Below are 404,265 nucleotides of genomic sequence, written 5' to 3'. Positions count from 1 at the left end.
AACATAGTAATTTTGCAATGTATTGTTGCTACAAAGCAAATTTCAACAACATATATCAGTGCCAATAAACCTGATTGTGAACCAGGCTTCAATTGTACTCTCGGTAGTCAAAAATAAATCCACAGAAATTCTTTAAAATGTAAGGTATTATTTTTGATATTTAACCTTCAATCAAAGCCACTAAAATAGGCTAAACAGTCATTATCACATTGTGATTATGGGAGCTTGCATAATGTAAGTTAGCTACACCATCTCTAAACTTGCATTTCATGTACTGCAAGATGCTTTGAGATGTGCAGAGCAGAGGAAACCGGTGACCTCTGTAATTCTTCCATTTTATACCTCTTCACCTCTTTGCCCATTACAGCAAAACCCTGCTGTCCCACCAACTCTGAAATGCTTCCATGTGCATGATGATTTGCTTTGACTTCAAACAAAATGTGGTCATAGCTATTCTGTTGTTGTTCAGTCATTTAGGCGAATCCGACTCTTCGAGACCTCATGGACCATAGGGTCAGTAGGGTTTCCGTGGCAAGATACAGAAGTAGATTGCCAGGCCTTTCTTCCGCACAGATACTGCTGCTGCCCAGGATGGGACAAGGCTGTGTTTGAATCTTGGACCATCCAGTGCTGATGCCACTATCCCACCAGCCGGCTCTCATTGTCATTACCACGATTCAGATTCATTTATCACATGTACATCAAATCATATAGGGAAATGTGTTGCTTGTGTTAACAATCAACACAACCAAATGACGTGCTGGGGGCAGCCCGTAAATGTCATCACACATAACGCGCCAACAATGCTTAGCAGGTCGACACAGAACACAATCAGCAACAAAACAGCAGCAAAACAACCCCCTTAAACTCCCACTCACTCACCCACGCAGACAGGCCGGTGTGGTTAGCGTTAGGGTTAGGGGGACTCAGTGACTAGGTACCAGAGTGACATCATCTCATACAATATCCAATAACCATTGAATATAGGAGCAGAATTAGTCTATTTGGCCCATCGAGTCTGTCCCACTATTTCATCATGGCTGATCCAATTTTCCTTTTGGCCCCAATCTCCTACCATCTCCCCATATCCCTTCATACTTGGATCAATCTATCAACCTCGGCCTTACCTATACATAAAGACTTGATCTCCAAAGATTCACCACACTCCAGCAAAATAAATTCCTCATCAGCTCCATTTAAAAGAATGCCCCCCTATTCTGAGGCTATGTCCACTAGTCTCAGACTCTCCCACCATAGGAAACATCCTTTCCTTATCAAAGCCTCTCACCATTTGATAGATTTCAATGAGGTCACTCCTGTTCTGAATTCTAGTGAATACAGGCCCAGAGCCATCAAATGCTCTTCCTATGACAAGGTATTCAATCCTGGAATGATTTTTGTGAGCCTCCTTTGAGCCCTCTCCAGTTTCAGCACATCCTTTCTTAGATAAGGGCCCCAAAACTGCTCTCAATACTCCAAATGAGGCCTTTCCAATGTTTTATAAAGTCTTAACATTACATCTTTGCTTTTATATTCTAGTCTTCTTGAAAAGCATGCCAGCATTCCATTTACCTTTTTCACCACAGACTCAACCTGCAAATTAACCTTTAGGGAATCCTGCACAAGAACTCCCGAGTCCTTTTGTGCCTCAGTTTTTTGTATTTTTTCACCACTTAGAAAATAGTCAACCCTTTCATTTCTTCTACCAAAGAATATGACCGTACGTTTTCTGACACTGTATTCCATCTGCCATTTCTTTGCCCAGTCTCCTAATCTAAGTCCTTATGTAGCCTCTCTACTTCCGCAAAACTATTTGTCCCTCTTCATATTGTCTGCAAACTTTGCGACAAAGCCATCAATTCCATCATCCAAATCATTAAAAGAATCGGTCCCAACACAGATTCTTGTGGAACACCACTAGTCACCGGCAGCTAACCAGAAAAGTCTCCCTTTATTCCCACTCTTTGCCCCTTGCCAATCAACCACTGCTTTATTCATGCTAGAATCTTTAATACCATGGGCTCATAGCTTGTGAAGCAGCCTAATGTGTGGCACCTTGTCAAAGGCCTTCTGAAAATCCAAATACACAACACCAACAGATTTTCCTTTGTCTATCCTGCCTGTTATTTCTTCAAAGAAGTCCAACAGATTTTTCAGGCACGGCTTTCCCTTGAGGGAATTATACTGACTACTTCCCATTTTATCATGTGTCTCCAAACACCCTGAGACCTCATCATTAATAATCAACTTCAACATCTTCCCAACCACTGAGATCAGACTAACTGGCCTATAGTTTCCCTTCTTCTGCTTCTCTTGAAGAGTGGTGTGATATTTGCAATTTTCCGGTCTTCTGGAACTATTCCTTGTCACCAACCTTTACCTCTCCAGCATCATTTTCCAGCAGCCTGATATCCACTCTTGACTCTCTTTTACACTTTATGTATCTGATAAAACCTTTGGTATCTCATTTAATGTTACTGGCTAGCTTACTTTTGTATTCCATTTTTATCTTTGTAATGATTTTTTTAGTTGCATTCTGTTGGTTTTTAAAAGTTTCCCAGTCCTCAAACTTCCCACTAATATTTGCTCTATTATATGCTCTCTCTTTGACATTTTTGTTGGCTTTGACTTCTCTTGTTAACCATGGTTGTATCATCTTGCCCTTAGAATACTTCCTCTTTGGGATGTATATATCCTGTGCCTTCTAAACTGCTTCCAGAAATTCCAGCCATTGCTGCTCTGCCATCATCCCTGCCGGTGTTCTTTTCCAATCAGTTCTGGCCAACTCCTTTCTCATGCATCTGTAATTCCCTTTACTCTACCTCAGTAGTGACACGTCTGACTTTAGCTTCTCTTTCTCAAATTTCAGGGTGAATTCATGTGAAAACAAGCAAGTTTGAAGAAAACATTTTCCCTGATGAAGGGTCTCGGCCCAAAATGTCAACTGTTTATTAATTTCCATAGATGCTGACTGACCTTCTGAGTTCCTCCAGCACTGTGTCCATTTTGCCTTGACAAACATTCATGTCCCTTCATCATTGCTGTATCCAAATCCTGAACTTCTTTATCAACAGCTCCGTGGGAGCAGCAGTCCTTCAAATGAAAGACTGAAGCACATCAAGAAGGTGAGATGTTGGGGTGTTATGCTGAGGTTTTATAAGGAGTCAGTGAGGCCTAATTTGGAATATTGTATGCAGTTCTGGTCACCTAACTAACTATAGGAAAGATATATCAATAAGGATGTTGCCAGAACTTGAGGACCTGAGTTATAGGGAAAGGTTGAATAGGTTAGAATTTTTCCCCTGCAATGTAGGAAAACGTGAGGAGATTTAATAGATGAATACAAAATTATGAGGGGTATAGACTGGATAAATGCAAGCAAGCTTTTTCCACTGAGGTTGGGTGAGACTAGAATGGGAGGTCATAGGCTAAGGGCGAAAGGTGAAATATTTAAGGGGAACTTCTTCACTCAGAGACTGGTGTGACTGTGGAAAAAGCTGCCAGCAGAAGTGGGAAATGCTGGTCTGATTACTACATTTAAGAGAATTTTGGATAAGTACATGACGGGAGGGTTTTGGAGGGCTTTGGCCCAGGTATGGATCAATGGAAGCAGGCAGATTAACAGTTCAACAGGCTGAAGGGCCTGTTTCTATGCTATAGTGTTCTATGATTCTAAAATGTCTTAAAGGTAATAAGGGATGGCAGTGAAAGCTGACCTTGCCAGTAATGTCCAGATTACTCAAAAATGAATAAATAAATGTTGGCTTTGACTGGTTGGACAGAATCAGCATATTCTCATGTTGTAACAACAAAGTCATGGGTATTAGGTGAAGTAGAGAAGGCAAATTTCACCAACAATAGAAGTGTGACTACTTTATTACTCAACAAGTGGTTAAGAATGGGATGCCTGAGGTACTCATTAAGTGGGTGACTTAATGAAATTAGTTATTATCTAAAGGAAGAAAAGGGAGTTGATGTTGGGAAACAGCATACATGTTGAACTAACTTTGTTATGGTTTGACTCGGAGATTGCAATGACCTCCCTTGCTGTACAGCTCCATGAGTAATTCAATGATAAGAAGTACTCCAGCACAAAGCTGCACTTTGCCCCCAACCTGCCAGCAGCACTGCCCTCGGGATCCTTAGAGACAGTCATAATCCAGGAAGAATGACAACATCATGCTGAAAGTATACAGGGTTCATTTCAGAATTTGATCTCACTGTCAGATGAAGCAACCCTATCTGTTACTTACAATGACAAGCGCAGAAGATGGTGTTGGAAGATGGCTTCTGTTTGTTCACAATCCCAGCCCCTATCAAGGACTCCTTATCTAATGGACTAGGTTTTAATATAGAGTTGTAACTCCTTGGATAGGTCTTTGAGGTCCCTACTTGTGCTTTCAAGGCTAAATCTTAGCTTTAAAAGATAAAATGATTTTTTCCTCATTAACCTAGCTCCCAATTCACTCTGTCCAGTTTTTACAACACATCATAAACCACACAGATATTATCTTAATATATATTCACTGGCCGCTCTATTAGGCAGCCTATCCACTTTAAGGTTTGATGAGTTGTGCATTCAGAAATGCTCTTCTGCACACCACCGTTGTAACACGAGGTTATTTGAGTTACAGCCGCCTTGTCAGCTTGAACCGGTATGGCTATTCTCCGCTGAACTATCTCATTAACAAAGAGCTTTTGTCCACAGAACTGAATTTTTTTTTCTGGTTTTTGCACCATTCTCTGTAAACTTTAGAGACTGTTGTTTTGAAAATCCCAGGAGATCAGCAGCTTCTGAGATAATAAAAATACCCCATCCGGCACCAACAATCATTCAACGGTGAAAATCATTTAGATCACATTTTTTCCCCTTTCTGGTGTTTGGTCTGAACAACTGAACCTCTTGACCATGTCTGCATGCTTTTATGCACTGAGTTGCTGCCACATGATTGGCTGATTAGATATTTGCATTAATAAGTAGATGTACAGGTGTACCTAATAAAATGGCCATCAAGTGTAGTACTTAACTGATGACTTGCACATACTCAGTGGTTCTATCCAGTTGCTCTGTGTGTAAAAGCTATAGCACAAACTGTTGAATACATTAACAAAGAGTGCTAACAGAGGAAAGCCAGTAATCAAAAACCCCCAACATCCAGGCCATACCCCCTTCTTGCTACCACATGGGCAGGAGGTACAGAAGCTTTAGGTCCCAGCCACCAGGTGCAGGAACATTTATTACACTACACTTCAATCACTGCTAACACCAGAAACTGCAGATGTTGGAAATACTAAGAAATGCACACAAAATGCTGGAGGAACTCAGTAAGTCTGGAGGCATCTATGGAAATGAATAAAACTGTCAATGTTTTGGGCCAAGACTCTTCTTCAGGACTGAAATGGAAGGGGGAAGATGACAGAGTTAAAAAGTGGGGGGGAGGGGAAGGATATTAGCTAGAAGATAACAGGTGAAGCCAAGTGGGCAGGAAAGGTAAAGGGCTGGAGGGGAAGGAATCTGATAGGAGAGGAGAGTGAACCTTGGGAGAAAGGGGAGGATGAGGGAACCGAGGGGAAAGTGATAGGCAGGTGAGGAGAGGTAAAAGACCAGAGTGGGGAATAGAAGAGGGGAGGGGTAAGGGGAGGGAAAAACTTCTAACAGAAGGAGAAATCTATATTCATGCCATCAGGTTGGAGGCTGCATAGGCAGAATACAAAATGCTTCTCCTCCACCCTGAGGGAGCCTCATCACCACTATTCTGAACTCATTCTACAACCCACAGACAGACATTCAATGACTCTTTACAACTCATGTTCCCAACATTATTTTTATTTGCCCAATATGTAAGTTTTTTCATAAATTCTTACATATTTCTTTTTTCCCTATGAATGTCTGCAAGAAAATGAATCTCAAGGTAATACATGGTAATATATATGGTAATATTTTGACATTAAATTTACTTTGAATTCTGTTTCTTTGTTGGCTCATTGGCCACAAAAGTTTGTGCACAGCTCATTAACTTCTCAGTTTCTCTGGCCCCAGTATTGGGAAGGATACAGACTCCAATTACAAAGTAACAGCACCCATTTGCACAATAGTGTTAATAAGTGAAGAGAGCTTGTGTTTAAGGGTGCCCACTGGTCAAGGTAAGCAATTTGGGCCAAATGACCTGTTTCTATACTACATTATTCAAGTAGAGTTTATTGGCATATGCACAAGTACAGTGAGACAGGGTTACATTGAAAAACCTTGCTGCAGCATCACAGGCATGTACAACACACAGAACACAAGCTATAGATAAATTATAACAGTGAAACAAAAGAAAAAAGTTCTATGCACAGTTGTCGATTATGAGTAACACCACACCTTTCGAGCAGGACCTGACATAAGTCACTGCACAGAAAATGTTGTCTTCTTCCAAGTTTCTGAAGTTTTGTCTTCACCCCTTCCCGGAAAAGTTGCTGAACCCTGCATTCCCTTATAATAAACCTACTTTGCTGAAACCATTCCAGACAAGGTAACAGGGATGAAACCTGGCTCTGAAGTGACATTCGATTCCATTGAACTCAATGCATTTTCCACTCTTGTATTCTGAAGCATGGGCTTATACTATATAACTAATTTTTTACATAACTGTACATGGAGGTTCGAGCTAGCACTCAGGGGACACACACAAAATGCTGAAGGAACTCAGCAGATCAGGCAGTATCCATGGAAATGAATAAGCAGTTGACATTTTTGGCTGAGACCCTTCATCAGGACCAGAGTCCGGGCTGTTGACCCAGAGACATGACAACTGGGGAACTGAAATTCAACTACTTAAATAAATCCAGAAGAAAAAACTGTCATCAGTATTAGTGCCCATAAAACAGCAAGATTATTGAGAAAGCACATCTGCTACCTTAATGCCTTTAAAGAAAAAGATTCTGCTACTTTTACTTGTAACTCTCTGATACACTAATGTAGTTAGGTCTTTGCTGTCTCCTCAATTCAGAAACAATAGGTAAATACAATAAATATTACCATCCTATTTTTCTGTAAATAATAAAATATAGTTCCAAAGCTTCTGTTTCATGCAAAAAAGGAAGAACAAAAAAAAAACATTGATCTAAAACACAATAATTTCCCTACCTACCACTTACTTGGAGCCTGGTGAGAAACCTCCTGCATCCCACATGTTCTGGTCCTCAGTGACTGATGGCCAATGGACCGCCTGTAAAACCAGCGTCAGCACTAGTCACTGCCCTGAATCTATTTATTTGAGCCTTTTAGCATGTAAGACAAATAAAGTTACTCGGATCTCAGAAGCAGAGTTGACCCAATAATTCCCAGAGCTTTGGTAATGTCCATAAACTACTGGATGTCTAAAGTCCAATTTCTCACAGTTGGTGATGAGACCATCCCTTTACCATGTAACTCCCTGCTCACGTCCAAGACTTCTTTTCTTCAGCTTTATAGTGTATGAGCTCTCTGTAAAAGCATAGTTTAGTTCAAAGAAAATCTCCAGAATGCAGTCTCCAGTGAGTGTTTTAAAGGTCTGATTGGATGTCAAAACTTTCTGTATTGTCAGGACAGACTGTGGGCTCACCGGGTATCAGTATCTGTGTGAGGTACATTGGTACCTCACAGTGCACTCAGGATGATTTTGTGTATAATTCATATTCAAGTTATGTTTTTTGTCTGACTGTTGTGCATCTTGATGATAAACATTTGTGACGCTGCTGGAATTAAGTTTTTCATTCCGTGCATGTACAAACGTTTGTACACTTGTGACCATAATATGATAAGTTTTTATCTGCAATTTGAGAAGGAGAAGGGCAGATCGAAGGTGTCAGTGTTGCAGTTGAACAAAGGAGACTATGGAGCCATGAGGGAGGAGCTGGCCAAAGTTAACTGGATGGATATCCTAGCAGAAAAGACAGTGGAACAGCAATGGCAGGTATTCTTGGAAATAATGCACAAAGTGCAAAATCAGTTCATCCCCTGGAGAAGGAAGGATTCAAAGGGGGGAAAGGGGCCACAGTGGATGACAAGGAAGTCAGAGGATGCATAGCATTAAAAAAAAGGAAGTATGACAGAGCTAAGATCAGTGGGAGGACAGATGATTGGGAAATTTTTAAGGAACAACAGAACTTAACTAAAAAGGCAATACGGGGAGAAAAAATGAGGTACGAACGCAAGCTAGCCAGGAATATAAAGGAGGATAGCAAAAGCTTTTTTAGGTATGTGAAGAGAAAAAAGATAGTTAAGAATAATGTTGGGCCCTTGAAGAATGAATTGGGTGAAATTGTTATGGGAAACAAAGAAATGGCAGAAGAATTTAATAAGTACTTTAGATCTGTCTTCACTAGGGAAGACACAAGCAATCTCCCAGATGTATGGATAGGCCAAGGACATAGGGTAACAGAGGAAATGAAGCAGATTGACATTAGGAAGGAAACAGTGATGAGTAGACTGATGGGACTAAAGGCTGACAAATCCCCAGGTCCAGATGGTCTGCATCCTAGGGTACTAAAGGAGGTGGCTCTGGAAATTGTGGATGCATTGGTAATCATTTTCCAATGTTCCTTAGATTCAGGATCAGTTCCTGAGGATTGGAGAATGGCTAATGTTATCCCACTTTTTAAGAAAGGAGGGAGGGAGAAAACAGAGAACTATCGTCCTGTTAGCCTAACATCAGTAGTGGGGAAGATGCAGAGTCCATTACTAAAGATAAAAGAGTGGCATATCTAGATAACAGTGATAGGATTGGGCCGAGCCAGCATGGATTTACCAAGGGTAAATCATGCTTGACTAATCTATTGGAGTTTTTCAAGGATGTAACCAGGAAGTTAGACAAGGGAGATCCAGTGGATGTAGTGTACCTCGATTTTTGGAAGGCATTTGATAAGGTCCCACATAGGAGCTTGACGGGTAAAATCAGAGCTCATGGCATTGGGGGGAAGATATTGACATGGATAGAAAACTGGTTGGCAGATAAAAAGCAAAGGGTAACAGTGAATGGATGTTTCTCGGAATGGCAGGTGGTGACTAGTGGGGTGCCACAGGGCTTGGTAATGGGACCACAGCTGTTTACAATTTACATCAATGATTTAGATGAAGACATTGAGAATAACATCAGCAAGTTTGCTGATGATACTAAGCTGGGTGGTAGTGTGACGTGATGAGGATGTTAGGAGAATTCAGGGTGACTTGGATAGGCTGAGTGAGTGGGCAGATACTTGGCAGATGGCGTTTAATGTGAATAAGTGTGAGGTTGTCCACTTTGGGAGTAAGAATAGGAAGGCAGATTATTATCTGAACGGTGTAGAGTTAGGTAAGGGAGAAATACAAAGAGATCTAGGAGTCCTTGTTCATCAGTCACTGAAGGTGAATGAGCAAGTGCAGCAGGCAGTGAAGAAGGCTAATGGAATGTTGGCCTTTATTACAAAGGGAATTGAGTACAAGAGCAAGGAAATCCTTTTGCATTTGTACAGGGCCCTGGTGAGACCACACCTGGAGTATTGTGTACAGTTTTGGTCTCCAGGGTTAAGGAAGGACATCCTGGCTCTAGAGGAAGCACAGCGTAGATGCACAAGGTTAATTTCTGGGATGTCCGGACTGTCTTATGCAGGGAGGTTAGAGAGACTGGGCTTGTACACGCTGGAATTAAGGAGATTGAGAGGGGATCTGATTGCAACATATAAGGTTATTAAGGGATTGGACAAGATAGAGGCAGGAAATATGTTCCAGATGCTGGGAGAGTCCAGTCCCAGAGGGCATGGTTTGAGAATGGGTAGGTCATTTAGGACAGAGTTGAGAAAAAACTTCTTCTCCCAGAGAGTTGTGGGGGTCTGGAATGCACTGCCACAGAAGGCAGTGGAGGCCAATTCTCTGGATGCATTCAAGAAGGAGCTAGATAGGTAAATTATGGATAGGGGAATCAAGGGATAGTAGATGATTAGCCATGATCTCAGAATGGCAGTGCAGGCTCGAAGGGCTGAATGGTCTACTTCTGCACCTATTGTCTATTGTTTGTACTTTCGCATATGGCAGTAAATGTGACCTTGACTTTGAAATGAAAACTCTGGTAGAATCAGTGCTAAAAGGAATCATTATAGCATTGTGTATATAGGGAAATGTGTTTCTGACAGCACTGCTGGGCAACACATAAAATGCTGGAGGGACTCTGTAAGTCAAGCAGCATCTACGGAGGAGAATAAACAGTCAGTTTTTTGGGTCAAGGCTCATCATCATAAGACCGTAAGATATAGGAGCAGAAGTAGACCATTCGGCCCATCGAGTCTGCTCCACCATTCAATCATGGGCTGATTCAATTCTTCCAGTCATCCTCAGTCCCCTGCCTTCTCCCCATACCCGGTGAGGCCCTGGCTAATCAAGAACCTATCTATCGCTGCCTTAAATTCAGGACCAGAAAGAAAGAAGGCAGAAACCAGAATCTGAGGATGTAGGTGAATGTATTGCCAGAGGTTTATCCATGGTTTCAAGCACCAGAGCCAATGGCCAGCATCATGTTTCTTACAATACAGAAACCTCCAGGTAGTGGTGAAGCTGAGAATGCAGCTTCCACCACACCCAAGAAGAGGTGACAGTAGAGAGCATAGGATTCGGGTTCTCTCTCAATACATGCAGCAAGTGCTGCCAGTCTCCAACGATGCCTACACTCACTGTGCCAGCCCAGAGCCCACATACAGTCATAGAGATCTGCAGCACAGAAACAGGCTTTTCAGTCCATCTACTCCATGCTTTCTCCCTAGTCCTATCATCTGCACTTGGGCCATAGGCCTCCAAACCTGTCACATCCATGTGCCTATCCAAACTTCGCTTAAGTGGTACAATTGATCCCGCAAATACCACTTCCACTGGCAGCTCGTCTGGCTGCTCCCCTAACCCTGTTCCACTCTTCACCAGTCCACACAAGCAGCCTTTGGACAGTGCCTCAGTGGTTCACTCCACTCCATGCCATTTGAGAATGGGATCATGTTTCATTGCTGTAGGAGTCCAATGGAGGGAGAATTTTCTCACCAGATGCCTGGATGAGCAGTGCGCAGCCTGTGTGTACAAGTGTAGGTACCTCGGCAGCAAGGAGCACCCGCTCCCGGGCTGTCCTCAGCCTCCAGGGTACCAAGATGTTTCTAAAAGAGTAACATCTTGATCACATCTCTCCTGTGGAGAGATATGACACTGGGCAAGCATTTATAAACATCACCATTTGCCAAGCCTTCTTGGATGACACTGACAGCAGGATCTCCTCCACCACTCTGAAGGGCAAGAGGAAGCATGGTACAAGGAAAAACCAAAATCCCAAAAGCACCTACCACCAGGCTCTAGGACAGCCTCTATCTTGCTGTTATCAGACTCTTCAATGGACCTTTTGTATGATAAGACAGACTCTTAACCTTATAGTCCACCTTGTTATGATATTGTACTTCATTGTTTACTTGGACTGCACTTTTTTGATAGTTTTAAACAATTCTGCATTGTTAATGTTTTACCCTATTCTAGCTCAGCTCACTGTGTAATGATTTGATCTGTATAAACAGAATACGAGCTTCTCACTGTATAAGTGACAATAATCAACCAATACCAATATGTTGGGACATTGATGCTGCTGGACTAACAGGGGGTCACTCCGGAGGGGGGAGTCAACGTTCACAGCAGAAAGGTCATGCCAGAGGGAAGAGGGTCAGACACCACTCAGTGAGCTATCAACGGGAATGGTTGAGTGGGGCTGTTGATCCTTGAGTTGTCGTAAAGCTTGCCCTTGCACCAATTTTCAGAATTGTTCGTCGCAACCCCAGTGATGCATTGATCTTTAAGTTTTACAGAGAAATTGGCTCATGAAAAAGCAGCCTCAAGGCACTATGTAATGATTTGATCTGATGAACTTTGTGCAAGACAAGCTTTTCATCATATGACAATAATAGACAATACCAATTGCAACTCACATGCTGTTCTGATTTGGACAAGTATTAGCTAGTCTTTCGATATCACTGAGTTAAAATTGTGGAAAAAATATGAAATGACTTGGTTATAAAGGGGTTAATGATTAAACTTCACATCCTAGCTAGAGAGCCACCAACTCTATCAAACACCTATAACCACTTGACTGTATTGAGTCTTGTGTGGTTAGGGTTGAGAATGTTTTTTTTTGTCATAGTCTTTGCCTGTCTCTAACTGACCTCTGTGACCTAGCACATAGGTCATGGAAAATTGCTGAACAAGACGAAACAGCGTAAGAAAGACCTTTAAGAAAGAGGGTTGAGTGAGGTCTGGTTAAGAGCATGGCACCTTTTCTTAAATGTCTCCCTTGCTAGCAAGATAATAAAAGGCGTTTGCTGTTAACAGTCAATATGCTCAAGTTAAATTACAGCAAAATCCTGGCACGTCCTCCCAGCAGCATTGTGGGAGCACTTGCACCAGATGGCTACAGTGGCTCAGTGTCACATTCACAAGGACAATTTAATCAGAATCTGATTTAACATCTCTGACATGTGTCGTGAAATTTGTTGTTCTGTGGCAGCAAAACATAAAAATTATTACAAGTTACAATAATGCCTTGCATCATTATTGTAAAAAATTACTATCAGTTACAATAAATTTGAAGAACTGCTGTAGGTTTTTTTTTACAGCTGACATCTGAAGATATAGTTGAAGCCTGGCTCAGAATCAGAGTCAGAAACAGGTTTATTATCCCTGACATATGTTGTGAAATTTGTTCTTTTCATGGCAACTGTTCAAAATCTCTAAGTTATGATAAATAAAGTCCAAAAAAGGTATAGAGAAATAGTGTTCATGGGATCATGGACTTTTCAGGAATCTGATGCCAGAGGGGAAGAAGCTGCTCCTAAAACACCAAGTGTGGCTCTTCGGGCTTCTGTATGTTTTCCCCGATGGCAATAATGGTGAAAGAGAATATAAAACCACCTTAATTGCTCTGGCCATATGCTAAGAACAAATTATTAATTGTAATTTATTGCTAATTGGTACCTTTGCACAGTAGGATGCAATTCTTCAAATGCTATAGAGACATAGAATCACGTAGAAGAGAAAGAAGACCTTCAGCCTTGATTTACACCAGGGGTCCATGGACCCCTTGCTTAATGGTATTGGCCCCTGGCATAGAAAAGTTTTGAATCTCCTGATCTACATTAATCCCATTTTATTTCCCCGCATTCCTATGAACTCCCCCCCCCACACCCCTCCTTCTCTAGATGATATCCACCCACCTAGAAACTCAGGACAATTTGCCTACCAACCTGGTAGTATCTGGGATATGACAGGAAACTGGTGCACCCAAAGGAAACTTATGCAGTCTCAGGGAGATCAAGAAAATGTTATCCAGACATCACCAAAGGTGAGGATTGAACTGGATACTGGAGATGCAAGTCAGTAACTAGCTGTGCAAATTGAGCAAATGAGTACCCTTTATACACACATCCAATATATAGACACTTTACTTATGAGCACCCATAATATTCTTAAATTCAAAAGACCATACATACATCTGTTCCTACAAATGGCTCTACTAGTTTTCTGTCCCTCACTCCATTTTCAGTCATTGTTCTTTATATTCGGTCTCATGTCATTGAAGTCATTCATTGCAACACTTTGAAGATATGATTACCACATAGAGTGAGTTTTGTATACTTTCTGATTTATCAACAAAGACTTATTAGGGACACCAGTAAAAATGAAATCTTTTCATTGTCCTGAAACAAGCTGTTATCTTTATGCAGCTCCTTATTTGAGAATCAGCACTCAGCCAAACTGGGAAAATATCATTACATTCTCCAGAGATGGAAACCAATGGTCACAATCAAAATCTGCAGCAACACAGGAGGAGCTGGAGGAACTCAGCAAGTCAGGCAGCATCTGTGGAGAATGAACAGTCAATATTTTGGGTCGAGACCCTTCATCAGGACTGGAACAGAAGAGGACAGAAGTTGGAATATAAAAGGTAGGGAAAGGTTTCCCCACCTTCTTCCCTTTATTCCATACTCCACTGACCCCTCCCATCAGATTCCTCCTTCTTTAGCCCTTTGCCTCTTCTATCTATCACCTCCTAGCTTCTCACATCATTCCCTATCTCCACCCACCTATCTTCACTCCTCACCTACTTGTTCTCCTCCCCCTTCTCCTAATTTTTTATTCTGGTTCTGCCACCTTCCTTTTTAGTTCTGATGAAGGGTCTTGGCCCAAAATGTCAACTGTTCATATCCCTTCTGAGTTCCTCCAGTGTTTCATGTAAATTGTGGGAGGTTTTGTACCTATCATTCAATAAATGATTCGGGTGAGAGATTGATAGACATATGAGGAGTGGGAATAATGTAAGGATCTGGGAAACTAATATTACTTCAGCATTGGAATAAGAGAGAGCTACAGCTTGCTGTGGGAAAGAGAGAAAGATTCAAGATTGAAAGTTATTGATTGTCATTTAGTGTAAAGGAGAACAAAATGATTATTAACCAGCTCCACTGCAGCAATAAAAAGAGACAATAAGCATAAAGAACTCAATAAAAAAGTAAAAAAATCCTATAATTAATAGATGAAAAGTCTTGGCTCAAAATGTCAACTGTTCATTTCCCTATTGAGTTCCTTCAGCAAAAGCAATCCTATGAAACACAATGTACTTCTATCTACATAGACTGGTGGTCTGTACAGAAAGTGATGCTAGGTGATGTGTATGTAATGGTGATGGGGGTGGAGGGTCAATGGGTGGAGATGCTGATCAGCCTTGGGGGAAGAAACTGCTTTTGAGTCTGGCAGTTCTGGCATTGATGTTGCTTAGCCTCTTCACTGATGGGAGTGGACAACACAGTCCATGAGCAGCACGGGTGGGACCCTTTATGATATGGCTGGCCTTTTTCAGGCACCTTTCTTGATGGCAGGTAGGCCATTGCTAGTGATGCGTTGGGCAGTTTTAACCACTGTTGTAGAGAAATCCTGTCCACAGCAGCGCAGTTACTGTACCACACAGTGATGCAGTGTGTTAGGGTGCCTGAAAATGAAACACATCTCTTCAAAGTCTGACTGCAGTTTGATCAAGTAGTTTCAATTGAGATACGTGTGAGAACGGAAACCACTGAAGGAACCGAGTTGCGGGGATTTTCATTTTGGAGCAGCGAGCGAAATCCGTGCGACGGAGGAGCGAGTCTCGTTGCGCGTGGACTTCACCTGGGCCAATTAACAGGAGAAAGGTGTGGGCGTTGTGACCGTGGACAGGGTTAGATTGGGGAACTCAGTCTTTGCCTCGAGTGGCTTCAACAAGAAAAGGCGGAGGCAAAGGTGAGTTTCGAATAGCTTACTCTTTATTATTTCACGGGTAGAGCATCGAAAATGGAACGCAGGACAGCGGGGTGCTCCTCTTGCGTGATGTAGGAAGTTAGGGAGACCGGAACAGGACCTGGGGCCGAATGACCCACGGGTCATTCAGGGGGAATGAGCTGTTGATACACAGGAGCTACAGGGAGACAGTCACACCTAAGTTGCAGGAGGAAGGTAGCTGGGTGACTCTCAGGAGAGGGAAAGGTATCACACCGACAGCGGGGGTCGTCCGCCTCAATAGCAAGTAGACCGCTTTGGGTACTGTTGGATGGGACAGAGGAAAGCTACAGCGACTGGGTCTCTGACGCTGACTCCAAAGGGAAGGGGATCTAACTGGAGATTCTGTGGATGTGACTCCCCGGTGGCATGTTGCCTTCCAGGTGCCAGGGTCAGGGCTGTCTCAGACTGACTGCATGGCATCCTTAAGGGGGAGGGCGTGCACCCAGAAGCCGTGGTCATATTGGTACCAACGACATAGCTAGGAAAAGTGATGAGGTCTGGAAGAGAAAATATAGAGAGCTAGGAAAGCAGGACCTCAATGATAGTAATTAGCCAATGAACCTGGTGAGGTGACAGATCTCTCAGTGGGTGAACATTTCAAAGACAGTGACCACAACTCCTTCACCTATAGCATAGCCTTGAACAAGGATAGGAATGGAATGGAAACATATTTAATTGGGGGAAAGAAAATGATGCTATTAGACAGGAACTTGCGAGTGTAAATTGGGAACAGATGTTCTCAGAGAAATGCACAATGGAAATGTGGAGGTTGTTTGGGGAGCACTTGCATGGGAGTATAGAACAGAGTACAGTCCAGCACCAGAAAAGCCAATTGACCCACAATGTTGTACCAGTCTTAATGCCAAATGATACTAAATGTCCTCCTTTGTGTAGGACATATCCCTCCATTTCCTTCACATTCATGTGTCTACCTAAAAGCCTCTTAAACACCACCAAACTGCTTACTTCCACCACCACACTGGTAACCTATTCCGGACACCTACTGCTCACAGTGTAAAGTACTTGCCCCTCACAGTGTTTTTAAATGCCCCATCCCATGCTTTATACTTAAAAACATGTCTTCATGTTTGACATTTCTACAATGAGGAAAACAATTCTGACTGTCTACCCTATCTATGCCTCTGATCATTTTAAAAATACTCATCCTCCAACACTCTTAATGAGAACACCAAGTTTGTCTAAACTTCCCCTTTATCTCACACCCTCTGATCCAGCCAGCATCCTGGTCAGACCTTCTCTGCACACTTTCCACAATCTCTCCATCCATCCTATAACAGGGGTAACCAGGTAACACAATAATCCAAGTGCAGTCTGACCAAAGTTTATTTAAATATCTCCTCAACCCTACAAATCTGGATGGACCTCCAGCTACAATATGCATTGCAGCCAATAGCCAAAGTAGGTCAGGTAAGGGGATATTTAAAAAAAAACATTAAAAGTTGAGGATGAGAATTCTTTTGCACATTCCAAACATGTTTGAGATGAGTTAGGAAGCAAGGCACAAAACACACAGTAAATAGGGAGTTAAAAATTTCACTCTCAATTATGCCTGTTAGATGATTTAAAGTAAAACTGTGGTAGGTTGAACGTGTCAGAATCCCATAGATAAAGAAAATTATTGCAAATTAATCTTTTAGTGGTGAGAACAAAAGGAATGTTAAATCAGACTGGTCACCTTAAACTTGTTTGATCCTTAACATTTGTTCTAAACTTCTGAACACGTTCTAGTTTGCTCATCTAAAAGACACCTTCCAACTCAGTTTTACCTTAAGAAGCCCATAATACACTCTATAGTATTGCATATGCACAGTTTAATTTTTCATGGATATTGGCTCTGTTTAAGGAGCAGGCAAAATAATGTCAAGCGAAGGCAGTATGCATTTCTTTGTTTATGAAAATTAAGTATTTAAGATAATTTCTAGTCTATTCACTGGGGGCAACTGGGTCCTTGCAAAGACCTTATTTGAAACACAAACTTCATGAGACTACATTACTCTCCAAGTACAGAACCACACAGGAAATTGTAGATTCAAAACCTATTTCAGAATCTCTGGACCGAATATTTATGTGGTAAGAGGGGTGCAGCACTAGTGGACAGGAGAAGTCCTGAACACAAGAAAATACACAGATGCTGGAAATCTTGAGAAAAACACATAAAATGCTGGAGGAACTCAACAGGTCAAGCAGCATCTATCAAGGGGAATAAACAGTCAATATTTATTGCTCTTCATAGGTGCTGCATGACATGCTGAGTTCCTCTGGCATCTTGTGTGTATTAAATAAAGTCCCCTGTAGTTGTGTGAGTGCTAGCGATCCCACTGCATTCTTTCCAATAACCCCAGTGTCTTGCCTTATTTACTTCTGAATCAACAACACGGAAAGTAGATTATCTGGTCATTATTTCACTGTGGTTACTGAGAATTCAAGAATGTCTAAATCTGCAATCACTTTTCCTTCACTGCAATAGTGATGTGTTTCAAAAGTACTTAAAGGTTTTCGAGTGTGTTTCAAGGAGGAGAGTGGCTGCCATCCAATGTTATGAATGTAATACCTAAAAGCAAGTTTCTTCTTCTATTTCTTAAATGCATGTTAAAACAGATTCAGATTTGTCACATGTACATCAATATACACTGTGAAGTGTATCGTTTGCCTTAACAACCAACACACCCAAGGATGTGTTGCCACACATTCTGGCGCCAATATGGCATGCCCGCAATGCTTGGCAGAACACCACAGAACACAACAGTATGGAGCACAGCAAGCACCAAAACAATGGCAGCAAAGCAAGGCCCTTTCGTCTCTCCCACCCACTCACACAAACAGACAATTGTCCAACTTCAGGACCAGCTTCAGAATTGGCTACCAGTTTTCACTCCCCAGGCTATAGCTTCCGGACTTGCAAAGAGTAATGTATTTTTTTTTAAAGCCCGCAGATGCTGGAAATCTGAAATAAAAACAAAAAAAATGGGTGAGAGGGACCTTGACAAATGTGAGGTCGGTGTAGGACAGACTAACTTGCTGAAATATGGCAAGGTTAAGAAAGAGGAAGTGTTGGAACTTTTGAAAAACATTAGGATGGATGGGTCAAACAGGATCTACCACAGGTTACTATGGGAAGCAAGGGAAGAGATGGTTGCACGTTTGGTGATAATTTTTGTGACCTCTCTGGCCACAGGAGTGGTACCAGAAGATCAGAGGATGGCAAATGTTATTCTATTATTCCCTTGCTTAAAAAAGGAAACATGGATAATCCTGGGAATTATAGACTAGTGAGTCTTCCATCAGTGGTGAGCAACCTATTGGGCAGGATTAAAAGAGACATGATTTATGAGCATTTGGGGAAGCTTAGTCTGATTAGGAATAATCAGCATGGCTTTGTGAGTGGCAGGTACTGCCTTACAAGTCTGATTGACTTTTTGAGAGTGTGACAAAGCACAGTGATGAAGGTAGAGCAAATGGATTTTGGTAAGGATGACTTTCATTCAGAAAGTCAGGAGGCATGGGATCCAGAGAAACCTGGCTGCATGGACTTGGAATTGGCCTGCCCACAAAAGACAAGGTGGTAGTAGATAGAGTGTATTCATTATGTAGAGGTCCAGGCCTAGAGGTGTACTGTAGGAACGCTGCTCTTTGTGATGTTTATAAATTACTTAGATGAGGTAGTGGAAGGGTGGGTTCGTAAGTTTGCAGATGATAAGAAGTTTGGTGGTGTTGTGGATAGTATAGAGGTTGTTGAAGGCTACATCAGGATATAGAGAGGACGTAGAGCTGGGCTGAGAAGTGGAAGAAGGAGTTCAGTCCAGAAGAGTCGGAAGTGATTCACTTTGGAAGGTTGAGCTTGAAAGTCGAATATAGGGTTAATGACAGGATTCTTCACAGTGTGAAGGTATACAGGATCTTGGGATCCAAATTCTTAGATCCATCAAAGTTGCTACACAAGTTGAAAGGGTGGTTAAGAGGGCAAAAGGTGTGTTGACCAAGTTTGCAGATGATATGAAGATAGGTGGTGGGGCAGGTAGTGTTGAGGAAGCCGGGAGGCTGCAGAAGGACTTGGACAGATCTTGAGAATGGAATTCAGTGCTGGGAATTGTATGGTCAGGCACTTTGGTAGAAGGAATAAAAGCTTAGACTATTTTCTAAACTGGGAGAAAATTCAAAACTCCGAGTTGCAAAGAGACTTGGAAGTCCCTGTGTCGGATTCCCTAAAGGTTAACTTACAGATTGAGTTGGTGGTGCAGGAGGCAAGTGCAATGTTAGCATTCATTTCAAGAGGACTGGAATATAGAAACAAGGATGTAGTGCTGAGGCTTTATAAGGCACTGGTGAGAGGCCTCAATGGGGGTATTGTGAGCAGTTTTAGGTCCCTTATCTAAGAAAGGACATGCTGACGTTGGAAAGGGTTCAGAGGAGGTTCACGGGAATGATTCCAGGAATGAGAGGCTTATCGTATAAGGAGTGATTGATGCCTCTGGGCCTTTACTCGCTGGAATTTTGAAGAATGGGATTGGGGTGGGAGTGGTATCTCATTTAGATCTATTGAATGATGAAACGGCTAGATAGAATGGATGTGGAAAGGACATTCCCTATGGTGGAAGAGTCTAGGACCAGAGGGCACAGGCTCAGAATAGAGGGACATCCCTTTAGAAAAGAGTTGAAGAAGAGTTTCTTTAGCCAGAGGGTGGTGAATCTGTGGAATTTGTTGCAATAGGCAACTATGGAGGCTAAGTCATTGGGTGTATTTAAGGCAGAGGCTGACAGGTTCTTGATTAGTCAGTGGAGAAGGCAAGAGGATGGGGTTGAGAGAGAAAATGGATCAGGCATGATACAATGATAGAGCAGACTGGATGGGTCGATTGGCCTAGTTCTGCTCCCATCTCTTATGGTCAAGGTAAGTGGAACAAGATGCCAGAGGAAGTGGTTGAGGCAGGGAACATAATCATATTTGGTTAAGTGTAAGGTTAGAAAAGGTTTAGAGGAACATAGGCAAAGTGTGGGCAAATGGGACTAGCTTAGATGAGCACCTTGGTCAGCATGAATGAGTTGGACCGATTGGCCAATTTCCATGTTATATCTCTCTGTGACTCTGCTTCTGTATTTAACTTCGGCACACCTCCCATATGCAAGCCTCTTCCATGTGCATCAAGCATCTGACCCATAAGACCATAAGGAGCAGAATTAGACAACTCGGCCCATTAAGTCTGTTCTGCCATTCCATGACGGCCGATTTATTATATCTCTCAACTTCATTCCTGCCTTCTCCCTATAACCTTTGACACCCTTACTTATCAAGAACCTTTCAATCTCTGTTTTAATATACCCTGTGACTCAGCCTCCACAGCTGTGTGTGGCAATGAGTTTCACAGATTCATCACCCTCTGGCTGAAGAAATCTCTGTTCTAAGGGGGCAACTTCCTACTCTGATGCTGTACCCTCTGTTCATAGACTCCCTCACTATCAGAAACATCCTCTCCATGTCCACTCTATGCAGATCCACCAGGCTAGAGGTTCGTCAGTGGATCTATCACTGTGTCATCCCAAAATTCATTTTATTCAATGTCAGTGGAACCAGATCTCAGAAGCAGAGAGCACAGTGCAGTTGCCGGTGTACTGTGAACGAATCCAGGCATGAACTCACAAGCAACTGGTCTTGATACTTTGGAACTGTAAAGAAACTTTGTGTCACACTGCAACGTGTCAGCGTCAAAGTAATTAATATTTACTCATTTGAGGGCATTATCAGATAGGGACTTGCTTATGTTTAAAGTGCACAGATAATTCTGAACAAATCAAGGTGTCTGAATTGAGACCGAACTCCTGCCAAATTTACACTCAGTCTGACCTTTAGACCATTATAGCAGTGAGATCATTCCAGATAAAAAGATGAAGGTTAAAAGTCCATCTCAGAGAGAGATTGGAAAAGAGCAAGTGCTCTGGTGTTGAACAGAATATTACTGCTGGTGGCTTTGCATGTTTTTTACTTCAAAGGTCTCCAGTAACCATGAGAGGAGGGGTGGTAATCGTTCTGTGGCTGGCCCTCACTGTGGCACGCTCTGAGGAAGAAAATAAGACCACTACCGCGCCCCAGGACAACTCAACCACCACTTCAGACTGGGGCATTGGATCCATCCGAGATGGCTTCGAGACTGTCAACGGATACTTCGACTCATTCCTAGAGCTCCTGGGCGGCAGAAATGGAGTGTGTCAGTACAAGTGTCGATATGGTAAGTGCAGAGCTGGAGGGAAAGAGTGAGGAGGGGGTGAAAGGGGATTTCAAAGCAAATAGAACAGGAAACAAAACAGGGAATGGAAATGTACTCATATTAAACATAGTACAGATGTGAGAGGCTGCAGATGCTGGAAATCCTGAGCAAAGTGCTGTAGGAACTTAGTAAGTCAGGCAGCATCTGGAGGGGAGAGGAATAAACAATCAATGTATCGGGCCGAGACCCTTCACCGGGACTGGAAAGAAACAGGGCAGAAGCCAGATAAACAGTTGGGGGCAGGGGAGGAGTACAAGCTGACAGGTGATAAGTGAGACAGTGCAGTCCAAAAGCAAAGCTGCTATTGACCCGAGAGGGCCACAAAATCACTTGTACAGATTCGGAACCGACTCATTTGCAGAGAAGTTAGATTATAGTAAATGCCCACTCTCTCCCCCCCCCCCCCCCCCCCCCGTGTGGCCTCTACACACATGCTATGGTTTGGGATTTCTTTTTGTTTACTGTGATTGTTTGATTAATCATTTACCGTCCTCAGGTTAAAGGGTGGAGGAAATGGAGTAAAAAACTAAGTTGAAGAATGTTACAAATCATCCACAAAATATGGTTTGATAAGACCACTGGACAAGTGTCCTACTGAAGCTGACAGAGACTGCACGAAGGCCTGTGGTGCAGAGTATGGATCTATCAGTGACTTGGGTTTCTATTGCTTACTTTGCAAGTTTGAATGTGCAGGCACTTAAAGCGATGCGTGAGAAAAGGGAAGTTGATTAAGTAACACAGCCATGGTCTCTGTCCCACCTGTGGCGTAGATTGTGAATTCTGCATTCAAGTCATCAGTCACTGCAAAACTGAGTTGGAAGCAAACCATCCTCAGCCCCAAGGCTTCCTTAAAAAGAGGACTGTGTGCGTGTGTGTGTGTGTGTTCATAGCCTGTGCAGCAGGGAGATTTGTTTAACATTTAGAGACAGTTGTCTAAAATTGTGGTTAGTAGCAACTATGCCGTGTATGTGCTTCTGACATTTACAAGATGACGAAAAACAGCATGAGGTAGCCACCAGGTCCCTCAAGGCTGTCCACCTTCCCCATTCAAAATTATCATGGCCGATCTATGCTGGCCTGAACTCCTCCACAGGCCTCAATTCTTTGACCTTACCAAATTTACTTACCTCCTCTTTGAATGTCTCCTCTGATTTCAACTCCACAACCCAACAGGTCAGACAGTTCCTGAGATTCACCTCCCTCTGCGAGAAGTTCTTATGCACCTCTGATTTAAATAATCACGTGAAACTGCTCTAACTGCAGCACAAAATCATGAACAAAATAAAAGAAGGAATTCTTTTTTAAAAATCTCTCAACATTTCCCATCTTCACAACACTCAACACCCTGAAATTTCTACCTGAAGTAATCCCAAAATATTACTCATCTTACTCTCCTCCCAATGCTTTGAGCTGCCAAGGCCTTAAGCTCTGGAATCCCTTCCCAAAACTTCTCCTCTATCTCTCCTTCATAAAGAAGCCTATTGATTTGATCAGAACCACTCTCTCCAACATTCTTGGTATCAGATTCTGTCTGATATAAGGGATCTTGCACAGGGTTATTCCTAAAGATGCAGATGCCAGAAATCCAACACAATACATACAAAACACAGGAGGAACTTAGCAAGTCAGGCAGCGTCAGACTTGTCATGAAGGGTCTCAGCCTGAAACATCGACTATACCTTTTTCCAGTGTCCTCCAGCATTTTCTATACCTACAAGCTGTAGTAAATGAAGGGATGGTAAAAGGGAAAATATTCCTTGAAAGTTTCTGGGATTTTAGGATTGAGCTACAAACCTGGAAAGATTATTTTGATGTATAACCAGAATAATTCACACTGCTCTCTCTACCCAGGTAAGGCACCTCTGCCAAGACCAGACTACAAAACACCTGAGCCAAACGGTTGTAGCTCGAGTTTTCTTGGACTCAAGGTACCAGACACAGTATGTACTGAAAACACAACTTTCATTTTCTATTCATCTTCTTGAAATAACTGTTCATAACTCTGAAATGCTGCATAATTCAATGTGGCACCTCAAAGCCAATGAGTCAAAAGGCTGTGGATTCACATCTCATTCCTGAGTGTAGAAATATAAACTGACCACCTCCTGAGCAGCACCAAGGGTGTAGGCTTATCAAATTGGCTTATTTGACCTTTTGATGGGTTGTGACAAACTTTGCTCGCTCACGTGATCATATACAAGATGGCAGAATATAAACACAAGAGATTCTCCAAATGCTGAAAATCTTGAGCAAAACACAAAATGCTGGAGGAACTCTGCATCTATGGAGGGAAGTAAATAGTCGATATGTTGGACTCTTCATCAGGTCTCAGGTCGAAACGTCAACTGTTCATTCCTCCCCATAGATGCTGCCTGACTTGATAAGGTGGACTATTTTAAAGAAGGGTTTGTGTTCTGGCTGAAGCCTCATGCAAACGCTACCCCCCAGAAAACAACACTTGAACAGACTAAAGATAAGCTTCAAACAAAAGAAGATCTGCAGATGCTGGAAATCCAAAGCAACACACACAAAATGCTGGAGGAACTCAGCAGGCCAGGCAGCGTCTATGGAAAAGAGTAAACAGTGGACGCTTTAGGCCAAGACCCTTACACATCAACTGTTTACTCTTTTCCATAGATGCTGCCTGACCTGCTGAGATCCTCCAGCATTTTGTGTGCATTGTTCAAGATAATCTTCATTTGTCACATGTACATCAAGGCATTGAAGTATACAGTGAACTGTGTTGTTTGTGGCAACGACCAACACAACTTGAGGATCTGCTGGGGGCAGCCCGCCAGTGTTGTCATGCTTCTGGCACCAACGTGGTGTTCCTGTAACTGACTAACCCTAACTTGTCGGAAACCAGAGCACCCAAAGGAAACCCATGCAGTCTCGGGGAGAACGTACAAACTCCTTACAGAGAGTGACAGGAATTGAACCCCTATCATTGGCACTGTAAAGCGTTAAGCTACCTGCTACGCTACCATACTGTTCCTATTCATTCATCATTACATTATATTGGTGGAAATCTACTGCAGGAAATTGGCTCTGCGTTTCCTCGTTGCAGCCACGCTTTTAAAAATACCTTGTCAGCTTTAGATACACCCATGTCTCCTTCCTTTCCATTCCCAATAGAGGGTCTCAGCCCGAAACTTAGATGGTTCATTTCCCTCCATAGATACTGCCCAACTTGCTGAAATTTTCCAGAATAATGTGTGTGTTTTGCTCAAGATTTTCAACATCTGTGGAATCTCTTGTGTTAGCTGTATTTCTCTGTGGGGTTTCCTGTGAGGATCTGTATAAAATGAGGGAACGCTGGAACTGCTCAGGCTGTAACCACAGAGAGAGAAGCAGAGTTAAGGTTCCAAAGAAGGAAAAATGATAAGTTAAGCACGTTTTAAATTGTGGAGAAGAGTAAAGGGAGAACTGAACAAATGGGAATGCCTGTGATAGGGCGGAGACTGAGAGAGACTGACACAATATTACTGGGAGTATGAGCTGGGAGAAGATGTTGAAGGCTTGTTTGTTGCAGTTGAATGAAAGTACAAATTCTTTCTTTTCTAAGATGTGAGAGGTACTGCAGGCACATGCAAAATATTATTTTCCCAAATAAAATTCCATCTTTAAAAACAGAACAAGTGACCAACAAAGTTCTAAGTAAATTTATTATCAAAATATGTATATGTCACCATATAGTACCTTGAGATTCATTTTCTTGCAGACACTTACAGGACAACACACACAAAATGCTGGAGGAACTCAGCAGGTCAGGCAGCATGAATAGATAGTCGATGTTTCGGGCCTAGACCCTTCTTTGGGACTGAGAAGGGAGGGGGAAGTTACCAGAATAAAAATGTGGGGGGGAGAGAGTGGGGAAGGAAGCTAGTTGGATAAAAAAATATATAATTTATGAAACATTCTATATAAATAATATAAACAAAGAAAACACCAAAAAAAAGACTGCCAAATATCGAATGTGCAAAAGAAGACAAACTGTGCAAACAAAAATATTAATATTGAGAAAATGAGTTGTAAAAGCGTCCTTGAAAGTGAGTCTGTAGGTTGTAGAATCAATTCAGAGTTCTGGTGAGTGAAGTTATCTATGCTGATTCGGGAGCGTGATGGTTGTAGGGTAATAACTGTTCCTGAAATGATACAGTCTTGTGATAGTGTCCACTTGTATTTCATTACCAAGATGTAAGTGTTTTATGAATGCTACATTCTACAGAAACAGAGTAGAATTTGGTTCCAGTCTCAAAGGTTGCCCCTCTAAATGTTTTCCTTTTGCTTTCAGCTTGATTTGGGAATCCCAGCCATGACCAAGTGTTGCAATCAGCTCGATCTTTGTTACGACACTTGTGGGGCCAACAAATACCGGTGTGATGCCAAGTTCCGATGGTGCCTCTATGGAATTTGCTCTGACCTCAAGAAAAGTTTGGGTTTTGTGTCTAAGGTTGAAGGTAAATATTTTAACTATTATTATTATTATTAACTAAATATTATTAGCTGAAGACACTTTGGACACTTGAGACATAAATCTTCCCTGAGAAAATATTACAGATGGAAGCATAGAACTGGCTTGTTAACTGGAACTCTAGGAAAATACCAGAAATGCACAATGAATCCAAAAGGCATTTGGAAAATTTCATGGACTTCTCTTCCTATTGCAGAATTCCATCTTTTATGTATTTATTCTGTGAATCTGGATAATTTACTAACTTCCTAGTGAGTTGACCATGGAACCATTTCTCATCCCAGAGAACTGAGCACAAAAATCTCAAGTGAGATTTCAAGGGACTGATGCTCTACCTTTTGGATTTGATGTTTAACCCAGTAGCATCAGAAATAAACCCAGTTACACTATGCATCCAGTCACCCAGTGCATCAAAGAGTCACAGGGAGGGACAGTGCAGAAACAGGCCCTTCAGCCCATCAAGTCTATGCCAACAATCAACCATCTATTTACATTAGTCCTGCATTAATCCCTTTTATTTTATACCTCCTACATTCTCATCAGCTTTGCCCAGACTCTGCCACCCCTCCTGCACAGAGGGCAATTTACAGTGGCCAGTTAACGTACCAACATGCTCATTTTTGGGATGTGGGAGGAAATTGGGGCACCTAGAGAAAACCCATGCAGTCACGGGGAGAGCATGCAAACTCCACAGAGACAACAACCGAGGTTAGGACTGAACTCAGGTCCTTGGTACTTGTAAGACAGTTTCTCTTCCAGCTGTGCCACTGTGCCATAAACTTCTGGCCAATATATACACCTTAGCCAACATGTTTCAATAAAACCCAGTTATCTGTCACTATCAATTTCTTTTTATGGGATCTTGCGGAAAACTAGCCTGCCAGTATTCCTATCTGTAAACTGTGATTTCACTTCAAGGGTACATCTCTGGCAGTGAAAAATTTGGGATAGCTCAAAGGGATGAGAAAGATGTGGTATAAATCTAAGGTCTTTCTTTCTTTCTAGCCTGTGAAACAGTAGCAGACACGATGTTCAATGCGGTCTGGACCCTGGGATGCAGGCCTTTCATGAACAGTCAGAGGTCAGCATGTACGTGCGCTGAGGAGGAAAGAGATGAGCTTTGAAGACAATAGCTGCAATACCGGACGTGCCTGCATTTGTATGTGCAATGTAGCTCTCCCCTCTGTGACTATATGTGGCACATGACTTTCCATGTGCGTAAGCGGCAAATATCCCTATTGGCACCTGTACGTGCAACACCAGAACTACCTGGTGGCTTATTTATTTCTTGGCCTTTTCATAAAATGATACAGAACATGGTTTGTGACCCATCACGTCTTTGGTAACTGAATAATTTAGAATAATTTCATATCAACTTATGGGAGCTATTTATGCGTTTTGACAAAGTATTTTGGAACAGGTTTGGGTGCTTCTTATGATCGACAAAGGATCTTTACTACCAAAATGTTCTTCCCCTTCCAAATATTATTTTGTGTGTTTCTATGTCAAGCAACATCTTTAGGTTAGATAATGGGTGTTCCCTGGTTATTATTTCTACTGCACAGTGGGTGTTCACCCACTTCGTAAGGATACTACCAAGAAGTGGCTGTCGGTCTAATTCTCCCCAGTGATAAGGTTGAGGATGGGTCTTGGTGTATGAGGAAGTTGGGTACAAGTCAACACTCACCCACCACACAGGGCAGGGGGGTTACTAAAAAATGCTGCATAATCACCCATCCTATTCTTTATGATACTGTAGCCTCCTTATAAGAACAGCCTACACATATAGTGCCCTGTAATAAGGTAAGACACCCCAATGCAAGATCAGAATTAGACGCAGTTTGACACTAAGCATCATGAGGGGGTGGACTGAAGCTTGGCCAAAGAGTAGGGATTTTGGGTCCATCTTAAAGGAAAGTAAAGAGATGAAATGAGGCAGATCTAGATGTTGAATTAATATAATCAACCCAGAGATGTCAATACTGGACTGAAAACCATGTAGTTATTATTGAGTTGCACAGGAGAGTTAGGTATATGGATTATTCACACACAGCTCTAATCAGCCGACAGAGGACAACATCAACAATTCAACCAAGACAGAAGCTTTCAGACTTCCCTGGGTTTTTGGAACCTTCTTGGTACACATGTATCCTGGAAAGAACTTGCCCCTTTTTCTGTTTACCACCAAGAGCTGTTGTACAGCGAAGTGTTGTCCCATGGACATCTAACCTCTAAGAGTGTGGAAGAAGGCTATTCAGCCCAGTACATCCATGCTGACCAGAGGGCATCTGTCCATTTTAATCCTATCTCCTGTCCATGGCCTTAAATGTCCAGGAAAATCAAGTGCCTGACTAGACTCTACTTCAATGCCTTTAGTAACTCTCATAGTAACTGTCTTCTGCCAGTCACTTAGATAATGCATTCCAGTTGCTCACCACTCTTTGAGAAAAAAGATGCCCTTCTGATCCACTCTTATGTTCTTCAGCTGTAGCTACCTCTAACATGGGGAATAGTTTCTTGCAGTTGACCCTAACTATACCCCTTATAGTTTATATACCTCAATCATGTCTCCACTTGACCTCCTCCACTCCAGGGAAAACTGACCCCGCCTCTCCGCTCTCCAGTCTCTGTGAAGTCAGCCTGAAGTATGTCACATACCATCTGCCACATGAAGATACCGAAAGCAACTTTTCCTGCCACAGGTTCCCCGGACAGTGTCCAACACCAGACATTTTCCCTGCTGAGTGCCCAGTTGCCTGGTTACCTTCATTTGCTCTTCCATTTCAGCTGCTCTCTCCCTCGCAAGGGAAGTGTTTCATTTGGTTTTGTAGTACAGAAGTAGCTGCATTTTAATTATTGAACAGCAGGGAAAATCGTTTATGTTGAGAAGGAACAAAATTGGATCAATGTGTTTTTTTCTAAGTAAGTCTTTGAAAATGTGATTGCAGTATGGTGTGACAGGAATAAATATGAAGTGGGATGCTTATAAAATACTGAAAACATTCTGTGTCACTGCATTTTACAATTCTCTAGTCTACATCAGCTGAGTGTTGGTGTTTGGAGTGAGTTTGTGTTTGTGCATCTGTATGTATGTGTCTAAGTTTATTCATAACTGTGTAACAACACTATTTGTAACAATACTGCCCCCACCCACCTCTCTTCTGCTTTGTGTATGTCCGCTCTTACCCCCATCCTCCCATAGAAACACCAGAGAAAGGATTCTTCTTTTTCTCACCTACCACCACACAAGCCTCAGCATCCAGTACATAATTCTCCGTAATTTCCACCATCTCCAATAGGATCACACTTTCAAGTACTTCGCTCTCTCCCTACCACTTTCTGCTTTCCGCAGGGATCACTTCCTACACAACGCCCTTATCCTTTCATCCCTCCCCACTGATCTCCCTCCTGGCACTTATCCTTGCAGGCAGAAGAAATGCCGTATCTGCCCCTATACCACCTCCCTCACTACCATTCAGGGCCCCAAACAGTCCTTCCAGATGAGGCGACACTTCACTTGTGAGTCCGTTGGGGTCATATACTCTATCTGGTGTTCCCGTTTTGGCCTCCTGTATTTCAGTGAGACCTGACATAGATTGGGAGATTGCTTCCTCTAGCACCCTCTCTCTGTCCAAATGGGATCTCCCAGTGGCCACCCATTTCAATTCTACTTACTATTCCGATTCTGACATATCAGTCCATGGCCTCCTCTACTGTCGCAATGAGGCCCACTCAGGTTGGAGGAGCAACACCTTATATTCCAAACCCAAACAAAAGAAAATCTGCAGATGCTGGAAATCCGAGCAACGCACACAAAATGCCGGAGGAACTCAACAGGCCAGGCAGCATCTATGGAAAAAAGTACAGTTGACGTTTTGGGCCGAAACCTTATATTCCATCTGGGTAGCCTCCAACCTGATGGCATGAACACTGATTTCTTGAGCTTCTGGTAATTACCTCTCCCCCCACCACCCCTCCATTCTTCACCATTCCCCATTCCAATTCCCCTCTCTCACCTTACCTGCCCATCACCTCCCTCTGGTGCTCCTCCCACTTCCCTAGTCTTCTGTCCTCTCCTATCAGACTCCCCCTTCTCCAGCACTTTATCTCTTTCACCAATCAACTACCAAGCTCTTTACTTCACCCCGTCCCTCTTCCGGTTCTGCAACCTTGTACTTCCTCCTCCCCTCCCCCCCACCTCCTCCTTCTGACCCCCTTCGTCCATCCTTTCCAGTCCTGATGAAGAGTTTCAGCCTGAAACATCAACTGTTCACTTTTTTCCATAGATGCTGCCTATCACATTGAGTTCCTCCAGCATTTTGTGTGTGTTGCTTTGTAACTGTGTGACTGTATTTGTGACTGCTGATCTATAAAGATTGGCTTTATTTCTCACATCTACATTGAAACATGCAATGAAATGCATCGTTTGCATCAAATCAAATCAGTGACAATTGTGCTGGAAGCCCAAAGGTCACCATACATCGGTCACAACCATGTTAAGTGGCACAGCTCACTAACCCTAGCCCAAATGTCTTTGGGATGTGGGAGGAAACTAGAGCACCCAGAGGAAACTGATGTGGTCACAAGGAGAACATACAAACTCCTTACAGGCAGTGGTGGGAATCGAACCCTGATCTTAGACCTGGCGTGCTATGATGCATACCATGCTCCCCATCAACTACCTGTGTTTATGTAAGTGTATCTGTGCCTGCCAATCCTATTGACCACATGTCATTGGTCTAGGACAATTGTGTTGTGCATAAATCACAAGACTAACACCGAAAAAATCATGGTGTGATAGACGAATAAAAATATCCTCCAAACTAAAAGCTACATTAAAAGGTTAAAAGATGTGTGAAACCATGCTTAAGGGGTGAGTGTTGACCTTGGGGAAGGAATTCGAGCTAGGTGATGTTAATTATTGTGTGTAAAAGAAAAAAATGGTGTCGTTATGGAGAGGAATTATTATTTTAATTGTGCAGGTAATAGGATGTAATATCCTAACTAAGCTAAATAAGAGGCCCTTGTTTGAAAAGTCACCTGGAGGAAGCCCACGCAGTCACATACAAACTCCTTACAGGCAGTGACAAGAATTGAACCCCAAGTAGCAATCGCTGGCACTGTAAAGTGATGCACTAACTGCCACACTGTCCATTTGGATCTTGTTGCTGCATGGTTGCATGGAGATGTGTTATAGGAGCAGGACAGATATTCTCAAGGTGATGGTATAGAGTTATGGATCTGAACAGCACAGAAGTTGGCAAATTGAATCCTTGCTGACCATCAAGCACCCATTCACACTAATATTCATCCCATTTTATTTTTCCCCACATTTCCACCAATTCCGCATAGATTCTGTGGCAGTGTAAGGAAAACAAGCCATTATCAGAGATCTTCTGAAAACAAATAGTTAGTTAAGCCTTGCTGCTGGGGCTTATTGAACACTCTTAACAGTACATCTGTAGAACTTTGTTAGGAGTATCCTGACTGGTTGCTTCATGGTCTGGTACGGCAATTTGAATGTGCAGGAATGCAAGAAGCTGCAGGGAGTAGTGGGCTCAGCCCAATAACATCACAGGCACATTCCCCTCCACCATCAGTAGAACGTACAGGTGACACTTGCCCAAGAAAGCAACATCCATCATCTCCTTACATTCCTTCAATCCCTCCAAGATCCAATGGTGCAAGGAACAGAAGCCATTACAGGAGATCTTCTGGGTACAAATTAATAAATAAGCCTTGTTTCTGGGTGACCACTGTAAGGGGACAGGAAAGAGAGTTGGTTTAAAGGAAACAGTTTGGAAAGAGTGGCCAGTCAAAACTTTCTGCAGTAGGATGATGAGAGTTGAACCTTTGACAGTACCGCAACAACAAATTTCAGTCCAAATAGATCACGAGAGACAAATGGATTAAAGTAATGAACATCTTTATTAAAATACAAGAATTATAGAGGTCTATCATTAAGATACTGTATTCCAAATAGGTTACATTACCATGCAAGCCACTCAGTTAGTCTATTACTGTATTATTTTAGTTTGTTAATCAGAAATCAAACCAGATATAGTTCACGAGCAAAAGCACTAATCCATTTTTGCTACTTGTGTGTTAATGCACAAATTTAAAGCTGTTTGGTGGAATATTCTGGATACTGTAAGCTTCGTTACTCAGCATCAATCACTATTGGACCTCCACTGAGGAGATGGTCCCTCAGGTGACTGGAATCATCCATCTCTGCAGATCTACGCATCCGCTTGCGGCAGCCCTGGGAGCACCGTGACTTGGTATCCTGCGCCCCGCACACCAGAACCCGGCAGTGCAGGTACACCTTCTACAGAGGGAGGATAACAATCATCAGTGCATCTCAGGAGAACTTGACAGGTTAACAGAAATCATTGATCAGCGAGGCTGCTGACTGGAAAAATTAAATTGGTTCCCTAACTTCCCAGGATCATGGAGTGCAGAGGTGAGACAATGGCCAGTCAACCCATCAAGTGGACAGCCAGAGATTTTTCCAAGGGCGGATACAAAGGGGCATCATTTTAAAGTGATTGGAAGAAGGATTTTCTCCCCCCACACAATGAGTGGTGAGTGCGTGGAACGGGCGCTGGTAGAAACAAATATATTAGGCGCATTGAAGAATGGAAGGCAATGTGAGAGAAGGGTTAGGTTGATCTTAGAGTGGGTTAAAAGGCTGGCATAACATTGTACAAAACAAAAGGTAAACTGAGCAAATGCAGATCAAAACAGATGATACATTGTATAACTAAATAGATATGATAGATGGGTAAATAGAGAAAGAAAGAGAGAGATAGAAAGGAGGAGAGAGAGAATGTCAGTGAGAAGGATAGAGAGACAGAAAGAGAAAGGGAGAGAAAAAGAGAGGAAGAAAGAAAAGGAGAAAGAGAAGGAGGTTGACTTGTAGAGTCTTAAAATTGAGTTCATAGATTGTGAAAACTGTTCAGTGTTGTGGTGAGTGAAGATGTCTGCACTGGTTCAAGAGCCTGATGGTTGAAGGGTAATAATGTAATTCAGCCAAGAAATCTCTGTCCATGTGTCCACCCCCTTGAAGTAAGTGTCAGAGCTGAACCAACGAAAGGCACAAACCAGGTCATAACTCCAAACAGATTGGTAAATTGGTTTATCATTGTCACATGCATCAAGTTACAGTGAAAAGCTTTGTATTGCATGCTATACATAAAGATGATTTCATAACATCAGTGCTTTGAGGTAGGGCAAGGGAAAAAATAACAAAATGCAGAATAATGTGTCACAATTACAGAGAAAGTGCAGTTCAGGCAGATAATAAAGTGCAAAGCCATGACATGCTAGATTGAGGTCAATCATACATTCAATAGATTTATAACATCAGAATAAAAGCTGTCTTTGAGCCTGGTGATAGGAGTTTTCAGGCTTTTCCTATCCTCTGTCTGAATGACTATTATGCTTGAGCTCTTTGATAATGTTGGCTGCTTTACTAAGGCAGCAAGATGTACAGACAAGGCTGCATGAGGGGGTGGCTGGTTTCTGTGATGTGCTGAGCTGTGTTCACAACTTGGAGCAGACTCCAAATGCAATCTAGATCCCATCACAATCTAAATCACAATTCACATAACCCCAGCTGCAGTTCTGAAACGAAATATGTTAGTCAAACGACTAACATATTTCCTCTTACTTGAAGGCAGTTGACAGTCATAGTCTCTACACTTTCCAGCAATGATTGGTGAGTGTCAGAGAGTTCATGTGCTTTGACTGAATAGTCTGTGTAATAGCTATCATCTGACCACATATGCTGCATCTTGAACCTTTGCACTTCCTGAGGGGAAATTCTTACCTTATTATCTCTTCCCACAAACTTAAAGACAGGGACATAGAAATGTTTTGCAAGATGGTCTTTGGCCGTCTCCTGCTTGACAGTATCATCATTGATGCAGCTGTGAAAACAAAAATAAGGCAACTATTTGGACCCCGTTTATCAGAATAAAATGCAACTCTTTTTAAGTGTCACAGTCAGACTCACAATCCCTGCTGCTAAGCTGGTTACAGAGGTGTTATCTTAACAGATGGTGTATAGCTTATAGAGTGTCTAGTTGGGTTAGAATGGACTTTAGTGGGAAAATACACTCAATGGCCCCTTTAATAGGTACAACTATGTAATGCTCGTTAATGTACATATTTAATCAGCCAATCATATGGCAGCAATTCAATGCATAAAAGCATGCAGACTTGGTCAAGAAGTTCATTTGTTCAGACCGAATATCAGAATGGGGAAGAAATGTGATCCAAGTGATTTTGGCCATGGAATTATTGTTGGTACCAGACAGGATGGCTTGAGTATCTCAGAAACTGCTGATTTCCTGTGCTTTTCATGTCCATCAGATCCTAGAGTTTACTGAGACTGGTGTGATTAAAAAAAATCCAGTGAGCAGAGAGTTCTGCTGGTGAAAACACCTTGTTAATGAGAAATATAACCACACGTTATAACGTGTGCAGAAGTGGTGTGCAGAAGACTACCTCAGAATGCGCAACATGTCAAACCTTGAAGTGGACAGACTACAGCAGTAGAAAACCACATCGGGTTCCATTCCTGTAGCTAATAAAGTGGCCATGAGTGTACACAGAGCTGATATTTTATATGTACAAAGAATAGCTGTAGCATTCATGTTGGGGATAGTAAAATACCCGTCAAAAATAATTATTTATCAGAAATGAAGTGCATTGCTCTGTTCATCCAAGAGAACAGGGCAATGAAGAGAATGAAAGGAAATGGTCACATTTTGGGCAAACATCAAATTTTACCAAAAGAAGCATCCTTTTTAGCTGGCACACCACCCAGCTGCTGATCTAATGAAATGAATGGTTCAGACATCATAAAAGCTTGGAAAAATAATCTTCTAACTTGGTTTCTGTCATTGTTCATTAATATCCACCTGCTCCATCACAGACTCTTCTCCAGCTTTTGAGTTTTTACAGACAAGTTCTTTTTTCCTTGGTTTCCTCAATTCCAAATCCAACATTATTTGTGAAATCATTTTAAAAAACTGTTAGAAATCTGAAACAAAAACCAAAAATGCTGAAAACACTCAGCAGGTCAAACAGCATCTGTGGGAAGAGAAACAGAGTCATGAAGAATATTCATCAGAACTTCGCTGGAAGGGTATCCTGTTATGTTCTGCAACTCCAAAACATTAAATTCAATTGAAATAAGAACACGGAGCCAGGAACAATGTAGCTTAGTTTTGTTTTTACTTTAAGCGAGGCACACACATATGACATGCTGGTGTGATGCATTATGCCACACACATACTTCATACATGTAACCCGTAATGAATTATTCAAATAACAAAGAATGCTTAATCAAATAATATATTTACAACATTACTCTAATACTACCGAAATATTAAATACACAACACTCATCCCTACTTAGCTATAAACTCTAACCCACTATAGAATTTATCTCTATCTCTCTCTCTCACTCTTTCACTCTCTCACTCATATATATATATATATATATATATATATATATAGATAGATAGTAAATCTTAAATTGTCCCATTCAAATTGAGGGTATGGAGGATTTCTTACTATGTGGGATAATGTCTTTCCTGTCGAAGGGCTTTGCCTTGCAAGGCCGGTGAGACTTTTGGCTGTGAAACAATCTCAAGTTCTGGTGCCTTCTCCACGGTGGGTGTAGCAATTGACTTTGGGACTGCAGGAAATGGCTCTTTCTTCTGGATGTGTTGGCATCCTTGAACAGTGCATGTTGAGCTTCACTTGATGATGTGGATAATATTGTACAAGTACAGTGACTGAGATCATTGTTTCCTTTACCTTTTAAAAAGCCACCTCATACTGCTCTGTCCACTGCCACTTCTTCTTGATCTGTAGTAATGTGTTCAAAGGGTGGAGCATAGTAGGCAGGTTTGGCAGGAACCTGTTGTAGTAATCGACAAATCCTAAAAAGGACTGAACTGTGATGCCTTATGGCCTTGAGACATCCACCATTGGTTGACTTTTCTCAGCACAATGATGTAATCCTTGTGTTCAGTGATAAGACCACAGAAAGTAATGCGTGGTTTAAAGAATTCACACTTGTGTGTGCTCTGAATCCATAATCTTCTAATCTTTTTAACACTGCCTTGAGATTTTGGAGATGTTCCTTGTCATCCTTACTGGTGACAGTGATGTCTTCCAGGTAACACTGAGTGCCTGGACCGCCCTGCAGTATCTGGTCCATAGCTTTCTATGGACCAGGGTGCAGATGCTACACCAAAAATAAGCCTATTGTAGCAATAAAGCCATTTCTAAATGTTTATGGTCAGAAACACTTTGGACCCTTCTTCCATCTCCATCTGTAGGTAAGCTTCAACTAAGTCCACTTTGCTGAAGTGTTTCCCTCCAGAAAGGTTTGCAAAGATATCCTCTATCCTGGGCAGAGGGTATGGATCTACTTTCAGTACTAGGTTGATGGTGACCTTAAAGTCACCACAGATCCTGACAGACCCATTCTTCTTGGCTACTAGGATCACTGGCATTGCCTGTGGGCTCCACTCAACCTTGGAAAGAATTCCTTCAGCCTCCATGCAATCTAGCTCACAGGCTACTTTATCACGGGCGATAAAAGGAACCAGACGGGTTTTGTAAGACTTGGGTGTGCCATTTTCATTTAACACAATTTTACCCTTGACATGTATGAGCTTTCCAATGCCATATTTGAATACTACTGTGGCATCATCAGGTATCTTTCTTAATTCACTTTCAATTGACTCTGTTGTAGGAGATGTGACATGCAAATGGTGGATGGATCTTCAATCAAGTTGCAGTCGTCTCAGCCAATCTTTGATGCATTTTCTGAAAATTTTGCCTTTGAGTTGGCATTGGTCTGGTGTACGTGAGCCCCTGCCGCAACTGTAACATAATCGATTCGTCCCAGCTGATTTACGTTTAGATGTTGCAATTCTGTTGATGCTCACTTTCACTCCTGACCACAACTCAGCTGTGTCTCTTTCTACTAATTCCATTGACACCACTATCTCAATTGATCTTTTACATGTAAGTTGTGCTTCAGTTAGGGACCACTTTTGGACTGCTTTCGTGTAAGATTCCACAAACTAAATGATTTCTCAGAGCATCATTACGCCCATTACTGAACTAACAGTGGTTAGACAATCTCTTCAGTTCAGCCACGTACACTGAAATGGACTCCCCTTCCTTTTGATTCCATTTATGAAACCTAAAGTGTTACGCAGTCAACAATGGTTTTGGTTCTAAATGTTCCTGTATTACTTCCATCATACCAGCAAATCTTATTTACAGCTGATTTCATTGGAGCAGTCAAACTTCCAAGCAAACTAGCCTTTAAATCCAATGCAATCAGCAAAGTTGGCATTTGCTTTTCATTGGCTACTTTATTTGCTTTAAAGCACTGCTTAATTCGCTCAATATACATATTCCACTTATCTCTTGTGCAATTGAATGCATCTATCATTTGAATGTAGCCAGCCATTTCTGATTTTCTAAAATTTCTGATTATTATTATGACTCAGTACTCACTGTTTATGAACCCATGAATTCGTCCCTTTGCTGCCTTTGTTTTAACTCGACCAATTTTCTCCCCCTTTGAAGAAAATAATACGCTGTGCTGCCTTTTCACAAAAACTCAGATGGTTTTTGCAGCGTTTTTAATACCTCAGTTATCTCACAGCACTTCAACAGGTATGTAGTCATCTTGGGTGCATTTAAAACTTTCACGCCGCCATTGTAACTCCAAAACATTAAATGTAATCAAAATAAGAACAAAGGGCAGGGAATAACGTATCTTAGTATCATTTTTACTTTAAGCAAGATATGCACTTAAGATGTGGTGGAGTGATAGCATATGCCAATCATGTACTTCACACATATAAGCCATAATGAATTATGTACACAATAGCAAATGCTTATTCAAACAAGATATATATATACAGTATTACTCAAATGTCAAATACACAACATATTCAAGCTGAAATATTATCTTCCTCTTTCCACAGATGGTATCTAACCTACTAAGAGTATTTTCTGTCTCACAGCTCCACAACCCAGGTTTAATCTTGGCTTCTGATGCTATCTATGTGGAGCTTGCATGGGTTGTTGATTGGCCACTGTAAATTGCCCCTAGTGCATAGATGAGAGGTAGGATAGGATCTAGGTGGGGTAGAGGGGTAGGGTCTAGGTGGGGTGGAGAGGATGGGGATCTTGGTATAATAAATTGGGTTACGGTAGGATTAAAGTAAAATAGGTGCTTGTTGCTTGGCATGAACTCGAAGGGCTGAAAGGCCTGTTTCTCTCAATGACTCCTTCATAAATTAAATTATTTGATTTAGGAGTTGGGATATTATTATGAAGTTGTATAACACATTGATGAGGTCTAATTTGGAGTATTGTTTGCAGTTCTGGTTATCACCAACAGAAAAGATATCAGTAAGATTGAAGGAGTGCAGAGAAAATTTACAAGGATGTTGCCAGGACTTGAGAATCTGAGTTACAGCGAAAAGTTGAATAGATTAGGACTTTATTCCCTCAAGCATAGAAGAATGAAGGGAATTTTGACAGAAGTATACAAAATTATGAGGGGTTCCGATAGGGTAAATGGAAGCAGTCTTTTTTCACTGAAGTTGTGTGAGACTAGACCTAGAGGTCATGGGTTAAGCATATTTAAGGGGAAGCTGAGGGGAGAAATTCCTCATTCAGAGGATGCTGAGAGTGTGGAATGAGCTGCCAGTGGAGGTGGTAGGTATAAGTTAGATTTCAAAATTTAAGAGAAGTTTGGATAAGTATATGGATGGGAGGGGTATGGAGGGCTACGGTCCAGGTGAGGGAGAATAAGAGATTGGCATGAGCAGAAAGCCTGTTCCCATGCTGTGGTACTCTCTAAAGAAAGTTTGCCATCCTAACCTTGTCAGGATTGTATGTGACCTCACACTGAAAAGCTCTCTGAAATGGCTTTGAAGGGAAGTTTGGGGATGGACAATGAATTAAAATACTGATCTTGCCAATGTTATACACGATCCACAAAACAAAATGTAAAATCTTGCACAGCATCCAGATTGGTACTTACCCATCCTTTATGAGGTAGTACCTCATAATATCATCACTGCTGGGAGAGGGAGTGGCAAAGCAGTTCTCCACCAGAGCTTCAAGGCCATCCACATGCATGAGAGGTTCAATCCCAAAGTACAGGGAGTCTCGGAGTTTGAGAACAGGCGGGGTGTCTTTATAAATCTCATCAAAGTCCTTGGATTTAAAGATCTCCAGAGCGAAGGGGAAGAGCCCATGATTTCGGCCCGAAATCTGCAGCGGGGAGTTTGCAGGGTTGGGTACATATCCTTCAGACACCATATATTGGCGAGGGAACTCACAGGTGATGGGAATCACGAGCTTACTGGTCCGGATGATGATATCCCCATTACTGCCCGGTGTCTGCTTGGGAATACCAGTCAGTGTGTTCCTAGCAATTATGTTATCATCCGCAACCTAGAGAGAGAGAGAGAGAGAGAGACAGGGTGAGGGAGGAGAGGGGGTGGGGGAAGGGGGAGTGGGGAGGGAGAGAGTTGGGGTGGGGAAGGGGCAGGAGAGAGCGAGTGGGGGAGGGAGCAGGAGAGAAACAGAAACAGAAAGATTAGTCAGTACTTTTAGAATTATAATGGCATGTAACAAGCCCATTCAGACCATCAAGTCAGTGCCAACCATCAAGCACCCATTTACATGAATGCAATACTAATTCCATTTTATTCTTCTCACACCCTCTCTAAGGTTCTGCCATTCACCGTGTACTTACCAGAACAACTTACAAGGGCCAGCTAATCTACCAGCCTGCATGCCTTTGCGATGTGGGAGAAAACAAGAGCATAGCACATAGGACAATAGACAATAGGTGCAGAAGTAGACCATACAGCCCTTCAAGCCTGCACTGCCATTCTGAGATCATGGCTGATCATCTACTATCATATAACATAGAACATAGGACATAGAACAGTACAGCGCAAGAACAAGCCCTTTGCCCCACAATGTTGTTTGAAAGAATAAATCAAAAAAACACCCAAAAACTAATCCTTCCTACTTACACAAAGTCCATGTCCCTCCATCTTCCTCACATCCACGTGCCTGTCTAAATGTCTCTTAAAAGCTTCCAGTGTATTTGCCTCTACCACGATACCAGGCAGCACATTCCATGCATCCAGCATTCTCTGAGTAAAAAGCTTACCCCTCACATCCCCTTGGAACCTTTCACCTTCAATGCATGGTCTCTGGTACTAGACATTTTTACCTTGGGAGAAAGGATATTCCCTGTCTATCTATGCCTCTCATAAGCTTATAAACCTCTATCAGATCTCCTCTCAGCCTCCGACACTCCAAAGAAAACAACCCAAGTTTGTCCAGTCTCCCATTAAAGCACATGCCAGGCGGCATCCTGGGAAACCTCTTTTGCTCCCTCTCCAAAGCCTCAGCATCCTTCCTGGTCACTGGAGCTGTGAGACACCAATTCTACCAGCTGTGTCACTACTCCACCTTTCTCTGACTATGCACCCAGTTCAACTTACATAAAGGGAATGGTGCAATCTAAATTGATCTCCCACATCCCACATAGTGTGGGATTTGGAAGTTAATTTAGGATGGAATTGGTGGAGAAGTAAGTGGGACAAAGATTTAAATAGCAGTCAGCTTCCAGATTATTCCCAAACCATTCACATTAAAACCTATCAAATATTGGAAAGTCTTGTTAAAATGGATGTTTCCTATGGTGTGTGAGTCTAGGACCAGAGGACACAGTCTCAGGAAACAAGGACATCCCTATACAAAAGAGATTTCTTTAGCCAGAGAGTGGTAAATCTGCGAAGTTCATTGTCACAGGTGGGTGTGGAGGCCAAGTCATTGGGTATATTTAAAGTGGAGGTTGATAGGTTCTTGGTTAGTAGTGGCATCAAAGTTTACAATGAGAAGGCAGGAGAATGGGGTTGAGAGAGATAACAAATTAGCCATAATGTAACAGCAGAGAGCAGACTCAATAGGTCAAATAGCCAAATTCAGCTCCTGAAATTTATGATCTAATGGTCCTACTCCTGCAATGTCGATTTATTTTACATTGTTACCTCAACAGCTGTGCCACAGCTTTTGAGATTGAAGTTAATGTTGAAGTGCGTCCCGTTGGAAAGTGCTTTGCATGATGCATTCAAGAGGTAAAGTTCCAAACCTCCAACCAGATCCTTGGGTACAGCCACTTCGATCGACTCTGACTTGCACTGTACAGGCACTAGCACAGAAAGAGACCACAAAGTGTAAAGTCACGGGATTAGAGTATAGTGTGTGGTGTAGAACAACATTTTAAGCAGGGAGCATCTAAAACCCATTTCATTTGGTTGGCTTGATTCCAAGTAAGGCAAAGATTCTGCCTCTGAATGGATGTTTTAAATGGTTCAAACTGAAAAGAGAAGCTTGGTCCCCTCGAAGTGCAAGCATTAGAAGCACCTGCCAGGTTTGAAGCCTGGTTTCAAATTACAGAAGAGGTTAATGAGGGTTTCCTTCTTGGGATATATGGTTGGACACAATACGGCAGAGAAACAGAAAGTATTCTCTGTAGAACAGAGAGGACAAAATGGAAATTTGAAAGGGCTACTTAATTATTTAGATTTATTTTGTTTTAGGGATGATCCCAAATCCATCTATTCACCTGGATTGAATCCAGGGTTTCTGAGTCTATGCTATTGGATATTTGCAGGGGGGTCATGTTTCTCTCTCCCTCACGTTTATGATCCAAGGCAATTTAAGGTCCCTGCTTAACAATGGAGGACTGTGACTCTCATTCCATTGGATGGAATGGTCTCTTTTGTTTAATGGAAACATGACATGGTCGTGTCATGGTTAGCACAATGCTTTACAATACAAGCGACCCGGGTTCAGTTACCGCTACAGTCTATGAAGGAGGTAGTACATTCTCCCTGCAACCGCATGGGTTTCCTCCCACAGTCCAAAAACATATTGATTGGTAGGTTAACTGGTCACTGTAAATTGTCCCGTTATTAGGCTTGGGTTAAATGGGGGGTTGCTGGACAGCACAGGTTGATGAGCTGGAAGGGCCTGTTCCCTCTGCATCACAATAAATAAACACGTGATGTGTCTCACATCATTATTATCCAGTTGTATTATGGGGTTAACTCCGCCATGGATGGTTCCAGGCCCCACTGTGAAATCATGGTTAGACATGGGACTATCAACCCAACCCTTAAAAACCCAAACTACAGAAATGCCAAAGGAAGCTCCAAAATCTCTGGGAGAGGAACGATCTTCGCCTAGATGACATAGGAGATTTGCTACACCTACGTACAACTTGGGTAGCGATTAGCATGACACTATTACAGCTCAAGATATTTGGGAGTTCAGAGCTCAATTCCAGCACCATTCTGTGTGGAGTCTCTGTACATCCTCCCCGTGGAATGCATGGGTTTTCTCCAGGTGCTCCGGTTTCCTCCCTCAGTCCAAAGGGGTATCAGGCAGGTTAATTGGTCATTGTAAATGGTCCCGTGATTAGGTTAGGGTTGCTGGGGTGCCATAGATTGACGGGCCGGAAGGGCCTCTGCACACTGTATCGCTAAATAAATAAAATAAATAAACTTGAAAGACTGGCGTAGGACAGAGGACTCTGGCGGGTTGCAGATGCCACAGTAGGGCTGATGGTCTTAAGAACAAGATATTATGAGATTATAGAGCCATACAGTAGGGAAACAGGCCCTTCGGCCCAGTGAGTCCATGTTGACCAGCTCGCGATCACTAGTAATCCTAATCTCTTACACTAGGCCCACTTTAATCTCCCTACACTCCAACAAGGACACCCACCTGGTTACAGGGAGAATGTACAACCTCCTTTATAGACTGTAGCGGTAATTGAACGCGGGTCGCCTGTATCACAGTGGCCGATTAACCTACAAAGCCACACGTGTTTGAGATACGTTAGGCCAACAGAGAAACCAGGGGAAACCCACATGGTAATAGGGAGATGATGCAAACTTCACACAGGGTCAGGAGTAAAACTGTTTCTCTGGAGCATTGAGGCAGCAGATGTACTAGCTGTGCCACTATATTATAAATACTATTTATAAAACAATATTTCATAAATACTGTTGCATATCATACACTCGCAACACATGAAACAGCTCCAAGGGTGAGCTGGCTTCTCACCACATTGCTCAGGGGTGATGCATTATTGGAGGAATTACCATTCAGACAGGCCATTATAAAATTAAAAGCTCTTTTCTGGAAAGTGCTAGAGGGCTATTAAAACAAAAAAAAACATCATGAATCATGGCATCTTAAAAATGTCTTCCCCCAGGCTGTTAATCTGATGAACCATTCTAGTTAGGCTCCCCCTTCATTCCTCCATCTATTACCCCAGTCACCGCACTGTAAAAACTTTAAATCTCTTTACATAATATTACTTACAATGTTAATATATCTGGTTATTTATATATTTATGCTCCTTTTTCCATATCCATACTTCAACTTCTAACTTTACTTTTTATATAATTCTTAATTATTTCTAATTGTTTTCTGTTGCATGTCACGCCCTGAGCAACACACCTCAGCAAATTCCCAAGAGATGTAAATCTATTCGGCATATAAAGTTGTTCTTTGATATCAAAGCCCCTAACGTGATGAAAATATCCCCTCCCAGTATTTCAAAAGGAAATCTGTTTGGCTTTTGCCCAACATTATGAAGTGCTTTAGATTCCCTGACAAGAAGAAAGGTTTGGCATAACTAAAGCATAGAGCCCAAGAGAAAGTAATTTGCCAGGTTACAGGGAGGGGGAAGAGTATGGGATGAAGTAGGTTGCCCTACTGGGAATCACCATTGTCTCAACGGGTTGAATGATCTCATGTACAAGGAAACTATTCGATGATTATTTTATTTATCAGTATCAGGAATGTTATAGTCTTTGAAAGAGGGAGTAACCTCCTGAAAATGGAACATATCTCTTTCCTTTCTCCCATGGTTCACTGTCCTCTCCTATAAAATGTCATCTTCCCCAGCCCATTACCTTTACCACCCACCACGCTTCACCTATCACCTTCTAGCTCGTCTTCCTTCCCCTGCCCCCCACCTTTTTCATCTTCCATCTTCCCCCTTTCTTACTTGACCTGATGAAGCATCTCGGCCCAAAACATCCACTGTTTATTCAAGCTCATAGATGCTGCTTGACCTGCTCAGATCCTCCAGCATTTTGTGTGCGTCGCTGGGGCACAGTAGTTCTAAGAAACGTCTGAGTCTGAAAGGTTTGGGTGTAAAGGAAAATTTTGGTAAGAATCCTCATCAGCCTTTCAGGTCAAATGTCTTCAGCCCTGCCTGACAGGACAGAGATTCTGCAGCTTGAAAACTTAACCGGATGGAACAATCACAACACTCATACAGTTCTGAACACCTAAAATCCAGAGTTCATAGCAAGATTGCAGATTATCAGGCTCTTTCTGGTTAAAAACAAAATAATATGAGGTGGGGGGGGGTTTACCTTGGCAGGTGTGATTGTCTTCTGATAAGATGAGTCCACGGGGACAACCACAGCGATACCCTTCCTCCATCGGCACACAGTTGTGGCTGCAGCCTCCATTATTGCTGTGGCAGCCGTCAATGTCTGCAGATCAATAATAACATTGCACCGTAGAGAAATCAATGGAAAGAATCATCTGCTAGTTTACATTGAAGATGTACAACGCCTCTGCACATGTTTATCATCTCCAGGTCTTGTCTGTCATCTCAGTACTGCTCCCTCTCTGCAGAAAATTTCAATAAATCTCCAACCCTTTCATTACGACAAACATTTAATGCAGGAAGACAACACAGTGTGGGCACTGTTATCTCCTCTCCAGAGGGTTACAACATGTGAGTAAAGGTTCATGGACATGAAGGATGTGCAACACACTGTTTCTGAAATTAATTCTAAGGTTTGGGACAAAGTATAAAAAACTGGACAAAGTTGGGTTGTTTTCTCTGGAGCAGCAGAAGGCTGAGGGGAGATCTGATAGAGGGGTATAAGATTATGAGAGGTATAGATGGAGTAGAAGGACAGTATCATTTTCGCAGGGTTGAATTTACTGGAAGAGCTCAGCAAGTTAAGGTAGCATCTATGGAAGGGCATGAATTTAAGGTGAGAGAGGGTAATTTTGAAGGAGAAGTGAGAGGCAAGTTTTTATTTTACTAACTTGGCGACCTTTTATTCAATATTTTCATATGATCTAATTCTTTTCACTTTTTCAGTTAATCTTTTTTTACTTCTCCGCAAAGTTTTAGATTTGATCAGAAGAATTTTTCGTTTTTTTAAAAATTGTATCCTCAAAATGGACTGCCCGGTCCCCCTTTTTTTGTTTCAGGTTAGCTTAGTGTTTTTCTCAATAACAGAAATTTTTGAGTCTTTTTTTTTCTATGAATTGTTAAGAGGAGATGTGGTTCTTTTTTTTCTTTGTATTAGCTTAATACTATATATGATTTTGACAGTGTATATTCCTTTGTTTGTACTATTATTGAAATACGTATTTGAGATAACTTCTCCTCTGATTTGTATCTATCCTTATTCTTTTAAATCAATAAAAAAAGATTGAAAATGAAAAATGAGCAAAGTGCAATCACCCAGATTGTGGTGGGGGTCTATAACTCACTGCCTCTGAGGCATGTGGAGGTGGAAACCCTGGTGACATTTGACTAGTACAGAGAAGTGCATCAATAGTCTGCAGGGCTATAGATCTAGTGATAGAAGGAGCCACCCCCCCCCCCCCCCGTCTGTATCACACATTTCCAATGACTCTAAGATCTAGACTGGCAATCCAGTGCAGTATTGGCAGGGGTTCCAGCTTGCACTAAAATGGGATCATCCAACCTGTCCTGCTCTGATGCAGAGCAAAGGGGTCCTGGACAATGCAAATCCCCTCAGTTAGCATTTCTCTAAAACAAATTGCCTGGCCATTATCAAATCGTTAATTAAATTTATTAAATTAAGTACATTTATTATTTAAAAATGTACACTCAGTGGCTACTTTATTAGGTACTCCTGTTCATGGCAAATATCTGATCAGCCAATCATGTGGCAGCAGCTCAATGCATTAAAGCATGCAGATATGGTCAAGAGGTTTAGTTGTTGTTCAGACTAAACATCAGAATGGGGAGGAAATGTGATCTCAATGACTTTGACTGTGAAATGATTATTGGTGCCAAAGAAGATGGTTTGAGTATCTCAGAAACAGATGATCAAGTCGCATCTGTGAGAGGAAAGGAACTTGTGAAGTCTCGACCCAAAAAAGTCAACAATTCCTTTCCTCGCACTGTCGCTGCTTGACCCATTGAGTTGTTCCGGCAGATTGTTTGTTGCTCTGAACGAGAAGTTAATGTTTCAGGGTTGGAGGCTCTTCAGTAAGAAGCAATGTTTTCTGTTATGACTCCCAAACCCTGGAGCTGGGGAGCTTCCACGTACCTCGACAGGCCGCTGCGTTCTTGCTCAATGCTCTTCCAATCCCACACTCGCAACGGAAGGAGCCTTGCAGGTTGATGCAGTCTTCACTGCAACCTCCATTATTGACTGTACATTCATTGACATCTGCATAGGGGTGGATGTTGGTGCAGGGGAAGGAGGAGGTAGAATTGAAGGTTATATAGAGTCCTGGAGCAATACGGTGTGGATGCATGTCCACTCAGCTCAACCTGGCCATACTGAACCCATTACCCACCCAGCTGGTATAAATTTCCTGCATTTAGCCCTTATCCCACAAAGCCCCACCCCTCCACGTACCTATCTTAATGCTTCTGAAATGATATATTGTACCTACTCAGCTGATAAACTGGCAGCTTGTCCCATACACTCATCACCTTCGAAGTGAACAAGTTTCCCCTCAAGTTCCTTTTAAATCTTTCCCCTCTCACCCAAAATCTATGACCCCTGCTTTGGAACTCTCTGAACTCTCTGGGGAGAGACTGTACCATTTATCCTATCTAAGCCTCTTCTAATTTGAAAAACTCCTTTAAGGTCAGTCTTATTCTCCTGCATTCACGATTGGCCAACCTCTCCCCATAACACAGAGCCTTTAATTCTGCAACATCCTCAAAAATTTCTTCTGCGCTCTTTCCAGTTTAACCATGTCTTTCCTCTAACAGGTGACCAAATTGCTACACAGTACAGTTTGTACACATTAGAGACTATTCAATGCACATTTCATATCTCATCAACCAATCATCATAACTGTGTTTATTTATTATTGCAAAGATAGAGTTTTGGCAAGTTACAAACTAAAACAGGTACGGCTAGCCCAGGGGTTGAGACCAAAGATCAGTGGCCAAAGTCTGATGGTAAATCCAGAAGTTGAAGACTGATAGCTGAAGCCTGGAGGCTTGGAGACCTCTCCTGGAGTTAGAGGCCTGTCCTGGAGTTGGAGGCCTGTCTTAAATTTGGAGAGTTGTCCACGTTTCGTGGGTGGGTGGGAGGGAGGGATGTGGCTTGTTTTGCTGTTGGTTCGTTGCTTGTTGTGTTCTGTTTTGCTGCGCTTTGTGTTTTTCTGCTAAGTGTTGTGTGCACGCTATGTTGGTGCCACAATATGTGATGACAGTTGTAGGCCTCTAGCACATCTCTAGGTGTGTAGCTTGTTAATGAAAACAACACATTTTACTACATGTTTTGATATTACTGTTCCTCTCCGTTCCCTGTGGCATGTCAGGCTGCAACCTCGCTAGTTCTTTAGCATTCTGTCTTTTTTTTTTACAAGGCTGAGTTGCTAGCTTGATGCTCAACCCAGCATGGACGGAAAGCATGCAAGTATCTGGCCGGTTTCGGTGCAGACACCACTTGCCTCGAAGTCTGGTGCAGATCCACTATACCATCAGCCGACAATAAGATGATGAGAGGCATTATCCACTTTGGGAGTAAGAACAGGAAGGCAGATTATTATCTGAACGGTGTAAAGTTAGGTAAGGGAGAAATACAAAGAGATCTAGGAGTCCTTGTTCATCAGTCACTGAAGGTGAATGAGCAAGTGCAGCAGGCGGTGAAGAAGGCTAATGAAATGTTGGCCTTTATTACAAAGGAAATTGAGTACAAGAGCAAGGAAATCCTTTTGCATTTGTACAGGGCCCTGGTGAGACAACACCTGGAGTATTGTGTACAGTTTTGGTCTCCAGGGTTAAGGAAGGACATCCTGGTTGTAGAGGAAGTGCAGCGTAGATTCACGAGGTTAATTCCTGGGATGTCCGGACTGTCTTACGCAGAGAGGTTAGAGAGACTAGGCTTGTACACGCTGGAATTAAGGAGATTGAGAGGGGATCTGATTGCAACATATAAGATTATTAAGGGATTGGACAAGATAGAGGCAGGAAATATGTTCCAGATGCTGGGAGAGTCCAGTGCCAGAGGGCATGGTTTGAGAATAAGGGGTAGGTCATTTAGGACAGAGTTAAGGAAAAACTTCTTCTCCCAGAGAGTTGTGGGGGTCTGGAATGCACTGCCTTGGAAGTTAGTGGAGGCCAATTCTCTGGATGCTTTCAAGAAGGAGCACGATAGGTATCTTATGGATAGGGAAATCAAGAGATATGGGGACAAGGCAGGGACTGGGTATTGATAGTAGATGATCAGCCATGATCTCAGAATGGTGGTGCAGGCTCAAAGGGCCGAATGGTCTACTTCTGCACCTATTGTCTATTCATCATGTGGACAGTCATTTTCCCAGGCCTGAAATGGCTAGCACGAGAGAGCACGGTTTTAAGGTACTTGGAAGTAGGTAAAGAATAGTTATCAGGGGTAAGCTTTTTATGCAGAGTGTGGCGAATGTGTGGAATGAGCTGCCGGCGACGGTGCTAGAGGTGGTTACGATAGGGTCTTTTAAGAGACTTCTGGACATGTACATGGAACTCAGAAAAATAGAGGGCTATGGGTAACCTTGGGTAATTTCTAAGGTAGGGACATGTTCGGCACAGCTTTGTGGGCTAAAGGGCCTGTATTGTGCTGTAGGTTTTCTATGCTTCTAATGTTTGACATACATGTGATAAATAAATCTGTAACAGAACCTGACAGAGATTGATTGGAATCAATATACTTCATTCATCATGCCCCCTCTCCTTTCATCAGTCCTTTGTTAATATGCTGACATCACCAGTGTTACAGCCTCCCCAGACACTTTTTGGTTTAAAGTTACCCGTTGAGCATCTTCCTCCCAATTTTCCATATTGATTATCTCCCCACTTTCTTCCCAGTCCTTATGCAGGGTCTCAACCGGAAATATTGACTGCGCAGACGCTGCCTGACCCGCTGAATTCCTCCAGCTCCCTTTGGTGCTGCTGCCCTGCTTATTCTAGTCCTGCATAGAGCTTCAAGTCAAGTCAAGTCACTTCTTATTGTCATTTCGACCATATCTGCTGGTACAGTACACAGTAACAATCAGACTACGTTTTTTCAGGACCACGGTGTTAAATGACATAGTACAAAAACTAGACTGAACTACAGAAAAAACAACACAGAAAAAAACTACACTAGACTACATACCATTGCATGGTTTGAAAATAAGGGATAGGTCATTACGAACAGATTTAAGGAAAAACTTCTTCTGCCAGAGAGTTGTGGGGGTCGGAAGGCAGTGGAGACCAATTCTCTGGATGCTTTCAAGAAGGAGCTAGATAGGTATCTTATGGATAGGGAAATCAAGGGATATGGGGACAAGGCAGGAACCGGGTATTGATAGTAGATGATCAGCCATGATCTCAGAATGGCGGTGCAGGCTCGAAGGGCCGAATAGTCTACTTCTGCACCTATTGTCTATAGAAAGCTATCTGCTGACAGAATACAGAAACCTCAACGGCCATTTCTCTAACTCCCTCGGCTCTTCTCAGAGTTCAGATAGCTAATCGATGTATCGCCTCACCTGTCCTCACTGAACATGATCATTCTTCAGTGTGAAATACCGCATGTTCACAAAACCTACATAAATGAGCTAGATGAAGGCTGTAATGCTGACAGTGTAGTTTGAATTTGGAAAATGTTCCATGAGGAGGAAGCAAAAGGATATATATAGATGGCTAAAGTGGAAGATCAGTCATGACTTTGGATGGCAAAGTAGCCCTAGAGCCAAATGGTCTGTTGGTGCTTTACTCTTTCTTTTTCCCAGAATGAAACCAGATGAGAATAAATCCACTGTCAGAGTACACAGTATATAATAAATCCTGAAACAGAATGCTGGAGGAACTCAGCAGGCCAGGCAGCATCTATGGAAAAGAGTAAACTGTCGACATTTCGGGCTGAAACCATTCACCAGGACTGGTCTCAGCTTGAAACATTGATAATTTACTCTTTTCCACCAATGCTGCCTGGCCTGCTAAGTTCCTCCAGCACTTTGGGTGCATTGCTTTGATTTCCAGCATCTGCCAATTTTCTCACGTTTGCTGGTTAATCAGTTGAGATTCCATTGGAAATATTCTTGCCATTGAAAGTTCAATCCTGAAATCTGGAGACAAATTCTGAGCTAATGTGGGATGGAGAGAGGACTTCAGAGAAAAATGGTTCTATCTGATACTCATGCCAAAATCTAAAGCAGATTCTCAAACTATTCTGTCATGGGATCTTGCTCTTCTTTTAAGCACATACAGTACTGTGTGTGTACATATATACATACACACACACACACACACACACACACACATATGAGAGAGGGAGAGGGAGAAAGGGAGGGGGAGAGAGAGGGAGAGAGAGAGAGAGAGAGAGACCTAAGACTTTTGAACAGTACTACATTAGTCAATGTAGAGCAGAGAGTGAGTTTGTAAATGTGGTGGAAGCAAAAGATGTTGGGAATGGCGAGGGTGGAATGCCATGGGACAGGTGCAGGACAGGTGGTGGAGAAGGAGTGCCAGGGGCAGACGGCGGTGGTTGGGGGGGGGGGTGGTGGCACAGTTGCAGAAAAACCCAACCCTGAGACACCAGGCAAGATTATTTGATCCCAACCCATTGGTTTATTGACCATTACCGAATCAATAAACTGATCTGTGATGTTTCCCACGCCCTCCCCTCTCCCGTTCCCTTTACCCAACCATGATTCCTTCTCCCTGCTCCCTTTCTACTCGCAGTCCATAAAAGAGACCCGATCAGAATCAGGTTTATCATCACACATCTATCATGAAATTTATCTTTTTTTGTGGAAGCAGTACTGAACGATACATAGAATTACCACAGTGTTGCACCTCTCACTTTGACTGTTCATTGTCCTATCATTATCTCAGCACCAGAGCGTAATAACAGAATGCATTCAATCTCTAGGCACATCACAGGCCCAATATTATCATCTTCTAAACCTGTGAAACCATTCTTACTCAAACCATTCAAAACTCTAATAAAGAATATCAGTGCCTGTACAACTGAACAAGACCATTTGACTCACCTAGCTCACTCCTGGTAAAATGACTTGAAATATTCGAGGGGTAATAGGGGTAATAAATCAGCCATGATTGAGGGGTGGAGCAGACTTGATGGGCCAAACTGTTAATTCTGCACCTACGTCCTATGATCTTATAAATTTTTGTGTGCATGAATATTTGTATGACTGCAGGGAGCTCAAAAATGTTTTGCAGTTAATGAAATACCTTTAGCCTCTGTTTAATGCAGTGTCTAATATGTGCACAGGAATATCCCCACCATCAGCTCAGGTGGATTTTATGACAAAACGAGATAATCACAGGAGACAGAAAGAAATAATACCATACATAGTTTGGTTTAGATGAGGCGAGGAGGAGGAAGGCTCATGAAGAGATTTAAGGCCAGTGTGGGAAATCATGCTGCTCTCTTGTACAGACCATACAAACAAACCCCCCCATAAGACTCAAAGATTCAAAGTATACCTATCAAAATATGCGTGCAATATACAGCCCTGAGATTTGACAGCCACAAAACAAAGAAACACCATGTAACCCGTTCTATAGAAAACATTAAAGATCCAATGCACAAGAAATACCTAAATTGTGCAAATGGCAAAAAGCAAGTGGATAGCACACAGAATATTAAACATCAAACTGCAGAGTCCTTGAAACAATCTAGGATAATATTATTACGTTCAAGAGCCTGACATATTTTATACATCTTCCTTCCTATGAACAGCTGAATTAGCATTATTATGCTAATATCACAATACTGTAGAGGTACAGTTGCCATATTGAGTAACTTCTGTGCATTAGACAAAACTGACTTAAGGACCTGTGTAAAATCTGAACTATTCTTTAACTGGGATGCCCTGTTATGAATTGCCTACCCTCAACATCAGTACCTTCAGAAACTCACCAAGAATTGTTTTTATGAAGTTTTAAAACCAATAGTCAAGCAATTTTCTGAAGTTCTTTAAGAAATGACCCCACCTGTAGATAAATTCATACCAGGATCAATGAACATTTTAAGATTATTCTCCCATTTCCCTCCTTTTTAAATTCTGTTGGATCCTGGTGCTTTTGCAATTCAGAGGTTCGGATGTCAAAAATGAGGCATGAAGCAGTCAGCTTATTACGTGTTATAGCAAGTTCAAAGTAAATTTATTATCGAAGTACATACAGTATGTCCCGCTTGGGGGCGCATTAATATCAGTGCCGGACTCCGGAGTGAAGGTTCCCGGGTTCAAGTCCAAGTCTGGTTGAGCATTGAGCTAGCAACTCGGCTTCGTAAAAACAAGAATAGCTTGCTACGGAAACGCTGCCAAAAGGTGGTGCCCTGATAACTCCACTGCTGAGTTAAGGGCTATTCTTACATACAGTATTTGTCACCATATACAACCCATAGATTCATTTTCCTGAGGGCATACTCAATATATCTATAGAATAATAATCGTAACAGAATAAAGAAAGACCACACCAACTTGGGCGTTCAAACAGTGTGCAAAAGGCAGCGAACTGTGCAAATACAAGAAAGAACAATAATAATAATAACAATAATAAAGTAGCAATAATTATTGAGATTTTGCTGAGATGAAGAGTGCCTGTAAGTAAGTCCACTGGTTGTGGAAACAAAGAAAGAAGGATAAATGAAGAAAAAAGACAAAGGCTTGGGAAATTGTGGCCATCTGATCCTCTGACGAGAGGTAACAACGTCCCAGTGATAAAACAGTCAGATTCAAGTGGAGAGACATCTGCTGTAGAAAAAATGAGAAGCTTCTAGAAAATACAGAATCAGCTATACCACAATTATTAGATATATTACTGAACAATTACACATGTATAGCTGACTATATAAATTCTAAGTGTAGGAAAGTTAAACTACAAGAAAAATAAAAGGAAAAAAAAAAACAATTCTATGCCCAAATCCATCAGTCGTTACCTAGGCAAGTCTGGCCGTCTGGTCCGAGGATAGTGCCTGGGGTGCATTGACATTCACTCTCACCTACACAGTGTCCCACACAATCGACATGATCACATATGTCATAGAAATCTGCAAAAGAGAAAGGATGCGGTCAGTTTGAGATAAAGCACATAAAAGGAAGTGCTTAGTGCGGGAAGTGACTGGTTGAGCTATGGCACTGTCAGTGGGAGGTCATGAAAAGTTGGCGGGAATAGGTCCCAGAGACCAGCACGACAAAACAAAAGAGTTTGGCCCAAGTGGCTTGAGTTGTCAAACGTGTTCTGGGCAACCTTAAAGCAGGAGGAGGGTTATGAAGGGTGAGAGGGGGCTCAGCTGGAGTACAGATACAGCCCAGGCCTTTTGGGCCAAACTGCCTCTTTTTAGTATCAGGCTCTGCAAACTCATGAATATTACAGGTTTATAAGGGTATTTAAGAGTTTAGCCCCTACATTCCCCTGACTGAAAATAATCCACTGCTACATTGTCATAACTATTAGCAGTTTACCCATCTTCACAAACCTCTTTCTCTCTTCTCATTCAATGGTCCAGGGAGAGAAACTATCAGCCAAAGTTCCTGCTGGAAATGTGGGCATGGAGTTGGTTTAGCTGCGTCAATAGGAGGTCATAGCAAGTGACGTTTAACAGCAGTGCCACCTGTGTTGTCACCCACAATTATTGAGGCATTAGTATGGAATAAATGTGAGGAAACATCATAAAAGCAGGAATTTTGTGGGAAAATGAGCGGGGAAGGGTGGAATTTTCAGACCTATTGGTGTAAGAAGACAAGAACCAAAGAAAATAGGAACAGGAATCAGCGGCTCACCTTCTTAAAGCAGCTCTGTCATTCAATATGATAATGGCTGTTCTGTTCTGGGCAGTGAGACAATGGTCAGTCCTCCTCTGACCATTTTGTTCTGCTTCAGAGTCCATTGAGATGGTGACTAGAAATGGAGGCCCGATGCCTGTGAGTCTGGGACCCTGAGCCAGAGGGTGAAGGTTAGAGGCCCAGAGTTTTCAGGTTTGAGAATCTGAGGGTAAGGACTGGAGGCCTGGAAGTGGCCTATCCTGGGGCTGGAGGTCTGTGTGTGTGAGGGGGGTGGGGTGAGAGGATAGCAAAGGAGCTTGTTTTGCTGCTGTTGTCTCGTGTTGTTCTGTTGAACATTCTGCACATTATGTTGACGCCAGGATGTGTGATAAAACGTGTGTTGGTTGCTAACATGAACGGCACGTTTCACTGTATTTTTTGATGTACAGGTGATAAGTAAATATGAATCTGAATTAAGAGGAACATCGTTGATTAGTGATTGGTTTGCACCAGGGATCAAGGGTGAGGGGTGAAAGGTCCCTCTCTTCTGTCCTGCCTGAATTCCGATTGCACGTTGGCAACACAATGCAGTCAGACCCGGTGCAGCTCTGGAAATGTTACTGAGGTGGTTGTAAGGAGACGGTGTCTAGGCCATGGGTGTTTTCACTGGAACTAAAATGATGAGAGACTTCCTCAGAGAGGATCAATTTCTATCATTAGGATCTGGTTTATTACCACTGACACGTCGTTAAACTTGTTATTTTGCAGCAGCAGTACAGTGCAAGACAATAAAGTTACAATAGTAACACACACAAAATGCTGGTGCAACGCAGCAGGTCAGGCAGCATCTATAGGGAGATGTTTCGTCACGAAGGGTCTCAGCCCGAAACGTCGACAGTGCTTCTCCCTATAGGTGCTGCTTGGCCTGCTGCGTTCCACCAGCATTTTGAGTGTGTTGCTTGAATTTCCAGCACCTGCAAATTTCCTCGTGTTTGAAAGTTACAATAGATTGCAGTAAGAATATATAAAATAGAAATAGTGTACAACGGGAGCAAAATAGTGAGGTGGTGTTCATGGGTTTAGAAAGACAGTTAATTTATGGTATGAAAATTACAGGAAAGCATTATTTCACTGAGAGTTCAGGGTCTGGAGCTCTCTGAAAGCATTAGAAAATCCACAATCTGCAGGATGTCTACGTGACTGAGAGCTGGGAGATGGGTGTTATCAGCCACGGACATTTGGATTCTTTCCCTCCCGTTTATTTCTCCAACTCAGTGAAATTTATTTCTCCAACTTGTTGCGGAGGGCGGAAAGGTCAAACTGAGCCTGGAGACCAGCAATGGCTGGCGGCTGGAGGGAACGAAGCAGTAATCAAAGCATCAACCGGGAGAGCTGGCATCTGTAGCTTCATCAAATATAGAACAGTACAGTACAGGAACAAATCCTTCAGCTCAAAATTTCCATGCCAAACAATACTTAAAATTAAACTAAACTTCTCCTTATAAGATAGAACATGGAATAGTAGAGCACAGTACAGGCCCTTCGGCCCAGAATGTTGTACTGCCCTCTAAACCCATTCCAAGATCATTCTAACCCTTCACTCCCCACATAGCCCTTAACATTTCTTTCATCAAGGTGCATACTAATGTCCCTTAATGTGCCTACCTCTACCAACACCCCTGGCAGTGTGTTCTATGCTCCCACCAGTCCCTGTGTAAAGAACATTCCTCTTGACATCCTTCCCCCATACTTCCCTCCAATCACTGTAAAATTATGTATGCCCTCTTTATTAGCCATTTCTGTGTTGGGAAAATGCTGCCGGCTGTCCACTCTATCTCAGATCCAGATTCATTTATTTATCACATGTAAATTGAAGACTACAGTTTGCATTAACAACACAACCTAAACCCACAGGTGTCACTTCACTTTCTGACACCAACATAGCATGTCCACAATGTTCAGCAGAACAACACACAGCTATAACAGCAAAGCAAGCCTCTTTCCTCCCTCCCACCCACCCACCTGATCTTTTCCTCATATCATCTTATAAACCTCTAACAAGTCAAACCAAATTTATTCCTGCAATTAATCCCTATACCCCATATTTATTTGAATCGTAAACACCACCATCACATTTGCTTTCACCACCACCTCTAGCAGTCTGTCCAACATTCACCACGCACTGTGTAAAGAAACCTTCCCCCACACATCTCCTTTCAACTTCCTCCCTCTCATCTGAGGTGCTTGCCCTTTACTATTCGATCATCCTCCCTCGAGAGTGAGATTATGACTGTCTACACTAATGGAATCGTACATAATTTTGTAACCTGCTATCAAGTCTCCCCTCAGCCTCTCCAGAGAAAACAACTCAAGTGTTTCTGAACTCTCCTTAAAGCTAATCAGCCATCAACATTATTCACCAGATACCTCTGCATGAATTAGGAATTTGCTGTGGTGTGATGGTCAGGGTGTAACGTGCAACAAAAACAGTAACATTCAACACATATAAGGAGTAAGAGATTATACAAAAGTACATTTAGAGGTTAAAGTACAGATGTAATAAAATACATATAAGTTTTAAAAACCTGTATGTAAACAGGATTATAAAAACTGGTTTAATGTTTCTACAATGCAATGCACTGACGGGATAACTAGAATGGTTGATCAGATTAACTGCCGGGTTCAGAAACTTTTAAGAAAATGTAAAGTTTGTGTTTTAATTGCCCTAGAGTCTCTTTTTGGAAGGTTGCTGGGTGGGTGGAGTTACAGTCTCTAATCCAGGCAGCGTCTGGTAAATTTTCTCTATATCCCTCTAAGGCCTCCAAAATCCTTCTAGCAATGGGGGCAATCAGAACAGCTCACAATATTCTAAGTGCAGCCAGCCAAAGCTTTATGTAGCTTCGCGAGGTTTCGCAGGAGACATGAGGGAGTTCAGTACTTACGTCCACAGTATACATGGAAGCAGACGGTGGGCTTTGGCAGCCGGTAGACGTAGTATCCTCTTGGGCAAGCCTTCACGTCCACGGTGGTGCTCCACAGGCAGCAGTTGTCGTTGAAGCTGGCACAAGCCTGCACTGACACAACGCCATCGGATGGGGCAGGGTGGCTGCCGTTCAGCCAGATGGGAGCATGAGTGCCACAGAGGTTCTCCTGGATGCAGAAGTTGGGCATGGCGTCACCTGCCATGCCGGTGAAGCGGTACCATTCCCCGTCCATGTAGCTGTCGCACATGGGCGTGCCGTGGGAGACGTTGATGTGATGTTCTGTGTTTCTCCAGGGCTCGTTCAAGCTGATGTACGCTGAGCAAGGGTCCAACATGGCTGCCGGAGAATCAAAGTCAGTCCGTGCACTCAGTAGGCACAGTAGCAATTAATTGTAGCCCCAAAATGAACTACACAGGCATTCAGACTCTCTCTGTAATTTTTGTACTTTTGTACTCGAGTCAAAATTGAGCAGGGGAAGAGATACTGAGCGACAGGATAACAGGGATGGGAGGGCTATGGAGGGCTATGACCCAGTGGCCTGTCAATAGAACTCAGCAGAATAATAGTTTGGCATGGACTAGATGGGCCAAAGGGCTTGTTACTGTGCTGTAGTGTTCTATGACTCTTAAGAGAAACAGGCAGGGACAGAACAGAACATTTGTTGGTCTGATGAGCAGATGCTTGAGAAAGGGGAAGGAGAGACTAGGAGGCAGAGAGAGTGGGGAACGTCCATGAACGACAAAGAAAAGTGTGCAATAAAAAGCTGGACAGAGTCCAAAGGGTTAACTGTGTGCCATCTAGTGCAATGACTTATATAGAAAAGGTCCACATGTAATAAGGATGTGTTTCAGAGCATAGAAATATTGTTTAACTACCCTATGGAGAAGTATCGAACACAGACAATAAACATGACTCATCCTGTTGTCCACTTGTGCATTAAGGTTGAAGGTTTGAACTGGGCATTAAAGAAAGGCATGCGTCTCAGGCAGAGCTTTTAATCTCGAACGGAATTCCTAAAGAAAATTACTTCCCTTCATGTCAATTCAGTAACATATTTTCATACAACAATGCCCATCAGACAGTCACAAGTTGATGTATCTGTTATTCAGTTTTGGTTGTACAGGATGACAGCAACAATTGCCGAAGTAATCAGATATACCTGGTCTTCATGAAACATCTTTAGGAATCTTTTACAGTACATCCACCTACAAAGGTATAAATTCAAAATCTCAAGCAAAGAGCAAACTCAAGTGATTCTGCAGATGCTGGAAATCCAGAGCAATACACACAAAATACTGGAGGGATTCAGCAAGTCAGGCAGCATCTAGGGAAGGGAACAAACAGTTGATGTTTCATTCTGTGATCTTCAAGTCTTGGCCCAAATTGTTGACTGTTACTTCCCCTCCTTAAATGTTACCTAACCTGCTGAGTTCTTCCAGCATTTTGTGTGTGTTGTTCAAGCAAATGGTGTCTCTAATGATAAAGAATTCTCTCAGTATTAAACTGTAGTGTTACTGGATAATATTCTTATTGTAGGAATGGGATTTGAACTCACAGTTATCTGATTAAGAAGTGAAAGAGGGAAGCCAGAACTGCCTATCTGAGAATCAATGAGTAAGGTTTACTTTTCAACACCTGGTTAACTCTCTGCAGTTGTTCACCAACCCAAGGGAACAAGCTGTCCAATGTTGTTGCTATATCATAACAAAAAAAGTGTTTCCAAACTTCTCAACAATTTCACAGAGCAAAACATGGGGAAGTTATCACTGAACATGCTAACAGTTCATTATTAAAGCAGCATTGATTATAACACATTGGTGAGGATAAAGCAATGAGCAAGAACTATCTACAAAGCTAAGTGGAGCTCCGAGGAAAGATGTTTCTGAGAAAAGTATTTAAGACCTTGAGCTTTATACACAATGTGCTGGAGGAACTCAATCGGTCAGGCTGCGCCAATGGATGGGAACAGTCAGTCGACATTTTGGGCAGAAACTCTTCATCCAATCTATGTTGACACTTTATTCCCATCTATAGGTGCTGCATGATCTGCTGAACTCTTCCAGCACATTGTGTGTATTGCCCTAGATTACCAGTGTCTGCAGTACCTCTTGTGTCTAAGATATCCAACTTGATTGGAAGTGGATGAAGAGTGAGAGGAACTTCAATAAGATTATAAATTATTAGATCAGGATCACAAGACAACAATAAAAATTAAAACTAATGAGGAATAGATAGAGGGTAGAATTACTTATTCTAAGAAACTTAGGGAATATTGTAAAATTAACCAAGATTTGTATATCTACAGCACAATAAATATTCCAATAACGAACAAAGCCAATGTGATACCTGAAATAGAGGTTTAAACGATTTGAAATGGAAACCAATGCAGTAAATATCAATGCAGAGAACCCTATTGCCAGTTATACATCATTACAATCCCACTATTATTAATACAGCTTGTCAATAAATTATCTTTAATTGACTGAGGAGTAAATATTGACCAGAATACCAAGAAAACTCCTCGAAACATCAACAGTTTGTTTAAGATTAACTTTGCTGTTCAACAATAGAGCACTTCCCCAGCACTGGTGCATTGGAACCCAATGTTTTTGTGTTCCAGCTTCAGATAGAAGCTGCAAGCTTCCATCTCCGAAGGGAAGATTGCTAGCCAATTTATCATCGAGGTAACTCTGTCGGTGTTTTCCAATACATGTGTCCAGAGGGCCAGAAATGTCCTCCCCATTCAGTTACCTGTAGAGCAGTAGGTCAGAATGAATGGGGAGCAGTTCAGATTGATACCAATCCTTCCCTCAGAGGCACTTCACATTAACAAAAACCTATATCTATTCATGGAAAGAAAACAGGAACCCAAGAAACAGAACTTAGTACAATTTAGAGCCATTACATTCTCAGATGGAAAGATCTTTCCTGGAAGTGTTCATTCATCCTTAAGTTTTGTGGCACTATCTTAGATCCCTATTGTATTGAAGATTCTGGTTAAAATGGACACTGGCAAAATTGTTTTTCCCACTGACTTACCTAATGAAAATGAGGTTTGAAGCATAGTGGAGAGAGTTAAACCCAGCAGAAACAGGGACAACATTGTTCTTTGTTCTATCGTAGAGTTAACGCTAGTTTCTCCTTCAGCTTCCTAAGTGACTGGTTGTTCCACATTCTCTCTGGGTGGTTTTATCTCTCGGGTAGATTCTTTATCTGGCTTCAGGAAAGGGGGACTGGATGTGAGGCTTCAGCCTTGACCTGGGTTGCTGACGGAGATGAGGGGCCAATGAGCCTGTTCTGATAGGGGAGCTATTTTCACTCATCCTCCTATTGTTTTCAGGATTTTGTTGCTCTTAAATCACCAGCTATCTCAGCCCGCAGAGGACATGATAGCAGGCCTCAACCATGCCCTCATTCCTGTTTCTCAACTGACACATGGTCAACACACTTCCTGTCCTTTTCAAATAAAACGGAATGTTTTGCAAAAAACATTGTGATACCTTAATGTGTCCAGGCAGCATTTTGTTCTGTTTTCGTACAGGTTGTGACCTACCAAACATGGATAAGACCAAGTGCAATTGGAAGGGTTGTTGTTTCTGAAAATTATCTTCAATTCCCTTTCAAAGTTATTTTTCACTTTGTTTATCATACTTCACTATTACAATTAACAATGATACGCTGCAGACACAAAATAACATGAAACGTTACAGCAAAATATCACTTCCTACCAAAAGAAACTTTTGGAATAACATGAAATCAGTAAAATGCACATTTATATATTGTATTTCACATGCCTTTCAGGACTTCTCTAAGAATTTACAGCTTTAAGCAAAGCTTTAAACATGGAGGGTTCTGAAAAGATGGATGTTCATTAAATAAGGTAGTGTGACCCACAAAACTGCTGGTCACGGTGGGCCAGGTTCAATCCTAACTTCTGGTGCTGTCTGATCAGAGGTCTCCCCAAGATACAACAGCTTCCTCCCATCCCAAACACATACTGCTCAGTGCATTTAGTTAGTCACTGTATAGTCCCCCTGGGATGGATCAAGACTTGATGGTGAGAAAAGGTTGAATATAGTGAACTAAATGGGGGGAGTGGGGGAAGGGATTAATTGCTCTCAGGACAGATATAGACATGTTTGATGGACCAAATGGCCTCATTTTCTGTATATAAGAAAATGACAACATTCACAACCCTGGGAGCTAGTAACATAATTTCCATCAGACATTAGACACAGGAGTAGAATTAGGTCATTCAGCCCATCGAGTCTGCTCTGCAAATTACTTAAATTATTTTCCAAACAAATTCAAATCATCTTCAGCATCCAAGACTCAGAATTAATTTTATCTGTCCTTTTAGCAAATGTGGCCATGATTGCATTTAGATATGTGTATGATTAACTGGGTGTGCTGCGAATGCTAGTCACAGTGGAAGTTGAATTGTACGACTCACTGCTTGAGGAGGTGTTTTCTTACTTCCCTTCTGAGCAGCAGGGCTCAGACTGAAAGGAGTTGCACCATTGCCCTGGAGTATCACACAGCGGTGCTTCATCTTGCCCTGGGTGTCGGTCACTTTTATTTCACGAACAGATCCTTGGTGCATTTCTACACAACTACAGAATCTAAAGTTCAAGATAAGTTTATTATCAAAGTCTGTATATGTCACAATAGTGGGCTGGAGATACATCTCTTCGGAAGAAGATTTAAGGCACTCCTTCCCTCTGCTAGCCTGTAGGTCAACTGATCAGGGTGAAGCCAAGGGAGCAGCTGGTGCATATCACAAGTCCTAGTTATACATCTACTGATGCCAGGCAGCCAATCCCTGAAGAGTATTGATAATGACTGGGGTCACCCATCTTGTAAAAACACTGCCCAGAGGGCAGCAATGGGAAACCACTTCTGTAGAAAAATCTTTACATACCATTTGCTTATTTTTGTAATTGACAGTAATTTTATGTCTGTAGTGTACTGCTGCCCCCAAAAAAACATCACATCCTGTAAGTTGGTGATGATAAGTCGGATTCTGAAACTCTTGGTAGAACAGACACCAACAGTGCAAAGAAAAACAGAGCCAATGTTCCCAGTCAAAGACCCATCATTTCCAACTTTACTACTTTTCTGCCCAACTAGCTGAATGGTTCCAGATTTTTGGTTTTATTTCCAGTTACCAGCATCTGCCTTTTTCTCCCCCTGATTTTTCATTCTCAAGGACACGTTTAGTGAAATGTGAACCCGGAAGAATCCCATTGTGGAACAAGGAAGAAAACAGAGCTCCGGAAACAGCATTGAAGCCTTTAAAATGATGGGAATGCTGCATAAATCAGAGGCTGTTGAACTGAATGCCAATCTGGACATGCATTGAATGTTAGTTAACAACAAAAGTTCTTTCCTTAATAAGCAAAATCCAATCAATACCTAACATCTGTTGCAGAGATTCCAGACACATCACATATGCACTATGGAGATTTTCAGTCTTATAGTTTTTCATATTCTGCCTTTTCACCCACCCATTTTTTTGGGGTAGGGGGAAGGGGAATTTGGGGTTGATGTTCTTGTGACATTTTGTGTGGGGGCAGGAGGATCTAGGGGTGTCGACGTTTTTGCTGCATTTTTGTTAGCTTCTTTGTGCGGAGAGAGGGGTATTTGGGGGCTAATATTCTTGTTGCACTTCATGCGGGGGGGTGTTCGAGGGTTGATGATCATATTGCCATTCTTTATGTGCGGGGGGGGGGTGCGATAGGTGGGTTTGCTGTTTCTCTCTGAACTGACTTCCATGGTTTTATTTGTTTCGTGGCTATCTGGAGAAGAAGAATCTCAGAGTTGTATACTGCATACATACACAGATAATAAATGAACCTTTTGAACATCACCCTGTACTTTTGATTAATAAGACATCAAGATGACACCCAGTTTACCTTGTTGGAAAAGATTCCATGGCACCATTTTGAAGAGCAGGGGAGATTACTCCCATTGCATTGGCTAATATTTATCTATCAACATCACACTAGCAGATTTCCTGTCCATTGTAAATCCTGATTGTGGCTGCCACAACTCCTGCTTTACAGGAGTGACAGGACTTTAATTACTTCATCAGCAGTACTGTCTTTGCAGTATCCTAAGGTTGTGAAAAACTCTCAAAGAATGTGAAAAAGTTTTCAGTTTGTTAATAAATCATAAAGTGCACAGTAATGAGACACAGCAACTGGAGATGGGTAATGCAGGAATGTTATATGGTAGCTCAGTAAAACTCAGAGAATTCACTGCCTATTTGGAAATTCTGATGGCTAACTTGGTGACATTGCATGCATTCCTTTGAAATTCACAAGGGTCTCAATTCTCAAATTCCCTTTAAACTTTGCCAGTTAATATGTATATAATACATATTAAAAAATCATTAAAAGAATGTTGGGCTATTAATAGATTTAAGACAATAATGTCCAACATTAAAAAACATGCACTAAAAGAGGGTTGGTTTATTAATAGGATTAATATTTACAAGTCCAAAAAAATCTACCAATTCAACACTAAAGTTCTGCCCATGCTGAATTATCCTATATGTAACACACCTGTAGTGTTCAGTTTTAGAACAAATGAGAACTTATGTTTGTGAACATTGTATTCAAGATTAAGGAGGCTTAGCGTATCCAGAGTTTATAAATCACAGAAGATTGCTTCAGATATTAGAAAGCACATTCTTACAGAGGATCAAATTACAAGTGTGTAGTGAATATAGACTTCCTACCATTTGCAAAGGGAGTTGATGGACTTTAGCACCCAAGAGGAGCAGTAGGTTCCCACTCTGGAACTGCTGTGGTTTCTTCAGGCTTTGAAGGATCACACAAGGGGTTCAGGAGAATTCCCAAGGTCATCTCAGATTCAGTTGATGATTTTCCAGGACATTAAATTGGGAAAGCAGTGGAGGATAGAACAGTAGGGACTTCACCACCAATGTCTTCTGTTGGACCTTGTGAAACACAATTCTCTCCAGCAAGGCAGCTGGCTTTTAGGGTCAGGATAAATGAGTTCACTGTTTGTCAAAGAATAATTAAGGATACTATCATTGGTTCATCCTGCTCCTTAGATCTGGATCTTTCATTTCACATTCATGCCCCCTAACATGGCATCCAATTTTTTAAAAAAAGCATTGGAAAAAAATACTCCCAAAATTTCCCTTATAATTTATCATCTTGATTATCTGAATGAGATTACCCTTCAATTCCTGCCAAGTTCAAGACAATTCTGGAACTTATGCACCCCTACAGGCAGTGTGCTAACACTTCTCAGGTCTTAATTAACCCTTTGAAGCCTAAATAGCAATCCCTCAAAAAAAGTAACACTGCAAAATTAAGTGGTTTTCTTTTGACAATTTATTCAGTAAACAGTGTCAATTAAGAAATGGTCTGTGGTTTGATACATTCCTCAGATTCTGCTTCATAGTATGCAGCATTAGAAATTTACACAAGAGCATTTCTGCAAGTGTTACATGATAGAAAACATAGGAGTATTCGGAAAGCTACAAACATGTCTCAGCACTCAAGAAGTTAAACTGAACACCCCTGAAAGGGACAGGAAATTCAAGTATGGTGTTGAAAGTAGTGGGAATTCAGCCAAATTTTCCCGTGTTGCAGGAATAAATAGATTCTTGTACCACTTGTGTGAACATCCCTTGTACCTTGCCGTGCCCAGTAAGGGCAGAGATCCAATTATTTCATGTCTCACTACATATGGCAATATATAGCACAGACTTCAAAGGACATCCAAATGTATAACACACCATCTGGGCTGATACATTTCACCTATCATTCCTCTTGCATATATTATATAAAATGCATACAGCCATGTTAATTGAACATCTGTAGTACCTTCAACCTACTGTACTCTTAAAAAGAAACAGCAAGATCCCCAAAGTCTTTTAGATTCTGTAATTAAGCTCTCAAAGGGTCTTTATTTCCATGCACATTAGTATGGTTTCCCAGGGCCTGGTTCATGCACTTGATACAACAGAGCATCACGTTCTCTCTGGATTTCTCAGGCTGGGTGATGAAGCTAAGGCACTAGTCTCAGTCACTGCCCTTTACCCCGGGAGTCCCAGGTGCACATACTATTCTCAGGAAGTGGGGACAATGAAAACTGGCTGTAGGTGTTCTAGCAATGCCCTTTTAGCTCTGTCAGTGATGCAGTTTGCTGTGGTCAATGGGCAATTTCAGGATTATTAGCTCAAACACATCAGATCAACCTGATACCCTGCTAACTCCATTTCCTCCTCCACGGATTTTCCTCGACCTGAAGAACATTTATTTTCCAGATTTTCATCTAATGCAGGAGATTGCCTTTGTATTGCTATTTTTTTTCTTCTATTACCGGCGGCAAGAATGGCTGCTGCATGAAACCACCAACACACAGCTCACATCTACAATGCCTCTTAAAAACCACCTCACTTCGATATTCTTGCATGGAGCTCATCAGTACTGTCATTATGACTGCAAGAGGCATTCACCGCCAATATAATCTGCCTGAAAAATCATGCCAGTTATTTTCTACTGAGGAGATAAACTACCCAACAATGTAGGCCCACCCCACAATGAACACCCATACAAAGTTCTGTAATATTGTATATAACTTGAGTTTCTATGGTTTCCATTTTGGTAACAACCTTTTAAGTCACAGTGATTGACAGATCATCTCTGTCTGTACAAACAACATAAAGGGAACATGCAATTGTGACTTGCAGATCAGATGTCCCAATACAGGTCAGAGGTATTTGAATCCCGGTCTATCAGAAAAACCATGCAACATATTTTCCATGATGCAGCTCCCACAGTAACAGTAATGCAACATGCATTTGATACGGATCAATGTTCACTCAGTATTGGTTGACTCGTGTATCTAGATCCTAGTTATAAGATCTAGCACTTTAATGTACAATCTCCCAAAAGGGGAGCCTCTGATGCAAGGACAGTTAACAGTGACATCTTCACATATGGAAAAACAAGACAGCAGACAACAAATACCTCTTAAATGGGCTTATCATTTCTTTAATTGCTTTAAAAATAAATGCATTTCACTTTAGCAATGATTCAAGATGGGAAACGTGTACAGAGCCTAAATTGGTTTTTGCCCCATTCTGTCTGCCTTGTTTAGCGGGCCACTGCTCACCTGATTAACGTGGACAAGATTGTGCACTGAGAGCCTTTTTCCTGCTACCCACCATCCACCTACTAGGTTAAGTTCAACAGGCATGTACCTTGAGGCAGAATGTGCTGAGATGCAAAGATTTGTAAAAGGGGAGTGAACCGAGCTTTGCCAAGTTTAGTAAGAATCATTCCAGTCAGTGTAAAGCTTTGGTTCGAGGTTCACTTCCAAGATCACCTCCAAGAGATACTTACTCACTGTGCCAAAACAGCTACAAGTCATTCACCTCTTTGAGAAAGGGAGCACACAAGACTCTTTCCCCACTGATTTGAAACAGCTTGTTTAGAAAAGGCAGCAAGAGCAGCCAAACCATCTTTCTTTCCCAATCGTGTATCATACCAGAAAAAACAAACCATCTCACCCAGTGACCAAAGGCAACAGGCCAATTAGCTCCAAAAAACAACAATGATAGTTATTTATTGTCAGAATTACATTGCTCTTTCTTATAACATTTTCACACACAATGCCCTTTTCATATTTTATTTTTGAGTGCAGCAATGTCAGATGAATTGATAGTTTGTAAAATCTGCACAAAAACAGAATTAAACAGTAAAATAAATGGTGTAAATAAATTTTTTTTAAAAAAATGCAGAGGAAACGTGCATCCCGATCCGCCCACACGCCATCACTTGGAAAAGCGGCACTGTTGTTTCCACATAATCGGATTCCGCTATGCACCTGACATCTCAATGTGATCTCAAACCCCCATCCCCACAGCCAGTAGGACCCTGAGGACCCGCAGGGGTTTGGCTTTGATAAGGTATAGAGTGCCATGGTCTCAGCGTTTCCAGACATTCCACGGGTTGGTCGGTGGGAGTGGCAGGGACAGGGGGATGGTGGTGTCACCTCTGCCATTCTTCACTCTTGGTCACTGACGGGCTGAATGGGGAGATGGAGCTGGAGTGGATCCCGGAGACGTTTCAAGTCCAACTCAGCCTGAAACGCAGAATTCACCAGGAGTTACCAGATATCCCAAAATTCCTTGTGCAAAGCCATTCCTCACAAACCAATACCCTTCCTACTGCTTTGTAAATCAAATTAAAAAAAAAGAAAATACTTGTTTTTATGTACCGGTGATCCCTGCATTATGGGGAAGCAGAGAGTTGGAAATCGGTCTATAACAAGATTTTCTGTAATTCCAAGCAGTATCATCTGTGCCACTTCAAAAGAAAACATTTGTTTATTTACTTACTTTAAAAATCACAAATACTATGACAATAAATTTTATTCTGTCTCATTTTTGTGTAGTGATATGTGAATTCCGTGAAGGTGAATTTCTATTACCCAAGCGACTATAATACAGGAATCTCTTGTCATCCCTTTTACAATACCAGGTACAGCAGAACAGCACATGAGTTTCTTTCAATCCCTTCACTGCAACTCTTCACATGCTCTCAATAAAATGAACTCCTTCTAACTAAATATTGGGAAGGGCAAAGGCATCTTTGTTGATCCCCATCACAAACTCTGGTCCCCAGCCAAAGATTCTTCCCAAGGTAAGCAGTTTTAAACTTGAGGAAACTGGAATTTAAAGTGAGAAAAATAATTTACAGGACACTTGAGGGGTAACTCTTTCCCTTGAGGGGCAACTTTTTCCCCTTGAGGGGTAACTCTTTCCTTTCCCTGGTGGTGGCACAACAACAACTTCTCACTCAATGTTAGCAAGACCTGACTTCAGGGGGAGGAAACCAGAGGTCCATGAGCCAGTCCTCACCAGGGGATCAGAAGTGGAAAGGGTCAGCAACTTCAAAATCCTCCGAGTTATCATTTCAAAGGATCTGCCTTGGGCCCAGCACATAAATGCCATTACGAAGAATGCACAGCAGCACCTCTACTTCCTTAGAAGTTCACGAAGAGTCAGCCCGTCATCTAAAACTTTGACAAACTTCTACAGATGTGTGGTGGAGAGTATGTTGACTGTTTGCATCATGGGCTGATATGAAAACACCAATCCCCTTCAATGGAAAATCCTGCAGAAAGTAGCAGATGTCGCTCAGCCCATCACGGGTAAAGCCCTCCCCACCACTGAGCACATCTATACAGAGTGCTGTCGCAGGAAAGTAGCTTCCATCATCAAGGACCTCCACCACCCAGGCCATGGTCTCATTTCACTGCTGCCATCTGGTGCAGGAGCCTCAGGACTACACCGCTATGTTCAGGAATAGTTATTGCCCCTCAGCTATCTCAACCTCACCCTGATACTACAGAGAGTCACACAGGAGCCTCTCCAGCCAAGACAGTGAGATATTCCATTTGTCTGCAGCAATGAATCAGTGCACTGTGTTCCAGCACAGCCCACTACCCCATATGCTCCCTCTAGGCAGCCCTACAGACTAGGGACTACTTGATTCTACTCCAATAGGCTCTAGAGTGGCTAATAAGGTCAATGTGAGAACCACATATCCTTTCACAGATGGGACAGGAGGGCAGTTTGAGAAGTGGCTGGCTCCTTTCACTGCTCTGCACAAAGCAGACACGTGTCACATAATTGAACTGGAAATCAGTCTCTGCTATAATCTGGACTTTACCTGAGCAATCGCATCCTTGAGCCTGTTGTATTTTTCAATATCAAATTTCGTCTTTTTGGCTCCTTTGTGGAAGAAATGCAAGTATTGTCTGTCTCTGGCATCGGGATAAATGTACTCCTGTGGAGGAAAAGGGACAAGGTCAGGGCACACACAACCACTCAATAATGAGGTAGGGTTGCAAACAGAATACATCAGTCTAATTGGATAAGGAACTATAGGCGTGGAGGTATTTTATCTAAAACACAGTTGTGGTAATCTGGAAGTGTGATAGGTCAGCGGTGACATCCGTTAGTCTCACGAGACCATGGACCTGCGCCTGGAAGTCTGCTGGTGTGGCCTCTCCAGGGCGCAGGCCTGGGCAGGATTGTATGGAAGACTGGCAGTTGCCCATGCTGCAAGTCTCCCCTCTCCACAACACCGATGTTGTCCAAGGGAAGGACAAGGGCCGATACAGCTTGGCACCAGTGTCGTCACAGGAGTTGCCAGAACGAGGCTGAAGGCAACATCGGACTGCCTTAGGGACTCCAGCTCCAGATTTGTCCTCAGGGTTTACTCCCGAAGCCATGAGTGGATATGGCTGCAAGGCAGCGGAGGTTTGAAATCAGAGTTTTCCCTCTCTTAGATGGACTGCCTTCCCAGGCTGACGAGCTCCATCTACCCGAGGGTCAGTGGAAGCACATTCAATAATAACGTTCAAAAAGGAGCTGAACAAACCTACCACTATGAAAATTATAAGGAAGGCCTGGCCAGGGTTGCCTTTTGTCCCCTCAGGTATTACCTTTTCTCCTCTGGCTGTTCATTGAAGTGAGGGAGGTGGTGTGCACACAGTTATTCAGTTGTGTAAATTCACATGCTTCTGAACTGAGCCAATAAAGGTTTTGCCAGTAAATACAGATTCTTTCTGTGCCTAACTGATCATTATTACTAAGGGGCAACCCTGGTAACAAATACCTCAAGGACAGACCTGCTGAAATGTTACACCCCCTGAGGTTAGCTGCTCAAGTCCACAAATGATCCTTGTGCACTCTCCGTTTTTCTGACAGATGTTAAAAGGTGACCATGTGTCAAATTGTACCTCAACAAGCATTTCACTAGGGAAGGAAGAAAATGGTTCTGAAATTTAAAACATTAATACCCTAACTACTCAAAAATCCCAGCATTTAGAAATTATTCCATGCCCCTTTTCAACTCACTGGGCCCCAGTACCCAAGTTCCCTTTAAACTCACCACAGGTAATGGAAAATCTATGCTTGCAATTTTTAAAAAAGTATTTTGATGTATTCATTGGAATAACATTCAACAATCCCAAAAATTTTGCTTTTCTGTTACTAAAGTCATGAGTATGGTGAATTAAGAGTTTTGTGGTAACAGGAGAAATCTTTGGAAATTATGGAATTTTAAAGTTTAATAGTTACATGTGAACAATCTGAAGTAGAAACTATTCTTTAGTTTTATGTATAAGGCAATGTAGTAAAAATTTTCATTTGCAAAATGGCATCAAGTTATTTCCTGTTTGCAGTACAATAGTTTTGCCAAGAACAATCACGGTCATGGAAAGACCATGATCACCTACGTCATATGACACGGCACATAACAGAAGAATGAAGTACAGTAAGTAATCTCAATATCATATGCAAAGACATGTAAACATTTTGAAAAGGGTACTCAGGGTACATTTTTTAATGGATTGAAGAACAACTGCCCACCAAAACACTGCAAACCTCAATGCTTTGGTAGTTATGCTGCCCCTCACACCACAGCAATAATGACAGAAAGATCAGCCAAGTCCAAGCAGGAACTGACCTGGAGAATCAAGAAAGAGTAGTGAACATTTTTACCTCCATCCCCCTGAGAAATTTTTCAATCAGATCTGCAGATGAAACAAGTCAGGAGGAGTCATAGAGAAGATGGGTCATATCGTCTGTACCTTGATGTCAGATTCTTCATTAATTTCCAGAAGGATATTGAAATTATTTTTCTGTGAAACACCTGGCAATGAGGAAGATTAGTGAATACCCACAATGTTTGGGCTTACCTGCCGTGTGATGACAAAATAGGCATACATCGCCATTGCACTGCCATAGGTGATAAAATAGGTGACGGGTTCCATTATGTCCCAGGAATATTCCCACCAGGTGAGGCGAGCCAAGATCCCAAACTGTGTCGCCATGAAGGCCATCCCGCCCCACAGCACCCAGGTCGATCGCATCTCCGCCTTCCTGTCCAATTCCAACTTGACCTGCAGGAGAAGAAAGGGAAACCAAAAATAAGAGGGGCTGAGCACAGGGGTGAATCAGCCTTTCAGAAAGGACTTGCAGTATTGAATTCAATAACTATACAGAGATTTTTAAAAATCAGCACAAGGCTAGGGTACATTTTGATCCGACCATCAGGCCTGATGCCTACAGTGACCCATCATCAGGGTTGAGATCCACACTGAACCCAGAGGGCAGCTCAAAGCTCAATCTGATCCCTGCAGTCAATCCAGGATATCTTCACCCAGTCAGGTAGGGCTGGTACACCCACCCCGACTCAGCACCAGGATGGCTTGCAACATACAACATGAGGAACAATAGGGCGAGGAGGCGGAGACCATTGGCCCTTTGAGTCTGCACGTCCATTCATTAAGACTGGAGCTCACCTTTAACACAGCACTACTATTTACTGCTCCAACCCCACACTCCTCATTTTCATTAATGTCCAGAAATCAACTGAATGAACACAATGACCAGAACTCCTCAGTTCTCTGGGGTACAGAAATCTGGGAGCAAACCACAGCATGCCAATCCAACCCATGCGGTCACGTGAAGAGCGTACAAACTCCTTACAGACAGCAGCGGAATTGAACATGCATCACAGTCACTACGGTAGCATTAAAAGTTAAAATTTTGAAGTAAATTTTTATTATCAAAGTACATATTTGTCACCATATACAACCCTGAGATTCACTTTTCTAAGGACATACTCAGCAAATCTATTGAATAGTAACTGCAACAGGATCAATATTAATTAGAGTGCAGAAGACAACAAATTGTGCAAATGCAAATACAAATAAATAGCAATAAATCACAAGAACATGAGATAATGAGATAAAAAGTCCTTAAAGTGAGATCATTAGTTGTAGGAACATTCCAATGATGGGGCAAATGAGTGTAGTTATCACCTTCTATTCAAGAGTCTTTTGGTTGAGGGGTAGTAACTGCTCTTGAAGCAGAGGCTCCTGTACCTTCTATCTGATGGCAGCAGTGAGAAGAAAGCATGGCCTTGGCGGTGGGACCTCTGATGCTGGATACCACTTTCCTACGACAGTGTAATGCTACTATTTAGAATGGATATAATCCCTCCCTATTCCATCTTGCTTGGTGTTAACAACAAACTTGCAAGTATGGCGTTTGATGTCCTTGGCTTCTCACAATCTGTATCAACAATCTGGCTGTGGCCTAAGAACCGACGCCTGCAATTGTCCACGTTACAGACTTGCCACATGTTGCTTTCAGGCCAAAAGACAATTCTCTGCCCACCTCTACTTCCAGGGGCTTGAACCTTGCTGACCAACCTCCAGTGATGAATCTTCCAAAAATCCACACACCACCATAACCCATTTTTCTTTATTACTAGTCACACTCTCAAAGAGCTCCAGCAGTTTAGTCAGACCTGATTTGTCTTTCTTATTGGGCCTATCTTATTCTTTTGTTATTACATCCTTCATTATAGATACCAGCATTTCCCTACCACTGACCAAAGGCAAACAAATACAGAAGATTCTGGTTAATTGGGAGTTGTCAAGACCAAGACGAAGTTTCATGAAAATATTATAAAGGTATGAAAAAGACAAATTACCATTTTAGAGAGTAACAAATTATGATTGAAATACAGAACAAATTAGAATACTACCAATACAGTTTTATAAAACTGTGTATTAGCTCCTAATAGTTATTGATAAAGGAACTCATCTGGAGTATGTTGTTGTGTTCTTTTGATTAACTATAAATTAACAAAATCAGCACAAACACCTAGTGCAGATAATGGTCTGCCTTCAGACATTGGTACTGACAATTGCATCCTCCAAATCTTCAATTTCATTGTGAAATTCAAGATAATTGTTGATACCTTCAAATTCTTCCTAACTTTTTGAAGTAGTGAAATTGTTTCATTTTCACTCCCAGCTAGTTCTGGCACCTCCAAGCCCGAATGCTTGAAACCGCAGAGAGCAAAATAGTTCTGAATTGTCTTACTGCTTATTTCTTGACAACTAAAAAAAAATGTAGATTTTTGAACACAAACACACACAACTGATGACATTTAAAACCTGTTCACTCTAAGCTTGGCATTGTGTTTATCAGCCATCAAGTGCATACGACTGACACTAGTTAAAAACTGTTTGATAATAGTCTCCCGTCCTTATCAAGTGGCACAGTGTCTCAAATAAACAACAAGAATCCTGGCTATTTTCTTGATTGTTTTTTGTTTTTTAACAGTTGTCCCAAACAAGTGGCTGCCTGATTTAATGGATGGCTCAATTAACCGGAAGCTGGTGTACTTTGTAACACATACACACACACACAAAGTGCTGGGAGGAACTCAAAAGGTCAGGCAACATCTATGGAGAGGAATAAACAGCTGATGTTTGGGCCGAGACCCTTCATCAGGAATGGAAAGGAAGGGGAAGCCAAGATGAGAAGGTCAGTGAGGGAAAGGAGGACCATTGGCAAATGATAAGTGAAACAAAGTGAAGGGAAAGGTAGGTGGGTGGGGAGGGCTGTATGAAATGAGATGCTGACAGCTGATAGGTGGAAGGAGTCAGTTAGAGGAAGGAGAGAGAATGCATGGGAGAAAGGCAAGGAGGAAGCCTGTTTTCCCTCTCTCCTTCCTTTCTTAAATACTGCAACCATATTTGATAACATTCAATCCATTGAAGGAATTCGAGAATATAAATTTAGGATGATGATAATTAGAGTATCTGCTACCTCAAAAGCCAGCTCTTGCAGAACTCTGGACTGCAGCTCATTGGGTCCTTGGGTTTTATAAGTTTCCAAGCTCACTGGACCTTTAATACTTGGTAATATCTGGCAGGCTTTCTGTGCCTGGAGTGCAGACTGATGAGAAGTAAGCACTGAATTCCTTTGCTATTTCCGTAATCACAAATATAAATGTTATCATCTTGCTACAAGGGACCTACACCTTCCCTCACTGCCTTTTCCTTTTTACATCTATTTTTAGTCACCTCCATATTCTTTATTTTGTGGATGTCCTCAGAGTTCTGAAATGCTACCATTCCCCAGACTTCCAGCTATTTCTGGCTACTTTTCCTTGGATGTAACACCATCTTTAATTCTTTTCGTCCTCCAAGGCAAATTACTTTTTCCTGTTCAGTTTTTGCAGCTTAAAAGGCTTTTGTGCAACAATACGTTATTTCTTTAAAAGCTAATCATCGCCTGTCCACTGTCCACTGTCACTGTCACTGTCAACCTACCCTCATAAAGCATGCTCTCCAATCCAGGCAAAATCCTTGTAAATTTTATGTCAGAGAATGTATACAGTATACAACCTGAAATTCTTACTCTTCGCAGACATCCACAAAACAGAGAGGAAAAAACCCGAAGAACGAATGACAGAAAAACATGAGAACCCTAAACCCCCCTTCCACCCACAAGCAGCACTAAAGCATCAGCCTTACACTAAGACTACATTTTCCTAACGGACCCTTGTCAACAAAAGTAACCCTTTATCATTACACACAATGAAATCCAAAATAGTTTTTACCTATGCTGGTTCTTCAACATGTTCACCTGGAAAAACATCTATCTCCACAAATTCCTCTTCCACTTAATTACCCCCACAATTACTGTATTAGCTCTGCTCTACATAGCTGTAACTTTCTGATTTTGAAGTTCACCCTGACCCCATTGGCAAAGCCCTATGTCCATTTGTGGAGTCTCATGGTTGGTGGTCCGTGGGCCATGTACAAGTTTACTCACTTTCTCTAGCGGCTCGATCTGAGCATGGAGCTCCTCCACTCGCCTCTTCAGCTCCCGCTCCTTGTTCAGCTGGTGCTCCTCGATGCGCAAAGTGGTGAAGAGCTGCTGGACGAGGATTTTAACATCATTCATTGACGTTGCTTCTTCATGAGCCAATTTCTCTGTAAAATTTAAAGATCATCACATGTTTACTGATCATCTGGGGTTGCAACGAACTCTCCTGAAAATTGCTGCAAGAGCAAGCTTTACAACAGTCAAAGAAATAACAGCCCCACTCAACCATTCCCGTTGATAGTTCACTGAGTGACCCCCTTGCCTCTGGCATGACCTTTCTGCTGTGAACGTTGACTCCCCCCTCCAGAGTGACCTCCAGCTAGTCCAGCAGCATCAATGTCCCAACATATTGGTGCTGGTTTATTATTGTCACTTATACAGTGAGAAGCTTGTCGTATTCTGTTTATACAGATCAAATCATTACACAGTGACCTGAGCTAGAATAAGGTAAAACAAAAACAATGCTTAGTTTTTAAGTGTAAAAACTACCAAAAAGAGAGCAGTTCAAGTAAATAATGAAATACAACATCATAACAAGGTGGATTTTGAGGGCAAGAGTTCACCTTATTGTATAAGGGGTCCATTCAACACTATGATAACAGTGGGATAGAAGCTGTCTTTGAACCTAGTGGTACGTGCTTTAAGGTGCTCTATCTTTGCCTGATGGAATGGAGTCTTTGATTATGCTAGCTGCTTTACTGAGTCCAAAGAGGGGAGGCTGGTTCCTGTGACATCCTGAACTGTGTCCACAACGCTCTGCAGTTTCTTGCAGTCAGATGCCATACCAAGTCATAATGCATCCAGACAGAAAGCTTTCTATAGAGCTTCAATCAAAATTGCTAAGAGGGAGATGCCAAATTTCTTAAGTCCCCTGAGGATGTAGAGGTGTTGGTGAGCTTTCTTGGCACTGACATTAACATGGTTGGACCAGGACAGACCAGGACATGTTCATACTCAGGAAGCTCTCAACTTCAACACTGCTTTTATTGACAGTAACATGTGCACTGTCTCCTTCTTGAAGTCAATGATCAGCTCTTCTGTTTCGTTGACATTGAGGGAAAAGTTGTTGTTGTGACACCACGCCATTGAAACAAAGGTTGATAGATTCTTGATTGATTAGTCAGGGCATGAGGGGATACGGGGTGGGGGAGAGAGGGAAGAGGCCAGAGATTGGGGCTGACGGGAAAAAATGGATCAGCCATGATGAAATGGGAGAGTAGACTCGATGTGCCAAATGGCCCAATTATGCTCCATTACCTTAAAGATTTTATTATGCTCTCTACCTCCTTCTGTACTCCAACTCATTGTTATTTAAGAGGTGGCCCACTCCAGTGGTATCATCTGCAAATGGACTTGGCGCAGAATCTGACCATGCAATCATGAGTGCACAGGGAGTAGAGTAGGGGGCTGATGATGCAACCTTGCAGAGCACCAGTGTTTAGAATTATTGCAGAGGTGTTTTTGCCTCTCCTTTCCAATATTCTGTTGGTCAAGAAGTCAAGGATCAGTTGCCGAGGGAAGTATCAATTCGCAGGGTCTCATTGGGAGAGAATATTATATTATACAAATTGCCAGTGTGACTACATTTGGAGTATTGTGTGCAGTCTTGGTTACCCAGATACAGGAAGGACACCAATAAGCTGGGAAGGGTGATTCATTGGACAGGATGGCATGAGTTCAAAGGAAAGGGTGGATAAGCTGGGACCTTCTTTCTCCCCTTGAAGTGTAGGTGCTTTAGGGGCGACCTTATAGAAGTGGATAAAATCATGAGGGACATAGATAAGGTGAATGGTCATAGTCTTTTTTTTACAGAATAGGGCAGTCTAAAACCAGAGGAGATAGATTTAAGATGAGAGAACAAAGACTTTAAAATGGACCTGACTTTATTTTCCACAAAGGGTGGTGGATACATAGGACAAGCTGCCAGAGGAAATGGTGGAGATAGGTACAATTACAATGTTTAAAATACACTTGGACAGGTACATGGATAGAGACCATTGTCGTCATGACCTGCTTGTCACCTCCCTCTGGTTCCTCATCTCCTTCCCTTTCTTCCACTGTTCTGTCCTACTAGATTTCTTCTTTTTCAGATCTTTACCTTTTTTACCTATCATCCCCCCTCCCCCATCAATCCAACCATCACCTGTCACCAGCCAACTTGTACACCTCCCCTCCCCCACCTTCTAATTCTGGCTCCTGCCCCTCCCTTTCCAGTCTTGATGAAGGGTCAAGTCCTGAAATGTCAACTGTTCATTTCCCTCCATAGATATTGCCTGATCTGCTGTTCTTCCAGCATTTTCTGTGAGTATTGTTCAAGATTTCCCACCTCTGCAGAACGTTGTGTCTATTACAGACATGCACAAGTTAACACTACTGCCTCTCAGCAATCCAAGGTGGATCCTGACCTTGGGTACTATCTGTGTGGAGCCTGCAGGCTCTCACTGCAACGATGTGCAATTCCTCAGCATCCAAAAGACTTATGGGAGGTTAAATGGCCACTGTTAATAGTCCCTTGTGCAGGTGAGTGGCAGGGGAATTGGAGGGAGTGGATGGGCATGCAAGAGAGAAGAGCGTGTAAGGCAAGGTCAGGCATTGGTCAACATGGCCAACTACTGGGAAATCAGTGGTTTGATGGACTGAATAGCCTCTGCATGGAAGAAAACCTGAAATAGTAGAAAATGAACAGTGTCACAATGAACTACTGTGAGACTGAGAGAGACAGGAACAATTTCCTTTGTTCCAGTACTGAATGCACGCATGTTATTACTAGGTGTGAGTTATCAAGAGAACAGGAAATTATAACATTCATATATCTGTCCCAACCTAGAAAAACACATCTTATAGTGCTTTAACCGCACATTATCAGAAATACAATCCTGGAGCCAGATATTAGGGCAGATTTGAAGAACGTTGTGAAGGAGAAATGAGAAGTAGAGTTGCTAAAGGCAGAGAAGGTTAATTAAGGAACATTTCATAACTGGAGAATCATAAAAGTATCCAGGGCTGTAAACAAATCCAAAGGGGAGGGGCAAGGTCATTAGGGGATTTCATATCCACAGATAAAAATTGTAAAAACGGATACCTCGAGGGCAGGCAGGAAAAGATGAGGCAGTGGAATACATTCAGACCCTTGCCCACAGTGTGCAGTGTACACCACTAGGTGGCAGCAAAGCAACAGCTGACAGATTTCAGAGAAGCTGCAAAATATACTCTCCACTGGTGACTTTTCCACCTCTGACCTGCCTTGTGCCAAGGTCTCACCGTCACACAGCCGCTCTCCAGAAGATAACTCTCCGCCACGTCTTGGTGGAGCTCTGATGGAGAGACAGCCTCCCTAAGAGCCAGAAGGAGCACGCAGTGGGTGAAAGCTGCTGACTTGAGCTGGATAGATTATCGATGGAATTATCACACAGATCACCTACTCATTCAGTTCCTTTTCTGGCCAGTCAGGTACTTGAAAGCCCTTCATTTGGGCGGCACAGTAGTCCAGAGGCTGCCTCCCAGCAAAGACCCAGCTTCCATCCCGACCTGGGTGCTGTTTAAGTGGAGTTTGCACATTCACCCCGACTGCGTCGGGTTCTTCCACATCCCGAAGATATGCACCTAGTGAGCAGGTCGATTAGTAGAACGCGGGAGTTGATGGGAACAAGGAGAATGAGATTCATGAAGGATGAGTGCATATGGGTGTTTGGTGGTCTTGTGGATTCAGCCGGCCAACCTGTGTGCTGTCTGTCTCTGCCAATGCTTTTCCAAGGTCAACCAAATAATCTACAGGGGGAGGATCCTGCCCGAAACATCGACTGTACTCTTTTCCATAGATGCTGCCTGGCCTGCTGAGGTCCTCCAGCATTTTGTGTGTGAATCTATGGGGGAGCTCAATATATTCCTCTCAATAGCAGAATCAGAATCGGGTTTACCACTGACTTATGGTGTGAAAATTGTTATTTTGGTGCAGCAGTACAGTACAAGGCATTAAAAAAATGACAAGTTACAGTAAATTAATAAATAGTGCTAAAGAGGAATATTGACAGTCTGTTCATGGGCCTTTCAGAAATCTGACGGCGGAGGGAAAGTAGCTGTTCCGAAAATGTCGATAGTTGGTCTTCAGGCTGCTGTTCCTCTTCGATGAAGGAACAATGTGCCAGTGAGAAGAGGGCATGTTCCAGATGGTGGGAGTCCTTCATGATGAATACCATCTTTTGGAAAACGATCTCAGTGGTGGGGAGGCTCAGGCCCATGTTGCAGTTGGCTGAGTCTACAACCCTCCATCGTCTTTTTCGATCGCGCACTTTTGGAGCCTCCATACCACAAAGCAGTGTTCCCCCTGAGCTGCGCGGCCATGCAAAATCGGAAACGCTCCCATGCACACAGCCTTTTGTTGCCACACGGCAACATTTAAACATTTAAAGTGCTGTGAAGTTTGGAAGTCAGCTAAAAATTTCCTGCTCAAAGCAGTGGTTGGTCTGCACAGCTGTAAAAAAAAAACTTAAGAGGGAACATTACCAGGCAGGGATGTGATCAGTCAGAATGCTCTCCACCATACATCTGCAGAAATTTGCTAGAATCTTTGGTGACATACCAAATCTCCTCAAACTCCTAATAAAATAGAGTGTCTCTGACGTGACTGTGTCAATGTGCTTTGCCCAGGATCAATCCTCTGAGATGTTGGTGGCCAGGAATTTGAAGCTACACAAAAGTCCTCAACAAACATTCCTTGCTCACTTCTGTGCATTGATTTTCTTCCAGAGCTACCTTCCAGCAACTGAACTGGAGACTAGACTCTCTTTGGCAAAACAGAACGTGTTATTCCTCCGGTTTGTACCAGCACTCACTGTAACAGTACAGGAGACCACAGACCAGTAGATCAGAATGGGAGTGGGAGGGGGAATTAAAGTGGCAGGGAACAAGTAACATTCCCTCTTGTGTCAAGAGGACATTGCAGCCTTTTGAACTCAGTGCTGAATTCTACAACTTCATAAACATGATTTCTCTGTCTATATCAGTCATCCTGCTGTGATATTAGCTCAGCTTGTTTTTTTTTTAAACTCACTTTTTTTCTTCCATGGATATGGAGGAGGTGTCCAGCCTGACCTGCCGGGCTTGTCCTCCTGCTCCTGTCCACATTTTGCAACTTCCACCTTCTTTTGTCCGTGTTCTCCTCTCTAACTGCTCCCACTGATGGACTGTGATTGTTTACAGCCTACCCCATGGACACACCAGTTTTACCCCAATCTATCTGGGTTGGTGTTTAAATCATCCGTCAGGTCATCCCCTGGACTAGGGCCCGGTTCCTGCAGTAGCAACGGGCTCTGGGCCTAGATCTCACTGCCCAGCCTGAAGCCATTCTTGACCTCTCCAAATTGGATTGGCGCTGAGAATGATCCAACCTCACACCCGGTTTAGGTGCACTCCTCTCTGAATCGCTCACTCTAACTCCATCTCCAAAACCATCCCAAACACATTATGCTCTGACTCAGTGACACACCAGCACGGCTCATCCCTCGAGTCAGCTTCGCTTGCCTCTTCATTGTTTGCAGTGGTAGTTCACCACAATTTACCTCAGAAAAAGTGTTATTAATAATGCTTTTAGTCATATTTCTTTCTTTTTGAACTACCCAACTTCAGTAATGCCATCTTAATCTGGAAGTGGTGATAATCAAGGAATGCCCTGTCCAGCAACTCTATGATGTTGAATGGAAGTTAAATACACTCAGTGGCCTCTTTATTAGGCCACTTGCACACTTGCTCATTAACAGCCAGACTTGTTCAAGCTGGACAGGAAGGTGACAGAACTCAAATAACCACATATTATTTGAGTTACTGTGGCATGCAGAAGAACATCTCTGAACGCACTACATGTCGAACCCTGCAGTGGATGGGCTACTGCAGCAGGTGACCAATGTAGGAAGTACCTAATACAGCGGTAACTGGTGTTTTCCAGTTACATAGAACAGCTTAAGTGCTTATAATCATTTGGAGGCTTAAGATGAAGATCAAGTTCACCCTCCCTCAATATCTTCAAGATTATGAATGGGGTCAAATCAGATGTGAAGGAATGCTAAAAATAGAGAGTCAATGGTCTATTTATCGTCACAAAAAGCCCACTGGGGAATTCAAAAGAAACAATAGGCATGCTGAACTCACTTCCATGGGGATTAGCTAAAGAGAGAAGCACAGATGTATTTAAGATGGATGAAACACCATAGAACCATAAGGCATATGAGTAGAATTAGGTCACTCGATCATGGCTGACTTAATTTCCCTCTCTACCCCATTTACCATTTACTTGCATCTTTAACACCATTACTATTCAAGACCATATTAACTTCACTTTAAATATACCTCCATAGCCTCATTTAGCCTCCATAGCTGGTAATACCATATGGTATTACCATAGCTGGTAATAAGCTGGTAAGGAAGGTGGGCTCTGTCGTGGGCACAGAACTGGAGAGTATGACATCGGTGGCAGAGCGGAGGGCGCTGAGTAGGCTACGGTCAATCATGGAAAACCCTGAACATCCTCTGCACAGCACCATCCAGAGACAGAGAAGCAGCTTCAGCGGCAGTTTGCTGTCAATGCAATGCTCCTCAGACAGGATGAAGAGATCATTACTCCCCAACGCCATTTAGCTCTACAATTCAACCACCAGGGGCAAGACATGTTAAAGTGCCGGGGTTAGGACTGAGCTTAAGTTACCACTCAATGCACTTTAGTAAACTATTTAAGAACTTTTTAAAAGCTATTTATTAATGCTTTTTGGGAGGGTGATTTTAGATGCATATCATATTTATACTGAGTTAAATACTGTATGTAATTAGTTTTGCTACAATAAGTGTACGGGACACTGGAAAAATGTTGAATTTCCCCTTGGGGATGAATAAAGTATCTATCTATCTATCTATAGCAGTCTGTGGCAATGAACTCCACAGATTCTCCAACCTCTGACAAAAAGATTTCCTCCTCATCTCTGTTCCCAAGGGACACCCCTCTATTGTGAGGCTGGGTGCTCTGGTCTTAGATTCTCCCACTATTTGGAAATATCCTCTCCATGTCCACTCTATCTAGACCTCTCAAACACAAGGGAGCATGGAAGAGAAGAACACATTGATGGGGCAGATGGAGGCTTGTGCAGTGACCAACATATACAAATGTTGGAGGAACTCAGCAGATCAGATAGCAGCTATGGAGGAAAATAAATTTTTGATGCTTTTGGTTCAGTTCCTCCAACATTCTGTGCGTGCTATAACCATATAACAATTACAGCACGGAAACAGGCCATCTCGGCCCTTCTAGTCTGTGCCGACACTTACTCTCACCTCGTCCTAGTGGCCAGCACTCAGCACATAACCCTCCAATCCTTTCCTGTCCATATACCTATCCAGCATTTCCAGCATCTGCAGAATCTCTGGTGTCGTGCATTGACCAACTAAGCCAAGAGACCAAGTCCTGTGCTGTAAATACTCTGCAACAAGCTATCACCAAAACAGATCAAAATGCCATGACTGCTACAAATGTGACTTCTGTGTTTGAAAGTCAGTGTTATTCATATTAAATAGGCCTGACATACAAAAGCTGTTTGAGAATAATGGTAAATGGCAGTAAGAATTTTTTAAAAATTTAGTGAAAATAGGGAATGCTAACAGTAATCAAGTTAGTTGGGCAGCATCTGTAGACAAAAAGGTCCTCCGTACCTGTATATCTATAAGGATGGTCCTTAAAGCCCGACTCTTTAACCAGGCTATTTTTGCCGCAACAACTGCTCAAGGGCTATTGACAAATCTAGTTTGTTATCATTCCTATGAAGTAGCCCTAGAGCAGGGGTTCCCAATGTGGGGTCCACAGACCCGTTGCTTAATGGAATTTATTGGTCCATGGCATAAAAAAGGTTGGGAAACCCTGCTCCAGATATTTTTTTTTAATGTAAATTTAAGTAATAACATTCAACATTATTGTGGCTTGAACTGAAACCAGAAGTTTTGCAGGAGTTAATGTTGATGACTGCGGAGTTCAATGTCAATTAATGCCAGAGATAAGGAGAATTAAGTACCTCGCTTTGGTGGCTGCACATAGTGAGCTACGTCATTTATCACTAACTTGAAGTCATCAAGGAGCAGGATATCGATCCCTGTTGATGCAGCTATTCGATTTCCATCTGCAGGAAGGAACAGATATGGTGATTAGCACAAACAGTCTTATGGGGTAGCACAATAACCAACAGAGACAGCCCTTTCAGCTTCCCATCACAAATTCAGGCATATGGGCAGCAAAGTGGTTTCATTACTGGACCTATGATAATGCTTGCCTTCTATTCAGAGTCAGAATCATGGAATTGTGTACACCAAAATGGTCCACCAAAAACAGCATGTCAGTGAGGACCTTTTGCCCACCTGAACCAATCTCATTTGCTGGCATTAGGTCTGAATCCTTCTCTGCCTTATCTAATGTAAGTGCATCAATCATAATGATTGCATCGACTCCACCACTTTCTCCAGCAGCAAGTTCCACATATCAACCACTCTTTCTGCAAAAAAAACCCCTAATTCTCCTTTCAAAATTCCTTCCCCTCGCCTTAAACCTCTTGCTTTTGGTATAGGGGCTGGCTGGTGGTGTAGTGCCATCAGCGCCGGACTTCAGAGTGAATGCTCTAGGTTCGAATCCAGCCGGCTCCCTTGCACGCTTTCCATCCGTGCTGGGTTGAGTGTCGAGCCAGCAACTTGGCCTCGTGAAAATAAGAAAGCCTGCTTAAAAAAAAAAGGCTGTCACAATGACTCCACTCGGAATTGAGGGCTTTCTTCTTCTCAGTGGCCACTTTATTGGGGACACCTGCTCATTGACGCAAATACCTAATGAGCCAATCATGTGGCAGCAACTCAATATATTAAAATCATGCAGACATGGTCAAGAGGTTCAGTTGTTGTTCAAACCAAACATCAGAATGGGGCACAAATGTGATCTGAGTGACTTTAACCATTGAATAATTGTTGGTGTCACACAGGGCGGTTTGAGTATCTCAGAAAGTGCTGAGCTCTTTGGATTTTCACACACAACAGTCTCCAGAGTTTATAGAGAATGGTCCGAAAAACAAAAATAAAATTCCAGTGAGCAGCAGTTCTGTGGGCAAAAATGCCTTGTTAATGAGAGGTCAGAGGTCAATGGCCAGACTGGATCAAGGTGACAGGAAGGTCAACAGTAATGCAAGTAACCATGTGTTACAGTAGTGGTGTGCAGAAGGGCATCCAGAACAGGTGAACCCTGGTGGATGGGCTACAGCAGCAAAAAGCATGATCATTCACTCAGTGGCCACTCTATGAGGTACAGGAGGAATTGGACAACTTTCCTCACTGACCATACCACCAACTATCATGGCATCTACAAACTTAACCAATCATACCTTCTGCAATCACAACCAAGTCATTAACAGACATCACAAACAACAAGCGACACAGCACTGATCACAGCAAATCCATTTTTTAAAATTTAATTTTAATCTCTTTTTCCATAAGAAAGCATCCTTTCATCACTCTCTGCTGTTTCTCACCACCAGTCAATTTTGGATCAAATTAAACAGCTCACTTTCAATCCCATATGTCATAACCTTCTGAACATATCTGCCTAGTCAAATGCTTTACTGAAGTCCAAATAGACACATCTGCTGCACTGTGTACATCAACCTTCTTACTCATTTTCTTAAAAATTCAAATTAGTGAGACAGGATTTTCCCTGCATAAAACCATGCAACTATCCCTGATCAGTTGATTTTTAGCAAAAGAGAGAAAATCCTATCTCTTGGGATCTTCTTCAATAAGTTCCCTATCATGGATGCAAGGCTCACTACCCTTTAGTTACCTGGTTTTTCCCTAGTGTCCTTCTTAAATAAAATAACATAGGCTATCTTCCAGTCTCCTGACACGTCACTGTGGCTAACAAAGATGCAAAAATACCCATTAATGCTCCAGCCACCTCTTCCCATGCTTCCCAGAGCAAAGTGGGACAGATCTTACTGCCATGGGATTTAATCAACCCTTATGCATCCTATGACATCTAACACTTCCTCATTCTTATAATGATCTGACCCAGATTATCCATGTACCTCTCCCCAAATTCATCACCTTTCACATCATTCTGTTTGGTGAATACAGATGAGCAGTACTATTTAGTACCTCAGCTACACTGTTGGCTCACAGATTACCCCTTTGGTAACAAAGGTATTGATTCAAATACAAAAGATCCCCTCCCCCCACTGAAGTAACTGAATCAACTGTTGTACGCATATTCTCAGTAGCCACTTTTTTATAGTACACCTGCTTGCTAATGCAAATATCTAATCAAACAATCATGTGGCAGCAACTCAATGCATATAAAAATATACAGACATGGTCAAGAGGTTCAGCTGTTGTTTGGATCACACATCAGAATGGCGCAGAAATGTAATCTAAGTGACTTTGACTGTGGAATGATTGTTGGTGATAGACAAGCTGGTTTGACCATCTCAAAAGCAGTTGATCTCCTGGGATTTCACGCAGAATACTCTCCGCAGTTTACAGAGAATGGTGCGAGGAAACAAAAAAAATCCAGGAGCCAGCAGTTCTGGGGGTAAAAGCGCCTTGTTAATGAGAGAAGTCGGAGGAGAATAGCCAGACTGGTTTAAGCTGACAGGAAGGCAACAGTAACTCAGATAACCATGTGTTACACAGTGATGCGCAGAAGAGCATCCGCAACATGTTGAACCTTGAAGTGGATGAGCTACAGCCGCAGAAGACCATGAACATAGTCAGGGGCCACTTTATTGGGTACAGAGCACACCTAATAAAATGGCCACTAAGTGCTTATACAAATAGCAATCATAACACTACTTAATTGTCTGATAGATCCAACTGGATCAAGAATGTTCTAATGTCATTTTAGGGAACAGAATCTGCCATCCTTACCTGGTTTGGCCTATTTGTGACTACAATCCCACAGCAGTGGACTTAATTGTTTCCTGTCCTCTGACACGGCACTCAAAAAAAGACAGCTCACCACTACTTATGGACAATGAGTATCAGTCTTGCGTATACCCCAACAGCAAGTAACTGCAAATCTCACCACACACCTGCTCTAGGTCTTGTAAACATTTTGTAAACGACTTCATGGGAATGCAATTTCACCCGCAAATGCCGGCTTTTTTGTTGGGTGATAGAGTTGGTCTCCTGACTTGGTGTGTCTGGGTGGTCTTGTTTTGGCTGATGGGTTTGGAGCTCCTTTCCAGGGTACGTGCTAAGATGGTAGCGCAATATTAATATGCAGCAGCCTCTCCGGACTCTGGATTTGGTGATTGCCAAACATTATGTGGATTTTCTGGTGTAGTCTGTTTTGTCGTGTGCTTTTGTGATATCATTTTGGAGGAATGTTGTTTCATTTTTTAACTGCATTGCAGTTGTGGTTTCTAAATGACAATAAACTGAAATTCAATTCAATTAAACCCCCACAAAGCTTCAACTGACAGGATAGTCAGAGACTTTTTCCCAGGGTGTATATGGCTACTACAAGTGAGCATAATTTTAAGGCAATTAGAGGAAAGTATTGGAAGGGGATATTCTTTACACAGTGAGTGTTGGGTGCGTGGAATTCCCTGCCAAGTGTGGTGGTAGAGACAGATCCATTAGGGGCATTAAAGAAACTCTCAGGTAGGCACATGGATGATAGAAAAACTGAGGACTACATCAGTGTGAAGGGTTAAGATTAATTTTAAGATTAGGTTTAAAGTTTGGTACAACATGGCGGGCAAAAGGCCCAGTACTGTGCTGTAATGTTATATCTTCTATTAACTAAAGAAATGGGTTAACAAGAGGAAAACTCAGCAGATTGGACAGCACCTGTGGAGAGAGAAACCCAGCTTATGACCAAACACTCACTCTTAATGCAAGGTCTCAACCATGCTTTTGCCTCCAGGGATGCTGCCTGACCTGCTGCGTTCCTCCATTCTTTTTCTCTCTAGATTACAGCATTTGCACTCTCTTATGCAACTCATTAACATTCGCTCTTTCTTCCTCCTTGGACACTACCCAACGTGCGGAAGATTTCTAGCATTTTTTGGTCTCAGAATATATTTTGTATTGTGGCACAACGCTCTTGCAGGAGATTACAAAGAAACAGGAACCAGATTAATTAGTTTACTTAATTAGAGATACATCACAGTAAGAGGCCCTTCTGGCCCAGTGAGCCCACACTGCTCATTTACACCCATGGACCAATTAACCTTCTGTTCCATGTCTTTGGAACATGGGAGGAAACCCACAAGGTCACGGGAAGAATGCACAAACTCCTCACAGACAGTGACAGGAACCAGAATTACAATTGCCACTAGATTCAGTGAAGTGTCCCAATTGCTACTCCTCCACAGCATGAAAATCCTTGTTCATCATTCACAGCAGCTGACACTCTCAGGGAAATCTCTCCTATTTTGTTCTTAAACTTCATTTTAAGCTTTAACATTTCAGTAACTGATAACCCTCGCAAAATCATCTTACAAAATTTATCAGGCAAAATTCTTTCATTCCCAATTTTGAAACAATTTCCCCTAAAAGAAAACATTCCACTTATTGTGTATCTTTTACTTCTAGTCTTAAGATACAAAAATTAGAGACATGCTGGTTCAGCCACAATTCTCCCATTAGCGACTCCAGGGGATTGCTGCAAGATGAGGGAAATACAGCCTTACACACATCCACTTGAAACTTCACTTTAACTTGCAGTCCTGCTATAAAATTAACTGAGGCTATTGATTTTTTTCAACCACTAACTTTTAGTGAGATTCTTAATTCTAACTTTAGCTCAGTGTGAATGGTGCAATATTTTCTTTCTTTCGGAAATGTCCCATTCCCAAACTGGGGAGGCACAATACCTGGAGTGTAGATGGCGACTCGGTCAATGCCTTTATCCTCCGCCTGCAGCTGCTTCAAAAACACCCCGACGGAGTCCGAGATGGGTCGGAGGGTGAACTGGCAGCGCTCTCGCCGTGACGGTAGATTAAGCGAGAGGACAGGTAATCCATTCTGGTAAGCAACAGTTACATCTGTGGAGAGAAAGGAAAGGAAAGTGGTAAGAACTCCGGGAGAAGCAGGGCAGGTCAGTTGCCCTCTTAAACCTAAATCACTGTCAATGTGATCTTGTAGCTGAACATAACACACACACTGAATTCTGGAGGAACTCAGCAGGTCAGGGAGCACCTATGGAGAGAAATGAACAGTCAATGTTTCAGATTGAGTATTGTCCTGACTGCTTGACTTATTCTGGATTTCCAGCATCTCCAGAATCCTTGTGTCCTTTTAGCTCAGGGGTTCCCTACCTGGGATCCAAGAACCCCTCGGTTAAAGGTACAGCGTTCATGCATAAAAACGATTGGGAGCCCCTGCCTTAGCTCATCACTATTTTCAGACCTTCTGGTTCCTCCAATGTACAGAATCCTATCAACCTATTTTCAATGGAGTCAATGAGCAAACTTCCACAGCCATTGCTGGGTTAAGAATTCCAACCATTCATCACCCTTTAAGTGAAATGTTGCCTCATCTCACTCCTAAGTGCCTACCGTATATTGTGTGGTCATTGCCCCCTGGTCAGGTGAATCAGTCACCTCATACCCACGCTGTACAGCACTCTTACATTTCTAGGAGTCCACCTCTCACTCTGATCTCTGCAGAATGGAGGCCCAGCTGACCTCATACGACAAACCTGTCAGCACAGGAACCAGATGGGTGAATCTTCCCTGCATTCTCACTTTGCAAGTGTATCCTGTTTTTTTTTTAAGAATTGAGGAAACATTTCTTCATTCACAGGAGGAGTTAGTGGGACAAACATTGGGGGCTTAATCATTAATTGCATTCAAAATTGTTCACAATATCCTCCTTGTGGTCTCAGCAAGGCCTCAGATATGGTGATGAAACATCTTTATTTTTATACACAGATCCTCCATCAATGAAGGTCCCTATATCACCCATCTTGCTCTCATTCGGATGATCCTGTGTGCTAGCTTTCGGTATCTGGTGCACACCATTGCCTAGGTTCCTTTGAATGTCAATATTAGGTGACATGCCAGCATTGTGGTTAATGCAACACAATTATAGTGTCAGTGTCCAGGGTTCAATTCCGCTGCTGCCCGTAAGGAGTTTGCACATTCTCCGTGACTGTGCGGATTTCCTCCAAATGCCCCGGTTTCCTCCCACATTCTAAAGACGTATGGGTCAGTGGGTTAATTGGTCAGATGGCTGTAAATGGGCTTGTTAAGCTGGAAGACTCTTAACGTACTTAATCTTGAAAACAAAATTTCTAAATCTCTTGATGTTTATTTAAAAAACTCAGATTCTGCATTTTTCTACTAAACCTTGCCTTCCCCCCCGCCCCAACACTTATTCCATCTGCCAGATTGGTGTCCACTCATCCTTTCTACTTCCCACATCACCATTACTCACATTCTTACCTCGTTTCAAGCAAATGTTACGTTTGGCCTGCTCAGCCACACCGCTAAAGCAGACCGGGAATGTTTGGGTCGATTTACCGATGATTGCCCAAGGCAGATGCTGGCTGTCAGCCCTGTTAATGGAGCTGGGGTCACATACACCCAGACTGGGCGATTTACTTCACTAAAACTGCATTAAGCTACAAGGATTTTTACAGCAAGCCAATAATTTTATAATTACTAGTCTCTATGCAAACAAAGTTATTTAATTACATCTAATTTAATTTTCTGGCAGCTGTGAGGGGATCTGAACACAAGTCTCCAAGTCAATGGAGCAGACATCTGGATACCAGTCCACCAATGTAAATACTGGTCTTCTGCTCTTTAATCGCGCCACTTTTAGTACTGGCTCTCCATCTGATAAGGGCACACTGGGGTGGCAGGGTAGAGTGGTGTTCAGTATAACACATTGCAGTGCCAGCTGTAAGACTGAGGTTCAATTCCTGCCATTGTCTGCAAGGAGTTTGTATGTTCTCCCTAAGACCGCGTGGGTTTCTTCCCGTATTCTAAAAAGGCTTACAGGTTAGGGTTAGTAAGTTGTTGGCACGGCAAGCATGGTGAAATTTGCGAGCTCTCCACAGCACACCCTCAGACAGTGTTGGTCACCAATGCAAACGATGCATTTCATCGCAGGCTTTGATATTTCAATGTACTTGACAAATAAAGTTGGACTTATCACTAAAGGTAGTCTCCCTATGAACAAGCTTTTGATGACCTGCTCTAGTACTACCAGAGGTGGCTCAGTGTTGCCTGACTGGCAGTTTTTATAAACTTTATTGAACATAACTGATAACAAAAAAAGCTCTGCCGTTGAACAGGACAGCAGCATCTGGGTTTATATTTAAATTACAATAAATTGCATATTAAAACTATACAAGCTATAACCTTTCCTGTGATCTCTTAGCAAGTGTCTGTGACATAGCCAGCATCAAACCTCTTTTCATTTACAGTATACTGAGAGACAGATGGCAGCTCTGTTGTCCAAACTGGTCAAGCACACCAGTGATGCCCATTTGCTCAAAGGCATTTCCAGAAGATAGAGTTCCCATTAAGCAGCTGGCGACCGATAGACCCCAGTTACCGGTCCACTGTGCAAAGCCTCCTTTCTTCGTGACAGGAAGCTGGCCACACTCCAAACTGTGCTTTCTGACTCATCTCTCGATGATGAGCTTCAAGTGCCTCAGATAAAATAAGCAACCAACGACATCCTGGCCTCGTGTCAAGCAGCAGCCGACAGTCAAGGCCGCACTGCAATACTTTCCCTGCTCGTGATGTCACAGAATACTGTTGGCAGATTTACACTGGTGGGGGAATGGGGAGCCAGAGGATCAGAGAGAGCAAAAGGGACAAAACTGATAGACACCAAGTTGGGAAGGGGCGGGAGAGGGACAGAGGATAAAGTGAACAATAGAGTGGGGAGAGAGAGAGACAAAGCAGGCAAGAAAAGAAGAAAGAGAGAATTTTACACAAAAGAAAGTCTCCATATGCTGGAAATACAGGGTGGCAGGGCACCCTGGGCAGCCTCCAACCTGATGACATGAATACAGATTTCTCCTTCTGGTAAAAAAAATTCCCTCCCCTTCTCCTCTTCCCCAATCTGACCTCTTGCGTCTTCTCACCTGCCCTCTCCTCCTTCCTTTCTCCCCCCCCCCCCCCCCAATGGTCCACTCTCCTCTCCTATCAGATTCCTTCCTCTCCAGCCCTTTACCTTTCCTACCCGCCTGGTTTCACCTGCCAACTTCTCGCTATCGTCCTTCCCCCCCTCCCCCACCTTTTTATTCTGGCTTCTCCCCCCTTCCTTTACAGTCCTGAAGAAGGGTCTCTGCCCGAAACATTGACTGTTTATTCCTCTCTACAGATGCTGCCTGACCTGCTGAGTTCCTCCAACATTTTTTGCGTGTGTTGCTTTGAAAGAGATTATTTTATTTTATTTTGAGATATAGCACAGTACAGGACCCTCAGACACAATGAGCCCACTCCACCCAGATTACACTATGTGACCGCTTAACCTATGGATCCATATGTCTTTGGAATAGAGGACGAGACCGGAGCACCCTGAAGAAACCCACATGGTCATGGGGAGAAAATACAAATTCCTTACAGGCAGCCACAGAATTGAACCCAGTCACTGACGCCATAAAAGCATTTTGCAGACTGCCGTACTACTGTGCTGCCCAAAACGGAGAAGGAAAATAACAAAAGAAGCCACGTGTGTGATTACATCAATCTCATGACAAATATGCATGGGTGGAGCTATTGAATCAAGCAGGTAAAACTGCTTCAATCTAAGTTTCAATGATATCCTAGCATTCAAAGTTGTGTTTCATCTGGGATGCCATGACACATGGATTAATTTGGATTAAACATGGGAAAGCTGTTGTGTGTGACAACAAAACACCACTGGCTGGAGTTTCTGGGAGAAATTCAGAAGGTGCAGGAAAGATACATCCCAAAGATGAAGCAGTATTCTAAAGGTAGGATGACACAACTACTCCAGAGAAAGGAAGTCAAATACAGCATAAAAGCAAAAGAAAGGGCATATAGCAAAAATTAATGGAAAGTTAGAGAATTGGGAAGCTTTTAAAAACTAACAGAAGGCAACTAAAAAGCTACAAGGAGAGAAAAGATAAAATATGAGGTAAGCTGGTCAATAATATAAAAGGAGAAGGTGCTTGGGAAGCTGAAAGGTCTGAAGGTGGATAAGTCACCTGAGTTAGATGGATAACGCCCCAGGGTTCTGAAAGAGGTAGCTGAAAAGATTGTGGAGCCATTAGTTCTGATCTTCCAAGAATCACTGGATTATAGAATAGTTCTACAGGACCGGAAAATTGCAAATGTCACTCCACTCTTTAAGAAGAGAGGCACTTAGCCTGACTTCAGTGGTTGGGAAGATGTCGGAGATGATTCTTAAGGATAGGGTTTCAGGTACTTGGAGGCATACAATAAAATAGACCAAAGTCAGTATGGTTTCCTCAAGGGGCAATCTTGCCTGACAAATCAGTTGGAATTCTTTGAAGAAATAACAAGCAGCATAGACAAAGGAGAGTCAGTGAATGTTGTTTACTTGGATTTTCAGAAGGCTTTTGACAAGGTGTCACACAGGAGGCTGCTCAACAAGATAAGAGCCCATGGTAATACATGAAAGATACCAACATGGATAGAAAGTAGGCTGACTGGCAGGAGGCAAAGAATGGGAATAAAGGGAGACTTGAGTGATTGGCTGCTGGTGACCAGTGGTATTCCACAGGGGTTGGTGTTGGGACAACTTCTTTTCATGTTGTATGTCAATGACTTGGATGATGGAATTGATGGCTTTGTGTCAAATTTGCAAATTTATGAAGATAGGTGGAGGGGTAGGTACAGTTGAAGAATCGGGAAGGCTGTAGAAGAACTTTAGAGAGAAAGGGAATAAAGGGCAGATGGAATATAGTGTAGAGAAGTATATTGTCAAGCAATTTTATTCATTTGACCAAAGTGAAGACTATTTTCTAAGCCAGGAGAAAGTTCAAATATCAGATGTGCAAAGGGACTTGAGAGTCCGCGTGCAGGATTTCCTTGCAGTTTGAGTCAGTGATAAGGAAGGCAAATGCAATGTTAGCATTCATTTTGAGAAGACTAGAATATAAAAGCAAAGACGTAATGCATCATAAGAGATTGGTCAGACCGCAGTTGGAGTCTTGTGAATAGTTTTGGGCCCCTTATCTAAGAAAAGATATGCAGGCATTGGAGAGGATCCAGAAGAGGTCCATCAGAATGATTCTGGGAATGAAAGAGTTAACGAATGATGAGTGTTTGATGGCTCTGGACTTGTATTTGCTGGAGTTTAGAAGAATGGTGCCTCGATGAAACATTGTAATATTGAAAGGCCTAGAGAGAGTTGATGTGGAGAGGATGTTTTCTATAGTGAGGAAGTCTAGGATAAGAAGGCACAGCCTCAGAATAGAAGTATTTCTCTTTAGAACAGAGATAAGGAGGAATTTATTTAATCAGAATATGGTGAATCTGTGGAATTCATTGCCACAGATGGCTGTGGAGGACAAGTCGTATTATATTTAAATCTTAGTATATTTAAAGCAGAGGTTGATAGGTTCTTGCTTAGACTGGGCATCAAAGGTTCTGGGGAGAAGGCAGGCAAATGGGGTTGAGAGGGATAATAAATCAGCCTCGACGGAATGGTGGAGCAGACTCAATGGGCCAAATGGCTTAATCTGCTCCTTTGTCTTATGATTTTATAACACGGGAAACCTGCAAGTTCAGGCTGTCATACTGCTGCCAGGGTAGTTCTTGGAGTTATTTGGTTCAGTGAGGCTCTAGCTAACTTGCCCATCCTGCTTTGGTATTTGATGGTGGCTAATGGGTGGGGGTAAGGAGGGAGCAGTTCTCTTTTAGTTGTTGAATTTACAGCACACTCCTCATTCTGGTTAAGTCTCAGATTCACACAATATGAAATGGGCCCTCCAGTCCTTCAAATGACATACACCCATTTACACTCATCCCATTTTATTCTCCCTTCATTTCTGTCGACACTCTCCACATTCTGCACTCACCCACAAATTTGCCAACCCAATAAACCCACCCACCTGCACAGTTTTGTGTACAGAATGAAGCTGCAGCAACCAAGAGAAACTCACATGATCGTTGGGAGCTAGTGTAAACTCCACAGACAGTGCCTCCTGAGGTTAGGGGTGGTGCTGCAAGTCATCAGCTCTACCATCTGCACCCAAATCACAAGCCTCACAGGAGTTTTCCTAATGACTTTTTGCTCTATAATTTTAATACAATTTCAACATTATTATTTTATTTCCATTGCTCATGATTGAACAACCGATTGCCAAACACATCTTCATCCAGACCAATCTGTTCAGGGCTGACTTGCAGATTGTTGGAGATTTGTCCTAAATTCACTTCTTCCCTTTTTCACAGGCCAGAGAGCGAGAGGCATCGAAGTTATGGTTCAGTACACACACTGATGAGATTTCAAGCCCCAGATTATATGCTCACAAGTTCATAGAAAATACAGAGGAAATAATTCTTCTTTGTGGAATGGTCAGAGCTTCAATAACTCCAGAAATCTTTCCAATTCTCATTTCTGCCTTCAGCTCAGACATCATTTAAAAACCTATTTCCCAAGGCAGAGTCAAACACTGTTTTGTTGCCAGAATGAAAACAAACAACTCTGAATGATCATCAGACATAGGATGAGAATTAGGCCATTTGGCCCATTGAGTCTGTTCCACCATTCCATCATGGCTGATTTATCATCCCTCTCAAACCCATTCTGCTGCCTTCTCCCCATAACCTTACTAATTAAGAACCCATTAATTTCTGCTTTAAATATACCCAGTGACTTGAGTCCCCAGTAATATTCTTTACATAAGATTAAGATGAGATTTATTTGTCATGTGTATGTCAAAACATACAATGAAATGTGTCATGTTGTGTCAACAGTACATCCTTGCTATGGTATGATGACTGGAACTTCTCCCTGTACCTCAGCCTTTATACCCCAGTACTCTAGATGTGAAGAAAGCATTTGAATTACTTCTTGTGAAATTTTACAAATTATTCACACAAACCCACCAAGTCCATTTGAGCTGCTACCACCTATAATTGTAGGTCACTGAAACAAACTATCAACTGTGAACAGAACAGCTGCAATAGATGCCAGATACAACTCAAAGTAAATATCATAACTTTCTTTGATGGCAGATAACAGATGGCAACTAAATAAATACAATTTGAAAAGGATACACAGTCTCCTTTGAAGGCAACATAAAACTGACAAGTCAGAAACAAAATAAATACTTCCTCAGACCCCCAAACATGGCTTTTACAACAGCAGGAAGCTAATTATTTCCAACTCCTTCTGGCGCATTAATGTGGAAGAACTATGGAGAAAATGCTACACAGCCCTTTTCCCTACACTATTTTAATTCTGAAAGGAATTGGTATACAAGAAACACCAATGCCCATGATGGAAGAAGCCTACAAGAAGTATTGGCAGCCGTGTCCATCACAGGAAAAGCCCTCCCCAGCCATTGAGCACTTCTCCAAGGAGTGTTGCCACAAGAAAGCAGCACCCATCGTCAAAGACCGCCTCCCCCCTTCCCCCCACAACATCCAGGCCATGCTTGTTGCTGCCACCATCAGGAATCAGGTACAGGAGCCTTAGATCCCGCACCAGCAGGCTCTGGAACAGTTATTACATTTCAAACATCAGGCTTCCTGAACAACATGGATAACTACTCTCAACTGAACTCTAAACTGATTTCACTCCTATGGACTCGTTTTCAAGGCCTCCACAACTCATATTCTCAACATTTATATTTATTTTTTTTATATTTATACAGTTTGTCTTTTGTACTTTGGCTGTTTTTTTACTCTTTGTGTGTAGCTTTTCCTTGATTCTATTGTATTTCTTTGTTCTACCGTGAATGCCCGCAAGAAAATGAATCACAGGGTGGTAGATGGTAAAATGCACTTACTTTGATAATAAATTTAATTTGAACTTTGGAGTTTTATCACATCTTATCCAGAAATCCGACTGCAAATTAGAGCCAGCAGGTGTCAACTTTATATTACACCTTCAACATGAAATTATTCCAAAGCATTTCACATGATGATACTATATGCAAAATATTAGTGCAGATGGCCAAATATAATCAAAGGCAAAGGGTTTAAAAAGCATCTTATTTAAGAGGATATGGAATTCCAGTGAGAAGATACAGGCTGCTGAAAGTTGAAGGCTGATGAGTGATGGGAATGGGGAATGTTCAAGAAAGCAGAACTCTATCAGCAAGAAATATCACCAAGGGTTATTGGATTAGACAATACTTCAAGGATGGATCTAAATTATGGCCAAGACAGAAGGAAAATGTTATAGTCAAAGTTAAAATGAATCTGTCATTGAGCAAGGTCTGCAGAACAATGTTTCCACAGAGCCTCCAGGTCCTTGAAAGTCAAGAAGGCACATGTATAGAGTTAACAAGTGAGAGAGGGTTTACACTACTTATAGGTAAATGACAATAAACACAAACCAAGTGATGTTGTAGATCTCAAATAAAATGGAAAATGCTAGATATATTCAGCAAGTCAAGCAGCATCTCTGGAAAGAGAAATGATAAATGCTTCAGGTCCGAAACCCTTCATTAGGTCTTGGACCCACAACATTAACTGCTTTTCTTTCCACAGAGGTTTCCTGACCTGCTGAGTATTTTCAACACTTCTGAATCTATATAATTCATGGGCTGCAATTTGGAAACACTAGTCCAGACTCTTCAGGGTAAGTTTGCAGCAAGATGGGGCTTGAAATGGTGAGATGACAGAGCAGAGTGCAGACACTATGCAGTCTCAGGCTGAACTAAGACTGGACTCCTCTTTGCATCACCTTTGCTGAGCTTGTACATTCAGTACAGCAAGAGTAAAGATGATAAACTGACAGAGACAGTGTGCAGACGTACTGCAGTTATGCAGGATGAACATAGCCCTTGAAAGCCCAGCTCTCCTTTGGACAGCTTTTCCATTCACAGTCACCATACCAAGACAAGATGAAGATGGAAATGGAGGCTTCTAAGGCAACACTTACCAGTGGACACGAGGAAAGCTGCTGATGCTCAAAATTCAAGCAACACACACAAAATGCTAGTGGAACGCAGCAGGCCAGGCAGCATCTAAAGGAAGAAGCACTGTTTACATTTCGAACTGAGACCCTTCAACCTGACAAAGGGTCTCGGCCCAAAACGTCGACAGTGCTTCTTCCTATAGATGCTGCCTGGCCTGCTGCGTTCCACCAGCAATTTGTGTGTGTTACTTACTAGTGGACTGTTATTTTATTAACTCTTCAGCACTATTATCCTTTAATATATGATTTAATTGATTAACATCTGAAATGTGCATTTTGATTGGTACTTAAACATGCAGATGAGACTTAGAAGAGCGCAATATTTCTATTGGGTCAATATCTGTATCCAATGAACACATCCACATGCAGTGCTATCACAGGAAAGCAGTATCCATCATCAAGGCCAAGCTCTCTTCTTGCTGCTGCCATCAAGAAAGTAGTGCAAGAGCCTCAGAACCTACCCCAGAGAGGATAACATCACTCACCCCATCACTGAACTGTTCCCACCACCTTTGGACTCACTTTCAAGGATTCTTCATCTGTTTGAAATTTATTGCTTGTTTACATTTTTTTGTTTGCACTTGCAGAGTTTGATAACTTTTGCATATTGATCATTTGTTAGTCGTGTTGGGTGTAGTCCTTCATTGATTCTATCATACTTCTTATATTTACTGTGATGCCTGCAAGAAAATGAATCTCAGGGTTGTATATGGCAACATATATGTACTCTGCTAATAAATTTACTTTGGTTTTTGAACTTCTGTATAAAAAATGGGCATTTCTTTGTTCACGCTTTAGAACAGTTTGGTGACAGGCCAGGCGGTTTTCCTTGTAAACAAGTAAGCGAAGTGCAATTAAAGAACAAGTGCAAGTTGTCAGAGACCATTTAATTGGCATTGACAAAGTGTCTCTAGGCATTTAGTTTCAAATTCAGTCAATCAATGGCTCAATTTCAGGTATTAATACCTCTTGGAGATGCAGATTTTTAGGAGTAATTGCATTTTTTTTTCTTTTCCATTTACTCCCAGGTTTTCCAGTTTCAACATTTATTGTAGCAGCAGCATTTAATTTCAAAACACAATGCCCTTGTAATTAAACCCTCCCACCACTGGAAGTGCTACATTACTAATGGCAGGAGGTGGCAATAGGTCTCAAGGCTGTACAGAATAAGACTGATGGAGCTACTCTGCTGGAAGCCAGCATGCACGCAACAGGCCAAATGGCCTCTTTCCTGTGATGTAATGTTTAGTGCGGACTTCCTTATGTTAAATTCAAAGTTCAAACTAAATTTATTATCAAAGTACATATACGTCACCATATACAACCCTGAGAATCATTTTCTTGCGGGCATACTCAATAAATCCAATAACCACAAAAGAACAATGACAGACCACACCAACAGGGCAGATAACTAGCGTGCAAAAGACATCAAACGGTGCAAGTAATAATAATAAATGAACAATAAATATCAAGGTCATGAGATGAAGAGTCCTTGAAAGTGAGTCCATTGGTTGTGGAAACAGTTCAACGATGGGGTGAGTGCCGTTGAGGGACTCAACCAGAGTACGGAAAGTATACTGTCCAGTTCAAGAGCCTGACGGTTGAGGGGTATTAACTGTTCCTGAATCTGGTGGTGGGTCCTGGTATTCCTGTACTTCCTTCCTGATGGCAGCAGTGACAAGAGAGTATGCTGTGTGGTGAAGGTCCCTGATAACGGATGCTGCTTTTCTGCTACAGTGCTTCATATTGATGTGCTTAGTGGTGTGGAGGGCTTTACCTGTGATAGCCTGAGCCATATTCACTGCTTTTTGTAGGATTTTCTGTTCAAGGGCTTTGGTGGTTCCATACCAGACTGTGATGCAGCCATCAATATGCTCTGCACCACACATTTATAAAAGTTTGTCAAAGTCTTCGACGTCATGCTGATCTTCATAAACTTCTGAGGAAGTAGAGGCACTGCCGTGCTTTTCGCGTAATTGCATTTACGTGCTGGACCCAGGACTGATCCTCCGAAACGACAATGAATGAACGGAACCTAAAGTATTGATACGTTTGGGAAGTTAATCGGTTAATCTGGTATCACCCACCCAACAGCAGGTAAATATAAATGGCCTAGCAGAGCAATGAATCTGTCTTTCAGTATCCCACCTCATCTAGCAGAGCAATGAATCTGTCTTTCAGTATCCCACCTCATCTAGAATAAGCACTAGCACAAGAAAGCAGCATCTGTCATCAAGGATATCCATCATCCAGGCCATGCTCTCTTCTTGCTGCTGCCATCAGGAAGGAGGTACAGGAGCCTCAGGACCTACCACCAGGTTCAGGAACAGGCTCTTGATCCAGCATGGATAATTTCACTCACCTTCACTCTGAACTGATTCCACAACCTACATACTCACTTTCAAGGACTCGACAACTCATGTTCTCAGTATTGTTTATTTACGTGTTGCTTGTAATTGAACAGATTGCCTTGTTTTGCACATTGGCTGTTTGACAGTCTTTGTGTGTAGTTTTTCATTGATTATATTGTATTTCTTTGTTCTACAGTGAATACCTGCAAGAAAATGAATTGCAGTGTAGTTTATGGTGACATTTAGGTATTTATTTTGAATTTTATTTGGAGCTCAAATCATGCAAATCAAATTACACCTGATGCTGTAATGCTGGAATTACACTATTACTGGACAGTAAAGCAGTGACCAGACAATCATTAGTAACACTGACTGAGGGATAACTATCGGCCAAGGCAACAAGGATGGTACTCCTCCTTGTCTTTAAATTAACGCCATAGGATCTTATGCACCCACCAGAGAGAACAGATCTCACTCTAACCAGGCAGCCCCTGCACTGCAGCCTCAGCCTGGATATTGTGATTAAATTTCCCAGCTCAAAAGGTGAAACACACTGAGCCTAAGGTTAAATAATCAGGAGTGACAGTCTGCCTCTCAAGCCAACAAAGATAGCAAGTGATCTACAGAGTTGAGGGTCATTGATCAAACCCTCCACAGGCTTGCCATTCCCATTCCTGTGGCATTCTATCTGTCAAGTCAAGTTTATTGCCATTTCGCCCATAAATTGCTGGTACAGTACACAGTAAAAACAAAACAATGTTCTTCCAGGACCCTGGTGCTACATGAAACACAAAACTACACTAGACAGCACAAGAATACACTAGACTACATAAAACAACACAAAAACTGCACGAGACTGCAGACCTGCACACGACTACATACAGAGCACAACACAGAGCAGGGCAGTACAATAATTAATAAACAAGACAATAGGCACAGTAGAGGACAAATTACAATGTAATAATAAATGATGTGGATATCAGTCTAGACTTTGGGTATTGAGAAGTCTGATGGCTTGGGGGAAGAAACTGTTGCACAGTCTGGCCGTGAGAGCCCGAATGCTTCGGTACCTTTTGCCAGATGGCAGGAGGGAGAGGAGTTTGTGTGTGGGGTGTGTGGGGTGCATGGGGTCCTTCACAATGCTGTTAGCTTTGCAGGTGCAGCGCGTGGTGTAAATGTCTGTAATAGCAGGAAGAGAGACCCTGATGATCTTCTCAACTGACCTCACTATCCATTGCAGGGTCTTGTGATCCGAGACGGTGCAATTCCTGAATCAGGCAGTGATGCAGCTGCTCAGGATGCTCTTGATACATCCCCTGTAGAATGTGGTGAGGAGTTGGGGGAGTGGGAGATGGACTTTTCTCAGCCTTCGCAGAAAGTAGAGACACTGCTGGGCTTTCTTGGCTATGGAGTTCGTGTTGAGGAACCAGGTGAACACCAAGAAATTTTGTGCTCTTAACGATCTCAATGGAGGAGCCGTCAATGTTCAGTGGAGAGTGGTCACTCTGTGTTCTCCTGAAGTCAACAACCATCTCTTTTGTTTTGTTCACACTCAGAGACAGGTTGTTGGCTCTGCACCAGTCTGTTAGCCATTGCATCTCGTGTCTGTATGCTGACTTGTCATTTTTGCTGATGAGACCCGCCACTGTCATGTCATCGGCAAACTTGATGATATAATTTGCCTACTACTTTGAGACGTCACATCTTTAACTCTAGCCTTTCCCACACTTTCTTTGACCCAGGACTGAGAACAAGTCATCATACTGTAGGACTCATTACTTCTAACAGCTCCACATTGATTGTGACACAATTACTTGCCTTACTGTACTTTTATCATGCTCCTTGGGAAGTTTTATTGCATGGAAAAAGCTGTATAATGTATCGTGTGCATCGGTCTGTGCTGATCTCTGCACAAGCATTTGGCAATGTGGCTCTATCTCTACTTGCACACATCACGTGGACAATCTCACCAGACCTTTCAAGAAACAAGCCCCTGGCCCAGCGGCACCAGGAAATCGATGCTACTCACCATTAGAGGGCACAGAGGAACTGGTGCAGTACAATACCCGCTGACTATTCCACACTGGAAATCTCTGGCACACCTGCAAAGCAAGGAAAGAGGTTATAGTGTGATAGAGAGCATTCACAATGAATACACTAGGACCCTCACACTCCAATGCAGAAAAGGAACAAACACTAACTGCAATGACTTTGGACCCAGAGGGTAGACCCTTGAATGAGGGCCAAGTACTTAGTGAAAGGACCCGTCATAGACTGTGCAGTGACTGTTTTTAACCTTTGATTAAGGGTACGGCTCCCAAATCTGCAATTCTGGAATCAGCACACCAGGAGGGGTAATTCAAAATGCTTAAAAAATATAACCCACAATTTATAGTACATAACCCCAGTGCCATTACAAATGGGTTCTGGGATGAAGCAGCTTTTTTGGTTGGAAAAGTTTGCGTTACAGCTAGTTTTCATAATCAGAATCAGGTTTATTATCAACAGCTTGTGATGCAAAATTTGTTAACTTAGCAGCAACAGTTCAATGCAATACATAATATAGAAGAGAAAAATAAATAAATAAAATAAAACTAACAGTAATATTAAATAAGTACATCAATTACAGTATATGTATTCTGAAAAAAAATTAAAAATGTGCAAAAAACAAATATTGTATCTTTAAAAAAAATGAGGTAGTGTTCAAGGGTTCAATGTTCATTTCGGAAGCGGATGGCAGAGGGGAAGAAGCTGTTCCTGAATCACTGAGTATGTGTCTTCAGGCTTCTGTATCTCTTACCTGATGGTAATAGTGGGAAAAAGACATTCTCTGGGTCCTGGAGGACCTTAATAATGGATGCTGCCTTTCTGAGACACCACTCCCTAAAGATGTCCTGAGTACTTTGTAGGCTAGTGCCCAAGATAGAGCTGACTGGATTTACAATCCTCTGCAGCTTCTTTCAGTCCTGTGCAGTAGCCCCTCCATATCAGATATCATTTAACCTTTCCTGTTTTCAACCACTTCATATGGCTTCTTTTTTTAATCCTCCCTCACCCCACCTAATCTCCTTTGCATCTTAAGATTTTTCTTAAACTTCAAATTTTATTCCATCTCTTACTAAAGATTATCAGCCTGAACAATTAATGGCACAGGCTACCCAGAACGTAGCTCTCTGGTGATTAAGGTATGTGAGTGTCTCAGAGCTAAGCTGATAGCCGTAAGTAAATTAATTAAACTAAATAAATACTCAGGCAAGACAGGTGACAGGTTGTCGCTGAAGTATGTGGAAGCAAATGGGAGTCATCACAGCTGCAGTGAGCGAGCAGATGGGGGAAACATGGCTCAAGAACTGATGAGACAGAGTTTGGGATTCCAAAACTGCCATGCAGTTATGTTACTTCTTCACTTTGGTTCATGAGGTGACCATATCTTTAAATGAAGTGCTGTTGAACTAGTCAGTCGAGAAGGACGGGGAGATATGAATAAGAGTGAGGCAGGCATGAGGAAGGGTGTGGAAGACATAGAAAGGGTGCAGAGGAGATTTACAAGGATGTTGCCTGGATTGGGGAGCATGCCTAATGACAGGTTGAGTGAATTCAGCCCTTTCTCCTTGGAGCGACGAAGGATGAGAGGTCACCTGATAGAGGTGTATAAGATGATGAGAGGCATTGATCATGTGGATAGTCAGAGGCTTTTTCCCAGGGCTGAAATGGTTGTCATAAGTGGACACAGGTTGGACTTCCGGTAAGATGGTGATTTTTTAGTTGCTCTGAACTTTTGCTCCACCATTCTTCCTATCTTTGCACTATATATCTCCCTTCTCAAACCTTAGTTAGGTATTTTATTAGTTCTCTTTTACCTGCTTGTGAACACATCTATCTTATAATGGCTTCCAAAAGTACTAAAACCGGGAAAAAGGAAACTTCTACGGCTTTGCCAGCTGACATTCTCGCTGTTTTGGAACAATATCAACAAGATATTTTAATGGATTTTAGAAATGAATTTAGAACTTCTTTCAACCAGCTGGATTTCAAATTGGATCAGATCAATGCTAGAGTGGATGAACATGCTGTATCTCGCATTGACTCAACTTCTGAAGATTTAAAACGCCGTGTTCAATATCTTGAAACTCTCTGCTCCAGCCTCGAGGAGAAGAACAGTAAACTTTTTTCCAAAATGGTGGATCTTGAAAACCGGAGCAGACGTTGCAATCTACGAATTCTTGGTTTGCCAGAGGCCACCGAAAAGGGCTCTCTCGTTGAATTTTTTTCTGATTTTCTCTGTGAGATTTTTGGGAAAGAATTTCTTCCGACTCCACCTGAGCTTGAAAGGGCTCACAGGATGTATGTTCCTCGTGCAACTCTGGGTTCCCGTCCATGGCCGGTAATTTTGTGCTTTCATCAATACCAGGTGAAAAACCGTTTGATTATGGAGGCACGCTGCAGAGGTACTTTTGCTTTTCAAAATACAGTCACTCGTTTTGTGGAGGATTATGCCCCCCAGGTTCTGAAGATGCGTGCTGAGTTTAAAGGTGTAATGAAAGTGCTTTTTGATCGCAAATTCAGACCCTCTTTCCGAAATCCAGCCGATCTTCGAATTACGCTTACTACTGGAGATTATAAGTGGTTTAAATCAGTGAAGGAGGCTGAGGCATTTGTTGGAAGTCTTCCTGCCACCCTGTCTTCTTCGGAACCGGCCTGACCTTCTAAAATGGTTGATAAGTACTTCTCGAAGTAAAACTACTTTTTCCGAACTCAGACTTTACTTGAATAATTCAGACATTATCTATTGAAACTCTAAGGGCCGTAGTCAATCTCTCCCTGGACTTGGTGCGTTTTTCCTAAATAAATAATCTAAGTTTAATGTTTCCCTGTGGACTTTTAGATTGTACTTGTGTAATCTATTTTATTTTTGTATAACTTTATCTATAGGTATCTACAATTGACTTTAACTTGTTTTGGAGGTTTGGAGTTTTTATTGAAGGCCTCCCTGTTGGTTGATTCATAGTTTAAGTTTTGCTTTTTTTTTTCTGTAAATGGTTGATAAGTACTCTTTGAATTTATAATTTCCCCCTTTTCTCCCTCCTTTTTTTTCTTTTAATCTTTTATAATTTTTCGCGGGTAGGTTAGTTTTAGTTTTCTTCTGATTTTCTTTGTATTAAGTTTTATACTTCTGTTGAAGTTGTCCCTATTTGTAATTCTGTTTTCTAGTGCATAAATTTAGTTATTATTTGCTATAGTATTTATACAGAACTTTTGTTAACGACACAGAACTGGAAGTCATACTTGGGTTAATTTTTTTGGTAGAGCTAGCTGCTTTTTTAGGTAGCCATCTAGTTTTGGGTTGCGAGGATGGGGTGGATTCTCCAGTTCCAACACTACTCACTGTTTCTTTTGTTTTCCTTTGTTATTCAGGACATGTCTCTGTTTTGATTCTACGGATCTATGTTTACATTTTTGCTCCCAGACTGTTATTGTACTGCTTGATTTTTTATATGCCTGCTGCCTTCTACGCACTAACAATTGATAATGGTTAATACACTTAAACTTGTGAGCTGGAATGTAAAGGGATTGAATCATCCTGTTAAAAGAAGGAAGGTGTTCTCACATATTAAACCACTCAAAGCTGACATTGCTTTCCTTCAAGAAACTCATATTCGGAGTTTTGATAATTCTCGGCTTTTGTCAAAGCGGGTCAGCATTTTTATTCATCCTTTGCCGCCAAAGCTAGGGGGGTCTCCATCCTTATTAACTCAAATATTCCTTCTGAACTCCATAATAAGATATCTGATACAAATGGCCATTTTATTATTGTTTCTGGTAAATTATATAATACTAAAGCTGTACTAGCAAACCTGTATGCTCCCAATTTTGATGATGTTAATTTTTTTGAACGTTTTTTCCCCTCACTATCAGATTTAAACTCATACTCTCTTATACTGGGTGGCGATTTCAATTGTTGGTTAGATCCTAATTTGGATTGATCGTCCTCAGTTATTAGACTACCTACTAAATCTGCCTTAGCTATTCAATCTTTTCTCTCTAATTATGGTATCTCTGATATATGGCATTTCCTTCATCCTACTGAGAGAGATTATTCTTTTTTTTCACATGTTCACCATACCTTTACTAGAATTGACTACTTTTTACTCGATAATCAACTTATTCCATTTGTCTATTCTTGTGATTATCAGAGTATACTGATTTCTGACCATGCCCCAATTACTTTGTCTTTAAATTTTCCTGGTGTCCCTCAGAGGAATAAACACTGGCGTTTTGACTCAACTTTATTATCAGATGATGATTTTCTAAAATTTATTAAAGATCAGATAACCTTTTATTTTAACACCAATACATCATCTGAAATGTCATCCCAGATTGTCTGGGATGCCATGAAAGCATATTTGAGGGGTCAAATAATCTCCTATACAGCAAATCTTAATAGAAAGTCCTGTGCAGACCGATTAGACCTCATTAATCAGATTAAAGAATTGGATCAACTGTATGCTCAAACTAAGAATCCTGAATTATACAAGAAGCATGTAGAACTTCAAACTGAATTTAATCTTCTGTCTACTCAACCTGTCGAATGCCAATTTCTTGAAAGTAAGAGTCGCTTTTATATACATGGTGACAAATCTGGTAAATTTCTAGCCAATCAGCTGAGGCGTTCCAAAGCCAAACAACATATTACAAAGATCTGGAAGGAGAATGGAGACTTTACATCGGATCACTTAGAAATCAATGACGCATTTAAAAATTTTTATTCTCGACTTTATTCCTCTGAATCTCTGAATAAGAGTATCTCTGTTGATCATTTTTAAATAATCTGAATATTCCTTCGCTTTCATCTGATTTTAAAGCTAAACTTAATGTGCCTATATCATCAGAAGAAATATCTTTTGCAATTTCTGCATTGTCTTCAGGGAAATCTCCTGGACCTGATGGGTTCCCTGTAGAATTTTATAAATCATTCTCTTCACTTCTTTCTCCTCAGTTATTCTCAGTATTATCTGATTCGTTTAATTAAGGTAAATTGCCACCCTCTTTTAATGAGGCATCTATTATTCTTTTATTAAAAAAGGGTAAAGACCCAACAGAGTGTTCCTCGTTTAGGCCGATTTCTTTGTTTAATGTTGATGTTAAAATCTTGGCCAAAGCTTTGGTTTATAGATTAGAAACTGTTATTTCCTCTATTATTTCTGAGGATCAAACCGGTTTTATTAAAAACCGTCTTCCTTTTTTTAACATTCAGCGTTTATTTAACATTTTATATTCACCTCCAACTGGGATTCCTGAATGTGTTATTTCCCTTGATGCAGAGAAAGCATTTGATCGTATAGAGTGGAACTACCTTTTTGCAGTCTTAGAAAAATTTGACCTTGGTCAAAGTTTTATCTCTTGGATCAAATTGCTGTATCTGTGTCCCACTGCCTCTGTTTTGACTAATTTTCAGAAATCCCAGTTATTTAACCTCAAACGTGGCACCCATCAGGGATGCCCTTTAAGTCCCTTTCTCTTTGATTTGGCTATAGAACCTTTGGCGATAGCATTTCGAAATTGTCCTGAATTGACCGGGATTTGGAGAGGAGGTATTGAGCATAACGTTTCTCTTTATGCTGATGACTTATTACTTTTTCTTTCAAATCCGTCTGCATCCTTACCTCCAATGTTTTCACTTCTTGATCAGTTTAGCCAGTTCTCTGGCTATAAACTTAATTTACATAAGAGTGAACTTTTCCCAATTACGGTAATAAAGAAGCACAAGAATTAACATTCCGTGATCTCCCTTTTAAAGCAGTTCATAATCAATTTACTTATCTTGGGATTACAGTCACAAGGAAGTTTAAAGATCTTTTTCGTGAAAATTTTGCCAATCTTTCATATACTATAAAACAGAGTCTGTTACAATGGTCACCTCTATCTATGTCTTTGGTAGGTCGTATTAATGTTGTTAAAATGTATGTTCTCCCTAAACTTTTATATTTATTTCAATCAATCCCAATTTTTATTCCTAAATCTTTTTTTGATTCCTTAGACTCTATTATTTTGTCATATCTGTGGAAGAATAAGCGCTCTAGAATTAATAAAGTTTATCTCCAAAAATCTAAAAAAGAGGGTGGCATGGCTTTACCTAACTTTCGTTTATATTATTGGGCAGCCAATATACGTTGTGCTACCTTTTGGTCTTTTTTCCATGGCCAACCCGAGTGCCCTAATTGGGTGGCAATGGAGTTGAGTTCCACTAAAGATTTACCTATTTCTGCACTTCTTGGCTCTGTACTCCCTAGTAGTTTGTCCAGATTAATAGCTAATCCTTGTTAGACACACTTTGCGTATACGGGCTCAGTTTAGGAAATTTTATGGTTTCCATGGTTTTTCCTTTTCTAGCCCTATCTTACATAATCACCTTTTTTTACCTACTACGTATGATTCAGCATTCCATGATTGGTATAGGAAGGGCATTAGACATTTTGAAGATCTTTTTATTGATAATCGCTTCGCATCTTTTCAACAGCTCTCTGCTAAGTTCAATCTGCCCAATGCTCATTTTTTTAGATATCTCCAAATTAGACACTTTATTAATCCTTTACTTCCTAACTTTCCTGAAATGCCTTAGAAAAATGTTATGGATTTATTTCTTTCTATTAGTCCACTAGGTAAAGGTTTAATATAATTTATTTGTGATAAATTAGCAGCCTTACGATATGTCCCTGTGGATAAAATTAAAATGACTTGGGACCATGATTTAAATACCTCCTTATCTGATGAGACTTGGGACTCGATTCTCAAATCGGTTAATTCAACCTCTCTTTGTGCTCGCCATTGCCTTTTACAGTTTAAGATTGTTCATAGAGCCCATATGTCTAAATCTAAATTATCTCGATTTTACCCTAATATTAGTCCACTTTGTGATAAATGCAAAAGGGGCGAGGCCTCTCTCATTCAAATGTACTGGTTTCGTCCTAGCTTGGAGAAATTTTGGAAAGATGTCTTCATAACGTTATCATATAGTCTGAATCACCACCCAGAACCTAACCCTTTAATTGCTTTGTTCGGTTTCTGGGGTGAGACAGATTTACGTCTGAGTTCGACTAAGTGTCGAATATTATCTTTTGCCTCTCTCCTGGCTAGACGTTTAATCCTCCTTAGATGGAGAGATGTTGCCCCGCCCACGCATGCTCAATGGCTTAACGATATTATGTCCTGCTTAGACCTTGAAAAATTCATTTTTTGGATATAAAGTTCCATAAGGTCTGGGAACCTTTTATTGAGTACTTTCATGACCTTCCTCTTAACTAAGGTTTTTTCCCAGTCCCTTGCTTTCAGCTTCTTTTTTTTTTGGTAGTAGGCATTAATATCTTCTGTTGCTAAGTGTATTTACAGTTTTAGGGGTTTGAATGTCCTGATTTATATTCTCTATATTGTGTTGTGGTTGCTCTGGAGTTCTTTTTTTGTTGCGGGGCTTGGGGAGGATACTAATTTTACATGTCTTCAATTTGGGTGCTTTCTCAATTTTTTTTTGTATTATATTATTATTGTGTTTATTTTTGCACTGTATTAATATTCTTCATTTTGATCTGGGGTTTTTTATCTGTAGCGATGTAGAAAATGTATAAAAAAACTAATTAAAAAAAGTGAACACAGGTTTAAGGTGATGGGGAGTAGGTACAGAGGAGATGTCAGGGGTAAGTTTTTTTTACTCAATGAGTGGTGAGTGCGTGGATTGGGCTGCCAGCAACAGCGGTGGAGGCAAATTCAACAGGGTCTTTTAAGAGACTTTTGGATAGGTACATGGAGCTTAGAAAAATAGAGGACTATGGGTAAGCCTAGTAATTTCTAAGGTAGGGGCACGTTTGGCACAACTTTGTGGGCCGATGGGCCTGTATTGTGCTGTATGTTTTCTATGTTTCTAAGTTCTGGGCCTTACAGTTGTTCAACATGTACTTGATTCTGACAACTGGCATGGGTAAGAGCAGAGATCACAGGGCCGATGAGCGAACTGATCACTGCACTACAGGAGCAAAGGCAAACTGGGGGAGTGGAAAGGAACAAGTTGGTATCAGGGAGCAGTACACTTAAGGGGTAGGCTCTATTCTCTGTAACCCTGAGCACGAGACCTTAAGGCCAACCTGCCTGCACCCAGACAATTTTTGGGGGCAGCACAGCAGCATAGTGGTTGGCACACCACTTTACAGCACAGATGACCTGGGTTCAAATCCCGAAATCGCCTGTAAAGAGTTTGTACGTTCTCCTTGTGACCGCATGGGTTTCCCCCAGGTGCTCCGGTTTCCTCCCACAGTCCAAAGGCTTACCGGTTGATAGGTTAATTGTCCCACAACTAGACTAGTATTAAATCAGGGGATTGCTGGCTGGCTTGGCTCGAAGGGCTGTGAGGGCCTATTCCATGTTATACACCAATAAATAAATAAATAAGTTAGGGATATCTCCTAGGGCTGGTGAGGAAAGATCCAGTTGTTGTAGTCCAGATGGGAACAAATTACTTAAACAGAACCAAGATTTTAACAGATTCCTATCAACACTAAGGAAACAAGGCAATTATAAGGAAAGACAGCGTGGCTAGAAATAAAAAAAATGATTTGAAGAGCTTCCACAAATATGTAAATAAGAGAAGATTAACTAACCTTACTTTGGTTCTCTTACAGAGAAATTGCACTGACTGAAATGGTGGAGAAATTACATTTTTAGCATCTGACTTCATGGAGGATACAAAAAATAGGCAAGAACAAAAAATCTGGAGTAACTGAGAAGCTCAAAGAAATTAGTATTCATTAAAAAAAAACTAGCATAGGAGAAATTAACAGGATGGGAAGCTGAAAATCCCCAGGATCTGGTGTGCTGCCTCCTGGGGTACTGTCAGAGATGCCTCTGAAGATGGTTCTCATCTTGCAAAACTGCATAGGTTCTGGAACAGTGGCCACAGAGGGAACATATCAAATGTAACACACTATTTAACAAGAGAGGGAATGAGAAAACAGAATGATCAGTTAAAGTCACATCCGTGGAGAAGTGAAATGCTGGAATCTATTAAAAAGGGACTGGTCATTAGGCACATGGGAAATAATAAAGTGATTGGCTTCAATAATGAAAAGGAAAATCATGCTTGATGAAATTGTTGGAATACCTTTGAGTTTCTAGTTAGCCAAACAGAGAAGTGAAAACAGAGGATGTTGTGAACTTGGAGTTTCAAAAGTTCTTCAATAAAATGGCATGCAATAACTGATGAAATAAATTTAGACCACACCATCAAAGGTAGTTTCATAGCAGAGACTGATGAACATTTAGCAGACAGAAAGCAGCAAGAAGAAAAAGATCACTTGTTTAGGGAGCAATGATCAGTGAAGTGTTGCAGGGATCAGTACAGAGGTTCAGCTGCTCCTAACTGAATGAAAAGATCAAGTGTACTATATCCAAGTCTACTGCTGATGCCAAGTTATTTGGTGAGGCACTGAGGGAGAAAACAGCAGGGAGATGCATATCAAGGTTAAGCAAATGGGTAAGGGAATATCAGTTAGAATATTGCCATGTTGATAGGAAAATAACAGAAAGGAAATAAATTAAAGGGGTTCGTGTTCCGAGGGAGCTTGGGTCTTCTCATGCTCAGATCACTGAAAGTTAACATGCAGCACAATTTGTTGGTTTTTAATGCAAGTGATTTTCAGTGCCATAATGCATCATCTTCCAATTATGTCCAACCCTCTAGAAGTAAGGTCACTGTCTCAAAACAAAAGGGTCAGCTACTGAGGACAGAATAAATAACCTTTGAAATTCACAGAGGGTCTGAGGAGACTGAGTCATTTAGTATATTAAGATTGATAGCCTTCAGGTATTAAGAGATTCAAAGGAAATGAGTTAATTCAGGAAAGTGGTACCGAAGGTCAGCCATGATCTTGGAGAAGGCGTAAGGGGCCATATAGCTACTTCTATTTACATTTTTAATCTTCTTTCCACAGATGCTGCCCGACCTATTGAAACATTCCTGGCTACAGAGCAAATTTAGGTGAACAGCTAAGGAGCTTGGCCACGCTTCCTTCAAGCATCGTTAAGCTGCTCTTAATATCGCTGCTAATTTAGACCATAAGACACAGAGGCAGAATTAGGCTATTTGGTTCATTGAGTCTGCTCCGCCATTCAATCATGGCTGATCCTTTTTTCTTTCTCCTCCTCAACCCCATTTCCCGGCCTACTCCCCGTAACCTTTGATGCCATGTACAATTAAGAAACTATCAATCTCTGCCTTAAATACACCCAACAACCTGGCCTCCACAGCTGCATGTGGCAACAAATTCCACAAATTCACCACCCTCTGGCTGAAGAAATTTCTCCATATCTCTGTTTGAATGGACACCCCTCTATCCTGAGGCTTGCCCTCTTGTCCTAGACACTCCCATCAAAGAATTCCAACAGATTTTCCCTGAAGGAAACCATGTTGAGTTTGTCCTATCTTGCCCCGTGTCACCAAGTACTCCATCCCCTTGTCCTTAACAATTGACTCTAACATCTTCCCAACCACTGAGGTCAGGCTAACCGGTCTATAATTTCCTTTCTGCTGCCTTTCAGAGTGTTTACCAGAGTGTTGTCAGAAGTGAGACGGCTGTGCAGGTCTGTGGTTAATCAGCCCAGTTTAAAATGTGCATCAAAGTTTCACACGACGGTCTGTAGCAAAGAAGGCTCCAAAGGCTCATCAGCTATACTAGCAGGAGTCTTTGATTATAACTCAAAAGTATTTCAGAACTACTCTACTCGTTACATCATCACAATATCCACTCAGTAATCAACTATCATTTTGGCTCATCAATTGCATTCTCTGAAGCAAATGGTTACGGGTCCAAATCTTACTCCAAAGACTCGAGCTTTTAATCTCTCTTATTATTCCCTGTGCAAATGCTTTTAAATTAGTTATTAAACATCAACCATAAAGAGGTGCATGTATCTGCAGAGCTGACTGGTAAAGGTGCAGAAGGAATACCCTAACAATGACAAGCAGAGCAAGACAAAACAGCCAGAGGAACCCTTGCTTCACAGTTCAAAGATTACAAGGTGAAGACCCATTTCAAATTTCAAAGTAAATTGACTGTCAAAGTATGTATGTGTCACCATATGATTCACCGTGAGTTTCATCTGCTTGTAGGAATTCACAGTAGGACAAAGACATTCAATAGAATTAATGAGAAATGACAAAGACTGACAAACAGCCAATTTGAAAAAGACACAAATTGTGCAAATAACTAACTAACTAAATCAATAAATAACTGAGAAATTGAGTTGTAGAATACTTGAAAGCAAGTCCATAGGTTGTGGAATCAGTTCAGAGTTGAGATGAGTGAAGTTGCCCACACTGGTGTTTAAAATTATGAGGGGGATAGATAGAGTTGAGAGTTAGGGGGCAAAAGTTTAGGGGTAACACGAGGGGGAACTTCTTTACTTAGAGAGTGGTAGCTGTATGGAATGAGCTTCCAGTAGAAGTTTTAGAGGCAAGTTTGATATTGTCATTTAAAAAAAATTGTATAGGTATATGGACAGGAAAGGAATGGAGGGTTATGGGCTGAGTGCAGGTCGGTGGGACAAGGTGAGAGTAAGTGTTCGGCATGGACTAGAAGGGCCAAGATGGCCTGTTCCTGTGCTGTGCTGTAATTGTCATATGGTTATATGGTTCAGGTGCCTAATGGTTGAAGGGTAGCTGGTGTCCCAGAGCCAGGTGGTAAGGAACCCAAGGCTCCTGTACCTCCTTCCCCAATCGCGAGCAAGAGCAGAGAGCAAGTCTGGGATGGTGGAGGCCCTTGATGATGGATGCCGCTTTCTTGTAGATGTACTCAATGGTGTGGAAGGATTTTCTTGTGACGAACTGAGCTGCATTCACTACTTTTTGTAGGCTTTTCAGTTTGTAGGCATTGGTGTTCCCATACCAAGGAGTAGTGCAACCTGACAGGACACTCTCCATCTTCAGATTCACTTCAGAAATTAAGTGAAGCCGACTCAATGGAGCAGCAAAGGTGTTGTGAATTTTTGAGATGGCAAATTCTGTACACAATCGTGCACATCCTTAAATGACTTTTGCAGACCATAGTACAATATCTTTTAAACACATTAAAGGTTGTGCTTCCCTCTCAGGTGGGTGTAAAAGATCTCAAGTCACGTTTTCCTAGAGAAGGCAGAGAGCATTCGTTCAAGTCCTGTCAATAAATGTTACTAAATCAATATTTGGTTCTTTTTGTTGTTTGCGAAAACCAGCTGTTTATGAATTGATTGCCCAGTTCTCCACACCATAACAACTGCTTTACCTTGCGAATACTTTATTGGCTGCAGGGCACTTTGGAAAAAGCATGAAAAAGATGTGAAAATTACTTTTTCCTGTTAGCCGAGGCAAACATCATTGCAGAGTCAATGATAACTGAAAAACAAGGGCTTACAAAAATCTACTAAGGAAACAGCAGGCAGGATGTCTAACTTCACAGAGCCAGCAGTCGAACTCTACGTTGAGCCCCAGTCACTGGAATGCTGAGGCCGAAACTCTTCAAGCTGAACCTCATTAATCAACTTAGTTATGTATATTCACCAAATCATGTAGGTCTTTGTAATTAAGCCAATTAGAGATAATTGCACATCTTAAATAAACTAAGCATATCAGAGTGAAAGCCTGTTACACTAAAGCTACATTTAGAATTTAGGAGGCTTCAGAATGATTACCTCCTACAAACTCCGTGCCAGAATGCATCTCACGCTTAATGACATTAAAGAAAGATTTGAAAAGTGACAGAGATCGTGGGAGACTCTGAGAAGCACAGTCAAACAAAACACTGTTAATCCCTTAAAGGATGATTTAATAGACCCACATCGCAGCACTGGCTTCAATTATCTCAGATGCAAGATTTTGTCTGATAGCAGTAGCACAATACACTCAGTAGACACTTTATTAGGTACCTCCTGTACTTAATAAAGTGGTCACTGAGTTTATGTTTGTGGCCTTTGGCTGCTGTAGCCCATCCACTTCAAGGTTTGATGTGTTGTGCATTCAGAGATGCTCTTCTGTACACCACTGTTGCAACACATTTTTATTTGAGTTACTATCACGTTCCTGTCAACTTTAACTAATCTGGCCATTCTCCTCTAACTTCTCTCATTAACCAAGCTATTTTCAACCACAGAACCTCTGCCCACTGGATGTTTTTTCTTTCCCCCCACACCATTGTCTATAAACTGTTGTGCATGAAAATCCCAGGAGATCAGCAGTTTCTGAGATACTCAAACCACCCAATCTGGCACCAACAATCATTCCATGATCAAAGACACTTAGATCACATTTCTATCCCATTCTGATACTTGGTCTGAACAACAACTGAGCTTCTTGACCATGTCTGCACACTTTTACGCATTGAGTTGCTGCCACATGATTGGCTGATTAGATATATTTGCCTTATTGAGCAAGTGAATAAATGTACTTAATAAATTGGCCACTGAGCTATGAGCCCACCTGTTACAGGCTCTCAATACTCAGTTTTTCAAACACCTACTATAAAAAGCTTCCAACCTTATCACCATCTGGCAATGGTTCAGCTATTGAAAGATTGCAGTTGGAAGCATTCTTGATCTGAATAAATGTTAACCAGATATAAAAAAAGAGCACAAGACCTTTTCTTTCTCCTTACCAAAGAAGGATTGGAATCTATTAAATAATCACAACAGGCAAAATGCTAGCTTGAAAGTGATGCAAGATGCAAGATTGTCATCCGAGGATAAAATATCAGAAGAGATAACCATTTAGAAGCTTTGGGGAAGTGTCCAGAAGACATCACCATGTTGAGTCTCTGCCATTTTACAAATAGAAACTGAATTGGAGAAGCCACTTACATATTACGGCCACAACAGCAGGTCAGATATTGGATACTATGCAGCAAACGACTCAACTTCCAACACCCAAAAGTTCAAACAATATCCGAGGCAGCATACTGAACACTCTCTACTTGCCCGAATGCTCGCTACTTATCGGAAGAAGATGGCGCCAGTGAACAACACGACCAAAGGTGACGTCCTTCAGACAGTTCACAAAACTACTTCTTTTACTTCTTGTTCTTTCAAATATGATTCTGCCACTATTGGAACCCGTGATTTATGTTTTTGATGTTGTGTTTTTGGGCCAATTGCACGACCAGGTGCTTTGCCGTCTCCGATGGAGTTTGGTGGGGTTTCGAGTGGAACGTGTGGCCTGGAGGCCAAAAAGACTGGGGCACGAGCCCAGGATCAGCTTCATTTCTTGCTGATCTCATCGATTAAAGTGTCAAGCAAGACTGAAATCAACGAGGGGGAGAGTGGCAGGTGAATGGGTGTTCAGCACCCTCTGCCTGTGTGTAACTGGACTCCCTCTCATTCGATGCTGTGGGACTCTTGGGTCTCAGGCAAACTTTGTGGGTCAGACTCTGTAGTTCCTGCTATGGTCTCTTTCCAGTTACTCCTTTTGTATTGCTGTTTTGTGTGACTTTGATCAGGGTGGACTGGCTCTGCAGCCAACCAACAACACAGTGCTAAATTGAACTAAACTGAACATTCCTAGACTGTTTCAATGACTTTGTGGTTTGATGATTTATACCTTATATTTTGCCATTTGCGCAATTTGTTCTTTTTTTCCCCGATGTGTTGGGTGTTTGATGTTTTCTTTGTCTGTGGGAAGAATGAATGCATACATACTTTTGGTAATAAGTGTACTTTGAACTTTTTGAACTTTGAAAGCAGCCCGAATTCTCAAGATGCTCACATGAAGGCAGCCTACTTGATTGCCATCTCAGCCAGTCTAAATATTCACTGCCTTCGACATCCGTGAACAGTAGCTCCAGCTTATTACAAATACAAAATACTCTGCAGTTATTCATCTGTGCAGTTCCTAAACTCTCAATGTCTACTACTGAGAGTGCCAAGGGCAGTAGGGACATGGGAATGCCAACTGCTACAAGTTCCAACAATTTCCTGACTTGCAAAAATGTTTTGGTCCTCCTTCAAAAGCTGTAACCCCACCCATTATAATGTTGTAACATTTCGAGGAGGTGCCTCAACTCTCCCTTCACAGGATCACTACATCCGGGAAGTAAAAACAGGCCCAGTTAACAACAATGAGAATCCACAAAAATGAACAGACATGGTGCCAAAGGACAGATGGTGTTCAAGCGAAGTGAAAGAAAGAAAATACGCTCAGTGGCCACTTTATTAGGTGCACCTGCTTGATAAGACAGATACCTAATCAGCCTATCTTGAGGCAGCAACTCGCAGCAGAAAAGCATGCCAACATGGTCCCGAGGAGTTCAGTTGTTGTTCAGACCAAACATCAAGAATGCAAAAGAAATGTGACCTAAGTGACTTTGATCATGGGATGACCGTTGGCACCTGATAGAGGGGTTTGTACAAGTTGTACAAGGCCTTGGTGAGACCGCACCTAGAATATTGTGTGCAGTTTTGGCCCCCTAATCTGAGGAAAGACATTCTTGCCATAGAGGGAGTGCAGAGAAGGTTCACCAGACTGATTCCTGGGATGGTAGGACTTTCATATGAAGAAAGACTGGATCGACTAGGCTTATACTTACTGGACTTTAGAAGATTGGGATCTTATTGAAACGCATAAAATTCTAAAGGGATTGGACAGGCTAGATGCAGGAAGATTATTTCTGATGTTGGAGAAGTCCAGAATGAGGGGTCACAGTTTAAGGATAAAGGGGAAGCCTTTTAGGACTGAGATGAAGAAAAACTTCTTCACACAGAGTGGTGAATCTGTGGAATTCTCTGCCACAGGAAACAGTTGATGCTGGTTCATTGGCTATATTTAAGAGGAAGTCAGATATGGCCATTGTGGCTAAAGGGATCGGGGGTATGGAGAGAAAGCAGGTACAGGGTTCTGAGTTGGATGATCAGCCATGATCATACTGAATGGCAATGCAGGCTCAAAGGGCCGATTGGCCTACTCCTGCACCTATTTTCTATGTTTCTATGTTTGAGTATTTCAGAATTTGCAAACCTCCTGAGATTTTCACACAGAACAGCCTCCGGAGTTGAAAGAGTATGGCACAAATAAAAAATACAAACAAAAAAAAAAATCCAGTAAGCAGCAGTTCTGTGGGCAAAACACCCTGTCAATGAGAGAGGTTGGAGGAGAAAGGCCAGGCTGGTTCAAGCTGACAGGAAGGTGACTGTAACTCAAATAACCACACGTTACAACAGAAGAGGATCCCTAGACACACAAACCATTGAACCTTGACGTAGATGGTCTACAGTAGCAAAAGAACATGAACATACACTCAGTGGCCACTTTATTAACTTCTGAAAGCAAACATGAAAGCTAGAGCCTGTATCAATAATTTATTAGGTACTTTTATTGCTCTAAAATGCATGTTGAAATCTTAACATACCTCAGCAGAAACTTACTGTGAAAGTTAACTTGTACTCAGTGCTCTGGTACTGTGAAATGAATTCCAGAATATTGATCATACCACACCCAAGAACCTTAGCAGTCACCAAGAGAGAAATTATTCAATATCAGTATGGATACGAAATACTGTAAATATTTATTCCAAGGAACATGATCTCCAGAAACAAAAGATCAGAGGACAGCTAGATAAATACAAGAGAAATGGAATAAAATGTATCACAACGCCAATAAACGCCAATTGCACGTAAGAAGAGTCTGGTATGAACTGATTTCTTTTGGGTGAAGTTGCCCTTTTCTGTGTAATTTATGTTGTTTAACAAGGGAACAAAGCCTAATTTTTCCATCTAATCATTTCTGCTACTTTCCTGTTATACTCAAGTGACATGAACACCTGGCAAGTTTTTTTTTCTGGTTAGGAATATCTCTCTTAGTTCCAAGTCTACACTCCATTGCACCCGCCAAGACCTCAATCTCTGAAAAAGTTGTGCATCAGCCAAGGCGCAATAAATAGGTCTCTTAACCGCTTCTAGCAGGAGGGAGCCAAGACCATGAATTTTCACGGCCTTGCATGGCTCTGACACAGCTCAGGACATATTTTTCTCTCTCTGCTGACCTTGGATGAGCATGTGCAAAGTAACAAGTCAATATCAAGTCACCAGACGTCTGAAATTAGTGCAAATGTCATTTGGTACTAATGAGAAATAGAACAGAGACAAAGAAACATCCATGCAATTTTACACCACCACGTGTCAACGGACAGATAAGAAGCACATGGACTGAAGTTTGCATCTCTTTCTGAAAACAGGGCATGTCAATGGTGTGAGATTCACTACCTCGAGAGTTGTGAAGATTCATTTCTTCAGCAAAATTGAGACTGAGATCAACAGACTTAGATATTAAAGATGTGAATAGACATGCCACTGATATAAATGATTAGATCAGCCATGAAGTGATTGAAGTGGGGGGGTACTGAACAGCCTGCTCTGCCCCCTCTTTCTTGCAATCTGATGCAGGAAACAGGCAGCCAATTAGTGCACAGCAAGTTCTATAAACCAAGAAAATTACTGTGTACAATATCTTTTTGAGCTGTTCAAGAGGAATAATTGCTGAGATCATTTAATAATGATAAAAATGCAAACCTCATGGCAATTCTTTGATGTCAACACAAGGCTAATTTTGTCAATCTAATACTTACTCCTGCAGGGCAGGACTCTTCAGCATAATACTGCAAATTTATGTATATTAATTGGAATTAGATTCAAGAAGTCCTTCAGCATTGCAAAAGGCATCAAAGTAATAAAGCATTATCCTGGTAATAAAGTCCAAAGTGCTGAGAGGCTACTTGCGGTTGGCTTATCTTTCTTTTAAGTATATATATTGAGCTATTAAATTTGAGAATAGATCATTTTAGGGGGAACCTGTTAAAAGGGAATGATATTTTATTAATATCATATGCAACCAGATACATTACATGTGACAAGATCACATGATGTAACAAAGCACCTCTCAGTCAAGGTAACACTGAAATTATAGTCACCAAAGTCAACAGAAGATGTATACCCAGCTGGCAAACAGGTGCTGATTTTTTTTAAAACACGAGATCCAATCCAAATTAAACTAACAATGCAGACTCTAAAGACGCAAGGTTGCGTTCCCCGCAAATGAGAATCAGGCATGGACACCGCCCAAAATGTAATCAAGGGGAGTAGAGGCTTGGTAGAGTACACAGGAATCAACAGGAGGCCACTGTTCACGTCCCTACAAGCAGCAACTGAATCATCTTTCAAAATCTGTGCACCGTTCTCAACTACTGCTCTAAATACGTCACTGTAGGAGTCCATCATCATTAAACAATGCCACAAGAAATGCAGTTGTGAAAGACGAAGGTCAGTTGGTTAATCACTCGACTCATATAAATATATTTGGCATTATCAGTCCCAATAATCTCTTAATTACTTTCAGCTCTTAATATGCTCTTCCAGTCATCTTCTCAGAAAGTCTAAGTATTTAAATGCTGTCAGTTTTTCCAGAAACTAAAACCATGGAATCTGGTGACCAAGCCCAGGGACTAGTTTCTGTGTGGCCTTAAAGATTAAAAGTTAGCTTTATTTGTCAGGTGTACTTTGAAACAGAGGGTGAAATGCATTGTTTGAATCAAATCAAATCAGCGAGGATTGTGCTGAGCAGCCCACAAGTGTCACCGTACTTCTGGCAACAATATAGCAGGCCCACAGCTCACTAACCCTCCAGAGACTGAAAGACATTTTGGATGATTGCAACATACACAACACTAGAGGAACTGAGCAGACCAGGCAGCATCTACGGAGCGAAATGGACAGTCCACATTTTGGATTCAGACCCTTCACCAGGGCTACATCTAGAGGGCAGGCAGGCAGTATAAAAAAGTTATTTGACACAAACTCCAAAACTAGCCATCTTGTCACCTCGCTGGGCAAACAAAACAGATGAATCAGAATGTCCTCACCAAGCTTCACACAACTTGCAGATTTGAAAATAAGTCACCCTTAGTTCATCAGGGCCAGTTTAAAAACCTGGAGCTACTTCCTGAACAGTGCTGTGGCAATAATTCAGCACACAAGCAGCAGCAGATTACTAGGAAAAGTTGGAAAAAACATCCAGAGCTTTGAATCAATATCTACCCTGCCAACAAAACCTGCATCACAGCAGTGAATCTTATAAAAAATACAAAAAGGACCCATGAAAGTGTACTTAAAAAAACCCCACAAAACCAGGACAGAGTAGAAATTCTGCACACTGCTTTTACCACATTTACCAGAGCTCCATGACAACCAGAGAAAATGGAGCTTCAAAGTATGATGCTCGCAACATCCACATAGTCACAGCTTTTTGTTTTAAACAGTAGAGCCAACTCTTTTACATGGAACTGTCATGTTTCCTGTAGAATGGTGTCCCAGATGCTAAGGCTGTAATGTTCCCTCCCTCCCATCAACAACAACAGCTGTGCTCTTTCATTTCACTCCTTCAAAGGATTCAAGATGGGGAGGAGAGGGGATATCATAACCCCAGAGAGAGAGTAATTGGAGATGAATAATAATAACACCAAATATCATTTGACTCACAATATAGCTGTGCTCATAAAATGCCTCATTATTTATATTACAAAAGCAATACCTGTGAATGGATTTAAACCTCAAATGTTAAGCACTTCTAGGTTCAGATATTGCCCAACCTGTCAGTTTTTTGTTGTATTTTCTGTTAATTTCACCCTCCTGCATCTGCAGTTCTTTTTTTCTGATTTTCATGTTACTTGCGTCATTTACATTGAGATGTTATAAAAAGATCATAGAAGTTGGAATAATATGGAAAATCTCTATCATCTGCCTCATTTCTCAAAGGAAGGCGAGGACCTGAAACATTTAAAAATCAAAGTGCTGTATGATTGGTATCCAATGTGGATCAGTTTGATACCCAACAGATTGTTAATAGAGTCCTGATGAAGGGACTTGGCCTAAGATTTTGACTATTTACTCTTTTCCATAGATGCTGCCTGGCCTGCTGAGTTCCTCCAGCATTTTGTGCATGTTGCTTCGATTTCCAGCATCTGCAGATTTTCTCATGTTTGAGATTGTCAGTAGAGATAACTGGCTATTAGATTGCATGTTTTCCTAAAATACAGTCAGATATTGGATTCTAGTGCTCCAGGAGCCCAACCAATTGGTAGAAAGCCCTTGCTATTTGGTTAAAAGTTCCATATGGCTCCTTATCCCCAAAACAGGAACACATCTTGATTACTTCTATATAGCCAGTTGATCAACTCAGAACAAAATCGAACTTCTGCCAAACTTAGACCCAAACACAGTCCTATCATCAAAGTATTTCAACTGGCGACATTACATCACTTACTGAATGGCAGAATGCTTCAAGAAGTGCACCTACCCCAGCACAGCTCACTTTAAGGAATTGTTTGTTAATTGCATTGTGCTGAAAGCAAGAAGTATTGTAGAAATGGTCATTCTCTCAAGCAGCTCTGCCAACCAATAAGACCATAAGAGCTAGGAGCAGAATTAGACCATTTGGTCCATCTTGTCTGATCTGTCATTCAATTATGGCTGATTATTTTTCAAAACCATTCCCCTGCTTTCTCCTCATAACCCTCAACTCCTTTACCAATCAAGAACCTATTAATCTATGTCCCAATGACTTGGCTTCCATAGCCCTCTGTGACAACAACCACTCTCTGGCTAAAGAAATACTTTTTTATCTCAGTTTTATAAGATGTTCCCTTTATTCCAAGGCTGTGCCCTTAGATCCTAAAATCTCCCACTAATGGAAATATCCTTGCGTGTCCACTCTTTCTAGCCTTTCAGTATTTGTTTAAGTTCATGGTTAATCTTTTAATTCAAATCCACTTTTCTGCCAAATGTCCCCTTTCCAATTTGATTATTTTCCAAAAATCCTTCAATCACTTTCTTGAGTTTCTTCAAAGACTGAGCATCCACAGCTCTTTGGGATAGTTGTTCTTGATCTTCTTCGCGCCTTGTGGTGCGTGGTGCAGCATCCTTGCTGTTTCTTTAGCGTTTGTTTTTAATGAAGCTGAGTTGCTAGCTCGACGCTCAACCAAGCACGAATGGAAAGTGAGCAAGAGGCCGGCCAGATTCGAACCTGAGACTACTTGGATCGAAGTCCAATGTGGATGCCGCTACATCATCAGCTTCCTCTCAGGGATAGAGAATTCCAAAAATTCACAACCTTAGGAGCGAAGGGATTTCTCACAGCAGTAACACACTGTCAGTCCTTTATCGTAACACTATCCCCCTCCAAGCCACTCACCATTCTGACCTGGAAACATATCACTGTTCCTTCATTGTTGCTGGGTCAAAATCATAGAATTCCCTCCCTAACAATACTGTGGGGGTGGCTACACCTCAGGGACTGCAGCAGCTCAAGCAGGAAGCTCATAACCCCTTCTCAAGGGCAACTAGAGATGGGCAATAAATGCTGGTTTAGCTGGCGACGTCCACATCCAGTAAATGAATAAATAAAAAAAATTCACTCCACTCAAGGCTGGCCATATAATATAGTGTGGCTTGTGCAAGAACATAAATCATTACACGTAAAAGAACTTAAATATCCAAAGTAGGCAATATTAGTAACTGTGATTTGCAAAAACTTTATCTAATAATCTTTAGTTCATACCGATTATCCAGTGGCTTCCTGATCAAACAACACACAGCTCCCTCAGTCCTACCCATTTTACTAAAAATGCTGAGAACTTGTCATGACCTTGTCATTGAATGTGCCGATCTTCTTGTTTAGTTTCAAAAGGGAGTTCAAGAGCCCTCAGTGATATTTCCTTCAGCAAGTCTCACAAATTATGCCATTCAGAGACTTCTTAAATAGTCCTACAATGACCAAGAACAAAAGGTGAAGAAAATCAAAAGGAATCATGGGGACATCAGATAAAGGTCAGAACATATACAGGCTGATGGTTTTTACTGTTCACTCTTTTCCATAGACACTATCTGGCCTGCTGAGTTCCTCCATCATTTCTTGTGTGTTCCTTTGGATTTCCAGCACCAGCAGATTCTCTCATGTTAAGATTTTTCTTCCCCGTTCAATACAATCAAGCATACACTTCTACACCTCTCTTTCCTGCCTGTACCTCCTTATATGCTGCAAATCTGGTGGCAAATTTAATTAACTGCATGACATTATGAATTTGGTTAATTTTGTTTTATCCTGACAAATAGATATCAACAAACATTCAGAAGTAGTAGAGCTTCTAGTTATAAAAGAAACTCAAAAAAGGGTTATTCCATTTGATTTAATCAAATGGTTTTATTATAAACATTTTGCTAAAGGCAGTATCTCTGCACCAATCCTGTAAACACAAACATCTTCTTTAGATCATTGTCTTTGATTTACAGAAATTAGGCTTTATCCTGGGGAAGTTAATAAAACAAAGACTTCTCTAACATTTGAGAAAAAAGTCCATATTTATCAGCCTCAACTGTGTAGGTCAAGGGGGTGATAATAAGCAGCGTGTACACAGCAAGTAATCCTGTTAAACTACACTGAGAGATCATTTAAAGGAATTCTTGAGCTCAAACCTCATCACAGTTTTATACACAACGTATTACAGAGTTAAGTGAAGCATAATGACTTTTTGTAGCACTCAGGAGTTGCAACAGATGCTTTTGAAAGACAAAGAAGCCAACCCTGACAACATCACCGTGTGTGCTCCCTTTGAATTACCACTAAGCATTAAATCCTTCGTAATTATGGCAAAATACCCCCACTGGAATCTTTGTGGAACAAAACTTCATTTCTACCCAGCCGACACTGTTTATGCTTATAGAACCTTGGGAAATAAAACTCAGCTCAAATCTTGATCAAAGCCCAAATTTTGATTGGAAGTCCAAAAGTTGAGGCCCAACGCTGGAGCCCCAAGTCTGCGAGTCGTCTGGGGAAGTCGAAGACTAAATGTCTATGAATCTGCAAGTCTGCTGGAGACGGAAGGCCTGGGATTAGAGGGCCATGCATGTACATGGGTTAGAGGGAATGAGGAAGGGGGCTTGTTTTGCTGTTGTTGGTTGGTATGTTCTGATTGGATGCGTTCTGTGTTGTTCAGCTGAGTATTGTGGGAATGCTATGTTGGTGACACTTGTGGATATCCGTGGGTGTGTTGGTTGTTAACACAAATGACAATTTTCGCTGTATGTTTCGATGTCCATGTGATAAATAAATCTGAATACGAATTCACCTGCTGTGCCCTGATGAAGATCCGAAAAAGACTCGCTCTATGTTGAGTATTTATAGTATTTTATTTTCCATTCCAGATATCCCTTTGTTCTCTATGCAGTTTGTGGGAGCTTCTGCTACAGAAACTGACCCCGTGTGACCTGTAAAATCAGTTCCAACATCCATCCTTCTGAGAAGCTGGAGAAATACACTAGAAAGAAGAATGGGGTTGTTCTCTTTAGAGAAGACATTTCATAGATCAATACAGGATAGGTTTCTGATTAGTAAGCGTATCAAAGGTTATGGGGAGAAAGCAGGAGAATGGGGTTGAGAGGGACAACAAATCAACAGAGCAGACTCAACGGGCCAAATGACCTGTTCCTATGTCTTATGATTAGTTTAGATGAGAAGAAGAGACAGAAACTGTTGGCATCAGTGGATGGTTCAATGGGCAGGGACTACATTCCAAAGTGAACCCTTCAAGATACACGAACTATACGAGGAAAGACAAAATTCAGAATTAATTAACTGGAACAAGGCTGATCAGTCTTTCAAAGAGGAATTGGACTGACACTTGACAGAAAGTAATTGTCAGGAGCTAAAAGCAAGAAGGAATGGAAATGACTAAACTCCTTGAGGGATCACTATGATTTCTTCTGTGTTCTAATGATCCTAAGACCAGTTGCCATTTGCTTGAAGTCCAACAAGTACTCCAGAAAATCACAAACTTGCCTTCATTTTCACTTGTCATAATTTAGTTTGAAGATTGTGTTCAAGATGTTCATGATTTACTGCATGCTCCAAAATCTCCAGACCTGCTTTGAGTTTATTTCCCTTAGTCTGTCTTTATGCTGAAGACCAACTCATTGGATACAATAGGGTCTTCAATACAATAGAGACTCCTGGATAGGTACATGGAGCTTAGAAAAATAGAGGGCTATGGGTAACCTGAGTACATGTTTGGCACAGCATTGTGGGCTGAAGGGCCTGTATTGTGCTACTAGATCAAGGAGAAGGTTCCAGACAAAGAGAAATCCAACCAAGACCTCAACATGAGGAGCTGACTGAAATTGATGGCATATCTCAAAGGCATTGAAGGTGGAGGAAGGCTACAACAGTGAAAGGGTTCCCAGTCGTCTTGGATGCCATGCTACTGGACCCTGTCCTCCGATCTGTCAAGAACCGTGTGTGGTTTCCTATGCTCCATTAAGGGAATAACCCCTCGGGAGAACATCATACTCGACTCAAGTAATCCACTATTACAAACCCATCAGAAATTTCCAAAATGACTTTTAAGCAGTAGAATATAGAATTCATTGGCACTTCACCAGATGACAGAGAGGCTACTGTAACTGTCAGAGACAGTAGCTTTCAGATGAATTGTTAAAATAAGTCCATTTTTTTAAAAACTGGAATGTTAAAAAGGATGAAGAGAACCTTTTGTTTGGGGGGAGAACCACACAAGGATCCCACAATTGTGGAACCCCACAATTCTAGCTCTGCCTTTATTCCACCATCTACACATTAAACAATCTTTTCCTCTAGTGGAACCTTGACAGCAATGGCTGAGTGAAGGATATGGCAGGCAATGATGCCATGACTGCGGTGTGCTCATTCACTGCAGGGTCTTGTATAATTCTGAGCCACCAGTCAATGACATTAGTGACATTTTGTTGACGTGAACAAAATAATACTTCCAAAGTCATTAATTAGTTGCTAAGCGCTTTGAGACGTTCGAAGGCCACGAAAGCACCAAGTGCTTCTTCGTGCTATCCTGCAAATGAGAGCATTCATCATCTCTGCTCAGCCTTTATCCTTTTCACAACAAAAACTGTCTTACTTGAGTTGCTTCAATAATTACTCCCAACTATTCAGACAAATTAATCAGGAGCTGAAAATAAAGGCAATTGGAAGTCCTCTCCCTGCCGTCAGTCAAGAGAATGGAGCAAAAGAACTGAAGGAGCCAAAACCATACAGGCAAACAAGTATAACCCAAAAAAAGATCACGCCCCTTACATCTGCCAGACTCTATCACAGTAACAGTGTCTTTGTCTTTCCAGGCTTGGATTCATTCATTTATCACACATCGAAGCTTAGAAAGAAATGTGTTGTTTGCATAAAAAAAACAGCACAACTGTTTGCTGGGGACAGTCCACAAGTATTGCCACATATTCTGGAGCCAACTTAACATCCCCATAATGTTCATTAAAGAGACGCAGCCAACTCATTTAAATTTGATGGGAATTAAAAATCAGGATGCCACAGCTAGCTTCGTGTCATCCCCAATTTCAGATACATCTGGTGCTGCCCTGGGAATGCCCTCAAAGAACCTGTGTTAATACCCTTGCTTGACAGCAACGGTTGAGTGTGCGATAGGACAGGTGATAATGCTGTGACTCTGGTGGTGCTCATTCACTGCAGGGTCTCCTAGAAGTATAATTTTGAGGCATCAGTGCCATGCAGTGACCTTGGTGTGAAGACCCTCTAAGTTGCAGAACACAGAAACTTGACATTTGGCCCCACTTGTACTTTGTCTCCACTAGGCCTGTGTAATTGTTACTTTGCCAATTCAGTCATGGAGAGGTGCATGGGCAATGCCATAAGACATGATCAATAGGTTTATTTCAAGTGCTGGCTTGTGCACTGCTTAAGCCAAGCCTAGTTTTGCAGTTAGCTTTTAGGTCTTGGGGTAGTTTAGTCAGTGGTGGTACTATGAAGTCACATTTTGTGACAGACGTTGAAGTCCACACCCAATGCACATTCTAAACCCTTCTACTTTCAAGGTTTCATCCAAATTACATTCAATGAGGAGATGTAGGGCACCATGATAGCATAGCAGTTAGCACGATATTATTAAAGCTCGGGGTGTTCCAGAGTTTGGAGTTCAATTCCAGCCCTGTCTGTAAGGAGTGAGTATGTTCCTCCAGGTGACTGTGCGGGTTTCGTCCAGGTGCTCCGGTTTCTCCGCAGGTTAATAGGTTCATTGGTCATTGTAAATTATCCTGTGATAAGACTAGTATCGAATAGGTGGGTTGCTGGGCAGTGTGGCTTGTTACGTCGGAGGAGCCTGTTCAACACTGTATCAGTAAGTAAACAGTTCCTGATTTATTGCTTGAAGGAAAAGTGGGCGCGCATCATTGGAGAGGGTTTCTTGCTCACGTACTTCCTGATGGCATGAACCATCAGTGGGTTGGAGCGAAAGCTAAAGGCTGAAAGGAATACTCATTGCCAGCTGAGCAGCACAGTGCATCTGTCCAGATGCAGGAAATGTGAATGGAACAGTCCGCCACATTCACTGTAAATATGTTTCTATGAGGGCAACTGTATTGGGTGGGACAACTTTCAACATCAGACCCTAGATATATACAAAGAGGACTTTACAAATTTAATCAGGTAGGAAGGACTTTATCTGAATTCAGGTCTATACCAATAGATACTCTGTGTCTACCCTTTCTTCTTCTAAAATGGAGCAGTATGGGAGAATTGAATAGCTTTCCTGACCTATTAAGATGGCACTAAAGAGTTAACCATGTTGCTTCCTTTAACACTCGATGCTCTGGATAGATCAGAGAAGAATTTCACAATACCCTTTCAATCTTAAACACAAGAAATTTTTGTCCCTCCTAATGTGTGGGTAGAATGGAGGGTGTGGAGTAGCTTAATGAAGGAATTAATTATCACCCAGAGACCAGGGAATCTTTAGCTTATTTGTTTATGACACTGACCCCTTTCTTATTTTAGAAGAAAAGCTTTTATCTTTTCTTGGAAAGTGGACCTGATTGCTTTATAAAATTTTCATCTTTATGAAAATCTTATTTACTACATGCAATAAAAATTGCAATCATCATAAGATAAACTATTTAAATTACAGCTCTTATTGAAAACACATGGTGGAGACAGAAAATCAGGCACAACAGCAAGGTAAACAGTTCAGATCTACACAAACCACATTGCAAAACTTCAGAACGTTGCTACGATACCCCAGTCAAATACAGGCACTGTTGCTAGCACAAAGATCAGCTATCGCTAGGGAACCCCTGTGACTCATTGTGGAAAAATTATCCAATTGACAAGTAAATAGAATCTGAACCACTCCCAGTGGAGCTCAGTAGAAAATTCTTGCCATTAGGAAACCCTCGAAAAACCAAAGCACTAAGAGATCCAAACAGGAAATTGGTTCCACCACCTTCCCTTCAGCAACCACAACCCCTCTTCTTTTCTGTGAATCGTTCTATTTAAAGAGTGAATGCTAACTGTGCAGCTGTGGTTTCTATAGCAAATGCCTGAAATACCTCAACATACATTCGGTCAGACACCAGTTGCCTCCCGCTGACAATGTGCATTTCATTAGAGTCTAGAAATACATCCGACAAGTCATATATCATCTTGACTTGGAAATATGTCACCAGTCCTTCACTACACCAAGTCAGGATCTTGAAATCTACGACCCAACAGTTCGTCACTAAAAAAACTGGAATAATTCAAGAAGAGAACTCAGCACCACCTTCTTAAGAACAGATTGGACAATAAATAACCACTTTGAACAAATCTCAAAAATGAATATACAGCAACATAAGAAAATATGAATTTCTTGTATGTTGAACATAAAGGCAGCAAGGTCCTGTGCTACAAATATTATCAGTCCAGACCATCATCAGCACTCAGGAAGCTATCAAGGGTGGCATGGTAGTGTAGTGGTTAGCGTAACGCTATACGGCGTCAGCTGCAAGTTCATTCCTTTCGCTATCTTTAAGGAGTTTGTAAGTTCTGCTCGTGACCGCATGGGTTTCCTCCAGGTGCTCCGGTTTCCTCCCATATTCCAAAGGGTTAGGGTTAGTAAACCCTGGCATCGGAAGCATGGTGCCACTTGCGGCTGCCACCAGCATATTTCAGACTGTGTTGGTCTCTCACTGTATTTCACTGTCTGCTTCGATGTACACATAATCTTTATTTTTTATGAATTTATTGAGACACATTACAGAATAGGCCCTCCAGCCCTTCCAGCCACGCTGCCCAACAATCCCCCGATTTAATCCTAGCCTAATCAGGGGGCAATTCACAATGAACAATTAACCTACCAACTGGTAGGTCTTTGGACTGTGGGAAGAAAGCCAGAGGGAACCCACATGGTCATGGGAAGACATACAACCTTCTTACAGGCAGTGGTGGGAAATCTTTACCTTTAAACAGATTGCACAGCTAGCAGAGCTGCTCTTTCATAGCTCTAGCGACAAGGGCTCAGTCCTGACCCCTGATGCTAAATGGAGTAGAAATATCCCTCCCGTGGCCACACGATTTCCTCACTTCCTCCCGTATTCCAATTTCATTAGAAACTACATGCCATCAAAAAAGAAACAAGACGATGGAGCCCAGAGCGAAAAATAGACCTTTCAGAGAAACTCAGTGGGTCAAGCAGCATCTGTGGAAGGAAAGAATTGTCTACATTCCTGGTGAAGACCCTGCAGCAATCACGATTCAGCGTTTTGATCCCAGTTCCTCCATACCCGAGTATGTCGATACCAATAACATGGTAGGATGAGTGATGAGATCCTGTAAAGTGAATTCAGGAAGTTAGGTGCCAAGTTAAAGGACAGGACCCCCAAGGTTGTGTGATCTCAGGATTGCTATCTGTACCATGTGCTAGTGAGGCCAGAAATAGGAAGATCATACAGTTTAACAAGTGGCTAAGGAGTTGATGCAGGAGGGAGGGCTTCAGGTTTTTGGATCATTGAACTCTCTTCCAGCAGATTGGTTATTTATGCTTACAAGAAAATACTTCTTACAGTGACTATGAGAATAATCCCTACTCACAGGTAATAAAACTAGATGCCTCCATGACAAGGTAGATGGAAGTTTAACTGAAGTTCCCCTTAAGACAATTTCTAAGTCAGAAACAATATTCAAGACTTTCTCTACAACTACGCTTTTGTGTACTGTACACCTGTTATATGATATTCTCTTCAATTAACAACAGATTACAATGAATGCATCCCCAGCATCTTGGCACGATGGCTTCAAATAAATACAATCAGACAGATTATGTCACAATATGTTCTGGTTGCGATACTCAAGTGAAATGGAAACTGCTCCTCAGTACTCTATTGGATCCATTTCCTTTTGAATGTAATTCAATCATCCAAGGTTCTCAATTGTAAGAACACAAAAGATACCCGTCGCCTACGCTCCACAAATGACATTATGTTGTAAGCCACAAATACAGGGTGCCAAAAGTATATTAATTATATATTTTTTCATTTGTTGGCAAGTCCCATCTTTTAGATTAAGGCTTTTGATCTGAAGAAAAGCCATTACTTGAAGTACACCAGCTACCAACTGAACACAGATGTATGTGAAAGCGGCAAGGTTGATCAGTGACTAGCAAATGGTGGAAACAAGTCAACTTCAGTTGTTGAGGAAGGCAAAATGGAAACAGACTGTTGTAATGTGGACTACACCACTGGAGAGAGACTGAAGTGAATGGGTTCAGAGGTGGCTTATTCAACAAAAACAAGCAGCAAGCATCATATTATGACTGTTTTGGAGGAAGAGGCATATTGTTTGACCAGTATTATATGACATTTTAGATGCAAAAGATCAGAGGACAATTCTATACAGTATTTACAATGCTTTCTTTGAACTGCATCCAACTTTCACATCTCCTTCTTCACACCCACACTCTGGACACCCAAAATGAGCATTTTCTGGTTTTTCAATTAACTGCTGTTCACAGCTCCAGGAACCTATTGTGCAGGGTTGCATTTTAAATTTAATCTACAATCCACCTTCAGGTCTAAGGATTGGTTGCTGATGTTAATATATTGCTATGTACTTTATGACCAGAAAGTGCCCTAACACAGACTATTCCCTGAGAAACAGCAAGCATTGTTTCGCTCGCTGCACAGATGCCACCTCACCTGCTGTTATTTTCAAGCTTTTTTGATTACTCCATATTTTGCAGTGGTTTAATTTTTGATCCATTTAGATGTGACACCACCTTTCATTTCATATAGAAAGAGAGCACTGTGGTCAGGTTACTGTACTGTTGATACAGCGACATGAGTTTAAAACCCAAAGCTATTCAACAAAATGAATAGCAATCAGGAACAAACTTTGAGGATGATTACAGCGACTACGTAACTAATGATTTGGCATTAAATCCCATCTGGTGCACTACGGTCTATCAGGTGAGGCGTATGCATGACTACAGAACTACCTTTGTGGCTGGATTTTAAATGATGTCTCAATGACTCAGCAAGCCACTTAGTCAAATACAAATATCCAAGGCTGGTACTCAAGTGTTGAAGTGGTGGACATTTACAGTCAAACTAACGCACAATGTTCCAATGAGACTAATTAAACAAGACTTGCACCACACACTCCTTGGAAGCACGACAATACTGAAAGAAAATTTGCAAGAGCAATTTTTTCTGGAAAGCAAAGGGGAGTCCTGTTGTGCATTCTGTTTTCTCTTGAAGAGGTTTGGGATTTGTTTTTTTTTTCACATTAACAAGACACAAGCCCATTTGTAAACAAGTGCAAAAGACAAGGAATAATTGCAAGGTAATATCGAAGCTGGAAACACCCAGAATACATTAATTAAACATCACAACATTGCACTGCAGCTTTAGCCCTGCAAGTGACAAGTGCAGGACACATGTCCCACACAGCACGCAAGACAGAAGGTGGATGACCTCCCCAGCGCAGTTTGCCTCGTCGCATTCACCGCATGGGAACCGAAACATTGGAGGAAGCACTAAATTCCTGCTCATATTAACCACTTCATCCCACACACTGAGGCTCTCAATGTAATCAAGCACGGGGCTTATCCGCACACCTCTCAGTGCACACTTGTGACGTGAATCAGTGCACAATGCGCCTCCAATATAGCCATGAAGCTCTTAAGGGAGATTATCCAAATGATATTCAGTTGCACGTAGCTGTGGTTAAAAAGGATTAAAAAGGGTAGCCTTATTTGTCACATGTACATCAGAACACACAGTGAAATTCATCGTTTGCACCAACGACCAACACAGGCCCTGGACGTCCTGAGGGCAGCATGCAAGTGTCACCATGCTCCCGGCACCATCGCTGGGTGTCGACAACTTATTAACCGCAGCCCATACCTCTTTGGAATGTGGGAGGAAACCGGAGCACCCGGGGGAAACCCACGCAGTCACGGGAAGAATGTACAGACCCCTTACAGACAGCAGTGGGATTTGAACCTGGGTCGCTGATGCTGGAAAGCATTATGTTAACTACTACACTAGCATGCAGCCCTTTTTGTCCAATCTCCCGCTGAAAGCCTGCCGTCTAGTTTTCAAGAGCTCCACAAAAATGAATGCAGACCCAAGCACTGCCGATAGAAACATTATCATCACAGTTGAATTGATTTAGCTCTCACATTCTGTGTTAAGTATTCCACTGTATGGTGTTCACAGTGAGCAACCACTGGGTATGGTATGAGAAGGATGAGAAAGCCCTACCCTACATTACAGATGTGTTCCTCATAAACCTTGCTGAAGTGCATTTCAATTATAAAAAAGCAATTAGAATCAAAGAGTCAGAGAAAAATACAGCACAGAAACAGGCCCTTCAGCCCATCTAGTCCATGCTTAACCTTTAAAATGCCTACTCCCATCGACCGACACCAGGACCATAGCTCTCCATACCCCCAGATCCACGTACCTGTCCAAACTTTTTCAACATTGAAATCGAGCTCGCATACAACACTTGCACTAGCAACTTGTTCCACACTCTCACGACCCTCTGGGTGAAGAGGTTTCCCCTCATGTTCTCCTTAAACTTTTCACATTTCACACTTAACCCATGACCTCCAATTGTAGTCCCAGTGGAAAAAGCCTGCTTGCATTTACCCTATCTATGCCCCTCATAATTCTGTATACCTCTCTCATATCTCCTCTGCTTCTACATCATAAGGAGCACAGTTCTAGGTTTAGTGAACTCGCCCTTTTTCCTTGGAGCAACGGAAGATGAGAGGTGACCTAATGGAGATGTATAAGACGATGAGAGACATTGATCGTGTGGATAGTCAGAGGCTTTTTCCCAGGGCTGAAATGGCTAGCACGAGAGGGCATAGTTTTAGGTGCTTGGGAGTAGGTACAGAGAAGACATCAGGGGTAAACTGGAGTTTTTTTAAAAACGCAGAGAGTGGTGAGTGTGTGGAATGGGCTGCTGGCGACAGTGGTGGAGGCGGAAGCAATAGTCTTTTAAGAGACTCCTGGATAGGTACATGGAGCTTAGAAAAATAGGGAGCTATGGGTAACCCCAGGTAATTTCTAAGGTAAGGGCATGCTTGGCACAGCCTTGGGGGCTGAAGGGCCTGTATTGTGCTGTAGGTTTTCTAAGTTTCCACATTTCTATATAGTCCATACCTGCACAAGATTTCCTTCCAGCTCAGGCCTACCAGACCCAGCAACATCCTGATAAATTTTCTCTATACTTAGTCATATCATTCCATACAGATGCTGACTGACCTGATGAGGATTTCCAATAACTGGTTTATTTCAGATTTCCAACATCTGCAAAATTTGTATTTTCCCTACTCAGATATAGATTTAATTTAATTCATAGCTCTCCTCACTTGCAATGTCAGAGTCAGATTTATTTATCACGTGTCTAACATGGAGATGCAGCTTGACAACCTTCGGCTGTACAAGAGAATGAGGTGGTGATAGATAGGAGCTACAGGGACGTTGCAGGGGGCAGGTACCTGGGTGCATGTCTGGAGAGAGAAAAGTGATAGGCAGCCAGTGCAGAGTAACCTTGAGCCATTCCTCTCAATAACAAGTGTGGGTATGGGTGTGTGTTGGGGAGGTGGGGGACAACCCACTGGGGAAGCTGCAGCAAGCAGGTCTCTGGCACTAGGTCTGGATCTTGCTCAGAAGGGAAGGGGAGGAGAAGAGGTGAACTATTGTGACTAGGGATGCGCTGGTTAAGGGAAATGAAATGTGGACAAGAACGAGATTTCCAGATGGTTTGTTGCCCCCCAAATGCCAGGGTTAGAGACCTTCTGGATCATGTCCACAGCATTCTTAAATGGGAGGGTGAGCAGCCAGAGGTTGTGGTCCATATCGGTAGCAATGACAAGGTGAGTGATGAGGTTCTGCAAAGTGAATTCAGGGAGTTAGGTGCTAAATTAAAGGACAGGACCTCCAGGTTGTGTGATCTCAAGATTGCTACCTGTGCCACCTGCTAGTGAGGTCAGAAATAGGAAGATCATACCGTTTAATGCGTTGATACAGGAGGAAGGGCTTCAGATTTTAGGATCATTAAGCTCTCTTCCAGGGACAGTGATACACATGCAGAAAGGATGGTTTGCACCTGAACTGAAGAGGGACTAATATCCGAATGGGAACGTTTGCTAAAGCTGCATATGGGGTGGGGTTAAACTAGAGTTGCAGGGGGATGGGAACCAGAGTGCCAGAATAGATAGTGGAGTGGTTTTGGAGAAAAATGGTGCAAAAGTACTTACAAGGTCAGGAATCAAAAGGCTGCGCATGGTCGGACGAATGTTCTGAGCTGCACATATTTCAATGCAAGGAGTATTGTAGGAAAGGCAAATGACCTTAGCACATGGATCAGTGTGTGGAATTGTGACATTGTAGCCATTGGTGAGACTTGGTTGCAGGAGGGGCAGGACTGGCAGCTCAATGTTCCAGGTTTCCATTGTTTTAGACATGATAGAGCGGGAGGGATTAAAGGGGGAGGGGTGGCATTACTATCAGGGAAAATGTCATAGCGCTGCTCGGACAGGGCAGACTGGAGAGCTCATCTAGTATGGCTTTATGGATAGAACTGAGGAATAAGAAAGGTATGACCATATTAATAGCATTATATTATAGACCACCCAACAGTCTGCAGGATTTAGAGGAGCAAATTTATAGAGAGTTTGCAGACTGTGGTAAGAAACACAAGCAAATTTGGGTGGTTGGATCCCCAGGGCCTAACAAAGTGTTCCCTCAGACCCTGTGGGAGGACAGTGCAAAAATTGAAGGGGCACTAGCAGAGATATTGAAAACATCCCGAATCACGGGCAAGGTGGCAGAGGATTGGAGGATTGAACGATAGCTAGCGTCATTCCATTGTTTATGAAAAGCTCTAAAAATAAACCAGAAAATTATAGGCCAGAGAGTCTGACATCAGTAGTGGGAAAAATATTGAAAGGTATTCTAAAGGACCGGATATGTAAGTATTTGGATAGGCAGGGACTGATTAAGGGTAGTCAACATAGTTTTGTGCATGCTAAGTTGTGTCTAACCAATTTTGTAGATTTTTTCAAGAAAGCTACCAGGAAAGTTAATGAAGACAAGGCAGTGGATGCTGTCGACATGGATGTTAACAATGTATTAGTCAAGGTCCTATATGGGAGGTTCAGTTGCTTGGCATTCAAGATGAGGTCATAAATAGGCTTTGAGATTGGTTTTGCAGAAGAAGCCAGAGAGTGGTAGTAGATGGTTGCCTCTTTGACCAGAATTGTGCTGAGAGGGATAATAAGTCAGACGATGGAATAGTTCGTGCAGACACAATTGGCTGAATAGCCTAATTCTCCCTCCCCCTTTTTAAGTCTTATGGAAAACTTTGTGAGGATGTAATTTATAATATATACCCAAGATGCTTTTGTAGACTAATTTTATTGCAAATGTACTGACAACACCATATTATTTACAATCTATTGCCATTACATTATAGTGTGCTGTGCTCAGGGGAAGTTGATTTTAATGCTTTTTTAATTGTTTTTTCAGACAATTTGTATTTATATAGTGAGATGATAATAAAAAGGGAAGACCAGGAGGCTCTGATTTACATTAGGAGCTGCAAAAGGACTTTATTATATTGGATGAAAGTTCCATACAAACGTCATGAGTGGTTAAAGAGGAAATCCAATGGTGTTTTGCACAATACATATCACAAAGTAAAATTCAGATGAAGTGTCCATGAGATCAGTCAAGTAGCAACTTTACCACTAACTGATGTCTAGTGACTGAACTTAGAGCAGCTTAGTTGAAGACCATGTGGCTGACCATCTCAAACTACACTTAGTGGTCACTTTATTAAGTATACCCATACACCTGATCATTAATGCAATTATCAGCCAAACATGTGACGGCAACTCAGTGCATAAAAGCATGTAGACATGGTCAAGAGGTTCAGTTGTTGTTCAGACCAAACAACAGAATGGGGAAGAAATGTGATCTCAGTGATTTTAACCATGGAGTGATTGTTGGTGCCAGACGGGGTGGTTTGAGCATCTCAGAAACTGCTGCTCTCCTGGGATTTTCACACACAGTAGTCTCAAAAGTTTACTGAGAATGACATGAAAATCAAAAAACATCCAGTGACTGGCAGCTCTGTGGGTAAAAATGCTTTGTTAATGAGAGAGGTCAGAGGAGAGTGGCCAGATGGGTTCAAGCTGACAGGAAGGTGACAGTAACTCCAATAACCCAGCATTACAACAGTGGTGTGCAGAAGAGTGTCTCTGAACCCACACCATGTCGAACCTTGAAGTGGATGGGCTACAGTATCAGTAGACCGCGGACATTCATTCAGTGGCCACTTCATTAGGTACAGAAGTCACCACTGAGTGTAACTGACATTCCATAACCTTGGTGCTCTTTTCCTTCAGTTCAACTTGGTATTAAGCTCTGGGTTACTCAACTCCACAAATGAATAAGCATTCTTGGACATCTTTTAATCCACAACAAGCCCCATTTGCACAGGCTGAATCTGCCTCACAGTCTACCGTGTGATGGGAAACCACTCAAGAAAAATCGATGTTAACCCTCGACATAAAGCGCATTGCAACCATCTTTGCCATTGCTAGATCATACATTGTTACATCCCCCAAAGATTCAACAGCTCTCAGGTCAGATTTCACAGCATGTCATGTGCACCCTGCTCAGTCACACCAAACTCTCGGTGATCTGAGCTCCACAGCAATAAATTTAAAATCAATCCTCACCTTCAGGATCCTCACCCATAAGTCAATATATGTCAGCTAACCATACACTTTTCCAATCACAGGTCTCTCCATTCCTTGCATTATTGATAGACATATCATATCCGATCTTCTGCTTCCCTCGTAACCTCTCCACATGATCACAAAACCAGAAGAGCAGAATTAGGCTATTTAGCCCATTGAGTCTTCTCCACTATATATCATAATGGAGTTTGTTACTTTTAAATCCTCTTTCTTTTGCCTTCTTCCTGTAGCCCTTAAACCACATCTCCCCTGACCAATCACAACCTACTACTCCCTCTCTGCCTTAAACACAACCAATGACTGGGCCTCCACAGCCCTCTGTGGCAACAAATTCCACAGATTCACCACCCTCTTACTGAAGATATTCCTCCTCATCTCTGTTCTAAATCTATGTTGCTTGATACCATACTCTCCTACTAATGGAAACATCCTCTCCACTTCAACCAGGCCTTTCAGGATCACCTCTAATCCTGCCTTCCGACAGCTTCCCCTCTCCCATTTTCTCTTCTGAAGTAATGTCATTTCAACATGGAAAATCCAAGCTGGTCCCTCAACAGTTATTTCTCAACAACAATGCTTGGCTTCATTAGTAGATGCATAAAGTATAAAATGGAAATTATGTTAAACATGTATAAAACCAGAGTCATGCTAGACCACAGTATTACATTGAATTCTGTTCACCATAGTAGGGAGAAAGTGAAGTTCCCAGAAGGTGTACAAACTATTTACTAAAATGTACCTGATGGTGATGGACAGGAGAATCTGGAGATGCTCTCCCTGGCGTAAACAAGGTGAGAACAAACTTGATAGTTGCATACAACATCCTGGCTTACGGAAGACTGATAGAGAAGGCCAAAAGAAACATATAAAATTTGGGGCAAAAGATAGAAGAATGAAAGGACCTATCAATTTTTCAATGGTTATGATCTCAAATGCATTGCATTTAAGGACAGACAAAATAGAAGCTGGCCTTTACAAAATAACTGAAGAGGCACTAGAGTAGAAAACTTGCAGGGCCAAAGGGATGGGGTAAGTGCACAGGCACTGGGTGAATGCAGGGGGATTTAACTGATGGAACTACTCCAAGAGGAACCAGTTTTCACTCAATGGACTGTCCGACATGCTGTACCACAACAGTTCTAAAATGAACCATTAGTATGAGATTAGTGGGAGATTGTTGGGTACAAATTGTCCACATTACGACTGAAAGCATGTTATAGAAATAATTCATGAACAGCAAAGCACTTTGGTATGTTATGAAAAGCTGCATTAGAAATAAAAACTTTTATATAGAAACATTTTTTTCTGTTGGTTTTGAAGCAGTTTTTTCTTCTTCTCCCTGGAATAGTGGATGAAGGACTCAAGGAATCATCCTTGCTGTCCTGCCTCCGCCAAACAACAGTTAAGCTTATTAAATGCAATGCTGGATCACTGAGGCAGAAACTTAATCGCACTGAAATGAACAGTTTGGGCATCAATCAATCTGCTCCACTAAATGATTTTTTATAACAAATGTCAAAAATGAAAAATGGCTTTGCCTCTAATGATTCTGTTCTGCTTGATCTTAAGTACTGTTAGGAAGGGAATCACGATGGCAAGCAACAGGTGCCAACTCCAGCTATCCAATACCCACACGCTTACAAACGGGCTGTGCAAAATCACTTATTACAAAGGATGCTTTCAACAACATCGTCATTTTTATTCTGAATTGGAGCCTGGCTATTTAACCCCTATTCCAGCCTGAGAAGTTCAAAGTTCAAAGAAAATTTATTATCAATCTCAGGAATACCTCACCATATTCCTGAGATTTGTTTTCTTGCAGGCATTTGCAGTAGATACAAGGAACACAATAGAGCCAATGGAAAACTACTCACAAAGATTGACAAACAACCAAAGTGCAAAAGACAACCTTTGCAAAAACAAAAAAAATAATAAAAATTAATATGTAATAAATAGCATTAAGAACATGAGTGGTAGAGTCCTTGAAAGTGAGTCCATAGGTTATAGAATCAGTTCAGTGTTGAGGTGAGTGACGTTATCCACACTGGTTCAGGAGCTTAATAGTTGATAGTGTTCCTGAACCTGGTGGTGTGGGACGTAAGACTCCTGTACTTTCTTCCTGATGGCAGCAGCGAGAGCAGAGAATGGGTGGGTGGAGGTCCTTGATGATGAATGCTGCTTTCTTGTGTCAGTGCTCCTTGTAGATACGCTAAATGACGGGGAGGGCTTTTCTTCTGATATATTCGCCTCTTTTTGTAGTCATCCATTCATGGGCATTGGTGTTTCCATAACAGGTTGTGATAAAACCAGTCCACTGTGCAAACACAGAAGTCTGTCAAAGTTTTAGATGATGTGCCAAACTGCTCAAACTTCTAAGAAAGTAGAGGGGCTGCCATGTCTTCTTTGTAATGTCGCTTACGCTCTGGTCCCAGGACAGATTCTCTTAAAGTAAAGTTACTGAAAGGAAAAAATGTCCATTCAGAGCTGAATTGGTCCATACAGCGGCAGATCAGATCAGTCTGTTCTACAAGTCAGGAAAATTTTGCCTGTTGTTACCATGAGTCCTCCACTTCCTGATCAATAATGATGCACAGAGGGATCATGGGATCCAAGCTCATCGCTCACAGAAAGTGGTCATGCAGGTAGATAGGGAGTGCTAAAGGCACGATATGCCATGACTGCTTCATTGATCTGGACCTGGAGTAAAAAAGTCAAGAAAGCACGTAGTAGCTATATAAAACTTTGGTTAGGGCACATTTGGAGTATTGTGTGCAGTTTAAGTTGTCGCATTACATCAAGGACGTGGGGGCTTAGGAAGAGATGCAGAAGAGGTTATACAGGATGCTGACTGGATTGGAGGGCACAAATGCTGAGGGGAGATCTGATTGAAGTTTATAAGATTAGATAGACAGGGTAAGCATTCAGAATATTTTTCCAAGTATAGAAACATCAAATGTTAATGAATGTGCATTTAAGGTGAGAGGAGAAAGTTTAAAGGAGATGCATGAGACAAGTTTAGTGCTTTTTTTTAAACTCACAGGGGATAAATGAGGTGGGAAAAGCTGCTGGGGGGAGGGGGGAGTGGAGCAAGCAGATAAGACAGTGGTGTTTAAGAGGCTGCCAGAGGTTAACATTAATGTGCAGGGAACAAAAGGATTTGAACCACGGAAATAGAAATAAAATAAAAATATCTATTTTGTTGAATTAGAAAGAAATTAACCCCCCTACCGTATTTCATTGGCTTTTTCAAACTATGTTATGTCTAAATTTGGAGAAAATTAGAAGTGTTGTATTTGACCCTTCTATTAAATTTGAAAAGACATGGAGACCATTTATTCAATATTTTCATATGATATAATTTGACCCTGTTCTAAACCTATTCATTTTTCCAGTTTTGATTATACATATGTTGAGAGGATCGGAGTTGGCGACACTGATGATTTTGTATTTTTTTATATAGATACTATAAACAGCCCATTATTCATTATTATTATTTTTTTTCTTCCTTTTTTTCTCTTTATTAGTTATTAGGTTGTTAGATTAGTTTTTCTTAGGGTTAATTTTTTTTTCTTTTTCTCTTTTCTGTTTTTTACATATAATATGATATACCTAGTTTTGCTTTGTTTATATGATATTTGTATCATTCATGATTTGGGAAGACTTAATTATATTGTAACTATTGCTTGTGTATCCTTTCATGTACAATTTAAATTTGTAAGTTTGTAATCCCACTATCTATGTATTAATCTTATCATGTTGATATTAATAATAATAATAATAAAAAGGTTGAAAAAGAAAGAAAATAAAAAGTACAGGCAGAAGAGAATTAAATTTGGCATTATGTTGGTGCAGACTTGTAGGCTGAAGGACCTGTCCTATGTAATAATGTCCTTGCAGCAACACAAGCTATTTTCTCCTCTTCCTTTCCACAAGTATGTCTGGCTCAGGTCAGGTGTGGACAAATTGAGCCTGTCCTCAGGCTCCAGCTACATTCAGGCTTAAATTTTATACCAGAAATTGGCCTCTACCCGAATTTTCACACTCGTCATCCATCAGCAACAAATAGCTTCTGCACATCCCCCAACAGGGGGATCACCTATGGGTATCTCTGCATTTTAGACTCGAGGTTTAGATACATTTGATGCTGGCAGTAGTGTAGCAGTTAATGGAATTGCTTTACAACGCCAGCTTGTAAGATTGAGGTTCAATTTCCACCATTGTATGCTGGAAATTGGAGGTTGTACATTCCCCTGTCTCCAGGTGCTCCAGCTCCCTTCCATATCCCAAAGACATATGTCTATAGTTAGAAACTTGTAGGAATGCTTGTTGGTGCTGGAAACATGGTGACACTTGTGGGCTGCCAACACAATGCTCACTGATTTTATTTGACGCAAGTTTTGATGCACACGTAACAAATAAAGCTAATCTTATTTTAAGAGTGGTTTGCTGAACCACTTCAGAGGGTGATTCAGAGTCAACCATATTCCTGTGAATCTGTTGTCAAAGAGCTACTCTGGGTTAAGGTGATGTACATTAGTGAAGCAGATGAGCTTTTCCAGATAATACAAGTTTCATGGTCACACTGAGAGACCAGTTTCTTCTTGTTTTTAAGTTAACTTTGCAATTGCCTTGAGGAGATTTGAACTTGGGTTCCCCGATTGTTAGTTCAAACCACTGGAGTACTAGCCTGGCAATTTAACCACAGCATCACTATTCTGCAAGAGCAAGAGGAACAAATAGAGTAGATTGACATGTAGTTCCCCATGCCTGCTGCTCTGACACTGCTCCAGTACAAAAGTCAGCTTTCCGCATCCCTCAGCTTCCTTTTGTCAAAATATTATTAACTCATCCTTCATTGTACTCAGCAGCCAAACATCCGCAGCCCTGTAGCGTAGAGAATTCGAAAGATTTGCAATTCCTTGAGCAAAGGTATTTCATCTTACTTCAGTTCTAAACATCCAGCAAGCCTGATACACTGGATATTTAAACAGAGAAGGTGAAACAATGAGGACATATGGCTCATAGTATGCTCAAGCTGTACCGCAGAGAACTCTGTAAAGCAGTTTTCAAAATAGTGCTGACATGCTGTCGCAGCTTTTAATTGGGTTGAATTCAAATTGGAAGGAGAAATAAAGAGCAACTTATTGCTTAATAATGCACAACGGAATGCAAGCCAGTAGGCTGAAACTAAATTAGAAATATCACCTCTTTCAATATTCATAGATGCTTAATCAATAAAGTAGACTGCAGCCACGGGTCTGCAAGTAGCCTTGAGAACACTGCCATAGTAACGTGACTGGGGCGTGAATACCCACTGATGCTGGCTATTTCTTCCACTACCTTTTGTATGGTTAGTACTGCTGCTGAATGCTAAGTAGAGGGAAAAGCACCAACTCGGAATCCCTGCTCCCTGGAGAGGCAGGATTCACTGATATAGCACACGTAGAACTGACACTTCACTCGCTCTCTGCAATCGGCTGAGTGCAGCAATTTGTCCAAGGTACGTGCGAAGAATCAAGAGCACCAAACTCAGCAAAAAAGTTAGATAACCCTTCCAGTGCTGGAAGTGAAGAGATTCTACTGCAGTGAAAGACTCTGCTGCAGAGAGGTTCCAACGGGATGCAAAACAAGACCGTGAAAGGCAAACACAGAATCAGCTGCTGTGTCAGAAATATGAACAGTGCAAATTTAAACTCAATTTATGGGCAAGGATTTCTACAGGTTTGGATGGGATCCAAATGTGCACATGACTATAAGTCACTGGAGCAGAATTAGGCCTTTCATCCCATCAAGACTACTCCACTATTTCATCATGGCTGATTTATTATCCCTCTCAACCCCATTCTCCCGCATTTTCCTTATAAATCTTTGATGCCCTGACTAATCAGGGATCTAACAACCTCCACATTAAATATACCTAAGGAGCCTCTGGTCTATCACAATGAATTCCACTGGGTAAAGAAATTCCTCCTCATCTCTGTTCTAAATGGATGACCGACTATTATGAGACTGTGTCCTCTGGTCCTAGACTACCCCACTATTGGAAACATCCTTTCCACATCCCCTCTATCTAGGCCTCTCAATACACAATAGGTTTCAATGAGTTTCCCCCTCATTCTTCTAAATTCCAGCAGATACAGCATTATATAGCTACTGACTTTAAAGCCATGCAGGATGCAAAGGTACTGGAGTAGCAAGAGCTAAAAACAGCGTCAGAGGCTTTTGTGGACCTGGGCGACTTATTCCAGTTCCTCTACAAAACAGTTTAAAATCTCCTATTCTCACATTTCTGTTTTTTTTTTCTTTTCAAGGTGGCTGGGGTCCTTTCAAAGCCCACGATCTATAGCTGCACTCAAACTATGTTCTTCGTGAACGGTGGATTCAAACTCTTCGGAAATCACCGAGCAGCCTGAGTTTCAGGATCTCCGGCAGCGGCTTGGAAAAGGCGTCTTCGGGGTGCAGCCCCAAGAGTGACTTGATTCGTCACCAGTGTTGCCATCTGAGGCATCCCGGGAGATCGGAACATTAAGTCAATGGACGCGGTTGTCAGAATCCTCTCGTTTTTCTCCCTCTCCCTCTTCCCATCCCCCTCCAATTTGCTGATTCTCGAGTCGGTGGAACTTCAGTAAGCGAGGTTGCAAACTGTAACATCAAAACAGTGAGCTGTTGGCCTCCCCTCTCACTGTGGCAGGAGCAATATCTCTCTCTCTCTCTCTCTCAGTCACTAGTGAGAGAGAGAGAGTCTATGTGACATCAAAGTGTTAGGACGGACAGTAGCTTTCAATCGTGGTCTCTGGATGCTTGTTATTGCATGGTGGGTGCTGATGCTTTTGCTGGAGTAAGTGGGGGGAGGGTTGATGCTTTTGCTGTTGCTTGTGCATGGGGGGGGGGCTTTGAGGTTCTAAAGTTTTTCTGTCATTTATTCTTTGTTTTTTTTCCCCTTTCTCTGTTCCGTGGTTGTCTGCGAAGAGTAAGGATTTTAGGTTGTATATTCTATACAATCTGCGATATTAAATGGAACCATTGCAGATTAATGTGCTTCTGTAGTCAGTCTCACCTTTGCACAGAGTTGTAACAGTACTGTCCGCTTCAATGCGCTTTGGAAACATCTGTCACATTGGATATCACACTCCACATTAGTCACCAAAAACAAATCAATATCCCACCTTCTTCCTTTAAACCCGATAACTCCTGCAATAGTTTGCCCAATGAGCAGACACCAGAGTTGAGGAAACAGGGTGGTTGGTAACTTTTACTCTAGAAATAGTCCACTCCCTGACACAAAACTTATCAAGATCCCTTATCCAAAGCAAACGAAAAGATGGTGACCAAGCAGGAGTCAGTCAATCAGTCAATTGAATCAGCCAGTATCTATTTTAATTTAACAGGACAATATGGCAGCACACACAGACACAGTGGCTACTCCAGCTCCCAATAATGACCTTAGCTTTAAATGTATTTCAAAGTTGCTAGTCAGGGAGTTCAGTTGTCCAAAGCTTCATAATTACATTTAATCCACCATCAGCAGTGGCAATAGCAGTGCTCAACAGACTAGGGATTCTATAGACACCAGACCCGGTGACAGCGAACTGATCAAAGAGGCTCAGCTGAGGCACCGGTGGTGTGAGAGGAAACAGAAATGTGGCAAGAGAGCCAGGGCGCTAGCGAGGCTCAGAGTTAACCTGACTAGAAAGGCAGTACCATCACTTTTCCAGATCATAAAATAGACTCACGGAGACTGAGAATGAACACACTCAAAGAGATGAGAAACTGCTGCATTCTGGTTTTTACTAAAACATGGCTAAAAAACAACATGCCCAACTTGAGGTTTCAATTTGTAAGGATGACGGTACCATGCAGAGAGGAACTGTGTCAGGGAAGTCCTAAGGAGGTGGAATCTGTATTTACATTAACAAAGGTAGGTCCACAAAGTAATCTATAGTTAACAGTCACTGTTCTGGGCAATTGAACATTCTACAATTAAATGCCGACCACATTTCCTGCTCTGGGAGTTTACTGTTGTGTTCATCACCACAGTCTACATCCCCTGAGCATGAATGACAAGGTCATGCTGAGAGTGCTTTAGAGTATCATCAGCTCTCTCCAAAACCACCATCCTTTCATCATTGCAGGACTTGCCACTGTATGTTGACTTGCAGGACATATTATCCAGCATACTGACTGTTGCTGAAATTGGAGAAGCCAGTTGAAGAGGATCATCACTTTTGTGGCCTAATGAAGCAATCTCTATGCTTCAGGACTGTTTCAAATGGACTAACTGGTAGATGTTCAATGAGATTGCCTCAAACGGAGAAGACAGAGACCTCAAAGAATATGCTTCATCAGTTATCGGCTACATCAGTAAGAGTGTAGCTAACAGACATACAGACATACAGTAGGAACAGAATTAGGCCATTCAGCCCATCGATTCTACTTCACCCTTCAATCGTGGCTGATTTATTATTCTCTCAACCCCATTCTCCTGCCTTCTCCCCTTAACCTTTGACACTTTTACTAATCAAGAACCTATCAACATCCATTTTAAACATACACAGTCACTTGGCTTCCTCAGATGTCTGCTGTGCAATGACTTCCACCGATTCACCACATTTTGGCTAAAGAAATTCCTTTACGTCTCTGTTCCAATGGGATGGCTTTGCATTCTGAGGCTGCACCCCTGATCCTTGGAAACATCTTCTCCATATCCACTCTTTCTAGGCCTTTCCATATTTGATAGGTTTCATTGACCGATTTCCAATGATTCATTACCCTCAGATGAAATTCTTTCTCATCTGTCAAGATGGGGGAAATCAACATATTCTAAATAATCGAGTTCTGGATATCTCTATTGCGAGATGCATCCACCTTCTCAATTCCCCACACTGTCTGCCTAGCCATTTGTTCTAGTTAATTACTTGCATTTATTAAGTAGTTTGTCTTAGGTTTCAAGTTAAACCTTCAAAATTTGTCTATAGAGATATGACTCGATAGGCCAATAGCCTAATACTGCTCCTAAGGCTTATAGTCTTAAAATTGCCTTTTAATTGTGTATTTGCTCTCCTGTGACCTCACATGCATGCACTCATAGTGGGAAACAACTACAAGCGACATTTCTCCTATTTCCCTAAGCAGATTCGGCTGTATGGTTTTTAAAATATTTTTTATTCCATCTATAATTCTAAGTCTTGGGCCTCTGGGTGCTTTTAAACGCTCCAGATTCGTATTTCTTTCTGAAGAATCAGCTCTTTTTCTGTTATACGCCAATGAACAAGCCCAACATTTCGTCTTATGCCAGCAGTTTGGAAAGTTCAAAGTACTATATACCATCCCGAGACTCATTTTCTTGTGGGCATACACATTAAACAAAGAAATACACTAGAATTAATTTAAAAAAACTACACACAAAGACTGTGTATACAGCCAATGTGTAAAAGACAAACTGCGCAATGTAAATAAAAAAAGCAAATAATAATAATAAATAAATGAGTCGGTAGGTTGTGTTCACTGATTAGTTCAGTGTTGTTGTGGGTGACATAACCCATGCTGGTCTGGGAGCCTGATGGCTGAAGGGTTGTAATTGTTTCTGAACCTGTGGGAAACTAAAGCTCCTGCACCTCCTTCCTGATGGCAGCAGCAAGAAGAGTCCATGGCCTGGATGATGGATGCTGCTTTCCTGTGGCAGCAGTACTTGTAGATGTGCTCAATGATGGGCAATGCTTTTTTCTGGGACATTCATTCCAGGAAACAACTAAGCTGTTGCCCCCAATGCAATCACAATGCAGACCCAAATACTACAGAGAACCACATGTACATTTAATTCTCTTGTTTCTGTCCCACAGCCAGCCTCCCCCGCAAATCTTCACACCCCTTGCTTTCTGACATTTCATTATTCATCCTAATTGCTTCCTGTACATGCGTGCAAACTTTCTACTTTTTATGTATTGAGACAATCAGATCCCTTTGCACTGCTCAAAGTATGGTAACATAGTGATCAGTGCAATGCTACTACAGCGCCAGCAATCCAGTCCTATTCCCACCACTGCTTCCAAGCCCTCCAGAGGCTCCGGTTTTCTCCCACATTCCAAAGGTTTACGGGTTAGTAGGTTAATTGGTCACGTGGGTGCAATTGGTCAGGATGGGATCATTGGGCTGGAAGGGCCTGTGCAAAGCTGTATCGCTAAAAAAAAAATTCTGGCATATAAACAATAAATTTCCTCTTACACAAGAAACAGCATACCATGCTCCCTGTAGAAAAGGAACATAGCTAACAGCCCAGATTTAATCACAGCAGCAATTACATTCACTGCCAGACTTGGAGAAGGTTCCACGTGAAGATATAACCAATGTTACAAAGTAATTGCAGCGAACACTGGTAACCAGTGTCACAAAAATCCAGCCCAGAATTTTGCTTCACTTACCCATTGTCAGAACGAGTAAATGTCACAGATGTGTCATGCTTTAAGCAAACACCGAGGCATGGAAGGTCAGGAACATAAAGCTAAAGGGTTCAGTATTGGATCAGTCAAAGCAAAAAAAAGCTCTCCATTGCCAGAAGTTGCGGCAGTAACTGATGACTCTCAGCAGCACCAGTTAGATTTTGACAGACAAACGAGCTTGTGAATTGCCTGCTGCCACTTTCAGCATTTAGAAAACAGCTACCAACCTACATTTCAGGCAATCTGGCCCAATACAAATCACAATGAGAATACAGACATTGATAACTTTATTTTTGCTTGGTAATTAGAAAAAAGCTACATAAATGAAGTTGGCAGATTAGCAACATTTAAAAGCCACTTGGCTGAGTAGAAGTAGTACAATCAATCAATGGCCTTCCATTTGACTACAAAAGCTTGCATATGCATGAATGCGGCACGGAGTTGCTGAGAGTGAATATTCACTCTGGGTGTCTGGAGTGTCGGTGTGAAAGAGGTGGTGTTTGAAAACCATATGCAACTCAAAGGAAGCATTGTAGATACACTGTAACTATAGAACTGTCCTGCTGTTACCTTAGATCTTTAGCATATAAAAAATCTCACATAATATTGGGTCGAGCAGGCCTCTTATTCCAAGAGTGTCTCAATATGATGTCTGTTGTTTGTTTTTGCTCAATAAAACACTTATACTGTATATCCACTAGCTTCAGTGTCTCTCTGGCGACTTTGTTCACGTCACAACATGCGCATGACTTTGTTTAATGTCATGGTCCTTGTCAGGGTCCTGGGGCATAGAATGCAAGATGACTGAGGACCCTTCCCCTGCCTTCAATGCTGTTGTGATGTGTCATCATCTTCCGCCTGGTCCACTGCTGAGGTCTTGGTTGCATCATTCTTTGTATAGAACCTCCCCCTTGACCTTACCAGACAGCATCGCACTCCGGAATCTCAGAAACTCACAAGCCACTCCAACGTGACAAGATGACAGTCCTCAGAGAAGATATAGATGAGTAAATGGATGGGAGAGCTTTAGAGAACTATGGGCAGATGGGACTAGCTTGTTCGGCAACAGAGTTGGTCCAAAGGGCTTGTTTCTGTGCTGTATGACTCTAAGACTTTATGATAGTAACAACATTATTTCCAATAAGACGAGAGACAACTAGATAATTCTATCAAGCTTGGTGGCTGTGTTGAAGTAACTGAAATCAATTTTTTTTTACACACAACTCAGCCCTCACTCATTACAATTTCCAAGGAAACTTACACTTTTATTGGAAGTTGCTGTAGATTCAGTACAAATTTTATTTCCACCACTGATTAAACGTTCTCTTCAGTTCGGTTGCTTCACAGTACACTGCCAAGAGCCCAAACTGGGCCACCCTCCATCTCAATTGTCCTGGCACCACTATGAACTGACACATGTGCAATAGGCACTGCTGTTGGATGTGCGATCTCAACAACATTTTCCATCCATGTGAACTTCAAAGCTTTTGCAGGTTTTTGTCAAAATGGTTAAAAACAGAAGAACTTGACTATAACGAATCCTTAAGCACATAATTAGACCATAAGATATTGGAGCAGAAGTAGGCCATTCAGCCCATCAAGTCTGCTCCACCATTCCATCATACCTGATTTTTTGTCCTTTTCAACCCTATTCTCCTGTCTTTGTCCCATAACCTTTTACATCCTTACTAATCAAGAACCTAGCAACCTCCACTTTAAATATACCCAACAACTTGGCCTTCACAGCCCTCTGTGGCAATGAATTCTGCAGATAATAATAGTGACTAAAATTAATAGACAATACATTCAGTTGTATTATTTGCATATTGACTTCTACCAAGTACAGATGTCTCCACTGATGTTTCCAACAAGCAACGTACTTAATTAAAAATATCAATCAGTACAGTATTGACTTAGGATTTGAGACACCATGTGCTACTTTTATGGGATATCTGCCTGTGTTTGCAGATTCTAGACTCTTTACCACTTGCTCAGCAATATGAAGCAAGTTAACTAATGAGATTGACAGGAAGATGTTGTTTACTGATTGGCATTGCTAACTACCACACCTTCAACAGTGCCCCGAGGTCATCAGTTAGGGACCACCACTCACTGTTCCACTCCCTTAGCCCTGGTACCTCTCCTGGAGATGAATGGATGCACTCAGGCCTCAGAGCAACTGGAGTTATACAAGAGGCAAATTCAGATTGAGATTCAAAACCTGGATTGGCTTTAACCTCTGTGAGCTTTTTAAACAACCTGTCAGGGCCTTAAAGGTTAGGGGGAGAAGGCAGCTGAGTGGGGCTGAGGGGGAAAATAAATCAGTTTCAGCTTCATTTATTTATCACACGTACACACTAAAACATACAGGGAAAAGTGCTGTTTGAATGGTCAACCAATGGAACCCAAGGATGTGCTGGTGGCTACTGTCACCATACGTTCCAGCGCCTGCAAAGCATAACCACAATACTTGGCAGACCAACATAGCACACCCACAATTGTGGTTTCAGCCAAAGTTCCCCCAAGCCAGTACTGTCAGTCTTTAGGTGCCAGCGCTTATAAACTCAGTCTAAAGATAATGGAACTTTTATTTCTTTATCAATTTAATGGATCATAAAGTGAAAGCCTGTTCTTCTAATACTCAGGAGTGCCGACCACATTAATCAAGATGAAGGAGCAGGCATGGTGCAAACTGCCCGAATTTGTCTGGAGGTTGGGGAAGGGGTAGGAGGGGGTGGGAAGGTGTCAGTCCAGCTCACCCGCCTAACTAATCATTCATATTAGAAATCACAGATGAAGATGATGAGCGAGAAAGACGTACATTACTATGGCTCCTTTCAGATGTTCCAAAGAATTTTGTCACCAATGGAACATTTTTGGTCAGCACCGCCATTGCAATGTGTCACATGAACAGCAACTTGGTAATTTTGACTTTATTTATTGAGATATAGCACGGGATAGGCCCGGACCTTTGACACCCATCCCAATTTAACCCTAGCCTAATCATAGGACAACTTACAATGACCAACTAACCGACCACACGGTAGGTACTTGGACTGTGGGAGGAAACCAGAGCAACCGGAGGAAACCCAGGTCACGGGGAGAAGGTACAAACTTCTTACAGGCAGTGATGGGAATTGAACCTGGGTTGTTAGTACTGTAAAGTGTTGTGCTAACCTCTATGCTACCATGCCCCTGTTATTATGATATCATTACTGAGAATTCTTTTGACTTTTGAACTGACACCATATAATCATTTGTGTTCAGCTGCGCAGTCAAGGAAGACCCCAGAGTTATACAGAACAGAAGCAGGCCCTTCAGGCCATCTAGACCATGCTGAACAAAATTCTACTTGAGCTAATCCCATCTCCCCACATTTGGCCAACGCCCCTCTAAACAATTCCTACCTGTCTCAATGTCGCTTAAACATTATAATGCTACCTGGTTCCACTATTTCTTCTGGCACCTTGTTCCATGTGGCCACAACCCTGTGAGTGAAAAACTTGCCCCTTATATTCCAATTAAATCTTTCCCCTCTCATCTTAAACCTATACTTAACCTAGAAGGTGACTGCGATTATCCATCTTATCTATACCACATATGATTTTATAAACCTTTGTAAGGTCACCTCTCAGCCTCCTATGCTACTGGGAAAATAAATCACAGCTAATCCAGTCTCCATTTATAACTCAGGCCTTCCAGTCCTGGTAACAGCCTCAAGAACCATTTCTGCACCATTTCTAGCTTAATAACAACCTTCCTATAACCAGGTGACCAAAATTACACACAGCATTTGCAACACAAGAGATCCTGCAAGATGCTAGAAATCCAGAGTAACACAAACAAAATGCTGGAGGAACTCAGCAGGTCAGGCAGCATCTATGGCGAGGAATAAAGATTTGATGAAGGGTCATGGCTTGAAATGTTGGTTTTTTTTATTCCTCTCCACAGAATTCCTCCTGCACTTTGCGTGTGTTACACTGTATTCTGCGGAGTTAAGCAGCTGTAACAAAGTATACAAAGGTGGCAACTCTGAGAATTGAGCAGCCCCATCAGTGCTGCACTGAACACATTGTCACAACGAAAGAGGTGCAAGAATCACTTCATGTGGAGTAGAAACACAGAAAGGGAGCAGGTGGGCTGAATGGCCTGTTTCTGCATCACATTCTGTATAACAGTTAGTGTCCAGTTGATGCTAATGAAACTAAGTAGGCTGGGGTAGTAGGAGAAAAGGCCCAAGTTCCATTACACCCACCCCATCTCTGGCAGATTCTTACATGGGTCACAACCCCTGATCTTTGATTCAATGCTGTACACCATCAGAACATAGGAGCAAGAAGAAAACATTCTGTTTCAACGTGCACTGCAATCAGCTTCAATGGAAATTAATAGAATTGGGTGCTTTTTAGAAGACCAGCTTTTTTCACTCCACATCTCTGTGACAGGAATCATAAGAACTATAGCTTTTTAGTTAATTAATTATAGTTTCTGCTTTTTATTTACTCAGAAATACAACCCACGAACCTGTGCTGCCTATGTGAACAATCTATCTACTAGCCCGTACCTCTTTGAAATGTGGGAGGAAACTGGAGCACCGGGAGGAAACCCACACAGTCCTGGGAAGAACGTACAAACCCCTTACATAAAAAATGGCAGAACTGAACAAGGTTCACCGGGGTGGCATGGTAGCATAGTGGATAGCTTTACAGTAAAGGCGACCTGGATTCAATTCCCACTGCTGCCTGTAAAGAGTTTGCACGTTCTCCCTGTGACTGCGTGGGTTTCCCCCCACAGTCCAAAGACATGCCGATTGGAAGGTTGTAAATTGTCCTATGATTAGGCTAGGCTTAAATTGAGGGATTTGCCGGGCGGCGTAGCTCGAAGAGCAGGAACAGCTATTCTGCAGTGTATATCGATAAATAAGTAAAGGTTGCTGACACAGTAATAACGTTATGTTACTGTGCTACCAGTAAAGAGCAAAACATAAAAGGAGAACCTAATCAGAATGCTGTAAAAAGTTTGCAGAGTCCGTGCCTATTGGAAAGCATGCTATTTTATTAAACTCTTCTCAATATTAACAACTGTTATCATCTGCCACATCAGCACTGAGCAGAGACAAACAACATATTTGAGACCATCACGCCTCGGGCTACTCCAGGTAAATTAAATTTTCCGATGTGCGAATGCTTTTGAGAAAGGTTGTCACATTATTACAGCGGCAGAAACATAAAACTGAAGTAGAGAGGCATAATTAGGAAGATGCAAGGAAATTCCGACAAGATTTAATGCTGGTGCTTCATCATAAACCAGGATTAGCGAAGATAAGTTTGAAATTCCCAATGATCTCAGTTCAGGGAAAACGCAAAGTCAAGAGGTTCATTTGCCTTCTGCATGCTGCAATAGTGATTATGCCAGCAGCTGTTCCACCATTCATCACTCTGTGTTGTGGCTGCCAATATCTCCACAGGTCATTTCTTCGTGCCTGTTAAGTGAAGACCGTTGTCAACTGTAATGAGAGCCTGGCCTCTGTAGAGGACTGCAAGGCTAACCATCACACCAAACCTAATGGAATACTTCTTCAAAGAAATATTCAGCTCTGTCTTAATTACAAGTTTGCAAAGTTGACACTGCAGTGTCAGGGTCTACCCATTAAAAATAAACTTGGACTCATACAGCCACTTTGCTGAACTCTGAGCTCCCGGCTGCTTTCAAGCCAAGTTCCTCACAGCAAGGTGCCATAAACAGCAGTGTGAAACACGATCATTTGTTTAATCAAGACAGATAAACTTCAGCTGGGGCTCTGGAAGAACTCCTTCAGTCTATTTCAAAGCAATGAGATCGGGGAAGGACGCTGGCCTCATATTTCACCTGAAAGACACCCAACAGTGTTGCACTTCTCAGTATTTTGCTGGTTTATTTAAACGCTCATTGACCACTTTACATCCTATACCTAATAAAGTGTATGTCTGTTGTCTTGTGCTGTTGTAACCCATCAACTTCAAGGTTCAATGTGTCCTGCATTCAGAGATGCTCTTCAGCATACCACTGTTGTAATGCGTGGTTATTTGAGATACTGGTGCCATCCTGTCAGCTTGAACCAGTCTGGCAATTCTCCTCTGATCTCTCTCATTAACAATGCATTTCCACAACTCACTGGATTTTTTTTTGTTTTTCTCACTGTTCTCTGTAAACTCTAGAGGTCGTTGTGTGTGGAAGTCCCAGGAGATCAACAGTTTCTGAGATACTCAAACCACCCTGTCTACCACCAAGAATTATTCCACAGTCACAGTCACTTAGATCACATTTCTTCCCCATTCTGATGTTTGGTATGAAAAACGTCTGAAACTCTTGACCATGTCTGCATGCTTTTATGAGTTACTGCCACACCAGTGGCTGATTAGATATTTGCATTAATGAGTAGATGTACCTAATAAAGTGGACATTGAATGTATGTAATGCTTAAGGCCAGGGTTTTCAATTAGGATCAGGGTGCAGGATGTTAGAAGTTAGATGAAGCACCGTGGCACATATAGTTTTTGTACAATGTCTATGAATAGAGTAAAGAATGGCAGGATTGGGTGGTGAGAAAAGAGGACACAAAGTGAAGAAATCTCTCAGAAATGAGGCACAGCAATAAAACTTGAGACTCCCTGACTTAAAGAGTGCTATTCTTTCAAGATAAACTGAGATCTTACCAAAAAGCACTTGTATAAGACATTGGAGACTTGTACAAGATTATTATAACAAAGTCCTGATGAAGTACCTCAGCCCAAAACATCAACTGTTTATTCCCCTCCACAGATGCTGCCTGATCTGCTAAGTTCCTCCAGCATTTTGTGCATGTTGCTTTGGATTTCCAACATCTGCAGAATCCCTTGTGTTTACGTACTGTAGATTATTGTGTTTAGTTTTGGTCACTCTATTATAATAAATAATCTATTAAGCTGGAAAAAGTACAAAAAAGATTTACAAGGATGTTGTAAGGACTAGGGGGTCTGTGTTATAGGGAGAGGCTAGCCAGGCCTGGTCTTTATCTCTTTGCATTTTGGAGACCGAAGGCTAATCTAATAGAGGTGTATCAAATCGTGAGGGACATCGAAGAGCTAAACAGTCTTTTTCCCTCAGAGTTGGGGAATCAAGGACTAGAAGCCACAGGTTCAAGAAGAATTGAGGAAAGATTAAGTAAGAACCCCAAGAGCAACTATTTCTCCCATACAGAGTTGGTACTTATATGGAATGAGCTGCCAGAGGAATTAATTGAAGCAGGCACAATAACAACAGTTAAAAGATAGCTATCAGGTACATGGAAAGGAAATGTTTGCAGGAGTTCCCAATCTTTTCTTATGCCATGGACCAATATCATTAAGCAAGGGGTCCATGGAACCCAGGTTGGGAACCACTGCTTTAGAGGAATATAGGTCAAACACAGGCACATGGCACTATCAGACAGATATCTTGGATGAGTTGGGCCATTGTTTCTATGCTGTCAGATTCTTCAACTCAGGTGAGTCTTCATGATTCTAGAAAACAAGTTCTTCCTACTGCCCAAGACATCATTTGCTTTCTGCCAAGTAATTTACAAAATACAAATGAGATTTTAAATGTGAAGAACCCTTTGAAATAATGCTGCTTTTATTCATCATCTTGCAAATGTATTTCATGAACATCCTGGTCTGAAGCCAGCAGCTCCTGGCTATGACTTACTGCATTTTGTTTCTAAAGATGACTCTGTCTGTAATGCCAAAGAACTGCAGTCATATGTTAGTCACAAGCAAAAATAAACAGCTAGGAAACTTTCACAATATAGCAGAGAAAATAAGCCATCACCCTGGCTCCAAAGAACCTTTGGCTCTCTCATGCCGTGATTTAAGAGAAGTTTTCCTCCAACTTTCCAATCAGATGAATGAACAATAGTTAAGAATTCCAGCGGCAAGCTATTTGCCTTTGGTGTTTCTTCCATCAGATCCCACCACAAAGGCCAGATTATCCTCAACTCTCAGCACACATACAATTCCTAATACTAGATCTGTCCTTCAGAATGACTGGCAAGAAATCCACTCTCCAGCAGAACCAGAGACTCCAAACAAAATTAAAGATCTGTTTAACCCAGCAGCACGACGGTTAAGTGTGCCTGCCTCATAGCTCCAGCCACCCAGAACCCTGCTGCTGATTGCTTAGATTGTGCACATTGCCCTCTGTGGATTAAGATCATACAAAATATAAGCAGAATCAGATTGTTCGGCCCAACTAGTCTGCTCTGTAATTTCATCATGGCTGATTTTTTTTTTCTATCCCTCTCAAAGCCATTCTCCTGTCTCCTCCCCGTCATCTTTGGCAACCTGATTAATCAGTTGACTGGGTATGCTGGCTTCTCACCACATTCGAAAGACATGCAAGGTAACAGGTAACTTAAGTCACTACTGGGTGGCAGAAGAATCAGGGGAGATGTGGATTCAGAGAATGGCATGGACAGGAGTGCCCAGAACCAGCACAGACTCACACAGGGTGAATGACCAATAACATATAGGAATAAAAATAGAAAATATAGCTTCACTCCCTCTCTGCAAACTTAACTCTTCAAACTAATACATTGTGCAGGCAAGTTGGGTGTGAAGATCTTTCAACCCTCTCACCAATCATGTGTTAAACTGGAATGGAGGAACTCACAATGTTCTTTCTTCTACAACACACCAGCACTTCATCTTCGCTGTTCCCGTTTTATCGCACAGTGTTAAACTGAACACCAATGACGCAATCTGTCAAGGCCTCAGAGAGGAAGGGATCTTTATTCAGGACCTGATCTACGTTGGGCCCAGCAAGCCTGTGCCAGATGTGATGCAGCAAAAGAGACGAGGTGGAAGGCAGCAGCTGCTGTGGCAAATATAGAGACGAATATTTATAATATGTGCTAAACATGAGGATGAAGCTTGGCCAAGAATATACATACTCAAACTCTGATAATCTTGCACCTGGCTTTTGCACTTTGGTTGTCAGCCTTTTGTGTGTAGTTTTTCACTCTATTGTACTTCTCTATTCTACTGTGAATGCTTGCAAGAACATGAATCTCAAGGTAGTACCTTAAGATCTTATACCCAATTTGACAGTAAAATTTACTAAGTACTTTTAATGTGGCTGTCAGACATCTGATCATCTGATGTGGTCATTAGTCTGGAAGCAGGGTCTGCAGCCTGAGTTGGGATTGCTATCAGTGGTTAGGAATGTGAGTGGCCTTGCAAATTGAGTGCATGTATATTACCTCATTGGGTTCACTGGAATATTTATTATACTTCTGGGCAACATGCAGAATGTGTTGAGTATTATCAGGGAGTAACACCCTGTAAATCCAGAATCTCAAGGTTACTGATTTATTCAAGCATCTGCAGATTTCCTCGTGTTTGGCTTATTCAAGTTTTATTGTACTGGCCAGAACTGGAGAGTTCTCAGAGAGGTGTAGATCTGAATGAAGGGAGGACAAAACAAAGGAAGGATTAGAAAACAAAGACAAATTTACACAACAAAGAGGCGTTGTCTATATATAAAAAAGTCAGGGTGAATCAAAGAGCACAGAGTAATGAGTTAGGACACAGGCACCACAGTTCTGGAAGTTTATGGAAAATAAAATGAAGGAAATCACGGAATACAGTTTGTCTGGAAGTATCAAAGGCGGAGATGAAGTTCCAGTGATAGGAGGATCAAAGCAAACAGCAGGGTCAGGTGGCATTTCAAAAGGTGGAGATAACGATGTTATTACTAGGATCATCCCTGTAGTTCACTGGAGGATCAACATGACTAATTCTGCTTCAGGTAGTAACCAACTGAAGGAAATTAAACAGATTATGGATAGGATGGTTAGAATAAGAAGGTTCTTACAGGGACTAAAGGATAATGACTTTATTTGTTTTGGTTGTAAGACCAACACAAGTTGGACAAGTAGTCTGATAATTCACTTTGGAGAGGTTGAGATGCGATGGAACTGCGCTGCCCAGGGACACGTAGCGAAGGATGCTGCGTTTTTGCAGGATGCTACCAAGAGATGGGTTTTATAAGAGAAGAGAGAGCAGATTTAGGAGTGATACTCATTTTTGATTCAGGATAATTCAGAATAGACAGGCTAACTTTGAGCAATTTTACAGACGGATAGCCAACAAGCAACCGACCAGAGAACAGTCTGTTTAACAATGGCAAGACATGTTCCAGCCATAATACACTAAATGATTAAAGCCCGTGTCCTCAGACACTTCACCTTTCTGCATCATGTTACCTAGTCTGACCAAATTGGTAACATCAGATAGCTGACATGATGGACATTTATCGCCTCATTCACCACAAAGTCATAATCAACTCAGTTAGGGGTTCCCAACCTGGGGTCCACAGACCCCTTGGTTACTGGTAAGGCTCCATGGCATAAGAAAGGCTGGGGACCTCTGCAAAGATTCCATAATAAAACTCCATTACACTGTTGTCAGCTTCTCCGAGAGAAGGTTGTGGTTTCAAGTCTTTCTTCAGTATTTGTAGAGTAACATGCCAAAAATGCTGGAGGAACTCTGCAAGTCAGGCAGCATTTATGGGAAAAAATAAAGAGCCAAGGTCCTTTATTAGGACAGGAAAGGAAGGGGAAAGAAGCCAGGATAAGAAGGTGGGAAGGAGGGGAAGGAGTAAAAGCTGGAAGGTGGTAGGAGAAGTCAGGTGAGGGAGAAACTAGGTTGTGTAGGGGATGGGAGATGAAGTGAGAAGCTGGGAGATCATAGGTTGAAATGGTAAAGTGCTGATAGGAGAGGAGAGTGGACCATGGGAAGGCAGGTGTATGGGGTTGAGTGGGATCTGAAAACAACCATGATGGAATGGCACAGCAGACTCAATAGGCTGAATGGCCTAATTCTGTTCCTTTGTCTCATGGGAGAAAGTGAAGGAGGATTCAATATTTGTGCAGTGGTTTGAAAGAGACATTAAACAAAGATAGTGTGTGACCTCTGCAGATCAAGCAAACAATCACATAATACTATTTGATGAACAGGGGCTTGCACCCACTCATTTTCTGTTTGCAGGAGCTTACTGTGCAATGACAGCTGTACCACAGCTGACCTCACATTATCCTGAGAGTGGGATTGGGCTGTGTTTAATCCTTCCTTCTGGAGGCACAAAATCTTTCAGATATAAATGCTTAAAGTAAAGAAGAAATCAAACTTGTTGGCATCCGCCGGTCTCGAGAGACCATGTATCTGCTACATCAAGGTCTGATATTCTCACATGCTCTCAGAATGTAGACCATGAATTCAGAATATCGGAGTGGCATTGTAACATAGTGATTTGTGTAATGTTTTTACAATGCCAAAGACCTGGGTTCAATTCCTGCCGCTGCGTTATCTGTAAGGAATTTATATGTTCTCCCTGTGACTGCGTGAGTTTCCTCTGGTGCCCCAGTTTCTTCCCATGGAAGGTTAGTTGGTCACTAGGGTGTATTAGAGTGGCATGGGCACATGTTATATAATATAAAATGTTCAGTATTGTACAAAAGTCTTAGGCACCCAGTTTTTTATATATAAAATTTGCTTTAGATTTTTTCTGTCTTCAGTGTTAGTGTGTCAGTAGAAAATAGCAAATTTTATAATTACAAACATTCATTTTCCAAACAAATAGAGAAATATTTATATTTTGTTAAAGAACACAGCATATTGAGTAATAGACTACTTTTCAAATAAAAACTTGATTACTTTGTAGGTATATAGCCTAATACATGATTAAACAAAGGATAACTGACAAAATGCTAATGATCAATGGCATAATGAGTTAAATGGACTAAACTGGTGAACTGAAACAAGAACGGGTGTAGAAGGAATCAAACTGGGCAAAGGACAACCAAACTAAAAGGTGAGGGTGTGGCAGATGTGACAGTTTAACCTTCAAATCATCAATCCTTACACCATGGCAGAGTGACAGAGCAACAAGACACAAGGTGGTCATTCTGCATCATCAAGCCTCTCCCAAGCAGAAATTCTGGAGCAGACAGATGTTTCAAGATGTGCTGTCTAAACTTTTCTGAAGGAGCACAAAATAACCGGCAAGGTTGTGGACCAGAAACGCAGTGGTCGATCACAGAAACTGAGTGCAGCAGACAAGAGATATATGAAACTGACATCCCTTCTAAGTAGGAAGAGGTTCAGCACTACTATCAGCTCTGAACTCACTGAAACCACTGGGATCCAAGTACAACCCTCTACAGTCCAAAGAAGTTTTGTTAGACATGGTTTTCATGGAAGAGCTGCTGCCAAAAAAAGCCGTTCTGCTGAAGTGGAAACAAAGGCAAGAGACTTGTGTAGGCACAAGAACACAAGGATTGGGTTGCTGAACTAAGGCAGCAAGTGTTTTAGACTGATGAGACAAAATTTGAATTTTTTGGCTCAAACAGGAAGCAGTTTGTCGATAGAGGTGCTGGAGAGTGCTGCATGGATGAATGTCTGCTGCCAACAGTGAAGCACGGCGGAGGTTCCCTGCCGGTTTGGGGCTACATTTCTGCAAATGGAGTGGATGATCTGGTCAGAATTAATGGACTCTTTAATTCAGTCGAGTAGAAGCAGATTCTCATCCATCACACAATACCATTAAGGGAGGTGTCCGACTGGTCCCAATCTCATTCCACAGCAGGACAGTGACTGCAAACACACAGCCAAGGTCATAAAGAACAATCTTCAGCGAAAATAAAACATGGAGTTCTGCAACAGATGGTGTGGCCTCCAGAGAGCCCCAATCTCAACAATATCACGGCTGTCTGGAATTATCTGAAGAGACAGAGGGAAGCAAAACAGTCAAAGTCTGCCGAAGAATTGTGGCAAGTTCTCCAAGATGCTTGGAGCAACCCACCCTCTGACTTCTTTTTATAAAACTGCACGACAGTGTACCTAAGAGAAGTGATGTTTTAAAAGCAGAAGGTGGTCACACCGATTATTGGTTTGATTGAGATTTTTTTACTGTTTACTCCTCTTTACAGTATTTTTTTGATATTTGGAAACATTTTATCTCATTACTTTTGAAAGCTTCTTCGCTTCACAGAACTCTTCTCTAGAAGACTTGTGCACAGAACTCCAGGTGTTTATTTCCCTCCCTAATTGTCCTTGATGAGCATTCACTGGAATATGTTAGAGAATCTGAGGCAAGTTATAACTAGACCAGGTAAGGATGATACATTTCTATTCAAGGTAGATTTCAACAAAACCTAGTAGAAAACTTCTGATGCCCAATATAGGGGTCTGTGGTCTTCTGCTGGTGTTGACCATTCACTTCAAGGTTTGACATGTCCATTCACAGATGCTCTTCTGCACACCACTGTTGTAACACGTTTTATTTAAGTTTTTGTTGCCTTTTTGTCAACTTGAACCGATCTAGCCAATGTTCCTCTGACCTCTCTCAATAACAAGGTGCTTTTGCCCACAGAACTGCCACTCACTGGACGTTAATTTTTGTTATTCTTTTGTTCTCTTGTAAACTCTAGAGACTGTTATGCATGAAAATTCCAGAAGATCAGTAGTTTCTGAGATACTCAAATCGCCCCGTCTGGCACCAACAATCATTCCATGGTCAAAGTCACTTCGATCACATTTCTTCACCATTCTGATGTTTTATCTGAACAACAACCGAGCTTCTTGACCATATCTGAATATCTTTATGCAGTGAATTGCTGCCACATGATTGGCATGATATTTGCGTTAATGAGCAAGTTGCCACTGGGTGCATTTTCACTACTGCAGTTTAATCACTTAAATCAAGTTCCATGGTGAGAGCTGAACTCAACTCAACAGCTCATTATCTTCATCCTCTGGATACCAGCCCAGTAACTTAATGACATTTACAACTGCCACCCACCCTAATCTTAAAGTAATTTACAATCAGTGAAACACTCTCCAACAGAAGTGGGTTTGGTTCAAGATAGCATCTCTATAGGGAGTTGGTAACTGAAAAAAAAAACAAATGTGTGCTAGAAATCATGGCTTTCTGATAAAGGAATAAATTACCCGTCTTAAAACATCAGACATTGATGATGAGAATAGCATGAGATAGATATAAATAACAAGTGTGTATGATCAATTTATTAGAATGTACCTATATTTGGATAGAAAAGGCTTGATGTTTCCTAACTTCAGATTTTAACGCTGGAGCAACGTACTGTACCTCCTTTATCTTTTCTCCTCTCAAATTGCTTTCAAATATTTATCCAATTCCCTTTAAAAATATCACAAACACTAGAAAATCTGCAGCCACTGGAAATCCTCTATTCTGTCTGGGTAGCCTCCAACCTGATGGCATGAACATTGATTTCTTGAACTTCTGGTAATTGCCACTCCCCAGCCCCCCCTCCACCCATCCCCACAAACTTCACTGCTCACCATTCCCATTTCCCTCACTCACCTTATCTCCATGCCTGCTCATTCATCACCTCGCACTGGTGCTCCCCCCATTTCCCTTTCTCTCATGGTCTTCTACCCTCTCCCATCAGATTCCCCCTTCTCCAGCCCTTTATCTCTTCCATCAACTGACCAGTTCTTTACTTCATTCCCCCCCCCCACTCGCAGTTTCACCTAACATCTTGTACTTCTTCCTCCCCTCCCCCCACCTTCTTACTCTAGCTTCTCCATTTTCTTTCCAGTCCTAATGAAGGGTCTCAGTCTGAAATGTTGACTGTTTACTCTTTTCCATAGATGCTGTCTGGCCTGCTGAGCTCCTCCAGTATTTTGTGTTTGTCCCTTAAAAAAAAATATGCAGTGATTGGTGTTTCAATAGCAGTAAAGCCTGCCATGTCCTAATCTCCTCCATTTCACGGAGGAACACAATCCTTCAACCTAGATGGCAAGTGATGTCTTGGGATTGCAGCTACACTAAGTCTTGAGGAAAAGATTGTCAAACATTGTCTTGGCCCATTACTTTTCTATGCAGCCATCAGCAAAATCAGTTCAAGTGTTACTCACTCCCGTCAATGTACGAACACAAAAAGTCATGGATAATGAGGCCCTCCCCCATCCACTTCACTAAGGAACTGCAGTATGTCCATAAAGGGATTGGGAGTTAAAAAATGCCGATAGTTTGGGGAAACAACAAAAACTAAGGTCAGCAGAATAGAATGTACACCCTTGATTGAAGTCAGGTTTGTTTATTGGAGAACTATTGGAGCATGCCAGATCAGGATTACCAGCCCCTAAGTGATTATGAGTGCAGCAGCCTGAAGATCAGAGTGTTAGACTACAAGGAGACTAAGTTATACTTCAGCACACTAAATCCTGCTTTCACCCTCTTGACCACAATGCCCCCTTCGGAAAAACAGAACAACCAGTACCTATTAACCAAAAATGGGAATCTGCTAATCATACATTAATCCCCATCATTCTTCAGCCTGAATTTACAACAGGATAATTTATTTATTGAAGCACAGCCTTTCCAGCCCTACAAGCCACGTTGCCTAGGAACCCCTCAGTTTAACCCTAGCCTAATCACGGGACAATTTACAATGACCAATTAACCTACCAACCAGCACATCTTTGGACTGTGGGAGGAAACTGGAGCACCCGGAGAAAACCCACACAGTCCATGGGGGAGGATGTACAGACTTCTTAAAGATGACGTCAGAATTGAACTCTGAACTCCCACACTGAGCTTTAACAGTTCGTGGCAACCGCACTGCCGGGCAACATATGACGTATGTCATGAATTCCTGAAGCACAAAATTTGAAAGGTCTGCTAGTAACCAATGAATCATTGTTAAATATTATAAACCAGAGTCAGAATCAATGTTAAATATTATCTGTGTGGAAAGAAATCGGTAAAGAACCATTCTGCAATATCTACTGTTAGTACACTATCGAAGGCTACTCAGTACAAATTTTTACAAACAGGCAAAAATACTTCAAAATCTAAATGTCGATGTGTCTTTTACACATGCCCATAAAGGACACACCTACAAAGTTTCAATACAGCCCTGCCTTGGGAACAGATTTATGGATTAAGGTGTCACATTGTGTAGGTCATCTCATTCCAAAATTGCCCAGCTATTGCTAGTCGTACCATATGATCACAAGAGCCTAAACAAACATTCAAAATGCATCCATCATTAAATGTACATCCCACATCTTGCCAACTGTAGTATAGCTTTGCACTGACTTTAGTCTCCAAACTGTTTTGTTATAACCCTCAGCTCATTATTAACAAAGGAACTGAATTTGTGACGACATTCATGGCCAGACAACAGCTTTGGATTGAAGCTATCCTGCTCTCATGCACAAATCAAACCCACATTAGGCATACGACATATATCAGCCAAGGATCAACTCAACATTGGCTCTTCATTACAAGTGATTGAAATGGTCTTGGTCGTGCATTTTATACCATCCCTTTGCATTTAAGTTATTGCTCTCCTATAGTAACACTTGTCTTAGAGCCATAAAGACAAGCCACGCTGACAGTCGCACAGCAGCTCTCTGAGAACACTACTTTCCTACTGCAGTAAATCGTGTCCTCATTTGCCCTTCGAGTTGATACTAAAGTACTCTTGGCATTGGCTAAAGAGCAGCAAGTTTATTTTCTTTAGCAGAATGGTCAAACTTCACCTCTCCTTCTCTGACTATAGCTCTCTGATGGATTCTGCTACCCACAAACCCTTCACTACATTTCCCACATTTACCACCATCTTAATACTAGCTCCATCCCACAACAAACTCACCATAGACCCTTAGCAAATTTCTACAGATATACTGTGGAAAGCATTCTAACTGGTTGCCTTGGTATGGAGGGGCCATTGCAGAGGATCAGGAAATATCTGCAGAGGGTTGCAAACTCAGCCAGCTCCGTTGTGGGCACTAGCCTCTCCAGTATTGAGGACATCTTCAAAAGGTGATGTCTCAAAAAGGTGGCATCCATCACTAAGGATCCATCACCCAGGAAATGTTCTTTTCTTACTTACTATCCTCAGAAAGGACAGGAGTCTGAAGACACTCACTCAACAGCTGCTTCCCCTCTGTGATCAAATTTGAATGGACAATGGACCAACCCATGAAAACTATATCGACATTTTTCCACTCTACTGTATTTGCATGTGTTATTTAATTCAAATTTTCATTTTTCATTTTCAATCTTTTTTATTGATTTAAAAAAATAAGAATAAATACAAATCAGAGTTATATCAAATACATATTTCAATAAAAGTACAAAGAAAGGAATATACACTGTCAAAATCATATACAGTATAGTATTGAGCTAATAATTCAAATTTTTAATATATTTCTTATTAGAATTTGTAGTTTTTTAATGTATTGCACTGTACTACAGCCATAAAACAACAAACTTCATGACATATGTCAATGATATGAAATCAGATTCGGATTGAAGGACACTTCATAAATAAATGGTTAAAGTTCAAAAGATCAAAGTCAATTTATTAGCACAGGACACATCTGTCACCTTATACTACCCTGAGATTAATGTTCTTGCAGGCATTCACAGCAGGTAGAAAGAAATAAAATAGAATCAGTGAAAAGCTACATACAAGGATGGACACGCAACCAACATGCAAAAGAAGACAAAATGTGCAAATACAAAAAAAGTAATAAATAATATTGGGAACATGAGTTTTAAAGTCTTTGAAACTGAGTCCATAGACTGTGAAATCAGTTCATTGCTGAGGTGAGTGAAGTTATCCATGCTGATTATATTATGTGTAGCAGTTCGAGCATGAACATCTCCACACCAGTTCAGTTCCTTCATCTAAAATGCAAGAACTCTGACCAAAGATTTCCTGAACACTGAGCATCAATCACCTTTGGTGTGGTGCAGAATAAAGCTGCAATATGTTGGGAAAGTGAAGGATATATCACTGCTAATGTGAACAAAAAATAGATGGAAATGCTGAGACAAGTTCAAAAATATTTTAAAAATCAAAAAATCCCTTTGAAAAAAGGAACTCATTTCTAATCAACCATGAAAGAATTCAAAAGGGAAAGCATGAAAAAGTACCTTCATGTTCTTAGTTAAAAAAGACAACCACAAACCAATTCTGCTTTAATATACATGTGGTTAAGTCAGGATAAATCGTGCTCTGATATGAGGTATTAAAATATTAAGACAATATTATTATCAGCTTTAATGTTTTGTTAGTTTAATATGGTTAGCAAGTCTATTGCACCTGCATAAATTCAACGGATGACTGCTTTCTCTGTGGCCTCTCATCCTTCTTTAAATGTTTACCTTACTTTCTCTTAAATGTCAAAATTAACTTGGCTTCACTCCTGATTTGTGACAGTGCTTTCAGAACAAACTGAAAAGAACATTTCTCTTATTATTTTCCTCTGAAAATGCTTCTGACTCCATTGAAACTTCAATGTCTTCTCCCCCAATCGCCTTAACCTCTGCTCTAAAGAATAATAAAAAATCACTATAATGAGGTTCTCTTATCCCTGGCCAATGACTCTGTCTGTTACAACTTGGCTCCAATATCCCTTTCAATGGGCATACAAAGCAACGGTGGGCCAACAATACACATTACTTATAAATATTTTACAAAGTTATTTTTATACTTTGGTAATATGTAAAAGGTCATTTTCGCTTTTTTTCTGTGGCATTTCATTAGTTCTTTTCTGCAGAGTGCACTTGGGAGAACTCCTGCTGGAACTAGTGACCCATTAAGAAGTTTACAAGGAAGATCAAGAATAAATGAGCTTCTATTTCACTTCCTATCACCCCCACCCTCCATCTCAATAAACCTTCTGCACTGTGCTGCAAACTTGAGAACTTGGACAACCAGAAGCTCAAATCCACGTTCCCTCCTGACACTTAGCTGTACCTGACTGCAGCATCATATGAACACTGAACACTCAGCGGCCACTTTATTCAGTACACCTGTACATCTCATCAATGCAAGTATGTGATCAGTCAATCACGTGGCAGCAGCTCAGTGCACTGAAGCATGCAGATAGAGTCAAGAGGTTCATCTGTTGTTCAGACATCAGAATGGAGAAGAAATGTGATCTCAGTGGATGGGGAATGATTGTTTTGTCAGACAGTGTGGTTTGAGTATTCTCAGAAACTGATGACCTCCTGGGCGTCTCTAGAGTTTAGAAAGAGTGGTGCAACAAATGAAGAGCATCAAATGAGCGGCAGATCTGTGAGCGAAAACACCTTGTTAATGAGAGAGGTCAGAGGAGAATGGCCAGACTGGTTCAAGCTGACAGGAAGGTGACAGTAACTCAAGTAACAGCGATGCACAGACAGTAAGGACTGAATAAAGTAGCCATTAAGTGTATATGAAAAGAAGAGTGTCAATTGTTAAAGAATTTATAAATACATTTCCTGAAAGACATATCTTTTTGTTGTGTGAACATCTCATCCACAAGTACTGCAGCTTGGTACAATTGATTTCCTAATAATCCTTTTTTGAATATCTCATTTGTACAATTGACCAAAGCAAAATCTAACTAGGAAGATGTCAGCTGTACAATTGTTCGTTAATGGAAACAGACTACTTTTTTCCTCACTTGTTGGCATCTGTGGATTTGCTCCAAATTACTGAATGAAGCAGTTTTCAAACTCCTGTCTCATTATTATGGTATTGAAAAAATAATTGGCACTTAGCTGTTTGCTCCCTAAGCATAGTCAAAACACTATCTTTCTTGCCCATTGGATCATTTCAACATAGTACAGTACTGCTCACATCTATTGTTTGCATGATTGGTTGTGTTCCCCCCCCCTTTCTCTTGCAAATCGGGCGTTTTTTTAAAATTGGATGCTTTTGGGTTTCTTGCTTTGTGGCTCCCTGTAAGCAAACAAATCTCAAGGTTGTGTAATTTATAAATCCTTGATAATAAATGTACTTTGAAATTGAAAGCGATTATGAAGGACTCTGAAATTCCAGGATATAGGTATTTCCATTGGCTGCTTGGGAAGCTGGTGTTGAAATACTTTTGAACTTTGAATCAGTCCTGATAATGGTACTGCCACAGAGTTGTTAGGTAGGGATGGCCAAAATTTAAATGCAGCAATGATGGAATTAATGTCTATGTTAGGATACTGTGTGAACTGAAGGAAGCATGTGAATAATGCTCTTTTGAGAATTCAACAAGTATAACCAGATTCAGAGGAACAATGACAGTTTGGAGATTTAAATATCATTAGAAATCTGAATAGCTAGCATCAAAAAACACTGGACAACAAAGATTTTGCTTCCTGAATATTTTTGGGTGTATCATATGGATCTTGGGCTGCTGATCATGAAAACACCATGAAATTTCTCTGTCACACAACATTTTTTTGAAATTGCCTGCCTATATTTGGTATTCATAATTCAGGTGAATTAAAATACAGCCCACAATGAAAACTGGAAAGTTTTCTATTTTGTCCAGGCGTACTTCGACATGCTTAGGCAGAGTGGATGCTGCATGGCAGGGCAGGATTTAGAAAAGCTCCTAACTTTCTTGAAGGATTTCAATATTTGAGACAGATGTTTCCCAGAATAACTGATGCCAAGATTAAGGAAGGCATTTTTGTTGGTCTGCAAATCAAACAGGTCACCAATGACAGGAAATTTGAAGAACTTCAAAGTACAAAAAGGACGGGTTACACCTGAACCCAAAGGGATCCAATATCCTAGTAGGTAGTTCAATAGAGCTGTTAGGGAGGGTTTAAACTAATTTGGCAAGGGGATGGTAACCAGAGTGATAGGGTTGAGGAAGGGGAAAACAGAAATAAATGAAGGCAGTGTGCAATAGAGATGATAGAAATGACAGGCAGGAGATGAGGCATAATCATAACCAGTGGGATAAGTTACAGGGCAATAGAGGCATGGTGCATTTACAACTGAAAGCAACAAATACTGAACTGAAAGTGTTGTATTTGAATGCATGCAGCATACAAAATAAAATGGATGATCTTGAAATTCAGCTACAGATTGGCAAGTATGACGTTGTGGCCATCTCCGAAACCTGGCTAAAGGATGGCTGCCAACAGGAGTTGAATGTCTAACGATATACAGTGTATCAAAAATATAGGTCAGCAGGCAGAGCAGGGGTGTGGCCCTGTGTACAAGAAATAATATTAAATCATTAGAAAGAGATGACATAGGATTGGAAGATGTAGAGTCTCTATGGGTTGAGTTAAAAAATGGCAAGGGTAAAAGGACCCTAACAACAGTTGTATACAGGCCTCCAAACAGCAGCCAGGATGTGGATGATAAATTACAGCAGGAGATAGAAAAGGCGTGTCAGAAGGGCAATGTCATGATAATCATTGGGGATTTTAACATTAAAATGGATTGGGAGAACCAGCCCAGTACTGGACCTCAAGAAAGAGAGTCTGTAGAATGTCTAAGGGATGGCCTTTTAGAACAGCTTGTTGCTGAGCCCAGCAGGGCATCAGCAGTGCTGGATTGGGTGTTGTGCAATGATCCGGAAGTGATAAGAGACCTCAAGGTTAAGGAACCCTTAGGGAACAGTGATCATAATATGATCAAGTTCATGTTGAAATTTGAGAAGGAGAAACAAAATTCCAATGTGTCAGTATTTCAGTGGAATAAAGGAAATTACAAAGGCATGAGAGGAAACAGGCCAAGGTTGACTGGAAAGGGACACTAGTAGGAAGGACAACAGAGCAGAAACAGCTGGAGTTTCTGTGAAAAATAAGGGAAGTGCAAGACAGATATATTCCAAATAAGAAGAAATTTTCAAAAATAAAAAGGACACTACCATGGCTGACAACTGAAGTCAGATCCAAAGAAAAAACAAAAGAGAGGGCAGACAATGAAGCCAAAGTTAGTGGCAAACTTTAAAAACTTGCGGAAGGAAACTAAGAAGGTCATTAGAAAGGAAAAGATGAATTATGAAAGGAAACTGGTGACCAATATCAAAAAATATACTAATTTTTTAAGTATTTAAAGGGTAAAAGAGAGTTGAGAGTAGATATAGGAACAATAGAAAATGAAGCTGGAGATATTGTAATGAGAGACACAGAGATGGCAGAGGAACTGAATGTGTATTTTGCATCAAACTTCACAGTGGAAGACATCTGCAGTATACTGGACATTCAAGAGTGTCAAGGAAGTGAAGTTTGTTCAGTGAAACTTATGACTGAGAAGGTGCCCAGGAAGCTTAATGGTCTGAAGGTGGATAAATCTCCTGGACCTGATGGAATGCACCCTCAGGTTCTGAAGGAAGTAGCTGGAGAGATTGTGGGGGCATTAACAATAATCTTTCAAGAATCGATAGATTCTGGCATTGTAGCGGATGACTGGAAAACTACAAATGTTACTCCACTATTTAAGAAGGGTGAGAGGCAGCAGAAAGGAAACTATAGAATTGTTGGCCTGACATCGGTGGTTGGAAAATTGTTGGAATTGACAGTTAGGGATGAGATTATGGCATACCTGGAGGCACATGACAAGATAGGCCAAAGCCAGCATGGTTTCCTGAAGGGAAAATCCTGTCTGACTAATTTACTGCATTTTTTTGCAAGCAGGGGAGACAAAGGAGATGCAGAAGATGTGGTGAACTTGGATTTTCAGAAGGCCTTTGACAAGGTGCCACACAGGAGGCTGCTTATCAAGATAAGAGCCCATGGAATTACAGTGAAGATACTAGCATGGTTAAAAAATTAGTTGATCGGCAGAAAACAGAGAGTGGAAATAATGGGATCCTATTCTGGTTGGCTGCCAAGTCAACAGCAGAGTTCCACAGGGGTCGGTGTTGGAACCATTGCTGTTTACGATGTATGTCAATGATTTGGACTATGGAATTAATGGATTTGTGGCTAAATTTGCTGATGATGCAAAGATAGGTGGAGGAGCAGGTAGTGTTGAGGAAACAGAGAGCCTGTAGAGAGACTTAGATAGTTTAGGGAAATAGGCAAAGAAGTGGCCAATGAAATGCAAGGTTGGAAAGTGTATGGTCATGCATTTTGGTGAAAGAAATAAACGGGCAGACAATGATTTAGATGGAGAGAGAATTCAAAATGCAGAGATGTAAAGGGACTTGGAAGTCCTTGTGCAGGATACCCTAAAGGTTAACCTTCAGGCTGAGTCGGTGGTGAAGAAAGCGAATGCAAAGTTGGCATTCATTTCTAGAGGTATAGAATATAAGAGCAGGGATGTGATGTTGATGCTTTGTAAGGAACTCATGAGACCACACTTGGAGTACTGTGTGCAGTTTTGGGTTCCTTATTTTAGAAAGGATATACTGACATTGGAGAGGTTTCAGAGAAGATTCATGAGAATGATTCCAGGAATGAAAGGGTTACCATATGAGGAAAGTCTGGCAACTCTTGGGCTGTATTCCCTGGAGTTCAGGAGAATGAGGGGGGATTTCGTAGAAATATTCCAAATGTTAAAAGACCTGAACAGATTAGATATGGCAAAGTCATATTCTATGGTAGGGGAGTCTAGGACAAGAGGGCACAACTTCAAGATTGAAGGACGTCCATTTAAAACTGAGATACGGAGAAATTACTTTCGTCAGAGGGTGGTAAATCTGTGGTATTTGTTGCCATGAGCGGCTGTGGAGGCCAAGTCATTGGGTGCATTTAAGACAGAGATAGATAGGTTCTTGATTAGCCAGGGCATCAAAGGGTATGGGGAGAAGGCAGGGGAGCTGGGATGACTGCAAGAATTGGATCAGCCCATGATTGAAATGTGGAGCAGACTTGATGGGCCGAATGGTGTACTTCTGCTCCTATATCATATGGTCTGACTTCTAATGGGACCAGAGAAAAATCACATGGAAGCATTCAAGGATGTTGTTGAGAATTTTCTTGGCAACTACAGAGCACTAAACTACATGCTTCAAGCATACAAAATCATGGTGCGACATGTGACTAAAGATACATTTCTTGCATTCCCATTTAGATGTCTTTCCTGCAAATCTTGGCATTGTCAGTGAAAGGTTTCACTAGGACATTGCAGTCATGGAGAAATGATATCAGGACAAATGGAATCCACCAGTATTGGCTGATTACTGTTGGACACATAAGCAAGAAGCCTCAGACACTGAGTACAAATGAAAATCAACAGAACACTTCTCGCTTGGTTGTATTATTGAAAAGTGTCAACAACCGTTATGCAACTAAATGCATAATATTCAATAAAAGTTAATTTCTTGTTTCTCTAAATTCTGCGATACAAGTAGACTGAAATTGTATTTCAGTCTAGCTTCAAGCAGTCTATCATAAACAGAAAATATTTCTGAGGAAGCAACGCTTTCGAAAAAACTTGTTGTCCAGTGTAATGATACAGACCATATACTGCAAATCAAGGAATGAATCTGCTTTCATGATTTACCCCTCATAATTCCAGACATGCAAATATAGGCTACTCTTAACCTCCTTAAGAAAATGTTACAGTTACTCCCTCTAAGCAGTAATTCAGGACAGGGATTGTATGCTGGCTTTACCAACAACTCCCGTAACCAGAGTACAGAGTAGTTCCGAAATTTGAAACTGGGATCCTATAATGGGGGGGGGGGGGGGGTTTGGATGTTAGTGAAGGGGTGCAATGGAAACGTGTGGCATCAGGTGCAATGTGTGATTCGATGCTTAACTTGGGATATTATGTGGATTACAAACAACTCTCATTCTATGTGCTGTGTTAGCTCAATGTCATCTTAGTGTCCAAGCATCCGACAGGAATGGTCACAACCTGCATTAATGTTATACAACGGGTGATTGATAAGTTCGTGGCCTAAGGTAGGAGTCAATTTTAGAAAACCTAGCTCGTTTATTTTTCAACATTGTCCCCTCCTACATTTACACACTTAGTCCAGCGGTGGGGGAGCTTACGGATCTTGGACCTCCAAAAATGGACTCGACAGCATGGGTGATTGATAAGTCCGTGGCCTAGGTTAGAAGGAGATGAGTTATACAGCTCTCGTTCCATGCACGTGCAGTTCAACTCTTTGAGTAGTTATGCAGAAAGTTTGAAGTTAATAACTCATCTCCTTCTACCTTAGGCCATGAACTTATCAATCACCCCTGATGGTACAGGTTCTGTAGTTCAGCTCAGTGCCAACAACCTCGATGGGCTTCTTGCTTAAGTGTCCAACAATAACCAGCTAGCACTGTTATGGAATCCCTCTACATCTGTGTGTGATGGTATTCCTGAGTCTCTGCCTGGAACTTGCATAACTGACAGTAGTGAAAACCTCACTACTGACACGATGAAGGAAGCCCTGAACATCACCAGAGATGGAGGACCTTCACTGCTGCTCTAAACACCAGTTATGTAACAGGCAGTAATCAATTAAGGCTTTAAGAAGCCATCAGATTGTGGTATAAAGAATTCCAGAGGCTCCCAAGAGCCCAGATTTGGAAGGCACACAGAGATTAGAGAGACAAGGCTACGAGCTTAAAACCAAGGGTGAATCTTTTAAATTCAAAACAATTTCACCAGCTGGATTTTTTTTTCCCATAAGAAAATAACTCAGGCTAGCATCCTGATTGAACTTCATGGTGGCTTTTGTCGAAATATTACTGTATTTAAAATTAAATTGTTCTTGCTGTTGAAGAATATTCCCTCTCTGTACCTTGTCATTTGCTTCTGAGTTTAAACTTGAAAACACATTACGAAATCATTTTCGAATATAATGGCTTCCTTGGAAGTGCTCGTTGTTCAGAGATAATTTCAGTCATCACTACAGTCAGGCTCTGCAAGATTCCTCTTAAATCTATAGACTCCTGCAGTGACAATGTGGTATTGGTTAACAACCTAACTCTACAACAGGTTATCAAAAACCGTGAAAGGGGAATGCATAAATATGAAGCATAATACTTTCTTAAATATATAAAGGGCAATATAACTGTTGTCACAATGAACTAAGTCACCAGAGAGAAGTACAGGTAGATATGAAGTAGTCTTTTTATTCAACAAAATACAACACAGCAGGCACCATATTGAGAATTTTCAGAGGAAGGGGCCTGCTTGACCCAACACTAGACCACATTTTATGTGCTAAAGATCAAAGGAAAACTCCATATTTACAATGCATCCACAATGCTTCCTTTGAACTGCACACAACCTTCACACCTACCTCTTTGCACCCACACTACAGACTCCCAAATTAATTCAAATCAGTACTGTCTCATCTTCCAGTCAACTGTGGTTCACAGCTCTTGGGAAACCATTGTTCAGATTTGCATTTTAAATTTAATCTACAGTCCATTTTCAGATCTGGAGATTGGTGGCTGAAGTTATTTGGAATGTGTACTAACACCAAAAATTCCCTAACCTAACAAGTCAGGCTTAAGGGACTTGGAGAATAAACTCCCTTCTCCAGTTCTGTCAGGCACAGTGAGCCAAATGGCCATCTTTCTGCAGAATACAATTTTATCGTGTTAAAAATTCCAATTTATGTTTGGCCTGTGCGAATTCTGTTCAGAAGTCTGATAGATCATAGCAATTCTGCTGCATGTTTCTTGTTTTGCTCTGGAGCAAATTAGTTTTTTTTCCAAAAGTGAAGCAGGTCACTAATGGGGTTACTTCAGCTGACACATCCACTCAGGCTGGCAAACACACTACTGTACATGTACGGCGTTTTGAAGTGCAAGGTGGCTACCACAAGCACCACAATCTGATAACATTCAGGCATGGATTAATAAATAAAACCATTGGACATAGGAGGGAAATTATGCCATTCGGCCCATCTATTTGGTCCACCATTCAATCACTGTTGATTTATTATTCCTTTCAACCCCATCCTCCTGCCTTTTTCCTGTAAACTTTGACATCCATATTAAACAAGACCCTATTAACCTTCACTGTAAATACACTCAATGACTTGGCCTCTACAGCCACCTGTGGCAACGAATTCCACAGACTCACCACCCTCTAAATAAATTCCTGCTCACCTGTGTTAAAAAGGACGTCCTTCTATTCTGAGACCGTGCTCTCTCTCCATGCCCACAGTAAAAAAGCCTTTCAATATTTGATGGGCTTCCATGCGATCCCCCCTCATTCTTCTAAACTCCATTAAGTACAGGCCCACAGCCATCAAATACTCCTCATGTGTTAACCCTTCCTTTCCCTGGATCATTCTTGTGAACCTCCTCTGGACCCTCTCCAACGCCAACACAGCCTTTCTGGGATAAGGGGCCTAAAACAATTCACATTATTCCAAATGCAGCCTGACCAATGCCTCATAAAGCCTTACATAATGACCATAACGACCATATTCTACAATAGAATTGAACAACTTCCCCTCAACACTCTGTGGTCATATAATGTCCTTAAAATTTATCATAACTGAATGTCCTACTGTCAATAAGCTGCATTCACAATTGACCATAAACCCAACTGGACCAATCACATAAATACTGTGGTAGTGATGAATAGATCAGAGGCTATGCATCCTTTAGTCAAAAACTTAGCTGCTGACACCCGAAACATTCGCAATGCAAGTCAGAGGTTCAAAGGTTCATTTTGTATCAGAGCATGTACACAGTATACATCCTGAAATTTGTACTCTTCACAGAAATCCTTGAAACAGGAAATGAATGATAGAAACATCGAAGTTCCGAAGCCCCCCTTTCCTTCACACAAGCAGCGACAAAAGCATCATCACTGCTCCCCACACCATCACCAACAGAAGTACTGACGCCCCCCACCCCACTGTTCCAACATGCAAACAACAGCAGAAGCCCCAAAGCCCCCAAAAGCCCTTGATCTAGAGTCCATCAAAACTACAGTCCACAAACCAGCACTTCAGTATCTCAGACAGGCTCTCTCCACCAGTGAGGATCGTGCCACAAACTTTCTCCACTTGTCTGGATGAGCAGAACTCATCAGGAAGCTCAATATCTACCATAACAAGGCAGCCCAAAAGCTCACTCTCTCCACCACTGCTGCACTTGGCTACACGTTCAAAATGCACTGCACTTACATGCCAAGGCTTCTTTGAAAGCACTTCACAAGCCAGCAATCGCTACCATCTAGAAAGAGAAGCTGCAGGCACTCAGCACCATCAGTTCCAATATGCACACCATCGCAGCTTGGAAATTAATCACCATTACTTTATTGCTGCACTATCAAAATAGCAGAATATTCTACCCAACAACAAGGTGGGAGTATCTTCAGCATAACACTACAACAGCTCATTAATCTTATAAGTGAATATGGATGGACAATAAATACCGGCCTTGCCAGTGCTTTCACACCTTATTACTAACAGCAATTGACATGTTGCAAAGTTTAGTTAAATGTATATTCAAAGGTTCATAATAAATGATTAAAAACTAGGATTAAAAAACATTTTAATATTCATAATTCAAATCTTAAGTGTTTAAAAATGCTCTACTGGAACACTGGAACACATTGATGTTTGTTGCTCTGGATGTCCAGAATTTAGCTGATGTTGAAAATGCTTGCATCTCTCTCAATTTGGCATATTTATTTCAGTAAATTATTACAGCTCTAAATCCTGGCAAAATCTCAGCATAACTAGCACATCATCATATGTTTATCTATTTTATGTTAAAGTAATGCAATAATCATAATTGGTCATGGCATCCATCAAGAACATAATGTAGTGATGATCTTGATGCATTTTCACTACCCATTTTCTGTAAAGGCTCCAACTTTAATAATGCGCGCTCTTGTTCAAGAAAGTAGTTCGGTTAATACTGAAAACTGAAAGAGGGATTGAGGTCTAACAATAACTTGGGTCAGATTCCCAAATTATTTCTTCAACTTCCTAACTAGAAGGACACAATCTGTATGGATTGGAAATAACATCTTTACCTCGCTGACAACCAACACTGGTGCACCCCAGGGATGTGTGTTTGTCCCACTGCTCTACTCTCTCTATACCCATTACTGTGTGGCTAGGCACAGCTCAAATGCCATTTATAAGTTTGCTGATGATACAGTCACTGTGGGCAGAATCTCAGATGGTGATAAGAGGGCGCACAGGAGTGAGATATATCATCTAGGTGAGTGGTGTTGCAGCAACCACCACACACCCAACATCAGTAGGACCAAGAACTGATTGTGGACTCCAGAAAGGGCAAGACAAGGGAATACACACCAGTCCTCATAGAGGGATCAGCAGTGTAGAGAGTGAGCATTTTCAAGTTCACGGGTGTCTATATCTTTGAGGATCTAACCTCAACCCAAAATATCAATGTGGCTATAAAGAAGACAAGACAATGGCTAAACTTCATTAGGAGCGTGAGGAGATTTAGTCTGTAATCAAAAACATGAGCAAATTTCTACAGATGTACCATGCTGAGTACTAGCCTCTGTAGTATCCAAAACAACTTCAAGGGGTAGTGCAATAGTAGATAGGCAGTGTCCATCATTAAGGACCCCACCACTCAGAGTATGCCCTTTTCTCTTTGCAACCATCAGGAAGGAGATACAGAAGCCGGAAGGCACACTCTTAACAATTCACGAATAGCTTCGTCCCCTCTGCTATCTGATTTCTTAATGGCTATTGAACCCATGAACACAACATTGCTACCTTTTATTTCCTACTTTTTGGACTACATTTCTAATTTAACTATTTAGAAAGGATATACTGACATTGGAGATGGTTCAGAGAAGGTTCACAAGAATGATTCCAGGAATGAAGAACATCTGGCAGCTCTTGGGCTGTATTTCCTTGAGCTCAGGAGAATGAGGGGAGGATCTCATAGAAACATTCCAAATGTTAAAAGGCCTGAACAGATTAGATATGGAAAAGTTATTTCCCATGGTATGGGATTCTAGGACAAGAAGGCACAACTTCAGGATTGAAGGACATCCATTTAAAACTGAGATGCAGAGAAATTACTTTAGTCAGAGGGTAGTAAATCTATGGAATCTGTTGCCACAAACGGCTGTGGAGGCCAAGTCATTGGGTGCATTTAAGGAAGCGATAAGACAGGTTCTTGATTAGCCAGGGCATCAAAGGGTATGGGCTGAAAACAGGGGAGTGGGGATGACTGGAAGAATTGGATCAGCCCATGATTGAATGGTGGAGCAGACTCGATGGGCCAAATGGCCTACTTCTGCTCCTATGTCTTATGGTCTTATTTAACATACACATGTACTGTAATTCACAGTTTTTTTCTCTCTCTATTGTCATATATTGCATTATGCTGCTGCCACAAAGTTAACAAATTCCATGAAATATGCCAGTGATGTTAAACTTGATTCTGATTATTCAATGGTCAAAGCAGCCAACCCTCACCTGCCTCAATAGTATAGAATGTGTTTCTTTCCACAAGCTGTTCTATCGGGCTTTGCAGCTCAAGAACATGATTCCCTGAAGAATGAATGTAACCATCATTCTCCTACTATCTATAGGCTTCAACTCAGCTGCTTTGTCTTCTTCAGCGTTTTGATTTAGCATTTCTAAATTCTTCTAACAGGCAGCTGGTTGTAGTGGCTTTATATTGGATTACTAGAATAAACCAGTGGAATTGACAACCTAAAAGGATTGGTTTCTTAATGCCTTTTGTTCTTTAATTTTCTGTTTTATTTAACAGGATTAGAGCAATTGGGAACCAAAATGCTTATATAATGGGCCACTGACAAAAGATGTTTGGGATCAGGAAACAATGAACCCAAATTCCTGATAAAAATCCACTTTTAAGCAGTTTCCTTTCCCATTTTGAATCGACCAACATGAGACTGTAACCACATGGCAGTGCACTCCTTGAAATCATGGCTGACTTCTAAACAACAGGAGGACACTTAGCTCTCAGACTCCTATTGTTTGAAGAGATCACTAGTAATGAGATGCAAATCCATATATCAACTTTATCCTTGAATCCTGCAATAGTTCTGGTTAACAAATCTAGAATTAATATTTTGTCGAGCTCAAAAAAAAGTCCGAAAATCACAGATCTTTACAGCACAGAAACAGGCCCTTTGGCCTAACTCATCATGCCAACTCATCATGCCTAGGAAGTTAGTCCCACCTTTCCGCATATGGCCTATAGCCCTCTCAGCCCCGTTTCCAAGTATTTCTCTAGATGGCTATTAAAGGTTGCTAACGTGCCTGCCTCAACCACTTTTTCTGACAGTTCTAGAATACCAATGTACACTTCCCTGAAATTACTGTCCTCCACATTGCTCTCCTTGGAGTCTCACTTCAAATAGGAATGTTCCCCCAAACTGGTGAAAGGCCCCAGATTCCCCCATTCAATGAAAATGGTTTACAACCACAGTATCAGATCTCTTTAAGATCGTAAAGCATTCAGTGTGATCAAACTGTAACTGTTTAAATTCCAGTGAAAGCGACTCTACTTTGTACATTTTCTTCCTTTAGTTCAACTCCTAGAATCCACTCTCACCCTGCTCAACCTACACTGCATATTCTCCCTTCTAAAGCCCAGAACAGTCCAGGTCATTCCAGCTGCACTCTAATTACACATGTAGGAACAAATGTAAACAAGGAGATAAAAGGAGGGAAAAGCACATGCTGGAAAATTGAAATGAGAACGAAAGTGCTACAAAACACCACTGAGATTAGGCAAAGATATCACCTTTTCTTTGATATATTGTTTGCACGATTGTGATTTTTTTTCTCTCTCTGCGCATTGGGTGTTGGTCTTTATTTTTAAATTGGGTTCTTCCAGGTTTCTTGTTTTGTGGGTGCCTGTAAGCAGACAAATCTCAAGGTTGTATAATTTATACATACTTTGATAATAAATGTACTTTGAACTTTGGTGCAGCTTGGCAGCTCCACAAATTGCAGCCAAGATGCGCCAGCGACTGGCGTGTTAAGAGGCGCTAGCTGAGTGTGAAACATTAGCCAAGGAGAAAGCACTAGTCTTTATAATGTCTTAGTGATATTTAACCTGAGAGGCATGCTGAGAGAGGCTCATGCCCTTGGGTGAATGCAGTGCAGAGGGAATGCAGCACTGCCAAAGGTTAATCCTAAATCTTCTGTCTGCACATGATACATATCCTTCCAGTCTTTGCATATGAACATCCAAGAGCCTCTTAAGCACCTCTATTATATCTGCTTCCACCTCCACCACTATCTTTGGCAGCACACCCCAGACATCCGACGCACTGCGTTAAGAAAACTTGTCCCACACATCCCATTTAAGTGCTAAACCTGGACTTCATTCATATGCTACCAAGATCTGGCAAGTTAGCTTTAAAAAATCTGACTGATTGTTTAACAAAAACAGTTTATGTTAAGATAGAAACAAGAGAAAATCTGCAGACGTTGGAAATCCAAGACACCCCCCCCCCCCACCCCCGGAGGAACTCGACAGGACAGGCAGCATCTGTGAAAAAGAATACAGTCGACGTCTTGGGCCGAGACCGACGTCTTGGGCCGAGACTCTTTGGCAGGACTGGAGAAAAAAAGATTAGGAGTAGACTTAAAGTGTGGGGGAGGAGAGAGAGAAACACAAGGTGAAAGATGAAACCATGAGGGGGAGGGATTAAGTAAAGAGCTGGGAAGTTGATTGGTGAAAGAGATACAGGGCTGGAGAAAGGGGAGTCTGATAGGTGGACAGAGAAGGCCATATAACCTGCCAAGATGCTTATGTTCTTTAATTAAGAAAATTGAACATAGAACAACATAGCACAGGTCCTTTATTTTATGATGTTACACAGAATTTGTTAAGCTTATGCTGCCTAATTAAACTAATCTCTTCTATCCGCACAGGGTGGATATCCCTTCCTTCTTCGGATATGTCCATTTAAGGGCCTCTGAAATGTCTATCATCTTTGCCTCCATCTCCAGCACCACCTCCATCTTCAGCATCTCCTGTACCTCTGCCCTGATAGCTCTGAACACTGGTGCCCCACAGGACTGCACCCTCAGCACCCTGCTCTAATCCCAGTACATTAATGACTGCATGGTTAGATTCTGCTCTAACTCCATCTACAAGTTCAGAATCAGAATCAGAATCAGGTTTATTATCACCGACATGAGTTGTGAAATTTGTTAATAGCAACAGCAGCAGCAGTAGTTCAGTGCAGTACATAATATAGAAGAAAAAAAATAATAATTAAATCAATTACAGTATATGTATATTGAATAGATTAAAAACCATGCAAAAAACAGAAATAATATATTAAAAGGGTTCATGGGTTCAATGTTCAATGGGGAAGAAACGATTCCTGAATTGCTGAGTGTGTGCCTGCAGGCTTCTGTACTTCCTACCTGATGTTAACAGTGAGAAAAAGGCATGTCCTGAGTGCTGCATGTCCTTAGCAATGGACACTGCCTTTCTGAGACACTGCTTTTTGAAGATGTCCTGGGTACTTTGTGTGCTAGTACCCAAGATGGATGTGACTAAATTTACAACCCTCTGCAGCTCCTTTTGGTCCTGTGCATTAGCAGCACGCAGCACCCCACCCCCCACCCCCATATAAGACAGTGATGCATCCTGTCAGAATGCTCTCCTTGGTATATCTACAGAAGTTTTGGAGTGTTTTTGTTTATCATCAACAGTGCTAAGTGCAAGAGGGTTGGGAACTTTATGTTCCTGGGAGTGAATATCAGCAATATCTTGTCCTGGTCCAATTGTGTTCATGCTGCAGTCAAGAAAGCTGACTAGCACCTCTAAATCCTCAAGAGGCAAAAGAAATTCGGCATGTCCCCTTTGACCTGCACCAATTTTCATCACTGCACCTGTCCAGATACATAACTTGGCATGTGGACTATGTCTGTGACTACAAGTAACTGCAGGGAAATCTTGACACAGCTCAGCACAGTGCAGAAACCAGCTTCCCCTCCATGGACTCTGGCTTGGTAAAGTGGCCAGTATTATCAAAGCCCCATTTACTGTTCTCGATCTCCTCTGCCTCCAATCAGACAGAAGATACAAAAGCCCAAAAGTACATACTAGCAGGCTCAAAAACAGCTTCAGCTTCTATCTCACTATTACAAGAATGTTGAACAGTTCCCAGTACCATAAGATTGATTCTTGACATCACAATGTACCTCATTATAACCTTGCACACATTACTGTCTACTTGCATTGTACTTTCTCAGTAACTGCAACACTTCGCTCTGCATTCTGTTAGCATTTTCTCTTGTTCCAAGTCCAGCTCCAATGCCATATTTAAGTTTGCTGGTGACATTACTGTTGTTGGCCAAATCAAAAGTATTGATGAAACAGCATATAGGAAGGAGATTTAAAACTTGGTTGAATTGAGTATATTAGTAACCATCTCACACTCAACGTCAGCAAAACCAAACAGCTTATTATCAACTACAGGATGAAGATACTAGATGTCCATGAGCCTGTCCTCATTAAAGGATCAGAGGCGGAGATGGTCATTAACTTTAAATGCCTTGGTTATTACATCAGAGGATCCGTTGTGGGAGCAGTACACAAGTACCATTTCAAGGAAAGCACAATAGCGCTTCTAATTCCTTAATACTTTGGGATGTTATCTACAACTTTGACAAACTTCTACAGATACACAATGGGGACTATTCTGACTGATTGCATCACGATCTGGTACAGTAACACCAGTGCTCAAGAACAGAAAAATGGTGAATACAGCCCAGTCCATCACAGTAAAAGCACGCCACATCACTGAGCACATCTACAAGGAGTGCTGCCACAAGAAAGCAGCACCCATCATCAAGGGCCCCCACCATCCAGCCCATGCACTCTTCATGCTACTGCCATTGGGAAGGAGGTACAAGAGCCTTAGGTCCTACAATATGAGGTTCAAGAACAGTTATTACCCCAAACCATCAGGTTTCTGAACCAGAGTGGATAATTTCACTCACCTCAACTCTGAACTGACTTCACAACCTTTGGACTCACTTTCAAGGACTCTCCAACTCTTTATTTATTATTTGTATTTAAATAGATTGCCTTCTTCTGCACACTGGTCGTTTGCCAGTTTTTGTGTATAGATTTTCACTGATTCTATTGTATTTTTTTTGTTCTACAGTGAATCCTCCAAGAAAGCTGAATCCCACTGTAGTATATGTACGTATTTTGTACTTTGTACTACCTCAATGCACTGCTGTAATGAATTGATCTGTATGAACATTATGCAAAACAAGTTTATCATAGTACCTCAGTACATATGACATTAATAATAAAAAATTACCATTTACTCTGTGTAAAAACTTTGCTTCTTGTATTTCCTTTGAACTTAACCCATCATAAAGATCCAAGATGGCGGCGCGATGCAGCTTGCAGCGGCCACTCCGGAGCTGATTATCTGTTATTTGTGAAGTGGGGTGCTGTGCGCAATCATAGTCGATTGAAAACGGACGTGGGAGCACAGAGAAACATCGGGAAATTCCAGGAAGACCTTCTTCATTGCTGCTGTTGCTGTGAGGTCCGGGACTCTGTTGGGAAGAACAGACCCCCAGTCCTCGGGGTTGCATTGCCAATGGCCGTTGGTGGGGCTGTATTAATACACTTGGCAGAGGATGGTGCTCGGAGAAGCTGTGCCAGAGGGGATGGTCGTCGGCTTGGAGGTTCGATGGACTCGGAGTCCTTTCGACGGTCTCAGGTCGCTTTCGGTGTGTGCTGCATCTGCGAGGCTGGTTTCGGCAGAGCTTCCTTTCGACGAGGCTGAGTCGGGCGGCGCCTTGGAAGTCCATAGTGGGGGTATTCCCTTCTGCCGCCGGCATGGGATGGCGAGTCTGTCGGGACCCTGGGGACTTGTGGAAACTGTGGTGATTTCTTTTGAACTTATAGTCCTTTAACATCTTGCACTATTTTTACTGTGCCCATAGTCTGTTTTTTTTTATCAATTATGCTATTGTTTGCACTGTTGTAATTATATGGTTTTGCGCAGGTCTTGTAGCTTTAGTTTTTGGTCTTGTTTTGGTCTAGCGGATTTGGAGCTCCTTTCCGGGGAACACACTAGATGGTAGCGCGATATTAATACGCAGCAGCCTCTCCAGACTCTGGACTGGGGATTACCAAACGTTACGTTGATTTTCTGGTGTAGTCTGTTTTGTCATATGCTTTTGTGATATCATTCTGGGGGAACGTTGTCCCATTTTTTAAACTGCATTGCATTTGTGGTTTCTAAATGGCAATAAACTGAATCTGAATCTGAATCTGAATCTCACCTTAAATGCATGCCCTCTGATATTAGATATTTTGACCCTACGAAAAAGATATTGGCCGTCTCCTCTCCCAACGCCTCTCAGCTTTATAAGCCTCTATCAAGCCTCCTCTCAGCCTGATCTGACCAGTGTATCTGTCTCTACCATCACCTCTGGCAGTACATTCCATGCACTTATATATGAAAAACCTACCCAGACATCTCTCCCATACTTCCCTCAAATCGTTTTAAAGTCATGCCCTCTCATGTAGCCATTGCTGCCCTTGGGAAAACGGCGCAGCTTATGAACTCTGTTTATGCTTCTTATCATCTTAAGTATCTCTGTCTAGTCACCCCTCATCCGAACTCCCTCAAACTACCCTCATAAAACAAGCTTTCTAATACAGGAAGCATCCTGGTAAGTTTCCTCCACACTTTCTATAAAGCTTCCCCATCCTTCCTGCAATGAGGCGACCAGAGCTGAACACAATACTATGTATGTATACTGTATAGGAATGTATGAGACTTTTTCCTCACACACAGCTCCTGTGAAACAGATTGGGGATATTCTTAATAGATTAATGGCATCATATAAATTAAAATAAATATTGAGTGTTGATACAGGGTTTTTATACAATGATGAACCAGGAATGGAAAACTGTTATACTGAAATCTCAACTCTTCAATTAAACATAGTGCCTAATCAACTCAACCAGGTGTCTACAGAGAAGCCAGCTATCTTCTATGCCAGGATTACACAGAACAAATAGTACAACTCATGATCACGGGTGTAATGACATTGGCTGTTAGCCAGCTTCTGAGGCCTGTTTTAGAAGACTAGAAAGAGGGAGAAAAATTATCATCCTTTCACCTACCCAATCTTGAATGGCTTTATAAACAATGGACTGTTTCAAAGAGATGGCAATGAAGGGGGACTTCCATAGGAAATAGCTGGCTTCAAGTCAATGGCAAGTTTGAAGAGATTACAGGTGGATCGTCCTTGGGTGGAAAGGGTGAGCAGCTTCAAGCTCCTGGATGTCCACATCTTCAAAGGGCCAACCTGAAGTCATGGGGAAGGCAGACTGGTGGCTATACTTCAGCAGGGGTTTGTGGAGATTTGGTATGTAACCAAAGACTTCAGCAAATTTCTACAGATGCATCATGCAGAGCATTCTGAATGGCTGCATCACTATCTGAGATGGAGGTTCCAATCCACAGAGATCTGAGAGAGTTTGGTACTCAATACTTGGATAAAACATTAAACTAAGACCCTGTTATTTCTTGTAGGTAGAAACAAAAGATCCTATGATATTACAAATAGAGCAGGAGTTCCGAGTGCACTGGAAAATAAACATTCCCTGGGTAATTTTGATGAAAGATGTTTAGCTTATTGTTGTCATAGTGTCTACTGTAATTCTGACTCAAAATCTAAATATTTGATTCAAAAGCACTTTGAAGTAAGTAGTTTGAACAAAAAGTGCAGCATTAAGGCAAACCCTCCTTCGCGAAGAGCTTAAAGAGATACAATTGAGTAGAAAATTATATTCACTGTAATCTTCTCACACAAAAGCAGATCTCAGCACCCTAAAGAAGTTGAATAACCAGAAGAGACTTTCAATTTAATTGATCAGCTAACATTGGAATACTTCATGAATGAGCCTCTCTGGCAAAGTAGACAGCTTAAGATTGTATCTCCTGATGTTGCTTCCCTAAAGGATTCACCTTCTTTAATTCCAAAGACGGACAATCGATTGGAGCACTGGTCTAAAGTAATGAGGCATCAGCACATTCGCAAGCTGCAGTGACTGATTGTGGCATTAGCGTCTGCAGAACACAGCAGCACGGGCAATGCCTGCATCTCCCACTATAAAAATCATTTCACTGTGCAATTGATTGTAATGCGGAAAAGACGAGTGAGGAAACCCCTTATTCAGCACTCAGCAGAAGAGTCGTGTTTCAGTGGTTTCACTGAAACGGGGTTGCCTGAAGGATTCACAATCTGACGCAGATTCTTTCTGAATCTGAAGGTAGCAATTTCACTGCAGCCTCAGCAACGACTGTTGTGTCCTTGGGAACCCCTGCTCTTTGAAACAAGCATCAATTATGCATGTGATCAAAGAGGAATCAACATACCCTACAAGTGAATACTTCATGCTCACCGAGAATAAGTGAACATTTATTACAGCTATTACGTGATCATATCTAGGAAGTGGGAAAATAGAACATAGAACAGTACAGCACAGGAACAGGCCCTTCTGCCCGCAATGCTGTACTGAACCAATTAAATTAGTAACCAAATAGCCAACTAAACTAATCCCTTGGGCCAACACAATGTCCATATCCTTCCATTTCCCTCAGATTTCATGTGCCGATCTAAATATCTTTTAAAAAGTCCCAAATGTATCTCTACCACCTGCCCAGGCAGCCCATTCCAGACACCCACCACTCTCTATGTAAAAAAAAGTTGCCCCTCACATCTCCTTTGGACTTCACCATACTCACTTTAAATGCATGCCCTCTGGTATTAGACATGTCAATCTAGGGAAAAAGGGAAGTTGGTGCTCAGAAGAAAAAAAATACATCCCTTGCTCAGGGAGGGAGACAAACAAGTCTCTTTTTCCCTGCTAAACTTGAGTCATACCAACTCTTTGAGGAGGAATCATCATTTTGGAAGGAAGCATTCTGATAAAGATAATAATGCACCACTGGGAAAAAAAGCTGCAGCTTAAAGTATTTTTTATCATTTATGGCTTTTATTAACAGATAGTGAAATTAGATTGCATGCCAAGATACAAAGGGCAATTGGCTTTGTTATTGTAGGGTTGCTGTGAGATTAATTGAACAAGTCATAATAATGACTAACATCAGAGTGATATGCTGAATGTAATCAGAATCAAGGTTTAATATCATGTCATGAAACTTAACTTTATGGCAGCAGTACAATGCAATACATGATAAATGGAGAGGGGAAAACTGAATTACCGTACATATATACATGTCTATTAAAGAGTTAAGTTAAAATAAATAGTGCAAAAAAGACAAATACAAAAACCTGCCGTTATCACCTGTTAAAAAAAAGTATTTTTATCAATTTGGTAAAATTGCAGCAACATATCACTCAAACCAGAGGTTTCCAAATTGTGGCATGGGCATCCATGGGCACATGCCACTCATCAGCTGGAAAAACTCTACAAGCATTTCCTGAGGAGGGGGTAAAAGGTAGTGGTGAGCTAAAAGGTAGTGGAAAGCTGATCAGATAAGCTGCAAAATGTCGCTTAAGTGGTTAAAATCTGAAAGCATATTAATAGATGAACAGCTGATACATCGAAAACATAATACACGAAGTCCAACTGCATATCCGTTGTACCTTGCACATGTGTCAACTAATCCAAATGAGGTCTGGCCCCATGATTAAAAGCCTCTCGTTACTTTGGCGCATTTAGAATTCCTCCAAAAATGAAATGTAAAACTTGGTAAACGTTTTTTTTAGGATATCCCTGTGACATGGGTAGCTGAACAAATCTGCAATGGATTTGGAAACGATTCTAGTTGCTATGGATTCAACCCTGGACTGCTTGAGTTATTCTAGATATGACAGAGTGAGGGAAAGGGGCAAATAAGGTCAAGAAGAAAGGGGAGTGGAATCCCGTGATGGAAAGAAAGACATGTGATGCCAGAGTCGGCACTCATGCACTAGCAACACACTCAATGAAAAAATTTAGATGCTGGAAATTTTAAATAAAACTTTAATTGGAAGCACTCAATAGGTCACCAGTTATGGAAAGGAAAACAAAGTTAACATCTTCAGTTTATGATGATGCTGGTGAATTGCAGCAACTTTTTGATGGTGGCTGATAAAACAAGAAAAACAATGAAATACTTGGTTAATCACTCTTTTTCTGGTAAATGACCATTGCAAACAACAGACTGTAAATTCCCTTTGGACTTGGAGGCAATTCGATGTGGCAGAATCCAGCAAGGTGAGGCAGTGGGCCCATCGCTGAGAGCAAGGAAGACCCGAGGTTTGATCAATTTCAGCGTCACACTGAATTGGAAAGGTCGGGCACAGACCGAATCGAGGTGGTGGGGTCCAAGCCCCAAAGCGTATCGAAGCAACTGAACATGATGTTTGGACACGATTTCAGCACCAGTCCAAATATGAAAGGTCAGATACAGGTCAAATCAAGGCGAGGGGGTCTAGCCCAAGAGTGCATCAAAGCAATTGAACACAATCCTGGGATGACAATTTAGGTGTCAGGCCAGATTGAAAAGGTCAGGGTGCCGGGGCCCTGAGGTGAAGGATGGGCCAGTTCAGCTCGCTGCCCCGCTTTGTGCTGAACTAAGGGTCTATGGACAGCCTCTGTGGGCGACAGTTCAGAACGCCATTTGCTTGTGTTTATTTTTTGCACGATTTGTTCTTTTTCTCTGCACATTGACTGCTTCTTATGAGTTCTTTTGGGTTTCTTTGTTTTGTGGCTGCCTACAAGGAGACAAACCTCAAGGTTCTATAATGTATGCATACTTTGATAATAAACATAGTTTGAACTTTGGAGACCCTGCTGACAAAAATCTGATGAAGAATCCTTCATCTAAGAAGTTAACATTTCCACATCTGGAATTCCAAATTATGGAGTGGAAAGTATTCACAGATATACACTCAGTGGCCACTTTTGTTAGGTATACTTGTATACCTGCTCGTTAATGCAATGCTAATCATCCAATCATGTGGCAGCAACTCAATGCATAAAAGCTTGCAGACTTGGTCAAGAGGTTCAGTTGTTGCTCAGACCAAACAGCAGAATGGGGAAAAACTGTGATCTAAGTGACTCTGACCTCGGAATGATTGTTGGTCTTAAACGGGGAGGTTTGAGTGTCTCAGAAAATCCTGATCTCCTGGGATTTTCATGTACAACAGTCTTTAAAATTTACAGAGGATGGTATGAAAAACAAATAAAATGTCCAGTGAGCGGCATTTCTGTGGGTGAGAATACTTTGTTAAAGAGAGAGGTCAGAGGAGAACAGCCAGACTAGTCCAAGCTGACAGGAAGGCGATAATAAACCATATGTTACAACAGTTGTGTGAGGAGCATTTCTGAATGCGCAACACGTTGAAGTGGGTGAGCTACAGCAGCAGACGACCGTTCCGGGTTCCACTTCTGTATCTAACAAAGTGGCTGCTGAGTGCATACAAGTCATGATGCACATCAGTTTTAGGGAGCTTATTACTTTGGATGAATTGGATGAAAGCACTCAAGCTGCAAATTTAAAATGACTGTTTCAAAACTGACTTTGGTTAAACATTGCACCAAGAGCTCGAAAACAGGAACAAATGAGGAATTCCTGCCTGCACTCACTTCCTCACATTGTAATGTTATGCTTGGAACCAATTTTAGCAGTGGAAAGAAACTGTGTCAACAGTAGAGATTCCAAGGGGCTGTCAAAGACTGCACTGTTGCTTAGGATGTTCACACAGTAAAATATCAAGTTTCTCTGAAAGGAGCCCAGTAAGATCAAATTGCACCTGTAATTTCTGTGAGTGTCTTAATTACTGATGTCACACCAAAGGAGCGCTAAGGTAAGTGAAAAAAAATATCCTGAATACACCAATGGTGATTCATCTAATGTCCTGCATGGTTTTTAATCAAAGGCCAGACTTAGATGGTTTATAATATATATTTTTAAAAGTTTACAGCTGTCAGCTGGGTTACGCAAAGAGGGAAGGAGAAAAAAAGGGTTTTAATGTCCAGCAAGAACAATCTGGATCTGAATCTCAAAGGATCACAAAGGCTCCAACAGTTGACTTTCATGATTTCAGGGATGGTGCCAAGTGCAGGCCATCTCTCCATGCCAAGGATGTAGATTTTGTTTTAGCCACCCTATATAAATAGGTGGATACTGAGAGGCACGCTAGAAGTACAAGGTCATAAAGTTTGCAAGCAGAGTTTTCACTGGAATTAAATAATAGAATTAAGTAATTCCACAGGAGCAGGAGCTCATTAATATTCAGTCATCAATTCCTAATGAAACTGAATATTCTTTCTCGTCTAGTCCTCCTAATTTTAGATTAATCTGTACTAACATAGATTTTAAAGCATAAACTTTGGCAGAACTGTTGTTAAGTGTGCCCACCCATGAAAGCAAATTCAATTCATTTGAGCCAAGCATCTGCTGGGGCCACAGTTAGATTGGGAGCAGAGTTAGGCAGATCAATGCCCCAAATCTGAACCAGCTCTTGAATGGCATGGTGTTCAGTCAAGGTTTGACAGTAAGAGGGGGTAGGGTAATAATTAAATCTCTTGTTATTTGAAATCCTCCATGATAAAAGTTATACTAACACCTAGAAAAAGACACTTATAAATGAACCATAAAATATAGCAACCCACTAAGCATTCTGAATCTGTAATTTCCTATGCATATACAACTGATTTATTCCATTTAAAGTATGTGGACATTATTGGCAATGACAAGATTTAATGCCACCCCTGAACTGAATAGCTCTCTGTCTCAGTTAAGAGTCAACTATAACACTATAGAGCTGGAATCAGACTGGGCAGAAAGACATCAATCAACCAAGTGGGTTGTCATGACAATCCTGTAAATTTCATGGTCACTATTACTGAGACAAGCTTTACATTATAGACGTATTTAATTAACTGACCTTGCATTCTCCATCTGGTATGTGTGACTGCATCTCGTAATTTCAGGTTTCAGACAAATTCAATGACGATCACTGTGCTGCCGCATCCCTTAATAGATACATATTGCATTTTAAACCAATTGTGCAATGTTTTCAAAACACACGAAGCAGGCTGTTCAGGCCCACTGATCTGTGAGGTGCAGCTCCACAGGACTTTACCCCCAGCCCAACCTTTCACTCTGGTTGCGCATCCTTCCCTATCATTCATTTCAACCAGAAGGCCATTTATAGATAGTCTGCTCAAATAAATGAAAAGTAATCACACACGAAATGCTTGTAAACTCCCTCTAGCATTTACTTTTTGAAATAAACTCAAAAATTGCCCAGCAATTTGCTTTTACATCACTGAAAACTATCTCAGTACAACACTATTATTTACTAAAACTAATTTTCCCAACAAAATTCTTCACGTCACAGTTGACAAGATGGACAGAACACAATTAAAAATATGACTGCACTGATACATATTGTGACATAGGAGAAGGTAGGGTGAATTAAGAGATGTTGCACATGTGTACATGGAATGTGTCAAAGGTTACAAGGAGAAGGCAGGAGAATGGTTAGTTAGGGAAAATAAATCAACCACAGTCAAATGGTGGAGCAGACTTAATGGGCTAAAATGGCCTAAGTCCACTCCTACATCTTAGGGTCTTATGAATGAAGAACTCGATGTAAAATATGTGACTGCATCATCCACACAGTACATAATGGCACCAGATTACAGTGTGCAGTGGCACTAAACCAGCCTCTTGCATTGATAGATTAAAGCTACTTCAAACACCATGTCACTTCAAGTCTCTGCAAACTGGAGAGGACACTTCATTTATTTACAGCCAATAGGAACAGACAATAGCAGAAGAGTTGATGGACAATTCCCAAACAGCACGATTTATCAAACTGCCACTAATGTTCTCTCCGACTTCAGAAGAGGGCAGATAAAAGTTTAGTGTCTGGCTTGCTGCCACTGCATCGTTTCAGTCATGAGCTCTTATTATTTAATCAGTCAAATTTAAAATCTCATTTTACTGTATGGGTAGGATTTGAACTCCTGACTGCTGATCTAAGAGCCCATGGCTTGTTAGTTGGCATCAATGCCTTTAGACGCTTGAAAAAAGCTGCCAATCTTCAACATCACACATTACCATAATTCGAAGCAATCTGCGTGCAATGTCATTTCTCATTCCTTGCAAGTCCTCCCTCGATTTTACATTGAGTATCACCCTGGTTTTGTAACATCATACATCATTTAACTTTAGAAATTCTTCTTCACTTCCTCCAATACCCCTCCAGCCTCTGCCAGATTTTGAACCCTTTGATCTGTGCTCATCCCTCTTCCAATTTCCTCAGCCCTCATCTTTTAGGGCACGTCTTTAGTTCTAGGAAATATTTCTTAAAACCCACTACACTCCCCAAGACTCTCCTTAAAGCCCAAATCATCATCCCCAAACCTTTAATCATCCGCTCTAATACTTTAAAAACCTACTTGGCACACTGTGAAGCCTCAATAACTTCACTCCACAACTCTATGGACTCACTTTTAAGTGCTTTACAGTTTACATTCTCAGTATTATTTATTTGTTATTATTTCTTTTTGTGCTTTCGGTATTTGCAGTTTGTCTTCTTTTGCACTTTGTCAGTGTTTGTGTGTAGTTCTCAATGATTCCATTGTAGTTCTTTGTTGTGCTGTGAATGCCTGAAAGAAAATGTATCTCAGGGTAGTATTTTATGACATATATGTACTTTGATAATAAATATACTTTATAATAAATATAATTTATTGCCAATAGAATCAAATAACACTATAGCAACCGCACCTGCATCTACATCACCTGCTTTAGTTTCTATAGCGAACATCCCAAAGTCTTGGTCAACCCTATTCATCCCCTCTTTTTTTCCTACCAAACTTCTTAATTCAAGTTATTCAGCATAAATATTAAAGGACCTCAGTTCAATTGCAATTAACATTTAGGGATCAGTACAGATCATTGGAAGCCAGAATAGAATCAGTATATTCTACAGTCAAGGGTGACAGAGGGAGGTTGAATTTATAGAACCTTAAAAGCCTTAGAGACAGTAGTGAGGTTTAAGAAATGTCTTGCAGAGCTTAAGGCTTTAATAAGTAATGCAGTTGATGGATAATCTGTGTTGGGGTTTCACTGCGACGAATCGTACTGTTAATGCTCACAACTAGAGGTGCAGAACACAAATGGAGGCATTTGCTTCTCTATCACCACTTCCTTCATAAGTCCTTAAAAGCCTTGATATTCATTTTACCTCAGTAAAGAGCCAAGGTAGTGGAAGTGAGCAAAACCCCACTGAAATGCATTTCAGATATCTAGGCGACATTAATGCAACTCCAAGCCCAGCAGCTCCAATCCCACAAAGATGCTGCTTGGCCTAACACCATGCCAAAACAAACCTATATAACAGTAGCCACAGTAACTAATCCTTTGTAAACAAAGGTTGACAGGCACCCAGAGTCTGAAATGGGAAGGTTTTGAAATCTGACCTGGTGATCGTTCTAGCAGGTTTCATTGAAATTGTAACTCTGTCGATTTGAATTTTCTGCTTTTGAAGTAAAGCTTGCAAATTTGTAATCCTTCAGTTGAATTCCATGTGAGCTAGCCTCAACTGCAATAGCGTAAGAAGGAACCAAGTGTTGGTTGCCCACAGAACTTTCAACTGAGATAGCTAATCAACCACTTGAGTTGATGTAAAAGATCCAATAACATGAAAACCATGTAGTTCTCTTATATGCACCTGATAACATCTGTCCTTAAATATTAAAAAATTGAGAATACTGCCATGATGAGGCCACCTCAGATTGAAGGAACAATCCTTCATATTCCATCTCCAACTCGATGACATGAATATCAATCTCTCTAACTTCCGGTAATTTCTCCTTCCTTTTCCTTTCTTTTTTTTCCCCATTCCCCATTCTGGCTCTCCTCTTACCCCTTCACTTCTCCTCCCATTGCCTCTTTTTGGTGCCTCTCCTTCCCTTTCCTCTCCACTGCCCACTCCTATCAGATTCCTTTTTCTTTAGCCCTTCACCTTTTCCACCCATCACCTTCCAGTTCCCCACGCACCCAGCTTCCACCTCTCCTGCTTTCAATTATTACTGGCCAGCTTGTACCCCATCCTCTCTTCCGACCTTCTTATTCTGGCTTATTTCTCCTTCCTTTCTAGTCCTGATAAAGGGCCTTGGCCCAAAACATCAACCGTTTATCCTCTCCACAGATCCTGCCTAACCTTCTGAGTTCCTCCATCATTTTGTGTGTGTGTTGCTCTGGATTTTCAGCATCTGCTGAATCTCTTGTGCTTAAGGTTCTTTAATGATCAGAATGCAAATACTTATGTTCATAGAGCCAATAGTTGTACAGCAAGGTAACAAGCTCTCAGGTGTTATTAAAGAACAATCACAGCACAAATCAAATGGTCTAGTTCCTTGGAACAGAATGTATTTGTAGAGACAGCAAAAATCTTTTCTCCAGCACATCCATAACCCCAAATCTTCTAGCAGTCAGATGGAACCCTCCATGTCTGCTCTCTCCAATTCCAAATTTAATCTGCCTTTCATTATAAAGAGCTCTCTTTGTACAGCCAGTACACTAAGTATTACCTTGGAGTCCACTAGGTAACATGTTCAAATCTTGGTGTCCACTTTGAAGCTAATTAATCACAAACAGCTAATTAAGAGAGAATTCAAAGAAAAACCTACAGATGCTAGAAGATTAAAAAATAACAAAGAACTGGAAATACTCGGCAGATCAGGCCATACCTGTTAATGTTTAAGATCAGGGACCCCTTAGCCGATATGGCCAACTGAGTCAGTTTCTGTTTTGGAAAAGGGACAACCTTTTCCTGCGATACAGAGGCAGGAAGGAAGGGTACAGCAGCAGAGTAGGAAGGATATAGAAACACAGAAAACCTATAACACAATACAGGCCCTTCGGCCCACAAAATTGTGCCGAACATGTCCCCCTACCTTAGAAATTACTGGGCTTACCCATAGCCCTCTATTTTTCTAAGCTCCATGTACCTTTCCAGGAGTCTCTTAAAAGACCCTATAGTATCTGCCTCCACCACCGTTGCCGGCAGCCCATTCCACACACTCACCACTCTGAGTAAAAAAACTTACCCCTGGCATCACCTCTGTACCTACGCCCCAGCACCTTAAACCTGTGTACTCTTGTGGCAACCATTAGTATATAGTATACTACTGACAAATCCAGGAAGAGAAACACTATTTCCTTAGAGAACAATCTTCTGAGAGCAGTGTGATGCCAACGCAGATCTTCCACCGACACTCACTTGCCACTTTATTAGCTACAGGAGTGGAACACGGTGTGGTTGTCTGCTGCTGGAGCCCATTCACTTCGAGTTTCGACACGTTGTGCATTCAGAGATGTTCTTCAGCACACCACTGTTGTACCGCATGGTTATTGTCACCCTCCTGTCAGCTTGAACCAGTCTGACCTCTATCATTAACAAGGTGCTTACTGGATGTCTTCTGTTTTTTTGCACCATTCTCTGACTTCCTCTGTCCTGATGTTTGGGCTGAAAAGCAACTGACCCTCCGACGATGCCAGCAATCTCTTATGCATTGAGTTGCTGCTGATTAGATATTTGCATTAATGAGCAGGTGTACAATGTACCTAATGAAAGGGCCGCAGAGTGTCGATATTTTAATTCTCTCTGTGCAACTCCCTTGTCTGCTTGTCCCTCCCTAGTGATCTCCCAGCTGGCACTTATCCCTGCAAGTGGGATATGCCACACCTGACCCTGCATCTCCTCCCTCAGCACTATTCAGGACACCGAACAGTCCTTCCAGATGAGGGGGCACCTCATCAGCAAGTCCACCCAAGTTATTTATTGTAACCAGTCCTCATCATGCAGTCTCCTCTACATTGGTGAGCCCCTGGCAGTTTGGGGGAAATCCCTTCATTGAGCTCTCTCGTTCTGTCTGCCACAAAAGGCAGGATTTGCCAGTGGCCACACATTTCATTTTGACTTCCCATTCCCATTCAATGATGCCACACTCAGGATGGAGGAGCAACACCTCACTCATCTGGGCAGCCTCCAACCTGACAGCATGAACATTGATTTCCGTAACTTACGATAACTTCTTCCCCCTCCTGCTTCTCTCTCTTTCCATTCCCCATTCTGGTTCCTCTCTCGCCCCTGCCCTTCTCCTCACCTCCCTCCGGTTGCCCCCTTCCTCCTTTTTCTTCCATGGTCCACTGTCCTCTCCTGTCACATTTCTTCTTCTTCAATCCTTCACCTCTTCTACATACCCACCCATCACCTCCCAGATTCTTACTTCATACCCCCTCCCCCACTGCCCACCTTCTCTATAACCTGCCAGCTCGTACTACTCCTCCTCCCCACCCCCCCCCACCCCCACATACTGGCTCCTTCCCCCTTCCTTTCCAGTCATGACGGAAGGTTTTAGTCCAAAACAACAACTGTTTATTCCTCTCCATTGATGCTGCCTGTCTTGCTGAGTTCCTCCAGCACTTTTATGTGTGTTGCTCGAGATTTTGAGCATCTGCAAGATCTCTTGTGTTTGTTACTTTTATTCTATTAGAGTTACGCTTCAAATGGCAAATTCAAATGCAAACAATTGCTTCATATCGACCAGGATATTTTTGTTTTAGTAGGAGAGCATGAGAACTCTTGTTTAAAACAGTGCCCTGTAACCTTTTATGGGCCCCTCAGAGGACATGCAAGGCAGTTTAAATTTAGAGCGGCTATTTCTTATACAAGGAATTGAGGGATTAATCAATAGCCCCATCTACTTGATCAACAGATGGAGCATCAATCGAATAAAATAGGCAGAAAATCCATCTAAGTAATGTCCAAGGGGAAATTAAAGATATAATAAATTATGATAGAGAGTGGAACTAAAGACCTGCAGATCCCTAAAGTTAATAGGACAAATGGAGAAGGTGTATTGAAGATCCAGAATACATGCCTTCATTGGCCAAGAGCATGTAGTCATGCTACAATTGTGTACAACACCATTAGCTTAACTGAGTAAAACAGCCATTGGAGAGCCTGGGTTAGAGAGGAGAGGTGATGAGTTGGGGGCAGCAGATGAGGGAGATGAGCTAGGCACAGTATGGCCAGGGGGACAAAGGAAGTGGATCAGTTTGGGGTGACTACAATGAAGACTTTGGGCAAATCATTTATTAGCTTCCACATGTAATCAGTGTGCCTTCAATTTGTGCAGCAGAGCCTATTTACCAATCACCTTTGACTAGGACCTTACGTTGTAAAGTTCTAATGGGAGTTAGTGTGCAACAAACCAGACAACATTAAAGGAACTTGTGCACGGGCATCTTTCATTCCTCAGGTCTGGAGTGGATGCAAATTAGCCCTCTCTTCTGGAGGGACCAAGGGAAGGCTTCCTTTGCAGTAGAGAAGTTCCTGAGGAGATTTCTACAGATACTACCAAGACTGAAGAAACTTTGTTAAGAGAAAAAAAGATTGCAGGAGAACATAACTGAGGGAGTTGAGAGATTTAATCAAGATGAATAAAATTATGCAAATAACAAATGATTCATTTTCCCTTAATAGAGGTCAATGTGTGTGAAACAAATTTAAGAGATCATTAATGAAAGGATTAAAAGAAAAAAAACTATGGTAATGTTTTTTTCACAGTGACAGCATGGAAATGGTTGCCTGAATACTGGTGCAGCAGAAACACTCATCACCATTATGTTGTACCTGGTTGTCTACCAACAAACCGTAAACTAAGATCTGTCAACTGAGAGCTGGGAAAAGTATTAGGCCATACAGAACCTTTTTTTTTCCCCCTACCAGTATCAATAAGAGGGGGTGAATGGCCACTGTCTATGCCACTAAACTATTCTGGGTGATAAATAATAAACTCTGACACATACCCTATCAGTGATACACCTTGTGGTCAGCAAATTACAACATTAACAGTTGTTGCCAGGTTGGTAAGCACCGGATGAGATTATTATCGAGATCTATTTTCTGTGATCACTTTGCTCAAAAGGCTCAAGTTGCCTTATCTTTGAACAGAGCTGCAATGCAAAGAAATACACACGCACATACTTGAGCAACCAAGGCCAAGTCTGTTGCAAGCACTGCCCTATCCATGTCTCAACTCAAAGGAATTTATGAAAGTCATTCTTCCACTATTATTTCAAGACCAATTAAAGTCACTGCTGTTCTCTGTTGCCAGGCTGTAGTCGCCAAAATTAATTTTCAGTCAGTGGGATCTGAGAAACGTCACTTGCAGTCAAATCTCTATTTACATACCGTCATGCTTTATTTGTGGGAAGTTTCCTCTTGGAAAACTTCGATATTTTCCAACTGTGCTTGGAACTTTAACGTTACCCAACTTGGCTCATTACAGCACACCCACGAGTATAAGGGAGAACGATTCAGACTCTGTCGTTAACACTTTGCTCTGTAATAGAGGACCACATTTATAACATGTACACACTCCCACCGTTGCAGGAAGCTCGAAACAAGCATGACCACACAAAAACTTTCAGCCGGAATCCTGCATTCCACCCTTTTGCCCACTAATCATACAGGCCACAGCTCAAACAAGCTTGAGAAACTTCAGGATTTTTTTTTAAATTCCATCTCTCCAGGTCCTGTAAAGTCAAATCCATATTTGGGAACATTTCCATGATTTCAGCATTCTTTTGTTTTGGGATCATTTTAACTTGCTGTTCTTCAAAATGAAAGGTCAAAGCAGCTGAGAATATTTGAATTTAATGTCTGGAGATATCATTACCTCTTCAGACTGTTTTAATTGAAACACATTTTACAAGTTCAATACCTTCACTTCAGTGAAGTTCCTTTCCCTTAGATTATTTGTTGCCATAGCACATTTGCTTTTCTCCATGGAACCAAAACTCTGCTGGATTATATCATGCAGTAATGTGACAGCATGTAATCCTATCATGCGAATAGCAAAGATCCATGGCCTCTATTCAAAGATCAAGGTTTGTTTAATGCTGCTCTATAACCAAACTGAGTTCACTCTCGAGATCTCTTCAGATTGTAAGAATCACACAGCAACACAGCAGAGAAACAGCCACTTCGAGTCTATGTTAAACTATTATTCTTCCTAGTACCATCAACCAGCATTTAGATCACAGCCCTCCATACCCCTCCCATCCATGTACTTATCCAAATTTCTTTTAAGTGTTGAAAGTGAACCCACATTCACTAATTCTGTTGGCAGCCAGTCCACACTCACACCATCTTCAGATGAAAGGAGTTTCCTCTTACATTCCCCTTAGATATTTCACACTTCACCCTTAATTAATGCCCTCTAGTTCAAGTATTTATCAACCTTAAAAGACAAAAGCAAAACATAACCTGACCATAGTCAATGAGGACCAAACTTAAGCTAACCTGACAATAACTTTTTCTACCATACCTTTAAACATAACAAACTCGGGCACACTATTCATATGTGATAAGACTAAATGAATGATTATAGCCTGGGTAAAGTATTGAAGCTAGTTGCTACAGCACAGCCAAGGCCAAACATAAATGTTGTAAGGAGAATGTGCATAGAGACTAATTGGTTTCAGATGAGGTAGACAGCCTTAGTGTCATTCTTTCCAGCAACAGATAAAATAGAGGATTGGCTTACTTCCTAATATGTTTAATATCATCCACTGCTTAAGTGCTTTGAGAGGTTGGTCATAGAGCATATCAACTGCTGCCTGAGGAGCCACTTGGACTCGCTCCAGTTTGACTATCACAACAGGTCAACAGCAGATGCCACTTCACTGGCTCCCCACTCAGCTCTTGGAACATCTAGACTGCAAAGAAGCATATATCATGTTTTCATTGACGACAGCTCAGCATTTAATGCTGTCATCCTCTCATAACTAATCAATAGCACAAAGACCTATGCTGCAATACCTCCTTGTGCAATTGGATCCTTGATTTTCTCACTTGAAGGCCCTAGTCAGTTCAGATTGGCAACAACATCTCCTCCGCAATCACTATCAGCACAGGACTATCTCAAGGCTGTGTGCTTATCGCAAACCCCCCCCCCCCCCCACCCCCGCATCCACCCCGACTCTATAGAGACCAAATACAGCTCCAATGCCAGGGTGTGAAGGGATGCAGGGAGAAGGCAGAAGACTGGGGCTGAGAGGGGAAGTGGACCAGCCATGATGAAATGGCAGAGCAGATTTGATGGGCCAAATGCCCTAATCCTGCTCCTATATCTTATGGATCTTATTACTATCGGGCAAAGGTACAGACTTCTGAAGTCCCAGACCAACAGGTTCAATAACAGCTGCTCCTTTCAAACATTCTTGAACCAACTAATACAACCCTAATGCCCATAGTTTAGCAACACTAAGATCAATTTGATCACGTTGCATTAAAATTGACTCTGTTGCTCTAATTGTGTGTTCCTGTTTAAAAACTGTTTTTCTTGTGAGTGCTGCTTGTATGATGTACACTTTATATTGTACCTGTACATATATGTGAATATGACAATAAACTCACTTGGACTTTGATATACATGGTATTACTTCAAAGGTGAGAAACTTTCCTAGTGTCCTGTGATCAATATTAATATTTGCGTGAGAACATGGGGCTGGGGTGAAACAGCAAAATTTTGTGGGCAGCTAACAAAACTACTAACAATTTTACTAAATAGACATGTTTGGGATTACTGTCACTAATCTGCAGCCTGTAATTTCCTGTTGAGAGGTATGCCTTTGAACCATCGGTACCACCTGGCATTTTTGTAGAACCTGGCAAACTAGAAACCTGAAAATGCAGGTACAGCCTTGATGGCCAGCGTTGGCGTGGATTCAAGGCCGGATTGAAGCGGCAGGGCCCAGACCTAAGAGCAGATAACAAACCAGTATTTGGCCAATGTAACTTCCGAGCCAAATTAAAAAGATTAAGGTGTCGAGACTGAGGGCAACAGACGAATGAGTTTTCAGTGCACTACATCTTGAGGCTTTACCTGCCTCAGCACTGAACTGGCTCTGTGATTGTAGACTCAGATTGCTTTCCAGGACGCTGTGGTTTGTGATCTGTGGATCTTGCTTCCATTTTTTAAAAAACTGTTTTCATGATTTGTTCTTCCTTTTCCACACATTGTATGTTTGACCATCTTTTTTGGTGTGGGGTTTTTCCATGCATTCTATTGTGTTTCTTTGTTTTGTGGCTGCCTGCAAGAAGATGAATTTCAAGACGGTATGTGGTATACGTACTTTGAATTTTTGAACTTTTATCTACATTCATTCTTCAAGCAAACAAATGAGCTGCGCACTTTGACATTTCCGACTTTGGGAGCTTGCTGTGTAAATACACTGTTGTTCATCCTCCAGTATGCCAGCAAGTACTTGATTGGCTGTATTGGGGCTGCCTGAAAACTTGTAAGAGGCCAGAACAGTGAAAGTCTTTACTTTCTTTCCCTCATTCATTACTGGGGCAGTCACTTCACCCCAAAGTAGCGTACTCTACTGTTGCGATGAGGCCACACTCAGGTTGGAGGAACAACACCATATATTCCGTCTGGGTAGCCTCCAACCTGACAGCATAAGCATCAACCTCTCAAACCTCAGGTAATGCCCACCCACCACCAGCATTCCCCATTGCCCTTTCCCTCTCTCACCTCACCTATTTGGCTGCCTATCTGCTGCTCCTCCACCCTTTTCTTTCTTCTGTTCTCTCCTATTGGACTCCCTCTTCTCCAGTTCTGCATCTCTTTCACCAATCAACTTCCCAGCTCTTTACTTCACCCCTCCCCCTCCCAGCTTCCCCATCACCTTGTGTTTCTCTCTCCACTCCCCCCACCTTTTAAATCTAATCATCTTTTTTTCTCCAGTCCTGCTGAAACATCAACTTGGAAAGGGTTTGTTACAAGAACACCAGACCACCACAAGTTTTATAAAACAAAAAAGCAGCTATAAAGATCAATGTTTAAATAGTTCTTATTTCCATTTCAGGCTGCCTCAAAGAGTTTTACATCAATAAAATACTGTGGGAAGTTTACATATAAGAGCAGACACATATAAATAAAAGACTGATAATGATTAGATTTTTAAAATCAAAGTAATTTGAAACACAAGTGTTGGCCAGAACATCAGGAGCAACTCCATGAGCTCCAGCTTATGAAAGGCAGTCCGTTGGCAGTGGCCCAGCTACCTAACTTGGCCATGTTGTTTCATAGAGTCTTATAGCCAGATAACACGGAAACAGACACTTCAGTCCAACTCATTGCTGCCAATCATGTTTCTTAACTGAGCCAATCTCATTTCTCTGCGTTTGGCCCATGCCCCTCTGTACCTTTTCCATCCCTGTAACTGTCCAAAACATTTTCAATGTCATAATTGTACCTGCCTCTACCACTGAACCAGAATCAGGTTTGGTTTATTGTGACTGACACATGTTGGGAAATTTGTTGCTTTGTGGTACAGAGCAAGGCAAAGATCTACTATAAATTATACAAATTCATAAATAGTACAGAAGGGGAATAATATGGTACAGTTCAGGGGTTCTTGGACCATTCAGAAATCTAATGACCAGTGAAGGAGGTGTTTGTAAAACAATGAGGCTTCTATACCTTTTCCCCAAAGGTAGTAATGAGAAGAGGGCATGTCTCTCAGGGTCCTTAATGATGGATACTGCCTTCTTGAGGCTCCAATTCTTGAAGATATCCTTAGTGGTGGGGAGGGCTGTGCTCTGATGGAGCTGCTGAGTCTGCAACCTTTTTTGATCCTGTGCATTGGAGCCTCCAGGTTTGAAAACATTCTTCTCAGATGCCATTGATGTCTTTCACTCTCATTTTAATTTATCTCCCTTCTAGTATTGGACACCCTTATCCTTGGGAAAATACTTCGGTTGCACACCTTTTGACTTTATAAATCCCTATTAAGTCAACCATCAGGCTCCTATGATCCAGGGAGTAAAATCCAACCCGTCCAGTCTCTCTGTAAAACCCAAGCACCCCAGTCCTCATAGCATTCTAATAATTTTTTTTGTTGTATAATAACATCCATCCTCTAGCAAAATGACTATATCTGTACATAGCACTCCAAATGTGGTCTAACCTATGCCTTGAACAGTTGTATCATGACATCCCAATTGCTATACTCAATATTCTGACCGATGAGTGTATGTTGGGTTCAAAAGAATGAAGTCTTTGATCTCAGTCAAATCAAGCCATCAGTTTATAAATAAATGAACTAATGTTCTGCAATTTTACAAGTATGTACATATATAGACATGTTAGCAAGGACCACAAGAGACCTGGAATGCTAGGCATGCTCAAGACGATACGTTGGGCATCAATGGATCAGTATTTTCAAAAATCAACTCAAGCTCCTATTATCTGTACACCAGTTGGTCTGGATTTTAGTTTCATATCTGAGCAGATCTCTATGTTTATCGGTGCAGCACTCCCTCATATACTACAGTGAAATGGCTGAAGTAACTTTTCTGTCCAAGTCTCCATCTCTTAATTCTTCTTGGGTGGTCCCTCAGAATCAAGAATTACTTGGTTCCACTTCGGTTCTGGAGTGAGTAATGAGGCCAGTGTAGGAACCTCAGACTCCTACCATGTGCGCAGCAAGGAGATTCCTGACTGGGTCCACAAGTTCAAAGTTCAAAATTAATGTATTATCAAAGTACATGTATGTCACCATATACAACAATGAGATTCATCTCTTGTGGGTGTACTCAGTAACTGTGGGTGTACCCTCGCCTTAGAGACTGCAGCTGTTCAAGAACGCAGCTCATCGCCTTCTCAAGGGCAATGAGGGATGGGTAAAAATGCTGGTTTAGCTGGCGACGTCCACATCCCATAAATTAATAAATAGTATTAAAAATCCAATAATCATAATAGAATCAATAAAAGAGCAAAACTCGTGGGTGTTCAACTGTATGCAAAAGACAACAAACTGAAAATACAAAAAGGAAGAAATATTAATATTATTCCTTAATAAATACATGAGCAACAAATATGGAGGGCATGAGATGAAGAACCTTTGAAAGAGTCCAGAGGTTTGGTGTTATGCTCATTTCGTTGGCACAAAAACTCTAGGTTCTCTGTGCCACCCCAAATATTCTCTCCTATGAGACGTGAACCCACAAACCGGCGTCTCGGAAGTGAGAGTGCAAGCAACTGCCAATGTTTATGAAGAGAGGGAAGGAGAGGCAGGAGGACACGCAAGAACACACAAACAAACAGAGGTCGCTATGTGAGAGGCCATGCTGAACAGAACATTTCACTTCAGGCTCAGAATTGGTTTGAAATTTGCTGGTGCAGAAGCTCTATTCAAGTCAGGAGAGTTTAATGTCACTTCCAGTACACAAGTGATAAACAGAACAAAATAATTGTTACTGTAAATAACAGCAACAGTGCCAGCCAGAAATTATGGTAATTGGAACAAATGTTAACATTAATTATGCCAAGAGATCACACAACCAGAAGTCACTAGAACTGAGGTAAACACCAGTTCCTTCAAGAGTCCTTAAAATGCTAGCTTTAATATTAATCAGTGTGTGTTAGTATTAAGTAAGTGGTTGATTTTTCGCCAGATCAGTTCTTTCATATTTTCCCAGAATAGGCCTTTTGGCCCAACTTGCCCATGCTGACAAAGCCATCTAACTGAGTTAGTTCCAGTTGCCTGCATCTGGTCGATATCCCCCTTACCTTTCCTAATGATAACCCTGTCCAAATATCTGTTAAATGTTTTAACTGTACCCACCTCTACCATTTCCTCCAATACAGGGGTTCCCAACCTGGGGTCCACAGACCCCTGAGTTAATGACAGGAGGCCATGGCATAAAACGCTTCAGCAGCTCACTCCATTTATCCCCATAACCCTTTGCTTTAATATTGCCTCTCAGATCCTGTTTAAGTCTTCCCTCTCTCTCTCTAGGCTTGCTAGGTTTAGATCTGCACTACCCTGGGCAGAGCTCATCTCTGCATCCTTCAGTCCATTCCATGGTTATCAATGCCTTCTTGTTTTCAAGCCAGACAAAGGAAGAGCATACAGGAAATGGAGTAAGAGAAATGGCAAAATGACTTCACAAAGCTAGGGGGACTTTTAGTCACAGTCCACAATGGGGCACAAAATCCTCAGCCAGAACTCTCGTACTTCACCAAGGGAGTACTGCATTCAGTGTAATTTTGCAGTCTAGTTCAACTATTCCCAGCTGTCCTCCCAGTGAAAGTACAAAAGGCTCCATTGGACCACTTGGTAGAAATGGAGGAATCACCCTCAGATTCTTTACCCTGCTACCGTAGCAGTTAGCGTAACGCCACTACAGTGCCAGTAGCCCGACTGTAAGAAGCCTGTATGTTTTGTCTGCAAAAAGTTTGCATGCTCTCCCCATGATCGTGTGGGTTTCAGATGTTTCAGTTTACTGCCACAGTCCAAACTAAATGGGTTACTAGGTTAATTGGTTACATAGGAGTAATTGGACAGCTTGGGATCACTGGGCCAGAAGGTCTTGTTATAGCACAGTATCCCTAAGTTAAAAAAAAATTAAATCTCAATACCAGATTTTAAATTATTCATCTAACGCCACTTAAGCAGGTGATCCTCTCTTTTTCACACTAATGTTCGTGTGATCCAGCTGGTTGCTGTAATTCCCACAATGCATGAGTAACAACACTTTCAAAGCAGCCATGGAAAACTGCTTTGGCAAGTGCTGACATGAACTGCTGCAGATGCTTGAAACATGAAGTAAAGTAGAATGCTGGAAACATGCGTTCATCTGGCAGAGAGAGAGAAGCACAAGAGCCAACAGCACAGTTAATATGCAAGACTGAGCAGGGAGGGAAGAAAGGGCTGTGAAATTAGTTTTAAGTGATGCCTTGGGAGAAGGGGACGAGCAGTCAGTATTTCCTGAACTGGCTCTGTCCATTTCGCTGACCAGAAATGAATACTCAGGATGAATGAATGATGTACAGTGCACCCCAAATATTTTCCCTTCACTGTTGTTGCAGACAATGCAGATTTACACCGGTGTCCTTCGTTCAACCTGCTCTGGTGCCACAAATAGAAAACATCACAAGAATCATGTTCTCGGACTATTTATTTGTTTAGAGAATAACACGGAGCAGACATTTACAGACCAATGAACAGCACTGACCAGCAACCCACCTATTTAACCCCAACCTCATCACAGGAAATTTTACAATGACTAATTGATCCAGTAAAGAGTTTGTCTTTGGACTGCGAGCGGAAACCAGAGCACCTGGTGGAAACAAGGATGCACAAACTTCTTGCAGGTGACATCAGAATTGAACTCTGACGCCCCAAGCATCACATTAATCGCCACGCTACCATGGCGTCCCCAAAGGCAAATAAAATAACGAAAACAATTGTGAATATTTAAAGTCAAATCAGAATCTGTAGTCTTCACCTTATTGCAAGAATCCTTCTGACTTTTATCTGTTGTGCCACTAATTTATCAAGGTTTATTTGTCAACAAAAAAAGCTCTGAATAGAAGCCATCATAAAATAGACTGTCACACATAATTCTCCAGTCTAATTGAGAAAACAATCCCAATGGTTTTAACTCTATTTCATTGCCACTTACTGATGAGATTGAAACCATCCCTTCAATGTTCTCAAGTCTGTTTTAATTATTTTAAAGTAATTAGCAGGAATGGGATAAGTGCACAGTCCACAGCAAAATGCAGCAAGTTCATTAACATCTGACTTGCAACAATGAAGTAAACATTGAAATTAATTGGAGGTACAAATCAGCAAAGATGCACATGGGACCTTAGAGACGGGGCTATGCCAATGATATTCTTGCATCCTGGGAGCGTCTGTTGAGAGATGACTCGGTTGCCACTGGGAGCAAATATCAAAAATCATAGACAATGAAGAGACACTGTTCATCGCTAGATCTGTAGTGTACAAAATTTAGATAAACAAGCTAGAGTTAATGGCATTTGGAGCTTCAATACGCTTACATAACTCAAGCTTGTAGTCCTTTTCATGTCTTTAATTATTGTGAAAGGAGAAGTGTAGCCCTGAATCCTAAACATTATTTCAAAAATATTTGAATGTGATATCACTGAGATGATCATTGTCACCAAAAAATGCCTTACATTTTCACTTATTTTTGGAATAAAAGCTTTTAATCTTATTTTTGTGCTTTAGAGTGTGTTCTCTGAATTTCTAAGAGGCAGTAACAATGACTAAATGTCTGTCTGTATGTCCATCTGCAGATCTCCTCCTCACTGACAATCAACATGGGCATACCTCAAGGATGTGTGCTTAGCCCATGGCTCGACTCACTCTAAACTCATGACTGTGTGCCAAGGCACAGCTCAAACACCTTCTAGAAATTCACCGATGACATCATTGTTGTTGGCAGAACCTCAGATGGCGATCAGGAGGCATACAGGAGAGAGACAGATTGGCTGGTTGAGTGGAGTTTTAACAACAAGCATGTCAGCAAGAGCAAGGCATTAACTGTGGAATTCAGGAAGGGGAAGTTGGGAGATCGCACACCAGTCTTTATAGAGTCAGCAGTAAAAAGGGTGAACAGCTTCACGTTCCTGGGCCAACATATTAATGCAATTACAAAGAAGGCATGCCGGTGACTCTACTTCATTAGGAGGTTGAGGAGATCCCGTACGTCACGGAAGTTTCCAGCAAATTTCTATAGATATAGAGCATTCTGACTGGTTGCATCACCATCTGGCATGGAAGCTCCAATACACAGGATCGAAGGAGTCTGCAGAGAGGTGTGGATGTGGACACCCACCATCAGAACCTCTTCAGGACATGGTGTCTCAAGTCTATTCGGCCCATCAAGTGTGCACTGCCACTCCATCATGGCTGATTTATTCGCTCTCTTAATCCCATTTTCCTGCCTTCTACCTGTAACCTTTGACGCCCTTACTCTGAATCAGAACCAGGTTTAATATCATTGGCGTTTGACACAGGAAACTGTGCGATAGTCAGGAAAGGGAAAAGGATTAAGGGCCCATACAGAGTAGCCCTGTGATCCACTTTGAATACTGTTGGGGGGCAGGGGGGGGTTGACCTAGCAGAGGATAGTCACAGCAGTGTGGTCTCTGGCACCGAACCTGATTCTGTGACTCAGAAGGGAAGGGGGAGATGAGGTGGGCTGTGGCACTAGGGGATTCATTAGTTAGAAGAACAGAAAATAGGTTCTGGGGTGAAAATGAGATTCCTGGATGGTATGGGTCCGAAACATCTCAGTTCGAGTCCTCAGCATTCTCAAGTGGGTGGGTGAAGAGCCAGAGGTCGTGGTCCATGTAGGTACCAATGATTTGGGTAGGACAAGTGTCAAGGTTCTGCAAATGGGAGTTCAGGGAGTTAGGTGCTAAGTAGAAGGGCAGGGCCTCCAGGGGTTGTGATCTCAGGATTGCTACCAGAGCCACCTTCTAGTGAGGGCAGAACTAGGAAGATTATACAATTTAATACATGCCTAAGGAGTTGATGTAGGAGGGAGGTCATAAAATTTTTGGATCATTGGGCTCTCTTCCAGGGAAGTTAGGGCCCGTACAGAAGAAATGCTTTGCAACGGAACTGGAAGGGGACTAATATCCCAGCAGGCAACACGAGTGAACCTGCAGATGCTGGAAATAAATAAAAAACACAAAATGCTGGCAGAACTTAGCAGGCCAGACAGCATCTATGGGAGGAGGTAGTGATGACGTTTCGGGCCGAAAACCCAAAAACCTCTTCTCATAGATGCTGTCTGGCCTGCTGAGTTCTGCCAGCATTTTGTGTTTTTTATTTAATATCCCAGCAGGAAGGTTTGTTAATGCTGCATGGTGGGGTTTAAACTAAAGTTACAGGGAGATGGGAACCAGAGTGCCTGAACAGTTAGTGGAGAGGTTGTGGAGGCGGATGTTGGTCAGACATCAGACAAAGTCCTGAGCCAAAAGGTTGAGCATGGTGTGGCTAGTGTCCTAAGCTGTGTATATTTCAAGAAGTATTGTGGATGAGCTCAGGGCACGTATCAACAACTGGAATTATGATATTGTAGCCATTAGTGAGATGTGGTTGCAGGAGTGGCCGGATTGGCAGCTCAATATTCTGGGGTTCTGTTGTTTTAGATGTTACAGAGTGGGCAGGATTAAAGGAAGAGGGGTGATGTTAATCGTCAGGTAAAATATCACACACAGCAGTGCTCCATCAAGACAGACTGGAGAACTCATCTAGTGAAGTGTTACGGGTAGAACTGAGAAATAAGAAATGTACAGTATGCCTAGGTTAATGGGGCCTATAACCAGCTGCATTCCACCAGCATTTTGTGAGGCTGTTATAGTAGGTGATTTTAGCTTTCCACGTATTGACTGGATCTGGACTTTTTCCAAACGCGTTCAGAAAATTTTCCTTAATCAGTATGTAGAAGCCCCAAAAAGAGAGTGTGCAATACTAGATCTGCTGTCAAGGAAAGAGACAGGGCAGATGACAAAAGTTTGTGTAGGGCAATACTGCATCTAGTGAACACAACGCCATTCCTTTTAAAGTAAATATGCAATTTTAGCCAATGTTGATCCATGGGTTGAAATTCTAAATTACAGAACGGCCAACTCTGAAGGTATCAGAAAGGATCTGTCAAGTGTTCATTGTAACAGCCTGTTTTCTGGCAAAGGTGTACTTGGTAAGTGGGAAGCCTTCAAAAGTAAAATTTTGAGAGTATAAAGCTTGTATGTGCTTGGTCAGAATAAAAGGTAAAGTTAACAAGTTTAGGGAATCTTGGTTTTCAATGGATGTGGAAGCCCTGGTTAAGAGAAAAAATAAAGGAGGTGCATAGCAGGTATCGGCGGGTAGGAACAAATGAGGTGTTTATGAAGTATAGGAAATGCAAGAGAACATTGAAAAAAGAAATCATGAGGGCTAATAGAAGGCATTAAGTTGCTCTAGCCAGCCAGGTGAAGGAAAATCCAAAGGGATTCTACAGATACATTAAGAGCAAAAGAACTACAAGGGATAAAATTGGTCCTCTGGAAGATCAGAATGGTAATCCATGTGTGGAGCCAAAACAGATGGGGGAGATCTTGAATACTTTTTTTTGCATCTGTATTTACTAAGGAGACTGTTACAGAGTCAATAAAAGTGAGTCAAAGCAGCATCAACTTCATGGACCCTGTACAGATTACAGGGGAGGAGGTGTTTGATATTCTGAGGCAAATCAGTGTTGATAAATCCCCAGGGCCTGACAAGGTTTCCTTCAGACCCTACAGGAGGCAACTGCAGAGATTGCCAGGACCCTAGCAGAGATATTTAAAACATCCTTAGTGACAGGAGAGGTACCAGAGGATTGGAGGATAGCCAATGTTGTTTCGCTGTTTAAAATATGCTCTAAACATAAACCAGGACATTGTAGGTCAGTGATTCTAACATCAGTTGTGGGCAAGATATTGAAAGGTATTCCAAGGGATTGGATATACAGTACAAGTACTTGGATAGACATGAACAGACTAAGGATAGTCAGCATGGCTTCATGTGTGGTAGGTCATGTCTAACCAATCTTATGAGTTATTCGAGGAAGTTACCAAAAAGTGGATGAAAGCAAGGCTGTGGATGTTGTCTACAAGGACTTTAAGCAAAGCATTTGACAAGGTCCCACATGGGAGGTTGGTCAAGAAGGTTCAGTCACTCGGTATTTAAGATGTGGTAATAAATTGGATTAGACATTGGCTTTGTGGGAAAAGCTAGAGAGTGGTAGTAGATGGCTAACTCTCTGACTGGAAGCCCGTGACAAGTGGTATGTTGCGAGAATTGGTGATGGGTCCATAGCTGTTTGTCATCTATACCAATGAGCTGAATGATAACGTGGTAATCTGGATCAGCAAATTTGTGGATGACACCAAGACTGGGGAAGTAGTGGGCAGCGAGGAAAGCTATCATGGGTTATAGAGGAATCTGCATCAGCTGGAAAAATGGACTAAAAAATGGTAGATGGAATTTAATACAGACAAGTGCAAGGTGTCGCATTTAAAAAGGACCATCCAGGGTAGGTTTTACACAATGAACGGTAGGATACTGGGAGTGTGGTAAAGCAAAGAGCTCTGGGCATTCAGGTCCATAATTCATTGGAAGTGGTGTCACAGGTAGATAGTGTCGTAAAGAAAGCTTTTGGCACATTGGCCTTCATAAATCAATGTATGAATAGAGGAGATGGGATATTATGTTGAAGTTGCAAAAGATGTTGATGAGGCCTAATTTGGAGTATTGTGCGCAGTTTTGGTCACCTGCCTACAGGAAAGATGTAAACAAGACTGAAAGAGTACAGAGAAAATTTACAAGGATGTTGCTAGGTCTGGAGGACCTGAATTATAAGGATAAATTAAATAGGTTAGAATATTATTCCTTAGAACATAAAAGATTGAGAGGAGATTTGACAGAAGAACACAAAATTATGAGGGGTATAGATAGGGCAAATGCAAGCAAGCTTTTGCCACTGAGGTTGGGTAGGACTACAACTAGAGGTCATGGGTTAAGGGTGAAAGGTGAGAAATTTAAGGGAAACACAGAAGGGTAAACTTCACTTAGAGGGTTGTGCAAGTGTGGAATGAGCTGTCAGCACAAGTGGTGCATGCAAGATCGATTTCAACGTTTAAGCAAAGTTTGGATAGGTACATGGATAGTAGGGGTGTGAGGGCTGTGGTCGCACTGCAGGTCGATGGCAGTAGCCATTTAAAATGCTTTCTGCATGGACTAGATAGGCCAAAGGGCCTGATTCTGTGCTGTATTTCCCTATGACTATGTCATGAAATTTGTTGTTTTGCAGCAGCATTGCAGTGCATACATAATAATTAAAAATCTACTAATTACAATTCATATATATTAAAAACATTAATAAGGCATGCAAGAAAGAGAGGAAAAATAGTGAGGTAGTTTTCATGGATTTATTGTCCATTCAGAAATCTTATGGTGGACAGGAAGAAGCTGTTCCTGAAACATTGAGTGTGTGTCCTTGGGCGCTTGTCCTTCTTCCCCAGTGACAGCAATGAGAAGAGGCCATGTCCTGGGTGATGGGGGTCCTCAATGATGGATACCACCTTTCTGAGTCTTTACATCTTGAAAGTGCCCTTGAGGTGTCTCATCGCCCTTCAAAGTAAGCAGTGCCAATACACCAATTATTAGTATGAGCATAAAAGTTACAATGCTCAACTCCAATATTAGGAACTGCCTTCCTGAATTTTATAATTCTCATTATAACTGTGGCACACTTGTGTAAATGGTCTGATTTATTGATTATGAGGATTCAAATTCCCAAAGTTAAAGATCAGAGTAAAACAAAAGCCTCACTGTATCTCTCTACCCACATGTAAATGGCCACAGGCAACCCATGGGACTTCGTGTTCTCAAACATTAGGAATACCATCTGGCTCTTCTTAATTGGCCACCAGGAAACACCCAAGAGTTCTATTACTACAATTTTCATCAACCTCTTAAATAATTCCATTGTATTTCACTTCTGTCCTTACTGGGAAGTTAATTTCAGATGCAAAGCAGCAACGTTCATTAAAGTGACTGGTAACTCATAGCAACATAGGCAATGAGCTTCTGCGAATTCTTCAGACATTTCTGGTTAAGCTATCTAATTTTAATTCATTACTGCTGAACATGCTATTGTCCTCTAAACCTGCAAGTTAACCAATTATAAGGAAAGGGTAGACAGAAGTTACATATCAAGTTTCAACACCAACAATAACATAGTTGGTTTTTTATGTAAACTGCTCCTTTTCTCAAATAAATTAACATCATTGAGGAATAGCCTTAATGTCATTATTGTTTTTGGTAAAAGATGTAAAATCAAATCCCCATCTACATGCAGGCAGACCCAAACAAGTTACTGGTACAATGTTAAAAACAGGAAATTTCCAACTGTCCTCTCCAACATTTTCCCTCAGTTAGCTTCTATGAGTTCACAGCATCTGGTCAATGGCACTATATTTATGTTTGCTGATGACACCACTGTTGTTGGATGAATGAAATGTGGTGAAGAATCAGCATACACGGAGGGAAAATGAAAATATGGCTGAGTGGTGCCACAATAACAGCCTCTCATTCAGTGTCAGATCAACCAAGGAGCTGATTATTGACTACAGGGGGAGGAAACCAGAGGTCCTTGAGCCAGTCCTGATTGGAGGATCAGAGGTGGAGAGAGTCAGCAACTTGGAGGACCCGTCCTGGGTTCAGCATATAAATGCCATTGCGAAGAATGCTTAGCAGTGCCTCTAGTTTCTTAGAAGCTTGCAAGGATTCAGCATGTCATCTGAAACTTCAACAAAGGAGTTAGGAGTTTGAGGAGATTTGGTATGTCACCAAAACACTCAGAGATATCTACAGATGTACAGTGGAGTGCACTTGAACTGGCTGTATCACCATGTAGTATGGTGGTGGGCTGCTACTGCACAGGATTGAAATAAGCTGCATAGAGTTGTAAACTCAGCTCCAACATGGGCACTAGCCTCTGTAGTTTAAAAGGACATCATATTAAACACAACCAGCAAACCCATAAAATTCTGTCAGATACACTAAGGTTTAAGGACCTCTGCATACTAGATAAACGTATTTAAAGATTACTAAACATAGTTGGAGGACAGAGGTTCGAGGTTCACTAGATGCTGTTGATAGACAAAAGGTTCAAAAACTTTGTATACCACAAAGTGCCAGGAACCTTCAATCAAAGCACTTGAAGACCACAATGCTAACAGCCAAATGCAACCACTAGAATCTTATAAGATCCATGACAAGGAACCGAACATAAAACTCTCAGAAATCCACTCAGGCTTCCTTCAGATATCAGCAGAAAGACCTGCATTGCCTGTCAAATTTCTAGTTTAAGGTACTGAATCAAAAACAAATTTCCCAAGGAGGGAGAAAGGAGAATGCAGTCAACTGGATGAAAATCAGCTCCCTTTCTGATTTCCCAGTGGATTTACAAGGAATAGTATCACTGATTCATGGGAACACAATAGTCTGCCAAGCCCCTCAAATCAAAGAGTGTAATGCAACGTGGATTTATGATGGCTCCTCCTGCTACAAGCCTCACATGCTTTCACCGCAGAATCACAGTTAAAATAAAGCCTCACCTCTCTGCAACAAACACACTGCTGCTGTCTGTTCCCCTCTGAGTGCTCTGTGTTGGGTTGGTTACCCATTAGCATATTCCCCTTATAATCCTCACTCAACAATTAGAAACACATTAGAGATTTTGCAGATGCTGGAAATCCAGAGCAACACACACAAAATGGTGGAGGAACTCAGCAGGTCAGGCAGCATCGATGGGAGATGAATAAACAGATGATGCTTTGGGCTGAGACACTTCTTCAGGACACAATTAGAAATGACGGAAAGCATCAAGATCAAGGGCCAACAGGAAAATTTCATTGTACAGAGAAAGTAGGAAGAGTAAACATCGTACATGCTGTTGGACTTAATGAATGGAATTGAATAGAATTTATTTAAATCCTACATCCGCCCCACAACGTGAGGGAGTAAATGATACTGGGAGGTGTATCACTGTAATGATTACATGGAAACCACAAGAATGAGTCAACTACCATCGGACAATTCACACAACCTTGCAAATATTTTAAGTAGTGATAGTGGAGTTGCTCATTAGTTTAATATAGTAATCACATTAACGGTTGTCACCTTAGCAATCCAAACTTTAAGGAACTCACATTTCTAAACTCAGCTACTTCCTTTGTGAAAGAATGTTGGACATCCAAAAATGGAGCATTTATTCCACATTTCAAATGAGTTTGCAAGCTCCACTCAAATGGCTTTGTGCTGGAGAATTTTAGTTGAATAAGAAAAAACATCCATTTTCATAAAACCTGTCAAAACATAAGAACATTCTAAAGCACCATACAGTCAGATACACGAGTATGAAGTTACCAAAATACAGGAGGAAAATGAGACAGTTCATTTGTGCATGAGCTCCCTTGATTACCAATATTGATTGTTGATAGATATTGCTATCCTGGAAGTCAAACTCCTCTGTCTTTCTTTGGCACAAGATCTTTTTGTCCAAGTTGGGGGGCAGGCAGAACATTAGTTTCTGTCATCTCTCTTAATGCAGCTTTTTATCAGCATTACTATGAAACTTTGACCTATATCACTTTCTGGAGAGGGGCTCAAACCAAGAACTTTCCAGAGCCGAAGCAAGTGGTTACCCAGCGAATCTTTGTAATTCTCTAACAAGGAGGTGAGATCATTGGAAGTTTTACATTATAAAAAGTTGATGTAAACTTTTGTAAGATCTGGGAACGCAGGTCTGGCACAAAAGAGGAGATGCCTGGGTCAGATCAAGCACAATGGTACTGAATGGTATGGTTGGTTCACGGAGCCAGGTGGTTGTCTATTCATGCTCCTGCCTCTGTGTGTTTCTGTTCTCAATGAACCACAGTTGATGCTCTATCTGACTTGGGAATACTTGACATACACAGTAGGTTCTAATATTAGAAAAAAGTGTCAAATCTTTCAGCAAGCACATTCAAGAGGCTGCCAAGGACCCCAGTCTCAGACAGACAGCACCTCACCTGATTAACTTTACAGCAGAATGTTCTGCTCACTCAATACCTGCAAAACCAAAGAGATGATCATCAACTACAGAAGGAAGAATTCAGAGGTCTCTGAGTCAGCACTCATAGGGGATCAGAGCAAAAGGGGGTCAGTAACTTTGAATTCCTTGGTGTTATCATATCAGAGGATCTGTCCTGGCACCAACACATAAGTGGCATTACAAAGGCAGGACACAGTGCTTCCACTTTCTCAGAAGTTTATATAGATTTGGCATGCCTTTGCCAAATTGCCATAGATGCAAAGTGGAGGGTATCCTAACTGGTCGAATCATGGCATGGTGTGGAAATACCAATGCCCAGGAATGGAAAAGGCTTCAGTAAGTTGTGGGTAAAGCCCAGTTCGTCACTGTGGCAAAGCCCTCCCCACCACTTAACATATTTATAAGGAGCAGTGTCACAAAAAAGCAGCATCCATCATCAAGGACCCCCGCCACCAAGGCCATACTCTCTTCTTGCTGCTGTCATCAGGTAGTAGGCACAGGAGCCTTAGGTCCAACACCAGCAGATTCAGGAACAGTTACTACACTACAACCGTCAGGCTCCTGACCCAGCTCGGATAACTTCACTGTTCTCAACTTTGAACTGATTACACAACCTATGGACTCACTTTTAAGGATCATACAACATGTTCGCAGTATTATTTATTTTTATTTGCATGATTTGTCTTCTTTAGCACTTTGGTTGTTTGTCAGTATTTATGCATATCTTTTCAAAAATACCATTGTATTCTCCTGTAAATGCCTGCAAAAAAATGAATCCCAAGGTAGTATACACTAATATATACACACACACACACACACACACACACACACACACATATATATACACACACACTTTGATAAGTTGATTTTTTGTGCTCCATTCAGCAAGTTGCAGTAACTAACAACAGAAAAAAAAAGCATGATTAATTCGCACCAGGAATTCCAATGGCAATTAAAACCTGCCATACATTGCAGATAGCTGAGGTAGCATCCACAGCTGCTTCCAGGAAAAGTGGCAAACAAGGATCCCTTCTTGAGCCCTCAACACAGCTGCTGCTCTATATCATCCATTAAAGTAGTGCTACATCCCTACCTTCCCAACTAAACTCAGTGATTACTGGGCTATTGCCTGAAATCACCTCCAGCTTCCCTATAAACTTGAATATCAGTTGGACAATTGAACTTGCCAGCCTGAGGACTGAAGACTGCATATAGTCCAGGTACTACTCTGCTTCTCTGCCAGGTTCAGGAACAATTATCCTCAATCATCAGGCTCCTCTGAACCAGCGTGGATAACTTCATTCGCCTCAACTCTGAACTGATTCCACAACCTAGACCGGGGGTCGGCAACCCGCGGCTCCGGAGCCACATGTGGCTCTTTCACGTCTGTGCTGCGGCTCCCTGTTGCTTTGGGAAATAATTGGTCAGTATTTAATTAAAATGTATTTTATATTAGTTTGTTAGTTTTTGAAATGTAATTCTAAATTTGAAGATTATGGTGATCTTGTACAATCTAAATAAGACGTTGTGGCGACTCATTTCCTGACACATCCGAACCGGCTCACAATTAGCCAACGTTCTGGCTAAGGGAGATAGCCTACGGGGGTTTGTGAGTACGTGTCTTTTGCAGCATCCGCGCCCATGGGGGGGGCGGGTTGAGGGAGGCTTAAAAGCAAGGCTGTTTAGTTCGAATAAAGCTATCTTTGACTGCAGTTTACTGACTGCGTGTAGCACACCGCTACAACATGTTTTTATCGCTGGCTGTCCAGAGGGGAGGTGCTGAAACGCTTTGTCGCGTGTCTGGAAGAAGTGAAAACTTTCCTGGGCAGCAAAGGGCTCACCTTTCCTGAGCTGGAACAGCCAGAGTGGCTGGAAAAGCTACACTTCATGGTAGACATGACAGCGCACCTGAACACGCTGAACACAGCTCTTCAGGGGCAAGGACGTACAGCCCTGCACATGTTGGAGGATGTTTTGGCATTCGAGCGCAAGTTGACAGTGCTTGCCAGAGATTTACAGAAAGGCACATTGTCTCACTTCCCCAATTTGAGAGAGTTCAAACAAGGTCACGACATGATAAATTCGGAGTATTTACATTCTGCAATCATCGCAATGCAAACATCGTTTGGGAAACGCTTCTGTGAGTTCAGAGAGGAAAAAAAACACATTATCCTTCCCGGTCACTCCCCTAAGCATCGATCCATCCCTACTGAATACGACTGCATTGTCAGGTGTGAGTCAACCTGACCAAGTATGATAAATATTTTAATTGCCTATGATTTTACGTATATTCATATGTTTTCATTGTTCAGTGAAATACTCCTTTTATTTTTCAGGTTGACAGCTGGCTGACGTTATTTTGGTTTGCTGCTGGCGGCAAATTTAAGTTTGGCGTTTTTCATAAATACAAGAAGGACTCAAATAGACGTTGAGTATTTTACTTAAAAGTAACCTTCAACCCAACGTCTTTTTTTCGGAGTTCAAAATGTTTTTGTTGCATGCAGAAATGTAATTTTGTTTTCTCTGCAGGAGTTCATCAATTTCATAAATGCAACACATTATAGTTTGTTTATACATAGCATAAAGGCATAAATGCAGTGTTATTTCATTTTAAATGTCAAATGGGTTTTGCGGCTCCCAGTGTTTTCTTTTCTGTGGGAAACGGGTCCAAGTGGCTCTTTCAGTGGTAAAGGTTGCTGACCCCTGACCTAGACTCACTTTCAAGGACTCTACAACTCATGTTTTCAGTACTATTGACTTAATTTTCACTTGAATGATTTATCTTCTTTTGCACAATGCCTGTTTGCCTGTCTTTGTCTATAAATTTTCATTAGTTCTATTGTATTTCTTTACTTTCCTATAAATACCTGCAGGAAAATAAAGCTCATACATGTACATATATTGTATGTATATGGTGACATATACATACTTTGACAATGGTTTACTTTAACTCTGAGCTGTCCAAAGTTTAAAAAAACTAAGGAGATTATCCCAGCCAGCTGAAAGATGATACCTTAAAGTTGTGTGGTCAATTGGCCCCATTGTAGTTTTGATCTCAGACTCCAGACAGGCACTTGAACCGCTGACTCAGAAATTGTTAACAACCTAACCACAACTGACTTGGGTCACCTACAGTGCTTGTTGTCTGAGCAGGCGAACACACTACAGTGTATAATTGGCATGTTTGAATACCCTAAAACTAACCAGCAGCTTGAGAGAGAGATGGACTGACATTGTTAATCAAGCCCTAAACTACTTTTGCAGCAGAGTTTTAAATTAGCCTCAATTTCAGCCAATGTGATAGACTTCTTTTTTATTAATTGACAGATAGCACGGGGTAGATTCTTTCATCACTTCAAGCTGTGCCATACAGCGATCCCCCAATCTAATCCCAGGCCAATCACAGGACAGTTTACAATGACCAATTAACCTACAAACCAGTATATCTTTGGACTGTGGGAGGAAAGTGGAGCACCCGAAGGGAACCCACGCAGTCATGGGGAAAACATACAAACTCCTTACAGGCAGCAACGGGATTTGAACCCGGGACACTGGTACTGAAAGCATTGTGCTAACCATTACATGCCGCCCAAATGCTTTGCTACAGCAGTCACACAAAAGACAATTTACAACTGTGGTAAGCCTTTCCTGTTGAGGAATGTGAACTTTGGACTTCTAACAGCCATGAGACACACTCAAGATCAAAGCGGGCAGAATTTTGGATTAAAAGTAACGAGATATTGAGGCAGGGCAGGAAAGGAGAAGTGACGCAAGAGCTTAACAATCATCTCACGGAATGACAGCTCAGGCCAAAGCTTCTCACTCCCCACCCATCACCCCTCCACTCCCCATACACCTACCCTCACCCATCACCCCTCCACTCCCCATACACCAACCCTCAACCATCACCCCTCCACTCCCCATACACCTACCCTCATTCATCACCCCTCCACTCCCCACACACCTACCCTCGCCCATCACCCCTCCACCCCCCATACACCTACCCTCATTCATCACCCCTCCACTCCCCACACACCTAACCTCACTCATTACCCTCCACTCCACACACACCTAGCCTCACACATCGCCCCTCCACTCCCCTTAACTTCCAGCATCTCCAATGGGATTCTATCACCAAGCACATCTTTCTCTAACCCCCTCCACTTTCCATAGGGAATCACTCTCTATGCTCATACCTTCCAAATAATCTCCCTCCTGGCACTTATCCCTGTAAGCGTGCCAGTTGCTACACGTGCCCTACACAACCTCCTTCATAACCATTCCCAGGCCCCAAACAGTTCTTCCAGGGGAGGCAAGACTTCACTAGCGTGCCTGTTGAAGTCATATACTTTATCTGGGGCACCCGGTGTGACCTTCTCTACAATAGTGCAAGGCAGATTATTATTGGGGGGGGGGGTGGTGGGGGGAGGCGGTTTTCTTGAGCACAAAGGCAGGATGTCAGTTGGACACCCATTTCAATTCAGCTTCCCATTTCCATTCTGATATATCAGCCCATCACCTCTTCCACTGCCATGATAAAGCCAAGCTCAGGTGAGAGGAGCATATTCTGTTTGGTTAGCCTCCAACCTGATGGCATGAACATCAGTTTCTCTAGCTTCAGGAATATCCCCCCTCCCTCCTTCCCGCTTTACCAATTCCCCATTCTGCTTACCCTCTCACCCCTTCGCATCTCCTCACCTGCCCATCACCTCCCTCTGGTTCCCCTCCTCCTGCTCTTTCTCCCATGGTGCACTGTTCTCTCCCATAAGATTCCTTTATCTTCAGCCAGCTTATCTCTCTCCCAGGCTTTCCCTGTAATAATGGAAAGGGAACATTCCTCACAATCAGGACTCTGCTGGTACAATTGAAGATAATACAGCCATTGTCGCAGCAATGCTGGGCAGCCCTGAGAGGAATACAAATTGTCTATTAAAACATACCATGGATGGGATAAAAGCCACATACAGATAGAATAACAGGTACATTTGAGTGGGGAAAATGGCAAAAAAAAAATCACCAAATTTATTCCAACAGGAGCTGGCTATGACAGGCTCCGGGAAAATATTACAGCTCTAATACTGAATGCATATTCTCCACAACCACCTCTGACTGTCATGGTGTCTCAAAGCCCAGTATCATCTTCAGGCGAGGCAGGCTTAAGGTTGGAAGACCTAGACCCAAGCATATTGTCATAATTTTGTTTTATACAAGAACACTTGAACCCGACATTATGGACATTTACACTACATGCTGCATCCACAAGGCAAATAGTATTATGAAGGACCCCATGCACCCCTCATAAAAACTCTTCTCCCTCCTGCCATCTGGGAAAAGGCACTGAAGCATTCGGGCTCTCACAATCAGAGTACGTAACAGTTTCTTCCCCCAAGCTATCAGACTCCTCAATACCCAGAGCCTGGACTGACACCAACTTACTGCCCTCTACTGTGCCTATTGTCCTGTTTATGATTTATTGTAATGCCTGCACTGTTTTGTGCACTTTATGCAGTCCTGGGTAGGTCTGTAGTCTAGTGTAGTTTTTTTCTGTGTTGTTTGCATGTAGTTCAGTAGTTCATTTTGTACTGTTTCATATAGCACCATGGTCCTGAAAAATGTTGTCTTGCTTTTACTGTGTACTGTACCAGCAGTTACGGTTGAAATGATAATAAAAAGTGACTTGACTTGACTTGACAAGAGTGGAGTGGCAACAGAGATCCAACTAAAAATTCAGACACACAACTTCAAATCTGCCCATGGCAGTTGGTTAATAGAAACTCTGTTAATTAAAAAGCTACAATCATTAATTATACTCATCAGATTGCCAGACTGATACTAAACTCTTATCCAATCCAAAATCTACTGGGCTTTGTCATAGATTTGACTCAGTTCATAGTAGGCGCCATCTCATTGATCCAACTCAGCTCAGGTCAGGTCAGCAGATCGTCGTCACCATGTCAGCACAGCCTGAGAGCAGCAAGAAAGCTTCCATCCAACAGAGGGTAAAAAAATAGTTATCATAGAATTTGGTCTACATGCAAAAACACATCCCAGCAGTGGTAATGCTGCAGTACCTTCAACAGAGGAAACGGTGCACATATAACAAAGTTTTACACAAGTAATTTGCATTGTAAGTGAATGACAAAATGCATAGATTTTGTAAAATCAGAACGCATACTAGATTGTCTGCTTCCTTTAACAAAAGCCAAAGTAAAATTAGTCAGGGTAGTGGATATTAGCAGGGTATCAATGGTTGCACTGATTCATCAGGCAGAACAGATTAAAAATAGTCACAAGCAGCACATGATTGGAACACGGTTTGAGAAGGAAGACCAGGGACAAGATGCTTCATAACAATCATAATGTGAAACAGATAATTTCACTAAGTAAATCTATACTGCACATTATGCTTGTCCGATTCCGCCCCCCCCCCCCCCCACCGCATCCTGATATCCTGATCTGCCAAACCTCATCATGTTTTGCATTCAAACGGGTGGTTTTGATGATAGAGAAGAGAGTTAGGGATCAGGTTAAGGTTTAGGGATGGTGACGTGGGGAGTTAGAGGCCAGATTTGAGTTCAGAAGCAGGAATGTAGAGGAGTTAGAAGCCAGGTCTCCACTCCGTGTTCGAAAAGCCAGCAATGTGGACATGGGACGCAAGACATCCGCAATCCAGATCTCCACCTTGCACCTGAAAGCCAGTGATGTGGACACGGGAACAAATGTCATCCGTGGTATTTGAGCTGTCCCAGGTCGGTGCACGTCTGTACAAACAGCAGGCACAAGGCCCAGCCAGTCGGCACAAATGAAGATTCAGCTGTGGGGTCGATCAGAAGTCGAAAGTCACAGCCCAATGGCTGAAGCCTGGGGGCTCAGAGGCCTGACCTGGAGTTGGAGGACCGTCCGTCTGCAAGGGTGGGAGAAATAAGAGGCTTATTTTGCTGTCGCTGTTTTGTTGCTTGTTGTGTTCTGTGAGCACGCGATGTTGGTGGCAGACTGCGGCGACACTTGTAGGCTGCCCCCAGCACATGCTCAGGTGTGTTGGTTGCTAACACAAAATGATGCATGTTTCAATGCATATGTGATCAATAAATCTGAAGTTAGCACAAATTTTCTTCTTCCTCATGCTTATCTACTGCTCCTTGCTGGTTGACTCAACAACAAGTTCTATCTTTAAAATCACCATTTTACATTCTCCATTGTTTCTACTTCCATATGTGTATGTGACGGACAAAGTCTGGTGATAACTTTACTATGCCAGTGATGTGCAAAGATATGCAATTCTTAAAACACTACAAAGTGTTACTAAATAAACTGCTCATCATACAAAAGGGAGACCAATTGAACATAAGAACAAGAGTGGCCCATTTAACCTTCATCTACTTTGATATTCAGCAGCATCACACCTGATCTCTGATAGCTTTACTATACTCACTAATACTGAAGAGAAAGTTCAATGTTTTTAGATTTTACATTAAATATCAACTGAATATCAATAACCATTTGAAGATCATTCCAAAATATTAATCACATTTTTCATCAAGAGATCTTTACTGACATCACTCCCTGAGGGCTTTTATTTAATTTCCACGTACTTATTTGTTGAGATACAGCACGAAATAGGCCCTTGCGGCCTTTTTGAGCAGCACCACACAGCAACCCCCGATTTAATTCAAGCTTAACCACTGGACGATTTACAGACCAATTAACCTATCAACTGGTTCGGCTTTGGACTGTGGGAGAAAGCCAGAGCCCCTGGATGAAACCCACTGGGTCACAGAGAGAACATACAAACTCCTTACAGACAGTGGTGAGAATTGAACCTGGTACTATAGAGCGTTGTGCTAACCACTATGCCACCTCCCTAGTTACAGACTCACAGTCCTTAGCCCCTTAGTATCTTGAAACCATCATTCAAATTAACTCAAAGAGCAAGGAGTACAACCAAGTGTGCTTCTCCCAAGGAGACACAACTCCAGGAAACCCAGTATCATTCAAGTAAACCTCTCCAATATTAATATATCATTTCAGTATTGCAGCTATCCAATCAGAATACGTGAAGCTTAATCCTAGCTCCTTGTTCTCAAGTACACTGGACCAGTAGCTCCCCAAGCTCTGACTGAAAGCCCTCTTCTCACTCATTTCCAAACTTCCTGAATTTAGCTTGACACTATTCTGAAAACTTCAGTTAAAGAGTGTAATTTAACAAACACTGTTAAAATTAATGAAGGTAAACCAATGTCACTGGATACCAATAGTGTGTGCCAATAAGCATATGAACAGATTATTAACACTACATCCTCAGAATCCTGGTACAAGTATAGCATAGGTTGCAAAATAAAATGTAATATTTGCACAAAGCTTCTCTCCAGCTGACTCAAACTTGTTTAATTTTGGTTGTTTACACAAAAGGCATGTAAATAACTGCTCTAAGCTTTAGGACTGGTGGCCCACCTGTTTAATATGTCTGCTAAGCATCACAGGAGGAGGCTGGGTGAAGACAGAAAGCAACAATGAGTATTAAGCCACCTTTGGGTGGGTTGGGCCTTTTTGATGAAACCGAATTTCGTAAGGAAACAGAAACAAAAAGAGTTCAAACTGAACAGAAACAAAAATCCTTAATGTTAATTGGGAAGTTGAGCATTTGCAATTTATAATTTACAACTCGAGCAAATTTCTATCGATGTAACGTGGAGAGCATTCTAAACAGCTGCATCACCGTCTGCTGTGGAGGGGGCACTGCACAGGATCGGAAAAAGCTGCAGAAAATTGCAAACACAGCCAGCTCCATGAAGGGCACAAGCCTCCCCAGCATCGAGGACATCTTCAAACGGCGATGCTTCAAAATTCCAACATCACCAAGGACCCACCCAGGACACGTACCCTTCCCATTTCTACCATCAAAAAGGAGAGACAGGAGCCTGAAGACACACATTCAACATTTTAGAAACAGCTTCTTCCCTCCACCTTCAGATTTCTCAATGGACAATGAATGACTATCTCTTTTTTTGGCTCTCTTCTTACACCACTTACTTAAGTTAATTTTTATATACATTTCTTATTGCAATGTCTAGTTTATTAATTATATATTGCACAGCACTGTTGTTGCAAAACACACAACATACACAAATGATATTAAACCTGATTGATTTTTGAAGAGGTTCTTGAGTATTCACAGTTAACCCATTACAACAGCCATATCCAGTTCCAACTTGGTAAATTGCATCAGCCTGAACTGGTAATTAGCAAGGATTTAGAGCTCTGAATGATATTAAATATTTCTATAGTCTCACTAAAACATGCATTGAATGTTGTTCCCCAAAAATATTGAAGCAATTTTTAAATTACTAGCAGTTTGTGTTTGTAGGATATTAATATATCAATTGACCTGACACTGAATTGAAACATTAAAAATAGTATTTAAAAAACTGGATGTCCAGTTACAAAATTCTGTTTCTACAATAATGCAAAACTTTTTAAAAAATATTACCCATGTTAAATATACAAGTTTGTTTTAAGATGTAACGTGGAAGCCTTGTTTTCCTACCTCCAAAATAGGATTTATACAGTATTTTGGCAATTAGAGTGAACTGTTTCAAAATAAAATATACTGTCAGTCATTAGCATTAATATTCAATGCCTCTTCTGCATTAAATTCAAAAATTCATGCAGTCACAGGAAGAATGTGAAAACTCCACACAGACAGCACCCGTGAGCCCATAATCACAGGAGCTGTGAGACAGCGACCCTAAACACAAAGCCACTGTGACACTCAATAATTTTCATTACTTTGATGAATGTTGATCACAGGATCGCATGAATTGCATCCTGATAATTTGCAATTCGGTTCATTATTGCTGACTTCTGCTTCCTGTCACTCACCCAGCTTCCAAAACCAATCAATAATTCCCTCCAATCCCAGTTTGATTGGGCAGACCTCTTACTGAAGATTTTAATAATCCCTTCTAGATAAATGGCATTGACATGTCCTCTCCACCACATTAGTCACCTCTTCAACACATTCTCAGGTTTGTCAGACATGTCACAGGGTCTTCAAAACCACAGAGTACATCTTCTTACTAAAATCTCCTTGTCAACTTCCTTCACTCCACACACCCAAACCACCTTACAAAGTATAAACAATTAAGCTACAACACCATAGATTGAATCTGTAGGAAATAAATCAAAACAAAATCAGGCTGGTTTAAGAATTTACTAAATTAATTTAATCCCAGGTTGCAGACATTTCCAGTAAGTAGTGACAATATTGCCTCAGAATAGAGGAGGCAGCTAAGCATCAACTCGGATCTGAACTCACATACAAGCCAGATCAAGGCAGGATAGTGATAATTTCCCCTGCAGCACACAATTGAACCAAATGTTATTCTTCCAAGAATAACATGGTACTTTCATGAAGGGAATAGCTACAGATGCTGGAAACTTGAAACAGAACAGTACTTCAGAAACATCAGTAGAAAGGGTTTCAGACTCAACATTTCAAATCAAAAAACCTTTTCCCCAAACTGGAAAAGTGAGATAATAAGCATGTTTTACATGAGTAGAGACAAGGAGGCATATAAAGAACAAAAGGAATGACTATGATAGGACACAGATGAAAACTGCCAAGGGAACCAGATAAATACCAACACGAAGAGCAAGGAGGAAAAAAATTAAACAAAATAGCCAGCAAACATCTGTAAAGAGCAGAAAAAAAAATTGTTCCCTAAAAAGGTCAAATTCTAGAGAGAATCTTGAAGGCTGCAACACACTCAGTTGGTGTTGTTCCTCAAGCTTACATTGGAGTAGAACAAGAGGCCAAAGACATAGGTCAGGATGCAAGTTGAAAGCTCAGTATTGATCTTGAATTGGAGGGAGTGGAGTGCTTCACAAAACAGTCACCCAACCTGTGCATGGTTTCTCCAAGCATAGACTAAATTGTGAGTGCCAGAACACTAGATTGGACAAAGCACAAGTTCATTGGTGTTTCACTTAGAAACACTGCTGAAGTCTTTGGGCGGTGGAAAAGGATGAGGCAGATGTACAGGTATTGAACAAGAAAGTGCTGGTGAAAGGAAGTCATTGGGAGAGATGGGAGAATGAACAAGATAATCACACCTTTAAGTCCTCAAAGATGATCCTGAGCTTCTAATTCACTTTGATCCAATTCCCATTCCCACTGTCTATGGCCTCTTACAATATTCCAAGGCATAGCTTCTCATGGGCACACTATGGCTGTTTTGACTCAATACTGCTTTCAAGAATTTTAGGTACCAACCACTTTTAATCCGTATTTCCACAGATGCTACTGGAAATAATTTTGGTTTTAACTTCTTCCTCTGGTTCTTTTCTTTTCCTTCTCCCAATGGGAGAATTTAAAATTATGGTGATCTTGACATCCATCTATTTCCTCTATGCCCACCCTTTCTGAAACTTACCACACTTTTGTTTTTCATCACTTTTCCAGTTCCAAGAAAGAGTCTTTGACTTGAAACAGATTGTTTCAGTCTCAGCAGAGGCTGATGGGCCTGCTGAGTACTTCCAGCATTTTCAAACTTTGTTCCAATACGCTCATATAACCAATACAGAGGTTATTTTTATAACAATTTACTTCATTAGTAGAACGTTTTCATCACAGGTATTTGAACTCATAGGCTATCTCTCTGGCTGTTAGTCAGTAACTTAATAACTTACACTACCACAACTCATGTTGCTTAGTAGAGATGTTGACAAGAACTAACAATAATGATTGGCAACAGAACATCAAGTGTGAGCTCGTTCGGTGGGGAGAAAGAGAATAAAAAAGTTCAACTTTTAACCAATAATTGGAGTAAAGTTCAAAATAAATTTAGGGATGGTTGTTGACCAGACAATTATCTTAAGAAATCTCTCTCTATTCTTGCTTTGTCTTACATTGGGATTGATATTCAAAGTATCCAACAATTCTCCAAGGTACACCAATAACAGACTGCCTACGTTATTAACTAATGTTTAAAAGGTTTAAAAAGATTGTAGCAATTAAATCCTCGCAGTAGTCAATACTTGTAATAGTTGTCAAAATAGCATTTGACATGCAAGCCAGAGTTCCTGAACACCACATTAAGATCTGCTCCCCAGATTAATGGCAGGAACAGCTGCACTGTTAACAAATGCTAACCTGAAAGCATATTAGGCCAAGCCACAGTTCTCTGCCCAGATCTTGGAGCCGGTATGTGAAGGGAAGCATAGCCCTGATCAACATTCTCTACCATCCAAATCATGTCAGCAAGGAAAAAAATACAACCATCTTTCATTCACTAGCAGAATCTTCTGTCCATAACACTCCCTGCCATCTGTTACACGATAATGATCACAATTGGGTGGATCATGCAGTCTTACGGATATCTAAAATCTCCACATAATTTGAAGATCTTTTTGCAAGGTAATCTTTAGCTTTTGGTTCATTTGATTGCATTCATCCATATCACAAGCCATAGAGTCAGCCTCATAGACTATGCCATGTTTTATAGCGTACTACATGTTGGATGAAGATATCTGTTGGAATTCACCACCATAGGAAATATGGAAGCAAAAACAAGAGAGAAAGACTGAAGAACTTCAATGGATCAGAAGAATGAAAGGGAGATTTGTACAGATCCATAAACATTGTTATGTAATTATGGGGCTGAATGGTCCGTTTGTGTGCTTTACATACTTGTTTTTTTGTTAACCATCTGCATTTGCTGTTCTCATCATGCCTTCTCAGCCCTGAATCTATTTCAATTTATCCTGCAATCATTTATCTTCAGGTATTTTCCCACCATTACTCTTTCTATTTAATTAAATATCTTCCAGGCTACTAAAGCTCTAACTGCCATTTACCTATGACTCAAACTAAATGTTTTGTTTGTGTCACAAGTAGATAGCTCCTTAATGAACTTAATGCATTTCTGTGCTGTGAGCTGCACCCAGTTCCCACACTCCCATACTGGAGGAGCAAGATCTTTGTGTCACAGTGGGCGAACAAAGATTATCAAGAACAAAAGCTATGTTTGTAGTTTCACAGAATTAACAATCACTGCATTCTTACAGAGAGAGACTTGATATCATTTCAATTTACATTAGAGTCACAGTCATAGAAAAGTACAGCCCTACGGCCCGTCTAGCCCATGCTGAACCATTTAAACAAGTTTCCAACACTGTAGATTCAAAGCATTTCATTCATCACCTTCTTTACAATATGAAGGAAGCACATAATCTAATTCACAAATGCACTCATTACTACCTTCCCCCATATTACCTGTTTGACATATCTTATCCAAATAAGCCCCAAATTACACAGTGGTAGCATAGTCACACTGCATTAAGATGATGAGTAATTACCAGACAGTATATATAGGCAATGTTGGAAATCATAAATAAAACTAAAGAATAGCAAGAACCTCAGAATTAAGCGAGCTGTTTAGGCAGGGTTCTTGTTTGATTTTTATGAAATCACATTTTAATCAAATCATTGTTTGCGAATCATTTAGTCAAACAAATATTCATTCAATGTCTATTGAGCAAGAGCAGTCAATCCTGAACTTTTGCCCGAGACATTTGCACGGTCCTGTACATCTGAGGAGTGTCACCTTGTTGTGGTGGGGAGGCCCGTGAGTTACTGAGATATTGAAGTGATGGCTTCTGTAGTTTAGCCGTCTGACACCTAGCTGCTGGTCTCAGATGGCGGTAAGGTCAAGGGGGAGGTTCTTTACAAAGAGCAATCCAATGAGGCCACAATGGTGGAGCTGGCAGAAGACGATGAAACATCAGAATCACTGTGAAAGTGGAGGAAGGCTACAGCAGTGATGGGTCCCTAGTTATTCTGCATTTCACGTTGTTACGAACCCCGTAACAATTCCATCTCCAAGAGACAATGGCCATTATCAGCGGTTCCATTTCGCTGAGGTCAGGACACATTCCAAACCTTGTGTATTCTGGATGTCTCTCTCTCATTTCCTGGGTCCCAGACCTGAATTAATAGCGATCTTGCGATTCTCAAAAAAGGAGGGGGCAACTTTGTACCCTTCGGCCCCTTAGAGTTGCTTCACATTCGTAACAACGTCACTAGACCCTGACTTCAATCTCTCAAGGACCCTGCAGTTGCTACCTGTACATCAGCCTCCTTGTGTTAAACAAAGTCACACACAAGTGTTCTCTATTAAGGGAGTAATAGACAAGCCCTTAGAGAACATCATAGTAGATTCAAGTGATCACACAGGCAACCCACGTAACAGGGAGCTTGCATTCCTAGAAAACTGCCTATAGCACAATTTTCTGTAACACGTGGACATATCACCTGCACTGCATCAAAAAATGAGAGTTGAAAGGAAATTGCATTTATTTTTCCCCACCTCAAATAAAACTTAAAGTGAATCTAACAAAGGTAATATATCAAACATTTTTGGTAGCATTGGGGAAAATATTAAGGGTGAACTTCAGTTATCCAAACCATTGTAACATGGGGTTTGTCTGTAGTGCAGTAAATTTAACCACTTAACTGCTAATGCAACCACAGTATCTGCACTAATGTCAGCTGCTAAAATGAACTTTTATACCAAGCTTCTTAACATGGTCATAACATGTCACATGTATGGCATGATGCAAAATGACTGGAACCAGCTGATCATTTGATTGTCACTGGGATATTTATTTATTTTATATCCACTTAGTTTTTTTTTAAAACATACATTTATTTTTTATTTATTTAGAAATACAGAGCAGAACAGGCCCTTCCAGCCCAACAAGTCACACTGCCCAGCAACCTACTCAATAAAATCTAGCCTAATCACAAGTCAGTTTACAGTGGATGCCAATTAACCTACTATCTGGTACGTCTTTAGACTGTGCAAGGAAACTGGAGCACCCAGAGGAGACCCACATGGGGAGAACAGGCCGCAGCATAGCGATTGGTGTGACACTACTATAGCTTGGGACATTGGAGCTCAGAGTTCAATTCCAATGGCATCTGTAAAGTGTCTGTATGATTTCCCCATAGAATGCATAGGTTTTCACTGGGTGCTCCAGTTTCTTCCAATAATCCAAAGGATGCAACAATTAATAGGTTCATTGGTTATTGTAAATTGCTAGGGTTAAATGAGACTGCTGATTTATTGGCCACACTGTCTCTCTAAATCAGATAAGAAATAAAATTTACATTCTTTATACTGAAAGTCCATTTGTTTCTAGTACTCTTGATTTTTTCTCTCTTTCTTGCAAAAATTAATAAAATCAGTGGCACAGTATCTTATGAAGAGCTGCAAACTGAAACCAACCACCAGCAACTGGTGTGCTGGAGGTTTTCTTTTAAGAAAACGCCAAGATCTCAGCAAGGGAAAAATATTAACTGCATCTTTTATCTCCTACGAACTTGAGCACATTCAAAGTGGCAATTGAGATAGAGGATGCATTAGCTGTAATCTTCCAAAATCCTCAAATGCTGGAGAAATGCCAGAGGATTGGGAAATTGCCAATGTAACATCTTTATTCAAAAAGGACTGAGATAATTATCAGGTAAACTATAAGCAGATTAGTTTAATGGTTATTGGTGGAAAAATACTAGAATAAATTATTGAATATTGGCGGAGTAGTGGACAGCAAAGAAAGCTATCAAAGCTTGCAGAACGATCAGGACCTGTTGGAAAAATGGGCTGAAAAATGGCAAATGGAATTTAATGCAGTCAAGCGTGAAGTGTTGCACTTTGGCAAGACAAACCATGGTAGGATTTACATGATGAGAAGTGAGGGACTGAGGTGTGTGGTAGAACAAAGAGATCTGGAAGTACAGATCTGTAACTCGTTGAGAGTGATACCAGTTAGATAAGGTCATAAAGAGAGGTTTTGGTACATTGCCTTCATAGATCATAGCACCGAGTACAGCAGTTGGGATGTTATGTTGAAGTTGTACAAGGCATTAGTGAGGATAAATTCAGAATGTTGTGTGCAGTTCCAGTCATTAACCTACAGGAAAGATGTTAATAAGCTTTAAAGAATGCAGAGAGAATGTACAAGGATGCTGCTGGAACTTGAGGACTTAAGGGAAAGGTTGAATTGGTTATGACTATGTTCTCTGGAGTGTAGAATGAGGAAAAATCCTGTACAGATGTACAAACTTATGAAATTTTTTGATTAATACATGCAAGCCCCCCCCCCCCCCCCCCAAAGTTGGGTCATCTTTTTCCAAAGGATGTTTATTCAAATGAGGACAAAGAACCATAAAAGATTGGAAGTCCACAAGCATGAAATCTGTTGAATTCTTTGCCACAAGCAGCACTGAGGATATGGGGACAAGGCAGAGGTTGATAGGTTCTTGATTGGTCAGGGTATTGAAAGGATATGGGGAGAAGGCAGGAGATTGGGGCTGAGAGAGAAAATGGATTGGCTATGATGAAATGGTAGAGAGGACTCAATGGGCCAAATGGCCCAAATGGCCCAATTCTGCTCCTATATCTTATGGTAAAGGTTGGTAAGGTGTGGGCATGCTACGTTGGTGCCAAAAGCATGATGATACTTGTGAGATATCCCCAGCATATCCTTGGACTACAATGGTCATTGATGCAAACGATGCATTTCACCATACGCTTGGATGTATGTCTGACAAATAAAGCTAATCTTTAACTCTTCAGGGTACAGTCTATGATGAGATTGCACATTCTCCCTATGACTGTATGGACATCCTCAGACTTGATTACTGTAAATGGATGGTTGATGGTCAGTTCCCAAGCAGTTTCTGTGACTCAGGAAATATGCAGTACTTGGAAAGGAAATTCCTCTAAAATGAGCACCCCTCCTGCTTCTACTACCTATACTCTCATAATCGTACAGTTCACAGCAACCAAACCAGATCCATGAATCTGACTGCTGTCATCCCTTGAAATCTAGCCAGCATACTGATTAGGATTGCAAGTTTCAGTAAGTTTTAATAGTGTAAAATACTTCTAATGTAAACAGACAGCATCAGAATCCAGAATAAAGCATGTGCACTGCATATGGATCATGGAATAAACTCAATTTTCTCTTCAGTTACAAAATAATTAACCCTTTCCCTTCTTCTACCAAAGTGCATGACCATATACTTCCTGGCACTATGCTGCAGCTGACATTTCTTTGCCCATTCTATCTAATCTAATTCCTTCCATAGCCTCTCTGCTTCCTCAAAGCTACCTGTCCCTCCACCGATGTTTATATTGTCTGCAAACTTTACAACAAAGCCATAATCCCAACATCCAAATCATTGACATATACCATAAAAAAGAATTGGTTCCAACACAGACCCCTGTGAAGCACCACTAGCCACCAGCAGCTAGCCAGAAAAGGCTCTCTTTATTCCCTCTTTGTCTCCTGCCAGTCAGCCACTACTTTATCCATGCCAGAATTTTTCCTGTAATACACGGGCTCATAGCTTGTGAAGCAGCCTCATGTGTGCCACATTGCCAAAGGTCGTCTGAAAATTCAAAAACTCAACATCAGCCAAGTCTCCTGCATTTATCCCATTTGTTATTTCTTCGAAGAATTCCAACAGATTTGTTAGGCAAGGTTTTCCCCAAGGCAACCCTGCTATGGCCTATTTGATCATGTGCCTCAAAGTACCCTGAGACCTCATCCTTAATAATTGTCTCCAACATCCTCTCTACCCTTGAGGTCAGACTAACTGGCCTATAGTTTCTTTCCTTTTGCCTCTTGCTCTTCTTCAAGAATGGAGTGACATTTGCAATTTTCCAGTCTTCCAGAACTGAGTGATTCTTGAAAGTTCATTACCAATGCCTCCACTATCTCTTCAACCACCTCTTTCAGAACTCTGGGGTGTAAACCATCTGGTCCAGGTGACTTACCTACCTTCACACCTTTCATTTTCCCCAAGAACATTAGTTACGGTTATCTCATTTCATTTATTGCAACAATACTTCTACTGTTATAAATCAGAGAAAATTATGAAACTATTCAAGCAATCATCTTGAGCAACTCATCCATATCAAGGCGTATTGATGAAATGTCAGATGCTGTGGAACAACAACTGGTTGCACAACTTCAAGTTAAGAAGCTTGCCCTCCAAAGCAGAAAGTACAATATGTGATAATGAAACCCTTCTGATGACATTTTAGGTTTCTGAATGATAATCAAGCCAATGAAGAAATGCTTTTGGCCAAAAAAGATCAAGACATACCAAAGGTGAAGCTATGTCTGAAGAAGTCAAGGGCCATTTCTTGGAAAACAATATTCCACTGGAAAATCTAATGGGTTCTGCAATTGATGATGCTGCTTTGATGATAGGAAAATACAATGTTCATTTAAAAAATGTCTTGCCTGACAGTTTTTGTGCATATACTACGTCTACCATTGTCAGCATTGGGTTGCAAATAATTCCGAGGACATTTGCATGACACCCTTGTTGCTGTAATAATGGATGTCAACTTCACCAAATCAATGCACTTCAACATATTTTTCGACAACTTTGTGCGGAAAACAAATAAGATTCTGAACCGCTACTAATGCGCACAGTTATTGAAAGGTAGCTGTCTCCATCGCTTTGTTACACTTTGGGATAGTATTGTAGTATTTTTAAGTGACAAGCAACTTGGAGAACAAATTGTTGCTGCTAAGTCTGACATATTTTGCTTGTCAATTATACATATAAAAAAACTGAATTTATTACACAAATAGTTACAAGGGAAAAAACTGCAACCTCACATCACGTGAAGATGATATTACTGCTTTCTTGAAAAACTCAAAACTTCTTAGCAATAATATTGGACAATGAGTTTATGCAATTTCCTTCACTGGCCACTCTTACAACAGAATTGCAAGATGTACATTGGGGCTGTATTATAGACCACCCAACAGTCCTAGAAACTTAGAGGAACAAATTTGCAAAGAGATCACAGACAAGAAACAATAGGTTGTTATAGTAGGTGATTTTAACTTTCCACATATTGATCATTTGAAACAACTGCAGACTGACCTGGAATTTCAGTTCAGAGATTATATATGAAAATAATTTTCATATATATTAAAATAGCCTAAATTCAGAGCTTTGAAATAGTTTTATTTTACATATACACCTGTACTATTATATTTAAATAATGTAATACCTCGTACCATAGGAAAGGCAGATGAACTCACCTGGAATTATGATGTAGCCATTAGTGAGACTTGGCTGCAGGAGGGACAGGACTGACAGCTCAATATTACAGGGTCCCATTGTCTTGGAAGGGGGGCTGATGTTACTAGTCAGGAAAAATGTTACAGCAGTGTCAGGACAGACAGGAAAACTCGATTAGTCAGGTGTTATGGGCGGAAATGAGAAATAAGAAAAGTATGACCAGGTTGATGGGACTATATTATAGACCATCCAGCAGTTCTCGGGATTTAGAGGAACAAATTTGTAAAGAGATCACAGACTGTTGCAAGAATCAATAGGTTGTTATAGTAGGTGATTTCAACTTTCCACAAATTGACTAGCAATCCCATACTGTAAAAATACTAGATGGGATAGAGTTTGTCAAATGTGTTCAGGAAAGTTTCCTTGATCAGCATTTAGGAGTCCCAAAGAGAGTGCATGCAATACTGGATCTGCTATTCAGGGAGTGAGACAGGGTAGGTGACATAAGTTTGTGTAGGGAAACACTGAAACTAATGGCATTATGAAAGTCAATATGCAAAAAGATAGGACTTAGAATTTTATTTTGTTAAAAGGCTTGAAATAAACATGTTAATACTAAAAGCAGCAACTATAGTGCCTGTCTGTAAATAAACCAATAAGCATAACCTGAGATGGCCATGCTTCTGTAAATTGAGAAAGCTGAGATTCAGAAGTAATTTGCACAGGGTTTGAGTACGAGAGTGGAACGTGGTGTACAGAAAAGTGCTATGACAATCTTAGTGGGAGTGTAACTTTTGAACAGTAGCACTTTCACCTCTAAAACAGGAAACATTAGGTTCAAGTCCCACTCTGAAGAGATAAGTATAAACATATGACAGACGACTGGCAGAAATGCCAATGTCAAAGTCAAGCTTACTGTCATAAGCACGAGTGCAAAGGAAAAACGTACCTGCAGCAGTATCTCTCACACACACCACCACCATCGCCATACGGTACAAGCAGGCGAAATTACAAGAAAATCAAATTATACACAACTTTTAGCAAAAAATAATAAAATTAGAATAAAAATTCAATTTTATTGTCACGTGAACTGTAGTGATTAGGTCTCGCCAAATGGTTCAAGAACCAAACAGATGAAGGGAAGTAGCTATTCTTGATCTTGGTGACATGGGACTTGAAGCTTCTGTACCTCCTGCGCGATGGTACCTGCCAGAAGATGGTATGGGCAAGATGGTGACCTTTGTTGATGGATTTTGCTTTCTTGAGGCAGCACCCCCTATAGATACTACTGACAGTGGGCAAGCTTGTGCTTTTGACGTATTGGGCCAAGCCCACTACTCTCTGCAGCCACTTACACTCCTGCACATTTAAATCACTGTACCAAACCAGTCAAGATACTTTTAACATTACATCTGTAGAACTTTGTTAAAAGTGTTTAATAACAAGCCAAACTTCCTTATAAAATGCTGCCGTGCTTTCCTTATGAACTTCTAGATCTTAATTTTTTTATATCTCTATTAAGTTTCAGATGAGACATCTAACCAAAGATCAATCTTTAATGGACATTTTGACATAAACTTCTTGAAAACATGTGGTGGGGATAACTCCAGTCTCCTGTTGTGTGTTTATCACAATCAAAATCAGAATGATATTTCATCTGGCCTTAATTACAGCTTGCTGGCACTTCCTATCACACCAGTGATTCCATTCAAAGTTTTCCTCCAAGTTACTTAGAACATCCTGAACTTGTGGAAAAAAAACACATTACAAGATAGGAAATAACATCTGCACCTCACTGGTAATCAACACTGGTGCACCTCAAGGATGTGTGCTTATCCCACTGCTCCATTTTCTCTATATCCACAACTGTGTGGCGAGGTACAGCTCAAATGCCATCTATAAATTTACTGATGACACAACTATTTTTGGCAGAAATTCAGAAGGTGACAGGAAGGCATACAGGAGTGAGATAAATCAGCTCATTGAGTGGTATCACAGTAACAACCGTGCACTTAATGTAAGTGAGACCAAAGAATTGATTGTGGACTTCAGAAAGAGTAGGACGAGGGAACACACACTAGTCCTCATTGAGGGATCAGTAGTAGAAAGGGTGAGCAATTTCTGGGTGTCAAAATCTCTGATGATCTATCCGGACCCAGCATATTGAGGCAGTTAGAAGGCAGCACAAGCAGCTATATTTCATTAGGAGATTTGTTGTGTCACCAAAGACAGTTGCAAATTTCTACAGATGTACTGCGGAGAGCATTCTAACAGGCCGCATCACCGTCTGATATCAGGGTGGCACTGCACTGGATTGAAATAAGTTGCAGAGGGTTGTGAACTCAGTCAGCTCCGTCATGGGCACTATCCTCCTCAGCATCCAGGAACTCTTCGAGGAGCGATGCTTCAAAAAGGGAGCATCCATCACTAAGGTTGTCCATCACCCAGGACATGCCCTCTTCTCATTGCTACCATCAGGGAGGAGGTACAGGAAGCTGAAGGCACACACTCAGGTGATTCAGGAACAGCCTCTTCTGCTCTGCCATCAGATTTCTGAATGGACACTGAACCCAAGGACAGTACCTCACTACTTTTTTTCCTCTTGCACTATTTAATTTTAATATTTACTGTAATTTGTAGTTTATGTATTGCAATGTCCTGCTGCCGCATAACAACATACTTCACGAAACATGGCAGCAGCATTAAACCTGATTCTGATTCTGTCAACTGAACACATGATTTGCTGTAACCTTTTTCCTTGCAGAAATTTCAGTAACATCTTACAAAAGGGATTAGTGAATTTAAATAAAACTACCATATATTAAGAAGCTAAATTTACCAGTTGATGAACAAGGGGCCACAAACCCTCAGGTGGTTTTACTTCTAAAAGCCAGCAATCCATCTGCAGCACACAATGACAGCTCCATTTACGATCAGCTAAATTCTGCATCTCTGCTGTAATAGGTCACTGGTGTTGCAATCGCACAATTATTTGCAAGGTGTGAAAGCACAATGTGCTCAGCAGATATAAACAAATGCTGATTGTTAGCAATAACTTAGAACTAGGACAAAAATATATCCCCATTGCAAGGCAAACACATTGCCACTCCTCTCCTAATTTAGTGTGATCATTGGAAAAGCATGTGTACAAAGAGTCAGTGGTTTTTCCAGAGTCAACTGCCCCAAATGAGAAGTGGCAGTGGGGTTGGGGGGGGGGGGGGGGCAAAGAAAGAAAAATGAAGGGCAAACACAAATTTAAGAGACATTTTTCTAAATGTTTAGCCGTTCAGGTAACAGCTATGGGCTAAAGAAACAGCTTCAAAAGATTCATGACAAGAGGTACTGCAGATGCTGGAAATCTAGAGCAATACACACAGTATGCTGGAGGAGATCGGCAGGTCAGGCAGCATCTATGGATGGGAATAAACAAGTCAATATTTCAGGCCAAGAACCTTCATCGGGACTGTTGAAGATTCCATTTCCTCTTTCCAATTTGTCCATGGTTACACTTCCACAAGAACATTGATTCCCAAAGTATGGGACTACAAGAAACAAGATTGTTTGTCCCTTGAAACGCAATTCCTTTTTTCCTAAATACTTTCACATTACAGATTTTGGAGGAAGGAGCAACAGCTTCCCTTTCCAATCAATGGGAGCATTCACCCAAGGATTTGTGTGAAGGATCACTCTCCTGCAGTGCTTCATAGTACGGCCTGTCGTTTCAGGTTCATGTTGCAGACTTCCTCAGCCAAACGGGGCTGAGAGCCAAGAATCCCTCCCGCAATGAGATTGTGAAGCTTCTTGGGGAGATCGGTAACAGAACAACAAAAAAAAGGTTGGAAGTGATCAGCCGTGGTGTCAGGTACTGTCCATTAACATTGAAGCAGATTAACCCTTTCAGGTCAATGACCTTCATCAGAACTGGAAACAAATGAATATTAAACAAGTTTAAGACTGGGGAAGGGAAAGGACAACGAAACGGAAGAAGATTTGCCACACGAGAGCGTAAGCAGAAAACAAGGGGGTGCGAGGGCTAGGTAAAGAGGTGTCAGGAGAGCAACTAATAAAAGACTTGTACAGAGAGCTGAACAAGAGTTCTGGAAATTTGAAAAATTTATTGTTTCCTGTCATCAATGAATCCTGACCTGCTGATCTTTTCCATCTTTTTTTTAAGAACTGAATCAGAATCAGGTTTATTATCATCGTCATGTCACGTGGAATTTCTTAACTTAGCAGTAATTCTTAACTTAGTACAACTTCAATGTAATACATAATCTAGCAGAGAAAACATAATAAAATAATAATAATAATAATAAATAGACAAGTAAATCAATTACATATCTTGTATAGATTTTTTTTTAAATCATTTAAAAACCAAAATGCTGTATATTAAAAATAAGTGAGGTAGTGTCCAATGATTCAATGTTCATTTAGGATTCAGATGGCAGAGGGGAAGAAGCTGTTCCTGAATCGCTGAGTGTGTGCCTTCAGGCTTCTGTATCTCCTTCCTGATGGTAACAGTGAGCAAAAGGCATGCCCTGGGTGCTGGAGGTCCTTAAATAATGGATGCTGCCTTTCTCAGTCACCGCTCCCTGAAGATGTCTTGGGTACATTATAGGCTAGAACCTAAGATGGAGCTGACTGGATTTACAACCTTCTGCAGCTTCTTTTGGTCCTGTGCAATAGCCCCTCCATACCAGACAGTGATACAGCCTGTCAGAATGCTCTCCACAGGTCAACTAAAGAAGTTTCTGAGTGTATTTGTTGACATGCCAAATCTCTTCAAACTCTTAATGAAGTATAGCCGTTGTCTTGCTTCTTTATAACTACATTAATATATCAGGACTAGGTTAGATCCTCAGAGATCTTGACACCCAAGAACTTAAAACTGCTCACTCTCTCCACTTCTGATCCCTCGATAAAATTATCTTTTATCCAGTATTAGAGTCATGCAGCATGGAAACAGGTACTTCAGGCCCACTCATCCATGTCAACCAAGGCAACTAGTCCTATTTGCCTGTATTTGGCCCGTAGCCCTCTCAGACTGCCCAAATGTTGACATTGTACCCACCCCATCACTTCCTTATTCTATATACTCACCACTATGTGTGGAACAGTTGCCACTTCAGTCCTTTTTAAACCTTTCTCCTCTCGTTGTAAATCTCTGCATGTCCTCTAGTTTTAGACTCTCCTACCCTGGCAAAGATACTGTGACCATCCACCTTATCGACACTCCTCATGACCCTTCTAAACGGGCACCCCTCAGCCTCCTACACTGCAGGGGAAAATGGTTTCAGACTCCCCTTATAACTTATACAAGCTTTGTAAGTAGCACCTTTGAGCACAAATAAACCAAAAGTATATTTGTGCCATTTCTCTACAGATTTTCTGGCCATTCAGGTAATTATGTTTATTTTTGCAGATTTGCACTTCCATCCACTTCAATATCCTACTTACAGAACAAAACAGCTCTCTTGAACTTGACAGCTTCTCTTTGGCACAAAGAAGCTGGGATAAATTATCCGAAACAACCATAATTTAATGGGTTCAGGGTTACCTAATATTCCAGGACTTCATGAACACTCAGAATAGAATTAAACAAAAGAAATGGTAGAAGGAGAAAGGTACCAATTCCAGAATCAGGTCTATTATCCCTAACATTTTGTGAAATTTGTTGTCTTTATGGCAGCAGTGCAGAACAATAAAAATTACTATCTGTTAAAGTAAAAATTTAAATAAAATAGTGCAAAAGAGATATAGTAGGGTAGTGTTCTTGGACCATTCCAACAACTAATGGCAGATGGGAAGAAGCTACTCCTAAAACATTGAGTGTACACCTTCTGGCAGCTGTCCCTTCTCTCTAATGCAGACAGGGCATGTCCCTGATGATGTGGGTCCATAATGATTGAAGCCACCTTCCTGAGGCATTGCCTTTAGAGGATGTCCTCAATGGCGGGGAGGAGCCTGTGATGGAGCTGGCTGAGTTAACTGCCCTCTGCAGCCCCTTTCAATCCTGTGCATTGACACCTGCATACTAGATGACGCAACCTGACAGAATGCTCTCCACAGTACATCTGTAGAAATGCGCTAGAGTTGTTGGTAACCCTGGCAATGTAAGCTTATCGAGCAGGACTGTGTTTCTGTACAACTCATTGAAACAAACAAAGATCTTAGAGAAAATTCATCATAGCAGACAATAGTCAATCCCAAAAAAAAAAGACTGGCAAGCTCTGGGTGCATTTCCAATCTCTAATGTGACAGCACAGCTAAATAACTACTGTACTTCAATTATGGGTTTCACAAGTTGGATTCACTTCCCATACTGACCATTTACAATGAACCACTTCCCATTCTTGAGGGGCAAACCTCTAAATAAAGGCACTCCAATGATGAAATTCACCATCTTCATTGTGCCAATGCAGATTCTGCACATTGAAGACCGTCTTAAAAAATGAAGACCTCAAACCCAGCACAAAGCTTGTGGTTCACCAGGTATTGTGATACCTTTTCTTTTGTATAACTGTGAGGAGAGGGATCTTAGAGAAAAATGCTCAAAATTGACTGGTAGATGTGCATTAACATCAGTATCCCAGCACAAATCCTTGGCAGTCAGGCTTTAATTATACCTGTCGGTTATATCGCCTATATGAGTGACTTCAGACTCCCGAAAGAGGATCTATATTACAATCTCCACTACCATATTTTACCAGATGGAGAGAGGAAGAGGTTCAGCAAGATTTTTTAAGCCTCCTCGAAAAGGTGCTACATCTCCATCAATTGACAAAAACCTTGGTTAGTAATTGCTCAAAATGGATTTGAGATCACAGTTAAACTCAAATCACTCTGTCAAGAGCGCACCGGACATCATAAAAAAGAGTGCATCGCCTTCCAAAGTATCCTCCGGCCCAAGCTGTGGCAGAGTCTGCGAGTACCACACTATCCTCACCAATCACTCCAGAGTCCACGGAACCAGACTGACAGAAAACCATCCTGAATGCTGAGGGATTACTCAAAGGAAATTAGTGAACCCTTGATTTTAGACTGCAACAGCAAAAACAAAAAATTCTGAATACAGAACGGATTAACCCTAATCAGGGTATAAATCGGTCCCCTTCGGTCACATTGAGAGTGTTTGATTTGATATCTTTGGTTCCATTCTGCAATCGCAATGATCAAAGTACTAAGGCAATCCCAGAATATCGCAAGTGTGGGAACCAGCTCTGAATGGCATTTAATTGCTGATGTACAACTGAAGACATCCAATCCTCACATTGTGATGCCTATTAAACAACGAAATGCAACAGTTCACAGACACAGAAAAGTCCTTTCTGCACAGCTAAAAGCTGAAGTTATTACAGCTGTAACATAGGAAGTGCAATCTTATACAAGTTCATTGCTAAAGCTACCTCTCTCTTCTACGTGACAGAATTCCCTTCTCCTCAAGGTCAAACCAACAGCTTTCACAGAGATGTGGTACCCCATATCATTTCAAACACATCTTAAGATTTGGGCAGGGGCAGAGGAAGGAAAGACATTTTGAACATGTCTAGCTGCAACAAAATAAAACAAATATACTTTTGGAATTTTGGTTGATGAGATAAACTTTGCAAGGACAACTTCCAAGCATTTTCAGCTATATTGAATAGGTGTTTGACTGAATGTATTGGAAGAGTCAATGAGCAAGGAGGTACCACTGAGCAAAAAATCTTGGCAAGCAGTTTGACAACTTCTATTTTGATTCAAATATTGCTTTTAAGAGAACAAAAGTTATTACCCAGAATCAAAAGACTGGCTGAAGTAGTTGGCACATCCTGCAACAGTAGAGCAAAATTAACCAGAATATTCAATAAACCAGAATTGGATGTCTGTAGAATACTCACATTCAAAAGATGTGTGCATGAAGGAAGGAGAGATTAACGTCAACTTTAACAAACTTAAAGTCTGCCTGGAATAAGCGCCACGGACAATATTACTCAAAGAACAAGCTGAAGATTGGGAGCAGCAATTAATGCACACAATTGTCATCAGCAGAAGCAGCAGTGGAAATTACAAACCAGGGTTACAATGCAATTGCAATTCTGATATGCATTTATAATTTTGTTTTAAAAAAAGTTCTTGGTAATTAAGTTGTCTTAGAAGCAGCAGACAATCAAACTAAGCTGAATTTAAAAGTTACATCAGCCTGGTTTGAGAATAAATGTGCACTCTGTGCACTTTAGTGAAGCGTTTACTACTAGTTTATGAATCAATCACTTGTAACCATGGCAACACTTAAATTGTACACTGAAATTTATGAATTTTGTTTTAAACTAATCAAATCTGCCGAAGGGTCTCTGACCCAAAGCACTCACCGTTTCTCTTCCCACAGACGCTGTCTGACCTGCAAAGTATTTCCAGCTTTGTGTTTTTGTTTCATGAATACATCAGGTTGCCCTCAAAGAATGTCTAATTTAAACTTCATAGTTACAACAATTTACTTTAGAAACTACAATCCCAAGTGAGCACAGGCTATGACACAATCTTGTTGCTGCTCAATTTCTTCCCCAGCTTAACATCAACATGCATTCATCCTCAAAATGGAAAACTGCCAAGTTAATAAAGAAGACTATTAATTTTAATGGTGTGGAATTTCATTTCATTTAGTTTGAAATATTTTTGGGCATTAGCTTTAAGGTGTAAATTACAGTCGGTAAAGCAAGTGGGCAGGCCAAAGGAAACATGTCAAATGTCAAAAATTTCCAGAAGCAAAGGTTATCCTCATTTCTGTGTGGAAAAGTTATTGATATTTACCAAGGTTGTTTGGAAAGGTTAACTGTCTATTTATGTTTACTCTTTCTGGCCTGGCACATACATTTATCCAGTGAAATATTAAAATGTCATTGACTGTTTAGATTTCCAGGGAAATAGCTCTGCCATTATAGAAATGGTTATCCGAGTTGGTTCTAACGGAAATAATCGGTCTGCACCAGCTACTCATGATCCAATTTAATGTCTCACTGTATTACAGACAAATTATAACTGTTGCAGTGCTCAGTCTGTATAATAGCTTTCATGACAAGTGCACAATCACTCCAATGTGAAGGATACAAACTGTTCCTTAGTTCTAATCCTTGAAATAATTCTCTTTTGATTCCCGTGCCCCGACTTAAAATGTTAATCTTATTTTAGGCTGATGCCACAGTATTTTAGGCTGATGTCCTGCTGGAGATCCAGTATTAAACCTAAAAGCACTGATAACTTGCGACAAACATAACAGATTCAATAGTATTATTTTAAAAAAGCATTTATGAAATTTTACTTCTGTTCAAAAAGGCTGAAGACTTAGTCTCTCCAGCCTCTCAAATCTATCCTTGTTAACCTCTCTCAGAATCTTAACTGTTTCAATGAGATTAGTTTCCTTCTAAGCTGCTGTGAACATACATCAGTCTTACTCACACCTGAAAGGATACCTTCACACCAGAAATCCATTTCAAGTAATGCCTCTGCAGTGCTTCTTAAATGAGTACAGAGAAACAAATTGCATACTTGTATTCAAGTTATGGTTTGAAGCTGCAGCAGCATTTTGTTGCTGAGAAATCCTCTCCTGATCATCTGTACTCAATATGCAGCTCTGGCAATTAAATTACCTTGCTTTCTCATTTAACAACACACACAAAATGCTGGAGGAACTCAGGCCAGGCAGCGCCGATAGAAAAGAGTACAGTCAATGTTTCGGGGTAAGACCCTTCGGTAGGACCCAGATGCTGCCTGGGCTGCTGAGTTCCTCCAGCATTTTGTGTGTGTTGCTTGGATTTCCAGCATCTGCAGATTTTCTCTTGTTTATGACTGCTTTCTCACTTGGCTGCATCAGAAGTGGTTCCATTTGAAATATTAACTCTGTTCCCACCTCCACAGATGCCGCCTGACCTGCTAGATGTTATTTCCAGGTTTTTTTTTAAGTTTACATTTCAGCTTTCCAGTATCTGCAGTTTTGGTTTGGCTCCACCATCTTGGATTCTCTTGCAATGCTCCTCCAAAGTTCAAGATATCTTCTGAAGTACTTTTTCCGAGTTTGTCAACCTTCCTATATTTCAACAACCAATACCAAGATTCTATTCATTCTACCATACTATTCTTCATACCAAAAAGAAAAACTAGAAGTCCCTACAAAGGACTGTGAGAATGGCTGGGAGGTCAAAATAGTCTCCCTACCATCCATCAGGGACATTTATCAGGAGCACTGCATACACAGGACCCTTAGTATTACCACGGATCCCACCCATCCAGCCAGCATCCTCTTTGGCATTCTACCATCAGGTAGGAGATTCCAATTCATAAAGACAAGAATAGTCAGGATGGGGGATCAGCTTCTTCACTTAAGCCAAAAGGTTTCCAAATTCCCTGTCACGTTGCATTCAAAGTATCACCAGAGATTTTGCACTACAATTTTTAATTTATGCACTTAACTTTGTTTAAGTATGTGTAAAACATTTGCAGATTTAATTCCTATTTTCCCGAGTTATTGTGCTTTACAGCCTGGCCCAGAGAAACACTGTCTCATTTGGCAGTAAACATGTATATACTTAAATGACAATAAATTTGACTTGACTCAAACTTGAAATTGAAGTCACTACATTATACACCTCTTACATGGCCACTTGTTCAATCTGCCTACACTCTTTTCCATCATATTTATAGATTTATTTAAGGCCACATACTGAAAAACATAGCAGAATTATTTACTGATCTATTTGTTGTTCTCAGTGTTGTTTATTATTTTTCCTTTTGCATATTGGTTGTTCATCAGTCTTTGTGTGTAGTTATTTACTGATTCTACTGCATTTCCCTGTTCTCCTCTGAAGGCCTGCAAGAAAATGAATCTCAAGATTAAAAAGTGACGCATGTACTTTGATAACAAATTTACTTTGAGCTCTGATGCACATAGTTGGACTCTGTAGAAATAAAATTCTGTTGCCAATTATTTTGAATTAAGGACCTTCCGAATTCTTTACATTCTCCACACAACTTTTTTTTTAATCCGCCTTTTTTAAAATCATAAATTTAAATCAAATTGGGAATTGTTGAAAATCAACGCTAATTTACAATAATAGCCTTTAGCAAATCAGCATTAAAAAAAACAATGACATCACTATTAATCATACTGGCAGTTTAATGCAGAATTTAATTTAAGATGTACAGTATACAAGAAGTTCCAGTTACCAGCCCACTGTTTGCACCTGAATGTCTCCTGACAAAGTTAAATTATTTTTAAATAATTTTGATGAGTCAAATGGTGCCATAGCTTGCAACCAATGTATTTATACCATATATCACAAAATACATCAGCTATTTACTCTAATCTCTTCAAACCTGATGGATACCGTATATTCAAGAATGGTGTTATTTAGAAATACTATTCTGCTGATGGAATATTACTTATTCAGAGATTCAACACAGAACAGACCCTTTCAGCCCACTGAGCTGCACCAAATAGTAACCCACCTATTTAACCCTGGCCTAATTACAGGACAATTTACAATGACTAATTAACTTACTCTGAGCATGCAAGGAAACCGGAGCGCCCGGAGGAAGCCTGCACGCTCATGGAAAGAATGTACAAATTTCTTACAGTGGGTGCTGGAATTGTACACTGAAGACCCAAGCTGTAATACTGATGTGTTAACTGCTGCACTACTGTGGTGCCCAATAAGGTGATGGTAGCGGTAAGGGAGTAAGAAACTTCAGCTTTGTGGCTCAGTAGATATGGAGACTGCCACCAAACTCAGCCATATAATCCAGATTCAGATCTTTGAAGAATTTGGTATTTCCAGATTCATTCTCTGGTACCTTGCAACTCAATTTCTCATTTAAAAGACCATCCAAAAACAATGTCACTTTCCACATGCACTCTGAGGACAGCAAACTCAATCTCACCACTTCTTTTGACTGTTCAGAATCTAACCAACTGTCTAATTTCCAATAGTGAATGATCTGATGTTTTCTCCAGTTAGTTGCCATGACTCTGTCACTATCACAGTTTCCTTGTTTCTGCTTCATTTCTTCTCTGTGCAATAATTCTAAACCAAATGTGATGGACAGTAACACACTTGACCAGAAGATAGACTTCCAGCATCATCTTCATGCCTTTGCCCATTTCCACCTCCTAAATTTCACCACCATTGCCATAGTTCAACCGATTCATGAAGTATTTGTATATTTCTTTCCCGTAGCTTAGTTTTCCAGTACATTCCTCGGTGTGTTCCATCCTTCCACCATTCTAAAATTTGGTGACCTCAAACTGCTGTGCACATCTCAAGTTGCACCAGCTCTCATCAGCCTATCCTTTCTGACCAGCTGTCAAATGATTGAAAGGAAACACACACACCTTGCATGCACAACCCTTTGTTTACCTGTACGGCATCGCTCTTCCCAATATCTAGACTATTCCCATCAATCTTTGACCTCACATAACTTTTCTCCAGTTCTGGACTCTTCCTCATCTCCAACTTGACCCTCAAAGGCAGCTGCACCTCTAGCTGCCAGGATGAAGCGTTAGTAGTCAAACTTCTTCTCCCTAAACTTTTCCCCACTTTGTTCAGTATTTCAGATATTTTCCAATTAGAAACACGATTCATAAATGAATCAACAACACTGAAAGTGAGATCGATCAGCTGGTTAAAAGGTATCGCAGCAGTAACCTTGCACTGAACATCAGAAAGACCAAGGAACTGATTGTGGACTTCAGGAAGGGGAAGACAATACAACATACACCAGTCCTCTTTGAGGGAGCAGCAGTGGAAAGGGTGAGTAGTTCCAAGTTCCCAGGTGTCAACATCTCAATTGCTCAACAAATTGATACAATTACAAAGAAAGCATAAAGTCAACTATATTTTGTTGGGAGTCTGGGGAGATTTGGCATGTCACCAAAGACCCTAGCAAATCTCTACAGATATACCGTGATGAGCATTCTAATTGGTTGCATCACTGCCTGCTATGGAGGGGACGCTACACAGGATTGGGAGAAAAAAAAACTGCAGGAAGTTGTAAACTGAGCCAGCTCCATCAGGGGCACTAGCCTCCTCAACATCCAAAACACCTTCAAAAGACAATGCCTCAAAAAAAAAGGTGGCATAGATCATTGAGAACCCCTCCTCAATCAACCAGGACATGCCATCGAGGTGGTGGTACAGGAGCTTGAGGATTCATACTGAACATTTCAGGAAAGCTTCTTCCCATCTGCCATCAAATTTCTAAATGAACCATATCTACTACCTCACTATTTTTGCACAATATTTTTAATACTTTATTATTCCAATTTATAGGCTTTATTATTATGCACTGCTGCTGCAAAACAAATTTCATAATATATGCCAGTGATATTAAACCTGATTTTGAACAGAAAATTTCTACTGAAGATATACACTGCTATGCACCCTGTTGGCATAACTCAGACATCACTGTAACCACATTTTATTGCCACACACCTTCATTGCTATTTTGTCATGTCTCTACATGCTGTAGCTGACAAAGCAAAGAACTTCCTGGGGATACAATAGGATCTTTTAAGAGACTCCTGGATAGCCACATGGACCTTAGAAAAATAGAGGGCTATGGGTAACCCTAGGTAATTTGTAAAATGCGCACATGTTCGGCGCAGCATTGTGGGTCAAAGGGCCTGTATTGTGCTGCAGGTTTTCAATGTTTCTATGGACCTTTAAAGAATTACTATCAAACAGAATTTAATTGTGGAATAAAATAGAGATCAGATCCTATTATCAATATTTGACCAAAGAGGTAGGTTTTAAAGAATATCTTGAAGGACTGAGTGAGTAGATGTCTGGAAGAGATAATTCCAGAAAATGAAATCCTAGTCTTTTGAATGTATGGCAGCCAATTCTGAAGGGAAGCAACATACACACAAAGTGCTGGAGGAACTCAGCATCAATGGAAAAATTCCCCGTCGACATGTCGGGCCAAAATCCTTCTGTGTTCCCCCCCCCCCCCCATAGATGCTGCCTGGCCTGCTGAGTTCCTGCACCATTTTGTGTGTGTTAATCAGATTTCCAGCATCTGCAGATTTTCTCTTGTTTGTGAATCTTGAAGGGAAGACTGGAATGAGCAGAATGTACAGATCAAGGGTTCAGAATCTGAATATGGTGGTTAACAAACTTTACCAGAGATTACAAGTCAAAACACATCTTCCTGAAAGTATTTACCTAGTAACTGCAGTATTGTTCAATGACACATGGTTTTGAAAACAACTGCGCCCATAGGCAAGGTGTGTCCTTTGGGAAAGAAGCAGATTGCTTCATGAATCAATACAGTTCAGTCTAATCATTTCATGACAGCAAGATGCTTACATTATGAGTAATAATATATATTTACGCTGAATTAAAGGTCAAAGTTCGCAGACCTGAGGGAGTTTTATTAAGTAAATACAGTTGGTAACAAAAAGCTAAAATGACGGTTGCTGACCATGAAACTAATGGACTACTTGAAGTGTCCTAGTGGCTAAAAATGGCCTTAGGGGAAGCAAAGTTGTAATACTCTGTCTCCTGTACATGATTTCAAACCTACAAAGCTTGACTCTTCACAAACCCTCTCATTATGGTTTAAGCAAATGAAGGACACAAATACAAAGGGACACAATGATACAGCCTCCACAGTAAACCAACAGATGACTAGCGGGCAAGGAAACGGAACAGGACAGCTCCATGGATAGTGTAAATGCAGAGGACCACAAGAGGCTGTAGAGCTGTATTACAGGCTCCATTACAGGCACCACCCTCGCCACCAGAGGACATTTTCAAGTGATCTTTCCTCGACAAGATGGCATGCATCACTAAGAAAATTCAGCATCTGGGACATGTCCTCTTCTTATTACTATCATCGAGAGGTGGTACCCACACTAATTGATTCAGAAACAACTTCTTCCCCTCCATCTGATTTCTGAAGGGTCCATGAACACGCCTTTGATATTCCCGCGTTTTGCACAATTTATTTTTGTAATGTACAGTATTTTATGTTTTTGCAGTGTACTGCTGCTGCAAAGTAACAAATTTTATGTCATCCAAGTCAGTGATAGTAGGTCTGATTCTGAACCTGGACCTTCGTAACCATAACAGCCCATTCATGGTTTGTCTGGTCAGCACTGAAGTGACCCTGTTCACTGCACCCAGCAAGATTGGCAATGTTGAAGACCACACATGCAAGCAAAGCCCAGAGTGGTACATTCCTGCCCCATCTCAGCCTCAACCTCCCCATCTTTGCAACCTCAACAAAAATTTGCAAGGAGCTGCAACCAACAGATCGGTAAATCTGCCACTGAACGTTCTACAATTTTCATTTTTTGCTCGACGTGCTACCAAATGCTTTCAAACACTTTATCTGCTCATTTGATCATCATCCTCCCAATGTCCATTTATGTTACATCAATATACTGAAGTTAAAGGGTGTAGGAACTGCTGACATAACTAACTTCACTAGAAATCCCATTATTCCAACTAAAGAAATAGGTCTACACCATAAACACAAGAGAATCTACAGATGCTGGAAATCCATAGTAATGTACAAAATACTGGAAGAACTCGGGCAGCATCCATGGAAAGGAATGAAGAGTCAACACTGCAGGTTGAGATCCTTTGTCAGGACTCCATGTTGCCTGCTATGCCATTCGGTAAGAACATGGCTGTTATAATGTCGGCCTTAATTCCACTTTGTCATCTCCAATAAGCCTTTAATTAATTTATAGACCAAAAATATACCTTTCACCTCCCCCCCCACCCCAATTGTGTTCAATAATTTGGCTTCCACGACTTTCCACTGATCCATTTTTAAACAGTAGAAGCTTTTATTCTGAAAAAAAAAATCACAAATTCTAGATAACTCTCAAAAGAGAAAAGGAATTTTATTTGCTTCAATGAGATCACCTCTCGTTCTTCTGAACTCCAACCATCACCAGTCCAGTATTTTCTAAGACAAAGTAGTGAAAGGAGAGACTGAACAACCTAAAGACCCAGCACTGGCACCACTTCCTCTTGCTCACACTGCACCAGAGTATGCTGATCTCAGACCAGCCTCTGCAGCCACCTGAGGACCCAGCAGTAGACAACCCCTATGGAGAACATCGATCGATTGCACTACTAAGACAACCCCTCTACCCTGAAAATCAATTCCAAGTGAACAAACTGCTTCCAAAGAAATTATATCCTTAAATAATGAAAATAAAACTTCGCAAAGTACGCCAGGCATGTTCTCATCAACATCATACCTAGCGGTAGCAAGGCTCTCCTACTGTTACACTCAATTCCCTTGGGAATGAAGGCCAAAATTCTGTCCCTCTTCTTAGTTACTTGTACTCACAAGCTAGTCTTGTGCTTCATGTGCAAAACCATACAGATAGCTTCGTCCAGCCTTTAGAGTCTGTCTAAGCCAACATGTGTAACAAAAGTGCTGTAAACATTAGCTAAAAAAAAAGCTGTTGAAATGAATTTCAGGAATCAACCAAAAGGATACAGATTTTAATCAAAATAATCTTTGCTTAACTGTTAAAAGGTATATACATATTTCAAACAACATGCAATATGCCATACAGCATTACAAATCATTAACACTAATGGGTATGTTTTGCTGAAATCAAACGTTATTTTACAATAGGAATGAATGCTCTCAAAGGTGATTCTTAAGTAGATAAGTGATTTAAAATGATTATGCTTTCCACCCTGTGGTCAATTCCAGAGTGGAAACTAGTTAACTTGTATCCTACTCTTACTGAACAGTACTTTAGCAATCTTAATTAATGTAATGGAAAGAAAGCAGGTACAGGGTTCTGAGTTGGATGATCAGCCATGATCATACTGAATGGCGGTGCAGGCTCAAAGGGCCAAATGGCCTACTCCTGCACCTATTTTCTATGTTTCTATGTAATGTGAAACTAAGGCAAAAGATTAAAACAATTTGCATAAACACTGGAGTAAGATGAAATGAGAATGAAATTTCAAGAAAGCACTGATTAACACAAGGGATTCTGTGAGACACACACACACACACACACACACACACACACACACACACACACACACACACACACACACACACACACACCTCTACCTCTTTTATAGATGCTGCCTGATATGCTGAGTTCCTCCAACACTGAGTGCTTATGCTGATCATCAAGATGTAACTGTGATGCTACAAATCTGTTCGCCATGTTAAGAGATTATCCTACAGGATGTCAACTCTTTACCATGAGTGCCTGCGTCACAAGTACAACATGGATTGATGGATTCTTTGTGAAGGAGTGGCTGGAACTTCATCTGAATAGTTTATGCACCAAATGACAACCGATCACCTGTTAGCAGACCCCAGGAACTAGGTTGAAAAACAAAAACTGCCATGCTGGAATTCTTAAACAAACTGGCAGGGCTATGGTGAAGCTACTCTTTGTGTTAGGTATGAAACAGCAGGAAACCTCCAAGTCAAAAAACATGTTTTGAAATAAGACATCTAGGAAATCCAACATTGGGTTTTCATTATCTTTCTTTCACATCATTATATTTTAGGAGCAAATAGCAAGTAACAAATCCCTGTTTTTATAGACAAGTAAACCCCAAGAGTAGTATATTTTCAAGAAATAATCTTTTCTTCTTTTCATCAATAATTCCTTAAAGCTTCAAATTCTTTTTGCATTTTTCTTCATGTTTTTAATCTAAAAAAATACACATTAGAAACTGAACTACTGCCACATTACAGATCCCTTCATTGTGTTCAACTACAATCATCGAATCTAGCAAGTCCATTTCCATTGTGGGATCAAGATAATTATTGTATGAGGTGAGTGTTGGCAATCCTTAGTACAATTCCAATGTCAATTAACCACACCTCATGACTCATTTAGCCAAGGTCCTCAAAAGAGGCCAAGTGCTTTAAATTGAATAAAGACAAAGACTACCAGTGTTATAACAACTCTCTCACTTTTTATAGCTTTTGACGCTATAAATGTAGTAAAACCAGGCTCAACACCAAACGTTTTATGTTTGCTAGATCGACATGAAATAAACTGTAAATTTAAAGAATGCCATTGGATTTTTGAAAGCTTCAATTGCAGATTTGTGATCAACTCCCTGGGTGTGCTAGCATAGTGGATAATCTGGATAAATGCAGCATTACACATCATTATTTATGTCAATGTATTTTTTTCCCAAATTTTCCTCACAATATATGGGCATTACAGGCACTTAGCCCTCTCTAATATTGTGAATGGCTTACTGTGCCATTGCAGAAGTCAACTGCATTAAAGTCAAAATGACAGCAGATTTCCTTCTCCAGCAAGCCAGTCACAGATTTTCATAATAATTGTTCAAGGTCACCCTGATTACTGCTAGCTATTTAATTCCAAATGTATTTAATTAACTGAATTTTAAATCTCCCACCATGGGATCAGAATGCCTATCTGCAAAATATTTTAAGCTTTGTCCAATTTATCCTCTGTTACTACACCCCAGGGATGTGATCTTGTCTACGTTTGAAGCTTTAAAAAAAATGGAATTCTCTGAATTTAAAGTTCACTTCAGGTTAATTTACCCAACATAAAACAATCAATATTAAACCGAGTAGAGAAGCCAGAGTGGATCTTGGACCACTGGAAAACAATACCGAAGAGGTAGTAATGGGGAGACAGTGAAATGGCGGACGAACTGAATATGTATTTTGCATAAGTCTTCACAGAGGAAGACACAAGTAGTATGTTGGAAGTTCCAGGTGTCAGGGGGCATGAAGTGTTTAAAGTTACCATAACTAGAGAGAAGGTTCTTGGGAAACTGAAAGGTCTGTAGATGGATAAGTCAACTGGACCAGATGGTGTAAACTCCAGAGTTCTGAAAGAGGTGGCTGTGGTGATTGTGGAGGCATTAGTAATGATCTTTCAAGAATCACTAGATTCTGGAATGATTCCAGCAGAATGGAAAATTGCAAATGTTTCTCCACTCTTCAAGAAGGGAGAGAGGCAAAACAAAGGAAATGATGGGCCAGTTAAGTCTGACCTCAGTGGTTGAGAAGATGTTGGGGTGATTTTTAAGGATGAGGTCTCAGGGTACTTAGAGCCATATTATAAAATAGGCTGTAGTCAGCACGGTTACCTCAAGGGAAAAATCTTACCTGACAAATAATCTGTTGCAATCCTTTGAAGAAACAACAAGCAGGATAGACAAAGGACAATCAGTTGATGTTGTGTACTTGCATTTGACAAGGTGCCACACATGAAGCTACTTAACAAGCTATGGGCCCATGATATTACTGGAAAGATTCTGGCATGGATGAAGCAGTGGATGACTGGCAGGAGGCAAAGAGTGGGAATAAGCCTTTTCTGGCTAGCTGTGGGTGACTAGTGGTGTTACACAGGGATCTGTTTTGGGACAGATTCTTTTCCTGTTATATGTCAATGATTTGGATGATGGAATTGATGGCTTTGTTACAAAGTTTGCAGGTGTTCTGAAGATAGGTGGAGGGGCAGGTTGTTTTGAGGAAGTGGAGAGGCTGCAGAAGGACTTGGACAGATTAGGAGAATGGGTAAATAAATGACCGGTGGAATACAGTGTTGGGAAGTGTGTGATCAACCACTTCAGTTTAAAAAAAATTAAAGTGTTGACTCTTTACTAAGTGAAGAAAAAATACAAAAACACTGAGTGTCAAAGGGGCTTAGGAGTCCTTATACAGGATTCCCATAAGGTTAATTTACAGGTTGAGTCTGTGTTGAGGAAGGCAAATGCAATGTTAGCACTCATTTCAAGAGGACTCGAATATAAAAGCAAAGTCAAGAAAAGCAATATTGAAGACCCTGATCTGGAGTTACATTCTACTTCAGTTCTTTGCAGGAGTGGGACCTGCTCTCAGGGCCTCACGACCGGCCGTTTTTTGATATCCCAAGGACGCAGCCTGGAAGGCGGGTGCACCTTCAGGATTCCAGATTTCCATGGCTCTGGAGATGTGCTGATTTTAGGCCAGTGCCCCTGACTGAAGCATTGAGGGAGTACACAGAACATCGGCAGAAACAGGTTAGCTGCCGTGGGTTGTCTGTCCGGGCACAGAGCTTGGAAAAAGCGACACAACAGACTTTTAACATCGTAAATCAGCAAGTTGTTTGTTATGTCTCCCCTCTCGCTGTGAAATGGGGACACCTCTTTTTCCCTTATTAGGGAGAGAGAGAGAGAGAGCCTGTGGTATGTCGAATTATCAGGGGAACAAGTAATTTTTGGGGTACTGCAAATCTGTCTTTACTGACATTTGCTGCACGCTTAAGTGCTTGGTGGAGGGTGCTAATGCTTTTTTGCTGCTGGGGGTTGGGGGGGGGTCATTGCCTTGCTACTGTTTGTACATGGGAGGGGATATCTTGGGGGGGGTTGGGGTTCTAATGTTTTAACTGTCATTCATTCTTTGGGGCGCTCCTCTGTTTTCGTGGATGTTTGTGAAGAAAAAGAATTTCAGGATGTATATTGTACACAATTCTCTGACATTAAATGTACCTATTGAACCCCAATGGATGTAATGTTGAGACTTTATAAAGCACTAGTGAGGCCTCAGTTGGAACACTGTGAGCTGCTTTGGGTCCCTTATCTAAGAAAGGATAGCTGAAACTGGAGAGGGTTCAAAGGAAGTTCAAGAAAATTATTCCAGGATTGAATGGCTTGCCACATGAAGAGTGTTTGATGGCTCTGACCCAGTATTCACTAGAATTCAGAAGAATGAGGTGTGACCTCATTGAACCTATCAAATGGTGAAAGGCCTTGACAGAGTGGATATGAACAGTATGTTTCCTATGGTGGGAGATTCTAAGACCAGAGGACTCAGCCTCAGAATAGAGAGGCATCTGCTTGTCTGTTTGGAATGGAGATGAGGAGGACTTTTTTAGCCAGAGAGTGGTGAATCTGTGGAATTCTTTGCAACAGGCAGCTGTGGAGGCCACATCTTTAGGTTGATAAATTCTTGATTGGTCAAGGCATGAAAGGATACAGAGAGAAGGTGGACAACTGGGGCAGAGAGGAAAATTGGATCGGCCATGATGAAATGGCGGAGCAGACTCGATGGGCCAAATGACCTAATTCTGCTCCTATATCTTATGGTCTAAACCCCATTTTTAGTACATTCTAGATTCAATAATTATAGAAAGTAAGAACCAGAGTTTTTATACTACTAGCTATCTCAGTTTATATGAATACACCTGACTGCATCTCTTCATAATGTGCTGCATACTAGAAAATTGACCTTGCACTAAACAAGATCTTCTACCAATCTGCCTCCTTTGCACAAGCTTCCACCAAGACCTATAAAAGGACTGAAAAAAAAAACAAAATTATGTACAACTTGGGAGCCGCCTCTTAACCAAGGCAGATATTAATAACAAAAACCACCTAGACTCATGTTTAGCATATTTGAACACCTAGAACAAAGTGCAACAAGGAAGTAAAGCAGGCTCATGTCTGCTGTGAAACAATAAGCTCCACTCCCTTTTTGCATCAGACAAATGGATAATCTATGAAAAAGATTTGTCCAACCACCAACATTACAAAATCATAACATTATAACATAAACAAAATGCTGGAGGAACCCAGCAGGTCATGCAGCATTATGGAAAGGAATAAGCAGTCAATATTTCAGGTCAAAACCCCATCCTGATGAAGGCCCTTGGCCCAAAATGTCGACTCTTTATTCCTTTTCATAGATACTGCCTAACCAGCTGAGTTCCTCCAGCACTGTGCATGTTACTCTGTATTTCCAGCACCTGCAGAATCTTTTGTGTTTATCATTTCCTCCTAAAGCATTGGCAGGTTGAGTGAACTAATGTAAATGTGTTCTTCCAAGGCAGCACCTAGAACAGACATTCCTTCAAATGCCAATTCCAGTAGGCATATCATCTGAATGCCCCATAACAGGATTCCGAAAGAGAAACTCCATTTCCATCTTCATCACTGGAAGAAATTTCCAGGACTGAGAACACTTGAAGTATTTTCTCCAAGACACCACGAGAAAGAATGTGACATCCTTACGGACATGCCAGTTCTTTCCATTCAAAGTAGATAAAAGACACCTGGGAAGGCACTCTGCAGCTCGAGTCTCTTCAATGAAAGCCTAACAAAAGGAAAAAGGAGGAGCACAGAACCCCCAAACACCTCACCTACCCCAAACACCCCCAAACACCTCACCTACCCCCAAACACCCCCAAACCCCCAAACACCTCACCTACCCCATTACACACCTCCTGACCTACTACAGAGTTACGGTGTCCCACAATGGTCTGAATCACCACCTCAGAATCCACAGAACTAGAGAAGATATAAAACCATTCTCAACCCCCAGAGACTACACAAGAAGATCAGTGTCAGTAAACCTCCCCTTTCCACAGCTGAACAAGTAACAAGAACAATCTCCACAAGGCTACAAGAGGGCATTCATCTGTGGCTTCAATGACAAAATGTTCGGCTGAGTTTTTGAGTTCAGATGGTTCTCTGGAGATTTTGGCACAAAAAGATTATCTCAAACATTATCTCAAACTCCAATGCCAAGGTTTGGCGTCAAGTGGATTTTGAAGATCACATGACACTATCAATGACAAGCACAAGAGTGTATTGACCAATAATTATCCTCTGTCTGCTCTATTATCTGATTGCTGTTAAAGGGAAATTGTTAAATAGAAAACATTTCCTACCTCCAAACAATTATTACACTACAGCAGAAGTTAAATTAAGAATAAACTATATCAAGATGACTCATAGGCTTGTAAAGCATGCCTCCCTGAGATAAAGTACAGCCTGTTGTTCCCTAATAAACACAATCTTTAAGTAATCTCCCTCCGTAAAGAGTCACCAAGAGAAATCAGATTTTCTTCCTTTGCCACATTCAGAACTGTCATTTGTTAAGGCCTCTGTTATAATCTCTGTATTCCATATCAACTTCATTATCTGTCACAAAAAAAAGAGCTTTAAATTTCATCTTCAAATTTCAAACTTGGCCCTTAAACTTGTGTAACATTTGTCATAGTGAATGAATAACATAATTGGCTGAATATTTGGGGAATATGTTGAACGAACAATAGGCCATGCAGCGTGCAGCTGTACCATGATGGATGGGATGCTGGAATCTATTACCCAGAGGTTTTATTGTCCATTACTCATGTCTGCACTCTCTCAGGTAACTGTTGCCCTTCATAAAAAAAAAGCAAGTGAACTATTTCTTCCAAGTTTCTCAATTTAAAGCAGTCAAGTTGGGTTGTAGCAATGTAATAATGAACTACTGTAGCCAAACCATTTGACACTGTTTCTTGATCCAATGCCACGTTTATGAAAAATGGCCACTCTAGTTTCAGTACCATCATAATTTTGTAAGGGCAAAACTGATGGCAGAACCAACAACACACATAAAACAAAATCTGAAAAAGATTAGTTACATCCAGAAGCTTTTCCAGTTTTTAAAATGAAGTTACGTTTTAGGGAAGTTCATGCTAAGAATGTTTAGAGGCTACAGCTCAAATGAAGCATTCACACTCGGTTTCATTAAATGCTTGTTCCTTCAGTTTAAAAAAAACAGATATTGATTAATTATCATTTTCCAGATGGTATTCCCTTCCAGTCAGTTCCATGTTGATCATTTGATACCATTTAATTCAATGCCAGCAAATATTATACATGTAGCTAGGGAATCTCACTATTTTCACCTCAACAAAGTCTTGATAACTGCACAGTTCTCATATTTTACTTCCCCAACACCAGCTCAGATGTTTGAAATATAGGGAATCTCCATGCGTTAACTAAGGAAATGAAATAACAGCTAGTTAAACTGTCTCTGGTTACTGAATGAATATTATTAGAGCAACAGAACTCTCCAAATTCATAATTGGATCTACTCTCAGTGGCCACTTCATTAGATACCTCCTGTACCTAATAAAATGGCCACTGTGTACTGTATGTTCACGGTCTTCTGTTCAAGTTTCAGCGTGTCATGGGTTCAGATATGCTCTTCTGCACACCACTGTTGTAACACCCGGTTATTTGCGATCTCTCTCATTAACAAGGAGTTTTCGCCCACCAGAACTGTCGCTCACTGTATGGTTTCTGTTTTCACACCAGTCTCTAAAAACTTGTGCAGGAAAATCCTAGATGATCAGCAGTTTCTGGCATATCAAACCACCCGGTTTGTGGCACAACAATAATTCTATGGTCAAAGTCACTTAATCTCATTTCTTCCCCATTCAAATGTTTGATCTGAACAACAAAGGGACCATTTGGTCACATCTGCAAGCTTCTGTGCATTGAGTTGCTGCCATAAAATTGACTGATTATATATTTGCATTAACAAGGTCTATAGATGTATCTAATAGAGACAGAGGAGGCCCATAAGAAAAGCAAGAGTCTTAATACCAGAACAGACTCTCGCAAACAAAGGCTAAGCTATTGTAGACCTTTAAAGAGCTCTGCAGTATCCATTGCAACACCAGAATCACCTCAACTCTTGGAATTAGGGTTGAACTTGTATCCTTCTAGCTGAGGTGGAAATGCTTGCAGTGGAACAAAGTCAATTTGTGACTTTTAACCAGCATTCTCCATACCACTTCATTACCAATTTCTCAGTTGTCACTCACACTGTATTCCTGACGTAGATCACTGGCTGCAGTGATGATAGGCTTTGAGGCTGTGGATTCACTTGGTGAACTTCAGTTGCTTGTACTATTTCTTTCTTTCCCCTGCACAATTGTGTGTTTGACAGTCTTTTATGAATGGGTTCTATTGTGTTTCTTTTTATTGTGGATGCTTGGGAGACAAATCTCAAGGTTGTATATAGCATACATACTTTGATAATGAACGTACTTCGAGTTTGGATTTACAGCAACCAAATTAAAACAGCAGACATTGGGTAGGACAGTCTGGAGCAAGAGTAAAAACAATGTTAAACACTTCAGATTTTTGATCTTTTTGCAACAGTCAGGAAGTGTTATCATTGACTGCTTGTTTCTTCGAGCCATTTTTTCCACCACCGTTTTTTAAACTTTATTCCACATTTGCACCATCTGCTGTATTTTGCTTTCATGTCAGTCACAATTACATTAATTAGGAACAACTTAAAATGAGAAGAGTCAGCTGCAAAACAGCTGAGGTACTCTGATAGCAACTGGCTCAAAATCAGTACTGACTCATCACGGATATGATGGGCCAAACTCTTACAACACAGTCACCACGCTCTGCTGTTACCACGACATCAACTCAATCCTCAATCCCCCCCCATTCCCTCTCCACCTTTCCCTTTATCTGGCTTCACCTATACCCTCCCTCCACCTTACTATTCTTGCTTCTTCCCCTTCCTTTGCAGCCCTGATAAAGGGTTACAGCCTGAAATGTCAACTCTTCATTCCCCTCCACAGATGCTGCCTGACCTGCTGAGTTCCTCTAGCATATTGTGTGTGTTACATCACCTATGGATTTAAGGTTACCTGCATGCAATTGATCAGTATATCATTAGTACTTACAACAGTCGACACATCACCAAACTGTTCCATGTGGGAATGTCCCTCAGTAGGACTTGCTCCCACAATTAGTCATCCAATCCTACCCAAGGCTCCCTCTGTTCACTAATGTTAACAATATGCACATCTTTGCCAAACAGCACCTGAGAGCAGTAACTAGCAAGAATAAAGGAAAGAGTCATTACCAGACATCCTCCATCTGGTCACATTAGCTTTTTGTGTAAAGAGGATGCCAGACTATCACACAGAGTGTCTTCTTTGTAAGTATCTGAAGTCCTGGAGCTGGACTTCCCTACAAATGGTCCTAGTGGTTTGATCTAGCAGGGTAGTACCCATGTTTCACTTCAATTATTGGATTTATTGATAATCTAATGTTAGTGGGCTTTGCATCTAGTTTGATCCAGCATCATTGCTGTTAAAGTCAGAAGACTGCCTTCAGTTTCTCTGTGAGACTTTCAGCTCTGGTGCAATTCAGTCACATTCTGCACTCTCCTCAGCAATGAAATTAGAAGTCTTATCTGGAACAATATTTTTCTTTAAAACTGCCTTTCATAAATTGCATTGTGGGATAAACAGTGTTCATGGAAGAGTAAATTTCTGTGGAACACTCACTCCCCCCCCCAGAAGCATTTTGAAAAGCAATGATATACACATTAATGTCTGAAATAAATTAGATCTGCAGATTTCATTGGACATCTGTGCCTCTGGAACTGTACCAGAAAGTAAATTAAGCCAAAATTAGCATCAGTTTGTTTGTTTGTGCATAGTTGTTAGCACTCACCTCTGTGCCAGTGATCCTTGAGATCTGAACACACTAATCTAGTTTGGAGGTCCACTATTTCTGCAGGAGCGCTGCACTGATGATGGCTCCATCTTTCAAAATGGGACTTTAACCCCTTTCTTCAGTATAAAGCCTTTCAAGCAAAGGACCCAGACTTGTCCCGTAAATCAACCTTAATAAGTTAATGATCTGATCTTCATCAGAATGCTGGTCGATCAACTCACAAACTGACTTCTACAATACAACACCAGCTATGAAACACTTGGAATCATCCCAAGGATACAAATAGGGGTTATATAATGCAAGTATTACTCTCTTTCACAATGGATTACATGTAACCATTTAGCCAAATTGATATTGCTGGAAAACACTACTGAGATTGCATTAATCATACTCACATTCTCAGTGAACAGATCATTTAACATATATATATTACATTCTAACCTCTCGTGTCTTCAGTATCTTAAACAATTACTTGCTTTGTCCTCTCTAGATAATACACAATCTTGTTCATTATCTTTATAAATATTTGAAACACATCATTACCACATTTGTAATGCAGTGTCATGGTAGTCAGCCCTATGTATTCAATCTAAAATTCTTCATTAATATTTAACTATATCAGTCGTACCTCTGTCAATAAAGTATCATCTTCCCTACTTTCAAGATCTTGAAAGATACTGTGCATCAAGGTAATCAGAATACACCCAAACAGGAGTCAATGAAAATCACAAAATAATTTCTGAATTCTCTTCTCCTTCATCACAGAAGGAGTGTTAATCAGAATAAGTAGAGAGTTACAGGGGAGTGCGGAATTCATAGGAAAATCTGTATTTCTCATTGTGCCAAGTAATTTTGTTGAGGGCAGGCTTCCATTCCTTCCAGTGTGGAAGGCTATCAAATTCTACATGTTCAGTTTTTGTAGCCCAGCAGAAAGTACTCCCAGGACTGCACTGTGCTGATTCTTAAAGGCATAAAATGTGAACAAAACTACACACTAACAAGTTTCTTGCAGTGATGTACTTTCTGAGTGCTGGAAGTGAAATATGACTGCCACCCGAAAAAGTTGTTGGTAAATTAATGACTCTGAAGGAATAGAAAAGATTTAATGGATGTAAACTTTCACTTTTGAGAACTCTGAGTGCCAAAGATTTGAGGGATTTGGGACACAGTCAACATGGATGAGTGAGTGCAAGCTAACTTCAGGGTGAAATAAACAGATGGAAGTTGAACAGCTATGACGTGCTGAACTATAACTCATTGATAAATTTTATTTAAGGAATCCTCCATTTGGATGCAGATACCTTCACCTACTCAGCACAAGTTCACTCCCAACATCATGGGTGCCCATTCAAATACCATTGTCAAGATCAGAGATACAAATGCTTCCACCACACATACCTTCTCATTGACACTGCCTACATGCTGAAGCACAGCGCCACAAATGTGGGTAAGCACCTGATAGCTCCTCGCTCAGCAGCAGGAACAGCTCAGCTGAACCATTCTTTTGACTGACATCTACCAGCCTTCCCCCTTGATCAGAGAATCTAGGTTCGATCCCAAACCTTTCTGGGCTGTCCCAGGGAAGAAAGAATTCGCTAGGCAATAGAGCCAATTGGTTTGTTGGCGTTTACCAGAGTTTTGAGATTAATTTTGAGAGATTTACCCTCTTGGTTTACTCTCCTACCCTCTACCTCTTGGTACCTACCATCATTCTCATTCAAGACGCAAAGCTTTCAAACAGCTTCTCAGCTGCAATTAAGAACGGCTGGCCGCCGCCAGGCACGTTAAGATTTACTGTCACAAGAGTGATCTCACACATGGATTCAGCAAGGGGCTGAACGGAGAGGGATGGGGAAGGGGTTTAAACTCGCACCGTTCCATGTTTCTACATCATTAGACCGGACTACTGCGGCATGCAATAATCCTGTTGCTACCAGAAGGTTAGGCTCAGTCTACACACACACACTCTGATGACTCAAATCATTTCTCGACACCAGACTCTCAGTCACTTCACAGGCAAGCGCTAGTTTTGGATTTTACTTTGCAATCATAGTGGAGGAGCTGAGGCGTCGAGGGGCGGCGTCCGTGTTAAATTCCTGTACACAATTCATGTTGATCATCAATATCAGTCTATGTTTTGGAACCGTCTGACTTGCAGGTCACTTGTTACGCGGCCCTGCGGTAAGTAATAGTTTTCTTGTCTAGTCCCTCTTGCTTCCAACCCAGGGAGATGCAGTCGCTCTCCTCCCTTCACTATACTCTCGGCTACCCAAACAAAAAACAGCATATCAACTTTTAATCAACCTCTTGTCTGGAATCAGCGGCGCGTTAGGCAAGTGGACAGTTGGAAAGAACCCACATCAGAGGGACAACCCCAAGGAAGAGGAGCGATGAAAGGTCACAGAACTGAAACCTTAACTTCTCCCATCCCTTCGAATAAGCGCTTGTACAGAACATCACGTTCTGCTTTTATTCAATGGGACAGCTGCTGGGGTAGATTAGCAGCCTGTCCTATAGGTTCTCGTTTATTTACTCTCTGTCATACACACACACATATAGTACTTGACTCCCCATCTCTTCCGCACACCCTGCCACTCCCCCGGGGGACTCTCTGCTGTCTTCCGGATCCGGGAAAGGGGACCCTGTCCTGACTCACCGTCCGCTGAGGCTGCCGCTGCCTGCTGATACCTAGCCCGGTGAAGCCGCCTCCGCCTGCTGCCCTAGTGCTCCCGAGAGCGGCCGAGAGTAGCGCCCTTGCCGCAATCGCCATCGCTGAAGTGCAGCCAATTTATCCTAAGTCGCTCCGCAGCGCCAGTGGGGGCCACACCAGGGTTGGGAGCATTGAGAAGGGGCGCGCCCCGCACCCGCCATCACTCACAGCTCCGTACCAATCAGGAATCAGACTTTAGACATGAGGGCGGGTTTTCTTGCTGTCGCTCAAACGCTCCACCATTCGCGAGTTCTATTTGTCAAGGTAAGAACCGGCGTGGTTTGGAACTATCAATCAAGATACTGAATGCTGTGATTGGCTTGGTGTAGTATGAGGGCGTAACTTACGATACGATGACCAATCACAGTCATGTATACGCTGCAATTCTGAAGGTCGATTCACTTTTTCCTGTTTATTTTTCTGTTACTCCAAAATTTATAAATCACCTAAAACAGAAAGCAAATATAACATGACCTTCACTTCAACGATATTAATTTCTACTTGAATGTATAATGGCTTAAAGTTTGTGAAAATTGCTGTATAAATCTAAGACTTGCTTTCTTTCAAGCGAGTACAGGGTATAACATTTTATATTTATCCACTACCGGAGCCGCAACCTTCGTTTGCCTCACTTAACTATATACTTTTAAATAGTCATGTGCTTTGTAAACAAATTGGTTCTATATAATTGCCAACCATTCAGAAATATAAGTTATAGTAACCAACCATTGGAATTATGAGCTTAGATATTTATTTATTCTTTATTGTCTGTCACTGTCCTAGTAAAATGCCTTATAATTGGAAATTACAAATAAACACCAAGCATTTGCTTGTCTGGTTGTGAGAAGGGTCCTCAGAGGGAAATCCTTCTCGTACAACCAGTCTCAATCCCACTATATGCTGCCCTGCAGGAGGTTACAATGCAGATGAGACCATCTCCTTTCTGGAGTGCGTTCTTTCATCAAGATCCGTCCTGAGTAGCTGCACGATCTAGGACTCTGTGCGGTCAGTGGGCTGCTCCCAGAGACATACATTGAGACTGCTGCTGGAAGACCATTGACCTGGTGAAAGATGTACTTTGATCTACCTGAAACTTGCTGAAACTCACTGTAAAGAGTTGTCTACAACCGAATGCTGTACACTGCCACGTTCCACGATGCGGAAGTATTGTAAAGTGGATACTGAAGTATTTACTGAAGCTAGGTCAACTGCTGTAAGACTCTAAGTAGAAAAAGTGTGGGATTGTTCTCCCATTGGACACCGAGGCTCTGGACGACGACTTGTCAAACTTATCATTGATGCAATTTTTAAGATTGAAATATTGACATAATATAAATATTGTAAGTGAATGTAATGATCTACTTAGTACATTAAATGGAGACAATACGATGGTCCATGTTGTCTAATGGTATAGTTCATCAATAACATATACATTTGGGGGAAAATGAAGTACTTTTGGAATGTGAAAGGCTACAATCCAAATTTCCATTTCAGATCAGGGATTTCACATTCCAATTGCACTGGAGGAATCAGAAATCCATCCTGGGTACTGTCTTTTTTCTTCAAACAGTTTAAGAAGAGCAGGAAACAATTCTGGTCCTTCACTCCTGCTCTGCCAATTATCAATGCTATCCCTGATTTCTGCCTGACTTTGTTTTCCTTCCCCATCCCAACTCCTTTAATTTCTAGAAGCCTATCAACTTCTGTTTTTAATCTGCTCTATAACTGGGCCTTCACAACCTTCATGGGACAAAATTCTGAAAATTCTCTAACCTGAGAGAAGAAATGTATTCTTTATTTATGCCTAAACAGTTCTCTCTTTATTCTGGCTCTTGATTCCTCTGCCAGGGAACCACCTTCACTCTTGTATCTGCTATCTGCTTGAAGGCATTCAGACAGTGTGCTGCAACCATAATTTTAGGCATTCACCTGTCCAAACCTTCAATTACATTGCAGGAAGCATTACCTGATCTTTCTACATTATTATTTACAGGCATTTGTTTCCTCATTTATAACTGTAATTATAATGCTGAAGTATTTAGTCCTTCTTCGGATGTGGACTTCACTGGTAATTATGATATTTATTGTTCATTTCTAACTATATCCCCAAGAAAAGAGACACACTAATAGGTTTGAAGCCATCTGTAGGTAGATTACCTCTAGGTAAGACTATAGGTTTCAAAGTTCAAAGTAAATTTATCATCAAAGTACATAAATGTCACTATATACTACCCCGAGATTCACTTTCTTGCAGGTATTCTTGGTAAATACAAATAAAAGACACAATAGAATCAATAGAAAAACTGCTCACAAAGATGGACAAACAACCAATGTGCAAAAGACAATAAATAATGCAAACTTACTTCTGGTAAGATGGTGCTGTATTCAATTGTAGCAGCTTCTACAGGAGCAACAAAAGGTGCTTCTGTCCTATTTAAACATATTTTTCATGATTGCAAGATCCTACTATAGATTCAGAATTTAAAGTACTGCAGGGGTACCCCATCAGCAAGTTGCTCTTTGTGGAGAAAATGAAGAAGCTGCGCATTGTGCTGCTGCCTGAATCGAAAGAGGCGTATAGTCCGATAGTGAGTGACTGTCTCAGTTGTTTTTCTTGTGATCGCAAGACCCTTTTGGACATTGTTAATGTGGAATGCCACAAGTTCAATCGACTGATTTATTGGCTGAGATGACGGCGTATGGATGGGAGTTGCGTGGCCTCACTCTTAGCAAGGACTAGGCCTCACCTGTTTACAGCCACCAGGAGGGAGGCGTTGGAGCTGATCCATTCCCGGGGCAGTGTGGTGTGTTGTTCAGGCTGGAGTCAGTGCTTAAGCCTCAAAACTGTTGCCTGTTTATAGCTACTGGGAGAGAGGCATCAGAGGCGGTCCACTCCACTGGGGGCGGTGTGGCACAGCTCAGGCTGGAATCGGTACTCCCCCCTCCCCCCACTCCATGTTTGCTCAGCAGAAGACAAATTCTATTTTGGTTGACTGCAGGTTTCAGCATTGATGGTACAAGTCTGGACTTCCTTATTGCATGATTGCGCCTTACTGATACTCCCTTGTGCTTGCTATCTCATACATGATGTTTGTGCTTTGTGCTGTGTGACTGTTGGTACTGTGTTTTGCACCTTGGCCATGTCTCGTTTGGCTGATTTCATGCGTATTCATGTATGGGCGAATGACAATTAAACTTGAATTGATTAGATTTGAAATAAAAAAAAGAAAAAGAAAACAAAATAATAATAAGTTTTAGATGACATACCAAATTTTGGCAAATTTCTCAGGAAGTAGAGGCACTTCCATGCCTTCTTTGTAATGATACTTCTGTGCTTTACCTAGAACAGATCCTATGAAATTATAGTGCCAAGGAGTTCTCCCTTAAGTACACTTATGAACTTGATGACTTTTTTTCAACAATCCAGTAGCTTAGTGGTTATCTTTACTGAGACCAACAGTTTTAATTTTTGATTCTCAAACTGTTTATCTGTAAACAGATATAGGACATTGAGAGCTTGTGAAAATTGTAGATGCATTTTTTTTCTGGCAAATCTTCCAACTTTATTCATCAGCTCTGTTTTAATTAATTTTAGAATGATTTTCTTTCAACCCGCTTCCTCCTCCACCAACATTCACATTTTAGTTCAATTGTTCATTTCTATTTATTTGCTTTTGAAAAATTTCCTTCATACAGTATGTGCTTGACATTCATATACCAATCCTATGGACAAAATAGATATTCTTGTAATTCCAGTTTCTGTTCTTCATCACAGCTTAATGGTTAGTTTTTCTCTCCAGCCAACTTGGATGAAGATTCAATTTCTTGTGAGTTTGAGAGTCATAAATCTGTGGAATGCTTTGCCACAGACAGATGCAGAGGCCAAGTCTTTATGTCTATTTAAGGCAGAGGTTGGAAAATTCGTGATTGGTCAGGATGTGAAGGGATTTGGGGAGAAGGCAAGAGATTGGTACTGAGAGGAAAATTGGATCAGCCATGCTGGAATAGCAGAGCAGATTCAATTGGTCAAATGGTCTAATTTTGCTCCTATATCTTTTGGTCTTCAGTGACAGATACCAAACTCACCTTTCGTGGCCTATCTAGATCTATGATATATGAACCTCAATTACGATTATTAAATGATAGCAAATACCAAATATAAGTCTGCATGAAGTCAAGAAATCTACCTTAAGCAAGTGCCAATGGAAAAAATGAAATCTGATTGGTTGTTACCCAACCAAATTCAAACGTATTTAAGTCAATTTAGCATGAATAAAATAATGATAAGCCACAGATCCTTCAGCTGAATGCTGTTTTATTATCTAGGCATTGTGTAATTAACACGCTCCTAAAATGTACATGTAAACGTTTATTTACTTCCCTTCCTAATCTAAATGAATATATGTTGATAATGGGTGGAGATTTCAATTGTTGTCTGAATCCTTTGATGGATAGATCTAAACCTATTCGAATTCTTCCGAATAGATCAGCCTTACTTATTAATTCTTTTATGGTTGATTCGGGAATTACTGAAATATGGCGGTTTTTGAACCCTAAAGATAAAGAATTTTCATTTTTTTCACATGTATATCAGAGTTATTCTAGAATTGATTATTTCCTTATTGATCATCGTTTATTAACAGATGTTATTGATTGTAAATATGATTCTATTGCTATTTCGGATCATGCACCTTTGAAGTTATCTATCAAGATTTCGGACTTTTCTAATAATACTAGATCTTGGAGACTTAACGCTACTTTGCTTCAAGATCCAGAATTCATCACCTACATAAAACAGCAAATTGCTTGTTTTTCTCAACAAACTATACAGAAGAGATTGACAGAGGAATACTTTGGGACTCGTTTAAGGCTTTTATCCGTGGACAAATTATCTCATATTCCGTCGGTAAAAGAAAACAAAGATATTTAGATATCGCTTTATTAGTGGATAAAATTAAAGAAATTGATAAGATTTATTCCGTGACTCCAACCAAAGAACTTTATAAGAAGAGAGTTGAGCTTCAAATGGAGCATAGCTTATTATTATCTTCTTCAATTGAGAATCAATTAATTAGGACCAGGGCTCAATTTTATATCCATAGTGATCAAACTGGCAAATTGTTAGCTAACCAATTAAAAGCTATCTCGACTAAGTGACAAATTATTAAAATTCGTAAACAAGACGGCAATCTGACTACTGATAATAAAGAAATCAATAACACTTTTCAAGATTTTTATAAATCTTTATATCAATCAGAATTTGATGGCGACCTGTCCATGATGGATAACTTTTTTAACAATTTGAATATTCCCAAACTGACAGATGAAGATCGGAGCTTGTTCGATGCTCCTATCTCTTTGGCCGAAATAGGAGAGGCCATCTCATCAATGAATTCAGGGAAAGCTCCTGGTCCTGATGGTTATATTATAGAATTTTTAAAAACTTTTTCTTCTTTGCTTTCCCCTTGGTTATGTGAAATTTTTAATGATGCAATTGTTAAGAAGAGATTACCTCAGTCTTTTTATGAAGCTACTATCTCTCTAATTCTTAAAAAAGATAAGGATCCCACTTTATGTGCATCTTACCGCCCTATATCACTATTAAATGTAGACTCTAAGATTCTTACAAAAATTTTAGTTATTAGGTTAGAAAAGGTACTATCAAAGATTATTTCAGAAGACCAAACTGGTTTTATTAGGAATCGGTATTCCTTTTTTAATATTATAAAATTGATTAATATAATTTATATCTCATCACCCACAATTCCAGAATGTGTTATTTCACTAGATGCTGAAAAAGCTTTTGATAGAGTTGAATGGGTATACTTATTTAACACTTTGAGATATTTTAATTTTAGTCCTAATTTTATATCATGGATTAAACTAATATATCATAAACCTGTTGCTTCTGTTCTTACAAATAATTACAGATCTTCTTTTTTTCAATTATCTCATGGTACGAGACAAGGTTGTCCCTTAAGTCCTCTATTGTTTAATATTGCATTAGAACCTTTAGCCATTGCTATTCGTGAATCTCCTAATATTTTTGGTATTACCCACAATGAGAAATTATACAAGTTATCACTTTATGCTGATGACTTGTTGTTATATATTTCTGATCCTGACAGGTCTATTCCTGCTATTTTATCCTTGTTGGCTCAATTTGGTAGTTTTCCTGGTTATAAACTAAACTTGGATAAGAGTGATTTATTCCCTTTAAACGCGCAAACTTTATTGAATGAAAGGATACCATTGAAAGTTGTTGATGATAACTTTATCTATTTAGGTATAAAAATTACCAAGAAATATAAAGATTTATTTACATTGAATTTTTTACCTATGCTTTATCAAATTCAACAACTTACTACAAGATGGTCTCCCTTATCCTTATCATTAGTTGGTCGGATTAATGCTATTAAAATGATGATTCTACCGAAATTTTTATATTTATTTCAAGCTTTACCAATTTTTATTCCTAAATCTTTTTTTGATAACATTGACTCAAAAATTTCTTCATTTGTGTGGCAAAATAAAAATCCTAGGCTAAGTAAAAGGCAATTACAAAAATCTAAAAAAGATAGTGGTTTAGCTCTACCTAACTTTAGATTTTACTATTAGGTGAATAATATTCGTAACTTAATTTATTGGAAATCAGATTCAGATATCCAACCCTGTTGTCAAACATACATTATGAATTTGGTTTCAATTTCGTAAATTTTTTACTCTGAAAAACTTTGTTCTTGATAGCCCTATTTTACTTAATTTTTTTTTCAAACCTTCTTTGATAGATCAAGCCTTTAGCATATGGAAAAGGAAAGGTATAAAATGCTTTCGTGATCTCTTCTTTGAAGGTAGTTTGATGTCTTTCGACCAACATTCCAACAAATTTGAGTTACCTAAATCTAACTTTTTTAGATATCTACAAATCAGAAATTTTTTACATAAAATTCTACCATCATTCCCCAATTCAACTTCAATGGACTTTTTAGGTATGATTTTTACCTTAAATCCCTATCAGAAGGGATTAGTGGCTTTTATTTATAATATGATTATGAAGATACAACCAGAAATATCAGGTAGAATTAAACAAGAATGGGAAAAAGAACTTCAATATAATATATCAATAGAAAAATGGGAAAAAATTTTACAAGTGGTTAATTCCTCTTCTATATGTGCTAAACATGCTTTAATACAACTTAAAATTGTACATAGAGCTCATATGTCTAAAGATAAACTTGCTCGATTCTACTCTCATATTAACCCTCAATGTGACAGATGTCATTCAGATGTGGCTTCATTGACCCACATGTTTTGGTCATGTCCCACCTTATATAACTATTGGAAGGACATATTTGCTACCATTTCCTCAATTTGGAATATCGATTTACAACCTCATTTTATTACTGCAATTTTTGGTATACCAAATGAGGATGGTAATCAGTTTTCCCCTTCAATTAGACGAATGATTGCTTTTGTAACATTAATGGCCAGAAGGTCTATATTGCAAAATTGGAAAGAAGTAAATCCTCCTACCACATTTCAGTGGCTCTCTCAAACTATTTCTTATCTGAGCTTGGAAAAAATTAGAAGCACTATTTTTGACTCATCAGTTAAATTTGAAGAAACTTGGGGACCGTTCATTCGACATTTTCATATGAATTAATTTGACCTCTCCCAGACCTTCTCTCTGTCTATTCTTGTTCTGGTATGGAGTTCCGGAGTTTTTGGCACTATCATATACAAATAAACTGTTATTATTGCCCATGTTAGTTTAGTTCAGTATTTTTTTTTCTTATATATATACTTTTTGCTTCTATTTTTATAATTTTTTCTTTTTCTTTTGACGATTATTCTTATTTTTTTTCATATAATTATTATAGACTTGATTGATAATGTACTATGTTTTTCTGTTGATATTTTAATAGGATATTGTTATCCTACTATTAATTCAATTCAAGTCTTATGCATTTATAACCTATTCATTATTATGTTATGTTTTTTTTATATAAGAAATTCAATAAAAAGATTGAAAAAGAAAGAAAATGTACATGTATTTGTTTCTCTGCACCATGGGCAAGTATTCAGAATCAGAATCAGGTTTATTATCACTGTTTTATATGATGTGAAATTTGTTGTTTTACAGCAGCAGTACAGCACAAAGACTTAAAATTATTATAAATTTTCTCACAAAATAAATAAATAGTGCAAAATAAGAATAATAAGGCAGTGTTTATTCTCCATTCAGAAATCTGATTGCAGAAAGGAAGAAGCTGCTCCTACACACCAAACTTCCTCAAACTTCTGATGAGGTAGAGCGACTGGCGTTCCTTGTTCATGATTGCATCAATGTGTAGGGCCCAGAACAGATCCTCTGAGATGTTGACACGCTGGAACTTAAAGCTGCTCACTCTTTCCACCACCGACCCCTCAATGAAGACTGATGGGCACTGTCCCAACTTCTTCTTCCTGACGTTCATAATCAATTCCTTGGGTCTTGCTGACATTGAGTGCAAAGTCGTTGCTGTGACCACTCTATCTATCTATCAACCAATCTATCTCTCCTGCATGTTCCTCGTTGCCTTCCGAGATTTTGCCAACAAGAGTGGTGTCATCAGCAAATTTATAAATGGTGATTGAGCTATGTTTAGCCACACAGTGATGATAGTAGAGAGAGTGTAGCAGAGGGCTGTACACCTGTGTTGACTGGCAGCAAGGAGGATTATGCTATGACTGATCTCTACAACTGTGGCCTCCTGATGAGGAAGTTGAGGATCCAGTTGCAGAGGCAGGTGTAGAGGCCCAGGTTTTGAAACTTAGTGATTAATAGTGAGGGGGTGACAGTACTAAATATTCAGCTGTAATCAAAGAGAAGCCAATGTGTATTCACCTGTTTTGCTGCTAGAGAGCTGTAGAGCCATCCAGAAGTTGGAAAATTGAAGTGTGACCAGGTCTTTGCTCAGGCAGGAGTTAATTCTAGCCATAACCAACCTTACAAACCACTTTATACATGTAGATGTGAACGCTATCCGTCAATAGCCAGTTCACCCTGCCTTCTTCCTGAAAGCTGCCATTTTGAAGCAGCTGAAAAACTCAGGCTGGAGCAACGAGAGGTTGAAGATATCCTTAAGCACTCCAGCCAGTTGGTTGGCACAGGTTTTCATTATCCAGCCATATGCACCATTGGGCCCTGACACCTTGTATGAGTTCACTCTCTTGAAGGATGCTCTGGAATTAGCCTCTGAGGCAGATCTGAGGGTCACCAGATGCTGTAAGCATTCACACAGGTGTAATGTAATTCTCCCTTTAAGGTGTTCATAAGGAGAGAATAACACCACCCCTGTGTGAATCCCCACAATATCAGGCAACCAAGTGCTCTCTGTCTTGGAAGTTGATGTCAGAAAATCCTTCAAGAGGGTGAACCCTCAGAATAACCTGAAACATTAAATACATATATAAAACCAGAAAATTCTACAGGATCAATTCTTAGGAGAAGTGGTTCCATCAGTGGAGAGAGAAACAGAGTAAACAAACATATCAGTTCTATTGAACTGTCAAAATATCATCAGACTGAAATTTTAATTCTGCTTTTGTCCCCATGGATATTTTCAGATCTGTTAGGTGTTTTGTAGAATATTCTGTTTTTAAATTGGATTCCATGCGTCAACCAACATCCAATATACATCCAAATGTTATCAGATAACGGCCGATTACTCTATATGAGAAAAAAACGGAATTGGAAAATTGATAGTTGAAGTTGTACTCCTTCACTAAATATTTCTCACATGCATTCAGATTATGTTATTTTCTCTTGGTTTTCTTCTGTTTATTTCAATGAATTTTAAATAAGCTTTTCAGCACTGTGAAATCTATTCACCATTTAGGGGAAGACTTGAACAGTAGTATCTCATAATTCTATACATTTCCTGTTGGAAAAAAATCCTGTGTTTAACATGCTTTAAAATAATTGCTGGTGCCCTTTTTGCAGCAGTCAAAGGGTTAATCAGTGTTCCACACTCGGTGAATTTGAAATGACCCCTAGAAGGTAAGTTTTTCGAATGAGCATAATTTTTTGTTTCAGTCCAATTTTTGGCTACAAAGACTGAAGAAAAGGACAATTTTGGATGGTCGTTCTGATTATTTTCCTCAAACTTCTGAAGAATATGATTTCCTTTCAACTTATTACCTAACCTTCTTTGGTTGATTGTGAAATCATTACATTCGATCTACTATGCTGAATCCATTTCAGGTACTGATTGCTCTCAGTATAAGGAACCATGACTTAATATAAATATCAAATTTTGGATATATTAAAGCATTTCATTATCAGTGCTGAATGTTCTTTTGGCAGTATGTCCTCTTGGTGTGTATCTATGATTTAATCTGTATCAATATTCATGATTAGGTTCTTTCTGTTTTGATTTTCCATATATCAAATCATTGGCCACAGATTTTTGGATATTGAAAGCTTCAAGAATATGGGATTCATATAGAACAAGAGCTGATCTTAGCTTTGAGTTACTGATGGACAAATCAAATTTGAAACATTTTAATAATTGAAAAGTAAAAAATCTGCACAGGCTGGAAATCTGGAACTAAAACAGAAAATGTTTCAATACTCAATGCGTTATACAGCATTTGTGGAGAAAATATACGCTTATGTTTTTAGGAGGTCATTCAACCTATCATGCATATACTAGTTACTATATTAGCTAAATACTTCATCCAAATCCCCCATTTTAACTGTGTTCCTCCTTTGATGTGACTTTTCATTCATCATGAACATCTCTACAGTATCAGTTCCAGCACTTTAACGTATCACCTTCTTCCAGAATACACGGCTGATTGCCTTAAATCTGTGAACTCTGGTTACTGAACAATGAAAGTAATTTCTTGATATCAGTTCTCATTAGGCATTTCCTATCAGCTCTGAAAACCAATGTTATTTTAATCTGACCACATACTTTATTCCACCGACAATAGAAGTCAGTTGCACAACCATTCTCTTCATGACTTCCAAGGATCTGTTCTTGCCTTACATCTAATTATTATAATGATTTTTCCTCAGTAGATAACTGTGTATTAAAAGACCAAAAGGCTATTTGCATCTGCACTTCCTTGTGGGACTGTGGAGTGGCAAATGCAGTACATGATCAGGAGTGAGAGTGAGCAAACACGAAAACACACCCATCCTCTACAATAAAGTTACTTACAGCACAAAGAAATTCCGATTATAAAACATGAATATATCATAAAACAAGGTGTTAGTAATGTGGAACTGGTGTAACAACATTTTGAAGAATAATGAAGATTGAGATCCCATATTGTATTGCATATACACTTACTAAATAAAAATTCATATCAGCATTTTTGAAACCTGGCTAAACCTATTAAACCTCAAACAATGCCTTAGTCCTGTCACACTTTGCTGGTTTACCACTTTGAATTGTATTTAAGTACTAAAGTTCAAAGTAAATTTATTATCCAAGTACATAAATGTCAATATACACTATCATAAGATTTATTTTCTTGCCATTCACAGCAAGTACAAAAAAAAAGAATCATTGAAAAACTACACACTACAAACAACCAATGCAGAAATACAAAAAAATTAAAAAATGTAAATAAATAATAATAAAAATAATAATAAATATTGAGAACATGAGTTGCAGAGTCCTTGAAAGTGAGACCATGAAATCCTTGAAGTGAGCTCAGAGCTGGGGTGAGTGAAGTTATCCACTCTGGTTCAGGAGCCTGGTGGTTGAATCCAGATCTACCAACAAACAACAGCATGAACACAATAGATTCTGCAGATGCTGGAAATCCAGTATAACACACACACAAAATGCTGGAGGAACTCAGCAGATCAGGCAGCACTTTTGGAGAAGAACAAACAATTTACGTTTGGGCTTGAGACCCTTCATCGACTAAGAAACTGGAGGGAAAAAAACTATGGTGGGATTGACATTCTTAACAGTGAAATACAGCAAATAACTGTATAAGGTAAAATCAGGAGGGCCAGCATTGTGGGGCTATGATTGGCTGAGACAACTACAACTTGATTGGAGATCCATCCACCATTTGAATGCCACATCCCCTGCAATAGAGTCTATTGAAAACAAATTCAGAAAGGTCACAGCAGTGTTCTGGGATGGCATTGAAAAACTCACTACACCTCTCCATTTGGCAGAACTGGTCCTCACCCTCAACAAATTTTTGTTCAGCTCCTCCCACTTTTTTCAAACTCAAGGGGTAGACTTGGACACCTGTATGGGCACCTGCTATGCCTCCTTCTTTATTGGCTATGTTGGACAACCCAGGTTAGAAGCCTTCCCCTGTTATACTCCCCAACTTTTCCTCTGCTACATTGATAACTGAATTGGTGCTGCTTCATGCAGCCATGCTGAGTTTGTCAATTTTATCAACTTCAATGCTGCTCTCAAATTCACTTAGCACATCTCTAACACCCCGCTCTCCTTTCTCAATCTCGACATCTTTTGTAAACCTACTGATTTCCGCAGTGGTTTTGACTATTGCTCTTCCCATCCTGTCTCCTATAAAGATACTACTCCCTTTTCTCAGTTCCTTCACTTCTGCCACATCCATTCCCAAGATACGGCCACCTGTTCCAGGACATCAGAAATGCCCTCCAAAAAACAGGGTTTTCCTCCCTCCACAATTGATGTTGCCCTCACCTGCAACTCCTCCATTTCAAAAGCATCGTTCTCACACCATCTTCCCACTGCTTTAACAGTGATAGAGTTCCTCTTGTCCTTGACCTTACCTACATCCCCACGAGCCTCCACATCCTACACATCATTCTCCACAATTTCCACCATCTCTAAAAGGATCTTACAACTAAATATATCCTTATCTACCCCCCCCCCCCGACCCCACTTTCCACTGGGATCACTCACTTTGTCCATTCGAACCTCCACACTAATCTCCCTCCCGGCACTTATCCCTGCTAGTGGCCTAGGTGCTACACTTGCACATAAAACTCCTCCCTCACCTCCATTAAGGGCCCCAAAAAGTCCTTTCAGATGAGACAACACTTCACCTGTGAATCTGTTAGGGTTGTCTATTGTGTCCAGTGCTCCCGATGAGGTCACCTGTACATTAGTGAGAGCTGTTGTAAACTAGGGAACCGCTTCATCAAGCACCTCCACTCTTTCAGCCACAAACGGAACTTGCCAGTGGCCAAACATTTTAATTCCGATTCCTATTCCTGTTCTATCCGTGGCCTCCACTTGTGGCAAGATGAAGTCACCCTCAGGGTGGAGGAGAAACACCTTATGTTCCATCTGGGTGTCTCCAACCTGAAAGGATGAATATCAATTTCTCCTTCCTGTAAAAAAATCCCCTCCCCTCTTCTTTTACTCCCTCCCACTCTTGACCTTTTACCTCTTCTCACCTGCCTATTACTTCCTCAGATCCCCTCTCTTTCTCCTGTGGTCCACTCTCCTCTCCTATCACATTATGGACTCAGAGCACAGCTCACCAGGTGTGAATTCTTTAAACCAAACAGTACTTGCTGTGGTCACACCATTGACACACAAAATTTACACCAGTGTGTTGAGAAAATTCAAATACTGGTGGATAGCCCAGGGCCAAAGGACTTATCACGCTTGGGGTCCACTTTAGGGTTCATCAATTGCTAAAACAGTTTCCCACCAAACCTGGCTGCTGTGCTCCACTCCTTTTACTCATTACTACAGATCGGGAAGAAATGGCAATGGACAAAGCAGTCTGATGTGCCTTTCCTTTTCTTTTCCAATATTTTTATTAATTAATTTACTTATAAGAATACTGACTACAGGAAAAAATATATTTATCAATACATTATACTAAATCGCATATAAAGACTCCTAACCCTATATTCATACAGGTTAGTTAATCCGTAGCATTGAAATATAGTAATTTTATTATATTAAAAAAATCTAACCCAATACCAAGACTGAAGCTGATTAGTAAAGCAAAAAAATGGGGAAAAAAATAGTCATCATCTGTGCTTTAACAGCAAATCAAAGGTTTTGAAAATAATTCAGAAAAGGTCCCCACAATGTCTGAAAGTCTTGACTAGATTCAGAGATTGAACTTCGAATCTTCTCTAAATTTAAGCATGACATCACATCCCGTAACCATTGGGCGTGAATAGGAGGGGCCGCATCTTTCCATTGAAGCAAGAGCGTCCTTCTGACCATGAGAGAAATAAAAGCCAAAATGTGGCTTTCCAAAAGAGAAAGGAAATAGTGACATCAGACACTGTACAATGTCCAGTGAAGTTTGCCTTTGGCACCTCGCCTAATGGCATAGGTGCAGTCATATCACATATTATGAGTGATGGAATTGAACGCCCCATAGCCTTTGCATCATGTTCCCTTACCACTGCAGAGAAAAATTACACACAGATTGACAGAGGCCTTGAGTCTGGTTTGGGTGGGGGGGGGGGGGGGGTAAGACATTTCAATGAGTAATTGGAGAAAGTTTACCCTCATTACTGATCATCAACTGCCTGTGCCCATTTTCAATCACAGAAGGGTGTTCCACTAACAGTAGCAGCACAAATGCAGAGATGGGCTCTGTTTCTTGGAGGCCACATTGACAATATCAAATTCAAGAGGACAACTAATCATGGAAATGCTGATGGATTTTCCCATTTACCCTTGTAAAAGGAAATACCTGAAAAACTAATGAATGTGGATACTCCTCTTGACGTATTCTCTTTAACACACTTCGAAAATCTCTCTATTACGGCAGAGATGATTTGAAGGGAAAACAAAAAAGACCCCATGCCGTCAGGTCTATGTGGCCACCCAAAAAGGCTGGAATATGCAGCAGAAATTCCTGTTCTCCCATTTTTAGCAGTGTCGGGATGAACTTGCCTTTTCGGAGGTATGGTGATTGGGAGTTGTTCTACCACTGAAGCTGACAGCTAAATTGTTGGAGAAGCTACATGCTGGTCATTGAGGCATCGTCAAAGTGTAAGTGTTGGCTTGAAGCTTTGTCTAGTGGCCTGGGATAGATCAGCAGATTGAGCAGCTTGCTATGTATTGTTTGGGTTGGAACACGTCTAGTAGATGCCAAGAGCAGCGCCTCCCCAACCCTGGGAATAACTTGCATTGCCTTGGCAGAGGATTCATGAGGATTTTGCCAGACTATTCATAGGCACAAATTTCTTGGTAGTAGCCATAAGTATTCCACTGCAGCCTTTCACACTGTTAAGCTATTGAGGAGCCTCTTCTCAATGTCTGGTGTTCCAGAATACTTGGTCTGTGCCAATGGACCACAATTTATTGCAGAACACTTTCAGTCATTCCTGAAAATGAATGGAATAAGACAAATCTACACCAGGCTTAGCTGAAAGTTTTGTTCAGAGTCTAAAGAATTATTTGCAAGCAATGTCAACAGAACACACTACACCAAGGGTCCCAAGCTGCTTCTTCCAATAGATGCTGCCTGGCCTGCTGTGTCCCACCAGCATTTTAGACAATAGACAATAGACAATAGGTGCAGAAGTAGACCATTCGGCCCCTCGAGTCTGCACCGCCATTCTGAGATCATGGCTGATCATTCACTATCAATACCCAGTCCCTGCCTTGTCCCCATATCCCTTGATTCCCCTATCCATCAGATATCTATCTAGCTCCTTCTTGAAAGCATCCAGAGAATTGGCCTCCACCGTCTTCTGAGGCAGTGCATTCCACACCTCCACAACTCTCTGGGAGAAGAAGCTCTTCCTCAACTCTGTTTTAAATAACTGACCTCTTATTCTCAATCCATGCCCTCTGGTACTGGACTCTCCCAACATCTGGAACATATTTCCTGCCTCAATCCTATCAAATCCTTTAATTATCTTAAACGTTTCAATCAGATCCCCTCTCAATCTCCTCAATTCCAGCGTGTACAAGCCCAATCTCTCCAATCTCTCTGCGTAAGACAGCCCTGCCATCCCAGGAATCAACCTAGTGAATCTACGCTGCACTTCCTCAATTGCCAGAATGTCCTTCCTTAAACCTGGAGACCAAAACTGTACACAATATTCCAGGTGTGGTCTCACCAGGGCCCTGTACAAATGCAAAAGAACATCCTTGCTCTTGTACTCAATTCCCCTTGTAACAAAGGCTAACATTCCATTTGCCCTCTTCACTGCCTGTTGCACTTGCTCATTCACCTTCATTGACTGATGAACTAGGACTCCTAGGTCTCTTTGCATTTCTCCCTTACCTAACTCTACACCGTTCAGACAATACTCTGCCCTCTTGTTCCTGCTTCCAAAGTGGATAACTTCACATTTATTCACATTGAATGACATCTGCCAAGTATCTGCCCACTCACCCAGCCTATCCAAGTCTCCCTGTATTCTCCTAACGTCCTCTTTGCATGTCACACTGCCACCCAGTTTAGTATAGTCAGCAAACTTGCTGATATAGTTTTCAATGCCCTCATATAAATCGTTGACATAAATCGTAAAGAGCTGTGGTCCCAATACAGAGCCCTGTGGTACCCCACTAGTCACCTCCAGCCAGTCCGAGAAACACCCCTTTACTGCTACCCTTTGCTTTTGTGTGTGTTGCTTGAATTTCCAGCATCTGCAGATTTCCTCATGTTAACTTACCAACTACACAGTTCCTGAATCATTCCTTGTGCTCACACTTGGATTTCCTCAAACCCAATCTCAAGGGTATATAGAACAAGCAGCAGAATGATTCCCCTTGTCAGGAAAGATGTTATTCTGCAAGAACAAGAAAGCCTCTACAGTGATTAAATTTTCAGGGATGAATGGGACGGTTTAAAATTTACTATGCTGTGGATGTCTATATAGCAGTTGTATTAAGTGGTATAGTGATTATGTATAAAAAATTGGAGATGCCTTCTATATTGATTTGGAGTTTGTAGCTAAGCAGGGTGGAGTGTTGTATATTTAATATTTCAGTAACATTTGAGTAATAGTATAAATAAATCACTTGATTAAGTATTGTTTGTTGTTTTCATAATTCATTACAGATTATATATAATAGTACAGTGTATGAATGGCATACGTTATCACACCACACGTCTCTCACGAAGTAAAAATGGAAAATACATGTTTATCCCAGTGCTTTTCTTTCTCTTAATTTCTGGAGTTACAAAACATAGGACTTTATTCCCTAGAAAGTAGAAGTCTGAGGGGAGATTTGATAGAGGTATACAAAATTATGAGGGCTATAAAGAAAATGCAAGCAGGCTTTTCCCATTGAGATTGTGTAAGATGACTACTAGAGGTCATGGGTTAAGGGTGAAAGGTGGAATGTTTAAGGGGAAAATGAAGGGGAACTTCTTCACTCAGAGAGTGTGGAATGAGCTGCCAGCACAAGTGGTGGATGCAGGTTCAATGTCAGTATTTAAGAGTAATTTGGATAGGTACATGGATTGGAGGGGTACGGAGGGCTATGGTCTGTGTGCAGATCGATTGGACTAGACAGATTAATGGTTTGGCACAGACTAGATGGGCTGAAGGGCCTGTCTGTGCTGTAGTGTTCCATGACTATGATCTTACAGGGGCATAAATAACAAGGATGGCAACTGTCCTTCTCCCAGAGTACGGAAGTCAAAAACGAGATTGGATAGTCTTAAGATGAGAAAGGAAAGAGTTGAAGGGGAGCTGAGGGGCAATGTTTTCATACTGAAGATGTGGGTTTTTGTCTTATTTACCCTTATTTATTCCATCAGTTGCATTGTTATACTTGTCCTTTTATGTCTAAATCAGTTAGTTGCTAATTTAATTCTTCATTGTATCTAATGACATATTGAATTGATTTTGTTGATCTTTAATAATAATTAATAAAAAAGATTTTTAAAATGAAAATGAAATAAGTCTTCTCCATTTCTGTGGTCTACATTGAGGAATTCTTATTGCACGATGAACCCTGGTGAGTTTAGGGAGGTACAGGATTATGAGAATAAAGCATACTGCACCCCACCCTTGACATAATTGCTATTTAAATGTTTTAAAGTCATTCGATTGTAAAGGTGAGAAAGACATAGGCCAAATGCAGGCAATGGGATTAACTGTACTAGGCAAATTGGCCAACATGGCAGATTTGGGCCAAAGGGCCAATTTCTATGATGCATTACAGCAAAATTAGGCCATTTGTCCATTCGATCATGGCCGATTTCTTTTCCCTCTCAGTCCCATTCTCCTGCCTTCTCCCCAGAACCTTTGATGCCTGAACTCATCATGAACCTATTAACTTCTGCTTTAAATATACCCAATGACTTGGCCTCCACAGCCGTCTGTGGCAATGAAGTTGGTGATCTATAGAAGACTACAACACAGGAGCTCTAAAGCTCTATGTACAGTACTACTGATATATGCTCTACCAGTGTAAAATGATGCAATATTTCAAAACAGCAATTCAAGATTTGTTGGGGAACATCGGCGACAGAACACACCTTCCGTGACCGCTCCCTCGCCCTCTCGCGCGGCCCGGGGACGCCTGCAGACTCGTCTACGTGATGACGGAAGGGACGGGGCGTGGGCGACGTTGCGTGACGAGCCCGAGAGATGTGCGGAGTTGCTGGGGGGGAGCAGAAAATGGTAACTGCGGTTGCTGTGAGGAAATGAGCCGATGAGCGGACGGTAAGGGGACGGCACGGAGGGGTTACATTTTGTCGTGAGAGCGGGTTGTCGCTCCTGACGGGCGGACGGAGCTGTCGACCTATGTCCATCTCCTTGTGTTGTGAGGGAGTCTGGGGGCTGGGCCACATCGACGGTGGGATGGAGTGTACTCTAACCCAGTACTGTAGTCCTGATATCGCTGATTTATTACCGTGCACTGTGGATTCTGGACGACACTACAGCCACAGAAATGGAGGAGACTTTTGGAGGAGAATAGAACTGCAGAGATGAGATAAATAAGCGTTATTATAAAACAGCGAAGGCAGGGAAAGATTTTATAGGGGGTATAGTCAATAGATCGTGTTGCTTGCCCTCTTGAATATTTCCTGTTTTTCGTGTTCCATCATCTACAGTAGTTTGCTTTTGAATTTTATGTTCAGAAGTGTACTGATCTGCAGTTAGAAGAACTCAGTTGTTACAAATTACTTTCATAAATCTGAGCATAAGTTATCCGAAGCAATAAGGAATTTGGTGCTGGGATTGATTTCCCCTGGCTTGCTTTAATCCAAACTAAAGGCTATTTTAGTGAAGTAAGTCAGGGTTGAAGATAATCAACTTGAGAGAATGAAGTTATTTGTTATTAGGTTGTTTATTATTGGGCGCTCCATAATATTTGGTGCTTAAAGTAAAACAACTTTATTAATTAATGACAGATAAATTGGATGTTAAGGTTCTGAATAAGTTGAAGTATTATCTCACAGCTGCCTTTGGAATGATGAGGCTATGAGAGCAACATTTGCTTGACAATAATACAAAGCTTATAGAATTGTAGCGTCATAGAAAAGTACGGCACAAAACAGGCCACTTAACCCATCTGAACTGCCTAATCCCATCGATCTTCACACAGACCATAATCCTCTATATCCCTCCCATCATGTGCCTACCCAAACTTATCTTAAATGTTGAAATCAAGATCGCATTCACCACTAACACCCCCCCCACCACAAACACATCAGCTATGGTCACTTAATGTACATATAATCAATCTTTGTTTATAACAGTTACTAGTACATTGTGTTTTATAGGATTGCTTTTATATTTGTTTTTTATGCTTTTTTTTATATGCTGCATCAGATCTGGAGTAACAATCATTTTGTTCTCCTTTACATTTTTCTGTCCTGAAATACGACAATAAACAATCTTGAATCTTTAGGACTTAACCAGTAGTACTGTTACAGTAAAATGAAAGTTAAATTACATTGGTTTAGTTTACCTTTGTTTGCAATGTGAAATATCACGTGATGTTCATAACACTCGAGTCCTCTCATAATTGTGAAAATTGTTAAAAGGATTGTACTTTTTGTATGCTCAAAATCAAAGCTACTCACCAGATCAGATCAAGTCATGTCACTTTTATTGTCATTTCGACCATAACTGCTGGTACAGTACATAGTAAAAATGAGACAACATTTTTCAGGACCATGGTGTTACATGACACAGTACAAAAACTAGGCTGAACTAAGCAAAAAAAAACAACACAGAGAAAGCTACACTAGACTACAGACCTACACAGGACTGCGTAAAGTGCACAAAAACACTGCAGGCATTACAATAAATAATAAACAGGACATTAGGGCAAGGTGTCAGTCCAGGCTCTGGGTATTGAGGAGTCTGATAGCTTCGGGGAAGAAACTGTTACATAGTCTGGTCGTGAGAACCCAAATTCTTCGGAGCTTTTTCCCAGACGGCAGGAGGGGGAAGAGATTGTATGAGGGGTGCATGGGGTCCTTCATAATGCTGTTTTTTTTTTTGCGGATGCAGCGTGTAGTGTAAATGTCTGTAGTGGTGGGAAGAGAGACCCTGATGATCATCTCAGCTGACCTCACTATCCGCTGCAGGGTCTTGCGATCCAGGATGGTGCAATTTCTGAACCAGGCAGTGATGCAGCTGCTCAGGATGCTCTCAATACAACCCCTGTCGAATGTGATGAGGATGGGGGGGGTGGGAGATGGACTCTCCTCAGCCTTCGCAGAAAGTAGAGATGCTGCTGAGCTTTCTTTGCTATGGAGCTGGTGTTGAGGGACCAGGTGAGATTCTCCACCAGGTGAACACCAAGAAATTTGGTGCTCTTAATGATCTCTACCGAGGAGCCATCGATGTTCAGCGGGGAGTAGTCGCTCCATGCCCTCCTGAAGTCAACAACCATTTCTTTTGTTTTGTTCACATTAAGTGACAGGTTGTTGGCTCTGCACCAGTCCGTTAGCCGCTGCTGCTCCTCTCTGTATGCTGACTCATCGTTCTTGCTGATGAGACCCACCACGGTCGTGTCATCAGCGAACTTGATGATGTGGTTTGAGCTGTGTGTTGCAGCACGGTCGTGGGTCAGCAGAATGAACAGCAGTGGACTGAGCACACAGCCCTGGGGGCCCCCTGTGCTCAGTGTGATGGTGTTGGACATCCCATCTATATTGATGCTTGCAGATGTGTAAATGGAAATACTTTTAAATAAGTTTTTTTCATACCATATTTTCAAGAATGATCTTGGTCCATATCAGAGAAAACCCATAATTACTTTCATTGATCATCTGCAGTCTGCTTCAATCTTAAAGTAATGCTTTTGCCTGTTAAGATTCATCCCATTTTCCTTCCAGAGAGAGAGAATGGATATTTCTGTACAATCAATTATACACATTATCTTGAGTTGACATTTGGAAAAAATTAGCTTGGTTTACTCCTACTTATGACTATAAGCTGATTGCCCCTTTAACCGAGTAGACTATTTGCTAAGTTCATGGAGAACCTGTGAGCTAACTCCATATATTCATTATATCACCATATCCCATATTATTACCAAACTGCAGAAAACTAGAATCTACTGTTGAATTATATGGGGGGGGGGGGGTGGGGGGAGAAGAGGAGGTGTTGTGAGGCCTTTCAAGAGGCAAAGAGAGTCAGCAAGCCTCACTCTTTTCCCTAGGATCCTCCAAGTCAAAATTCTAATTCAGAGTGTTTTGTGGAGTAGAATGAATATGCTAGTACTGCTTCCAGGGTTCATGGGGAGCTTAGTGATCAGCAGCATTAATGAAGAGGGATACTCAGTACCCTTATCGTATCCAAGCATATTGAGGTTTTGCAAATGTTTCTGTGCTAAGCAATGTAATCTAAAAACAATATTGCCTCCCAGAACTTCCCTTCCCCTATCTCAGATAATTTTGTTGGTAACTGGTCAGAGAGTCTGGACCAATCATTGGCCTTGGGTGAGCTGCCATGGTTGGCCCATTCAATGAGGCAAATAAAATGAAAACAACAGTTTGCCATTCAAGCTGTATTTGAACCATTAAGCCAGATCAGCTAAGATCTGCTGGAAAGGTACAGAACCGTAACTGGTAACATGTCAATTTGCATGAGGAAGGACATCATCCATCTTATCTACAAGCAGAAGTAGGAGAGGAAGGAAGTTAGAAATTGGTGACCAACCGTGCTGTTAAATGAGGCCATGTTCTCAGGCAGATTCTTCATTCTCCAATTTCACAACAGTGCTGGAGGAGCTAGGACATGCACCAGGACCTGGGTGATGCATAGAGTTAAAGAATTAATATACTGGCAGCTGTGCTTACAGTCAGTCATGGTAGACAACTTTATGAGATGCTCTTGGAGTTGTCGTACTTTGAATTAAATGAAAGTTATTTCGGTCAGTACAGACATAACAAAAAGCATCATTTTCAATGATGATTTCATAAGACAAAATTAAATAATAAAAATCTTTAAAACAGACTGAAAGGGTGTAGGCTGAAGCTACAACTTATTATACCTACCCCTCTTACTTATACAAAAACATATTTGGCGTCAATCATCACATCAAAACAAAAATTTCATAATCTTTTAACACAAAATCCAATTCCAAGTATCATTTATTTACATTACTCCCATTCATTTTAAAGCATGTATTTTATATTTGTTCATTAAATTATTTTAAAATAATTTTTAAAACTTGTTAAGTGTGGTGCATGTTTTTAAGTTCTCACTACAACTGTTCCATAGATTCACCCCTCTGACTGAAATACAATGATTTTTTACATTTGTTCTTGTCCTTTATTTTTGAAATATACAGGTTCCTCTCAAATCATGTTAGCTTTCTCTCATTTTAAACAATCTTTGGATACTTTGTAATAACTGTTTTTTACTTTATATATAAATTGTATTATTTTAACACCTACAAAATCTCTGAATTTTAAAGTGCTTAGTTGAATAAATAGTGGATTGGTTGGCTCATAATAACTTGTCTTATTTACACCTACTTGATGTAGGTGTATCCCTTACTCTTCAACTGCAAAATAGCAATCACCCAAGATCCTATCACTTCATCTGAAGCTCAGAAATGGAGGATGCAGAATCTTGATGTATGTGTCTCCAGAAAAAGAGTGAATCTGGCCCTCAGTCAGTTGGATACCTTTGTAAGAGGTTGCATCAAGCTGCAGGCAAACTTTAGGTATGCAAGTATCAAAACTCACACTTTGCATTGTGGTTCTGTCTGTCCCCAGTGTTGCAAAAGATAGTTCTTGCCATGTTGTCATTGACTATCCCACATCATCTGTCCTCTTTATCCAAAACATCCAAGAACACAAATTATTTAGGCACTGTTCTACACAAAATATCATCAGAGATGGTGGATCTAATGAGATGGTTCCCCTGGTGGCTGAGTGTCTCATCACCAAAGCAAAGAGCACCAAGACTTCGGGAATAAAGGCTCCCCATCAACTTTCATATCAGTGTCTCTACAGTGGACATGAGACTGTTGCTCATCTCCTTAGCAGAAGTTCCTTTGCCAGAAAGGTCTGGGATTTAAAGCAGGCAGTCTTGCATATTCATGCACAGTCATGCTGTTCAATTTCTGATTTTAAAATGCCCCTTAAAACCTGTCACCACCCATTATCATTTGTCTATTCAAATATTTCCTAACGTGCCTTGGTGTGGTTAAATAACAATATTGCAAAGTGCTTTTGGACAATTTGCTCCATTAAAGTCAATGAATATGTACAATTGTTTCAAAGATTAATACTAAGCTGTAGTACTATGCGGGGGGGGGGGAGAACTTTCTCTATTCTGCTGAAGTATTGCAACTGAAGTATATTTCTGAGTGCTTGTAAACTTAAAGCAGTCATTTCATAATGAAAGAACATTTTGGTATAATTATCAGCACTTTGAAGTATTTAAAGAGGAAAATAGCCATTTTATAGTGCCTTAAAATTGGATAAAGCTGATTAAAAGTATGCGGATGCATCAAAATTTTTCTGACAATTAGATTTTATTATTAGAAGTTCAGGGAGGAAGGGGGAGTTTAAAGGAGATGTATAGAGGGAGCAGGTGGTAGAAACAGATATGACAGTGGTGTTTAAGAGGATGTCAGATAAATAATTTTGTGGTCAAGTTGCAGCCAACACAAAGACAGAATAAACTCTTCTCAGGCTCCCAGCCAGGTGCAGGTATCATACAAGTTTTGATACCTGTACTCAGCTCGAGAAGAGTTTATTCATCGTATATACCAGGAAAGCATTGGATCCATTATTGATAGAGGGGCAGTTAGTGTTGTAACAGCAAGGAGTCTGCAGAGGGATTTGGACATATTAGGAGAATGAGGCAAAGAAGTGGCAGAATATAGTGTCAGAGAAATGTATGGTCATGCACTTTGCTAGAAGGAATGAAGGTGTAAACTATTTTCAGCCATCAGAAGTGCAAAGGGATGTGCATGATTCCCTAAAGGTTAACTTGCAAGATCAGTCTGTGGTAAGGAATGCAAATGCAATGTTAGCATTGATTTTGAGAGAACTATAATTTAAAAGCAAGGATGTAATGCTGAGGCTTCTTAAGACAATGGTCAGATTGCACTTGGAGTATTATCAGTAGTTTTGGGATGTACTGGCATTAGTCGAGAAGAGGAGGTTCACTAGAATGATTCCAGGAATGAAAGGGTTACCCTCTGCCAGAAAAAGTGGAATTTCCCAGTGGTCACCTATTTTAGTTCCACTTCCCATTTCCGTTCTGACATGTCGTAGAAGAATGAGGGGAGACTTGATATAGGTATATAAAATTATGATGGGTATAGATAGAGTGAATGCAAGCAGGCTTTTTCCACTGAGGCTAGGGGAGAAAAAAACCAGAGGACATGGGTTAAGGGTTAAGGGTGAAGGGGGCAAAGTTTAAAGGGAACATTGGGGGGGGCTTCTTCACACAGAGTGGCGGGAGTCTGGAATGAGCTGCCAAATGAAGTGGTAAATGCGGGCTCGATTTTAACATTTAAGAGAAACTTGGACAGGTACATGGATGAGAGGTGTATGGAGGGATATGGCCCGGGTGCAGGTCAGTGGGACTAGGCAGAAAAATGGTTCAGCACAGTCAAGAAGGACCAAAAGGCCTGTGTAATGTTCTATGGTTGGATGTTCTATGTCAATCCATGGCCTCCTCTACTGTTGCGATGAGGCAATACCTGGGTTGGAGAAGCAACACCTGATATTCCATCTGGATAGCCTCCAACCTGATGGCATGAACATTGATTTCTTGAACTTCCGGTGAGTAACCCCCCCCCCCCCCCCCCCCACGAGCTCTCCTTCACCATTCTCTATTCTCTTTTCCCTCTCTCACCTTATTTCCTTACCTGCCCATCACCTCCTTGGTGCTCCTCCCCTTTGTCTTTCTTCCATGGCCCTCTATCCTTTCCTATCAGATTCCCCCTTATCCAGGCCTGTATTTTTTTCACTAATCAACTTCCCTGCTCTTTTCTTCACTCCTCCCCCTCCTGGTTTTACCTATCACCTTGTGCTTCTTCCTCCCCCTCACCCTCCCCTCACCTAACTCTTGACATCTCATCTTTTTTTTTTCCCTCCAGTACTGATGAAGATTCTCAGCCCAAACATCAGCTGTATTCTTTTCCGTAGGTGCTGCCTGGCCTGTTGAGTTCCTCCAGCATTTTGTGTGTGTTGCTTCAGCTTCTGGAGATTTTCTTTTGCTTGCGTTAATACATGTGGAGTGTTTGATGGCTCTGGGTCTGTATTGACTGGAGCTTAGAAGAACAGGTGGGAGTGGGAAACTCATTGAAACCTATCAAATAGAGTGAACATGGAGTGGGTGTTTCCTATGTTAGTTGAGTCTATGATCAGAGGGTACAGCCTCATAATAGAAGGACAACCCTTTAGAACAGAGAAGAGGAAGAGTTTCTTTAGATGGGGGTAGAGAATTTGTGGAATTCATTGCCACATATGACTGTGGAGGCCAAGTAGTTGGATATATTTAAAGACTTTGGTTGATAGTTTCATGATTAGTAAGGGCATTAAAAGTTACATAGAGCAGGCAGGAGACTAGGACTGAGTGGGATAAAGAAAAAAAATCAGCCATGATGGAACAGACCCAGTAAGCCAATTGCCCTAATTCTGCTCCTTTGTCTAATGCAGGGAATGGAATAATATGGATCATGCACAGGCAGAAGAAAATTAGTTTACTTTGGCCCAACATCCATGTGTTGCCATGGGGCCTGTTCCTGTGTAGTTCTGGTTTGTGTTCTAAATCCATGCTTTCAAAGTCAATTTTCGGGCTATTTCCAGATATTTCCTGCTAGTCACATTTCATACATCAAATAGTTATCACATATACCAATACTTAAATTGAATTTGTACAACTGCAACAAAATGTACTAAAAGGTGACAAAATTGACTTATTTTTCATATGAAACATTACCTTGTACTTTAAATTTATATTCAAAATATTTTTCAGCTTTTCATACTCAAATCAAATTTTGTTTATATTACCCCACACAAGCAGGAAAGCTCTCTGTGTATATTTATTTTCCTTTTCCTGGTGTTCTCTGATTTTACGAGCACCACACTCTCCACAAAATGGTATGTACCATATGAAGTATTTCTGGAAATTTGAGGGTTTATTTGCTAAATCTTATGATAAAGCTTAGGCCTTGAATCTTTTTTGTGGTGTTAATTCTGAGGAAAACCTTGCTTGAAGTGGTGCTTCATTTACTTGTACATGTACAATGCACTCAAGTTTTTGTTAAGATTGTCTTATTTCTACTTCTAGATTGTGATCTGAATGGTAGTAACTTCATTCCAAGAGTAAGCAGAAATTTGCCATCTTTTGGGAAACAAAGTAACACTGGAGGTATGTCTTGTCTTTTTGCTGTGCATTCTGTTGATCTATTCTAGTATATGCATGTGAAATTCATATTGTGCACTGAAGAGATGAGGGTCTCAGTTGATGAAACTATTTTATTTTGGTAAAAAGGAATGAATGGTGTTGGATTTTGGGGGCTGGCTAGGGGACCAATCACCATTTTTGTCACTGTTGAGTGTTTAGGGTAATATGCCATCTGATTCAGATTATCTAGAAGATTTGTGTTCAAGTTATAACTATTAATATAAAGCCAAAGGAGCAAAAGCAAACATCTATACAGGCAGTCCCCGGGTTACGTATTAGTCCCATTCCTGAGTCTATCTTTAAGTCAGATTTGTACGTAAGTCGAAACAAGAACATCTGGTATTATTTAGCGTCAGTCAGTCAAATGTTTGTCTTAGTATGTATTATATATTTTACCTTTCTATGCATATAAAACATTTAAGAAACGTATGTATTCCAATAATTAAACCACTGCATTGCTTAGTAATAATCGTAGCTTTCATCGGGGCAGGGCCTTTCACACGCTCCATTATTCTCGCTTTATCCTTTAAAATTGTTCCAATCATTGACTGACTGTAGCCTAACGCTTTCCAGTGACCGATGACCTTTCACCTCTTTCCAAACGCTTTATTACTTCCACTTTATTTTCAATCGTGATTGCTTCCCGTCAATGGAACAGAAACACTGCAGGCGGTGGGTCCCGAGCTCTGCCAGCTTCTAAGGTCTGCTGGGTCCTAAGGACCACTGCACGGAATTCCCCAGGTCCTATACTCAACCGCACTGAGACAGGCTAAATGGGACAAGTGGGGGCTGTGCTGGTTTGGGTATTTGATCCTCCACAATATTCTGCGTGGGAATTTAAACTGGAGGTGGCAGTGTTTTTTTTACAAGGTTGAGTTGCGAGCTCGACATCAACCTGGTATGGATGGTACGGGAGTCACTGGATCGACATCAACCCGGCATGGGAGCAGTCTGTCATTGGATCGAATCCGGAATCCTCTGTTCTCGAGCCTGGCGCTGATCTCACTGCGCCACCAGCCAACTCAAACAGGGGAGGGAGGGTGGGGGTCAGGGTGAATCTTACTAAGAAAAATTTAAGCCAAATAGAAAGTTAAAACACTCAACACAGTGTCAACGGCAACGACTTAAAATGGCGGACGGTGTTCTCCTTTCTTGGTTCATAAGTACGAGTTGTCCGTAAGTCGGACATTCGTAACTCAGGGACTACCTGTATTTAATATAGAAGATTAATATTGATTTCTTTGTGCCACAAATATTGTGCATTATATATCTGTACCTGAAAACATCTTGTTCAAAAGCTGGATCCTAATTTTAGTGATTGATAACTAAATCTACTGTCAGATTCTTTCAGTTTAGAATAATTCCATTTTTTCCCACTGACTATTATATGTTTTTCTGTAATATGCAAATCACTTTTACCAGACCTTGTAGAGTTGTACAAGTTAATGAACATGTACCGTTAATTGAGTCTTGTTATAGAAGCTCAATGTCCCCTCTTAGTATTTCTTTGTAAGGCAACAGATACAAATATACATAGTTCTGGTGTTCCTCATCGCTGTTCCTGCAGTTTTAAGACTGAACTCAACAATGACATTTCCCCATTTTCTGATTACATCATCATTTTGTCAACAGGGCTAAGGAGCTTTCATTATCCCTTTCCTTTCCAATGTTTTTCAAAATAAAAATTGGAGTAACTTTAATTATTTTTGAGCACTGAGATTGCTGTTGAATCTTGGGCTCAGGTTGACTTTCATAAGCTAACTTGTTTCTGTGTCAACTGAAAACTCGGATGGTAACACTGTTCTTTCTGCTTATTTGCAACCAAAATATTTTATCAAGTTATTAAAGCTTTTAAGCAGTTGATTATTTTTGACAGCTGACTTTCTTCTCAGATTTATTAAAATTATTTATAACCTTTTGCACACTCCCAGTTGTAGTGATAGATGTGCAATGGTGCTGAACAGCATTATTTGTGCTCCTGATGTGTTGAAGATAGTTACTTGAAACTTGCTGTGAGCTATAATGTGTAATATATTTGCTGTAATTTCTTACTGTATCATTTCAATTCTGTGCACTGCATGATATTACAGTTTAGTTTCACAATGAGTACCTGAGTCCAGAGATAACTCAAACTACAGTGTACCCTTTGTTATGGCATTTGAATAATAGAATTACACCCTTATAGATTTTATGTGAGTAAAGCAAATGTAAAATGTAAAAGAGACAAAAATTTATCAATTTTTGCAAAGGTTCATGTTACAGTAAATTTCATTAGTATCCTCTATAGAATGGTATCCTCAATGCTATATTATCTCTTATTCTAACTTTGCCCTCTTCTGATCACAGTTTCCTTGGAATGTAGCCCCTCTAACATGGAGATGTACTGAACTCTTAATAAAAGATGATAAGGGAAACAATGAGATTGCACTCATGTTAACTTGTTAAGTAATGTTACCAAGTATGTAAATCAGTTTACTGGAATGAATATCAATGTCCTGATCACTATTGCTATTACTTTAATTTATAAAATGCTGTAGAATTGTCCAATGTTGGAACACTATTGTGACAACCCCTGCTATGTCTTCACCATCCTCACCGACTTTCCCCTCTCTAAGGCAGAAAGTTGTGTCCTCAGCAGGAACCTTAACTTTGTCCTTCTGCGCCCACACTTCAAAGTGTTCTGTGCCTGCAGTGATACCAAGCTCTTCTTCCGATGTGTTCATCTCTGAACTTCTTTGACAAGAGCTTCCCACCCACCATCACTGACCCTTTCTCTCATCTTCATTCCTCCACCTCCCCTCTGTCTGTTCTGGGTCTCATCTATCTCAACTTCACTACTTCTTTCTGTTATTCTAACCTTACCCCTTTTGAATGCATGCCCTCTACTCTCTACACCAATCCCACCCTCATCATCAAACTTCCTGACAAGGGGGGTGTTGTTGTAGTCCAGCTGACTGAGTTCTACTTTGCTGAGGCCAGATGGCAGCTGTTAAGCATCTTCACTTACTTATATCTTGCACAGGACCCCTCTAAGAGCATTTGTCTATTGTATCACATCACCAATCTCATATGGTGCCACAATAGTGTAGCAGTTAGCATGACACTATTATAGCTCAGGGTGTTGGAGTTCAGAGTTCATTTCCAGCATCCCCTGTAGGAAGTTTGTTCATCCTTCCTGTGAGTTTCCTCTGGGTACCCCAGTTTCCTCCCACAGTCCAGAAGTGTACTGGTTAGTAGGTTAATTGGTCATTGTGAATTGTCCTGTGATTAGGCTAGGTTTAAATAGGTGAGTTGGAGGGCAGTATGGCTCATTGGGCCAGATGGGCCTTTTCCAAGCTGTATCTCTAAATGAATAAAATCTACTCTGGCGATCTCCTTTTCACTACCTCCAAACTTATAGTTCCCATGACTCGCACTCTTCCTTTCTATTTTCTACCTAGATCCACAAACTTGACTGTCCCAGTAAGCTTATTAAGTTTCTATTCACATACCTTGACTGCATTTTGTCTTCCTTGGTTTAATCCCTTCCTACCTACATTTGTGACACTTCACATGCTCTCTGCCACTTCAGTCACTTTAAGTTCACTGGCTGAGTTTTCCTTATTTTTATTAGGGACATCTAATCCCTTTACACTTCCATTCTTCAGTGGTGGAGATGTGGATGAGGGTTTCCCTCATCTACATCTCTACCCATTTCCTGCATATCTGCCTTCACCCCATCCTCCCACCATCATACAGATAGGATTCCCCTTATCCTTACCTACCACTGTATCCAGCGCATTATTCTCCTAAACTTCTGAACTATCCAATGGGATCGTATCACTGAGCTCATCTTCCACTCCCACCCCCTACCCCCTCCCCTGTGCTTTCTGTAGGGCACACTCTCAACATGACTCCTTTGTCCACCCGTCTCTTCCCACAGATCTCCCTCCTAGCAAGCCTGACACGTGCTACACCTCCTTGCTCACCACCAGTCAGGATCCCAAACACTCCTTCCAGCGGAGGTGACACTTCACTTGTGAGTCTGTCAGGGTCATCTGTTGTATCCGGTGTTCCCAGTGAAGCCCTCTGTACTTTGGTGAGACTTAATGTAGATTGTTTTCAAGAGGACCACAATCTAGTTGTAGTTTTTAGGCTTGCATGTCTCAGTGACCCAGAGAATGGAGCTTCGTGCTTTGGCACTTGGTAGGGTCATCCATGCAAAGCAGGTCAAAAGGTGGAGGCCAGACTAAGCGATTCACCAGTTCTGCAGGTTTGGAGGTTCAGTTCAGGGCTAACAACTCTGACTGGTAAAATAAAATTGTTATGGAAACAGCAAAGAAGAATCCTTCTGTACATCAGAGTGCGATGATATTTCTGATTATTCATCTGGGACTAGCGTGACAGGCACTAGCGGGAAATTGAGAGGGAGCTACAGACACGACGAAACAAGCCCTGAACACAGCTGGAGATGGAGGACCTTCATTGCTGCTGAAAATGCCAGTGGCGTAAAGGGCAGGATCTTCCAGAGACTAACCACTTCAATTTGATTCCAGATTACTATTCTGACATGGCCTCCTCTATTGCTGCAGTAAGACCAAACTCAGGCTTGAGGAGCAACATCCCAAATGTCATCTGGGTTGCCTCCAACCTAATGGCATGAGCATTAATTTCTTAAACTTCCAGTTATTTCTCCTCCCTATTTTCCTTTTCATCTTTCTGGTTACCCCTTCTCTTCTCATCACCTGTACATCACCTCCTTCTGGTTCCCTTCCTTTTTCTTCCATGGTCCAATGTCATCTATTAGATTCCTTCTTCAGCTCTTTACTTCTTCCACCTATCACCTCTAGCTTTGTATTTTGTGCTTGCTCCCCCACCACCCACTTTATCCCTCTCCTGGTCCCACCCATCACCTGTCAGCTCCCCTCTCCTCACCTTTTTATTCAGGCCGCTGCCCCTTTCCTTTCTAGTCCTACAGCTTGAAACATTGACTGTTTATTGCCCTCTATAGATGATGCCTAACCTGTTGAGTTCATCCAGCATTTTGTGAGTTGTTCTAGATCTTCAGCACCTGCAGAATCTCTTGGTTTATGCCGCACTTCTCTCTCTGTTTGGATATGAGGAATGCATAACAATAGATACTTTGTTTAGTTATTGACAACTGGTAATAATTAAGATAATGCATTCAACAAAATGTTACACTAGGCAACATGAAGAAAGTAAAACCTTTTTTACTGTATACAAATCATTAAGTATAATTGAGATTTGCCAAACAATGGCAAGGGCAACCTAAGTTCTTTTTTTCCTTTGAAGGGTGCTATCTATGCTCTTATTTGGACATAATGCAACACCATAATTATTGGATATAATTAGTTGTGGCAGTATTTTTCTGGAATATCACTGTGGAATTGCCTTCTGTGCTGAGTAATTTTAAATCTATTATCTCTGCAATTTATTTGTGAAACAGCGTAATATATTTTCAAGATTTTGATGTTGATTGCTGATATGAGATGTAATTATAGAAGTCAAGGAAATTTATCTAGGGTAGGAATATTCAAGCAACATTAATCTCAGGAAATTACTTGCATTGTATTTAGTATTCAATTTGACCAGGAACCTTATGCTAGAGGAAGTCCTTTCTTATAGATTTTTATTTTTATTTTTTTCCTCACTCTGACCATTACTTTTCTCTTGCCTTTCTCCAGGAATGGAGAACTTGGACCTGTACCTTTCCACATCTTTATCCCTTAGAGATATGGCACGATGGCTGCATTGTTTGATCTGTATATTCAATTTACACTCAGTGGCAGCTTTATTAGGTACCTCCAGAGGCCACTGAGTGTATGCTTGTGGTCTTCTGCTGCTATGGCCCATCCACTTCAAGGTTTGACATGTGCATTCAGAGATGCTCTTCTGCTCATCACTGTTGTAACGCATGAGTCTTTAAGTTCCTGTCACGTTACTGTGATCTTGAACCAGTCTGGCTATTCTCAATTGACCTTTCTCATTAACCTGGTGTTTTTGCACACAGAACTGCAACTCTCTGGATGTTTCTTGTTAAACTCTAGAAACTGTTGCTTGTGAAAATCCACAGGAAATCAGCAGGTTCTGAGATACTCAAACTATCTTGTCTGGCACCAACAATCATGTCATACCATGGTCAAAGTCACTTAGATCACATTTCTTCCCCATTCTCAAGTTTGGTCTGAACAACAACTGAACCCCTTGACCATATCTGCATGCATCTATATATTAAGTTGCTGCCACATATTTGGCTGATTAGATATTTGTCCCTAATAAAGTGGCCACTGAGCGTATCTCCCCTTTGGTTTTTATCCTCTACAGAGGTTTACTGAGCTCATTCTGTATTTTGAGACAGCACTGCAGAGCTATTGAGAATTATAGGTAAATTGCCACAGTACTAACTGTCCAAATTTTCTACAATATGCTATGGTAATCACTTCTGGCATATTAATGATTGCAGTTTGAGAAGAATAGAATATTGAGTGTTTAATGTTAATTTGAATAAACAAATATATTCTCTTCAATTTGCTTGTTGGATAATGTCCATTAAAATGTTTGCATGTACAAAAATATTTCCAAGGACTTTTGGATCTCATCACATATCTGTACAAGAAAATGCTCTTCAGTTTATCTTTATAAATATAATCAGAATAAAGAAAGAGCAGAATATCTCCAAGTATTAAGTATTTAAATACTGAAATTTAAGACCTGTTACTTAGCTTTCATTGGTTAGCCAGCCAGGTCCTCAAAAGTGTTCTCATTCAATACGCTTTCTCTCTGCGTGGTACATTCTCCAGTTTTAATATTGTAATTAATTGAAGTTTGATTTCTACATTTGATACCTTGGGAAGTTAAGAATTGTTCATAATTACTCATGTTATAGGTCTGTTACATAACTAACTCTATTATTGAAGCTATAAATACTTAAATGGATAGTGCACTAGCAATCAAAAGAAAGTTGAGCCAAAATTGTGGTTAAATTGTTAGTTTGGATGGTTGTCTTTTGAAGTTAGAGTGAGAGTTAGCAAAATGATATAAAATGAGCTAATGGGCCTTTACTCCCTCCAGGGATTCTCTGCTTGCAATGAGTTGGAAGCTGAGCCCTTCCTATGGGGATATAAATTGGAGAGGGGGAAAGTTTTGAGAGGCGAACAATAGCCAAGATCTAGGACAAAGTAATTTTGTAAGAAACTGGAGAAGACTAAGGATAACATTTTCCAGAAATTGATTGCACCTGAGTAAAAAGAAAGTCATGTATTATTTTTCATTTTATTTGTGATTATTCTTACTGCCACCATGCCTTTATCACAATAATCACAGTAGTATGAGAGTCCAAACTCCTTATAAACATATTGGAATTAAACTCCAATCTCCGACGCCCTAATCTGTGGTAGCATCACACTAGCTGCCCCATACGTTTAAAGTTTTATTTCTATTACAGCGAAAAATGCAAAGGGACATTATTTTGTTATATCCTTGTTTTATTTCAAGTTCCACTTTTGAAATAACAATGTATATAATATTGTTGAAGTGACAGTATTTGAAAGGAATATACTGTTAGATCTTTTTCTAAGCTCTGCCCATTTGAAGATGCAGACAGAGTTTTGGAGAAGCTCGAGAGTAAGTAAAATAGATAATGATAAAATATTGTAAAGTCAGTTAAAGTTTATAGATAAACAGAAAATTTCAAATTGACTTTTGGAGAATGGCTGCCAGAATATTTATACTGAAGAAATATATAATGGGATTGCATTTAGTTTGTTGGATCAGAGGCCCTGTTAATTATTGATTTTAAATTATCCAGGAATCAAAATTCTTGCCAAGATTTCAAAATTTAACCCATTACCATTAGCATGAATGCTTAAAACTAATTTTCAAATTATCTTTTTCTTTTACAATCCAATGAGATAATATTTTGTGAAGGGGAAGGCATGGATTTTAGGATATAAGCTCTCGTAAGAGAATGTCTCATTTACCTTGATGTAGCAAAAACTCATGGAGGTACATGATGTTGCTTTACCTCTGCTGAAGAATTGACATTAATTTCAGTGTGCATCTGATGTCTGAAAAACATCTGAATTCTGTGAATCCTAGTGATCACATTAGCATTTCTTATTCATTGTTCACTTTGTATTTGGTGGTGGTCGAAATTTGAAACAAGCTGCCTCCTGCAAGGCAGGTACACATTTTCCAAGTTCCATAATTTCCAAACAGAAGTAATGAAATTCTTTTAAGTCTTTTCATGCTTGTAAGAAGTCTAGATGTGCAACATACAGAATAAATTTTATCCTTTTAAATAGTTTTGATATCCAATCCAGCATGTAGAAATGTTCTCTCACACTTACTGAGTAAATCCTACAGTGGTCTGTATAAAAGAGGAAAAAGTAGATAATTCATGGCACTGAGTAAGAGATATTGTACTCATTAAGGACCCAAAGCATCATTTGATACCTAATTTCTTTTTGTTGTTATTCACTGCTTTTCTGTGGATGGGCATAGAATGTGGTCTGAAGTGAAGCCTCCATGAATAATCAACTCATCCATTTCTACTGATATTTGTTGAGGTTGAAATGTTAAACAGGTAACTCGGTAGGCTTCTTAATATCCTCAATCCTCTTAGCTTATGAATCAGTACGAGATTCTTTAGGTAACATTTCATTTGGAATGTGACTGTTATGAAGAAGGGATACCCAACTGCTCAAGAACTGAACATAAACTCCAGTAAAAATGGTTAAGCAGACAGAAAGTGTGAATGACACTAAATATTTTCTGGTTCTACTTGCAGAATGTTTCACTTCAGAATTCTGCCTGCAGTGGCAGTTTTTGGCAACTTCTCCAGACAATACTATAGAGCAGTAGCAACCACAAATAAGCGTCGGCACGGATTGATGATAGCAACATTTGCTGGAGTGACAGCTGTTTCAGCAACAACAGGCTTATTATGGAAAAGGTAAGAGAAGTCTGTATTGTCAGAAATACACAGAAGGGTGTGATTTCATTTTTAAAAATGACCAATATATAATCTCATTGTCTTTGAGAGGAAAGCAATTTTAGATGGTGGCAGGGAGAGGGGAAATTGTGGTGTTATCATGCATCATTCTGCAAGAAAATTACTGTATTATTTTGTTAAACTTCCTGATGAGCAGGTACTGTTGGATAGAGGGCTGAGAGTAAGTCACTTTGGTCCAACACACACAATATTATTTCAAATGAAATAGAAAATTTTATCACTGACAATTTTCTTCCAGCTTACCACCCTATTATTTTCATTTATACTAAATCTCCAAGCATCTTTGGCAGTCATTATTAAATGCCCCAGATTATCCCCAAGTGGCTTTCTAGGCCATTTTAAAAGACAGTCAACCAGGTTTCTGTCAGTCTGGGGTGACATAAATAGGCCAGAATATGTCAGGACGACAAGTTTTTAATTGAAGAACATTAGCGAGCCAGTTTGGTTTTTATGGCAATTCAGTAGTATCATAATTGATGAAACTAGCTTTTTACTTAATTAACTGAATTTAAGTACCCTGTCCGTCAAAATAGAATTTGGATTTTCACTCAGTCCGGTCCTCAGGATAGCTAGTCCTGAAACGTAACCTCTGGATCCACACCCCAAGGCAGTCTATCACAAGGAAGAGTATTCATGGTGTAATACTGAATTGCCACAACGTAATAATGTTTACTTTGCGTCAATTATTCTTTAATTGTTGCTTCAAGTCAAGTCACTTTTTATTGTCATTTCGACCAAAAGCTGCTGGTACAGAACACAGTAAAAACGAAACAATGTTCCTCCAGGACCATGGTGCTATATGAAACACACAAAACTACAGTAGACTATGTAAAACAACTCAAAAACTATACTGGACTACAGACCTACAGACCTACACAGGATTACATAAAGTGCACAAAACAGGCAGTACAATAATCAATTACTAAATAAATAATAAACAGACTATAGGCACAGTAGAGGACAAATTTCAATATAATAATAAATGATGTAGTTGTTGGTCTAGACTTTGGGTATTGAGGAGTCTGATGGTTTGGGGGAAGAAACTGTTGCACAGTCTGGTCGTGAGAGCCCAAATGCTTCGGTGCCTTTTGCCAGATGGCAGGAGGAAGAAGAGTTTGTATAAGGGGTGCGTGGGGCCCTTCACAATGCTGTTAGCTTTGCAGGTGCAGCGTCTGGTGTAAATGTCTGTAATGGTGGGAAGAGAGACCCTGATGATCTTCTCAGCTGACTTCACTATCTGCTGCAGAGTCTTGCAATTCAAGACGGTGCAATTCCTGAACCAGGCAGTGATGCAGCTGCTCGGGATGCTCTCGATACATCCTCTGTAGAATGTAGTAAGGATGGGGGTTAGGAGATGGACTTTCCTCAACCTTCGCAGAAAGTAGAGATGCTGCTGGGCTTTCTTGGCTGTGGAGCTGGTGTTGAAGGACCAGGTGAGATTCTCCGCCAGGTGAACACCAAGACTCTTATCTATGTGGATAGCATTGTTTAGAAACAATTCTCTATTAATAGTGTACAACCAAAATTAATTTGTTTGAATTCTTTTATTTAGAGCTGTTCAAGTTTTGTAGTAATTGAGCTGAGGTTAGATGATTTTTAAAAAGTTATTACTTTATGACCTGATGCAGACTGGGAGACCATTTCATGGAACACCTACGCTCTGTCCGCCAGAGAAAGCAGGATCTCCCAGTGGCCACACATTTTAATTCCACATCCCATTCCCATTCTGATATGTCTATCCATGGCCGCCTCCTACTGTCAAGATGAAGCCACTCTCAGGTTGGAGGAACAACACCTTATATACCGGCTGGGTAGCCTCCAACCTGATGACATGAACATTGACTTCTCCAACTTCTGTTAAGGCCCCTCCTCCCCTTCTTACCCCATCCCTGATATATTTAGTTTTCTCCCCCTCTTTTTTTTCTGCTCTGCCCATCGCTCTGCCTGTTCTCCATCTCCGTCTGGTGCTCCCCTCCCCCTTTCTTTCTCCCTAGTCCTCCCGTCCCATGATCCTTTCCCTTCTCTAGCTCTGTATCCCTTTCACCAATCACCTTTCTGGCTCTCAGCTTCTCCCCACCACCTCCGGTCTTCTCCTATCATTTCGCATTTCCCCTCCCCCTCCTACTTTCAAATCTCTTACTATCTTTCCTTTCAGTTAGTCCTGACGAAGGGTCACGGCCCGAAACGTCGACAGCGCTTCTCCCTTTAGGCGCTGCCTGGCCTGCTGCATTCCACCTGCATTTTGTGTGTTTTGCTATTACTTTCTGTATCACTTCTTGGTTTATCAGGATTACATCAATATTGTTGAAAGGATTACTTTATCTTCATTTTAAGCAAATTGATTTAAAAAACTTTACATAACATTTCAAAACACTTGAAAAGCAAAGCTCAACAAATGGGAGCAGATGTATGTTAACTATCCTAAACGTGTGTTATCTGAACAGTTATATCAGTAGTTTGATACTTTTGGTAGCAAATGAAGATCAAGAGCCACTTACTAATAGAAATGTCCTAAAGAATTAATGAACAATATGTTACCTTTTAAAATGTAACTGTAAAACTATGAATACAGCAGCAAATGTCGACAGAGCGATAACGAACGAATAGCAACAATTTGCTGGAGAAACTCAGCAGGTCGAGCAACATTACCAGCTGGAAAGAATTTGTTGATATTTTGGGTCATGACGCAGGGTTCCAAAATGTTGACAGTTTCTTTCCTCCCACTGAAGCTACTCAATGTGCTGAGTTCCTCCAGCAGATTGTGTATTGTTACCAATTCCAGCATCTGTTGTCTCTTGTGTCTGTTCTGTAAATTAACTTAATGATTGGTTTATCTCACTCTTCTATGATATTTGTCCAAGATGCATGATTTCCTGCTCTTTCAATTATGCATCCTATTGTGTATGATCATTTCATCTGAAAACCCAGATAAGGACATTGGATCAAAGATCAATCCAAAAAGGCATCACTTTATAAAGTAAACCATTCAATAATGATTTACTTGGGTTTTGTAAATATTCCTCCAAGTAAAGTAGTTAGCTGCTTGTGAATCATTTTGGAATGTTAAGTCAAATATAATACAAAAGAAAGAGAAACTATTGGAACTCTCAAAGATTTGTGGAGGGTGGAAAGCATTTTAGGCCAAGGAAAGATCATTGACTGAAATGTAAACTTAGATTCTCCACACGTTTTGCCAGATCTGACAAGTTTTCACTGCCTGTAGTATTTTTGCTTTTGTCAACATAAGTCTATAGATACAGGCACAGAATATGGCCATTTGGCTTGTTGAGTCTGCTCTGTCATTCTGTCATGGCTGATATATTATCCCTCTCAATTCCATTCTCCTGCCTTTGACACCCTTACTAATAAAGAACCTATCAACCTCCACTTTAAATATACCTAGTAACTTGGCCTCCACAGCTGTCTGTGGCAATGGTGGTGGTATCCATTAGTCTCGCAAAACCATGGATTTGTGCCTGGAAAGTCTTGGAGTGCCATCTCTAGGCGCAGGCCTGGGGAAGGTTGTACGGAAGATCGGCAATTGTCCATGCTGCAAGTCTCCCCTATCCATGACACCAATGTTGTCCAAGGGAAGGACAAGGGCCAATACAGCTTGGCACCAGTGTCGTCGCAGAAGTTGCCAGAGCAAAGTTGAAAGCAACGTCAGACTGCCTTAGGGACTCCAGCTCCAGATTTGTCCTCGGAGTTTACTCTCGAAGCCTTTCCCATGAGTGGGTATAGAGTTTTCCCTCTCTTAGATGGACTGCCTTCCCAGGCTAATGAGCTCCATCAGATTCATCAGCATCTGGCTAATGAAATTCCTCCTCATCTCTGGTTTAAAAGGATATTTTTTTTATTCTGAGGCTGTTCCCTCTGGTCTGAGACTCCTCCACTATAGGAAACATCTTCTCCATGTCCACTCAATCTAGGCCTTTCAATATTCATTAGCTCTCAATTAGATCCCCCCCTCATTCTTCTAAACTCCAGCGAGTACAAGCCCTGAGCAATCAAATGCTCCTCATATAAACATCTTAGTTTAAAGTAACTCTGTTTCTTACTCTTATTTTGGTCACTTTTATCCTCCTGATATGAACTCATTTTCTTTTATAAATGGAAGATTGAACAGACGAAACAGTAGGAATAAATTATTCAGTTTTGGATTGAGAATTTAAGACCAGTGGGTTCCCAAGGGTTGATGCTGAGATCACCGTTCATGATCTGAATCAGTGATTTTGAATCAAGGGATCAAAGTTAATTGAGGTTCAGCAGATTGATTCCTCCAATAATGAGTTTCTCAAGTGAGGAAAGGTTAAGATAACAAGGCTTTTACCCATCAGAAGAATAAAAAGTGATACGATTGACATACTTGAAATTTTTATTGCTTTGATGGGGTGGATGTGGTCTTGATGTTTCACTTGGCTGTCTAGAATCAGTACTCAGAGGGTGGCCATTCAGGACTAAGATGAGTAGAATTTTTATTTCACCCAGAGGCTATTGCAATTTGTACGGAGTAGTACGGAGACTTAATTTCAGAGGCTGTTTAAGAAAGTTTGCTTAATCTCTCAAGGTGTTGTGGTTAGCATATGCTTTCAGCTGTGTCAGGTGTAAGATCAGGCTTCAATTCCTGCTGTTGTCAATAAAGAGTTTGTACATTCTGTCTGTGACCTTGTGGATTTCCTCCCAGGAGGATGAGAGGTGATTTGATAGAGGTGTACAAGATGGATAAAGTGGACAGCCAGAGACTTTTTTCCCCCAGTGTGGAAATGCTAATAGAAAGGGACATAACTTTGACAATATTTGAAGGAAAGTATAGTGAGGGGAGGGTGTCAGATGTCGAGTCTTTTCATAGAGTGATGGTTGCGTGGAATGCGTTCCCAGGAATGGTGGTAGATTAAGGACATTTAAGAGACTCTTAGATGGGCAAGAGGATGACTGAAAAGTTAAGGGTTATGTAGCAGGAAAGGGATAGATCGATCTTAGTGTAGGTTAAATGGTTGGCACTGCATGGGCTGAAGGGCCTGCACTGTGCTGTATTGATCTATGCTCTGTATTATACCTCTAAACAGAATGCCACGTCTAATGGCCCCTTGTGGCTGCTGTACAACAAAGCAACTAGAGGCCTGTAATAGCATGTTTGTATTGCTTGTTAATATTGATTAATATTTCCTGCTTATAGATGATGTGATGTCAGGTCCATCCAACAAAATAATCTGATCAATGAATAGGCTGCAGTGAATGAAAAATTGATATCAATGAGGGCATTCAATCATTATTGAGAATGCAATGTTAACTAGCAATGAACCAAGGTTCTTGGAAGTAGGGCCAAAAGCTAGTTATTCTGAAAGCCATTCTATTAATGTTCTCTTGCCAGAATTTAATGTCAAGATGTGGCTCATCTTATTTCAGCAGGTTGTTTACAAAGGTATAGTTAATCCATAAGATATAGAAGCAGAAGTATGCCATTTGGCCCATCAAGTCTGCTCTGCCATTCAATCATGGGCTGATCCAATTCTTCCAGTCATCCCCACTCCCCTGTTTTCACCCCTTTGATGCCTTGGCTAATCTAGACCCTATCTATCTCTGCCTTAAATACACCTAATGACTTGGCCTCCACAGCCACTCATGGCAACAAATTCCACAGATTTACCACCCTCTCACTAAAGTAATTTCTCGGCATCTCAGTTCTAAAAGGACGTTCTTCAATCCTGAAGTCGTGCCCTCTTGTCTGAAAATCCCCTACCATGGGAAATAACTTTGCCATATCTAATCTGTTCAGGGTCTCTGCTGCATGATGCATCAGGACTTTAGGGCAATCCAGAAAACAGATGGTGATAGCCTGCTCAGCTGTTCTGGATTGTGTGCACATTGATTTTATTTTCAACTAAGACAGATTTATTTCTGCATTCAAATAGATAGCTATTCAAAATTACAGTTCTGGCATCTTTTCAGTCATGTGGGAAATTGCCTAGGTGTATCTTGTTCACTAAAAAGCAGGATAATTCCAATTAGACTAATGGAAGTCTATTTAGTCTGTTCTTAATCATCAGTAAAGTGATGAAAAATGCCATTGATTGCAGCCTATGCTCTCCAATCCGCAGCTGGGATTCACCAGATTAAGACATCATCACAGTTCCAGATGTGAACTAAAGAGCTAAATTCCACATTTGAATTGAGAGTGTCTGCCCACAGTATTAAAGTCTCTATAATGCCAAGGTGGCAGGCAACAATGAGAGAGATTAACCACCTACCGCAGGACATTCAGTGACATTGCCAAATCTCCCACCACCAACATCCTCTGTGGTTACCTTTGACCAAAAATTCAACTGGACCAGCCACACACCTTATAGCAAGAACAGGTCAGAGGCTGGGTATCTTGGAGTAAATAATTTGCCGACATGTCTTAAAGCCTTTCCACCACCACCATTGCCAGAAGTCAGAATAATTCCTACTCCCTACTTCCTAACTACAACTGTTAAGAGGCTTTGTACCATGAGGGTGCAACTGCCTTTTTGATTGGTGTGCTATCCATCATCAACGCCCTTTAGGTTTCGTATAACAATTTTCTGCCATGTGAAATTGAATTTTCCATTGAATCCCATGAGTGGAGATGCGTTGTTAGTCTCAAGATTAATGATGAGTATCACAGCTTCTGGTTCACAGCAGGGGTTGGAGTGGCGACACTTGAAGCATTTGATCTTAAAACTGACAAGGATACCTTTAGGTGTCCATTTCCTAATGGCCTTGAGTTTGAATGAAGTTGTACACATTTAAATGCAAATTAAATAAGGTGGTTTAATGATATGACAACAACTACACGACTTAAGCTTGAGTGCTTTAAGCATAAATATGTGGAAAACTCTTTGGGTTTGGGATTTTGGTACTGCTAGGCAGCAAAATGAACCCACAATACATAAACGTCATGCATCAAAGAATGCGAGTTGAAAAAGAAGAATGAATTTTATTTCATAAATCAGACTTCTGCGTAGTAATTTGTGAGTTTGGTAACGTTGAATTTCTGTAGCCCAAATGGCTCTATCATTGGGGTTGCCTGTATCTTCTACAAAATGCACTATAGTTACTCATCTAGAGTACTTCACAAGCACTTCCCCATCACATAGCTGTTACATAAGACCGGTAATTCAGGTGCAAGGGAACACCATCACCTGAATGATTCCATCTAAGTGGCACACCATCCTAACCTCGATGTTGCAACTATTCTCACTGTTGCTATATTGATGTTGCTACTTTCTCACTGGGTCAAAATCCCAGAACTTCCCAATAGCATTTTAAGAGTACCTTCACCTGAAGAATGACAACAGAACAACTGTTCGTGAAGTCTGCTCATCACTGCAGTATCATCAGGGCTGGGTAATAAATTCTGGCCTTGCTAGCGCTGCCTGGATTCTGATAGATAAGGAAAGAAAACACAAGGTACTACCAAAGGGCCTTTCTACCACTCGGCAAACAACTGGAAAATATTGCTAATTTTTCAATTTAAACATTTGTCAAAATAGTTGGACTGTTAATGGCTCATATCGCCACTTGTAGCTTTCAGTGACAATGTGCATATTTTAATGTGTTTTTATCATCTGGTGTTCAGCAACAAAGCTGAATGCTCTGTCAGTAATGCAAAGGAAATGTTGAAAACATGAGTTGGACAATATATCAGCTTGCTCAGTGAGCCAGAAGATTGTCTTGTTCTTTCTCATGCATGCACCATTCTTCACTTTACTATGGGATATTCCCATTGAACAATACTGAGATGCTTGTGCATTGCTGCTTTAAAACAAGTTAAAACTTGTGTAGCTCAACCTGAAGGGGAGAACAGGAAAGAGGAAAAAGAATCAGAAATGATGGTTCTTTTTGGATACCAGGCAAAGAATTGTAGGTAGAGAATAGGTAAGGGTATTCAATCAGTTTTTAGAATATTTGTAAGAGTACTAAATACTTGAAATTATGGTAAGGGTCAACAACAAATAGAGGAAAGTTCCTGTGGACTGCATGTTTGGTGCGGATGGTGAAGAGGGAATGGAAGAACATCAAAAATATGTTACTGAGCAGTCCTGTAGAGCTGCCATTGAAGAACACTTAGTCATCTCGATTTGCCCTCATGGTCAGTAAAATGAATGAGTTGATTGTTGATTTTAGTTAATTTACATACAATCATCCTATGTATAAAACAATTGCTTATGCATTATGTTTTATAGGATTGCTTTCATACTGTGCCTTGTAAAAGTATTCAGCCCCCAACCCTTCGTTCACATAAATGAGTATTATAACCAGGGACTTTGATCAATTTAACTGAGAATTTTTATTTGTGAGTCATGTGCTCCTTTTTTTCCCCTGCACAGTAGAGCCCAAAACACACAGGAATATTGTCAAGCTTGAAAAACTAAAAATTCAAAAACCAAAATGTCAGCAGTTCAAAAAGTATTCATCCCTCTTTGGTCAGTACTTAGCTGAACCACCTTTTGCAGCTATTACAGCCAGTGGTTTCTCTGAATAAGTCTCTATTAGCTTTGCACAATGTGATGGAGCAAGATTTACACATTCTTCCTTGCAAAATTGCCAGGTTATTTGGGGAGCAGTGGTGGACAGCAATCTTGAGGTCTTGCCAGAGATGTTCGATCAGGTTGGTCTGACATGGAGAGGAGGTACTTATTTAGGTGATCCTCCAATTTTCTACATCATCAAATTGGGTGAGTTGGTAAGGTCGTATACAGTGTACACTTGAGAAAAGTTAGTGTAGCAATTACAAAGGGGGTGACTACTTTTTCAGACTCCATTTTAGTTTTTAATTTCAGTAAATTGTTGACAGGTTTTCAAATGTTTCTTTTGATTTGACATGATGCACGATGGTTTGTAGATTAGCTCTAAAAAATCCCATGTCAATATATTTTAACTTTAGAAAATGCAACAGAACAGACATGAACCCTGATGAGGATTTCAGCCCAAAACGTCGACTGTTTACTATTTTCTATAGGTGCTGCCTGACCTGCTGAGTTCTTCCAACATTCTGTGTGTATTGCAGTAAAATATCAAAATGGTTGCGGAGGCTAGATCCTTTTTGAAGGAACTGCATTTATATTTATTGTTCTTTTTGTTTGTGTTCTTTACACTTATTATATTTTTAATGCTCCATTGGATCCAGAGTAACAATAATTTCATTCTCCTTTACACTCATGCACTGAAGAATGACAATAAACAATCTTGAAATCCTCACGTTTTATTTTGTAATTTTCTGACTTCAATTGTTGGTTGAGTGGATCAGGCTATTTACTTGCAAATTCAACTTGTGCTCATCAGAGAAGATTTAACCCCCAACTCAAGCCTTGTCATGAAATCAGAGATGAATCTATAACTTTATCCACTTACTCTAGCCTTAGAATTTTTATCTGTGCTTTGGAAATTGCAGGAGTTCTTACTGCACAAAATTGATTTGTATCTGGAATGGTGATTTACCATCTTTGAAATATGTATGTACAACACTGAAGAAATTGTTATTTGAATTATTACTCAATGAGATTAGCTCAATAATGATTTTGGGATTTAGGGGCCAGTGGCTGATGCACTTGATGATGGTATTCTTTGCTATCCTCTCCAGCAATTTGTGTTCTGTGACTCTAATGTGAGTTTACTCTGAAAATTTAAGAAACCAAGCACCAATTGCTTACTTCCTAAGATGTTGGAGCAAACTTGGGCAATTCAACTCAAGTTTGCTTCATCGTTTTGATCTTAGCTAATTTGCTATCCCTCTCAACCCTATTCTCCTGCCTTCTCACCAAAGCCATTTATGCCCTTACTAATTCTACAGCTGTCAGTGGCAATGAGTTCCACTGATTCACAACCCTCTAAAGAGATTCCGCCTCACCTCTGTTTGAAAATGGGGATCCATCTATTCTGAGGCTATGCCTTCTGGTCCAAGACTCCCCCCGATATAGTCTGCAAGGATGACCAGCCAACTGTCACTTTTGTTCTCCATGCCATTTCCATTCGGTTCTATCTCTGGTCTTTACACTGTGAGCTTGAGGAATAGCATTTCATTATTGACCTTGAGCATTATAGCCTTCAGGACTTTATGTTGAAATCAACAATTTCAAGAAACCAGCTTTTCGAGTTTTTCAGAGTACACCCTGGATACTTCACCTGTAACAACAGCAGGTAGCAATAACACGATGATAGGTCAACAGTTTTTTTTATTTGTGTTTGGTTGTATAGGTATTCATTATTCAAATACTCACTTTTACTAAATTCAACCTTTTAATTTCAGGTGTACATTAATGCTTCACATGGTTGCCTTCTATTTCACATAATAGACATACCTTCTGTTCTTCACATATATGTAGTTCCTCCACAAATTATTGTTGCTAACCATCTCAACCATTTCAAGTTCCACATTCTGAACACTGTTACGAACCCCATAACTGGGTCACTTACCAGCAAAGATGGAGACGTCCGTTGAAGTCTGATGATACGATTTGTAACAGTATTTATTAGTAAAAATACACAAAATAATATCAATGCAAATATACAGATAATATACGTCGTCAATATTAAATCTAAAAGTGTGGGTATAATAATAATCAATAAGAAATAAGCTCTATCGTTGTCTAGGGGATAATGTATTGTCCGATGGAAATATAACGTTCACTCAGTTCATGCAGGCTGCAGCCGTTGGGGACCGCTGTGTTGCAATGGTTGGAGAGAGAGAGAGATTTGGAGACAAACTTGCCAGCTTTCCTTTTATGATTTCAATCCGTCAGGAGTCTCGTTGTCGTGGTCGTTCACTTGTGGCCTCTCCTTTAGCTAAACCGTTCTTCCGTGATGAGCCCGCCACCCTGGCAAGGGAGGACACACACGAGCCCCCACTGGCTTTTGCTATAAAACGCTGTCACTGGATTTCCAGCATTTCTCCTGGTGCGTCTAAAGGGGTTGTTCCCGAGACCCCTCTTTTATCCTTACTCACGGGGTCTCAGATGTCAATCAGGTTGGGATGATGCAATCCCTCAACCAGCCCACTCTGGTTGTCCCTTGAGGGGCTTCAATGAATAGTACAGTACTCAATACATAATTCCGTCTCCAAGAGACAATGGCCGTTATCAGTGGCTCCGTTCCGCTGAGGCCAGGACACATTCCAAACCTTGTGTATTCCGTGTGTCTCACTCTCATTTCCTGGGTCCCAGACCCGAATTAACAGTGATCTTGCGATTCTCAAAAAGGAGGGGGCGACTTTGTACCCTTCAGCCCCTCAGAGTTGCTTCACATTCATAACAACACCCTGAAAATACTCTTGAAATACCTTGGATTTAATAGCAAGTGAAAACTAGTTTTTGCATAGAAAACAAGATTGGAATGAATGGTTTTATTTCAGATTGAAGAATGTAAGTAGTGGATTGTCCCAGGAATCAGTGGTCTGTGGCGACCCATTTCCTGGCACATCCGAACCGGCTCACAATTAGCCAGCGTTCCGGCTAAGGGAGATAGCCTGCGGGGATTTGCGAGCACAGAGCTTTGGAGCCTCTGCGCCACAGGGGGCAGATTGAGGGAGGCTTAAAAGTGAGGCTGGGGATTTCGAATAAAGTTTTTCCTTCGACTGCAGTTACCGACTCCGTGTCCTAATTTTAGCGCTGCGTGTAGCACACCGCTACAGGTCTTAGATTATTTAATATTTACTTCAATGACCTGGAGAGGGAAGTTAAATAAAAGCTCTCCAAGTTTGCCTATGATGTGAAAATGGGTCAAAAGGCAAGTTGCAATGAGGATATTGTGCTCTTTATTGCAAAGGGTTTGGAGTTCAGAAAGATAAGACATAGGTGCAGACTTAGGACATTCAGTCCATTGAGTCTGCTCTGCCATTCGATTATGATTTTGTTTATTATCCCTCTCAATCTCATTTTCCTGCCTTCTCCATATAACCTTAGGTATGCTTATAATCAAGAACCCATCAACCCCTGCTTTAAATATACCCAATGATGCATCCTCCACAGCCGATTATGGCATTGAATCTTGCAGACTAACCAACCTTAGGCTAAAGAAATTTCTCTTCATTTCTGTTCTAAAGCAATGTCCTTAATTTCTGAGCCTGTGCCTTCTGATCCCAGACTCTCCAACTATTGGAAACATCCTCACCACATCCATACTATATAGACCTTATAATATTCAGTAGGTTTCACTGAGATTGCCCCCCCCCCCATTCTTTTGAACTCCAGCTAGTGCAGGCACAGAACTATCAAATGCTCTTTGTATATTAACTCTTCCATTCTTGAAAACAAACCCCTTCTGTCCTTCTCCAATGCCAGAATATCTTGTATTCGGGGCCCAAAGATGCTCACAATACACCATATCTGGTCTGACCAATGTTTTATAAAACCTCAGCATTACAGATCAGCTTTGACTTTTATAAATAATTTTCTGTCTTCGGAGCATCTTGGTGACCAATTGAACAATGTTCCCATAATTAATCAATATCATATTGCCAGATTTTGTAACTTTAGGCTCCACTTGAGAACAAATTTCAGTGTATCATACTGTTTCGAAGTATAAAACAAGGAGACTGGTGAATATTGGACTGGTTTGTTCATTAGCCAGAAGTTGGTTGGAGAATTGGTATCTGTCACATTCTGCTTGGCTTATAAGAGAAGCTGAAGATCTCTTGATGTATCTGACCCACTGGTCCACTGCTGGATTGGTCATTGAATCCAGTGGCAGAACACTGATACACTAAAGAGAGCAGCTACATACAAAGCACGTTTAACCACTTATTTTCCATCAGAGATAGCTTTAACAAGAAGAATTATGCAACTTCTTGCATTGGAATAAGTTTCCTCAGTATGAATAAAAACAAAGGGCTGAGAGCTGAACTTCAATTTAACGTGCATTTCAGAAATTAAAACATGGTAGTTTTAAGACCATAAGATATAGAAGCAGAAGTAAGCCATTTGGCCCATCGAGTCTGCTCCGCCATTCAATCATGGGCTGATCCAGTTCTTCCAGTAATCCCCATTCCCCTGCCTTCTCTCCACACCCTTTGATGCCCTGGCTAATCAAGACCCTAGCTATCTCTGCCTTAAATACACCCAATGGCTTGGCTTCCACAGCCACTTGTGACTACAAATTCCACAGATTTAGCACCTTCTGACTAAAGTAATTTCTCCGCACCTCTGTTCTAAATGGATGTCCTTCAATCCTGAAGTGGTGCCCTCTTGTCCCAGACTCCCCTACCATGGGAAATAACTTTGCCATATCTAATGTGTTCAGGCTTTTTAACATTCGGAATGTTTCTATGAGATCCCCCCCCCCATTCTCCTGAACTTTAGGGAATACAGCCCAAGAGCTGCCAGATGTTTCTCGTATGGTAATCCTTTCATTTTCTACATAACAGGGTTTATTTAAACTTATTTTAACAATAAATGTTTTCTCCTCAAAGAAATTTTCTGACAGTCGAAAGACATATACAAGTTGAAATGCTTTAAGATCTTTGACAGCAATGACAAGTCAGGATGTTTTGTGGTAGGGGAATAGAATCTGATATCTGAAGCTAAGTTTCACTTGCTGCCTATTTCCCTTGATAGGTAACTCCTAGGTATGACATGTCAGCTTAATCTGTATCCAGAATTGATTAATGCAGCCTAGCACCACAAGTGAAGAATATGAGCATTTGGCCAGATCCCAGATGATAGCACTTAATTACTTCATCCTCACCAACAACCTGCTTTTGTTGTTTGTACTTCAATCCCTCCTACAAAAAAAAGTTGCAAATCTAGTTTATTTTTGTTGTTACATTTTCTTTCTAAAAAGCTTTACCAAATTAGAAATATTTCAAGTATACTTTACGAAAACACGCACAAAATATTGGCGGAACTCAGCAGGTCAGGCAGCATCAGTAGAGGGGAATAATAAGTCATCATTTTGGGTCAGGAGTCTTCATCTTGAATACAATTTACATTTTGTTGATGAAGAACATGACTGCAAAGTTCTTAATATCTTAACAGATTTTGGATGTTGGAACAGGGCATCAATTCATGGAAATTGTTTTTCCAGAATAATTTACTTCTTGTATTTGTCCACATTACAAACTTCCAGTCCACTGAATGATTATGAATTCCATTGTGTTGAAAGATGATCAAAGTCTTTTCATCAGGAAACATGACTTATGTAGAACACATCTCTGTTTTACCTTTCTTAGTAGATTATGTATTTACCAAGTTGCACTGTAAGGAAGGTGACTCAGACTATATGTTGAAAATAGGAATTTTGAACGAAGAACTGAGGCTGAAGACTGTAATAGGGAATGTGCCTAGTGCTGGGGGAGCAAAAGGACAGGTAGCCAAAGGTGTGGAAGGACATAAAGAGCATTGAGAAGGATATCACTGTTATGTATTCATGTATATTTTGACCATTACGGGTTGCTGTCAAGCTTCCCTGTGTATTATGTACTGGACATCATGTGAGAGAGGATTCTGGTTAAATGACCTACGAGTAAAATAAATAGCTGCTCATTTATTTCTCGCCTCTCTCGCTCTCGTGTGTGTTATTAATGGCCGCTGGGCTTCCCCGTACCACAAACATAACAATCATGATGGTAAGTATTGAGGAGAAGGGTTTTTCATTTAAAGGGTTTTTCAGATTCTAAGCTCATGTTAAAATTTCTCTTGCTGATAGTGCTGTAGCAAGACCCTTTAAAGCTGTCTACATTGGAAACTGAATTTGTACAATGCCCTTTTGTTTTGAGATGACCAAGTAAGTATCCTGATTGTGTGTTTAAAAAAAAATATATATTAATATAAGGGTGAAATTATAAAGGCTTACAGGAATCTTTGAAGATGAGATGTTTTAATGTGTTTTTCCAGTTGCTTGGTAGGTATAGCCGTCAATCCCAGGGGATCATAGGTCTGCGCTTCAGGTGGACTGTGTCTTCTCCAGAGTGTAAGCCTGGGCGGGAAGATTTGAAGAACCAGCTGTTGCCCATGCAGTGGGTTCCTCCTCTCCACGTCACTGATGTAGTCCAGGGGAAGGGCACCAGCTTGGCACCAGTGTCGTCACAGAAGTTGCCAGAGTGAAGTTGTAAACAAAATCAAACTGCCTTAGGGACCCTGTCTCCGGAATTTTGCCTTGGGGTTTACTCCCGAACCAGATGCCTATCCAAACAAAATTACTAGATAGTTTTACTCTGTACAATAATGTTTAATTTTTTTAAATTTGTCTTCAGAGCTCATGCAGAAGCTGCTGCAACAGTGAAGCACATTCCAAAAACTGATTCCTCTGAAGTAGAAGAGCAAAAAGATGGTGGAGACGCTGTAAAGCCACAGGAAGAGGATGGACACAGTGAAAAAAAGAAGCGGAGAGGATTCAGAGATCGGAAGGTATATTTAAATTGATCGAGTCAAGTTCAAGTTTATTGTCATAGGTGTACCTGCACAGAGTATATGTTAATATCATGTATTTTTTAAAACTTGCCATGGATGTTTTTTCTTCCTTTTTCAATCTTTTTATTATCATTAATAATAAGTACAAAATACAATTGATATATTAATAAAGGGATTACAAACATACAAATTCCCATTACACATGAAAGAATACATAAACAATCATTACTATATAAATGAGTTTTCCCAAAACATAAATCATACAGTATATGTATGAACAAGGTAAATCTAGGTATTACATAATATATAATATAGAAAAAAAACACAGAAAAAAGAAAAAAATATATTATGCAAAAATAACTAAACTACTAATCTAATAGCTAATAAAGAAAAAAAAGAAAAGAAAAAAACTAGAAAAGGAAAAAAAAGGGCTGTCTATAATATCTCACAAGAGTACATAATCATCAGTGTCATCAACTCCGATCCTCTCAACATAAATAAGATTAAAGCTGGAAAATCAAATAAGCCTGGAACAGGGTCATATTACATCATATGAAAATATTGAATAAATGGTCTCCATATCTTTTCAAATTTAATAGAAGTATCAAATACACCACTTCTAATTTTTTCTATATTTAAACATAACATAGTTTGAGAAAACCAATGAAATACAGTGGGAGGATTAATTTCCTTCCAATTCAGCAAAATAGATCTAGCCATCAGAGTGAGAAATGTAATCATTCAACAGGCGGAAGAAAATAAATGCAGTAAGTCCATCATTGGTAAACCAAAAATTGCGGTAATAGGATGGGGTTGTAAATCGATGTTTAATACCGCAGAGATAATATCAAAAATATCTTTACGATATTTTTTCAAAAACGGACAAGACCAAAACATATGAGTTAAAGACGCAGTTTCAAATTGACATCTATCACAAATAGGATTTATATAAGAATAAAAATGAGCTAATTTATCCTTGGACATATGGGCCCTATGTACAACCTTAAATTGTATTAATGAATGTTTGGCACATATAGAAGATATATTAACTAATTGAAGAATTCTATCCCAATTCTCAATAGGAATGATGAGATTAAGCTCTCTTTCCCAATAATTTTTTACCTTATAAAGGGGCTCTGAACGTATCTTCATAATTATATTATAAAGTTTTGATAAAAGCCCTTTTTGAAAAGGGTTTAATTCAAACAAACTCTCCAAAATATCTGAAGACACAAAATTTGGAAACGTAGGAAGTACAGTACTTAAAAAATGCCTAATCTGTAAATATCTAAAAAAATGAAATCTAGGCAAATTATATTTATTAGATAATTGCTCAAAAGACATAAAACAATTGTCCAAAAATAAATCAGAAAATCTTAGTAATCCCTTAGTTTTCCAAGCCGAATAAGCTTGATCTATAATTGAAAGGTGGAAAAAGCAATTAGATACAATAGGAGTATTTAAAACGAATTGAGTCAACCCGAAATATTTCCGAAATTGAAACCATATACGTAAAGTATGTTGAAATATTGGGTTGTCAATTCGTTTCAGCAATTTAGAAAGAGCAAAAGGGAAAGAAGTCCCTAAAATAGAACCCAGAACAAAACCTGGTACTGATTTAATTTCCAAACCCACCCAATGAGGGCCAGAAGATCCATCCCAATCTTTCAACCAACATAACAAATATCTAATATTAACTGCCCAATAATAAAATCTGAAATTAGGTAATGCTATCCCGCCTTCCTTCTTTGTCTTCTGTAAATATATTTTAACTAACCTGGGATTTTTATTCTGCCATATATATGAGGAAATTTTTGAATCAACATTAGTAAAAAAAGACTTCGGAATAAAAATTGGTACTACTTGAAAAATATATAAAAACTTAGGTAAAATAACCATCTTAATAGCATTAATCCTACCTATCAGAGATAAAGATAATGGTGACCACTTAGTAAACAAACCTTTAATCTGATCAATTAAGGGTAAAAAATTAAACCTAAATAATTCTTTATGATTTTTTGTGATTTTAATCCCTAAGTAAATAAAAGAGTCATTAACTAATTTAAAAGGTAAATTTCCATAAATTGGGACCTGTCTATTCAAAGGAAACAATTCACTCTTATTAAGATTTAACTTATACCCAGAAAACTCACTAAATTGAGCCAACAATGATAGAACTGCTGGAATAGATTTCTCAGGGTTAGAAATGAATAATAATAAATCATCTCCATACAAAGATAACTTATGAATATCTGTCCCACGATTAATACCCGAAATATCTTGTGATTCTCTGATGGCAATTGCTAAAGGTTCTAAAGCAATGTTAAGTAGTAATAGGCTAAGAGGACAGCCTTGTCTAGTACCCCGAAATAAACAAAAAAAGGGAGATCTTTGATTATTAGTAAACACTGAGGCTACTGGAGTGTGATAAATCAGTTTAATCCAGGAAATGAATGTCGGACTAAAATTAAACTTCTCCAACACATTAAATAAGTAAGGCCACTCAACTCTATCAAATGCTTTCTCCGCATCTAATGAAATAACACATTCTGAAGAGCTATGTGAAGGAGTGTAGACAATATTCAGTAATCTCCTAACATTGAAAAAAGAATAGCGATTTTTAATAAAACCGGTTTGATCTTCCGAAATAATTTGGGGTAAAACCTTCTCCAACCTGGATGCCAGTAACTTGGAAAAGATCTTGGAGTCTACATTCAATAAAGATATTGGTCTATAGGATGCACAGTCAGTAGGGTCTTTATCTTTCTTCAGTATTAAAGAAATAGAAGCTCTATAAAAAGATTGTGGCAAATTCCCCAAACTAATCGCTTCCTCAAAAACCCTGCATAACCAGGGAGAAAGAGTAGCAGAAAAACATTTTAAAAATTCTACTGTATACCCATCTGGACCTGGTGCTTTCCCAGAATTCATTGAGGAAATAACCCCTTTGATTTCTGCGTCCGTAATAGAAGTATCCAATATTGAAAGATCATCAGATGATAATTTTGGAAAATTCAATTTCCCAAGAAAATCACACATGGTATTACGATCCTGTGGGAATTCAGATTGATACAGGAAGGTATAAAAGTCTTGAAATTACTTATTTATCTCATCATGGTTAACTGTCAAATCCCCATTCTGCTGACGAATCTTAGTGATTTGACGATTAACCAAAGCACTCTTCAACTGACTAGCTAACAGTTTACCTGATTTATCACTATGTATATAAAAATCAGATCTGGTTTTCATTAATTGATTTTCAATCGGAGATGTAAGTAATAAACTATGTTCCGTTTGAAGTTCAACCCTTTGTTTGGAAAGCTCCTTACTAGGAGTGATCGAATATTTCTTGTCAATCTCTTTAATTTTATCGACCAATAAAAGAGTTTCCTTCTTAATGCGTTTTCTCAAACCAATGGAGTAAGAGGTAATCTGTCCACGTATATACGCTTTAAAAGTGTCCCAAAGTGTTCTGCAAGAAATATCATCCGTGGAATTGGTTGAAAAGAAGAAATCGATCTGTTCCTTCATAAATTTAACAAAGTCCGGATCTTGCAGTAAAGTAGAGTCAAATCGCCATTGTCTAACATTAGAAACTGTATCTGTAAATTTAATAGAAAGTTTTAATGGAGCATGGTCAGAGATAGCTATAATATCATAATTACAGCCAATTACCAATGGAATAAAACAAGAGTCAATAAAAAAATAATCAATTCTGGAATAAGAATGATAAACATGTGAAAAAAAAGAAAACTCTTTATCGTTAGGATACCGAAATCTCCAAATATCAAAAACTCCATTATCAGACAAAAAGGAGTTAATACAAGTGGCTGACTTATTGGGTAAAGTCTGAATAGATAAAGATTTATCCATCAAAGGATTTAAACAACAATTAAAGTCACCACCCATTATTAACTTGTATTCATTTAGATTAGGTAAAGAAGTAAATAAGGACTTAAAAAAATCAGGACAATCCACATTTGGAGCATAAACATTAAACATAGCAACCTTTTTATTACAAAGTAAACCCGTAATTAACAAAAATCTACCATTCAGATCCGAAAAGATATCGTGTTGAACAAATGCAATAGAGAAGTCAATAAAAATTGAAACTCCCTTTACTTTGGCATTCGAATTCGAATGATACTGTTGACCCCGCCAAGACCTAAAAAAGCGATATTTGTCCTCCTTCCTCACATGAGTTTCTTGAACAAAAATAATATGAGCATTAAGTCTTTGGAATACTTTGAAAATCTTCTTTCGTTTAATCGGATGGTTTAAACCATTAGTATTCCAAGACACAAAATTAATGGTCTGAGCCATAATTCTAAAATCAACCCTTTGGTATAAAAGGGGTTAACCAGATTTTAAACTCATGCACCTGGAAGAGGAACAAAAATAAAGAGCAGACCCGGAAGTGACGACATCGTAGACATATTTGAAGTTCAAAAACAGCCCAAATGAAAAAACTGAAACAAACTAGTAAAGGAAAAATAAAATTTGAAAACAGACCATCCCCCAGCCCCATAAGAAAAAGACAAGAATAAGCCAAATTGTGGCTTGAAAAAGGAAAAGATAAGACTAATTCTACCCCCATATCAGCGGAAGACCACTCCGTATATAAAGGATATATATAAAAAAAACCACCCCAACCTTAAAAATTATTATCACTATACTAAAACCACACTTCTTAATATACTTAGTTGTAAAAAAAAGAATATAATCAATAAAAGCTTATAAATCGGGTTATAACCCAGACAAAACAAAACATATTTAAACTATGATAAACGATGCATTGTAGGAAGAAGACAAGAGAGAAAAAAAAATACCGCCATCTTAAAAAAAACCAAAAAAATATTTTTCAAAAAACTACCATCTTAATAAAAAAAGAATTCACCTTCTAAGGGTTAAAAATACACCTTCGAAGGAACAAAAATAATAGTCAAGAATATAGTATAATGGTTAAAGTGTATAACACGGAGCGATTAATATGATGAAAACACACTTTAACTTAAATATAAATTAGGATAAACCTACACCAATAACCAGAGACTAAATCTGGTTTGAGGAATCGAAAACCATCTTACAGGATCAGAATCACTCATTTATTAGAGATTAGTGTCTGTAGCAGTAGGGAAGTTCTCATCCAGATAACTTCTCGCTTCAGATGTAGAAAGGAAAACCTGGCGTGGAGCATTCGGCGGAGAGATTCTAAGCTTTGCAGGGTATAAGAGCGCAGGTTTTAGGTTTTTCTCATAACATTCAGACATCAGAGGTTTAAAAAGAAGCCTTTTCCTCATAACTTCAGGACTAAAATCTTCAACCAAACGGAAATAGTAATCTTGAAATTTAACCATTCCTGCCCGCCAAGCCACACGAATAAGTTGTTCTTTGTCATGTACATAATCAAACCGGACAATTACAACCGAAGGTTTAGCTGGAGCACTCAATGATCGACGCCAAATTCTATGTGCGCGATCAAGTAACGGAGGGTTATTTGGAAAGACCAACAGAAGCGCATCTTTTAAAAGTTGAGCAAATATTTTGAAGGGTCGTCTTTTTCTATGCCGCCTGGGAGACCAAGTATACGTAGGTTCTGTCTTCTGGACCGATTCTCAAAGTCGACACTCTTGGCTTTAAGAGTTTCCACCAATTTAGTGGTCGAAATTAAATCCTGTTGCAATTTTTCAATTGTCAAATCTCGTTTCCAAGCATCTTCTTGCAGAGATGCGATAAGAACTTGCTGATGGTTAATTACTGAATCCGTCTTAACCATATAATCTTGAAAAGCCTTTATATCTTGTTTAAAAATTTGTTGTAGTTCATCAAACTTTTTATCCAAAACCTCCATAAACAGTTCATAAGTTAATACAGTGTGTTGCAGATGAGCTTGCTTCTTTCCATTACCGTTCGGGTTGCACCCATGTTCTCGTCCTTTAGATCTAAGTGACATTTCTGTTTGCATATCTTCAAAAGTTCACAATAAACTCTTAACTATAATTCCAAAAAAATAGCAAGTATCTTTTGGTGTAGTTAAAAATAAGTTGGATAAGGGTGATCAAAGGTCAAAAAAAGTAAAGGTTATGGAGCGAATCTAAAACAGTACTCACTCCATGAGCGTCTCCCACTGACATGGATGTTTTTTCTTCATAAATTAGTCTAGATAGTCAGGGTTGGTATGTCACTAATATGAAAACATCAGAATTGAAGCTCTTTGCCCACTCATACATAGGCTGCAATGCTATCATTTGCTTGCACATAGGCTTGGCAGCATGTTATTATGGTGGACAGTGATGAACATCAACGACTAATTCCCTTGATCATTTGGCACACCTTCCAATCTTTGCTTTGTGTCTCAGAATCAGGTTTATTATCACTGGCATGTGACGTGAAATTTGTTAACTTAGCAGCAGCAGTTCAATGCAATGCATAATCTACCAGAGAGAAGAAAAATAAAATAATAATAATCAGTAAACAAGTAAATCAATTACATACATTGAATAGATTAAAAGAACGTGCAGAAGTTGAAATACTGTGTATTTAAAAAAGAGTGAGGTAGTGTCTAAAGAATCAATGTTCATTTAAGAATCAGATGGCAGAGAGGAAGAAGCTGTTCCTGAATCGCTGAGTGTGTGCCTTCAGGCTTCTATACATCCTACCTGATGGTAACAGTGAGAAAAAGGGCATGCCCTGGGTGCTGGAGGTCTTTAATAATGAGCGCTGCCTTTCTGAGACACTGCTCCCTAAAGATGTTCTGGGTACTTTGTAGGCTAGTACACAAGATGGAACTGACTAGATTTACAACCTTCTGCAGCTTCTTTGGGTCCTGTGCAGTAGTCCCTCCATAACAGACAGTGATGCAGCCTGTCAGAATGCTCTTCATGGTACAACTATAGAAGTTTTTGAGTGCATTTGTTGATATGCCAAATCTCTTGAAACTCTTATATTAAAACTTTTTTTTAAAGTATAGCCGCTGTCTTGCCTTCTTTATAACTACATCAGTATGTTGGAATCAGGTTAGATCCTCAGAGATCTTGACAGCCAGGAACTTGAAGCTGCTCACTGTCCACTTCTGATCCCTCCATGAGGATTGGTATGTGTTCCTTTGTCTCACCCTTCCTGAAGTCCACAATTAGCTCTTTTGTCTTACTGATTTTGAGTGCCAGATTGTTGCTCTGCCACCACTCCACTAGTTGGCAAATCTCACTCCTGTTCACCCTCTTTGTTTTCATCTGGGATTCTACCAACAGTGGTTGTATCGTCAGTAAATTTATAGATGGTATTTGAGCTATGCCTAGCCACACAGTCATGTATATGTAGAGACTAGAGACGAAAGCACACACCCCTGAGATGCGCCAGTGTTGATCATCAACGAGGAGGATATGTTATCACTAGTCTGCACAGATTGTGATCTTCTGGTTAGGAAGTCGAAGATCCAATTGCAGAGGGAGGTACAGAAGCCCAGGTTCTGCAACTTCTCAATCAGGATTGTGGGAATGATGGTATTAAATGCTGAGCTATAGTCGATGAACAGCATCCTGACGTAGGTGTTTGTGTTCTCCAGGTGATCTAAAACCACCTGGAGAGCCATTGAGATTGCGTCCACCATTGATCTGTTGTGGCGATAGGCAAATTCCAATAGGTCCAGGTCCTTGCTGAGGCAGGTGTTCAGTCTCGTCATGACCAACCTCTCAAAGCATTTCATCACTGTTGTCATTAAGGCAGCCCACGTTATTCTTCTTAGGCACTGGTATAGTTGTTGCCGTTTTGAAGTAAGTGGGAACCTCTGTCCATAGCAGGGAAATGTTGAAAATGTTCTTGAATACTCCCGCTAGTTGGTTGGCACAGGTTTTCAGAGCTTTACCAGTTACTCCATCGGGATCTTCTGCCTTGCACATGTTCACTCTGTTTAAAGACAGCTTAAAACCAGCCTCTGAGACAGAGATCACAGGATCATCAGGTGCAGCAGGGATCTTCACAGTTGTCGTTGTTTTCTCCCTTTCAAACCATCTCCAAGATGATGCCACTTGCATATTAACAGGAAACATAAAACTCTACAGTACATTATAGGTCCTTCAGCCCAGAGTGTTATGCCTACCATTTAACTTACTCTAAGATTAGTCTAACCCTCTCTCCCACATTGCCCTCCATGTTTCTATTATCTATGTGCCTTTCTAAGAGTCTCAAAATGTACCTAATGTATCTGCTACCACAATCCTTGGCAGGGCATTCCATACATCCACCACTCTCTGGGTAAAGAAAAAACTTATCTCTGTCCTTTCTTCCCCACCCCATATTTTCCTTCAATCACTTTAAAATTATGTTAGCCATTTCTGCCCTAATTCTCTAGCGATCCCGGGATTGACTCTTATTTGAATTGATGACGTTGTTATTAACATCTGAAAGCACAGTTCAGAAGAAAAGATGTATACATTATATTTGTTTTTTTCAAGAAAACTATGCACGTCATGTGTTTTATTAATATCGGGCTTCACATTCATTCATTAGATGTAGTATATCTTTGCGTACACTGTATTTTAGATGTGAATTATTATTGAGTTTCTCATCAATGACAGTATAAGCTATATTTTTTTAAGATACAAATTATGTTGCCAGGTGATTTTCACATTTGAAAACTAGTTTCTGAACCATAATGTACTTTCATTCTAACAAGCTCTGCCAGACCACCTTTCATAATAACTCATGTTAGTAATTAGAGCTGCATTTAATTTGACATTACGTTCCTAAAGGAATCAGATGCAGAAAAAAATGATTAGTTGAAGTTGAATGCTTCATGTGCAGCCATCCATTGCACATTATTTATTGAATCATATTCCACATTTTTGTCTTTTAGTACAGTTTGTGGAATTCCACTTCAAGTTTTAGTAATTTGGCTTTTTCAAAATGAGTTCTTTTTTACATGCAAACACGAGGAAATCTGCAGATGCTGGAAATTCAAGCAACACACACAAAATGCTGGTGGAACACAGCAGATCAGGCAACATCTATAAGGAGAAGCACTGTCGACGTTTCGGGCCGAGACCCTTCATCAGGACCTGTTCCACCAGCATTTTGTGTGTGTTGTTTTCTTTTTTACATGTCTCATTTTGAGGTAGTACATAAAACAAGCCCAATATCAAGATACTATTTACGACAGGGATGGCCGACCTATGGCGCTTGCACAAGAAGTGGCACATTGGATGATTAGAAGTGGCACATTGCACCCCAGTTATAATAATAAAAAAAAAGCCTACTCATGCAAAAAATATTAACCGAAAACCGATTTTGTAGAAAAAAAATCTATAACAGGAATTCAAGTAGCTTAGAGCTAGAAATGGGTTTCACTGAGAATAAATCTAAAACTTAGCAATTATTTTTAGCGATTTTATTAATTCGTGTACATCCTTTGACGAATGTTATCTTCTTTCACATTAATCTGTTTTCAATTTTTAAAAAAGTTCAATGAGTCAAACTAGGAAAGAAGGTCTTTTGTTCTGCAGTTGTTCTACAACTAATATATGTTTAATACTTGTTTGATTCTGAGGCGCCAGGTGTGTGCACCAGCGGTGCGTCGCAGGTTTTTGCCAATTTACAATTGACACTCATGCGCTACAGAGTTGAGCTTTGTTTGTCCTTTGTGAACATTTGCAGTCTTGTACTTTTTCGAAAATTAAGCCTTGTTTTTACATTCAGTTACCCATCACAGTGCAAAAGAAAATCAGAAAGTGATAGTAAGCGTGAATTCAATGAACAGTGGGAAAATGAGTTCTTATTTATAGTGGGTCCACCAGGAAAACCGTTGTGCATTGTTTGTGAAAACACTTCCACATGATCTTAATAAACACTATAAAACACAACATCAGACTGAAATAGAAGGAAAACTGAAGCTAGTGCTTGGGTCTGAGTTAAGAAAAGAATATTTGATTAAGAAAAAGGAAGAAATCAAAAGAAGACAAAATATCTTTGTTAAAAGTCTCATTGAAGTAAGTAATGTTTATCTTGTTTTAAATTAAATCAATATATCATGTAAAAATGATAAATATGTCTATTAACATATTTTTACAAGAATTGAATGGGGGTACAAGAGTTGTATGGCGCATCTGAACTTGTGCATGAAAAAGTTGATATATGGAATGTAAAAGGTTGGCCACCCCTGATTTACACTAACGGGCTTCAACCGGCAGGCTTCATCAAGTATAGTTCAGACACAAAACAACCAATCTTCTCCAGGCTCCTTCATGATAAGCATTTACCAGGTGCACAATGGTAACAATTCATAGAATCCAAGCAGGCTCTGACAAAATCTAAGGTTCCTACCAGCTTATTCTCCCTGGTCCACGACTGCACAAATTAGTGAAAGAGCTTTCAGAAGGGCAAGTTCAGGGCACCCCTTCATTCACAAGCAAAGCCAGAGCATGAATGCAGAAGCAATGTACTATCTTCAAACTACATAACTGCCTGTTCCAACAAATACCTCTTCTCCAGAGTCTTCTGGTCCTACACTGAGTTCATCACCACCTCAGAATGCAGAAAATTGAACTGTAAGGAAATTATTCTTGACTTTAGTGAAGAAATGAAGACTAATTCTTACAGTTGAATAAAAGACTAGGTGTGATTTTTGAGCCAATTGTAACCTGTTTCCTCTTATAACCGATGTTATTTCATCTCTTGTTCTTTCTCAGGTAATGGAGTATGAGAATCGAATTCGGGCTTACTCTACTCCGGATAAGATATTCCGATACTTTGCAACATTGAAGATCATCAGTGAAAATGGAGACTCTGAAGTGTTCATGACCCCCCAAGATTTTGTTCGATCTATAACACCAAATGAAAAGCAGCCAGAAAGTAAGTTGAAAAATAACACTTGGGTTAATATTGATGAAAAAATTCTTGAAAGGAACAGAAATGTTTCTATGGTAATCATGTCTGAATCTACAGTAGTCAATTAATTCTAATCTTGCTAATCAAAGCTAACTTAAGAAACTGTAGCTGACTTGGTTATTTGTCAAATAGGGATGAGAGAGACAGAAACTGCTAACATGAAGGTATAAGTATCTTTGCTTTAATCTGTGGCCAAGTAATCAGTGTTGGCTGTTTTGCTCCCTGGTGCTTCTACCCATTAGAAGATTGAGACCCTCCATTAGTCAGGGTAGATCATAGATGAAGCATCCTGGCTATCTATGTTATATATGCAAGCTAGGGCAGTGCAAAATGGAAAGGAATCTATTGCCCTTGCAGCAGGCTCCCCCACTCCACACAGCTGATGAATCCAAAGGGACAAAGTCACTGGTGTCGCGTGAGTTGCCAGTCAGCATTGAACTCAACGTAGTGATTCCTACGCTGCATTTTTTTCCTCTGTTTACTCACAAGGCCTTCCCCTTGAATGGGTATATCCACAAGGCAGCAGAGGTGTGAGTTCAGAAATTTCCTTCTTCTATATTAGCTGCCAGCAATGAGTGACGAGCCCCATCTGCCCAAAGCGACTGGTTTTAAGGTGCCAGTAACCCCTTCTCATGCCAGTAGAAGCTGTTCCGCTGGGCTTAGTAGCTAGGCCTCACATGAAGTCCAGGAGCTAGACTTGGTTGTCAGAGGCTATTTGAGATGCACGACATTTGGATCATATGATGGGTAGTGGGAGCATATCCCCACTACCCATTTCTTCCCCACCCCCACCAGCAATGGCAGCCTTAGTGAACTCATTGTATGTTCAAAATAAGTAAATGACTGTTTCTGTCATTCGCTTTTAAACAGGTGTGTTAAAACTGTGACCTCTGTACTGTTGATACTTTGTGTTATGTTTTGTAACTTGAAAGCATTAAACTAATTCAAAGGAAAACAAGAGAGGCAAGAGATGTGAGTCTTACTTTGCGCTTTTATTCTAAGTGAGTCACATATGCATTAAGTGGTGGTATGATGGCATATGCTATTCATGTATTTGTACATATAGTCTGTAATGGATCATTTAAATGAACAAGAATGCTTAATCAACTAATATTTACAATATTGCTCAACTATTAATGAAATGTTAAATGTTCAACGCTCTTCCCTGCTTAGCTATAAACTCCAACTCAATAGAGAATGCATCTCAACCACAAACTCATACATCTACTATGTACAGACATCCTCAGCATAGAAAATATAAAATTGTCCTATTCATGTCTAAAGATTTAATTGTTGGAGAGGATTTCTTAATCTTTAGGGATAACGCCTTTGCTGATCAGGGGGATCACTCTGCTTGGCAGGTGACACTTGAGCTGTGACACAATCTCAAGTTCTGGGACCTCCATGATGATTGTAGGAATTGACTCTGAGACTGCAAGAAGTGGTTCTGACAGTGGTAGTCACCTTTCTTCTCTTAACAATTGACTCTGCTTTCATAACTGATGGATATATTGTCTCCAGATGATATCAGACACAATCTCCACTATGTTGGAGAGTGGTCCAGTTTAGTCCTTTAATCTTTCCAAGTGCCTATTTTTAATTACCTCTGTAGTCCTTCGCAAGGACTACTTGTCCAAGAATGAAACATCAAACCTCATTGTTTGAGGAGCCTTCAATTTGTCTTAGCTGTTTGTCCTGTGTACTCCTGAGATAGGGTTTAAGGAGATCCTTATGTGAACACAGGGACAACCCAGGAACAGCATAGCTGGTGAGTCGTTGGTTGTGGAGTGTACTGCATTATGATATGCAAAGAGGAAATTGACAAGCTTCTGATTCAGTGTTCTGCTGACATTGCTTACAACGTGTTCTTTAGACTCTGAATAAACCTTTCCATCAAGCCATTTGTAGCTGGGTGGTACGGTGCAGATGTAATATGTCTTATTCCATTCATTTTTAGGATGACTGAAAGTGTTCCATCACAAACTGGTCCACTGTCATTGACTAAGTATTCTCGAACATTAGTCCTTGCTACGGGACTTCTCAATACATCAACAGTGTGTGAGGCTGTGATGGAGGCTGTTGGGAACACTTCTGTCCACTACTACCAAAACAAATTGTGCCTGTGAGTGGTCCTGTGAAATTCATATGAGTCCTGTGCCAGGGCAATGCAGGCCATTCCTAGGGATGGTGAGGCGCTGCTCTTGGCTTCTTCTGGATATGTTGGCATCTGTACAGTGCAGGGCATGCTGCTCAATTTGCTGATCTGTCCCAGGCCTAGATGACTGGCATTTAGCTCCTCCAACACCTTAGCTCTCAACCTGAATGGTACAATTCTCAATTCCCACAGAAGACAACATCCGTCAAGGGCAAGTTCATTCTGGCACTGATAAAATGGGGGAACTAGAGTTTCTGCTGCACATTCCAGTCATTTTGAGTGGCTATATAGACCTCAGATAGTATAGGGCCTTTTCTGGTTTCCTTTTTGAGTCATATCTGCTGTAATTGGGAGACTTTTGATTTGCATTAGGGTGAATACATCAAGAGTAGTGTCCTATTTTGTAAAGTTTTCCAGTTTTTCTTTTTCCAAGGGTAAACGTAATTACATTTACTAATCCATGATTAGTTGTCCTCTTGAATTCAGGCTAGTAATTGTGTCCTCCAAGAAACAGAGTCCATCTTTGCATGTGTGCTGCTGCTATTAGTGGAACATCCTTCTGTGGACTGAAAATGGACACAAGTGGTTGACGATCAGTAATGAGGGTAAACTGCTCTCCCATACAAGTACCGGTTGAAAATTTTACACCCCAAACCAGACTCAAGGCGTCTCGGTCAATCTGTCTGTAATTTTTCTGTGCAGTGGTAAGAGAACTTGATGCAAAGCTTATGGGGCATTCACTCCCATCACTCATAACATGTGACATAACTGCACCTATACCATAAAGCAAGACATCACAGGCAAGCTTCACTGGATGTCGTGGATCATAATGTATGAGTACAGTGTCTGATGTCATCATTTACTTTGCTTTTTGAAAGCCACCTCACACTGCTTTGTCCATTGCCATTTCTTTCTAATCTGCAATAATGAGTTCAAGGGGTAGAAGGCAGTAGCCATGTTTGGCAGGAACCTGTTATAGTAGTTGACAAATGCTAAAAAGAACTGCAACAATGACACATCCTTCGGCCTTGGGGCACCCTCCGCTGTTTGAATTTTCTCAGCACACTTGTGTAATCCTTGTGCATCCATGATGTGACTGTAGTCAATCATCTTTTGTTTAAAGAATTCATACTTGTGTTGTGCTCTGAGCCCATCATCTTATAATCTTTTTAAAACTGTCCAAGTTTTGGAGATGATCCTCATCACCCTTACCGGTCAAAAAAACCACATCTCCCTCAATGTCACAAGAACAGTAGAGCTTGCTGTGGACTACAGGAGGAATGGAAACAGGCTAGCCCCTATTGACATCAATGGATCTGGGGTTGGGAGGGTGATCAGCTTTCAGTTCCTCAGCATACACATCACCGAGGATCGCACGTGGTCTGTACATACCGGCTGTGTGGTGAAAAATGCACAACAGTGCCTCTTCCATGTCAGATTGTTGAAGGAGTTTGGTATGGGCCCCCAAATCCTAAGAACTTTCTACAGGGCACAATTGAGAGCATCCTGACTGGCTGCATCACTGCCAGGTATGGGAACTGTACTTCCCTCAATAACAGGATGTTGCAGAGAGCGGTGTGGACAGTCCAACACATCAGTAGATGTAAACTTCCCACGATTCAGGACATTTACAAAGACAGGCGTGTTAAAAGGGCCCGAAGGATCACTGGGGACCTGAGCCATTCCATCACAAACTGTTCCAGCTGCTACCAGTCAGGAAATGGCATAAAAGCCAGGACCAACAGACTCCAGGACAGGTTCTTCCACCAGGCCATCAGACTGATAAGCTCACGCTGACAGAATTGTATTTCTATGTTATATTGACTGTCCTGCTGTACATACTATTTATTATAAATTACTATAAATTGCACATTGCACATTTAGATGGAGACATAAGATTTTTACTCCTCATGTATATGTGGAAATAAAGTCAATTCAATTCAATCCAGATAGCACTGAGTCACCAGGCAGTCCTGCAGCACCTGGTCTATAGCTTTCTGCCAGAGTGCAGGTGCAGATGCTACTTCAGAAATCAGCATATTATAGAAATAAGGCTCTGAGAGATTATAGTGGGAAACACTTTGGATTTTTTTTCCATCTCCATCTGTAAATAAGCCTCAGCTAAGCCAACTTTGCTGAAGTGTTTTCCTCCCAAAAAGTTTGCAAATATATGCTTTATCCTGGGCAGAGGGTAATGATCTATTTTCAGTACTGTTTTGATGGTCAAAATCACTACCACCTGAAAATCACCACAGATCCTAACAGACCCATTCTTCTTGGCTACTGGAACCACTGGCATTGCCTGTGGGCTCCACTTAACCTTGGAAAATATTTCTGCAGCCTCTATGCCGTTAAGCTCACTGACTACTTTATCACGGATGATATAAGAAACCGTATCAGCTTTATACAACTTGAGTGTGGCATTTTCATTTAACAGTGTTTTACCCTTGATATGTTTGAGTTTTCCATTGTCATCCTTGAACACTGCTGCAGCATCATCCAGTAGCTTTCTTAATTCGCTTTTGGTTAGCTTCATTGCAGGAGATGTGGCTTGCAAATAGCAGATGGATCTCCAGTCAAGTTGTAGTTGTCTCAGCCATCATATCCCCACATTGCTGGTCCTCCTGTTTTTACCACATAGAACCTCAATGTGACTTGTTGGTCATTGTATTTTACTGTCACAAATGTCATTCCCACTTTTCTCCAGTAGAAATTGGATATCTGCAGGCTTCATTTCGGTATCTTTGAAATGCTGTTCTAACTCATTTTGTGGAACGACTGAAACAGTCAATTGAATGTCCAATTCCTTTATCATCAATTTGCCATTCACCTCTGATGTAAACCATTGTCTTCTACTAGTTTTCACATTGTAAATCTCTATGCTACCTAGTCTTGGGTCACTCTCATCATTATCAGAATTTTTCATCAATAGCATGCAGACCAGTGCTATTTTTGAAGCTGCATCTTGACCTTTTATCTTTTTCTCTTGTCTGTCAGTCCATTTATTTTTGTCTGCCAGACATACACTTTGTATGTGTCCTACTTTATTGCATTTTCTGCATATTTCACCTTTAAACCTGAGTTGGTCTGGTGTATGTGAGCCCCTGCCACAAGGGTAGCACAATTTGTTCACTCAGGCTGGTTTGTGTTAAGACATTGCAATTTTGTTCATGCTTACCTTCATTTTTGAGTGCAACTCAATAGTGTCTCTGTCTACTGTTTACATTGATACAACAATTTCAACTGCTGTTTTAAATGTAAGTTGTACTTCAGTTAGGAGCCATTTTTGAATGTTTTCTTGTAAGATTCCCCACTGAGTAATCTCCTGGTGCATTATTAAGCCTATCATTGAACTAACAATGCTCAGACAACCTTTTCAATTCAGCCACATATGCTGAAATGGACTCCTCTTCCTTTTGATTCTGCCTATGAAACCTAAAGTGTTCTGCAATCAAAAATGGGTTCAATTCTAGATATTAGTGCATTATTTTCATTATGTCAGCAAAGCTAATTTCAGCTGGTGTGTTTGGAACAGTCAATCTTCAATGTAAACTGTATGCCTATAAACCCAATACACTCAGCAGAATTAGTCCAGACGAAGGGTCTCGGCCCGAAATGTCGACAGTGCTTCTTCTTATAGATGCTACCTGGCCTACACCAGCATCTTGTGTGTGTTGCTTGAAATTCCAGCTTCTGCAGATTTCCTCATGTTTGCAGCAGAATTAGTACTGATTTCTCATTGGCTATTTAATTTGCTTCTAAATGTTGTTGAATTAGCTCAGTATACATGAACCAGTTACCTGTTGAGCAATTGAACATGTCTGTATCTCTTAAGTAGCCAACCATTTCTGCTCTTTTTTTAAATAATTATTGTCATTCTTTATGAAGTCATGAATTCTTCTGTTTTCTGCCTTTTTTTTTTAATTCTTGATCATGTATTCCCTTCCAAAGAACATGTGCTGTATTGCATTTTTTTTACTAGACTGTTTCAAAAGGTCAATAGCCTTCTTGGGTTTGTTTTTTTTTTAAAAAAACTTTGTCTTTAGTAACAGGCAAGGTACTCATAGCAATTTGGAATATGTAAGACGGGAAAGTGAAGATATTTTTCTGTGTGGTGTAATGACTTAATTTCAACAATATGTTGTTGAAAGTGACCCCTATCAAACATTTGCCCTTGGCCGTTGGGGAAAAAACATTCATTTGGCATGAAATATGAAATTGAAAATATTATTGCTCAGCCATCAAAATCTTGATTCAAATTACAAATGTATCCTGTTACTTCATGTTAATAATTTTGAGAATCACTTTACAGATAAGTGATGTTCATACGATTGGCGTGTTAGACCAGGGGTCACCAATCTTTTTTGCACCGCCGACCGGTTTAATATTGACAATATTCTTGCGGACCGGCCGATGGGGTGGGGGTGTTAATCACGACCAGAATATAGGTGATAAGTCAACTATAAGTCACTTATAAGTGGTTAATACACTCAATTTTGTTTCCAAAAGGGTTTATCTAATAAATTTAATATTAAACACACAGTGCATATTTTCCTCATATGAACATATAAAATTATTGCAACACAAGGTAAGTGCTGGTCGCAGTCCGGAGAGAGTGACCGACCGAGCAAGAAGTACGACAGGGCATGTGCCCAAACCCCCCCCGGAGGTAGGTAGGATCTATCGGCCGACAAAAGTTTGGCTTGAAGGATGACTTTCAGTAGGTCACAGCGAGGTAGCTGCTCTGCTACTTACGAAACCCTGAGCCCAAATTAGGTAATCTGCGAGTATTTTAGCACCAGCTTCCCCATGAACATTCGGTGTGGTAAAGAGGGTAGAGGCGGTGCCCATCTGTCTGCACTCCAGGCCAGTAGTAACGGCACTTCTTGTCGGCCACACGAGGCGGCCGGTTACCCAAGGCCAACCAGTGACCCCTGGCGCTAGGGTATCTCTGTGTTTAGGCAACTGATGACCTTGCATGGGTAATGACCTCACGTGCGTTCCAGTTCAACAGTGGGCGTGACAGTGAATGAGGAAAGGTGCAGTTGACTCATATCATTTCATATCGCCAAATCATATTGTTACCTCGCGGCCCGGTAGCACATGCTTTGCGGTCCGGTGGTTGGGGACCACTGTGTTAGACTACATTTAATTCTGGTGGAGGGCGACAACCATTGGAAAATTATACATGCTGCCTTTATATTAGCTAATAAATAAAGAATAGTCAACTTTGTTTGCAAGTGTCCTGATAATGACAAGATTCTGTTCCTAAATTCTTCAGATTGTTACAATGTACCAGATTCTTGTTTTTAACTTCAAGTTCCGGATATCTGGGATTGAGTCCCCAGCATTCTTAAGACATTCTGAACAGCCAGAAGTCATGGACCATGTAGGTACCAATGACATGAGTAGGGCAAGTGATGAGGTTCTGTGTAGGGAGTTAGGTGCTAAGAAAGGCAGGTCCTCTAGGGTTGTGGTCTCAGGAATGCTAGTGAGGCCAGAACTAGGAAGATTATATAGTTGTCAGAGGGACAGTGTAATATTTTTGGGTTTGTGGGTTCTCTTCCAGGGAAGGTGGGTCTTGGACAGTAGGGATGGTTTGCACCTGAACTGAAGGGTGTCTAATATCCTAGCGGGAAGGTTTGTTAATGCTGCATGGTGGGGTTTAAATGAAAGGTGCAGGAGGATGGGAACCAGAGTACCAAAACAGTTAGTGGAGAGGTTGTGGAGGCAGATGTCAGCAAGACCTCAGACAAAGTTAGGAATCAAAAGAATGAGAGCATGGTGTGACTACTGTTCTGAACTGCATATATTTCAGTGCAAGAAGTACTGTAGGAAAGGTGGATAATCGTGCTGAAGATGAGGTAGCTGGTTTACAAAGAGAGGCAATGTGTAGTTAGGAGAGGCTGCTGCAAAATTGCAGTCAACAGAATGAATTGCAAAGTAAAAGGCACACAAAACCAAAAGGCGAATACGGGATTGAAGGTGTTATATTTGACAGTGCTCAATATACAGAATAAAATAGATGAACTTGCGCACATTTGTAGATTGGCAGGTATGATGTTGTAGGCATCACTGATTCATGGCTGAAAGTAGATTACAGCTGGGAGCTTAATGTCCAAGGATACACATTGTATCGAAAGGACTGGCAGGAAGGCAGAGGGACGGAGTTGTTATTTTGGTAAAAAAAAATCAAATCCAATCTTTAGAAAGAGGTGATATAGGTTTGGAAGGTGTTAAATCATTGTGGCAAGAGCTAAAGAACTGCAAGGATGAAAATACAGTGATGGGAGTTGTATACGGATGCCCAAACAGTGGTAAGGATATGGCTTAAAATTAGAATGGGAGCTAGAAAATGCATGCCAAAGGGGCAATATTACAATAGTCATGAGGACTTCAATATGCAGGTAGATTGGGAAAATCAGGTTGGTGTTGGATTCTGGTGTGTGGGGGCGGGGGAGGGGGTTTGGATTTCTAGAGTGCCTAGCAGTTCATGGTTGAACCCACTAGGGGAGCAGATATTCTGGATTTGGTGTTGTGCAATGAACCAGAATTGATTGGAGAGCATAAAGTAAAAGAACCCTTGGGGCAAGTGATCAGAGCAGAAATGCCTGGAATTTCTGGAAGCAGTTCAGAAAGCACTGGATATATATGTCCCAAAGAGGAGGAAGAAGTATTCTAAAAGAACAATGACACACCGTGGCTAACAAGGGAAGTCAAAGCTAACATAAAAGCCAAAGAGAGGGCATATAGAACAAAACTTAGTAGGAAGTTAGGGGATTGGGAAGCTTTTAAAAACCAACAGAAGGCAACTAAAAAAAGTCATTCAGAAAGTAAGGATGGAATATGCAAGTAAGCTAGCCAGTAGTATTAAAGAGGACACCAAAAGTTTCTTCAGATGCATAAAATGTGAAGTCAAGTTCTCAGGCTGAGCAGAAGATTCAGAAAAGGGGATTCCCCCACCCAGTCATATATATTTGTTGAAAAGGAGGAAAAATATTGTTCAATTTTGTTTTGCAGTTCTGCCATTTGGTTTTCAATAGGACTCGAGACTTTCTGATATCCTTCCTCATTCTCAAGCCCGAGCAGCGGTGGAAACATTTCAAGATTTTCCTTTTGCAACATGATTTTTCCAAAGATTTTGTTTCTTTTTAAATGCAAGACTTTTGTCATTTGAAGTCAAAACATTTTCTCCAGGGCCTTGCAGAGACTTATTCAACTAGTTCTTATGATGAAAAATGTCTGCTAATTAGGCTAGTTTCTGCAGCCTTTTCAGCTTCAAAGCACTCAGCAAAATCCAGCCTATTATTTTCCTGAAGATACTCCTGCAACTTGCTTTTCAGCTCAGACACCCTGCTGAAAACTCTTCCTCTGCTAAGCTGCCGGCCTTCTGTATTTAGCAGGAGATTGTTGTGTTCTTTGTCCAGGTTTTCTCAGTTTTTTAAACATCCTCCAGTGAATTGGTCTTTGCTTAATAAAGTTAACCATTTATGTCGCATCATCCAGAACTTTTTCTTTTTCATCTCCAAGAGTTTTTAACATCAGTACCTCTCTGTGAAGAAAGCTGTGACAATGTCAGGATTTCCTTTCTTTTTACAAGAGAAACAAAACTTATGGCGCCAATCATTGATGAAGCACCATCAGTACAGATGCCAACACATTTCCTCCAAGACAAACCTTTTGTTTGTCTTGATATGAAGATAAAACATTAAATCTATCTTGGCAACAACACACACAAAATACTAGTGGAACACAGCAGGCTAGGCAGCATTTACAGGGAGAAGCGCTGTCGACGTTTCGGGCCGAGACCCTTCGTCAGGACTAACCGAAACTGACGAAGGGTCTCAGCCCGAAACGTCGACAACGCTTCTCCCTGTAGATGCTGCCTGGCCTTCTGTGTTCCACCAGCATTTTGTGTGTGTTGTTGTTTGAATTTCCAGCATCTGCAGATTTCCTCGTGTTTGCTCTTTAAATATATCTTGGCCTTTGCTTGTTTCCTGCAGTTCTTTGCAACAGAAAAAGTTTTCTTGGATTTCACCATTATTTACAAATCTTACAAATGCTAGCTACTCCATGACATTTATTGGTGACTCATCAACTGGGATAGAGAAGCAGTTGTTTTTCAATGTATCACAGAAAACCTCTTCAGCATTATGTGACCTGTCATCAATAAATCGATTTATCATACTGTTTGAGAGTGAAACCTTTACAATTTCTCATACTGCATCTTGTTCTAGCATTTTGCCCACTATATTTTTACATGTTGGCATTATTAGGTTCTCACCAACGACGTGACATTTGCTTTTCTGGGTAATAAGTTCTGCTACTAAATAAATTAATTTATTTTTTTTACTGATTGTGACTTTATTAACTAAAGCTTTACTCTTGTTTTTTGATTCCAATAGCTATTTAAAATAATCAGCACTAGTGGAGTGAAATAACTTGGAAGATTGTAATTCTTCAGCATTAACCGTATCAGAATTGTCTGTAAGCCTAGAATCCTCCTCTTCCATCTAATAACTCCTTTTCAAAAATCACCACATTGGACTGCCTCTAGAGTGAAAATTTCCCTCCAATTATCTACCACACTGGTAGAGTTTGTCCACTCCCATAAGTTAGACGGCGGTGCATAGGGGAAGTTGGAGGAGGTAATTTGGTGGGGGGGGGGGGTGGTAAGAGAATGATTTGGGTGACTCAGTTCAAAGCTCAGAAAATGCACTTCATGCTCCGCATCAACCTACCGTCCTTTCCTCTGTGCATACAGCACTCACCAATTATCAACAGCAGTGCCTTGTGTCAAAAACTGAGAATGAACTCAGCCAAATAAATATGGCACTGCCATACTAGGCTGAGATTGCTAACAAAGCTGCTTGGTCATTGCCCACTACTGTGAGCATTAGCATTGCATGTTGTGCGAAGTTCAGAAAACTTTTTTTTAATCATGAGCTCTCACAGAATCCTGGTTGAGAAACCCTGCTCAAGAGGATAATTAAGAAATTAAATTTATGTGAATGTAATTTGCCAGCTATAAAAGCATTTAACAAAACATCATCTGTTGTTTGTAGAGAGGTATTCAAGCTTTCATTATTGTTCTTGTGTTTCTGTAATTCACCTTGTTTCTGACTGTCTTTTCCACCAACACAATTTTGTCCTTAGTGCATTTCATCTGATTTGCTCTACCTAATGTGTAATGTCACCATTTCCTTTACCTTTTTGAAAGCCACCTCGCACTGCTGTGTCTATTGTCGTTTCTTCCTGATCTGCAGTAAAGAGTTCAGATAAAGCTTGGGATTTTAACTTACTGAACATTTGGATTTTTAGTTTCATAATTCACAGTAGAACCTTGATATTGTGAAGCAAATGGCAATGAATCATGAAACATGACACAAAACCTGCCTGAGAAAGTTTAAAGTAAATTTATTATCAAAGTACATATATGTCATCGTATACAACCCTGCGATTCATTTTCTTGTGGGCATACTCAGTTAATCCATAGTAGCATTGAATTGAATTCACTTTATTTCTTACATCCTTCATATACATGAGGAGTAAAAATCTTTATATCTTTGTCTAAGTGTGCAATGTGCAATCATAGTAATTTATAATAAATAGAGCAGTCAATGTGATGTAGAAACACACTCAAATCAGCATGAGCTAATCATAATACAGGTTTCCCCCACGATCTGAAGGTAGAGCGTTCCTATGAAACCGTTTGTAATCCGAAATGCCATAAATCGAAGAAGCAATTACCATTAATTTATATGGGAAAAATTTTTGAGCGTTCCCAGACCCAAAAAAAATAACCCACCAAATCAAAACAAATGTCACATAAAACCTAAAATAACACTAGCATATAGTAAAAGCAGGAATGATATGATAAATATACACCCTATATAAAGTTGAAGTATTGTAGGTATGGTGTAGTTTCACTTATCAAACTTGGGAAGACAGCGAGACAAAATTGATTTGGCGAAAAAAATCGGCGCATACATGCATACGCACGTTTACGCATGCGCAAACAACTGCCCGCACAAGGCTTCACGGTCATTGTAATCTTCCCCGGGGTAAACATACGGATAAAGCGGGCGTCTTTTTTTCGTAAAAGCGAAAATCCTCTTTGGTTAGCGAAAACAGGTACCAATGTAGGTCTTTCGTAACAGCGAGTTGTCGTAAAGTGAACATTCGAAAAGTGGGGGCCACCTGTAACCATAACAGAATTAATGACAGACTGCATCAACTTTGGTGTTCAACCAGTGTGCAAAAGACAACAAACTGCAAATACAAAAAGACAAAGTAATAATAATAAATATCGAGAACATGAAGTCCTTAAAAGTGAGTCCATAGGTTGTGGGAACATTTCAATGATAGGACAAGTGAAGTTGTCCCCTTTGGTTCAAGATGGATGAGGGGTAATAACTGTTTCTGAACCCGGTGATGTGAGTCCTGGGACTTTGTGCCACCTTCTTGACGGCAAAGTGAGAAGAGAGGATGTCCTGGATAGTGGGGATCTCTGATGATGGATGCTGCTTTCCTATGATAACATTTCGTGTAGATGTACTCAGTGGTGAGGAAGGCTTTACCTGTGATGGACTGGGTAAGATCTCCTAGCACAGTAAATAATGACATTTATTGTATCCTGGCAAATAAACTGAGTTAGAATTCACTACAGAAATTTTGCTTTGAAAGTATTTCTTTAAAAAAAGTTAAAACATCTCCAAGGGAAGTAACAGTAATATGATTAGCATGATATCAGAATAAGTGAGTCAATGCAAGTGTTAAGAGGATTACATTGTGATATTTAATCATAACATTGGGTGTCTCTCCTTTTCAGATCAGGGTCTGGACCAGTTCATAGTGAAACGATGTGATGGGAAGGTAAGTAACGTCACATTGGCTTGTGCGTGAAGCGGTTGTTTCTAGGTAGTTCGCCTAAATATATATTCTTAAACAGTTAACAGTTTTATACTAACTACCTAACACAAATTTAAGTGTGTGTTCAGTCTACTGGCAATATGTTGTGTCAGATCTGTTTGCAATATACACAAAGCGAAATTTCCCAGTGATCAGTTGAAGTTGAAGGATATCAATTTGTTATCTGTGCATTTTACATCATTTTTTCCCCCAGTGATTGAAATTTCTCTACGTTAACTGCTCTATTCAGGAACAGATGCCATCTGGAGTGTATGGTATTAACATGACTTGGACCCTGTTCTACTGTAGAATATTCATGATACCAAATTTTATGATCTGGAAGATGCATTAAAGTAAGCCTACTGGGCACATTTTCCACCGATTGTTTTCTTGGACCCCATCTTCATGACCATTTTGGCACTGATAAAAGTAGATAGATTTCTAGGACAGTTTAAATTCATAAAGAATCAAATATATCAAATCTGTTTTTCAGCTTTATCCATAATCATGTTGATGTTCTGAAAAGTGCTGATACATTGTTTTACCTGATGAGCATTAACTGTTTCCAAACCACTGCTTAAAGATAGTTAACAAATGAATTTGTGGGGTATCATGTTATGCCAAGATCAGATATTAACTACATCAAATATTATCTAACATTTTGAGCATGTAACATATTTCTTGATTTGCTATTCACTGAGATAAGATTGTTTTTAAAAACTAACAATAAAATCAGCTTCTATTTCAGCAAGATTCCTCTGCCCCTTATAAAGACCCTTAGATGGTAGCACATGTAATCGTAGCAGCAACCACAGGTGTTATTGTCCTTTTTAAAAAGTTTTTTTTTAACAATCACAAGACCCTGCTGGACATTAAGAACGTAAAGTACTGCAGGTCTACCCTATCAACAAGTTGCTCATTGGTAGAAAAATTGAAGGAACTGGACTTGGTGCAGATCGTGCTGCTGCCTGCATTTGAGAGATGTCTGAGAAGCTGGTGTACAAAGGAGGTGTGCAATCTAACAGCAAGTGATTACCGTAGTCACTTTTCTTGTAATTGCAAGACCCTGTTGGACATTGTTTATGTGGAATGCTGCAAGTCCGATTCATCGATTTATTGGCAGACAGTGGAGGAGCTGTGTGAGTTCAGTCATAGGGAGAACTAGACATTAAGCCATGGTATCGCCTGTCCACACTTGGTACACTTCACTGAAGATGGTGTGGCATGGAGTCCAAGCTGGAGTAAATGCTGCCCACAATGTTTGCTTGGAAGAAGACAAGCTGTATTGTGGTCAACTACACTTTTCTGCAATATTCATGGACTCAGGGTCTTGGACTGTATTTTTTTCTGTGATTGTACTGTACTGATGTATGTGCTTGCTATCTTTTATGTGCTATATGTGCCTTTTGCCATAGGTGATTGGATCACCTGAAAAAGAATTTTGAATGGGCAATGTTAGAGTACGGATACTTGCAGAACTGCAGTTTTCTGGCTCTCGTTGCCAAGATTGAATTTGTTTTCCTGTGACTGTAGGTTATTTATACATGGGTAGACAGTTCAACCAAAAGCAAATCAATGGCAAAATTAGAACTTTTCAGAACTACGGAATCTGGAACTTTGGACAAATTATCTTCTGTAAATTGTGAGACTTGAGTTCCACTCCCAATAACATACACACGTTCCAAATAAGAGCCAATTCAAAAGAAACTTAAAATAACACATTTTTTCTATAGTGAGCTCATGAAATTAATTTTGGGATATCTGTTTTGCTCCCTAATGATGATTGAATGGAAGTGTAGAACTTCTGTTTCCTGAAATTTAATGTTCATTTGCGTTAAATGTTCTTCCAATGTTAATGTGCAGCTGCTTGTTACTATAATTTTGAGTATAACACTCACGCGATCGGCTAGTGTATGTCTAGGGGAAAATTCGTCCACCCGCCAAACTGCGCTTCCCATATACATGCATGCTGTGAAATGCACTCTGGTACAAACTCGCACACCGTGTACACTTACAGAATACACTTTATAAATCTTACTAGAACTAAGTGATTAATAGCGATACAATATATATGAAAGAAAAGAAAGGAAAGAAAAAACGCCAGAACTTATCAGGGTTCAGTCAATTAGTGCACAATCGTTAGAGTTCAACCATTGAAGTCTTCAGTCCACTATTCGATCTTCTCCGACCTCCACAACCGGCCGCCTGGGACCAACCTCGGTGGTTGACCTGAGCGCATCCAGCACCATCCGCCTTCCTCGCAATCTCCTCTCCAACTCCCCAAAAGTCCGCACAACAACAGCTGACAGACCCACAAGAAAGAATAACATCTATCCCAATTTGTTAACAAATGAATACAATTCTCATTATCAGTAATTATAACCCAAACAAGCTGCGAGAGAAAGTACTCTCTCACCAGTTACCATAACAAAGAAGCATTCTTACTTTTAACCTAACAAAGAAGCCATTTTGATTAACATACGCAGTAACATAAAGAAGAAATCCCTTCCAATCTTCCCCCCACCAACAAAAGTCATGCCCTCATGACATTCACAGAGTTCCCCAATGCTTCTTGCAAGACACAAAACCCAACCCAGGTGTATAAAGCAGTGACATAACGTCCCAGGGCGATAGAGATCACACTCGGTTCTCCCTGCACTGCATATGTCAATCGCTCCGGGGGGGTGCCTACTTCTCTGAGACCTCCGTACCTCCTCTGCTGACCCTTCTGGCTGAGACACCACGGCAGACACCCCAGGTCTACCTGTTGGACCCTCACCCTCTCCCTCACTGGGATCCCTCTTCACCTGAGAGCCCGCTGTCTTGGGTTCGAGTTCCACCCTCTCTCCCCCCAATGCCGGCTGTATCTCAGTCTGCCCCTCAACACCCTCCCTCCTCTCACCTAGCTCAGCAGGGGAAGGGCCAGGAGCCTCTTCTTCCGGTACAGGGGAATTAGCAAATGGAAACAGGTGCCACACATCTGAATCATCGTCTTCCAAAGCAGTATCCCTTCCCGGGGTGAGGACCGGTCCTGCCTTCCTTGCGATCTCCTCTCCAACTCCCTAAAAGTCCGAGCAACAACAGCTCACAGACCCACAAGAGAGAATAGCATCTATCCCAATTGGTTAACAAATGAATACAATTCTCGTTCTCAGTAATTATAACCCAAACAAGCTGCGGGAGAAAGCACTCTCTCACCAGTTACCATAACAAAGAAGCATTCTTACTTTTAATTAAACAAAAAAGCTATTTTGATTAACATACACAGTAACATAAAGAAGAAACCCCTTACATGAGCAAAGAAAGGTAGTCTTTTCACCCCTTTTTTTAAAAACAAATGCAACTCTAAACCTCCTTGGAAAATTTGACTGGTGTTATTCACATTGTTTTCTGAGACTTCCTTTCCAGACTTCCAACATTTTTGATTTCTTTGGTTTAAAATTATTTGAGGATTCTTTGAGGAATATCATTAGTGAGCGATTACATGTCAAAGTTTTCCCATCCATATATTTGTATATTGCAAGTGCGTGATAACGATACCACTCTTACCAGTCTGGTTTATCTGCTGCTCCCAGCAATAAAAATGTTTACATTTGATTACACCCAGAGCTATCTCTTGCTCTCACCAACTTCAGATAACTTCCAGACTTACTCTAATAACACTGTCTCCTAAAAGCTTAGTTTCCTCTTCATTCAAAATAACTCTATTTACCTCAGTAACTGCTCATAAAGCTTAACAATCCAAAACTCAAAACACTGATCTGATCACAACATATCCCTTATATCCCTCTCATTCCATCCCTACTCTTGTTTCTCTCCCCAGCCCCGCAACAACATACACTCTAAAAGAAACTTTCTAATCTGACTTTTTTTTTCTTTTTTTCTATATCAACTATAGTATTTCTCTCTGGTGTAAAGTATTTACGTCGGGCACTTTTCAGTGCTCCTCTGAAGTATCTCTTTTAATTCCAAATAGTCAATCCAACATACTCTTCCTGCACTTTGTCGTCTCACTGGTACAATTACAGGTAATCACACTCTTAATTCTAATCCATTCTTTCTAGTGTAATTAAACAGTGGATATCCATCAGTCCCTTTAAGGTTTAAACTTTAAAATATAATGTCAGATGCCACATCGATGTTGCTTCTATGTGGCATCTAACATTAACCTGTATTCCCTTTTCAACTATTTTGACTTGAACCCTACTTTTATATTTGAAAGAAAAGGTTTGATTCAATGTCTATTTTGTAAACAAAATTGCATTTATAATTGATTCTTCTTGTCTCTCTGGTTCTTTATTGTGATCTACATTTAAGGCTGTTTTCATGTGTGTTGCAACCTTAGTGGTCTGTGGGTGTGTTGCATTGTCACTGTTATTTGTTCTTATCTTCCATATATTAATGTAGTTTAGCTTCAGGTACTGAAGATCCACCTCTTTTTGCTGTCTGCTAGTATATTGCAGCTTCATTAAGACCATTGTTGCTCTCTGGAGATGTACTGTAATTTTACCACGGCTGATTTTACTCCCAACAGGTATTTTATGGCTTCACTGTGGGCATTTTTCCTGGTACACCTTTGTTTGAGATTCCAGGTGGCTGTTGCTTATCTGCAAGTATACTGCAAACATAATACAGTGTTCTGTGAATATAATGCACATAACACCACAGCATCAAATAGAGAGTTCTTTAAAGTAATATATCTGAAATAAATCACACTATCAACGTCACTGGGTCATTTCTGCAGGTGTCTTATTGTGAATGGCTCTGTGAGGGTATACTTCAGGTGGCTTAATTTAAACTGGAATTATTTTGGCAGACATTATTGTGTGTATACTAATATGAAGATGTTTTGCTGCATTGTGATGCTTTTAACACTTCATGAGTCCTTGTATGTTTGATCTGTTGAACTTTAACATTGATAATGCCATCTTAACAGGACTGGAAGTCTAATCATTCAAACTGTAACTGTGGCTTCTTGTTGATGTACCCATTAACTGTTCTTATTGTTTGCCTGCACAGTTGCTTGTTTTAGTTTAGTGTAGTGTACTGTATATCGTGATGTAACTGGGCACCCATTTTCTCCCCCTGTCTTCATCACACTCCCTCATCAGGATTTCTGGAAGGTATGAGGCGTGTGAGCATGTGCATTATTCAGTATGCACTTGGCCTTTGCTCTGCTCTCTCCTCTGCAAGACGTTACTTGTTTCTCTGATTGGATTCACCCAGCATGCTTTGTTGCAAGTGCCTAAGACACCAGGAAAGACTGATCTTGCAAATTAAATTTTTTTTATTCTTGTGCTGCTCCTATATTTTCTTTCATTGACAATACTAATCACCATCTGTAGCAACATGATTGCGTATAATGGGGAATGTAAGTACTTTTTGCATAGAAGGGGAATCAAGGGTTATGGAGAAAGGCAGGTAGGTTCAGATGAGTCCGTGGCCGGATCAGCCATGATCTTATTGAATGGCGGAGCAGGGTCAACTGGTCAGTTCCTTTCATAATTCAGGTCATGATTCACGTTTCAGGCGAATACAGAACTGAAGGTGTTATATTTGAACACGTGCAGTATACAGAATAAGGTTGATGAACTTGTAGCACAGTTACAGATTGGCGAATATGATGTAGGCATCACTGAATCATGGCTGAAAGAAGATTATAGCTGGGAGCTTAACGTTAAAGGGTATACATTGTATCGAAAGGTTAGGCAAGAAGATGGGTGGTGTTGCTCTGCTGGAAAAAAATGAAATCAAGTCTTTAGGAAGGGGTGACATAGGGTTGGAAGATGTTGAATCGTTGTGGATAGAGCTAAGGAACTGCAAGGGTAAAAAGATCCTGATGGGAATTGTATACAGATCCCCAAACAGTAATAAGGATGCATCTACAAGTTACAATGGGAGATAGAAAATGACAATGCTACAATGGTCATGGGGGATTTCAATATGCAAGTGGTTTGGGAAAATCAAGTTAGTTGTGGGATTCCAAGAGGGGAATTTCTCGAATACCTACGAGATGAATTTTTAGACTCTAAAATTTAGAGCAGCTCATGGTTGAGCCCACTAGGGGATCAGCTATTTTGGAATAGGGGGCTGTGCAATGAACCTGAATTGATTAGAGAGCCTAAGGTAAAAGAACTTTATTGTCTCTCCTCCAACAAAACAGCAGTGAAGTAAGACATAAATTTAATGGAATATGATTGGCCAAAACTTGTTGGGCTGGGCATTGAGCAATCATTGCTGATCGGGGTCAGGTGGAAGTTTTATCTGAGATGTTAATTATAATGGGCACAAAGCCCTTTATTCCCTGAAACAAGAAATAGTGTTGCAATATCCAGAACTTCATTTTCTTGCTCTGTTCGTTGATGCTAGCTGCACTCTGCAGTTGGGTTTTACAGAGCATTTATCAAGCTTTTTTCCAATTTATTTTTGGTTTTACTGAAGGATTTTATGGCAAGCTATATTCAATTAGAGTGAATGAGGGAAACTGAATGATCAGCTTGAAACAGAAATTCTGGAATCTTGGAATTGCTACTCAGAGTTTGCAAGCAATCTGTGTTTGGAATAGCATGGAAATTGGAGAGGTTTTGTTTCATGATTCTCTGAGTGAGGCCAGTGATTGTAAAAGTCAAAAGCAAAATACTACAGGAGCAATTTTAAAAAGTGGAGTAAAAACTTAACAGATCCAGTAACATTGCTGAAGATAGAATTAGAGTTCCTGTTAAATGTTAATCACTGCTCGTCAGATTTCTGAATTTTATAATTTTTTTTTGTTAGGGGCATTCAGAAACAATAGTGGGCCAAAGGGCCTGGTACTATTCAGTATGAATCTGATTCTGTGATGATCGTGTGAGCTCTAAATAGGGCGGGTGGGGTCCAGGTGAGATGTAAGCAGTGATGCAAGAAAGGGTGATAACAGTAAGTGAATAGTTTGTGTACAAAAGTGAAGTAAATTAAAATCTGAAATGATCAGGAGGGAGAGAGAGAAAATATAGAAACTGCTAACCTGATATCTCACATATGCAGCACATTTTTCTCTCTCTTAGTAATTTTGAATATTATTTGACTCCTGTGAATATTACAATTAGACTTATGAGGAAAAATTCTGCTACCCAAAGCAAACTTGAAATTTGAAACGCGTGTCTTTCCTTCTGAACCAAATGATCACATTCCCTTTCTTAGTCTCAGAAACAAAGCAGAAGAAAAAATTTGGAAATGTCAATATGTGTATTTTTACACGCCTTGCATAACCAGGTAATTTTGAAAGATTTACCACATATTACTGATTGACTGTTTTATACCTATCCAAACACCAGCTTTGGAAAGAGGCATTTAAAGTCTCATCCAGAAGTAAGTTGGTCATGGGCTGTGTTCTAAGTAATTCTTGGTTTAAAAACTACTGAAAAAGCCCTGAGCAATTGTAAATTATGCGGTAAGAGCGATCAAAGTTTAAATTCCTTCTCCCCAGAAGATTGTATACACCCCTGAGACAGTTAAATCCTTTAAAAATAACATCTGAATAAATAAGGCTTTAAGAATTTGCATACTGATATTTTATTTTATTATACTTTGCTTTTGGAAATAGGGGATGTGAGATTAGGTTCAGTAGGAGAGAGAAGTACTTTGATTTTTAAGCTTGATTAGGAAATCAGAATCAGGTTTATTATCACTGGTATGTGTCGTGAAATTTGTTAACTTAGCAGCAGCAGTTCAGTGGAATACATAATACAGAAGAAGAGAAAAAAATAATAAATTGATTATAGTATTATGTACATTGAATAGTTTAAAAATCGTGCAAGAAACAGAGATAACATATATTAAAAAAGTGAGGTAGTGTTCACAGGTTTAATGTCCATTTAGGAATTGGTTGGCAGAGGGGTTGAAGCTGTTCCTGAATCGCCAAGTGTGTGCATTCAGGCTTCTGTACCTCTTACCCGATGGTAACAGTGAGAAAAGGGCATGCTGGAGGTCCTTAATAATGGACTCTGCCTTTCTGAGACACCACTCCTTGAAAATGTCCTGGGCACTTTGTAGGCTAGTACCCAAGATGGAGCTAACTAAATTTACAACCCTCTGCAGCTCCTTTCAGTCCTGTACAGTAGCCCCCCTCTGCCCGCACCCCCCCCCCACACCAGACAGTGATGCAGCCTGTCAGAATGTTCTCCATGGTACATCTATAGAAGTTTTTTAGTGTATTTGTTAACATACCAAATCTCTTCAAACTCCTAATGAAGTATAGGTGCTGTCTTGCCTTCTTTTTAAATGCATCACTATGTTGGGACCAGGTTAGGTCATCAGTGATCTTGACACCCAGAAACTTGAAGCTGCTCACTCTCTCCACTTCTGATCTCTCTGTGAGGATTGGTATGTGTTCCTTTCTCTTACCCTTCCTGAAGTCCATAGTCAGCTCTTTTGTCTTACTGACGTTGAGTGCCAGGTTGTTACTACAACACTACTCCACTAGTTGGCATTTCTTGCTCCTGTATAGCCTCTCAACATCTGAGATTCTACCTGCAATGGTTGTATCATCAGCAAATTTATAGATGGTATTTGAGCTATGACTAGTCATTGATTAACACGCTGATTTGAGTGTATTTCTACATTACGTGTACTGTTCTATTTATTATAAATTTATATGGTTGCACATTTAGACTGGACATAATGTAAAGGTTTTTACTCCTCATATGTGAAGAATGTAAGAAATAAAGTCAATTCAATACAGTCATGAGTATAGAGAGAGTAGAGCAGCGGGCTAAGCACACACCCCTGAGGTGTGTCATGACTAATCTCGCAAAGCATTTAATCACTGTAGATGTGAGTGCGACTGGGCGATAGTCAATAAGGCAACTCCCATTATTCTTCTTAAGCCCTGGTATGATATTTGAATTTGTTTTCACTAGATTTTATTTGAAAAGATTAATAACAGGAGTTACTATTTGTGTGATCTGGGCATTGCTGGTTTACTATGTATTGCATGTTTAAAAAATAATTTGCTATCACCTTCATTCACTACAGTCTCTTAGGTGATTGAACCTCTACAGAATTTTGGGCTATGAGTTCCAGGATTAAGTCCAGTGTAATTCCCAAGTTAGAGTGTATGTTGTTGCGTGAATGAAGTCACCAGAGAAAAGTACTGGTATATATCGAGCAGCCTCTTTATTTGACAAAACAAGATACAGCAGGCATCATGTGGAGTCCCTTTTGCTTGGGGGGGGGTGGGGGGCGGAGGACTACCTGTACCCATCACGACATGCATTTTATATGCTAAAGATTAAAGAACATTCAGGACAGTTCAATAAAATCCATTTTATAATGCCAAAGTAATAACACCCATATTATAATACACATGTAACAGTTTAAAATGCCTGAATCTTCCCACTATCACACCCAAAATAAGTGTTTATTACTGTTGTATCCATGCAATGGGATCTTGATTGTCTACATAGGCATGAATCCAATCAGTTAAGTGCCTGTTTCCTAGTCTGCCTGGTTTGTGATTCAAGGCTTTTGAGAACGTATTGTTCAGAGCTGTATTTTTAGATTAAATCTACAATCTATATTCAGATTTGAAGATTGGTGGCTGAAGTTTTTTGCTAAATGTGCTAAGCCCAAAAATCACTCTAACAGTATTTTCACTAAATCATATTTGAAAAGACTAATACAGAATTATTAATTGTGTGATCTGGGCATTGTTGGCTTACTATGCATTGCTCATTTAAAAAGTGATGAGCTATCACTTGCAATCACTGCAGTCTTTCAGGTGATTTGAATCTCTACAGAATTTTTGGATACGAGTTCCAGGATTTAGTCCAGTGTAATTGCCAAGTTAAAATGTAAGGAGAATCTACAAGGAATAGTGTGGTTAAAGTGCTCTTTTGTCCTTGGTGATAGAAGGTTGTGGCTTTGTGAAGTTGGGAGATGTTTTCTGAGTAGCTTTAGTGATTAACTACAGTGCTGTCTGTAAATGATGCGTGCTGGAGATGTGTTGTGCTGCTGGTGTACATTACAGTATCTGTGTGGGTCATGTCTTTGATAATACAGTATGTAACTGTATTAGAGTTGTTTGTGGTTGAATTGTTTCATCCTCAGACATTTATCTTGCAGGAATCAAAGCCATTCAACCTTGTAGCACATTGGCGATGAACCTGTGTGGCTATCAATTTAAATCATTCAGATTGGTATCTGTAATAGTACATTGAGATTTATGAACTACTAAGAAAGCTATGCTGAAAGCATGAATATTGTGCTACAAGAAAAGTGAACAGAATACCTAGTTTCCTTATTAGTACACTTTTGTAGTTTACTGTGAAATTGAAAATATGTGGATTAGGACATATTAAATTTAGTAATGAGCTTGAAAATGAGTATCAAAAAACTCCAATTGCTGGAAATCAGAAGTAAAACAGAAAATGTTGAACAACAGCAAGTCAGGCAGATTTATTGGAAAGTAATACAGTTGACATTTCAGGTCCTGGTGACCAGGATGGGTGGGGGGGTGGGGGGAGAGAAAGAATGTAGATTCTGAAAGCTATAAAACAAGTGTTTAAGATACCTACAAATCAGCACACAGTTTTTACATTTACCTTGGAACAAGCCATGCCTGAGTTTACATAGAAATTGTATCCCTCTTAAAAGAAATTGCTTTCTGATTACTTTCTGAAGTGGTGACTTTTGGTATTTCCTCAATTTTATCTACAGCTGGCTCTATTTATCTATCTATCTATCCATCGAAGGTTTTTATAATTTCTTGCCTTATAGATTATATTTCAACTATACAATATTGTTTTAATAGTAATTCTTTCAAGACAGAAATTGTAAGTGCTATTAACAACTTTGTATATTTTAAAAATGCAGACGTTTAGTATTTTTGTACTTTGTTAAATTTAAGTTTGAATACACAAGTATTCGTTATCTATTGACTCCAGTAAATCTGCACTATTTTCTAAGTAATGTAATTTGAGTCCTGTATGAGTATCTGTTCATGATTTTAAGAGATAAATTCTTAATCCCCAAAAATGTTATTTTACACAGTTTAGTTACATTTAAATTCAAAGCTATCAAAACAACTGGATATTTGCTTTTAAAAGAGATTGAAATGTGAAGGAATAAATATCACAAATCAGTTGTGCAGAGTCCCGAGTGCACTTTAGTGCATCAAGTGTGAAGTAGAGTGCAATGTAGAGAGAGGCACCAGAATGATGGTAAGATCTAAGATAGAAATGTATGAATTGTGGTCCATAGCAATTTCTGGCTAGCCTTGAAGAGATGCATTTTGAAGGTGAAGGTGCCACTTCAGTGTTACAGCTTGCATGGCAGAATAGACTTTTCCTCAGTTTCTTCCTGCCTTTGAATAGTAAAGATATCTGACAAAGTGAGTTGGGAAGAGAATTGTGTTTTTGAAGGAAGGAACTGGACAGAAATCAAAGGAGCAGATTATTGGGGAATGAAATGGCAAATAAAGAAAATATTTGTCTCCTCCTGGTCAAAAGGATTAAATTTTGTGGATAACCTGCATTTGCTTGAGTTTAATAAAAACACACAATGCTGGCAGAACTCAGCAGGCCAGACAGTATCTATGGGAGGGGGTAGTGACGACGTTTCGGGCGGAAACCCTTCATCAGGAGTGAAGTAACATGGGATGGTTGAGGGGGAATAAGAAGTGGGGGGAGGGATAAAGTAGAGAGCTAGGAAGTGATAGGCTGGAGGGAAATGGGCTAGGGGGAAGGTGGAGAATTATGGGAAATAAAAGAGAAAAAAAGGTAGGGCTGGGGGGAGATTATAGTGAGGGGGGGAAAGTGAAAGAGAACCAGCCTAAAATAATAGATAGGGATGGGGTAAGGGGGGCAGGGGTATCAACAGAGATCTGTGAGTTGGATGTTCATGCCAGCAGGTAGGAGGCTACCTAGGCGGGAGATAAGGTATTGCTCCATTGACCTGCATGTGGCCTCATCTTGACGGTAGAGGAGGCCATGGACAGACATGTCGGAGTGGGAGTGGTCTGTGGAATTGAAGTGTGTGGCCACAGGGAAATCCCGTCACTGCTGGAGGACTGAGCGCCGGTGTTCGGTGAAACAGTCTCCCAGTCTGCAGCGGGTCTCCCCAATGTATAAATGGCCACATCAGGAGCACCAGATACAGTATATCACCCCAGATGACTCGCAGGTGAAGTGGTGCCTCACCTGAAAGGACTGCCTGGGGCCTAGGATGGCAGTGAGGGAAGAAGTGTGGTGGCAGATGTAGCACTTTTACGTTTGCAGGGATGAGTGCCCGGAGGGAGGGAGGTGGGAAGGGATGGGGGGGATGAATGGACAAGGGAGTCGCATAGGGAGCGAGCCCTGCGGAAAGCCGATAGTGGGGGAGAGGGGAAGATGTGGCTGGTGGTGGGATCATATAGGAGGTGGCGGAAGTTACGGAGGATTATACATTGGATCTGTAGGCTGGTAGGGTGATAGGTGAATGTCCATTCGTCTCCCCCATCCCTCCCCACCGACCTCCCTCCGGGCACTCATCCCTGTAAACGGAAGAAGTGCTACACCTGCTTCCCTCACCACCATCCCAGGCCCCAGACAGTCCTTTCAGGTGAGGCACCACTTCACCTGCGAGTCAACTGGGGTCATATACTGTATCTGGTGCTCCCAATGTGGCCATTTATACATTGGGGAGACCCGCCGCAGACTGGGAGACCGTTTCGCCGAACACCGGCACTTGGTCCTCCAGCAGTGACGGGATCTCCCTGTGGCCACACACTTCAATTCCACAGACCACTCCCACTCTGACATGTCTGTCCATGGCCTCCTCTACCGTCAAGATGAGGCCACACGCAGGTCAATGGAGCAATACCTTATCTCCTGCCTAGGTAGCCTCCTACCTGCCGGCATGAACACTCAACTTAGAGACCTCCGTTGATACCCCTGCCCCCCCCCCCCCCCCCCCGCTTACCCCCATCTGTATCTATTATTTTAGCCTGGTTCTCTTTCTCTTTTTCCCCCTCACTATAATCTCCCCCCAGCCCTACCTTTCTTTCTCTTTTATTTCCCATAATTCTCCACCTTCCCCCTAGCCCATTTCCCTCCAGCTTATCAATTCCTAGCTCTCTACTTTATCCCTCCCCCCCACTTCTTACTCCTCCTCAACCATCCCATGTTACTTCACTCCTGAAACGTCCCGAAACGTCGTCACTACCTCCTCCCATAGATGCTGTCTGGCCTGCTGAGTTCTGCCAGCATTGTGTGTTTTTATTTACTTCCAGCATTTGCAGATTCACTCGTGTTGCCTTTGAGTTTAAGTGGTTAAGGATTTCTTCAGTTAAGCATGATAATGTGATTCAGTGCAGTAGTTCTTCTGGTAGTATGACACAGAAACAAAGTCACATGATAAAAGATCCAGGCCATAAAGGAGTGAAGGCAAGAAGCACCTTTACCTTGCAGAGAGTTGTGGAAATCTTCCTGTGGCCTGAAGTCTATGTATACTAAATTAGCAGGTGTTTCCAATCCAGTGTCTTTTAAATAGTATATTGAGTGAAATTGAGTAATAAGTATGGAGAAAGTGCATGATCGCATGGATAGCATGGAATTGTGATGAGCTAATTAATTATCTGAACACGGACAAAGAAATCCCAATGCTTTGAATTTTAATTTGTAGCAGTTGTGATATTGTAATTTCTTTATAGTCAGTGAAACTTGATCTGCATTTCATGTGATCATTAGGACCTCGTTGTGACATTTTGCAGCATTTATGTAGGTAAAACTGTCGACATCACTCTTTCTTATTTTAAACATTGCTGTGTCTATTGTGTGTCTGATACTGTGGCTCTTGCATGGTATTCTCCCTAACATTGGCTTTTGCACATTTATAAATGACATACAAAATTTTGCACCAACTTAATTCCCATGTATTTCCTTTGCTTTTGCTTTGCATCTCATATACTTTGACACCATATCTAAATTTAATAACAAGTACTGTCTTAGTAGGTATTGTAATTCTATTTCTTTCTCTTTGGTAGAAACTTACCCATGGGCAGGAGAAGTTTGTTGATGAAGACAGCATATTTAACGCACTAGGGGAGTGTGGACTGATTTCATTCTCGGATTACATTTTTCTCACTACAGTTCTGTCCAGTAAGTATTGATCCAGTATAATGCACAACTCTACTGTGATAAGTCTGTAAGCTGAGCAAATGAATTTGTAAAGATACTTCAAATGAAAACATGATTCCCAAACCTGTTTTGATTAATATCTCACAATTGCATTAATGATGAACAGTTTTATAAGATCGTTACTTATTGGAATTGTTCTGTTAGTTCTGTAGTTATTGATATCATGATTAACTACTACATTGTCAGTTTGGAGAGGAGGGGACTTCAATCAGGTCCACTGTTCGAAGATAACAGGCAAGAGAGGGTCATGGCGGCATAATGGAACTTTGATCAGTGACCAATTGCTGTTTGGGATTGATTAGTCATTGCAAACTAAAGGAAGGTAGAGGCAAGATGAGGAATTTGTTTAGCCAGAGAGTGGTGAGTTTGTGAAATTCTTTGCCATGGGCAGCTGTGGTGGCCAAGTCTTTATGTATATTTAAGGCAAAGGTTGATAGATTCTTGATTGGTCAGAGCAAGAAGGAATGCAGGGAAAAGATTGGGGCTGAGAGGAAAATTGGATGAGCCATGATGGAATGGCAAAGCAGGCTCGATGGGCTTAATGTCCTAATTGTGCTCTGATATGGTCTTCGGTCTGCTGTGGTTTATTGGGATATGAGAAGAGATGGGTTTAATTACTGCCCTTACAATTCATGCGCGTATAGATACCTGTACTGTATTATAAAAGTATATGTCAGAGGACAGTTTGAAAACAATTACCTGTGTTGTCATTAACACGAGATATCTCAGACTTTGAAAATAAATTACTTTTGTCCTAAAGACTAGTGAACCTGCAGATCACACCTAATTCTTCTACATAAGGTTATTAAACTACAAGTAAACAAACTTTGAAAGGAAGATCAGAAACAGACATTAGGAACCAGGAAGGAGAGACTCTCAAATATTTCTAATCTTAAACATGGATTTTTGAAAAAAAAAACTTCATTGGTTAGCTGTTTTTTTTTGCTTGTCTTAGACTTTTATATTATTTAGATGTGCTGCACCCCCCCCCCCCCAGGACTTTTGCACAGTAGGGTTGTAATTTAATGTATTGTACTGTACTACTAATTTCATGGCTTATGTGAGTGATGATAAACCTGATTTTGATACGGGTCTCCATTGTGAACTAAGAGTGGGAAGGGGCCAGGGAGAGGGGAATCATGGTTGGGGAAACATTCTGTAATGATCAATAAACCATTTTTTTGGATTCAGATTACCAAGTCTGGAACTTTAGGGCTGAGTACGCCTGCACCCGTGTTCCGCCCCCCCCCCCCCTCCAATCACAACCCTGACACTCTTTCTCTGTCTCCTGTGTTACTTCTATTCAGGAGAGCCCCATCCTTGCCATTCCCAACATCCTTTGCTTCCACCAAATTTATAAGCTCATTGTCTGCTCCACTTTGACAAATACAAGACTTTTGCACAGTACTGTAAATGTAACTTCAAATGAATCGTGTTACCTCCTGGATGTATTACTGTTAATTGAGAGTTAACTGCTCATAAAATGCAAGTTCATAAAATAAGTTTTAACTATATTTTTCCTTGAATGGTTTAAAAAAACACTGTAACCCTTGGGAATTTCCTGTAGTTTGAACTAATTCACATCTCTAGTTAATTCTCCAAGAAAAACACAAAACATGCATTGCAAATGATTTAAAATAGAAACACACAACAATGCCTGCGGAGAGATTAAGAGCTAGTTTTTCATTAGCCTTCCTCAAAATTGAAGTTTTATTCTTAAGGCACTGTTGGGTTGGTAGGGGGTATTGTCACACTCCTGTTACCACCATCCCCTGCCTGTATTGCACATGTTCTTTTATCTGTTCTTCATGCATACCCAGAAAATAGCTAAGAATAATTCAGCTTCTCTACCACAAAGTAAAGCTAGGGATAGATATCGCAGATCCTAAAATAATGATATAATAGTACTTTAAATATAACCAAAGGACCAGGATAAAAATAGACAATAAATAATCTGTTCTTGAATAAACTCGTGACTTTAAAAGTGTGTTCTTGATTTATGTAATATTATTAAACATGCAGATTTTATATTCATCATAATAATTACCATTTCTAGCTCATTTCACAAGAGTAATTTGGAAATTAATGCAGAGACACAGAGATGTTCCTGATAGCTTGTGTGAGATAAATCATCTTCTACATGGTTTGCAGCAATTATTGATAATTAGTTATTGTGAATGCTATTTGATGGCTAGAAAAAACATTTGCTTTTGTGTATGCTGCTCACAAAGAATGAATAAATATTATTGTTTTTTCATGGTTCTTTTGCTCCTTTTTAAAATTATTTTTCATTCTCATTTCAGACTTGGACAGGTTGTTAATGTAATGAGTTGTGTCGCTCCTTAGTTGTGTTCATTGGTAGAAATAGCTATTGTGTTTCTTTAATCTTTGGGGATTCTTTGTCACCATTAATGTTAGTTAAACTGCGCGCGTGCGCGCGTACGCGCGCGCGCACACACACACACACACACTGTAGAGATAATCTCAATCAAAAGGTATTTGACAGATTAGTAGAAATGTTAACTCCTCCTATGTTAAAATACTTGGGTTTAGGAATACGTTAGATGACCTGAGATCTTTCATAGCCAGATTTTTCCTGCATTTAACTATTTTGCTGCATGGTTTCATACTGCACAGGAGCCTAGGAGCTGCTAAGGAATTGTGTTGCTGCTGCTGCTGGTCCTTAAGTTGTTTTGTTTAACATATTGCAAATTGCATGTCCTGAAGCCCCTTGGAGGCATCAAAAAATCGAATCTGTTTTCTATCTTTGTTACTGAGGTCTCAGCTATTTTATTCAAGTTAATGTTAACTTATTATATTTTAAATTGTTGCCGATTACAGAGCATTGTAAAATAGGGAAATAAAAAACAAAGTGGTATAAAATGTGGGCAGGCCAGGTAGCACCTATGCAGAGTTAATTTTTTAAGTTATAGGTCTTTCTACAGAAATAATAGGGGAAGCTAATTAGTGGTCAGTTTTCAGAAGTAATTTTAACTATCACCTTGTCGAATCTTCAGAGAAAACTATTTGGATTATATGACCAAGTTTTGGATTTTATCCTATTTCTAAGATGGTTGTGAGGCTGCAGGGTATGTGTTTATGCTGTGCATATACATTTGTGGGTTGTGATGCTTATCTTACTGTTCATGATAAATTCTTGATAACTAAAATGAAAACACAATATTCTGTACTTGGGTCTGGCAGAATCTATGGAATGATAAACAGAATTTAGTGACCTTTCAGCAGAAAGGTGTTTCCATTGGTCCAAAACATTATCTATTTCTTTCTCAGGTGGCTGATTGTACTGCTGAGTATTTACAGCACCTAGGGTTTTTTTTCAGAATTTCAATTCCACAGTCATTTCCTTGTTATTTCTTGGATTCCACTGCAATGTGCAATGAGCTGAATCTTGTGTCTGTAACAGTCTGCCAGGAATAGGATTAATGTTACATTTGTTACGATCGCTATAGTTTTAAGATGATATCCCAGCAACTAAAGTTTGCAATGAAGTTCACTGATCAATGTGAAAGTGATAACCTGATGATAAGACTGATCAAGAATGTTCCAGTCTTGTTGCTTGACCAACCAGGTTGCCTACTGTTGCAATTTACAGTGGGACAACTTCCACTGGGCTGGGATTCTTCATATTCAGCATTAGAAATTAAAATGTTAGACTGACTGCCTCTAGTATAGTAGTAGGTAACTTACTTGTTTTCTATGCTAAAAGATTAGACTGATGGAGTCATGTGTATAGTGTACTTGGGACTCCATAACTTTGACTTTACCGCACCTCTGAAGTCTGGGGAATTGGGAAAGTCCAGTATCCTCTTGAAGAAAGAGATAGATTTCTTTGGTGTTCAATGGACTTGGGTTTCCCTCGTTCCTAGACTCCTAAATATTATAAGGTTTCTGTAATTTGTTTTCTTCTCTGCCCAAAAAAACTCAGTCACGCTAAATTGGTTCAAATTAAAGACCTATAAGTTAATCATTCTGTGAGGAAATCTTGAATTTTCATCAATCCAATGCAGTTTGCATTTTGGCAGCCAGAGAGCTGCCAGCTGTTTCTGGTGGGATTTCAATTCCAGTAATATAGATAATGCAGGTTGTATTAGATTTTTGGATTGTACACATTATAAGCCAAGGCTTGTTATCCAGAGAAGTTTGTTTGCAGTTTAGCTTTGCCATATCCATCTGTTTAGTTATCAATGCCAAATTATTGTATTGGTGTCTCGCTTTTCACAACAAAGCAGTACTTGTAATAAGGTATATTCTAGAGTTTGCCTGTAAACAACACTTATGTGTGAAGTTTCTATGTGGCTCAGTAGTTTGCCCTATGTCCAGCTGTTATTTTAGTGTTTATTTAAGAAGTCATAGAGTATTACAACATGGAATCAGGCCTTTTGCCCATCTCTTCCATTGCTAACCAGGTTGGCTCCCTGAGCTAGTGCCATTTGCATTTGTCTTGTACCCCTCTAAATATTTCCTATCCACATATGTATCTAAATGTCTTTCTACTTCTACCACTTCCTCTAGCAGCTTGTTCCACATATCCATCAGTATCACTCTCTAATTCCTCCTTCCAGCAGTTGGCATATAATTGGCTATTTCATCCTGGTTCGCATTTCATCTAACCTTTCAGACCAGTCTACCATACAGGACATTGTAAAAAACCTTTTTAAAATCCATGTAGAGAACCTCTGGTGCCCAGCCCTCATTAATCCTCTTGATTTCTAATCAAGTTTGTGAGACATGATTTCCCACACATAGAGCTATCTCTGCTACCGCTGCCTTTTCAAAGGCAGGTAGGTCCTGTATCTTGGAAACTTTTCCACCATTGTGTTAGGCTCAACACCCTGTAGTTCCTTGGTTTGTCTTTACAGCCTACCTAAAATGAAGGCACTACATTAGCCACCCTCCATTCTTTTGGAATCTCACCCATTGCTAACAGTGGAAGAGTTGATAGTATTAATAATTTTTCTCAGCTCAAGCTGGTAAAATGTGGTACAGGCATACCCAAGCATGCTCATTTGTGAATTGCTAGGAACCTTTGGACTATTGTATCAGTGTTTAGTGTTGTAGCTTTCTGAAGATTTACTGTGTACTCTTGTTGAAGTTTGTCCCTGTATCCTGTTATGTCAGTCTCAAGTTCCGTCACTCGATAGTATACACACATTATGAATGTGCTTACTTATAATGACCATTTCATGTGTGTCTTTCTACTCTTAACTGCTTGTGTGGTCTCAGTTGTAAGTGAACTGCTCCCCTGAGAAACACTTGCAGCAGTTGCAGCTTGTTGTGTTGGTGGGCTACTTTGAATGTTGGCAGTATCTCTTTTGGGTTTCCCTGTGCCTGCCTGCCTGCTTCCCTATTCAACAGTGCACCACTAATGGTTTGCTTACTGTCATGCCCAGCACTTGCTTCAGGCATGCCCGGGCGATCCCCAGGCGGTGGACATATCACTCTCGTCCATAGACATATCTCCATTTCTAAAGTGAAAGGGTATTGCTTTTTATACCTACTGCCAGGTTCTAGTTTCATCCACCCCTATCATGGAGAGCAGACTCTGACCAGAGTAGAGACGTGTCTGGAATTTTATTATTGTGCAGTATTATTATACAAGACTTTCTCAATCTATTCTATATTAGTGTACCTGCAAAATGATTTTTTTTACCAAAATAAGGAAACCCAGTGTTAGACTTAGACCATTGTGGATTTTGTTGGGAGGATGCAGATCTCTTTTCATGATCTCCTTCAAAGTGAGCTCCAGTCTTACGGAGAGTAGGCCAATTATTTTTCCCCAAGGCACAAGGTAAGGGCAGGGGTTGTAGCAATCAGATCAATCCATTTTCATGCAATTTCTTGTGGTTAATTTAAAATCAATGATTGCAAAGAGTGGGGTAGAGATTACTTTTTCAGTCTCTGGTTGCTGACAGGATACAAAAATGAGTATAAAAGTTAACATTAGATATTGAGTGTTATTGGAACACTTTCATTGTTCACAGATAAACAATGTTCATCAAGCAAAATTCAATGAAAATGTATTCGACTATTACAGATATTTGATTTAATTTATCGGCTGAGTAGACTAAAGGGGAACAGTGCACTTCATGGCTTATTTAATGAGGGAACTCAGTGAATCAGAATCACTCATGTATGAGAGAATGTTATAGTATAAATGAAGCTATCACAATGGAGCACAGCAATTTTATTTTATTAATCCCACCACATATCGATTGTCTCTTATGATCAAAGCCCCTTGCGAAAAAATTCCCTTCCCTATGATAGATAACCGTGCCCAAGAAATGCAGGATAATGTAGGATACTTGGCTTTCATTTGTTATAGTGAATTATTGAGTCCTGTGGTTTGATCTGTTTTTTACTGGGGCTGACAATGTGTGTGCATAATTTACTAATGAAAATTTAGTGTTATTTTAAAAAATGTTAGCTTAAAGTTTGACTCTATGGTTTGGTTTATGCTGAAGGACATTCTGAAATCTAGCTCTATTGCATGACAAAGCACTGGCTGCAAGATACAAATGCTGTCCTTCAGGCTAATTGTGCAATGTCCTAGCATCTTACTGCTGGAGTCAAGTCTCAAAACTCAGTAATGCTTCTTAACATTATAGGCGATGTGCTACATTTATTACGAGTAGTATACTTGAGACAGAATGCAGATCTGTAGTCCTGTCTGTCATCTTCTGAGTGGGCCATGGGTTGACTAAAATTTCCACTTTAGCCAGTGTTGCCAAACTGAGATGGTTTGTTTGTGGCATTTCATATAATGAGGAGTGTGCCTGCAGGATATTACTGAAATAAAAATTAATTATTCTATCAAGAGCATTAGTATGTTTCCAAGATTGCCTACAGTGTCATAAAATTCTAAACTTGGCTTACTTTCTGCAAACCTAAATGCAGTTTAAATGCACAGTACAATAAAACATAGGGTTTGTTATGAGGTAGACATTTTAACCATCTTTATTTTTTTAAAACGTCTTTGCAACAGCAACACAAATTATACTGTGATAATGATAATAATGCACATTTAACTAGAAATAGGAAACAATGTATGCTATAATGAAGGCAGCAGCTTATACTAAACTGCTAAGTTGAAAGAAAAAGTAGTGGATATGGCCTAGTCCATCATGGGTAAGCTATCCCCACCATTGAGCACATCTACATGGAGCGCTGTTGCAGGAAAGCAGCATCAGGGATCTCCACCACTCAGGTCATGCTCTCTTCTTGCTACTACCATCAAGAAGAAGGTACAGGAGAGGCTCAGGACTCTCACTACCAGGTTCACGAACTGTTATTACCCCTCAACTATCGATCTTGAACCAGAGGAGAAAACTTCACTCAACTTCACTCGCACCATCACTGAACTGTTCCCACAACTTATGAAGGACTCTTCATCTCATGTACTCTATTTTCCTTTTGTATTTGCACAGTTTGTTGTCTTTTGCACATTGGTTGTTTTTGCTACTTGTTGGGTGCAGTCTTTAATTGATTCTATTATGGTTCTTGGATTTACTGAGTATGGCTGTAGGAAAATGAATCTTGCAGTTGTATACGATGACGTATTTATACTTTGATAATATTTTACTTGGAGCTTTAAACTTTCTCTGTTAATTTATGACTGTAGAATTAATTATTTTTCTCTAATTAGCCCCACATAGGAATTTTGAAATTGCCTTTAAAATGTTTGACCTGAATGGTGATGGTGAAGTTGATCTGGAAGAGTTTGAGCAGGTAATTATTAATACACACAATTGCTCCAACAAAAGTCGTATTTTTTAAAAAGTTTGATTTTTAACTTCTCTCACAATTTTCCACCTTAACATGAATGGAAAAGTTTTGGAAAACTCAAAGAAAAGACATGCACAGCTGTTTATGCTACTTTGCCAAGATATCTTTCCAAATTGCAGTGTGATTTGCATAATGTATGAAGACCTGTCTTCAAGCAGATCAGATTTCTGTTATTCATATTTACAGAATTTGGTTTGTCCCTCTAAATCAATGTGCTTACAACAGATAAGGTTATTGTAACTGTAATAAAAACAATTAAGATAATAAGGCTCAGAACCAAAATAAAGCCAGCTCAGTCCCTCTAGTTAATGTAACTCCCAGTGTCCCATTACGCCTTTGAAGTTTTACACACCATGCGACTTTACAGTCTCTTGATATTCTGTTGGACACGTTCACCACATGCTATGTAAAAGAGCTAAAACCAAGTTTTCCATGCACTCCCCCTCCTAAACCTTTATTTACACCAGGGGTGTCAAACTCATTTTAGGTCATGGGCCGGATTGGGCAAAATGCAACTTCATGCGGGCTGGATCAGTTGTGCACGAGTGCGTGCTCCCACAGCTTTCTTTGCCTTCGTTTTTTCAACCTGCTTTCATGTGTCTCAGTCTCTGCTCTAACTACAAAGTGTTTCACTTAACGAATTTTGTTTCTTATGCAGAAGATTGCCTAGCAAGCATTATTTTTATGATTGGTATTAACTTACAGTCGTAGGCTACAAGAAAGTTGTGATGAGAGAGAGAAAAAGCAATGCTATTTTGGCTAAGATTGTTTTGGGAGCCACACCCTTTCCATTAATAATCCATTTGAAATCGAACATTAGCAGTCACAAGTGTAGATCTAACGAAATAAATTGTAAATGTAGGCTACACAACTGCACTTAATTTTTATTAGCCTGTTTCCAGCAATCAAACTCAGACAATGAATTAGTCTCTAATTTTTACTGAAGTGATCACATTTATAATAATAGAATAGTCAGAAAATGAATGAGTCACAAATTCATGACACTCAATATTTCATTTTGCTTACATGTCACAGTGCATCGAACAGTGTCACTCATTTTTCACTTGCTGCTTCCAGACACCTGACATCTCTTGGCTTTAACCAGCCTGTCAACATCAGGGACCAGTTTCTGGGCAGTTCTGATTTTCATAATGTCCTTTAGATGTCTGTGTGTCAGCTGCGAGCGCAGTTTGGATTTGTTAATATTCATTACGGAGAACGCCTGCTCACAGAGATATGTTGTCCCGAGACAGAGTCTGTCATCTTGGGGTACATCGGTCCCAGGTATTGATAGAATGAGTCCAGACCCATAGTCTCAAATTTATATTTCAAAGCCGAGTTACACTGAATTCCAATTAGTTCCATTTGGAGTTTCTCTGGCACATCTGATGCTGCGTTGACGGCAAACGGCAAGCAAAATAATGAGAATTCCTTCTTGAACTGAGTGAAGACTTGGAAATGATTCTGAAACTCACTTTTCAGCCATGATATTTTGTCCTTGTACTTGTCCATGTTGTCATTATTCCCATAAGCAACATGCACAGACTGCAAAGAGGGGAAATGAGCGGGGTTGCTCTGGGATAGTTGCATCTCCCACAGGCCTAATTTAATTTGAAAGGCACAAATGCTGTTGTAGTATTCCCTAACAAGTTTGTTGCGGCCTTGCATGTCAACATTAAGCACATTTAAGTGCTCTGTTATAGCCACCAAAAATGTAAGATCATGAAGCCAATCTGGGTCATCCAACTCTACCACTGGCTTCCCTTTCTCATTCATGAATAGTCCAATTTCCGCATGTAATTGGAAAATAAAACGTTTGAGCACAACCTCTCTGCTCAACCAGCGGACTTCAGCGGGGTAGGGTAGGCCGTGTCCAATATTATTTCAGACAAAAGAGTGTCAAATTGCCGATGGTTGAGTCAGACAGACAGACATACTTTATTGATCCTGAGGGAAATTGGGTTTCGTTACAGTCGCACCAACCAAGAATGGTGTAGAAATATAGCAATTTAAAACCATAAATAATTAAATAATAATAAGTCCCTTGGCTCTAATAAAATAACCGTTTTGATTACTACATCCATGACATTGACCATTTTCAGGCTCCTGCTACACGCCTTTTGGTGTATAATACAATGAAAATTCCAGAATTCTTGGTCTGGATTCTCTAAACTTTCTCTCTGAGTTTTGCAACAACACCTGCCTTTTTCCCGACCAAGGACGGTGTGTCGTCTGTTGCCATGCTGACAGCATGACTCCAGTCAACCCCCATTCTGTCCAAGGTCTCAACGAGGCTGAAGAAAACGTCGTTCGCCATTGTGATGTTTGTCATGGGCACCATCTCCACATACTCCTTGGTGATGGTCAAAGATGCATCAACACCACGAATAAATATTCTCAATTGAGCTACATCAGTCACGTTGGTGCTCTCATCAATTTCAACAGAGAAGGCAATAAATGACTTCACTTTGTCTTTTAGTTGACTGTTCAAATCTCCTGCAAGGTCCCCGATTCTCTCTGCCACAGTATTTCTTAACAAGCTGATATTACCAAAAGCCTGTCACTTCTCAGGGCACACCAGCTCAGCCGCCGTCAGCATGCATGCTTTGATGAATTTCCCCCTCTGAGAATGACTTCGATGCAGCAGCTATTTTGTTGGCAGTAATATAGCTGGCCTTGACAGCTCCATCGTGAGTCTCTCGACTTTTGGTGAACACATTGCTGTTTTTTCAGAGCTGCTTCAAGCTCGTTTACCTTTTGCATTCTGAGTCGTCCTGCGAACTTGTCATATTTTTCTCCGTGTGACGTCTCATAGTGTCGTTTGATATTGTACTCTTTTGCCACAGCCGCTTGTTGCGAGCATATCAGACACACAGGTTTACCATTGACCTCACAGAAGAAAAAACGATCTTTCCAATTATCGTTGAATATCTGACCTTCGATGTCAACTTCTCTTTTCTTGGAAAGCATTTTGAACCACAGCAGCTAACCGCCTCAGCCTTGCTACAGGTACTACTTACCTGAGTACTCTGTGTGTTTATACTGTGTCTGACAACATGAGTGGGGCAGTAGATCTTTGGTGCAGGGTGGTAGGTGCTTATGCACAGCGGGTGGTTAACAGCCACCTATTGTACGGCTGCCGTACTGATACATAATAAACGGTCATGAATATACTTCTTTCTCCCCCAAATCATCCCGCGGGCCAGATTGGATCCCTTTGGCCCGTGGGGCGGTAGTTTGACACCCCTGATCTATATTAACCAGGAGGTATAGTATAGAAGGGCAAGGAGAAAACTGGTGGTATTGACACAATTATCACAACCAGATATGACATGATAATGATGACGATGTACTGATTGACAATTATGGAGAAGCATTCTAATTCTCATGTTATTGTCCAATCTGTTTAGCTTTTGGAAGTGAGCTTTTCTTTATACATACAATATTCGCATACAAGGCAGTAACAGGTACTCTGGAGTGTTCTCGTAGTCCCAACCTGGCACTGGTCTCACTAGTGTTTATTACACTGGAGTCCAGACAGTTGGTATACAAAGTGTATATGAGCGGCATGTTAGCAAAGTAGTTAGCACAACACTTTACAACAGCCAGCTGAAAGATCGGTGTTAAATTCCTACCACTGTCTGTTTGTACATTCTCCCCTTGACTGTGTAAGTTTCCTCCTACATTCTAAAGTTATACAGGTTAGGGTTAGTCAGTTGTGGGCATGCTATGTTGATGCCGGAAGTATGGTGACACTTATAGGCTGCCCAGCACAATCTTCACTGACTTGACCTGATGCAGAAAGTCATGTTTAACTGTACGATTTGAAGAATGTGACAAATAAAACTAATCATTAAGTGTGCCCAAAACATGTTGGGTGCCTAATTTCTGTCTTGCTCTGGCACCCCAACCCTATCTCTTTGCTACTAATCTTCCCTGCTCCCAAACATCCACCCACACCCGCTCTAGCTGTTATCCTTTTCTGACAAAACTCTGCTCTGTGCTTTTTGCTTTCTTTGTGTAGCTTGCTGGAAATCAAGAAATTTGGAGTTCTGGTGTTACATAGTCTTATTTTCAAAGGCTTGAAAACATACAAAAAGGATATTTGTTATCGAAGGTCTGTTATGAAATATCAAAGGTATTAATATTATTGTTATGTTGATGGCCAGCATGACTAATCAGTGCCCAAGCCTCAGCCTTCTTACGTTACAGAAAGGATTTTTAAGCTTGACTTCTCTTTTCATTTCGCAGGTTCAAAGTATTATTCGATCCCAGACCAGTATAGGCATGCGTCACCGAGATCGCACCACAACAGGCAACACACTGAAATCCAGCGTTAGCTCCGCACTCACCACTTATTTCTTTGGTGCTGGTCTGAAGGGAAAACTGACTATCAAACATTTCCTGGAGTTTCAGCGCAAGTTGCAACAGGATGTTCTTAAACTGGAGGTAAGAACCATATAGTTTTTCTATTTTATATGGCTTTAAATGTAATTTGTTATTATGCAGCTTGAATACTGATCTGGTTGTCAAGGTAAGGGAGGCTGTGACAAGCAGATTACAATCACAGTAAATTGGACCTTGCGACAATATACTTTGGAGCAAGATGGAATGGCAAATTTTGATTGATATGTCAAACAAAGGTTGTACCAAGATTGGGAATTGAAATAGATTTTTATTCCATTCTGGCATATCTTATAACTCTGCCAATGAGCTGCCAATCTGCTGAAACCCACAAGTGGGCATTTAATAGGAAATATGATGCACTGCTTCCAAGATAGAAGGTCGCTTGACAAGAACACAGATGTAAAGAATCTGGAGTGGAGGGTACTTGGCATTTGGAATAGATTTTTTTCTTTTCTCTGGAGAAATCACAAGCACTGTGAGGTGTACATCAATGTCTCTGCCCAGTTCTGATCCGTCCTTTAGTCAACAAAGGATATGTAATATGTGAATGATCTATGTGAAGTTTCCATTTTCTCCTCCTTGTGATATTATAGCTTCCTTCTGTGGTACTTGTGTGAATGAATTGCAGAAATCCTAGGGATATAGTGCTCTTGTATCACATCCCATATGTTGGTGGTCTGAATTTGTTAATTAATATGGATATTTTAAAATAGAACAGCCATTATTTAGCCATTTAGGCAACAGTCAAGTGGAGTTTAGTAGCACAAACTGGCCTGCTGCAGGATCCAAAGCCCCAGTGATTTTAGTGCCAATTGTGCAGTGGTGAATTAGGACACAAAATGAAAGGTGAATTGTTTTATTATTTGGTTTAAGTTTTTATTTAGTTTTAACAGTTTTTTAATATCGCTGTCAAGTGTGTTTAAATAATTCACAACTGACACAGACAACAAAGTTGAAACTGGAGTGTCCAGCTCCCAAAAGGGTGCTTTGGGGTTAGGCCCACTTTGCTGATTTTTTTTTTTGATGGCCTCACCACCATTTGTCTAGCAAGATAAGCTCTGTGTCCTGATCTGATAGTGTGAGTGTGATGGGAATTAGGTCAGTAGGATCTACCCTACCATGTCTCATTTCCTTTTCTATTTGCAGTTTTGTTTTTCTTTATGCCACTAATTCACTTTGAAGTTGGAATGGGTATCGAGGAAGGAAATTTGTACCTGCATCTGCAGTCATCCCTATACAATCAACTTATTGTCATGGTTTCAGGGATTTTACCATTTCAAATGCTTGACATTACTCATTGGAAAACATTTCCTTCCTCGATCCAGAATGTGCTTTAGTTGTTTAACCGCTGAATAATCCATGGAGACTTATGGCATCAATAGAAAAAGAATGCTACAGAATTTGACAAGTGGTTAATGCACAATAGATGTATTATGTAGCTTTGGGAAGAAATATGATGTTGTAAATCTTGGCTTAAGTCAAAATGTTTCAGATATGTTTACTGAGGTACCTGGACAGATGTGCAAAAGCAATCTTGAATTGTGAATGTACATTCGGTCATATGATTTTAAGCTAATCCTTCAGGAGATTTAAAAAGTAAGTTACTTCAGCAACACATATGTACTTAGATGCAAGCTCAGTAAGGAAGAGAATTAATAACAAGCTGCAGGTGACCCCCCCCCCCCACTGGTATTATGACTGTTTAGGTAATGGAAATACACTCTTAGCGAATTCATAAATCACTACTCAAAAATATGAGATCTAGAATAAATTTGCTGTCAGTGAACTTATTTGAAAAGGAAAGTAAGTATTTTTTCATCTTCCATTTAATGATGCAGAGATAATGTGACTTTGTGTTAAGAAAAATAATGATATGCACCATTTTCTAGGAAAGCAAACCTTCATAACCCCACCTGTACCAGAGAGATAAAACATTCCAATCATATTTGGGGATCAGCAATACAAGTATCAAGTTGGTGTCAATTAATGTTTATTTGTAAAACAAAACTATTTAAGGGACGGATGTGGAAAGGATTTCTGAAATCTTTCAAAATCAAAAATAGCTGAAGGATTAAGAGCCAACTAGGTTTGATGGTAACTATGCACATTTGCAAATTTTAAAAAACTGGTTCTGAGCTTCACATGGGGAAGTGAATATTTCATGAATAAGCTTGTCTGCTGGATGTCTGACTCCTGTTCCTTCCTGCATTTGAATTAGTTTTAAACAAAATCAGAAATAGAGCAGATGGCTTAGCCAGGGCATTGTGCACAGTAAAACTCTGTAATGTGACAAGCTCAAGACTCCAATTCCATGCAACAGACAATAAAGCACTACAAACGCAGGTGTTCTGGACTACTAGATGTTATTCCAATGAATACTCATAGTTTAATAAAGTTTTTAGTAAACTTAGTAAGTTTATAGAAAGCACAGGAAACAGAACACTGAGTTTCTGTAAAGCATGGAAAATGCACTCATTCCATTGGTTTTCAGTGTTGGAAATGGGTTTAAAGGAGGTGTGGGAACCTGGGCTTTGGTACTTTGAGGGAATTAAAGGCATCAGCACCCAGATACTGTACCAAGAAGTCAGGATTGACACACAAAGTGGATCATCAGAGTTTTTTTCTGTGGACATTTGCCTCTGTAACAGTTACTGCATTTAACAGTGTTTGACTATAAGATAGAGGAGCTAAAGTAGGCAATTCAGCCTATCGATTATGCTCTGCCATTCGTTCATGGCCAATTTGTTATCCCTCTCATCCTCATTCTTCTGCCTTTGACATCCTTACTAATCAAGAACTTATCAACCTTCACCTTAAGTATACCCAATGACTTGGCGTCCACACCACCCCTAGCTAAAGAAATTTCTCATCATCGCTGTTCTAAAAGGACATCCTTCTGTTATGAGGCTGTGGCCTCCAATCCTAGACTCCCCCACTATAGGAAACATCCTCTCTACATTCACTCTATTTGGGCCTTTCAATATTTGATAGATTTCAACAAGATCCTTCTTCATTCTTCTAAACTCCAGCAAGTACAGATGCAGAACCACCAAACGCTCCTTGTACATTAGCCCTTTTATTCCCGGGATCATCCTTTGTGAAATGAGACTGTTGCCAAAAATGTGGCACTGCATTTTTAAAATAAAAAAAATTAAAAAATCACTATCTCTTAATTTCTTTTTGTATTAATGCTACCCATGCTTTTGTGCTAGAGCTTATAAAGTCTCTACAAACTTTGAAAATATGTAAATATAATTTTTTGAGTTAAAGTTACACAGTGTGGCATCACTCTGTAAAACCATTTAAATATTCATTTCCCCCTTTCCTCACTTATCTGTCTCATGATCTAAAATATATAGAAAAGAAAATTACAATTTGCATCATTTTGGCTGTGGACCAAAAAGCTTGAATTTTATTACACTAGTATCATGCAGTCTCAGCGACAAAATGTTAGCTCCCATTTACTGCTGGCAGAAATTAGCCTCTAAATGAATTGGGATCGCTCGTGGGAGTGGTTGGAAATTTGAAGTTTTTAATATTTTAATGAATACGCTTTGGTGGTGAGGAATGGGGAAGGAGTGCATCCTTGTTTGCCTGTGAAAATTGAATTTCTTTTTAAGCCTACGTGTCCAGTTTTTGTTTTATCAATGTTCTGTATCTGTATACCCACTTTTCATGTCATTCACATTGCTGGTTTTGATGTATTGCTTTGAAAGTGTAAACAGTTTTTTTTCTAAAGGGCTTAAAAGTTTAAGATAACAGCTTTGAAACTCCCTTTTGTTATTTTAGCAGCATCTTCACTATATTAGTTATGTTGCCTTTAATCTGCAGCTACTCAACTGAGAGCTGTTTAATCAGCGAAGGGAAACAGTGTTCATGTGCACAGTTAGATATCTAATCTCAGGGGCAGAATCTGATATAGTTATTGATATTTTTAAGAAGAAAAAATACTTTAGAATTGTGTTTCTGTCCAAAATGTTTGAGGATATCTCAATGTCAATATCATCAGGTTGTGTTCCAGGATTACAAGTTACAAGTTTAAGCTGATCATCCTTAGAGCAATGAATTTCTTTTGGGCAAAAGACAGCTCTCGCTGCCTCCTGAGAAATTTCCTTCTGTGACTGTTTGAAATGAGCATTTCTGAATCCATCCACAGTGCATACAATAGTAGCTTTAAACAAAATGATTTATACTCCAGTTCCCCTTAATACCTCTGTTCTCAATTTCTTTCAAAGAACCACACAAGTTAAGATTTAATCTTTAGGAGCGATGTTTAGTGAGATTAGGAACAGGCAAAGCACCAAAAGAAGATGATGGGCTTCATCCTGGTATGTTTCCATTCCATTTTTGGATACAGTGTCTTGAAAGAGTATTCACCCTCACAGCTATTTTCACATTTTACTATCTCATTTTCTAAATATAAAATGTATTGAAGTAAGATTTTTTGAACTAATCTACAAAACATTGTGCATCATTCAAATCAAAATAAAAATTCCAAAAACTGTCAACAATATACTAAGTATTAAAAACTAAAATTGTGAAGCTGAAAAAGTATTCACTCTTTCCTCAGGTGCAGTACAGTGCTTTGGAAAAAATATTCAGTGCCCAACCCTTCATTCACTTAAATCAGTATTGCAACCATTGATTTTGATTAATTTCACTGAGAATTTTTGTTTGTGAATCCCAAGCTCCTTTTTTCACAGTAGAGCCCCAAAAAACAGGGACAATTGTAAAGCACGAAAAACGTAAAAATTCAAAAACTGAAATGTCAGCAGTTCAAAATTATTCATTCATCTTTGCTCATTACTTAGTTGAATCACCCCTCGCCGCTATTACAGCCAGTAGTCTTTTTGGATAAGTCTCTATTAGCTTTGCACAACATGATGGACCAATATTTGCCCATTCTTCTTTACAAAATTGCTCAAGCTGTGCTAGGTTAGTTGGAGAGCGTCAGTAGACAACAATCTAGAGATCTTGCCAGAGATGTTCAATCAGGTTAAAGTCAGTGCTCTGACTGGGCCACTCTAGGACATGAATTTTCTTCCTTTGCCACTCCATGCTTCAGAAGTGTGCTTTGGGTTGTTATCCTGCTGAGAGATAAACTTTCTTCCCAGTTTAAGCTTTCTGGCAGAGGAAAGTGGGCTTTTATCCAGGATGTCTCTATATTTAGCAACATTCATCATCCCATCAATCCTGATCAGATTTCCAGTCCCTGTTGCTGAAAAGCATTTCCATAACATGATGCTACCTCCACCACACTTTACAGTAGGGATGGTGATATCTGGCTGATGCACAGTATTAGATTTATGCCACACATACCACTTTTTTTTAAAAAAAATCATATCCTTGCCTGTAAAGTCTTTACAAACCATCACTTAAAACAGAGGTCACCAACCTTTTGTGTACGCGGGCCGGTTTAATATTGATAATACTCTTGCGGACGGGCCGACGATGGTGGGGGGGGGGGGTTGTTAAACACGACCAGAGTACAGCAATACTTGAAGGAGGTTCCTTATGTCTGGTCTATTCCGCAATTTAGTTTACGTGGCTATCAGCACTTGCTTCTGTCCTGCTTGCTCACATTTTTTCTGCTCAAAAAACTCAATGGGTTTGTCTTTAAGTGCAGGGTGCTTGGACTTAAGGTGCCGAAGCAGTTTTCATTGCCTCATTAGACAGCCTCTGGGCCCAAACTCCAGCCTCCCACCTGCCCACTGCCAGATGTCTTGGCCAGCTATGGCTGGTCGTGGGTCGGATGAGAGGACAAGGTCAGGGCCGGAGGTCTCCGTGCCGGGGCCGTGGCGGTTGCAGTCTGGAAAGAGCAACCGACTGAGCGAAGAATACAACAGGGCATACGCCTGCCCCCCCCACCGTAGGATCTATCAGCTGACAAAAGATTGACTTGAGGGATGACTTTCAGTAGATCGCAGCGAGGTAGCTGCTCTGCTACTTACGAAACCCTGAGCCCGAATTAGGTCATCTGCGAATATTTTAGCTCCGGGTTCCCCACGAACATTCGGTGTGGTAAACCGGTTTAGAGGTGGCGCCCACCTGTCCGCACTCCAGGCCAGTAGCAACGGCACTTCTCACTGGCCGCACGAGGCCATCACTGTGTTTAGGCGACTGATGACCTTGCATGCGTTCAAGTTCAACAGTGGGCGTGACAGGGAATGAGAAAAGGTGCAGCTGACTCATATTGTTTCATATCGCCAAATCATAGTTTCCTCATGGCCCGGTAGCACATGCTTTGCGGCCCAGTACCGGTCCGCAGCCCACTGGTTGGGAACCATTGATTTAAAAGATACTGGGAAAGAAGGTCTGTAGTTGAATAAGACTAAAGTAAAACTTTTTGGCCTCAATACTAATCAGTACGTGTGACATAATTCTAATACTGTGCATCAGCCAGAAAACACCTTCCCTACTGTAAAGTATGATTGAGGTAGCATCGTGCTGTGGGGATGCTTTTCAGCAGCAGGGTCTAGTAATCTGATCAGGATTGATGGGAAAATGAATGCTGATAAATACAAAGAGATCCTGGATAAAAACCTGCTTGCCTCTGCCAGAAAGCTTAAACTGGGGAGGAAGTTTGTCCTTCAGCAGGACATCGACCCAACACACACTGCCTGGAATGGTTTTAAATAAAGAAAATAGATGTCTTTGAGTGGTCCAGTTAGAGTCCTGACCTTAAAGTGACCAAAAATCTCCGGCAAGACTACCCCCCAACTAACCTGGCACAGCTTGAGCAATTTTACAAGGAGGAATGGGCAAATCTTGCTCCATCACATTGAGCAAAGATAATAGATTTCTCCCAAAAAAAAGCTACTGGCTATAATAGCTGTGAGAGATGGTTCAACTGAGCATAGGGGAATTAATGCTTTTGAACTGCTAGTATTTTGATTTTCCAATTTTTAGTTTTTCATGCTTTAAAATTTTCCCTGTTTTTTGGCTGTACTGTGGAAAAGGAGCATGTGATTCACAAGTAAAACTTCTCTGTTAAATTGCTCAAAAGCCCTGGTTATAATCCTCATTTATGTGAACAAAGGGTTGGGGGCTGAATACTTCTACAAGGCACTGTATGTGACAGGTTCACATGGAAACTAAGTAAACTCTGTGCGGGGGACTGACAAATAATGATGACTTTGAGAACACAATCTGTTTAATTGCAAACTTTACTTAGTGCTTTTGAGAATCTAATATAAAATACAGATGAGACTTTGGAATGTGGGAAATGAATTGTGGCTTATGTCAAGATTCTTGACCTTATACATTTTGAATATGTCCCTGATGATTTGTTACCAACAAATTGTTGAAATTATTATTTCCACTAATGTTTAATTACACTAGTATTTGAAATGTGTTATTTGAGATAAATAATTAATTAGAAAGCATTTTCTGGAATTAAAAATGGAGCACGTTATACATGACACATCATATAGCATCTGCAGAGGGAGAGTAAAACAAACTGCTGGTACAACTCAGTGATTGAGCAGCATCTTCGGAGGCAAAGGGATGGTTGATGTTTCAGTTTGAGACCTTACGTCAACACTAAGTGAGAAATAGAGTTGATGCTTTGTACTCTTGCTGGGACCCCTCTCATAGTCATGAATGTTGGAGAAGCATATTCAATCTATTGTCTTTAATAAGCCTTTGATTTGTTCATTGATATTCTCAAGTTCTCCTTGCTCTTCAGTCTCCATTAATCATGGCTGACACACTCATATTTACATTACTGAATTCCTTCATCATTTTGGGAATCAGAGTCATTCATTGTAGCCTAAAGCCAAGTTACAAAACTGTGGTTAACATTGCCATTTGAATTCTTGTATGGTATCTGCATGTCTTAAATTCAGTTTATTGTAACTCCTTGTGACTGGAATGTATACTGTAGATTGAGATTAGAATTCTGCTTTAATCCTTTATATATACTTCTGTTTTGTGGGACTTCAAACTTGGTTCATATAAGTGTATTAGAAACATAGAAAACCTCCAGCACAATACAGGCCCTTCGGCCCACAAAGCTGTGCCAAACGTGTCCTTACAGTAGAACTACCCGTAGCCCTCTGTTTTTCTAAGCTCCATGTATCCATCCAGGAGTCCCTTAAAAGACCCTATCGTTTCCACCTCCACCACCACCGGCAGCCCATTCCATGTACTCACCACTCTCTGCGTTTTTAAAAAAAAAACAACAACTTACCCTGACATCTCCTCTGTTCCTACTTGCAAGCACCTTAAAAATATGCCCTCTCATGGTAGCCATTTCAGCCCTGGGAAAAAGCCTCTGACTGTTCACACAATAACTGCCTCTCATTATCTTGTACACCTCTGTCGGGTCACCTCTCATCCTCTGTCACTCCAAGGAGAAAAGGCCAAGTTCACACAACCTTTTCTCATAAGGCATGCTCCCTAATCCAGGCAACATCCTTGTAACTCTCCTCTACACCTTTTCTATGGTTTCCACATCTTTCCTGTAGTGAGACTACCAGAACTGAGCAGAATACTCCAATGGGGTCTGACCAGGGTCCTAAATAGCTGGAACATTACCTCTCATCTCTTAAACTCAATCCCATGATTGATGAAGGCCAATGCACCGCATGTGTTCTTAACCACAGAATCAACCTGCATAGCTCTTTATAGTTCTTTGTTTCCCCAATTAGCTTGTGAAATCCTGTCCACCCACCGCAATTAGTAAAGGAAATTTTAAAATGGTAAAAGACTTCAAACTAATAAATGATGATTGATAGGCTAATTAGACAATTGAGCAATTCCGTTCTTCCATATCATGGTCATCTGTGATTTGGATCTGTGATCCAAAAACCCTCATTTCTTTTTATTTTTAAGAACATAAGAAATAGGAGCAGGAGTAGGTCATCTGGCCTGACAAGCCTATTCTGCCATTCAATAAGATCATAGCTGATCTGGCCACGTACTCCTCTGCACATACCTGCCTTTTCCCCATAACCCTTAATTACCCTTCTCTGCAAAAATCTATCCAACCTTGACTTAAACATACTTAATGAGGTAGCCTCCACTTCTTCATTGAGCAGAGAATTCCACAGATTCACCACTCCCTGGGAAAAGCAGTTCTTCCTCATCTCCAACATAAATCTACTCACCCGAATCTTGAGGTTATGTCCCCCAGTTCTAGTCTCACCCACCAGTGGAAACAACTTTCTTGCCTCTGTCCAAATCTTCACCATTCTGTCTGTGAAGTATTGCATTCTAATTTGGTTTCTCATCAAACCAGTTTCTCAATTATCTGATCAGCAGTAATGATTTCTCTTTACCTGCCTAATTACCTCTTCCAGCTATCTGAATGTAGCGACAGTGCATGGCCAAATTACCTCATAATTATCTGCTGCTGCTTGTGAAATTAAGCATTTGGTCTCTCTTCCTTCCTTTGATCAACACCAAATCCACACGTGCCAAATCAGGCACCGTGGTTCTGGAAGAAATTCTCATAAATTTATTCCTTAGGAATTGCCTCTAACCAAGATCAGCATTTTCCTGCATGGAATATACCCTCATTGTACCTTTAAGGAATAGCCTTGATACAAGTATCTACTGAACACCAAGATCCCATGTGAGTACTTATAGCAAAGAATTACACTCTCAAGCTTTAGTTTGACATGGTAGGGTAGGAATAAGAGTCAGGAATGTGACATTAGCATTGATTGGTAGTTATCACAGCTTAACAGATAAATAACATGTCGTCTTAAAACAAGAAAACTTAGCAACACACACAAAATGCTGGAGGAACTCAGGCCAGGCAGCATCTATGGAAAAAAGTGCAATCAACATTTCGGGCCAAAACCCTTCGGCAGGTGCTACCTGGCCTGCTGAGTTCCTCCAGCATTTTGTGTGTGTTGCTTGGATTTTCAGCATCTGCAGATTTTCTCTTGTTGGTGATGGGAAAACTTCCTTCTCACCTTGTTTTTTCACACCTTTCTGCAGTTTGAGCGGCAGGAGCCTGTAAATGGACGGATCACAGAGCGTCAGTTTGGACGAATGCTTTTGGCATATAGTGGCGTGCAGTCCAAGAAACTTAAAGCGATGTTGAAAAGCATCAAAAAGCAATTCAAGGATGCAGAGGTAAGGACCTGGCCCGATTGGCCTGCATGCTGATGCGAAGATACTGATGGCTTATTTTTTGTGCTGAAGGGTGCACCCTAATCCCCACTCTTCATAACCAGTCCAGAAAACCTGAAAGCATTGTGGATTTCTTTTGTGATAGCTAAGTACTAGCATATTACAGCACAACTTTGTCATGGTTTGGAGGCTTGCATGCCTCAATGACCCAGAGAACAAAGTAGGCTGGAGTTACAGCTTTGTGCTTTGGCTCTTGGTTAGGTCACCTATGCCAAACAGGTCAGAGGCTAGAGGCCAGACTCTGTGGTCCACTAGCCCTCTAGGTTCAGGGTTCAGCTCAGGGTTAACAACCCTGACTGGTAAAACAAAATTATAATGGAAATAACAACGAAGAATCTTTTCTCATCTGAGTGACCAAGGACAGAAATGGATGGAGGACCTTCATTGTTGACTTAAGTACCAGCGGCGTAACAGGCAGTAAGTATGGCAACTTTTTCATCATTTTTTTGAGTCAGAACATTTTGAGATCCTCTACTGGAAGGATTTGTTTAGGGGGTGCTTTATTTGAGAGCAGTCTGAGTTAAATATGATCCATTCAGACTTACTAAGCGGTTAATTTACCTTTCATTTCATTTCCCATACTGGCCAGATTTCAAAGACCATTCAATTTTCTGCAACTGTAACTGTGAATTAAAATGCAGAATTCAGATTAAGAATTCTGACTGTTTTAAAAATATGCAATTTAGGAGCAAATGACTTGGCCATATAAACGTGCTGCACCACTCTATCAGACCATAGCTGGTCTGATTTAACCTCAGCTCCAAGTTCCTGTCTACCCTTGGTAATATTTTTTCCTTTCTTTAATCTAGAAATTATCTGTCTTAAAATATTAAAATATGTATTGTCATTGCTGTTTAAAGAAGATGTCTCAAATCTCATGACCCTCTGAGAGAAGAAAATACTGCCTCATCTCAATCTAAAATTAGCAACACACATTTTTGAATTATAGTCTTAGTTCAAGATTCTACCACAAGTGGAAACATGCTCTCCAAATCCACCACGTAAAAACCTCTCATGGTTGTGTATGTTTTAATCAAGTCTCTTAAACTCTGGCAGATATAAAGCTATCACAAGCAACTTTTCCTCATAAGATAATCTATTTGCTCCTGATATTAACTCAGTAACTCTTCTCTGAACTGCTTTCAGTCTTTTGTTAAATAAGGTGACCTATTGTAAGCAGACTTTCAGACGTGGTCTCAGGAATACCTGATATAACAGAAGAAAAACCTTACTATTTTCCTGTTCTGTTTACTGAGCATTGTGTGATAATATTGTTTTCTTTCCAAAATAATTCATTAGACATACATACTATCATACATATTATCCTCTTGAATTATACAGTAGGATATCATGAACTCTCTGCATTTCAGAATTTCATAATCTCTCACCATTTAGGTGCTTCTATTTTTTTGTCACTTTCACATTTCTCCACTAATCTGTAAGATTTTTGTCAGTTCGTGTAACTAATTTATATACCTTATGGCACTTTACGTACAAATTACCTCCAGAAGAGTAGTGTCAAATACCTTTAAACTTCAACTCAATTAATTTATCATTGGTGTAACATCTGTGTTCATAAGGAGCAACAAACAATCTGCTGGAGAAACTCTGGGTTGAGCAGCATTTGTGATGAGAAAGGAATTGTCGATGTGTTGGGCATAACCCTGCATCATTCCTTTACAAATAGGGAAATGAGTTATCATTCAGAATTTAAAAGCAAACATGAGGAAATCTGCAGATGCTGGAAATTCAAGCAACACACACAAAATGCTGTTGGAACGCAGCAGGCCAGGCAGCATCTATAGGGAGAAGCACTGTCGACGTTTCTGGCCAACGTCGACAGTGTTTCTCCTTATAGATGCTGCCTGGCCTGTTGCGTTCCACCAGCATTTTGGTGTGTTGCTATCATTCAGAATTGACATTTTCTCTGCAACTGGTAGTTGGGCACCAAAATAAATGTAGTAAAGGCTGACAGCTGCAGGTTTTGTAACAGCAAATTACTCATCAGTTCCATTAGAATTCCATTCATGGTATTATTCTGAGCTAACCCTATCCCCTCATTCTCTTGACCATTTCTTAGTTTTCCAAAATGGGATTCCATTTCAATGCATTCTGATTGGGTAGCGAACTGACTAAGCTAAGATCTTAGCTATGCATTATTGTTTTAATACAGACCACTAACCGTACTTTTCCAGTAACCATTAGTTAACAAGTTTTTAAGTTATGTATGCAACAATGTAGTGATTCAGCAGTTATCCAAAGAAAAGGTTAATGTGATCTTTCACAAAGTTACAAACTTCAGCTGATTCTGCCAATTGAAGTAGGTGATATAATTTACGCTCTTAGATAAATAGGATTCAAGGATTCAAAGTACATTTATAATGAACAAATTATACAACCTTGAGATTTGTCTGCTTACAAGCAGCCACAAAGCAATGTAAACTTAAATTCGCTGGACCAATAACCACTCCACAAACAGTTCTTTACTTTATCCTTTTCACCAGTTTATTTGTCCGAACTCAGCCAGCGAGAGATGCAGAGCCCAACACCAGAGGGACCCTCCTGGGGTCTCATATCGGACCTCTGTCTAACGTGCAGATGCATTACAATTTATAGAACATGAAAGACTAAAAGCACGTAGTTCAACTGTTATTCCCACCAAGTCTGTTGGAGCAAAATTTAATTGATTAGATAAGAGAGACCACTAATCAAGGTTTTAATTATAGGTGGATGTACTGTCCAGTCCTTATCAGTTATTCCCTTTGCTAGTCCCTGACTTAATTACAGACAGATGTTCATTCCTGCCTTGTCTGTGAGTCCTCCCTTTTCCTAAACAAACGAGGGTACTTAGCTCAATTCATGCGAAACCATAAGGCAGGATGTGTGTGACCAGTAAGCAGAACCCAACCCCCATAAGGGACATCTGCAAGGTCATTAGTGTGAAACCAGCCTCAGGCGGATCACTCAGAGCAGAATAAACAGGAGTTCCTTTGCAATTTTAACCCGTTATTTACAAGAGTCCAAGAATCATTTCTTACCTCGCCAATGCCCTTAAAACTTCATCAGCAAGAAATCCAAAAAAACCCAATTTAAAAAAAAGACCCAACACCCAATGCGCAGAGAAAGAGAAAAAACCCAAATCGTGCAAACAATAGAAGCAAGCAACAATATTCCAAACCAAATTGAGTCAATGGATTTGAATCCCTGGAATATCCGGGGTAGGCTCAAAGCATCAGTCTCCGTTCATCATATTAGCAGAGCAAATCGCTGTGAAGCTTGCAGACATGAAACGCAGTAGCTGGAGCAGTCTCATAGCTTCAGCACCACGGAGAGAGGAGTGAACCTTGCCGAACAGCAAGCGATATCTGCCCAGCCCTTGCATCTGGTTCCAGCACCCTGCCTTTTCAATCTATCTGGGCCAGCATTTAAATTGTCCAAACACTGGATCGTGCCTCACATTAGGACCTGTGCCCCAGCACAGCAATACATTCTGAGCGTGGAGCTGTGTTCTTCCCCATTATTGAGCATGCACTTGGACAGAGAAACATAGGAGATTGCTGATGCAGAAATCTAGAGCAACACAACAAATTGAAGGAACTCAGGCCAGGAATTCAGCAATTCAAAACCCTTTATCTGAACCACATAATCCAAAATGTTCAACTGTCCATTTCCCTCCATTGATACTGTATGGCCTGCTGAGTTCCTCCAATTTTTTTTAATGCTTTGCATCACATTGTACAGCACTATTACAGGCCAGTTTCTCTCTGAACACTTGGTGAAATACAGACCCTTGTGAATTTTAGCAGCATATACCACTTCAATTTTATGGGCTAAATTTGAGTTTATGTGAGTGTGTTTTGACCTGTCAAGAGAACTAGCACATTTACAGTAGTCTTGAGTAGCAGGAGAACCACTGTGATTACATGAAGCATTTTACTACTCAATTTAAGCTGTATTTACGTAACTGAGAAGCACTCTCACTGCTTCCTCCTTTTGTTTGAGCTCCACTACTTCCACTGAAAAAAAAAGATTATTGTTCATTGATTTGAATTTTATGAAGATCTACATTTATTCAATAAACTTTCCCCTTCTCCAAATATGAACACTCAGATCTAGGAAGAAAACAGTAGGGAATCTGAGATTCCAGGTAGATTAACTGAAACCTGCTTCTTTTGTGTTATTGTTTTTTACGTATATGAGCTCATATTTTATTATGACATGGAAAGCTGTTTGTTCCATCAAGTCACTATATCACCCCCATTCACTAACCTTTTCCTATAAGTACTTTTTTCTCATATTCGCATCAACTCTGTACTGATTTCTTTCTTGCCATTTGCCTAACAAGGAGTAATTGGACAGCTAAATTAACCTCGCAACCAGCACGTCCTTGGGAACATAGAAGGACCTCAGAAACCCATGTGACTACAAAGAGAACATATAAGCTCTCCACAGACAGCACCTGAAGCTAGGAGTTTTGGAGCAGTGTAGCAGTAATCCTGGCTCTGTGCCACTCTGTTGCCTTTTCTTGCTATTTTGTCTACCTAAAATATCTTTATTTTTCTGTGCCTATGGCATTTCACTTTTTGAAATATTTATTTAATTCAAAGTGGCACCAATACATAGAGAAATCTATTGACCCATTTTCTCGAATACAGCATGACCTGCCATCTTATCTTTAAAACTTGGTTCTGTGGTTTCTCCATTTCACAATAAAGGTAGATCAACATGGATTCTCAGATTCTGCTATCCATTGTATTATTTATTAGGAATTCCTCCTTTTGTAAACTAAATTGTTGGGCAAATGGTGCTTGTGTATGCTGAGGTGTTTTCAATAATAAAAGAGAATTAGCATTTTAGTGCGACACTTTGGTGCTAGAATACAACTTTGATTTTGTAAAGTTTTGATAGATGTTCCATTTTCCATAATTACTTTAGAAACTTTTTAATATAGAATGTAGAGATGCACAGAGCCTAGCTCTCTAGTGTCCCAAGAGAGATCCATAGCATCCTGTTTAAAACAATTAACCAAAATTAATACAGAAACAGAATGCAGAGAGAGCCATAAATCATCTTAAGTATCAGTGTTCCATTTCCAGCAAATTCCTATCATTTCATCACTATGACCTCCTGTGGTAAAGTGTCGAGAAAGCCCTGAGATACATGATTGGGAGCCCTGGTTAACAAGAATTACGTTATACCAGGTAAAATATTTCACAGCGATGGAGTTTTGGCCAGTTGAATTTACTTGTCTGATATTTGAACCAGTGACAATTTTTGGCTGCACTCTAATAAAGCAGTGATATCACAGTCATGGAGTTATACAACTCATCCATGTAAGCCAAGGTGCCTTCCTGAGCTGGTCACATTCGGCCCACACCCCTCCTAACCTTCCCTATCTGTGTACCTGTTCAAATGTTTTCTAAACACTATAATTATCCCCACACCTAAGACTTTCTCTGGCAGTTCATTCCATATACTCACTAACCTCTATGGAAAAGGTTGTCTCTCGGGTTCTCCGGCTATACCTATGTCCTCTAGTACTGGACTTTTATTCTGGGGGAGAAAGGACAGTGATCATCCATCTAATCTGTGTCTGTCATAATCTTATAAACCTCGATAAGGTCACCCCTCTGCCTGTTTTGCTCCAAGGAAAACAAGCCTGGCCTTTCCCATCCCACTTCATAAGCCATCAAGTCCTGACAACATTTTTTGTTAATCTGCTCTGCATCTTTTATTAATCACATTGATATTCTGAAATTGGGTTGCATTATGTTAAATTGTGTAATGCTGGTAGTTATAGGGTGAGAGTCAGAAAGTATTACAGCATGGAAGCTGGCTCCTCAGGCCAACTTGTACATGCCAACCAAGGCACTTACCTAAGCTAGTCACATTTGCCCATGTTGGCATATATGTCTCAAAACTTTCCTATTCATGTACTTACCCGATTGTCTCAAAGTTCCAGGGGGGATTTGAAATTTTATTCATATATTTAATTTAAATAATTTTCAGCTGTTTTTAAATGTCTAACAGAGATACCAAAAAACAGAAACAAGCCTTTGACAATAGGAACACTCGTGGACTTTAAGGCATTCTGGGGCAGGGCCCTGAGATAAATGATTGGGAGCCCTGGTTAACAATCGTGGCCCATTATTCATACACGAGATTACAGTAGAACTGGGGATCAAAGTCATTTAGCCGATGCTTGTCTGCAATTAGTCAGTACAATTATGGTGGTATCACTATACATGATGGGGTGGGTTGGGTGATCATTGAGCACAAATCCAGGGTCAGACTGAGCACGGTCCAGCCATTGTTTACATCAACAATCGCTGTCAAATTTAATGTATTAGTTATGGATAGTTTGTTTAGAATGCGAGTCTGGCACTAGATAGATTTTTCATTTATATTTTACAATGTTTCAATTTTATCTGAATTTCTGTCACTAAAAGTACTGACATAGCACTATCTCCTGAGAATCTCTTCTCTAATATCCTTCATGATTGACTACCTTATTGCACAGAGATTCTCTTTGGGAGCTTCTATATTATTCTATATGAAACTATATTATATCTCTGCCACTTCTCAAACTGCTGCCTTCTCAGTGCCTCAACTTTCTTAGAAGTTTGCATAGATTTGGCATGTCAACAAGAACTTTGATAAATGTCTAGAGATGCACAGGGGAAAGTATCCTATCTAATTGTATCATGGCTTGGTATGGAAATATCAATCCCCAGGAATGGAAAAGTCTACAGAAAGTGTGGATACAGCCCAGTCCATCACAGGTAAGGCCCTCTCCCTTAATGAGCATACTTACACAAAGAGCAGCATCTATCATCAAGGGCCCCCACCATCCAGGCTGTAACTTTATTTCCCTAAAATCATCAAAGGTACAGAAGCTCTGGGTCCCACACCAGCAGTTTCAGGGACAGTTATTATCCTACAACTATCAGACTCCTGAACCAGCACAGATAACTTCAATCACCACTATTCTGAACTAATTCTACAACCTATGGCCTCACTTTCAAGAACTTCGTACAATTCCTGTTCTCAGTATATTTTTATTTCCACAGTTTGTCTTCTGCATTTAGGTTGTTTGTCAGACTTTAAGTATAATTTTTTTTTATAATATTTTGTTCTACTTTCTTTCCTGTAAATGCTTGCAAGAAGATTAATCTCAAGGTAGTATATTGCAACATATATGATAATAATTTACTTTGAACTTTGAACATCCTCTGTCATTTTGTTTCCTGTTCTCCTCTTGGGAAAAACATTAGCTTCTGGTATGTTAGCATCAAAATTTTAATGATAGTTGGCAGCAGGAAGTCTCAGAACCAAGGATTTAGTAAACAACTTGTAGGCCATGAACATTTATACAGAGAGTGACTGTCATTTACATGCTTTGAACTTATTGGCTTTGACAGAGGTTCATTGGAAAGTCATGAAAGAAAAATACAACATAAGCAAAGTGCTGGGGGAATTCAACAAGTTGAGCAGCGTGTACAGAGGAAAATAAACGAGTTTATATTTTGGGCTAAGATTCTTCAACAGGACTGGAAAGAAATGAGGTGGAGATGCTGTCTGTCCTGCTGAGTTCCTCCATCATTTTGTGAGTGTTGCTCAAGTTTTCCAGAATCTGCAGAATCTCTTATGAAAAAGAAAAATTCATTCTGAAATAAAGTATGGGGAGAAACAACCAAAGACTTGGTAGAAAGTTAGTATGTTTGGAGGATATTTGAGTGACAAGGGGATTGGAACAGAGGAGGGGAATTTAGCTCATGGGATTATAGCTACTAATGGCAATATCATTAGTGCAGAGTTGACCCTGAAATTAAAGAACAGAAATTTTCTGCAAATTCTGTACCTTTCTGGATAAGTCACTGCTCTGGTGATTGTTGGTATTAAAAAATTCAAAGTACATTTATTATCAATGAATGTATAAATATTTCAACCTTGAGATTTGTTTGCTTACATTTAGCCACAAAGCAAGAAACCCGTAAGAACCAATTTAAAGAAAAAAGTAAAAGACCCAGTGCGCAAGAGAAAGAAAAAAAACACAAATCATGCAAACAATTGAAGCGAACAATAACTTTCCAAACCAAATTGAGTCCTTAGATCCAAACCCCGGTGTAAGACCAAAACCTCATTTTATTCAGCTTGTCATGTTAGTGGGCATGAAGCACTGCAGCTGGGGCAGTCTTCATAGCCTTGCAGAGAGCAAGCAAAATCGGCGCTCATCTCGGATGCCAACACCCTATATTTTCAGTCTATCTGGTGTGCATTTAAGTTGACCAAACAACAGAACAGTGATAGGTTCTGTCGTCCTGGAGAGAGAAATGAACATCGCAGACAGCGAGCAAAATCGGCCCTTTCAGTCTGTCTGGGCTGGCGCTTAAGTTGACCTACCAACAGAACAGTGATGAGCTCTGGCGCCCTGGAAAAGGGTGTGGACATCATGGAGAGTGAGTGAAATCGGCTATTGCCTCCAAGCTGGGCCACTGTTTAGATGTCTGGACTCGCCTCACTATTGCTCGCCCCCTCACTGTTTGCAGTGATAATTTAACACAATTTATCACAGAAAAGGTGATGTCAGTGATGTTTTTGTTGGATTTCTTAACTTCTTAACTAGCAGTGAGCTGTCACACGCTTTCGATAGCACCATCAGTACCGAAAGGGGATAACCTCACTTGCCTCATCTATGAAATGTTTCCACAACCTATGGACTCACTTTCAAGAACTCATTGTCTCATGTTCTTGATATCTAGTGCTTATTTATTTATTATTATTATTTTTTGTATTTGCATAATTTATTGTCTTTTGCACAGTGGTTGAAGACCCAAGTTAGTGCAGTCTTTTCATTGATTCTATTACAGCTATTATTCTGTTAATGATTTATTGAGTATGCCTGAAAGAAAATGAATCTCAGGGTTGTTTATGGTGACAAATATGTACTTTGATAATAAACTTTACTTTGAACTGAGAACTTTTATCTGCACCTTGAGTATCTGTGCCATTCACAATGGTGTGAGGAGTACACGGCACAAATCGCAGTACTCTTCAATCCAGTTTGAAGATGAGGCAAGAAATTGCCTCCAAAGGATGTAGAACATAAAGATGGGGCTTAAAAAATTATTTACAGAAATAATTCTGTACAGTTCAGTACAGAAACATGCCCTTTAGCTCATCTAGTCCATGCTGAAAACCATTTAAACTGTCTACTCCCAACGACCTGGACCAGGACCATAGCCTTCCATAGCTACTATCCATGCACCTATCCAAACTTCTCTTAAGCATTGAATTCAAGCTCACATGGACCATTTGTACTAGCAGCTCATTCCACACTCTCACAACCCTCAGAGTGAAGAAGTTTCCGCTTAAACTTCTCACTTTTTACCCTTTAGCCATCACCTCTGGTTATAGTCCCACCCAACGTCAGTGAAAAAAGCCTCTATCCCTCCTAACTTTGTATACCTCTATCAAATCTCCTCTCAATCTTCTACGTTCTAAAAAATACAGTCTGAACCTATTCAATCCTTCCTTATAACTCCAGACCCAGCAATATCCTTGTAAATTTTCTCTGTACTCTTTCAACGGGTCCTGGGTATGACTCTAAACTGCAACCGGCGACAAGGTTCTGATTTTGGACTTTCAGAGTTTTGGGGAAAGTGGAGTTAATCATTCATTGCTCCCAGCTGCTCTGACCTGGAAAGGTAGCACCTGCAAAGGTTCCTGTTTAGGATAAGAGCGAAGGCCAATGGCAGATCGAGTAGGTTTAGTAACTGAACTTTGACAGAGAAGGTGGATGAGCTAGGACCTCAAATGACAACAGCTATAGTACAGGCGGATAAACATTTGGGAAGAGAAATGGCGATTTCTTTAGTTCGCCCAATGGAAGGCAATAGCAAACCACTTTCTAGATACTAGGTTTCCTAGAATCTATTTGCTAAGAAAACCATGGTCAATCTCACAAAATGTATCACACAACAACAGCGGCAAGATGATCTAAAGGATGTCTTGGTAGGATCAGCAAAGTCAGTGGTTCCTAAAAAAGAAAAAAAGCACAAAGAATAAATGGATTACAGATGAAATCAAAAATCTAATGGAAAAAAGGAGACGGAGAAAGCAAATCCTATAGAATATAAGTCCTTAGATAAAAAAGTTAAAAGCTTATGTCAAAAAAACCAAAGAAGAATGGTTAAATGTGAGCAACTTGAAAGAATCCCTATTACTGATCCAAAAAGGTTACATTAACAAATCAAGAATATCACTGGTAAAAAGCTCCTCTGTTCTTCAGGTGGATCTTTGAAAGCAAAGGACGGTACCATTATCATGGAAAAAGATGAGATTATGAACAGATAGACTGAGTATATTCAGCAATTGTTTGAAGACATTCGAGGCAAATAACCAAAAATTACAAAGAACATTGAAGGTCCAAGTATTTTAAAATCAGAAGTTCATAATGGAATAAATAAGATGAAGAAAGGAAAGGCAGCAGGTCCTGATGAATTAGTAATAGAACAAATTATCGCTCTTGAAGATCATGGAATTGAAAAACCTACTGATTTAATCAATGACATTTAACAGACTGGAATAATACCAGAAGAGATGAAAAAAATCAGTATTTATCACTCTTCCTAAGAAACCTGAAGCAATAGAATGTGAATTACATAGGACCACAAGTTTAATGAGTCATATCACCAAGATTCTTATAAGAATTTTGATGACAAGAGCTAAAAGTAAGATACAAGTTGAAATAGGTAAAGAACAGTGTGGTTTTGTGAAAGACAAAGGTGCAAGAAACGCGATACTGATGTTAAGGATACTATCAGAATGAGCTATTCAAGGCAAAAGGATTTGTTTGTTTTATCGACTACAGAAAAGCATTTGATAAAGTGAAGCACAATAAGTTATTTGAAATATTACAGGAAACTCTAGATCTAGCTTCGTAAGACCTCCATATAATCAGAAATCTGTACTGGGAACAAACTGCCACTGTAAGAATAGATGGAGAAGTGAGTCAGTTTATTAAAATCAAGAGAAGCGTTAGACAAGGGTGTGTTTTCTCCCTTGATTTGTTTAATGTGTACAGTGAAACAATATTACAAAAATTAAGAGACATCTTGGGAATCAAAGTTGGCAGTGAAAACATCAATTATCTCAGATATGCGGATGACACTGTGTTAATTGCAAGTATGGAGGAAGAACTACAAAACTTAATTGATATAGTTGTTGAAGAAAGTGCAAAAATGGGTCTATCTGTCATTTGCAAAAAGATGGAATGTATGGTGATATCCATAAAGAAGGAGAATCCTATCTGCAGACTGAGGATAAACAGGGAAGACATAAAACAAGTACAGAACTTTTGCTAGTTAGGAAGCTGGGTGACATCAGATGGCAGGTGTGACATGGACATCAGAAGAAGAATAGGGATGGCAAAAGACACCTTTACGAGAATGAAGAGTATACTGACCAACACTAAACTAGGCATGACAACCTGCTTCAGACTATTGAAATGTTACGTTTATCCAGTTATGTGGCTCAGAATGTTGGACAATATCTAGTAACATGAGGAAATGAATTGAAGCAGCAGAGATGTGGTTTTTGAGGAGGATGCAAAGAATATCATGGACGAAATGATTATCTAATGAGGATGTTATGAATAGAGCAAGCACAAAAAGAGAAATAATGTATGAGATCATGAAAAGGCAATGTAACTTCATTGGACATGTGATTAGGAAAGAGGAGTTAGAATGCACAGTAATTATGGGAAAGATTGAAGGGAAGAAAGCAAGAGGAAGGCAAAGACAAATGATGATAGAGACAGCAGCCAGAGAACTGGAAATGAATACATAGAACATAGAATAGCACAGTACATTACAGGCCCTTCGGCTCACAAGGTTGTGCCGACCTTCAAACCCTGCCTCCCATATAACCCCCCACCTTAAATTCCTCCATATACCTGTCTAGTAGTCTCTTAAATTTCACTAGTGTATCAGCCTCCACCACTGACTCAGACGGTGCATTCCACTCACCAACCACTCTCTGAGTGAAAAAAGCTTCCTCTAATATCCCCCTTGAAATTCCCTTCCCTTACCTTAAAGCCCTGTCCTCTTGTACTGAGCAGTGGTGCCCTGGGGAAGAGGCGCTGGCTGTCCACTCTGTCCACCAATGAATTGATCCACTTGACCCGAAACAGGAGTGTGTGGGCCATGGCAGTCAAAGCTCAAACTGGGCATGGCAGCTGATGATGATGACTCTTTCAACCTTGTTTACATTTTTCCTGTAGGTAGGTGACCAGGACTGCACACAATACTCAAAATTAGGCCTCGCCAATGTCTTGTACAACTTCAACATTACATCCCATCTTCTGTATTCAATACATTGATTTATGAAGGCCAACCTGCCAAAAGCTTTCTTTATGACCTTATCTACCTGTGATGCCACTTTCAATGAATTGAGTACCTGTATCCCCAGATCCTTCTCTTCCACCACACTTCACGGTGCCCTACCATTCACTGTGTAAGACCTACCCTGGTCGATCTTAACCAAAGTGCAAAACCTTGCACTTGTCTACATTAAATTCCATCTGCCATTTTTCTAGCTGATGGAGATCCCTCTGCAAGCCATGATAGCCTTCCTTGTTGTCCACGACACACCCAATCTTGGTGTCATCTGTAAATTTGCTGATCCAGTTACCCACATTATCACCCAGATCATTGATATAGATGACAAAGGATCCAGCATGGATCCCTGCAGCACACCACTGTTCATATGCCTTCAGCCAGAGAGGCACCCATCTACGACCATGCTCTGGCTTCCCCCACAAAGTCAATTTCCAGTCTAATTTACCACCTCATCCTGAATGCCGAGCGACTGAAATTTCTTTACCAGCTTCCCATGCGGGACCTTGTCAAGTACCTTACTAAAGTCCATGTAGATAACATTCACTGCCTTCCCTTCATCCACTTTCCTGATAACTTCTCAAAAAATTCTAAGATGGTTTAGACTTGACCTTCATGCACAAAGCCATGCTGACTGTCCTTAACAGTCCATGTCTATCCAAATACTTATAGTGTATATCTGGTCCCTTGGAATACCTTCCAATAACTTTCCCACAACTGATGTCAGACTCTTTGGCTGATAATTTCCTGCTTTCTGTTTAGAGCCTTTTTAAATAGCGGAATAACACTGGCTATCCACTAATCCTTTGGTTCTTCTCCTGTTGCTAAGGATGTTTTAAATATCGATGCTAGGGCCCCACCAATTTCTGCACTTGCTTCCCTTTGGTTCCAAGGTAACACCTTGTCAGGAAGCTGGAATGCAATTCCATTAAATAGCATGAGCGATTATAGACATTGACAACAGCTTTTTGTAGGAAGGATCTCTTGATGAAGGCTCTCAGACTGAAACATCAACAGTTTGTAGCTCTCCACTGATGCTACCCAACTTCCTGAGTTCCTCCAGCATTTTGTGTGTGATACTTTGAATTTCCAACATCTGCAGAATCTTTTGTGAACAGATTTTGTCTTTGGGGTTGGAAGGAAACTTTTATTTAAAACAGGAGTTCAGAAGTAAAAGATGGAAGGCTTATGATTAAGTTATTCTAGAAGAAAAGCGACTTAGATGGATCAAATGGCTTTTTACCCTCTACAAACAATAGAATTCCATCAGTTTAATAATTTTTCCCTCTCTCTGCAGGGCATTACATTTGAAGAGGTTGAAAATTTCTTCACTTTCTTGAAGAACATCAATGATGTGGACACAGCACTAAGTTTCTATCACATGGCGGGGGCCTCCATTGATAAAGGTACAATAAGCTAATTGAATATGATCTTTGTATGCATAGTTAATGCTGATTGAGATTTAATGCTGCTTTCCACTTTTGTTGGTTCCTTGACTTTACTATACTTTGCTACTTTATTATAAAAGTCTGTTTTTTTTCCCCCTTCTGGACCCCCTCCACTGCCACTCTACAGGAAAGATATGGAGTCATTGGACTGGATGCAAGAGGGGTTTCACCAGGATATTGCTTGAATTAGAGAGTAATAGTTATAAGGAGAGATTAGATAAACTTGGATTGTTTTCTCTGGAGTATCGGAGGCGGAGGGGTGGCCTAGAAGTATAGAAAATTGTGAGGCATTAATAAAGTAAATTTTTCTCAGAGTGTAAAGTCACATACTAAAGGAAATAGGTTAAAGGTGAGGGGGGAAGGTTTAATTTTTTGTGAGATAATTTTTTTAATACAGAATAATGGATGTCTAGAACAGGCTGTCTTGGGAGGTGGTGGAAGCAGGTATGATAGTAACATTAAATGGCAATTAGGCAAGAACATGAATAGGGTGGGATTACAGGGATATGGGCAACGTGTAGGCATCAACACAGACATTGATCGTGTATTTACTGTGAATTTAAATCTACTCCGTTGTTCAGCGAAACATGGATGTCACTGTTTTTATAGTTCTGACATATACGATCCTAAGGAGCCTAACAGGAGCCAATGGCAGAGTCATAAACAAGAGGACATAGCTATAAAATAAGGGACTAGACATTTAAAACTTTTTTTCAGAGGGTTATGAATCTCTGGAATTTTCTGCTCTCCAGGATGGTGGAGACCAGAGAGTTAGATTAAAGATGAAAGGAGGTAGGTAATCTCTGAAAGGTTAAGCAATTGACTGTTATAGAGAGCTAACAAAGAAGAGTTAAAACAGCATTGATTTAGCAATGATCATATTGAATAGTGGGGCAGGGTTGAGGGACCTGGTGTCTACTACTGCTCTTTTTTCTTGTGTTCTTCTATACCCCAATCATTAGAACTGTTTGATTAAAAATGAATATTGAAATTTTATTACAAATTACTGAAAATATAAAGCAAAAACAGTAAATACCAGTCATACTCAACAAGGCAGCCAACATCAAAGTATTTCCAAGATTCTGAATGTTATTCCAAACTACTTTTGTGTTTCAGTTCCTGCAAAACATAATTTTAAAAAGCTACTCCCATTTCTGATTGCCATCTTGTATAAGCAGCTTACACTTATGTGTTCTGAAACCAAGACTATCAACAGTTACAGTGTATTTGTTTAAACATGTTTATATCTTTACTTATTATTTCAATGTAAAGTTTATGTCTATCATCAAAGCCAAAAACATAGACCATCTATTAGCAAGGTCAGTGGAATGTTGAACACGCATTTTGTTGTGGAGTGTTGTGATAAGGCAGAGTACTGCATCCTGTAACACACACAAATGCTACAGGAACTCAGGGTTGTTGAAGAGTCTCAGCCTGAAATGTTAACTGTTCATTCCTCTCCATAGATGCTACCTGCCTTGCTGAGTCTCTGCAGCATTTTGCATGTGTGTTACTGGATTTCCTTATCTGCAGGATCTACTGTGTATATGGTGTACTGAATCATATTCTGGTTGCACTTATTATAACGCAAAGTGCATCATCTGTCATGGTAAACAAATCTGAACTCCCTCATGTCAGGGGTTTGTTTTATGAGGCAGGACTGAAGAAACTAAGATTGTTAAACCCTGGAAAAAGGAACAGAATGTGTACAAGATTGTGAACTGTGTGGAAAGTTATTGTGAGTAACAGGAGTTGAATGCTGTGAGACATTTCAGAAAGACAGAAGGCAAATTGATAATTCATAACATGATTGGATATTTGGGTAGAGCATTAGAGGCCGAGCTATGGAAATACATTTTAAATTGCCAAGTAAATGCATATTAAGATTTAGTGACTATGAGAGCTTGACCCAAAACTTCAAAGGGGTCTTTATAGAAATGAACAACCGAATTGTTTCGCTATGTCCTTCTGTAATTCAAAAGTTAACATTACCAGCTTGAAGTAGAATCTTGCCTTCTGTTCATTACTGTAGGTAACAGAGGAATTTAGAGATGATATTAACCCAAAGAGAAAATGTATTAATTTGTCCCAAGAAAGCTGCCAACTAAGCACTGATAATGGTTTAGAACTTAGTGAAGGAGAGCCAAGGGAATAATTAAGTGGAAAATGGTAAAAACATAAGAGGAAACTTGCAGGCTACAAAAGCTGAATGTAAAAACTTCTTTACATTGTGAAAAGAAAAGATTCATGAAGACAGAAATGTATAATGATGGACAAAGAATGCTAATTCATTTGAACATATACTTTGGTTTATCCGTGAAAAAGAGGACATAAATAAACTTCTAAAAACATTAAGTAACCTAGGGTCCAGAGAGGTTGAGGATGTAAAGGAAATCTGTATTAGTAGAGAAATAGTGTCAGGAAAATTAATAGCTCTGAAACCTGTTAAATCCCAGTGACCCAGTAGTCTGTATCCCTGAATATGTGTGGCCCTAGAAATAGTGAATGCTTGAGTGGTGATTTTGCAAAATTCTTTAGATTCTGAACCAGTGGATTTTGAAGTTTAGTTAATGTAACTGCATTATTCATTTAAAAAAAACAAGAAAAATGGATACAAAGTGCTGGAGGAACTCAGCAGGCCAGACAGCATTTATGGAAAAGAGTACAATCAATGTTTCAGGCTGAAGCCCTTCAGCAGTCCTGTGGAAGCGTCGACTGTACTCTTTTCCATAGATGCTGCCTGGCCTGCTGAGATCCTCCAGCATTTTGTGTTTCTTGCATGGATTTCCAACATCTGCAGATTTTCTCTTGTTTGTGAGGAAAAAATGGGGCTGGAAATTAGAAATGGAATTAGTCAAAATCAGCATGGATTTACAAAAGGGAAATTGTGTTTGATAATTTTTTTGTGGATTATCTCAAAAGGGATGAGGGAGAAATTCTTTGACAAGATTCCACCTAAGAGAGTAATGTTTAAAGTTAAAGCACATGAGATTGGGAGTTGGTTGGCAGATTGGAAACAGAGTAGGAATAAATGGGTTCTTTTTGAGTGATAGGCCAGTGACTCATGAGGTATCACTGAGTTCAGTATTTAAACCACACTATTAATCATTAAGCTGGGATAATTAAAAGTTGCAGATGCCATAGATCATAGTATGAGATTGGAGGAGGAGATAGAGAGGCCTCAGTGTGATTTGGTTAGGTAGACTCAATGGGCAAATAAAAAGCAGACGCATTCTAATATGGATAAATATAAGGTTAGCAATTGATTTGGAAAGGGGGGTTGCATTGCTACATAGATGTCTGTATAAGTCACTCAACAAAATAATTATTCTGTTGCAGTAAATTATTATGAAAACCAAAGTGTGTTGGGCTTCATGTTGCAAGGATTTGAGGATGAGCTTGGGTAGCTTACTGTAATCATACAGGGCCTTGCTGATGCCACTCTGTTGCTTTGCTACTGTGTTCTATGACTCATTTATGAATTGTGTTCTGTTTTGATCTCATCTTGCTACTTAGTAAAAACCAGTTCAAATGGCAGGGTATGAAGGGGAATTACGATAATTGGACAGTTAAACAAGAGATTAGATAAAGAGGAGGGAACCTACTTGAAAATTGTAAAAATCTGATAAATGCAGAAAGGATGTTGCTGACGATGGGCAGACCTGGAACCAGGAATTACAGTCTAGGGGTACAATGTAAGACATGTAGGGCTCTGAAGAGAAATTTCTTCACCAAAAGAATATTGAACTTGTGCAATACTGTACAATGGAATGCAACTGAAACCTACTTATCAAATCTTCAAAAAAATGTTGGAAGTTCTAAAGAGCAAAGAGGTCATGGGAAATGGGGAAACTGCTTTCCTGTTACTGTAATGTATGTTTCTATTCCATTTTAAGCAGTTTCTGAACAGATTTTATCTTGAGGATTCACTGTCTAAGCTTTGTAGACCCATTAGCAGTTCTAAAATTATAGTCGTAAAGCTTAGAGTACTTAATCAAAAATCTGAACTTTTTTCTCAACAGCGACCATGAAGCAGGTTGCCAGGACAGTGGCACGAGTGGAACTCTCTGATCACGTTTGTGATGTCGTCTTTGCTTTGTTTGATTCTGATGGTGGGTGAATCCAAAATCTTAATAACTGCTTCAGTCTATTCTATTTCACAGCCTCTCTTCTGACATTAGTTTGGAGGTAAAACATTCAGCATCACAATCCAAATTTATATTGATTATTCCATCTTTTTCACTATTACTTCCCCACTCTTTTCTTGCTTCATAAGAAATAGGAACAGGATTAGGCCATCTGGCTCGCTGAGCCTGCTCTGCCATTCAATAAGATCATGGCTGATCTGGCCATGGACTCATCTCCACCTACTTGTCTTTTCTCCATAACCTTAATTCCCCTACTTTGCAAAAACCTATCCAACCTGGTCTTAAATATATTTACTGAGGTACCCTCCACTGCTTCATTGGACAGAGAATTCCACAGATTCACCACTGTCTGGGAGAAGCAGTTCCTCCCCTTCTCTGTCCTAAATCTACTTCCCCGGATCTTGAGGCTACGTCCCTTAATCCCCAAATTTTTATCCTTTTCCTTATTCTTTCCCTCAGTATTTCAAATCTCATTCCTATTTCTTACTCCATGTATAGAAAATTGGGTCCCTCCGGTACCAAATAAGGTGGCCACTGTGTGTATGTTCATGGTCTCCTACTGTTATAGATCATCTACTTCAGGGTTCAACGCGTTGTGCAGTCAGAGATGCTTTTCTGCACACCACTTTTTAAACATGTATTGGAGATCCTTTTACCTTCCTGTCAGCTTGAATCATTCTGTCTATTTTCCTCTAACCTCTGTCATTAACAAGGTGCTTTCACACACATAACTGCTGCTCACTGGACTTTTTTTTTCGCACCATTGTCTGTAAACTCAAGAGATTGTTGTGTGTGAAAATTCCAGGAGATCAGCAATCCTATCTGGGACCAGCAATCATTCCACGGTCATAGTCACTTGGATCACATTTCTTCCCCATTCTAATGTTTGGTCTGAACAATATCTGTGGAATGCTCTGCCTCAGAAGGCAGTGGAGGCCAATTCTCTGGATGCTTTCAAGAAAGAGTTAGATAGAGCTCTTAAAGATAGCGGAGTCAAGGGATATGGAGAGAAGGCAGGAACGGGGTACTGATTGTGGATGATCAGCCATGATTGAAGTGAATGGCGGTGCTGGCTCGAAGGACCAAATGGCTTACTCCTGCATCTGTTGTCCATTGAACATTTGACCATGTCTGCATGCTTTTATACATTGAGCTGCTGTCACATGATTGGCTGATTAGATATTTGCATTAATGAGCAGGTATACCTAATTAAGTGGCCACTCAGTGTAGGTCAACCTTTGGTATTTTCCTTGGGGTGGCAAGTTGTTCCCAATGAAACTGCCAGCATTCTGCTAATTAAATGTTGGGAAGCTTGGCAGTCCTGAACAATTGTATGCAAATAAATAAAGCCTAAACGTGTGGAGACTGCCAAAGATCTTCTGACTCTTTCAACACTGAAAGCCTCTTAGCATCCTGCAACTGGGTGCCAACTTTCCCAAGCTACACCCAGCAAGAAATTGGAAACTTCATTTATTTCAGTGAAAAACTGACAAGTTTCAAATAAACACGAGGAACAAATAATGTAAATTTTTTTTTAAAAATCAGCTTATTTTTATTTTAAAAAATAATTTTAATGGAAGATTAAGTTTGGAAACTTTTGAATGTCTGATATTCATAAACGTTCATTTTATTTGTGGACAGCACAATAATGTAGCACATAGCGCTCCTCTCTCACATGTTTAGTGATCCACCTTCTACTGCCATATGTTTGAAGTTTGACAGCATGAATTCCTCTGGTTGATAGGCCAGTTAGCTATTGTCATTACCCCTGGTGTAGATGCAGTTGAGTTGGGAGAATCAGGAGGTGATGATGGAGAAACGTAAGACAATAGGGTACAGGGAAATAAATGGGGAAACACAATTGATGGTGTTACTCCGTGAGCCAACGTAGAGCCAGATGTTGTAAGTATGAAAAACTGAGACTAATGTCAAAGCATTGCTGTTTAGACCAGCCACATTATAGCACTACAGCCAGAAGGCCTGCCAAAGTTGGAACTGGTTTATTTCAGGAATTTGCCACTTGAAGATTCACTGAGAATAAACTCATGTAGGGAAATGGCAAGTGTCAGCAGACAGCTGTCGCCAGGAAATTCTGGGATCTTATATATCCAGATACAGATGTCCCTCTTGCCTTACTCATATTCCCCTCTCCTAATTGAATTAGGGCCTGTTTCTTGGGTATCAGTAAAAATTCCTGGTGTTCTGAGCCCAACATGACCATAAATCCTTAACGTTTTCCACGCACTCTGTGTGTCCAACTCTTTAAACGTTGGCCCTGCTACTGGAGGTTTGTTGGAACTCTCACCAATTTAGCCAGTCAGGTGTGCTCATAAATTGGCAATCTTTAAAAAAAATATTTATCTGATGTATTCTTTCTTCATCAGGACCCTGACATGACATGCAAATACTTGTGTAACCCCACTGTTCTTTACTCCTTTAGTGAGTTAGCTTTACAAAGATTCTGAGTCCTATTCCTGCTCTAAACTCATCTAAATGTTCTGAAGTATAATTATCATTGTATTTGAGTTATTTGGTTAACATAAGCATGTCTTCCTGTTTTCTGTTCCAGCAGTGGGTATCTTAATCTCCCGTGGCCTCACAGTACATTTAAGTTAACAATAGATTATTACCATATGTAGTAGCAAAATGCATGAGAAATATAAAATTATCCTTTTGAGCTCAAATTCTGTGTGGGTTTATTACTAATAGATGTTGTAAATTAAAAATAGAAAATGCTGAAACTACCTAGAATGACCTGGTATCCTGAAAAAGTTTGTTTTTCAGGCCAATGACCTTTTGTCAGAACTGGAACATATGCTTTATTTCTGTTGCTCTCTGACAAGAATGTTCTGGTTACAGGTTTAGAAATTGCATTGTTAAGCTACCAGGCAGTACCTGCCATTTTGAAATTGTTAGCTGGTAGGATTAACAGAACCAGCAGCGAAAATCCAGTCCTAGTACAAGAACTTTTTATGCTTTGTGCCTGTTTCTGAATTGTATCTTTTATACCCTATTTTAAATAATCAATTATACATAGAGTGCACATTAATGTTTTAACACATTGAGATGTCTTAAATCTGCACAATTTGGACTGAGATTCTGCAGAATTACTTATACTCTTGTGGCATGATCTTTTTAACGTGTGTTATGTTATTAACAATTAGTTTAAAAACTCTAGAGTCTAGATGTTGTCTGTTGCAACATTGGCCTTTTAACCTGGGAGTTGTCTAATTTGAGTCTATCACCTTCAGTCAGTCTTTCTGACTGATTGCAGCCCTTTATTCTAAACTTGCCTTGCACAACCTTGAACCAATGCCCTCTCATCCTGCTGCCCAGTTGTATTTAGTGTATTGATTTGTAGTCTCTTTATCAGTCTTATTTTGTGTATGCATTCCTTTTAGAAATTGCAGAGGCCAGCTCATCAATTTGGTAGTGATCTGTGTCAGTCAAGTCATTGGATATATTTACAGTGGAGATTGATAGGTTCTTGATTAGTAAGGACATCAAAGGTCATAGGAAGAAAGTTAGAGAAGAGGTTTGAGAGGGAAAATAAATCAGTCATGATCAAATGGCAGAGCAGATATGATGGACTGAATGACCTAATTTTGTTCCTGTGTCTTAAGGTTTTAAAGTGGGGATCAGATATGTTTCTTGCCACTGCTTTATCTTTTAGAGACTCAGTCCACTCTGTTCTCCATCTAAAACTGTTTCTCTAATTCCCAACAAAATCGGTCATTAGCTTTCATTGTACAAACTCAGTGTCTGTTCCCGAGGATTCCTCACAATGCTAAGCATATCCCAACATCTGGAACACAGGTGTACTGCTTGATCCTAGTCTAGATTGCTATCAACATCCAATGCCTGGTGTTGTTCCAAGTGCAAATCCTGCTGCTTCCCTATCCGTGACCTTTGCTTCTCCTTGTCAGTGCTAACTTCCCTCTGTAATGTTAGGCAATGAATGTCAGAGTAATTCTCTACTTGTTTTCCCTTTTGCTGGTTACCAATCCATATTCATGCCATACTCACTTTATAAGTGAATGCTTCATTGGAGCTTGAACAAAGTGCTAGAGGACCTGAGTAAGTCAGACAGCATTTTGTGTTTGTGAACAAAGTCTGCCCTTTTTAGAAAATGTTCATGATTTTCACCTGGCTGCCCTTTCAGTTTATTTTCAGTTCCATTTATTTTCCAGTACTAGTTCAGACCATTGTAGGATCACATTATACCATTCCAACATGAATATGTTTGTTCATTTTTACAGTGATTGTTCAAATACTTTCATTACTAGAATCAGAATGATAAAAACACCATTAAAATGTACAATATAATGAAAAGCATTAACCGTAAAATCTTGATTAAATAAATTGCATGCTGACAATACTATTCGATCTTAACTCCATCTCTTGTTTCTCAATCCATTAAATATGAGAAAGTCTGGGAAGATTGCCCCAGTGTTTATTCTCTGCAGGACTGCCTCTGAGCATTGCAATGTATCTGAAGGAATGATGATCAAGGGAAAAAATACTCAGTAGAAGTCAAGACACCATTTAGGTAAAGTTCTACAAGAAACCCAGAGCTCACATCCGTAAGAACATTTGGTCAGTAAAGCAGGCAGCTTTTACTGGAGAATAAATTAGTTCTGTGAGCCACTGTGTTTATTGGCTGTTACCTGAAACCATTACTTCTGAGGGTGACTAACCAAGCCAGGTGCAGCAACATTCAGTGCTGTTGTGTGATTTAACATAGACATACAGCCTGTTCAGATTATGATTCAGTCACGATGAAACAGATCTATATCAGCTCTATTCACTGTAAGGAAGAGATAAAATACCAGTGGATGTGAACAATGAATCAGCAATTTAAGAGCAAGATGGAAACTTGTAAAACTTTGCTTATTGAGATACGTTGCAAAGCAAGCCCTTCCAGCCCTTAGAGCCACGCCACCCAGCAATCCCCCAACTTAGGCTAGCTTAATCACAGGACCGATTAGGCTGTGGCAAGTAACCAGAGTAAACTCACACAGTTATGGGGAGAATGCAGGCAGGTTCAGGAATGCTTTGTATAGTAGAGTTGTGGATGAAGTTGTACGGAAATGCCATAAAAGCAGTTGAGGTAAATAAATTCTGAAGCAATTAAATATATAGTAAGAATTACAAAAGGTTAGAAGAACTGTGCACTATCGGCTGCTCTCCAAGATTCTCCAGTAGTCAGATTTGCAGAGCATATGTCGCCACTGTTCTCAGAACCTGGGGTACAGCAAGGAGCAAAACGGATCCTGTCCCACTGTAATCCTGTAATATAAAAAATCTGACAATTCAGATAGACTCATCACAGGGGAGAACCAAAAAGTGAGAGAATAGTTTTCCCAGAGCATTTTAACTCAAAGCTGCAATATGCTAATCGTGGGATCCCGAAGCACAGCACTGAATTGTCGATCTCAGTTGTACATTCATTTCCTCAATTGGGTTTGAAATTCGAATTGACAACACTTCCAGTGAGGCAAACTAACACTCAGGAGAAGCTATGTGCTCATTAATAGGAATTAATGTAGAGTCTCCTGGTATTTGCATTCAAATCAGAGTTCAGAAAGTCTCTGCTAGCTCCATACATCACTAAGCTCATCAAATCACTTGGATCAAATTGTATAATTGCATCCTGCCAGTCTGTAAGAGTAGAAGGATAATTTTCCAGTTCTGCTCATGATGTTTTTGAACATTTTCATAGCAAATCAAGGAGATTTTGATTCCTTGTTAAATGTATTCAGTCAGTGCCAGGATGTGTGACTAATGATGGAAGTTATTAATAGAGGTTTGAAACTGTCTTTCAGGTAATGGTGAGTTAAGCAACAAGGAATTCATTTCCATTATGAAGCAACGACTAATGCGTGGACTGGAGAAACCCAAGGACACAGGCTTCACAAGGCTTATGCGTGCAATGTGGAAATGCACTCAGGAGACTGCCTGGGACTTGCCTTATCTATCCAAATAAAGAAAAATATAGTTATGACTCAGTTATAAATCAACCCTGGGCATCTTTGGCATCTTATCTCCTGAGGACTGAACTAGGATGTCCTGATGCCTTAATTCATGGAATGTTTGAGCTATTGGGGCTTTATTTTCCAATTAAGTTACGTCCTCTTTTAAAATATGGTACCTTTGCATGTCAAGCACAAAATATAGCCCAGTAGGTATGAAGGAGTAATTTACTCTGAACTGTTGATAGATTGCAGAAATCTGTTTTGAGCCATTTACAGCCAATGTGCTTAAAATGGTTAAATTACTATGATGCTCACAATCCATCAAAGAAATGAATGTAAGCCCATTTCATAGTTTCTCGTCACATAAGGTCTCTTATGTAAACACATGCATTGTGCCTTAGGAATTGTTAGATTCAAGACATTCCTGACTGTGCTCCATTTCACTTTCATGGAACCTGTGCCATCAGACTCCTCAGAGTGGTACTACTGCTCTTCATTGTGAGGTGGGTATATCAGGACTTGAATCACCATCTTGCCCTAATCCCCATTTTATTGACCTATTGGCCACATTACATGGGGAAGCAACAAGTATTAAAAGGCTTGGAGATACTCACCCAGTTCTAAGTAAGTTTGCAGTGTGCTTATTGACTTCCCCCATTGTAAGCTTTGAAGTTTAGATAAGAGATTCTTGATGTTGTTGCTCCAACAATATTCTAACCACAGCCCTTCACTCAAACATTTGTGCTGTCAGTCCATGTTTTGCATGCATGGTTTCTGCACACAAATGCACTTGAGTGTTGCATCCAGTAAAAGTTTGTGTTTGTAAATCCAAATCAGTAGTGGAAAGTCCAAAAGAGTGAATCACTACCAACCTGCAGCAAAAGAAAGAACTGGGCAGAGCAGATTATTGATATCACTGCAGGAATATTGTAAGCTTAGAAAATAGAAAGGCAACGTGGTTAGGATTAAGGTTTGGCAGTCCAATATGAATTTCCCTTTGTTGTGCAGCCCAGAAGTGGTAAATAAAATGATTTATTTTAAATAGACCTCTTGTAACTGATGATACTCTGTTGAGGACAGCTGGTTTCGAATTGTCAGCTCAGTACTTGAAATGAGACTTGAAATCAAAGTTGACTGGTACAAGTAAGGCAAACATTCACTAGGCAGATTCTTTGTTCCTGATGATCTTTACTCACTTTTGATACTGAAAGGTTGTGTGGTTTTAGTGTTTCATGTTAACTAGTGTTCAGTGAATCCCTGTTTTTTTGCATTGTTCTTCACTGACTTGGATCATGTCAACTATTACATCATATTTCTTTCTCAGATATGATACCACAAGAATGATCTGAAATTTTGTGATTACTGTAGATAGGAACTTTGTGGAACCATTATCTGCATCCTTTTTCTCCCAAAGAGTAGTTTACCAATAAGAATTTCTCACTTATAAGGCTGCTTCTTTCAGGCATTGATATAAAATAAAATATAATGCTTTAAATCTTCAGAAATGATTTGAAACTGCAGTTTCACTTTACAGTATTTAATTCTAGGTCTGACATCTGCTGACGTGTGTTTCATCAACATCTCTTCCCTCAGTCCTTTGACTAGAATTTCTCATTCCAGTTTTAATTTGATGCACATTATGGATTTGTGTTTGCGTTATTGCTCAAGCAGTTCTTGCTGTTGCTACCAATATAGAAGTCAGTAAATTACTGGCAACATCAGCTGACAAACCAATACATTTATATGACACTCCAGTGTCTTACCATTTTATTGAACATGTTGATTTGTATTTTATATGCAGAATAGCCAGTGCTGTTTCAATATTCACTCAGTAATTAGAAGGGAGTCTTTTCCAGCTAGTTCTTCAATAAATATAAATAACAAAGCAAAAAAAAGTCTGTTGCTGTTCCTTTATTTTGAGATAATACTTTTATTTTGTGTCTCATTCACCGTGAATTATTAATCTGACTTTTACCAGTCCTCAGCTAACTGAAAATGTGGACATTTTGTTCGAAAATTTTGAAGATGCTTATCTGCTCTGTGTATAATTGTTAGCTGAAATGGGGGAAAAAATGCTCACAGAGTGATCAATCTCTTGCCAAAATTCACAAAAATACCTTAACCAAGTGATTGTAAATATTAAGTACTGTAATAGGGAGGTCAGGTATTGCAGTTTTAATCATGAACTTGTGTCACTGGGGAGTGAGGAACTTCAGCCAATTTTACAATGAATTGCAGTGATGTTAAAAAGCTGAACACCATTCAGGAAAACTGCTCTAACCATCCATTCACTCCAGTGCTGGCACACAGTGTGAGTACCATTTACAAAATGAATTGCAATGGCTCAACATGGTTGCTCAGTAGAAATAAGAAATTGATAATAGTTGGAGACCTGCTAGAAATAAAAAAGAGACATATAGGGTAGTCAGTCAGATACTAGATGGCATAACTTTAAGGTGAGAGGGGATGTTTACAGGAGATGTGCGGGGTAAGCTTTTTTTACTCAGAGTTGAAAGTGCTACAAGACAGTAGTGGAAACAAATATGAGGGTAGTGTTTAAGGGACTTTTAAACATGGATGTGCAGGAAATATGGATCATGTGCAGGCAGAAGGGCTTGGTTTAACTTGGCATCATGTTGGGCACAAACATGGGCAGAAGGGCCACAGCTTGCTGGGTGGGCCTTCATCATTGCTGGATGTAAAGCTGGAATAATGGACCTTCACTACTTGGTCAAGGGATTTTAGGTTGGGCAATAAATGCTGACACCCAGGTTCTGAAAAAGATTTTTTTAATGAAAAGTGTGACATTTGCTTTGCCACAGCAAGATTCCATACTCAGCAGAGGGATGAATGATGAGTTGTTGTTGGTTGAGAGCATAAGACTTGTAGAGTAATACAGTACAGAAACAGGCCCTTTGGCCCAACTCAACCCATGCAGACCAAGATGACCATGAAGGCCAGTCACATTTGGCCATATTCTATCAAAACCTTTCCTAACTGTTTACCTGTTCAAATGTCTCAATTACTTCCTTTAGTTCTTTATACCCATTACCCTCCATGTGAAGAAGTTGCCTGTTGGTACCCTTTAAATCCTTCCCCTCTCTCCTTAATGATTCAGCTTTCCCCTGGGAAAACCACTGTGAATTTATCCTATCTAAGCCCTTCCTGATTTTCTACATCTCCATAATGCTCCAAGGAATAAAATTCTCACCTGCCCAGCTTCTCCCTATAACTCAAGACTTCAAATCGTATCATTCTCATAAACTTCCTGTTTCCATCTTAATGATATCTTCCCTTTAACAGAGTATCCAAACTGTTCACAGTACTCCAGTTGTGTTCTTGCTTCACCAACATCTTTTACGATCCGACAGGATTGGACACAAGAAGCGATAATGTTATTCATTCAATAGTAGCACGGAATTGTTAATATCTGAATTGAAAAGTAGGCAAAGAAGACCACATATGAATACCTATCAGTGCAAAACCTGCCTCCGACAAAATGCTAAAATTACTAAAGTGAAGCTCAGTTCTAATACCCATATTTAAAGCAGATGTTGACAGGCTCTTGATAATTAAGAGCATCAAAGGTTATGGTGAGAAAGTGGGAAAATAGGATTTACGGAATATAAATCAACTATAATTGAATGGTCAAGCAGGCTAAATGGGCTGAATGGTCTAATTCTGCACCTCTGTCTTGTGGTCTCTTCTGGTCTCACTTGATATAAAACTTTGCTATGTTTTTCCTTGTCCACATTAGCCCTCTTAATGACTGGTGGTCATTTGAGTGAATAAAGCAATTTTATTCAGTAAGTTCAAAGCCATCAGAATTTGTTTAAATTCTTGCTAAATTCATTGCATACAAAAACGTAGAGTTTTTGTTCCCAGTAGAAATGACTCATTGGAAACTGCTTCAAATCCAGGGTCTTAGAGTTGAAAGCCCAATCAGTTAATTTGTTGTATCACACAGCAAACCTTTACCATGCTGTATTAGTGAAAATCAACAAATATTTTGGGTAAATCATAAGGAGATGAACAGAATGTACTTTTTATTCTACTGATTATAGTTTTTTGACTGCGTCTGTGCTATACTTAAGTAGTGAGTTATACATTTGGGATAAACTTCAATTAAATCATTGGCTTCAATGGAGTATGGTAGTTCTATAATAGCTTCTATTATTTGACATACTTGGCTATGGCTCATGAGCTTTGACTGCCCAAATACAAAATCACTGATCATTTAATGTTACAACATAGGTCAAGTCTGTATCACCTAATTTGCACCCCTCTCCATGTTCTTTCCCCATAATACTGTATTTTTTTAAACTTCAGCTCCTTTCCAAAAGCTGATTCTCCCACTGGTTACACTGGATTTCTAGCATCTGCAAAATCTGGTGTGTATGTGATTCCCTGGTGTTTATTTCACTTACCTCAAATCTGTCCTGGTCACTGAGCAATCACTGAAAACAGCTTCAGGTACTTCAATATTCATGACATAAAATCCTTAACTACATCTCCAAGGAGAACAATGCTGGCTTTCCCAATTTATCTTTGCAACTCATACTCTACTTTTTAAGAATTGAAATAAAAAGACCACAAACAGTGCAATAATTTGCCACAGAAACATATTTACAAGCTGCTTATCTTGTAAATGCTAAATATGCAGTTAAATGCCCTTATGCAATTGTGTCGCCCGCTTATAATACAAACCCCATTTCCAGAAAAGTTGGGATATCTTCCAAAATGCAATAAAAACAAAAATCTGTGATATGTTAATTCACGTGAACCCTTATTTAACTGACAAAAGTACAAAGAAAAGATTTTCAATAATTTTACTGACCAACTTAATTGTATTTTGTAAATATACACAAATTTAGAATTTGATGCCTGCAACAAACAACAAAAGTTGGGACAGAGTTAAAATAAGATTGAAAAATGCACAGAATATTCAAGTAACACCGGTTTTGAAGACTCCACATTAAGCAGGCTAATTGGTAGCAGGTGAGGTATCATGACTGGGTATGAAAGTAGCATCCATCAAAGGCTCAGTCTTTGCATGCAAGGATGGGTCATGGCTCACCCCTTTGTGCCAAAATTCGTGAGAGAATTGATAGTTCAAAAGGAACATTTCCCAACGCAAGATTGCAGAGAATTTAGGTCTTTCAACATCTACAGTACATAATATTGTGAAAAGATTCAGAGACATCTCAGTGCGTAAAGGGCTAGGTCGGAAACCACTGTTGAATGCGCGTGATCTTCAAGCCCTCAGGCAACACTGCCTAAGAAACCGTCATGCTACCGTGACAA

General features: G+C 40.5%; 4 protein-coding genes and 2 long non-coding RNA genes across 14 annotated transcripts; 2 read left to right on the top strand and 4 right to left on the bottom strand.

The window, feature by feature from the left end:
- The first annotated feature begins 13,238 nt into the window (after positions 1-13,238).
- On the top strand, positions 13,239-29,090 carry pla2g12b (phospholipase A2, group XIIB). 4 transcript variants are annotated; one of them, XM_059946502.1, is made up of 6 exons: positions 13,239-13,355; positions 13,738-13,958; positions 21,332-21,567; positions 23,458-23,534; positions 25,901-26,066; positions 27,086-29,090. In XM_059946502.1, exons 2-6 carry the CDS (start codon positions 13,798-13,800, stop codon positions 27,202-27,204), a joined length of 759 nt encoding a protein of 252 aa, XP_059802485.1. In that variant the 5' UTR covers positions 13,239-13,355; positions 13,738-13,797; the 3' UTR covers positions 27,205-29,090. The 4 variants fall into 4 exon arrangements, with proteins under 4 accessions (XP_059802485.1, XP_059802484.1, XP_059802487.1 ...); XM_059946501.1 differs by having other exon boundaries at positions 13,247-13,355; positions 23,458-23,546; XM_059946504.1 differs by lacking the exon at positions 13,738-13,958 and having other exon boundaries at positions 13,318-13,355; positions 23,458-23,546.
- A 2,905-nt stretch (positions 29,091-31,995) lies between these two features.
- Positions 31,996-64,363, bottom strand: oit3 (oncoprotein induced transcript 3). Of its 3 annotated transcripts, none has more exons than XM_059946486.1 (9): positions 63,970-64,363; positions 57,186-57,563; positions 53,418-53,528; positions 46,569-46,691; positions 44,616-44,738; positions 41,208-41,368; positions 39,176-39,591; positions 33,912-34,011; positions 31,996-32,408 (listed from the first exon to the last, which is right to left on the bottom strand). In XM_059946486.1, exons 2-9 carry the CDS (start codon positions 57,559-57,561, stop codon positions 32,241-32,243), a joined length of 1,578 nt encoding a protein of 525 aa, XP_059802469.1. In that variant the 5' UTR covers positions 57,562-57,563; positions 63,970-64,363; the 3' UTR covers positions 31,996-32,240. The 3 variants fall into 3 exon arrangements, with proteins under 3 accessions (XP_059802469.1, XP_059802468.1, XP_059802467.1); XM_059946485.1 differs by lacking the exon at positions 63,970-64,363 and adding an exon at positions 63,143-63,278; XM_059946484.1 differs by lacking the exon at positions 63,970-64,363 and adding an exon at positions 60,267-60,330.
- Positions 64,364-66,235: 1,872 nt separating this feature from the next.
- On the bottom strand, positions 66,236-263,606 carry mcu (mitochondrial calcium uniporter). The gene is made up of 8 exons (XM_059946490.1): positions 263,314-263,606; positions 101,476-101,548; positions 87,864-88,034; positions 83,028-83,132; positions 74,926-75,086; positions 70,983-71,186; positions 68,948-69,064; positions 66,236-67,355 (listed from the first exon to the last, which is right to left on the bottom strand). Exons 1-8 carry the CDS (start codon positions 263,425-263,427, stop codon positions 67,278-67,280), a joined length of 1,023 nt encoding a protein of 340 aa, XP_059802473.1. The 5' UTR covers positions 263,428-263,606; the 3' UTR covers positions 66,236-67,277.
- LOC132379033 (uncharacterized) lies at positions 209,863-216,761 on the bottom strand. Its single transcript, XR_009507269.1, has 3 exons — positions 215,254-216,761; positions 214,393-214,548; positions 209,863-211,807 (listed from the first exon to the last, which is right to left on the bottom strand). It is a non-coding gene; the product is annotated as an uncharacterized LOC132379033 (long non-coding RNA).
- Positions 263,607-273,850: 10,244 nt separating the features above from the next.
- Positions 273,851-281,918, bottom strand: LOC132379034 (uncharacterized). Of its 2 annotated transcripts, none has more exons than XR_009507272.1 (3): positions 281,800-281,918; positions 279,983-280,099; positions 273,851-275,137 (listed from the first exon to the last, which is right to left on the bottom strand). It is a non-coding gene; the product is annotated as an uncharacterized LOC132379034 (long non-coding RNA). The 2 variants fall into 2 exon arrangements; XR_009507271.1 differs by lacking the exon at positions 273,851-275,137 and adding an exon at positions 276,779-278,683.
- Positions 281,867-399,129, top strand: micu1 (mitochondrial calcium uptake 1). Of its 3 annotated transcripts, none has more exons than XM_059946488.1 (14): positions 281,867-281,986; positions 286,273-286,454; positions 290,045-290,125; positions 298,950-299,114; positions 314,383-314,536; positions 325,222-325,384; positions 338,407-338,450; positions 352,486-352,600; positions 360,303-360,385; positions 364,694-364,891; positions 374,798-374,935; positions 388,688-388,796; positions 392,861-392,950; positions 398,812-399,129. In XM_059946488.1, exons 4-14 carry the CDS (start codon positions 298,951-298,953, stop codon positions 398,970-398,972), a joined length of 1,419 nt encoding a protein of 472 aa, XP_059802471.1. In that variant the 5' UTR covers positions 281,867-281,986; positions 286,273-286,454; positions 290,045-290,125; position 298,950; the 3' UTR covers positions 398,973-399,129. The 3 variants fall into 3 exon arrangements, with proteins under 3 accessions (XP_059802471.1, XP_059802470.1, XP_059802472.1); XM_059946489.1 differs by having other exon boundaries at positions 281,897-281,986; positions 286,304-286,454; XM_059946487.1 differs by lacking the exon at positions 286,273-286,454 and having other exon boundaries at positions 281,873-281,986.
- The last annotated feature ends 5,136 nt before the right edge of the window (positions 399,130-404,265 follow it).

The sequence above is a fragment of the Hypanus sabinus genome, chromosome 21 (assembly GCF_030144855.1).
Source record: "Hypanus sabinus isolate sHypSab1 chromosome 21, sHypSab1.hap1, whole genome shotgun sequence".
In the NCBI taxonomy this organism is placed as follows: Eukaryota; Metazoa; Chordata; class Chondrichthyes; order Myliobatiformes; family Dasyatidae; genus Hypanus; species Hypanus sabinus.
This window is presented reverse-complemented; position numbering and strand designations above follow the sequence as displayed.

Bases quoted from the DNA above. Each gene is read 5' to 3' on its own strand.
- pla2g12b (XM_059946501.1), top strand. From the start codon at position 13,798: ATGGAAACCAATGGTCACAATCAAAATCTGCAGCAACACAGGAGGAGC. The intron at 21,568-23,457 runs GTAAGTGCAGAG...CTCTCTACCCAG, and splicing joins TCAGTACAAGTGTCGATATG to GTAAGGCACCTCTGCCAAGA. The intron at 26,067-27,085 runs GTAAATATTTTA...CTTTCTTTCTAG, and splicing joins TTTTGTGTCTAAGGTTGAAG to CCTGTGAAACAGTAGCAGAC.
- oit3 (XM_059946484.1), bottom strand. From the start codon at position 60,330: ATGTTGTCCCTGTTTCTGCTGGGTTTAACTCTCTCCACTATGCTTCAA. The intron at 46,692-53,417 runs GTAACGACTGAT...ACCCCTATGCAG, and splicing joins AGACGGCCAGACTTGCCTAG to ATGTCAATGAATGTACAGTC. The intron at 41,369-44,615 runs GTAAACCCCCCC...TTTCTGTGCTAG, and splicing joins AGACAATCACACCTGCCAAG to TGCCTGTACAGTGCAAGTCA.
- mcu (XM_059946490.1), bottom strand. From the start codon at position 263,427: ATGGCGATTGCGGCAAGGGCGCTACTCTCGGCCGCTCTCGGGAGCACT. The intron at 101,549-263,313 runs GTGAGTCAGGAC...CTTGCTTTGCAG, and splicing joins AGCGGCAGCCTCAGCGGACG to GTGTGCCAGAGATTTCCAGT. The intron at 75,087-83,027 runs GTACTTAATTCT...TAAATTTTACAG, and splicing joins TGTGCAGCCACCAAAGCGAG to AGAAATTGGCTCATGAAGAA.
- micu1 (XM_059946488.1), top strand. From the start codon at position 298,951: ATGTTTCACTTCAGAATTCTGCCTGCAGTGGCAGTTTTTGGCAACTTC. The intron at 352,601-360,302 runs GTAAGTATTGAT...TTCTCTAATTAG, and splicing joins TCTCACTACAGTTCTGTCCA to CCCCACATAGGAATTTTGAA. The intron at 364,892-374,797 runs GTAAGAACCATA...ACCTTTCTGCAG, and splicing joins AGGATGTTCTTAAACTGGAG to TTTGAGCGGCAGGAGCCTGT.